Source organism: Diabrotica virgifera, chromosome 9, assembly GCF_917563875.1.
Source record: "Diabrotica virgifera virgifera chromosome 9, PGI_DIABVI_V3a".
NCBI classification, from domain to species: Eukaryota; Metazoa; Arthropoda; class Insecta; order Coleoptera; family Chrysomelidae; genus Diabrotica; species Diabrotica virgifera.
Genome location: NC_065451.1, coordinates 10,952,909 through 11,529,624, shown reverse-complemented (window position 1 = coordinate 11,529,624; position 576,716 = coordinate 10,952,909). Strand labels below are relative to the sequence as shown.

The window sequence follows — 576,716 nt, the reverse complement described above, 5'->3', positions numbered from 1 at the left end:
AAAATAGCAATAAATACAAAATAAGGGGGCAAAATAAGCCTGTTTTTATTCAATGTTTTTCAACCACTTTGGTTGCACTTAGAACTTTCGTAATTCGCTTAGAAAATTCTTACAATATACTTAAATCGTTCACCAAATTTAATTAAAATCGACCTAATAGATTTTGCAGAATAATTTTGCAATCTAAATTTTTTTTAAAAAGTTCAAATTTTTTAAAAACTTTCTGAAGAAAAAGTAGCTAATTTAGAAGTTTGCTAATTTTTTTACATATAAAGAGGTTCTCTATCTATCTAATAAACTTTACAGAATTAAAATCGGATTATTTAAGCGGCCTCAGCGCTGTTTTAAAATTATAAACAATTTTTGGCTTATAAACAAATACAGTGAGGACGTTTGAGTTCGCATAAATTCATTTTCTCAAGAATAGGCGTCTCTGTAGATAAATCCCGAAACAGGTCGATTTTTATTTTTAAATTCTAATTTTTTTATATATATATCACACTAGTGACGTCATCCATCTGAGCATGATGACGTAACGGATGATTTTTTTAAATGAGAATAGGTGCGGTGTGATAGCTCAATCGAAGGGCTATTCAATTTTGTATTCATTAATATAAACCTTAACATAATTATTTATGCAGGGTTTCAATTAAAAAAAAAATTTGAATTAAATTAATTCCAATATTTAGATTACGTCATCACACCCAGATGGATGACGTCACTGGTATGGTATTTATGCCAAAAAATCATAATTTAAAAATAAAAATCGATCTGTTTCGGGATTTATCTCCAGAATTGCCCATTCGCAAGAAAATGAATTTATTCCAACTCAAATGTCCTCACTGTATTTGTTTATAAGCCAAAACATGGTTTATAACTTTAAAACAGTGCTGAGGCCGCTTAAATACTCCGATGTTAATTCTGTAAAGTGTATTAGATAGGTAAAGAACCTATTTATATGTTAAAAAATGAGCAAACTTCTAAATGTCTACTTTTTGTTCAGAAAGTTTTTAAAAAATTTGAACATTTTTAAAAAAATTAGATTGAAAAATTATTATGCAAAATCTATTAAGTCGATTTTAATGAAATTTGGTGGACGGTTTAAGTATATTGTAAGAATTTTCTAAGCGAATTATGAAGGTTCTAAGTGCAACCAAAGTTGTTGAAAAAAATTGAATAAAAACAGTCTTTTTTGCCCCCTTATTTTCTATTTATTGCTATTTTGCAGAAAGGTTAATAATTTATGACATTTTGAACCAGTCGTATATTATACAGAATTCAATTATCTTTATTTTCTTTCCTTACGACTTTGTTCTAAAATGAATCGTTTAAAAGTTATAGCCAATGAAATTAGAAAAAAATCGATATTTTTCGAAAATTTTAAATATTTCAATTTTTTTATTATAGGTCTGGATCCCGCGTATGAAAAAAAAGTTGATTAATAGCAAGCTGGAAATTTGTTAATAGCTTAAGGGTGTCTCGTCGGACAAACTTTGATATATGGGAACACTGGAACAGGGGCAGTTTTAATTGTGGAACAGGTTAAAAATTTGGAACGGTCACACCACGAAAACGGCACATTTATTTTGTCCGACAGAACAGACTTAAACTCTCCGAATAGAGATTTAACTCTCATGCAAAAATCAGACTGCTATTTATCACCTGTCATAATTCTTGTCATTTGACATATTCTACATGTTCCACTCATTAAAACGCCCATTTGGTGATAAATAGCAGTCTGATTTTTGCATGAGAGTTTAACCTCTGTTCGAAGAGTTTAAGTCTGTTCTGTCGGACAAAATAAATGTGCCGTTTTCGTGGTGTGACCGTTCCAAATTTTTAACCTGTTCCACAATTAAAACTGCCCCTGTTCCAGTGTTCCCATATATCAAAGTTTATCCGACTAGACACCCTTAAGCTATTAACAAATTTTCAGCTTGCTATTAATCAACTTTTTTTCATACGCGGGATCCAGACCTATTAATGTTCCGGGCATATTTGAGAAGGAGCCTAAGTCAATTATAATTACTGAAGTTGTCACCTAACTTTATCTGCAAAAATCCGAATGCCACCTCTCACGTCCACCTCAAAACAGATCCGCCCTGGTCTATTTACTTTTTGTACAATTAAGTCATCTACATGTAGGAAATTATTAATATAATTTCAGAGTTGTGTGAATTGTATGTTTTAGGTTGCTGGTTTAAGTAGATTAAACAGGGATTATGATATACAGACAATATTATAAGCTTATAGAAAATCTTACCCAAGTCACTGTTTGTTCACTGTTTACTCGCGTCCCGATCACACACATAATAAACCTATGTATCAATCTTATCATACTATATTGATATGATAAGATTGATACAAAAGATAGCATAACCCAGACATCCAAAGTGAAAGTTCTCCAACACCAAATTGTTCTATATGGTCCACATAATGTTCAGAAAAAAGTCACACCATTTTGAACATCGGGGTTTGGGGGGGGGGAGAGGGGGGAGAAATCGGTAAATTCATAGTTTTTTGCGTTTTTCGTCAATATTTTTAAAACTATGCGGTTTAGCATGAACAACCTTCTATACAAAAATATTCTACATTAAATTTGAAATAAAAAAGGTCCAATGCATAATCCTTCTAAAATGAACGGTTCCAAAAATTACAGAGGTAGTATAGTATAATTGGTCCAAAAAAAGGCCTAACCCAGACATCAACAATAAAAGTTTTCCTTCAACACCAAATTGTTCTATATGGTCCACATATGGCTCAGTAAAAAGTTACACCATTTTGAGCGTCCGATTTGGGGGGGAGATGGGGGAGAAGTCGGTAAATTAGTAGTTTTTTTACGTTTTTCGTCAATATTTCTAAAACTATGCTTTAGCCTAAACAATATTCTATACAAAAATGTTCTACATAAAATTTAAAACAAAATAGGTAATATACATAATTGTTATAAAATCAACGGTACCAGAGTTACGGAGGGTGAAAACTGGAGGTTTTCGATACTTTTTATATTTTTTGGGAAATTGATGATGATTTTGGGTGGTGATTGACGTTTCTTCGAGGGCTTATCACTAACATACCATCGGCCACTGAAATAATAAATTTGATTTATAAAACTCAATCCTGTTAAATAAAATCAGTAGGAAATTGCCCAAAAAATATAAAAAGTATCGAAAACCTCCAATTTTCACCCTCCGTAACTCTGGAACCGTTGATTTTATAACAAATATGCATAAGACCTTTTTTATTTTAAATTTTATGTAGAACATTTTTGTATAGAAAATTGTTTACGCTAAAGCATAGTTTTAGAAATATTGACGAAAAACTTAAAAGAATTACTAATTTACCGACTTCTCCCCATCTCCCCCCAAACCAGACGCTCAAAATGGTGTAACTTTTTACTGAACAATATTTGGACCATATAGAACAATTTGGTGTTGGAGGAAAACTTTTACTTTGGATGTTTAGGTTAGGCCTTTTTTTGGACCAATTATATTATACTACCTCCGTAACTTTGAAACCGTTTATTTTAGAAGGATTATGCATAGGGCCTTTTTTATTTCAAATTTAATGTAGAACATTTTTGCATAGAATGTTGTTTATGTTAAATCGTATAGTTTTAGAAATATTTACGAAAACGTAAAAAACTACGAATTTACCGATTTCTCCCCTCTATCGCCCCTCCCCCCCAAACCCAACGCTAAAAATGGTGTGACTTGTTTCTGAACATTATGTGGACCATACATATAGAACAATTTGGTGTTGGAGGATAACTTTCACTTTGGATGTCTGGGTTTGGGTCTAGTTATACCATACTAATACGGCAGTTTCACACTCGGTTGCTGCTCGTACGAGCTTTAATTGTTTTGAGCGGATTAACGGTTTATCTATATCGGATTAGCGTCTTATACTATTGCACAGAGAGAAAAGCATTTGTTCAGCGACAATTGAACACAGAAAAAGGTTGGTGACAATAGTTGAACCCAGCGAAACTCTAATGGATACGGAGAGACAAGAATGATACGAGACATTCTGATTGTGCCCTCCATTAAATAAAATGAATCTTAAAATTAACTCCCGGAAACTGCTTTTGAATTTGTATTTTCTCTGTGTTTCCTAGACTATAACTGCTCCAAATTTTACGAGTATTTTACGATATCTATACACATTATTTGTGTATTAAAGATCGATATAAAAAACAAAGGAATACTGCGTTCAGATTACTTTCATTCTTGGGTAATATTTACCGCTCAATTGCTTTAATGAATTTTCTGACTTTGGTCCATATAACGCACAATAAAACTCAATCTAAAAATATCGTTTTTTTACATTACTTTGTTAAGGTTATAATTTTTTTCATTGCTGTATTGCTTTCTAGATAAAAGCTTTGGCAAAGCAATAAAAACGTCATAAAAAGTAATAAGCTTTTTATGTTGCAAAATAAAGACAAACTTATGCAGAAGTCTCTACGGTTATATGTGACTTTTATGTGGCACTTATATACCAACTTTCGGATATAGTAAATTGCTGTGCCAGATAAATCCTCAGTTTTTTAAGACTAATAAATTACTCTAGTTTATTTTATTTTCTGCTCTTTATTTTTTACCGTAAATTTTTTTCATTTTATTTCGGACAGTTTCTGTAGCTACTCTAAAAAGACAATGTTAAAAATTTGGTGGTGAGTCACTTGTCACATAGTAGAAGTGAATGAATTGAAAAGAACAATACTAAAACGATTTTAAATAAAACTGCCGGTTCAAATTTATAGCACCGGTTAATCGTACTATCTGAAATTTCCCGTCTCCATTATGAACGTCCTTTTCCTGCAGCATGGCCTATATCCTTTTTGTCGTTACACTGATCCCCTGTTATATCTAATCTTATACCTAAACGTCCCGATCAGCAACTCTTTATAAAGACCTAAGGTAGCGGTATCTAGGGGACTCTCCAGCTCTGCATAAACCCCTTAAGAAAAAATAATATACTGTTTGTAATGAATACCTACTTCCAACACCACCCACGAAGACTCTACACTTGGAAATCCCCGGGCAACAGAACAAGAAGTCAGATAGATTTCATAATGATCAATTCAAGGTGGAAGTCCTCAGTTACTAACGCAAAAACTTATCCAGGTGCAGATTGTGGAAGCGACCACCAACTCCTTGTAGCTGTATTCCGAATACGTTTTAGAAACAAACACAAGCCCACTCCTAGAACTCCCAGGTTTACAGAGACTGAACTTTTAACTTTCAAAGAAAGATAAAACACAGTGTTAACTGAGACAAGTACTACTCCCATAGATGATATCGAGACTTTCTGGGGAGGTTTTAAAAGAGATATATTAGATGCAGCTAAGCAAAGTCGCCAACCCATAAAAAACAACAGTGGTAAACCATGGATCAGTGACCAAACATGGAAAATTATAGAACAAAGAAGGCAACTTAAAGTTGGCAGATTTGATTTAAACGACTATCGAAGCTTATCAAGAGAAATCCAAAGAAATTGCCGGAAAGATAAAGACAAATATGTGTCTAACATTTGCCAGGAAGTAGAAATCCACTTACATCGAAATGAAACAAGAGATCTCTTTCAGAAAGTAAAGTTACTGGCTCGGGAATTCAAACCCAGAAATTACGCTATAGAGGATGAGACAGGTAATATGGTAAGCGATAGGGATGCGGTTCTGGAGACATTAATCATAAAACAGCACTGAAAGTCTCAACAACAACCCTAGAACCAGATATTCTAAGGTCTGAAGTCGATGAAGCCATAAAACACCTTAAAAGAAATAAATCACCTGGTTGCGATGACATCACGGCAGAACTTTTACAGAACATAGGTGAACATGGTCTCCAATTAATGTCGGGACTGTGCAATCATGTATGTAGAATCGGCAAATGGTCCAGTGATTGGTGTACCGCACTATTTACTCACATTCATGAGAAAGGCGTAACCACAAAATGTAGTAACTACCGAACCATTTCACTAACTTCACACCCAAGTAAATTTCTGTTGAGAATCATCAAGTGTCGCATGCAGACATACCTGGATAGACAAATACCACAAGAACAGGCAGGCTTCGTGAGGGTTAATAATATGCGACAACTCATTGAGAAAGCACGAGAATTCAAAATTCCGATGATCATCTGCTTTCTGGATTATTAGAAGGCATTTGACTGTGTAGACTGGACAGTTTTGTAGAAAGTTTTACATGAGATGGGGGTTCTTGATCATATGTCAGCTCTGGTGAAAAGTCTATATGAGAACAGTTAAACCAGAATAAGAATTGAAAACCATAAGTCCGATCCTTTTAAAATAGGTCGAGTAGTCCGACAAGGATGTATTCTATCTCCAAGTCTCTTTAATTTCTATGGGGAATTTATTTCTATCACAGGAAAGAAGATCTCAAATCTCAGATATGCAGATGATACAACATTAATAACTGCATACGAAGAAGAAATGTCCAGCCTGCTGCAGCTAGTGGAAGCCGAAAGCAATAGATGTAGTCTCAAGATCAATAAACAAAAAACAAAAATTGTGATAGTAGATTATTCAAATTCACTTCAGATAGCAGGAGCCTTAGACCAGTTTAAAGTGGTTAACGAGTTCAATTATCTAGGATCCTACATCAGTAATACAGGATCTTGTGAAACAGAAATACGTAGGAGAATAGGCTTGTCCAAAAACGCTATGAGTCGATTATCGAAATTCTGGAAAGATCGCTCCTTGTCGAAGAACACCAAAATAAGATTAGTACGTGCCTTAATTTTTCCCATATTTAATTACAGATCCGAAACATAGACAATGAAATCGGACGACAGAAAAAGGATTGACGCCTTTGAAATGTGGTGCTGGAGAAGAATGCTTCGGATCTCATGGAGGGAACACAGAACAAATCACTCAATCCTCCAAGAGCTTAATATTCAGACTCCACTTTCCTCTATTTGCCTCTCCACCGTCTTAAAATTTTTCGGCCATATTGCAAGAAGAAGTGATGATAATCTTGAGAGACTTATAATTTCGGGAAACGTTGAAGGGCGCAAAAGTAGAGGTAGCTCACCTACTCGATGGACGGATCAAGTACAGAAAGCCAGTGGAAAAACATTCTCTGAATCCATGAGGGAAGCTCAGGACAGAAGCCGATGGAAAGAGATAGTTGCTCGTACTATAGGGAATCACGACACACAGCAATGAGGAAACGACTGAGGAGGAAGAGGTCTTTGAAGGGCACGATCTCTTCGGGTTAATTCAACGCACCATAATTCGTACGCCAGATTCTCGGAATCGGTTCAAGCATGCTTCTCAAAATATTCCAATCAAGATTTCCTAGTGCATGGTCTATCTTTGTCCAAATTAGTTATAGCGTGCAATATATTCTCGTAGCTTGCCTTGTCTGTATGAGACTTGATGATCACCATATACAGCAAAGATCGAGGATCATCTTCTAATCTCAGTACTCTTCCAACTTTACGTTGCTGGTTTCTTATCTCGTCCAAATGACGAAACATCCTATTGAATAAATACGTGATTCCTTTAGTCATCTCGAGATTAAAACAGTGGGCTAGAGAGATGTTTTCTAGAACATCAAATAGATACTGCTGAACTTCTGTGGTCACGTTAAATCTAGCACTCTTTCTTTCTGTGTAACTTGATATAAACTAATTAAAATTTTTCCCACGGTCATCTTTGATCTCATGTTGGTGTATTGGTGCTTGCTTCATTTCAGTTGAGCCAGCATACGGCGTAAGATGATTTTCTATGAACAACTTTTGGTTTACCATTTGGCAACTTCTCAATTCGCAGTCTTTGTAGTTTAGGAGATATATCTCGACGATGGATTATAAATTCAGACAAGATCACGTACTTCAAAGCTTTCGATCTTGTATCAAGATTGATATTGATCTTTTACTCTCTTAAGTACTGACTGGTTAAGTGTTGTCTGGTAAGTTCATGAATGTTGTTCATTCTTAACTTCAGGCGGTTGACATATTATTCGCTTGCTACATGTTCTACGGAAGATATGCAGCCAAACTCTAGGTCGCAGGGCAAACGAACTTCTCAAACCAACATCAGGCAGATTGGAGTATGGCCTGTGTTTTCATTCATGACTGGTCAGAAAGCCATTAGAAATAAATGAATGTGCTGGTCCTAATCTTTGTATTTGTATAAGCCATAGCAATTTATGAAGCATTAAAATATTTTAAGATTTCCAATGAGAGCTCCGCAACAATTGCATCTGATTCTTTGTCGGTTCTTTTAGCCATTGAGACTATGTTTTTACCCAGTAAAAACACAAATATTTACATTCTTCTAATTAAAAAAATTATTTTTGAATTACACCATGAGCAAAGAACAGTTAGATTTTTGTGGATTAACGCTCACAGAGGGCTCTAGTATAATGAGCATGTAGGTATATTAGCTAAGAAAGCCATTGCTTCTGGTGTGAAAACAGATTATAAGCTCTGCGTTCCAGATGTATTTATAAAAATCAAGAATGATCTAAACAAACAGTGAAAACAAGAATATTATGAATATAGTCAACACTCCAAGTCACAATATGCACTGATACAGCCCACAATCCCGAGTGAAGTTTAGTTTAAAAATTACTCTGTCCCACTTAGATACATTACATCTATTATCAGAATGAGATCTGCACACGCGTGTTATCCAGCCCATCTAGCAAAACTTAGAATTTTAAGTTCCAATTTATGTGAAGATTGTCAAAAAGAAGCAGATTTAAACCATATTTTCTTTGAATGTACAAAATATATACAAAAAATTGACCACTTAATAAAAAATTTAATCAATTATAAAATCCTTCCTCCCTGTAACATTTGCTACCTTTTGTCATTAAATAATAAAACCGTATATGACCATTTAACAGAATTTATTTCAAAAAGTAGCTTTAACTTGTGAGCACAGTTAAACTAGTAACCTTTGTTTTACCCCATTTGTTTAAAACCTTGTTTCCGTGACCCAGTCTAGTTTGTGTATTAATATAATGTCTTGATGGGTCCCTAGACGAGAAGCGAGTAAGCATGTTATTCCTTACTGATAATCAAATAGGTATTGTGATAATTACTTTCTTTTCTTTGCTTTAGGAAGAACTTAAAAAAGTTGTGACTGGCTGAATGGCAAAAGCCTGTGCCAAAAAAAAAATCTTTGTATTTTTTGGATACACATTCGGATAGACGTTTACACATCGTTCGGTTCATCCTCTCGACCATTCCATCTGATTGAGGATCAAGGAGTGTTATTCTGGTCTTACGCCTTTTTTTTGACTTTCCCTTATATTCCAGTTGAAAAATTGGACCCAGAGCTAGCAACGTAGGAAAAACAAATATTTTAAGATAACTGGTTCTTTAATATATTATTCCCTATGCTTCCTCGAACACCGTACCGGCCATCTGCTACTTACTGATACAGTTTGCGTTCATTACTGCGCAGCACACTTGTACAGGTAAATAAACTTACGTGCATAGAAATCGACCCACTTAAAAATTTTGTCATTTTTGATGTCTCATATTTCCTAAACCTGTTGGCCGATTTAAGTGATTTTTTAAACATTTCAAAGCCTGATTCTTTATCAATGACACTGTAATAATATTGTTGCTAAACAGGTAAAGTTTCACTGTATACCGGGTGTACCAATCAAGCTGTGTTTTTTCTTTAAGTTCGCATCACCCTGTGGAATATTCTAGCATTAATATAATACTTAAATTAAACCTGATTATAGCCTCAAGTTTTCCTAACATTCTTTTTTTGATTTATTTGCTTATATTGGATTATAAAAAAGTTAGGTACTTTAACAACTAGACATGTTCTTCCTCAATACACGGTGTTTCTAAATAAGTGCGAGAAACTGTAAGGGGTATTTCTGCATGAAAAAGTAATGACAGTTGGCTTTATAAACGTATGTCCGCAAATGTTTCGTTTCCGAGATACGGGATGTTGAATTTTTTCTTTAAAACTGACGATTTATTTTATTGCTTTAAAACCAGTGGAGTTACGCCAATGAAATTTGATGGTGTTTAAAACGTAGATATTGCACATGTTTTGACATACAATTAAGAATTTAATATTCACCATTAGCGCGCATACGTGTAATATGACCAATCATATTACCCGTATGCACGCTAATGGTGAATATAAAATTCTTTATTTTATGTCAAAAAATCCGCAATAACTATCTCTTAAAACCTACCAAATTTCATTTGAATATCTCAACTGGTTTTAAAGTAATAAATAAATCGTCAGTTTGTAAGAAAAAAATCAACATCCCGTATCTCGGCAACGAAACATTTGCGGACATACTTTTATAAAGCTCCTTAAAATTTGTCGCACTTATTTAGAAACACTGTGTATTGAGGAAGAACATGTCTAGTTGTTAAAGTACCTAACTTTTTTATTATCCAACATAAACGAATGAATCAAAAAACAGAATGCTAAGAAAACCTGAGGCTATAGTTGGGTTTTAATTTCAGTATTATATAAATGCTAGAATATTCCACAGGGTGATGCAAACTTTGAGAAAAAAACACAGTTTGATTGGTACACCCGGTATACGATGAAAATTTACCTGTTTAGCAAAGTGTTATCACAGTGGTATTACTAAAGAATCAGGCTATAACATGCTCGAAAAGTTACTTAAATCGGTCAACAGGTTTAGGAAATATAAGACATAAAAAATGACGACTTTTTTAAGTGGGTGGATTTCTATGCACGTAAGTTTATATCTAATTTAAAATTATTTTAAGACGAAACATTTTTTGTCATTACTTTTTAAACATTATTATAAATATGAATTATAATTGCCAGACATTTCTGTGGTTTAAAAAGTATTGACAATAGTTATTTTTCTACAACCACTATTCAAAGTGCACTTTTCTGCACGGTTTTATGTTAGCAAACTTGATATTTTCTCACAGTATAAGATATTTGATATTAGTGTGCAGAAAAGTGACGTTTCTGTGCCGCAAAGTGACGTTTCTGTACCGCAAAGTTCTTTTCTGCACAGTTGACTACCTCATTCTGAGTAACGTTATGTTTACATCCGTGGACTACCGCATTCTGAGTAACGTTATATTCTGTTTACATCCGTGGTTAAACTTTAGACAAATATATAACCTATAAGACAATTATTATATTTAACTATAGCATAGAAACTAAATTATGGATGTTACAACTGTTTTATTTTACAATTTTATTCTTATTAAACATTTTATAATTATCAAATAACCAATAAGGATTTAGCAACCTGTGCAAGAGACGTCGAATGAAGTAGGTTTTGTGTAAATCCGTGACTGCATAAATATAATGTCAATAATGTGTAATAATTGTTTAAATTTAAACAAATTAAGGCAGTGCATTAATTTTTTAACTGATTTCTGTGCAATTTATTTAGGTATAAGGAATTTAAATTGATTAGTAGGTATTAATTAAATACAGTTTAAAATTTATCACATAGGTACCTATTATAATTAATCGTCGTTTGGAAATTGTGATTTTTATTTTTAGGAAAAACTGTGCTTGTAGAAAAAGTATAGTGTGAAACACGTGCAGAAGGGTAATTTCTCACTCGTTTGAATTGCGGCACTCGCTTGCGCTCGTACCGCAACTTTTCAAACTCGTGAGAAATTAGTACCTTTCTGCACTTGTTGCACAATATACTATTTCCTAACAAGTGCACAAAGTCATTCTTTTCCGCACGCGACTGCAGTTTGCCGAACGACGCGAAGCGGGAGTTCGGCAAGCAGTCGAGTGCGGAAAAGAGACTTTCTGCAAGAGTTAGGAACAATATTTTTTCTAAGAGTCTTTAAAAAATCTTAATCAATTAATTTAATTAATATGAAAATACATACACAAATTAATTATTTGACAAGGTTGTCAAAACCAAACTTTCAATATCATTAGTTTAGTCCAGGGCGCATCTGTTTTGAGATGGACGTTGAGAGGTGACTCAAATTTTTTTGCAGAAATTGCTTGAAAATAAATCAAATAATAATATTTGAGTTATCCTCCCTCTCAAAAAGGTCCGGAACATTGTTTAAATAATCAAAATGTCAAAAATTTAAGGAAAAATTCGATTTTTTTCTTCGTTTTTTGATTATAACTTTAAAAGTATTCATTTCCGAGAAAAGTTGTACTGACATAAAAGTTGCGTAATTAAATTTCCTACAATATAGAGTTAGTTAAAAATTTAAAAAATAGTCACCCTAGTTGCAAAATAGCAATAACTGCGATAAAACCATACAAAAACAAGTATTCGCATTTTACGTTTTTCAACCACTTATGCTACACTTAGGACCTTCATATTTCACTTAGAAAAACTTTATGATACAGTAAAACAATACTATAAATTTGATTAAGATCGGTTCAATAGATTTTGCAAAATAAATTTTGCAATCCAGCTTTCGCAAAAAAAATTCATTTTTTCAAAATGTTACAGGACTGAAAATAAAGCAGATAGCAAGTTGAAATTTTTCTTGCTTATAGAAGTGTACTGTACCTTTCATTTGCAATTTTCAAAATTAAAATCGATTAATTACCACGGCGTCAGAAAATTTTTTAAGTAAACAATAATTTTTGGTGCTACGCGCAGGACAGCGGTGTTCGATTCACACAAGTTGATTTCCTAGAAAAATTTCTTCCAATCTTTACCTAATATATTATTTTCTTACTCTATATTTTGTTGTATTTTAATATTTTAATTCCACAAAAATCAAACTAATTTTATTATTGCTTGTGAAATATTGTTTAAACAATTGCATATGTTTAAAAATAATAAACTTTTATTATTTAAGTTAAAATTTATGAACAAACAAAGTTTTTGCTAATAAGAGTGTTATTTCAAAGGATAGAGTATGTGTTTTTATTTTGCAATAAACAAATTTATTTATTTATATCGAAATGTAATAAAAATTAAAATGTATCAATCATTACCAAAGATCATTGGAATGCCCAATCAGAGCAAACTATCCGCTGTCCTGCGCGTAGCACCAATAATTAATGTTTATTTAAAAAAATTCCTGACGCCGTGATGTTAATCGATTTTAATTTTGTAAAATTGCAAATGAGAGGTACAGTACACTTCTATATGCAAAAAAATTTTCAACTTGCTATCTCCTTTATTTTCGGTCCTGTAACATTTAAAAAAAAATGAATTTTTTTTACGAAAGCTGGATTGCAAACTTTATTTTGCAAAATCTATTGAATCGATCTTAATGAAATTTACAGCATTGTTTTACTGTATCATAAAGTTTTTCAGGGTGAAATATGAAGGTCCTAAGTGTAGCATAAATGGTTGAAAAACGTAAAATGCGAATACTTGTTTTTGTATGTTTTTTTTCACAATTATTGCTATTTTGCAACAAGGGTGACAATTTTTTAAATTTATAACCAATTCTATATTGTAGGAAATTTAATTACCCAACTTTTATGTTAGTACAACTTTTCTCGGAAATGAATACTTTTAAAGTTATAATCAAAAAACCAAGAAAAAAATCGAATTTTTCCTTAATTTTTTGACATTTTGATTATTTAAACAATGTTCCGGACCTTTTTGAGAGGGAGGATAACTCAAATATTATTATCTGATTTATTTTCAAGCAATTTCTGCAAAAAAATATGAGTCACCTCTCAACGTCCAAATGTACTAATATTTTTACAGATGCGCCCTGGTCTAGTTAGCATGACGACGATCTTGGTTTCCATGACGATGATTCAAAACGACTGTTATTGTCTACCGATTTGACTAATTCGAATATTATGTCAAAATAATTTTATTTCATCGAATCGTCGCGTTAATTTCATTAAAACAGGAACACAATAAGATATATTTGAAATAAATTAGTAAATAATATCTAAATATTAGTTTATTGCATGTATTATAATTACTTTAAGGCCATATTAACATATCTAAATTAACACGCGTGCGGAAAAGTAAAAACCGCGTGCAAAAAAGTAACACGCGTGCGAAAAAGTAACACGCGTGCGGAAAAGTGAAACTTTCTAAACTAAAATGCGTGCGCAAAAGTAGACATTTATGCTGCACGCTCGTAGAAAAAAAAATTTCGTCTTAAAATAATTTTAAATTCAATATACACGGTGATTTATTAGTGTGATTAAGCTCAGTAGATCCGCTATAGTATGTAATAGATAGCAATAAAAGTTAATAACAAAAATTGTAGCCAACTTTAAGCTTCATATTGCAAAATTAGTTAGAATATTACAGGGTGTTCGATAACAAAGTGGCAGACCAAACTGTTTTTTATATTTACAAAATGTGATAATCTCGTTTTAAATGGAACGCCCTATATTTTATTTTATATTTAAATCGTAACAAGTTCAGCTCCCTGTATAAATAAAAATAAGCACAAGAGCAGTGGTTTATTGGTGCCATATTTTTTGTTGATTGTGAAGTTTTTTAAGAATTGTTGGTATTGCTAATTTTCTTCATATCGAATACAGGGTGAATCAAAATGCAAGTACATTCTTTTCTCAGAAATTTTAAATGCCCTGTATTTTATATCACTATCGAAAAGTACCATTACCGGACTTTAATTTTTGTATAATATTCCTTATATCTAAATTTGTTAGTATTCGAGATATTTTCATTTTTCAGAGCAAGTTATTAATTAGGGTGTTCTATTTAAAATTACTGAGAAAATAATGTACCTGCGTTTTGATTCACCCTGTATTCGATGTAAATAAGATTAGCAATCAACCATTTTCATAAATTTTAACAATCAACAAAAAAATATGGCACCAATAAACCATTGCTGTTGTGCTTATTCTTATTTATACAGGGAGCTGAACTTATTACGATTTCCATAGAACATTGGTTATAACTTTGTATATACCCTGTATAACATAACAAACCTTTATATTTTTGTGATTAGGAAGTTACGAAGATTTCGAAGATAAAATAAAATATAGGGTCTTCCATTTAAAAAAAAAACAAATTTTGGTCTGCCACTATGTTATCGAACACCCTGTAACATTCTAACTAATTTTGTAGTGTGAAGCTCAAAGTTGGCTACAATTTTTGTTATTAATTTTTATTGCTATGTATTACTATAACGGATCTACTAAGCTTTATCACACTAATCAATCACCCTGATTTTGTATTTACTTGTACAGGTGTGCTGCGTAGTAATGAACACAACCGGTATCAGCAGCCAGATGGCCGGTACGGTGTTCGAGGAAGCATAGGGAACAATATATGAAAGAATCAGCTGTCTTAAAATAGTTTCTCGAAAACGTTGCTAGCTCTTAAACTAAATAGAATACAGTAATTTTTTGATTTTTAAATGCTTCGTCTCCTTGGGGTAAATAAATACAAAGTAATGTAAATTTGCTGTTTAAATTATAAAATATGTAAGTTGCTGTTATGGTTGAAATATTTTACAAAATGTGATAATCTCGTTCATTACTAAATCTACAACCCTTTTAATTATTTACTGCTTAGTAACCTTCGACAAAAATCAGCCGAGTGCAAATTAATTTAAGGCCATAATGGACTGCAACTGGCAAAAAGGATAAAAGAGAAGAGGCTTTGTTTTCCACTGCCGATGCCGACCAACTCTAAAGCTTTGATGCCAAAGCTTTTACTTCGGAAGGTTTTACTTTATTTGCCTAAATTACAGCGTAAGTACTTTTGTTTGTTGGCGCATTGGTTGGCTATTTATCTCTGTACTGTTTAAAGTTGCATATTTATTTGAAATTGAGGGTTTAGACAAAGAATGCTTAATTTTGCAGCAAGATTCTAAAGCTAGCAAGAAAATACCGGCTTGTTTATCTCGTATTAAAAGTAACACCGGCGAATTGAGGAATTCTCCTTAGAGAAGTATATTTTTTGTGCAAAATTTATAAATATCCTAGTAGTCCAAGAGCTGGAAGCAGATTTTGCTCGTGATAATTAATATGGACAAACTATACGGGGATATATTGAATTAGTCGTATACATCACTTTCCCATACGGACAGAAAGGAGAGCGGGGGACGAGGGTAGTTATAAGGGGTAGTATTATTTTGATCACAAACGTCATAAAAAACCCCTTATAATTTTTATATTCAACCTTGACCGCCACCCCTTTGTCCCCCACGCAGCGTTATGCCCTGGAGATTTTACTTAGTTACGTCATGACCTACTGATTCCCAAATTTTGGTGAACTATCTCGATTATGAGCGTCACCAAAAAAATAAGGCCACTTTGGCCCCTTATAACTACCCTCGTCCCCCGCTCAGCGGTTCGTCCGTGTGGAAAGTCATGTACACGACTAGTTCAGCATATCCCCGTATAGTTTGTCCACATTACTTATCACGAGCAAAATCCGCTTCTATCTCTCTGACTATAGCTAAACCAGCTACAATTTGTTATGGCTTAGTATTTTAACAAAACGCTCTTTTCATCTGACAAGCATCTCGTTCGCATCAGAAATCAGATTCCCTTTTTATTTATTTGTCAAAAAATGTTTTGTTCTGTAGCTTCTTGTGAATTAATAATTTTCTGTGCTGTTTAAAGTTGCGTATTTGAAATTGAGGTTTTAGACAAAGAATGGTTAATTTTGCAGCAAGATTGAAAAGGTAGCTAGGAAATAAGAAAACAAAATCAATTTTCATTTCATATTCAACACTGGTAATTACAGGCTTATTTATTTCATATTAAAATTAACACGGACGATCCTTGGCCAAGCAGATTTTCCTTGCAAAATTTATAAATATGTTGCTCTGCTAGGCATTATTATAGCTTTAATAGTATCTTCTTAAAATGCCCTTTTCATTTGACGAGCACCTCAGCTACATCTGAAATAAAAGTTTTTTTTGTTAAGGAGCGGTTTACTGTGTTTTCTTGATGTTCTTTTCTCTAAAGCTAGTTTTTTTCAATATTTTTTCCACAAACTTACGCTTTTGGCTCAGTATATTAGTTTAATTTCCGTTTTTCTATTTCATTTTTTATTTTTCTTCTTCTTTTTTTTGTTTATAGCATGTTATGTTTGGATCTTTTTTAGATAAAAAATTTTAATAAACATATTTCTCAGTCTTTCTAGTTCCATCTCTCCTTGCGGAGTATTAGGCTCTTATGGGTTTCCTTGCTAAAAGTGTAAGATTTCTTTTTGTAAGTGTTTATTCTCTGGATAAACTGTGTACTAGTTCCTTTCATTCTCTTCTATTTCTTGCTCTGTTTTTGACTCCGTTCCTTAATGACTTGACTTGAATTATAATTTTTCATGGGCTCTCGTTGTAGTTCTTTTCCATCTGTTGCCTTTTCTAGCTCTCTTTCTTTTCTCCTGGGGTTTGTATTAAATACAGTTAAATTTTAACTGCTTATCTTGCTTTGCTGCTTTGACCTTTCTCTTAGAATGGCTTATATATTTACATTTTTTTCTTGACTAGTAGATATATTAGTTTACTTTTTCTTTCCTTTACCTTCTTAAGGTGCCACGTATTTCTACGTAGATGTCCACCGTACATTCTCTTGTCAGGTGAGATGTTAGGTAATCGGGATTAAATTATTCTTTTTTTAGCAGCGTTGCGAAACATTTCATATCTACGGATTCCTGTCCATAAAAATTCCTGTGATAGCAACAGACAACTTATAGACAAGTATATGCAGAAGTGCAAACTGCCATGTTTCATATTTTATTATGTCCAGAGAAAAGTGGAATACGCTGTCTAAATGATACATCCTGTAAGCATGAAAGAGACTCATACAAACAACATGGCGGCATCACGGCTATACAAGTACAAACTAAGTTACCAAGCCAGAGAGAGAATCTATTAAAGAAACTTTGGCAAGAAAGCATCCCGCAAAAGCTCCTGCCTAAATATTTATAAAGGAAAACACAGAACCTTTCAGTTCTTACGTACATTAAAAATTAAATTCAAATTTGGAAAGTTCGTTAAGACTGCCAAAGGCGGGATCATCGTATTAAAACTCGTTTAAAAGGATTTTAGCAAATTACTTTCCTAAAGCTAATTACATATGTTTAACATAATGAACAGCATGAAGTTTGCCGAAGGAGGAAGTGGGAGCAAACTTTGTAATAATTTGGGTTAAATAAATACCCTCAATTTCATGCCGAGGTTTGTCTTGTCTTGTCTTTGAATTATTATTGACGTAACATATAAGTATGTTTGAAAGTCAATTTAGCCAGATTCATTTTAAATTTCGATATCTTCACTCTTGAGAACTTCTGTAACTGAAAGGGAATCATTTATGTCGACTTCCAATAGACATTTTAGAATATTGCATACAGGAAATTATTGGAGGCTATTAATAGAAGCAAATTTATTAGAGTTTAGAGTGAGTTGTCGTAATTTATAAACTACAAAAAAAAATCAAATAAAAAATGATACGTGAGGGAATACCGACAGAAATAGTTACTTCATATGTAATACTTGGTATTTTAGCTAAATACGATTTATCTATTTAACCTTATACGTAGGCCTTCAATTACCTAGATTAGATAATAAATTGTACTGAGATGATTTGAGCCTCTGAAGGGTTGATCTGGACGGCGCACATTGGTGAATTTCGCCGAAAACCTGGCCAAAATGTAAAAATCTAAGTTTATAGGTATACCCTGAGAAATTTTATATGAACCTTGCTCTGTAGGTTTTTGAGAATCATAAATGGCCGTTAAGGGTAGAACAATACCAGCAGATCATGCATGGGCGTCCATCTAAAAATTTTTTAGAGGAGGGGCCAGACGTGAAGATGTCGCACATTACATTTTGTATACTTTGGATGACAATATATTACAGTTTAAAGCAACAGAAAGGCTAGGGGGGCCGTGGCCGTGGGCATGGGCACCTATGAGATCATATATTTATATTAGTGTTAAGTTTTAATTGAACGACAGCGGACCAAATAAAAATTAAGTGTTATACAATAATATTGGGCCATTGTTTGGTTTTCATTTAGAATTATAGACGTGTATTATTTTGTTAGTTTATAGTGGATGCTATGTCTGGAGGTAAGTGGAGCATTTTAATAAACTTTTTAGTCGTTATTTTTTTCGTAAAATAGACTTTATTTATAACATGATTGCAAATTGGCACGAATTTTCAATCGTTTTAAGTTTTCCAAGTTTTAAAAAGGGAAAAGTAAAAAAGTCTACTTTGCTTAGCAAATATATTTTGCTTAATTAATAGTTCAAAATGTATATAAATATTCCTCAAAAATCATCTGCAGCCAAATGCATCCTTAGCGGAATTTTTCATTTTAAATAATATAACATGCTGGAGAATTTGTACATGAAAAGACTTATTATGTTATATGGCCAGAACAAAATATGAAGCATATGATCCAGTAAATTTACAGTTTTTTTTTAACACAAGAGCCGCCGTTTTTTGTTATTTTTTTGCTTTCTTCTTCTTTTTGTTAATCTCCAAGTCCTTTTACTCTTATGTACCGGGTGTCCCAATAAGAATGGCTCTCGGCCATATCTCAGGAACCGTTTATAGTAGAGCTTTGAAATAAAAAATTTTATAACAAAAGTTGCCTCAGGAAAAGCCTGGAAATTATTTTCATAATTGTGGGTCCACCGCTAGAGGGCGTAATTGAATATCAAAAATAAAAAAATCTAAATTTTACAAAATTTTCCTAATGAAGGGGCACTCAAAATCCGATTATTGTATTCTTTATCAAATTCTGCGCATATTTGATTTAACAAGTTTAACTCTACCTTTGCAAATAAGAGGTGGGGGTGAGTGGGAACCTTGTTATGAAAAAATGGCTGTAAGTCCGGTTCTGCTAAATCAAATTTTGAAAACTGGGTCTTCTTGAAGACAGATCTTTTTCTTCAATGTTAGCGTGATAATTTTGAACCATCTTAATAAGTAATAAGCCAGCTGGGAGGCGTTATTTAATTTTTTTCAGAAATCTAGTTTTCTTTGGAAAATATTAAATACAAGTATGCATTTTTAATCATACTTTATAACATTAGATTAAATTAGCAATAGAATAGCGAAAACCGCATGTCGATACCTTTTTTCTATCTCAAGATATCTCGAGAAACGTGTAAATTTTATACATAACTGTTACTATCACCGGTAAACTAAGTTAATGAAAAGTAGTGTGCTGTGGAAAAAAACAAAATAACATTTTCCAGATGTCAACGTATAAAAATATAATTAATTAAAACAACAATATAAAGAGAAACAATACTATTTAAATTAAATATAACACAGAACAAAAAGAACTACTTAGTGACGACCTAAATATTCAAATTGTTGCCCATCATACACTACTCTAGAATACATTATCCAGAGAATACTAAACGCCATTCAAAGCATATCGAGAGCAGAAATTGAGACTGCTGTTCAATCTACTCTTGAAAGAGTAAATATTTGCAACGAAAATGATGGGCAAAAATTTGAACGTTTATGTCATCACTAAATAGTTGTTTTTATTTCTTTGTAATAGGGCTTTTCAACGCTTCTCATTTGTTTCTAGCCTCTGTCATATGCCGTATAATCCGTGTATAATATTAATATACGAGATACGAACGAGGCTCGAAACAAATGAGAAGCGTTGAAAAGACCTAATATACGTTGACAGCTGGAAAATGTTTCTTTGTTGTTTCCATAGCACACTACTTTTAATGAATTTCGTTTACCGGTGACAGTAACAGTTGTTTTTAAATTTACACGTTTTGTAAGATATCTCGAGATAGAAAAAAGGTATTAACATGCGGTTTTCGCTATTCTGTTGCTAATTTTATCTAATTTTGTAATATGGTATTAAAAATGCATGTTTGTATTTAATATTTTCCAAGGAACACTAGATTTCTGAAAAAAATTAAATAACGCCTTCTAGCTGGCATATTACTCAGTAAGTTGGTTCGAAATCATAACTTTTACATTGACGAAAAAGCTCTGACTTCAACAAGACCAAGTTTGCAAAATTTGATTAAGCAGAACCGGACTCACAGCCAGTTTTTCATAACAAGGTTCCCACTCACCTCCACCTCTTATTTCCAAAGGTAGACCTAAACTTGTCAAATCAAATATGCGTAGAATTTTATGAAGAATACGACGATCGGATTTTCAGTGCCCCTTCATTTGGAAAATTTTGTAAAATTTAGATTTTTTAATTTTTGATATTCAATTACGCCCTCTAGCGGTGGTCCCACAATTATGAAAATAATTTCCAGGCTTTTCCTGAGGCAACTTTTGTTATAAATTTTTTTATTTCAAAGCTCTACTATAAACGGTTCCTGAGATATGGCCGAGAGCCATTCTTATTGGGACACCCGGTACAATCCTATGTTTTTGCTTCCTTACTTTTAAATTTTTTAATAATTGAATCGTTTATTTCAGAAAGGGGTCAAGTGACAAATCTTGACAGAATGTGTGCAAAAAATTAATTTTTTTTTCTTAAACAAATTAACAAGATACACTTTTAAAAAATACAACACGTTTTGACAAATACTCTAGGTTGATAGGTAGAATTTTTATTAAGTGATTGTTTGTTAAATGTAAACAATGTGTAAACTTGATTTTCTCAAAAATAAATACTTGTCACTTGACCCCTTTCTGAAATAAACGATTCAATTTTGGTCGTGTGAGCCAAAAATTTTAATTTTTAAAAAATGAAATGCATAAACGAAACTTTGTGTTAAGAAGCCACACATTGGTAGGTATTAATTATAATTAATCGGATCCATTAAGAGTTGACCTACCTATTTTTGGCTTCTTAATATAAAGTATCGTTTATGCATTTTATTTAAAAAAAAAGGCAACATTTTTGGACTCACACGACCAAAATTATTAAAAAATATAAAAATAAGAAAGCAAAAAGATAGACCTATTATACATAAAGGTAAAATGACTTAAAGATTAACAAAAAGAAGAAGAAAGCAAAACAAATAACAAAAAACTGCGGTTTTTGTGTAAAAAAAACTGTAAATTTACTGGATCAGCTGCTTCATATTTTGTTCTTACTTTATTAACTGACCATAACATTAAAGTCTCTTAATGTAGAAATTCTCCAGCATGTTACAGTTTTTTAAAATGAAGAATTCCGCTAAGTTTGCAACTTGTTGCAGATGATTTCTTGAGGAATATTTATATACATATTGAATTATTTATTAAGCAAAAAACCTTTGCTGACCAAAGCTGACATTTTTACTTTTCCCATTTTAAAACTTGGTAAACAGAAAACGATTGAAGATTCTTGACATCATTTTGTAAATATGTTGTAAATAAAGTTTATGTTAGGAAAAAGAATCTAAAAAGTATATTGAAATACTCCACTTACCTCAAGAAATAGCATCCACTATAAAATAACAAAATAATGCACGTCTATAGTTTTAAACGAAAACCTAACAATGCATCACATTGTATAACACACTTTAATATTATTTGGTCCGCTTTCGTTCAATTCCAACTTTACACTAATATAAATATGTGATATGCTTGTATTATTCTACCCTCAACGACCGTTTATGATCCTCCTAAATCTACAGAGCAAGATTCATATAAAATTTCTCGGAATATAATAACTTAAATTTTTGCATTTTGGCCAGGTTTTCGGCAAAATTCACCACTGTGCGGCGGTTCTTATCGCGGTACAAGACAATGGATTCGGATGATTTCATGACAGATGAAGGTAAGAGGAAAGCTACTATGATAGATGAGTCAGAAGATAATATATTTAAAATAACAAAAAATACATCAAGAACATCCAAAAAAGAAGAACAAAATGAAAACTTACTAGAAGCAATGATGAAAATAATATAACAACTAACAATGACATGAAGAAAATACAGGAAGAACTACATGAACAGAGAGAAGATATGAAAAATATGGGTCATGAAATCAAGGAGATTAAAGAAGAACAAAAAGAATACAAAAGAGAAATACAAGATCTGAAGAAAGTCAATGAACAAGCTCTGACAGAAGAGCAACTAAAAAAAAAGAATGTGTGTGTACTTTGTACGCACGTAAGAAGTTATACTTCTATTATATGATTTCTTAAAAATAAATATACTTTAAACAGTTTATTTTAATTTTTTTAAACCCACCAAACTAATTTTGTGCTTACCGCTTTCAAAAAAATAAAAAAAGTATAGGATTGCTCCGGATTCGAACTCAAGACCTCTCGATCTCTAGCCGAATGCTATACCAAATACGCTACTAGGACTGTGTCTGTATCGGTTCGGACGTACCTAATGACAATTTACGGTAACAAACAGACAAGGTGAAGTATAATAAATATACAATAAAATGTTTTAATAATACTCATCTTACTCCTGAGAAAGACAAATCTAAAGACACAAAAATTATAATGAATATATTTACTAAAAACACTAATTAGTCGAGGCATTGTAGCACAAAAGAGGCCTTACTGTCGATTTTTGGCGCAGTAAGACGGATTTTAATGCAGTTTGGTGCGTTGGATTCGTGAGAATGTCAGGAAATTTTGTGAACTAATGTAATGAATAAGAAATCTGAAATTACATTTGTGAAGAAGAAAAATGCATTTCAAAAGTGCATTTTGAAATAGGCAATTATTATAAATTTGCAACTCGGTAAATAGTTGGGCAACATCCCGATTAATTATTTTAATTATTTTTAATAATTTTTTAAGTCCATATAATAGTCTAAGATGTCAATAACCATTGATAATAAACAAAAAATTTTTCCTTATGGTCAATCGAATCAAGTACTAACACGTGCTAGACACGGGCGATATTAGGTATAAAAAAACAAATAGGTAAGTAAAAATTGTAAAGAAAATTACTACATACTTCAAATGTATTATAAAATTAATATATTCCTAAATTTTATAAGAAACATTCATAAATAGGTACATTTATACAAAACATTCGTAAACACAAAAGCATGTAGGTACCTGTACATAATAATTGCCTATTTCAAAATGCACTTTTGAAATGCATTTTTCTTATGCACAAATGCAATTTGAGATTTCTTATTCATTACATTAGTTCACAAAATTTCCTGACATTCTCACGAATCCAACGCACCAATCCGCATTAAAATCCGTCTTACTGCAAAAAAATCGACACTTTAATCCTTCAATGCCTCGACTAAATATATTCTTTTCACCCTTTTCTTGCACTGATATATTTATACATAACTTGAAAGATTTAGCAACTAAACGCCATACTGTCTGTGTGCGCATGCGCGCAGTATTATCAAATTTTTCTCTCAATCGCGCCTAAAGAAGTATAACTTCAAAAAGCTCGCTTTCATGAAAGAAAGAATGGAAAAAATAGAAAGTGAATAAGGAGTAAAAATTATAGTAGTGCAAGGCCTTACAAGAAACTGAAATGGTGGGGACACATGACCAGAATGAACGAAACTAGACAGGTGAAGAAGATATGGGTAGCGAGAACGATAGGAACCATAGAGGACAACCAAGAAAAACATGGAACAATAGTATAAGCGGTATTCTCGAGGAAAGAGGGAAGAAATGGAGTGATGCGAAGGAACTAGCTAGAGACATAAAAGGGTGTTGTAAATTTGTAGAAAAAATTTAAGAGAGCTTGTACACCTTGACACCTACGGGTATAAGAGGTGTTCGAATATGTATATATGTATGTATGGTCCTTTTCACAGGCATTTTTCAGTGCGTCACAAGTGAGAGAAAAAAGGTAAGTCCGTGATAATGCACATTTATAACATGAGATTTTAGTTAAATCTGACAGTGATAGTTATCAGAATCGTAATCAGCTAAATATTAAAAGGGTATTGCAGTATAACCTTTTTATATAAAACAAATATATACCTTATAAAAACAAATGAATTGTGTTTATTGCATTTATAAAATGGTATTTTCTTTTATTTGTATAGTCTTGTAAATTGTACAGATTATATTCGTATACGTATATAATTCGTAAATCATTTTTTGTTCGATTATAGCGCCATCTTTCAACAGCTAGAATAAATGTTAAAAATGACTGTAATCACAGAAGTACGTTTTTTTTTTCTGTCACTTCCAACTTAATGCGTTAGAAAGAAATCGGAAAACTGTGATGCACTAAAAAGTGCCTATGAGAAAGAGATTATGTATGTATATGTAACTAAAGCTGACAGTCCTTTTATGTGTTTTTAAAAGCTCTACAATAAAGTTAAGTTTTAAGGGCGTCAGCAAATTATTATTATATTAATGAGGGGCTACTGCGATAAAAATAGATCGTATCATGAACTAGCCAAAACTGGTTCAACGATACTTTCCGTTTAAAAGAATTTTATCAAATTACTTTCCTAAAGCTAATTAAAGGAAGGAGCAAACTTTGTAATAATTTGGGTTAAATAAATACCCTCCATTTAATGCGGACGTTTTCGTCTTGTCTTGTCTTTGAGTTATTGACGTAGCGTGTGTGTTTAAAAGTAAATTAGAGAGATTCATCTCAAATCTTCGATATCTTCACCCTTCAGGACTTCTGTGTATGAAACCAAATACTATTTGTCGACTTACCAAAGATATTTGAGAATATTATACACGGGAAATTATTGGAGGCTCTTAATATAAGCAGCAAAGTTTTGGGTGTGTTTTTGAAATAAGGCTTATTTCTTACTCTGGGGATAATAACTTTGGGGCGAAAGGGGTATGTGGAAATTAACAAGACGTGGGGGCCAGTTGAAGCAATAAGAATTGATTAGTCTACTTTTAGATAAGGGGGTCGGTATGGGAATTGAAATGAAATAGTCAACGAAGCAACTAAATGTTGACCGGAAATGAGGGGATTAATGTGAATTTTAGGAGAAATAAGTAGTAAATTGTTCTTTTGCGAACGGCTACTCTTATTTTGGTGGAAGAGCAAGGTCGTGGAGTCAGATTGATTTTAGGGAAATAAGGAGACTAGCTGTTACAATCAAAGAATAGAATAGAATAGAATAGAATAGAATAGAATAGAATAGAATAGAATTTATTTCATCAAATATACAAAATTTCTTTTATTTTTGACAAGTCAAAAGAGTACGTACCTACATTATAAAATTTTGACAAAATTTAAAAGATAAATATTATAAATTATAATGAACAGATATACAAACAGGTACTAACAAATTTAAACAATTTAACACACTATGTAAAAACGTAAAGACATGAAATAAACTTAAAAACATGAAATATCGTCATAATCGGCAAAAAAACCCTGACCAAACTAGTGTACTTATTATAATGTATTATAAGCGGTACCTAAGTACTCTGTCTTTGTGTAAAAACAATGTTTTAAAAAGTGTGATTTTATTTTATTTTTAAACGACTGTAAATGAAGATTTTTTACTTCATCTGGCAAAAAATTGTACAAACTAACATCAGTTGAGTTTTTTATACTTTTCGTCAACCTAAAACGTTGTGCTCTAATAGCATCGCTCGATCTTGTATGGTGATCACTAGAGACTGGAAAATATGCACTAAAAAATGTCTAAAATATGCATGCAATATGCATTTTAAAACAAGCTGAATATGCACAATTAACATGCAAATATGCATTTATATATGCACTTATTTTTATATGAATAATTTTATGGTTTACGTTAAATACATAAATAAATAAAAAATAATAAAAATAAATAAATAGGTTTGAATTTAAACCAAATTGTATTATTATTTCTTAATATATTTTTTTAACTTCAGGTTTTGTGACAAATAAAACGGCAAAATATTTTATTTTGACCACAAGATAAATAAGAGTACAATAAAATAAATGTACATATTTTTATTGTTACAATATTGATTCATATTTTCTAAACTAATATTATAAAAAGAGTACAATAAAACAAATTTACATATTTTTATTGTTACAATAAATAATCATATATTGATTCATATTTTCTAAACTAATATTATGTCTTCTATCTGTTAATATTTGTTTATAGGCAGAAAAAGATCTCTCAACGTCACAAGATGTAATTGGGGCATATTTAAACTTTGCTATTAGAGACGGATCCATATTAATATTTTCATCGAAGTTTCCAAAATTGATTATATTATTTATTGAACGCAATAAAGTGAAACCCTCATTTTTGTTTAAAACGTCATCAAGTTTATCTTTAATTTTTACTCCAATTTCCCCATTCAGATTTGTTATTTTCTGTTTAACCGAATCAACAATAGACATACTATTGTGAAGACATAAATTTTGAGCCTCTAATTTTGTAATTGAACTTTCAATGATATCGAAATTCGATTTTATATACAACAATTGATTTTTAATAGACTTTTCTTTAAAAATATTTTGACAGTTATCAATAGCGGTACAAGTCGGATCAAAACTTGAAATAACGCTTTTGATGTCGTCGTAGTGTTCAGATAAAAATATAGCACTTTTAAGCCAAGTTCCCCATCTGGTTAATACTGGTTCTGGTGGTAAAGGAATATCGGGAAGCATCTCCCTATATACCTGTACACGTAGTGGTGCTTTCAGAAATACTTTTTTTACATTATTTATTAAGGTGTTTACATTGGGAAATTCAATTCTAACTTTCTCTGCAACTCTGTTTAGGCCGTGCGCCAAACATGTACAGTGAATTAAATTAGGGAAAAAGATTTTAAGATTGGATGCAGCTTTCATCATATATGAGGCGGCATCACTAAGCATTAATAATATTTTTTCAAATGGTACTTGATCAGGTAAAAAAAAATTTGTTAGGGATTCGTTAACAAATCTAGCTATTGTAGCATAGTTTGTTTTTTCCAAACATTTTACACTAATTAAGTATGAGTTTTTAAAATCGCCAGAGTCGTTAAGAACTCCAACAATTAGATTCGCAATTTGTCGACCCTTTGTATCCGTTGTTTCGTCGACGGAAATCCAAAGATATTCGGCTTTTAACTGATTTTTAATACTCGTCATCACATCTTTGTAACATGCACTGACATATTTTTTCCGAAGAGTTGAAGAACTTGGTATTTGAGCTGGTTTATCTTTAATCTTGCAATAAGTTTTTAAAAAGTTTTGACACGATTTATGTTCTAACTTGTGCAGAGGGATATTGCAGTTCAAAAAAAATGGCATAAATCCTTTGCAAAGGTTTCTTGCCCAACTGACGTATTCTGAATCTGCAAACTGTTCTGTAGAATCTGCTGGCGAGGTTTATTATCATTTTTTGATAGCTTAGTTTGGTGAAGTGAAGTTTTTATGTGTTGAACTACTTGGAATTTCTTTTGACATGGAATCTGGAATATAATGATAATGATGTTTTAGATGTTTTCGTAAATAGATACCTACATTAAAATGATCAAACTTTTTAAACCTCCCCCAATTTTTTTTTATTTCTCAAAGTGAAATTGAAATCGTCAAACAATAAAGTACAGTCAGTGTACCGTAGTATACAGGGTGGGCCACTCTCAACACCTCGCTCTGTATAAGCCAAACCGTTGCGAACTTTAAAAAACAGTTTTTGAAGAAATGGGACGGTTTGTCATTTTAGAATAGACAGACACATAGATGTGCAAAGAAGTTTGATAAGTTTAAAAATCTATTGAAGTGGAGAACTTACCTTTTTATCACAAATGGTGCAAAACATACTTTCACTGTCGATAACTTTTAGATGATTGTTACTTCCAATCCAACTTCTGAGAAGACTTGATTTTTCCCTTGCTACTTTAGGCATTTTCACAATAATAATAAAATGATTTTTTTACACAGTATAGTCAATAACTTGCAATCACAAAAGTTGAATAATCGGCGATTGATTTAAGACTAACCATTCATAAAATAAAATAATCTATCCTACCCTTAAAATGCTTAAAATTTCGTTTTGGTTGGTTTTCCCAGAATAATTCATAGTTGGCCGACACCAGCAGAAAGTACAGGTAATATTTGTAATGTTATTCAAAATATAATCGGCATTTACTTAGGTAATTTGTAAATTCTGAGAAGTCTATAAATCTTAAATATCCGGATAATGATACCTGCAGCTATAAATAACGCCCATTATGTTTATGGGTACAACAACAAAGGAGCTTAACAGCAAAATATTTACTTTCACATTTTATTTTAATGGATGTTGATGTTACTAATATATACTTTATTTTTAAATGGGGTAGAGTAAATTCCCATCAAAATATGCATTTATATGCTCTTAAATCTCCAAATATGCAAGGCATATGCATTTATGAAAAACATGAGAAATATGCAGCATATATATGCATATGCATTTTGCATATAATCCAGTCTTTAGTGATCACTTACAGAGATATCCTTAAAAGTGAATACAGAAAGATTTCTAATCTATTTGATATTGGACGCCGATTAAAAATTTCCCGCTTCTTGTATTCACTCAACCAGTATTGAATCAAAAAAGACTAGTATTTAAAAAGATCTTTGCTTATACAAAATATTATTGGTCACACCTCAAAAAACAAACAACGGCACCCTTGAATGAGACTATAATATAGCTGCCGGCTGAGCTTGAACAAAACGGGAAGAAAATGGTCTGTGTGCAGGACCTTAAATCCCGCACACAAAAGGGGCTAATATACTGTTATGCTCTACCTTTTCTGTTTATTTAGATTAATTAGCGAATTATTAATTTGATTGATTATCCAATTATTTTATTTATTGCCTATGTAAAGACATAACTAAATTCCAATTAAATTTTCCAATCAATTTTATTATCAGGGCTAATTTTGTATTTGATCCAATACCAGTAAGCTGTGGATTCTAGTATTTGTGGTTGCTTACTTCTTCCAGGGTAGAAACAGGGAAATTGACAACACTCAAATTCATATAAATGTAATCTGCTGTTTTTATTAAATGCCGTGTACATATGATTCAAAATTATTAAAATTTAACTTTGTTGCAACAATCTCTAACTTAATAAATTAAAACTCTAACTCTGATATCTCCTTGTTTTGACAAAATTATTTATTTAATTAATTTCTTATTTACTCATACTGAATTGAATGAATTTTGCTTTTCTTCTTTTGAATTGATTTCTCAAATTTGAAATGACTAACTGTGTTACAAAAATATTGTTCAATAAACAAGTGAACAAATATGGTCTTGATATAAATAACATTTCTCCATTCAGACAAATGATTTGACTAACCTTTTATTCTTCACTCCCTCGTTTTCTGGATTGCGCTGCCCTTGATTCTCTCAACACGCACTCTTTGGTTGTTGCGAAAAAATCCCCCTCGTCAAAACTGCTTCCAAGAAAAACACACAGGACTTGCTCGAATATCTAGTGCACAAACGGATAATAATCAGCTACTCGTTCTAGACTAAACAAAGGAATCTCCCTCGGACCAGGAAAATTAACTCTTCAACCGGTCGACGATTTGGTTTCAACTTGACTCTGCTCGCAAAGGCTGATCACACCACTCTACACTGATTATACACTTTTAAAACTCGACTGCCTTCTTCTGATGTCAATTACAAAATGACTGTTTTTTACTCTCAAATCCATACTCTCACATCCATTATCCCTTCTCCCGATATTTTTCGTCCACTAAACAACAACGTCTCTCAAACCATTTATTTCTTAAGAAACCCAATATTTTTCAAAATAACTTTTTCCAATTTATCAAATTTCAAGGAAAATCATAATTAGTTATTTTCTACTCTCTACTTTTACAGCTGAAATAATACAGTTTGTATACCACATTAAAATACCTTCTTGGAAGGATCTGAAAAACGTTATCGTCCCGTCAACGCTCTCTCCACTTTCTAATCACCGAAATGTTTTGTTAATGTCCCGTCCATTTCGTCGAATAATTATCACTAATCGTTTCACTAATTTTTCCGAAGCACTTGTTTACTAGTAAAATTAAATTCTAAACAAATTTGGCCAGATACAGGGTGATGAAAAACTATCATTTCATGGTCGTTGATATAAATTTAATTTTTCTGAATTAAAAAAAAACAATTCCACAACAATACATACTATCGGCTACCATTCAAACATCTTGAATTATGAACCATTTACTGGAAAACCACTTAAATCTTAGCTGCGTAGACAAGACGCCAGTTTTTTACAGAACCTTTCACCTGAGAAAATGAACTATTTCATGCTACACAGCGTACGAACGGAAGAATACATCACACCACACAAACTGCCACGGTTAACTGGCCATTATTTTCTTCAATTACACATTGAAGATGACCTTTTTTTTGCCGGTAATTACGTAAATACCCTAACGCATCTTTTGCGTCCATACTGGTCTGTAGTTGTTAGTAGACTCACGGACCACGGACTCACGGTTCACCGTGTTTCTCCTTCGAACCTTCGGTATCGGAAAGCGTCTCAAAGAGACGTCGTGTTCTATCGTAGCCAATGAGATCCTTTCGTTTTAGGGCTCTTCTCAAACTTATCCCTAGACTTCATGCCGATAAAGCTTGGCGGAAGGCTCATTCTATTTTTAAATAAGAGGTTTCCACATGAGTGGAAAATTCTGAAAGTTAAGGCGTAGTAGTCTTAAGGCTGGACCACCTGTTCGCTGGGATATTGCACTTACCAAAATAACGGAATTTTACGCCACAAAGTTGTACTTATGAATTTTTGGAATAATTAATATTCTTAATAAAAATATCAATGCTACACTATAGTACTAAGCGTCGCAATTCTATTAACAAACAGTTAATAAGTCTGTAAATAAAAAGAAAGACCGTTTAAAGCCTGTTCCTTTCTATAACTCTAGCAAATAAGCAAACTAAGTGTGGTACTTGAAACTTTCTATTTCAAATTTATATTCTTCATTGTTGAGATCATCAGTTAAATCAGCACATATAAACGAATGAAACTAATGATGCCGAATGGATGATGATTTCTGACCATACGACATCAAGATACAAGCCTGAAGTACCTTTTCAAGTGGATATTTGCCCACGAGACGAATGGGACAGAGGAAACTCTCTATCCAGACTGCAGGGTTACACCTCGTATACGGACGGGTCTAAAACTGCAGACGGTTCGGGCGCGGGAATATTCTGTAGTGCTGGAAATTTCAACATTTCTATTCCACTGGGAGAATATACCTCCATATTTCAGGCAAAGATTTTTGCAGTCTTGCAATTTGCAAGAGAAAACAACCTGATGGCATTCAAACTGCAGCGGGTTAACATATACACAGATAGCCAAGCAGCCATTGGGGCTCTTATAAACCCTAAGGTGAACTCTAGGCTGGTGTGGGAATGTCGACAAGAACTTGATAGACTGGCACAACATAACAGTGTTATACTGGTATGGGTTCCAGGTTATCGGGGCATATACAGCAATGAAAGAGCTGATGCACTTGCCAAGAGAGCATCAGCTACAAAATACCTGGGTCCAGAGCCGGCCGTGGGAGTGCCAAAAAGCACCGTCCTCGAACGAAAAAAAGCCTGGATCCGAAGCCAACACAACTCACACTGGGAGAGTGTACCCGGTCAAACACATGGCAAGATGTATATCGGACGGACATGTGCTAGTAGGGATGAGTTACTGCTGAAAACAAGCAGGAACTAGCTCAGAGTCATAAAAGGTTTCCTCACTGGACATGCTCCAGTTAAGGGTCACCTGCATACAATGGGGTTGTTTCATGGAGACTTGAGCTGCAGACTCTGTAACAGAGAATCTGAAACAGTCAACCATATTTTGCATAACTGTGAGACATTGGATCGGAGGCGGCAAACACTTTTCGGAGACATCGAAGTGACTCCAAATACATATGGCACCCACCCACTAGACCTGTACAAGCTGGTACAGGGTTTAAGAATTCTGGAATAGGTTTCATAAACGAATGGAAGGTGTACAATAAGCCAAGGGGCTGCAGTACAACCGGTTCACAACAGACGGCTTCCAGGGAAAAAAAGCAGTATAGATACTTGTCAATGCTTCTGTTTTCACTTTTAGATACTTTATTTGCATTTCTTTAGTTCGAATTTTATTCAAAACACACTGTAACACCACATCTCGAATCCCTCGTACCTAAAAGAGCATCAGAAAATGTCCATACCTCTTCGTCATGTAATAACATAATTGTTTTATTTCAGTAGAGTAGTACCATTGACATTTTATGTTGGTGCCAAGATAATGTGTAGCTGTTTATTCCCTTAATTGGTTAATGGTTGATCAAAAGCCGTGTATTTAATATTTTGCGCTCACTGATTACCATGTACTTTATTATTTATGTGTCACTTCGTTGACTAATACGCCTTCAGTAATTATTCCAGTGTTTGCTGAAACATATGTTCAAACTACGTGTTCTCAATAACTCAGGGGACATAATGGATCCTTGTCTTACTCCTCTATCTACGGAAATTGTCTTTGATAACTACTGGTAATTCGCTTTAAGTTTTGCAGTTTGATTGTAATATACAGGGTGTCAAGAAATGATTGGTCATAAATTATACCGCACATTCTGGGGTCAGAAATAGTTCGATTGAACCTAACTTACCTTAGTGTGTCTTTTTTGAATGCCCGATTAATGTGATTCCTAATTTTGATATATACACAAAATTTATTTCCATGAACCTCAAAACACCGCTCTCTATATACAATATTCTAAGTTCTTTAACGGAAGAATCAGTCAATGTAATTATGCGTTTTCTTGCAATTAACCAAATAAGCTTATAAACTGCAATGCGTTTTCTAGCAATTAACAAAATAAGCTTACAAATTGCAAGGCTCAACTGTTTATATGTATCCGTGTTATATTATGTTGCTATTTGTCATTTAATTTATGTTTTAATTTTTAATCATACTGAACCTGACCCAATTAATCTCATTTAATTATAATCATCACACCTCATCAAAAGCTTCCTTACAAGAACATAGTCAGCGATTTTGGTATGGCTTAGAGCCAGACTACGTCAAGATCGCTTATAAATCGTGCTGGTAATCGCCTTGCAGCGAAACCAAAAACAAAAAAGAAGAAGAAGAAGAAGAACTTACCTTAGTACAAATTTCACTTAAGGCTATGGGTACATAATTCGCAAATATTTTACGTGTATCCCTACTTTTTCTGTCTTTACACGGCAAATTACGTGTAGTAAAATTCACACTGGTATGGATATGTAAACATTACTAGAATGTCATTCTACTTGAAAATGTCATCATTAATTTAAAGAGATGGGTTTTGAATGTTCTTGGATAACTGTTATTTTTATAATTGGAAAAATATTAATTCAGTTAATAAATGTGATAATTTTTTCACTAACTATGTATTCAGTGATTGTAATAATTTATTTGTACAACAAAGACTAATACTCAATCGAGAAAAGAGGAAAAGTGTTAAAGTGATTTTTTAATAATATATTGTTATGGAACGCTTACAATTTTGAACATCTTTAACAACAAAATACTTGGATCACAGAATATATTATCCTGATGTATTCTCTGCTTGGATCTTCCACAAATAATACACAATAAATAACTTTTTATTAAGTTCACGTCTTAAATAAATTATTTATCAAATACACTATATATCAATAATATTTAATCAATAACTTAACATATTCCCGATGCAATGTCAAATATTTAAAATTGTCACTGATTGTCAGTGTCTGACTGACAATATATGCTGACAATATTATATTCGGCTGAGTGCGTTGTAAGACAAAGATAGATTTGGAAAATATTACCACGGCATTGTGTTCATTTTTTTCGAATCCTGAAAAAACCAATAAATATTTTTGAAAAATTTAAACACAGAATGAAAGACTAAATTATTACCGAGGGCCGAAAGTCCCTTAGAATAAATAAAAAGTTTATTTTGAATGATATATTTGAAATTAAAAATCACACTAAATTTTCTCTTAGTTTTTCACCCCTGTAACTTATTAAAATAAACATTATAGAAGTTCTCAGGGACTTTCGGCCCTCGCTAATAACGTTATCTTTCATTCTGCGTTTAAATTTTTCAAAAATACTTATTAGTTTTCTCAGGATTCGAAAAAAATGAATCCCCATTTGAATAACATTGCACCCGAAAATACGTACCGATCCTTTTAAATTTTTTTGAAGATTTTGCTGCCATAAGAATTCCACATTTCCATTTTCAATAAAAAATCATTAAGAATTTTCGATATATGAAAAAAATCGATTTTCATTTTATAACATCAAAGGGCTGTAACTTTTGTTGTGTGCACTATTGTATATAGGTATGTGAGGTTCAATCAACCTATTTTTGACCCCAGAATCTGTGGTATAATTTATGACCAATCTTTTCGGGACACCCTGTATACTGTATGACTTAAATTCCTCTCATGTAATAGATATACTATTTTATTATCATTATCTCGGTTTTTTATAGCGTTCGCCGTCTTCCGGTTTCCAGCTTCGTCAGTCGTTCCACTCGCCAGGGTGAAGGTTCCTTTCCGACATTGCCTTCTGAATGCAGTCTAGCCAGGAGATTGTTTCGGCCTTCCGCTCTTCCTTCTTTCTCTTGGCGTTCATTTTAAAATTTGTTTTGGCAACTTGTCGTCTATTCTTTCTACATGACCATACCAGGTCAGTTGTCTCCTTTGGATTTCGTCGATGATGGTTGACTTGTCTCCCATTATATTTCTGATTTGGTCATTTTGTATTCTTTTAAGCCTTGATTTTCTAGCTGAGCTTCTTCAGAAGTCTATTTCCAGTGCAAGTAGGCGTCGTTTCAAGGATTTAGTAAGTTGTTGTGTTTCGCCTCCTTAGAGCAGTATACTTTTAAAGATGGAGTTGAAGATAAAATGTCTTCTTTGGTTTGACAGTTCTTTTGAAAATAGCATCGAGTTTAAGCATGTAATCACCCTTTTTCCTTTCATCCTTTGCTTTATCTCTTTTTCGATGCGTCCACTCTTGTTGATTGTTATTCCCAAATATTCCTTAATATATATTATTTACAGTTCTTGATTGCTTCATGTTCGTTGACCATTAGATAATCTACTTCAGTCCCGATGCATGAGTATTGCGTTTGGTTTCTATTTATAGAAAGGCCTAACTCTTCATACGTTTGAAATAACCGTCTCGTCATGAATTCTAAATCTTCCTTGTCTGCTGCCACTACGACTTGGTCTTCCGCAAAATGTAAAGAATACAATGTTGTATCGTCCTCAAGTTGGATCCCCATCCCTGAACAAGGTCGTCTTCAGTGTTTTAGTGCTTTATTTAAATAGATCTTGAATAGTATTGGAGAGAGTCAGCATCCTTGTCGTAATCCTTTTGTTGATGAAAATTCTTCCGATAAGGTGTTGTTTAGTTTGATTTTTGATGTTGCTTTATTGTATATTTGTTTGATTGCGTAAAAAACATAAAGTAGACAGGAAAATGAATATAATACAGTATAAACATAATTGAACAAAAAAGAAGAAAGAAAATTGAAGAAATACGATCAATGAGTATTAAAAACTGGATCAACATGAACTTACAGCACACAATAACATAAACACTTCGATATAAGAGTCCTCTCAAATCAATTATTTCGTAGTCTAGACATGAATTTAACTTTTAAGGACTACAAAATTACTAAGCGTTTAGGAGAACTCAGAAAATACCCTTATAATAGCCAAATTAAAAATCACTCTTTTGTTCACTTCTCGATTTAACTAAAAACTTTTATAACTTGGTGAAAAGTTGCTCTATGAATAAAACGTGGCTTTTTGTTTTATTCTTTTGAAAGTTCTGAAAACAACAGTTAGATAGTTAACCGAAAAATGCTCGAGCTTTTAGCGAGGAAAGCTTAATTTGTATTCAAAAGCTTGGTAGCCTAAATACTAGCTAACAGAAATATCGTTATATTTATTTCATTAGTATTCCTAAGTGCTTCTGTTTTTAATTTTCTGTCAAAGTTACGAAATTAACAGATTATGTTGTTTTTTATTCAAAGAAAATTCTTATTAATTTTTATGGTAATTTCAAGGTAGCTTTATAGAAGCATGAAGTGGACAACTGTTGATGTTTTAATGAGAAAAATGAAACATTTCAAAGAACATTATGAGATTATGTAGCTTTTACGTATGTTACAAATTATTTTTGTAAAATATTTAATTTAAAAATGAACCTTTCAAGCGTCGTATTTTTTGGATCGTTATTATCATAACTTCAATAAAGACAGAGAAAAACGAGAATTTCAAAACATCAAATGACCAACAAAGTATCTAAGTCAGACACGAAGAAATAAAAACTGGCTGTTTTCTGAAAAGTAAAAGCCACGCTATCACGAGAGCCCTGTGAAGTTGGCACCTCTAAATACGATTTTTTCAAAAAATTTTCTTTTTTTTAATTGTCCATCAAATGTCCACCCTTGTCCAGCAAAAATTTTTTTTTGTCCACCTTTTGTTTACGTGATACTAAAAAAACGTGAAATAAGGCCCAACACCCCGAAGTCAAAAAAAACGTCGTAAAAACTGATACGTTTGATTGTCCAACTATTGTCCATACTTGTCCAGGCATTTTTTTAATTGTCCACCTTTTATTTATTTAAATTAGCAATAATCATCGTTTGTTAAGTAGTAAAAATGCCAAAAAATGAGAATTTTTGGAAATTTTTTTTCACGTTTGATTGTCCATCGAATGTCCACCATTGTCCAGCAAAAATTTTCTTTTGTCCACCTTTTGTTTACGTGATACTAAAAAAACGTGAAATAAGGCCCAACACCCCGAAGTCAAAAAAACGTCGTAAAAACTGATACGTTTGATTGTCCAACTATTGTCCACACTTGTCCAGGCATTTTTTAATTGTCCACCTTTTATTTATTTAAATTAGCAATAATCATCGTTTGTTAAGTAGTAAAAATGCCAAAAAATGAGAATTTTTGGAAATTTTTTTTCACGTTTGATTGTCCATCGAATGTCCACCCTTGTCCAGAAAAATTTTTTTTTTGTCCACCTTTTGTTTACGAGATATTAAAAAAACGTGAAATAAGGCCCAACACCCCGAAGTCAAAAAAACGCCGTAAAAACTGATACGTTTGATTGTCCAACTGTTGTCCACACTTGTCCAGGCATTTTTTTAATTGTCCACCTTTTGTTTATTTAAATTAGCAATAATTATTGTTTGTTAGTAAAAATGCCAAAAAATGAGAATTTCTCATTTCGTCTTCTGTGATTGGTAGATGCCGCGTCAAAGAATATCGATCGGGAAAAAATTATTTCGTCATTAGTTAAAGCGGGACAGAGGCCGTTTTCTCCGTTTCCTCCTTCCACTCATTCGCTTTCTGTTCTATGCGTCTCACTCGCACTGCAGCAGCCTCTCTGTCGGTGTCCCCTTAAGATGGGAAATAATTGCTTGCACCAGGAATTTGATTAAAACTTGCAGTTTACATTTTTCGTTTATTAAAACATTTATCACCGACACTTTTACTATTTTCTATAAACATATAGAAAAATGAAATGTTGAATGTTTACAAAAATCCTACAGAAGTATATCAATAAACTCACATATTAATTGTTAGTCGTCTAATTGTCTATTTCTCCGTGATTCTCAAACCTATCATGCATTTTTTTTTTTCAAAAATATAAACATATATTATTTTTGGGTTATCCAATCAACATAACTTGAGCATAGTTTCTTCGAATTTTACAATTTAACTTGTGCCTTACTTTTCATTCACAATCAACTATTAAAATATATGACAAGTACTGCATATTAAAATGAGTTATCTTTTTAAATAGTAAGTAACCCATGTGAAAAGTTACAGATGACATACCTACTATTCTCAAAAATGTTGATCATCAAGAAATTTTTCATCCTCGCCTTCAAATTTACAGAAAATTGTCAGCATTTAACGCATCAAATGAATCATACTTCCGAGGAATTGTCTAATATGTTATTACCAAATTATAAATAATTGCGATCAACAAAGAAAAAAGAAAAATAGAAAGTGTACAAATAAAAAAAATGCCAAAATATGTCTAAACATCAGTCGGACAGTAATATCTATTAGTTTTTATGACCTTTTTTCAAAGTCCAGGTGCTTGGCCTTATTATGGGTAAAATGTATTATATATCATTTTCTAATTATCTCTTAGGCTAAAAATGGACAACGAAAATTTTCTTGCTAAGCAATAGTAAAAGTTAAAAACATCAAACAAACAATAATATATTCCTTCACTAGTGTGGAAAAGTTTTTTTAAACGAATCTGAGGGTTGCAATGCGAGCCGAAGGCGAGCATTGTAATCAAATGAGTTAAAAAAACTGTTCCATACTAGTTAAAAACGATATTTTATTCAACAATGTGTGAAAATGCGAATATTGCATCGCTCGAGCGTGTGGAAAAGTAACCTTTCCTACACGGCGTTGAATAAAAATATCATTTTTTGGAATTCGCATTCATGATCCATTGTTGCTACCAAACTAAAAAATATTGCTGAGAAAAAACCAATGTTTCACAAGTAATGAAAATGTCTGAACACGAATGGACAACTTTTGGACAATCCAAAGCTGTTAGTCCTGACAACTTTTTCTCGAATTCGGAAACTTGTACTCCTTCCCTGTCCAAAAAATTTTTTTCACATATTTTTTTCAAAAAAGGTGGACAAAAAAAACTTTTTGTTGGACAAGGGTGGACATTCGACGAACAATCAAACGTGAAAAAAAATTTCCAAAAATTCCCATTTTTTGTCAGTTTTACTAACAAACAATAATTATTGCTAATTTAAATAAACAAAAGGTGGACAATTAAAAAAAAATGCCTGGACAAGTGTGGACAACAGTTGGACAATCAAACGTATCAGTTTTTACGACGTTTTTTTGACTTCGGGGTGTTGGGCCTTATTTCACGTTTTTTTACTATCTCGTAAACAAAAGGTGGACAAAAAAAATTTTTGCTGGACAAGGGTGGACATTCGATGGACAATCAAACGTGAAAAAAATTTCCAAAAATTCTGATTTTTTGGCATTTTTACTACTTAACAAACGATAATTATTGCTAATTTAAATAAATAAAAGGTGGACAATTAAAACAAATGCCTGGACAAGTGTGGACAACAGTTGGACAATCAAACGTATCAGTTTTTACGACGTTTTTTTGACTTCGGGGTGTTGGGCCTTATTTCACGTTTTTTTACTATCTCGTAGACAAAAGGTGGACAAAAAAAATTTTTGCTGGACAAGGGTGGACATTCGATGGACAATCAAACGTGAAAAAAAAATTTCCAAAAATTCTCATTTTTTGGCATTTTTACTGACAAACGATAATTATTGCTAATTTAAATAAATAAAAGGTGGACAATTAAAAAAAATGCCTGGACAAATGTGGACAACAGTTGGACAATCAAACGTATTAGTTTTTACGACGTTTTTTTGACTTCGGGGTGTTGGGCCTTATTTCACGTTTTTTTAGTATCTCGTAAACAAAAGGTGGACAAAAAAAAAATTTTACTGGACAAGAGTGGACATTTGATGGACAATTAAAAAAAACAAAAATTTTTGAAAAAATCCTATTTGGAGGTGCCAACTTCACAGGGCTTATCACGAGAGGCAATTCTCGTAAAGTTTGGATAACTTTAAGTGAAGATGCTTTAAAGTTTATATAAACGACCGTGGAAACATTTATACAGTGTGTCCAGAAACTCTCTCGACAAACGAAGACCAGAAATTCTGCAGATAATTTTAAGATAATTAATTTATCACAATTTACCTAGTCCGAAAATGATAAGGGAGCTAAGAGCCCCTTGAAGATAGCTTCTTGTAATTATTTTATTTTTGGATAACTCCAGAACGCTTCTGTTTAGAAAAACTAAAACCGGTACGCTTATTTATCTTACGATAAATCGATTTCATCAACTGTGAATTTCTAGTACCAGTCATAGGCGTCCGTTTTTGGTAGGGCAACGGCAATTTTATCGCATAACGTTTTTGTCTTTAAATTTTAACCATTTTTGACATTGGAATATTAAATTGTGGGGCATTCTAGTAATTTAATTTTATATATTAATTTCCTAGTTATTTACAGATCAGTAATAATATTTTTTGAGAGTACCGAAAAAGTTAATGAGCTGTAAACACGTAGTGTCTCGGCGCTTGATATTTTGTCTATTACCAGTGAAACTACCAGTTTTTAATTATAGTTAAAGTGATCAAACTAACTTTAAACTGTAAGTTTTATACTACATACATTATTTAATCGTATATTTGCGTATTTAAACCAGTTTTGTTAGTTTATATTCCTGTATACTACACCAGTTATTGTGAACAGACACAGGTTTATGGATTATAAACAATTTACCAGTTTTGTTTTTTGCGGGAAACGAAAGTAATTAGTTTCGGTAGTACCGTAAATAAATTATCAATATGTCATCAGATGTTACTATACAGGATGTCCCAGCGAATAAATCTTATTCTACCGCAGCTTCACAGCAAAATTTCTTCCCAGGAAAAGAAAACGCAATACTTTTTAGCGCTATTAATAATACACCACTGCAAGATTATCTTATTTCTTTAGGTAATTTAATAAATCCCAAAAATATCTTATTCTCGTCTCGCCTATCTAATAATCGAATATGCATGTATTTAAGTAGCAAGCAAGCTGTTGAGGATTTTATGACAAACTATGGTTCTATACAGGTAAATGGAGAAACAGTCAGGGCCAGAAGGCTCATAACGCCTGCAGAAAGAATAGTGCTATCAAATGTTTGTCCAAGTATCCCACACGAAGTAATCATCCAAGAATTAAAACATCTCGGCCTAAACTTAGTTTCTCCAATCACTTTCCTAAAGATCAATGCCTCTCTTCCAGAATATAGCCATATAAAAAGTTTTAGAAGGCAAGTGTTTATTAGTCCGCATAACACGACGATCCCAGATTCAATTCTTCTGAATTACGATAATACTAATTATAGAATATTCATTTCGCAGGATAGTATGACATGCTATATATGTAAACAAATAAATCACATTGCTAGTAACTGTCCAAGCAATAAAAATTCTTCGGCTCAGCCTTCAGGACCCTTAACTCCCCCTACTGTTCAATCTTCTGACTCTCCTACCAATGCTGGTAATCAAGTAGAGCAAACTTCTAATAATGATCAAAATAAAAATACCGAAATATTTCCACAAGTATCCATACCAAACACCTCTAACTCTACATCAGTGGAAATTATACAGCCCGTTTCTGAAGCAACCCAAGATTTAAAAACTAACGAAAATACTCCTCTGGAATCTTCTGCTACAGCCGAAAATATAGAGATAATTTCACAGACTTCACTAGCGATCACGAAAGAATCACCCTGTCCCTCCACCAAACGAACCATAGAGGAAACATTATCTCCACCTGTTGAAAATGTCGTTGATAATCAAACATTTCTTCTTCCTGCTCAGCCTCATAAAACAAAAACTCAAAAGAATAAAAAACCTAAACGCTCATTACCTATCCCCGAATCACTTGAATCATATCCAAGTAAACAATCAACACCGTCCATTTTAAGCTATGACCAATTAATGATGCTTATTGAAAATATTCAAGGCAGCCAATCTCCTATTGAAATTGTTAAAGAATTCACATCTGATTTCCTTGGTCTCGTAAATTTGCTCACCGTCTCTTATCAATATATTCCAGACAGAGCCACAAAATATCGTTTTACAAGGCTAAAAACCCTACTGCTACGTTTTCTCGGTGAAGAAGCTACTACTGAGAGTGAACTCTCTTCAACTGAAACAAAACATTCAATTCAATTTTACAGTGGAATGTTGATGGGCTTTTCCATCGCTTACCAATGCTCAATATCATTCAATCAGAACACTGTCCCGAAATTATATGTCTACATGCTTTCGTAAAGACCGAACTAACACAGCTCGCGCAAGTGAGGGAGTTGCAATTTTAGTACCACTTATTTCGACTTTCCCGCAGTCGTTGGAGTTTCACTTATCTCAACAAAATGGTAGAATAGTCAACTTCATTTGGACTCCTTGGAAATGAAGATGTAGACTCAAGTACGCGTAGTGCAGTGACTGGTGCGGATTCAGAAACGGTATTACAATATGCCCCTAAAGACTTGAAAGTGTTGTTAAAACAATATGTGTTAAATGACTGGCTCGATGAATGGCAAAACTCAAATTTAAAACTTAGACCAATTAAAGACACAGTAAAAAGAGTCAAAACAGTTTATAAAAGTTGTTATGAGCAAGCAGTTTTCAACCGCCTACGACTAAGCCATACCAGGCTTACTTACTCATATTTGTTCTCAAGATCTGAACCACCTATTTGTGAATCGTGTAACACACAAGTAACTGTCAAACATTGAATGCCAAAAATATACACAAGAACGTATTGATTTTAATATCGTATCAAATATGTCTGTTCTGGGTGCCAATAATAAAGAACCAAAAATTAATTGACTTTTTAAAAACAGTTGGTGTATTCAATAAAATATAACAAGTTTTTGTAGATAATGCATGTAACCTTACCATTGTACTATACTTATATTGTACCACATTTTTGTTTAACCTATGTATTGTTCCGTCGCTAATAACCATTAGGTGGATGCGACTTTTTCTTAATTTTTTTTTTTTTTATTTTTTTTATGTAATTATGTTTATTTACAATCTACATCATTAAAAGATTATTAAGTAAATTTTTTCTATGTTTTTGGTCATGAAGAAGAGACTTCCAATGATGTCTCATCTTATTCTATTTATGTTTAAAGTTTTAAAATAGGTCCTGAGGCCAGGTTCTATCTAGTCTCCTTGTGACAGGGCCATTATGAAATAATTCCCTTACTAATTCGTTGTCATGGTGAATGGTACGCTCGTTTTGTGATTCCGAGGCTCGATGGATTTCTTCTCTAATGAAAGGTATATTTAAGTCTTCGTGAAGTGTTTGATTAGTTACATACCAGGGTGCATCCACTATTGATCTTAGAACTTTCGACTGAAATCTTTGAATAATATTCAGTGATGTTGACTTTGCACAGCCCCAGAGGTGTAGTCCGTAGTACCAAATAGGTTTGATTATTGCTTTATACAGAAGAATTTTGTTTTGGATGTTGAGTTTTGATCTGCGTCCAAGGAGCCAATACATTTGCCGAAATTTCAAGTCTAGTTGTCTTCTTTTAGTCTGTATATGTTTTTTCCAAGTAAGACGTTGGTCAAGATAAAGGCCAAGGTATTTAGCTTCTGTTACTGTTGGTATTCGTACATTTTCCATTCTTACAGGTGGGCATGTGTTGTGGCGGTTTGTAAACGTTATTTGAGATGATTTTGTTTTATTTACTTTAGTTCGCCATTTTGTGTACCATTCACTGAGTATGTCCAGATGGTGTTGCAGGTCTTGTTAGGCTTGTATGTGATCTTCATTTACTGCTAGTATTGCTACGTCATCAGCAAAGGAAGCAATCGTAGTATTAGGAGACTCTGGAATATCGGCTGTGTAGAGTGAGAAAAGCAGAGGTCCGAGGACACTACCTTGCGGAACTCCAGAGTTAATAGGACAGAGGCTGGATTGTTGGTCTTTGAATTTTACTGAGAAATATCTATTTGATAAGTAGGATTTGATTAGGAGGAAATGGTTACTAGATAGTGCTAATTTTACTTTGTAAAGCAGTCCTCTGTGCCAAACTTTGTCAAACGCTTGTGAGATATCTAGGAATACAGCGTTGCAGTATTTCTTTTCTTCGAGAGTTTTTGATATTTCATTTACTATTCGATGGACTTGTTGTGTAGTAGAGTGATTTTCCCGAAAACCAAACTGATGTTCTGGTAGTAATGTTAGGAATTCATGATCTGCGTATATTCTTTGTAGCAGCAATCTTTCAAAAACTTTGCTAACGATTGGGAGTAGGCTGATAGGTCGATAAGATGTTACTTCATTGGGAGCTTTGCCTGGCTTAAGGATCATTATATTTTCTGCAAATTTCCATATTTTTGGAAAGTATGATAAACTTAGCATGCGATTAAATATTACTGTTAACATAATAATGGCCTTACGAGGAAGTTGTTTTAGTACTTGTGCCGAGATTAAGTCATAACCTGGAGCTTTTCGTGAGTTGAGTTTGATTATTTCTTTCTTGACTTCTATAGGAGTAAAACTTTTGATTGGAAGGGACATTTGACATGCTGCGCTAATTAGTTCTTCCACTTCTTCATCAAGGTCTGGTGGCTCGGTTTGAAATACACTCGTAAGATGTTCAGCAAAGACGTCCGCTTTTTCTTTGTTGGAACGAGCTCATTCGCCATTTGGTTTATGGAGGGGAGGAATAGTTGTGTATGGTTTTTTGAGTTTCTTAGCCGCCTTCCATAGCGTCTGATCATTTGCTGTAAGGTTTGTAATGTAATGTTCGAAGGTTTCGTTGTTTGCAGCTTTGATGGCTACTCCAAGTTGTCTACGTAGTCTATTGTATATATGTTGATCTATGTTGTTTCTAGATCTTTGCCAGTTTCTTCTCGCACGACGTTTTTCAGCAATGAGTTGCCGAATGTGTAGGGGAACATTTGTTGTATGTGTCGGTCTGCGTTCAGTTCGTGGTGTAGATTGCCATGCCGCTTCTTGCACAAGGGTGGTGAAATATTGAGCTGCTGTATCTATCTCGTGTGGAGATTTGATTCGCAAATTAAGATTAATGTTATCTTCTAGGTAGTATTGAAAATCTGCCCAGTTGGTGTTTTTTGACGCTAGTCGAGGAGGGGGTGTGTTGGTTATAACTGTGGTACTCTTGTTCATAATAACTGGTGTATGATCAGATGAGAGGTCATAGCTGGATTCTATTAGACAGTTGTTTCTGGATTCTCCTTTGCTTATGTAAAAGTCTAGTACATCTGGAAGTTTTCTGGGGTCACTTGGCCAGTAAGTAGGGATTCCGTTGGTGTGGCAATCGTAGTTGTTGTCGGTCATTGCTTTTAAAAGGTTACGACCTTTTGTTGTTATGAACTTTTTCTTAATAAAAAAAAAATAATATTTTTTTTTGACATCCATTTTATTACAATCTATTTTATAAAAAAAAATAATAAATAATAGATATAAGTTTTAAGAATGTGACACAGTCAGTATTCACCCAGTGGTGAATACCTAAAAGAGTACAATAATGATTGAATTAGTACAGTTATTAATAAATTAATTGAATTAATTTGAATAGTAATACAATAGTAATTAATAAGTGGGAATGATTAGTTAGTGTTGAGGTCAAGAGTGTCTGTTCTTTTTAGTCTTCTGTTCTGTAGGAGTGTCAGGAGATTGGTGACCAATATGTTTGGGTGAACCTGTAGTCTATTGTGGTACTTGGAGCACAGAGAAACAATTTCTTCTTTGACGGTTTGAACTTGGAGGTCCCTATGTATATTATCGTTGGAAATGTACCAAGGAGCTTGGCACAGTTGCCTTAGAACTTTTGATTGAAAGCGCTGATTCTTGAGTAAATTTGTTTCACTGGCAGTTCCCCAGATTTGAATGCCATAGGTCCAGATGGGTTTCAGTACACTTTTATAGATCAGAAGTTTATTGTCTAGACTTAGGCGTGATTTTTGATTCATGAACCAGTGCATATTTCTATAAACGTCCCAGTCGTTTGTTCCAAATATGCTTTTGCCATGTTAGGCGGCTGTCTAGGTAAATCCCCAAGTATTTGACGTCACTTGTTATTGGTAGTGGTGTGTTGTTAAAGGTTACAGCTGGATTGATCTCCTTCCTTAGTGTAAACGTAATGTGTGTTGACTTGGAGCTATTAACTTGGACTCTCCACAGTTTAAACCATATATCAAGTCTATTTAAGTGATTTTGTAGTATCTGTGAAGCTAGGGTCGGATTTTCGTGGCAAGCCGTTAGGACAGTATCATCAGCATATGTTGCAATTGTTGTACGATCTGAAGTTGGCATATCTGCTGTGAACAGAAGGTACAGTGTGGGTCCAAGGACACTTCCTTGGGGTACGCCAGAGTGGATGGGATGTAGAGTAGTGAGGGCCTCCCCTAGTTTTATCTGATACGATCTGCTGGTGAGGTATGATTGTAGGAGCATGCAGATTGGATGAGGCAATTGTCTTTTAAGTTTTGATATTAGACCTTTATGTTATACCTTGTCGAAGGCTTGGGAGACATGCAGGAAGGCTGCTGTACAATATTTCTTGTTCTCGAGTGCATCTCTTGCGGTTCTGACTACCCTACGGACCTGTTCGATTGTGCCATGTTGTTGTCGAAATCCGAATTGGTAATGAGGTATTAGGTTTTTTCTGTAATGACAGTGTCTATTTTTTTCAGGAGAAGCCTCTCAAACATTTTGGAGGGTAAAGGTAGAAGGCTAATAGGACGATAGGATGAAGGTAGGGTTGTGTCTTTGTTGGGTTTATGAATTAGAATGATTTGTGCTACCTTCCATTGGGAGGGGAAGTAGCACAATCTTAGGACAGCATTGTATATGTACATTAGTAGCTTTATTGCTTCTTCAGGTAGTTCTTTGAGAATTAGTCCTGTTATCAGGTCATATCCAGGTGCTTTTTTTGTATTTAGGTTTTTGATTACTTCTTAATTTCGGTAATTTTAACTTTTCTGGTAGGAAGACACATTTGGTAGGGTTCATCTGCTATATCTGTAATAAATTTCTCTTCGTTCTCTGGAACCTCTCTCTGGTGCGATTGCAAAACTGACTGAAGATGTTCAGCGAAGGTGTTAGCCCTCACTTCGTCACTTCGAGACCAGGTGCCATCATTTTTTCTTATCGGTGCTTTAGTTTGTGATTGTGTTTTGAGTTTTTTAGACAATTTCCATAACGAGTAGTTCTTTTCTTCAGAGCTAGACATATTCTCTAGAAAATATTTTATTTCTTGTTCTTTGTGTTCCTGTAGGACCTTTTTTTAATTGACGGGTTGCTCTGTTGTATTTGGTTTTATCATCTGGAGCACGGGTGGTCTGCCATCTTTTTCTTAATTGTCTTTTCTCGTATATCATGGTTTTTATACAGAGAGAGTCTGTAAAGTGGAATAAATTCAATATCTCAAATACTAATTGTTTTTTTGGAAAATGCTCAGACCCGTCGATTAGTATTTCAAATTGTCCTTTTTGACATTCAATAAAAATGTATACAGGGTGTCCCAATTTAGAGATATGACGTCATCGTCGATTTTCTTAAATGGCAACACTGTCATTTTGATAGCTAATTTGATAGGGTTTGTAAAGTTATACATAACTGCAAAATATCAAATTTTTATTCTCTACCATTTACAAGATAATAGAAAATAACAAAGTTATATCTGTAATTTGGAATATATTCAATAATTAAAATACTAACTGTTTTTTTGAAAAATGCTCAGACCCGTCGATTAGTATATCAAATTGTCATTTTTGACATATAATAATAATGTATACAGGGTGTCCCAATTTAGAGATATGACGTCATCGTTGATTTTCTTAAATGGCAACACTATCATTTTGATAGCTATTTTGATAGCGTGTGTAAAGTTATATACATCTGAAAAATTTCAAAATTTTATTCCTACCATTTACAAGATAATAAAAAATAACAAAGTTATGAAGAACAAGAAGTAATCAAATAATAATTGAATTTATTTATTTCAATTAAGCAAATGCTCATAACGTTGCCCATTGACAATTTGACAATAATTGAGGGCAACATTATGAGTTTTTGCTTAATTTATTGAAATAATTAAATTCAATTATTAGTTGATTACTTCTTTTTCATAACTTTGTTATTTTTTATTATCATCTAAATGGTAGAGAATACAAATTTGAAATTTTGCAGTTGTGTATAACTTTACACACCCTATCAAAATAGCTATCAAAATGACAGTGTTGCCATTTAAGAAAATCAACGATGACGTCATATCTAAATTGGGACACCCTGTATACATTATTATTATATGTCAAAAAGGACAATTTGATATACTAATCGACGGGTCTGAGCATTTTTCAAAAAAAGAGTTAGTATTTTAATTTTGAATATATTCCAAATTACAGATATAACTTTGTTATTTTCTATTATCTTGTAAATGGTAGAGAATAAAAATTTGATATTTTGCAGTTATGTATAACTTTACAAACCCTATCAAATTAGCTATCAAAATGACAGTGTTGCCATTTAAGAAAATCGACGATGACGTCATATCTCTAAATTGGGACACCCTGTATACATTATTATTGAATGTCAAAAAGGACAATTTGAAATACTAATCGACGGGTCTGAGCATTTTCCAAAAAAACAATTAGTATTTGAGATATTGAATTTATTCCACTTTACAGACTCTCTCTGTATAGAGCGGGTATGAGCCCGGTCTCTTAGCATATTTATGATATATCAGGTGAAGCTTCCCATGCGCCTTGTTGAATTTTTACAGTTAGATGTTTGACTGCTTCTTCTATATCTTGCTCAGATTTTAGTGGTAGGTTTAAATTTAATTTTATATATTAATTTCCTAGTTATTTACAGATCAGTAATAATATGAACTTTTAATATTTTACCCAGACTATAAACCTGACCAACAAACTATTGGTGAGGTGACATAAATAAAGACTATTATCATTAAAAACTAAGTTTTCAACCTAATAGCACATAAAATATCATCAAAAGATGTTTGTCTACATCCTACCAGACTGAAAACAATGGGAACCTTCTCTGGTAACACCTCCGAGACTTCTACAATTTGCAAGCCATAACGGATGCTGAGACTAAGGAAGATGAGGGAATTTTACAATTTATAATTCACGTCCCATCTGCTCGGCGCGGTAAAGTTCCAACGAGAATGGTTCCCTTCGTACTACAATCAGAGTAAACATGTAAATTAAAAATGAGTATCCATTTTCAATTTTGTTGCAACACGAAACCACAGTTGCATCATTATTCTAGTCCAATCAGAGAGTGCAGCAAGCACCCCTACCTCTGCTCTCTCAGACCCAACTAGGACAAACCCCGGCGTGCAGTCACGGATTGAAACGAAAGAAATAGCAGGGATGCCCTAGCGGCAACTGCTAGCAAAAACTAAGTTTTCAATCTAATAGCACATAAAATAACATCAAAAGATGTTACTCTACATCTTACCAGATTGAAAACAATGGAAACCTTCTCTGGTAACACCTCCGAGGTTTCTACAATTTGCAAGCCATAACGGATGCTGAGACTAAGGAAGATGAGGTAATTTTACAATGTATAATTATTCACGTCCCACGAAGGGAACGTGCCGTACCATTCTCGTTGGAATTTTACCGCGCCGAGCAGATGGGACGTGAATTGGATGTAGATATAGAACAGGGAACCAAGCATCATCAAGTAACAACTGAGAAAATCAACAAAATCGATTGTCGTTAGTTAGAATCGATTATTTTGAACAACGGTTATTTTAAGATATTTTAGGTTACGCCCCATGTTAGTATAGGTAATTTATACTTTGGTTGTCTGAAAGTAGTTTAAAAAATATCATTCATAAAATAAATATGCTACTTGGTTCCTTTAAAAAAAATTAAATTTCAATATTTTTTATACAATTTTAAAAAGAACCAGTCACTTGGTTCCATGTATAAATAGGAATATTTTTTTATAAAGAAACATAAAATATTTCTATTTATAAAGCAGCAACGAGTGGGTTTCAATGAACACAAGAAAATATCAAGTCACCAAATAAAACAGATTTGTTTTCAGTAGTAATAACCCAAGGACATTGATAATTGTTGCTTGGAAACAGACCGACGCCGTAGGCGGAGGTCTGTTGCCTGTAAGCAACAAGCTTGAGAAAGTTGTTAAAAAATTTTTGAGCATTTATCAATGTTCGAGGGTTATTCGGATAGAAAATTTTTTGCTGGTTATGAAAAAAAAATACAGAGCAGAAACAATTTATTTAAATGTGAAATTAACAAAGGAACAATTAGAAAAATTTAATGAAGATCCAGACATGTTAGTTTCTATAACTGATGAAGATGTATTTCCACTACGCATGCTGTTAATAATTTTATTATGTTTTATTATAAATAATTTTTATGTATTACAACCAAATCGTGACATTTTGAAATATTGAATATTTGAAATGTCAAAATCGAAATGAAACGAAATGTAGGTATCCATAGCTACATGATTGAGTGAAAACAGCCCATGGGATCTGTTTTCAGTATAATGTTGGTTTTATTGGTTGTATTCAATCAGATGACCACAAATTAATTGATTTCATTGGATTTCTAATTGAGCAAAAAATTTTCCAAAAAAGTAATGTGGTTCCTTGTACAAAAACGTAAAAACAATATTTAATGCTACAAACAGATATCAATATAGGCAAAAGAAGATAAAAAAAAGGGTAATTATTATTTTTGATAGAACTTTAACAAAATCTGCCTCATTATTCAGTTTCAGTTTCAAGCTCAAAAACAACGTCACCATCATAACCATCTACATCATCTAAAATAGCGTCATTAGCAAGCAATGATGTAAAAAAGTTTTGCTCGTTATACGGTATAAAGTATTTTTTTCAAACTGACTATAAAAAAACGGTATCTAAATATATTTTAATTTATATTACAAAACACCAAATAATTATGTCTGACTACCGAATTTGTGTTCATAAAATAAGATGATTAGAAATATTATCGTGCAAATCGTACTTCAAAAAACATATTAGAAAATACGAAAACATCTAGGTACAACACTTCGGATTCCATAAATATCATAGTTCTGAACAAAGAACCAATAAGAGGAGAATCCATATTATTTCTACTAGACATTTTAGAACATGGAACCAAACAACAATAAAAAGTACCAAACCCCCACATTTCACTTAACTTCATTATTGAAAAAGGAACCAGGTAACATATTCGAGATTATAAAATCCATATAAAAATGTAATAATTTGTAAACTTACCTGCTGTTTATTATGTGCATTGGCTTTTAAAAGATTTACATATTTGTTTCCACGCGACATTCTTATAAACTTTCAGATTATTTCGAAATCACTAAATCGTAGTCTAAAAACTGTGGATCTTTGTTCTAAAATTACTATTTCGCGAAACTGTACAAGAACATAGATCTTTCGTCAATAGATGGCGCTAGGGGTATTATTTAAGATTTATATTCTGGAGCTGGGTGCAGGGGTATTATGTAAATCTATTTAACGACAGAAACCAATATTTCAAAATTTGGCGGTTGGTTCCCTGTTCTATATCTACATCCAATTATAAATGGTAAAATTCCCTCATGTTCTTCTTCCTTCATCCCAGTGTTTATTTTAATAAGCTACAGGGGTGAAAATAAAGGAGAAAATTTAGTGTGATTTTTAATTGCAAATATTTCATTCAAAAGAAACTTTTTATTTATTTTAAGGGACTCTCGGCCCTCGGTAATAAAGTAGTCTTTCACTTTGAGTTTAAATTTTTCAAAAACACTTATTAGTTTTCTCAGGATTCGAAAAAAAATGGAACACATTGAAAATTTTGACATGCGTCAAAATTTTGCATTTTCTTCCGATCCCCTTAAGCTTTCGGAGAAAACAATATTGATTTATGATTTAATTTAATCCTGCCGGCAATCGACTTAGCGCATTACGGTCGATTAGGGCCCATTGTCATTATTATGCTAATACCAACTTAGTTCAGTTTTATAGAAGAATTACTGTATACAAAGCATCTAAACACTATCTATTGTTTCAGGTTGCATAGTGTTCGGATCAGACCAGGAGGTCGCCGAATTAATGAAAGCCGTCCGTCGGTGTAACGCTACGGGATACTTTTCTTGGATCGGCAGCGACGGTTGGAGTGCCAGATCCCTGGTGTCGGAAGGAAATGAAGCGGAAGTCGAAGGAACGTTGTCGGTGCAACCGCAAGCTAGAGAAGTTCACGGCTTTCACGAGTATTTTCTTAATTTGCATGTCGAGAACAACACTCGCAATCCGTGGTTTGTGGGTAAGCTATTTTTAATTATTTAGTACAGTTCGGTTAACGATTGTGGATGGGATAATACCGATAATGTACCATACTTTTACTAATTAAGACATGTACATAGGCATATTATTAAAAAATGTCAGAGTTGTGTGGACTGTATTATACGCGTGGTTAAAAGAATTGAGTGACGTAATTAGGTTATACAAACAATATCTATTTGCAAGTTATATTATGTCAAATTAAAAGTCCTCGTTATTACCTCTAGAAAACTCACTTAAACATTTATTTAAAAATCGCCTTGTCGTCAAATTTTAGAAAACTAACTAAAGCTACTGGAAAAACAGACTTCTGTAACTTTCGTCAAGGTAAAGGGACACATTGGTATTTTCGGTAACATGAAAGCAGATTTTTGCTAAAGAGGCAATCTTAAAAGGATCGGAAATAACTTGGCTAGATAAAAGCGATCTAACAGCTACTCGCAGGAAAAGTCTGAAAGAAAATTGGGATATTGAGTGGTACGCTTTCTGCAATCGAAGCAACAATCTCTACACCAAAATTCATCCTATTTTACCTACTGAGCCTTTTGCGCTCAGAAGTTATCCCAAGAGAAATATATATTCCATGTTTATTAGATGCCTCTTTAATCATGCCACTGTCAAGACATACCTCTATCGATTTAACCTATCCGAATTGGATCTTTGCGATTGCAATGGATATGTGGATGATATTAATCATTGGTTGTTAGAATGCAAATATAATGATGATACAGTTAAGTATTTGATGCACAATCTTATTCAAGAACAAATACCTTTCCCACAAAAAATGCTTCTCTTTTATATTTGTCTCGTCGAAATTCTAAGATTAAACAAATCATCTTTTATCAGTTTTTAAAAAAGACTAAGAGGAAAATTTGACTTGCACTGAACGAGTCCAATTGAATGTGTTTAGCAATAATTATATTGTTTGTTTTATGTTTATACTTTTGTAATATTGTCTCCTTGTGAAATTTTATTAAGTTAATTTTACAGGGAGGTGATAAGAATAAAATTGTATAAAAATTTATATTAAAAATTTAAAAAAGAAATATTAAAAAAAATAATATGTATACAAAATATTCAAAAAAAAAATAAAAAAAAAACAAAAAACTAACAAAAAATATTAATAAACAAAAAAAAAACAAAAAAAAAAGACAAACAAAGAACAAAAAAAAATAAATAAAAAAGTATAATAAATTGTAAAATAAAAAAGAGAAAGAGATTAAAAACACAAAGAAGTTCTAAACCTCCGCGGTGTCGAACCGGGTTGAAGCCTTAGCATTTGTGTTAAAAACAAACTTTTATATTTATTAAGTATTTGCATTTAGTTTTTTTGTCAATTTCATTATTTGTAAAATAATTTAAGTTGGTTAGGGCCATGAATGAAGGTTATACCTGCCGGTCAATTTAATGTTTCCACCCCCCTTTTTGGTTTCTTTTGCTTTTAATTGATTTCAGTATCTACCTATGTATGTATGCATGTCTTACCCACAAATCGTGATATAACGACCACCACCTTTGCAGATGATACTGCAATCCTAGCAGTAGACAATAATCTCGTCGAAACTGCTGCAAAACTCCACAGAGTATTAAATCAAATAAATACATGGGCACAAAATTGGAGAATTAAATTGAATGAACAAAAATCAAACCATATTTTTTTACAAAATGTCACGGTGAATCACCTACAGTAACAATAAATAATAAGGTAATTCCCTCAGTTACCTCTGTAAAATATCTGGGCATGCACTTGGACAGGGAATTAACCTGAAGAACCCATATATGGAACAAACGGAAACAACTGGCCATAAAATTTAGTAAGCATTATTGGCTTCTAGGGCGTAAGTCTAAGCTCACGATAAGAAATAAACTGCTAATCTACAACACAATATTCAAATCAGTCTGGGCATATGGTCTGCAGCTCTGGGGAACAGCATCCAAGTCGAATGTATCCATAATTGAGAGATTCCAGTCCAAGGTGTTACGTTCAATAATCGATGCTCCGTGGTTTGTTACTAACTGGGATATTTACAATGATCTGGAAACCAAAACCGTCAGTGAAGTGATAGTGGAGTTAAGTGCAAAATACATCGTACGTCTTGAAAGCCACGCGAATGTGCTTGCAATTAATTTGTTAGACAACAGTCAGGAAACAAAACGGTTAAAGAGATAGACACCATTAGATTTACCGCACAGACATTAATATTGTTACAGTAGCTAAGTTAATATGTGTAATACAGTAATTTAATATTATCTCTGTAGAGATTTGTGGCGTTGGTCACAATCTCTTCATGTCATTATTTCACAGATAAAATGTGCCTATTGTTATATGTTATAACAGATTGCCTAATAAACATTAAAAAAATGTATGTATGTGCGCGCATAAGTATTATATATGCGCATATGTACGTAATCTTATTATATTTGGAATATTGTAGCAAACAGTAATTTAGTATCTATCGTGGCTGAATGGATCAAGTAATCCAAAGTCAATAAGGAAGGAAAAAAAAAACAATATCTAAAGTTTATAACAAATATTTTATTTTGTGCACATACAGAGGGCAATTTGAAAATTTCCAATGTTAATATTATTTACTGTTGTAAATAATTTCAGCCAGATCGATTTTTTTAAAAAGGGGGAAACATTTAGTAGATATTTTGAGCACTTAATGTACAATATTCTAACAAAATAAATGGTATCCCTAAAATTTTAAATCGCGTTCAATATTTACAGGAGTAATCATTAGAAATTACTCGCTCGGTGATCAATTCGACCCATGCAACGAAGACTATAGTAACTCAAAAAATGTTGCATTTGACTTACTATTATTGTATTATTCTTCTTATTAAGCTTTATTTGGTAGAAAAGTATGGTAAATCAGGTATGAATTTTAAGGCAACCAGTAAAGCATTTGCATGTATATAGTAAGTTTACTGACCCACACTCCTGCAGACGAAAACCATAGTAAGTTGAGTTACTGTAGTCTTCGTTGCAAGAAACAGTGGAAGGTATCGCCCGTTTTAGTCAAACTGTTTGACTTTCTGTAGTTTTCTCTAGTAATACTCATAAGTTTAGTTATTCAGATTAACTATAGAAATGTGTTTTATTATAATTTTTTAAATAGTCCTGGTTTGGTTCAGTAAATCTGTTAGTAGTAAGTCTAGTCTAGAATAAGTATTTTTTCGTTAACTGTTTCGAAGAAAACTATAGTAAGTCTACAGAATTTCGCAAAAAACCTATTTTGTGTTGTTTGATCTGTGAAATCCCTTAAAACCCTTTATATATATAATATAACAGAAATTTAAATTTGTAAGACGTATTTCTTCCAAAGATAACGTCATTTACTGTTACTAAGTGTAGAGTAAGTATGTTTTTTTCCTTAATTGCTTCGACGAAAACTATAGTAATTCTACAAAATTTAGCAAAAATAATGTGTTTTTTGTTATTTCTGAACTGTGAAATCCTTTAAAACCTTTTACCTATAATATACCAGAAATTTCAGGTTGTAAGTCGTATTTCTTCCAAAGATAATCGTCATTTCTTAGAGAGATCTCTTTGCGAAAAATTTTTAAACGCGATTATCTCAGTTCAACCAAAATTGAGTTACAATAGTCTTCGTTGCATGGGTCGAATTGTAAAGATATCGGTATGTGAAGTTCTGCTACAAGTATACTCGCGTAGAACACAAACGTATTAAGTGGAAATTTGTATCTTTTGATTATCTTATTTTGATCATTTTTGCCTTTATCATCTCCGCGACAGAGGTTGTCAACCATCATTGCTATCCTGATCTTGGATAAGGCTGCTCTAAATATTTACATTGATGTGCATCCGTACCATTACCACATGAGATTCTACTCCTTCTTATACTTCTCTCTGGATCTTCCCTTGCATGATCTTTTACCATGCATGACGTACCCCAAGTATTGCAGCTTTCGTGTTTTGATTGTTTATATTATTTCTATTCTTTTATTAACACTTCTCATGGCTTTGTTGTTTGTTGCGGGCTTGGTTCATGATAACGACTCTCTGGATTTTTACATATATTTATTGTTTGAATGCTTATAGCCTGATAGCTTCTTAGTAGAGGCGGCTTAAGAATTCACTTCGTAGAGCGTAGTCTACAGCTCTTGTTGGGCTATAGATCAATCAAGTTAGTAAAAAATAAGCCGTTTTTCGACATAATTGAAAAGACGAGGTTTGACAGTTGAAATGTGTAGTATGAGATATTACAAAAAGACTACCATCTTTTGATTCATCAATTTTTTAGTGGAACAATTTTTAAATAAACAATCAAAACGTCAAACTTAGTTTTGTGCTCATAACTTAAAAACTTGTTTATTTAGAGGTTTGACGTCCACAGGTAACTTTTTTAGAACAAAAAGATACATCGAATGAGATACGCTAAATGAAAATCGGTTAATAAACAAAAAAGTTATTGCAAAACGGACGAGAAAATCACTGTTTTTGAATATTGTTAATAATAATTTTACTGTTTATTAAAATATGTTTAAATACACCTAAACTTGAGGGTATTATGGTGTTTCAATGGTGTGAAAAAAATGATCCATATCTGTTAAAGAGTTTTCGGAAAATTGAATCTGTTTATAAAATTTTTTGAAAAACGAGCTAATTTCTGAGGCTGGTCCAGTTAATATGGTTGAATGTATCTCAATAATCCGGAGCTCAATCCCTTCGTTAAGATGTATACTAATAGCCTATCAAAAAAAAAGTAAAAAAAAATTACATGTACGTACACAAAATTATTTGTTAATAAATAGCAGTTTTGAAGCTTATAAACAATTACAATAATATCGTAGAAATTAAATCAAATTAAATGTCAATAAAAAATACGGAAAGCTGGTTAAAATACACAACTTCTAAAAAAAAATTTTAGGTCCTACGACCCTTGGGGTCTGAGATAGCCCTTTTTTTAAAAAAATCTCTGTTACGTTAATTAACAACACTAATATCTGAAATTAACCCATCTTTTATAAGAAAAGTCAAAGTTTTTATCAAAGTTTTTGGCAAGAAAAAATGTTAAAAATTGTTTAAACAGTAGTGTTATAGACAAAAGAGTATTTTGCGTTGCAACTAAAGTAAAAAAAATAATGGGCGTAGCCGAATGAGAATAAATTCGCGGACTACCATTCGCTAGCGCTAGACCGTTGCAGCCCATTTTTAACATTGACAGTATACCGGATTTGAAGCTTAATATTATATTTGTATATTTTGGTAGAAACTTGAATTTTATGAATATTATTATGTTATTCATTTATTTAGTAAAATTATATTTTAAATAAATAAATTGAAAATTAACAATAAAAAGGCCACTTCAAAAAAGGTTTATACATCCCATTAGCTGCTTTGTTTTGGATAATTTTGCAATGAAAATAAGATAAATGTTATTATTTTAATGTGGTACCATAGATAAAAAAAATAGTAAACTTGGTACAGTAGAACCCGATTGGTAGGTATAGGCCATTTTTCTTCTCTATTTTGAATCCGTGTGTAGTTCAGGCTGTATGGTCGACCCCGTTAGGTAAATTATTCCGATTCGTATTTTTTGCACAAACTTACTCAAAAAAAAACTTCCTTATAACCAATCCAGAGGATACCAAAAGCTACCGCGGCCGGAAAATTGTTTAAACTATTTTTTCATTAGTTTTATGTTTACTTATAAAAGTTAGGTGACACACTGTTTAGTTTATAATTTTAGTCAATGCAGCATTAAAACATAGGTCCTGAAGAAGTTTTCTGGAAAATTTCAAGTCAAAATATGCAACAGAAAAAAAGTTGCGCGATAAAATGAGTTAAAATGAGTTTTATTTTGAATTTTAGATGGGGAAACATTGTCAAAATCGCAATTTTACCCTAAAAATAAAAAAAATGAAATCCACGTTTTTCTTAAGATTAAAACTTACACCACTTTTTTTCTATAAAACATTTTCTCTGTACTCTATATTTTAACATAAAATTAATTAAACAGCTAAATTTCAAATTTTGTCACTCAACTTTTGCGATTAAACTTTGAAATTCAAGAATCTGCACCTTTTACTTCAAACAGTTTATAACTTTCTTTATAGCAAGACAGAAATATTGAAGCAGGTCACATTGTCTTCAGAAAGGTGAGAAATATATACTATAAAAATTTCAGAAAAAAATAATTACAATGGAACAGAGTTGTAGCACTTTAAACGCAAAAAAACGTGATTTTTTATCTTTAGGGTAAAGTTGCGATTTTGATAATGTTCCTCCACGTAAAATTCAAAACAATTCTTATTTTCGTTTTCAGCACCATCAAAAATATAAAGTATGACCAAAATTAGTATCAGTATCTCGAGAAATAAGCTTTTTTGGGATGTGCCGCTCGTCTATAAAGTCACATAACATTTTTCCTATTGCATATTTTAAATTAAATTTTTTTGGAAAACTTCTTCATGAATTATATTTTATTTCTGTGTTAGTTAAAATTATAAACTAAAAAGTTTGTCACTCAACTTTTTTAAGTAAACATGAAACTAACGAAATCTGACGACAAAATTTTTAAAAATTAACAACTTCTCTTTTAATGTGTTTAATCATTTTGGACAAATCTCATTGTTATCTAAATGCTTCAAGGATAACACAGTAAAATTTTCAAAAGGAAATATTTACAGCGACAAAAAATACAGCGAATTAAAATTAAAAAAATCATCAAAATTGATTTTTCGCATTTTTGCATAAAATTTGATTTTTGAACATGTTCCACTAATTCTAGAAAAAAATAAACTCCATATACGGATTCAGAGACCACGAAAACATAAGGAACGACGAAAATTTGTCATTCACCTTAAAGTTGATTTTTGTGGTCGGTATAACGTAATTTTAGTGGTTCCTGCCGGTCGCCAACCGCGCCCACTATTCAGTCAGTCGACTACGCCCGCTATTTTTTACTTTAGTCGGAACGCAAAATACTCTTTGTTTATAACACTAGTGTTTAAACAATTTTTAACATTTTTTCTTGCTAAAAACTTTGTTAAAAACTTTGACTTTTCTTATAGAAGATTGGTTAATTTCTGCTCTTAGTGTTGTTAATTAACTTAACAGTGATTTTTTCAAAAAAGGGGCCATCTCAGACCCTAAGGGTCGTAGGACCTAAAAATTTTTTTTAAAAGTTGTGTATTTTAACCAGCTTTCCGTATTTTTATTGTTATTTAATTTGATGTAATTTCTACGAAATTATTGTAATTGTTTATGAGCTTAAAAACTGCTATTTATTAACAAATAATTTTGTGTACGTATATGTAATTTCTTTTTTACTTTTTTTAATAGGCTGTTAGTATACATCTTAGCGAAGGAAATGAGCCCCGGATTATTGAGATACATTCAACCATATTAACTGGACCAGCCTCAGAAATTAGCTCGTTTTTCAAAAAATTTTAAAAACAAATTCAATTTTGCGAAAACTACTTAACAGATATGAACCATTTTTTGCACACCATAATGCCCTCAATTTTAGGTATATTAGAACATATTTCAATAAATAATAAAATTGTTATTAACAATATTCAAAAACAGTGATTTTGTCATCCGTTTTGGAATAACTTTTTTGTTTGTTAACCGATTTTCATTTAGCGTATCTCATTCGATGTATCTTATTTTTCTGAAAAGTCACCTGTGGACGTCAAATTTCTAAATAAACAAGTTTTTAAGTTATGAGCAAAAAACTAAGTTTGACGTTTTGATGGTTTATTTAAAACATGTTCCACTAAAAAATTGTAGAATACCAAGATGGTAGTCTTTTTGTAATATGTCATACTACACATTTCAACTGTCAAACCTCGTCTTTTCCGTTATGTCTAGTAAAAACCTAACTTGATTGGCCTACTAGCTCTCAAATTTAATTTAAGTTCTATTTTACAAAGTAACCTTTCTCATTTTTTTGAAGTTTTTTTTTCTATTCGAACTTTCATTTCGTTGGTGTAATCATTTGTGTAATTACTTATTGTGTGCGTTAAACAGTAGTGGCTAAAATACACATCCCTCTCATACCACTCTTTTAATTTCAAACTCTTCTGAAGTGTGTTCATTAATACCTATATATGCCCGCTACTTATGATATAGCTTTGTTGTAATTCGAAGTTCATTATAGTTTATTTGTTTTGTAGTGAGAACATCCATTAGCTGTTCATGACGGACTTTATCGAAAGCCTTGTTGTAATCAATGACACAGACGTAGATCCAAGCATCTCTCGATCAGTATATTGAATGCAAGGAAATCTCGGATACCCACTCCTCTAAGTTATTAAAATGGGGTTTCTTTACTTTCCCATATCAAGTTTTTGGTAAATTCGTCTGTGAATAATATTTAAAAACATTTTAAGTGTATGACATTAGACTTAAGGTGCGGAACTTTTTGAAAGACAAATGACTGTTGAGGTCCCAGTCATTCGTTGGATATGTCACTCGATTGACATTAACTCCATTATCTTAACGATCTTAACGATTTCTCCTTCTTGTATTTTTTATTGCACATTATTCTTTTCTTTGTAATTTTTTTACTTGATTCTTATTTTTCTGACGAAATCTTGTAGGTTTCCTTTTAATCGTTGAACAGCTCCTCAATATATTATGTCATTATCATGATGTTTCCGTTTTATCTAAAATAGTTGTGTTGTGGTTTCTTTCTTTAATCCTACCATTTCTTTAATCTTTATATGCAGGTTGAATAGATCATGTTTATTCTGAAGATCTTTTACATCTTTACACTTTTGCTCCAAGTAGTTTGTTTTGTCTTGAATGGTTTGGGATGGGAAACGAAAGATGGCAAAATAGAATATTTAAAACTAAAGCAGTAAAAAGAAGAGAGGATGGCCAAGAAAAAGTTGAATAATGACGTTATAAAAGTTGTTAAAGCCAGATGGATAAACTAAACAGAAATGAAAATGATGTCGAAAAATATCCAACCCAGAGATATCAACGCAAATACATCAATAATTCCGACACCCTGTTAGAGATACAAGAAATTAAGAGAATAAGAAGAGGAGATTTGTGGTGTACTGAATTTATTGTAGAGTTAACCCAGTGGTACCCCTTTATGGGGCTTGTTTACCCAGTTAATTATATAGCAGAAGTAAATGTAATACAGGTTATGTACCAACTGCTGACAAGGAGTACGAAGATAGAGAAACCTTTTATAAAGTACTAAAATTGAAAAACATGACACCTCACAAAAGCTAGACCCAAATCAAAAATTATATTATCGGATATTTTAATGAAGAAATCGGCAAATATCTTTTGTAAATATTCTAACCGACACCTATATAAAACGAACTAGTGGGTGGGAAAGAATAGCAATATTTTTAGAAATGAGGTTCGTTAACTTTTAATAAACGAACCGACATAAATACTGACAAACAATACAATCAATAAAAGTATACCCACGTGCTGACGTATTTTATATACCTACACATACACAACCCCCGTATAAATATAATTATTTTCGCGACAATTTTTGTGTTAGAAACAAATGTTCTTAGTTTGTAATTAAAATTTGAAAAATATGACGATGTTAAATAAAAAATAAACACCCCAAACATTGTAAAAACGAAGTTGGACAAAACACAGAATTTGGAAATAAACGAATATTCCGACAGTGGCAAAAAATTGGAAGCGAATAATTCATACCGAATATTCAAAACCGCTACATTTAGAAAATGCGATTAACTCTAGTTGGCAACAGATTTAGCCATGAGTGACAGCCCACGGTAGACGGCAAGAGATAATAAAAATGTTTTAAACTTTTTGTAAAGCTGTTGGAGTTATATTGACCCGGTACGTAGGTATTCACTCACTGACACAATTAACCGCCCATGTTATACGAGTATTTTTCTTTCAAGTTGCAGAAATTGTCAATCTTGGACCACATTTTATGAGAACTATCATTGAGAAAAGACAAACAACAAAATTATTGAACGAAAAAGTTGTTTGTCAAGGGATGCTCAGCAAAAATCCTTCTCTTCTTCTTCTTCTTATACTTGTTGTAGATCTGTCGATCTGTTAATTCCGACGTTGAAGTATTTCTTGAGAGATAGACTGCCGGTTATCTCTCCATTTTTTTGGTGGTCTCCCCGGTGGACTTTTGCCAGCTGGTTTTCCTTCTAGCGCAATTCTTGGTAGTCTGTGCTTTTCCCATCTTTTACATGACTCAACCATTCTCATCGTCTTTGCCTACCCCACCTTACTACATCTTGCACGCCACATTGTTCCCTGATGATGCTGTTTCGTACTCTATCCCTTTTTCTCTCCCTGCTATTGCTCTTAGTGTCTTCATTTCGGCTGTTCGCAGCATGCTTTTGGTTTTATTGATGTCTTCTCTTGATTCAATGCCGTAGGTCATAACAGGTCTGAAGCAAGTTTTATAAATTCTAACTTAGCTGTCCATTCTCATATATGGGTTATTCCAGACCATATCTCTCAAATTTCCGGACATGACTGATGCCTTGTTTATTTGTCCTCTTAGGTCTCTGGCTAGGTCATGATAACTTGATAACTCTACACCTAGATATTTCAACTGGGTTAGCAGTTTATCACAAATCCAATGTTTAAAAATCTTCCAAGGAAAGTTAAACAAACAATTTTGAAAACCATGTTTTGCCGCCTCTGGCCCTTAGGACCTATTGGAGCCGGTTATGTAATCCATTTATGATATCCTGGATATCCGATTAGCGGATATTGTGCCACTTGTCAACCGTAGCCGTCTTGAGCTCTCTGAAGGCTATAGGGGATGGTACTTTTGCTCTTACCCGTCTTTTCAGGTTATCACAAATGTGTTCAGTTGGGTTAAGATTGTGACTGCGATCAGGACATGGTAAAACTTGAATCCCGACCTCATTAAAGTACTCACAGGTGGATCTTCCCGCATGAAACCTGTATTACGCTAAAGTCTTTACCAATGACCGGTGAGAAAAGCATGACATAGTCTTAGCGAACTTCTTCCACGTATCTTTGAGCATTCACAATGCCTCTATCGAACATAACAAAATCAGTATGAGTTTCGTAAGAGATACCTCCGCAGATATGTTTCAGTTATAGTACATGGAACAAACTTTTTATTTTGACGCCTGTATACTAAATAAACCAATAATCCAGCAGGGAAAAAACATTGAAAGCGAATAATTCATACTGATTATTCAAAACTGCTACATTTAGAAAAATGCGATTGACTCTGTACTACAATCACAATAAAGATGCTTTAGAACTAAGCAAACCAAGATATGTTGAATGTAGGGGAGCAAAGTATGCTAAATTTGCAGTCACTCAAGCGTTATGAGGACCTACTGGATTGTGAAGAGTAGGTCCTAAAACCAAAAAAAGTTAAGTTAAGCTTTCCATTTTAGAGGGGCCTTTCCATTTTTTAAATTAATTTTCCATTTTCAACAATCGTTTTTTCTGATTATAGCGCCATCTATCCATAATTCGAAAAAATGTCTCGAATAAGAGTTGCTTATTTTTACGTAAAGAATCCAAATCTGTAATAAAAATTTGGTTGTCACATTTAAGATTTTAAAGTCACCCCCCACCCCACCTCCATGGGGGTCGTGTTTGGTACTATTAGATAGATTGTTTAAAAACATTTTGAAAGTGTATTTTGCAGTTTCTCGATCTGATGTTCATTTTGCGAAATATCGCGGGGTTTGTATTTAAAATTTTAAATTTACCCCCACCCCTCTCCGTGGGGGTCATGTTTAGTACCATTCGATAGATTTTTGAAAAATATTGACGACGTATTTTTAAGTTTTTCGATCTGACGTTCATTTCGCGAAATGATCGCTTTTTTTGTGAAATTTTTGACTTATCCATTTCCATTTGCTCAAATCGTCAGATTTTTGAAATATACACTACTTTGCATGTACTTAACTTACCTTATATTAATCTGACAATTTCGAGTATTTTTAAGGATAGATTTTTTTTCGGGCACCCCTTAACGAACTTCCCTGTGTTAAGAACCAATATAATATGGTAGAGGTACATCTGCAGGGTACTAGGTATTTAAAAACCCTTTTATTTGTCGGTATTTTCATTTTTTTCCTCTTTTATTAATATTGACAGTTGAGTAACATACAATTTTTGTAAGTTTTCTTTCCGTTCTTCCTTAACCTATAAATTACAATATATTTTACGGATTTGCAAATTATTTCATTAAAAAGTTGAAATTATAATAAGAAATATATGAGATCGTGTGTGATAAAATGGGTTCACTGGGCTCAGAGGTATAACTTGTATGTTCAAATATATCGAAAAAATGACAATTCTTTACCTTTCGATGGGCATATCTCAAGACCAAGGTTAGCTATCGGGCTAAAAAAATAGCTATCGACTACTTTGTTAAGGTACAATAATATTTATATGTCATGTCCGTTAATATAATGTAGTTGACACATAACTTGTGTGTGTGTTTTTTAAGGGGCTATCGTAGTGTAAAAGTACGAAATTCATATACTTTTTTTGGGAATGTCTAAAATAAAAAGCAATGCGCTAATTATCTTGAAAATTTTCACGAGCATTTATTATAAAAAGAAGTATAAGCAAAACGATTTATTGCTTACTCTGTGGCGTTACAACCCTTCGTGGGTTTTAGCCGACTAGAAAACATGCCTCCACTGTTTTCTGTCTTGAGCAACCTCCATTCAATTCTCCACGCCCATCGCGCTTAGGTCTTCTGCTATATTATCTCGCCACCGGAGTCGAGGGCGTCCGCGTGGTCTCCTTCCAGTTGGGACTTCCTCCCACACCAGTATTACTGTTCTTTGGCCAGAATGTCTTCTGAGGTGTCCCGCCCATTGGAGTCTTCTGGACTTTATTTCTTTTATGAGGTTGGCGTCTCTGTAACGTTCTTCGAGCTCTTTGTTAGTTCTTATCCTTTATTGTCCTGATGCTTCATCCAGCACAGGACCAAAGATCTTATTTAGGATTCTTCTTTCCCAAACAAGTAGTTTCTCTTCGTTTGCCTTTGTTATCGTCCACGTTTCGCTTCCATACATCACAACGGGTCGTATGATTGTTTTATAGACTTGTATCTTCGTACGTCTTGTTAATTGTTTTGATTTTATAAGGTTTTGGAGGGCAAAACGACATCTGTTGCCGGCCTGAATCCTGTTGTTTATTTCTTGTGATCCGTTATTGTCTTCAGTTATTGTTGTTCCAAGATACTTGAATTCTCTAACGCGCTCAAAGTTAAAGTCATCGACGGTGATGTTCTGATCAATTATGTCTCTACTTTGGTTATTGCAGCTCGTATACATATATTTCGTCTTGTTTTCGTTGATTTGGAGCCCCATCTTCTCTGCTTCCTTCTCGAACCTCACGAAAGTCTCCTTCATCCTTAATCGTGTGTTACCTATTAGATCGATATCGTGTGCAAATGCCAGTAGTAAGTTTGGTCCTTCTCGATGAAATACTGTATTGGGTTTTTCTATTCTTGCACTTCTGATTATGTGCTCTAGAGCTAAATTAAAGAGTTGTGGTGAAAGTGCATCTCCCTGTTTTAGTCCATTGTTTATTTCATCTTTTGGCACCGTGAAAATAAAAACATAGGTCCACTGCTGCAGTGATTGGGACTAATAGAGATATACTGAAACATAAAATTTCAAAGTGATTACTGAAATATTAAGTTATTTCCAATATCATCAACTAGGATTTTTGAAAAATATTAGAATTTGGAAAAATGAAGTGTTGAAAAAAATTTTTAAATTAGTTTTTTAAAATTTTTAATTTAAAATTTTTAGTTTCAAAACCACCAAATTGACATTTTTTATCCGATCAAAGAATCCCTAGTTGATGGTATAGAAAATAACTTATATTTCAATAATAACTTTGAAATTTTACATTTCAGGATCTCTATTAGTCCCAATCACTGCAGCAGTGGACCTATGTTTTTATTTTCACGGTGCCAGCAGATGACGTATAAATCCTTTAACTTTTAATATTTTTCTATAAAAATTGTTTTACGTGTACTTTTTTTTATATTAAATACTCATGTAAATTTTGAAAACAATTCGTATAGCACTTTTTATTTTAAAAATTCCCAAAAAAGTATATGAACTTCGTACTTTTACACTAGGATAGCCCCTTAAGACTTTTTAAGGCTTTTAAGGGTGTTTTTAAGACTGTTGTGAGTTTATTAGATTTTAACATTGTCTCTCTTGTTACAGAATTTTGGGAACACCACTTCAACTGTCGATACGCGAACAGTTCCAAAACTCCTTACAACATGAAAATCCTAAACATGTGCAACGGCACCGAAAAGCTCACGGCGAATAACACAGTATTCGAAGACCAGCTTCAGTTCGTGTCGGATGCTGTACTGGCTTTTGCATATGCAATAAGGTACGTACAAATTACAAGGTTGAGATAAGTTCCCTTGGGTAATTAAGAAACTATTTTCATGGTGTATAGATATAATAGATTACACGAGGTTAAACTTGTTATTTTGTTGCAAAATCTTTGTGCTAAACTAATACCGGAGATTAGAAGTAACAAAGTTGTGGTATTATGTCAAATTAGATTAATTATTTATTAATTCAATGTTTTAAAACGTCTTATAGAGGGTGTCCAGAAACTCTACCGACAAACGAAAACAGGAGATTCTTCAGATAATTTGCGGACCTAGTCCGAAAATACTTCCTAAAGGAGCTAGAGCTCTTTGAAAATGGCGTCTTGTAATTAGTTTGAAATACCTCCAGAACGCTTTTATTTAGAAAAACGAATATCGGTGCGTATATTTATCTTCCAGAAATAAATCGATTCCATCCATTGCAAATTTCTGGTATCGAACATAGGCGTCCGTTTTGGGTAGGGCAACGGTTATTTTATCACATTACTTTTTTGTCTTTAATTTTTAAGCATTTTTGACACTGGATTATTAAATTGTGAGGTATTCTAGTAATAAATCTTGCTTTAAGTCGGTAGGACACACGATTTTCTAGAAAAATCGATTTGAAAATTTTTCGTTTTTTGAATTTGAAAAAAAAAATTGAAAAAAATTAAAAATTGCAAATCGATAAGTCCCCGATTCAAACCCGGGTGTTCCCTATTTTTTTTTTATTTTTCAGTGGTGGCATAAAAATGCGCATGCTTATATATTACATATTTATTATCCTTCTATACAGTACAGAGGCAGTCACTCTAACTTGATAATGAGAAAAGTAGAAACTTTGATGATGTTGCTTTATCACGCATGAAAAAGTCTTGCGAAGACTTTCAAAAGAAAAGTAACTGAGTAATGGAATAAAGCTACGAATACAATACTTTCACGGGATTACTGGATCTTTTAGACCGGGAGATATGTTTAGGATTTCATTAGTGTCCAATCCCGTTCATCAACGTGTGGATTCATTTAGAATGTGAAGTGGTGATTACAGCCGACGATAAATGGATCTATCGGGTTGCAAGCAAGCAAGCATAGTGATTTAACCCAGCCTGAGAGACTTGCTCACCCCTAAAGAATGACATTCGGGTGATACAATTCATTGGGGCGAGGAGGATTAACTCCCGTAAGCAGGAATCACTCCACCCCGCTTCAATGCTCCAGACCATCCACTTACCCCCCGATAGCACTCTGATGCGCTATAGGGGCTCTCAATCAGCAAAGTGCTTATCATATGGGAGTCTTGGGTACACGGACTCCCATATGAAATCCTACCCCGATCAATGCAGGCCAGCGTGAGGCGCTCTATTCCCGCTATCTCTAGTGACTTATCTTCGATCTGTTTTGCTTGCTCGGGCGCCGAGTCCCCGCTCTGGGCTATGTCCAGTTCGGCGACTCGGCGCTCGAGGATGTGGGCCCCTCATGCCCTTTTTTGGGTTTTGTTACTAATATTTTTTTTGTGGCTTTCGCCTATTGTTAATATTTTATTGATTTGTTTAGTGGCTGAAGCCGTTTTGAAGTTTTTTGTATATTTTTTTTTGAGGGATGTCTGAAAATTATAAAAATCAACATTAATAAATATAATGAGATGCCAAAGGTGAGCAGGTTGTCTTCTTTTGATAGAGCTACGATTATCTAGCCTTTATTATATATTTACTAATATTTGTTGTTTGGGTCTCCTATGTTTCCATCTATGGTACACATCATACCTTAATATCTCTTGCAATATCCGGTTTGGGTGGTCTTCTAGCTCAGCAAATTTTGTTCTGGCTTTTTCCTCCATAATATCCAGTACTCTTATTTGTTTTAGGTCTCTAAATAAGAACCGTTCGGCGACGTATCTGGGCACGTTTGCAGCTTCTCTGAGGCAGTTGTTGTGTGCCGCTTGTATCTTCTTTTTGTTACTTTGACTTATGTGACCCCATGCAAGAGATGCGTATGTAATTATTGGCAGTATAATGCTATTTATCAGTCTTAATTTTGTTTTCATAGCTAATTTGCTTCTTCTTCCTGTGAGTCCTCTTATTGCCGATCTGGCCGCTGCTGTTTTCTGGACTGTTGCGTTGACATGTGATGTGAATGTAAGACCTTGGTCCATTGTGACTCCTAAATATTTAACTTCGTTTTGCCATTCGATGGGTCTGTCTTGCAATGTTAGCTGTTCTTCTGGGTTATCTCTTCTCTTTTTGAAGATAACCGCTTGGGTCTTATCTGGATTTATTGCTATTTTCCATTGGATACTCCATTCTTCTATTGTATCCAATGCCGTCTGTAGATTTCTTACAGCTATATCTAGGTTCATGTGTTTTGCAGCAATTGCAGTGTCGTCTGCATAAAGGCTGATCAATGTTCCGGGTGTTCTTGGAACATCTGCTGTATATATGGTATACAGAAGGGGTGATAAAACTGCCCCCTGTGGTACTCCAGCTTCCGGCATTCCGTGTTCTGATAGAACTGGTCCTATCCGGACCCTGAACTTCCGGTCGCTTAGGTACGAGGAGATGAGTTTCGTCATGGCCCCGATGTATCCATAATCTCTCATTTTGTATGTCAATCCTTCATGCCACACTCTATCAAAGGCTTTGCTTACATCCAGAAAGGCTGCTCCCGTATATTGTTGGTCATTGAATCCAGCTATCGGGTTGCTATAATATCCGAAACAATATTAATTAATTAATGACAGAGACATTTTTTTGGATTATCTATTTTGTCTAATTTTTACTTATAGCGTAATTAAAGAATGAAACATTCGACCTATGTTAAAATAAATATCTTCTACAGTCCACAACTCGTTTCCTGCACATAAAATCTGGCCATTCGCAGCGGATTCAAGATTCAATAAATAATTACGCGACGTTCCACATCTATTGCAGATTACATGGAATACAAGTAAACAAGCAGAACATTTTGATCTAAAGTGAGTCAGTTCCAACGTGAAAATACTCAGAACGCAGTTTTCAATCACTACCGTAAACATTATAAGTAGTGAGTTATTTGATACTAACAAACTTTCCCGAAATTTTCCAATACCAGGAGGATCGAGAATAACTGGACATTTATTGGTAAATATAGGGTGTGATCTTTCCTTTTTACCCAATATTATATTGGAAAGCTTTATATTTGTTAATTATAGTATATTATTCTTCATTTGATAGGCATTCTGACATACAAATACGTCACTTAGATAATCAAAATGTCAAACTTAAAAAATTATACAGAAGTTCAGCCACGATTTTCTCAGTCCTGCCTTTTGCAATGCTGGAAGGGTAGAGAAAGGACTTACAATCTGTGGAAACATTCACAAATTTCCTGTGAAATTTTTCTGTAAAACTAGATTTTCCCAAAAAATAAAAATAGGGTTTTGCGATGAATTTCTAACTCCTGCCATATCCGTAGAATGACAGGATACTGTCGATTTTATGAAGAAAATTTTTTGGGCAGGAAGAAAACGGGCAAAAGGAGTATAAATGTATACAAACATGTAATAATGAAATAATGAAATTTTCATGATATTTTGGGTCCTGCCAACTAAATAAATTAAACATATTTATTTCACAATGATCAAAAAAAATATTGGCATGACGTCTCCTAATGTTTAAATATACTTGTAGCTTGGAAAATTCTGCGGAAAATTTTCACCCTGATTCCGTGATGTTCTGAGTCATGCCTTTAAAAAGTTTTAATACTCAAATGCAATCAATACTTTTTCGGTACTCGGCAGGAAGGTTAAACGGTTCTAGTAAGACGGCAGGAGTCCTAGATTTGTAAGAAAATTCGTGAAAAATTCCACGATGTTCTGAGTCATGCCATTTTGCATATGTTTCAAGAATCTTAATATAAGTCTATTTACAAAGAGGCAGGAAAAAAATTCAATTTTAAAACTTTTCGTATTTTGAATTTAAGAGAAATTTGAATAAACAAATAAATAAAAACGGTATATTTATCGACTTAAAGCAAGAGTAACTTTTAGTACTAGAATACCTCATAATTCAATACTCTACTGTCAAAAATGCTTAAAAATTAAAGCAAGTTATGAGATTTCGTTGATCTACCCAAGACGAACGCCTATGACTGATACTAGAAATTCACAATTGATAAAATCAATTCATCTCTGGAAGAGAAATAAACGTACCAGTTTTCGTTTTTCTAAATAGTTTTTTTATTTTTTTTTTTTCAAATTCAAAAACCGCAAAATTTTTCAAATCGATTTTTCTAGAACCTGGCGTATCCTCCGACTTAAAGCAAGAGTACCTTTTAGTACAAGAATATCCTATAGTTTAATAATCCAGTGTCAAAAATGCTTAAAAGTTAAACACAGAAAAGTTATGCGATAAAATATCCGTTTCCCTACCCTAAACGGACGCCTATGACCGGTACTAAAAATTGACAATTGATGGAATCGATTTATGTCTGAAAGATAAATAGGTGTACCAATTTTCGTTTTTCTAAATAGAAGTGTTCTGGAGCTATTTAAAAAAAAACTAATTACAATAGCCATCTTTAAAGAGCTTTAGCTTCCTTAGCCCGACCGCACATCAAAGAAACATAAACGTAAATTACGTTTCATGGAAATAAACCACTGCTAAACAAATATACGTCCGGCCATTTATGAAACTCTCCCATGAGCATGAATCACACTCGTTTCATTGGTAGGCGGACTTTGAGATTTGTTTAGCAGTGTTTTAGTTTCATAAAACACGTTTTTCGTTTCATGTTTCATGTTTTTCGTTTCATGATTCTTTGGTGTGCGGCTTGGCTAAGGCACATCAAAGAAACATAAAACGTGAAACATGAAACAAATAAATTGTGAAGAACGAAACCGTTTCATGTTATATTATATTGAAGGAAACAGAGGTTGAACTTCGCAAACTCGACACAAGTCTGGTTTTATATTTTTTTTTGTATATCAATGGGTGCTTTTAATGAGACTAACTTTGTTTTAAAAGATTTCGCCCCGAAACGCCCATTATCATCCCTTTAAAGGGGGTAGTTTATGTTTCTTGCGAAACCTAGCCCTTCCTGTAAATAATTCCTTAATAGAAATATGAAGAGGACTATATTTCTTACAATTTATTCCGCGACAGCATATATCTATCACACAACGTTGAGCGGAGATGGCGCGGCGCCCCAAAGTTGACAAGTTTTTAAAAAATATGTTTTCAAAAAAAATATTTTTCCTAACCGTAATGGGAATCAAGAAGCAACCCAGCGGCAATTAATCACAAATAAATGTCTGATTTTTTAATATAGGTTTCATTTAAGGGCAATTTTTTAATTATAGGATGTTAAATTTTAAAAAGCCCCTTTTTATACCATCTGAACCGCTTATGCTAGCGTAAAAAATCTTTCAGAAATTACCCATGTACAAGTGTTATTTACAAATTCGTATAATTCACCCCCATATTTTCCCCGAAACCACCCAAAAAAAAGGAAAATGAATAAAGAAAATATGCAAAAATTGATTCTGAGCCACCACTGTGGTTTTAGGGTGCAAAGAAAGTAAAATATGTATAGGTCATAATATGTAGCAGAGAGTATGTTCTTTTATTTGTCATAAGCATGTTATTAACAAAATGAATAGGTGACGAAAAAAAAACTGGAACCCACCAAAGCATTTCTGAGGTTTGCGACGCCACTGTGCCGTAACGGTTGCTTATACGAAAAAAATGCGTAGGACCGAATTTGTAGAGCAAATAGTGGTCTTCAATTCTGTATAAGTAAGCGTTGTTTAAAAAAATTATATAGGTGATGAGAAAATCGTAAAGACATGCTCGTCAAACTTATTTTCAGGGATAGTGATAGTTTCCGCAGGGATGTTGCAATAACGATAATATATATTTATAAAAAACCCTACTGATGAAGTAGGATTTTCCCTACCCCCTTTAAAGGAATGAAAATGGGTGTTCCGAGGCAAATCTTTTAAGAAAAAGTTAGTCTCATAATAGGCACCCCTTGATATACCAGAAAAAAAAAATAAAACCGGACTTGTGTCGAGTTTGCGAAGTTTAACTTATGTTTCCTACAATAATATACTAATCAAAGAAACATAAATAAAATTAGTATAGTAAATAATGAAACGTGATGATGACGAGGCCGTTGCTGTTGTGGCAACTCTTTTATTATTGTCCAAAAATCATAACCATAGCACATAATATTTGGTTGCAAACGAATTAAATAATCATCTTGCTAAATTTTAATCATTTTATAGAATGAGTATTCAAACATTTACATTGTTTTATTGTGGGTCCTGGTTTAAAAAAAACGATATTTTCTTGTTATTGTCTATTCGAGTACCACTCCAGGTTATAATTGTACAACTCTTCGTTCTGCTCCACCTCAGAAACCAATACAATATTAAATTTTTCGTCGGCATTCATCTTACGCACGTAATTAATTATTTAAAACAATGAAACTGATATCGAAAAATAAAACACGTCCTATTTCATGAAACACGTTTTAAGAAGATAAAAATGTTTCATGAGCATGAATCACGCTCGTTTCATTTGTAGGCGGACTTTGAGATTTGTTTAGCAGTGTCTTATTTTTATAAAACATTTTTCACGTTTCATGTTTCATGTTTTTCGCTTTATGTTTCTTTGGTGTGCGGCTTGCCTTATATTTCCATGAAACTTGTTTCACGTTTCATGTTTCTTTGGTGTGCGCCTTCCGAAGATAAAAATGTTTCACACGCATGAATCACACTCTTTTCATTGGTTTGCGAACTTCTATTTTTTATTTTCATGAAACGTGTTTCACGTCTTATGTTTCATGTTTTGCGTTTCATGTTTCTTTGATGTGCCTTAGCCAAGCCGCACACCAAAGAAACATGAAACGAAAAACATGAAACATGAAACGAAAAACATGTTTCATGAAACTAAAACACTGCTAAACAAATCTCAAAGTCCGCCTAACAATGAAACGAGTGTGATTCATGCTCATGACACATTTTTATTTTCGGAGAGTTTCATAAATGGCCGGACGTATATTTGTTTAGCAGTGGTTTATTTCCATGAAACGTAATTTACGTTTCATGTTTCTTTGATGTGCGGTGGGGCTTAGGAAGCATTTTCGGACTAGGTAAATTGAGTTAAATTTTCTTAAAATTATCTGAGGAATCTCCGGGCTTTGTTTGTTATAAGGGTTTTTGGACACCTGTATAATAGGTACAATCCCTACTATAACCAATTAATTGTAAAATTATTGATTTTCTTCCTATTACTTTTATTACGTTTACTTAGATACAAATATAATCTAATCGCATAATAAAGATCTTACAGTTTGGTATTAGATTTGAAAGGTGTGTAAAAATCCGATACATTAATCAGGAAAATAATATTTAATACTGTACGATTATCTTAACGATATAAAAATTAATTTTTATGTATTAAATATATTTGCTATTCTCCGGCCACGTTGTAAACGGTTTTAGATTAGTGTTTTTTAAGCATACTTGACATGCCATGACTCAGAAAATTGTGGTGATATGAATATGTTTGTATAACAACCAGCAGTAATTTTACAGACATAAAACTTTATTTTCATATACGAAATAACTACACAACCATCCTGCCTCTTTGTAAAGAGCTTTAAATTAACATTCTTGAGCTATGTGCAAAATGGCTATAGGAAAAAAGGTGTAACTAAACACCCTGCCATTTTAAATAATGTCTACTTAAATTATTTATTTTATAATAAAATTTATTTTATGACTTAGAAAATCACGGAACCAGGGTGAAAATTTTCCACAAAATTTTAAAAGGGAGTTAAACATTAGGAGACGTCATGCCAACATTTTTTTCGATAATTTTCAAATAATTATGTTTAATCGATTAAGTTGGCAGGACTCAGAAAATTATAAAAATTTCATTATTTTCATTACATGTTTGTATATCTATATACTCCCTTAGTCCTTCTGCAATCCTCCTGCCCAAAAAATTTTCTTCATAAAATTGATAGTATCCTGTCATTCTATGGATATGACAGGACTCAGAAATTCATCGCAACTCCCCATTTTTTCCTCATGAAAAATCTAATTTTCACAGGAACCCCGTGGATTTTTCCATAAATTGTAAGTATTTTTTCTAACCTTCCAGTATTGCAAAGGGCAGGACTTAGAAAATCGTGGTTGAAGTTCTGTTAATATCTCCCGGTTTATTTCCAGAATTGCCAGTTTTATGTGAATTCCACTAAATAATTTTATGTAGTTACAATAATTTAATTCCATATTTTGTAACTTTAATAATAAATGATACTAAAAAGTTTTCAATTTTTTCTTATACTCTTATGTAACTAAGATAACTAAGCAAAAAAATACAATAATGAACTAGTATGACAGAAATTTAATCATCGTACATATTTTGACTGCATAGTTCCCAAAACATATAACTGAAAATCGGACTTCCGAGATTTTCCCTCCAATTTATCTCCAATATTTTTAGAGCCGTCGGAAACGCGGTAAAACAAGATTAAAAAAGAGCTCGAGGCGTTATACACGCCGATGGATGGCGAGATACATATATTACGGATCCTTTTCTGTATGCATTAAAAATCCAAATCCCCGCTCTCTCACTCTATGTCTTTTTTAAAGCCTTTTTTATCAATACAATATCAAACGTCGACAGGACGGGCTCTAGGCACTTGCTGCAAATTTAGTTGAATAATGGGGTATATATATATTCGTATGAACTTTACACATTGCTAAAACATACAATAGATTGTAAGAATATAAATGAAAATGAAAACATTAAAGGCGGATATTGCTACTGTGGAGCCACTCCATTGCCTCAGGAGTTAGTTCGTGGATTTCGATTAAGTTTCCTTCGAATCGTGTGGCTGGACATTCTTGTGTAATCTGGTGGACTGTTTGTTCAGCAGCATTGCATTTGTCACATAGCGGGCTGTCTGCGATGCCCCATTGGTTAAGTGATTTATTGCACACTCCATGACCTGCCCTGATTCGGTTCAGATTACACCATTCTCGGCGCGGAAGAGAGAAACCGTTGAGTTTGACTGTGGGATTTCCTATTAGGTGTGCATTGTTCACTTCTTCGTTCCATTCGCTTATCCAATGCTCATCGATTGTGAAATTGTTTGGAAGATTTTTTGCTGTTCTTGTTGGCGGGTTTCGAGATCTCAGCCGCAAATGGCCCTGGTTTAACTGATCTATGTCGGTATTTATTGGCAATGAGGGATTCTTTTGACATTTTTGGTATTGTGATTTAAGGGCAGCTAACCGTCGTGTTTTGGTTGGTGCAATGTTGCTCAGAACTGGAAGCCACTGAGTTGGTGTGCTTTTTATGGTCCCCGTAATATACCTCATTGTCTGATTTAGTTGTGTGTCTAGGACGTTAGTATGGTGACTGTTTAGCCAGACTGGAGCACAATATTCGGCTGTTGAATAGACTAATGCAAGAGCGCTTGTCCTGATTGTGTCTGCATTGGCTCCCCAAGAGGTGTTTGCAAGCTTGTGAATGATATTATTGCGAGTTTTTACTTTAGCTGCAGTTTTATGTAAGTGTTCCTTGAAAGTTAGAATACGATCCAGTGTTACACCGAGATATTTTGGATTTGGGCTATGTTTTAGGGTAACCCCTTCGCTTTCTATGTTTAGTCTGTAGTTCACTTCCCGGTTATTTAGATGGAAGGCAGTAACTTCTGTTTTTGTGGGATTTGGCTGAAGGCCCCATTTTTTAAAATATGTGTTAGTAGTATGTAAGTCGCTTTCTAGGATAGCTTGGGCGTTCTCGATGTTTCTTTCTTGTATGCCTAAAGCCATGTCATCTGCATAAATAAACTTGCGTGAGATTGTAGTGGGAGCGTCTGAGGTGTAAATGTTAAACAGGAGCGGCAATAGAACCGATCCTTGGGGTAACCCATTCTGTAAACTTCTGTATTTACTAGTTTTCCCATTAACGCTAACTTGGAATAATCTGTCACACTGCATTTGATTTATTAGCTTATTAAATGATTGGCATGGTACCATTTGGTACAATTTTAGTAGTAGTCCTTCTTTCCATACCGTGTCGTAAGCACAAGTCAGATCAATGAATGCTACTGCCGTTTTGATTTTCTTTTGGAAGCCATTATCAATAAATGTGGTTAGAGAAAGAACTTGATCACTGCAGTTCCTTCCTGGCATAAATCCAGCTTGTTCAACGGGAATATTTTCGCTTACAGAGTGTAAAAGTCTCGCGTAGATTATCCTCTCAAAGATCTTATAGCAGACACTTAAAAGGACGATTGGTCTGTAACTCTCGGGCAATGAAGCATCTTTGCCTGGTTTACAGATTGCGATGACTTTGCTTTGCTTGAATAGTTTGGGGAGCTTTTGCGTCGTCATTATCTGGTTGAAGAAGTCGAGTAGCCACTTTCGAGTTTTTGGACCAATGTGTTTTATGAACTCAGGATATATTTTGTCAACTCCAGCAGCTTTGCGGCACTTAATTAAGTCTAGAGCGTTGAAAAGTTCCTCGGTCTCTATTTGCCTCATAATGGGTAGGCTTTGTTGAGATGCAGTTTTGATTTTTTTGAGCTGATATCGTACTTCTCTTTTATGAGCCTTTTCTATGACTGGTTTGGAGATTTGCGCAATGCGTTTCGCTATATCTTCTGGATTTGGTAATGAAGAGTTAGTTGCTGGGATACTAGCGCCTGTGTCCAGTTTTCTGAGCAGATTCCAGGCAGTGCGACTGCTATGCGTGAAGTTAAGGTTTTCGAGAGTTTCCCTCCACCTGGTAGTTCTTGCAGAATTTAGAGACTCTAGAAGTTGTTCCCCTAGATATGGGTCTCTGGTTTGCTCATATTGATCATACAGGTCTTTGCATTCTTCGGTCCAGCATGGGATGTAGGATTTGGTTAGGCCACGTGGAACATGTTTTTTAGCACAGCTAATTATAAGTTTGGCGAATCTTCCGTAGTTTTCTACCTTAGGCTCAATATATCTGATATCTTTCTCCAATTGTGCTTGGTACTTATCCCAGTTTGCCTTACGAAAGTTCATCTAGGCAGAGGAATTGAGTTTATAATGGGAATAGTGATGCCCATTGTTGTTATCACCGGCCTATGCTGCGATTTTGGGAAATTATCAAGAACTTCTCTAGTTGCATGATTATGGCAGTCATCTTTGGTGGATATAAATGTAAGATCTGGGTTGTAGCCTTTCTGCCATCTAGCGGAAAAAAAGGTAGGCTTCTGTTTTGCATCGTGCAGAAGTCTAAGATGCTTGAGCTCCGCCCATTTAATCACTTGTTCGCCTTGGATATTACACTGGTTATAGCCTCATGTAGTGTGATGACTATTGAAGTCTCCCGTATATATTGATGGATGCGGGAATGAGGGAAGCACTTCTGGTGGCCATATTGCGTTTGATGGATTATATATATTAACTATTGTGATCTTGTCTATTACGGTTGCCAGTATGAAGAGTTCTTGGGATGAGTAAGAATGTACGGTGCTAACATTTTTTATATCTGTTCTACAATAGGTAGCAATTCCATATTGTGGGTGATTAAGTGAGGCTACCAATCTATATCCTGGAATTTGACCTCGGTTGTTCAGTTGTAAGTCATCAGCAGTGTGTGTTTCCTGAACTGTGGCTATGTCAATGCTATGTTTTGCAAGGAGCTTGCTGATGTATAATAATGGGGTTAAGAAATCAGATAGACTTCATAACAATTAACAAACGATTCCGTAACGCAATAATATCAGCCAAAACATATCCTGGAGCTGATATAAACTCTGATCATAATCCTCTTGTAGCCCAATTACGAGTCAGACTAAAAACCTTAATCCAGAAACAGAATAACACAAGATTAGTTATGGATCAACTTAGAAATCCCGAGATAAAAGTTATTCTTACAAATAGCATTAATAGTAATGTTGCTTTAACAACCAATACTGATGACATTGAAAGAGGCTGGATCAACTTAAGGGACGCTATATGCAACGGTGCGAAAGAAGTAATTGGTGACTACGAACGGAAGAAGAAGAACTCATGGACAGAAGGAGAGAAAATAAGAATAATCCCGAACAATATAAAGAACTGTATAGAACTGTAATCAGAAAGATAAAAGAATCAAAAGGTAAATGGTTACAAGGAAAATGTCAAGAGATAGAAGAGCTAGAACGAAGACACGATAGTTTTAACATGCATAAAAAATCAAAGAGTTTACTTATACTTACAAGAAAAAACAGTTTGGTAAGTTAATAGATGAGAACAACAAACTTATTGTAGATAAAGAAGAACAGTTACAGACTTGGGCAATTTACATAAAAGATTTGTTTACGGATTATCGTCATATTTCTACGAACACTCTTGATCTGAATGGACCAAAAATATTGAAAAGTGAGGTGATAAAAGCTATAGATCAAACGAAAGATGGGAAAGCAACAGGATGCGATGAAATACCAGTCGAATTTTTAAAAGTGTTTAACGAGAACAACATGAATGTAGTATTGGAACTGTTTAATAAGATATACGATACTGGTCAAATTCCATCGGACTAGTTGAAATCTACATGTGCCCCTTCCCAAGAAATCCAATTCTAAGACGTGTAGCGAATATCGCCTTATAAGTTTAATGAGTCACACCCTTAAAGTATTCTTGCGTATTATCCATTCCAGAATACGAGCAAAATTAGAACACAGCATAAGTAAAACACAGTTCGGTTTTAGATGCGGTTTTGGAACTCGAGAGCCCCTATTTGCAATACAAGTCTTGATTTAAAAATGCCTGGATCAACAGAAAGATGTTTACGCCTGTTTTATCGACTATGAGAAAGCATTCGATACTATCAAACATGACAAACTCATAGAACTACTACATCTTTCAGGACTTGACATTAAGGACATCCAGATTATAAAAAATCTATATTGGAATCAAACAGCTCATATAAAGAATGGACATATGGTGAGTGAAAACATAACCATTTCTAGAGGGGTTAGACAGGGCTGTATTCTTTCGCCACTGCTTTTCAACCTGTACACGGAACAAATATTTCTAGAGTCACTGGAAGAGTACAATGAGGGCATCAAGATTAATGGCGTACCAATAAGTAATTTTCGATATGCAGATGATACTGTTATACTGGCCGATAACATTCAAGATTTACAGATGATGCTAAATAGAGTAAATACAACTGGCAACCAATTTGGACTGAAGATCAATAGAAAGAAAACTAAATTTATGGTGATCAGTAAAAAGAACATTCAATATATCGACCTGAATATTGAAGCCGAACGTATTGAAAGAGTACACCGATTTAAATATCTGGGATATACAGTAAATGATAAGTGGGACCCAGACGTAGAGATTAGGATCCGAATTGAAATAGCAAGATCCAAATTCATAAAAATGAGAAATCTCTTAAGCAACCGCAACCTAAGCGTTAACCTCCGATGGCGCGCCACGAAATGCTACGTACTCTCTACGCTACTTTACGGAGTAGAAGGGTGGACGTTAACAGCAGCAACTATAAAGAAGTTAGCGGCTGTAGAAATGTGGCTGTATCGACGCATACTGAGAATACCTTGGACAGACAGAGTGACCAACACAGAAGTATTGAGACGAATGGGTAAAGAGGTGGAATTGTTAACAACTGTTAAAAGGAGGAAAGCGTCATACCTGGGCCATGTGTTCCGTAATGATAAGTACAGTCTGCTACAGCTTATCGTGGAAGGCAAGATTGAAGGTACAAGAGGTTTGGGCAGAAAGAAGAAATCCTGGCTGAGAAACTTGAGAGAATGGTTTCAAATACCGGAAGCTGCGAACATAATACATGCGGCACAAAACAGAGAAACCTATCGTTTGATGGTCGTCAACCTTCGGTAGAAGACGGCACATAAATAAGAAGAATGGGGTTGCATTTTTCCTTCTACTTCTTCTTCTTCATGTACCATGTCCTTTCAGAACGTTGGTTACCATCATAGCTATCTTAATTTTATTCACTGCCACCCTAAATAGCATGCTTATGTCAACACCATACCAATCTTCGGTAGAAGACGGCACATAAAGAAGAAGAATGGGGTTGCATTCTTTTCCTTCTACTTCTTCTTCTTCATGTACCATGTCCTTTCAGAACGTTGGTTACCATCATAGCTATCCTAATTGTATTCACTGCCACCCTAAATAGCATGCTTGTGTCAACACCATAGCAATCTCGCAAGTTCTTCAACCATGAGGTTCTTCTTCGTCCTGGACTGCGTTTGCCTGCTATTTTTCCTTGTAAAATATTTTGCAGCAACCTATATTTGGGACCTCTCATTACATGTCCGAAATACTCCAGCTTTCTCTGCTTGATGCTTTTTATTATTTCAGTAGTCTTGCTGAGACGTTCTAGTATGGTGGAGTTTTGAATCTTCCCCACCCAGGAAACTTTTAAAATTCTTCTATAGCACCACATTTCGAAAGCCTCAAAGCGATTTAGGTCGATTTTATTCACAGTCCAGGACTAGACACCGTAAATTAAGACCGAGAACACATAGCAGCGAAGTAGGCGGATTCTCAAGGCCAATTTTAGGTCTCTGTTACATAACACCTTGGACTTCCTTCTAAAAGTGGCTCTGGCCTGCTCTATCTTAGATCTAATTTCGCCGTGACTTTCTGCGTTACAATTTAATTGCTGTCCAAGGTAAACGATTTTATCAACTTGCTCAAGTTTGGTATTATTTACATATATAGACAGATTTATATGCTATTGTTTAGTAATTACGAGTATTTTGGTTTTGCGTATGTTCAGGTCCAGACCTGCCTCCCTACAGCTCTCAACGACACTATCAAGTAGTGTTTGCAGAGCTTCTTGACTAGAAGCTAGGAGTACTGTATCGTCCGCATATCACAAATTATTGATGACTTCACCGTTCACACTCCTTCCTTCTTCTTTTCAGAAAGTGCATTTCTGAAAATTCTTTCGGAGTAAACGTTGAAATCAGAGGTGACAAGAGGCATCCCTGCCGTACCCCTCTTTTAATATTAAGAGCCTGTGATTTCACACCATCTACTAAAACTGATGTTGTTTGATTCCAATATAAATTTGCAATTATGCGAACATCTCTGCCATCCTAGCCAATGTCTTTTAGAGCTTCGATCAATATAGAGTGCTTAGCACGATCAAATGCCTTTTGGAAATCAATAAAACAACAGTATATATTTACAGATATATCTCGACATCTTTGAGCAAGTGCGTTTATCCCAAATAATGCCTCTATCGTTCCAAACCCGTTACGGAAAACTTCTTCTACTGTATCAAAATTAGTTACTGTCTGTGTTGCGATTTTTTAAGATTTTTTACATCCAGTTCGTTCTTAAAATACAAATTATAGACCAGGTGGTATCTGTTTCTTCTTTTTCTTCTTCTTCGGATTTTCCCATTAGAAGTCGCTCTTCAGAGAAGTCTATGCTCTTAGTCACATCCTTTAAGGTCTTTATCTATCATAGCATTTACGTTTTCCATCTAATATCAGGTCTTCCTCTCCATCTTCTTTCCAGAGAGTGTCAGCCCAATATTTTTTTTGGCCACCTGTGCTCTGTTATTATTTTTGCGTGCCGCACTGTAGGGCTCTGTTTTCCATATTTCTTGTAGTTAAGCATTCGACTGTCATTCTGTTCCATATTTCTGTTCAGGGCTGCTTTATCCATTAGGCAATATAGGCAGTTGCCTAGGGCGGCAAATTGTGAGAGGGCGGCAAAAATACTGTGCCAAAAAATATTTGTATATATGAAAATTAAAATCGAATAACAAGTATGTAGGTTCATCCATCAATGAAATAGAAGTGGGCATTCATTTCTAAATAGAATCAAACAAATTGCATTCATAACAAAAATAAAACAAACATAGCATTCTGTTATCTTAACACTATTCATTCAAAAAGGACGGAAGTCATAAATTTAGTGATTATTAGGCGGCCGGCAGCTGGGTAAACCTGAGATCTGCACATAAAAAGACTTAATTATAGCAAATGACAGGGTCATCTATGTGGCCAACCATTGGAAATACAGAATTTAAAGTTATTGGTGTTCCGGACAAGGAAAGTAAGTAAGTAAGCTGGGTAAAGGCGGTGGGCCATTGAACACTTCAATATTACACATTTTGCAGAAACTAAAAATTTGACTTGTCTACAGTAGGACATCGAGTTAGAGTTGGGATTTTCAAACTGTATTATTACAAGTAGATAAGGTTCGTGTCGTAGCACAGATATACTCCAGGAAAATAAGCAAGAAATAGACCATGTTCGAGACACTGAAATATCGGGGTAGCTGACTACTTTTTTAGTTATTGTTGACTGTTGACATATATGATGAAACCTACACGTGTCCTGCCTAGAGTGCGCGTCCGTTTTTTAATTATTAACAATTTAGTGCACTCAACGCGATTTTTCCATTTTTTGCACTCAATTAAAAAGCTAAATAGTTGACATAAAATTATAAAATTTATTTTTTAGGACATTGAAAAACCTTCAAAATTACGATTTTTTAAAATCAAAAAGTTAATTTGTTGCTTCGCAAACTGGAAAATAACAACTGAAAATCGTTATTTATTAATAACTTTTAGGTACTAAAACTAACTTAGAACTGTAGTGTTTCACTCAAAGTTGAGCATTAGGGTACATAACAAGACCGCAAAATTTGAGACCGATCCATTAATTAGTTTAAAAGTTATTCTATTTGTTTATCCCAGAGACCTTTGTTTACAACGGCCTTCTTTATTCAGATGGACCTACCCAAGTTTTTTTTATGTATTTTTCCCGTAGGACACGAATTTTTTGGTTAACAGTTGATCCGGATGTCGATAAGACGATAAGATTGTTATAAACAAAGAACTTGAGGAATTACATAACAGCGACTCTTACCAAAACAAACCTTTTTTGCTATTTTTATATGTCATTCTAAGCAAAAAATGTTGTTATATACAAGTTTTTTCGTAGGATTCATATTTTTCGAGATAAACGCGGTTGAACTTAAATATCGAAAAATGGCAATTTTTGAACCCGAGTAACTTTTGATTAAAATATAAAATACCAGTTCTGCTTACTGCATTTGAAAGTTATAATAGTAAGAATATTTTTAACACATTTCCAAACATTATTTTTTGAAGAACCTAACATTCTAATTTAAATAAAAATTCTGCTTGCATTTTTTTTTTTTTCGCAAAAATGGTACCTACATGTTTGAAGGGCGGCTACTAGAGAATTGCCTAGGGCGTCATTTGACCTAAACGCGGCCCTGTTTCTGTTCTATACTGTTCTCATTCTATCCTCTCCCTTGATTTGTAGATACAGTCGAACCCGCTTATTGGAATACCCTTTGTTCCATGCAAAAGTATTCCTATAACCCGGATATTCTAATAACCGATCATTAGTAGCTAGTATAAACGTTTTGAAATCTAGAATTTATATTCCTTAAAGCGGGATATTTCTATAAGCGGTATTGTAATAAACGGTATTCTAATAAGCGGGTTCGACTCTATCTTTCATAAATCCTTATTAAACTGTTCCTACTTAATTTCGTATTGTTGTTGTCATTGGACATACTTCCGCTCCATATAGTGGTAGGGGAGCCCAAGCGGGGATTTTTGCAGTTACTCGAGCGCGTCAGATTATTACATGGGGAGAAACCTTGTACCCTGAAAATGTACCTCTACCATATATTGACTCTTAATGCAGGGGAGTTTGTTAAGGGGGGGCCGAAAAAAATATATCCTTAGAAAAACTCGAAATCGTCAGAATAAGATAAGCTAAGTTAAGTACAAGCAAAACAGTGTATTAGTCCAGGAACTGAAGCTTTTCACCTCGCAATTTTTACAGAATTGATCGATTTGTTTGAAAATTTGAGAATAAGTAGTGGACAGTCCAAGTATCAAAATCTATATGATGCCGAAAGGCGTTTTTACCATGGCGGTGGTTGACACCCCATCTAGGGGGTGAAAATTTTTTATTATATTTTGACCGCAAAAGTTGATAAAAATATTCATTGTAAGCAAAAAACGCCCCATACATTTTTTTTGATAAAATTAATAGTTTTCGATTTATTCGCTATCGATAGTGTTAGTTTCATATCTAAGAAATCAATGTTTTTCGATGGTATACTTATTTACGATTCACTCAATTTTTGCCGTAGAAAATGTTTTTTTAACCAAGTTCTTGGGAATTAAATAACCTACAATTTCATCTTTAAACTTTTTTTCATATCTCTAAAGGTAATCTTTCTCTTCTGACGAAAATGGCATTTTTACCAAAATACAAAAACTCGTTATTCGCTTTAAACTACAGTTTGTTTTAAACTAATTATTATAATCCAGTCAAACTTCTAGAATCTATTAACAATACATAAGTAAAAAAGAATGAATAAGGCCAATGACTAAAAACACCGCTAACTTACATTATTATGCTTCCAATTGGATTTCCCCCTTTTTTTTAAAACATATTGATTTTTTAACCGTAACTTTTTTATTTTTTGTCATAGAAAGTTTGTAATTAAGAATTTTGTAGATTTTTACAAGATCTACAAGGCTATTAATATTAAATTCTTTTAGAATCCTCAGTCACAAAAAGAGATGCCATTGAAAGGCTTGGTAAAGGTGGTTTTTGCATATTATTATAAGTTTTAATTGTCAATAGCTCACTTAATTTTTGCCGTAAAAAAAATGTTTGCGAACTAGGTTCTTGGGAATTAAATAAGCTACAATTTCATATTTTAATATTTTTTCGTATCTCTCATGCAATTCTTTCTATTCTGAAGAAAACGGCATCTTTTACCACACTACAAGGTCCCCACAACGCTCGAGTGACTGCACAGTTAGCATACTTTGCTCCCCTACCATAGATAATATTAAGCACTATGCTCTGAAAGATCCTTTTTTTGTTTTCTTTAGTTAGAGTGTTCTTCCATATCACTCCATGGAGTGCTTTCGTGACTTGCTTCTCCCGTATTATTTTCATTTCTATATCTTTTTGGAAGTGGAAGTGGAAGGAAAAAGAGGACCGAGAGACGACGCACATCCTGGTTGAAAGATTTAAAGCAGTGGAATGAGAAACAACAATAGAACTTTTCAGAACAGCTACAGACTGAGTAAAATGAGCCATGATGATCGCCAATGTCCTTAAAATTTTAAGGATGAGAAGATTAAGAAGAAGATAAAAGATAAAACATTGTTACCATAGCATGCTTTAAATATAGTCATTATGTTTAAAAAATTATCATCATCATTCTCTTTGCCGTATCCCTATGCGGGGTCGGCTTCCCTAATTGCATTTCTCCACACAATTCTATCTTGGGCCATATAAATTTTAATCCCCTTTACCAACATGTCCTGCCTTATCGTCTCCCCCCAGGTCTTCTTTGGTCTTCCTCTCCTACTCCTTCCAGGAATCTGCACTTCAGCTATTCTTCGTATTGGGTGGTTAACGTCTCGACGTTGAACATGACCAAACCATCTTAACCTATGCTCTCTCATTTTGGCATCAATTGGTGCCACACCTAGACTTCCCCTAATATACTCATTTCTAATTTTATCCTTCTTTGTCACTCCACTCATCCATCTAAGCATTCTCATTTCCGCCACATGCATTCGCTGTTCCTCTTTCTTTTTCACTACCCAACATTCAGTTCCGTACATCATAGCTGGTCTTATGGCTGTTTTATAGAATTTTCCCTTCAGCTTCATTGGAATTTTTCTGTCACACAACACACCACTCGCTTCTTTCCACTTCATCCATCCAGCCCTAATTCTACTGCATGCATCTCCATCTATTTCTCCATTACTCTGTAATACCGATCCTAGGTACTTAAAATTATTGCTTTTTAAAATCATTTCACCATCCAAAGATACCATTTTATTTGTAGTAGCTCCATCTTTAAATGAACATTCCAAATACTCTGTTTTGGTCCTACTAAGTTTTAAACCTTTTTCCTCCAGAGCTTGTCTCCACTGTTCCAGTTTTTGTTCTAAGTCTCTTTCACTATTTCCTACTAACACGACATCATCAGCATACATTAAGCACCATGGAATGTTACCCTGTATTTTCGCTGTTATCTGGTCCAAAACTAATGAGAATAAATACGGACTAAGCACAGAACCTTGATGCAATCCTACTTTCACATGAAATTTATCAGTCTCTCCCACACCTGTCCTAACACTAGTCGTTACTCCCTCATACATATCCCTCACAATCTTTACATATTCACCAGGGACTCCTTTCTTATTGAGTGCCCACCACAGAATCTCTCGAGGAACTCTATCATATGCTTTCTCAAGATCAATGAATACCATATGAGCGTTTGTTTCTTTACTCCTGTATTTTTCGATCAAATGCCTTATAATGAAAATTGCATCTGTTGTTGATCTACCCTGCATAAAGCCAAATTGATTCTCGGATATTTCGGTCTCTTCACGTATCCGTCTATCAATTACTCTTTCCCATATTTTCATGGTGTGGCTAAGCAGTTTTATAGCCCTGTAGTTTGTACATTGTTGTATATCTCCCTTGTTTTTGTAAACAGGTACCAGTATACTGCTTCTCCATTCGTCTGGCATTTGTCCAACTTCCATAATTCTATTAAAGAGACCTGCTAGCCACCTTGTTTCTGTCTCTCCCAATGCTCTCCATACTTCCCCAGGAATATCATCTGGTCCTACCGCTTTTCCTTTCTTTATTTTTTGAAGCGCTTGAGCCACTTGCTCGTTGGTTATTTTGGTGACCATTGCTGCTACTGTCTCCGTTGACTCTACAGGCTGTCTGTCAAATTTTTCATTTAATAAGCTGTCAAAGTATTTTCTCCATCTCTTTTTGACATCCCTTTCGTGAACTAGTATTTTATTATTTTCATCTCGGATACATCTAATCTGATTAAAATCTTTTGCTTTCTTTGCTCTCTGTTTGGCTATTTTATATATCTTCGTTTCGCCTTCCCTGGTATCAAGTTGATCGTATAGGTTTGAATACGCTTCTGCTTTAGCTTTTGCTACTGCTACTTTCGCTTCCTTTTTGGCGACCATATAGTTTTGAAGATCTATGTCCGATCTGGTTTCTTGCCACTTTTTATATAATTTTCTCTTCTCTTTTATTTTTCCTTGTACTTAATTTGACCACCACCAAGTCTCTTTATCCTCAAACTTCTTTCCTGACGTTTTCCCAAGTATTTCAATAGCCGTCTCTCTAATAATATTGGCCATTCTTCCCCAAATTGTATTAGGGCTTCCTTTCATGTTCCAACATATTTTTCCTACTATTCTTTCCCTGAATAGACCTTCCTTCTCATCTTTTTTTAGCATCCACCACTTGATTTTTTGTGGTCCTCTCCGATATTTTTGTTTAATTTCGCTTTTTACTTCGATGTCCAGAACAAGCAGCTTATGTTGTTGGCTTACGGTCTCACTAACTATTACCTAGCAGTCCTTGCATTCACGTATGTCTTCTTTCCTTATCATGAAGTAGTCTATTTGGGATTGATATTGTCCACTTTTGTAGGTAATAAGTTGAGTTTCTCTCTTTTTAAAGAATGTGTTAACAATCGCCATATCCAATGCTGTTGCTAATTCTAGCATGTCATCTCCAGCTTCATTTCTAGTTCCAAAACCTAATCCCCCATGTATTGTTTCATATCCTGTCTTGGCTTGGCCCACATGTGCATTGAAATCACCTCCTATTATAACTTTCTCCTCCGCTGGAATATCACTCAGTACGTCTCCTAATTGATCATAGAAAGCTCTTCTTTCATTCTCACCCAGACCTGTTTGAGGAGCATACACACACACAACATTCAATACCTCTTTATCAATTACAAATTTCACTGACATCATTCTATCACTCGTTCTTACAACTTCTACTACGTTATCTTTTATTTCACTATCAGCAATTATACCAACTCCATTTCTAGTGTTACTACTCCCTACATACCACAATTTATATCCATCACCTAGTTCTTTCGCCCTTTGTCCTTTCCACCTAGTTTCTTGAATACAAGCAATTTAAACTCTTCTTCGTTTGAGCTCATCCACTAACTCCAGACTCTTACCTGTAAGACTACCAAGATTCCAAGACCAAGTTTAAAAAATTATGTAAGTTCAAAAAATTATTATTTCTGGGTATAACACTTCTAATGTCACTGAGAATATTTTATTTGACTTCTAAGTGTTACCTGCCTATTTTATGTACCTATGTATCTCTGATGAATTACTTGGTTCATGGTGCAGTGCCTGCCGATGGTGCTTTGCTAATGTTTATACAATATCTCCGAAAAATACACAACTTTGATAAAAATAATAAGTTTCTACGTTTTCCATGTAATCATATAAAACATTCTCGTGTTTTCCATGTACCTCAAAAATGAACAACGTCTGGTTTCTCCTGGCTATATGAGTTTTTCCAATATTTTTCTAACAGTCACAAGAGATGTCGGTGAAATAATGGCTAAAGAAATTTCATAAAATTCACCTCGGGCTTCAAGCAGGGGCGTATTTTTTTGCGTGACGTTGAAAATTCAATATACGTTAAAGATTAAAGAAATATTTTCATATATTTTAAATACATGAAAGGCTTATTTACGTATCTCATTTGACAGGTGTTTGCTTTTAAAGAAAAAAATTCAATCTTGGACTACAAGAATATATTATAAGGTATATGTCTCTCTCGGATTCTTTTTTTTACTTTATCGTACTATATACGTAGTTATAGTATAATAGATAAAGTTATAGGATCGTGCAAAAAAAATTTTTTCAGATTTCACTTTTTTTCGACGTTTTGAGTCCCCCTGAGTGTAAAAAGCAAATAAAAAAAACATGTCGGAAGTATGTACGTACGTACATACGTACGTACGTACGTACGTACGTACGTATGTCGCCACCGCCCAGCAAAAACTACTGGACCGATTTTGATGAAATGCGGTATGAGTAAGTTTAAGAGAATTTTGTCGAGAAACTAAGCTTTAAAAAAAAACCTCTCAAAGGGGGGCCGAAATAGGGGGGTTATTTAGGGCCCATTTTTGCAAATTTTGACCGAAATGAATGAAATTCAACTTAAAGTAAGCTCATCGATAGGTAAATAAAAATACGGAATTTGACATTTCCAAATTTAAAATGGCGGCCAACATGGCCGACCGCCCACCCGACACATTTCCCTATCTATCTAAAAACTTGTTGAAGATAAGTTTAATTTGAAAAAGTCGTTATATAGCCTAAAGATGGGGCTATAAGAAAGATGTTATCGTTTTTCAGAAAAAGTTACGGGTTGCCTATATTTAAGGGGTCAAATTTTGACATAAATTTGAACTAGATTTTCTCAAAAATGGCTGCAAGGAATTCTTTTATTTTTTGATATATTTTTGATATCATATCAGTAAATTGAATGACATTAGCCACATATCTTTACTCCCCATAGGAGGGGAGTTATGAATTTTTTATAAAAAAATATTCGACTGCCCGTAACTTCCTTCTTAATAGAAACTGAAATTTGAAATTTTGCAGACATATATGGTATCGTATTATCTATTATCACAATAAATTTTACCAAAAACATGGCTTCCGGTTGAACCGGAAATGAATAAAAAATCTTAATTTTTTTAAAAATGCCCTATATATTTTAACACGTTTTAAAAGAATGCAAAATTACCTTTCCAATGACATAAAATTTATTGCTGTAGCTCAAAAACTCGAAAAGATACGGTAAATAGAAATTTTGCTATAATCTTATGTGTGTCCTCTCTCACGCGTTCATAGCAGAGCATTATTGTAGGGCAGTCAATGAGGGTATTTGTCTCCGAATTCCATCCTACTACATTGATGTACTTGATATTTTCACAGTAAGTAGGGAATAGCTCAAGAAACAAAATCTACCCTATATACTATGGCGCTTTTATCTTGGGGCGGTTCCCACTTCTTCAAGGGGGTGGAAAATTTGTTGGTCAAAATAGGCACGAAAGAGGCTAAAAAACCTATTTCTAAGTAAAAACTGGTCTATATTTTTTTTGAGAACTCAATACTTTTTGAGTTATGCGTAGTTGAAAATTGGCCATTTTCATAGAAAAATGACACCTTTTCGGACGGATTTTTTGTGAATACCTTAAAAACTATACATCGAACTAAAAACTCTATATAAAACATTTTTTAGATTATAAATAATAAAGAGATTGGTTCCTTCGTAAATGTTCTATTTATAATACAAAAAGAGATATGGTAGGTGAAAATAGTTTGTTTTTTGGTGCATGCTCAAATTGGCGTATTCAACTTGAAATAACAGAGGAACGGTAGGTTTTAGGTGTATAATGCTACCAACACCTTTTGTAGTGTTTGAAAAGGCCTTTAAAACGAGCACCGTTAAATGTCGGTTACTTACAAACTAAGCGAGATATGATGCAAAAAATATATGACTAATGTACTTTAAGGAAAAATGAAAAGTATATACATTTAACTCCCCATCCACCATAATTTAAATGCATTGTTTTTCTTCTACAATACCTTTTAATATAGTGTTATTTCTACTTTCACAAAGTTGAACGGGTTTAAAATGAATGTTTTTTGTAAAAAATGTGATCAAATTATAGAATGAATTTTTAAATTTTCTTAAAAATCTTCCTTTTTCTCCATGTAATTCGAAAATAAAAATATTTTACCCCTGAGAAGTGGTGGGAACTTCCCCCATGATAAAAGCGCCATAGTATATAGGATAGACTTTGAATTAGGAGATTGGACTACTCCCAAAATTTCATTAAAATCCATGCAGTAGGATAGAATTTGGAGATAATATCTTGTTCTTAATCTCGCGCATTGATTGGCGTAATCGAAATAGAATGAAATGCAAATATTGTAAATTATTAATTTCTCAGAAAAATGAACTAATTTGAAATGAAAGTATGACTATAATATTCTATTGATTTATGCAATAATCTACACATCTATAGTGTGTCACCGAAATATGGCATCGAACATTTTCTCAAATGCAGGAATTAATGATGCGTAGAACCATAAAATACTTTTAAGTACAGTAGGTGTTTCTAAAATATCAAAATAACGAGTAACTTTGTTATTTTTATAGAATGCCAGTATCTAGTACCATAACGATAATAGATCGGTACGATAAAGTTCTCGGGCGGCCCTTCCGTCCAGCGTTTTTCTGATTATGTTAGACTTTTAACCTGTTCTTATCTAATCTTAAGGTTGTGGTCGCATTGATTGCCAATAAGTATCTTAATAGTTATTTATAATATAAGTGTTAAAATTACAATTTTAAGACACGCATGTGAAGGTTTGCAGAATGAGCGAAGCGAATTCTGCAATTCACATGAGTGCCTTAAAAATATAATTTTAACACATATATCATACAATATTTTTTCTACAAACGTCTTATATATCAACAATTATAATTTATTCATTCTCAATTACAGGACAATACCTACAAAGACTTTTACTTGAACTTGACTGACATTCCATTTTTATATTTTTCTTCACATTACATCAAAACTGTCTATACTGTCAATGCGTAAATCATAACAACTATAGAATAACATCTACTTTTATTGTTGTATATTCTAACAAATTTTAATAGTTTTTTTCTACAAACGTGTTAAGAATGCATTAATACAGTTTAAATTAAATTTTAAAAAACCTTTTTCAAATTTCGCAAGTTGTACTGTTAATATTACTGTTAATAAATGAAATATAAAAAATACTTTGACGTTTGTTTTCAAAATTAGACATTTCAAGTTTAACTTCAGTGCCTTAAACATTTTAAAGCACTAGTGTTTTAAAGTAACATTTTTAACGCTCATATGGATTGCTATTATATTATACAATGGAAAAATGAAAATAATATGACAATGTCCACAGAAAAATCCAATATTATGTTTTTCACCAGGCATAGGTTGCGCGCACCGGGAAACGTAACCTCGAGTGGGCGTACTATACCAGTGGTGAATCAGTATAAGTATCTAGGGATAATACTAGATAATAAACTTCTGTGTACTAAACATATTCAATACATAAAAGGTAAGTGTGAAAAAAAAATATACTAAGGTGTATTACCAACAGAAAATGGGGTGCAGATCCCAAAACAGCTTTATTGTTCTACAATGCTTGTATTCGGTCAGTCGTGGACTATGGGTGTTGGATATATGGATCAGCAAGCAATACGAACTTAAAAATTTTAGATCGGATACAATACAGATGCTTGAGAATATGTTTAAGTGCAATGGTATCCACTCCAATAAACGTTATGCTAGCAGAGTGTAATGAAATCCCATTAAATTTACGTAGACAATTTTTTGCTCAAAAATACTGCATAAAGCTAAGAAACACTGAGTCAGACCTTTTAACAAATCTGGCTTTATTAAACATGGAAAACTTAACTAGTAAATATTGGAGAATAAAAAATTCACCACCACTAACAGATGCATTCATTGAAACCAGGAATTATACAGATTTACACAACAGTAAATTATTACCAATTTATAAATTTCCGTATAAAACTTTCACAAAAAAACCCAGAATCATAATTCCTAAATATACAGAATCAAATCATTTAAATAATATTTTAGTAAAATCTATACTGAGCGACTGTGGATTACACAGTAATTTATACAGACTGTTCTAAAAATCAAACAGGAATAGGATGTGCTGTGTATGTGCAAAATACCCATCAACATAATAATTACAAATTATCTAGTATTAGTAGTATTTTAACAGCTGAGATTATAGCCATCGAAAAAGCTCTAGAATGGATCAAAGAAAATAATATTGAAAAAGCTGTGATAATAACAGACTCCAGATCTGCAATATATGCAATTAAAAATACTGATTTTAGGTCATACAAATCAAAAATTTTATGTAATATAAAAAATAATTGGTCTAAAGTGGAAGTAGTATTTATATGGGCAAAAGGGCATGCTGGTATACTGGGTAATGAGAAAGTGGATGAGTTGGCCAAAGATGCAATAAAAAAAGGTGAGATACTAACTCACATCTTATCGAGAGATGCAATAAATGACATCATAGTTAGAATAAATAAAATATGGAAAAAAGAATGGAAAAATATTACAAGCATGTCAAAAAATTTATATTTTTCTTTACATCAAGAACTTCCTCCGCCACCTGAATACATATCTAAATATAACCTGCCAAAGCAAGATATTTCTACTATCGTCAGATTAAAAACTCACGGGAAATATGAGGCACATCTGCACAAATTAGGAATAATTAATTCATCAGTCTGTTTTTGTGATAATGTTTCGGTTAGAGATTTAAACCATATTTTCTTGGAATGCAAAATTAACGAGAGATATATAAATCAATTATATCTGTACCATCTGTGAATAAGTCGATAAATCAAAAATACAAACTTTTCAGTCTGGCCATTTTAAACATTTTATTAGTTTTGAAGAATACAAAATTTAAGTTCAGTTTCGTTTTCGTAGAGATTGGTGGGTAATCATGCAACGAATGACGTACATAATTATGAGCTTTGAGCATGTCACTTACTTTAAAAAAAATCTAACTTACCCACTTATTCACGCCAAATTTCTGTGGTCTTATTGAGTTACCGACTTATTGTACTTCAAATGTAAATTTCCAGGACAAAAAATTCAACATTTTTTTATATTTTATTTCTTTATAAAAAGTAACATCAACGTTAATTGGAAAAGGAAACTAAAAAACTACTGATTATCTGCATCAAACTCTTCCAAATCAGGGTCCAATTCTTGCATATCTGTAGTGGGTAAATTTCGGTAAAAGTTATGAAAAACTTCATCGATGACCGGCAAAAGATCAAGTAGGTCTTTCTTTTTCTCCTTACTAATTGGCACAAGCTTATCTATGATTTGAGGCAATGTGCTTGGTACAAACTGTAGAAGCAGTTCTTGTACAACGTTAATGAAACGGGTTTATCTACTGTTTTTTTGTACACGTCATACATTTTAGCAATAGATAAGTCACTAGACAAGTACTTTTTAGATGTCCTATTTCTGCAATAGTGGCTCTCGTATTTAGGAAATGACAAAATGTGATATTTGGTATTTTGAATTTCTTCTGCAGAGCGTTTATTACCTGATGGCGCAATTCCACGTCTATTAGGAGAAATAATTCCAGAAAATGCATTTTTTTCTTTTCACCCACTATCTTAATAAATCCTTCAGTTTTGACAAGGGTTGAAATGGGGCAAGTTTTACAAATTGGCTTTTGTATGCCAACAATAATGACGCTATATTTATATGAACATTCTCTATATTTTTTTCTTGGTCCTAGCTTTTCTGTTTTCTTTGGATTAATGTTAATTAGAGAAGCAATATAGGTAACCCTTCTATCGCGACTTGCCAAGTTCCAATAATTTTGAAAACATTTACCCCGGTCTTCATCTGAAAACCTTTCATTACATTTCATACGACATGCTTCTAATGGCCTCATATTTCTAGGTTTTACGACCTTTCCTTTTTCAGTAGTGTAACTTTTACCAGTATTTCTGAGTTCTTTACTTTCTTGTCTCTGCTTTCGTGTCCTTCCCTGTTTCTTCTTTTTTTCTGTACTATTTGGCTCGGTTTCCACTGAAACATGGTCTTGATCTTTTTCCTTTGTCTTGTAGGAATCTTTTCCTGTCCTGACGGACTAGTCTTGACTTGAATATCTAGTTACTCCCAATTCAAATGTAAAACCCTCCTACTATTTTGTTATGTTGATAAACAGGTAATTGAATATACCGAGAAAAATAAAGCAAAATGCAACGTGCCCAAGTGGGTATTTCTACATACCTAGTTATTCACGGACTGAATATTATGTACCCGGATGGTCAAGTTAAGATAGATTATTTCAAATAAATATTTAAAATTTCAATATTAGATAAGTCGATATACCGGTTCTGATACCTAATAAATCGTCAAATCCAAATAGTCACGGGCTTCTACCAAGTAAGCTATTGCATATTTGAATTACTCATTTATTCACCTGGCGGAATTGAAAGAGAACTATTTCAATATTGAGATATCTTGTTTTTACGAAAATTTTACTTATCCACTTATTCACGGATAGTACAGATATTACAATTTACGACAAACACAAGTTCATTTTCCAATTAGTATAGAATATCTACTAAGTTGTTATAAAATGGAAATATTTAAATTACTCATAAACTACTTGAAATAAACAAATATAATCATTTAAGTGAAATACGTATAAATATAACAAAACTAATAAATTGAGGTGAAAATAAAATAAAAATCTGTGGCTAACGGACTCGCATCCAAGCCATTTTTTCACACACACACACACACACATATGGAGTGTTAAAAGTTGCATTTTTTACACGTTTGTAGAAAAAATATTTTAAAGGGTTTTTTATAGTTTTTATACTTATTTTTCTTAAATCTGTTGCTAATAGCCTAGTCTGTCTCTGCCCATTTGTGTAATATGCTGGTTAACAGTATTTGTCGTTGACGGTAAAGTCTGGTCAGCGTCTTCTCAATGAACGATAAACGGATGGCGCTGCTAGCCCAAGAACAACACCTGACAGTGACTGTTTCGGGATGCATAGGACACCATTGGATCTCTATAGATTTGTTTCGTCCCAAATTAAACAATTTGGGACAATTAAACGTTTTGAATGACTTGAAATCGAATGCCATGGATTCTCCTGCAAACTGTCACGGAGAGCGACAATGATTTTGCTTGATCTGGTTTTCGTCAAGTCATATTGGTTCATGGTTTATTGAACCAATGGACTTAAATTTTGTCATAGGGCCTTTTGGAATTGCTGACCGTTGCTTTATTTCTTCAGTACAAACCCTTTGTTAGTTACTACGGAGCCCAGATGCACAGTATTATCTACAACAGCTTATCTAACAGTTTATCATCGTTAAATGATCTTGATTTTTGTTATCTCTGTCATCGTGATTCTCGTTTTGTCTCTGTTTATTTTAATACCTATCGTTATGCTAACTTCACCAATCTGTTGTAGCTGATGAATTAGTTTAACGTCTGAACTAAAGAGGATGGTTGTATCATCTGCATTTCTCAAGTTGCAAATCTTCTTCCCGCCGATAGGACGATCTGCTCCAGTTTTCAGTAGGTTCAGTAGCAGAATTAGGTTTTATTTTGCAGCCTTTCTTCGCGCCCTTAGTGACCCTAAAACTTTAAGCTAGTTCCCCATTTACTTTAACTCTAGCTTAAAGCTTAAATTAACTTTTAATTTTAATCTAGCATGATTGTTATTGTTATTTTATAGGCTTTTAGTTAGCGGTATCACAGGATTGATTAATTCGAAGGCTTCATTCACTATAATCTGTTAGCACAGATATGTTGCAAAGTTGAATTCTCTAGATTTTTTACTAATCTGTCGTAAGATCCTAAGTAAAGTACTCCGCACAAACCTTATGGAAATTAGGTCCCAGTGGATTTACTTCATACTTTGGGAAAATACTCTTTAAAACATTCTGATTAAAAGTTCTTACGGGCACTACTCGATCGTATGGATGATTTTCAAGATATAGAGGCACAAACTCGGAAAATTATAAGATTTACTGGGTATTCCAATTCCCTGAGTTACTGGTTATCTGGCAGTATGTAGAATTTTGGATCAAAGAAAAGTACTAGTAGTCTAGGATTTTTTCGTAGCTATCTAATGGCGACTTTTACTTTGACCTTGACCTTCAACGGAGGTAATCTTCTAGAGTTTCGAGGGTTTTCGGCATTAAATTGATGTAAACAGATTTCTCATGGGTTTTTGGGACCGCTATAAAAGAATACGTTGTCGTAATGGGGTAGTTACTCTGAGAAGAGGGTTGGTTGTTAGGAATACACTATTTGTCCATACTTTATTTATTGAACACTACTAATTATTATAAGTAACAAGTTGGTGTGCTTAAAGTAGAACCGTCTATGAGTGCATCTGGATTAAGAATGATATTTAATTAACGAATCAATTAGAATGAATCACGGTGCCTTCATGTATAAGTATATAAACAAACTTGTAACATGTAGTTTGTTTAAATTGCCGATTCAGCTTGACCATGGCATACGAAAATATGGATTAGTTGACTATGCATTATTGTCGACTGGTGCTTCTAACAAATTTAGGTCACCTACTAAAATGTAAACAAATGTGTATGTTTTGGTTTTGTTTCTAGTAAATTTAAGAATTAAATGAATATGTCTTGATCTCAATTTTGGATGTTGATAAAACTTTACATTCATCCCCTTCGGGAAATTTTCTGACTACATGCAAGGAAGAAAATTATTGTGCTCCACCAACTGATTACTTTAAAAGATTTATACAAATATATACAAATACAAAATACAAATATAATATATACAAATATACAGCTTATTACCCTATAAAAAAATTGCCATCAAACATCGTCTATTCTTACTTATTACTTCCTTATATCTCGCGAAATTCTGCACTCAGAGATTGTAATGTATATTTTATCTTTTCCCGATTTAAAATAAAATTATAACTTTAACTCCTACATTTGAACTTACTTTTTAATTATACTTCTTTCACTTTTAAAATAATTATTTGATTTTCTGACCTTTTACATATTCTTTAATTAAAAAAATGTTTCCTTTTTCTTCCTCTTCTTCTTGTCTGGTACTTTACAATACATATTTTCATGTTCTTTATACTTAGTACTTTCTTTATAGTGTACTATTAAACATATTTCTTCTTCTTCATATTTCTTCATTAAACTTGTATTTACTTCACATATTCTTCCTTTTCTAACCCTTACCTACTCGGCGGGATTTTCGCAGCTTTAAATCCTTGTATTTACTTCCGGTCCTTTCACCGCGTCCTTAGTCGTGGGAAAGTTTGTTCCAAAAACACAAAATGGATAGTTGTGCGCTTAAAAAAAATCTTCTACATTTTGCATCCCTAAATTCCTGTCTGATCCGAACTGCTCAGTATTGATGAGAGTAGGTTAGCTTCAAAACATGAAATGGGCATGCTAAAATCTTCTGATGTTCATTTTGTACCTTTTTCCTTAACAAGAGTGTGTTTTTTCTGAATTGTCTTTAATTAATTATGCTTCTAATAAATTAAAAAAAAATCAATTGTCTACTTAATTCATCATAAAACATTAAAAAATCATATTTATACTAAAATTCAACCGATACTAAAAACTTAAAATCAAAAATCTTATAGTCGGTATCAAAAATTTAACATTCAATAAAAATTCGAAAGAAAGTGGTAATAAAAATAGACTATATTTTATTTAAAAAAATCACGAAAAATCTATTTACCTATCATTATTCTATCTAGCTAGGACTATTCTTTTTCAATCCTATCTATCTATCTAACATCTAACACCTATCTATCTAGCATCTATCTATCTAGGGTTAGTTTTCTTAGCTAGGGCCCTATACTACGTGCACGTACTACCTATAAAATTTACCTAAAAATTACGAACAAGAAAAGCTCAATAAATAATGTGAGTTTTTGCTATTTACTAAATAATAGTTTTTTCTCACTTAGTTCGCGCAATTAGTCACTTTATATACCGTCACAACGAAAAAGTCTCTATTTCTCTGATTTACATGACCTCATTTGACTTAAATAAGTATATTGGCATTATAGAAATTTAAAGTTAGTTTACATAATAAAAATTTAAAGTAACTTTATATTATATTAATTGCCTCTATGTTACCTGAAGCAATACAAAGTATTCTTCTTAAATAGTACTTTTTACTGTACAAAAGTCTCTTCAATTATTCGGTTTTCCATATCTTTGTCATTAAATCTTCTTTACATTAATCTTAATAACATGTCTATCATTAAGCTATTATGATAAGTCTTATTTGTCAATCTTCTTTTGTCCTTTTCCCTCCAATGGGATTTTCTCTTTAATATATAAACTTCCTTAGGTCATTATAACTTATATATCTTTATTTTTCTTCTTACATCATTACTTTTACATCATTCTCTTACATCATTTCTTCATAAATTCATTGTATAAAAATTCTTGTATATCCTTGTATATAAATAATTCAATATCTTTTCCGTAGTCATATTTTTAATTCTCGTCTTCAATGTTTCTTTGTCTTGTCATTGATAAAAAAATTCTCTAAATCTTGATTCATCGGTCCCATATATCGGAACTCATATTTTCCGTGAAACTTATTCTCGTTCATTATGTTTGCATTTCCTTTTTCTTCTTTAAACCGTTTATTTATTTGTCGTTTCTTATATTCTCGATAATATTATTTCAATATATTCTCAAAATTCTTCATTATCGTAATTCCATTAAAAATATTTCTAATTCACCTTTCCTAGTGTATAATTTCAGTAATTTAGTATGTCTTATGTAATGCGTAAAACTCTATTCAGCAAATTCCTGATGTATCTATTTCTGACTCGTTCAGGATCAGGTATGTAACAACAATATAATATACTTTACTCAAAATAAAAGCCTGATATAGCGTTTCCTTAAATTAAAAATATTATGTAATTTTAGACTGCAAATAATGCTTTGATATTCTCTCTATTAGAATTATAAATAAAATGCATTTGTTTTCATTAAAAAATAAACTTAGTATCAATAATGATCTGTATGTACAATAAAAAATATATACTAGATTATTGAATATACCTCTAAAACTTAAAAAAAATGAAAACTTGTCCTAATTTATCAATATTCAATAAAAATTAATTCTAATAATTTCCAAAATATTTTTTATATTTTATGCATTTAAGTTATATTAATAAAAAATTTTCGTGTGTGTGAGACCGTATGCAATGAAAAAAATAGCTCAAAAATTACTCACGCGTACACTATTGTCATTGTCCACGATTGTCCATGAAGTCTGGTCCTCTTGACGTTGGGCGTGGCGCCCATGTCTCCAAACCTCGTTCCTTACGTCATCTACCCTGCGGCTACGTCTCTCCGAAACCATCTCATACTCCATCTACCCATTTTTTTTTCTCCTCTTCCAATTTTTTGTTTCCATCTTTCTGGTTTCTCCCTACCTCAGAAGTACAGTTCGTCACTCAGGTCGCCATATAAAAGAATACGTTGTCGTAATGGGGTAGTTACTCTGAGAAGAGGGTTGGTTGTTAGGAATACACTATTTGTCCATACTTTATTTCTTGAACACTACTAATTATTATCAGTAACAAGTTGGTGTGCTTAAAGTAGAACCATCTATGAGTGCATCTGGATTAAGAATGATATTTAATTAACGAATCAATTAGAATGAATCACGGTGCCTTCATGTATAAGTATATAAACAAACTTATAACATGTAGTTTGTTTATATTGCCGATTCAGCTTGACCATGACATACGAAAATATGAATTAGTTGACTATGCATTATTGTCGACTGGTACTTCTAACAAATCTAGGGCACCTACTAAAATGTAAACAAATGTGTATGTTTTGGTTTTGTTTCTAGTACATTTAAGAATTAAATGAATATATCTTGATCTCAATTTTGGATATTGATAAACCTTTACACCGCTAAACACGAATATGCCATCAGAATTGACCTCCGGAGCACGTGATGGCCGGAGTCACTGCAAGGGTCGTCATCTTCTAGAGTTTCTACGGTTTTCGGCATTTGATTGATGCAGATGAATTACTGGAGGGTTTTTTGATGTCGCTAAACACGAACATGCCACCAGAACCGACTCCCGGAGCACCTAGTTTTCAAGGTCAATGAAAGGGGCTCCTGGAGATTCGAGGGTCTTCGGTACTACATTAATGCAAACGGACTAGTTATAGGTTTTTGGGGTTGCTGAACACGAATACGTGATCAGCACAGACACATGAGCACTGGTGCCTAAGACAGGTTATCTTCTAGAGTTTTGGAGGAATCAAATGGATTACTCTTAGGTTTTTAGGGTTGCTGAACCTGCATATAATATCAAATTCGACACACGAATCACTTGGCACGTCATCTTCTAGAGTTTCTGGGGTTTTCGGTACTAAGTTATTGCAAACGGATTGGTACACAACGAGTACTCGGAGGTTTTCTGAGTTGCTCAGAAAGAAAGCGTTCACATTGGTGAAAAGTTTTTTTTGCTATTTGTAGATTTTTATGAAAATAACTATGTTGTGCTATTTAATTGTTTTAATTATTTATAAATATATGTAAACTCCATTCATATCTGACAATGTTTTGCCTTCATTTATTTTAAGATCGATTTACTATATTCAATTTTGATAGTTTTATTCATCCTGGTCATAGATATTCCAGACTCTTTTATCTAAGTCATATTCGTATTTAGCCACCCCAAAAACACAAGAGTAATCTGCTTGCATCAATTTTGTACCGAAAACTCTCGAAATCCCAGAAGATGACGTGCCTTAGGCACCAGGTACCCCGGTGTCTGTTCTGATGGCGTATTTGTGTTCAGGAGCCACAAAAACCCATGAGTAATGGGTAAAAAAAACCTGTCAAAACTCCAGAAAAAGACCTGCCTTAGGCACCGTGGGTCGGATCTGATGGCGTATTCACATTCAGAAAGTCCAAAAACGTGTGAGTAATCAGTTTATATCTAACTTTATATTTAACTTCAGGAATTTACGGTTAACCTATAGCCCATTCTTTACCAAACACCCCGTATAACAGCATAATATATATCTACCCCTAATATTCCCAAATGAAAATAGTGTTATCTCTTTCGATCTTTCATTAACAATCCCTCGTATCACATAATAATTATCTCACTGACGTGCATAATAGCAGCATTTATCCAAATACCTTATTAGTCCTGGATCCCGCGTTCTAAATAAAAGTTTAATAGTAGCAAGCTGAAAATTTGTCCATAGCTTAAGGGTGTCGAATCGGACAAATTTTGATATATGGGAACATTGGAACAGGGGTATCTTCGATTATTGTGGAACCTGATAAAAGTTTCATTCTGATACGTTTATACTTGTGAAAAATAGTAGGCTGCTTCTAAGTTTATTTAATAGCCAACATTATATAAATACGAAAAAATGTTTGTCCGACACAAATGTGGGCATTTTAAACAGTCCGACACGTAGAACATGTCTAATGACAGGAATTATGTTTAGTAATCAAGAGCAGTCTGATTTTTTATGAAAGTTTAATGAAAGGGTAAGAAATCAATTGAAAGTTCTGTCCGATAAAATTCATGAGAAGTTTTCGTAGTCCGACATTCGAAACTGTCTATATCTTTCAGGTTTCGAACGTCGGACTACGAAAACTTCCCATGAGTTTTGTCGGACAGAACTTCCAATTCATTTTTTATCCTTTAATTAAACTCTCACAAAAAAATCAGACTGCCATTTGTCACCAACATAATTCCTGCATTTGACATGTTCTACATGTCGGACTGGTTAAAATATCCCAAATTTTTGTCTGACAAATATTTTTTGGTATATTATATAACGTTGACAATTGAATAAACTTAAAAACAACCTGCTAGTTTTCACAATCATAAACTTGTCGGGATGACAAGTTCCACAATTAAAATCACGTTCCACAATTAAAACTTCCCCTGTTCCAGTGTTCCCATACATTAAAGTTTGTCCGAATCGTTAAGCTATTATAGTCGGTTCGCTATAGACACAACTGGCTAGTGATTTTAGTTGGTAATTTTTTATATTTTTTGCCAATTGCAAAGTTGGCAAAATACTAACTATTTAGTAATTATTAACTGCTATTTTTAGTAATTATTTTTTTGCTACTTTTGCTAAATTGGCAAAATTACGTACTAAAATCACTAGCCAGTTGTGTCTGAGTTTAGCGAACCGACTATAACAAATTTTCGTCTTGCTTTTAACCCGGCAGTGGTCGCTATATGATATTTTCTCTCACAGTTTCAGAAAATTGTGCACAACTTTTTTTCTGAGAAATTATACGCGCTGTGGTCCCTTCTAGTCTCCTAACTATTCTCCGTCGACAATCTAATAGACTCGTCCGCTCAGATAGTGACTGAGTTGACTTAGTATCACCAGATTAGTCCAAAGAAATAAGGTTTTTGTCGGGACACTTAAGCAGCCAGGTTGCAAATGGATTTTTTGGGTACTATATACCTAATACATTATAAATACAAAAATGCCCGTCAGAGTTCGGACGATAAACTTAGTTATTAACAAATAAGGGTCAAAAATGGCAGTTTTTCGTTTAAATCGCTATAGGTTAAAATATGGTAATGAAATATCTTATTTATAATATTCTTCTTTTTGTAGATGAGCCAAGGTTTAAAATGGCACTTATTTAATTTTGGTCCGATCCTGTTTTTTCGAAAAGTGCAAAATAAGAATAAAATTTCAAAAATAAAAAATATGCTATAACTTTTGCGAAAATGGCCTTAAGAATTCCATATTGCACGAAAAGTTGAGTCAAATATTCCATATAACGCACAAAGAATTTTAAGACGATTCGTCAATTAGTTTAAATTTTATTCAATTTGTTTATCACAAAGAGCTTTTTTTCGCAATGTTATTGTTCAGAAAATAATAATGAGATAGCAATTCTGTGGAAACCATATGCAAGAATAATAGTTATGTTTTTAAAGTATTTAAAAAAATCATTAAAAAGTCGTTTTTATCACTCCGAAAAAAGTTTAGTAAAATAGAGTCATTTTTGGCTTCTAAACAATTTGAATAACTTTGTTATTATTCACTATAGAGTAAATCTACTTTAGGATTTCAAAAGCTGGTATTTTTATACGAACTTTCAGAAAAAAAACTTTTTGCCTAGGTTAATAATTAGGTTCAAAGTTAGCCACTTTTATTATTTAATTCGCAGTTACTTCTATATACATCAAATTCTCCTGTAACAGTGTTAGTTACCATACTACTCCGAAAGGGCTTGGCCGATTTTTATAAAATTTTACACGTTTATCCTGTAGGGCGTCGAAGAGGTTTTAATCTATTTTTATACCCATAAGTTATAAGGGGGATTGCTCCCCTAACATTTATTTTATTTTTTTGGACAAAATTATCTACTTTAATTTTATTAAAATTAAAAAATACATACAACCATTCATTTTCACTCTTCTACCACCAACCCCTATTTGTTAATAGCCATCTATATATTTACATCTATAAAATTCTCCTGTCACAGTGTTAGTTTCTATACTCCTCCGAGATCTCTTGACCGATTTTTATGAAATTATATATGTATATTCGGTAGGTCTTATCGGTCGTAATCTATTTTTCATATCCCGGAGTGATAAGAGGAGTTCCCCCTAACATTTTGTAATGTTAGGTGGGGTTGTGTGTACATAACGTACTCTATAAGACTACGAGTACATACAAATTAAAAAAATTATTATCAAAATCCATCAACAAGTTCCAGCGATATTAATCGCAGCATATATTTGCAGAATCAGTTTCATTTTTTGAGTGAACGTATTTAAGTAATTCCCCTCCACCGACCACAAATTAATTCCGTTCGGAAGCCATTTTTAAAGCTTTATTAGTTTACTCAAACTTTTACACATAACCTATATATCTTAAACTTCAAAATGGCTCTAGTTAGGTCGCTTAATTGTTATAAATAAAGTAGCCGTCAATTAAATAAAAAATGTGGCTAACTTTGACCGTAATTAACCTAGGCGAAAAGTTTTTTTAAAAAATTCGTATAAAAATACCAGTTTTTAAAATTCCATTGTAGTTTTAGCCTACAGTCAATATTAACAAAAATATTGAAATTGTTTATAAGTCAAAAATAAATTTATTTTAGTAAAATGTTTCCTGAGTGATAAAAATAACTTTTTAATGATTTTTTAAATGCGTTGAAAATATGACTATTCTTCTTTCATGTTGTTTTCACAGAATTGCTGTACCATGATTATTTTCTGAACAATAACATTGCGAAAAAAAAAGAATGTGTGTGTACTTTGTACGCACGTAAGAAGATATTCTTCTATTATATATAATAGGTAATTTAAACGAAGTAAATATACTTAAAAGGTTATTTGTATTTTATTTAAAAATCAAACTAACTTTCTTATCTACCACTTTCAAAAATTTTTTATTAAAACAACCAAAAAAAAAAAATATGAATCGCCCAAGAATTGAACCCGCAACCTTCCAATCTCAGTGCTAACGCATTTCCCACTACTCCAGCGAGGCCCTAGAAATTGACATGTAAGTTTCGGAAACACAAATCCAAAAACACAAGAATTATAATAAATAATACATTTCCTAAAAACACTAATATATTTTTAATGACTTATTTGCACGGTTACAGATAGATACATACCTATCTTGAAAGATTAGCAATGAACTACATACTGTCAGAACTACATACTGTCTGCTGTGTGCGCAGGCGCGCGGATCTATCTACAATTTTACCCTCAATCGATTCGCCGCTAAAGCAGAATATCTTCAAAAAGCTCTTTGGGATAAACAAAATAAATAAAATTTAAACTGATTGACGCATCGTCTTAAAATTTTTTGTGCATTGTATGGACTGTTTGACTCAACTTTTCATGCAATATGAAAGTCCTAAATTAATTTTCGCAAAAGTTATAGCAAATTTTTTATTTTCGAAATTTTAGTTATATTTTGCAATGTTCGAAGTAACAAATATTCGGACCAAAATTCAAAAAACGCTATTTTAAACCTTGGCTCATCTACTAAAAGAAAAATATTATAAATAAGACATTTAATTACCCTATTTTTACCTGTAGCGATTTAAATGAAAAACTCTTTTTTTGACCCTTATTTGTTAATAACTAAATTTCTCGTCCAAACTGTGACGGGCATTTTTGTATTTATAATGTATTAGGTATATAGTACCCAAAAAACCCATTTTCAACCTGGCTGTTCAAGTGTCCCGAACATGGTACATTTTTGGCTTATTTCCCTGGTTAGTCCAGGGCGCATCTGTTTTGAGATGGAAATAAATACAAACATACAAATAAATACAACATTGAAATAAATCAAATAATAATATTTGAGTTATCCTCCCTCTCAAAAAGGTCCGGAACATTGTTTAAATAATCAAAATGTAAAAAAATTAAGGAAAAATTCGATGTTTTTCTTCGTTTTTTGATTATAACTTTAAAAGTGTTCATTTTCGAGAAAAGTTGTACTAACATAAAAGTTGCGTAATTAAATTTCCTACCATATAGAACTGGTTAAGAATTTAAAAAATAGTCATCCTAGTTGCAAAATAGCAATACTTGCGAAAAAACCATAAAAAAAACAAGTATTCGCATTTTACGTTTTTCAACCATTTATGCTACATTTAGGACCTTCATATTTCATCCAAAAAAACTTTATGATACAGTAAAATAATACTGTAAATTTCATTAAGATCGGTTCAATAGATTTTGCAAAATAAATTTTCCAATCCAGCTTTCGCAAAAAAAATTCATTTTTTCAAAATGTTACAGGACTGAAAATAAGGCAGATAGCAAGTTGAATTTTTTTTTGCTTATAGAAGTGTACCGTATCTTTCATTTGAAATTTGCAAAATTAAAATCGATTAATTAACACGGCGTCAGAAAATTTTTTAAATAAACATTCATTTTTGGTGCTACGCGCAGGACAGCGGTGTTCGATTCACACAAGTTGATTTCCACCAAAATTTCTTCCAATCTTTATCTAATATATTATTTTCTTACTCTATATTTTGTTGTATTTTAATATTTTAATTCCACAAAAATCAAACTAATTTTATTATTGTTTTTGAAATATTGTTTAAACAATTGCATATGTTTCAAAATAATAAACTTTTATTCTCTAAGTTAAAATATATGAACAAAGAAAGTTTTTGCTAATAAAAGTGTTATTTCAAATGACAAAGTATGTGTTTTTATTTTGCAATAAACAAATTTATTTATTTATATCGAAATGTAATAAAAATTAAAATGTATTAATCATTATCAAAGGTCATTGGAACGCCCAATCAGAGCAAACTATCCGCTGTCCTGCGCGTAGTACCAATAATTAATGTTTATTTAAAAAAAATCCTGACGCCGTGGTGTTAATTGATTTTAATTTTGCAAAATTGCAAATGAAAGGTACAGTACACTTCTATAAGCAAAAAACTTTCAACTTGATATCTGCTTTATTTTCAGTCCTGTAACATTTTGAAAAAATGAATTTTCTTTGCGAAAGCTAGATTTCAAAATTTATTTTGCAAAATCTATTGAACCGATCTTAATGAAATTTACGGTATTGTTTTACTGTATCATATAGTTTTTCTGGGTGAAATATGAAGGTCCTAAATGTAGCATAAATGGTTGAAAAACGTAAAATGCGAATACTTGTTTTTGTATGGTTTTTTCGCAATTATTACTATTTTGCAACAAGGGTGACTATTTTTTAAATTTTTAACCAATTCGATATTGTAGGAAATTTAATTACGCAACTTTTATGTCAGTACAACTTTTCTCGAAAATGAATATTTTTAAAGTTATAATCAAAAACGAAGAAAAAAATCGAATTTTTCCTTAATTTTTTGACATTTTGATTATTTAAACAATGTTCCGGACCTTTTTGAGAGGGAGGATAACTCAAATATTATTATTTGATTTATTTCCAAGCAATTTCTGCAAAAAAATTTGAGTCACCTCTCAACGTCCAAATGTACTAATATTTTTACAGATGCGCCCTGGTCTAGGTGTAGATTTCTGAGTCAGTGCGCTTCATGTGAGACATTATCTCATCGCGCGACCACCAGCGCCACCAACTGTATAATAATTAATTTTATTTTGTCATTTCAAATTTGAAATAATATTATTTTAAAATGTAACAAAAGGCGCCGTGGATGTGGTCGATGAAATGGAAAACCTATATCAATTTCACGGGTTAGTTGTAGATAGCCACTTACCATATATATTTTTCAGTGTTAGGTAAATATTGTATACATATAAAGATAATAATAAATAACAGAAGAACGTCGTGTCTTTTTAAAGGAATTGGCTCTATCGTTGATGGAACGATCTTATCTGGCCACATCTTATAAATCGTTCGACAATTCCAAACTTAACTTTAAGCCTTCAGAATTCTATTGCAAGAATTGCCAAAATAACATTAACAAACTCATCACAACCTCAACCATCGGATATTCAGTTTTGTTCATTTTGCCCTAGCCACAAAAGTGGAAAAGTAGAAAAAATATAATTCTAGTCATCAACCAAGGTGTCCAGAGCATTATTGTTATACTTGTATAAAGTGCGGTGCCGGAAAATATGAAGATACGGAGATTGGTTAATATTGGTTTAATTCCGATCATTTTTTTGTATACTATCATATTATTATCTATTTTAACTATTTATAATGGGAAATAAGCCATAATATTATTAAAAAATGATTTTTATTTTTATTTATATTTTATTTTTTATTAAAGTAATATTTTGTATTTTGACAACGGCACCCGATTTGGGCGTCGAAACGTTAATAAAAATCATTTTTTAATAATATTATGGCTTATTTCCCATTATAAATAGTTAAAATTTTAAAAATGCCACAAGAATATAGCTTCAGAACAAAATTATTATCTACAGCGTGTCTACTTAAGTTGGAAACATATGGGAAGCTTTTTTGTTATTCGTTTTACGAAAAAAAGTTATTCTTTACAAAAAGTTCTACATGCTCTAAAACCTAAGATTCAATCATCAGATATCAAATTTTGTCAATATTATACGAGGTAGGTAAAAAAATATGAACTTCGTTCAAGAGTAAAGTACCTTTATTTCCCTCAATATCGAAAATTCTTATGATGAAAAGTTGTTTGGAAATAAAAACTAAAATCAAATATGCAATTACATGCTTCTAATTGGAAAAAAAAATTTCCAAATTTTTCTCAAATTTATTGATACTAACTTCGTTTTTATTTATTACACATACGATAACTCTTTTATTATTACTTTTACGAAAAAAAGGTATTTTTTATAAAAAGCTCTGTATGTCCTAAGACCGAAGATGCAAGCATCAGATATCACATTTTATTAATTTTATACGAGGTATGTCAAAAAATATGAATTTCGCTCAGAGGAAAGTACCTTTATTTTTCACAATATTGAAAACGATTATTAAAAAAGTTGTTTAGAATTAAAAACTATGTTTCAATATGCAATTACAGCCTTCTAATTGAAATATTGTGAAATATAAAGGTACTATAATCTTGAGCGAATACCATATTTTTTGACATACCTCGTATAAAATTAATAAAAAGTTGATATATCATGGTTGTGTCTTAGATTTTAGACCATGCAAAGCTTTTTAGGAAGAATAACTTTTTTTCGTAAAATGAATAATAAACGAGTTATCATATTTGTATTAATTAAGAACAATGTTGAGTATCCATAAATTTGAGAAAAAAATTTTTTTTCAATTAGACGCATGTAATTGCATATTTTATCTTAGTTTTTAATTACAAACAACTTTTTATCATAAGAATTTTCGATATTGAGAGAAATAAAGGTACTTTACCCTTGACCGAAATTCATATTTTTTGACATACCGCGTATAATATTGAGAAAATTTGATATCTGATGATTGAATCTTAGATTTTGGGGCATGCAGAACTTTTTATAAAAAAATAACTTTGTTTCATAAAATTAATAATAAAAAAGTTTCCCATATGTTTCCAACTTAAGTAGACACGCTGTATATTAAGTTATAATATTATGTATATTATTATTTAATAAAAAAAAGTTTAAAATCTGTTTTAAAAATTTTATTTTGTAAAAAAAAGGCAAGAGTTGGAGATGTGAGAGAAAATCTCAAGCACGAACTACCTAGAGTGCCTAGCGACCAATGCTGAGTTAATAATATTTTATTTGGTACGCGGGATCCAGGGCTATATCGTTATTTTCGGCCCCATTGAATCCATATCCAGGCCGTTTACGAACTAGAATTTAGAGGAAGCTTATAATTACTTTCAATAATTAACGATAACTCTAAATAATTAATTATTTGTAAGAGCACGGAGCCGGGTTATTAAGCAATACCAATAGAGTCTGTTGCGTACATATCTAATTCGTGTTTAATGGAGGCAAGTAAATGCTAAGTACGTGCTGAAGATTAAACTGTATGCTAAATTACCCATTAGTTGGTGTTCAGCTAAATAAATATTCCGTTATATTATACTAATAGTATAATAATAATAATAATAATGTATAGAGCCATCCAAATAAAAAAATGTCACTGATATAATATATAGATATTATGTAAATAATAATAATAAGATAAGATAACAAGATAATGTATAGAGCCATCCAAATAAAAAAATGTCACTGATATAATATATATATATATATATATATATATATATATATATATATATATATATATATATATATATATATATATATATATATATATTATGTAAAGGCCATAAAATCACATAAATCTACAGCTCGGTAGTCGGCAAATCACCGTGTTAAATAAATATTATGGTTTTACTTTTTCAAATAGTCCAGAAAGCCACTGCGCATCCGCTAGGAAAAATATTCTAATTCGAATTTTTTGCACAATCTTACTCAAGAAGGGCCCCTTTTAACAAATTTGCATGTTGCCAGCTCCAAAAATGGGTAAAAAATTTTTTAAACGTTTTTTTTTCCTAAAATTTTAGTTTAGAGTTTTTTGTAATATAATATCGAAAACCCGTTTGTTTTTTAATTGATAATCAAGCGGACGCAACACTTTTTTTAACCGTTGGATGTATATTATGTAATAAATGGAAATATGCGTAAATGTATGTGCTGAAAAATATTCTGATTCAATTTTTTTTCACCATCTTGCTTGAAAAGGTTCCCTATTAACAAATTTGCATCTTGCCAGAGTCAAAAATGGGTCAAAAAATTTTTTAAACAATGTTTTTTAAAACTTCAAATATTTTCCGATAATGTACATCTACATGCAACAGACCAGCGGCAGAATTCTTAAAGAACGGTATTTGGTGCTCCGAGATATTTACCCAGAATATACGGGCTATTTGGAGTATTTAATACGGGAACTTTTTACCGAAGGGCGGAATAGTTGGCGTAAAGTGATTACGTAATTGTGGCAATCGCCTAATTGTTTTAGAACAAAAAGAAATTGCGAAGTTCACATTGTTTAGTTTTAGTGTTTACAATCATTAATAATATTCGAAAACCCATTAAAAGGTGATAAGAACGTGCAAAAATTGATACGGTAAGAACTGCTTTTAATACGGTGGATAGGAGAACGAGTTCCGCGTGAATTAAGCGACGAGCTCTTTTTACGATATCGTGTTAAAAGTTTTGTGTACCGGGGGCGTGTGAAAAGTTACTGAAATGTCGGATAAACTAATGGATGAAGGCAAAAGAAGGAGAGAGGAAGGAGAGGACGAAGAAAGTGACCCATTTAAAAGAAGCCGCAGAGTAGAGCTGTCACCAGAAAGACGGTAGTTGACAGAAAAATAGACAGGGTAATGAAATTGTTGGAAGATTTAGCATCCGGTGTGAAGGATATTAAAAGGGAACAAGGGATTTATTCAGAAGAAAGTAGAGTATTGAGGGAAGAAAATAAAAAAATATGAAAGAAAACGAAGAAATTAAAAAAGAGAATGAGCAAGCAAAAAGAGATGTAAAAAATTTAACCAGTAGAGTTGAACAACCTACAGTACTGTATAGTAGTGAACTTTGGGTTCTGAATAAGAGAGAAGAAAATGCATTGGAAACATGGGAACGGAGTGTGCTGAGAAAGATTTTCGGTGGTGTGAAAGTGGGAGAGAACGAATGGAGAAGACGGACGAACGCGGAAGTTCAAGAACTGTTTGGTAAGCCAGTAATCAGCCATATGGTAAAAACTAAAAGACTTCGCTGGCTGGGACATGTGGAAAGGATGTCAGGGGACCGATGGGCGAAGAGTATATTGTTAAGAGGTGAGGGAAGAAGAAGGAGTGGTCGACCGCGGAAAAAGTGGCTGGAAGCAGCCAAAGAGGATCTACAAATAGCAGACGTTGTAAACTGGAAGGCAGCTCCCCTGGACAGAGTAAAGTGGAGAAAGACAGTTGAAAAATTTCAAGCCATGGGCCCCTGAGGCCTGCAGTGCTATTATATAATATATACTTGCAACGGTTGAAAATAGTGTCGCGTCCGCTTGATTAGCAATTAAAAAACAAAGGGGTTTTGGATATTGTATTGAAAAAAGCTCTTCGGGATTTTATTAATCGATGCTCATAGAATATCTACGTACCTTGGTTTTCACATAGTTTATGTCTCGAAAACTATCACATTTAGAGAAAAGTCACTTGATACCTTTTCTTTTTGGAATGATCCAAAAACCTAAAAAAAATTTCCGATGCAAAAAAAAATTAGTTTTAGGAAACAACAAAAAAATCACGTTTAAAAATTATTTGACTGCCTTTTGATCCTGACAATATAAAAATTTGATAAAAGGAGACCTTTTTAAGCAAGATGGTGAAAAAAATTGAATCATAATATTTTTCCGCGCATATATTTACGCATATCACATACATGCAACGGTTGAAAAAAGTGTCGCGCCCGATTGATTAGTAATTAAAAAACAAAGGGGTTTTCGATATTGTATTGAAAAAATCTCTACGGGATTTTATCAATCGATGTTTGAAAAATATCTACCTACTTTGACAACATTGAAATTTTCAGTTTTTATATAGTTTTTGGAGGTTAAAAGTAGCCGAGTTCGCAATTTTTAAATTTTTAATCGCTTATAATATGTCAAAAACTGTCAAATTTAGAGAAAAGTCACCAGATACCTTTTCTGTTTGTAATGATCCAAAAAAACCTAAAAAAACTTTGTTCGATGAAAAGAAGTAATTTTAGGAAAAAAAACAGAAAATAAAGTTTAAACAATTTTTGACTCACTTTTGTACCTGACAACATGCAAATTTATTAAAAAGGGTCCTTTTTGAGTAATATTGTGCAAAAAATCCGAATCAGAATATTTTTCCTATTTCCTTTTTTATTATTAATTAGATTTTTCATTGATCAATAAAATTGCTCAAATACTTTCATTTTTTTGTCGAAAACAATTTCGTATAATAAAAGTATATTTCTCATTGCCTTTGTTCGTTAAAACAAAAGTCAGCAAATTTTATTTTTGTTCGGACAATTGATTCTTCGTATTTTTCACAGAGACATGCATCAAGACCATTGCCACGGTTTCTCGGGCTTATGCGACGCTATGAAACCGACAAATGGGACCGAACTGCTGAAATATCTCCGAAAAGTGGATTTCAGAGGTGAGTTTTTCAATTGTTTGATTTAACATAGTTTTACAATTGCCTAGACTGAAAATGAAAAATGTTATTGACAATTTACTCTTTGAACTATGTAATTTTGATTCAATTAAAAAGTTATATTGATTTATTTTTATTAGTGCAACAAGCAGGGATAATATGTGACATATTCGGTAAAAATTTAGAAATATTAATAGTTTCGAAAGAAGTGTTCGAAGCGTTTATTTAATTTAGAACAGCAAATCAGATAGCAAGCCATCTCCGAGAAAAACGGCCTAGTCAAAAGGCTAAGACTAAGATGTAGAGTAATATGTTTAGTATTATTTTATGTGCTATTAGATTGAAAGCTTAGTCTTTTGCTAGCAGCTGCCGCTAGGGCATCCCTGCCATTTCGTTAGTTGCAACTCGTAACTGCACGCCGGGGTTTGTCCTGGTTGGGTCAGAGAGAGAGCAGCATATGTGCCTCCTGATGAGAGACTAATAAGTTTCGAAACCGGTAGAGGTGCTTGCTACACTCTCTGCATGATTGAACTAGAATATGATGCGGCTGTAGTTTCGTGTTGCAACAGAATTTGAAAATGGTTATTCATTTTTATTATAACATAATAATTATTTTAAAATATTCTGAATAAGATTCTTAAACATCTCGACAGCCTCATATAAGGCATTAACTACTTCATTGGAAAAAGGTTTGTTTCAACTCTGTCCCCTAAATCAAGCTCTCTTAAAAATTTCACAAGATAAAATATTCAAAATAAAAATTTATAGGCTCCGCGAGCCAATATTCGCAGAAAAAGCTGATTTTAAAGGTAAACTTTTTCCATCTCCGCCCGAACGCGGACATCTAATCAAAAATATCAGTATCTAGGCCAGTAAATGGCCGTTTTGGAGTGTAATTTTTTTTCGTCACGACGTATTTGCTTGAAAATTTGGATTTAAGAATTTTTACCCTCTATTGGACTCTTGTACTTGAGCTGAGGGTTGCTTTTACTTGGTGGGTGAAAGCTATCTGTTCTCGAGGATGAAGAAACATACATTCAAAATAAGTCCGGAAATGGATAAAATAAATAAATTTCGAATTATGTTTGAGTGAAAATGTTCATTTTCAATAAAAAACCACGTTTTTAGACGGTTTTGCGCAAATAATCCAAAAAGTAAGTATTTTATGGAAAAAAAATTCTTAGCAAAATATAGCTTATAGAAAAACGAAAAAGGCAGTGACACATGAAGTTTATAGACCCAGTAGAAGCAGAGTTTTAGTTCATGAAAAGCAGCGTGGAGGCAGCAACACTTTTCGAGGAAAACTTAACAAAACTTTTTTAAAGTGTTTAGAATAGCTATATTTTTTATAAGAGTTAATAGAATGAAAACTAAGCTAGTTAAGCTCAAAATAAAGTTGGTATCGTTTTTTTTTTTGGTAAAGAAATCGAGAAAATCAACCTCTAATCAGCATTCCAAATGAAATTAATCGTTACCGCTTTACAATTTACTTTACTTATGTATTTTTTATAATATGATCTGTAGGTTTCACTGATTCAGAGTGCTTATTATTAAAAGGGTTATAGTTGCAAGGGTTGTAGTATCAAGTTACTAATCACGAGTATAGAAAACTTTGAGCAATCTATTAACCAGTTTTTGTTTTATAGAATAACAAAAAAATCCAATATATTCAGAAAAGCAAAAGCTTGGGTTCCTAGATTTTTTCCTATCACTAATACTTTTTAACTTATTTTGAATACAGCGTTTTTTTTAATTTCAATTTTTTTTTTAATTTAAAATTCAAATTTTTCAAAAACAAACACTTTGAACAGATGAAATTTACAAATCATATAAACAATACATTAAAGCAAATTGTAGAGCAGTGACGGTTAATTTCATTTGGGATACTAGTTAGAGGGCGATTTTCACAAAGCGATTCACCTTGTAAAAAAAAACAAAAATAAAGCTTTCTTAAGCACTTTCAAAAGTGGTGATGGCTTTTGACTACTGTTCAAAATTAAACCACGCCCCTTTTCGGATGTTTCTTAACCACGATAGATTTTTCCTCCCTAGTCCTCTCTTTTTCTTGACCTTTCCTTTCATTATTAGTTGAGCATATTGGTACTTTCACTGTTTTGAAAGGTTCTTGTTTCTTGCCTATTCTATGCAGCCCTTCTTCGTTTTAGGTATGCGATGTGTATGAAATTTTGAGAATATTCTGGAAGATTGTGGCAATGAAAAGGAAAGAAGAAGAAGTTGTCAACACATATGGGATTAACGAAGGCTTCGTTGCTCAGAATCGGTTAGAGATGTGGGTGTGGTTCTTTACATTTTCTTATTAGCTGAGAAATAGATGATAAATAATACAGGGTGATTGATTAGTAGGGTAAAACTCAATAGCTCCGCTATAGTAATAGACAGCAATAAAAGTTAATAACAAAAATTTTAGCCACTTTTGGGCTTCACATTACAAAATTAGTAAGAATATTACAGGGTGTTCGATAACACAGTGGCAGACCAAACTTTTGTTTTTTTAAATGGAACACCCTATATTTTATTTTAAATTCGAAATCCTGTTAACTTCTCGATCACAAAAATATAAAGGTTTGTTATATTATACAGGGTACTTACAAAGTTATAACCAATTTTATATGAAAATCGTAACAAGTTCAACTCCATGTATAAATAAAAATCAGCAAAACAACAGTAGTTTATTAACGCCATATTTTTTAGCGCATTGTCGAAATTTTTAAGAATGGTCGATATTGCTAATTTTCTTTATATCAAATACAGGGTGAGTCAAAACGCAAGTACATTATTTTCTCAGTCATTTTAAATAGAACACCCTGTACTTTTTATCACTATTGAAATGTACCATTAGCGTACTTTAATTTTTACATAACATTCCCTATGTCTAAATTTATTAGTTTTCGAGATATTTTCATTTTTCAATGGACCAGTAGCGTGGCCACCCAAATCACCAAAATTTAATTAACTGGACTGATTTTTTTGGGATTACGTTAATAATGAAGTTTATAAAATACCTTAAACAACAAGGGATGAGATGAAAAATAGAATACAAAGTGTATTTCGATGTGTTAATTTACAAATGCTCCGTAGAGTAAGTAGCTCGTTCAATGATCGTTTTTAGGCGTACATAAATGTGTTAGGAGATAATTTTGAACACCTTATGTAATTAAATATTAAAAATATTTTATTAAAAGTAGCTTCTAATTTTTTCAAACATGTTTTTTTGCAAAATGTATTACTGATAAATTATGTTTCGTTCTTTATTTGTTACATTGTTACATTTACATACAAAGTAGTGTTTAATTGTCTTCACCAAATATTTTATTTTGTGTTTGTGTGTTTGTTTGTAAAATTTCTTGCTAATTTTCTTTGTTTATTTGTTGCATTTACATAAAAAGATAGTTTTTAATTGTTTCAAAAATGTTGCATGTAGTGGTTGTGTTTTTGTTTGTAAAATGTATTACGAATAAATTATTTTTATTTCTTTATTTGCTACAGTGTAACACTGATTACCGGATTGATAATCGGTAATCTCCAATTGTTGGCTTACTTAAAATTACTCCAATGGCTTACTTAAAATTTAGATAAATATAAACACCTAAAATAATTTGCTCTGAGAAATGAAAATATCTCGAAAACTAATAAATTTGTGCATATAGAATGTTATATAAAAATTAAAGTACGTTAATGTTACTTTTCCATAATGATATAAAATACAGGGTGTTCTATTTAACATTACTGAGAAAATAATGTACTTGCGTTTTGACTCACCCTGCATTTGATATAGAGAAAATTAGCAATATCAATAATTCTTAAAAATTTTGACAATAAATAAAAAATATGGCATTAATAAACCATTGCTGTTGTGCTTATTTTTATTTATACAGGCAGTTGAACTTGTTACGATTTTCATACAAAATTGGTTATAACTTTGTAAATACCCTGTATAACATTACAAACCTTTATATTTTTGTGATGGAGAAGTTAACAGGATTTCGAATATAAAATAAAAAATATAGGATGTTCCATTTAAAAAAACATAAGTTTGGTCTGCTACTGTGTTATCGAACACCCTGTAATATTCTAACTAATTTTGTAATGAGAAGCTCAAAGGTGGCTAAAATTTTTGTTATTAACTTTTATTGCTATCAGTTACTATAGCGGAGCTATTGAGCTTTACCCTACTAATCAATCACCCTGTAGACAAAAATAAAAAAGGGAAAATAGCTACTATAGCTAAACTAGGACATAAAGGACAAAAGAAAATAAATACATAATGATTCAATATAAAGCCCGAAGGGCGCCACTATGTTTTTTAGATTTGAAAGGGAACACAAAGGAAAACCCTTTAGACAAACAAATCAAATAAAAATTAATTAAATAAAAATAATTATCTCAAAAAAATATAAATTCATATATTAATATAAAGATATAATATAATAAAGATAATAAAGATAAATAAAACCTACCTTATTATTTCTTACTTAGTTGACCAGAGAGAAGGGAGATGGATAATTAATAACAAGCAAACGTTATTACAAATGAATACTATTTATTAAACAAAAAAAAATATTGAAAAAAGAAATTAATGTGGACCTCTTTCTGGTTTTACATTTTTTGTAAGTGGTATTATCCACAAATACAAATAAATACAATATTAAGTTGGTACCTTTGTGTCCCTGCAAAAATGTCCTGCAGCTTCCAACGCTAAGTCCAGATATTACGGTCGTAGCACTTTTCACTTCACTGGTACCACAAAAATACAATATTGATGGTACAATTTTTGAATATACAGTAGTACATGTAGTTTGAAAACTCTCCTTTAACGTGGATAAAACGGTAGCATTATCATATAAAGGTGCTCTTCTACCCCTGCTTGTGAATAGCAGCCAGATCTCTACCGTTGATTCTGTAAAATTTCTTGGTATTCTTTTAGACAGCAGCCTCAAATGGTCCCTTCATATCGATTTGTTAAGTAAGAAACTCGCCTCGGCCTGCTATGCCATAATATACTTGATTATAAAAATGCCACAAGAAAATAGCTTCAGAACAGCCGTAAGATCTGTTTCGAAGGAACTCAATTTAGCATCTTCTAAAATAACATATTTTTCTTTATTCGAGTCTCATCTTCGATATGGACTTCCTTTTTGGGGGTCTAGTACAGCTGCCCAATTTTATGTTATTTTCAAATTACAAAAAAGAGCAATAAGATATCTGTTTGGCCTCACAAGAACAACCCATTGCAGAAGTTACTTTAAAGATCACGAAATTTTAACTCTTCCATCTTTGTATATTTTAGAAACTGTTTGCTTAATTCGTAAACACATGCATGTCTTTCCAGCAAGGCCTCATCATGACTACTCCACCAGAAATTCAACTTTTGATGTCTATTTACCGATCCCGTCTTCTGAGTTAGTAAAGAAATCTATACTATATTCCGCAAAAAAACTATACAACCATCTCCCTTTACAACTCAAATCTGCAATATCCTTTCTCAAGTTCCGTAAAATGACAAAAGCTCATTTATCTAAAAGACCATATTATTCAGTAGAAGAGTTTCTTAATGACTAACTAAGAAATCACAGTAATCTACAAGTAACTAAAGTGTATTTATATATATTTTCGTACTTCCGGGCCTAAAGTGACAACTTCACTCCCTTGTGACAGGTACTAAAGTGTCACATTTAATCCCTCCGGGATTAAATATTGACGAAACTCCCGGAACGATTAAATCACAAACAAACGAATTTAAGGGATATTTTATTGAAAAATATATATCTTCTCTAATGTTAATAACCGATTTCAGCATTGAGTAATGTGCCCAGAGAGTTGAGGCACAAACCGCTTTTGATTTATCATCGAAGTAGACTAACAGCGCATTTTCAGTAGGTTGTCTCACATTTTTTAAGCGGCACCACTTTTTAAAAGCATCGTACTGCTGCTCGTATAGTTTTCTAGATTTCGGTGGTAACAATTCTTCACCTACTTCGGCTGCTCTTTTATCAATATCAGATACACCTTCTTCACTCATGATACCAATAATTATCAATAACAATGTTTCTTTACAATGACACTAGTAATGACAATGTTTCTAAATTATAACTGTCACAACGCAATGTTACTATGGTAACTTATTTTAAAGACAGTTTATTAAATGAGTTGAAGAGAGAAAAAACTGATTGAAATTATTGAAATAATTAATAAAATCATACCGGAAGTACGAAAAGTATCGTATATACCTTGCGACTGAAGTACATTTAATCCTTCAGGTAAATTATGGCCCTCCCTGCGGTCGGGCCATAAACTTTACCTTCAGGATTAAATGTACTACTTCAGTCCCGCGGTATATAATGTACTATTGGGTGTCACATACAGCAGCTTAAACTTATTAGTTCCTTTGTTTGTGTTTTATTATATTATGTTGTATGTTCAATTTTGCAATTTGTAGTAATTTTGCAATATATTGGTTTTTGTTTTTTTACTTCACTTTTTTAACTTGTTTATATTTTTTTATTGACGATTTATCTAATTTTATAAAATTGTATTTGTTATTGTTATGTACCTATATCTTTTTCGTGAATCTATGTTAAGCTTTGTCCATAAAATTGTATAATTTTCAGTAACAATAAAGCATATTTCTATTCTATTCTATAAAAGTTCAGAAATGTTGTAGTAACTTAACATTTAACAAAAAAACGACTTCATGTCACTACGGTTATTAATAAGAACTGCTTGAGATGAAATTAACCATGAACTGCGTTCCAAAAGAACAGGAGGTGTTTTCTACACCAAAATAAAAAAGAAAAATAAATCAGTTTTATAGTGTCTACATTTCCAACTTCGCACTAAGATATCTCCATTGCGGCTTAATTGAAGATAATTGTTTCTCTTAACGGAAACCATTAACAATTCTTAATATTTCAATCGAGAAATAAAAACAAGCTTGAACCAAATGCTCTTCAGGATAAAATAAAACGGATGAAATGTTTTTCATCGGAGACTTCTAAATGCGTAGAAAATATTCTCAAGTGCGTATTTGTTTAACGAATATTAAATAAGCCTTTTATTATATACAGGGTAAAATGAAAGATAATGTTTTCTGCAAAAGCTGAAAACTAAAAAAAATTAAAGTGTTATCGTATGGTTACAAGATCCACATTTCAAAAGCCTTCAATGTATTTACCGTTGATGTTTTAAGGGTTCACGTCTTAAGTGCATAGAGAAGAGTTTACCAGATGTAGCATTTTGACAAACGTTGTCGAATTTAGAGTTTTATTCGAGAATCACATAGCAGTCTTTTGATTCTTTCGAAAGATTTTCTGACCTGTTCTATTCTCGATCTTATTACTAGATCAGGATTTAGGCTGCTATCCATCCAACATCCCAGGTACTTAAACTTATTGACCTGTTATAAAATGTGAGCGCTAATTGTGAAAGATTAAGGTCTTCTTTGAATGGCGCTACAACTCTTTGAGTCTTGCTTGCTTAACAATGTTCTTCCATTCTGCCCTGCCGGATACTATCCTTCGCCACTGCCTGATGTTCATGGTTTTAAGATCATCCTCTACGTCCTCTATCCATCCTTCATGGGGACTTTTTCTTGTTCTATTTCCTTGGGGCTTCCATCTCTGGATTACTTTTACACCTCGATTTTCTGGCGTTCTTTCTAAGTGACCAAGCCAGTTTACTCTTAGTGACTTTACAAATGACAGATAATCAGGGAAACATATTATTGGAAATAGAGCAAAAAAGGGATATTTGGATTAAATACGTGGAAAAAACTTTTCAAAATATACGAAGTAACACTGGCATCATTTTACAAACACCAATTGCGAATTTGGGCCTCCACTTACAGTCGAAGAAGTAAAGTATGCCATCAAAAGTACCAAAAATGGTAAAGCAGTAGGCCCTGATAATTTTCATTCCGAATTCTTAAAACTTATGGACTACGACGGCATAAACTGGTTGACAAATATATTTAACAATATATATGACACAGGCATAATTCCTCAAAAATAGCTAGAATCAACTTTTATAAATCTTCCAAAAAACCCAATGCAAGAAAGTGCGAAGACTATATAATTATAAGCCTTATGAGCCTTATTTTAAGCTTTACTTAAAATATTTCTAAAGGTCATTCACAAAAGAATATATACAAAGTGGGAGGAACAACTAACACGAACACAATTCGTATTTCGTGATGCTCTGGGAACACGGGAAGCCTTTTTTGCTGTACAAGAGCTATTTCAGAGATGCAGGGATGTAAATTGTGATATATACGTATGGTTTATAGATTAATAACTCATTAAAACATGACAAATTAATAACTCTAATTCAAGAAATTGGAATTGACAACAAAGATCTGAGAATTATCAGAAACACTTATTACAATCAAACGGCCAAAATCAAAATAGAAAACCAGTTGACTGATAAAATTGCAATAGAACGAGGAGTACGAGAGGGCTGTATTTTAGCTCCACTACTATTCAATATTTAGTCTGAATGGGTATTTAAAAAAGCTTTAGACGGTTGTGCGAAGGCAGTATCAATAAATGGTGAATGGTTGAATAACATTAGATATGCAGATGACACCATAGTTTTTGCCGATAATCTGAATGATTTACAGATATTAACAAATCGTATTGAAACAGTCTCAAATTTACTGTATAAATATAACTAAGTACGCCCCTAGTATTATTTTTTTGCTCCATCCTGAATACCAAAGTTATTCGAGTTTTCGATCTAGTTTACATTTGTAATACTTTCGCTACGCCCGGTATATTGAATAGTTGTTTACCATACTGAGAAAAACGGTACTGTCTTTGTGCAGAGTATGGCGTTATTCACTTCTCACGGGCTTGGATATTTGTTTCGTTGTTCGTCCAATTCTCTGAAATTTGGTGTACGAAAGTACCCTAAATTGTTTATATCCTACAAAATTGTAAACGGAATATTTTTCAATAAACACCAGCGTTGATGAAGCTTGCAAGATAAAAGGTTTTTATGACATTTACAGTCTTGAGTTATTTTCGTCGGTATATCCAAATAGCTAGAGGAAGAACCCCTGCAGAGTTGCAGACTAGAGTATAAAGGTTTATGATATTTATAGACAAGAAACCTATTGTATGTGTATTGGAACAAGAAGATTCAAGCTAGATAAGCCGATGTTTTTAGTAGAACCATTAAATATTGATTTCGCAAAAACTAACTGTAATAGTGTGAGTCATCGCATTTCGTGAAAACTTAGGGATCTTGTTATTGAGAAGATAACGAGTCCGTATTGGTAGAAAGCAAAAAATCATGACATTTATGGGATGCCCTGAATAAGTTTTCTTGCCACCTGATTGGTAGAGAAATGTTTGGTATGGTCACTATTGGTCAAAGTAGGAGGTAACTTTTTTTTTTTTTTTGGGAGAAGGAACCCAAGTTTAGAAGGATCGAGTTAGCGGTCCCAAGAGTCAGTTCCACCAGGGCCATCATCAAGTTAAGTTGTGTTGAATCCGTCAACAAGTAGAGTTCCATGAGGGCCATCATCATGTGCAGTTGAGTTCCATTGAGTGTTTCGGAATGTAGTTTTCCAGTTTCCCAGCCGGCTAGGTTGATTCCAGCCCGGCGAATATGATGGTGTATCGTGAACTCCGGCGATTTTCCCGCTGTTTCTAAGCGAATCGTCGTTATAATTTCATACCATTTTTGGTATCAACTAATTTCTTTTAAGCAGTCAGAACCAGAAGTAGGAGAGAGAGTTTCAATTTTCGCATTACTATGTTTAACAGTGCAGTTAAAACATGGAATATGCTCACATACTTTATTTTGGTCAAAGTTAATGAACTTTTGATAATCTTGTTCGAGTAAAAGTAAATTTTTGTTCCAGTTATTGAACTTTAAATCATTTTGTTCGAGTTTAACTAAATAATTTTGTTCGAGTTGAATGCTGAATTTTTCTATAATTTTTTTATAAACAATGGATAACCTTATGTACTGTTTGCTGTAGCTATTAACAGTGAAGTGTTTTCTCGCGTAGTGAAATAGCGTTTTGGACTTACCAACCAACCAACAGAAGAAAACAGGACATTCATTGTAAAGGTATAATTTTTATGCTTGTAAAACTTTTTCGTTTCATCTTTGTTTATTTGATAATCTAGATCTCTAATTGTAACACAGAGAGATCAGAGATTCATTGTTTTGTTTTTTAATAAATAATGTTTAATTTTCAATATATAAATTTATTTTTTTTTCCTTCTCTCTTGAATCGTAAGAACAATAAAAAATTGACTGAGAATATAATTTTGAGTATAAAGTAAAGGAGGTAAGTTACCTTATAATATTTCGTATATTATGTATATCATTTTATTTGACTATGTTTCTTTGTTTTATTTTGATTTATCTTTCTTTGTTTTATTTCTAATTTTTTTGTATAAAGTTTGGTTTCCCTTAGGTAACCAATGGCGCCCAAAATTTTATTTTTGTATTTTTTTATCTTTTTATTTCACATCCTTGTTTCGATTTTTCTATCTTTTTAATTTTTCTAAGCTAATAAGGGTATATATCATAACATCTATTAAAGAATCCACTCCCTAAAATCTCTGAGACAGTAGCAGCCGAGGTACTAAAAAATTATGTAGCACGAATTTTGTCAAATTTAAGTATATCTTTATGTTCATAAAATTAGTCGCGCTACAGTATAACAGAAGTCAGCAACAGATACGGACTAGCTCTAAACATAAAGAAGACCAAATTTATGACAATTAGTAAAAAACCAATAGGAAAGGCTCAAGTTACAATCAACCAACAGAATATCGAAAGAATTGAGCAATATACATATCTAGGCACGAATTTAAATAGCCAATGGGACCATTCGACAGAAATTATACAGCGAATAATAAAAGCGAAAGCAGCATACGTTAGAATGCGACCCATTTTCACAGTTCTGCTCTACGGAATGGAAGCGTGGACACTAACTGTTGCATCTATGAATCGGCTCGAAGCTTTCGAAATGTGGTGTTACAGGCGCATCTTACGTATATCCTGGGTTGACCGAATTACTAATGTGGAAGTCCTGCGTAGAATGACGAAAGAGTGTGAAATTCTCATAACCATCAAAACAAAAAAATTAGAACATCTAGGACATGTAATGAGAAATCAAGAACGTTACGGCCTTCTCCAACTGATTCTCCAAGGGAAGGTAAATGGTAAAAGAGAACCAGGAAGAAGACGCATTTCCTGGCTTCAAAATTTACGAAAGCGCTATAACACGACTACCACTGAACTGTTCAGTAAACAAAGTCAAGATAGCCATGATGATCGCCAACATCCGGAACGGATAGGCACTTTAAGAAGAAGAAGACTTTACAAATCTAACAATATCTGCGCTCTGCACTAGGTCATCTAGCTCGCAGTCCATTTTAATTCTCCACGAGCCATCGCTGCAATGGGTTGATCCAAATTTGTTTTTCAGTATTTTGCTCTCAAATATTCTGAGGTGCCAAGGTTGAGGTACATTTTGGTTTTTTTAGATTGACATCGCTTTGAAAACTTTCATTTTACTGGCCTATAATCAAAAATATCAGAGTCTGCCGTTAAATATTATCGGAACAGTTAAGAAGGCGATTCCTTTTGGGACATATTTTAATCATTGGAGGTATCCGACAAAGAAAAATTTAACTTTTAAAGTAGAAAGTTGTTTCGGCGAAATTCAGTAGGATTTTAAATTAAGCTCAGCTTCGAAAGAAACTGCAAGAAACGAATCGAAGCTACGTGATTTTCTAATAAGAGTCTAATTGAAATATTTTGCAAAAAAGAAACGGTAAATTTTATCTCGTGTTTAGTGTGCAGTCACTCAAGCATTTCGCTGGAATGGATTGGCGTGAAATTTGAACTGGGGCTAAGGTATAGCTCAAGAAATAAATGTTATATAGTGCCGATGTGTGCTTTTATCCTGGAGGTAGATGATTTTTTTATAACAAAATAACCTCACCGTTGGGCACGTTGTAGTCTAAGAGCTAGTGAACCCTCCGACTAACGGTCGTCCTGTAAGGCTAGAAATTTTTCTAGTGATAAAATTCATAGCACACCAAGGCTAAAAACCATGACCTGGCAGGCCTCAGCAGTACACGTGTATCTACCAGGTGAATCGAAAAGTGCAAATTTAGAGGGTAAAATAAACTTCCTCCTGTAAGGTTTAAATTTAAGTATGTGTTTGAGTAAGTCATTTAGAAGAAATGTGTACAATGACAGGCGATTCTGAAGAGCATAAGACCTTGCCAGGCGAGGGGAAAGATTAGGGGTTTTTCCTAATATTATTCTTTTTGCATCGAACAATTTTTTTTGGGTTTTTTGAATCATTTCTAACAGAAAACGTCTTTAGTAATTTTTCTCTTAAGTTAATAGTTTTTGTTATATGTATAAGCAATTGAAAATTTTGAAAATTGCGAAATCGGCCATTTTTAACCCTAAATCGGACATTTATCTAAAAATTTCAATGTTCCCATGGTACGAAGATATTCTTTAAACATTGATTGATGAAATTCCGAAGAGTTTTTTGCAATAAAATATCGAAAACCCCTTTGTTTTTTTAATTGCTTATCAAGCGGGTGCGACACTGTAGTGTAAGTGAGGACGTTTGAGTTTGCATAAATTCATTATCTCGAGAATGGACAAATTTCAAGAGAAATCCTCAGACAGGTCGATTTTTATTTTTGAATTAGGACTTTTTGGCATATATATAATACTAATGACGTCATCCATCTGGGCGTGATGACGTAATCGATGATTTTTTTAAATAAGAGTAGGTGTTGTGTGATAGCTCATTTGAAAGGTTATTTAATTCTCTATTCAGTAATATAAATATTAACATAATTATTTATACAGGGTGTACATAAAAAAATTTTCTTCTATTTGTCAAATTTAATCAAACTTAATTTCATAAAATTTTTTTTTGTACGCCCTGTATAAATAATTATGTTAATATTTATATTAGTGAATAGAAAATTTCATAACCTTTCAAATGAGCTGTCACACAACCCCTACTCTCATTTAAAAAAATCATCGATTAAGTAATCACGCTCAAATGGATGACGTCATTAGTATCATATATATGCCAAAAAGTCCTAATTTAAAAATAAAAATCGACCTGTCTGAGGATTTCTCTTAAAACTTGCCCATTCTTGAGATAATGAATTTATGCAAACTCAAACGTCCTCACTTATACTACAGTTAATTCCTCGTTAATTCAGATGGACTTACTCAAGTTTTTTTTATGTATTTTGACCCGAAGAACACGAATTTTTTGGGTAACAGTTGATCCGGATGTCGATAAGATTGTTATAGACCAAGAACTTGAGGAATCAAATAACAGCGATTTTTGGCAAAACAAAACAATATTTTGTATTTTTTGGGCCATTTTAAGTAAAAAATATTTCTACAAGTTTTTTCGTAGGATGCACAGTTTTCGAGATAAACGCGGTTGAACTTTAAAAAAATCGAAAAATTGCAATTTTTGAACCCGAATAACTTTTGATTAAAAAATAAAATAGCAAGTCTGCTTACCGCATTTGAAAGTTTAAGTCAAATTATATCGGTTTTGATTATTTGCATTGGTAAAAATTTATTTTTTTATTGTTTAACAAAGCTATAAACACGTAGGGTTTCCCGTGCTTTTACATGCGTTTTAACGCATGTAACATAGAAATAGTCTTGATTGCACTAGTACCTATTCTACCTACTCGTTCGATTTTAAATGAGAAATCATAGAAACATCACTCACGCACTAGTTGTTTGTAGCTTTGTTTAACAATAACACAATAAATTTTTAGCAATGCAAATAATCAAAACCGACATAATTTGACTTGAACTTTCAAAGGCGCTAAGCAGAATTGCTATTTTATTTTTTAATCAAAAGTTATTCGGGTTTAAAAATTGCAGTTTTTCGATTTTTTGAAAGTTCAACCGCGTTTATCTCGAAAACTGTGCATCCTACTAAAAAACTTGTAGAAATATTTTTTGCTTAAAATGACCCAAAAAATACAAAATATTGTTTTGTTTTGCCAAAAATCGCTGTTATTTGATTCCTCAAGTTCTTGGTCTATAACAATCTTATCGACATCCGGATCAACTGTTACCCAAAAAATTCGTGTTCTACGGGTCAAAATACATAAAAAAAACTTGGGTAAGTCCATCTGAATTAACGAGGCCGTTGTACCCCCCCTGGCGACAGGACTAAGTGTCGCACCCGCTTGAATAGCAATTAAAAAAACAAAGGGGTTTTCGATATTTTATTGCAAAAACTCTTAGGGATTTCATCAATCAATGTTTAAATAATATCTACGTATCTTGGCAACATTGAAATTTTTAGATAAATGTCCGATTTAAGGTTAAAAATGGCCGATTTCGCAATTTTCAAAATTTTCAATCGCTTATAGAACAAAAATTATTAACTTAAGAGAAAAATCACTAAAGACGTTTTCTGTTTGGAATGATTGAAAAAACCTAAAAAAAAATTGTTCGATGCAAAAAGAATAATTTTAGGAAAAACCCCTAATCTTTCCCCTCGCCTGGCAAGGTCTTATGCTCTTCAGAATCGCCTGTCATTGTACACATTTCTTCTAAATGACTTACTCAAATACATACTTAAATTTAAACCTTACAGAAGAAAGTTTATTTTACCCCCTAAATTTGCACTTTTCGATTCACCTGGTAGATACACGTGCACCACTGAGGCCTGCCAGGTCATGGTTTTTAGCCTTGGCGTGCTATCAATTATCACTAAAAAAATTTCTAGCCTTACAGGACGACCGTTAGTCGTAGGGTTCACTAGCTCTTAGACTATTGTGGCTTTGGTCTGTCCTTTCGGTATGTGGTCTTATTCCCATATTCCTTTCAGCAACTTTTCCAAATGGATAATTTAGTCCAGAGAAATCAGATTTTTGTCGTGACACATCCCCCTCCAGGCCGAAACCAAATTTTTTGAGTAGTATGGACATATATGTTAATAATCTATATGTTTCCTGAAGCCGATTTTGATGATATACATAGTTATAAACAAATAAAGATCAAAAAACGGTAAATTTTCGCTTTTTTCATCTATTATTAAAAAGTGAAGCATTCTAAACAAATTTAAAGATAGTAAGAAACTCATAAATCATATAAAAAGCTTCAATATGGCGTTCGCTGAATATGTCTATCCTTATTTGTTGCTTAGACAATTGCAGAATAAGTCATAAATTTTGAGATTTTATAAATGTTCATAACTTATGTTAAAATTAAGTTAGAATCTTCTTATTACACGAAATGCTGAGACTTCTTGTGCTTAAATAAAATTTTACATTTCAAAGCAATTGGTCAAATAGTTTAAAAGTTATTTAATTTGTTTTTCCCAAATTCATTTGTTTTGCAACATTATGAGTCAGAAAATTATGAGGTTATACGGTTACAGTAATACTTCGGACAGTTTATGGAAGAAGAACATTTATACTATTAACTTCACTAAAACAAATGACAAACAGTAATTTTAAACAATGTAAAATTATTTTGCAAAAAAAAACATGTCGATTTTTTGCTTACTTATAAACAATTAGTATAACTTTTTAACCGTTACCCGTAGAAAAATAATTTTTTCATATTTTGAAATACTGAATTTTTATACACATTTAGAAAGAAAAACAGTTGTCCTAGGACAATTAGGTACGAAGTTAGCCCCCCCCCCTTTTTAATTCACATGTTCTTGCAAAATAATTTTGCAAGATTTATAATTATTTTTTTGTCATTTTTTTTAATTAATAGTTTAAATCTTCATCTTTCATAAACTATCCAAAGTATTAGAGTAACTTCGTCATTTTCTGACTTATAGTGTTGCAAAAAAATTTATTTTGGGATAAACAAATTAAATAACTTTTAAACTATTTGACCAATTATTGCTTTGAAATTTATAGCATGATTTAAGCACCAGAAGTCTCAGCATTCCGTGTAATAATAAGAAAGTTAATGTTTGCATATGTAAGTTATGAATATTTATAAAAACTCAAAATTTATTATTTATTTTGCAATTTTCTAAGTAACCAATAAAGATAGACATATTCAGCTGACGCCATATTGAAGTTTTGTATATATTTTATGAGCTTCTTACTCTCAAATTTGTTCAAAATGGGTAAGTTTTTGGTAATAAACGAAAAAAGCGAAAATTTACCGTTTTTTTATTTTCATTTGTTTATAACTATGTATATCATTAAAATCGGCTGCAGGAAACATATAGGTTATTATTATAGATGTCCGTACTACTCAAAAAAATTGGTTTCGGCCTGGAGGGGGCTGTGTCACCAACAGGATATTTTTTCCTTATTTTTTTGAACTAATTAGTATTGGTCCTCCATATTTGAAAGTTTCAGCTACTATTTCATCCTTTCTTGAGTTTTTTTATAACTAAGTTTCTCTATTATTTCTTTTTTATTAGGCTGTCTTTCCCCTGTTCGTTCTTGATCGGTATTTCCTTCAGTCCTCTTCGTCTTTAGATGATTCTGTTGTAGGAATTTCATTTAACAGCTCTTCGAAATATTCTTTCCATCTGTTCAGTATTTAGTCGTCACTTTCCTTTTTTATAGGTTTTCCTTGGTAACTCTTCCTCGTTTTTCACCTCTTGACATTTAAAAAATTAAACGAAAATCTGTCTCCGAAAAAAATACATCAACAAATAATTTTGTTTTAGTCACCGTATAACCATAACAAGAATAAAAAACCGCTAAACGCCGTAAAAGTGGGTGGCGCATACAATATTTCAGCTACAAAAGATCTGATATGAATATTACGTGGCGCGAAAATGTATTTTCATTTTAAGGAAAAACAAAATTTTAGTTTTATTTTAAAAGATTTTTGAAGTTATACTTCTTTAGGCGCGATTAAGAGTAAAAATTTTTCATAAATCTGCGCGCATGTGCACACAGACAGTATGACGTTTAGTTGCTAATCTTTCAAATTATGCATCAGCCCAAATAAACCATTAAAATAATATATTAGTGTTTTTTAGTAAATGTAATATTTCTTATAATTTTGTGTCTTTGGATTTCTCTACCTTTGGCGTAAAATAATAAAACATCTATTTTTATATCTCATTTGTCACCGTGATGTGTAATTATGTATATCTGAAATGTCAGTAACATGCGCCTTGATGGCCTGGTTGGTAGAGCATTGGACCAGAGATCGAGAAATCGCGAGATTGTGGGTTCAAATCCCGGACAATTCATACCTTTTTCTTTTTTTTTATATTTGGCATTGTTAAGTTTTGGTTAATTTTTGGCAATTATTGTTAATTTTTTGTATTGTAACTGTTAAGTATATTTATTTCGTTGAAATTATATAATAGAAGTATAACTTGTTACGTGCGTACAAAGTACACACACACATTCTTTTTTTCATAATATTTGCTCTATTTGAAGTAAAACGGGCCACAAAATAGTAACTTTGATACAGTTTGAATTTTGAAATTCTTTTGTGGCGCATTTACTTCAAATTTAGCAAATATAATGGAAACATTTTTTAAAATAAAACTAGAATTTTGTTTTGCATCAAAATGAAAATACATTTTCGCGCCACGTAATATTCATATCAGATCTTTTGGAGCTAGAATATTGTATGCGCCACCCATTTTTACGGCGTTTAGCGGTTTTTTATTCTTGTATCAGGAGTTTTTACAGTTATTTATAAATTAAATGTATGAAATTGAATGCAATGTTTCTCGATTACACGTTAAGCTTTATAAATGGTCGTCTTTGTCACATTATCTCCCAAATGACGTGTGTCCGTCGAATGTACATTAGATTTTTTTCTATTTGAAATAGATTGAAAAAAATATTGGAATGGTGGGTAAATATACTCGGATTGCCCGTTGCCAGATCGAATTTAGCGTCGTAACCACTACAACTACATAAACCATTTCGGGAATAATCGTTAATTGGATGATACTTTTGTAGCTTAATAACTTCTAAACGGCTTAACCGATTTTGATCACTAAACATGAGTTGGAAACGCATTGACAAGTAACAGCTGACGTATCTAAGGTCAAGTATGATAACTAAAGCTATTACAGGAATTATTGAGCTTGAAAAACATTTTTTTTTTCATAGGAAATAGATTTGATCATACTTATGAAGCCTATAACTTATTCGAATTTTCCGGATATGAGATATACACCGTTAGATTCGTCTAGAGTCCTTTTACAAACGCTTAGTTACTGGCGCAATTCGTAGGTTGAAATTTTGAGTAATTATCGAAAAACCAAAATTTTCAAAGTTTGTTTTTCAGTTTTTCGACTATACTGAGAGCCGTGTGTATGTCTGATCCTGACGGCTTAAACACCATTTGAAATCATATCTCAACACTATTGATTTGGAGTATTTGCGGTTCTCTTGTCTCTTCTTGATCCGAAGATATATACCCCCAAAAAATATGCTGTTTTGTATATACCAAGTCCTATAGCTGGCTTATGGTTGGTCAAAATTTAAAAACTACACCGGTTCTGAATCGACCGTGACCCCCTCTTCAATCACAGAAAAAAAATTCAGATCAGTTTAACTTTTCCACATACATACTGTCATAGATAAAGAAAAGCAGAGAGGAAAAAGAAGAAAATCTAATTATCTAATTGTATGATAATTTGTAGTACGTTAAAATAATTTTTTTAATATTTAAATTTTTCATTCTCTCTGTAAATTAGATAACGATTTCAATTACCCAGTATTGTATTGTAAGGTATAAGTTTTTCTTTTTCATAATGTTAAAATATTCTATGAATTTTGGACAAATGCGTTTATCATGTTAACAGTGCGGTTACATTCAATAGACAGTGTTTCTACGAACAATTAGCGGCAAAAGCGTTTGGAGGCTTTGATATATGACGTAGTAAGGATATTTGTTTGGACCAATGGAACGGAAGGGAGGATATAGTTTGAAAGATGTCAGAAATTTCAATTTGGATAAGAAGAAAAGAACGAGAGTCAGGGTGTGTTTTAGAGAGAGCTGAGATAGAAGGTATTGTTAAAGAATAAGTAACAGTAGTGTCGGGCTTCGTTAATAAAAAAGCCTTATAGGCACCCGTACATAAAAAGTACAAAGTAAAATGTTATTTTAAAAGTCAAAGGAAGATTCAATGTCAAGTGAACACAGCTGTACCGAGGTATCCAAACATATACATTATACTCTCCGTAAATATAGGCTTACCATACGTCCCGGTTTGACCGGGACGGTCCCGGTTTGAGATCCCTGTCCCGGCGTCCCGGCCGGTTTGCATTAGTGTCCCGGTCAAACTTGAACAACACCGACACCCAAGCCATTGATCAAGGATCGTCCAAAGTGCTCAAAACACAAGTCCAGCGCAAGTACCATTGCAAGCTCATCTACCATAACATCGTTTTTCAAAAATGCTGAACCCGTAGAAAATGAACTTTCCATTGCTGCTAAAGAAGCTACTTTTGCATTCCATATAGCAATCCACAATAATACATAAATTTAAGACATCTGATTGCTCCTCAAAATAAATATCGAAGCTGTTTGAGCCCAAATTGGGGTCTACACGCACCAAGTGCTAAGCGATCATCATGGGAGTGATTGCACCTCGCACCGATGGCAAGAGATGAACTACACAACGAGCTAAAAGAATGCAAATTTTCGGGCATTTCAACAGATACATCAAACATACATGATGTTCAATTTACAGGCACCAAAAGTTGTTAGGTACTTGGTACCTGAGACAGAATATCTGTCTGTCAAGTTACTCGATTTTTAATTTGTCGCCGGAGAAACGTCTGAAATCTTGGCAAATCACATAATGTCGATAATAAAAAAACACTAAATAGAAAACAAGATGGCAGCTTTCTGTGGTGATAACTGTAATACGAATTTCGGAGGGAAAACTGGCGAGACACCAACAACGTCTATTCCAGGTTCAAGGAAGTTATCGGCGTTACCATAAAAGGCATTTGTTCCAGCGCACACATCGTTCACAAAATAATTCAACATGCAGTTAATGGTCTTCCTGTCGAAATACAAGCAATCATTGTAAAAATATACAAATATTTTTGTATATATACCGTATAGTACGCGTTACAAACTTAAAAGAGTTTTGTGAGACAGCTGTCATCGAGTTCAAAAAATTAGTGAAACATGGAAATACAAGATTGCTGTCTTTATTACCAGCTGTGGAAAGGATATTGCCGCTACACTAATGCTTGAAATCTTATTTTCTTGCTCAAGTAAACTACCCTCTCGCATTGCTAAATTTCTTCACAACAGAACTGGGAGCACTTTACTTTTGGTTTGTGCTCGGACAGTTAAATGTATTCAACAAAAACGTTTAGTCTATGGAAAAGACTAACTCAACTGTGACAGATGTAGGTATGGAGTTCACAAAAGTTAAAAAACAATCTTCAAAACAGGATGAAAAACAAATTTTTTTAAAACTCTTAAATAAATTGAATGATAATGTTGAAATGTCGATAAATGTTGATAAATGTCGAAAACTTCATTAGTGACGTTCACGCTTTCTATGAGCACTGCATTTCTTATTTAGAATTGTGGGAAAAGATCTTCGGCGGAGCCGAAGATTTTGAGTAGTTCTGCTTGAAAAATGAGCTTAACTGGAGTGACATCGAAAAAGCAGCAAAAAATATAAATAAAATGCAAAAACCTCAATCGAAAACCCAAATAAAGATTGATGAGTTATTTGATGAGGTGTTAATGGTAAAAGGAACAGTATAAAAAGGGACAGTAAAACCACTTCTCTGTCGGCACTTTGATCTCAAGAAGTAATACCGGCAGTACGCACTTGATAATTCACCAGTGGTGGATGCGGGTTTTCCCTGTTAAAACCCGTACGTTTCTATGCGACTAGCAATGCGAGAGTGGGCAAAAGCGACTAAGAACATTGCGCGGTCGCCATGCGCGACTACAGATTTTACTTCCAATTTTTCGGAGAGTGGTTCTACTGCCCCTCTTTATACTGTGGTAAAAGGCTTCTTCCAAAATTCTAATGAAACTAGTTATTCCGAGAAATGGGTCCAGCTATTCACCCATTTTCACAAGTAGCGTATTGAGGTGCTGAATTAAAAAAATTATGGAGTTTGCTATGTATCTACCCGGTACTTCAGCGCCACTGGAGAGAATTTTTTCACGGATGAAAAAAATGTGGTCTGACGATCGGGAGGAAGAATATGCCTTGTTTACGTGCAAACTCAACTTGAACATATGTACTGAATTTTATGGCAAATATAATTTTATAAAAATAAATAAATAATATAACTGGTCAAATTTTTAGTGTTGTTTGTATTGTACTTTATCTCTTTTTCTCATAAAAAATATATTCACATTTTTTACACAAACTAAACGAAAAGCAAAACGAAAATGAGCCTCTTCATCTTCTGCGTCCCGGTTTGGCTCTTCGTAATTATGGTAAGCCTACGTAAATAGTCTCTGTTTGCCACGCTTTTGGTTTCATTTGGTTGCATCGACCTATACGTAAAGGATCCAGTGAAATAGGACGTAAACTTTCACATAAACTTTTTCGTGATTTTCAAATTGACTTTTGTTTTACTAAGTAGTTATAATTCATTTTGTATTCATACTGGGTAATTTCAATTTCAAAATAATTTGCGTTATTTTTCAGATTTATTTTCAGTATTTTGCACAAGCATTTCATAGATTGTCTGTTTTTTTTTACAGTTTATTCTATTATTAAAAATTTGTGTTTTAAGTCTTTGGCATAATTGATTTTTCTTTAATATACGGTTATATTTTATTTTTTTGATTTTTATTTTTCCATGAGATTTTTTTTGAGTATTGGTTTTGCATTTCTGCGATTGGATGATGTAAAACCCTGAGAAAAATTTATTAATTTGAGCTAGCCCAATCAAAGTAGATATCAATAAGTAGAATCAAAACAATACATATCTACAAAAAATTTAACTTTTTTAAATAGAAATTGAGTCATATTTCTGAGCTCGGTAACTTTTTAATGGTATAACCGATTTTCAAAATTAGCCATGCGTTGGAAAGATAATAATCAGTACTATTAGAAGCCGCAAAGAAAAGGGTTTTGAGAACGAGAACAAAAAACAGACTCTAAATAGGAAGGGCCGTAAAATTCACACCCTTAGACAAAAATGGATGGTTGGCATATCAATGAGTGAGTCTTTTCCTGAAGTTTAAGATAGGAGTTGGCCCAATTTTCAATTCAGTCAGATTTAGAAAATCGAAAATTTCGTGTATATATAGTGTCGTGTGTGTGCGCCACTGACGAGAACTGCCGTTCTCTGATAATATCGAAATAATATCTGCACTTTTACAGAAATTAAAAAGAAATCCCTAAAGCTTAAAATTACATTACACTCTCTCGTCTACTCAGTGCTCTAAAAGTAACAGCTCAAATGGCCAGCTTGGGCAATCAAACAAGGAAATAATGGATACGGTGAAAAGTGTTGGGAGAAGCAGGAAAGGGAATTTAATAGTTGCGTGGCACTGCCAACAAAAGATAAAACGCTGATGAAAAATGTGCCAGCATTGGTGCATGAGATGGGGTGGAGAAAATATCCACGCTGCTGTAAATCTGAACCTGAAGTGTGAAATGCGTTGTCGAGCTAGATGGATGGCTTTGTAAGATGTTAACAATTATATATACTCGATTTGAAGATGCATGACCGTACATTTTTTATAACACAAAAAAATAGAATCGTCTTTACACTTTTCAAAGCAAATAATATTATTAATATCGGTACCTTTTCGATGATACATTAATGATAAAAATACCAGAAGTATCAGTGGAAAATTAATTTACTGTAACCACTTTGACGTGATGTCATGCTGTATAATGCAGTAATATTATTGCGTAGCAAGGGAATGTTCTTCTTCTTCAGGTGCCATCTCCGCTACGAAGGTTGCCCATCATCATAGCTATTTTAATTTTTGAGGCAGTAGCTCTAAATAGTTGTTTTGAGCTGCATCCAAGCCATTCCCTCAGGTTCTTCAGCCATGAAATTCGTTTTCATTCGTTGCTTCTTTTGCCATCTATCTTTCCTTGCTTGATGAGTCTCAAGATGCCATACTTCTCGCCCCGCCATCAGATGTACGAGATACAGTAGCTTTCTTTTTTTAATTGTAAGTTCAACTTTCTTCTTTTTACCTATTCTTCTCAGCACTTCATTGTTTGTAATTCCATCTACCCAGGAAACCCTCATAATTCTTCTGTAGGTCCACATTTCAAAGGCGTTATGTCGTCTCATTGTCTGTATATTTAACGTCCATGATTCCACCCCATAGTATAGTACACTGTATACAGTATACAGTGTATACGTAACTTTTTGTTAGGCGTACTTTAAAAGCTAATGTTAAATCTTTGCTACATAGGACCTTTCTCATTTTCATAAAATTAGAACGTGCTTTTTCGAGTCTGACTTTGATTTCTGCAGTGTAGTCATTATTTTGTGTTATAGTGTTCCTAGGTAAGTGTACTTTTTTACTATTTCGATCTGCTGGTCCTCTACTATCAAGATTTCGTTAGTATTATGGTTATTAAAGAAGTGTTACGGCTTTCTTAAACTTTTTCGGACCCGTCTGATCGAAAAGATCTCCGCTATCACTGAAGCTCAAGGTTATCGTGTTTGCTACCGATTGTCTTTTCTGAAATCCAGTCTAAAATTTTTGCGTCCTTTAGAACCAGATCCCTGCAATCGCATAATACATGTTTTTCTGTTTCAGTTTCCTTATCGCAACGTTTGCAGGTAAGGTCTTCATTGTAAATTCCTATTTTATTCAGGAATTCTTTTACTGGCAGATGGTTGGTCAAAATTCCTGTTACTGTTCTCAGTTTGCTCCTGCCGATACCGAGTAAATTCCTCGGTTCTTTTTGTAAATGGTCCACCCATGAAGACTTTCCCCTATGTTTGTTCTGGTATTACTATTATCTCCTTATATCACTTAGTTGGTCTGCTTTTGTATTGCCTTCAATGTCCTCATATTCTGATTCTCTGTCAAATTCAAACTTGTTCCAGCTTTTCAGTTTAATCAGTTCTCTGATGCACTCCCATACCATCCTGGACGTCACTTCCTGACACGCCAATGACTTCACCGACGCTTGACTCTCTCATCTCTGGATAGATGATCTACTATTTTTCAAGAGTTTTCTCAATATGTATCTTTGTACATCACAATATCGCATACGTCTCTGCTTGAACACCGTGCAGTTCCTCCCTCAGGCAAAGCTTTTGCTAATTCTTGGATTTTTGGAGTAGGTATATACCTGCTCCCACACCCTCTCTACTCTTGAATCCATCTGTATACCTGGAGGAGACCCTCTGTGTGAATTCCTAAAATTGTATCTTTTTGCGTGGTTTCGCATTAAATATGTAATTCATCACAGTCCATCTGTCCTTTCAATGTGAAGTTGCAGTAAATTTTGTATTCTGTAGACTCTAAATTACCGGTTCCAGGTAAGTTTCGAGTCTAGTTTAACTCCAAGATACTGCTGCTCTGCCTTTAGCTAAATTTTTTCGTGTTCCTGCAGCACCTGGAGGACCTAATTCCTCTAATTTCCATCTGCGTGTGAAAATGACTACGGTGGATTTGTGGGGAATGAAATTTATCCCCTCTAAAGCCCGCCAGAAGTCCTATCGTTGACCTGCGCATACGAGCTCACCAAGAGCTAGCTTAGGGAATGCAAATTGAATGACCTTCCGGTGAGAACCAGGGCCCTGGTCTTTATCTTTGAGACAAAATCCATAGATGTACAGGTGATTATAAAGCACCTTCGGCATATTAATCCGATGCTGAGGTCTCAAAATTCATCCATGTTAAGCAGGAAGAAAGGGAAGGGAGGCCAACTCGTGGACCTTTTCAAAAATGAAGTAGTAAAATAGTTTTCCACAGTTCTCCAACTAAAATAACGACAAAGACTAATACAGACTTATTAGAGTAACCTAAAACTTTTGTAGAGATCTACAAGAGTCAAGACATATGGTTCTAAGGGTAGCTTAGATTTACCTCCAACACTGGAAGGCAGACTCGGCAATCCTTATAGAACATGGAAAGACGTTTCGTATTGCCCTTTTACACAAGAGAATTGTGTAATCCAAAGGGATGTCAAAGCTTATAGGTCTGGATCCCGCGTATGAAAAAAAAAGTTGATTAATAGCAAGCTGAAAATTTGTTAATAGCTTAAGGGTGTCTAGTCGGATAAAATTTGATATATGGGAACACTGGAACAGGAACAGTTTTAATTGTAGAACAGGTTAAAAATTTGGAACGGTCAGACCACGAAAACGGTACATTTATTTTGTCCGACAGGCTGCTATTTATCACTTGTCATAATTCCTGTCATTTGACATATTCTACATGTTCCACTCATTAAAACGCTCATTTGGTGATAAATAGCAGTCTGATTTTTGCATAAGGGTTCAATCTCTGTTCGGAGAGTTTAAGTCTGTTCTGTCGGACAAAATACATGTGCCGTTTTCGTGGTCTGACAGTTCCAAATTTTTAACCTGTTCCACAGTTAAAACTTCCCCTGTTCCAGTGTTCCCATATATCAAAGTTTTTCCGACTAGACACCCTTAAGCTATTAACAAATTTTCAGCTTGCTATTAATCAACTTTTTTTTCATACGCAGGATCCAGACCTATTATGGGTTAAATGGAGAACTGATCTACAATAGATCAGTTGGACAACTAACATTCAATTATTGTCTTGTCACATCCACTTTCCTTTGGCTTACTCCCTTTTCCAGAAGTGTAACAATCTGAACAGACTTTTTCATCGTTATTAAGAAATACACTTCAGTCTAAGGAGGCCAGTGTAACACAAATATATCTCAGAAACTCTTTAGAACATTAAAATTTTTGACACAGTTTTCAGAACAACCAATTCTTCGAAGATTCATTGATTCGTAAATAATGGGGTCTGAGAATTTTATAGTTTAGTAGGTTTTGTTAACTTGTTCATTAACAGGCTTGGCTGGCCTAAATTCTCAGTACTCGTGATAATCGATTTAATTTAATTAACACAAAATAAATTAACAGAAATTAGAGAAATATAACATAAAAAAATATTAAATTATTCTAAATTTCTTAATTATTAATCTTTTTGAAGACGATGAACGAAATGTTATAAAAAATACATATTTCAGCCCTAAGTTTATTTCCGATCTGATAACCCGCCCCTGTACTCCAGAGGAATTAAGGTCTAACCATTTCGGACAGTTATTGGGCATTTAATAGATCCCACTTTTGGCGCTGGCGTTTTTGTCTACCGTTACAAATAACCCAACTCTAATTCGTTTCGGAGATAACTTTCGCGGCGGTTAAGAATGATTGAAATATATCCTTCGGGCAAAGTCTCAAGTGGCGAAGTTTAAAGTTGAAAGCAGAGAGGAAAAGTTCAATATTAGTTGTAAAGAGAAACAACGGTTAATCACTTATGTCAACCAATTTCCAGAGAAGTGCTTTAGAACTTACAGCACAATAATCTTATTGTTTAGTTTACTTTTTTGTTCCACAATTCTCGATCATTGACTTTTTAAGAAATTGTTCTCTGGTTCCATCGTTATAGACGTCACATTTTTACTAATTTATATTTAAATAATTATTTTATTCCAATTTCTATTGAATTTATTAATTTTTTAATTTTCTGTTTTGTTCTTTTCTTCCGTTTTCTTCTATCGGTTTCTTCAAAAAATAGTTGACTTTTATAGTTAGTTGGAGTATTACTGTTTTCTAACTCCCCAACTGTCTGTGGTAGTTGTAACGTTACACATCGGCGCCCAAGGTGGGCCCCAAGTTAATGAATTTTACAGGGATCATGAACTTAAATAGAATTAAGATATTATAAAAATATGCTGCCACTTCCATAGAGGTTTACAGAACAGAATCAAGGGGAGGGAAATTGTCAACCGAGAAATGAAATGTAGCACAGAAGTGTAGAAAATTAATATGTGTCTAGAAAATTAACATGGGATTAAATTGGCCATCTTCGAATACGACCAAGATAAAGATAGAATACTTAAATAAAAAAGATAGAGTCTAGGTAGAAAGAAAAGTAAGGTATACTTTTTACATTACAAAACAAAACAAACACAACAGGCATACAACCCCTATAAACTAATCAGAAATTACGCAATTACTTTACTTAGAAAAATAAAAACCGAACACTGGGATTAGTACATTCTTTCACGGTTTTTGCTGTAAATGTTAAAGAACCGCTTGGATTGACATGAAATTTGGTTTACGCATAGCTAACATGTCAAAGAAAAAAAGTGATATGGTGCCGATGTGTGTTTTGCCTTGGGGTTGAGTTTCACCCCATCTCGGGGGTGAAAAAATATATATCTAAGATAAGTCCCGAAATGGATAAACTGACTAATTTTAAGCAACTTTTGTTCTATAGATATTCTATAGATATATTGTTCTATTTTTCACCAAATCAATACATTTCGAGTTATTTGCCAGTGAATATGTTCATTTTTGAACAAAATAACCACGTTTTTAGACAATTTTTCGAAAATAACTCAAAACGTAAGCAATTTGTCGAAAAAAATTATTCTTAGCAAAACTATAGCCTATAAACAGTGAAAAACACGGTGTATATATTAGGTCTCTATACCTAGCAAAAGCAGAGTTAGAGCTAATGAAATATTGGTTCATATTCGAAAAATTCCAAATAGAATAATTCAATGTGAAAAATCCAAATAATGAAGCATTCTTGGGGAAAAAACATTTCAACTTTTTTAAAATGTTTAAACAAGCTCTATTTCTGTTTTTATAAAAAAAATTTCAAGCATCAAATGTAAGCAAGTTACGCTCAAAATAAAGTTGGTCCCTTTTGTTTTGGTAAAAAAAAATCAGAAAGATCACCCCCCAATTAGCAACTTAAATGATATTAATCGTTACCGCTTCACAAGTTACTTTACTTATGTTGTGTTTTTATGATCTATAAGTTTCATCAATTTAAAGTGCTTATTTTTGAAAAAAATTGGTTTTAAAATAAAAATTTTTAAAATTTTAATTTTGAAAAAAATGCTTTTTTCAAAATAACTTAAAGATTGTTAGAGATACCAAAAATCTTAAACAATAAAAAAAGTCGGCTTTACTTTTCTGAATATTTGGTATTCTTTTGTTTTTCTGTAAGACAAAAATTGGTTGATATTCGGGGTTTTTCTAAATTTGCACATACTCGTGATAAGTGAGTCGTTTAAGCTATTTTAACTACAGCTCTTTCAAAAATAAACACTTTGAACCGATGAAACTTACAGATCGTATGATCAATACATACGCGAGTACAAAACTTGTGAAGTGGTAACAATTAAGTTCATTTGAAATGCTAATTAGGGGGTGATTTTCCAGGTTTTTTGCTAAAAAAGGTACCAACTTTATTTTGAGCATAACTTGTTTACTTTTGATGCTAAAAATTTTTTTTTAAACACAAAAATAAGAATTTTTGTAAATACTTTAAAAAGTTATATTGAGTTTTCCCCAAATAATTGCTTCGTTTTTTGGTCATGGCACGTTAAAATATTCGATTTGGAATTTGACGAATATGAACCTATTTTTCATTAGCTATAACTCTGCTTCTACTAGGTATAGTGACCTAATATGTACACCATGCTTTTACTTTTTTACGTGCTATATTTTTGATAAGAATTTTTTTCGATGAAATACTTACTTTTTGAGTTTTTTTGTGAAAACCCGTCTGAAAACGTGGTTATTTTGTAGAAAAATTAACATATTCACTGGCAAATAACTCGAAAAATATTAACTTGGTGAAAAAACTTTATAGAACAAAAATCTTCAGGGATATCACCAGTCGAATAAACATCAAGAAAAGACCTATGCATGAGTTAAAAGAAATGACCAGAGACAGAGATCTTTGGAGACGGACAATACACGACATCACGTCGACCACTACACTCCCTCCGGGAGGTCAGAATTGAAGAGAGAGAGAATCAGCTGCATGAACTCGAACTTATCATTTTTAGGTATTCAAAGCCACAGCTCAATAGCATACAGCTTTCTCATGAAATCCACATTAACAGACCAATTTGTCGACACCATAAAGAAGAATAGAGTGGATAATGTAACATTTTACCATCCGATATCGGATTTGCAGATTGAGTCTTTGGTTACCCCAAAAACTAGCTCATCTTCAAAAAGGCTGCTAGTGATTGCTCTATTTTTGATCGAATTCCTGATTTCGGATTTAGAACTTCAGTAAGCTAAATTCGTAAGTATTCTATTTGGTCCACTGGTTGAATATCTTCCTTTTTTATCTGGATACTTGGTATAACTTTACCCCTCTTACTGATAAACATCTTTTTTGTTTTTTTTTTATGTTTATTGTTAAACCATACTGTTCCCCTGTTGTACTACAAATATACTAATTTGTTTAAAAATTTAAAGCAAACAACCTCAGGATAAATAATTTGAACTACAAATTTTATAAACTGATATGGAAAAAAATCTTCAACTAAAATTCTATTTTCCTATAATTTATTTAAACCCGATACATATTTTACAATATTTTTAGAAGAACGATTTTTCAAAACAAATTCTGAAAATTCTATTTAGCTTTTCTCGGATATTGTGTATCAAAAATTTCCGATCGGACGGAAAACTGCGAAAATAAAGATGATGGAAAATGTTATTTTCACGGTGAAAACACTGAGAATAAATCACAAAGGCAATCACCTCACTTGACTTAACAATTTGCCTATAGATAAATAGTCAATATTTTTCATTCAGGATCACCTAGATGAGCTTGAGGGCTTTAGAAAATTAATTAAAGTTTTGACGAGGGCAGTTTTTAATTAAAAAAATTTGGATATTCATTTAACTAGCTGAATTTACACTAGAGAAAAATGCGAATATATTAACTTGTTTCCAGCAATTTAATATATCTATTAAGATGTTTCCTACGCTAATGCCCGTCGTTTATCAACGGATGATTAGTAAAAATTCATTGTTTAAAAATCTTCGAAGAAAATTCAAACAAATATAATTTTGAAAATCATAGTCCAATTTAAAAAATTATTATCCCTCTTGGAGTCAGTTCACCAATCCATCATCATCATCATCATCATTCTCTTTGCCTTATCCCTATGCGGGGTCGGCTTCCCTAATTGCATTTCTCCACACAATTCTATCTTGGGTCATACCAATGTTAATCCCCTTTACTAACATGTCCTGCCTTATCGTCTCCCCCCAGGTCTTCTTTGGTCTTCCTCTCCTACTCCTTCCAGGAATCTACACTTCAGCTATTCTTCGTATTGGGTGATTAACGTCTCGACGTTGAACATGACCAAACCATCTTAACCTATGCTCTCTCATTTTGGCATCACTTGGTGCCACACCGAAACTTCCCCTAATATACTCATTTCTAATTTTATCCTTCTTTGTCACTCCACTCATCCATCTAAGCATTCTCATTTCCGCCACATGCATTCGTTGTTCCTCTTTCTTTTTCACTGCCCAACATTCAGTTTCATGCATCATAGCTGGTCTTATGGCTGTTTTATAGAATTTTCCCTTCATCTTCATTGGATTTTTCTGTCACACAACACACCACTCGCTTCTTTCCACTTCATCCATCCAGCCCTAATTCTACTGCATGTATCTCCATCTATTTCTCCATTACTCTGTAATATCGATCCTAGGTATTTAAAACTATTGCTTTCCACAATCATTTCACCATCCAAAGATACCATTTTATTTGTAGTAACTCCATCTTTAAATGAACATTCCAAATACTCTGTTTTTATCCTACTAAGTTTTAAACATTTTTCCTCCAGAGCTTGTCTCCACTATTCCAGTTTTTGTTCTAAGTCTCTTTCACTATTTCCTATTAACACTACATCATCAGCGTACATTAGCCACCATAGAATACTACCCTGTAGTTTCGCGCTGTTATCTGGTCCAAAACTAATGAAAATAAATAAGGACTAAGCACTGAGCCTTGGTGCAATCCTACTTTCACCTGAAATTTATCAGTCTCTCCCACACCTGTTCTAACACTAGTCGTTACTCCCTCATACATATCTCTCACAATCTTTACATATTCGCCAGGTACTCCTTTCTTATTGAGTGCCCACCACAGAGTCTCTCGAGGAATTCTATCATATTCTTTCTCAAGATCAATGAATACCGTATGAGTGGTCTCTTTCACCATCTTTCGGTTCATCAATCCATCTTTCGCTTAAAAGGTATCTTTTACGAAGCTCGTGTTACCTTGCTGTGTTCGATATAAACAGTGTGAATGGTTAAAGATACGGTGGAAGAAGTTCCTCAAGACCACGTCATGCCTTTCGCACCGTTCATTGGTAAAAACTTTGAATTAATGCAGGACAATGCACGTTGCCATACCGTGAGTACCTTAATGAGGTCGGGATTCAAGTTTATAGTCGGATATAGAGGATATCATAAATGAATTGAAGAACCGGCTCCAAGAAGTCCTAAGGGCAAGAGACGGCAACACCCATAATTAATACTCATGTTTTTTTATTAGACTGTGATCTTCAAAATTATGTTTATTCGAATTTTCTTCAAAGATTTTTAAACATTAGATTTTTACTATGCATTCCTTCATAAACAAATTTTTATTCAATAATTTTATTGCGTTCTCTTATTCAAAGGCAGTTTTCACCGTTTCAACCGTTTCACCGAAAGAGAAAGCAACTACAGAGTGGTGTGTACAGACTAACTTGTGGTGACTGTCCGAAAACGTACATCGGTCAAACTGGCAGAACTTTTGACAAACGGATAACAGAACACAAAAGGGCATTCAACAATAGAAAAACAGACACTTCTACATACGCACTTCACCTTCTAGATCAGTCATTCTTTCAATGAAGAGTTTCAAATTCTGCATATTCAAAATAAAGGCCTTAAGCTATCTTTTTTAGAATCTATGGAAATTAATAAACAAAAATACAGATATAATTCTGAATGACCAACTCGAGACAAACAGCTCCCCACTCCTCAACCTCTTCAGTTGAAGACTTAAAAAGGCAAACACATTGTAAACTATATCACTTGAGAAAGGCACTCTGTCGAAACAGCTGTAGTCACTTAGTTATAATCAATTTTGTGGAAGTATAGAAAACAAACGTTTTCAGTGTTTTATTGTTAGATTTCACCGTTTCGTTCATAAAATGTGGTAAAATTGACAGTTTCTGCAAATTTAAAGAAATCGGTTAATTAGTCGTAATATCACCACTGCTTTCTAACATATACCCTGAGGAAATCTTTCAAGAAGCAATGGATGATGTTGAAGCCGGAATTCGAATTAACGAAGAATGTTTCAATAACATAAGATACTCAGACGACACGGTGGTATTCGCTAATAGTTCTGTAGTCCTCCAGAAATTAATGATTAGAATTACAGAAGTAAGTCAGAGATATGAACTTTCACTAAACATTAAGAAAACAAAATATATGATGATCTCTATGAAGGAACAGCAAATTGAACGAATCGGTGTGAATGGTCAACAAATTAATCCAGGAATCGAAGCTTTTCACCTCGCAATTTTTACAGAATGAATCGATTTGCTTGAAAATTTGAGAATAAGTAGTGGATAGTCCAAGGATCAAAATCTATATGATGCCGAAAGGTGCTTTTATCATGGGGGTGGTTGATAAACTTGATAAAAACGTGGATTCTAAGCAAAAAATGTTCTATACATTTATTAGATAAAATTAATAGTTTTGGATTTATTCGCTATCAAAAGTGTTAGTTTTATATCGAAAAAATCAATGTTTTACCAATTGTACTCATTTACGATTCACTCAATTTCTGCCGTAGAAAAATTTTTTTCAACTTAAGTTCTTGGGAATTAAATAACCTACAATTTTATATTAAAACATTTTTTCGTATCTCTGATACTAATTTTTATATTCTGAAGAAGATGGCATTTTTTAACAAATTACAAAAATTGGTTATTCGCTTTTAACTCCAGTTTTTTAAAAACTAATCATTCTAAGCCAGTCAAACTTCTATAATCTATTAATAATACATAAATAAATAAGAATGAATAAGGCCAATGACTAAAAACACCGCCAACTTACATTATTATGCTTCCAATTTGATTTCTCGTTTTTTGTTTCAAAAAAATATATTGATTTTTTAACCGTAACTTTTTAATTTTTTATTTTAGAAAGTTTGGTAAAAAATAATTTGGTAGGTTTTTACAATATATATAATACTATTAATATTAAATCTTTTTAAAATCCTCAGTCGCAAAAAGAGGTGACTTTGAAAGGGTTAGTACAGGTGGTTTTTGCATGTTATTACAGGTTTTAATTATTGTCAACAGCTCACTCAATTTTTGCAGCAAAAAAATTTTTTTCAAATGAGATTCTTGGGAATTAAATAAGATACAATTTCATATTTAAATATTTTTTCATATCACTGATGCTAATTTTGCTGTTCTGAAGAGAAGGTCATTTTTTCCAAACTACAAAAATTCGTTATTCGCTTTTAACACCAGTTTTTTAAACTAATCATTCTAAGCCGGTCAAACTTCTAGAACCGATTAGAGTTGCACAAGTTTGACTTGAATGTTTGAACTTGACTTGAGTTTGACTTAATTTCAAGTCAAACTCAAGTCAATCCTTCTGACAAATATTTCAAGTCAAGTCAAACTGGTCAATCGTACAGGTTTGAAAATTCAAACTGTTTGTCAAACCAGTTTGAAAGAGTTTGAAAACTAATTGATTTAGTAGATATACTTTTTTGTCGAGATACACATGTTAGTTGCCAATTAAGGTAAGAAAATTAATAATACAATGAGTGCCACATAAAAGTCAAAATTTTCAATGTGTTTTAATTTAAAACTTTTAAATTTAGATATTTATTTTTTTCGAATCCTGAGAAAACTAATAAGTATTTTTGACAAATTTAAACGTAGAATGAAAGATTGCGTTATTACCGAGGGCCGAAAGTCTCTTAGAATAAATAAAAAGTTTCTTTTGAATGAAATATTTGCAATTAATAATAACACTAAATTTTCCTTTTAATGTTCACCCCCGTAACTTATTAAAATTAACATTATAGAAGTTTTCAGGGATGTTCGTCCCTCAAAAATAATGTAATCTTTCAAGCTGCGTTTAATTTTTTTTTAAATTCTTATTAGTTTTCTCAGGATTTGAAAAAAAATTAATACATTTAAAACACATTAAACATTTTGATAAGCGACATGTGTTACGCCTATGCCCTTAAGGGTTACAATAAAATAAGACTACTTAATTTTTCAATGGACAGCTCAAAATAAAATGATTTGGACTTTTTATGACTTTCTTTTATTATAAAAGGCATTTATTTATCGTAGGGCCAGTTCGAAAAAACATGTGGTACCAAGCTGCTAGTTCACTCGAAGATATGTACCACAATACAAAAGTTAGTATTGCTGTATAATATTCGTTGGTATTTCTTTAATATTCAAAACTAACCATAGGGTTATTGGACCTGGATCCCGCGTACCAAAAAAATTTGATTGATAGCAAGCTGAAAATTTGTTAATAGCTTAACGGTGTCTAGTCAGACAAACTTTGATGTACGGGAACACTGGAACAGGGGAAGTTTTAATTGTGGAACAGTTTTAAAATTTGGAACGTCAGATTACGAAAACGTCCCATGTATTTTGTCGGTCAGAACATCCAATTGATTTGTTACCCTTTCATTAAACTCTCATGCAAAAATCAGACTGCTATTTACTAACCAACATGATTCCTGTCATTTGACATGTTCTTCGTGTTCCACTCATTAAAATGCCCAGTTGGTGATAAACACCAGTCTGATTTTTGCATGAGAGTTTAATGAAATGGTAACAAATTAATTGGAAGTTCTGTCCGACAAAATATATGGAACGTTTACGTAGTCTGACGTTCCAAATTTTTAAACTTTTCCACAATTAAAACTTCTTCTATTCCAGTGTTCCCATACATCAAAGTTTGTCTGACTAGACACCGTTAAGCTATTAACAAATTTTCAGCTTGCTATTAATCAACTTTTTTTGGTACGCGGATCCAGGTCTATATGGTTTTATATCTACAATTTAAATTTTTTTCGGATACTGGCTACAAATGTTGGGTTTAAATAAAAAAAATTAATGTATAAATAAATATGCATTAACACTAGCAAGTCTGGATTAGCATACCTACCTAGAAAATCAGAGGGGATCATTTTGGCCCTAAATTCTTAGATTAATAAAAACTCAGTTTAAAGAAATTATATTAATTCTAGACGATATAATCTGATTTTATTTTTAGTTTTATTGTTTAACACATTCGCTGCCTATCAAAAACTTTTGGAGCACCATACAGTTTGCAGATTTTGACATTTGCCACGCATTGCCTTGCGCATAGCCCTGGCACTGATTGGAAGTATGATTTCCTTTATAAAATATTTTGAACTGACTTTTTTTTTCGTTTTTGGATAGTAACAGTAGGTACTGGTTGTCGGTAGAATCGGTGTTGCTGGGTATAGTACCAGATTTCGGGAGGCAAGGTATTGAGCCCAGAATTCTTCACACAGCCGACAAATAAACTTTCGACGAAGACTGAGTCATGCCATTTATTGCTCCTAAGTCAAGTCAAGAGTATTATAAAACACGTGAAAAACCCATTAGCCCATCGTCTTGAAGCAGCTTTTGTAGTAAAAAGACGCGCCATTTGGTTGTCTCTACCAACCCCATATTTGGTTTGTTTATAAAAATTCACTTTTTCAGGAAGTTTTTTCCATAGACAGCAACATTCACTGATTGGTGTAACGAACTCAACAAAATCACATTTTTGTCACTCTTTCCTTGGTATTCAGTAAGTGTTATTTTTCGTCGCTCTGAAATATAAGGGTAACATAGGTAAAATTCTCTATTTTCACATTTTACGCTTAGAAAGTCTTGCTTTCTGTTGCGATTCAAAGTACCCACAAGACTTTTTGATTTCTGTTGCAATGCCTTGGTCAATTTCAGCGAAGTGAAGTAGTTATCTGTCGTAACATTTTTGCATTTTCCCAGTTGATATTCCGTTATCCGCAAAACAACGTATTCACCAACAATTGTATGTTTATTGCGTAGATTTACCATTTAAAATAAACAAACAACAAACATTACATAAATATAATAATTTTACCCATCCGACAGGAATTTTAAAGACAGGCTCGTCGAATTTCCTAGAAAACGATAATAACTTACACAGGGCCAATTTGGCCCCTTCAGATTTCTATGGTAGATTTTTTGGAAAAACCATTTAATAAATTTAGAAACAATATTTTTTTTTGTGTTAAATAAGGCTTTGTAGCAAAGTATTAAAAGTCATAAAATATGAAATTATTATTGCCTCAAATAAAAAACTACAATAACTTCAATTCGCAACAGCGACTCTCTATAAGCCTCCAACATTCTATTAGTGTTAAGCTTTCTTAATAATTATCCTAACTGGCGCGTTTATTGGGGTTAATTTTTGTCTGTCTGCGGTTTAAAAATCGTATCAGCCAATACATTTGTATGTGTATTGAAATTTGTCAAAAAAAATTATTTTTACCTTGTTGGGAGAGGGGGGAATTTCCCCTACCCCTCCCCCCTCCCTCGTTGATCCACCACTGAACAAATAAAGGCGTAGGCGGTCTCATTTAAAATTGAAAATAAACACTTTGCGTAATATTCAAACTTTTCAAACTGTTTGAAGATGTTTGAATTCAAGTCAAACCTAAAGATATCGAAATCAAGTCAAGTGAAACTTTTTTATACAAAAAGTTTGATTTTCAAGTCAAGTCAAGTTTGTTGAGTAAAATCAAACTAGTTTGACTTGATGCATCTCTAGAACCGATTAATAATACCTAAATAAAAAAGATCAAATATGGTTAATGACTAATTTTAATTAGGGTGGTGATTAGGCGGTTGCTTACGATCACTTTTTCGCTGAAAAAAATGGGGACTGACATTGCTTTCGTTATAAGTCATTTAATTTTTGAGCTAGAAACATTTTTATTTCAGGCGATAGATATTTCTAAGTACTTTAAATTAGTTTGAACAAGCTGTCTTCGAAAAATGCACAGTTTTCCCGTCTTTTGGCTTTAAAACTACAATATTTAGCATTTGACGAAGAGGATCCAACATATAATAAAATATAGCTCGATTACTGTTGGTTTTAAAGAAAATTAAAAAAAAAACCATTTTGTTTATTTTTTTAAAAGGTACATTTTTGTTAAGTAAAGTTGTTTTGATAAAACGAAACCTTTTGGAGTTATTAGCAGAAAACTTATTAAAAACATTGATTTTTTCGATATGAAACTAACACTTTCAATAGCGAATAAATCGAAAACTATCAATTTTATCAAAAAAATGTATAGAACCTTTTTTGCTTAGAATGAACGTTTTTACCAACTTGCGATTAAAATATAATAAAAAAATTTCACCCCTTAGATGGGGTGGCAACCATACCCATGACAAAAGCGCCTTTCAGCATGATATAGATTTTGATCCTTGGACTATCCACTACTTATTCTTAAATTTTTAAGCTAATCGATCCATTCTGTAAAAATTGCGAGGTTTTGTCCTATTTTAAGCTTCATTACTTGGACTAACTATGATCTTCAAAATTATGGTTAGTTGAATTTTCTTCAAAGATTTTTAAGCATTAAATTTTTGCTCAGCATTCCTTGATAAACGAAGTTTTATTCAATAATTTTATTGTGTTCTCTTATTCAAAGGCAGTTCGTTCATAAAATCTGGTCTAAAATTGACAATTTCTGCAAATTGAAAGAAATCGGGTAATTAATCGTAATATCACTACTGCTTTCCAACATATAACTTGAGGAAATCTTTCAAGAAGCAATAGAGGCTGTTGAAGCCGGAATTCGAATTATCGAAGAATGTTTCAATAACATAAGATACTCAGACGACACGGTGGTATTCGCTAATAGTTCTGAAGTCCTCCAGGAATTAATGATTAGAATTACAGAAGTATGTCAGAGATATGAACTTTCACTAAACATTAAGAAAACAAAATATATGATGATCTCTATTAAGAAACAGCAAATTGGATGAATAGGTGTGAATTGTAAACAAATAGAAAGAGTAAAAGCATACACCTCTCTTGGTACGAACGTCAATGAAAATTGGGACCATTCCCTAGAAAGCAAATATAGAATAGAGAAAGCAAAATCTGCATTTCAAAAATTGGTAATCTATTCAAATGTCATGATTTATCAATACCCATAAAAATCAGGTCACTACGATGTTATATCTTTCCTATGCTGTTTCCTATGTACACATCAGCTGCAAGGAAATTGAGGGTTTCGAAATGTGGCTTTTTCGTCGAATCCTGAAGATATCTTATACCTACCACGTTACTAATCAGAGTGTTTTGTTAAGAATATAAAAAGGAAAAGAGCTGTTAACTACAATAAAAACAGCCAAAATAGAATACATCGGTGACATCAAGAGGAAGAGCGAGATATAGGGACTGCTGCAGAATATACGTACGTGATTCAACACAACAACCACAAATATTTTCAGAGCATCAGTGTGCAAAGTGCAGTTTCCATCATGGTCGCCAACATCCGAAAAGGGTAGGCACTACAAGAAGAAGTCGTAATGTGTGCACTTGTCAATACGAGAACAATTTATTAGGTTTTTACCCTGTATCTATAAATAAAGCACTTTATAATGTATAGCACTGTAGGAGTAGATAAGTATGAAGAATATTGTATTTTCGACACTGCAGTAAAACACACCGAAACCAAGTTTGCCGTTATCAGTCGCATGTTAAAATTGTCATACGTATATTTCGGTGCATATAGAATAATATGTATGCGATTCACGAACAAAGAATTCTAGCGAATATATGACACGTAGTTTCTCGTGCATATAAATTGCGAGAAAGGTTTTTGTATGACACACCACCCTTATTTAATTTATTTTTAGTACAGGTATATTCTTCAGTTTTTCGATTTTATAGTACATTAATGTAGAATTGTAAATATTTTATCTTAATTTTTAAGACTCCTCTATATAATTTTTCTTAATTATTATTATTACGAAAACGAAATAAGAGTCTCACGCATACGAACACATGTGCAAATCGGCTTGGGGATTTAAAATCGGACTTATCAAAGACGCAAGATAAACAAGTAGCCGCCTTGACTAATTTTAATAGTTTTCGTTTATTGGAATAGGTCGGTACATACCTTGAACCAATTTTAATAGGTTGGCTCTCAGGGGAAAACGAAAAAGGAAGATTAGATGTTAGAGATTTTTATTTGGCCTAGGGGTGCGAGGGTCAGTCGATTATAACATCAGGACCTAGACGGAGGTGTTATTTGGGATAATCGGAAAATACGCAACTTAGACGCTTTAAGACGGGTATTATGACAAGCCGTTTATAATATTGATTAGACGCAATTATTTCCAAATATATCTATTTTTGTAAGAATAAGAACACGTAAATTTTGGTCGTAATTACACAAACACTTTTACATTTCGTCAATTTAATAGTATCTATAATTTTAGTTGTCTATTTTATTAATTAAAACTGTTAACAATCACACGAACTTTTATTACGATTGTCTTTAACAAATCCTACATTAATATTATTTTTATATTTCTTGATCCCTTTATACAGTTGAGTCCGCGAGTCTTTACCCGTGCGTCATCACTTAAAGCATACGAAATAAGTCGGAAATCTATTTCACGCAACAACAACTGACAGAAAGTGGCTACTGTTCCGATTACGGGTTTTATTATAAAATTTGACGTTATCAAATATATAGAATGTCAAATGTAAGTTTTGCTTCAAAATTTTTGCGCAGAATTACAGCTACATTTGAAGTAGCTTAATAAATTATTTTATTATTATTGATTAATAAATAAATAAACAATTTATAAAAAAATCCAATAACATATTTTATTTTTGTTATTTTATTCACTTTGACGGAAATCTAAACACAGTCATTTCTTTACTGTGTGAATGACGTTAGCTTTGTATGTTTTAAATATTAATTGCCTAAATATAATTATTTACCTTAAAATTTCAAAGCCCAATATAAAATTAGTTGTGAAAACAACTGTTTGTATAATATAAAGAAACTTCAAAACGCAAAAATTCGACAAAACCCGCAAAAAGTTTAACTGACTGACAGCCACAAAATTAAACAAATCAGAAACGTCAAACAAATTGTGCTTAAAATATGAAAACGTACCGAACCGTCTTTTTTTGTACCTATCTCTTTTCAATGCACTGAGTCTAGATGGTTCATAAGAATAACATGTGTTGTTACTTAATAACAAACGGCAGCTGGTTTGTCATGAGTTTCATGCATGGAAGAGAATGATGCTAGATAAAAAGTATGTGTTTTATCTCGCCAGGTATTAATGACGCACGGGTAAAGACTCGCGGACTCAACTGTAGAAAGCAACAAGTATAAGTTACTTGTAAATGCTTCAAACTAAATTAAATAAATTTGAAATCACTTTGAGTTTGGTCAACTGTAACATAAAAGCTTCGCAACAGTCCTTCGCTGAGTTCTACGTTCTCACTGAAACCAAAAGTACAAAAATCTACAGGAAACTGGAATCGATCAGTAGCATCCAACCGAAGTAAATAAACCACAACAACTTTGGAATTTCATTTAAATTCATGAAATGTAAATAGGGAAGACGAGAAGAGAATTGTCAATTAAATTGGTAAATTGGGTATGGCATGAGAACGGGTAATGGACGTTTTTATGTTTTATTTTATGGAGACTTAAATGCGAAAAAGAAGTCGTTTATGGATTGAAAGAAACGTGTTGATGGATTTTTTCTTGGAGAAAGCAATTTGAATAAGGCTTAAAGGTGTTTGCCCGGAATGTTGCCGCTTTTAATATATGGTGTTGGGGTTAAGTATTAAAAATATCAAAATAATAATATTCAAAGGGTTTTTTTTATAAATGTTAGGATACCAAGAGTCTAATGCTCATAATCTTATTGAAGGTTTTATTTACTACAGTTTGTGGGCGACCGGTTTCGGCGTTTACAATTTATACGCCATCATCATCAGGCCCTTCAGAAACTGAACAAAGCTAAACAATTAATGAAGCTGTGTTCAAATACAGTTGCCCTAGGTTAAGTTTTAGATTTTTTTTTATATTTTACGTGACGTATATCAAACACGGTTTTCTCCTAATTCGAAAAAGATAATTATAATTCAGATTCAACTCCGCTTTAATAAGAGGAGAGTTCTTCTATCAAATAAAATTGTGAAAAACCCGTAATATTAAATTTGAACAAAGTCATTAAATATTTTTTAGTACAATTTCAGTCCTTATCCTCTTCCTTTTCTCCGTCATAAGGATGTAGTGGCGTCATGAAATTTGTTTGACTATTTCTGTCCATTTATCTCTCACCTTTGCATGTTGTTGGTCTTCGTAGAATAAGCAACCAGTCATGTCCTTCTTTTGGTCCGACCATAGTGCTGGAAATCTTCATCTGGATCTTTTGCCCACTACGTTGTCTTCAACTACTATTCGTTCCATGCCTTCCCTTCTTCTAGTTCTTCTTCTTTTTGTATAGACATGACTCTGTCTGTTTTTCCCATGTGCCTCTAGTAAGTTGTCGTTCCATCGTTTTCGTGGTTTTCCCTCTGATCATCTTCCTATTGGGGAACCGTCTCTCGCTGTCCTGACTACCCTATTAGTTGTCATTCGGCTTATGTGGTCATTCCATTCTATTCTTCTGTTTCTTACCCTGTTATTAATATTATCCACCTTGTATCTCCGTCGTATATCTATACTTCTGGCTCTGTCCCATAGAATCTTACCATCGATTTTTCGAAGGGTTTTCATCTCCGCTGTTTCGAGCAATATTTTTGTCCTCTCTGAATCGGGTCGTGTTTCTGCCGCGTATGTCATTATTGGTCTGATGACTGTTTTGTAAATTCTGCCTTTCATTTCTTTTCCGATATTTTTATTTCTCCATATTGTGTCATTCAGGCAACCTGCGACTCTGTTTGCTCTATTCACTTGATCTTTCACTTCTGTTTCGAGCCTTTCGTAGCTAGATAGTGTGATGCCTAGGCATTTAAACTCCATCACTTGTTCTATTATCTGACCTTCCAGCTCCAATTTACATCTTATTGGATCTGCTGTTATAACCATGCATTTTGTCTTTTTGAGAAAATTAAAATGTTAAATTTTCTGGCGACTATGTTCAATTGGTGCAGCATACGTTGTAAATCATCTTCACTTTGAGAGATTAGTATTGCATCGTCCGCATAGCAGATTATTTTAAGTTGTTTTCTCCAATTTGGTATCCTTTTTTAGTTCTTTTTTTTTTATTATTTCGTCCATGATCAAGTTGAACAATAAAGGACTCAAGGAATCCCCCTATCTTATCCCATTGCCGACTTCAATTGGGTCAGTTAGTTCATCTTCCACTTTTACTTTTATTTTGTTGTTCTGGTAGATGTTTTCTATCGTTTTAATTATCCTAGAGGTACCTCTCTCTCGAGTATAACAAGTGGATAACGTACTTTAATGTGACCCTGTCAAATACTTTCTTTAGGTCCACTAAACATAAATATGCCAGTTTTTTGTATTCCAACGATTTCTCTTGAACTTGCCCCATTATAAATATATCGTCAGTGCATGACCTTCCCGACCTAAAACCTTGTTGTTTTTCTGCTAATGTTATAAATTCATTCAATTTCTTTATTATCCAATATAATAAGTTAATCCTTCTGTAATTCTCCGGGTTGGATTTATCTCTTTTTTTGAAGAGAGGTTAAGTATTTTCTATGGGAAATAAGCCACAATTTTACTAAAAAATTAATTTATTAACGTTTCGTATTAGGATGCTTGATCTCAGTTCTTGTGGTATTCTGTTTTGTTCTATTATTTTTTGTATTAGTTTTAATAGTTGTTTAGTTAGATCTTGTCCTCCGTACTTTAGGAGTTCGTTCGATATTCTGTCCTCTCCTGGAGATTCTCTATTTTTGAATTTTCTTAATGCTTCCTTTACCTCTCCCTCCTCGATGTTTATTTCTTCGTTTGTCGTAACTTCAGGTGTTGGTGGTTGATTATCGTCGCCTTTAGCAAATAGAGATCGGAAGTAGTCTGCACATGTTTTGTTCTGAATGTGTTTCGCTTTTACTAATTCGTTCATCTTCTTTCTTTGCCCTCTGATCATTCTCCATACTTCTTTTTATGTTCCGTAGAAGTCGTGTTCCATCTGTTTTGAGAAACTCTGCCAGTGCTTCCTTTTTATTTGCCCTTTTTATTTGTGTTCGTGCTGCCCTCTTAGGTGTGAAATGTTTCATAATGATTCCTATTTTACATAATACTAGACTATGGGCGCTACGTACATCTGCTGAGTTGAGGCACTCTGTTGGTTACAACATAATCTAGCATAGATCTTTGTCCACGGGTGTTACTGAATATATATTTGTGTTGGTCTTTGTGGTCAAAAAATGTGTTATCTATTCTAGTTTCGTTATTTGTGCAAAAGTTTATCATCAGTTCTCTCTCGAAAAAAATATACATTCAATTACCCATAACTCACTTTAAAATAACATTAGTTTAGTTCTTTAATTGGGGAGTGTATTAAATTTTTCATGACCTTTAATTTTGGTAATAATAGATTTTTTACAAAAGGTTATAGTTTTTGAGTAATACGTGAAAAACAGCTTTAAAACATGCATTTTTTTAAAGAAAAAATAAAAATGTTGATATTAAATAACTCAAAAAGTATTGATTTATGTTAATAACTTTATATAACAAATTTTGCTTAGAAGTTGCCCCTCTATCGATTTCTGGTATTATTTTTAATAAAAAAAATTTCACCCACGAGAAGGGGTGGCATCCACCCCCAGGGTAAAACCGCAAGTTGGCATCATGTCACCTTTGTTCCTTGAAGTATCTTTTAACTACTCACCAACTTTAATGAACATTGATGAAGGTTCAACGAAATCGGAGGTGAAAACCTTCAGTGACTCCACTATTTCATTTTTTTTTTGTATTCACTTGTGTGAGTATAAAAGGAACTAGTTCGCTAAAGATTGTTATCACGGTGAACGACAGGTCGTAGATACAATCATAGATTCCCTTGTCGACTAATTCATCACTCTGTATTACTTCATACATCTTAAAAGTCATCAGAGGATAACAACTCGAATTTTAGTTCCCGAATCATTTGACATACGATTCATATGTGGTGCTAGTAATATTTTTGGTAATTATTTTAACAATTACACCGAAGAGATGAAGAGATTTGCTTCCAGTTCACTGCCTATACCCAGGTGCTCCGAAGAAAACTACGGTAAAACCGAAATAATTATAAGCACATAATGTTATTTTCACACTATATTTTTGTATACCAGCCAGCATGAAGACTTCTTCTCTCAAGAAAATGAAAAATCTTAAAATGTCTTCCTGTAACCTGATTTTGTATATCCTTAAAGAAAACTGTTAAAAGAGTTCTTGCCAAAGGACTCTAGACAACCTCATCACGTAATGGAAACCACCAGATAACAATAATAATTGATTATGCTTCGGGTTAAAAAATTAGTATTCCGATTGCTATTAAATTCCGCTCGGAATTTTCATAAATTTCAAAATTTATGCTTAACTTTTGAGTGGCATTTTCTTCTGCGGACGTGGACTATAGTTTCAACGATTTTTTAGAAAAGCTTGTCTGTATCTTCAATAAGGCATTTCCTTTAATTTTAATTAAGCCAAAATATCACAAACCCTGGGCTAGCAAAGGTATACGCATATCAGCCAAGAATATGCGCTCAATATTGTATATCAAGAAATTTACTACCAACGTCTTTGTCACTCAATATATCACCAAGTACAGGGTTACCTATCTAAAACTCATCAAATCAGCTAAAAAGCTTACTATCAAAATCGTCTAGGAAGCTCTAAAAGTGTAAAAGTGTTGCAAAAGAAACTTGGTCCATAATAAATGATCTTCAAAATAGAACTCACGCAGCTCTAACATTTGCCCTTCCAAACCCTGAAAATCTAAACGAATACCTCGTTATTGTGAGTAAAAATATAACTTCTACTATTTTTCCGCAAAAAGATCCCATTGCCTATCTCCCTAATTCAGGAGTGTTCTCGAATTCATTCTTTATAAGACCAATCGATAAATCTGAACTGATCCAAACGATAATTAGTATCAAAAGCAAATCATCATATAGTACTGATGGACTATCTATAAAAATCTTCTCAAATCTCACAAAAAATGTGTTGGAACTCCTCGTCCCACTAATTAATGATTCCTTTGAAAGAGATAAATTCCCAGAGTGCCTTAAGATAGCCATTATTATGCCTCTTCATAAGGGTGGTGAAAAATCTAATTCTTGCAACTATAGACCTATTGCCTTACTACCGGTACTCTCCAAAATTATTGAGAGATTCATAAAAACCCGACTTATGTCCTTTCTCATTGATAACAACATCTTATCCCAAAATCAGTTCGGCTTTTTAACTAATAAATGTACCAATGATGCCATGTTGTTTGTGCTTCATGAGGTTTACCAGGCACTAAACAATAATCTTTATACTGCCACTGTTTTCTGTGACTATGCCAAAGCTTTTGATTGTGTAAATCACGACATTTTGATAAAAAAAACTAAATTTCTATGGAATTCGAGGTATTTCTTTGAATTGGTTCCAATCTTACTTGAATAATAGGAAACAACTAGTTGGAGCAAATGATACTGACTCTAGTCTCAGAAACATTGTATGTGGAGTACCACAAGGTTCAGTATTGGGTCCCCTACTGTTCCTAATCTTTATAAATGACATCACTAATCTAAAAATAGATTGGAAAATTTTTCTTTTTGCTGATGATACCAGTATCACTTGGAGCAACTCAACTATTGCATCTCTTCATGCAACTATAACTTCTGATTTGCTTACGATAAAAACCTGGTCTGACTCTAATTTACTCTCTTTTAACGTGTATAAGATAGTACTATCCTATAAAAAGTGCTCTTCAACCCCTGCTTGTTCATAACAGCCAGATCTCTACCGTTAATTGTTTAAAATTTCTTTGTATTTTTTTAGAGAGGAACCTCAAATGGTCCCTTCATATCGATCTGTTAAGTAAGAAATTCGCCTCAGCCTGCTATGCTATAAGATCTGTTTCGAAAGATCTCAATTTAGCATCTTCTAAACTAACATATTTTACTTTGTTCGTGTCTCATCTTCGATATGGTCTTTCTTTTTGGGGTTCTAGTACAGCTGCCCAATTAGATGTTATTTTTAAGTTACAAAAAAGAGCAATAAGGTATCTGTTTGGCCTCAGAAGAACAACACATTGCAGAAGTTACTTCAAAGATCACGGAATTTTAACCCTACCATCTTTATATATTTTAGAAACTGTTTGCTTAATTCGTAAACACATGCATGTATTTCCAGTAATGCCTCATCATGACTACTTCACCAGAAATTCAACTTTTCATGTCTATTCACCGATCCCGTCCTCTGAGTTACTAGAGAAATATATATTATATTCCGCAAAAAAACTATACAACCATCTCCCTTTACAACTCAAATCTCCAACATCTTTCCACAAGTTCCGTAAAATGACAAAAGCTCATCTATCTAAAAACCATAGTATTCAGTAGAAGAGTTTCTTAATGACTTACTAAGAAATTACAGAAATGTACAAGTAACCAAACTTATCTATATATTTGGTGTCACATGCAGCAGCTTAAACTTATTAGTTCCTATGTCTGTATTTTACTTTGTTGTATCGCTGGTACCTATAATTAATGTGATTCCTAATACATTTCCAGTAAAAATAATTACTCTTTGATAATTGTTGGCGATACAAGATTATAACTCCCAAAATATTTATAACGAAATGATTTAGTTCATAATAGATGTCGACGAAAACAATTATTTCTGAGAACTTTTTAGTAATTATAATTTTCGTGGACCCACAAACAGAAATGATGTTTTTCACCAACCTCTACCGAAAGTATACTTTTCTGGACTTGATTGTAGGGAGCAAAGTTGTACTTTTCCTCCCTAGGGAGGAAAAGTAAAAGTGACGTCATGGTATTTCATTCATGAAATATAACTTACTGACGCCCTGTACAATATCTATTTTCTATTACGTAAGTATCTATACATTTTAACGTTTATTTAAAAACACTCTGTATTTTGCAGAATGGTAAAAAACAGTAAATTGTTATTCTGATTTAACAATGTTTACATTAATAATTTGACTTATATTTGATAGTTGACAGTTATATTGTACCTACTTGTTAGTTTTAGTTCTAATAAATTTTGTTGGTTAGTTACATAAATAAATTAAGTAAAGATGAAAAAATGACTTGTTCTTTGAGGAAGGTGGAAAAACCGTATGTATAACATGGGAGTAAAGTGCCTTTTCCTCCCTTGAATGATTACTGCCCTCCGCTACGCGTCGGGCAGTAAACTTCATTCTCCGGAGGAAAACTAGCACTTTCCTCCCTTGTTATACAAATAGCTATTTTTGCTGATACTCTTCAAAAAATAAAATTTTTCGCTACCACTTTATTAGGGATTATAATTTTCACAATCATATTTATAATCAAAAATAATATTTTTCGCGGCGTTCATTGAAAGTTCTACTCTTAACGGCATTTTTCGGTGTTATACTTTTCGTAGGCGGCGGCGGTATGTTCACTTTGCAATTTCTATTAATTTTTGCAATATATCGGTTTTGTTTTATTTTCTTTACTTTATTAACTTGTATTTTTTTATATTGACGATTTATCAAATTTCATAAAATTGTAATAATTTGTTATTGTTATTGTTATTACTTATTTTTTTTCTGACTTTATGTTAAGCTTTGTCCATAAAATTTGTATAATTTTCAGTGACAATAAAGCATATTTCTATTCTATTCTAAATAAGAAACAAACGGATTAAATATTACAAAACTAATATAACACTTCTGTCAGTAAGGAAGATTTACGTTTTTCATTAAAATGTGCACTCCTTCATCAACTTTTTTAAAATACGAAATAAATTCCTTAGAATGTTGCTGTTAAGTGCTTCACTTACGAAAAGCTGGTCTTTATAATGGCGTCGTAAACTATACAGGCAAGGAGTGTAAACGACTATGGTTCTGTTGGAGAATAATCTTACAGATAGAGATGGGCGATACAAATTTTCCAGATCAAATTTCTAGCTTTTGGCAACACCCTGAGGAATAAGAGTAAAAGAAAATAGATAATTCTTTTGTGGTGCGAATACTTTTACCAGATAGAAATTTTAATCCAGTGGATACATCTTCAGTACAGGGGCGGCCCGTCGGGGTAGGCAAGGTAGGCGCCACCTACCCTCTTCAAATGTAGTACAATAATATAAATTATTAATATAAATTACTTATTTCAAAATTGTAATTTATAAATTTTGACACAATATCTACAATAAAATAGCAAACATTATCCAAATTATTTTTAAAAATATCCAAAAAATTTTCTCCGTAGTTATAATTATTGTACGCTCCTTGTAGTATCAGTAGTACTGTATAGATTCTATTCTCCTTGGTCAGGCACTCGGGAACGTAGCCTGAAATAGAACGACGCTAACACCGAATTGACGTGCGATCTCTCTCTGTTTACGCGAGCAGGCCTGCTGCAGGTCTGCTCGTAGCGACCGTATTCTACGATTTTTAAATAGCGGATAGGCACAGAGTCTTATAGCCGGACCTACAAAATTTTATCAGTTGATTCTCTTGTGTCTTGTGAAACTGTTTTAAAATAATTGTTTTTTGATTTTGGCTGTTATTAGTAGGTTAAGTATTGAATAAAACTAGGTAGGACAATTTAAATTTGTTTATGAAAACTGAATAATGTGTTTTAGATTATATAGATAATTAAAAATTTAAAGCGAGGTTAGTTGTTAACTTATCAATTTATTCGAATAGTAAATTATTATTTGATACAGAAATAAAATAAGTAATATTTGACGTTGTTGAAACGTAGGTGTGTTAGTTTTATTGGTGGAAAAATTAAACGAAGTAATATGCAGTTTGATCGAGACGCCTTTTTCAAGGCGCCAAAATCAAGAAAGATTAGTAATTATTTCAATGGGCCGGCCTTTACAAAATTTAACAATTTTATCCACAGATAAGACAAAAGACAATCAACCATTTTCGAGATCGTTTAAAACAATATGGTATGAAAATCATAAATGGCTAAGCGGAAGTTATTTTAAAAATTCACTTTTCTGTTGGCCTTGTCTGTTGCTCTCAAATTTGAAGCAAAATGTTTGGGTGAGTCAGGGATATTCAGATTTGAAAAATTTATCAGCTAGTGTAAAAAAACATGAATCTTCGAAAGAACATTTAAACAATTGCTTAGATTTAAAACGGTTAGAAAAAAATAAACAAACTACTGACAGTGCTTTCTCTGGACATATTTCTCTATCTAATAAGATATATAATGAAGAAGTTAGATTGAAGAAGTTGAAGAAATTGATGTTACAATTCTTTTAGCAAAACAAGAACTTACATTTCGCGGTCGTGATGAGAGCCATAATTCTTCAAACATGGGTAATTTTAAAGAAATTTTTAATTTAGTAGTTAAACGCGATCAGGAAATCCAGGATCATGTTAAAAAATAGAAGGGGTGTTCACGGGTTTGTCAAAAACAATACAAAATGATTTAATAGATTGTCTTGCCGATTACTTAAAAAATAAAATTTCAACAGAAATTAATGAAAGTCAATTTTTTTCTATACTAGCTGAAGATACTACTGATATAACCGAAAAATCACAGTGTACTTTAACAATCCGTTTTGTTAACAAAGTTGGTCATGTAACAGAAAGATTTTTAGGGTTTTTTGATGTTAGCGATAATAGATCCGCAGACGCTCTATATAATTTAATTTCAAACGTGCTTGAGCCATATGATTACAAAAATAAATTAATTGCTCAATTTTACGATGGTGCAAGTGTAATGGCTGGCTCTTTAAACGGATTAAAATCAAAAATTAAAGTAGATGATCCAAAATCAATTTTTACACATTGTGGCGCTCATAGATTACATTTAGTATTGCAAGACGGCTCAAAATGTATTACAAACTGTAGGATATTTTTTGTCGCCTACCCGAAGTTTATGTGTAGCCTACCCGCATACTGAGGTCACGAGCCGCCACTGCTTCAGTAAAAGCCTGATAAGATAAGCATTTCTAACCTGTTTATTAGAGCATTAAATCTGTTATTCAGAGAAAAACACAACCCGTGTATAACACAAATTTTATTTCTTATTTTCTTGGTTAAAGTTAAAGTTTCTGAACGATATGTAAGTACTGGCAACAAGCACTGATTACAGACTTTTCTTTTGAGACACATAGACAGTTCTGACTTAAGGACATTGCTCAGCTTGCCGAATACCACCCAAGTGAGTCCTATGCGGCGCGCGGCTTAGTTCGCACGTTTGATTATCTCTTCCTATGCGTGTCTCATGCCCCAAGTACTTATAAGAGGTGTTTTCTTCGATATTATGCATGCATGTATTAATTTATCACAGCGACACAAAAAGAATGGTTAATATGTAATCCTGTGTCCTGAGTAAATCTAGTACCTGCAGCATTTCTCCTGGTATTGTGTCAACAATTCCTGGGAATTTATTTCTCTTTGTAGATTACTTTTGACTATGGTCTGTTTTTTAACCAAGAGGAGTAATTCAAAGGAAATGCCGCAGAAACCTTATGGGAAATGGCTCTCTGTCAAATGCTCTGAAACTTTGGGTTCTGGTAGTTCTTGATGTGTAGAACAAAAGGCTTAGTGAGCGCGTAGCTCCAAAAAATCATGATTTTAAGATATAAGCCTCTGAAGTTATAAGTACAGTGAGGACGTTTGAGTTGGAATAAATTCATTTCCTCGAGAATGGGCGACTCTGGAGATAAGCTACAAATCAGGTCGATTTTTATTTTTAAATTATAATTCTTTGGCATATCATATATATCATACTAGTGACGTCATCCATCTGGACGTGTTGACGCAATCGATGATTTTTTTAAATAATAAGAATATGGGTCGTGTAATAGCTCGATCGAAAGGTTATTAAACTCTCCATTCAATAATATAAACATTAAGAATATTATTTATACAGGGTGCCTAAAACATTTTTTTAATTAAATTAATTAAGACAAAAAGAGGAATGTACATAATTTATTTAATTCAAAATACATTTTACTGTTGTCCGAAACCAGGAAAAAATGTTTATTTGATAAATAAATATTGTTTTTCGCTTAAATTCAATATTAAAGCTGAAACCCACCTGCCTCTTAGCAGTTTGAACATTTAATTTAAGCGAAAGGGGTCGTGTGATAGCTTATTTGAAAGGTTATTTAATTCTCTATTCACTAATATAAACATTAATATAATTATTTATACAGGGTGCCCAAATTTTTTTTTAAATAAATTAATTGAGACAAAAAGAGGAATGTATATAATTTATTTAATTCGAAATAAATTTTACTGCTGTCAGAAAACGGAAAAAATGTTAATTTAAAAAATAAACATTGCTTTTCGCTTAAATTAAATGTTCAAACTGATAAGAGGCAGGTTGGTGGCAGCTTTAATATTGAATTTAAGCGAAAAACAATATTTTTTTATCAAATAAACACTTTTCCAGTAAAATGTATTTCGAATTAAATAAATTATATACATTCTTCTTTTTGTCTCAATTAATTTAATTAAAAAAAAATTTTGGGCACCCTGTATAAATAATTATGTTAATGTTATATTATTGAATATAGAATTGAATAACCTTTTAAATGAGCTATCACGCGACCCCTATTCATATTTAAAAAAATCATCGATTGCGCCATCACGCCCAGATGGATGACGTCACTAGTATGATATATATTCCAAAAAATTATAATTTAAAAATGAAAATCGACCTGATTTTTAATTTATTTCCAGAGTCGCCCATTCTCGAGAAAATGAATTTATTCCAACTCAAACGTCCTCACTCTACCTATAACTTTAGAGGCTTATATCTTAAAACCATAAATTTTTGCAGCTACGCGCCCATTGAGTCTTTTGTTCTACACATCAAGGTCTACCAAAACCCAAAGTTTCAGAGCATTTGACAGAGAGCCATTTCCCATAAGGTTTCTGCGGGGTCCTTTACCTCGCCGTAATACTTTTTTTTGATTGGTAGGGGAGTGCATTTAGATTTTCACTTCGGAAAAAATCAAACAAGATAAGATTTTTTGTAATTTCATTAAGAAATGTTTAATAAACAACATATCAAAAAGTTCTACTCGAGAAGCGGGTGCTTCATTTTTTATTAAACAAATGAACAGCGAAGTTAGATGTTTTTTTAAATAACTCCGAAAATATAATTTTTAGAAAAAAACTGACTTGTCGATTGAAAAACTCAAAAAATTTTACAAAAAAAAAAACCTTATATAAAGATTTTTCTAAAACTAAATCTCTAGCATCTGTAATTTTTTATTTATAACGCTAAAGTCACCCTTCCCACACACATGGGCGCACTGTAAACTAGCGTTGCAAAAGGTGCACGATTGAGTTTTTTTAATGTAATTCTTTAACTAATGGATCAAAAGAAGTTTTAAAAATTGGACATGAAAGAAGATGAAATAAGCTATCTTATGGTTGTAATAAAAAGAAATAAGATGAAATAAAATGAGCCTTACATGAATTTTGTTTAAAAATGATTTAAAAATATGTAACTAATACAATTTTACTTATAAAACTCTAAAATTTGCACAACTTACCTCTCAATAATCTTACTAAACGATATCATATTCAAAAAAATCTCAAAAATTTAATTCAAATAATACGATGTCTCAAACAATGTAATTTTTGAAAACTTCGTAGTTTTACAGAATTCCCACCACTTTAAGACGGTATTACTCAAGTTTGAATAAATCTAATACAATTTTTTTGCTATTTTTTTAACGCTTGGGATGTAATCTTTAAAAAACACTGAATTATTTTAGTTTAAAAATGAAATAAACAATTTCTTTTTGAGAAAACTAAGAAAGATAACAAAAATGTAATACAAAAACCGAAAATTACCAGCTGAAAAAATGTATATAAAGAGTGATCAAAACTTTTTTCTGTAAAACTTACCTAGCATACATTTAATAATAAGCTTCTACAATAATAAATGTTCAACAAAAAAAATTTTTTTTAGCTCTTATACAGTATGTGTGCGTAACTTGGAACCTATTGATAACTTTTTTAATATCAGTTTTACGAAAAAAAGTTATTATTTATAAAATACTCTGCATCGTATATAACATAAGATACAACCATCAAATATCAAATTTGGTTAGTTTTGTACGAGGTATGTAAAAAATATGAATTTCGCTCAAGAGTAAAGTAACTTTATATTTCACAATATCGAAAATTTTTATAAAGAAAAGTTGTTTGGAATTAAAAACAACGTTTCAACATGTAATTATTTCCTTCTAATCGAAAATTTGTTTTTTTTTTAATATTCTTTCTAATACATTTTAATTTTTAATATTATTGTGAAAATTATTTGTTTTCTTTATTTTAAGAATGAAATTCCATATTTGTTTGATTGGATTCTACTTGTTTTTCATTTAAATATCCGCCATTTTGGATCCGCTATTTTGAAATTTAAATTTTTAATCTTTAACTCAGATTCAACAACCTGTTAAAAATAAATGTTTTAGAAAAATGTTCTTTTTTATGTTCTTTTTAGAAAATCCGCATTTTGGATCCGACATTTTATAGTTTATAATGTTAACATTTAAGTTAGGTTTATAAAAGCTCTCAAAAATAAATATATGTAGAAATAAATACATTTTGTAAAGAAATTATGATTTTACAACTATTTTTTAAGTTATCCGCCATTTTGGATCTGCCATTTTATAATTTAAATTATCAAAATTTGATTCAGGTTCAGCAGCCTCTCAAAAATATCCACATATATGTAAATAAACACGTTTTATAAAAAAAATCGGATTTTACAACTACTTTTTAAGGATTTTTAGGAAAAAATCCGCCATTTTGAATTTGCAAATTGAAATGTCAGATTCGGGTTCAGCATAGGCAAAACTTAAATAAAAACATTTCTTATCAAAATAAAATGTTGAATTCACCCATATTCTTAACATTATTTATACAAAATAATTGTTATTGTTTAAACAATTAATAAACAATTAGCGGCGAAATTTGTGAATAGAATTTTTTACTTTAACATATTTATAAACTAACAAAAAAAGTTTTAGAAAAATATAACCTTGTTTGATTTTTTCGCAAACATTGAATCTTTTCGTTCTAATTGCACTCCCCTATGGTCCAACCTCAGGCAGATTTACTCCAGTGTTACGAAATTTTGACACTAATGACATTTATAAAATTTTGAAACTTCTGTCATTTTTTAGGTTAATTAAGTTTTATCGTCGATTTTTTGTGCTTTTTGCATTATTCCTTTAATTTTTAGATTTCTAGTATACTTTTATATCAAAAACAGTTGTTTGTAGAACTCTTTAGTGACATATTTTAGTATAATATAATATTTATGAATTACCGTCGAAGGCCGATATGATCAACCAAAAAAGAAGATGTATTTGGTGATATTTCTAGTGACTTTCTTGGGTGTGAGTCTGTCTTTTTAGTTTACTCTTTTTGATTTAAAAATAAACTATAATAACTTAGAGCGATAACGGCATACTAAAAAATATATCCATCTCTATTTACAGATGCCTTAAAGTAACATAGCGAATCTTTTAAATGACTGCAAGGCTCACATAAATATTTCACATTTCGCGTCTCTTTATTTGAATTCTGTAGATTCTAAAGAGGAACGAAATGGCTTCATCGCCGGGATTAAACAAATATTGCGAATTTATATATTTGCTCTTCAGAGGTTACTAACTCTAACGATATATTTAATTTTGAAATGGATGTTTAAATAGGCACATTCGAGATAATGTACTAACGATGTTTACATAGCAATCACGTAATAGGTTATCTTGTATACTAAGCATAAGTTTGTCTTGTAGAATATCCACCATACTTATAATAAATATACCGGTTGAAAGTTAAGTTTCAATTAAAATCAAATAAATCGGGAGTTTGTGGCATCGACTTTTTATTTGGAAGTTGTGCTAAGATTGCTAAAGGGGAAAAATCAGCCCAACAAGATGATAAGGATAATTAAAGACATTAATACGAAGAACGAAACCAGAATAAAAGTCGAGACTGAACTAACATCGGAAGTAGAAATCAACTCATTAATCAGACAAGGGGATAGCTTGAGCCTATTGCTTTTCAATTTAGTAATGGACAAAATCATAGAAAACATTAAAGGTACTGAAAAAGGATATAAGATTGCGGAAAAACAAATAAAAATCCTGTTATATTGAGGAAGCAATCTTAATCTCCAATAACGGGGATAACCTACAGCGAGTGGCACAAACTTTCAATACAGTGGCGAAGAACTACAACATGAAAATATCAACAGCCAAGACAAAATCCCTGGTAGTGTCAAGGGAACCTATAAGATGCAAATTAGTCATTAACAACGAAATAATTGAACAAGTCTCAAAATTCCAATATCTGGGGGGTCGAAATATGTAGTTATGGAGATGTTAAAGAGAGCGTCCGAAAGCAAGCAAATAAAGCCAATTACGTGTCAGGATGTCTGAGGGATGTCATCTGGAGAAACAAAGATATGAGGCTGGAAGGGAAAGTACGCATATACAAATCATGTGTAAGACCGATCATGGCGTACGCGATATAAACAAGATGTGACAGCAGAAACCAAGAGGATACTGAGAACATCAGAAATGAGAACGTTGAAGTCAATAACTGGGAAAACACTGAGAGACAGAATACCGAACGACAGAATAAGAGGTCTCTGTAACATACAAGATATAGTACGGTGGGGAAGACAGAGACGACGAGAGTGGAATCAGCATGTGACGAGAATGGACAGCGAGAGAATAGCCCATATAGCCAGGGATTCGAAGTCAACAGGCAAGAGACCAATAGGAAGGCCTTTTAAAAGGTGGCGAGATAGCTGGCAGTCAACATCACAGCTACGAATACAAGCTCAAAATCGGTAAGGAACAGGCCAAGAAGCCTATTATAAGAAGAAGAAGATTTTTTATCCAAAACCGTTAAACAAAATCTTACAAAGAGTAACGATGTAGACTGGAACACACGTATTTTTCGAACTAGCTCGTAGCTTGATGCACTACATATTTTCATAGCACAATAATAATAATATATAAGCACTACAAGCCAAGTAAGCCCATGGCTCCTTGCACTGTTCTTTTCCACTCCCTTTTGTCAGTCGTTTTTCTTTCTCAGTTCCTTACGTTAAGTCTTCTCATATCTTCTTTAATTCCCTTACTCTATCGTGACCTCGGTTTTCCTCTTCGCCTTTTTCCTGAAATTGCACTAGATAGTACCATTTTGGGAATTCTAGATAGAATCATTCTCCGCACATGGCCCAACTATTTAAGTCTTGGCACCTTAATTACTGCTAATATATTAGGATCTTGATAAAGCTCAGTTAGTTAGTTATTGTTTCTTCTTATTCATTGTCCATTTAAGTTTTACCCACCGAAGGTTTTGCGCAGTATTTTCCTCTCCCAAACTAATAACAACTCTTGGTGTTTTTTTTTGTTGTGACCCATGTTTCAGAAGCATATGTCACTACCATCGGCCTTATTACGGTCTTTTAGGTTCTTAGTTTTGCTCTTCCGGATATATTTTTGTTTTTGTAGATTTTTAGGGGCCTCCGACGCCCCTAAGAAGCATAAGGAGTTTCGAGAAAGAAGAAGAAGAAAAAGTAGATTTAAATGTTAGACATTTTCAGATATTAAAATCTTTATCATATTATCTTTGTTTTGGATCATGACCTTTTGTTAAAACCTTTGAAAATCAACTACCTTCTTCTACTGTCAATGTCATTCCAAACAGTTCCTTACAAACTTTTTGACGCCTGGTAGTCAACGTTGGCCTAAGATGGTTGATTAAGTTTCTTGGTAGAGTTTCACCATGTTTCCGGAGGTTATATCTTTTAACATCGGCGTTTAGCCTGTTCAATATTACTACATCATAATGTAGATTGAATTATAATTTCAACCATTGTTTGGTTCTAGGGCTAATTAGCAAGTAATTGAGTAAGTAATCATAACGCCATTTTTTTAACTTTCAAAATTTCAACCATCTTTCAATTTTAATAGTAGGATAACTTATTCTATTTTAGATTCACTGATGAAGGACTGATAGGTCCGGAAACGTTCGGAATTGGACACATTTTATTCAATCAATTGGGATTTTTAAAATTTTTAATAAATATAGTAATTACATAGAAGTAATTTTTACTTCATGTTAGAGTTTTTTATATTTTTGTTTCTTAACGGCCCATTGAGAGCATAATATATAGCGGGGTTGCCCGACATAATCCTTTTTTGTATTTATTTTTCACAGTTAGGATCTCTTGTGAAGACAGTTCCTAAGTACTCAAATCTTTCAACCTCTTCAAATTTATATTGTGTTCCCTTCGCTGTTATCATTGTTATGTATTGCCTCCGAACGAATTGCTTATTTGTTCATTCCATATATTTAGTTTTTCCTTCATTTATATACAATCTTTTGGTTGCTGCCCTCTCTTCGAGTTTCATGACTGTTTCCATCGGTTATATTTTGCTCCTAGCCAAGATTACCAAATCCTCCGCAAATGCAAGGCACTGATGTTTTTTGTAGATAAGACCTGTTCTATTAATGTTTGCTTCCTGGATAACCTTTTCTAGTATTATGCCAAACATTATAGATGATAGTGGATCACCCTGCCGCACGTCTTGTTTGACCTCAAAAGCTTTCTGTCATACTATTGGTATACTGGTATAGCACAATAAGGACATAATTATAAAATCTTGAAAAACCATTACTACGTATATAAATTTTATTTTCCCAAATCACCTGGGTAAACTGCACTAACTAATTTCGAAAATGCTCACAAATCGTTTAAAAATTTTGTAGGAAATTCGAATATTTTACAGAACCATCCATAATTTACTATAAATTACTACCTTAGCCCTTTTATTTTCTAGTCAGGATTTAAACAATCAACCTCTATATCAAATAATAATAGTGGGGAAGATTTTTGTTGAGTCTATGCTGAAGGTTGGTGTACCGCACCTTGTCAAAATCTTGAATGATACCTAAAAAGGCTGCAATACAATACCAGGTACCTCTTGTCCTTCTGTCCATTGTATATCTGTTTAATCAAGCCATGAACTTGTTTCATAATGTTGTGAGATTAAGTTTCGCTCTAACATGATCGACTACAACCGTTTCATGTATTTTAAAGAAAATTTTGATAATTGTTTCAAGAAATAGTAGAACAAAACTGATTTTTGAATATTATAGAACAATAAAAATTACTAATAACTATAATAAATGACTAATACATCAATGCAAATTATTGTCGTTAGCTTGAATTTCAATATATGTATATTTTACATATATTTAAAAAAATATCAAGAGATATGTATATTTGGAACAATGTACTATACAAATATTTGGTAGTAGGTTTACATATTTTAATCAAATTTAGGTGAAAATGATTAAAATTATTTGTGTTGGTAACACCGGGATTACTAATTTCCGAATGGAAAACATTTTCTGCTTAATTAGATATAATTAGATGTTGAATTAAATTTTCAATGTAATTAATTTGCAACACTGATACACAAACTTATCAAAACCTGTATACAGTGATGAGCGAGCTAATAACCTGCAAAATAGCGCAAAAGATGGAAAATATAATACTGGGGAATAATTTGAAACTCAATTTCTGTTGAGTTAGATTTTTTAGCTGTTTTCTATAGAATTAGGTATGCTGGTTTCAAAACTGTTTCTATTTTTCTTCTGTCACGTCACGTTCGTTTTCTATGTGGGTGGGGGGAATGACGCTCCGATAACTGCAACTGGTCTAGACTTGCCTGTTCCTGTTCAGTTACGTCTGCTATACACAGTTAAACTGTGGTAAAACGTTGTGTGTCGGTTAGCAGTACTTAGTATTTCTTTACTAGAGTGTACAGAACTACTTGGTATGTTTGAACTGAAACGTTTTCTTATGGCTACCTCTGCTCGTACACGTCGTAAGTGCGAAAACAGCCCCCATTCGTTTTGTTATATATGTGGCAGTTCTACCATTCCCAGTGAAACAACAAACATCATTTGTCAGACAAGCATATTTTGCCTATTTTAAAGTGAAATTTGGTGATCAAGATAAAGCATGAGCACTGCATAAAGTGAGACATGGCCACTCAATGGGTACCTCAGTTTAAAAAGTTGACGTGATTACGTGATAGACAAAATCTGAGGATATTCTCAGATTCAGACGCCAAAAATTAGTGAAAATCAAGTGTCAGATCTAACTCAACAAAAAATTTGTTCCCCAGTGAATATATTGCGAAACAAAAAGAGATGAAACTAGTGGAGAAATAATCGTTATAAACGTATAAATTAACATTACATTACATAGTTTCTCACCTTTAGACGTATCAGAGGAGTATGACAACTGTCACTGTGACAGTAGAATTTTATAAAATACTCCTGTCACAGACGTTTAAAGGTTGGAAACTATGTAATGTAATAATTTAAACCCACGTTCATAACGATCTTTTCCACCTTCACTAGTTTCATCTATTTTTGTTTCGCAATATAATAGGTTTTCCATCTTTTGCGATATTTTGCCGGTTATTAGCGCGCTCATCACTGTATAGTATACAGTACTATAAAAGCTCCCAAAATACCTTTCAGATAAAGATTTCATTTCAAAAAATCCAGCCGGAAAAAATTTACTGACGAATTGGAAGCGCAAGGGAAGATTATAGCTCTGACTCCCGAACATTAAAATTCGTTCATCGAGTTCCTAAAACAAACTCCCTGTAAACCCATACCCATGTGAGTGATTGCAGCAGATACTGAGTGCCTCAAGACAAAAACGATGTAAAATGGATAAAGGCACCGCAGTAAGGTAGCTTGGAATATGATCAAAACACTGAACGGTGATCCTACAGGCCAAAGAGTTAAAACAGTGTGACTGGTTAAGCAAAATACCGATGTTAAGCATAGAACATTTTCATTACAATTATTAATAGTAGCTTAATCCCATATAGACCTAATATTTATCTTATTTGCATAGTTCCGCTAGAAGATAATTTATTCTGGATATTTCTGGCTAGTTTTTTAACTTCGCTTTTAACTCCAAGGAATCATTGGTGGTTTCTCTTCCTTCTCGTCTGTTTCGCTTATCTCATATACAGGGTGTCCAGAAACTCTACCGACAAACGAAGACAGGACAGATATCCACAGGGAAGAACTTCCTGTAGTTGGCTGTATACCATTAATTACAAGTGAAATTTAATAAAAAATTTTTCTCTTGGTAAAAGGTATATTAGTTTAAAAAGCCCTAAAGGGCTACAAGCATATAAACAAAACGTTTTCGCTCTGTAACAAGAGTATCATCAGTGTTAAGAGAACATGGTGAGCCAACCAAAAAATACAAAGGTCAAAGCCTTTCAAAAAACAGACAAAAGTCTTATATAAATGAAAACATCTAAAAATACAAAGGATGGATAAAATTCCTAAGGATACAGCCTTAGGGCAACATATGACTCCCACACGTGGTAAGTGGGTCAAAAGGTAACTAGCTCATTATGTTATAAGGGGTGGCAGGCAACCTTAGTTGCCTGCCACCTCTTATAACATAATGACCTAGTTACCTGACAACTAAGGTTGCCTGCCACCTCTTATAACATAATGACCTACTTACCTTTTGACCCACTTACCACGTGTGGGAGTCATATGTTGCCCTAAGGCCGTATCCTTAGGAATTTTATCCATGCTTTGGATTATTCGATGTTTTCATTTATATAAAACTTTTGTCTGTTTTTTGAAAGGCTCTGACCTTTGTATTTTTTGGTTGGCTCACCATGTTCTTGTAACACTGATGATGGTCTTGTTATAGAGCGAAAACCTTTTTTTATATGTTTGTAGCCCTTTAGGGCTTTTTAAACTAATATACCTCTTACCAAGAGGAAAATTTTTTATTAAATTTCACATTCCTCAGATAATTTTAAGACAATTTAACCAAATTCGCCTAGTCCGAAAATGCTTCCTAAGGGAGCTAGAGCTGTATGAAGATGGCGTCTTGTAATTAGTTTTTCTTAAATACCTCTAGAACGCTTCTAGTTAGAAAAACGAAAATTGGTACACATATTTATCTTCCAGAGATAAATCGATTCCATCTATTGTGAATTTCTAGTACCAGTCATAGGCGTCCGCTTTGGGTGGGGCAACGGTTATTTTATCGCATAACATTATTGTTTTTAATTTTTAAGCGTGTTTGACTATGCAATATTAAATTAGGAGGCATTCTAGTACTAAAAGTTACTCTTGCTTTAAGTCGGTAGGACACACCGTTTTCTAGAAAAATCGCTTTGAAAATTATTCGTTTCCTGAATTTGAAACAAATAATTGAAAAAATATTCAAAAAAAAACGGTGTACTTTACGAACTTAAAGCAAGAGCAACTTTTAGTACTAGAATAACCCAAAATGTATTAATCTAGTGTCAAAAATTCTTAAAAATTAAAGACAAAAAGTTATGGGATAAAATAACCGTTGACCTACCCAAAACGGACGCATATGACCTGTATTAGAAATTCACAGTTAGTGAAATCGATTCATCTCTGAAATATAAATAAACATACTAGTTTTCGTTTTTCTAAATAGTTTTTTTTTATCGTTTTTGATATTCCAAATACGAAAAATTTTCTAATCGATTTTTCTAGAAAACGGCTTAAAGTAAGAGTACCTTTTAGTACTATAATATCTTACATTTTAATAATCCTCAAAAATGCTTAAAAGTTAAAAACGAAAAAGTTATGCGGTAATATGATTGTTGCCCTACCCAAAACGGACGCCTATGACGGGTCCTAGAAATTTGCAATAGATGGAGTCGATTTATCTCTATAAGATAAATATGTGGACCAATTCTTGTTTTTCCAAATAGAAGCGTTATGGAGATATTTAAGAACTAATTACCAGAAGCCATCTTCAAAGAGCTCTAGTTCCTTTAAGAAGCATTTTCGGACTAGATGAATTGGGTTAATTTGTCTTAAAATTGTCTGAGGAATTTCCTGTCTTCGTTTGTCGGTTGTCAGTTTCTGAACGCCCTGTATTTTGGGTTTTCTTATTTTCCTCTAGCTAGATTATTTACCCAGATAAAATATTCCGCTCATCTACTTCTACTTAATACATCTTTTCCTTCTTTCCTGTTGTTAATAGGTTAGTATTCAAACTTTTCCTTTGGTTTGTAGTTGTGTCGAATTCTTTTCTGTTAACGTTAACTTTCTTTTAAAATGTTTTAACTCTTTCTTTCTGTTAAGGTTTTCTGTATATTTAAGTTCCTTATTTAAGTGGTTTCGTTTGTTTCTTGTGTATGTCCTTTTTTCTTCTCCTCTTTTCTTTTCTACCTAATTATACCCAGTTGTATATTAGATTCAAAGTTTTGTTACGCATGAGCAAAAAAAAAGAATTACTAAGAATAATCAAAGAAACAAAAATACAGTACTTGGCTCATGTGTTGAGAGATCAAAGATATGAATTACTTCAAGTGATATTGGAAGGTGAAGTACAGGGCGCAACAGATCAGTAAAAAGACGTCAGAACTTATTGCTGAAAAACCTAAAGAGATGGTTTCACCGCTCATCGGTGAAATCTTTTGCGTAGCAGTCTTTTCAAAGCTACAATCGCCAATTGGATCACGAACCTTCGAAAAGAGAAAGAGCAATAGGAAGAAGAATTAGTTACCAGCTTCAACTCAACTATGTGCTCTTTAACAATAAAAAATAATCAATGATGATTTCTGTTTCGTTAAAGTCTCGAAGTAGGTAAACTATACTGAATACATTTTAAGCTCGAAATAGATACCAAACAACATAATAGCTCAAATTCGCATTAGCCTGAATTTATTGTACGAATTAAAACATAACCATGCATTAAATGTCTCATTTGCATTTAGTATTTAGCCTTAACAGCATTCGGGAAGATAAGAATGGAATATAAAATACTTAATTTTCAAACAAATGGAATGAGCACTTTGTTCGGTTTTTATTTTTATGAAACGTTTTATCGCTAAACAATGAGAAATAGCTGGTTTGTGCCGAAGTCTTTTTATTTCTGAGTTGCATGTCACAAGACATTAAATGCAGCTGTTAATTTTTATGCGCAAGTTTAATCTAAAATGGATGTATCTCGATCTAGTAAACGTCATTAATACGAATGTATATTATACATATATTTGAGAATTGGAGAAAAAATTCGATCTGTGCAAGTGGTTAATAGGATATCGTCACTCAAAGACTGATTTTATATAATATTCTGCGAAACATTCATTTTTTTTTAATCCTTGTAATCTCCGACATGAACCCAGGCAACCAAATAACGTTTACAAAACGTTGAAAAGACGTCATAATTATCACGAAACCACGTCAGTTTATCACGTTTTTTCGACGTAGAAAGTCACGTGAATATGTCCCACCATAATTGACGTTATTTTTATCACGTTTTAGATGCGTGATATCAAAAACGTAGTTTTTATGTCGTTTTTTTAGATTATTTTTCATTTTATGGTTTTAAAAATACACAATAATAATTCGTATTGGCATTGTTGGTATTGCAATTTTTCATTTTAACTGTTTTAAATTTAGCTTGTATAGGTTAAAAGTAAAACCAAATGGAAGACTTTATGAAAAATAGAATAAAATTACAATCAAATTGCAATGCCCTTAATGCAACATTATAGAATTTTCACTTTTTACTGGGTCAAAACTGAAAAAACATATAAACTAATAAATAATTTATTAACAAATTATCCAGCATAATATCTTAATTTAACGTAACGCTGTCCATTAAATAAAAAAAAATCGTGAACAACACATAATAATTTAGTTCATTAACAGAAAATAAACACCAAAACACCAATTATTTCACCACACAAAGCACGTAAACAATAAATGAAGATTGGAGTCAATGTCATGTCAATATACATTATCGGGGTGTCCAGGTCAGTTTTTACTTTTTTAGTAGTTTTGCTTACAAAAATCAGTAGAAATCAGTATTCCTTTTAGGCCATGTAAGTACAGTAAAATCTATGTTATCCGTCACCTGTCAAAATCGGCCACCTGTACTAACGGCCAGTTTAAAAAATGTTCATATTATGAAGATTCCCTTATTTAAATAATCCAATAACAGGTCATAATTATTATGACCTGGTATTAACGGCCATCTCTATAATACGGACGCGGCCAAATAATCTCGTATTTTTAAAGCCCATTTCATAGAAATTTACCTGCTAATAACGGTCAATATATGTTGATAGATTTCAGTAGGTCAGTAGTTGGAGTCAAAATCAGTATATCTACTGAAAAATCAGTAGATCTGGTAACCCTGAACATTATAAGCATTAACTCTTTAAGCTCCTCCCATTTTTGTGACGTCAGACTTGGGCTGTCTGAAATGAAAACGTGTTTTTAAACGTATTTTAACGTCATTAATCTTACGTATTTAAAATAACCTACAAAAGACGATTAAACGACATAATGTTCAAACACGTGTATATATTCAACCAAAAACTGACGTTTCCTCGACGTTATTGACGTCACTTGGTTGCCTGGGTACTTCCTTTTCTGTCATGTAGGCGCATCCCGTTTCTTAGCTATCCTTGGCTAATATGAATCTAAAAGTTAACATGAATAGTAGTCTAAACAGGCTTCTTCATCATCATCATTGGCTCCATAATCCATAGTCGGTCTTGGCCTATTCTAGGTTGAGCTTCCATAACTTCCTATACTTCGTCTAGGTTTTCCAATTTCGTACTCGTAACACTCGCAAGTCGTTTTCCACCTAGTTCTTAAATCGTGCCGTGCGCCTGCCTCTTCTTCTGACTCCATCCGGATTTTGATTATAAATATTTTTCGACAGCTCCATCTCGTTCGTTCATTCTCTCTACGTGGCCTAGCCTCCGTAACCTGTGTATTTTCGTAACCTGTTTAAATCGTAATTAGTAATATTGTTGTTGATGGAATCGATATTGAACACACAGCATCTTATAAGTTCTTGGGACATGAAATTCGGTTGGGAAGAGATAACCAGACGTGCGAACTCCCACGTCGCATAAGATTAGCTTGAGCAGCGGTTGGTAAACCGAACTATGTATTCAAATCGGACTTACCCATATGTCTCAGAAGGAAAATTTTTGACCAGCGTGTGTTACCTGTACCACAGATTAACCCAACACAGATGCGAAACCCTGGCGATAACTCTGGTACCGAGTTTTGGTAAACTCCTCCTACTTTGAGTTACCAAAAGGGTAGTCGCTTAGTATCTCGCTTAGTATGTAGGCTTAAGCTTATTGTCAGTTCCTGAATAACCTCGACAGTGCATGCGCTTATTGTAGTGTTAAATTGACGGGCTGATTATTGGGAATTTTTTCTATTTATCAATTGTGTTTAAATAGTTTTGTTATATTTTTAAAAATGGTTGGATATACGTGTATTTGTGAAGGGTGTTCATCCAAGACGGGTCAAGGAATATCATTTTTTAGATTGCCAAAGGATAAAATAAGGTATGTAGCGTCATTAATAAATTGATTTACTTTCTAAATACTGATTAAGCGGCATATTACTTATATCATATTAATTATATTAATCTCGAAACACACATAAAATGGTTACTCAAGCTATGTGTGTTAGAAATAGTTCCAATAGTATTTTTTCAAGAAATATTTTGATAAGTCTGAAAAAAATCCTGTCTTGAAAACAGTAAATTTTAGTTACTAGTAAGAATGAATAACGCTCTGTTATTGAAAATAGTCAAAATAATCTTAAAAAATAAAAGAGATATTAACAAGACATTAAATTTTTATTAAAAAACATCTTATGTTATAGGAGTGAGCTATGGTTAAAAGCTACTAAAAGACAAGATTTGTTAGAGGAGGATTTAACTAGATACAGAATTTAAAATAAAAGATAAAATATTAGGTAAATATCAATAATTTCAATAATAAAAGGATATGATTTTTCAGATAATAGAATATCGCCTGCGGCGGAAAATTTACAGTTCATATCCTCTAAACAAGTTTCTACCAGCCCCAATAAAAAAAAGATGGACACATTACTACAAGAATTACAAAAGATGTTTCCCAGTTATCACCTTCAGTATTATTAAAAACACTAGCATCTTTTATGTATAACTTGCCACGTGAATCTAAACTGAAATATAAAATCAGGTTTTTAAAAAGAAAACTTTTGAATAGAAAAATATGTAAAAAACAAAACGGTACAAAACAAGAGAGAGCAGTTTAAAAAATTATGTGACAAATTTCTTAATAAATCATTGGCCGAAATTGTAAAAACTCAGGCACTGTTGCAGAAAAAAGTCCCAAAGGCCAGAAGATATTCTTAGGAATACAAACAATTCGCTCATTATACTTTTTTGGACCCAAAACTTATCACGTTTAAAAAAAAATCTTTATTTACCAACTAAACGTTGTTTATATAAGTAAAGGACATCGCGCACATCTTATGGAAAATATAATGTCACTCAAATTCAAGAAAATTTATACGAATAGATTCGTTTTAAATTAACGGTCAAATCTTATCATTGCGCTAACTCTATATTTTCAATAATAAGAGCAGAAATTGATATAAATAAATCTGAAATCAAATGGATACGTACATAAGTTAGAGAGAGAAAAAATATTTTAAAACACCCAAATTGTCGGTACTCCATAAATCAGAGGATTAGTTTCACTAATTCGCTTAGGCCCAGCGGGGGGTTTAAGCTCCTTTGAATAGCACCCAGAGCAATAGTGATGGTAACTGACACTTTTACTGACTCAAAAAATGTGATTTCGATAAACTTTAATTGCAATTTGCGCCGTAATTAATCATAATTAAGAGTTGGCGCAATGATAAGATTTGACCGTTAATTTAAAACGAATCTGTTCGTATAAATTTTCTTGAATTTGAGTGACATTATATTTTCCATAAGATGTGTGCGATGTCCTTTGATTATATAATTAAATAACCTGGAACTTGAAAATTATTATATTAACAACACTTTATCTGGTTTTTTCCTGGAAGGTCATACCTGGAATTCACAAATTACTGTCACTAAACGACTGTCACTTTTCTAATACCTAGTTTACTTTCTCTTGTTTTATTAAGGACAAACTTTGTTTTGTTTTGTTTTGTAGCTAGTTTACTTTCTCTTGTTTTGTACCTGCCTAGATACCCAAATTACCCTATTTTTATATCGTGTTCACTTCCAAGCAACTTTTTATTATTTTTCAATATACACAGAAATTTAATAAATGACCATTTATATATAAATCTTTAACGATTGTCATTTTTCTAACAATTAGTTAACTTTCTCTTGTTTTGTTAAGGACATATGTACCTAGAATTCCCAAATTACCTATTGTATTTTTATTTCCTTTTTCGTTTAACACATAAATTTATTAAATGACCAATGTTTTGTTAAGTTTTGTTTGTCTTAATTTTTAGTGTAAATATAGTAAACATCAAATCAGGTGTAAAAGTAAGTATTATAGACCAAATGAACTATTTTGTAAGTTATCAATTGTATTGGTGCAAACACCGGCACAATAACTGCGCTCCTTAGTTTCAAGGTTACCAATTTTTGTACCAGCATCATAGCATAGCTTTCGCATCTGCGTTGGGTTAATCTGTGCCTGTACTCACTTATGGAGCCGAAACATTAACACACAAAAAAGATAGTGAACAAGATTCGTGTAACTCAAAGGGCTATTTCACGCCAGATGTTGGGTGTCTCCCTGAAAGACCGAATACCAAACGAAGAAATACGTCGTAGAACAAAAACAACAAACGCTGTCGAGCACTACGGAGCAGAGGACGGCCACCAACCAGATGGGCGGACGATCTGACGAATGTTATCGGTAACTGGATGCAAGCTGCACAAAACAGAGACAGATGAAAAGAGCTGAGGGAGACATATGTTCAGCAGTGGACGCGTACGGGTTGATGATGATGATGATTAAGCGCCTACGCCATAATCCGTTTTCCTGGGCGCCTTTATAAATGCACTGCGGTGCAAAAAATCGATCCACTAAAAATTTGGTCATTTTTGATGTTTCGAATTTCCTAATGTTGTTCTGAAGCTATTTCCTTGTGGCATTTTTATGATTAATTATTTATATGGGAAATAAGCCACAATTAAAATGAAAAAAATAATTTTATTAACGTTTCGACGTCCAAATCGGGTGCCGTTGTCAAAATACAAAATATTACTAAATAAACAAAAATGTTGTTGCTAAGCAAAAAAATTCTTCTAATAATTTATTTAATCTGACTCATTTATATTGCCAATTTAGACATATATTATACATTTTAAAGTAGAAGACTTTAAAATGATATTGCCAATATTTATGAGTTGCGTTCCTGGGACGACTTACTGAAAGATAGTTCATTCGATTACATGAAATCAACCCCAACTCAAGAATATCCGTCACAAAAAAATTATAGCATGTGATCTGTCTTTAAAAAGACAACCAAATGCAACGACAGTAAAATTCTCGCGTTAGAGACTTCATAGTAAATCACAAGGGAAAACCAGGAAATAACATCGAGCTGGTACATATTTTATATTTTAGTATTACTTATATATCTAGTATTATTAATATTATTTATAATTTAAACATGTTACAAGTCAGAATTTGGTATTATTTTTTGAGAGTAAATTAAATGTAAGACCAAATACTTATGATGTCGGGATAGTATCACAAGGTTTTTTTTCCTGGTTTTCCCTTGTGATTTACTATGAAGTCTCTAACGCGAGAATTTTACTGTCGTTGCATTTGGTTGTCTTTTTAAAGACAGATCACATGCTATAATTTTTTTGTGACGGATATTCTTGAGTTGGGGTTGATTTCATGTAATCGAATGAACTATCTTTCAGTAAGTCGTCCCAGGAACGCAACTCATAAATATTGGCAATATCATTTTAAAGTCTTCTACTTTAAAATGTATAATATATGTCCAAATTGCCAATATAAATGAGTCAGATTAAATAAATTATTAGAAGAATTTTTTTGCTTAGCAACAACATTTTTGTTTATTTAGTAATATTTTGTATTTTGACAACGCCACCCGATTTGGGCGTTGAAACGTTAATAAAATTATTTTTTTCATTTTAATTGTGGCTTATTTTCCATATAAATAATTAATCGAATTTCCTAAACCTGTGGTCCGATTGAAGTGATTTTTTACCACGTTATAGCCTTATTTATTGACAATATCTTTGTAATAATATTGTTGCTAGACAGTCAAACTCTCATTGTATACCGGGTGTACGAATCAAACTGTGTTTTTTTCTCAAAGTTTGCATCATCCTGTGGATTATTCTAGCATTTATAAAATACTGAAATTAAAACCCAACTATAGCCTCAGGTTTTCTTAACATTTTGTCTTTCGATTCATTCGCTTATATTGGATAATAAAAAAGTTAGGTACTTTAACAACTGACCATGTTCGTCATCAGTACAGGCTGTTTCTACATAAGTACAACAAACTTTAAGGGGTAATTTTACATGAGAAAATAATGACTATGACAATTTCGACAATAGTTACAACGCTTCGTTTCTGAGATACGGGATGTTCCATTTTTTTTTACAAATTGACGATTTATTGATTGCTTTAAAACGTAGTTATTGCACATTTTTTGACATACAATTAAGAATTTAATATTCACCATTGGCGCGCAAACGGGTATTATGACCGATAATGTTACCGATAATAATAATATACCGATTATATTACGCACGCCAATGGTGAATATACAATTTTTATTTGTATGTTAAAAAATGTGCAATAACTACGTCTTAAAACCCACCAAATTTCATTTGCATAGCTTAACTGGTTTTAAGGCAATAAATAAATCGTCAGTTTGTAAAAAAATTGAACATCCCGTATCTCGAAACGAAGCGTTTACGGACATATGATTATAAAGCAAATTGTCATTATTTTCTCATGTAAAATTACCCCTTAAAGTTTGTCGCACTTATTTAGACAACACCCTGTACTGATGACGAACATGGCCAGTTGTTAAAGGACCTAACTTTTTTATTATCCAACATAAGCGAATGAATCGAAAGACAAAATGTTAAGAAAATCTGAGGCTATATTTAGAACAGAATAGAATAGAATAGAAATATGCTTTATTGTCACTGAAAATACAAATTTTATGGACAAAGCTTTAAAGTCAGAAAAATAAATAAATAATATCTAACAATAACAATAACAAATACAATTTTCTGAAATTTGATAAATCGTCAATATGAAAAAAATATACATAAATACAAATACAAAATATAAGTTAATAAAATAAAGAAAAAAAAACAAAATCGATATACCTATTGCAACAATTTATAGAAATTGCAAAGTGAATATACAACAAAGTAAACTATTTATATATTTGGGTTTTAATTTAGTCCAGTCGGGTTAGACGAATAACAGGCCTAACCTTGCATTAGGAGCTGCCCCAAATTTTATTTTTCTAATCTTTAGGGAGGGTCAATTTTAGTACAAATTTAAAATCTCGACTGAATTCCACCGTTGCGTTAGCCACCATCTTGATTTTAAACGAGAACGGTTTTTGCTCAATATTTCCGCCATTTTCGATTTTTTGACAAAAAGTGTAGAAACTGAAATTGTTGAAACTACGATTTTCTATAATTTCATTAATTATAATTTTTTTCGTGCTGTCGATATTTTCCGAGTTATGAGGGGAAAATAGTGAGAGTTGCAGCATCATTATTGCATTATTGAATTATCTCGTTTATTATTAGTTTTACAACAAATATGTACCTATACAAAAATGAAGAGAATTAAATTCTACACAATTTTGATCTCTTTCATTTTTTTGCTAAAATTAATATTTAAGGTAGTACGTATGCGGTAATAACGCGAGCGTAAGACCGGATTGATTTTATAGCAATTGTTTTTGTTCAATATCTACGCCATTTTCAACTAAAATTGTTCAAAATCAAATTTCCTACAATTTCTTTTTAACAATTTTTTTCATGCGGTTGGTATTTTCCGAGTTACATGCGAAAATAGTAAAAAGTGGTGGGGGAAACATAATTATTGAATTGAATTTTGTTTCCGAGCTGCCCCAAATTTTATAATTCTATCCTTTAGCAGAGATCAATAGTAGTGTAAATTTAAAATCTCGACTGAATTCCGCGGTTGCATTAGCCGCCATATTGATTTAAAATGAGAACTGTTGTTGCTTAATATCTCCGCTATTTTCAACTTTTCAACCTAAATGGTAGGAAAGAAAATTGTTGGAAATGCAATTTCCTACAATTTCTTTAATACCATTTTTTTATACGATCAATATTTTCCGAGTTAAGGGGGAAAATAGTGGAAGCGGAGGGGAAGCATAATTATTGAATTGTCTCATTTATTATTAACTTTACGACATAATTGTACATAAACAAAAATAAAGAGAATTATATTTTATACAACTTTTGAAACTTCCAATGAAACATCAACCAAACTAAGTATATAAAAGACATAAAAAGACATTATATGCATTAAGTTCACTTAATTTTATTAACTAGCGGGTTTGATTGGTTGAATTTGTCTGTCGATATTTTAAATTTTATGTCAGCTAATATATCGTGATGTTTCAACAATTTTTTTAAATTTTGGACCATGTTGGGGGAAAATTTTCCCATCCCCCCCCCTTGTAGACCCGCCACTGGTTCTCTCGAAAAATTGTAGTAAATCGTAATTGCAAAAATTTCAGTTCTTACACTTTTTGTCGAAAAGTTGAAAATGGCGGAGATATTGAACAAAAACAATTGCTACAAAATCAATCAGGTCTTACGCTCGCACCTTTACCACATACGTACTACCTTAAATATTGATTTTATCAAAAAAAAATGTACGGCATCAAAATTGTACAAAATTTAATTCTCTTCCTTTTTGTATGGATATATATTTGTTGTAAAACTAATAATAAACGAGATAATTCAATAATTCAATAATTATGCTACAACTGTCACTATTTTCCCCTCATAACTCGGAAAATATCGACCGAACGAAAAAAACTATATAATAAATGAAACTATAGAAAATCGCATTTTAAACAATTTTAGTTTCTACACTTTTTGTCAAAAAAATGAAAATGGCGGAGATATTGAGCAAAAACCGTTCTCGTTTAAAATCAAGATGGAGGCTAACGCAACGGCGGAATTCAGTCGAGATTTTAAATTTATACTAATATTGACCCTTACTAAAGATTAGAAAAATAAAATTTGGGGCAGCTCCTAACGCAAGGTCAAATACTATCCCGACTTGGCTAATTTCAGTATTTTGTAGATGATAGAATAATCCACAGGGTGATGCGAACTTTGAGAGAAAAAGCACAGTTTGATTTGTACACCCGGTACACAATGACAGTTTGACTGTCTGGCAACAATATTATTACAGTGATATTGTCAATGAATAAGGCTATTCCGTGGTAAAAAATCGCTTAAATCGGACAACAGGTTTAGGAAATTCGAAAAATCAAAAATGACCAAATTTTTAGTGGATCGATTTTTTTGCACCGCAGGGTATGTCTGAGTAAGAGTAAGAGCAACTTTGAAACCATTATTGATATTGTAACAAAAATAATGAAGCGTAAGTCCCTAATGGAAAGGTTGGAGCAAAATGGCTGAGGTGGGTCACTCCAGGCCATTACAAAACGTAAAAAAATGCAAAAAAAATAAAAAAATATATGTATATGTGTACGTATGTGTGTATGTGTATGTATATATGCGTGTATGAAATATATGTATATAAAAAATATATATATGTATATATTTAAAAAAATTATTATGGTGGCCCAATACAAATTTTCAACACCTTAATTCTCTTTACTAAAGACAATTTTCTCTTCCTCTTGAGAGGAATCCTTGATCCAGGACCATAGATACGATAATGCCTCTAGCTAAGTTTCTCCGCTGCTCTGGTGAAACTTTTTGAGCCAGGACCTAGTCCACAAGCGTTTGCCGCTTTTAGGCAGGTGCTTTGGGTCCAGTTATTCAAACTTAAGATACAGACTTCCTGCTATGTGCCTGCCGCTTCTAGGCAAGCATAATAGGATTTCTTAACACGTAAGATATCTCCAGACATCCTTTTTAGACTGCGCGGAATATCCCCATGTTTCGTTCATCCACTGAACACGTTCAGGGATATTCCGGGTCGGAAGAGGGGGTGGTTTTAGTTGGTAGGCGGCTGGTTATGGGGGGCACGCGGGACACATGGGTCATACTCTGGTCTCTGTGCCTTGGCGTGTTCTCCTCTCCTGTCCGAGTCCAACAGTACTAGGGACATCTTCCCTAGTCAGCTAAGAGCGTTCCACCTCAGTCCAAAAAAAAAAAAAAAAAGGGTATGTCTGAGTATAATATCAGGTACGTTTAACAGCTTATACTTTCTTCATCGCTGTAGAAAAAAAAACAGAGTCTTTGGAATATTTATTTAAAGACGCAGTTAATACAAATATAAACGAAAACTTTTGGAAAATAAAATTGTTATGGAAAGTAACAGATTTAAATACATAATCGTTAGTACAGAGTATAGTCCAAGTAATGAAGCTTAAAATAGGACAAAACCTCGCAATTTTTACAGAATGGATCGATTTGCTTGAAAATTTAAGAATAAGTAGTGGATGGTCCAAGGATCAAAATCTATATAATGCTGAAAGGCGCTTTTACCATGGAGGTGATTGTCACCCCATCTCGGGGGTGGAATTTTTTATTATATTTTGACCGCAAAAGTTAGTAAAAACATTCATTCTAAGCAAAAAACGTTCTATACATTTTTTTGATAAAATTAATAGTTTTCGATTTATTCGCTATCGAAAGTGTTAGTTTTATATCAAAAAAATGAATGTTGTTAGTAAGTTTTCGGCTAATAACTCCAAAAGTTTTTGTTTTATCAAAACAACTTTACTTAACAAAATATACCTTTTGAAATAATAAACAAAACCGTTTCTTTTAGTTTTTGTTAAGACCAATAGTAATCGAGCTATACAATATTAAATGTTAGCTCTCCTTCGTCAAATGCTAAATACTGTAGTTTCAAAGTCAAAAGACCAGAAAACTATGGTTTTTTCGAGGATAACATGTTTAAACTAATTTAAAGCATTTTAAAATATCTATCTCCAGAAATAAAAACAAAGCCGGCAGCTCAAAAATTAAGTGACGTATATTGAAAGGAATGTTAGTCCCTACTTTTTTCAGCGAAAAAGTGATCTGAAGCAACCTCCTAATCACCACTCTAAAATTAAAATTAGTCATTAGCCTTATTTGGTCTTTTTTAATTTTATATTATTAATAGGTTCTAGAAGCTTAACCAGCTTAGAATGATTAGTTTTTAAAATAATGGGGTTAGAAGCGAATAACGAATTTTTGTAGTTTGCTAAAAATGTCGATTTCTTCAGAATAGAAAGATTAGCATCAGAGATACGAGAAAATGTTTAAATATGAAATTGTAGGTTATTTAATTCCCAAGAAATTGTTTTGAGAAAATTTTTTCTGCGGCAAAAATTAAGTGAATCGTAAATTAGTATATTATTGAAAAACACTTATTTTTTCGATATAAAACTAACACTTTCGGTAGCGAATAAATCGAAAACTATTCATTTTATCAAAAAAATGTAAAGAACATTTTTTGCTTAGAATGAATAAATTATCAAGTTTTGCGGTCCAAATATAATAAAAAATTTCCACTCCCGGGATGGGGTGGCAACCACCCCCATGGTAAAAGCGCCTTTCCGCATCATATAGATTTTAATTCTTGGACTATACATCCACTACTTGTTCCCAAATTTTCAAGCAAATGGATCCATTCTGTAAAAATTGCGAGGTGAAAAGCTTCAGTTCCTGGACTATGGAGATCCATGCAGTAGAGTGAATATAGACTTCCACTTTATCTCACCCTTTATGGGTGAGATAAAGTGGAAGGAAGCGAGTCGGTGTTGTGTGTCAGAAAGGTTCCAATGAAGCTGAAGGTAAAATTTTGCAGAAACTGAAGGAACGAGAGGCAGAAGAAACCCGAGGATAAAATGGAAGGATTGTGTGGTAGAGGACTTTAGAGAGAAAGGTTTAAGTGAAGAAGACGCAACCGACATGAATTACTGGTGAAGAAGAGTAAGGACAGCGACTCCTGAAAAGGGATAAGCTAGAAAGAAAAAGAAGAAGAGGAGGATGTTGGGATAAATCGCTTGATTCATTTCATACACTTGAAATTCATTAACTTACAAAAAACTTAAAACAATTGTCTACAACATCTACATTTTTTACATTATACATTGTAAGTCTCTCGCCATCTTGTATTCTTTCTTGCGCATGTCACGCGCCGTCGCGAGTCCGCTGTCACTTTTCACTTCACAAGTCCGAATAGGAGTGGACGACTGCACCTATTCCAAGTGCCGTGCCAACTGCACTCATGTTTAATTCTCCGCAACAGAGGATAATATCGAAGAAATAACAGGCCTTAGCAGCACTGGCGAAGCGTCCATGTAACCACTGTTAAAAACAGTTAAAAATCTTGCAAATAAATATTTTATGATGATGAATAATAGGGTGCATCGAAAAAGGTGAAAAAAAAATTTTTTTTTGCGGTGGAAAAGTAATACCTCACAAAAGTTGCCCAATCAATTGTTAAAATTTTTTTCGAAATTGGAAAATATCTTCTGCCCCCCCCCCCCCCAAGACAATTAAAAAATTTGAAAAAATGTTAACAGACGAAAAAAATTTTTATTTCGAAACGAAAATGTAATAGCTCACAAAAGTTGCTTAACACACTATTTAGTGTTTCAGTAAAATTGCGTTGAAATAAAAAAATATTTTCTGCCCTCCACGGCAACTAAAAATTAGAAAAAATACATTAATATGCGAATTTCTTTTGTAAGGGAAATGTAATACCTTATATAACTTAAATAAATAAATTCGGTTTAAATTGGAAAATATTTTCTGGTTTCACAAGGCAATTAAAAATTTTACTTAAGAAAAGTATACTATAACATTCTTTTTATAACAAAATAGCCTAACTTATCAGTCTCCCTAACGTCATCCAAGTTTTTTAATACTAAAATAAATATAAAGCAAAGTACAAAATTAGGTCTACTTAAGTTGGAAACATATGGGAAATTTTGTTGTTATTCATTTTACGAAAAAAAGTTATTCTTTATAAAAAGTTCTGCATGCTCTAAAACCTAAGACTCAATCATCAAATACCAAATTTTGTCAATATTATACGAGGTATGTCAAAAAATATTAACTTCGTTCAAGAGTAAAGTACCTTTATTTCTCTCAATATCGAAAATTCTTATTATGAAAAGTTGTTTGGAAATAAAAACTAAGATCAAATATGCAATAACATGCTTCTAATTGGAAAAATATTTTCCAAATTTTTCTCAAATTTATTGATACTAACTTCGTTTTTATTAATTACACATACGATAACTCTTTTATTATTACTTTTACGAAAAAAAGGTATTTTTTATAAAAAGCTCTGTATGTCCTAAGACCGAAGATGCAACCATCAGATATCACATTTTATTAATTTTATACGAGGTATGTCAAAAAATATGAATTTCACTCAAGAGTAAAGTATCGTTATTTTTCACAATATTGAAAACGGTTATTAAAAAAGCTGTTTAGAATTAAAAACTATGTTTCAATATGCAATTACATCCTTTTAATTGAAATATTGTGAAATATAAAAGCACTATAATCTTGAGCGAATTTAATATTTTTGACACACCTCGTATAAAATTAATAAAAATTTATATATCATGGTTGTGTCTTAGATTTTAGACCATGCAAAGCTTTTTATGAAGAATAACTTTGAAGAATATCATATTTGTAATAATTAAAAACGATGTTGGGTATCCATAAATTTGAGAATTTTTTTCAATTAGAAGCATGTAATTGAATATTTGATCTTAGTTTTTAATTCCAAACAACTTTTTATCATAAGAATTTTCGATATTGAGAGAAATAAAAGTACTTTACCCTTGACCGAAATTCATATTTTTTGACATACCTCGTATAATATTGAGAAAATTTGATATCTGATGATTGAATCTTAGGTTTTGGGGCATGCAGAACTTTTTATAAAGAATTACTTTTTTTCTTAAAATTAATAATAAAAAAGTTTCCCATATGTTTCCAACTTAAGTAGACACGCTGTATAAATATTACAAAAAAATATGGTAAAAGCATTCTATTCGAAGATGTCTTTCGATTTAGCGTTAAAGTGAGGCATAGTTTTTCTGGAATCAATTCAAGTTTTTATAAATCCATCCCTCGAATACGCTCCACAAACTGCTAGCGAAGCTTGTGCCACAACCTTGACTCTCAGTCTCAATGTTAAAAGAGTCTAAGTTAGGATTCTTAATAAATTCTTAATATAGGTGGTTCTGTAATGTGATATTCTTGTTAGTTAATTAACTCAAAGTAGTCGATTGAATCAAAATATTTATAGGAGAAAGTTTGAAGACCCTCACTTTTTTGATTTTGTCACTGGCAAACTTCTTTTGATGTCCAAGGGGTAGATCATGTGAATATCACAGACATACAAACCATTGAAGCGGTTTTTTTGAGATGTTCTTCTATCAGCCGTATTACATCACACTTAACGCCAGTATTTAGGACTGTTTCGTCACATGCAATAGCTGGATTTGATACTTTCTGATATACCAGACAGCGGATACCCATATCCGAAATATTAGCACCCTGGCTTGTGCACAAGTGTTATGTGTTCTTCCACGATCGATTGACCATAAATTTTAATCTGTTTTTTACTTGAGCTAGTTTTGTCTTTGTGTCGTTAACTTTCTTTTTACCGTTATTCTCTCTGATTATATTTGTTTTTGTTTTTCCTATCAATCGAGCTTATCACCATTTTTCTGGGACCTCTTTGATTTAATAGAAATTCGCTCTCATCCAGAGGCACTTTTTGAGATTTGCTACAAAGACAATTAATCAGAGTGTCACATTTGCATGCTGCAAGATGGAAACGTGTAGTTTTACTTTTGTTCTTAAAGTATTGAATTTTATTTTTGTAAAATTCACTGTTTTGCCTGTTCTCAAATGGTTTCATAAGTTTCATATATTTGTCATGATAGGCTTTTAAAAGCTGAATAATCCTTTATCGAATTTTTTATCCTCTTGCAACCACAAAACTTCATCGTTTGTTTGTATTTGGGTAAAACATTTTCAGGTATATTTGGTGGTTCCCCAAAAATGGGGCGGTCCACAGCACACCTTGATTTTATTCTCCATGGTCCTGGTTTATCTATTTTAAAAATCTTTAATTTACAAACAACCATAATAACAAAGTAAGGCATCGCACTAAACATAAGTGAAAATTACACGCACGGACTCACGAAGCGGGACATTTCAAAGAAATTGGGGAGACTGAAAAAACAAAATAAAACTTTAAATATCGTTTAAATGTGTAATTTTTTTAAAGTTTTTTTAATTGATCTTAGATCGAGTTAGCACTTATTTTATTCCAAATAATATAAATTGAAATTTCCATAAAAATCAGATATCTAATAAAATTCAAGGTCGTTGGGGGGGGGGGCAGAAAATTCGCTTAGAAAAAAAATTAAAAATACTAATATGCTGAAAAATAACACTAGCAAGTTTTTCACGCTATTAGATATAACATTTCCAACTTTTATTTTTTCGATGCACCCTAAGGCAAGCCGCACACCAAAGAAACATGAAACGAAAAACATGAAACGAAAAACATGTTTCATGAAAAGAAAACACTGCTAAACAAATCTCAAAGTCCGCCTACCAATGAAACGAGTTTGATTCATGCTCATGACACATTTTTATTTTCGGAGAGTTTCATAAATGGCCGGACATATATTTGTTTAGCAGTGGTTTATTTCCATGAAACGTAATTTACGTTTCATGTTTCTTTGATGTGCGGCCTGGCCTGCCTTATGAATAATCCCACTAACCTATATTTTTACCAATAGAAACATATTATTATATGTGTTAATAGTACCTAATGCAGTAAATAGTCAACTACTCGTAGACACACGAAGATATTGGCGAGTTTATGTGACTCAGTTGCACTTAATTATACTCTGTTACCATTCCCATTTGTGGTTACAATGGTTATCTCGTTGTCCCTCGCGACCGGCTAGTGTCTGAAAATTTTGAAGGAGCGACGGGTGTAAGCGCGCTGCGTATATCAATAACCCTGTTACCAGATTTAAATTTGGTTACAGTACCTATAAAAAGTGTGCGTGCAGTGAACCATGGATGAATGTCGTTGCGTAATCGATCAACTATGTACTTGAAAAGTATTTCTCCTTGTATAATTTTAAAGAAAAAAACGAGATTATTGAAAATGAAAGACCTATTTTAAACAATTTAAAATTGAAATCAAAAAAAGTACTTCGATATTTTAAATTTAGTTGGTACAGTGAAAATCCTTGGTTATGTGGTTGCAAGAAAAATAGACTGTATTGTTGGTCATGTTTTCTGGTTTCTACAGAAAAATGGGTGGACCAGGTTCACGATTTAAATAGTTTTAGAGTTTTAGAATAGGTCTGGATCCCGCGTATGAAAAAAAGTTGATTAATAGCAAGCTGAAAATTTGTTAATAGCTTAATGGTGTCTAGTCGGATAAACTTTGATATATGGGAACACGAACACTGGAACAGGGGCAGTTTTAATTGTGGAACAGGTAAAAATTTGGAACGGTCAGACCACGAAAACGGCACATTTATTTTGTTCGACAGAATAGACTTAAACTCTCCGAACAGAGATTAAACTCTCATGCAAAAATCATACTGCTATTTATCACCTGTCATAATTCCTGTCATTTGACATATTCTACATGTTCCACTCATTAAAACGCCAATTTGGTGATAAATACCAGTCTGATTTTTGCATGAGAGTCTGTTCGGAGAGTTTAAGTCTGTTCTGTCTGACAAAATAAATGTGCCGTTTTCGTGGTCTGACCGTTCCAAATTTTTAACCTGTTCCACAATTAAAACTGTCCCTGTTCCAGTGTTCCCATATATCAAAGTTTATCCGACTAGACACCCTTAAACTATTAACAAATTTTCAGCTTGCTATTAATCAACGTTTTTTTTTATACGCGGGATCCAGACCTAAAAAGGAGACATGAAATTTTTCCGTTACATACATGTAAGATGTATACCCAATTTGATTCAGTTTGACAAAGCAAGAATCGAAAGTTTTATTAATCAAGCTTTTAAAGCAAATGTTGCTAAACATAATGAGTTTGTTAAAAAAATAGATAGGTATATCCTTAGCACACTTATAATAGACACCATATGTTTTTGGCCAAACAAGAATCAGCGTTTCATGGTCATTTTGAGAGCGACGGCTCTGACAATCCAGGCAATTACAGGGAATTGTTAACAATAATTGCCAAAAAAGTTCAAAAATTTTGTCAACATCTAGAAACATCAACTGTTTTTTCGAGAGTTTCAAGTAATATACAAAATGATATTATTGAAGCTATATACAGTGCTAGTCAAAAGTCCGTACCCCCCCTCGTATCTTTTGAACGGTTATACCTATAATAGTGAAATTTGGAGTGAGGAAATAAACGGACGTAAGCTTCTTAACTAGTTATGACAGGTGACGTAATAGTGACAGATGACGTTACAGAGCCACTGTGACCGATAATTTTAAATGGGACCTTATAGCAAGTGATACCTCATTTGAAAGGTATTTAAAATACCTATTCAGTCATACTAATTTTTTTGGGTTTAAGTTGATTTTGATTTTGGTGAATAAATTAAATAAATATAATATTGTAGTTTCGAATTTAATTAATAAAAATTCAAATGTCCGCCTATGGATTTTTTGTCAAAAAAATTGACGTTTTTTAATTCTCTAGTAGTTTTTACGTCAACGTCAACCTGTTTGACAAGTAATCATAGGCGGAATTTTGAATTTTTATTAATTAAATGCGGAACTACAATTTTATATTTATTTCATTTATTCATCAAAATTTGCTTAAACTCAAACAAAATTAGTATGACTGAATAGGTATTTTAAATACCTTTCATACGAGGTATCACTTGCCATAAGGTCCCATTTAAAATTATCGGTCACAGTGGCTCTGTAACGTCATCTGTCACTATGACGTCACCTGTCATAACTAGTTAAGAAGCTTACGTCCGTTAATTTTCTCCCTCCAAATTTCACTATTATAGGTATAACCGTTCAAAAGATACGAGGGGGGTACGGACTTTTGACTAGCACTGTATACATTTAGCCATATCTTCATTTTTTTTAAATAAGATTTTTTGCATCTGGTTTTGGTAACACCTTAAAAAAAGTCACGCGTCGCCACTGCTTAGCAGCCTCTAAATAAGAAAAGAAAGAAGTCTTTGTTACTTTTTATTTAATTACAATGTCATTCAATGTAGGTACAATGGGTGAGTGGTCTAGTTTATATCCAATTCACCATTAGTAGCTAAAAATTGGCTGATATATTATTGATAATGAAGTTATCATTTAAGTGTATTATATTCTTATCTGCTAGTCAGTAAGTCGATTTTACCGGTTGATATTGTTTGATATGTTTGTTCTTTCATGTATCTCGACAACTATACAGTAAAATAAAAAATATTGTTCCTATTGCGTCATTTTGACTGAATGTATTCAATTCGATTTATTCTATTTGTTCCAGGCCTGTTCTAGAATATTGTAGAGCAAAGTCGGGGAGTACTGAATTAAAAGATCGAATTGTAAACATTATTTTGTTATGAAGTACGCGTGTTATAGTATCGAAAATAAATTGTACATATAAATTATATATTTCACCATAAATAAGTGAATGTAATAAACTAAAATAAAGACTAATAAATTAAGTACTTAAATTAAAATTAATGTTAACAATAAATAAAGTAAAAACTTTTAAATACTCTGAAATAAGAACATTATAAAAATTTGAGCTTATTATAAATTAAAGTAATATTCATTATTTTATAAAATGCTATTTAAACGAAAAATTGCCAGCCAGCTTCGCATTTATTAGCTTTAATGTAAATATTTCGATTATTTGAGACGATGCGATGCTATTATATTAACGGAAAGTAATTAAAATTCAACCGAAATTTTAATTAACCTGTATCTTTTACTGAAAATCGCAATCGCTAGAGGAATGAAAATTTAGAAGATATTTCAGCAAGAAATTGCTTAATTCGCATTTTATATTTTTATAGACTTTATGAAATTAAAATACAGGCCAAGAACAAAGATATTGAGAACAAAAATGGCTATAAAAGACAACAAAAAAATACAATTAGATAAAATGGAAACAAAAAATTACTAGAAATTAACAATATTGTTATGTTCTATTTCATTTAATTTATTGGTGTTTATTTTAATAAACGCTTAATTAATTAGTCTTTATTAGATTCACGTTTCATACTAAAACATATTAGTAAAGGCTTCGATATAGGGTCGATCTGCATCGATCTGTTTAATGGATAAAAATTATTGGATAGGCACGTAATTTAGTATCATAACAATTATAAAAACAAGGGGTGACCGATCTATATTTGTTCTGACTATAATTAATTAATAATTAAAAAAAGGTTCTTTTATAAATAAAAAAATTTGAACGCGGGGAAGATAGTATTTTATTATAGTTTTTGCATCATTATAAACAAAAAAGATATTTTGAAGTTTTTCTGTTAAATTTATCGTTTTCGAGTTATAATCAATTTAAAAAACGAAAGATGACGATATTTAAGGGTCAAAAATACAGATAAAAAAAATTATTTTTGTAATCATCAAGTACCTAAATTCAACATCAAACCTTTTTCTAACAGGTCTCTAGAACAGTGGTTTTCAATGTTTTTGAGCCATGTACCACCAAAATTCTTATAATTATTTTTGGTACTACCTAACTGAAGTATCTATGGAGGTAGATAATCTAATTAACTACAAATATGCTGAATTTTGGCTGTGGTTTTGCGTTTTGTGTACCACCGCACCTAATGAAATATACCACCAGTGGTACATGTTCCACAGATTGAGAACCCCTGCTCTAGAAGAATTTTGGCCTTTTTTTATTCTAAAATATATTTTTTAATGCTAAAGTTTTAATGTAATGAATAAGATTCCATGTGGGAAGACGGGTTATCGGGCTGTATTAACAACTAGAAACAATGTTTAAAAATGAAATAAGTCCAAAATACTTCTAAAGAACTGATATAATAAGGTTTGAACTTGAATTTAGTGCTTCGTAATTTTAAAAATAATGTTTTAAGTTTGTATTTGTCATAAATTTGATCCTTGTCATCATTATCTTTGTATTCGTTCAGAGTCTGTACATTTACAAGGGCAAAATTAAAAAAAAAACGTGCCTTTTTTTTAAACAGTATTATAAAGTAAGTAATAAGATGTTTTACTTTTTTTCTCAACATACTGTTGCATGTAACTACCTAAAGTAAAAATATATACTTAAATATTGACTTCAGGTTAAATGCATCTTGGATAAAGTTTTCCTAAATTAAAAGAAACTTGAGTAAATACATCCAAAGGCAAAATTAATCAAAATGCTTGGCTTTTGTTCATTTTCTCTTATCTCTTCCTACGAAAATACCTGTGCTATTATTAAACTTTCGAGACCAAGATAAGAAAACCGACCGCAGTTTTTTTTTGTCGTTTAATCAAAATTGTTTTAAGCATTCCCGGCAAAGTTTGCAGGAACTCTGTAAAGTACACTTACTGGTTTATACTTATCAATACTTTATGGGTTAGTTAGTTTTAAAAGTTAGTTTTAAACAATTTCAAAATTAGTTCTTTTTTAAATTGTATTTTTATTAGGCATAATGTAAAATATAATGTAACTAAAATTAAAAAATCATCATCATCGAGGCTTTCCATTCATGGATGTTTGGATGGAATGCTTGCTTGTTTTATAATTTGAGGTAGATTATCTTGAAGACGGTTAGAGATATCGAAATTCCGTTTGCAGCTTTGCTAATTTATAAATTTTGCGAATTTATAAATGAAAATTTTCGTTGAAAACTAAAACAAAACTACTGTACTAAAGACTAAATGACCCTAATGTAATTAATATATTTTCCCTATTAGCCCAATAAATAACCGTTTTGGAGTGTAAATTCCAGGGGCAACTCCGAATTGCATGAAAATTTGGATTTAGGTTCTACTTACCCTCCACTTCAAAGTTGAATTTGTGCCGTTGGTTGCTTTTACTTGGGGGGTGACATTTACCCCTTCTCGGGGGGTGAAAAACGCGTGTTTAAAGTAAGGCCGGGAATGGATAAATTTACTTATTTTAAGCACCTTTTGTTCTATAAAGTTTTTTACGTAAGTCAATACTTTTCGAATTATTCGCGATTTAAAATGTTGATTTTTCGACAAAAAAACTACGTTTTCAGACCGTTTTTCCCAAATAACTCAAAAAGTAAATATTTTATCGAAAAAAATATTTTTAGTAACAGTGTAGCTTATAAAAAAACGAAAAAAATGGTGTACCAGTGAAGTCTATAAATTGAGTAGAAGCAAAGTTGTAGCTCATGAAAATTACGTTCTTATTCGTCTAATTCCAAATCGAATAATTCAACGCGAAATCACCGAAGAAAGAAGCGTTTTTCGGGAAAACGTTATTAACATTTTTAAAGTATCGAAAAAAAGCTTATTAATTGTTTTTTACAAAAGTTTACAGCATCAAAAATAAACGAGTTACACTGAAAAACAGGTAGGCCCCTTTTTTTGGTAAGAAAAATTCGTGGAAACCTCCCTCTATTTAGCACCCTAAATGAAATTAATCGTTTGGCTTTACCATCTATTTTAACATTTGTGCTTATTTTTGAAAACATTTGGTTTTATAATAAAAAAAAATTTCTACAAATTTTTGAAAAATTTCATTATTTCAAAATAACTTAAAAAGTATTAGTAATAAGAAAAATCGTAAAGAGTAAAAAAATGTAGGTTTTGCTATTATAAATATGCTAGTTTCATTTTGTTTCTCCGTAAGACAAAAATTGGTTAAGATATGGCTGTTCAAAATTTGCATACACTAGTGATTAGTGACCCATTCAAGCTTTGTCAATTATAACCCTTTCAAAAATAAACACTTTGAACCCATGAGACTGACAGATCATATAAAAAATATGTAGGTAAGTAAATTGTTTGTAAAGCGGTAGAGATTAATTTCATTTGGGGAGCTAAACACGGCGAGATTTTCATGATTTTTTACAAAAAAAAAGAGGGCCAACTTTATTTTAAGCGTAACTCGCTTATTTTTAATGCTAAAACTTTTGTTAACCATTAAAACAAAGCTTTTTATAAACACTTTAAAAAAGTTTAAATGGATTTTTCCTGCAAAGTGTTTAATTTTCCGGTGATTTCACCTTGAAATATTCGATTTGGAATTAGACGAATAAGAACTTATTTTTCATGAGCTACAACTTTGTTTTTGTTTAATTAATAGACTTTACTGATAAACTATTTTTTGGGGGTTTTTATAAGCTACACTTTTGCTAAGGATATTTTTTTCGATAAAATATTTACTTCTTGAGTTATTTGCGAAAACCGTCTGAAAACGTAGTTTTTTTGTCGAAAAATCAATATTTTCAATGGCAAATAACTCGAAAAGTATTCACTTACGTAAAAACTTTATAGAACAAAAGTTGCTTAAAATCAGTCAATTTATTCATTTCCGTTCTTATCTTGAACGTATGTTTTTTCACCCCTGAGAAGAGGTGACTGTCACCCCCCAAGTAAAAGCAACCAACGGCACAAATTCAACTTTGAAGTGGAGGGTAAGTAGAACCTAAATCCAAATTTTCATGCCGTTCGGAGTTGCCCCTGAAAATTACACGGTATCGCCGAAATTCCCGTTCATTTACTGGGCTAATAATTACTCTAATAATATCTACATGGCAACCTATCTATATATCACAATCAATCACAACCAGATATAACAGTACATAACTCATCGACACATTCATTATACGGTAAATGAATATTATTATAATAATATTATGGTATATACTAACAAACAACTCTATTTTGACAGGTTAATATGGATTTATTCACAGATATACTGAATATTCCAAAATAAGCATTATAACGAAATGAAGCGGGAATTAGAGTCTGAATAATAAGATGAAAGACTCCATACCATTCTAAGTATCGCAAGACGTGAGCAAAATACTTCATTGGGTTGTTTTTGGGAATCAAAAGTACATTGGGTTGTTTTTTTTTAAACGTTATAGTATGGTTCAAGTGGAAATCGGTGAAACTGTGCATTTTGATCAATGAAATTAGATATGTCTCAGACACTCCAGAAGCCGCTAACGATAAAATGTTTTAACATCGAATTAATCATTGTAAATTAGTCGACGGATATTAGTACAGTGAAAATAGTAAAACGAGAACTGGACGATAATGATTATAAAGAATAAAGTTTTTTCTACTTTAATGACAAAAAATCAAGCTCATTAGCAGAAACCAATTCAAAATTATTTTGCACATCATATTTGAAACAATTTTTGGTTGAAATATCTCATTTTTGTTGGCACAAAAATATATTAATTTGTCTGGACTAAATTACAGTTCTGTTTATCTAAAAGAGATATGTTACTATTAACATTCACACAGTGTTTCCAAACTGAATTTTGTTATTTTGGGTGTAAATTTTTTTCCACCGATCTCCTAGGGTACAATATCCTTTCATTTTTCACTGTGTTAACCCAGCTTATGCATAGCAGCCTTCGATACAACCGCATTTCGAAAGCTTTATCATCATTATCACCAATCAGCCCTAATTTGTCCACTGTTGAACATAGGCCTTCTTCAGATATTGCCACCTTCTTCTGTTCTGCGCCTATGTTATCCAATTGGTCACAATTCTTTTGAGTCACGATTCTTTTGAGGTCGTCGGTCCATTGCGTTAAGGGCCTTCCTTCCTCTTTCAAAACCTTACGAATTTCATCCTTGTGGAATCCTCAGAGCGAACTTGTGGCAAGCTCTCTGTTTAAAACAAAATCTTTCTGCCATGCTACTGCAGGACCGTCCCCGCCCCCTTTGTCAGAAGATTATAATATAGGTTATAATTACGCAAAAATTAAAAATAATTATGTTTGCTTTCTTTATTTATATTTTAAAAAAAGCATGGTTTGAGTTTTCAGAAAAGATTAATATTATAACACTATATTATATCATAGTCAACTTTTCTAGCTTTAAAATTGGCAAAAGTTTTTATTACTTCGGTGATACTTTTTACTTAGTTTTCTATACTTATTAAAGCCAGGTTTGTTAATTTTCTGTTTGTCTTGTTGAGCGCAGATAATTTTTGATTAATTTAAGTTTATAAAAAGACCTTTCTCCTTCAGCTACTGTTACTGGAAGTGTTAAATATATCCTTCGAAATATTTGGGAAAACGGAGAGTAAATTATTAGTATATACAGTCGGAAAAATGAAAGAATACCCATGAACGAACATATAAAACACGCTGTATTTTCCTGTCACCGTGTGACAAAGAAAATTATCCAGTGCAAGTACATGTAACAATAATTATTACATGTACTTGCGCTGGCCAATTTTTTGTGTGACACGGTGACAGGAAAATACAGCGTGTTTGATATGTTAGTTCATGGGTATTCTTTCATTTTTCCGACTGTATAGCTTAAAATATCGAGTGGAGTTGTGTCTTTATTTATAAAAAATATTGATAACAATTCTAACTCATGGAATATAGACAAGGCGAAAACGGCAGGTTCGTTGAGAAAAATATTCCCATGATATTTTTTTTGCATAATTACGTTCGTGAGACATCCCAGAATAAGGTTCAAGAAGTCGCTCACGTGAAAAGTGGGCCAAATTTTTTTAACAATTTTTTTAATCAAATTGCAAAAATCAATATTTTTGGCCCGGAAAATTTTTTTGTAGATTTTTTGGACGATTCTGGATAAAAAAGGTTTCCTATAATTTTTCTCTAAAGTTGATCGTTTTCGAGTTATAAGCAATTTAAAATTGAAAATAACGAAAAATGGCGATTTTCAAGGCTTAATAACTCGTTAAAAGTTATTATTATGAAAGTGACTAAATCAAAGTATAATGCCCCCCTACAAGATCCCGAAGAAATTTTTGTCATTAATATATTACTAAGCTGTTATTTTTAAGTAATAATATTGAGCGCCATGCACGTGGTAGGCAGCCGTAAATGTGAGTGCAAGTAAGATGCACAATTGGACTGACGGAGTGGCATCTCTCTCGCACTCGGCTACCACGTGCATGGCGCTCAATATTATTATTTCAAAATAACAGCTTAGTAATAAAATAATGACAAAAATTTCTCTGGAATCTTGTAGGGGGGGCATTAAACTTTGATTTAGTCACTTTCTGACTTTCGCCATTTTTCGTTTTTTTCAATTTTAAATTGCTTATAACTCGAAAACCATCAACTTTAGAGAAAATTATACAAGTTCTTTTTTATCCATAATGGCCCAAAAAACCTACAAAAAAAATTTCCGGGCCAAAAATATTGATTTTGCAATCTGATTAAAAAAATTGTTAAAAAATTTGGCCCACTTTTCACGTGGGCGACTTCTTGAATCTTATTCTGGGATGTCTCACGAATGTAATTATGCAAAAAAAGTCTCATGGGAATATATTCCCAACGAACCCGCCGTTTTCGCCTTTTCTAATAGATCTTCATCATCTACCTATGTCAGATCTACATATTTCCGTGGGCTAGTTTTTTTTTGTAAATTAAACATTGTGTCTTTTTTAAGTTTTCTTCGGAGTTTCTCCAACTCAATATATTTTCCAAGAACGATATTTATGATTACGTTCCCTCAACATTTCAAATCTTTCACTTAATTTTGCATTGGCAATGTCCAATAAATAATAATAGAAGTTAATTTGGATCTAACAGAGTCTTATCTGCAGCCTCGTAATTGAATTGTCTTTTTCGGGGACGAGACGTGGACGAACAGTTTCTGAGTCAATTCATATCTGCTCAAAAGCAGTTTCGGTGTGGTTGTTGGCTAAATATTTACTAAATTGATCAAGCATCTTAACAGCTGCCAAAATAATAATACCCCGCGTTTGCAAAGTTTTACTGGCAATATTGACCTTTGCTAAAATATTTTACCAGTCACGACAGAGCGGGTAAACTTAGTTCTTTAATTTTGTCATCAATGAGCTTGCAATGTTTCTTGTGTCATTGTCGTACTTGTCAAAAATTCGGTATAATGAATCGTAAACTTTCCCCATATTAAAACCAATTATATTTTTAATGAGTCAATTCTACTCTCCCATCGCGTATTTGAAAGCGGTTTTAATGTAAAGGTGGGTATCTCATTCATTATGACATTCCACCGTAATGTTGATGTGAAAAAAAAACATAAATTTCTTAAACAATTGAAAAAATTTGTTATTTCCACGGAGTATTTAGCAGCATCATTTAGCACTAAATTAAGGCTGTGAACCGCACAAGGAACATAAAACGCACGAGGATTCATGTCTAAAAATTCTTTTGAAGGCCAATATTTTTGCCTCTCATATTTGCCCCATTATCATACCCTTGGCCCCGTAAATCATCAAAATCAGTATTCATTAATTTCAGAAATTCTAATAAATAATTAGATAATCCTTGTCCGGTAGTATCAGTAAGCTGTAAAAAACCTAGAAAATTCTCTCTAAAGCGCTGGTTTCCTCGAAAGCGGCACCGACAAAGTGCGACCGTAGCACTGCGATGAATTACGTCAGATTACGGTGAAAAATTCAAGGTTCCTCACTGCGGCAATGGAATGTGCAAACTCAGCAAGGGGTGGCTTCCAACGCATCCTTGGAAACCACCGCTATTATTTTGCATGGTACAGTTTTTTATGACGTCATTCATCGCATTGTTACGGTCGCAATTTGTCGGCACCGCTTTCGAGGAAACCAGTGGTTAACTTCGGCAAGCTTTGTTGACGAATTGAGATAAACGAACCTAACAACAATAGTAAGTTGTTCCTTGTGTGAAATTCGACATTCAATATTGGTCAAAATTATGAGTCACCTTTTTGAAATTATTTTTGGAATAATCTAAATGGGTTTCATATTTCATTTGCATATCGTAGGTGTAGTAAGCATTAATAACCTTTGTAAAAAATACCGAAAGCGCACTTGTACATTTTTGGTATTTGTAGTTTTTTTTAAAGAATTTTGAAAATTTTTAAAGGACAAAAAGCGTAAGTTTGAGCCTAGCAAATGTTCGGCTTGCGCCCCTTGGACTTGTAAGTAAGTAAAGTATGCTTTATTGTCAAAAAATTTTACCAATTTGTGGACAAAGCTTATACAAAATAGAAAAATACAATAAAAAACAAAAAATAATAAAAAACTACAAACAAAACAAAAACAGAAACAGACACCAAGTAAATGGCGTGAGTTATACTACTTAATATAATTTTATAGTTATTAAGTAGACATTAAAAAATTAAAAATTTTGCAAACAATATGTATACAACGTCAGAACAAAAAGAAGGCGAACGAGGAAAAGGGAAAGGGAAAGTAATAATCCTGCAAGTCAATTTGCTGAATTCAAATCGTTTATAAAAAAGTCATTCACTGTATAAAAAGCTCTCTCCAGCAAATAAGCTTTCAAGGCCTTGCGAAAAGCGGGAAATGCTGCAATAGATTTGATGTTAGATGGCAGGTGATTGTACATTTTTCTCGAATTGTATAGTATAGATAGAGCACTTAACCAGCTCAGACCGTGGGGTTGGCAAATAAAGATTATGCTCTACGTTTCTAAGGGGATAGTTGTGAGCGGGTCTCTCTGGACCTTCTGATGCATGTTTGCGGATTAAACAAACGGATTCAAAAACAAACAAAGAAGGAAGAGTTAATATTTTAAATTTTTTAAAGAATTCTTGGCAATGAACTCTGCTATTGAGTCTCAGGGAGTAACGAAGAGCTCTCTTTTGTAGTTTAAAAATACGCTCGAATTGAGTCGCACAACACGTACCCCAGAATGGAAGGGCGTACCGAAGATGAGACTCAAAAAGGGCATAATAAGCGGTCCTAGATGTTGACAAATTCATTTCCGTAGCAACTGATCTTAGCGCAAAACAAGCAGAACTTAATTTTTTGTGTAAGGCATCAATTTGCAAGTTCCATTTTAGAGACTTATCCACAATAAGCCCTAAGAACTTCACCGATTCAACCACCTCTAGACTGTTGTTATTAAGTACTAAAGGTTGCATCATACTTTTGTAAGGTAGGACTTTGGTTAAGAAACGTTAAATAACAGGAGATTCGAATCGCACCACGATTTAATGGTGACTAGGTCTGTAGCTATGGTATTGCGAAGATTCATAATATCCGTGTTACTCCAAGTAATACTAGTATCATCTGCAAATAGACATATTTTACCTTTAATGTTCAGACTAGAGATGTCATTTATGTATATCAGAAACAATATAGGGCCTAGAACTGAACCCTGAAGTACCCCACATTCTAATGGCATGCAAGAAGGCGTCTTCGTGTCAACCTTTTCAAACTGACTTCTTTTATTAAGATATGATTTAAGCCATTTAAGAGCCTTTCCCCTAAATCCATAGTGCTGTAATTTGTCAGTCAAGATGTTATGGTTTACACAACCGAATGCTTTAGATAAATCACAGAAAATTGTTGCTGTAGAGTGATGGTTGTTTAGACTGGAGTAAACATGATCGAAAAGGAAGAACATAGCATCATTCGTGCATTTGTCACTCAGGAATCCAAATTGATGTGGAGTAAGCAATTTGTATTTCAACAGAAAAGATAAGATTCTTTTTTTACCAGACTTTCAATTATCTTCGACAACGTGGGCAGGAGTGCAATAGGGCGATAATTCGAAGCAAGATCTTTATCGCCTCCTTTGTGCATAGGAATAATTATCGCTGTCTTAAGGCAGCTTGGAAAAACCCCAGTTTCGAACACCTTGGCGCCCGGGTGCCTCGCACCCCTTGCACCCCCGGGTTGAGACGGCGCTGCATGCTAGCATTTATTGTGCAAAGTGCAAAAGACGCTACAGCGACATATACTTTTGGAAAATTGGAGATTAGGAGTCTACGAAAACCAAAAGAATCGGTAAGTTGTATACGGAGTAGAGAGGTTTGGGAAACACTGCTTTACGTACATATTTGATATTAAAATAGCAAAGACGAACTTAGCTATAGGTATAGCTGGTAGCCCTTAAATATTAGTTCATGAATAGGAGTTTCAAGGTTGGTTATAATTGCTTATATTACATTAACATTCATAAATTGAAGGCAAATATTTAATATCATAACAGGCTTGTTTTCTTATCTACATCAAAGATATCTTCGACGTAGCGTTGTGGCGTATATATCAAATTTAATTTTGAGGATGAAACGTTCAATCTTGGATTAGTATCGCGAGCGAATATGGAAATGAAAAGCAAATTAAACTACGCGAAAATAAAATGTTAGCGGAGCGTACTGCATACTAAACAAAGTATAAGTGGCATGGCAAAGGGAACATAATATTATATTACTGAAAATACAGAGATAAAGAAATATGCGTTTTTTTATCTAACAGTAAGCCACGTAGGTATAAAGAAAAAACTTTTTTCACCTACCTCTACCTAAAGTATACTTTTCCGGACCTAATTGTAGAGAGCAAAGTTGTACTTTTCCTCCCTAGGGAGGAAAAGTTAAAGTGACGTCATGATATTTCATTCATGAAACATAACTTATTGACGCCCTGTACAATTTATTGTTATATTCCTATTTGACATAAGAAATAAAAGTCTGTAGTTATATTTAAAATTCGAATAAAAATAAAGGTTTTCGTTTTTCTCGACCGCGGGCATGTAAATTTGGAACACCCTGTATAAAACAAATTATGTATAGGTAGTTTTTAAGAAAGTGTTTCGGAGAAGTGTTTACGAACCCCAGGAACAACACGACTCAAGTAAACAATTAGAGTGATGTTTAAAAAGAAAGTGTTCGTGGAAAGGTTGTCAATAACCACCGATAACTCATATTCTAGTAAATAAGATAATAGGTTATTAAATTTGTAAAGAGGATTAATGTGGAAAGTAAAATTGAAATGGGGAATATTATTTTTTCTTGAAATCCATTAAGATATATAGAAAAAGGAAAGTTTGTGTTGGTAAATACGGATAATTGAAAGTTGCTTTGGATTGGTTGATTTTTGAATGCTGGAAGGGGTATTTGGAAGGAGGAGAATGAATGAGCAATGAGAGTCAGTGTGTTTTGAGCGAGGAGAGGCGAAGTCCAGTTTTCGAGAAGAGTGTACAAAAAAGTGAAACGCCGGGTTGGTTAGTTTTGTTTTGAAAAATAAAAAGTAAGATATCGTGGAACGAGTGATAGGCTGAGTCGAGATAGTATATAACTCCTTGAGTCTAGAGTATCCCGGTTTTGTTGAAGTGTTAAAAAAAGGTGGAACACGGCATCAGGAGAAGGCAGGAACGAGTGCTGTACGAGGCGTAGTTTTCAAAGGAGCAGAGGCATTACTGGAATACTTGGACGAGTCGTTGGATCGCAACCCAAGCCAATAGGAAACGTGTTTTGTGTGAAGGCATTGTCAAATCATCAGTAAAGGTCAGTCTATTTTGTTATGACATGAATGTATGGTTTGTGTATTAAATACCACATTGAAAATTGAGCCACACAATCACTATTAAAAAAATTTCATCAAACCTAAATCAATTTGTTACTGATAAATCATAATAGTTCATTATAAATAAAATAAATTTGGAGACAAAAAGAAATAAGATTCCCATTTTTGTAACTGTTGTATTAAATAAAGATAGAAAGATAAGATATAAGAAATATAAAGCAGTTATTGCCATTTAGATAAAATAAACGATTTTTATAATTTCTAATTGAAATCCGTATGTGTGTATTATTTTACTTTTTTATATCTATCCCGATTAGGAATCCACTGAGAAATACTTTGAAGCCACGAAAGTAAGTAATTGATATTATAATTTAGCCCTGAGACGGACACTATATTGGTATTTGATCTGTTTGATTAATGAGATAATTATTGATTAATTAATTAAGATAAATTACATCTGAGAACATCATTAGATTTCAAAAGTAAGATCACAACAATATATTTTCTATTACGTAAGTATCTATACATTTTAACGTTTATTTTTAAACACCCTGTATTTTGCAGAATGGTAAAAACAGTAAATTGTTTGATTTAACACTTTTTACATTAATAATTTGACTTATATTTGACAGTTGACAGTTATATTGTACCTACTTGTTAATTTTAGTTCTAATAAATTTTGTTGGTTAGTTACATATAAATTAAGTAAAAATTAAAAAATGACTTATTTGAGGAAGGTGGAAAAACCATATGTATAACATCGGTATAAAGTGCCTCTTCCTCCCTTGAATGATTACTGCCCTCCGCTATGCGTCGGGCAGTAAACTTCATTCTAGGGAGGAAAAGTAGCACTTTCCTCCCTTGTTATACAAATAGCTATTTCATTGTAGAAAAGTATATATTTCCATTACTTTTTTATTTCTAGCTACTTTCCTGCACAATGAGAGTTATCCGAAATCATTACTATTCCAAAACCATAGTCTATCCTCAACATAGGGGGTCCCGTGGGCACTTTTAGATCGCCGCGATTTGATGGTGGTATTATAGGTTTTTTGGGTCGCTGAATCCAATGGAAGTGGTCTGGAAGCCCACATGTGGTGCGTTTAATTGTTATTAACAAATTATGGTAAAATTAGGTGTTTTTCAGGAATTATTAGAAGCTCTATAAATAAATTGACAGTTTTAAGGTCTTCTCTGGTGTATTTTTGATCGCTGAATCGAATGCGACTAATCGCGATTACTCAAAATGTAATACGTTCTTATTTTGTTTTTTTTTTGTTATTAACAGAATAATTGTTTATTTGCCGAAAAGCTCGAAATGCGCCATCTACAACAAGTTTGTAGTATTTTTCATAGTATTTTTATACGCTAAATCGATTGCGACTAGTCGTGATAGCTTAAACCACGTTCCGACTTTGTTAGTACTAAATTATTGCAAAAATAACGGTTTATAGTACGTTCACTCACGGTTTTTGCTCTAAATTTAAAAAAAAACTACTTGGATTGATATGAAAATTGGCATACACGTAGCTAACATGTCAAACAAAACAAGTGATATTGTGCCGATGTCTGCTTTTACCTTGGGGGTGAGTTTCACCCCTTTTCGGACATGAAAAAAGAAACCTTTAAAACAAGTCAGGAAGTGGATAAACTGATTAATTCTAAGCAACATTTGTTCTATACAGTTTTTTCACTAAGTCAATACCTTTCGAGTTATTTGTTTTTTTTTTGAAAAACGAACATATTCACTCGCAAATAACTCGAAAAGTATTGACTTAGTCAAAAATCTGTATAGAACAATAGTTGCTTAGAATTAATCAGTTTATCTAATTCCGGACTTATTTTAAAGGTTTCTTTTTTACCCCCGAAACGGGGTGAAAGTCACCCCCAGGGTAAAAGCAAACATCGGTACAACATCACTTGTTTTGTTTTACATATTAGCTACGTGTATGTTAAATTTCATGTCATTCCAAGTGGTTTTTTAAAATTTAGAACAAAAACCGTGAGTAAACGTACTATACACCGTTATTTTTGCAATAATTTATTAATAACAAAGTCGGAACGTGGTTTAAGCTATCACGACTAGTGGAAATTGATTTAGCGTATAAAAATACTATGAAAAAGACTACAAACTTGCTGTAGATAGCGCATTTCGAGCTTTTCGGCGAATAAACAATTATTTTGCTATTAACAAAATAAGAACACATTTTGAGTAATCGTGACTAGTCGTATTCGATTCAGCGACCAAAAATACACCAGAGAAGACCTTAATACTATCAATTTATTTACAGGGCTTCTAATAATTCCTGAAAAATACCTAATTTTACCATAATTTGTTAATAACAATTAAACGCACCACATTTGGGCTTCCAGACCACTTCCATTGGATTAAGCGACCCAAAAACCTATAATACCTTTATAGTCTGGGCTGATTATCGGAGAATAGGCCATTTTTGGGAAAAGTTATTTACCAGCAATTTTATTGCTGGAATCGAATCTTATGATTGTATATATTAATAATATAGATATGCAAAGTCCGCAGATAGTGTGCTACTTTTTTTATAAACAAAATGGCGCCCGAAAATCGTGTTTTTTTCAATTTTTGCTCTATGACTCCAAAGATTTTAACTTTACACCAAAAACACCCAAATAAAAATTCACCGCAATTAAATTCTGCATAGAGACGTGTTTTTTCCGATTTACTTCGACGAAAACTTTCCCCGGAAAAAGCGGGTTTTTCCAACAAAATCTTTAATTTTCAACTAAACTTTTAGATAAGTAGTTGTTAATCAATAATTAAATAACTTGGTAACGTAAAAGCCCTTTCCGTATATATTATAATTCCAGAAGCCGATGGAAATTGAATGAACAATTTAGCAACAATTGAAATGTTAATTAAAAATTTACGGTCGCTATAATAACGACAATAATTATGATGCATAAGAATAACTATGATTTTTTCATAAAAAGATACTATATCTATCTAATGTAATTTACAGAATTAAAAATGGACTATTTAAGCGGCCTCACGAATATTTTAAAATTATAAACAATTTTTTGGCTTATAAATAAATAGAATATCTCGGGAAATATTAAACTAAATTAAATTGGGAAAACGGTAGTCGAAAGACAGCGGCAGGACGCTTCTTTTAAAAGAAAAACCGTTTAATTATCACGAGTGGTTCCTGAGATACAACCGGTCAAAGTTGACCGAAATTTACGGCAAAGATATAAACAATAGGATCATAATTTTCAAACTGTCACCTTTTTATTTTTGTTCTCTCTCTTCACACCAATTTTCATATCTTTAAAATTCTCATAACATATATTATTATAATAAAAACTATCGATAATACGTGTGAAAATTGCCAAAAATAGCAAAATTCCAATCAAAAATTAGGTTAAAAAAATGCATTTTCTCGGCTTCCCATGGAGCAATTTCCTTCATTCTTTTTTTGTTCCCAAGTAACTCGAGTAGAGCCATCGAACTAATGCATTATTAAATGTCAAACTTGCTTTTGTTTTGTTATAATATTTTTTTTATTTTGTTACAATATTTTAATTTGTTTAAATAAAAATTGTTTAAATAACTATACAGCTTTCAAATGAAAATATTTATGTTTTTAACTTTAAAAGGTACACTTGTAGTAAGTTTATCTAAAAAAAAGCCTACAACTGGAAAAAAATATGTAATTTTCTGTTCTTATAAATAAATTAATCTATTATAACAAAACAAAAGCAAGTTTGACATTTAATAATGCGTTAGTTCGACCGCTTTACTCGAATTATTAGGGAACAAAAAAAGAATGAAGGAAATTGCCCCATGGGAAGCCGAGAAAATGCATTTTGTTAACGTATACCGATTTTGAACTTTGAGGGTTACATTTTCTCCAACCTAATTTTTGATGGGAATTTTGCTATTTTTGGCAATTTTCACACGTATTATCGATAGTTTTTATTATAATAATATATGTTATGAGGATTTTAAAGATATGAAAATTGGTGTGGAGAAAGAGGACAAAAATAAAAAGGTGATGGTTTGAAAATTATGATCCTATTGTTTATATCTTTGCCGTAAATTCCGGTCAGCTTTGACCGGTTGTATCTCAGGAACCACTCATCATAATTAAACGTTTTTTCTTTTAGAAGAAGCGCCCTGCCACTGTCTTTCGAATATCGTTTTCATAATTTAATTTAGTTTAATATTTCCCGAGATATTCTATTTGCTTATAAACCAAAAAATTGTTTATAATTTTAAAATATTCCTGAGGCCGCTTAAATAGTCCAATTTCAATTCTGTAAAGTACATTAGACAGGTATAGTGTCTTTGTATGAAAAAATCATAGTTATTCTTATGCATCATAATTATTGTCGTCATTATAGCGACCGTAAATTTTTAATTAACATTTCAATTGTTGTTAAACTGTTCATTCGATTTCCATCAGCTTCTGGAATTATAATACATACGAAAGGGGCTTTTATGTTACTAAGTTATTTAATTATTGATTAACAACTACTTATCTAAAAGTTTAGTTGAAAATTAAAGATTTTGTTGGAAAAACCAGCTTTTTTCGGGGAAAGTTTCCGTCGAAGTAAATCGGAAAAAACATGTCTCTATGCAGAATTTAATTGCGGTGAATTTTTATTTGGGTGTTTTTGGTCTAAAGTAAAAATCTTTGGCGTTATAGAGCAAAAATTGAAAAAATCACGATTTTCGGGCGCCATTTTGTTTATAAAAAAAGTAGCACACTATCTGCGGACTTTGCATATCTATATTATTAATACATACAATAATAAGATTCGATTCCAGCAATAAAATTGGTGGTAAATAACTTTTCCTTGTATTTTGCTAATTAGCCCAGAGTATTAATCAAATTGCGGCGAGCTAAAAGTGCCTACGGGACCCACTATGTTGCGTCTAGACTACCAGGAAAACCTCCACATGAGAATACATTTTACCGATCCATCAATCTATTACCAGTTACGTCCAAAGTCACAAAGATAGTCATTGCAAGTAGAATGATTATTTATATACATCATCATCATCATCATCATCATCATCATCATCACCATTATCATCATCATAGGTCTAACATAATACTCTTATCGTTCGGTAAGGACACACCGTTTTCTTGAAAAATTAATTTGAAAGTTTTTAGTTTTGGGAATTTGGAAAAAAAATTGAAAAATAAATTAAAAAAAAGATATATTTTACCAACTTAAAGCAAGAGTAACTTTTAGTACTCGAATATCTCCTAATTATCTATAATCTGAATAATCTAGTGTCAAAAATACTTAAAAATTAAAGACAATAAAGTTATATTATAAAATAACTGTTGACCTACCCAAAACGGACGCCTATGACCGGTACTAGAGATTCGCCATTAATGAAATGGATTAGTCTCTGGAATATAAATAAATGTACCAGTTTTCTTCTTTCTAAATAGTTTTTTTTATATTTTTTTTTAAATTCAAAGAACGAAAAATGTTTAAATCGATTTTTCTAGAAAACGGTGTATTCTATCGACTTAAAGTAAGAGTACCTTTTAGTACTAGAATACCTCACAATTTAATAATTCTGAGTCAAAAATGCTTAAAAATTAACGACCAAAAAGTTAGGCGATAAAATAGCCGTTGCCCTACCCAAAACTGACGCCTATGACCGGTACTAGAAATTCGCAATGGATGTAATTGATTAATTTCTGGAAAGTAAATACGCATACCAATTTTAGTTTTTCTAAATAGAAGCGTTCTGGAAGAATTTAAGAAAAACTAATTACATGACGCCATCTTCAAAGAGCTCTAGCTCCCTTAGGAAGCATTTTCGGACTAGGTAAAGTGGATTAAATTGTCATAAAATTATCTGTGGAATCTCCTGTCTTCGTTTGTCGGTAGAGTTTCTGGACATCCTGTATAGTAGGTATTCAAAAGAGGTACACAATTTTGTTATATCAATTGGCTTTCAAAGGACCCTTCTCAAATTCAGAAGGACCACTCTGATCTGACTATTTTAAAAACGAGTAACATTTATAAAGAGCATCATATTAAAACGCAAAACAAACTGTGATTGGGCTCTCGTAAGAGATCAAGGACCATTTGGACGTGAGCTCCACGACGCGCCTAGAAATTGGAATGAAATTGGAATATCGAAAAGCTATCAGTCTCTATGACTACGACGGTTATAAAGTGAGCGAAAAAACGGACCTTTATTTAAATTTAAGTGTATCAGGTTCATCTTCACGCAACCGTAAAAATAAGAACTTGGTCAGCAGGAAATATTTTCTTTTAGTGTGTTTAGGAAGGTCTTTTAGAAGTGGGGAGTTTGGAGAAATTCGGAAAATAAGAGAGCGTATAACTCTTGAGTTATTTAAGCGTATTTTTCAGTTTTTGTCACCTAATAGGCGAATAACTTGTTATTGGCAATATTTTTTTGTTCTTTTTTTTCTTTATAAAATTTAAATGTACGAAATTTGGACAGCTAAACTATTTAGGGACGGGTCGCATGAATCCCTATTAATTTTAATCATACCTTATTATAATAATCCAGGGCGCATCTGTTTTGAGATGAACGTTGAGAGGTGACTCATATTTTTTGCAGAAATTGTTTGGAATTAACTCATATAATAATAATTGAGTTATCCTCCTACTCAAAAAGGTCCGGAACATTGTTTAAATAATCAAAATGTCAAAAAATGAAGGAAAAATTAAATTTTTTCTTCGTTTTTTGATTAAAATTTTAAATGTATTCACTTCAGAGAAAAGTTGCACTAACATAAACGTTGCATAATTTAATTTCCTAGAATATAGGAGTGGCTAAAAATTTTAAAAATTGTCACTCTTGTGGTAAAATTGCAATAATTGCGAAAAACCCATGAAAAAACAATTATTCGCATTTTACGTTTTTCAACCATTTATGCTATACTTAGGACCTTCATATTTTACCCAGAAAAACTCTATGATATAGCTAAACAATACAGCAAATTTCATTAAGGTCGGTTTAACAGATTTTGCAAAATAAATTTTGTAATCCAGCTTTCGCAAAAAAATTCATTTTTCCAAAATGTTGCAGGACTGAAAATTAAGCATATAGCAAGTTAACAAAATTTTACGTATAGAAGAATACTGCACATTTCATTTTCAGTTTGCAGAATTAAAATCGGTTAACTACCACGGCGTCGGGAACTTTTTTAAATAAACATTAATTTTTGGTGCTGCGCGCAGAACAGCGGTGTTCGATTCACACAAGTTGATTTCCATCAAAATTTCTTCCAATCTTTATCTAATATATTATTTTCTTACTCTACATTTTGTTGTATTGTAATATTTTAATTCCAGAAAAATCAAACTAATTTGATTATTGTTTGTGAAATATTGTTTAAACAATTGCATATGTTTAAAAATAATAAACTTTTATTCTCTAAGTGAAAATATACGAACAAAGAAAGTTTTTGCTAAAAGAAGTGTTATTTCAAAGGATAGAATATGTGTTTTTATTTTGCAATAAATAAATTTATTTATTTATTTATATCGAAATGTATTAAAATTAAAATTTATCAATCATTATCAAAGGTCATTGGAATGCCCAATCAGAGTATCCGCTGGCTGTCCTGCGCGTAGCACCAAAAATTAATGTTTATTTAAAAAATTCCTGACGCCGTGGTAGTTAACCCATTTTAAATTTGCAAATTGCAAATGAAAGGAACAGTATTCTTCTATATGTAAAAAAAATTCAACTTGCTATCTGCTTTATTTTCAGTCCTGCAATATTTTGAAAAAATGATTTTATTTGCAAAAGCTGGATTGCAAAATTTATTTTGCAAAATCTATTAATCCGATCTTAATTAAATGTATAGTATTGTTTTACTATATCATAAAGTTTTTCTGGGTGAAAAATTAACGTCCTAAGTTTAGCATGAATGGTTTAAAAACGTGAAATGCGAATACTTGTTTTTATGTTTTTTTTTTTTAGCAATTATTGCTATTTTGCAACAAAAGTGACAATTTTTTAAATTTTTAACTAATTCTATATTGTAGAGAATTTAATTACGCAACTTTTATGTTAGTGCAACTTTTCTCGGAAATGAATACTTTTAAATTTACAATCAAAAAACGAAGAAAAATATCGAATATTTCCTTCTGGGAGGATACCGTAAAATGGGGTGACTTTGACCGATTTTGTATTTTAATCCTATAAAAACCATATTTTAAATTTTGCTACATTTTTCTATATGCAAATATGTTATGGGTTTAGGCGTCTACTTTCAGTAAGATTAAAATTACAAGAAAATAATCATGACTTAGAAAAAAAAAATAAAAAATGCCTTTGGCATTCCCATCAAGTTCATCCCATCTGGGGGGAAGTTGACCGTATATGCACTTTGCCTGTAAAATTATTTTTCTTGTAATTGGGGTTAATTTGACCGTTTTTTAAACCATTTTTTCTTAATTCGTTATATCGGTGGATTTAACAACCCTTGGAATATTAATTCTTTTTTTTTTAATTAAAAATGAATTCTTAGATATTTATAAATTTTAATCGTTAAAAATAATTTTAAAAATTATACAGGGTGGCTGAAGTATATCACAATAGATATTTTTCTATGTTTTCGGTCAAATTCACCCCAGCGGTCAAAGTAACCCAATTTTACGGTAACGCAAATATTATTATATGAGTTATTTTCAAGTAATTTCTTCAAAAAATATGAGTCACCTCTCAATATCTAAATGTACTAACATTTTTACAGATGCGCCCTTGTCTATAAATGTATTTGTGTAAAATCGATAAAACATTTCTGCAAATTGCTCCTGTAACTTACCTAAGAAGGAATATTTAATTAGCAGCTAATTTTTTTTGCAAAATCCTTCTTAATATGTCCTATCAAATCCCTTTGACGTTGCCAATTAACACGTCAAAGCCCTCTCTGTCTTGAGTTATTCTAAACAGCTGTTTGACTCTCTGTATCCCTGGTCTAGTCCATTCTCTCACATTATTTAACCAAGAAAGCTTGTTTTCTACGCTTCTTAGATTCCACATTAGATTTTACCCATCATAATTAGTCGAAGTAATGTTTCCCCTCACTATACAGGGTGATTGATTAGTAGGATAAAGCTCAATAGCTCCGCTATAGTAATAGATAGAAATAAAAGTTAATAACAAAAATTTTAGCCACCTTTGAGCTTCACATTACAAAATTAGTTAGAATGTTACAGGGTGTTCGATAACACAGTGGCAGACCAAACTCGTTTTTTTAAATGGAATACCCTATATTTTATTTTAAATTCGAAATCCTGTTAACTTCTCCATCACAAAAATACGAGGGTTTGTTATGTTATACAGGGTATTTACAAAGTTATAACCAATTTTATATGAAAATCGTAACAAGTTCAACTCCCTGTATAAATAGAAATAAGCAAAAAACAATGGCTTATTAATGCCATATTTTTTAACGTCTTGTCAAAATTTTCAAGAATGTTCGATATTGCTAATTTTCTTTATATCAAATACAGGGTGAGTCAAAACGCAAGTACATTATTTTCTCAGTAATTTTAAATGGAACACCCTGTATTTTATATCACTATTGAAAAGTACCATTAACGTACTTTAATTTTTAGAACATTCCCTATGTCTAAATTTATTAGTTTTCGAGATATTTTCATTTTTCAATGGACCAGTAGCGTGGCCACCCAAATCACCAGATTTTAATAAACTGGACTGATTTTTTTGGGGTTACGTTATTAATGAAGTTTATAAAATACCTCCAATAACAAGGGATAAGATAAAAAATAGAATACAAAGTGTATTTCGATGTGTTAATTTACAAATGCTCCGTAGAGTAAGTAGCTCATTCAATGATCGTTTTTAGGCGTACATAAATGTGTTAGGAGATAATTTTGAACACCTTATATAATTAAATATTAAAAATATTTTATTAAAAGTAGCTTCTAATTTTTGCAAACAGGTTTTTTGCAGAATGTATTACTGTATAGACCAGGGCGGATTTGTTTTGAGGTGAATGTGAGTGGTGGCATTCGGATGTTTGCAGATAAACTTCAATAATTATAATTGACTTATGCTCCTTCTCAAATATGCCCGGAACATTAATAGAGAAATTTAAATATTTAAAAATTTCGAAAAATATCGATTTTTTTCTAATTTCATTGCTTATAACTTTAAAACGATTCATTTTGGAACAAAGTCGCAGGGAAAGAAAATAAAGATAATTAAATTTTGTATAATATACCACTTGTCTAAAATGTCTCAAATTATTACACTTTCTGCAAAATAGCAATAAATACAAAATAAGGGGGCAAAAAAGACTTTATTATTCAATGTTCTTCAACCACTTTGGTTGCACTTAGAGCCTTCATAATTCGCTTAGAAAATTCTTACAAAATACTTAAACCGTCCACCAAATTTCATTAAAATCGACATAATAGATATTGCATAATAATTTTGCAATCTAAATTTTTTTTAAAAAGTTCAAATTTTTTAAAAAGTGTCTGAACAAAAAGAAGACTGCCTACAAGTTTGCTATTGCTTTTACATATAAAGAGGTTCTCTACCTATCTAATACACTTTACAGGATAAAAATCGGATTATTTAAGCGGCCTCAGCACTGTTTTAAAATTATAAACAATTTTTTGGATTATAAACAAATACAGTGAGGACGTTTGAGTTGGAATAAATTCATTTTCTCGAGAATGGGCGACTCTGGAGATAAATCCTGAAACAGGTCGATTTTTATTTTTAAATTATAATTTTTTGGCATATATATCATGCTAGTGACGTCATCGATCTGGGTGTGATGACGTAATCTAAATATTGGAATTTATTTTATTTAAAAAAAAAATTCGGGCACCCTGTATAAATAATTATGTTAATCTTTATATTAGTGAATACAAAATTAAAAAGCCTTTAGATTGAGCTAACACACGGCTCCTATTCTCATTTAAAAAAATCATCGATTACGTCATTACGCCCAGATATATAACGTCACTAGTATGATATATTAAATACCAAAAACTTCGAATTTAAAAATAAAAATTAACCTGTCTCTCACTCAAACTCAAACTTCCTCACTCCCCACTGTATTTGTTTATAAGCCAAAAAATTGTTTATAATGTTAAAACAGTGCTAAGGCCGCTTAAATAATCCGATTTTATCTCTGTAAAGCGTATTGGATAGGTAGAGAACTTCTTTATATGTAAAAAAAAGAATGTGTGTGTACTTTGTACGCACGTAAGAAGTTATACTTCTATTATATGATTTCAATGAAATAAATATACTTTCAACAGGTTATTTGTATTTAAAGATTAAACTAATTTTTACTTACTACTTTCAAAAAATTTTTACTAAAGCAATACTAAAAATAAAATAAAAAGTTAGATAACACACGGAATTGAACCAGGGACCTCTCGAGCTCCGGTCGAACGCGCTACCACCGAGCCAAACTCCTTTTGCTTTGACAGCTTACAAGATTTCTCATACATACTGACAAATTCAATAAGACAAAGTGAGGTATAAAAATACTTTAAAATTTAAAGTAAATATACTCACTATTATTATAAAATATTTTATTCCCGAGGAAGACAAATCCAGACACAAAAATTATAATAAATAATACATTTACTAAAAACACTAATATATTCTGTTAATGACTTATTTGCGCTGACACATACATAATTTGAAAGATTAGCAACGAACTACATACTGTCTGTCTGCGCATGCGCCAGGTAACTATAAAATTTCACCCTCGATCGTAAAGAAGTATAACTTCAAAAATTAGCAAACTTCTAAATGTTCTACTTTTTCTTCAGAAAAGTTTGTTTAAATTTGAACTTTTTTAAAAAATTTATATTGCAAAATTTTTATGCAAAATCTATTAAGTCGATTTTAATGAAGTTTGGTGGACGATTTAAGTATGTTGTAAGAATTTTCTCAGCGAATTAAGAAAGTTCTAAGTTCAACCAAAGTGGTTGAAAAACATTGAACAAAACAGGCTTATTTTGCCCCCATATTTTGTATTTATTACTATTTTGCTGAAATGGTAATAATTTAAGACATTTTTAACCAGTTGTTTATCATACAAAGTTCAATTATCTTTATTTTATTTTCCTCCGACTTTGTTACAAAATGAATCATTTTAAAGTTATAAGCAAAGAAAACAGAAAAAAAATCGATGTTTTTCAGAATTTTCCAGGCGTATTTGAGAAGGAGCATAAGTCAATTATTATTGTTGAAGTTGTTACCTAACTTTATCTGCAAAAATCCGAATGCCATCTCGCACATCCAAAAATAGACGTTTTTCACAAAATATTAGTGTTACCCTTAGTGGTATCCCTAATCTGTTAAATTTATGAACATGTTAATAAAGTTTTTGGCAGAAATTATCTTATACAATTTATTACCCAATTTATAAAATTGTCTGCTTTTGCACAATTTGTATAAATACTGCACACTAGGGTGGGTCGGTTCTCTAGTTTTTTTATGCCTGTAGTGAAGAAAGTTGCCAAATGGTCTAGAATGAATAGTGAAATTTTTATTTTTTTCTATTTTAATATTTAGCCCCCGCCCGACCCCTAAAAAAATTAAAAATTAAATTCTTACATCAATGAAACCTGATGCTTCAAACGACTAAAAATAGCTTCAAATGCACTTAAAAAAATACTTGATTAATTTTAACAACCTTAAACCTCACCGCCAGGTAAATTTGTCCAAGTCCAGAAAGATCCATAATACCCCTAAGCAGTCTACGCCTACAGCGTCTACCTTTGACTGTAATAGACCGAACTGGATTATCGAGTAGAAAAGGAGCAATGATCGCTAGTGCAGATCTTGAAGATATTGGGTTGATATCCAAAAATGACAAGTCTATGTAATATACAAGTCTAAATTAGATGGACAAAGAAAAAATTCAACGACTTGATTTACAAAAAAAAAACATAAAGGATGATGCTGGTCTGAAAACTCTCTATTTTGATGGTCGCAAAAATCAAACCCTTCACATTCAAGATCAGGGAGAATCGTCATCTAGAAAAACCACTGTCGAATAACATAAAGTGTTATTGAAGGAACCTGGTAGCGACTATATAGGGCACGTAACACCTCAAAATGGTACCGCAAAGACCATAGCATCAACAATTTTTAACTATTTAACAGAAAATCAGGTGTCAATTAGCGAGTTGACTGCTGTTGGCTGCGGTGATACTGTCGTTAACACTGGGCCCCACGGTGGTGTAATACATTTTTTGGAATTGCGAGTACGTCATAAACGACCCTTGCAATGGAAAATATGTCAACTACATACAAACGAATTGCCACTTCGACATTTGGTTAGATAGCTGGACGGAAATACCACAGGACCTCTATCATTCTCGTGTTCTATCGGCAAACTTATTGAAACTTATGAGCGATTACCTGATGTGTGCTACGAAAAATTCAAAGTTGAGTTGCCTGAGGTAAATTTAAAAGAACTAAGCAGCAATCAAAAATACTTATACCAGATGTGCACTGCCATATCTTCCGAAAACTGTCAAAATAATTTAGCGAATAACCCTCCTGGCAAATTATCTCATGGAAGATAGCTAACTACGGCGAATCTTATCTTAGGGCTTACATTGCAGTAAAGAATCCGCCGCCTAGTTTAAAAATTGTAACAGAGTATATTCTGCGAGTATATGCAAAGGTTTGGTTTTTAATAAAAACTGTACCAGTGAGTACATTTGGAACTCTTCACCTTTGGAAACTAATTGAATATTTCAGATATTTAAGTGACGAACTAAAAGCTGTAGTTGACACTGTGATCCAACGAAATGGCTTTTATGGCCATCCTGAAAATATTTTACTAACGATGATCTTTGACTCACGTAGTCATATAAGAAAATTAGGATACAAGTTCAAGGATACAAATTCCCAAGTTCAATAATTTTGAAGCCGAATCTCAGATTGATTAAATAAATTGGCAAGAGTGCAGATAATCGGAGCCGCTAATGACGAAAAATCTGGCTGATGAAGACATTCAAGAATTTATTAAAGCTGGTAGCTATCCAGAAGGAGATTTATGGAAGTTATCCTGCCATACACAGGCTGGTCAAAAAGTGTCAAATTAGTGACGGAGGCATTTTTGGCCGTATGTGGGTTTACTAATAGGGATGGTTGGATACGTACAACTATAGCATCTAGAAGCAACATGCCAAAGTTTAATAACAAATCAGACTATGAAGTAGGAAATTAAAAATTGCTCATATGGTTGTCTGGATGGGTGGGCAGGGATGGAACTCGATGGCAGCTACCTCCCCGCGGTGGGTTCTAGGTTATTTTGTATATTTTAAACCACAAAATAAGCGAAGAGCTGCTCCAAAGTGGAAAAGTACTTGATTGTTTTTAGCCAAAGCTTGTCACGTACGGGGAGCTATAGTATAATGTACATTTATATTATACATAGTATATTATATCGCTGACTATAGTAATGAGTGAGCCTGCACACAGGGAAGCATTTGTTCCATATATGCAGCCTCACTCATTACTATGAGAGCGATATGATATAATATACTATTATATTATAGTATAGCTCCCCGTGCGAAACAAGCTTTAAGGGCTGGCGGGGGGCCTAAATATATCTAAAAATTAAAAATATTTTTTTTAGGTAATAAGAGAACCATATTGCATCATTTCAAAATACAGGGAAATTAATTTGTTGATTTAATTTTTTTGTTTTTTGAGGGGGCTGGCGGGGGGATCAAATAGTGACGAAAAAAATTTAAAAAAATTTGTACAAGATAATTTTACCAATAGCAACTTTTTCAACTACAGGCGTCTTGAAATTAAAAAAAAAAAGTATAAAAACGACCCACCCTACTGCACACGTTGTTTTTTCTTCCCGTGTCAATAACTTTGTAGATCATTGTATTAAGTTATGTCTGCATATCATATCTCAATGTTCTGAAACATGTGCATTCAAGTCATGTATAATTCCACCATAAAACTAAACAATCCTTTGTATACTGCGTACTCCTTTAAACATCACGTAAAATCCCCTTTCCAACATAACAACCTTTCCTATCCCGGTCATCGGTCAGCAGGAAATAAAGTAGTTTATTTTTTTGCAGGTTTAAGCGGAGATCGCTTCCACTTCGACGAGAACGGTGATGCTCCTGCAAGATATAACATCAAACATTTCAAACAAGTTTCGGAGGGGAAATACGCATGGATAACCGTTGGCCAGTATCTCGAAGGAGAACTTCAGCTCAATATGTCAGGTAAGAAGACATAATATCTTTCTGTTACACTTGGTTAAGGTTCAATTAAAAACTGCGGATGTTTTAAGAAATTACGTTTTTTTTTTATTTTGAATAAGTTTGTGAATGTATGAATATAAACGTAAAAGAGCAAAAATTATTTCAAATAACTGTCAACTTTGTGACATAGTCCATTGAAATGTTACATTTAGTGTGCATTTCTTAGAGGAGTCAATTTTATTTTTTTAATATGTAGGGGGGTTCACTAGAAGCTTAAGTTCAACTTTTTGGGGTTGAGGCCCTTGTCCCCCAGCCGCCATCTTGGAAAAAGAGGTGCAAAGGGCTTTCGCGCTGTATCTCGTAAACTAGCTACTCTACATAAAATTTAATTTCACATAAAATGAATCAAATTAAATTTTCTACAATTTTATATCTATTACTTTTTATCGTAAAGTGACCAACAAAAAAGTTATAAACAAAAATAAGAGAAAATTTTCTAAGAAATTTCTTTTTGGAGGTTATAACTTTTTTTACGTTCATTTCACAATAAAATAACATCATAGCGATTTTGTAGAGGATTTTTCAATAAACAATTTTCACTATAAAGTTGTTTAATTCTATTTATTATCTAGGTTTAACAGCGCTCCAAACTTGACCAGATTCTCGAATTCTCATAAAAAAATAATGTTTTTCTATTTATAATATTAGACGAGCGGCATTAACCGTTATGCCAATCACGAAAATCAAATTTAAGGTGAATGATCAATTTTGGTCTATTTTTATGTTTTCGAGGTCGCTGAATCCGAATATGAAGTTTATTTTTATCTAGAGTTGGTGGAACATGTTAAAAAATAAATTTTATACAAAAATGCCAAAAATCAATTTTGATGATTTTTCAAATTTACCTCGCTGTATCTTTGGTCGCTGTAAATATTTCCTTTTAAAAATTTTACTGTCTCATCTTTGAAGTATGTAGATAACAATGAAATTTGTCCAAAATGTTTAAACACATTAAAAAAGGAGTTGTTAATTTATTAACATTTTGTCATCATATTTCGATAGTTTCATGTTTACTTAAAAAAGTTGAGTGACAAACTTTTTAGTTTATAATTTTAACCAACACAACAATAAAATATAGTTCATGAGGAAGTTTTTTGAAAAATTTTAAGTCAAAATATATAATAGGAAAAAGTTATGTTACTTCATATACAAGCGGCACACCCCAAAAACGCTTATATCTCGAGATCTTGACCACGTTGTGGTGAATAGCTAATTTTTATCATACTTTATGATTTTGATATCAAAACTCGTTTTTTTGCTCTGCTTAAGAATTTTGCATTTCGCGGTTGCTTCATTCTTCTTCTGAAGCGGCGAATTTGTCCTCAAACAACTTCTTGGGCCGTTTCTATATATGCTTAGAGTTATAAGTTTTATAGTGGGAAGAAAGGTCAAAAACAGATTAATAATAGCATAGGAATGTTAAAATCATAATAAATTGTATGAATAAAAAATATATTTAGATAGCAAAGTAAGCCTAACTTTTGTTTTTATTGTATCCCTATGAGCATTCGAGAATCTGGTCGAGTTTGGAGCGCTATAAAACCTATATAAATAAATAGAATTAAACAACTTTATAGTGGAAATTGTTCGCTGAAAAACACTACAAAATTGCTTTTATTCCAAAATGAACTGAAAAAAAGTTATAACATCCAAAAGGAAACTTGTTAAAAAAAATTTACATATTTTTGGTTATATCTTTTTTGCTGGTCACTTGACGATAAAAAGTAATAGAAACAAAATTATGTAAAATTTAATTTGCTACATTTTATGTTTAATTAGATTTTCCGTAGGGTTGGTAGTTTACGAGATATAGCGCGAAACCCCTTTGCACCCCATTTCCAAGATGGCGACCGGGGGACAAGGATGGCGACCCCAAAAACTTGAACTTAAGCTTCTACTGATCCCCCCTACACATTAAAGAAATAAAATTGACTCCTCTAAGAAATGCAAGGTACGGCCTAAAAAATGTAACATTTTAATGGACTAACAATTTATTGAAATATTGACTGACTGATATTGGGGGAATAATATAAAACATAATTTTATTTACTGAGTAGTGTAATCTCAGGGTTTTGTATTAACCATCTATAGACGAAAGGATTTTAGGGGTCGTATAAAATTAAAGGGCAGGCGATACTCTTAAGCTGCAGTGAAAGCAAACCGTCTAGGAGAAGTAACGCTCCAAAATCAAACCCTGGCCCTCCAAGGCAGCGGTCTAACCCCTCGGTACTCGTCAAAAATCTTAAAGGTTAAAAAATCCAAAATCCGGCCTCGGAACAGGACTGATATACGACGACGAAAAATGCTACGGAAAAGGAAAATGATTTTTGCGACATGGAACGTCCAAGGAATCTCAAAGAAAACTCAAGAAGTCTTAGAAGAACTGAACAATATGAAGATAGACATAGCTTTTATTACAGAAACCAAACGGAAAAGTCAAGGATCGGAAAATCTAGGTAAATACGACCATTTCTCTATCGGAGTAACAAAAGAACGTAGAGCTCAACAAGGAGTCTCAATTATGGTACACCGTCGCTTGAGAAAATACATAGCATCATGGGAACTCATCAATGAAAGAATGATAAAAATGAAAATGTGTATAAAAGGATACAGAATGACGATTCTGGGCGTAAATGCAATCAACGACGATGCTATTTTAAATGTGAAAGATAACTTTTTCGAACACCTGAGTGAAGAAATCACAAAGGTGGGAAACACGAGAGAAATAATATTCCTAGGAGACCTCATCAGCAGATTCGGGAAAAAGAACAACGGCAAAGTAGTTGGCAGATATGGAGAAGATAACGCAAACAATAACGGAGAAAGGTTAATAGATATCTGCGACCAGAATGGACTTAAAAAAATGAATGGATATTTCCAGCATAGAAATATTCATAAATCTACGTGGACTCAGGAAAAACTCAACTTAACATCAGTTGTAGACTATGTCATTCTGAAACAAAAAAGTCGACTGAAAACAACAAATGTGAGAGCATGTAGAGGACCAATTTGCGCAGTGACCACTCTCTCCTACGTTCAGATATTTCATTTCCACCGAAAATAGAAAAAGAAACGCCGCAAGGTAATCATTCAAATGAACAGCTCCAAGAAGTACGATACAGTTTGAATAGTTTACAACAAGAAAGTGTTAAAAACCCATATAAACGTAGACTGGAAGAAAAACTAATTGAAACGGAAGATAATACCAGAAATGTGAATCAGTCATACGAAAACATCAAAGAATGTATACACGCCGCTGCCTTAGAAGCACTAGGGCGATATGAAAAAACCGTACATCAAAAACGTATTGGTGGGATCAAGATATTTCGCAGGAAATGACAAAGAAAAAAGAATTGTATCAAAAATATCTGAACACGAAAACGTGGAAGGGAGAATACAGACATTATAAAAGAATGCAAGCGAGGATCAGAAGAAAAATATGTCAAAAGAAAAACGCATCCTGGACACAAAAGTGTACCATGCTAAATACATACATAGGTGGAAGCCAAAGTTCAGAAAGTTGGAAATTATTAACAAAATTTAAGAAACGACAAAGAAAGACATTATTCATTCCATATCACCACAAACTTGGGAAGGACACTTTGAAGCTTTACTAACAGAGACAAGAGAGCCCTTTAAACGGATACAATCCAACGGTATACAAGGCGTCAGGTTGATAGGATCACCAATCAGAGTAAATGAGAGAGAAGTCTAAACCATATGCAAACAGTTGAAGAATGTCAAATTACCGGTCCCAGGAAATATAGCTCCGGAACTCATCAAATATGGACATAAAGTTCTAATTAAGCGGCTAAGACAACTTTTCCAGCAATGCTTAAATAACCATGAACTACCTGAAGAATGGAAATAGTCACATCTGAACACTATCCACAAAAAGGGAGATAAATCAAAACCTGAAAACTATAGAGGAATTGCAGTCACTAGTAGTATCAGCAGAATATATGGAAAACTTATTAAAAATCGAATAGAAGAAGAATACCAAAATATGGAAGCCGAAGAACAGGCTGGTTTTCGCGCAGGTCGATCTACAATAGATCATGTTTTCTCCATCATTCAGATAATTGATAATAAAAGAAAGTTGCTCGTGGGCAAGAAGTCCATCTGATGTTTGTAGACCTTAGAAAAGCATATGATAGTGTCCCGCTTGTTAAATTATGGGAGGCACTGGAGAAAACAAATGTAAATATACAATTGGTTTAAGCCATAAAAACGTTGTACTACCAACAAACAACAATAATTAAAACGGGAAGTCTCATAACACCTGGATTCACAGTAAATAAAGGACTAAGGCAAGGATGCTGTATCTCACCAACACTATTCAAAATATACCTCGAAGCAGCACTTAACAAATGGAAGAAAAACATGTACGAATATGGGCATACCAGGTGATCATCGCACAGGATTCTGAAAATCTTAGTTACGTGGTGCGAAAACTATTAGAAGAGTTTACAGAGTGGGGCTTAGAAGTGAATATAGAAAAAGCTGAATACATGAGTATCGGAGGAGACCAGCACAGCCTCCGAGTAGAGGAAAATCAAGAAATAAAATTATGTGAAGACTACAAATACCTGGGAGTAAAGATCACTCAAGACAGAAAATTAGATGCGGCTATTAAGGAACGAAATATACAGGGAAGGAAAGGCATATCCTTACTGAACAGCGTACTGTGGGATAAAAATATTTCTAAGGAAAATAAAAAAGAAGATAAAACACTATAATAAAAAGCATTACAACTTATGTATGCGAAGTTTGGCCCCTAAAAGACAAAACAGAGAAAATGCTTAGAGCAACAGAAATGGACTTCTGGCGCCGTGCGGCGAGAATATCTAGACGCGACAAAATAACAAACGACAGAGTCCGAGAAATCATGGGGATTACACATACTATTGTTGACGACATCAGGACGAAACAACTCAGCTGGTACGGACACGTAAGGAGAATGCCGGAGAATAGAATACCAAGACATATCCTCGAATGGCAACCAAGAGGAAGAAGAAAGGCCACAATTTTACTAAACAAATTATTTTATTAACGTTTCGACGCCCAAATCGGGTGTCGTTTTCAAAATACAAAAAATATTTTTTGTATTTTGACAACGACACCCGATTTGGGCGTCGAAACGTTAATAAAATCAATTTTTTAGTAAAATTGTGGATTATTTCCCATCAAAACTAGTTAATTGCAAAACTGCCACAAGAAAATAGCTTCAGAACAATTAAGGAAATAATGGAACTCTACAATGAACCAAGCATAATACAAAAATTAAAATCCCTTTGAGCACGTTAGATGGGACATGTTTATAGGAACCCCACAAACAAATACGCAAAAAAGTACAGTGGAACCCCGATAAGTCGGCCCCCGATAACCCGGAAGTCCGGCTAACCCGGACCGATTTTTATCAGACAAACATTACAACAATAAAAATGTATGTCCTTTATGCTGGATTTTCCAATTTCTTTTCAACATCTTAAAATATTTTCTTTTATCTTTCCTTATAAACATATTGTTCCAATACTATAATATCTTATATTTTTCAGGCTAATTTTATTTATCATAATAAACTTTCTTCGTAAAAATTTGTCGCTTTAGCGAATTCCTATGTAGTTCATTCGTTTCAATTTTCAATGTCAAACACATTATACAATGAGAGATAATGCGTATTTGTGTAATTTAATACATAATAAACCTTAGTAAAAATGTGTTATCGAAACCAACAGGCATCTGTAGTAACCTTTATTACTTGAAACTGTCTTAGCATTGTTTAGAAAAAACTATTAAAAAATTATTTTTCAAACAATGGTCTTAGTCTTCACTCTTATTAAATAACATAAGTTCGTTCTCGTTGCGAGACGGTATTGTGTGTAGTAAAGTCGCATTGTTCGTTCCGTTCTGTAATCGTTCGTAAATATATTCAGATTTTGTGTTTCCGTGATTTTTTGTCTACGTAATGGCAATAAAACTTAAAATGTTGTTTTTGTTTCAAAATGATAACAAAAGACAGTTTGGACTATCGGTGCAAAGATAAGAAAGCTAAAAATGAGACTCTCGACGACGCTTTGTATGTGTGGAACGCGAACGTGGTTTACAAGTGTCTGTGTGCCAATTATAACGGAGTTTATCTGTAAGCATACCATATTTTAATAATTTTTACCATTTTCTCCGGCTAACCCGAATTTTTGATAACCCGGATCGGCCGCGGTCCCGATTAATCCGAGTTAACGGGGTTCCACTGTATTAGCAGCGCCGAAGAGGAAGGTTAGAACAGGTAATTTCTACTGTAACATCATAAAAAATTCGAAAATAAAAAACATACATTTTACGTTCTGATGGAAAACCTTGACCAAAAAGAGGGTTAAATAATATAAGTACCAATATCCTGGAATGGTTAAGGATTGAGTACATACATCAATAAAGATTAAAATCGAATGAATACAATGAATGAATACGATTCGTTAATCCAATTAGTCTCTATTTTTTTATTCAAATCTCTGACATATTGATACTGATCTTCTTTTACTGCAACCATTGAAAATGAGTTACTGAAAAGTTGGAGGCAAACACAGAGACATTTTCGGTTTTTAAAATTAATCCCTAAGCTACACATGAAAATCGGCAATGTTAATCAAACAAAAAAATGTTCTAGATTTAAGCTTGAGCTTGACACATTCCAATTTGTTGCCCTTTTGCCGTGCTATTTCCATTACTTTTTAAAATGAATACGAATTGGATTGGTAATTAAGTTAACTTTTTATTTGTCGGATAAAAATTTGAAAAAGGCAATACAATAAAATATATTTGTTGACGAGGATTCTGGATTACGAAAAAGCTAATTAGATCTTTCTAATCAGTGAATAAACGTTGATTTTTATAGAGTAGTAGTTAAAAAATTTCAGATTAAAGCTTTATGCAGTGACAGTAATTAGTATTATTAAATATATAAAGGAATAAAATATAGAAAGGATAGCTTGTATCACTGGACGAATTGCATCAAACTATTTAATGATGGAACAGAAAAACTGTCATTAGAAACCACAAAGGATATCGTACCTCTAATATCATAAGAAAAGTTGTCTATGCCATCAAAAACACAAAAAAAAAGGGAAAAACTTGGGTACTTAGGGCCTGTGATGACAGAGAAAAATAGTTATTATTACAACTTACTATGCAAGGCAAAATTCAAGGAAAAGTGAAATGTGAGAGGACGAAAAATATTCTGGTTTGATTTCAGGAGCGCAGAACTATTACAACAGGATCCGCATACCCATGATAATTTCCAACCTTCGACAGAAGATGGCACTTGAAGAAGAAAGGGATAAAAAATGGTAAATTTTGAAAACTAGAATGATTTGAACTTTGAAAAATAGAAATTGTGAGAGTTTCAGAACATTACCATAGAACGGCAGTTCTCGCCAGTGGCGCACACACACACCCCCTACACGCGACACTGTATATACACGAAATTGTAGATTTTATAAATCTAACTGAATCGAAAATTGGGCCAACTCCCATCTTAAAGATCAGGGAAAGACTCACCCATTCATATATCAACCATCCAGTTTAATCCAAGGGTGTGGAATTTACGGCCCTTCCTATTTAGGGTCTGTTTTTCTTTCTCGTCTCCAAAACTCCCAAAAACTTCAAAAATTCAAGTCCGACCTTTACGGCTTCTAATAGTACTGATCATTATATTTCCAACGCATGTCTATTTTTGAAAATTGGTTATACCATTCAAAAGTTACCGAACTCAGAATTATGACTCAATTTCTAATTAAAAAAGGGAAAATGTTTGTGGATATGTATGTATGTATGTGTCTGGAAAAGTTCCAAAAACCGATCTGAATTTTTTTTCTGTGTTTGAAGAGGGGTCAGGGCCGATTCAGAACCGGTGTAGTTTGTTACTTTTGATTACCCATAAGCCAGCTGTAGGACTTGATAGGTACAAAACGGCATAATTTTGGGGTATATATCTTCGGTTCAAGAAGAGACAGGAGAACCGGAAATACACCAAATCAATAGTGTTGAGTTAAGCTTTCAAACTGTGTATAAGCTGTCATGATCAGACATACACACGGCTCAGTATAGCCAAAAAACTGAAAAACTAAAGACGAAGTAGTTTTCAATCCTAATAGTAAATTATTAATATTGAAAATATTAAAAATATTACTAAAAGATTTTTAAATTGAAAACTTATTGGTACAGTTTCCTGGTGACACCGCCAAGACTTCTACAATTTGCAAGTCAAATGGATGCTGCAGTGAAGACGAGAGGGAAGGAATTCTACACTATGCAATTCACATCCCCCGTCTGCAGCTGGTAAAGTTCCAACGGAAAAATGCACCTAGTTACTCTACGGAGTAATACGACTCTAAAATAAAAATGTATACCATTTTTATTCAGTTACAATGCGAAGGCAAAACAATCTTACTTTTCAATTAGAATACGGAGTGCAGTGCAGTCCCTTGAACCGCGATTTTCGGCTCTTATTGGAGCCTTCATCGGAAGGAACGTAGGCACTGTTCTCCATATTTTAACTGATTTGTATGGAGAGGTTTTCCCACCCATTGCAACTGAAGTGATGATAGTAGGTGGCTAGCGCCATCTGGCATTGAAAGACGAAGTAGTTTTCAATCCTAATAGTAAATTATTAATATTGAAAATATCAAAAATATTACTAAAAGATTTTTAAATTGAAAACTTATTGGTACACTTTCCTGGTGACACCGCCAAGACTTCTACAATTTGCAAGTCAAATGGATGCTTCCGATGAAGGCTCCAATAAGAGCCGAAAATCGCGGTTCAAGGGACTGGACTGCACTCCGTATTCTAATTGAAAAGTAAGATTGTTTTGCCTTCGCATTGCAACTGAATAAAAATGGTATACATTTTTATTTTTTTGAAAAACTAAACTTTAAAAATTTTGGTTTTTCGACAATTACTCAAAATTTCAACCTACGAATTGCGCCAATAACTGAGCGTATGTAGAAGGACTCTAGACAAATCTAACGGTGTGTACCTCATATCGGGGAAATTCAAATTTTTAAGTTATAGGCTTCATAAGTATGATCAAATCTATTATCTATGGGAAAAACGGTTTTCAAGCTGAATAATTCCTGTAATAGCTTCAGTTATCATACTTGACCTTAGATGCATCAGATACTACTTGTCAATACGTTTCAAACTCAAGTTTAGTGATCAAAATCGGTAAAGCCGTTTAGAAGTTATTAAGCTTCAAAAGTATAATCCAATTAACGATTATTCCCGAAATTTTGTTTATGTAGTTGTAGTGGTTACGACGCTAAATTTGATCTGAGAACGGGCAATCCGAGTTTATTTACCGGCCATCCCAATATTTTTTTTTCAATCTATTTCGAATAGAAAAAAAAATTAGTGTACATTCGATGGACACTAGATCATTTGGGAGGTAATGCGACAAAGGCGACCATTTATAAAGCTTAACGTGTAATCGAGAAACATTGCATTCAACTTCATATATTTAGTTTATAAATAACTTTGAAAAACTCCTGATACAAGAATAAAAAACCGCTAAACCCCTAAAAATGAGTGGCGCATACAATATTCCAGCTACAAAAGATCTGATATGAATATTACGTGGCGCGAAAATGTATTCTCATTTTGATGCAAAAACAAAATTCTAGTTTTATTTTAAAAGATGTTTCCATAATATTTTCTAAATTTGAAGTAAACGCTCCACAAAAGAGTTTCAATTCAAACTGTATCAAAGTTACTCTTTTGTGGCGCGGTTTACTTAAAATTTATAGCAAATATTATGGAAAAATCTTTTAAAATTAAACTAGAATTTTGTTTTGCATTAAAATGAAAATACATTTTCCCGCCACGTAATATTCATGTCAGATATTTTGTAGCTGGAATATTGTATGCGCCACTCATTTTTAAAACGTTTAGCGGTTTTTTATTCTTGTATGTAGAAGAATTTATTCTTGTAAGATAAAAATGAAAGTATTGGAAAATAATATAGAGAAAAAAACAAATAAATATATATGGAAGCTTGGAACAACAGCTGATCAAGACTTATCAAGCTTATCAAGGAGCAGAGACTTTCTCGCCTCATCAGAACATGTTATTACGTTTGTTCTAGCAAACAGTCAAACTAGTCAGAAACCGTCAGCAAACAGTTTTGGTCAGTAAGAGAACATAATACATAATACAGTCACCAGTGATATCCCCTCTACTCGCGCTGATCGACTATTCGCTGATGGCTTCAAACCGTTTGAAACTGATGCTAGAACAAACCTATTGTTTTTGGGTGACGGTACCTAAAATGGTCTACTAGTATTGTCGTTGGTCACTGGTGGTATTCATTTGTGGTTGTTAGTGTCCTGCGAACGACGTCGTCTTCAGAGGGTGGTTAGGTAAGAAAGGGCTGGGGTGCTAAAGCGGTTCTTTTCTGGATCATTATCTAGGTGTAGGGTAAAGAAGAGGTGTTGCCTCCAGGATTGTCGATGTATTCATCAGGAAGTGCATTGATGACTTGAGGTCAGCAGTTTTATGGATAAGAATGAGGGTTTTCTTTTAGGATGTCTGACGAAGACATTACCGAAATATAAGAGCACGCAGTTTTAAGTATGTTTTCGGCTCTGAATTTTTGGCCCCTGATAATTTGTAGTGTATAACTCCTGCACGAAGTATGGTTGGGATGTTTGATAGTTGATGTATTAAAACATAGGGATAGTCAAATCGTTTATAGTTTACTTTACACAGATTATTTTTGTAGTTTTGGTAAACACCAACCCTAGATACCCGATCTGATCATTGAGTTCGAGTCCATCTCGCAATCGCCTTAGGTTAATTATTTCTTCAATATTTTATGTAAAGTACATATACTCGTATTTAGAGCTATTGTTAAATGCTGTATTCCATCTAAACCTGCCCTGTGAGGGGCTAGGGCTGCTGTCCGGCTGCTTTTTCTTCAGACGTTGGATTAAGTATTGCCCAATCCTTTCTTGCTGATCGTCTGATTTATTAAGTATTTTTGATAACTGCCTCGTGAGTAATTTTGTGAAGAGGTTCAAAATGGTGCTTAATTGACATTTTCCTACATAATTGCTGGTTCGCTTATTTCTTGAAGGAGAAAAGTTAGTTTGCTATTTTATGAAATTCTAAATTCTAAAACCTAATATTCTTTACAATAAGATAATCTTATAATCGTTATAATAAAATCTAATAGTACGCCTTTTTATTTTGTTGTGTACTAATGAATGTTCTTATCACTCGTAGTGCGCAATTGCCACATTAGGCACATAAATAATAATGAGAGCTAAACCCAAGCTACACCAAGCTTCTCTGTCTAGGGTAGCAGCACCATTTTTGGCCACTTCACCGTTAGTGGCCACCTAAACCAATAATCTAATATAATAAGGTCCGAGTTTACCGCCTTTACGGAAATCGGAAGAATTTCGACTATATTCGTTCTAACACGATGGCTCTACAATTTGCGACTTATTCTGATTTACAGGTTAGTTTCTACTTATTCTTGAAGTAGGTGACACTGTGTATTAGACCTTCTGTTAACGATATACGTAAGAAAACAGGTAAGTTTATTTAAGCTGTATTTAAGCCAAATATTAAAATTTTGTGATCAACGTATGATTTTAAGTGTTGGGTATGATTTCTTTACGATTTCATCTGTTTTTAAACTCCTTATTTTATCTCGATACATTATTAAATTGGGTGGCCACAAATGGAACACTTATTTTTGTATTCACACCATTAATGGCCATTTGCTGGCTACTATTAGAACACTTCTGACCTATTTGTGGCCACAGCAACTGTTTAATAGTGGCTACTAATGGAACAGTTAAATCCAATTTTGGTCATATGACATAATTTACTGACTACTTTAAAAACACGCGTGTTCCCATAGTAGCCAGTTATACTCTACAGGGTGTTTTACTCGCAACGGACCGTTCGTTAACAAAATTATTTAAAAATATTTTGTAATAATCAAGGTATCCCAAAATGGGGTTGTAAAACAAAAATATAATTTTTTTATGGAGAACCCTGGAGTATGCATTTACCATACATTGACATTTATTTAAAACAAATAAGAAACCATACCGTTACCGGTAAAACATCATGTACATAAAAATATAACTAATAATTTATTTATAAATGTTTGTTATTATTACAGATAATGGCACGGAGTAAAAAGAAAATTGAAATCAAGAAAAAAAATAATAATGTACGACAACGACCAAAACGAACATTTTTTCAATACGAACCTCAGCAAGTAAAGAATGCATTGGAAGCTATTCGAGGTGGAATGAAAGTAAGTACAGCATGTAATTTGTATGAAGTACCCCGTTCCACAATACGCAATAAGTTAAGTGGAAGAGCTCCAGAAACATCAGGCAAAGTCGGAAGAAGTCCAGTTTTAGGGAAGATCATAGAAGATCGGCTGGTACACTGGATCAAAACTACAGCTAAAATGGGTTTTCCTATTTGTCGAGAAGGCCTTTATTTTTCAATAAAAAAATTGGTAGAAGACAGTCAACTCAAAACCCCTTTTAAAGCAAATACTCCTGGGAGGAAGTGGTTTCATCTATTTATGCGTAGATTTCCAGAACTCTCATTAAAGCAGTCTGAATACATAAATAGAGCCAGATCATTAATTACTGAAGAAAAAATCCGAAACTGGTTCAAAGAAACTTTGGATTTACTTGGAGATGATAAGCATGTTTTGGATGATCCGGCAAGAATCTGGAATATGGATGAGACGTCTTTCTATTTATGTCCAAAAGGCGGTTTAATTTTAGCGGAGAAAGGTCTTCCAGTTTACAATACTTCATCCTCCTCGGACAAAGAAAATATAACCACTTTAATAACAGCAAATGCTTTAGGGAAAATGGCACCACCCCTTACACTTTTTAAATATGATCGGCTTCTTGAGAAGATCTGCAAAAATATTCCAAGAGACTGGGGAGTTGGAAAATCACCCAAAGGATGGATGACATCAAAGTGTTTTTACGAATACTTTTCAAATGTGTTTATTCCTTTTATTCACGAAAGTAATATTGCGTTGCCGATTATAGTTTTTTTGGACGGACATTTCTCGCATTTAAGTTTGCCTTTAAGTCGATTGTGCATTGAGAATAAAATTATAGTTGTGTGTTTACATCCAAATACGACACACATCCTTCAGCCGTTGGATGTCAGTTTCTTTTTTCCGTTAAAAAGTAAATGGAAAACTGAAGTAAAAATGTACAGATTTCACAACGGCAGAGATGTCAAAAAACATGACATTCCACAACTCCTTCAAAAAATTATGGATGAAACTGATTTTACTAAATCTCTACAAAAGGGTTTAAAACATGTGGACTTTTTCCGTTTTCTGCTAATAAGGTAGATTATTCTAAAATCACATTAAAGAAAGAACCCATAGTAGTCTCTAGCAAAACGAAAACTTGTCTGACACATTTAAAATATTTGGAGTCTAAAATTCATCCCGACGTTTTAAAACAATTCAAACAGTCCAAATACGATGCTTCTGATGAATCATTGTACAATATATGGGTACAGTTTAAAAACGAAGAAGATTTATTACATGACCCTATTGAGAGTGTCAGCAAATTGTCGGCTGAGGAAATTCCTAACCATTATATGGTAGACAATTCCATTGTAATTGAAGTGGAAGATAATAATATACTAACATCAACTCCAACAGTCTCTAATATTGTAGAATTTGACTTTCGAGAGTATAATAATCCTTCCTTTAAAGAAAGCAGTTTCATAGACAATGCTACAGAAATGTTAATAGATAAAAAGTTAGCAAAAAATTCTGATGTGGTTATGGACAAAGAATCGATGGATCTATTGGAAAATAGCAGTGTTATTAATAAATTGGCGGACTCGCCTATATCTTCAAATGTTGACTTAATGACTTCATCTGTTGGTACTACCATTGTCTATACTCCGAAAAGAAGGCCTGTAGACCTATTAAGTAACATTCTAATTTATCCCAGTGACGAAAACATTTCCAAGAAAACCAGAAAGCGTGAAATCTTACCTTCTGTGCTAACATGTAATACATGGTTGGAGCTTGCGGTGGCTAAAGAAAAAGAAAAAGAACTTGAAATGGAAAAAAAAAGAAAAAAAGAAGCAAGACAAAGAGGCGACAAGAGCCTGTAAAGAAGAGAATCTAAAAAAAACTTCTAGGAAAAATGGAATTAAGATAAAATCTAAAGAGACTAAAAAAAAACCGAACTAATAAACAAAACAGTTTCCGTGAGTAATGTAAAGGCCCCTGAAGATGTAAAACAAGTAATTGGAAACGGGTTAGAAAAGACCAATCTCACACAAGAATCAGGGGAGGAACCTGTCTGTGAGGAGGCCAAAAATATACAGAATGTAGTTGAAGAGAACCCCCTTGACATATGTACTGCGGACAAAGTATCTACATACGTAATTGTACAGTACGAAAGTAAGTTTTTCCCAGGAATAATTACTGACGAAAAAAATGGCAAGGTTTTAATCAGCACAATGGAAAACTATGGGAATGATTGGAAGTGGCCACAAAAAAAGGATGAAATTTGGTATGAAAAGGATGAGGTAATGGAAGAAATTCAACCATCTTTAAAAAAATCAAGGGGTTACTTTTTTGTTGAAGAGATCAATAAATATTATAAATTTTAGTAATTCGTGTTGATTAAAACTGTTGTAATAACAATTTTTTTTATTAAAACTACTATCCTTTTCATGTAATTTTATTAACATTTCTAGTAATTAAATATAATTTTTCTACCTTTAGTAAAAAAATGTGTTAGGTAACTAAAAATACTAGAAACTATCATCCTTATCTATGTAGAATTAAACAAATGGCCACAAATGGTTTCTGAATAAACCACATTAGGAACAAAGTGGTCACAAATGGTACAAAGTTAGTTTTTATATGCTTTCTGAATTAAAAATACCTAACAAAATGTCGTTATAATTTAACTTCAAACGTAAGTGGCTATTAAATCAAACAAAGTTAACGTCATACGTTTGCTCAATTACAAGTCCGCAGCTCTAATTTTTTATTTTTAATGATTTATTAAGGCCAAGAAATTCCTTAAGATGGCCAAAAATGGTGCTGCTACCCTATGTCTTTTATTTCTGTCTTATCTGCAAAGTACTTCTACTGTCTACATACAACTGGCAACATGCCAATTTTTTTAAAACACTAGTTTTCATATTTTTTTTATTTTACAGTCATAACCTTTTTCTGCTTACCATTATCCTAATATTTCCATTTATACAAAATGAAACAAACTGAAAAGTCTCAGATGTAGAATTCACCATTATAATAAAAATTAAAATGTGCACGCTAGTGCTGTTGAGGAAGCCTGCAATGGCAGAAACAGCTGTCGAGCGATTGTTCATCCCTCTGAATCGAAAGCAAGCAAAACCATCTTTTACATTTTCATTTATGTTTAATCTACTTACTTGAATTATATTTAAAAATATATTACCATCATTTGCTCTTATTTCACAAAACTACCCTTGGAATTGTAGTGCATCTGGGGCGTTTAGAGGCCAAATATATTTCTTCGTGTATGTAGTACATTTTACAAAGCGTTCACCAAACATCTTGCGAAGTTGGTAGGTTGAAGTAAGTTCCAGTGCAGCAATATTGAAATTCCGTTGCCGAAAAAGCTTTGGGATGTTTTGCATAAATGGCAAGTTCGCTTTGAATGCCCCTAAGTTTAGATGATTAATTACAAATTTCTGTTTGACGGGATCAATTCGATGTTTTTAATATAAATTAGCGTAATTAAAATATATCTAAATGTGTAGCTTGTATAATAATTGTTTGTTTCACGATTAGTTTACCGTGAATATATGTTGCTATAATATATTACTTTAGCAAATTAAAATAATATCCGACGACAGTCTTCGATAGAACTCTTTATTGATTGCTACAGGTCTTTACAGATCAAAGTTTTGTTCGCTACTACTTACTAAAATTACAAAAAGCTCTCGACCAGATATCCCGTGTGGTGGGGAAAGCACAAATGTCTTTGTCTCTTGTACAAAATTTCACTTTGGAAAAAACTTAATTAACAAATCGTCATCACTGTCCTTCTAAGAAGCAGCAACATAGCTTGCCTTGAACAAACTTTCCAAATATCTAACTTTATAAAGAGGATTATGAATACAATTGACAAATATTACACAGAACTATGGGTAAGAATGAATGTATTTTAATCTATTAAGAGATTTCTGGAAAATAATTTACCCAAGCTTTAGAAATGTTCTGATATGCATCTACAATCTACATGTAAAAGAAAATCGAAACAAAAATTAACTAAACCATAAGGAGACGGAACAATAATAATAGCACAAACCTTATTTACTAAATTAAAAGAACATACGCTTAAACATCGTGATTTCTTCGTTTTGATCAATAACTCTGTTCCAGTAAATTAACGCATAACTTTAAAAAATACCATATAACATGAAGATATGTACTGAAATGAGACGCATTTTATTTCGTAGTACTTTACTTTGTAAATCAGAACATTTGTAGATGTTGACGCTAACCATCTTCAATATTCATAAACTTAGATCTTTAACCTTTGTCGAGCAGCATAATTTTACACCGGTAACAGACGGCATAGGTACAGTAATTGTTAGTTTTAAGATAATATTATTTATTGCTAGAATAACTGGTAAAAAATTGTTTAATATTGCCAGAAATAAATAGTCATATTCGGTAATTTGTTCTTGTATGGATTTACAAACAAAGATTGAAAGCCGCTTTTTTAGATCCCTGTTATCTATCGTAAATTATTTAAATTACTGCAACAATAAACTTTTGGAAATAGTGGTCGTAAACAAATTCTAGGAAGAGTAGCATTGTATTATATTTCAACTGGAAACATAGATTTCATCTACATTTAATTGTTTGGTGTTTGCTAATATATGTATACCTGAAAATTATCATTAGTATTAAAGATTCTACATCTAGTTTTCCAAAATGGAGACAAAAGAGGTATAAATAGAATCGACGAAGGAAACTTGTGTGAGATGGGGAATATGGAGCCTCTACCACTCATACGTGCAGCTATGTCTCGTTATCATCTCAAGACTATGCTAATATTTATAAGATTTCACAACGAAAATACCCGTAAATAACGCGCAAAAAAGCTGATAAGGCTGCACTCATACGAGATATCTGGACAATGCTGAATAAAAATATGCAACAAGACTACAAACCATCCCAATGCATAACCATAGATGAACAATTGTTTCCGTTTAGAGGCCATACCTACAAAATGTACACAATATATATCTTACAAACACACTAAACATGGTATTTTGGGTTTGTAATGCATCAAACACCTTATCCCATACAAATCCATCTTTGTATTTGAAAAACAGAATATGGATCCCGACAAGTTAACGTTGGCAAACGAACAGTTTTGGATCTGGTCACGTCTTATAAAGGTTCTGGGCGAAAGGTTACGACAGATATCTTTTTACCGATTTTGAACTCGCTAAAGTCTAGAATTCGTGTCACATGACGTTCGTGGGCTCATTTAGAAAAAAAAAATAAGAGATTTTTGCTCACCAATATGAAAGCAAGCAAGGAAAGAGCTGTTTTCCACAAATCTGGCATACAATTATGATGCTACCGTAGGTTCTTATTTGCTAAAGAAAAACAAAGCAGTAGTGTTACTCTCGTCTATGCATATGACAGGACAAGTAACCTGAAATGATTAAGAATTTGAGTAAAACTAAAGGGAGGTTAATACGATGTATAACATGATTGGTGAATTTACGCTCAAGCGTCGAACATTGAGTTGGTACGTGACTTTCTTTTGTAATATGATTGACGTCACTGGCTTAGCATGCTACATTATATCGAGACCACAATCCATTACAAAAAAGGACAAACGCAAGAAGTTTTTGAAGGATCTTTCTAAAGATCTTTTTCTTGCTGTAGATACTCCTCCTCAAGCATCTCACAGCATTCATGAATCTACTTCAGTAACCGGAAGTTACCATATTTGTGGAAACGAATGGAAAAATAGCCTAAAACGAGAAAAAGTTGTGTAGCATGCTTTCTACCTGTGTGTGACGAACATTCTTTGTCTAAAACGACATGTATGTTGCGAAAATCCACACTAACATTCATTTTTGATTTTTGTTTCAGATAAACTATCATTTAAATACAAAATATATTGATTTTTTGTAACATTTATTAAAGAAATACAAGGTACAAATGTACCTATGGCGTCGTTTATGGGGGTAGGAAAAATTTAAGCCCCCTGCTCAGAACTGAATGAAGATTTCTTTGTTATATTTGGCTCTTATAATTAAAGCTCGGATTTATAGGCAACAAAAATTGAGGAAAAAGGCGCCTATATAGGCAAAGATTTTTATTAAAAAAGGCAGGAATATTAACATTTAGGCAAAATATAGGCAATAAAGGAATATAACTTATTATTTATTGTACAAAGTGAATTTACGTAATATTAACTTAAGGCAGGTATATTTACACATTAGTATAAATAAACTAGTAACTAAATAACTGTTAATTAATAATTAAACATTGTAACCACTGAAAATTTTATCGTTAATAGAAACAACTAAATGTTTTTCAATATTTTCGGTCTTAAAAATATGTCTTCGATCACTTAAAATTAATTTGTACATTGAAAACGAACGTTCGACATCGACAGATGTAATTGGAGCATATTTCTGAGCGGATAATAAATCTGGCATAATTTGTAATTTCTCGGAAAATGTCCCATTCAAAACTTTAGCAACATTAGATAAAAACGAAAAGCCTTCATTCTTATCGAAAATATATTTCATTTTTTTTTAAATTAATTGACCGTTACTTCCAGGTGCCGATTTGCTATATACCTGCCGCACACATCTGTCGTTTGATCCACGATAATATACAAAAAATTGCCCTCTAACTCCCGCTTAATTTTTGAAATACATTCCACATAACATTTTTCCACAGTATGTTTTCTCAATGTACTCTCGTCCGGTAAGGATTTATTAAGATATTTTTCGAAAAAGCATTTAAAACTAGGATTATTAACTTTATATAGAGGAATGTTGGATGCAATCATCATCTGGCATAAATCAAATTTAAATGCGTCTTCCTTTTTTTTTGAACTGCTTAAACTCTCCCGCAGGGATATTTGGGCTAATTTAGTGGAATTTAATTTTTCCAAATTACGTTTATGAAGTGGGGTTCCACAATGCTGGTCAATAAAGTACTTTTTTCTACTTGAAATCTGAGAATTTAAAAAAAATAATTAGAATTCTAAAACCGCTTTAGAATTTAGTTATGTTGTGGGACGAGAAAAAAAGAGAAAAAATAAAACTTACCGATTTGCCGCATGGTTTACAAAATGCTCCATCTCCTTCTAGAGAAAGTTCCGAATAAGGTGCGATCCATAGCCTTAATTTAGATAACATCTTTTCACACAAATGTCTAAAACGTTTTAAAACGTGTTATTTGTTTTAAAACGTTTTAAAACTAGGATATAGCAATTTGTGACTAAACTCTGATACAGTAACCGACTGTACAACTGACAATAAACTAATAAAGCTTAGGGATTTCCAAATAGTTAACCCTCAAGTCTCGAACAGGTACATTTTCCTAGAAATCTGTTATATAAACAAACCATTGATATTTTATTATTGACCCAAAATTTTATTATAGAATAGTTTAGTAATAGAATAATATCATGGCTAGTACCATGAAATTTTAAAAAAGGCACAAATAGGCGGAATTTACGAAAAAAGGCAAAAAGTGCAAAAAACAATTATAATAGGCAAAATAGGCAAAAAAGGCATTTTGCCTATAATCCGAGCTTTACTCATAATCTACTGGATAAATGTAGAGATGTCACGAAAGTTCAGGTCTCTATCTCTTTAACAAAAAAAGTTAGCACAATTTAAAAACTCAAAAGTTACAATTGTATCTATGTCGTCCGACGAATGTTAAGCAAAAGCTAAAAAAAAATGAACAACAAAATCGCTAATTCTAAAAACTGAAATTGTTTAAATTTTTTTTGCTTAATAAGATGTATGTATTTCCACCCCAGCTATGAATGACAGCTTCGCATCAACGATTCATACTCGAAATAAACGGTTTTTTTATCCATTTCATTGCAAATTTGGACAAGACGTTATTCCACCTGCTGCAGAGTGTTGGTTGACTAGGAGAATTCCGCAGCCGTCTACCAAGCAAGTCCCAAATATTCTCTCTAGGATTGAGATCAACATTATTCGCTGGCCATCCTATAACATCGACTCCAACTTCCTCTAGATAATTTTGCACCATACAGGGTGTTTGGTAAAGAGTGGGCCATAGCTTAACTCTAGATTCCTGAGGTTAAAATATGTCGATTTAAGCTAACTTACCTTAGTACGAAAGTTGATAATAACCAAACTACAAGGTGTCAAAGTTAAACTTTTATTTTATTTATTCTTGAAAATTTCCTGACAGGCATGGGACAACAACACGAAATTTGGTTAGTGGGGGTTTTTTGGGATGAGAAATCTAAATTCATCACCAAAAATGATGTATTGCCCAGAGGGCGGCACATACGTCTTTCAGTGTCCATTTAATACGTTAAATTTTTTTTATTCCCCACTGTTGGATATTGTAAATATAGTTTTAGTAGACCACTCTGTAAAACCTAACAACTGTTATCAGAGTAACACATTTCTTATTATTGTAAAAAGTACATTCGCCAAATGAGTATTAAATGAGCCTTCTTTGTAGAAAGATGTGTTTTATTTTAGTAATTTATAGTTTGTAATATTCAGCCTCAAATTAGGGCTAAAATATATTACACCCACCTTACCGGGTACCGTTATTTTATTTCACACCCCCAAGTCGTCCCTCACATTTTGCACTGTGCATACCGTTGTGTCATCTGTAACCAGCGCTCTATTCCAATCAGCCTCTAAAGGCTGTATGACACTATGCATTTTCTTGTATCATTTCTAATATCGTTTCTGATATCGTTTCTTGTATACATTTTCTTGTATCATTTCTTATACGTACATTTGTGCCCTGTATGACACTATGCAAGTTCTTGTATCGAAAATTGTATGAAATTCGGCACGTGATTGGTCGATATTTTGTTTGTCACCCCGTGTCACGTTATGGTAGTACTGCATTTACATCTACAGCTGATTTTAAGGATTTTATAAAATTTATAAACTTTTAATTAACATTTTAATGTTAACCAGAATTTTATGTTGACTGTTTGAGGTTGATTATTTGTGTTTTTATTTTGTTTTGATATTTGTGCTAAAATATTTGCATTAGAATTATCTTCAATTTGATCCAAATTAGGAGCTATTGTATTTTGTAAAAAATTATGCACCATGAAACCTACATTTATAGTTTGAACTTTACTAGGAGCTAAATATATGGTTATATATTTAGTAGAACATAGTAGTCCATACCAAACGGTATATTAAGGATCAGTATAAGATTTATAAATAATACCTACAAAAACACAAATAAATTCATCAATACATGATCCCATTTTCATTTCAGCCGCCATTATGAGTAAAGAGTAAGTATTATGACATTTTAGATGTTTTACCAGCAAATTTTACGTTTTTGCTCTTTGCGCAGAAATTGGCGCAGTTCTTGTACAAGAATCTGCGTCTGACTCAAATTCTTGAATCGTTTCTGATATCGTTTCTTGTATCTGTGTATGACACTATGCATTTTTTTGACATATCAGAAACGATATTAGAAATGATACAAGAAAATATATAGTGTCATACAGCCTTAACCAATGGACATGATTTTGTGCAAATTCTAAACGCACTTTCCGATGAGCTACGGTCAAAGTTGGCCCTCTGGCAGATGTATGACTTACTAAATTACCTTCCTTCAGGCAGGCGTTGGCGAACAATTTCACAGCTGATTCGAACATTATGAACATCTTCAAGTTGGAATAATTGAACGCTCCTGGACCCCGATTTTTGACCCTTCGCTTCGTCATCGAACGTATTCGCTTCGTATACTAAACAGGTATGAAGCGAATACGTTCGATAACGAAGCGAAGGGTCAAAAATCGAGGTCCTGGTAGTTACAAATCGTTGTTTTAAGGCGCGAATTCATAAAAAACAGGCGTTGTTACACAATGTCAACCTTGTCGTGGACGCCTAGACTGACTACCGGTCTCTCTGTACTGTTCCATCATTAATGAGACCGATGTATGATGTTTGCTGAACCGTTCTCCTAAACGTCTGTAACTCCAGCCTTCTTCGTGCAAAAAACCATTATTTGAGGAAACTCTTTATTAGTCAAATTTCTCGATTCGCATTGCATTTTGATTAAAACAATAGCAAAAGGTTAGCAACAAACAGCAATACTTCACACAATGACTTAAAGATGACTTAAAATACAAACTTAACCAGGCAACCATGTACATTGGAGACCATCGCTGACATGAAATTCATCGCTGACAAAACCCCCAAGTAATGGTTATTGACTGATTTTGAATAACTATAACATAAAACTCCAAGCGACGAATTCCACCCTGGGCACCAGGTACCTGGTGCCCCGGTTAGAGATCATCTCTGATATGAAATTCGTGCTCAGTGACCCCCAAAATCACCGAGTATAAAAATTGAACTCATTTTCGCCAATATTTCCTGAGTTTTTAACTGTTTATTTTCCATCTCTTCGAGATGGACATTGAAAATAAATTTTTCTTATGCCCAAAATGCAATTTTCATCTCCTGGAGATCAATTTAGTTCACAAAATTTCCTGATACTCTCCCGAATCGAATGCAAAAAGTTGCATGACGATTCATCTTACTGCACAAAATTTCTAAGTTTAATGCTTCGTTGCCTTCCCTTTATTGTTAAATGCTGCTCTAGCTCGTTCTCTTCTCTCCTTAATTTCTGTATTACATGAAATTACTAAGCGTAAACTACAATTCATCGAGTGAGTCGATTTTTTTGCCTATGTAGTTTCGTTCCAGCAGTAATAAGGACCAAATAAGCTTAGTCGTCAACCCTTAAAATCCCCTACGTACATCACTGTACTGGCCCAAAGTCCACTGCATTGGCCCATTATCTGATTAGGGTCTCGATTGTGTCTTTGTTTTCCGAATTCGCTCTAAGTCTACTAATTTAATTCCTAATTCTATCGAATTTGCAAATCATGTTATCCTTGAGCAGTTCCAAACCCTTGGTGGTTTGAAAGATCGAGTACAATAAAGAGGAGGAGATTACTAATTTGTTTCCACGCCTCTGGATTGTCAGTTTTTCCCTAGTTTTCGGGTATTGAATGGTGGGATATTTTTATTACTGTCCTACGTAGACAATTTTGATAAAAATCTTTGGATTTAAGAAGGGATATTCAAAGTATACTTAAACAACAGACCAGTGTGCTATATATTTTTTCTACGAGCGTGCAAAAATGTCTACTTTCGCGCACGCATTTTAGTTTAGTAAGTTTCACTTGTCCGCACGCGTGTTACTTTTCCGCACGCGGTTTTTACTTTTCCGCACGCGTGTTAATTTAGATATGTTAATATGGCCTTAAAGAAATTATAATACATGCAATAAACTAATATTTAGATATTATTTACTAATTTATTTCAAACATATCTTACTGTGTTCCTGTTTTAATGAAAATAACGCGACAATTCGATGAAATAAAATTATTTTGACATTATATTCGAAAGTCAAATCGGTAGACAACAGTCGTTTTGAATCATCGTCATGGAAACCAAGATCGTCGTCATGCTAACTAATTATATTGAAAGTTTGGTTTGGACAACCTTGTCAAAGAATTAACTTGTGTATGTATTTTCATATTAATTAAATTAATTGATTAAGATTTGGTAATTTTTTAAAGACTCTTAGAAAAAATATTTTTCCTAACTCTTGCAGAAAGTCTCTTTTCCGCACTCGACTGCTTGCCGAACTCCCGCTTCGCGTCGTTCGGCAAACTGCAGTCGCGTGCGGAAAAGAATGACTTTCTGCACTTGTTAGGAAAAGAACTATTTTAATATTACAATAAATTAAAGAATAAAATTTTTGATTGAATTATTGCTACCTAACAACATCTTGTTATTAAATTGAAATTTTATAAACACTATGTTACTAATAAAACACTCGTATTCTAAGGTTATTCCGTATTTATATCTAGAATAGTTATTCTAAGTATAAGGTAGATATAGAACGAAAATAATTTGTTACTAATAAACTCGGTATAAGTTAGATATAAGTATTCCCACTTTATTCCGAAATAATAATTTGGCAACGTCGCAATCTTCTGCACAAATACATACAACAACGATATATTGTGTCAAATATGTCAATTTTGATTTTTCTCTGTAACTGACAAACTAAATTAACCTAGGCGAAAAGTTTTTTTTAAAATTTGTTTATATAAAAATACCAGCTTTTCAAATCCCAAAGTAGATTTAAGTCTACAGTCAATATTAACAGATTTATTCAAATTGTTTATAAGCCAAAATTGACTCTACTTTTGTAAAATGTTATCGGAATGATAAAACTGAGTTTTTATTGCAGTATTATTTTTTCATATGGTTTCCATAGAATTGCTGTATCATTATTATTTTCTGAACTCTTGGGATAAACAAATTGAATAAAGTTTAACCTAATTGACGAATCATCTTGAAATTTTCTGGGCATTTGACTTATTTCATGCAATATCAAAGTCTTAACTTCATTTTTGCAAAAGTTATAGTGAATTTTTAATTTTTGAAATGTTAGTCTTACTTTGCAATTTTCGAAGCAACAAATAATCGGACCAAAAGTAAAAACTGCCATTTTAAACCTTTGCTCATCTGCTAAAATGTGAATACCCCAAATAAAATATTTAATTGCCCCATTTTTGCCTGTAGCAATTTAAACGAAAAAACTGCCATTTTTGACCCTTATTTGTTAATAACAAAAATTCTCGTCCCAATTGTGACTGGCATTTTTGTATTTATATTGTATTAGGTAGATAGTACCTAAAAAACCCATTTTCAACCTGGCTGCTCAAGTTTCCCGACAAAAACCTTATTTCTCTGGACTTGAAAACCTTACACCCTCTTTAGAAAAACGATTTTTAATTCTGAATTCCTTATCGGTGTATTGTGAAAAGGGATTTATTCTCTCTTTAAAAATTTTCCTTTTTCGTGTATTTTCTATCATATTAATTAAATTATCAACTTCTTCGACAGTTGCAATACCTTTTAACACATTTTTTTATTGTATAATTACTCACAAAACCAATCAAAAGATAATATATTTTTGCCTTTGATGATATTGACAGTCATACAATAGGTTATACCAGACTTAAACAAGGGTGTGGGTCGGTATAAATTTGGACTAAATTCTTATACCAAGCATAACCTATATCTAAGTTATTCCATGTTTATTGGTAGTGATTTTGCCTATACCTGATTTATTCTCAGTATAACTTTTATGCTTGGTTTATTAGTTACAGTGAAAGTGTATAAATGAAGTGTATAAATAAAGAAATAAAGTGTAATCTTATTATTTTGAAAGTTAAAGAACTCACAGGTGGACTAAGACGGAGACAAGAGGAAATCTAACTGATTCTGACGGAAACATCATCTTTGACAAACAGAGTAAAATTAGAACGTGGAAAGAATATCCAGAAAAACTATTTGAAGACCAAAGAGGTAACACCTTTGGTCTTCAAGAGGTAACACAACTAAAGGATGGCAAAGCAGCCTGTCCCGATATTATACAAGCAGAACTACTTAAACTGATTTACAACGAATCAATAGAAATAATCAAAAAGGTATTCAACAACATATACAACTTTGGAGAAATACCAGCAGAATGGCTGAAGTCTGAGTTTGTTGTACTTTCAAAAAAACCGGGAGTCAAAAAATGCGAAGAATACCGTACAAGAAGCCTGATGAGTCATCTCCTAAAATTGTTCCTAAATGTAATCCATACGAGATTTACAAGCTATGTGAAAGTCAAATTTCGCCCAACCAGTTCTGGTTCATAAATGCTGTTGGTTCGAGAGAGGCTTTGTTTTCAATAAAAGTCTTATACCAGATATGCAGAGACGTCAATTGCGATATATACGCATGTCTGGTTGATTACGAGAAGGCGTTTGATCGAGTGCAACACGCCAAGATGATGCAATTACTAAGAGAAGCAGGAATTAACAAACAAGATCTGAAAATAATTAGAAACCTTTACTGGAATCAGACTGCAAACCTCAGAGTTGACGGTGAACACACCGAACATGTGAAAATCATGCGTGGAGTGAGGCAGGGCTGCATTTTGTCCCCCCTAATTTTTAATCTTTACTCTGAAAGAATATTTATCGAAGCTTTCCACGAAACTGAAATAGGTATTTTACTAAACGGGTACCGGCTAAATAACATTAGGTATGCAGATGACACCATAGTATTTGCGGACAACCTAGAAGACCTACAAGTCCTCATGAACAAAATCACGTATTATAGTGAACAATGTGGACTCAATATAAACGTAAAGAAAACAAAGCTTATGATCGTCAGCAAGAAACAGATAACAAAAGGTCAACTCTATATCAACCATACCTCTGTAGAAAGAGTGAGGCACTACAACTACCTCGCCACCACAATAAATGAAAAATGGACCAACAACCAAGAAATAAGAGCGCGCATCGGAAAAGCTAGATCAATCTTCAACCGTATGGGGGCGTTTTTCAAGAGCCACAACCTTTCTCTTGGTATAAAAGTAAGAATGCTGAGATGTTACGTCTTCTTTGTCCTTTTTTATGGTGTTGAATCATGGACCTTGAACGAGGATATGTGCCGAAAGTTGGAAGCATTTGAGATGTGGCTATATCGGAGAATTCTTAAAATCCCATGGACTGATCGGGTCACAAATGAGGAGGTCCTTAGAAGAATGGGGAAAAACCGAGAGGTAATGACCACCATCAAATCTCGAACATTATGCGAAATGAATCCAGATATGCCCTCCTACAAGCCATCCTGCAAGGAAAAATATTTGGAAAGCGAGGTTCAGGAAGAAGAAGAACATCCTGGTTAAAGAACCTCAGAACCTGGTTCAACACAACATCTGAGCAGCTTTTCCGCGTTTCTGCAGATAACATGAAGATTGCCATGATGATCGCCAACATTCGTCACGGATAGGCACATCAAGAAAAAGAACAACATCTTCTCTAGGTGCCGTCTCTGCTTCGAAGGTTGGCAATCATCACAGCTATTTTTACCTTTGAGACCGTGGATCTAAGTATTTCGTTTTTACTACGTCCAAACCATTCCCTATGGTTCTTCATCCATGAGTTACGTCTCCTTGTCATGGATCTTTTTTTCTCAATTTTTCCTTCCGTAATGACCTGGAGTATTAGATATTTATCTCCTCTCACCAAATGTCCTAGTTTTCTTCTCTTAATTTTTAGAAATACTTCTCTTTCTTTATGCATACATCTCACTACCTCCAGGTTGGTTATTCTATCTACCCATAAGATCTTCAGTATTCCTCGTTACATTCACATTTCGAATGCCTCCAGTCACCCCACGTCAATTTTATTTAGTCCATCCCGTAGGATAATACGGATAGCACATAGCACCTCAACTACCACACTCAATAGTAGTATTCGCGCTGTATAACCCGAACGTATTCAGAGCAAGTCCGAGATTAGTTTCCAAGGCGCAGGCGTCAACGTAAACTTATCCTGGACATGTTCAAGATTTTTCGCTCCACAAACAATTTTCGGATTCGTAATTTAATGACGGGTTGCATACAATAAGGTTATAGAAGGAAGCCTCTTCTTGTCCCTTTCTTATTTCGAAATCAATGTCAACAAAAAATGCAAATTCAACAAATTTGTATTTCAAAAAAGAGAAAGACAATAACAGCAACAGGCAAAGGATTAACTTTCTATTCAATTCAATGCCTTTCTTAGAAGTTAGAGATTTGATTAGCGTCTTTATTATTTCGAAAATATAATTTGGTATTTCCACGCCGAAATCCGGCTTAAGTTTTTGTAGAGAGTAAAAGATTGTTGAGTTACTTGGAAATTGCAGCTTGTTATTTAGATATAAAAATTACCATTAACTTCCTGGGGGTTGAACATTATCTGAAGGAAGGAATAATTTAGTAAAGCAATCATTTTTAATTTTGATATAATATGTATTGATTTGAACTAAAGATTTATTACAACTTAAACAGTGGAAACATAACTGACAGTCTTAAAACATTAAAAACCTAAACATGTACGCAATGCAAAACACGCAAAAAAACATAACATAATAAAGCACAAAAGTCTTATTTTTTATTTTGCCATAGATAGGTTACATTGTAACATTTTTTAAGGTGTACATTTTACACAGCCAGTATTACCGACACCATCTTTTGTCGCCAATAACGCCATAATTGTTGATGTGTTTAACCTTTAACTACCCGCGCATCAAGTTATAACATAACTACACGCGTGGCGTACTTTGTACGCCACAAGAAAATACACTTAAAAACAGGGGATTTGTTGAATTTTTTTTTGAAAAAATACACTTAGTTGTTTGTTATAAACCTTATTCGGCATCAGTGAATACTTGGAGTTCCTTTTCAGTAAGCCAATTGGGATTTATAACTGGAATCATGGAATAACTGGATTCCATGATAAATAAAATTACCAATAAAATTTTTTTTAAATGTGATCTTTTACAGGAGAAAAAGTATTGTTTACAAAGAAAAATATATTTTTTGCCATAATGACTAAAAAACAATTAAAATATGTACTTATATTACGACTGATAGTAATATAATCCTGGGGTATATTGTCCACCACCGGAAACAACAAATAATAAAATGTAAATTACGATCTTTCCAGAACGCCGATTATAACGAAACTAAAACCAAATTGTAAAGCACATTCCAGTGATAGGTTAGAAAAATAAGCAAGGTCAAAAATTAAATTTTTAAATATATTTCCAGTAGAATTCTTATATCTGGCGTACAAAGTACGCCAGCGCGTGTAGTTAAAGGTTACGAGGTTTCTTTTATCTGTTTTTATATTGAATACATTATTGAAAACCTTTTCTACACTAGCCAGTGGCGTAACCAGGGGGATTTTGGGGGTTGTATCCCCTAATGGGATGTACTTTGAGCTCTAGGTATACGCTTAACACCAATACTGTTCCGTATCCTCTAGAGACCCTCCAGTATGTAGTTGTATACCCCCTTAGGATCTTCCTGGTTACACCGTTGACATTAGCGTTTGAAAATGGTAGAAGTAATAGCAATGAAAATACTGTTTTTTAATTAGGAAACAAATATGTATTAGCTATAAATAAATATAAAACTAAATCGTGCAGTAGCTATCATAAGTTTAAAGACTAAAAAAACCCATAAATAAAATCGGACGGCGGAATCCCTGTTTTTGAAATTTGAATTGGATCAGTATGCCGTAAGTGGAAACATTGTGCATTCAAATTTTAAACAAGAAAACTCGCACAGGTCCCTTTTGTCCCTTCTTATCTATCCCTACTTAGACAATTACCATGAAAAGTATCGGATATCGCTAACATGCATCCAATATATATAGGCTATTTATATAAATTTGGGTGGAACCAAAGAAAATTAATGTGTTGTTGGGAATATATAAATGACAAGCGGATTTTTTTAAGTTTATTTTTGTTATTAGTCTGTTGTAGTAGATTGGTAGATATACTGAAAAATATACACAAATATCCGATTTATTTAAGGATACGAAGAAGATACGACAACTCTCAAAATGATACGCAAATCGGATAATTATCCACCGATTGGGAACACTGGCATCATAGTGGCTAATTTTAGTTTATTGGTAGCAGTCCTCAGGGTCTTTAATTTTGAGCTTCATAGAGTGTATACGTTAATATTTTAATGTGTTTTAAATTTAAATTTGTATCTAATCTCTAATTTAACTTATAATGATCTAGGTATAACAAGGATGAGCTTATCGGTCTTTGGTACCGAATGTATGGGATATATTTCCACTACAAAATAAATAAATCGTAAACTACAAAGTCATAATCCTGCTCTAAACTTAAACGTTCAGAGCCACGTTAAACTGTTCGTCCTATATATCTGTGTTGTATGTGCACTTAACGATAGATAACACAGATATACAGCTACACTCAAAATTGGGTATGGCACATTACCAAGGAAATATCTAACTCATACGTTGTTGAGTTATATCGTCGACAATTCAGTCAGGAGTAAGATACGTGAGGAAAATAGGTAACGCTAAAGATAACAAAATGGGAATTATCTGGTGAACGATATTATTTTATTTAAAATATAAAGGAAAAGTTCCTCTCATTGGCTGTATACCATAATAAAAAACTTACTAAGGGAGTAAAAAAGGAATAACACTTGTAGGTAGATGGTATATAAATTTATTAATTGTTTTTTCTAAAAAGATCCAAGTTGGATTAAAGTGGGTACATCACTAGTACAAAAAACACAAACGTTTCCGGACTAATCAGTCCATCATCAAGTTGAAACCTAAAATAAGCAAACCACTGTATAAAAAGGCAAAGTTAAAATTTTGACTGTTAGAAAGTAAGGAAATTATTTTATTTGTAACAAATTCTTCTCTTAAGGCGCGTCCTCACTGGTAAATTTTTACGTGCGCATGGAACTTATGGTTCGTCGTAAGAATATGCGTCGCAGATTTAACTGCTCGACCAGCGAAAATTTGTTTAATGTTCGTTGTGTGCGTCTGCTCAGGTTGTGTGGAGACGTATGCGACAGAAATTCTTTGATCTTCGCTCAAAAACCGACAACCGATGGAGCATGTGCGTTATGTTCGTCGAAAATTCTTGCGTCCGATTTGTGCGACGAACGCGTCCACATTGGCATAGTAATTTACCTCAAGCACGCAAATATTTGCGGCTGTACATATAAAATAAACAAGTCCTCCTTATTAGTTCAGAGAATTAAGATTTTTCTCGTGACACTGCCCGGCCAGGCAATCGGCAGTTGTTTCGAGTAGTTTGTTACTTCTAAAACAAGAACCAACATACCTTAAAGCAATTTAATAACAAATACATAACAATTAAATAAAACAATAAAGTATCTAACAAACAAATTGAAAGTAGTTGTTTTAAAGTAAATAGTATACAAAGTTTCAATGTAAAACGAATAATATTTAAATTGTTTTTATTTATTTTTCTTTTTCATTTTGTGGTAGTCAGTGTTATCACCTCTAGTCCTTATGCCAGCTTTAGTTTGCGTAAGCACGCTCCTAATCAAATTATCAACATTTTGTTGTGGTAGGTTGCTCCATCCTTTAAGAGCAGCTTGTACTAGCCGTGCGGTGTTTTGTGGATTATCCCGGCAAGCTTTAATTTTTCTTTTAAGCATATCCCACAAATACTCTATAGGATTAAGCTCGGGTGAGCAAGCAGGCCACTCCAAAGAAGGGTTGCTTTCTGCTTCAATGATGGCTGTAGTCACTCTAATGGTCTGTAGAGGTCCATTATCATGCAATAAAATTAAATTTTCTCCTGTTGCACCTCTTTAGAGCCTGACTACAGGTTATCATATGAACAGTTAAAGTTGATTGGATGAAAATTAAAAAAGCTTTTTTACGAAACACAATTCCTCTCCAAAACATTGCACTTTCCCTTGTATATTTGTGAAGAGATCTGACAGTTTTCGTTCTTGCTTGTCTTCCTCGACCTCTAAGTACACGACATCGTGGGTCATCTGATTTTACACAAATCCCGACTTTTTTTTTTTTGAAAACAGCATATTGTGTCAGTTCTCAATGTTCCAGTTTTGGAGGTGAAGACACCCATTTAGGCGATCAATCTTGTGCTGCCTTGTAAACTCATAACTGTCTTCTGCTGTATACTTCTTGGTACGAACTCTTCTTCTTATCGTTTCAACTGAAACAGTTACACCTGTAGCTTTCAAAAGCTTCCTTTGGAGTTGTAGTTGAGAAATGGTTGGATGTCTTCCAGCTGACTGGACAATTGAACGATCGTGGAGAGCCGTTATTACTTTTGGCGACTTTCCCTTGCTTTATTTTTGAGCTTTCCTAGTTCCTGTTACCTAGAATAGGTTTTGGACAGAACGCCCTGTATTACGCCTAGCTCTACAGCTATGTCCCTCTGAGAACATTACTTTCTCCACAAGACCAATAATATTTCCTCGTTGTAAGTTCGATAACCCCACATGAGGCATATTTTCGTTTTTACACGCAAAAGTTAGTTTATTTATTTCCGTTCAATTTGCAACTCAAGCAAATAACCTATACCGTACCGAGCTGTACTATTTGATTTTCTTATTTGTTAATTTTCAATAAAAACCTTTATTCTTCGCAACAATAACAATGTCTTTCAAAGGAAATAAATATTACTTTGAAATACATGGTGATTCCATATAATTTTGGGTGTGTGAATATGTTTCCTGACTCTGTAATCGATTTTTTTCACTAACAAATAAGATCAATAAACGACTACTTTTCGCTTTCTTCGTCGATCGGCAAAAAGCAAAGCATGTGAAAAAAACTTGAGAGTAAGAAACTTATAAGTCATATAAAAACCTTCAAAATTATGTTTTTTAAAGGTTTCTATCCATATTATGTGTTGCTAAAAAAATTATAGAAATGTCGGTGTTTACAAATGTTAATATTTTTTTAAAAATGAGCTTAGAACCTTCACATTACATAAAATGTTAGGTCTTGTGTTGTTTAAAATATACTCAAAATTTCAAACGATATATTGAAAAATAGTTATTTTATTTATTCATTCCAAATTATACTTATTTGCAACAATATAAGTCAGAAAATATTGAAAATACAATAATTCTGCCGATAGCATATAAAAGAAAAAGGTTAATTTTATCAATATTTAATCAACATTCAACGTCAACGTCAACATTTTATCGATAATATCAAAGTACCTACCTATTATTAAAAACATTAAAAAAAGTAGTTTTAAATATTGCAATAACGTGTTGATGTTTTGCTTATAAACATTTAAAATAACTTCTTAACCATTGCCTGAAAAATTGTAAATTGCACAACAAGAAGTGAGAAAAAATATATATTTCTCATGAACGCAGAAGTTTGTTTGCACGAGCCTAGGTACTATTCCCAAATTTTGTTACACTATCTCGATAACGAACTTCACAAAAAGCCCCTTATATTTTATATATTCACCCCTGCCCCCCCCCTTTGTTCTCCACGTAGCTTTCCACCCATGGAGGTTTTGCTTGGCTACATCATGACTTACTTATTCCCAAATTTTGGTACACTCTCTCAATCATGGGCGTCACAAAAAAAAATAAAAACCGCGACTTTGACCCGTTATAACTACCCTCTTCCGCCGCTCTGGTTTCCGCCTCTGAATATTTTACTTAGTTATGTCATGGTCTACTTATTCCCAAATTTTAGTGCACTATCTCGATCCCGGACGTCACAGAAAACCCCTTAAAATTTTTATATTCAGCCCTGCCCCCATCCCTTTGTCAGCCACGCAACGTTCCACCACTGGAGATTTTATTTTGTTACGTCATGACCTACCTATTCCCAAATTTTGGTGCATCATGAGCGTCACAAAAAAAAATAATAAAAACCGCGACTTTGACCCTTTATAACTACCCTCGTCCCCACTCTGGTTTCCGCCCGTTGGGTAAAGTCATGTACAGAACTAGTTCAACATATAATAATATACGTTTATTCAAATCACAGTTATTACAATAATTTACAATTTTAGTTTACTTACACTAAAATAAACGTAAAGAAAAGTCTTAAAGCATTAATATGCTTGTTGACTTATTCTATCTAATATTGACAGGTTTATGTTTATTGTTTTTTTTACAAATTATTATTTTATTTTTACAGTTTCTAATCTAATTTCTATGTTTTTTTTTAATCTAGTATAATTTAAATTTATTAAATTTTTACACAACTCCCTTTTTTCTTTTACCCAAGCAGTAACTAATTTTTTATACAAATAAAAATGTTTGACACTTTTAAAATTTATGGGCAATTGGTTGTATATTCTTGGAGCAAAATATTTAATTGACCGTTGCGTGATTGTTTTTAAAGTGTGAAGACATTCGACATTCAATTTTCTTCTTGTTTCATAATTTGACACTTTTATTTTAAGAGGAATTTTTTCTTTGTGAATATTTTTAAGTAGCTCTAAGCAGTACAATTGCCGAACATCAAGAACCTGAGTTTCATGAAAAAGTTGGTATAAGGGATATGTTTTTAGTTTTCCATATATTAGTTTAAGAAACCATTTCTGAGTATTTTCAAGGGTCACCAGATGGCAATCAGCTACTCCACCCCATCCTAAAATCCCATATACAAGATGAGATTGTACTAGAGACAGGTAAAGCATTTTAAGCTGTTCAACATCCAAAAACTCTTTTAAATAGCGGAATTTTGGTAGCAGTCCTCGTATTTTTCTTATAATATTTTTTATTTGTAAGTGCCATTTAAGGTTCCTGTCAATTATGACTCCTAAATATTTTATGTACTCTCTTTAATATTTGTTGTTTTTTATTTATTTTTAATGAATTAAAAGTTGGCAGAGAATTTTTATATATTGCAAAAGGAATATATTTAATTTTTTCATAATTTAATGTGAGTTTGTTTTTTTGCAACCATGTTTTTATAATTTTGAAGTTTTGTTCTGCTATCATTTTAAGATCTTCCCAGTTATCGGCCTTATAAAAAATTGCAGTGTCATCAGAAAAACTAATTATGTTTCCAACAGTTTCTAGTTTGAGCATGTCATTAACATAGAGTGTAAAAAGTAGAGGGCCTAATACGGTCCCTTGCGGTACGCCATAATTAATTACTTCAGGATCACTTTTGACACCATGAATTTCTACAAATTATTTTTTGTCAGTTAAGTAACTTTTTAGTACTTGTCAAAACCCGTCCTCTCAGAGACCATACTTCTCAAGTTTTTTCAACAAGATCTCGTGAGATATCGTGTCAAACGCCTTAGAGAGATCGACGAATATGCATAAACTACTTTTATTAGACTCAAAAGCTTCTGATATTTGTGATGTTAGTTTACAAATAGCATTTTGTGTCGATTTTCTTTCTCTAAAACCGTATTGGCAATCCAATACTATACTAAAATTGTCCAAAAAACTTACTTATCTATTTTTTTATATGTTTTCAAATATTTTGGAAGAAACATATAACAAAGAGACTGGTCTGTAATTAATCACATCTTCTTTATTTCCTGTTTTAAACAGAGGTTTGATGTTGCCTATTTTCAGACATTTTGGAAAGCAACCATCCTGAAACATGCATCAATGAGAAAAGTCAAAGTAGTAATAATTTCTTCCTTAATTTGTTTGATGGTTTCTGTCTTGGGATATTCCCGTATAGTTTGTCCGTATTAGTTATCACGAGCAAAATTCGCTTCTCTCCCTCCGACTATTAGTATAAATAGCAATATAAAATAATTCAAATGCTCCACCACACATTACGCTACATTAAAGCATGTATTACCCTTCCCGGATATACTTCGCTAACACCCTTTTAAAAACCAACGTATCCATCTAACAAATAGACTCGTTTCGTCCATATCAAAGCAAAAATCTGACAGCCCACCTCACGCAACCACCTTTTGTCACTGGCTCTCCTTAAATAACTCTAACCCGTTAATTTATCTTGCTCAAAACCGACTTCCGGAGCTACTAACTTTTGCCTTTCGGCGATAATATGTGGCGCCAGCGCGTGTGAAAGCCGCGAACAAAAGATGTGAATAAAACGAATGGGGAAATTAAATATAATGGTTTATCTCGTGGGTTAAATACAATTAAGTCCTTAACGAAATAATTTGTAGGACTAAATAGATTTGCATTTTAGTCCAAGCTGTGGGTGAAAAATAGGTCGATTTCAGGATATAATTCAGGAATTTTTGAAACCTATCAGGTGTTGTAAAGGACGATGCCAGGAATAACTTATACTAAAATGTAACCAAAAATGTTGTGCGGTTTTTTATTTATGACGATTTTCGTTTGTTAAATTTGCAATTTTTAAAGATTTTTAATTTTGCAGCTTAGGATATTCACTTTAGAGAAAAACTTTTAAATAGAAAATTGTAGTAAATTAAAAAACCTACAATTCGAGCTATGGCGTGTTTAATTTCGTTAATACGTTATTGAAAAACAGCCTAAGAAAGGTCCAAAATGGCCGTTTTTTGCGATTGCCTTATTTATTGTAAAAATAACTTTTATGTATTTTTTAAGGCTTTAAAATGAAGATCTTTCAATACTAAACGTAAAAAAAATTTGCAGTGCTTGATTCGTGAACTTGTTGCTTAGATATTATAATTTGTTTATCCCAAGAGGTCAAATGTCCAAGGCTATAACTTTTTGAAAAAAAAAATCGTATCTAATTAATCCAAGATCTACTCTCCTTCTAAAGACTTATATTTTCATATTCTGACGTAAATAAATGCTTATAACATTTTTCAACCTCTTATTTCGGGTTTGAAAGTAAGGGGGCAAATTTCGTTATAAACGATTAGAACTGAAGCCGCCCCTGTACATCCTCTAAGTTTCTAACTTGCAGGTTATTATTGCTGAAGACAAAATAAAGATTAAAAACGGAATAAATATTTTCTACGACTAACTGAAGCCGAGATAATTGTTTTTGTTTTCTTAAATCGTAGTGACTATATTTATAACAATTAAGAAATTATTTCAGTCATTGACTAAAGAAAGACTTATATTATTTTAAAATAAAAATTATTTCAACCGAAAATTATATTTAATCATTAAAAATGATTTTTAAAGTGTAGTGGAGATTTATTTTTCGTTACGAATGTGGTTGATTGTGTCGGTTGCCCTAAGCAACGGCTAGCAACTTATAATACATTTCATCACGGTTTTTCCTTTAAATTTTAAAGCACCGCTGGGATTGACATAAAATTTGGCAAACACATAGATAACATGTTAAAGAATAAAAATGATATTGGGCCTCTGTGTGCTTTTGTCCTGGGGGTAAGTTTCACCCCTTATAAGTGGTGAAAAATATATATGTTTAAAATAAGTTCGGAAATGGATAAAACGTCTAATTCTAAGCACTTTTTGTCCTATAGCATTTTTTCACCAAGTTAATACCTTTCGAGTTATTTTCGAATAAATACCTTCATTTTTCAACAAAAAAAAAACACGTTTTTCGGCGGTTTTTGACAAATAAGTCAAAAAGTAAGTATTTTATTGAAAAAAAGAATTTTAACAAAAATATGGCAAATTAATGATTGAAAAAAATGATGTATGCATGAAATCTCTAGACCCAGCAGAAACAAAGTTCTAGCTAATGAAAAATAGGTTCATATCCGTCAAATTTCAAAGTGAATTATTTCAACGTGAAATAACCAAAAAATCGTGCTTTTTTTAGAGAAAAATCATTACAACTTTTTTAAAGTATAAAAAAGTAAAGTAAAAAATACTTATATCTATTCTTAAACAAAGTTTATAGCATCAAAATTAAGCAAGTTAGGCTGAAAATAAAGTTGATCTCTTTTTTTTTTGTCAAAAAACTCGGGTAAGTCAGCCCCTAATAACCATCTTAAATCAAATTAATCATTACCGCTTCACAAGTTACTTTGCTCATGTATTGTTTATATAATCTGTAATTATCATCGGTTTAAAGGGCTTATTTAAAAAAATGGTTTTAAAATAAACTAAAGTATAGTAAACTAAACCTGTTTAATTTTTAATTTTGAAAAAAATGTTTTTTTAAAATAACTTAAAATTTATTAGTGTGACCAAAAATCACAAGAAGTAAAAAAATGTCGTATTTGCAGTTATGAATATTTTGGATTTTTTGCTTTTTTTGGAAAGCAAAAATTTGTTAAGATATGGCTGTTCTAAATTTGCATACACTAGTGATTATTGACTAGTTCAAGTCCTTTTAACTACAGCCCCTTCAAAAATAAGCACTTTGAACCGATGAAACTTACAGACATAAACGACATATACACGAGTAAAACAACAGTGAAGTAAAATGGATTAATTTCATTTTTGATGCTGATTAGGGGGACTTTAAAAAGAGATCAACTTTATTTTCAGCGTAACTTGCTTACTTTTGATGATATAAACTTTTTTAAAAAACAGATATACATATTTTTTTTAACACTTTAAAAAAGTTGTAATGATTTTTCTCCAAAAAGTGCATGATTTTTTGGTTATTTCACGTTGAAATAATTCACTTTGAAATTTGACGGATATGAACCTATTTTTCATTAGCTAGAACTTTGTTTCTAGTGGGTCTAGAGATTTCATGCATACATCATTTTTTCAATTATTAATTTGCTATATTTTTGTTAAAACTTTTTTTTTAATAAAGTACTTACTTTTTGAGTTATTTGTAAAAAACCGCCTAAAAACGTGTTTCTTTTGTTGTTGAAAAATTAAGGTATTTACTCGAAAATAACTCGAAAGGTATTAACTTGGTGAAAAAATGCTATAGAACAAAACGTACTTAGAATAAGACGTTTTATCCATTTCCTAACATACATATATTTTTTCACCCCTTATAAGGGGCGAAACTCACCCCCAGGACAAAAGCACACAGAGGCCCAATATCATTTTTATTCTTTAACATGTTATCTATGTGTTTGCCAAATTTCATGTCAATTCAAGCGGTGCTTTAAAATTTAAAGCAAAAACCGTGATTCAATGTATTATAAATTGCTAGCCGTTGCTAAGGGCAACCGACACAATAAATCACATTCGTAACGAAAAATAAATCTCCACTACGTTTTAAAAATTATTTTTAATGATTAAATGTAATTTTCTGTTAAAATAATTTTTATTTTAAGATAATATAAGTCTTTCTTTAGTCAATGACTGTAAAATAATTTCTTAATTGTTATAAATAAAATCACTACGATTTAAGAAAACAAAAACAATTATCTCGGTTTCAGTTAGTGGTAGAAAATTTTTATTTCGTTTTGGATCTTTATTTTGCCTTTGCAACAATAACCTGCAAGTTAGAAACTCATAGGATGTACAGGGGATGTACAGTTCTAATTGTTTATAACGAAATTTGCCCCCTTATTTCAAACCCGAAATAAGAGGTTGAAAAATGTTATACGCATTTATTTACATCAGAATATGAAAATATAAGTCTTTGGAAGGAGAGTAGATCTTGGATTAACTATGTACGATTTTTTTTCAAAAAGTTATAGCCTTGGACATTTGACCTCTTGGGATAAACAAATTATAATATCTAAGTAACAAGTTCATGAATCGGGCACTACAATTTTTTTTTATGTTTAGTATTGAAATATCTTCATTTTAAAGCCTTATAAAATCCACAGAAGTTATTTTTACGATAAATAAGGCAATTGCAAAAAACGGCCATTTTGGACTTTCTCAGGCTGTTTTTCAATAACTTATTAACGAAATTAAACATGCCATAACTCAAATTGTAGGTTTTTTAATTTACTACAATTTTCTTTTTAAGAGTTTTTCTCTGAAATGAATATCCTAAGCTGCAAAATTAAAAATCTTTAAAAATTGCAAATTTAACAAATGAAAATCGTCATAAATAAAAAACCGCATAACATTTTTGGTTACATTTTAGTATACGTTATTCCTGGCATCGTACTTTACAACACCTGATAGGTTTCAAAAATTCCTGAATTATATCACATTTTTTCACCCACAGCCTGGGGTATTTATTTTTTACTGAAATTGCGAGAAAAAAGTTTAAACTAGGTATTTTTCGTACTTCCGGGCCTAAAGTGACAACTTCACTCCCTTGTGACAGGTACTAAAGTGTCACATTTAATCCCTCCGGGATTAAATATTGACGAAACTCCCGGAACGATTAAATCACAAACAAACGAATTTAAGGGATATTTTATTGAAAAATATAATTAATTAGAATGGTAATTAACGTTAATATTCAAATTAATATTGTGACAGTTCGTCATATTGACCAGTCTTTCCTGGGTTAATGCAGCAGGTAACTGACGAGTAACAGATAGGTCCTTTTCATATTGAACTGGTGTTTGTTTCGAAGATCCTGCGGAAACAGGAAGCGAGAATGAGGACTGTGGCATAACTATAGTGGACGAATCGGCGACTTGACCAAATATTTTATCTGAAATTTTTTGTTTATTTTTAATAGACGATTCAATATATCCCTCGGCCACGTTGGAGGATTTCCATCCTCCATGTCTCTTCAGCACGTCTATTGTTGCTCCCGAATCAGCTAACAAAGACGCAGATGTGCGTCTAAAACAATGTCCCGTATAAGACGTCGCATTTTCTAATTTCAAGAAAGCTGCTATTGGCCGTGGAATTGTACCAAACATGTTTTTTCCTACTACTCGCGTAGTACATTCTTTGTTGATGTATTGAACAAAAAATTTTGAATGAGTTGTCCCTGTCTTTCGCAATGCCACATATTTCCGAAATATCGTCACAAAACTGATGGCACTGTTTTCTGAATTTTTGATCACAAAATTTCGGTCAATTTTATTTTTGGTGTTTCTAATCGCAATTAGGAAGGAATCGCCCAAATCTCTCACATCGTCGATTTCTAAATCAACCAACTCTTTTCCACGACAAGCTCCCGCAATGCCCAAAATAAGTGCAACCTACAAAAAAATTGATTTCTTAAAATTTCTGAATATAAACAAATTTCCAAATTTACCTTAAGCATTAAATATTTATCATCCGGAGCCTCCCGTAAGAACTGATCTACCTGCTCAGACGTGAGAATTCTTGACTTCTTTGGCTTAAATCCCTCATTTCTTCTCTTCAAAAAAGCTAATAATTTTGGAAATTTACTTATATCAATATCTTCTCTAATGTTAATAACCGATTTCAGCATTGAGTAATGTGCCCAGAGAGTTGAGGCACAAACCGCTTTTGATTTATCATCGAAGTAGACTAACAGCGCATTTTCAGTAGGTTGTCTCACATTTTTTAAGCGGCACCACTTTTTAAAAGCATCGTACTGCTGCTCGTATAGTTTTCTAGATTTCGGTGGTAACAATTCTTCACCTACTTCGGCTGCTCTTTTATCAATATCAGATACACCTTCTTCACTCATGATACCAATAATTATCAATAACAATGTTTCTTTACAATGACACTAGTAATGACAATGTTTCTAAATTATAACTGTCACAACGCAATGTTACTATGGTAACTTATTTTAAAGACAGTTTATTAAATGAGTTGAAGAGAGAAAAAACTGATTGAAATTATTGAAATAATTAATAAAATCATACCGGAAGTACGAAAAGTATCGTATATACCTTGCGACTGAAGTACATTTAATCCTTCAGGTAAATTATGGCCCTCCCTGCGGTCGGGCCATAAACTTTACCTTCAGGATTAAATGTACTACTTCAGTCCCGCGGTATATAATGTACTATTTCTTCCTTTTTTATTTTTACTTTTGAAAATAATAATTGAACATTGAGTGTGGACAATTACATATACACATGCGAAATTATTAAAATAATTTCAGAATTTTTGGATTGTATTTTAGGGTGTGGTTCAAAGGTTCAAAATAATTGGAGGAGGTAATTAAATGTGATACAGGCAATATGAAGTTCATAAAAAGGGCTTTCGCGGTATTGCGAATCGCAGTATTTTAGCAAGCTTTTAGCAAACAGTAAGAGAGAGAGAGAGAGAGAGAAAACTGCGTATTCTCTTCCAGAGTAAAAACAAGAGAAACCTATTCGCACTTACGTTGCCCTCAAGAGGAGAAAGTATAGATAATTATCGTTTGCAGTGTCTAATAAAATGTATGTATTTTTACAAGAATAAAATACAAACATTTTAATGGTTGAGAATTTAGGATTTCAAACATTGAAAAGTATACTATTAATTATTATGAAATAGAATAGAGTAAATAAAATCGTGATCTTAAAATGTTAGTATGTGACTAAGGCAAATATGGAAAAGTTACTGTACAAATGTTATAACCGAGCGATAATAGATAAGAAAAAACAAGTGAAACAAGAATTACTTACTCAGGTGATAGGGGTGGGCGTCACTGTAACAATACGAACTCCACACGTTTGAAGACACTTGTAATTTTATTTCTTTCTCTAGAGACAATGACTTTGTGGTAAAAGAGGATTATGTGAAAATTAACAAAACTTGGGACCAGTTAAAACAATAAGAATTGATTGGACAAATAATCATTGGGCTTCAGAAGAAATAGTCAACAAAGCAACTAAATTTTGATCATAAAGATTAATGGATCATGGGTATTTATAATAGTCCAGGGCGCATCTGTTTTGAGATGGACTTTGAGAGGTGACTCAAATTTTTTTGCAGAAATTGCTTGAAAATAACTCAAATAATAATATTTGAGTTATAACAAATATTCGCATTTTACGTTTTTCAACCATTTATGCTACACTTAGAACCTTCATATTTTACCCAGAAAAACTTTATGATATACTAAAACAACACTGTAAATTTCATTAGGATCGCCTTAATAAATTTTGCAAAATAATTTTTGCAATCCAGCTTTCGCAAAAAAAATTTTAATGTTGCATGACTGAAAATAAAGCAGAGGGCAAGTCTAATTTTTTTTGCTTATAGAAGTGTACTGTACCTTTCATTTTCAATTTGCAAAATTAAAATCGATTAATTACCACGGCGTCAGGAAATTTTTTAAATAAACATTAATTTTTGGTGCTACGCGCAGGACAGCGATGTTCGATTCACACAAGTGATTTCCACCAAAATTTCTTCCAATCTTTATCTAATATATTATTTTCTTACTCTATATTTTGTTGTATTTTAATATTTTAATTCCACAAAAATCAAATTAATTTTATTATTGTTTATGAAATATTGTTTAAACAATTGAATATGTGTAAACATAATAAACTTTTATTCTCTAAGTTAAAATATATGAACAAAGAAAGTTTTTGCTAAAAAAAGTGCTATTTCAAAGGATAGAGTATGTGTTTTTATTTTACAAGAAACAAATTTATTTATTTATATCGAAATGTAATAAAAATTAAAATGTATTAATACTTATCAAAGGTCATTGGAATGCCCAATCAGAGCAAACTATCCGCTGTCCTGCGCGTAGCACCAATAATTAATTTATTATTGTGAATTTTATTTAAAAAAATTCCTGACGCCGTGGTAGTTAAGCAATTTTAGTTTTGAAAATTGTAAATGAAAGATATAGGTCTGGATCCCGCGTTTGAAAATAAAATTGATTAATAGCAGGCTGAAAATTTGTTAATAGCTTAAAAGTGTCTAGTCGGAAATACTTTGATATATGGGAACACTGGAAAAGGGGCAGTTTTAATTGTGGAACAGGTTAAAAATTTGGAACGGTCACACCACGAAAACGGCACATTTATTTTGTCCGACAGAACAGACTTAAACTCTCCGAACAGAGATTAAACTCTCATGCAAAAATCAGACTGCTATTTATCACCTGTCATAATTCCTGTCATTTGACATATTGTACAAGTTCCACTCATTAAAACGCCCATTTGGTGATAAATAGCAGTCTGATTTTTGCATGAGAGTTTAATCTCTGTTCGGAGAGTTTGTCTGTTCTGTCGGACAAAATACATGTGCCGTTTTCGTGGTCTGATTGTTTCAAATTTTTAAGCTGTTCCGCAATTAAAACTTCCCCTGTTCCAGTGTTCTCATATATCAAAGTTTGTCCGACTAGACACCCTTAAGCTATTAACAAATTTTCAGCTTGCTATTAATCAACTTTTTTTTCATACTCGGGATCCAGACCTAATACAGTACACTTCTACAGCGTGTCTACTTAAGTTGGAAACATATGGGAGACTTTTTTGTTATTCATTTTAAGAAAAAAAGTTATTCTTTATAAAAAGTTCTGCATGCTCTAAAACCTAAGATTCAATCATCAGATATCAAATTTTGTCAATTATATACGAGGTATGTCAAAAAATATGAACTTCGTTCAAGAGTAAAGTACCTTTATTTCTCTCAATATCGAAAATTCTTATTATGAAAAGTTGTTTTGAAATAAAAACTAAGATAAAATATGCAATTAAATGCTTCTAATTGGAAAAAAATATTTTCCAAATTTTTCTCAAATTTATTGATACAACTTCGTTTTTATTTTTTACACATACGATAACTCTTTTATTATTACTTTTACGAAAGAAAGCTATTCTTTATAAAAAGCTCTGTATGTCCTAAGACTGAAGATGCAACCATTAAATATCACATTTTATTAATTTTATACGAGTTATGTCAAAAAATATGAATTTCACTCGAGAGTAAAGTACCTTTATTTTTCACAATATTGAAAACGGTTATTAAAAAAGTTGTTTAGAATTAAAAACTATGTTTCAATATGCAATTACATCCTCCTAATTGAAATATTGTGAAATATAAAGGTACTATAATCTTGAGCTAATTTCATATTTCTTGACACACCTCGTATAAAATTAATAAAAGTTGAGATATCATAGTTGTGTCTCAGATTTTAGACCATGCAAAGCTTTTTATGAAGAATAACTTTTTTTCGTAAAATGAATAATAAACGAGTTATCAGATTTGTAATAACTAAAAACGATGTTGGGTAGGTATCCATAAATTTGAGAAAAAATTTTTATTTTTTTTTTTTAATTAGAAGCATGTAATTGCATATTTGATCTTAGTTTTCAATTCTAAACAACTTTTTATCATAAGAATTTTCGATATTGAGAGAAATAAAGGTACTTTACCCTTGACCGAAATTCATATTTTTTGACATACCTCGTATAATATTGAGAAAATTTAATATCTGATGATTGAATCTTAGGTTTTGTAGTATGCAGAACTTTTTATAAAGAATAACTTTTTTTCGTAAAATTAATAATAAAAAAGTTTCCCATATGTCTCCAACTTAAGTAGACACGCTGTATAAGCAAATAATTTCAACTTGCTAACTGCTTTATTTTCAATCCTGTAACATTTTGAGAAAACGAATTTTTTTGCGCAACCTGGATTGCAAAATTTATTTTGCAAAGTCTATTGAACCGATCTTAATGAAATTTGCAGTATTGTTTTACTGTATCATAAAGTTTTTCTTGTAGGTCTGGATCCCGCGTATGAAAGAAAAGTTGATTAATAGCAAGCTGAAAATTTGTTAATAGCTTAAGGGCGTCTAGTCGGAGAAACTTTGATATATGGGAACACTGGAACAGGGGAAGTTTTAATTGTGGAACAGGTTAAAAATTTGGAACGGTCAGACCACGAAAACGGCACATGTATTTTGTCCGACAGAACAGACTTAAACTCTCCGAACAGAGATTAGACTCTCATGCAAAAATCAGACTGTTATTTATCACCAAATGGGCGTTTTAATGAGTGGAACATGTAGAATATGTTAAATGACAGGAATTATGAGAGCTGATAAATAGCAGTCTGATTTTTGCATGAGAGTTTAATCTCTGTTCGGAGAGTTTAAGTCTAACATGTCGGACAAAATAAATGTGCCGTTTTCGCGGTCTAACCGTTCCAAATTTTTAACCTGTTCCACAATTAAAACTGCCCCTGTTCCAGTATTCCCGTATATCAAAGTTTATCTGACTAGACACCCTTAAGCTATTAACACATTTTCAGCTTGCTATTAATCAACTTTTTTTTCATACGCGGGATCCAGACCTATTGGTGAAATATGAAGGTCCTAAGTGTAGCATAAATGGTTGAAAAACGTAAAATGCAAATATGTACTTGTTTTTGTGCGGTTTTTCGCAAATATTGCTATTTTTCAACAAGGCTGACTATTGTTTAAATTTTTATCCAATTCTAAATTGTAGTAAGTTTAATTACGCAACTTTTATGTCAGTACAACTTTTTTCGGAAATGAATACTTTTAAAGTTATAATCAAAAAACGAAGAAAAAAATCGAATTTTTCCTTCTATTTTTTGACATTTTAATTATTTAAACAATGTTCCGGTTTTTGAGAGGGAGAATAGCTCAAATATTATTATTTAAGTTATTTTCAAGCAATTTCTGCAAAAAAATATGAGTCACCTCTCAACATCTAAATGTACTAATATTTTTACAGATGTTCCCTGGTCTATAAGGAGTAAGTAACTTGTTCGTTTCGAACGGCTACTTTTGTTGTGGTTGGAGAGCAAGGTCGTGGAAACGGATTCTTTTAGGGCGATAGATAACTAGCTACTAGAATCAAAGAAATACTTACAGAGATGGCCTTAATAAATGGAAAACAGAAAGATCCTAATCTGTTATTTAAGATGGGACGCCGATTATAAAATCTTGTGCTTGATCGGTAATGCAGTATCCCAGATATTTAAAGTGAGTATCTTTCTCAATTTTTTGTTGGTCAATTTAAAAGGAAGCATTTTTTGAGGCTGGTTACTATATCATAAATTTTGTCTTAGAAGCATTCATTTTTATACCTATTGGCTCTTATAGACCAAGAGGCAGCGCTGAAAAATATCTGAATTAACTAAAGCTGGATTTTTCACAGTTGATTACTGTGAGTGTGTAGAGAAACATACTGTGGTCGGTCAAACGAAACCTAGAACAGGGGTTACTGAGAGGGTATCAAAGTTTCTTTCCAACGAAGGTAATTATTTTCATTTACTAAGGCAGAAAATAAGTACACACATTCTAAATTAAATATAAATAAAAGTTATTATAGTCGGTCAGCTGTATGACGGGACAGAGCCGGTCGGTCGGCCCCAATAGTCCATTGAGGAAATGAAGCATTTTGGATCGCAATTTTTTCGTCCAGCATTGATTTACTTGAAATTTTCACAGAAGGTAGGGAATAGTCCAAGGATCATTTTCTATATCATGCCGCTATCATACGCTAAAACCTTGGGGTGGTTGCCGCCCCATCTCGGGGGTTGGAATTTTTTTTACATTTTAACCATCTAATTCGATGGAAAAAGTGATTCTAAGAAAAAAATGTTTTTTACATTTTCTTTGTAAAACTAATATTTTTCGAGTTATTCGCGCTTGAAAATAACAGTTTTTCGACGAAAAAATCGACTTTTTTAGAGGGTTTTTTGAGAATACCTCGAATAATATGCATTTAGTCAAAAAATCTGTAGATATCAAAATTGTATCTTTTAGTAACACAAACCAAATTCTTTTCCAATAATATTTTTAAGACAAATACAAACCGAGATACGCCATGTTAAAGGTTAGCTTTTTTGTCAAATGCATAATTTGAAATATTCAAAGCCAAATAATGGGAAAAATTTGCATTTTTCGAGGAAAACCTAAATAATCTTTTTTCAAGTATATAATTAGGCCTTTCAAAAAAAATAATAAAAAGTGTCTAGCATGATAATTAAGCGACTTATAATCAAAAAAAATGTCGGTACCTGCTTTTCTCTACGAAAAAATCAGTGAAAACAACCCCCTAACTACCTTCCTAATTCAAAATTGGTTTTGACCTTTCTGTAGTTCTTTTTATATTTATATTATCAATACACTCAAGGAGTTTAACTTATTTAAAATGCCCAATTTTGGAAAAATTGGAGTTTAGAGAAAATTTGATTTTATGCAATTTGGTATTTTTCACCTTTTACTTCAAAATATCTCCGAAAATACTGAAGATAAGAAAAAATTACAAACTAATAAATTGTAGCTCTATTAATGACTAATGTTTCCTTGTGCATAGATTTTCATTGCAGTGAACAGTTAGCCAGATATAGCTGTTTAAAACCTCTATTTACCAGCAAACACCCCCTTATTCGAGCTCTTTAAACCCGCCCCAATTAAAAACTAAATTACAAAGTCTTATAGCTCTTTAAAAATCCTACAAAATCATTTTTGAAGAAACTTTTTATCGCCAAAAATGTACAGAATATTTTTCGAGGTATTCTCAAAAAACCCTCTAAAAAAGTCGATTTTTTCGTCGAAAAACTGTTATTTTCAAGCGCGAATAACTCTAAAAATGTTAGTTTTACGAAGAAAATGTAAATAACATTTTTGTAAAATGTAAATAAAAGTGATTCTTAGAATCACTTTTTCCATCGAATTACATGGTTAAAATGTAACAAGAAATTCCCACCCCTGAGATGGGGTGGCAACCACCCCCAAAGTTTTAGCGTATGATAGCGGCATGATATAGAAAATGATCCTTGGACTATTCCCTACCTTCTGTAAAAATTTCAAGTAAATCTATGCTGGACGAAAAAATTGCGATCCAAAATGCTTCATTTCCTCAATCGAATATTGGGGCCGACCGACCGGCTCTGTCCCGTCATACAGCTGACCGACTATAATAACTTTTATTTATATTTAATTTAGAATGTGTGTACTGATTGTCAGCCTTAGTAAATGGAAATAATTACCTTCGTAGGAATGCGACTTTGATACCCTCTCAGTAACCCCTGTTCTACGTTTCGCTTGACCGACCGCAGTATGTTTCCCTACACACTCACAGTAATTAACTGTGAAAAATCTAGCTTAAGTAAATTCAAAGAGATTTTTCAGCGCTGCGTCTCCGTCTATTACATAGCATTTTTTATTCTCTGGGTCATTTGTCGAGATCAATGAAAAAACGTTTCCCCGTATAATGTCATTTTTTTCTATTTCCATTTTATAAATTCAAGTCAAGCTATTTTATATACATAAACAGTAAAAACATTACTTTCTGTTTGTTCTTTGTTTAGAATACAATCTGATATTATTCAGTATTTTGTCAGTGTATATTTTTATTCTGGTTTTTAGCTACACACACATTTGTATTTAAAATGTTGTTGTAAAATCTCATCCTAACTGAACGTAGTTCAATATTGTTTATTGAAACTGTAGAAACTTTTTTTTATAAAAGTTCAGACAAAACTGAACAATTTATAGTCCAGGGCACATCTGTTTTGAGATGGACGTTGAGAGGTGACTCAAATTTTTTTGCAGAAGTTGCTTGAAAATAACTCAAATAATAATATTTGAGTTATCCTCCCACTCAAATTGGTCCGGAACATTGTTTAAATAATCAAAATGTCAAAATATGAAGGAAAAATTCGATTTTTTTATTGGTTTTTTGATTATAACTTTAAAACTGTTCAGTTTTGAGAAAAGTTTTACTGGCATAAAAGTTGCGTAATTAAATTTTCTACAATATAGAATTAGTTAAAAATTTATAAAATATTATCCTTGTTGCAAAATAGCAATAATTGCAAAAAAAACATACAAAAACAAGTATTTGCATGTTACGTTCTTCAACCATATATGCTACATTTAGGACCTTCATATTTTACCCAGAAAAACTTTATGATATAGTCAAACAACACTGTGAATTTCAGTTTAATAGAGCAGTTTAATAGATTTTGCAAAATAAATTTTGCAATCCAGCTTTTACAAAAATTTCATATTTTTACAAAGTTGCATAACTGAAAATAAAGTAGATAGCAAGTTAAATTCTTTTTGCTTATAGAAGTGTACTGTACATTTTATCTGCAATTTGCAAAATTAAAATCTATTAATTACCACGGCGTCAGGAAATTTTTAAAATAAACACTAATTTTTGGTGCTACGCGCAGGACAGCGGTGTTCGATTCACTCAAGTTGATTTCCACCAAAATTTCTTTCGATCTTTGTCTAGTATATTATTTTCTTACTCTATATTTTGTTGTCTTTTAATATTGTAATTCCACAAAAACCAAACTAATTTTATTACTGTTTGTGAAATATAGTTTAAATAATTGCATAAGTTTAAAAATAATAAACTTTTATTCTCTAAGTTAAAATATATGAACAAAGAAAGTTTTTGCTAAAAAAAGTGTTATTTGAAAGGATAGCGTATGTGCTTTTATTTTGCAATAAACAAATTTATTTATTTATATCGAAATGTAATAAAAATTAAAATGTATCAATTATTATCAAAGGTCATTTCAATGCCCAATCAGAGCAAACTATCCGCTGTCCTACGCGTAGCACCAATAATTAATGTTTATTTAACAAAATTCCTGAGGCCGTGGTAGTTAATCGATTTTTGTTTTGCCAATTGCAAATGAAAGATACAGTAGACTTCTATAAGCAAAAAAAATTTCAACTTGCTTTCAATGTGCTTTATTTTCAGTCCTGTAACATTTTGAAAAAATGAATTTTTGGATTGCAAAATTTATTTTGCAAAAGCTATTGAACCGATCTTAATGAAATTTACAGTATTGACATTTTTTGACATTTTGATTACTACAACAATGTTCCTGACCTTTTTGAGAGGAAGGATAACTTAAATATTATTATTTGAGTTATTTTCAAGCAATTTCTACAAAAAAATTTGAGTCACCTCTCAACGTCCAAATGTACTAATATTTTTACCGATGCGCCCAGGTCTATTATACCAATTTCAATTTATTCCATTTTACAACAACAGGTTTTTATACCAGTTGGTAATTATTTAAAGATCTTTAATCTAAATCTATTTAGGTTCGCTGGTCTTTGATAATAATTAACAAAGGAATCCAGGAAATTATACGAGCGTAAAGTTGATTAATTGGAACAGACTCGCAATTTTCATGAAAAACTATCACGTCTAGATCGAAAAACTGATCGTAGAAGTTCACAAAATTAAAAAACTTCATTTCCGGAGAAAATATCTGCTGAGAAAATATAAAATTTATAGAATTTAATATTAATAAATACCCAATTACATATAGTCTGCGCTGATTAATTTTCGGAGAATAGGCCATTTTTGGGAAAAGTTATTTACCAGCAATTTTATTGCTGAAATCGAAGCTTATGATTATATATATATATTGATAATATAGGTATGCAAAGTCCGCAGATAGTGTACTACTTTTTTTATTAACAAAATGGCGCCTCCAAATCATGTTTTTTTCAATTTTGCTCCATAACTCCGAACATTTTAACTTTATACCAAAAACACTCTAATAAAAATCCACTGAAATTCAATTCTGTATAAAGACATGTTTTTCCCGATCTGTTCCGACAAAATTTTTCTCGGAAAATACGGGTTTTCCCAAAAAAATCTTTAAATTTCAAATAAAGTTTTAGATAAGTAATTATCTACCAATAATTAAATTACTCGGTGACATAAAAGCTTTCTTGGTTTAGATTATAGTTCCAGAAGTCGGTGAAAATTAAACGAATATTTTAGCAACAATTCAATTGTTAATTAATAATTTACGGTCGCAATAATAACCAAAATAATTATGATACACTGCTCAAACTTTGAAATCCTATACAGATGAGATGCCTATTTAATATTTTGTCGACAAAACATAAATTTTTAATTTTTTTTTTAATAATCTTTAAATGTTTCTCAGAAAGTTTTTATTTTATTCCAATTTTAAAAAATAGGTAAAATGCGTATTTCAAAGATCTTGAAAATTAATGCTTTAAAACTTTTTGCAGCCATTTTCAAAAAAGTTATGAAACAGCAAAGTAAACATACGATTCTACGTTGTTTATAATTTTTTTAATTCTTTTTTAAGCGTAAAAGTGAGTTTAAAGTACAAGCTAATTACTTACAAAAAATTTCGATTAATAGTTTAATGTTTATAGTTTAATTGGAGATTACAAATATTTTTTTTGTAATTTACACGCGTGAAAGTAGACTAATACAGTTTCGTAGCTAAAATTTTTACTCGAAGCGACGACTCTGTATCAAGCCTACTTTCGCGCTAAAAATTACAAAAAATAAAATTTTTAATCTTTGATTAAAATATAACCATTGAACTAATGTTTGATATTTTTTAAGAGTAATTAGTTTGTACCATAAACTCACTTTTAAGCTTTGAAACAATTAAAACAAATTATAAACAACGGAGTAATCGTATGTTTATTTTGCTGTTTCATAACTTTTTTGCAAATGGTTGGAAAAATTTTTTAAAGCATTAATTTTCAAAACCTTTGAAATACACATTTTAAGTATTTTTTAAAATTATAATATAATAAACAATTTCTGAGAAATGTTAATTTGTTTATAACTATTTTTTTAAACATTTAAAGATTATGCAAAGAAATGAAAAATTTATATTTTGTCCACAAAATAATAAATAGGCATCACATCTTTATAATCTTAAGTTTGATCAATGTCTCATGATTATTTTGGTTGTTATTGCGACTGTAAATTGTTAATTAACAATTGAATTGTTGCCAAAATATTAGTTTTAATTTTCACTGACTTCTGCAGTTATAATCTACACCAACAAAGCTTTTATTTTACCAAGTTATTTAATTATTGATTATCATTATATGCATTATCATTATATAAAAACATGTCTTCAGGAAGCAGCAACAGAGGCCCTCGGACTCCAAATAAAAAACCACAGAAAAACTCCGTATTGGTGGGACGAAGAAATAGAACAAGAGATTAAATATAAAAGAGAGAAGTATAAAAAATTTCTGAACACAAGGACCGACGCCGATAAGGTAGAATATAAGAGGGTCCAAGCTAAAGTGCGAAAAATGATATGCCAAAAGAAGAATGAGGCTTGGGAGCAAAAGTGTAACATGATTAACACACATTTAGGAGGACGGAGAAGTACAGAAAGTTGGAAAGTATTAAAATCGCTACGACAGGAAAAGAAAAGAGATATAATATCAGCAATCACACCGGATCAATGGGACGAATATTTTGAAAAACTCCTAAATGAGGACAGAGCGGAATTTTTAAATAACAGTGATACCAGCAATGTAAATATCTTAGCCTCACCATTACGGGTAACAACAAAAGAAGTAGAAGAAGTATGTAAGTTTTTAAAAAATAACAAAGCACCAGGACCAGGGAACATACCAGCTGAACTAATAAAATATGGCACAACAAAATTATATGAAAACCTGGCTAAACTCTTTCAAAGATGCATCAACGGAGCGGAAATCCCAGAAGAATGGAAGACATCATGGATATCCACCATACATAAAAAAGGCAGACGGGATCAATGTGACAACTACAGAGGCATCGCTGTAACGACCTCGATAAGCCGAATATACGGAAAACTGATTAAAAATAAAATCGAAAACGAATATAAAGATATAGAATCTGAAGAACAGGCAGGATTCAGGGCAGGGAGATCAACGGTTGACCATCTGTTTTGTATTACACAGATTATTGAGAAGAAACTGGCCGTCAACCAGGAGGTGCATCTGTTATATGTGGACTTAAGAAAAGCGTATGATAGCATCCCACAAAACAAACTATGGGAAGAATTAGAGAAAACCAATATAAGCGCAAATTTAATAACAGCGACGAAACAATTGTATACCAAAACTGCATCAAGGGTGAAAGTTGGAAGCAGGCTATCGAGCGGATTCCAAATTAGCAAAGGCCTAAAACAAGGGTGCTGCCTTTCACCGACATTATTTAAGATCTACCTCGAACAAACTCTAAAACTTTGGAAACGCAAATGCAAAAACATGGGATTACCGATCAGCAACAATACAATATACACTTTGTCATTTGCAGACGACCAACTTGTACTAGCGCAAGACTACGATGATATAGAATATATGACAAGGAAATTAATAGAGGAGTACAAAAAAGGTGGTTTGGAAATAAACATAAAGAAGACCGAATATATGTGTATCGGTGGGACACAGCAGGACCTTACACTGGGGAATGGCGAAATTATTAAACATTGCGACGCATATAAATACCTTGGTATGACCATCACACAAGAAGGAAGCGTAGACCGGACGATAGAAGAAAGAAACAACCAGGGAAGAAAAGCAATTACCCTTCTCAATAGCATCCTCTGGGACCAGTCAATATCAAACAACAACAAACATAGAATATACAATACAATTGTTAAGAGTATAATCACTTACAGCAGTGAAGTATGGCAAATAAAAGAAAGATACAAGAGAAAACTTGAAGCAACAGAAATGGATTTCTGGAGGCGCTCAGCAGGAAAATCAAGATTAGAAAGGGTAACCAACAACAGAATTAGGGAAATAATGAATGTGAAACACACAATAGTAGATGACATTAGTACCAAACAGCTTAGATGGTATGGACACGTACAAAGAATGTCCGAAGAACGACTCCCGAAACAAATTCTAACGTGGACCCCTCATGGTAGACGAAAAAGAGGAAGACCCCGCCTGAGTTGGAGAGAAGGCATAAATCGAGAAATGAGAGAAAGAGAATTGGATGAAGACCTTTGGATGGACCGAAGTGAATGGCGACTAGGCATCGGAAGACGTAGGAGAACGTTTTAAAACCGATATATATATATATTTAATTATTGATTAATAATTACTTGCCCAAAAAATTTATTTGAAAATTCGAGGTTTTGTTGGGAAAACCCACATTTTCCGAGGAAAATTTTCGTCGGAGTAAATCGGGAAAAACATGTCTCTATGTAGAATTAAATTGGGGTGAATTATTATTGGAGTACTTTTGGTGTAAAGTTAAAATCTTCGGAGTTAAAGACCAATAATTGAAAAAAACATGATTTGGGGGCGCCATTTTGTTAATAAAAAAAATAGCACACTATCTGCGGACTTCGCATACCTATATTATTAATATATAGGATTATAATATTCGATTCTAGTAATAAAATTGCTGGTAGATAACCTTTCTTTGTACTATACTAATTAGACCAGCGTATTATAACTATTTTTTTTTTCAAAATTTAATGATTATGCAAAAAATCGAAAAATTTATATTTTGTCGATAAAATATTAAATAAGCATCTCATGTTTATATCTATGTTTCACTATAATCTTTATAAGTTTGATCAATGTATCATGATTATTTTGGTTATTATTGCGATCGTAAATCGTTAATTAACAATTGAATTGTTGCTAAAATATTCGTTTAATTTTCACCGGCTTCTGGAATTACAATCTATACCAAGAAAGCTTTGATGTCACTAAGTTATTTAATTATTGATTAATAATTACTTACCTAAAATTTTATTTGAAAATTAGAGATTTTGTTGGGAAAACCCTAAATTTCCGAGGAAAATTTTCGTCGGAGCAAATCGGAAAAAGCCTATCTCTATGCAGAATTTAATTGCGGTAAATTTTTATTTGAGTGTTTTTGTTGTAAAGTTAAAATCTTCTGACTTATAGACCAATAATTGAAAAAAATACGATTTGTCGGCGCCATTTTGTTTATAAAAAAAGTAGCACACTATCTGCGGACTTTGCATATCTATATTATTAATATATATAATCATAATCTTTGATTCTAGCAATAAATTTGCTGGTAAATAATTTTTCCATGAATTTTGCTAATTACCCCAGAGTAATATCTGTTCATCTGACATGTAATCGTCAGTATCGAACATTTTATGTTCTGTATTTTTTATTGACGTTATTTTATTTCGTGATTTGGATTAAGCCTTTCAGTTGGACTTTGTTTATCAAGCTTGGTCTTAAATCCCTGTTTTTCTTCTAATATGCCTACGGTGTTAATTAACTTCTGTGATACATTTTTTGTTAACAATTTTGATGTAGCCTGGATCAGCATTGATTATCCTCTGTACTTTTTTTTTGTAAATTGGTATTGTTATAGCAATCAGTGATCGACAAAGTCGACCATTAATTTTTGGCCTCTGGTGTTGTTTAATGTTTATTTTACTTCTTAATTTGTACTTATTTTAGATATTTTTGGATTTAGTCCTGTCGCCAGGGGGGGTACAACGGCCTCCTTATTTCAGATGGACTTACTTAAGTTTTTTTTATATATTTTGACCCGTAGAATACGAATTTTTTGGGTAACAGTTGATCCGGATGTCGATAAGATTGTTATAGACAAAGAACTTGAGGAATTACATAACAGTGATTTCTCGCAAAACAAAACATCTTTTTGTATTTTTTGGGCCATTCTAGTCAAAAAATGTTCTGACAAGTTTTTTCGTAGGATGCATAGTTTTCGAGATAACCACGGTTGAACTTTCAAAAAATCGAAAAATTGCAATTTTTGAACCCGAATAACTTTTGATTAAAAAATAAAGTAGCAATTCTGCTTACCGCATTTGAAAGATTAAGTCAAATTATATCGGTTTCGATTATTTGCATTGGTAAAAATTTGTTATTTTATTGTTAAACAAAGCTATAAGCACCTAGTGCGTGAGTGATGTTTTCAATGATTTCTCATTTAAAATTGAACGAGTAGATAGAGTAGCTACAAGTGCAAGGGAGGCAATCTCTACGTAGCATGCATTAAAACGCATGTATTAGGCACCGGAAACACTATGTGTTTATAGCTTTGTTTAACAATAAAAAAATTAATTGTTAGCAATGCAAATAATCAAAACCGATAGAATTTGATTTAAACTTTCAAATGCGGTAAGCAGAATTGCTACTTTATTTTTTAATCAAATGTTATTGGGGTTCAAAAATTGCAATTTTTCGATTTTTTGAAAGTTCAACCGCGGTTATCTCGAAAACTATGCATTCTACGAAAAAACTTGTAGGAATATTTTTTGCTTAAAATGACCCAAAAAATACAAAAAGATGTTTTGTTTTGCGAGAAATCGCTGTTATGTAATTCCTCAAGTTCTTTGTCTATAACAATCTTATCGACATCCGGATCAAGTGTTACCCAAAAAATTCGTATTCTACGGGTCAAAATATATAAAAAAAAACTTGGGTAAGTCCATCTGAATTAAGCAGGCCGTTGTACCCCCCCTGGCGACAGGACTAATTTGATCTAATTTTTCCTCCATCACTTTTTGTGATATACATAACTGTTCCTGTTCTTTTCTGTTGTCCTTTTTTGGAATATAACCTGTTTCATCCTGTAGGCTTTAGACTTTTATTTTTGTGGTGAATTCGGTTTTTTATTTCTATCGTATATACCGATATATCAGATTATTTAAATTTTGGGGTTAAAAGGTATAATTTAATTAAAAAGCATTTAAAACAAAAAATAATTTCAAAACCACTTTAACCCCATACGATAATCTTTTTTCATATATACAGTGGAACCCCGATAAGTCAGCCCCCGATAACATGAAAGTCCGGCTAACCCGGACCGATTTTCATCAGACAAACAGTTTACCAATAAAAATGTATGTATTATAATTTTTGAGAGATAATGTGTATTTGTGTAATTTGAACCATACGGTAGTAAAAATGACTCATGGCACACGGCGGCCTGGCGCGTTCATTGTTCCGGATTATCAGAAACAACAGGCACCTGTATTCCTTTATTTATTTCAAACTGTTTTAGCATTGTTCAAAAAAGACTAAAAGACTATTTAAAAAAAATTTTAAACAATGGTTTTAGTCTCCATTGTTCTTAAATAACATAACATGTTCCGATTGTGACCGTATTGTGTGTAGTACATTCGTATTTTTCGCTTCCGTTCTGTAATTGTGCTTCAGATAGGTTTGTGTTTCCGTGTTTTTTTGTATACGCATGAGTTTTTTACCAAGAATTGAACAATACTCTATACTCTATATCAACGTTTCCCAAACTTATTTTTCCGTGGCCCGGTCATTTTTGTGTTTATCCTTCGTGACCCACTAATTTTTTTTGCATACCCTGGTGTGTGTGTACAAGAAAACATATTTAAATATTTATTACAGTTATATTGTAATAAAGAATCATTAGCTCAAACAATGTGTGTTTTGTATTTTATTGGCACTGGTTTTTCACAACCAACTGGCCAGTTTAGCTCAAGCAAAAATATAATAAAAAAAAATTAAAAATCAAATATTTTATTAATGAGAAAAATCGTTTTTGGTTAAAAACTTCATTTTTGGAGGAAAAAATGATAATTTTATTCTCAGCTCTGCTCCGGTTCGACTTCCCAACTATTCCTATACTTATTTTTGAGGAAAGCCAGTGTTCAAAACGCTTCTTCTTCTTCTACAGCACTACAGCCCAAATTGAGCCTTAGCCTGCTCTTCTCCACACACGGACTCCTAAACGGGATTGTCCGTCGCTGTTTACTGTGTCTTCCCAGCGCCTCCTTGGCTTTCCAACCGGTCTCTTTCCCTGCATTCTAGAATTTAGTGCTCTTTTTGGTAGCCTATCCTCTCCCATTCTTATCACATGTCCGGCCCATTGCAATATTTGCATTCTAATGAAGTCTGACAGGGGTGCTTCCTTATAAAGATGAAAAAGTTCGTTGTTGTATCGACTTTTGAAGATTCCGTTTTCCCTCACAGGTCCTAGTATTCTCCTCAGTACTTTCCCTTTCGAATGTGTTGAGTTTGTTTTTGGATGTTTCTTTCAGGACCCAGGCTTCCCTGCCATAGCATGTTATTGGTCGAATTATAGTTTTATAGATTCTCATCTTTGTATTTCGGTGAACACTTTTAGACCGTAAGATATGGGAGAGGGCAAAATAAGCTCTGTGTGCCAGCGTTATCCTCTTCCGTATTTCTCCATCTTCTGATCCGTCTGCATATATTTCTACTCCCAGGTATGTAAACTTTCCAACCGTTTCAATGTCATCTTCGTTGAAAACCCTGCCTAACACTTATAGGTCGTAACAAAAGAAATTAGAAACTATCACTTTTTCTGCTAAGACTTGGTACTCCTGGTGGCAAGACAGCCAAAAATCTGTCAGTGGTATTTTGTCAAGTATGTCTTTGAGTGCCCTTTCACACGATAGTTCAGTTATACTGACTCAATATCTATATCCGGAAGTCTTGTCTCGGATTCTACGTCCATTGTAAATGAATTCCCTATCCATGCATTTTTGCTGTGGATGGGGGGAAAATATTCCTTCAGATTTGCCCCAGTCCTAGCAGGTGTTCCTTGAAATCTCATCCCGTAATGATTCACATTATACTCTTTTTGTAGTTGTTTTAGCTTTGTAATTTCCTGCTTCCGCGCGACGTGTCCACAAATTAAGTTTTTGTTGCAGCTTCTACCTTCTCTGGTACTACATTGCTACCTTGTAATGGCATATTTAAATTGTTCAAGAAGTCAAAAATATACCAAACAGAGGCTACCTTGATTAACCAATTGACATCATGAAAACTGTCTTTAAATTTAAATATTGCATCCCTAGCCGTTGGTGGATGTTGTTGTAAGAATATTGAAATTTCTTCCTTCGATTCAATTAAAGTTTTTTTAAAGCATTCCATTTGGATAGCCAACGCACTTCGCAGTGTAAAAGAAGATGTTCATGTGAAACGGCGAGGCGAGGCGACCCGGCGTTTTGCTTTCATGGCCCGGTACCGGGTCACGACCCACCATTTGGGAAACGCTGCTCTATACAACTATACGTAATTTAGATGGGTAGTGTTCATATATATTTGATGTTGTTTCAATTATAATGGAGTTTATCTGTAAGTATACCGTATTTTATTAATTTTGACCATATTCTCCGGCTAACCCGAATTTTCGATAACCCGGATCGGCCGCGGTCCCGATTAATCCGAGTTATCGAGGTTCCAATGTAATAAAAGTTTAAAATCTTTTTAAAAGAAATCTTTTAAATTTAAATTTGTTTTCTGATTTTTTATTTCACCTTTCTGTAGGAGATTTAATATTTGTTACAAATTTCATTTACAAATACGTCTGAATCTGATGGAACTCCGACAATAAAAAAACAAAGTAATTCTGTGTAGTGGCACTCCAGACATGCTGTGAATATGAAAAACAAATATAAATATACATCTCAGAGCCGAACTGCCTTTTTTTAAACGTAGCACGTTTTTTGTAAAGCGATTTGCGATATTCTAATAACTAAGAACCTTTTTGCAAGTAATTGAAAGAATTTAGGTAAATCATAATTTCGCCTTATAGTACATTCTTTCACGGTTTTTGCTGTAAATGTTAAAGAACCGCTTGCATTGACATGAAGTTTGGCATACGCATAGCTTACATGTCAAAGACTAAAAGTGATATGGTGCCGATGAGTGCTTTTGCTTTGGGGGTGACTTTCGCCCCATCTCGGGGGGTGAAAAAATATATGTCCAAGATAAGTCCCGAAATGGATAAACTGACTAATTTTAAGTAACTTTTGTTCTATAGAGTTTTTTAACTATTCGAGTTATTTGCAAGTGAATATGTTCATTTTTCAACAAAATAGCTCTTTTAGACGGTTTCTCGCAAATACCTCAAAACGTAAGCATTTTGTCGAAAAAAATATTCTTAGAAAACCTATAGCCTATAAAAAGGTGAAAAAAACGGTGTATATATTAGGTATCTATACCTAGCAAAAGCAGAGTTATAGCTAATGAAAAATAGGTTTATATTCGAAAAATTCCAAAAAGAATAATTCAATGTGAAATATCCAAATAATGAAGCATTCTAGGGGAAAACACATTAAAACTTTTTTAAAGTGTTTAACAAAAGATTTATTTCTGTTTTTATAAAAAAAAATTCTAGCATCAAACGTAAGCAAGTAACGCTCAAAATAAAGTTGATCCCTTTTGTTTTGGCAAAAAAAAATCAGGAAGATCGCCCCCAATTAGCAACTTAAATGAAATTAATCGTTACCGCTTCACAAGTTACTTCACTTATATTGTGTTTATATGATCTGTAAGTTTCATCGCTTCAAAGTGCTTATTTTTGAAAAAATTTGGTTTCAAGGTAAAATTTTTAAAAATTTTTATTTTGAAAAAATGTTGTTTTTCAAAATATCTTAAAAATTGTTAGAGATACCAAAAATCTTAAACAATAAAAGGTCGGCTTTACTTTTCTGAATATTTTGGGTTTTGTTGTTTTTCTATAAGACAAAAATTAGTTAAGATTCGGTGTTTCTAAATTTTTATACACTCTTGATAAATGACTCGTTCAAGCTCTTTTAACTACAGCTTTTTCAAAAATAAAGACTTTGAACCGATGAAACTTACAGATCATATGACCAATACATACGCGAGTAAAAAACTTGTGAAGTGGTAACAATTAAGTTCGTATGAAATGCTAATTAGGGGGTGAATTTCCCGATTTCTTACCAAAAAAAAAGGGGCCAACTTTATTTTGAGCGTAACTTGATTACTTTTGATGCTAATTTGTATTTTAAAACAAAAATAAGCATTTTTTAAACACTTTAAAAAAAGTTAAAATGAGTTTTCCCCAAGAAAGTGCTTCGTTTTTTGGTTATGGTACGTTAAAATATTCGATTTGGAACTTGACGAATATGAACCTATATTTGATTAGCTATAACTCTGCTTCTGCTAGGTATAGTGACCTAGTATATACACCATATTTTTTACTTTTTTACGTGCTATATTTTTGATACAAATTTTTTTTCGACCAAATACTTACTTTTTGAGTTATTTGCGAAAAACCCTCTGAAAACGTGGATATTTTCTGGAAAAATTAACATTATTCACTGACAAATAACTCGAAAAGTATCAACTTGTTGAAAAAATTTTATAGAACAAGAGTTGCTTAGCATTAGTCATTTTATCCATTTCCTTATTTCGAACATATATTTTTCACCCCCAAAAGGGGGCGAAACTCACCCCTAGGACACAAGCACACATCGGCACAATATCACTTTTTTTTTCTTTGACTTGTTAGCTATATGTATGCCAAATTTCATGTCAATCCAAGCGGTTCTTTAAAATTTAAAGGTTTTGCAATATTTTACCTTTAAAGAATGTACCATTATTACAACACAATTTATTCTTTATTCATCCAAATAATCTCCTTTAGCGGTGATACAATCATTCCAACGCTTTTCTTATTTTTTTATCCCGTCGTTATGAAGCATGGAGTATTACTATTATTTTATAACCATGAAGCATTATTTTAAATCTGAAAAAAGGTGGTAATGACTGGGGACCAGATTTGGACCATACGGTGGGTGCGGAAGCAATTCACAGTACAATTCGTGCATTTTTGCCATCGTTTTCATTGACTTGTGACACGCTGTATTGTATTGGTGAAACAACTTTTTTCTTCATCAAATGAAGCCTTTTCCTTGTGATCTCGCTCTTCAAACGCTGCAATAAACCAATGTAGTAGTCTCTATAAATTGTTTCCCCATGTTTCAAATAGTCAGTGACAATAATTATTTCTTGACGGTCCCAAAATATAGATCATAAGGCCATAGACCATAACCTTTGGCGATTTTTTGTGTCCTTAGGCACTTCGGGCGGTTTCTCCGAGTTCTGTCCACTAAGATGAGTGCCGGTTTTATTCCGGAGCAAAGTGATGGATCCATGTTTAATCTGTTGTTGCATACCGATACAAAAGCTCCTAATTGTTCCGATAAAACATCGCTGAGATTCATCAATTAATTGTTCTCTGTTGTAAAAAAAGGAATGTGTGTGTACTTTGTACGCACGTAAGAAGTTATACTTCTATTATATGAGTTCAACAAAATTAATATATTTTTAACAGTTTATTTATACTTTATTTAAATATTAAACTAATTTTAATACTTACTACATCTTAAAAATTGTTATTAAAACAGTGCCAACAATTAAAATAATAAAATAATAAAACACACACAAACAAACACATTGAAAAATGCCACAAATGATTTCTGAACAATGTAGGAAAAAATTTAACTAAATACGTATTTTCTGAAATACGTAAAAATTCAAAATAACCGCCGAAAAGTATAACCTGACACTATCCAAAGAGAAAACCCAATCGATGGTAATATCCAGGAACCCAATTAGATGTAAATTAGTAGTGGACGACCATATAATCGAACAGGTAATGGATTGCAGATACTTAGGTGTGGAAATATCTAGCGACAGGCATCTGTGGCAAGAATCAAAACAGCAGGCAACGAAAGCAGCGAGAATATCTGGTTTCCTGAGGGATATAATCTGGCGGAATAAATATATGAGCACCGAAAGCAAAGTCCGCATTTATAAGACATGTGTTAGACCCGTATTGACATACGCAGCTGAGACAAGGGCCGAGACAACAAAGACCAAACAAATAATGAGAACAACAGAGATGAAAACCCTAAGATCCATAAGAGGTATCACACTCAGAGATAGAATACGAAACGAAGACACATTGAGAGAGCTAGGCGTTCAAGACGTAGTGAGATGGACAAGAGCGCGACGACGCATGTGGAGAGACCACGTAGATCGGATGGACCCTGAAAGTATGGCGCATTGGGCGAAAACACAGAAGCCCAACACCAAGCGACCCATAGGAAAACCCAAAAAACGATGGTACGAGAGTTGGAGCTCTGGATCGCAGCAAAGACTGTAACAGAAGAAACAGGACATAGTCCTATTACAAGAAGAAGAAGAAGACGTATTTTCTGAAAAAAAATTATATAATAAATAAACATACAATTATAAAATGTATAAAAAAATAAAAATAAAAGTTTCCATTGGGGTTCGAACCCGCTTATCGGCGCAGTTAGTATTGAAATTCATTCACCTTAAACTTTTACCCACGGAGACCTTGTGTCATCACGTGCAAAGATCAACTAACTAAACAGACTAAACTTTTGACGGTTCTGAATTTAACCAAATTATTTTGATTTTGAATTGAAATTATTTAGAATTGAATAAAATTGAAAGAAAATACAACAAAACATGAGTAAGAAAACAATATATTAGGTGAATATTGATAGATATTTTGATGGTAATCAAATTATGTAAATCAAAACATTACATACTATTTTGGTAGGTTCTTTTTAAATTTTCCCAATAGGTAGCTACCTATGAAATTTTTTATTAGGATACTGAAACATTTACAATTATTACGTACCTGTCGCTTTTAAAAACTATTTAAAAAGTTACTACAATATTACTCGACTCTCTGTTTCTTTAGTTTTGTATGAGATCGTCCCACTTGATTGATGTTATCCACAGATCTCTACGCCTTAAAGATAATCGGTTTTTATCAGTAATTTTGTGATTGAAAACCGCAGTCACAAAATAAAACTCCACTTCTCTGTTTGATGGGCTTCCACACCTGGCATCTTTTCTATGTTAATAAGTGAACAACGTTGTATTTTTGGGTATCACTTTTTTTCATAGAAATATTTTAATTTATCCTGAAGAAAATTGCTATCAAATTTCTTAGTCCCGTTCTGTACAAAAATATATTTTAGTCGAAAGAAGTGACGGAATTTACATTTTATCCAGTGACAGACATTTCAAAATTGTGAAACGTTCCAATCTAAATTTTTTCGTACGTCAAGGAAATAACAGGAAATCAAGATATATGCAGTATGGCGTCGTTCGAAAATTTTTCAATAATATTCATAGTATTTTTAATATCAGGTCTAACATTTTATGTAATAGGGGAGTGCATATAGATTTTCACTTCGGAAAAATCAAACAAGATAGAACTTTTTGTAATTTCATTAAGAATGTTTAACAAACAAATGAAAAAGTTCTACTCGAGAAGTGAGTGCTTCATTTTTTATTAATCAAATGAACTACGAAATTAGATGTTTTTTTAAATAACTCCGAAAATATAAATTTTAGAAAAAAACTGACTGACCATTGAAAAATTCAGAAAATTTTACAAAAAAAAACCTTATATAAAGAATTTTCTAAAATTAAATCTGTATCTTCTATAATTTTTTATTTATAACGCTAAAGTCACCCTTCTCACAAACATTGGGGCACTGTAAACTAACGTACGACGAAGTTCACGTTTGAGTTATTTTAATGTAATTCTTTAACTAATGGATCAAATGAAGTTTTACAAATTGAACACCAAAGAAGAATAATAAAGCTATCTTATGGTTATAATATAAAGAAATAAAATGTATGGGCATAAGTACGGTGTGGACGGAAATTGAGCCTTACATGGAATTTGTTTAAAAATGATTAAAAATGTGTAACTAATACAATTTTTCTTATAAAACTCCCAATTTCGCATAACTTACCTGTCAAGCCTCTTACTAAATGACGTTTTATTCAAAAAAAATATCAAAAATTTAATTAAAATGATATTTATGAAGTTTAAAAAAATGTAATTTTTGAAATCTTCGTAGTTTTATAGAATTACCATCGTTTTAAGACGGTATTACTTAAGTTTGAACAGATCTATTACAGTTTTATAAGTTCTTTTTCAAAGCTTAGGATGTAATCTTTAAAATGCACTGAATTATTTTACTTTAGAGATGAAATAAACTATTTATTTTTAAGAAACTTAATTTTAAGAAAGATAACAAAAATATAATACAAAAACCGAAAATTACCAGCTAAAAAAATGTTTATACAAAGTGATCAAAACTTTTTTCTGTAAAACTTACCTAAAATACATTTAATAATAAGCTTCAACAATAATAAATTATCAGCAAAAAATTTTTTTTTATCTCTTATACAGTATGTCGGCGTAACTTGGAACCTATTGATAACTTTTTATTATCAGTTTTACAAAAAAGTTATTCCTTATAAAATACTCTGCATCGTATGTAATCTAAGAATCATCAAATATCAATTTTAATTATTTTTATACGAGGTATGTCAAAAAGTATTAATTTCACTCAAGAGTAAAGTACCTTTACATTTCACAATATCGAAAATTGTTATTAGGAAAAGTTGTTTGGAATTAAAAAATTTGATATAGTGTTAAATTACATCCTTCTAATTAAAATATTGTGATTAATAAAGGCACTTAACTCTCAAGAAAAATTCATATTTTTTACATACCTCGTATAAAATTAAAAAAGTTTGATATCTGATGGTTGTATCTTAGATTTTAGACCAGGAAGAGCATTTTATGAAGAATGACTTTTTCTCGTAAAAGTGATAATACAATAGTTATCATAATTGAAATAAAATGATGATGAGTATCCGTATTATGAGAAAAAATTTAAAAAAAAATTTCGATTAGAATGATGTAGTTGTATATTTAGACATAGTTTTAATTTCAAACAACTTTTCATAATAGCATTTTTTGATATTCTGGAATATAAAGGTACTTTACCATTCAACGAAATTCATATTTTTGACATAACTCGTATAAAATTGATAAAATTTGGTATCTGATGGTTGGTTTTTAGATTTTTGTCTATCCAGAACACTTTATTAGGAATGACTTTTTTTCTTAAAATTGATAATAAAAATGTTTTCCATGTGGTTCCTAGCTATGCAGACAGAGTGTATAAGAGCTTCTGTATTAGAATTTTTAAATTGCAATGCCATATTCGGATTCAGCATAATCAAAAACAAAATAGAAACATATTTGATCAAAGTAAAATGATGAATTTAACGATATTTTTAAAATTATTTATACAAAAAAATTGTTATTGTTTAAACAATTAATAAACAATTAGCGGCCAAATCTGCGAGTAGAACTTTTTACTTTAACGTGTATATAAACTAACAAAAAAAGTTTTAGAAAAATATAAGCTTGTTTGAATTTTTCCGAAACAATGCATGTTTTCGTTCTGATTGCACTCCCCTATATGATGGATATTTTAATCAAATTGATATTGCACTGAAGGTGTGAATGAAGTGTAATTGGAGTTTTTAGTGTTTCATATACTTCTTTTATATCTATCAAAATCAAAAAATGTCTAACCAAACAAGAAAGTATTCCAAAATATTGGAGTTTGGTATGTAGATGCTCTATCTACAAAAAAGGAGACAAAAAGATGTGTAATAATTACAGAGATATAAACGTTACTAATAGCCGGGGAGGTAGTGTCAAATTTGACCGGAGCATTTCAGCATGGATGCTTTTTATATAGTCAGTTATTCCAAAGCTTATTAACAAATGATGTGTCAGCTGGCCCAAAACCGGAGCGTTTAGACAAGAAACGATAAAATATGAAAGTAGATGGAAACATCCTACAACTTATATGTAAAATATTTATTTTTCTGCCTTACATCCATAATGGCCTAGTGGTTAGAATACGTGGCTCCCGGCTTTCACCCTGACGATTCGGGTTCGATTCCCGGCGTTGGAAATCCTTTTTGTTTTTAAAATTGACATTTTGATTTGAAAAATATTTATCGGATCAAACTGAAGCGTTTTACATGTCTGCTCTTATGGGGACAGGGATAGACTATCTACTAAGATACTGGGGGGGTCGAAATGGGGCTAGTAGAAGGAACAGACACGCAAACCTTCATGCGAACGACAGCTCATTTGTTGTGCGGTAGCTGGGTCGTAGATTCGTTAAGGGGGGTAGGATGGTGTTAAGAAGACTAAACTACCATAATCAATACAAAAGGGTACTTACTCAGACTAGAGGATCTCTTACTATTTAAAAAACAGGACGCCGTTCGAAACAAATCCTCTGGTTCATATACGAGTATTTACTGGACATATTCCTTACTTATAGGTACCAAATGGGGGACAATCATCATCGATTCCTCTTTGGGGTTAAACTGGGCAACATCTTTTCTCAATACTGGCTTCTATGCCATTTTCTTTCTTCTATACTAAAACTTATTTCATTTGCAATAGAACTTAGTTAATATTTTTCCAAGAAAGGTTACAGAAATAATATGGTAGATACACTTACAAAAACGTTTATTTAAAACTTCAAACTCTTACTATATTTATTCAAAACTTCTGACTGGTTTTAAACATTTCAAACAAAACAATTACAAATAAACTTGTTGGGCAGTATATATGTCAAATAAAATTTTACCCACTTATTTCAACACAAAAGTTTGACTTTGACAGATGTCATAACTCACTGCCATTTTGTTTTACTTACAAACAATTTTCATCATGAAAGCACTATAAAAAAATCTAATTATTTACCAGCAAACCTTAGTATATTTCCACTTGGAATTTAGCAAAATTTAAAAAACGTCTCATACCTCTTTATTTCAACAAAATCCATCGTCACAGGTCACAAACTACACGGGAAAAGGGTTTCATAATTTCGACACAAAGGCTTCATCTTCAATAGAACGGGAAACAAGACATCGGTGTCTTTTTGACACGAGGAGTGGCAGGGCATTAAAAACGGGACAGGAAAGACATTTCTTCTGTGAAATCAGGGCTTGAACATCACAAATAAGACAGGAAACAAAGGACAATGCCGGCTTCTAGAACTGCGTCATTAAGTCGTAGGAGTACTGATTTTCACCATACAAATCCATTATCATGGTTAAAAAAATCTTCCTAGGGCACTCACTACAGATTTAGATCTTCATATCTTCACAAAACGACAATTCTACACATTACCAGCGAGACACAATGGGCAACGCCCTATTCAAGCGAGTACCAGCGAGCGGAGCAGATGTTACTCCCTCAGATCTTAAAACTGGACTAATCTTCTGACCTTCGTCACCTCTCTTGCTCGTCAAGCCGAAGCATTTCTCCTCGGCCTTCCGACCAGAGATGCGACCAATCATCTGAGACCACTCCAGATCTTTTAAAATTCAGGCCAATAGTCTGCCGTGCTTAGCCAAAACGCCGTATCTGCAGAGACATCACATTCGAGTAAAATCGAGTTTAGTTTAAGAATTCGTATACATTTACACAGGATACGGCATAAGACGCGGTGTGTTTAATGTGTTTTGGCTTAACTTACGTCATTTTTAGTAAGCAAATAAGATAGATATGCACCTTTGGGTTAGAAAGAATTAAAAATTTCATTTTTTCAGATTTTTGCAGATACGGCGTTTTTGCTAAGCACGGCAGTAGTATAATGAGTTCTTCGCGCTCAAAAGAAAATACGCAGTACTTTTAACAAATTTTGTAACTGCGTACCAAATAAATAGGAATTTTCCTAACATAGTGCAATGTTGTGCAATAGTTTGTAATACTCTAAACAGGGACGGCTTTAAAATATTTTGGGTAAATTACTTCATGAAACAAATTAGAAAAATAGGTATTTTTTGGGGATTAGGATATTAAATTAATGAATAATATTAATAAAACATTATAGCGGGAAATCCAACTGCTATAAAACAAATAACCAACTGGACTATTACTGTTCATAGAAATACCAACAAATCTTGCCATGAATTTGGTATTAAAACTTTGATTTCCGAAAAGAACAAACACAAAAGAGATTCAGAAATCTGTTCCTTTAATAATGATTCACTAAGATTCACTCAGAATGGCTTTTAATTGAAAACTTTAAGATTAAACATTAAACAAACCAGCATCAGTTTATGTAAGTACGCAAAAAGTAACTTGGTCTAAAGTAATACATTTTCCAATACTTTGTTTACAAGCGAGACTAATAATTATACAAACAGACAGCTTAAACTAACTCCGTGACTAAGAATTAGTTGGCGTTTTACTTTTGTTTCCAATATTGTTTGAAAGCCCATTTCTGCATTTCAGTTTCTAAATAATGAATTTTGGCTTTATTGCTGGAAGTTATCTGCAAGGCGCAGGCCTTTGACTGTCTAAACGGAGCAAATGAACCAAAGTGGCAGGAGAAAGGTCTAAACAAAGATGATTTATTTCGTACTACCTATCCTTAATTAAATTTAATGGTGGTTTAGTAAACAGGGTGTTAGTTTGTAGGCATGAGGCAAAATAGATGCAAATAGTGAGTTGAGTTTAAATTAATATTGGAAATTAAATCACCGTGTATAGTGCAGGTGAATTTATGTTATTAACAGATAGAATATACGAATATATTAATATATTATAGTCCAAGTAATGAAGCTTAAAATAGGACAAAGCCTCGCATTTTTTACAGAATAGATCGATTTGCTTGAAAATTTGAGAATTTTGAATTTGAGAATAGCTTTGGATAGTCCAAGCATCAAAATCTATATCATGCCAAAAGACGCTTTTACCATGGGGGTGGTTGCCACTTCATCTAGGGGGTGGAAATGTTTATTACATTTTGACGGCAAGAGTTGGTATAGTTGAGACCCTGAATCTTTACCCGTGCGTCATCATTTAAAGCATACGAAATAAGTCGATGATAAGTCGGAAATTGAAATTTACTAAACGCAACAGCAAGTCACTTACTGTCACTGGCTGTTGCGTTTAGTAAATTTCAATTTTCGACTTATCATAGACTTATTTCGTATACTTTAAATGAGGACGCATGGGTAAAGATTCAGGGACTCAACTTTAAAAGCATTCATTATAAGCCGAAACGTTCTATTCATTTTTTGATAAAGTTAATAAATTTCGATTTATTCATTATCGAAAGTGTTAGTTTTATATAAAAAAAATCAATGTTTTAATCAGTTTTCTGCTAATAACTCAAAAAGTTTTCGTTTTATCAAAACTTAACAAAAATATAGCTTTTTAAAAAATAAACAAAACGTTTTTTTTTTGTTTTCTTTAAGACCAATAGTAATCCAGCTATACTTTATCATATGTAGGCTCTTCTTTGTCAAATGCTAAATATTGTAGTTTGAAAGTCAAAGGACGGGAAGACTATGCATTTTTCGAGGACAACTTCTTGAAACTAATTTAAAGTATTTAAAAATATGTATCTCCAGAAATAAAAAAAATCTCTGGCTAAAAAAATTAAGTGACTTATAATGAAAAGAATGTCAGTCCCTATTTTTTTCTTCAGCAAAAAAGGGATCGTAAACAACCCCCTAATCACCACCCTAATTAAAATTTGTCATTGACCTGATTTGGTTTTCTTGATTTATGTATTGTTAATAGGTTCTAGAAGTTTGATCGGCTTAGAATGATTAGTTTTGAAAAAATTAGAAAAAATGGAGTTAAAAGCGAATAACGAGTTTTTGTAGTTTGGTAAGTAAAAATTCCTTTTTCTTCAGAATAGAAACATTAGCATCAGAGATACGAAAAAATATTTAAATATGAAGTTCTAGCTTATTTAATTACCAAGAACTTGGTTTGAAAAAAAAAATTTTACGGCAAAAATTGAGTGAACTATTGACAATTAAAACTTGTAATATCATGCAAAAACCACCTTTACCAACCCTTTCAATGCCACCTCTTTTTGTGACTGAGAATTTTAAAAGGATTTAATACTAACAGCCTTATTCCTGTAAAAACATAGAAAACCCTTTTTTAACGAAATTTCTCAGATAAAAAATAAAAAACTTACGGTTAAAAAATCAGTATATTTTTATGAAAAAAAAAAAGGACAAATCCAATTGGATGCATAATAATGTAAGTAAGCGGTGTTTTTAGTCATTGACATTATTTATTCTTCTTTCTTTATGTATTATTAATAGATTGTAGAAATTTGACTGGCTTAGAATGATTAGTTTTTAAAAAACTGAAGTTTAAGCGAATAACGAATGTTTGCAATTTGTTAAAAAATGCCATTTTCTTCAGAATAGAAAGCTGAGCATTAGAGATACGAAGAAATGTTTAATTATGAAATTGTAGGTAATTTAATTCTCAAGAACTTGGTGTGATAAAATTTGTTCTACGGCAAAAATTGAGTGAATCGTAAATGAGTATACCATCAAAAACATTGATTTTTTAGATATAAAACTAACACTTTCGATAGGGAATAAATCAAAAACTATTAATTTTATCAAAAAAATGTATAGAACATTTTTTGCTTAGAATGAATGTTTTTATTAACTTTTGCGGTCAAAATATAATAAAAAATTTCGACCCCCGAGATGGGGTGGCAACCACCCCCATGGTAAACGCGCCTGTCGGCATCATATAGATTTTGATCCATGGACTATCCACTACTTATTTTCAAATTTTCAAGCAAATTGATCCATTCTGTAAAAATTGCGAGGTGAAAAGCTTTGGTTCCTGGACTATTACTTGTGAGTAGGAGAAGTATATAAAAAAAGAATGTGTGTGTACTTTGTACGCACGTAAGAAGTCATACTTCTATTATATGATTTCTTAAAAATAAATATACTTTAAACAGTTTCTTTTAATTTTTTTAAACAACAAACTAATGTTGTGCTTACCGCTTTCAAAAAAATAAAAAAAAGTATAGGATTGCTCCGGACTCGAACTCAAGACCTCTCGATCTCTGACCGAATGCTGTACCAAATACGCTAAAAGAACTGTGTCTGTATCGGTTCGGACGTACCTAATGACAATTCACGGTAACAAACAGACAAGGTGAAATATAATAAATATACAATAAAATGTTTTAATAATACTCATCTTACTCCTGAGAAAGACAAATCCAAAAACACAAAAATTAAAATGAATATATTTACTAAAAACACTAATATATTCTTTTCACACCTTTTCTTGCACTGATATATTTATACATAACTTGAAAGATTTAGCAACTAAACGCCATACTGTCTGTGTGCGCATGTGCGCAGTATTATGAAATTTTACTCTTAATCGCGCCTAAAGAATTATAACTTCAAAAATAAGTATAATGCACAAACATGTCATTGTATAATGTAACCTACACTCAATAACCACAAGAGAACAAGAAACAACCAAAAACTTAAATAGGAGAATATTGATATCTGTTTACTTCAAGAGACGAATAAAAAGGAAATAAAACAAAGTGTGTTAGATAACTACTAAATGTTTTACAGTGTTGAGAAAGAAACCAGCGCCAAAAAAGGACTTGCTCTATTAACAGACCAGAAACTTTCAAACCAAGTAGGAGAGTGTAGATAAGTTTTCTCCCGTATTCCTGTTTTCTGCTACCAAGGCTAGACCTTTTTTCTGAAGTGCTTGTCTCCACTGTTCCAGTCTCCACTGTTGTCAGTCTTTCACACCTGCCTTAACTCTAGTTGTTACTCCGTCATAACTGTATCTCACAGTAACTCGTTTATTATTGAGGACCTACCACAGTATATCTCGGGGATCTTTATCTGGCTTATCAATATTATTGAATACCATAAAGGATTTCTTTCTTTATTCCCACATTTTTCCATCAGCTGCATCATAATTAAAATTGCATCTGTTGTTGATCTGCCCTGCATATCTAAATTGCAAACATAATAATAATTATAATTAGAGTCTTGTTACAAAACTGACTCTACTTTTCTATGGTCTTTTAGGCACTAATGTTTAATTTTAGTTGACTTTATTTATTTTTAATAACTTACAACTAAACAAATGAAAAACACTGAATTTATATCTTTTATTTTAAAAGCTACGATATCTAATTTATTTATTACACCAAATCTGATAATTTATATACATAATTACAAATTCAAAAAAAATACCGCGCTCGATACATATTAAAGTACCCCGACGTATTAAAATTCACAACTGACTCTAATTTCAAAAATGTCTATTTATATAGTTGTAATACAACTAGTAGTAGTACTAATTGTATGTACAATTAGTCTACTGATTTCCAGAAAAATCTAAAGTTAAATACAATAATAAAAAAAGGTTCATCGATGGCCTTCTAGATACGCTGATTGTAAACAAGAATCTCGCCCACGAAACGGGTCTCATACAGTTCATCGCCAGAAGCTTCTGGTGTTGACAGGGCCGGCCTGGGATCGTGACAGTATAGAGCCTAGTAATTCCATGGCTCGATTGATCATTCTGCTGTATCCCATCTTATCCATTGTTTTCATCCTATAGTTTGTGACGTTGAGTATTTTTTAGATCATTTTGTACATCGATTTTTCACCTTATTTGCCTACCATTTTCGGTAGTCTACCCTCTTGCATCCTCTGTATGTGCTAGCCATCTTAGACGTTGAGTTCTTATTACTTCTAGTATGCCGTGCTCCCCATAGAACTCTTTCAGATATTTATTCGTCTGTCTGATCTTAACTCTGTTCTTCATTTTTTCTCCAAGTATTTTTCTTGGTAATTTTTGTTCCCATATGCACCATTCCTTGTTGTTTAATAATTGGTCGGGATTTCATATTATTTCCTTGATCATTCTTATTTTATAGGCTCTCTCTGATATTTTTAAATTTTTCCATAGTGGGCGACATCTCGTCGTTATTGTTTGGATTTGATGGTGTACTTGGAGATCCTTCTACGTGATCTAAATAAACTGTTCTCGTTCATTCGCACCGTTGAAGTTGTTTTCTTTCGATGTCTGTAATGATTGTGTACTGGAATTACATTTTTTTTCTAATATTTTCATATTTTACTCTTTCTGTTTCTTATATTCTAAGCGATCTACATTTCGTGCCGTGTAAAGAACAGAAAATCATACTAATACATTGTTTTTCGTTATGGCCGTTAAAGTATATGGCACCTTTGTAAGCTTACCACTTGTAACGTTGTCGTTGCATTTGATGCTCCAGGTAACAAAATTCAGCCGAAGACAAAAGTTTCGCTTTTTAAGGCATTTATTTAGAATCAGAACATACAAATGATAAGATAATTAGCCTTAATTACTACTCGTTAATTTCGTTAATAAAATATATTTATAACCTACGTATCGAACATTAGGTTCGGGTCGATGTGACGATATCTGGTACATGAATGAATACTACCGACGATCGCGTGGATTAGGAATTACTAATATGAAACGGACGTATAAGGATAGGATATCTCGCTCAGCTCGCCAGAGAAAAAGACATGTAGGGAAATACGATCACCGCTCGTATAAGGATAGGTAAAAGGAAAAACCGTCGGATTCGTTCAGTGCACCAAAACGATGGCGGAAAGTGGTCGGGATAACTCACCTCTTATACCTCGTTGTTGTTTATTATTCTTCGATCAACGCTCCAAGAATAACAATCAACTAGGCTTTTCGTTCCGATTTTTATATCGTCTGAGACGGTACAAAAACACGTTTTACTTGATTCATTGGCGTACTCTAGACGATAAAATTATATTATCGTCACACACTTAGTGAGAAACAGTTAGGAAAGGTTTGTGGGTTTTGTTTGATTTTGTTTGATTTTGTTTTGAGCCCCCGCATCTGATGAAGCCATAGAAGAGCAAAATACGATGAATACCAATTCAAGCACATACTGACAAACATACTCCTACGACATATACTGTCTTAAATATATCGATATATGGATAAAGATAGCTCTGCTGAATGATATGATTTAAGACTTGCCAATGCCAAACTTTAGGCGCCAGAGAAACCAGGCCATCGTTATAAAAAACAATAAAGTTCGTATCAATTATATTATAAGATTTCTTCAGACGCCGCTTCGTCAATAAAAGACAAAAAATTTCATTTTACACATGCATATTCTATTCTCACTAAAAACTTTTAATTTCTGGCCCTAAATTATTTTATTACTTTTGCATATACGAACCGTAAGACATAAATCACTAACCTGTATTTTTTGTCATTCTATTTTTACTGAAAAGTTTCTTAATAGTCGATTAAATAAACGTTTTATTGCTGTTAATTTACAAACTAGAAAAACATTATATAACTAAAAAATAGTCTTAGAACTTTAAATCTATTGGCTTAATAGCTAATATCTATGAAAAAACGTTTGGAAATATTTGAGAAACAACTGTATCTCTAGATATGTTTTTTACTATACGTTTACTTTATCTATTAGGTACCACAGATTTTTACACACCACACTTTACACTGTTTTTTACGATTACATTTCCGTATCTGTGTGTCCTTTTAGCGTCTGTTCCGGACATCTTATCTAAAACCTATTTTTATGCGACTGCCCGAGATCCCTAATGGCCTCTAAAACAAGTAACCGTTTATTCAAAAAGCCTTTCGTTGGAGGAAATCGATTGAAATTTGTCTGGGAAATTTTATTCGGTTTCGCTTCAACGGTTTTTTGCCCGGAAAAGTGGCCTGTAGTTGACAAGTGAATTCTGATAAATAATTACCCCTTCGCTAGAGTGGATTGGAGATGATAAAAAGGAAATATAATAACGAGAGATCCCAAAAAATTGACTTTCTGCATCGTATATTTTGTAAAATTAATAGGTAAATTTTGATTGGCTGTAGAATGACTTGTATGTAGATACGGGTTAGTTGGTACCTATACAGTGTCTTTTAGTGTGAAAGACAAAAATCTAAAGAAAGTCAACATGGATGCAATTTGACGTTTTTGATGTTTCTATAACATTTCCTAGCTTTAACTGTTTTAAAAACCTATAAGTGGTTGCTGCTCCAAATTCGCTCATATTTCAACATTTCAGAACTATGTTTTACACTGTTTGATGAAAGTTTAATAGCGTATAGAATAGGAGTAAAATTAGATGTCCCATAAAACAATAATCAGGCCCGCTGTCAAAAGGTATCTTTAGTAATTTAAGTATCTTCTACTGAGAATCCAAATTTATTTCATTAGAAACACAAGTGTTATGCACAATTGGGAGGCCAAATTGTCCCAGTTTATCTTGATTGAGAATCCATGTTTCTTCTCATTTAGAGACGAACTTTATCCTAATATGAGAATTACTCGCGTCATCGTATGGAGCTCCCTGTTATCCGAGATTCGACTGGTATCGAGGTCTACTATCCAGTTAATCTAATTATTTACAGATTATTTAAATTATTGTGAGTAATAAAGTCTTATATTCGAAGCTAAATCAAGTGGTGCATTGCTTGGACGCTAGGAAAGCTATTTAATAATGCAAGAGACTGAATTGAGTTATGAGTTACAGTTTCATATTTTAAATATTTTTGTTGTATATTAATACAGTGCCTATTTTAATATTCATTATACAATATTTAATAGGTAATCGTACTAGCTTCTCTAGGTAATTTATCTGGACCAGCAGATTTATTGGTTTTCATAGAGTCTATTGCCTGACTAACCTCTGATTTGGTTATCTCTGGGACCACAGCCAAACCGGAGATGTGGGCCCAGAGATAACCAAATCAGAGGTTAGTCAGGCAATAGACCCTATGAAAACCAATAAATCTGTTGGTTCAGATGAATTTACCTGGCAGTCTAATAAAGTTGGTCAACGAGATAAACCTGGATATAATAGTAGAACTGTTCAACGCTACCTATAGTACGGGAATCATCCCTAGAGAAATATTGACATCAGCATTTGTGTGTTTGCCAAAAAAAGTGAATGCCAAAGAATGCAGTGACTACCTAACCATAAGCTTAATGTCACACACCTTGAAAATTCTGCTGAAAATTATCCACGCCAGAATACATTCTAAATTGGAGCTGGATATCACTGATATTAGTGACACTCAATGTGGGTTCCGCAATGGTATGGGTACCAGAGAGACATTATTCTCCTTCGACGTGCTGACACAGAGATGTTTGGATGTTAACCGTCCTCTTTACGTCTGTTTTATAGACTACAATAAAGAGTTTGATAAAGTAAAACATGATCGACTCATGGAAATTCTGAAAACTAAAAACCTAGATGAAAAAGATTTAAGACTAATAACACACCTCTATTACAATCAGCGAGCAGTAGTAAGAATTGAAAAAGAAACATCTGAAGAAATGGAAATAAAGACAGGAGTCCGGCAAGGCTGCATACTATCACCTCTATTATTTAACGCTTATTTTGAAGAGGTAATGCGAGAAACTCTGGAAGATGAAACAGTCGGCATAAGAGTAAATGGAGTCTTAGTTAACAACATCAGATATGCAGATGATACAGTAATAATAGCCGTTAGTGTACAAGACCTGCAAAGACTCATGAGTAAAATAGTAAGTTGTAGTAGGGAGTGCGGACTCTCTCTCTCTCGATATCAAAAAGACGAAGTCTATGAACATTAGTAAAAACAACCATAATACTAACGAAATCTTGATAGTAGAGGGCCAGCAGATCGAAAGAGTAAAAAAGTACACTTACCTAGGAACACATAACAGAAAATAATGACTACACTGCAGAAATCAAAGTCAGAATCGAAAAAGCACGTTCTAATTTTATGAAAATGAAAAAGGTCCTATGTAGCAAAAATTTAACATTAGCTCTTAAAGTACGCCTAACAAAATGTTACGTATACAGTGTACTATACTATGGAGTGGAATCAAGGACGTTAAATGTAGAGACAATTAGACGACTTAACGCCTTTGAAATGTGGACCAATAGAAAAATTATGAGGGTCTTCTGGGTAGATACAGTTACGAGCAACGAAGTACTAAGAAGAATAGGTAAAGAGAAGGAAGTTGAACTTACAATTAAAGAAAGAAAACTACAGTATCTCGGACATGTGATACGGGGCGAGAAGTATGGCATCCTGCCACTCATAATGCAAGGAAAGATAGATGGCAGAAGAAGCATCGGAAGAAGACGAATTTCATGGCTAAAAAACCTGCGAAATGGTTTGGATGCAGCTCAAAACAATTATTTAGAGCTACTGCCTCAAAAATTAAAATAGCTATGATGATTGCCAACCTCCGTAGCGAAGATGGCACCTGAAGAAGAAGAATATTTAATGTTAATGTTTTATAAAGTCTCTATTTTAAACATGTTTAAATCAAAATGGATTTCACATAACTTCAAATTTTTTGTTCTTTTTGCATACCTATCTAAATTTTCTCATATAATTACATGTTTTTTTAAACTCTTGTCATGATGTAAGGTTTTTTCGAGACTTCTAAAAAATCATTGACAGATCATATTACGAACGTAATAGTGTTGCATGGGAATAATGGGAAGATACACAGAACTTGTAATCACCATTAAAAGAATAAATACGACATAATTAAAACGTAAAATCGAAGAAAAATGATGTCTTGGTAGACGAAAAATGGCATGGCTGAAAACATTCAGAACTAGATTTGGTTAAACAGATGAGTTTTTAAGAAAAGCAGAAGATAAAGATGAATTTGCAATGGGTATAGCCAACCTTCATTAGTAAACTCGACCATAGAATAAGAATTGTGGTATTATCAAGATAAAGAATGTGTGTGTACTTTGTACGCACGTAAGAAGGTATACTTATATGACTTCAACGGAGGTATTATATGATTTCAACGAAATCAATGTACCTACTTTAAACAGTTTATGTATATTTTATTTAAATATTAAACTAATTTTAATACTTACTACTTTCCAAAAATTTTTATTAAAACTATACCAAAAATTAAAATAATAAAAGAATAAAACACACGCAAACGCATTGAAAAATGAAACAAAGAAATGATTTCTGAACAATAATTGTTGATAAAAATTTTAAATAAATACGTATTTTCTGAAAAAAAAATATAATAAATATACCTACAATCATAAAATGTATAAAAAAATTTAAAAAAATAAAAATTTGCATTGGGAATTGAACCTGCGTCTAACAGGTTGTTAGATTATTTTGAACTAACCCCACCCAGAATTTAACTACCGAGACATGTGAATGAACAGGGAAGATATAGAATTAAACGTTTTAAAAATTTTTTTGACAGTTGCTTATTCTCTTAGTTTAATCAAATAAGTTTGATTCTTGTGGAATTAAAATACGACAAAATATTAAATTATGTAAATCAAAGCATTAATACCTACTAGCTTGGTAGGTTCATTTTCCAAATAGTAATTTGTAATTTTTTATTACAATACTGAAACATTTACAATAAGGTACGTACTTGCTGCTTTTAAAAACTATTTAAAAAGTCACTACAATTATTATAAGCTTTTTGTCTCTGCCCTCACAACAATAAAAACTAATATACACAACATTTGTTTATCCATAATCTCCATATTATTAAACAATTTTGATAGATGATTTTAACACCCAATCAGATCCCGTATAACGTTTGAGCGACTAATACCATACGTGACCATACTGTGGGTGTGCGCATGCGCCCGGAAAAATAAAAATCACCCTCGTGCCTAAAGAAGTATAACTTCAAAAAGAAGAATTTTTTTTTATTACTATAATTATGCATACAGAGAGAGTCTGTAATTTGGAATAAATTCAATATCTCAAATACTAAATGTTTTTTTGAAAAATGCTCAGACCCGTCGATTAGTACTTCAAATTGTCCTTTTTGGCATACAATAATAATATATACAGGGTGTCCCAATTTAGAGATATTACGTCATCGTTGATTTTCTTAAATGGCAACACTGTCATTTTGATAGCTATTTTGATAGGGTGTGTAAAGTTATACACAACTGCAAAATATCAAATTTTATTCTCTACCATTTACAAGATGATAGAAAATAACAAAGTTATGTCTGTAATTTGGAATAAATTCCATAATTAAAATACTAATTGTTTTTTTTTGAAAAATGCTCAGATCCGTCGATTATTATTTTAAATTGTGATTTTTGACATACAATAATAATGTATACAGGGTATCCTAATTTAGAGATATGACGTCATCGTTGATTTTCTTAAATGGCAACACTGTCATTTTGATAGCTATTTTGATAGGGTGTGTAAAGTTAAACACAACTTCAAAATTTCAAATTTTTATTCCTTACCATTTACATGATAATAAAAAATAACGAAGTTATGAAAAACAAGTAATCAAATAATAATTGAATTTAATTATTTCAATTAAGCAAATACTCATAATGTTGCGCTCAATTATTGTCAAATTGTCAATGGGTAATGTTATGAGCATTTGCTTATTTAAAATAATTAAATTCAATTATTATTTGATCACTTGTTTTTCATAACTTTGTTATTTTTTATTATCTTGTAAATGGTATGGAATAAAAATTTGAAATTTTGCAGTTGTGTATAACTGTACACACCATATCAAAATAGCTATCAAAATGACAGTGTTGTCATTTAAGAAAATTAACGATGACATCATATCTCTAAATTGGGACATCCTGTATACCTACATTATTATTGTATGTCAAAAATGACAATTTGAAATACTAATCGACGGGTCTGAGCATTTTTCAAAAAAACAATTAGTATTTTAATTATTGAATTTATTCCAAATTACAGACATATCTTTGTTATTTTCTATTATCTTGTAAATGGTAGAGAATAAAAATTTGATATTTTGCAGTTGTGTATAGCTTTACACACCCTATCAAAATAGCTATCAAAATGACAGTGTTGCCATTTAAGAAAATCAACGATGACGTCATATCTCTAAATTGGGACACCCTGTATACATTATTGTTGTATGTCAAAAAGGACAATTTGAAATACTAATCGACGGGTCTAAGCATTTTTCAAAAAAACAATTAGTATTTGAGATATTGAATTTATTCCAAATTACAGACTCTCTCTGTATATATTTTCTCTTTTCCTATTTACATTTACTTACTTTAAAACTTTGTTACAGCGATCCAGTTTAAAGTTGGTCAACCGACACCTCCTGAATCAGTTTGTAGTCTTCCATGTCTACGAGGACAAGCAAAGAAATACGTAGAAGGGGAGAGTTGCTGTTGGCATTGCTTCAATTGTACTCAGTATCAGGTAAATATATTTTTTTACTTTCACAAACCACATCAACCCTGAGAAGGTACAAAAATATTTGAACATTTTCAATACAATTTAAGTACGTGTAAAGATAAAATTATACAAATTTATAGACTAACAAATTATTACATATGTGTTATGAAATTAAGCTGTCTGATTGTATATTACTTTCGTGTGAGACGTTATTTCTATGTAGGAGCAGCTAGTTAGGATTGCTGATGTTGCCATAAGTTTAGCAGCGTATTTAAAATAAATATGGAAGACCTGGAACATCTGGTAAATTATAAAGAAAAAATCAAGAGCTTTGGTGAAAAACCTCCAAAGCTGGGAGAATTGAAAAATGGTTAAATACATAAGGATTCAGAAGACAACAGCAAACCACGGCATAAAAAACTCCGAAAGTACCTGTCGTTATAACATCATATCATGAATAAACTTAATTCTAGTGATCTTAGGAATCGGCCAAATTGCCTTTGTTCTCAAAATACAAAACAATAATTTTTTAAAAATAAAATATAAATTCCATTTTTATTCTTTTGCAATGCGAAGGCAAAACCGTCTTATTTTTCACTTAGAACAGACAGCGCAAGCCAGCACTCTAAATCGACGATTTTCGACTCTAGTTGGAGTCATCACCAGAGAGGCGTAGGTAGGCCTGCTGCTCTCTGCCCCAAGTGACGAAACTCGCGAGAGCTTATCCCCGCATTGCAACTGACGTTTATGAAGTAGGTGACTAGCGTCATCTGGCAACTGAAAGGTAAAGTTTTCAACCTAATAGATATATTAATAATATTGAAAATTATTAAAAAAATTACTAAAAGATTTTTAATTGAAAATTTATTGGTTCATTTCCCTGGTAACACATCCATGGCTTCTAAAAATTGCAAGCCAGATGGATGCTGGACGGAGTCGGAATTTGTAAGTTTTTAAATTCCCTCTTGTCTTCTTCCCTTCAGCATCCATCTCGCTTGCAATTTTTAGAAGCCATGGAGGTGTTACCAGGGAAATGGATCAATAAGTTTTCAATTAAAAATCTTTTAGTAATATTTTTAATATTTTCAATATTATTAATGTTTCTATTAGGTTGAAAACTTTGCCTTTCCCTAATAATTTTTTATTTTAAACGTCAAAATGAACCTATTTCAAAGTCAAATTGTTGCTGATTCCTAATAAAAAATAGTAAACCGTAACAACAGTCCCAATGGCTGCCATAATAAACTTCCAAAGCAACCTAAAAACTGGTTTAAAATGCTAATTGAATCTACCTTCTAATACTGTCATGTCACAAAGAACAAAGACAAATTTTATGTTAACGATGGCGCGTGGTAATGTTGTTAAGAGGGATTTCAAAAATTGAAGAGAGCCTGCAAAAAGAGGGACGTCAAATTTATTACCCAAAGACTTCTTTACGATAAATGGCTTGTCATCGGATGTGTCCATAAATAAGAGAAGACGGAGGCTGGAAAGTGGAAATATACAACGAGGTAATTTATACGAATTTTATACTCCCATATTTTTAACAAAAAATTTCTCTTAGGGGAAAAAATAAGTAGATAAACTGTAAAATTGGATCTATGTATTAGGATTTAATATCACCACAAAAACTGACCAAAAATCGTCTCCATTACTATAAAGAATTCAACTGTTTTTTTAATTCAAGAAAAACTGTATAATGAAAACTAAATTGAGCCGATCAGAATCAAAACCTGCTAAATCCTAAATTTTTCGTTCTGCTAAATCCAAATTAAAGTACAAATTTCTGAAGATGTAAGGGGCATACAGAAGAATTACAAAGTAGTGTGGAATTTTATGGCATATGTTGATGACCCTTTGATTGAGAAATGCACATACTTTTTGAAAAATAGATTTTTTTAATGTTTTTTAGCCTCCTGACAAAATTTTTTTAAAACATTGATCTAGCAGGATTTGATTCTATAGGCCTCAATTGAGCAATATTATGAGCAAGCAGACAATTGGGAATAAAAAATTTAATTTTGTAAAATTGTTCTAGTGATTTGACACCTTATAGGCCTATCAGCCTTCTGTCAATGATCTGTCAAGTATTTAAGAAACTTATAATTTAATGGTTAGAGCTAATCCTTTATTTTGTCCAGTGGCACGTCTTTGGTTGCACAAAAGTTACATAAAAGTTGCACAAAATAAACCACCTTCAATTATAAGAAGCTATAAGAAATGTTTTTAATAGTTGTAGCTAGAAAATTATCGTCAGACTACTTGACGATTAGGAACTACTTCATAGATAGATGCGACAATATTCTGAGGGAGTGAGGCAGGGCACAGTCTTGGAGTCACCTCTTTGGATTGCTCTATAAAACGAGATTTTGGAGGCTGTCTTGTGCATTGGTGTACATGCAATAGGATATTCGACTGATCTGGTGGAGCACAACGAAAACTAGTCAATGATGCAGAAAAGGAACCGAGCGCTCAACAAAGTGAAGACGTGGATAGGAAGCAGAGACCTCAGGCTGTGGCCCAATAAAACTGAAGCTATGATCCTCAAGGATCTGAAGGCCAGAGATCATATAGTTTTATTCCTGGAGGGAGAAAGGATTTTACATGCCAAAAGAGTGAAGTAATAGTAGTCCTAAATACGAGGCATAACTTTGGTGGAACAAGGATTATACCAAGCGTGGGAGGACCAGTGATTGCCAACCAAGACTTGGTGTTTCAATCAGGCCTGGGTGTTAGACCCGATCAAATGCCTTCTGGAGATCTATATTATACTAGGACTCTGCCGATTACGTGGCTACAGTGTTCACTGACGTGGCGTTTGGATGGAAGTAGGTACGCAGATTCTTGATCTCGGGAGCTGGATTGGTGGATGAAAGGGAACATGTTTTATTATTACTGGAGAGATCTTCTTGGTAAAGGTAATCGTGTGCGTCATCTCTTAATTGAGATAAATGGTGCATTTTTCGATTTCAGATTAATTGAATAATAAATTATTCTGTCTTAAGCACCATCCACAATGCAACCGATCGTTTGTACTGTACCGGTACCGTTGATTTGTTGGATTGTTCCTTTAATATGTCTCCAGTATGTCACTTGTTATAGCATGAAACACGACGCAAAAAAAATAAAATCTAAATATTTTACTTTTTGTTCGGTTATTATAAAATGACTGGTTTAATATACCAGGGAAATAAGGCAAAAATATACCATGTTTGGGACACTTGAGCAGCCAGGTTGCAAATGGGTTTTTTTGGATACTATATACCTAATACATTATAAATACAAAAATGCCCGTCACAGTTTGGACGAGAAATTTAGTTATTAACAAATAAGTGTCAGGTCGGGAGTTCGAATCCTACCAGGGGCAGAAATTTTTCATTTATTATAAACTAATAAATGAAAAATAGTTTCTGTCCTTGTGGGATCGGTACTCACCGGAGGGACCGCAGACGTTCGGAAACAATTAGCGTCTCTTTGCAAAGACAATGACGTCGACTTTGCAAAGTAACAAGACACTTACTCAACACACCCACTACACATTACTCCCCTGACTTAGTGATAAGTTATACAATTACGTGGCTAAAGTTTCTAGTTCTAAACCAAAGCCAGAAAAAAAATAAGTGTCAAAAATGAGAGTTGTTTCGTTTAAATCGCTACAGGTAAAAATAGGGTAATTTATAATATTTTTCTTTTCGTAGATGAGCCAAGGTTTAAAATAGCGTTTTTTGAATTTTGGTCCGATTATTTGTTGCTTCGGATATTGCAAAATAAAACTAAAATTTCGAAAATAAAAAATTTGCTATAACTTTTGCAAAAATGAATATAGGACTTTCATATTGCATAAAAAAATAAGTCAAATATTTCTTACAATTCACAAAAAATTTTAAGACGATGTGTCAATTAGTTTAAGTTTTATTCAATTTGTTTATCCCAAAGAGCTTATTTTTCGCAATGTTATTGTTTAGAAAATAATAATGATACAGTAATTCTGTAAAAACAACATGAAAGAAGAATAGTCATATTTTCAAAGCGTTTAAAAAATCATTAGAAAGTCATTTTTATCACTTATTTATTTTATTTATCGTATGGCATAGATACAACAAGAACAAATAATTTAAAAAAAGTATATATACTGTATCACTTAGAAAACATTTTACTAAAATATAGTCATTTTTGGCTTATAAGCAATTTGAATAACTTGGTTAATATTCACTGTAGGCTAAAACTACAATGGGAATTTGAAAAACTGGTATTTTTATACGAATTTTCAAACAAAAACTTTTCGTCTAGGTTAATTACAATCAAAGTTAGCCACTTTTTTTATTTAATTGACGGCTACTTTGTTTATAACAGTTAAGCAACCTAACTAGAGCCATTTTGAAGTTGAAGATATATATATAGGTTATGTGTAAAATTTAAGTAAACTTTGAACCTAAACAGAGTGGTTAATAAAGCTTTAAAAATGGCGTCCGAACGGAATTAATTCGTGGTCGGTGTAGGTGAATTACTAAAATACGTGCACTCAAAAAATGAAACTGATTCTGCAAACATATGCTGCGATTAAGATCGCTGGAACTTGTTGATGGATTTTGATCATAATTTTTTTAATTTGTATGTACTTGTAGTCTTATAGAGTACGTTATCTACACACAACCCCACCTAACATTACAAAATTTAAGGGGGACTCCCCTTATCACTCAGGGATATGAAAAATAGATTACGACCGATTCTAAGATCTACCGAATATACATATATAATTTCATAAAAATCGGTCAAGTGGTCTCGGAGGAGTATGGAAACTAACAGTGTGACAGGAGAATTTTAGAGATGTAAATATATAGATGGCTATTAACAAATAGGGGTTGGTGATAGAAGAGTGAAAATTAAGGGTTCTATGTCTTTTTTATTTCTACATCATATAAAATTTTGGTAGATAATTTTATCTAAAAAAATTTAAAAAAATGTCAGAGGGCAACCTCTCTTATAAATTATGGGTATAAAAAATAGATCAAAACCTCTTTAACGTCCTACAGGGTAAACGTGTAAAATTTTATAAAAATCGGCCAAGCCGTTTCGGAGTAGTATGGTAACTAACACTGTTACAGGGGGATTTGATGTATATAGAAGTAGCTGCGCATTAAATAATAAAAGTTGCTAACTTTGAACCTAATTAACCTAGGCAAAAAGTTTATTTTTCTGAAAATTCGTATAAAAATACCAGCTTTTGAAATCCTAAATTAGATTTACTTTGTAGTCAATATTAACAAAGTTATTCAAATTTTTTAGAAGCCAAAAATGGCTCTATTTTACTAAACTTTTCTCGGAGTGATAAAAACGACTTTTTAATGATTTTTTTCAATACTTTAAAAATATAACTATTATTCTTGCATGTGGTTTTCACAGAATTGCTATGTCATTATTATTTTCTGAACAATAACATTGCGAAAAAAAAAGCTCTTTGCGATAAACAAATTGAATAAAATTTAAACTAATTGACCAATCGTCTTAAAATTTTTTGTACATTATACGGAATGTTTTACTCAACTTTTCGTGCAACATGAAAGTCTTAAGGCCATTTTCGCAAAAGTTATAGCACATTTTTTATTTTTGAAATTTTAGTCTTATTTTGCACTTTCCGAAACAAAAAAGGATCGGATGAAAATTAAAAAGTGCCATTTTAAACCTTGGCTCATCTACAAAAAGAAGAATATTATAAGTAAGATATTTAATTACCCTATTTTTACCTGTAACGATTTAAACGAAAAAAACTGCCATTTTTGACCCTTATTTGTTAATACCTAAAATTCTCGTCCGAACTGTGACGGGCATTTTTGTATTTATAATATATTAGGTACCTATATAGTACCTGGCTGCTCAAGTGTCCCGACAAAAACCTTATTTCTTTTTACTATAAGTACAGAAAATGGTATCGTTAAATAAAATCCATCATTTTTAAATAATTAAGTATAAACAAGTATATAAAAAGTATTGTATAATACTTTTTCTCCAACATTTTAATGTTTGATTCGTTATTAAAAGTTGCGCCTGCGAATGTAACAGGCAGCAAAATGTAGATTGTATAAATTTCTTTAATCTTGAATGAAAATAGAGACAAAAGTTAAATATTGGAACGTTAAAGTCGAATGGTAAATTATACGGATCTCATTTTCCACTTTACTACGCTTACAATGTCTCGGTGAGCCATTTTCTCAAAACATTTACTGTTTTATTGCTGCGTCTGGTCTCCAAATGTGATTTTAACATTGAATTAAGCTGATAAAAAATCTCTTAATATCTTTGCTTCTCTTCATTAGTGCCGTGTTTTATTAAAACACGTATACTGTCACAATGTTACAGACCACGGAATAGTTTGTTGCCATTTTTAAAATCACTATGGAAAAGTGTGATTCTCTAGCATATATATTTGTTTTTATAATACCTAATGGATTCTGTAATTTGCCATCTGAGTATCCCTCCAAGAGAAGAGTAAGATTGGCCTATGAATAAGAATGGGTATCATTCATAAAACTGTCTTATATTCTAAAAACAGAAAATACCCGCAATACCTAAAACCAAGAGTCTTCAATCAATGTATACTCCCTGTCCTCATATATGGCTCTCAGGCATGGCCGTTTACAAAGTAAGATATGGAAAAAATAGCAAAGACAGAAAGATCCATGGAAAGACAAATGCTGAACATTAAACTATCAGACAGGAAAAGAAACGAATGAATCCGTAACAAAACAAAAGTGAAAGACGTCTCAACCCAAGTAGCAAAGCTTAAATGGAAGGTCGTCTGACACACCATACGGCAGAAGGATGAAATATGGACTAAGGGGATTGTACAATGGAGACCGTCGAACCACAAACAAAAAAGGGGAAGGCCACAGATGCGATAGTCAGATGGCCTGAAGAAACACACGGTCGAAATGGATGCAAATTGCCCAAGATAGAGAGGCATGGAAGAAGGAAGATATCCAAGGATGGATGTTTAGGGCTGATCGGATTGATAGATAAATGCTTCTTCCAAGTCAGCTGTCGGCGTCAGTTCAAATATTTAGCATCATCAGCTTGTGGGAGTGTACAGTTGGTTATATTTGCTGGTAGACATGTTTCATTGCGTAAAGTGTATGTCACTTGTGTAGATTTCGTTTTATTCACTCTAATAAACCATGTGTTTAGCCACTTTTTAATTTTGTTAAGGTTTGTCTGAAGTTTCTGCGATCTGGATTGGTACGATATGCCAAGACCGGCGTTTCATCAGCGAATGTTGCTGCAGTGATGTGTTCTGTTTTTCGCCGATCAACAGATTACTGTTTTATTGCTGCGTCTGGTCTCCAACATAACATAACATAACATAATCTATGATCCTCTTATACCGTAAGGTTTCGAGGTGTCTTCTTTACTCGTTATTTTCTGCTAACTTACGCCACTTTTTTGGCACCTAGCTAATTATTTGGCTTCCTGCCACGATTTTCCTCTATTCTGCAATATGTCTATCACATTGGTATTTTACGTTTTTCTTGGTCGGCCTTTCCTGTTTTTCCCTATCGGCCTCGCTTCCCATGTCATTTTAACCTTTCTGCCGTCGTTGATTCTAAATAAGTGCCCAGTCCATTTTAATTTCTTTTCATCAATTTTTTCCTTTAATGATTTTACTTTTAATTCTCTTCTTATATCTATGAAACGTGCTTTATCGGTTCTCCTAGCTCCCACGACTTTACTTAAATACCTCATTTCCGCGGCTTGCAATCTCTTTTCTTGTTTGTCGTTCAATACCCAATTCTCTGCTCCATATGTAGTGATAGGTACGTAAATTGTTTTAAATATTTTCATTTGAGTTTTCCTTGTTATTTCTTTTTTATTCAAGAAGTTTTTATACAGCGAATGATGTGTTCTTCTGGCTGCTTTTATCCTATTTCCAATTTCGTCTTCTTGTGTCCCCTTCTTATTTAAAATTATTCTAAGGTATTTAAATGTATCTACCTGTTTTTGCCTTTGATTTCAATATTTAGGTTAACATCTTTCTTGGAATTTCTTGCCATTACTTTTGTTTTTTCCATATTAATTATTAGATTCTAATTTTTTGATTCTGCCTCCCAGATTTTTATGTTCTTCTCCAGAGCTCTTTCAGTTCTTGCCACAATAACAATATCATCTGCAAATACTCAATCTTCGATTTTTATTTGTTGTAGGTTTCTTTACACTATGGTATATTTTTTTGTTTTTGGCCAGCACTTTTTAATTACTGCGTCTATTACACAGATAAACAGTAGGGGGCTCAATACCCCTCCTTGTCTGACTCCGTCGTTATTCGTAAATTTGCTGGAAATAAGATTGCATGTTCTTACCTGATTTATGGTATTGCAATACAAACTCTAGGTTGTGGTTATCAATTCCATATCCACTTCCTTATTTGTCAAGCTTTGCCATATTCCCTCTCTGAACACCATGTCAAAAGCTTTTTTCATATCTAGGAATCCCAAATATACCGTTTCATCTTTTCGTATGGCTTTTTCAATGATCTGCTGTAGAGTGAAGATATGGTCCTGGACGCTATGTGCTGGCCTAAATCCACTTTGAATATCTGCTAATCTAGGCTCGACTAAATTCCTCAGCTTCCGTTCTAGGATAATTTCGTAGACTTTTAACGTTGAACAGAGCAACGATATGCCTCTGTAATTTCCACATTCTCTCGAATCTTATTTTTTGTGTATAGCCGTCTTCACTCGGTATTTTTTTAGTTTTCCATGTTAGGTTTAACAGTTCATAAAGTTCCTTTTTGCCCAATTCTCCCAGATATTTCAACAACTCGACATCTAATCCATATATACCTGCAGTTTTGCCTATTTTTAGTTGGGTTAAGGCATCTTCCTTTTCATTCATTTGTATTTTATTGTCCCCAATTACATCTTGTTCTTCTGTAGTTGTATTGTTTAACTTTGTTCTTATGCTGTCTGCTGTTGTCTTGTCTTTGCTTGAAAGTTCCTTAAAATATTCTTTCCATCTTTCTATAATGTGGTCTTCTTCAGTTATTATATTCTAATTCCGATCTTTAACCTACTGCAACTTCATTTGTGGTTCCTTTCTCAAATTTTTTAGAACTCGGTAAAATAATTTATTATTATGGGTTCTATTTTCTTTCATACTTTTCCCAAAATTTTCCATGCATTTTGTTTTTCTTGTTTAACCATTGTTTCAACTTTGTTTCTTTGGTCTTTATATTTATCGTAGACCAACTGATTTCTGTTTTTATATACATTTTCCATAAACGTTTCTTCTCTCTCATTTCTTTTTTAATATCTGCATTCCATCAGCTTGTTTGTTTTTCCTTGTTGTTTCTTCTTGTAAATCCACAAACGTTTTCTGCCGTTGTTAAAAGTATTTCTTTAAATCTAGTTCATTTAACTTCCACATTGTTTATATGTTCACTTTTATAAATCTTTTTTTTTTTTTTTTTTTTTTTCTCTGATTCTGGCTTTGGTTTAGAACTAGAACCTTTAGCCACGTAATTGTATAACTTATCACTAAGTCAGGGGAGTAATGTGTAGTGTGTGTGTGTGTTGAGTAAGTGTCTTGTTACTTTGCAAAGTCGACGTCATTGTCTTTGCAAAGAGACGCTAATTGTTTCCGAACGTCTGCGGTCCCTCCGGTGAGTACCGATCCCATTTTATAAATCTGTTTAAATTCTTTTTCTGTTTCTTTTACATACTTATTCCTGGTTTCAATATTTCTTAGTTTGTATGTCTAATTCTTACGCTGTAGTTTCTTGTAGGTTCCTGAGTCTTATCAACTTCCTTTCTGCTTATTTTAATTTTTCCTTCTGATCTCCAAATGTGACTTAAACATTGAACTAAGCTGACAAAAAATCTCCCAATATCTTTGCTTGTCTTCATTAGTGCCGTGTTTTATTAAAACACCAATACTGTCACACTGTCACACTGTCGAGGAATAGTTTGTTGCCATTTTTCAAATCGCTATTGACAACTGCAATTTTTTACCATATAATTGTACTATTTCACCAATTGGTATGCATAAAATGACTGTCTATAATTTTTTGGCTCTATTTTATGTACGTATTTGATTTGTTTCTCTATAAATGCTTATGTACGTATAGTGAGAAAATTATTTGCTGTTTTTATTCGTCACTTATCTTCCACATAATATTGAAAGTAAAAAATGAAATAACCAATTTCCTTTAAAACCATAAAGGTCTGAAAATTTAAGAGTTATTTCTAGATTGGCTGTTTTATAGACCATTTCAGTTTTATGAAGGTGCTGGAAAATCCATTATTCAGGAAACAGTTTACGATCAATATCATCCATTTCAGTTAAGGGTTTATCTTGTTTTTAATCCATTTTAGAAAATAATTATATAATAAAGATTCTTCAAGAATGGAAAAAGTTTACTGGTCAATTGAAAATTATTTACATAGAAGACAAAAACTTTTTCTGCTTTGAGTATTTTGCTCAAATTTAGACGTTGATGCTTTCATGACAATTTGCACATAATATTTTTCTCTGTTTTTCCTGGCATTTAGCAATTAATCTGCCAATCTGCTCAAATTTTTTGAGTAGTATGGACATCTATAATAATAACATATATGTTTCCTGCAGCCGATTTTGATGATATATATAGTTATAAACACATGAAAATCAGAAAACGGTAAATTTTCGCTTTTTCCGTCTATTACTAAAAAGTGAAGCATTCTAAACAAATTTTAGAATAAGAAACTCAAAAATCATATAAGAAACTTCAATATAGCGTTCGCTGAATATGTCTATACCTACTTATTTGTTGCTTAGAAAATTGCAAAATAAGTCATAAATTTTGAGATTTTATAAATGTTCATAAGTTATGTAAAAATTAAGTTAGAACCTTCTTATTACACGGAATGCGGAGACTTCTTTTGCTTAAATTATTATTTAAATTTCAAAGCAATTGGTCAAATAGTTTAAAAGTTATTTAATTTATTTATCCCAAATTCATTTTTTTGCAACACTATAAGTCAGAAAATTATGAGGGTATAATAATACTTCGGACAGTTTACTAAAGAAGAAAATTTATACTATTAACCTAATTAAAAAAAATTAAAAAAGTCATTTTAAACAGTGTAAAATTATTTTGCAAAAACATATCGATTTTTTGCTTACTTAAAACAATTTGAATAACTTTTTAACCGGTACCCGTAGAAAAACTGTTTTTTCATATTTAGAAAGAGTGAATTTTTATACACATTTAGAAAGAAAAACAATTGCCCCAAGACAGGGGTCGGCAACCTGCGGCTCTTTGGATGTGAAGCTGCGGCTCTTTAGTTCCACACGCAAATATTCTTTATTTTACCAAAATAAATAAATACCAAAATATCGCGATAAAACCAGTGCAACTGTTGACACGAATTACTTCAGCACAGTTCAAAAAAAAAATAAAGATGAATTTTCTGGCAGATTTGAACAATTCAAAACCAACAAAACCACTCTAGCATTCATAGTAAATCCTCTCAACACAAGTAGTAACGAAATCCACGTTGAGCCATTTGGAATAATTGATACTGGATCTTTAGAAATGCAATTGATCGATTAAAAAAGTAAAGCTTTGTGGAGTGGAAAATTTACAGAATTGAAAAGCAAGTTGGAAGAGTTGGAGGTCCAGAAATGTATGTACGTAACGCAACAAAAGTGGACAGCTTTGAAAGAAATGCCGCGAATTGAGGGACTTATATTTGACGCATGGAATAGTCTTCCAGATTGCTAGTGCTACAGTGAGGTAAAGAAGTTGACATTAGGAGTGCTAACTATCTTTGGATCGACATATTCTTGCGAGAAAGCGTTCTCTTGCATGAATATAATTAAAAGTAAACTAAAAAGCCAACTAACAAATGAAGATTTATCCAGGTCTTCCATGAGGAAGACATGGACTACATGTTTAGAAAACTAAAGAAAGAAAAAAAACTATCTTTTAGTAAAGTCGTCCCAGGAACGCAACTCATAAATATTGGCGATATCATTTTAAAGTCTTCTACTTTAAAATGTATAATATACGTCTGAATTGCCAATATAAATGAGTCAGATTAAATAAAGAAAGAATATGAAAAATGGGGCCTCAATATGAATATGTCAAAAACAGAGTATCTTAAAATAGGGGATGATGAAGAAGATCCAGAGTTAGAAATCACAACCACAAAAAAATGTAATGAATATAAATATCTCGGATCTATAATATCTAAAGAAGGCACTACCAAAAAAGACATCGAAAAGAGAACGCAGCAGGGCAAAAAAGCGGTAAACATTCTAAGCTCTCTACTGTGGTCTAAAGATATAAGACAAAAAACGAAATTGACAATCTATCGTACCTTGGTAGAGCCTATTATGACTTATGGGGCAGAAGTTTGGCAGATGACAAAAAAAGATAGAAAAAGAATAGAAGTAGTAGAAATGGATTATCTAAGGAGAGCGTGTGGTATATCTAAAAAAGATCACACCAGGAATGAAGATATTAGAGGAGGACACATACTGTATATTCCAGTGTAGATAGAATTGAAACTAGACAACTAGTGTGGTATGGTCACGCGAAACGAATGAATGAAGATAGATGGCCAAAGAAAGCTTTGAATTACATACCACACCAAAGAAGAAGGGGAAGACCTGCAGTTGCCTGAGAAGAAAATGTACGGCACATCATGAAAGATAGAACCATAAAAGAAGACGAATAGATGGACAGAAAACGATGGCGGTCGAAATGCGAGAAGCGGCAGAGGCTGTAGGAACCTCGCTTATAGATAGATAGATTTATCCAACCTTTATAAAACCATGCAAAGCCAACACTTCCATTGAGATTATTTGCTCAATTGTTTGTCATTGAAGTAAAAGTTAGGGTTGTAAGTGAATATTTGTTTTAATTTTTTACTTGAATAAATGAACTTTAGGAAAATATATACATATGTGAAAAACACTATATACATATTATGAATAAAGAGATTAATTTTTTGTATCAAAGAACTTTATTTATGCGAGTACTATTTATTGTTGACAAAAAAAATTGTGGCTCTTTAAATATTTTGAAATTTTGTAAATTGTAATTTTTGGCTCTTCCCACTCAAAAGGTTGCCGACCCCTGCCCTAGGACAATTAGGGATGAAGTTAGCTCTCTTTTTTTAATTCACATGTTCTTGCAAAATAATTTTACAATATTTAGAATTATTTTTTGTCATTTTTTTAATTAAATTAATAGTGTAAATCTTCTTCTTTCATAAACTCTCCAAAGTATTACGGTAACTTTATCATTTTCTGACTTATAGTGTTGCAAAAAAATTAATTTGGGATAATCAAATTAAATAACTTTTAAACTATTTGGCCAATTGCTTTGAAATTTGGTGTATGATTTAAGCACCAGAAGTCTCAGCATTCCGTGTAATAAGCAGGTTCTAGGTTAATTTTTACATAAGTTATGAATAGTTATAAAAACTCAAAATTTATGATTTATTTTGCAATTTTCTAAGCAACCAATAAGGATAGACATATTCAGCGAACGCCAAATTGAAGTTTTTTATACGGTTTATGAGTTTCTTACTCTCAAAGTTTAAAACGCTTAAATTTTTGGTAGTAGACGAAAAAAGCGAAAATTTGCCGTTTTTTTATCTTTGTTTGTTTATAACTATGTATATCATCAAAATCGGCTGCAGAAAACATATAGGTTATTATGTAGATGTCCATACTACTCAAAAATTTGGTTTCGGCCTGGAGGGGGTTGTGTCACCAACAGGATATTTTTTCCTTATTTCTCTGAACTAGTATATTTCTTGCTGACAATTTCTCTCTTTCCCCGTTTTTTCCTCTGATCGTAGCCTTTTTTCTATTATTATGTCTTGTTGCTTATTATTAGGGAGCGGATTTTATGCTAAATGCATATTGCATGCATATTTCGCATATTTAAGAACTTTACTAAATTTTGCATATTTTTAAAGAAACATGCATATTTTGTGCTTATTTAAAAACATTTAAGTCCAAAAAAATTTTTAAATTTTTTAATTCTACAAAAAATATTTCCCCGCACAGGCTGTTGTATGTATATACGAAGGGCTTAATGTGAAACAATGACAAGCGACACATGATTTCAAAACAAGTTAGTACTGTTATTCTTGGTTAGTAATAGTATAACAACCCACTTACAAATTATCTCAGCCCTTCGTTAATAGATGGCCCGATAAATCTATGGTCACACTATTGTATAGGTCTAGTTTGTCTCTAGTATCTACTCGACATAATGACAAGCCACATCAAAATGGCGAACATGGGCGGAAGCAATTCCGATAATTATTGAGTTCTGATGATTCTAGCAAGAAAAATAGTAAAGTTGACTTGATTGACATTCGATGACAGTGACCGTAACCCTGACTATGTACAATCTAGAAGTGACTCAAGTAATGAAAATACAGCGATATGTAATTTTTTCCTAAATGTGGCTTGTCACATTATTACCATTCAATATTAATGTAGTGGCTTATAACGTGGCTTGTATATTATATTATTGCATTTGGTTGTAGGATAATGAACAAGGTCCGTCAATAAAAAGGACAAAACCAAACACACGCGTCAAAAATTCCAACAAGTTGATGGAGACAGAAATAAACACTGTTTAACACGTATAGGGTTGAAACCACCACGAACTCAGTCAATATTAGAAAATTCTGAATCTACTTATATCTAAAATTTGGGTATTTATTATTAATGGAATAATGTAACATGCCACATTTTTTTTAAATAAATGCTGTTTTTTCTCGAGTTTCAAGTAATTTTATTAATATTGTTGTCAACTATGATCTCATAGGGCATGATGCATCGAAATAACTAAACTAAAACAATAAAAGTTGTGGATTTTTCAATATTATTTTTAACATTCAAAGTCAAATATCTCACTTTTACCTTTTTGAGGCTTGTCATTGTTTCACATTAAGCCCTTCATATATGTATATTAATTCGAGAACTACCTGAAGAGAGACGGCTCATTCACTACCTTTCATTATTTCTTAGAAAATACCCGATCTTTACACAAAGTACTTACTAGTGCTTATAGTACGCCGTTATAAAATGATTGTAAGTTGTAGTGATGAAGGATGGTTTACCCGGAAATCCGAATTTTATTTACTTTTATTATATTTAGGAGGTACCTATAATTCTGATGTAATTCTTTTAAATCCTCTATTGTTAAGAGAATTTACACCTTTAACCATAGTTTTACGATTTTCTAACGGAAATTAACAAGTTATTTTAAATACGCCCCAATTACTTCTATTGATGTTGAAAGGAGTTTTTCAAGTTATAAAAATATTTTATCTAAACAAAGAATATGTTTCCTCGTAAAGAATTTGGAAAAACACATTGTAGTGAATTATAATCGAAGATAATTTATAGTGATATTGTTGTTTTATTTTAAATAGGTAACTATTGGTAGCAGTTTTTGTAAAAACTGTGAATAAATTGCATATATCAAAAAATGATTTTATTTGAAAGATAATAAATAAGATTGCCACCCCCCTCCTATAAAAGAACCCCCTAGAATAGATAGAGCAGAAAATTTGTGGTTTCTCAAAATGCGCATTTTTTGAATTTTTGTGCATATCTTGCGCATATTTCGTAATTTTTTACCGCATATACAGTATGTCCCTGTAAGTTGTATCCATATGGAAAACTTTTTTATTATTAATTTTACGAAAAAAAGTTATTCTTTATAAAAAGCTCTGCATGGTCCAAAACCTAAGATTTAACCATCAAATATGAATTTTTTGGAATATTATACGAGGTATGTCAAAAAGTTTGAATTTCACTCAAGAGTAAAGTATCTTTATTTTTCGTAATATTGGAAATTGCTATTATGAAAAGTTGTTTGGAATTAAAAACTATATTCTAATATGCAATTATATTCTTCTAATTGAAAAAAAATTTTTTGAGAAATTATGGATAAGTATCATTATTTTTTCAGTTATTTTAATTCTGATAACTCTTTTATTATTAATTTTACGAAAAAAAGTGATTCTTAATAAAAAGTTATGGATGGTCTAAAATTTAAAATACAACCATCTTATATCAAATTTTATCAATTTTATACGAGGTATGTCAAAAAAGATAAATTTAGATCAAAAGTAAAGTACCTTTATAGTTCAGAATATTTCAATTAGAAGGATGTAATTACATAATAATGAAACATAGTTTTTAATTCTAAATAACTTTTCATAATAACAATTTTCGATATTGTGAAAAATAAACGTGTTTTACTCTTGAGCGAAATTCATATTTTTTGACATACCTCGTATAAAATTGATAAAATTTGCCAAAAGATGGTTGTATTTCAGATTTTAGACCATGCAGAACTTTTTATTCAGAATCACTTTTTTTCTTAAAATTAATAATAAAAGAGTTATCTAAATTAAAATAACTGAAAATAATGTTAGTTATCCATAATTTTTCAAAAAAAAAAATTTTCAATTAGAAGGATGTAATTGCATACTGGAATATAGTTTTTAATTCCAAACAACTTTTCCTAATACCAATTTTCAATATTGTGAAAAATAAAGCTACTTTACTCTTGAGTGAAATTCAAACTTTTTGACATACCTCGTATAATATTCAAAAAATTTGATATTTGATGGTTAAATCTTAGGTTTTGGACCATGCAGAGCTTTTTATAAAGAATAACTTTTTTCGTAAAGTTAATAATAAAAAAGTTTTCCATATGGATACAACTTACAGGGACATACTGTATATGCGCATATTTCATCAAAATTGATCGCATATAAATCCGCTCCCTACTTATTATAGTCATATGTCTGTATAGTTTCCGCATATAGCCCCTCTTTTTTCTTATGTATTAGGATCGATAAGTTTTCGTTCCATTATCTCCCAATTTTATTTGTTCTTTTTTTTTCATTAATTCCAACAACCATTTCTTTTCTTCTTTCTCTATTTATTTTACCATCTCACGATCAATGTTATGTGTTTAATGGGCTTTTTTTATTTTTTGTACTTATTGGCTCTTATAATTTTTTAATTATTATTTCCCCTATTGGATTTTCGTTGGTTTCTATCTGTGTTATGATTTCCTCCGTCTCTGTTTCTATAGTTTCCTCTTCGCTCTTATATTTCTGTTTATAATGCTATCTCCCGGTTTTTAGTATTTCTCGTATAAGTAACTGTCTTTATTTGATTATGTTTATCTCTTATCCTTAAATCCTTTTTCTTTTTTTTTTTTTTTTCTTTCTTTAACTTGCTATTGTCTATAATTTTGATTTAACGATTCACTGTCTTATTCAGTAATAAAAAACCTTACTTTTTTCCTTTTCTCACTAGTAGGTACTTTTAATATACTTTTCTGTTTTTGGTAATCTCTTTATCATTTTCATCTCTTGTCCTATTTTATTTTTTCCGTGTATTTTTCTTTTTTTTTCACTTCCTCTTGATGTCGATAATTTACCTTTTCGTCTTTTTGCTTAGTTTTATTATATGTTGATAAATTGCCGCATATTTCTTTCGCATTGTTCGTTATTATTAAGCTAAATTCTTTTCATTTTTCTTCCATCTTCATTCCCATAATATTTTTTATAATAATATTTCTGGGAATATCCTTTTTTTGTTTTTCTTTTAGTTTTTTACTGTTATTTTGCTGTATTCTGTCTGTTCTCATCTTGCGGGTTTTTACAATATCATCTCTTCCAGTACCAATTTTAGTTTCGTTACGATTTCCATTCTATTTTTAATCTAAACTTCTTTTTATATTTTGTTTTTCAAAATTTTGTGTTCGTTTTTCTCAATTTGTAAATTTTGTACAAACTTTATTACGTTTTGGCTCTTCTTCTTCTTCTTCTTTAGTTTATTGGCCTCCACCTACTTGGGTATTTGGCCAGCTCATCTTCGCGGAGTAAGGGAAAAATTCCTTATTCACTTACAATTTGGAGTTAGTACATTGTACAATTTGATTCTTCTTCTTCTTCTTCTTCTTTGGTTAACTGGCAATTTTGGTTGGTGTGGGAAAAACATGACAAGATAAAAAAAATTCACGCTAGGGTAACTGTCTATCAATAAACAATCTTCTTTTTCTTCTTTGATTTAGTAGAATTTTTGAGTTGGCATAGGACAAATACAACAACTAAACTTTTTTTCAACGACATTAAACTTTTTTCTCTCAGGGGCAACTGCCGACTACTACACTTTTGGCTCTAAATGAAACGTGTGTCCATTATTATACAATGACAATCCGTGTGACAAATACAGGGTGTAACAAAAATACAGGTCATAAATTAAATCACATATTCTGGGACCAAAAATAGTTCGAATGAACCTAACTTACCTTAGTACAAATATGCACATAAAAAAAGTTATAGCCCTTTGAAGTTACAAAATGAAAATCGATTTTTTCGAATATATCGAAAACTATTAGAGATTTTTTATTTAAAATAGATATGTGGCATTCTTACGGAAGGAGCATCTTAAAGAAAAATTATAGTGAAATTTGTGCTCCCCATAAAAATTTTATGGGGGTTTTGTTCCCTTAAACGCCCCCAAACTTTTCTTTACGTTCAAATTAAATTATTATTGTGGTACCATTAGTTAAATTCAATATTTTTAAAACTTTTTTGGCTCTTAGTATTTTTTCGATAAGGCAGTTTTTATCGAGTTGCGGCTTCTTTTTTAATATGTTTACATAAAAATTTTATATGGGTTTTGTTCCTTTAAACCCCCCAAATTTTTGTGTACGCTCCAATTAGACTATTACTGCGATACCATTAGTTAAACAAAATGTTTTTAAAACTTTTTTGCCTCTTTGTATTTTTTCAAAAAGGCAACTTTTATCGAGATATGGCTTCTTTTTTAATACGGTTCAAAATATACCTAAAAATGTAAATCGTACATAAATTTTCATATTTTTTACCAAGTCTCCATAATCGTACTTAACCATATACAAATATGTGGTGGATTTGACAAACATTTAAAATATCTCGATAAAAACTGAATTTTCGAAAAAGTACTAAGAGCCAAAAAAGTTTTAAAAATATTGTGTTTAAGTAATGGTACTACAATAACAATTTATTTGGAACGTACACAAAAGTTTGGGGGGGTTTAAAAGAACTAAACCCCCATAAAATTTTTATAGGGTGTCCAAATTCCACTATAATTTTTTCTTAAGATGCTACTGTCATAAAAATGCCATATGTCCATTTTCAATAAAAAATCTTTAATCATCATCATCATTCTCTTTGCCTTATCCCTATGCGAGGTCGGCTTCCCTAATTGCATTTCTCCACACAATTCTGTCTTGGGTCATATCAATGTTAATCCCCTTTACCAACATGTCCTGCCTTATCGCCTCCCCCCAGGTCTTCTTTGGTCTTCCTCTCCTACTCCTTCCAGGAATCTGCACTTCAGCTATTCTTCGTATTGGGTGATTAACGTCTCGACGTTGAACATGACCGAACCATCTTAACCTATGCTCTCTCATTTTGGCATCAATTGGTGCCACACCTAGACTTCCCCTAATATACTCATTTCTAATTTTATCCTTCTTTGTCACTCCACTCATCCATCTAAGCATTCTCATTTCCGCCACATGCATTCGTTGTTCCTCTTTCTTTTTCACTGCCCAACATTCAGTTCCGTACATCATAGCCGGTCTTATGGCTGTTTTATAGAATTTTCCCTTCAGCTTCATTGGAATTTTTCTGTCACACAACACACCACTTGCTTCTTTCCACTTCATCCATCCAGCCCTAATTCTACTGCATGCATCTCCATCTATTTCTCCATTACTCTGTAATACCGATCCTAGGTACTTAAAACTATTGCTTTTCACAATCATTTCACCATCCAAAGATACCATTTTATTTGTAGTAGCTCCATCTTTAAATGAACATTCCAAATACTCTGTTTTTGTCCTACTAAGTTTTAAACCTTTTTCCTCCAGAGCTTGTCTCCACTGTTCCAGTTTTTGTTCTAAGTCTCTTTCACTATTTCCTACTAACACGACATCATCAGCATACATTAAGCACCATGGAATGTTACCCTGTAGTTTCGCTGTTATCTGGTCCAAAACTAATGAGAATAAATACGGACTAAGCACAGAACCTTGGTGCAATCCTACTTTTACATGAAATTTATCAGTCTCTCCCACACCTGTCCTAACACTAGTCGTTACTCCCTCATACATATCCCTCACAATCTTTACATATTCACCAGGGACTCCTTTCTTATTGAGTGCCCACCACAGAATCTCTCGAGGAACTCTATCATATGCTTTCTCAAGATCAATGAATACCATATGAGCGTTTGTTTCTTTACTCCTGTATTTTTCCATCAACTGCCTTATAATGAAAATTGCATCTGTTGTTGATCTACCCTGCATAAAGCCAAATTGATTCTCGGATATTTCGGTCTCTTCACGTATCCGTCTGTCAATTACTCTTTCCCATATTTTCATGGTGTGGCTAAGCAGTTTTATAGCCCTGTAGTTTGTACATTGTTGTATATCTCCCTTGTTTTTGTAAACAGGTACCAGTATACTGCTTCTCCATTTGTCTGGCATTTGTCCGACTTCCATAATTCTATTAAATAGACCTGCTAGCCACCTTGTTCCTGTCTCTCCCAATGCTCTCCATACTTCCCCAGGAATATCATCTGGTCCTACCGCTTTTCCTTTCTTTATTTTTTGAAGCGCTTGAGCCACTTCCTCGTTGGTTATTTTGGTGACCATTGCTGCTACTGTCTCCGTTGACTCTACAGGCTGTCTGTCAAATTCTTCATTTAATAAGCTGTCAAAGTACTTTCTCCATCTCTTTTTGACTTCCCTTTCGTGAACTAGTATTTTATTATTTTCATCTCGGATACATCTAATCTGATTAAAATCTTTTGCTTTCCTTGCTCTCTGTTTGGCTATTTTATATATCTTCGTTTCGCCTTCCCTGGTATCAAGTTGATCATATAGGTTTGAATACGCTTCTGCTTTGGCTTTTGCTACTGCTACTTTCGCTTCCTTTTTCGCCACCATATAGTTCTGAAGATCTGTGTCGGATCTGGTTTCTTGCCACTTTTTATATAATTTTCTCTTCTCTTTTATTTTTCCTTGTACTTCGTTTGACCACCACCAAGTCTCTTTATCCTCAAACTTTTTTCCTGACGTTTTCCCAAGTATTTCAATAGCAGTCTCTCTAATACTACTGGCCATTTTTCTCCAAATTGTATTAGGGCTTCCTTTCATGTTCCAACATATTTCTTCTACTATTCTTCTCCTGAATAGATCTTCTTTCTCATCTTTCAGCAGCCACCATTTGATTTTTTGTGGTCCTCTCCGATATTTTTGTTTAGTTTCGCTTTTTACTTCGATGTCCAGAACAAGCAGCTTATGTTGTTGGCTTACTGTCTCACTCACTATTACCTTGCAGTCCTTGCATTCACGTATGTCTTCTTTCCTTATCATGAAGTAGTCTATTTGGGATTGATGTTGTCCACTTTTGTAGGTAATAAGTTGAGTTTCTCTCTTTTTAAAGAATGTGTTAACAATCGCCATATCCAATGCAGTTGCTAATTCAAGCATGTCATCTCCAGCTTCATTTCTAGTTCCAAAGCCTAATCCCCCATGTATTGTTTCATATCCTGTCTTGGTTTGGCCCACATGTGCATTGAAATCACCTCCTATTATAACTTTCTCCTCTGCTGGAATATCACTCAGTACGTCTCCTAATTGATCATAGAAAGCTCTTCTTTCATTCTCACCCAGACCTGTTTGGGGAGCATACACACAAACAACATTCAATACCTCTTTATCAATTACGAATTTCACTGACATCATTCTATCACTCGTTCTTACAACTTCTACTACGTTACCTTTCATTTCACTATCAGCAATTATACCAACTCCATTTCTAGTGTTACTACTCCCTACATACCACAATTTGTATCCTTCACCTAGTTCTTTCGCCCTTTGTCCTTTCCACCTAGTTTCTTGAATACAAGCAATTTGAACTCTTCTTCGTTTGAGCGCATCCACTAACTCCAGACTCTTACCTGTAAGACTACCAAGATTCCAAGACCCTATCCTGATTTTTCTAACCTGCAATGGTGTTCCCCCTGAGATAGTCCTCACCCGGAGATCCGAACGGAGGCTCATTTTACTTCCGGAACATTTTACCTCAGGAGATGCCATCATTTCAGTATAAGTTTTTACTGCGTTTGGAGAAGGTCTTTTCATTATTATGGCCTGAAAAGATTTTTGGATATTTGATGCCTGAATGCCTTTTCTATCAGCACCATACCCTGCCCTGCACGTTTAGCCAATACACCACCAATGCAACCAAAGTGCAGTATTACCCCACACCCGCCTGCATTTTTCTGTATAGGCCAGGATCCCTACTGTAAGGACTGCCCTATAAGCCAATGTATTGTTGCCCGTATCCCGCCGCTAGGAGGCACGTACTTTGGTTATTTCGGGATACAATAAAAAAAAAAAAAAAAAAAAAAAAAAAAAAAAAAAAAAAAAAAAATCTTTAATAGTTTTCGATATATTGGGAAAAATCGATTTTCATTTTGTAACTTCAAAGGGTTGTAACTTTTTTTATATTCACATTTGTACTAAGGTAAGTTAGGTTCAATCAAACTATTTTTGGTCCCAGAATATGTGATTAAATTTATGACCTGTATTTTCGTTACACCCTGTATATTACAGCCAAACAATAATTAAATTTATCAAATGTTTTTTGTCAACAAAAAAATTTAACTGACAGCGGAAAATTACAGGGCTTTATTTTACCCTTCTCTATTATTTTATAGTAATTCTAAAATTACGACAGTATGTTTTATTTTTTACAAAATTGACAATTTATGCTGAAACAATAAAACTCTTTTGAACGGTTTCTGCCTCCTGAATATTCGCGCTAGAGTGCCCTTATTGGCATGCATGTTAAAAAAGATTAAATTTAATAGAAGATCGTTAGTGTGTACCCGAATTTGACACCGTAAATGATTTGCAATGGCGAATATTTAATTTATATAAATCGCTGTTTTTCAATTTTCGTTATCTTCTAATAATTTAAAATAATTGAAGGTACTTATAATTCCTCAACAGAAAATTAGAGATGAACTTCTTTAACACAATAGTCGGTTTTAAACCTTATTTTTAACCCGCGAGCAGTCGCACTCACTTATGTCACGTAAACAGTCGCGCGTAGAGAAGAAAATCTCACAATTCGAATTTAAATACGAATTTAAAACAAATGTCTATTTTATAATATTATTATTTACTTGGTATTTTAAAAATATCTATTTCTAACAATTTTAACCTAATTGGTTCTCACCAAAGCGATAAATTCCACAAAAAAAAATAAAAAAATAAAAAAAAATTTAATTACCACGCATTACTACAATCTTCCTCGATGCACTTACGAGTGGAAAGTTGCAAAATTTTCCATCAAGTTATCACGGAAAAGGATAAAATGTTAGATTTTTTAACGGCGCGACTGCTCTTGGGTTAAGGTGCCTTTTTCGTAACAATTTTCGATATTGTGAAAAATAAACTCTTGAGCGAAATTCGTATTTTTTGACATACCTCGTATAAAATTGATAAAATTTGACATAAGATGGTTGTATTTTAGGTTTTAGACCATGCAAAACTTTTTATAAAGAATCACTTTTTTTCGTAAAATTAATAATAAAAGAGTTATCTGAATTGAAATAACTGAAAATAATGTTAGTTATCCATAGTTTTTCAAAAAAATATTTTTTCAAAAAAATAATTGTATACTAGAAAATAGTTTTTAATTTCAAACAACTTTTCATTATAGCAATTTTCAATATTGTGAAAAATAAAGCTACTTTACTCTTGAGTGAAATTCAAACTTTTTGACATACCTCGTATAATATTCAAAAAATGTGATATTTGATGGTTATATCTTAGGTTTTGGACCATGCAGAGCTTTTTATGAAGAATAACTTTTTTTCTTAAAATTAATCATAAAAAAGTTTTCCATATGGATACAACTTACAGCGACATACTGTATTATTTCCTTCAGTCGGTACCTCCTGATCGCTTACAGGATTGATTTTTTTTCGTTATTTTTGTAATTTTAATTGTCTTTCTTGTTTAATTTAAATTTCTATGTTTTTATTTGACTTTAATCTGTTGTTCTTTGATTTTAAATTCTTTTGGTTCACTTTCGCGCTTCCTCCATATTTTCATCCTATAGCATATATATTATTTTTGTACCTAGTTTATCTATGCAAATTGCAAACAATTAATTGTGGCTACACAATTTGTCCGTATACGGTTCTCATCCAATCCATTGTTTATGCGAGCTTAGTTAAACTACGTGTGATAATCAACTCTCCTACATTTACACGATACAAACACTAAATTAACATTCTAGCATAAGGGTACATGTCGAATTTAACTAGCACTTCACCAGTGCAAATGATTGGTCAGAGGAAATTAAATGGAAGGACACCGCACACATCTTATAGAAAATATAATTAAATAGATTAAAATTACATGAATGGATTCGTCTCAAAATTATAATAATTTCATATCATTGCGCAAAATCTCAATTTTGAATCCTAACGGCGTAAGTTGTAATTAAAGTTTATAGAAATCATATTTATGAAGTCAATAAAACTGCCATTCATAAATACTATTAGTCTGGTGGCTATTGACAACAGCTTAACCCAGCGTGAGCTAAGCCGATAAAAGGAACTATATTATACTTTGGTATTACTATAACTATATTATATTACACTGACCAAGTTAACCTACTTCATTATCTATAAGATAAGAATAGGCCTCTGCGTTAATACCTGCAGAATGGTTTATGAACTAAATTAGATTTACTAAGGAAGTAAAACTTCACTTGTAGGTAGATGGTATATAAATTTATTAAAATTTTTATCTAAAAAGATCCAAATTGGATTGAAGTGGGTACATCTATAGTGCAAAAAACAAACGTTTTCGGACCAATCAGTCAATCATCAGGTTGAAACCTAAAATAAGCAAACCACTGTATAAAAAGGACAAGTTGAAATTTTGACTGTCAGAAAGTTAGGAAAAGTTAAAACATGTGGCTACTTATTTTAGATCCAAAGTAGTTGGAACTAGCTATATAGATGGGTCAAAAGACCTTAGTGTTACAATAATTAGGCCATTTCGGCTACAACAATGTGCACAATAAGTCGATGTTAAAAGAATATATAAATGTAGTGAGACTATAGTGTAGTCTTCATCTTGGCTTCAAACTCAAAGACATGACATTGAACGAATATTGACAAGACCTTCTAGGTAGGGAATTTTATGTGTATGCAGTTATTTTATATTTTGAGAATGCAAAAAATATTTTTAATTTAAATAAATGAATTTAATTAGCTATAAAATAAATGAGTGAAAATAAAACAATTTGAATTAGTAATAACATAAAATTATTTATGATAATTTTATGACGGTTGAAAGCGAAAATTTTGCCAACAAGGTAATGACGTCACTTGTTCGAAAAGAAGAACAGAATGAAAAAAAATTAAAGAAAAATAAAAGGAAATTTATTAAATGAAAAATATGAGGTAAAAGAATTAGTGATTAAATCTGGAGATTGACTGTTATGAATGCAATTTAGGTTAATAAAATCAAAATGTAGAGTTAAGAGTATAACTGGTTGCCTGAATTCAAGTAAATAAGACAGGGTGAAGAAAACAAAATTAAGAGTAAATTATTATGGTTTAAGGTAAATAAGATTAGAGTACTAAATGGTTGTATTTTCTATATGAAAGTAAAATTAAAAAATTAAAAAGACAATGATATGGAATGAAACGAAGTTGAATATCGGTTAGTTTAAAAAATTTTAAAAAAATAATTAGAATAATGATGTATAACTGGTTGACTAAATTTATGTAAATTGTAGTGGAAATAAAGCAACAATAAGACTAAGTTGATATGGTGTGAAGTAAATAAGAATAAGGTACCAAATGGTTGTATGATTTTGCGTGAAAATAAAAATTAAGAATAAAAATATAGAGGAAATAAAATGAGGGTGAAAAGAATGGTAGAAATGTTGCATAATAAAATAAAACAAAATATGTAAGCCTTGAATTATTGGTTGTCTAAATAGAAGAAAAATTGAAAATAATAATCAGGAAAAGGGAATAAAGTAAAGTTAAAAAGAGAATGAATATTTTATGTGGTCTATAGACTAACCGAGACATGCAAACCTAAGCTTCCTCCACAAAGGATAGGAGGCACGCAAAGGCACACACATATCTGCCAGCCCAATGATCATATAATTATTATGACGAATTGGCAAAATTGATCTCAGAATTACATTATAGGTGATGGTGTGATAAATATATAATAAGAAGTAAAGGAAGGTCTTGCAAGATTCAGAAATTAAATTGATAGAACAGGTTGAGTTGCTATGTATAACAAAGTTAATAAACAGCAGAATGAATATGTTTGTGGTCAATAGACTAACCGGGACAAATATGCCCTAACCTACCTCCACAAAAGATAGGAGGCATATAGAGGCACACACATATGTGCCAGTCCAATTTTTCCTTTATATTTTTTTAAATTAGATTTAGCAAATCACGCAATCTCTTGTTCTCTTTTTGATTTTAGATTTATTTGGCGCAGAAATGATTGTAATTCCGAGACGAATCTATGCATCTTAATTTTATTTTATTTAAGTTACATTATATTTCCCATAAGATGTAAGCGGTATCCTTTGTTAGTACATAGCTGATTTAACCCCATTCTTCTATCCCTTATTTTTTTTCTTATTGTTTCTGTATTTTGGCATTTAAATTAACTAGACACTGGCTGCTTTTCAAAAATATTATAACAGATATTATTTCATTCATTCCATATTGGTGTACAACAAAGATAGAAAATCAAATGAAAGAATACAGGAAAGCTTTCCACAAATTGGTTGACGACAGGAAACCAAGATATCAGAAGAGAATACATAAGGCAAACTGATGAAAAAAAAAGAATAAATAAAAAGCAGAAAAAAAATTTTGGTAAAAGATTGTAAATGTATAGATAGCTTAATATAATGTTTAAAAGCAAGGGAGATTTTGAGGAATTTTGAGGTCCTTATAAAGGCATATGATAGTGTTCCAGAGTAAGCTGTGGAAACTAATGGAAAATCACAGAGAAAATAACACTTATATCCATTAGAAGTCTAGAAAGGACTTCGACAAGGATGCTGTCGATCACCAACCTTACTTAAACTTTTTTTTACCTTAAATGTTTTAATACAAGGATATAGAGTCAAAAAATGGAGATGTATATGCATGTTTTATTGATTATCGAAAACATTTAACTGTGTTAATAATTAAAAAACGATCAAAATTCTGAGAACAAATGGAATTGACTAACAAGATTTGCGAATTATCTCAGAACTATATTAACACCATACGGCAAGAATTGAAATAGAGCACATAACATCCGCAGATATACGAATACAACGAGGAGTGCGACAAAGTTGCGTCTTATCACCGCTATTATTTAATCTGTTATCTTCTAATAATCTAATATCTTCTAATAATAATAATTAGCAACAACATTTTTGTTTATTTTGATAGTATTTTGTATTTTGACAACTAAACCAGATTTGGGCTTGGAAACGTTAATAAATTCATTTTTTAGTAATAAATTATTAGAAAAAATTTTTTACTTAGCAACATTTTTGTTTATTTTAATAGTATTTTGCATTTTGACAACGAAACCCGATTTGGGCTTCGAAACGTTAATAAATTCATTGTTTAGTAAAATTGTGGCTTATTTCCCATAGAAAATACTTAATTATAAAAATGCCACAAGGAAATAGCTTCAGAACAACATAAAGCTATGCAAATTCTATACCATAAACACCCCATTGAGAAAAGAACCAAGGCCGAACTAATGGAAGCTCAAGAAAGTTTCAGAAGGATGCACGTCCTGTGGATACCATCCCACATAGGCATAGAAGGAAATATGAACAAGCAGATTATACTAATGCACGTAACGCCATCACTAATGATGTATCAGAAAGAGAGTGTCAGAATATCGCTAGCGATCTAAAAGTTAATTTCAAAAATAAAGTGTTAGTGCGTGGAATTTAATTATTGCTCCAAAGGTATAATTGTCTACAAATTGTAATTAATTTTTACCAATTTTTGATTTAATATTGTTACAAATGTTACAGAAATGCCGCTAATAACCTTAGGGTGGACGCGACTTTGTCTTTTTTAAATAAAAAAAAATTACCTAATAATTTACTGACTATATATTATATTGTTCTATTGTTTATTTTTTCCAATAAAAATGTCGCTGGTAATATATAAATTTACCTCTAGACTTTCTATCGGTATTCCCAAGTTAGTCTCGGCCGTTTCTATTATCGTTATTTCCGTTTCTAATGCGGACAACTTTCCCGAAACTTAAAATTATTTCCTTTGTTCAATAGATATTGGAGTTCTGTTAACTCGCTGTATCCCCAGGACGTTGGGGCTTCGAAATGTTTCCCGAGGGGCACTTAATGCATTGTTAGCTTTTTATCTTTGTGAGAAATCTGTAAAAGGAGGGTTACATCCTTCGGACTGTAGTTTATGGTTTTATAATAATGAGGTGGAGTAAATAAATTAAGAAAATTTAGAGCGGTTTATTAAGAAATTTGAAATAAAGAGAAGAATTAATCAATATGATTTCTCGTTATGGGAATACTAAATAAATAAATGTAAAAAAAAATTTAAGAAACGCTTTTCTTTAGTTACGAGTGACTAAAATTAAACATATTATAAAAAAATCAACTAAAAAGCAAAAAATAAAAAACGTGGCGCGGCTTCATCGAATAAACGGTTTTCGCACCACACTTTTCTTTAACGAATGTGTTAGATTTTTTCCATTGTTTTTTATTTTTTGCTTTGTAGTTGACTTTTTTTTATATTATGTTTAATTTTAGTCACTCGTAACTAAAAAAAAGCGTTTCTTAAAAATATTTTTTTTTATATTTCTTTATTTTTTACTTTTTAATCTTACACTTTTCAAACATTAAAATATATCGTCATGTTTATTAAAATAGGTATAAAACATATGATGAACAAACATGAAAAGTAGTCGGAATCGGCAAAAAACTTGAAACTTTATTGGTTATTTTTTGAAGCATAACGTAAACAATTAACGCTAAAAGTGAAATTATGTTTAGTTCATATAATTAGCTACAATCTGTAAAAGTTTCAAGTTTCTTCATTGTAAGAAACAAGAGAATTTAAGCATTTTCCGTTAAAATCGTTTTTTTATTTAAACAATTAATAAACAAAAAAAAAATTTATTGACTATTCGTGTATTGTTCCCGCGAATGCATATGTCTGCAAATTTTTGGTCATTTGCATTGAAGAAAAGGCAGTCAAATTAACGTCCAAAGATTTGACCCAAACGATTGAACTAAAGAAAAGCGTTTAATTAATTAATAGGACAAAACGATTTCTAATGTTAATTGTAGCACAAAACGTCTCTACCGGTGGTTTTTCTAAGACTACGATAAAAACACAAATTTTTTAAATTCGAGTTTTGGTTGAAGTTTTGTTTCGTGACACGAAATTTGACACGAATAAGCGCCGATCTTTATATAAACGAATATATGAGCGTTCAAAATTTTAAACTTTATTGTTTATTTATGAAGCATAACGTAAACAATTAACGTAAAAAGTGAAATTATGTATAGTTCATATCATTAGCTACAACACGTAAAAGTTTCAAGTTTCTAAATTGTAAAAAACAAAAGAATTTAAGCATTTTCCATTAAAATCTTTTTTTTTTATTTAAACAATTAATAAACATAAAAAGAATTTATTGACTATTCGTGTATTGTTGACGCTAACGCATATGTCTGCAAATTTTCATTCATTTTCATTGAAGAAAATTCAGTCAAATTAACGTCTAAAGATTTGATGCAAACTATTGACGTAAGCAAAAGCGTTTAAAAAAGCGTGGGCAGTTTTATAAGAAGTCTTATTACCCCAGTAAATGAATCATCTAAAATCAATGTCAATAGAAAAGATGTAGCACCTCGTGGGTATCGAAATTTTTACTGTGTCATGATTTTTTATTAACATTTAAAAAAAAACAACTTTTTCATTATTTCAACATTCTCAAAAAACTGCGCATTGTAGATGAAATTGTTCAACAGACGACTTCCTTAAAAATACTTACCCTTTAAAATGAGACTTTCTAAATTAAAAAAATTTTATTACCAAAAAATTTATTACAAAGTAAACTCGAAATTAAGCAATTTTTCAATTGTTTTATTAAAATAAGCATTAATAATATCTTTCTACAACCGTGTTTAAAATGCAATTTTTAGCACTTCAAAGGAGCGTTAAAAATGCTACTTTAAGGCACTAGTGCTTTAAAAATTTTAAGGCATTACAGTTAAAAGTGAATTGTCAAATTGTGAAACGTCAAAATATTTATATTTCACTTATTAACATTATTATTATTTAACAATAAAATATTGGTCTAAAAAAACCTCTCCCTCCTTATGTTCAGCATTTCGTAATACTTGCAATATGAGCAATATTATTAAAAAGCCACCTCAATCGGATTTCTTTCAGACTTTAGAAACATTAGTAATTCTAATTCCCTCATATTCTGAACTTCACACACTTAGCAAAACTACCCTTAATGATTATACTGCAAAATACCCTAATCACCTACAAATATAATACCGATGCTTCAAAACAAAGTGATGGTGTGGGCTGTGCTTTTTATATACCATCACTAGATGTCAAAGAAAAATTTAAACTGAATTCCAATACACCAATATTTTCAGCAGAAACCATAGCTATCATTAAATCATGCCAATACGCCGAAAATAAAAATCTAAAACAAATAAACATATTATCCGACTCATTATGAGTTTTAAAAAGTTTCTCTAGTCAACTAGAGGAAAATTCTGTTAACGTAAATCCCTACATCAAAGAATTAAAGATACTATTATATAATCTAACCACTATGCAGTGTAATATATTATTCACGTGGATTAAAGCTCACTCGAAATAATGAAATAGTAGATCAGTTGGCAAATGACAGCATTTTCAGTAGCGAGGAAACATTGAATGATATTGGACTTCAAGAATGTATAAACCATAAGTAAAACCAGGTTACATGATAACTAGAAACTTCAATGGAATTAATACTGTGTAAATTGTCCGACAAGGTATACTCTTTTACATCCGAAAATCCCGACAGATTTTTGGCATAAACATTTAGATTTTTCAAGACACGATATTGTTACTATCTCTCGACTAAAATTTGGCCATGCCTGTTATGCCGCACATCTATATAAAATCAATATAATACAGTCGGATTTGTGCGAAAATTGCAATTCAATAAGTGACTTGGATCATATATTTTTTTGCATGTGACAAATGTGTGACAAAAAGAAAGGGTACCCCCCGTTAAGATAGGCAAAATGCCCTCACTCTCAGAATTCAATTTTTTTAATTTTTTTACGTTCTGTGCAATTAAAAAATGAGATAACAAGGATTTTTAGCTCGCCACCCCCCTTACCCCTCCCCCCACAGCCAAAAACGTAGATTTTTAGATTTAATTTTTTTTAGTTGGGTGGCAATTGATTTGAAAACTTCAAAAATTCACACGTGTAGCTGAGGCTTTTACAAAACATGTCCATTTTTTATGGACCCTTAGGTCGAGTGTACATAACCTCAAAATTTGTTTTAACTTTCTTAAAACCTATAACTTTTTTTTGGAGGGGGCTGCAGGGCCAATTTTTTTTGCATTTCGTGTATTTTATCAAAAGCTATCTCTATGATTTTTTTCAGATTTTTCCGTCAGGTGCGCCATCTTGAAAAATCCCGAAAACTGTTTTTTTAGGGGGTTTTTAGGGATTTTCTCCATTTTATAGACTGCAACATAGATCAATTCAAGGTTTTGTTAATAGATTATGTATAATTTGAAATAAATGAGTATTTAAGGATTATCAAAAATTGGGCATAACACCTTTAAACCCCCCAAAAACCATGTTTTTTTAAGTTATGTAAGGGTTTTTGCGGGCTTAATGATCTTTTTTGAGATCGATACAGCCTGAATATTTTTTTTCATTTTTTTACGTTATATGGGAATAAAAAATAAGACTAATCGCATTTTTAGCCCACCACCCCCTCCCCCTGACCCCACAAAAAACGTCAATTTTTCTATTTTTTTTTTTTTTTTGTTTAAAGTTGCAATTAATTTAAAAATTTTATGAGGCTTCTACAAAACATATCTATTTTTTATAGACCCGTGTAGGTCGAGTGTACAATACATAAAACCTCAAAATTCCTTTTTTATTTTTTTAAAACGTATTTTTGACTTCCAATCGATATTTTTTTAAAACGTCCAATGAATATTGTACATCTCTCTCTCCCAGACGGCCGCTTCAATACATGCTTAGCGCTCATTTTTAATTATTAAAAATAATAGTTAGTAATAAAATAATGACAAAAATTTCTTTAGGCTATTGCAGGGGGGGGGGGCTTTAAACTGTGAGTTGGTCACTTTATGACTTTCATAATAATAATTTTTAATCGAGTTATTAAGCCTTGAAAATAGCCATTTTCGCGTTTTTCAAATTTAAGATTGCATGTAACTCGACAACAGTCAATTTTATAGAAAAATCACAAGATACCTTTTTTGCTCAGCTTGATCCAGAGAATCTAAAACAAATTTGTCCGAAGTGAAAAAATTGATTTTTTGAATTCGTTTAAAAAAATGTTTAAAAAATTTTCCTACCGCGGTACTGCCTGGCACCTTGTGGATTTGTTATAAGGACCTGTTTTTGAGTAAGTTTGCGCAAAAAAATTAATCGGAATAATTTACCTAACGGGACAAGCATACAGCGGGGACTACTTGCATTATGAGCCAAACGTAGATAGTTTGTAAAATACACAAAACACAAAAAAAATTAGCAGCCATCGCCAAAAAAAGTTATACGTACCTATTAAAAAACAAAACAATGAGGTTATAATATGTACACTCGACCTTCGGGTCCATAAAAATAGATGTTCTCTAAAAGCCTCAGCTGTGCGTGTGAATTTTTTATAATTTATAATTTAATAATTACTAACTATTCTAAATGCGAAATAAGCCACAATTTAACTAAAAAATCATCGTTGTCAAAATACAAAATATTAATAAATTAAACAAAAATGTTGCTTGGAAAAAAAATTTTCTAATAATTTAATTTAATCTGACTTATTTATATAGATCGTCCCGAACCATTTTTTCAGTGCGTCACAGGTTATCGAATTCTCTCTATCGCATTACAGATGGAAAATAAAATCATTTTTTAGTTAAATTGTGGCTTATTTCCCATTTAGAATAGTTAATTATAAAAATGCCACAAAGAAATAGCTTCAGAACAACATTTATAATTTAATTGCAAACCAACTTAAAAAAAAAATAAAATCGAAAAATTGACATTTTTGGCTGTGGGGGAGGGGGAGGGGGAATAGGGGAAGTGGGCTAAAATTGCGTTGAGTCCTAATTTTTTAAAATCATATAGAACTTAAAAAATAAAAAAAAAATATTCAGGCTGTATCGACCTCAAAAAAAAAATAATTAGACCCTCAAAAATCCTTACAAAACTTTAAACAAACATGGTTTTTGGGGGGTTTAAAAGTGTTTCGCCCAATTTTTGAATATCCTAATATACTCAGTTATTTCAAATTATACATAATCTATTAAAAAAACCTTGAGTTGATCTATGTTGCAGTCTATAAAATGGAGAAAATCCCAAAAAACCCCCTAAAAAACAGTTTTCCGGATTTTTCAAGATGGCGCACCTGACGGAAAAATCTGAAAAAAATCAGAGAGATAGCTTTTGATAAAATACACAAAATTCAAAAAAAATTGGACCTGCAGCCCCCTTCAGAAAAAAGTTATAGGTTTTAAAAAAGTTAAAAAAAAATTTGAGGTTATGTACACTCGACCTAAGGGTCCATAAAAAAATGGACATGTTTTGTAACAGCCTCAGCTACACGTGTGAATTTTTTGAAATTTTTAAATCAATTGCAACTCAACTAAAAAAAATTAAATCTAAAAATCTACGTTTTTCGCTCTGGGGGGAGGGGTAAGGGAGGTGGCGAGCTAAAAATCCTTGTTATCTCATTTTTTAATTGCACAGAACGTAAAAAAATTAAAAAAATTGAATTCTGAGAGTGAGGGCATTTTGCCTATCTTAACGGGGGTACCCTTTGTTGAATATGCAGCTATTGCAAGAAAACGTTTATCCCCCATATAATCTGATGAACTTACTAGCTTTGAACAAACCGTCAATCTTTAGGATTCTGCTAAATTATGTTAAGTCGTGTAAATTGAAACTAGATTATAAAATTAGTCGTGTAAATTAATAATACCCCGTATCCCTAATTAATATGTGGTTAGTCACCCTGAACGATCTGGGTGCGAAAAGTTTTTTTCCCTTACCTACCCTGGATTGTTTTTGTAATGGATTCGGAGATGGATTCGTAATGGTCTTGGTGTATGGTGAGGCGTCGATTTCAAGAAGTGTTGCTGGCTAAATGGGCGTAGTTCCCAAAGGCCATAAAAGAAAAAAAAAACATTAATATTAATAGTACAAGTTAAAAGTGTTTTAAAATTTAATTTAAACTGTATTATTGCATTTTTAGCACGTTTGTAGAAAAAACAAATTTATTTAATGGTTTAATATTTTCGCTAAGAATTTTTAGACATTCCCCTTGAGTTTAGACAACCAGTTCTACCTTTTACGGTTCATAGGTTTTATGGTTTCAGCAATTAACAAAAATATTGTATTTTATAAATTTATAACGTTTGTAGAAAAAATGTTGTATGATATACGTGTTAGAAAGTACATTTTTAAGGCACTCATGTGAATTGCAGAATTCGCTTCGCTCATTCTGCAAACTTTCACATGCGTGCCTTAGAATTGTACTTTTAACACATATCATAAATAACTATTAAAACACATTTCACAATATGTAATATCTTTACTATATACGCAAAAGATGGGTAGGGATCTGTCTAACTCTATCATCTATCATATGCTTTCTCAGATCAATGAATAGCATATGTAGTTCTTTATACAGTGTATCTTTATCGTGTATCTGTTCCTTGTCTTTTTATACTGCTTTATCTAGAACTACTGAGAAGAATAGTGGGCTCAGCAAGTATCTCTTGACAACTTGTGTGTTGTGAATTCCTTGGATTTATTGTTGTTCGTTATTACCATGTTTCTGATATTCTGTACATCTCTGTAATAATATCTTTTATGTTACCATTCATTCCTCTTCCTGGTAATGTTCTTCTCTCGATCTGTGTAGCACATATGCATCTCTTTGTACTTATTTAATATCTTATCACTCATTTGTCCTCTTGTGAATATAAGATCTTACGTGCTTCTGTTCTTTCTAAATCCACATTGCGTGTCTTCCGATGTTGGGTCTATTTTCGGCCTTATTGTGTTCTCTACTATTCTTGCAAATACTTCTCCTGGTATATTTAATATATTTATGCTTTGATAGTGGGTACATTCTCCCTTCTTCATTAATTCTCCCTTCTTCATTAATTTATTATCATTTCTAGGGTCATGTTATCCTTCCCCACTACTTCACCTAGTTTAACCATATCTAGTTCGCTCTCTAATTCTTCTGCTTTTATGGATTCCATCTTTTGCTCTTCGTTTATGTCTATTTCTTCATCGAGTTGTTCCGTGTCCCTGGATTTTAACTCTTTAAAACCTTTTGCTAACTCCATTATTTGTTTACCTTCCGTTATTATATTTCGGTCTTTATCTGTTATATTCATCTTTATGTGTACATTGAAGAAAGGTATAGAAAGCTTGAAGGACCATGAATAGTATGTGCTTGCTGGAGCGTATAAAGTTCTCGTTTTACAGGAGGGAGATGAAATTCTGGATGTAAGTAAAACCACCAATCCCAAAATACACATCCCTTTAACCGACACAACCCGGTTTAGTGCAGTCACTGAAGGTGAATATGAGCTATTACCTCCGATTTCGTTGAACTTCCATCAATTTTTATAAAAATTGGTGAGTGGTTAGAGGATATCTCAAGGAACAAAGGTGACATGGTGCTAACTTGCGCTTTTATCCTGGGGGTGGGTGCCACCCCTTCTCGAGGGTGAAAATTATTTTATTAAAAATAATCCCATAATTCGATAGAGGGATAAATTCTAAACAAAATTTGTTATATAAAGTTATTAAAATAAATCAAAACTTTTTGAGTTATTAAAGATCAAAAATTTTAATTTTTCGTGAGAAAAATGCACGTTTTTAGCCTATTTTTCATAAACAACTAAAAAACTATAAGTTTTTGCAAAAAAGTTTCTACGTTTCTATCTCGGTTATTTTTTACCCTACAGAAATAGTAAAAAAGTTAAAATATTTGATACAGAAAAAACTAAAATTTGGTTATTGACCATTTTTTACGTATATTAAGTATTTTTGGAGTTATTATAAAAAAAAATGAAAATTACGATAATTTTAAAAAGTCTGATTTTTTTAAATAATTTTTTTTCAAAAATGTTCATTCTAAACCAGTCAACATTGTTGAAATCATTACTTATGCTAATATAAAGAAATTATTGTAAGGATTACTATAAATTTTAATTTTTGTGGATATGATGTATGTTTTATTTTTCATTATTTCCTAAAAAATTCGAAAGGGTTCTCTTATTTTCATCATAGATTGCTTAATGTTAATGCTATTAACTTCTTCTGAAGCTCAATTGATAGGTAATCCGAAGTGCTTTGACAAGTGCTTAACAGGTATACCTATTTTATAAAATGCATCGTCTTCCCGTTATTCAAGCTTGAATAATTAGATTTGAGTACTCGTCGAAAAAATTTACATTCAATTACCCATAACTAACTTTGACTTAACATTAGTGTAGTAGTTCTTTAAGTGAGGATTGTATTAAATTTTTTATTGCCTTCAATTTTGGTAATAATAACTTTTTTGTAAGAGCTTATAATTTTTGAGTTATAATAGCTTTAAAGCATGCATTTTTTACGAAAAAATAAAATCTTTGATCCTCAATAACTCAAAAAGCGTTAATTTATATTAACTTCATATAACAAATTTTGCTTTAGAATTTGTCCTTATATCGATTTATGGTATTATTTTTGATGAAATAATTTTCACCCGAGAGAAGGGGTGGCTTCCACCAACAAGATAAAAGCGCTAGTTTGAATTATGTCACCTTTGTTGCTTGAGGTATCTTCTATCTACTCACCAATTTTCATGAAAATCGATGAAGGTTCAACGAAATCGGAGGTGAAAATCTTCAGTGACTCCACTAGTTTTCTAGTGGCGTAAAACGCGTGGCACTTATACTCGTATAATTATAATTGATTGACTACTTCAAAGTTATTTCTACATAATGGCTGCTCTCTGTATTATGTGTTACATGTTTTTATATGAGTTTCAATGAGCTCAAAACTTCAATCTTCAGGCCTAGTTGCAATTTTTATAAAACCAAGGATTGTTATTTTAGGCAGCAAAAAAATGAAGTCGGTTAATAAATCGTTGGGTGCACACTTTGTATAATAAATAAAATTAATAATCGACTGGTACATTATTTGACAAATAATGACATTATTTCGAAGTCTGTTAAGTACGATATAACGCCCTATAGGCTATTGATTATGTATTTTAAAAAGGAACTACAACGTTAACGGGGTTTTATTGTTTCATATAGTAAATGGACCTCTAAATATGAAAAAACCGCTGAGTGCTACTATTAAAGGGGTGCGTTTTTGAAAAAGGGGTGAATTAGTCCCTAGGCACAGGGCGAATTAAGGTGAGTTCTATGCACTTTTGGTGCAAACACGTCTACAAGGAAATCGTTCCAGGTTAAATTTACTATCGAAATATCACATTTCAAAGTCAAAAATATTTTTTTTACAAATATATATTCAAAAGAAAAGCAAGAAAAAAACACGAAAGATAGCAATTTTGTTTTTTGCCTCATAACTTTTTTCCACGGGGATATAGCTATAGGCATTGCTTTACAGAAAAAAAAGTTCCATCCTTCATATTTAAAATGGCGTTTCGTAGAAGTACCTATGATTTAGAGTTTCCAAAATATGATTTTTCAAAGTTAGCCACTCACAGCGATTTTGGGACATTTTCCTTGTTACTTCGCAAAAATTGTTCTGTAACTTTTTTGTACGTAGCTTTAGGTATATGCAATGTTACATTTAATAGGAATAAAAGTCAATTACCCTTAAAATGGTTTATTGTAGAAGTCGGTGTGGCTATTTTTAAGCAAGATATTCTTTTTCAAAGTTTTATACTTTTAATGATTTTCGATATATTTTACGATTATTGTTAAATTTCTCATTATAACATTTTTTATTTTATAAGTATTTAGATATATACATTGCTAAATACAAAAGAAAGCTTATTTTATTTATTTTAAAATGGTGTATCTTAAAAAATTCTATGACTATTTTTAAACGAGATATGCTTTTTCAAAATGTGACATATACACATGCAATAGGTCCCACTAAGTTGGAACCATAATATGGAAAACTTTTTTATTATCAACTTTGAGAAAAAATGTTATTCTTTATAAAATCCTCTGCATAGTCTAATACCTAAGATTCAATCATCAGGTATAAAATTTTATCAATAGTGTACGAGGTATGTTAAAAATATGAATTTCGCTCAAGAGTAAAGTACCTTTATATTTCACAATATCGAAAAGTGTTATTAAGACAAGTTATTTGGAATTAAAAATTATGTTACAATATGCAATCATACCTTTCTAATTGAAAAAATTTAATATTTTTAAATTTTTCTCAAATTACGGATACTCTTGGATATTCTATTGATATATTGTCTCAAAATATTCCTTAAATTTTTTTGCAATACATCATGTTAAAGTAAAGAAAATAAGCTTTTTTATTACACAATGTATATACCTAAATGTACAAGAAAAAAAGTCAGAATGAAAAATTTTAAAAATAATCATAAACAATATCAAAAATCATTAAAATTATAAAACCTTGAAAAACCATAACTTGCTTAAAAATAGTCGTACAACCTTATACAATAGACTATTTTAAAGGTAATTGACTTTCTCTTTCTACTAAATGTACCATTATAAAATACCTAGAAATGCGTAGAAAAAGTTACCGAACAATGTTTGCGAAATAATGGGGAAAATGGCCCAAAAATATTGTGAGCGGCGAACTTTGAAAAAACATATTTCAGAAACGGCAAGTTCTAGAGGCTTTTACTAAAAGTCATTTCAAAAAGGAAGAATTAATGTTATTTTTCGCTAAAGCAATGCCTATACCTATATCCCTGTGCAAAAAAGTTATGGGGCAAAAAACAAAATTGCTTTCTTTCGTGCTTTTTTCTTGCTTTTCTTTTGAGTATATTTTTGTAAAAAAAATATTTTTGACTTTAAAATGAGATATTTTGATAGTAAATATAACCTGAAACTATTTTCCTGTAGACTTGTTTATACCAAAAGTGCATAGAACTTACCCTAATTCACCCTGTGCCTAGGGACTAATGCACCCCTTTCTCAAAAACGCACCCATCTAAATAGTAGCACTCCACGGTTCTTTTAAATTTAGGGGTCCATTGACCATATGAGATAATAAAATCCCGTTAAGGTTGTAGTTCCCTTTAGTTCTCTTATTTTGAACATAATCAATAGCCTACTAGGTCGTTATTTTGAAAAATAAAATTTTGAAAAATAACGCCCTTGGGCATTAAATTTAAATAACGACTTAGATATTGCCAAGTTGACAAATATCAACCTAAGTATAACTATGGTTACCACAATTAAGTTACTACTGTTACTGGTAAATGTACTTATTTGAAAACTAATTCATTCAAATTTTTCGCATATAAAGAATAATTTAGTCGGACAATAAACGTTGAAGGCACCACGGGTAATATAATAATAACGCTTTCGGTCAACGTATATCCCTCGGGCTGAAGGTCCTCGGTAAATACACCATTGACCTCAAGCGTTATTATCCTTATCCCTTGGTACCTTAATAACTATAATTTTTTATTTATTTTTAATAACATTTTTTAATAAATTATGCTCTAACATACACGAGGCAACAAATCAATTGTTAAATGAATGAGATAAACAAAGTAAAATGGTTTTTGCTTATACAGCAAAAGTTCTAAAAATCAGAGCGATTTTTCAGTTAATTTGTTAGATTCAGAAAACATTCTACGAAGAAAATTTGAATGAATTTGCATAACTTTTGTTACTGTACCTACAGTGAACTTAAACCGAACAAATTGTTAAAATAGTAGTTACATGCTATCACAAGAAAACAACATCGTTTTCTTTTTCTCATTTTTCTGGGCTCAATACCATGAAATAATTCTTCTGTTTTCTGTTTTTATTTTTAAAACTATAATTTATAAATATACACCTTGCATTGTTAGAAAAGAAAACCGGCGAATACCTCTCTAAATTACTCGCTTTTCAATGAAACACGCCCGCGAAATAGAAAAAGAATTTTTAAAAAGGTTTCTTTGCTTTTGCGCTTTTGTCCGCTTATTTCTACTTTGTGAGTGATGTGAAATGCGACTTCACCAAAATTGGTAAAGTTCTACGTTACAAAGAATGTTTTTCTCTGGGGAAATGCTTTCCTAGGGTTTATATAAAAATCTTATTTTAAATTTTTTTCTTATGGAAAACATGTTATCTTTAAAAATAAAGAGGAATTCAAATCTCTAAGATTAGTTTTTTTTATTCTATTTTAGTAGATTATATTTTTAACCGTCCATTCACAAGCTTTTATGTTGAAAATCCAATTTTATCGAGGATTCTTCGTAAAATTCATTGAAATTTAGTTATAATTTTCATAAATTTATGACATTTGTCTCATTTTAATTTTAATCATATTATATTGTATTTTTTAGTTATTGCATGCTTACAAGGCATATAAAAATAGTCTAGAAAGCCACTGCGCATCCGCTAGGAAAAATATTCTGATTCGGATTTTTTGCACAATCTTACTCAAAAAGGGCCCATTTTAACCAATTTGTTGCCAGGACCAAAAGGTGGTCAAAAATTTTTTAAACGTTTTTTTTTTGTTTTTTTCTTAAAATTATTTTTTTTGCATGGAAAAAAGTTTTTTTTTTAGGTTTTTTGGATCATTTCAAACAGAAAAGACTTTAGTGACTTTCTTCTAAAAATGATAGTTTTTGACATAAGCGATTAAAAATTGAAAAATTGCGAAATCGTCCATTTTTAACCCTCAAAAACTATGTGAAAAACTGAAAATTTGAATATTGCCAAGGTAGGTAGATATTCGTTAAACATCGATTGATGAAATCCCGAAGAGTTTTTTGCAATACAATATTCAAAACTCATTTGTTTTTTAATTGCTAATCAAGCGTGCACGACACTATTTTCCACCGACAGTATGGTGCAAATGAAAGGAATAAATTCGTTATTTTGTAAACCGGCGACTTTAAGGAAAAATCCCGAAACAGGTCGATTTTTATTTTTAAGTTATGATATTGTGGCATATATGGTATACTAGTGACGTCATCCGTCCGGGCGTGATGACGTAATCGATGATTTTTTTAAATGAGAATAGGGGTCGTGTGGTAGCTCATTTGAAAGATTATTTAATTATCTATTCAGTAGTGTAAACATTTACCAAATTATTTATACAGGGTGTCCTTCTACTTCTTTTTTGTCAAATAATTTAATTTAATAAAAAATTTTTGGAGACCCTGTATAAATAATTATGTAAATATTTATATTACTGAATGGAGAATTGAAGAACCTTTCAAATGAGCTAGCACACGACCCCTATTCTCATTTAAAAAAATCATCGATTACTTCATCACCTCCAGATGGATGACGTCACAAGTATACCATATATGCCACAATATCATAACTTAAAAATTAAAATCGACCTGTATCGGGATTTTTCCTTAAAGTCGCCGCGCCGGTTTACGAAATAACGAATTTATTCCTTTCATTTGCACCATACTGTCGGTGGAAAATAATGTCGCGCACGCTTGATTATCAATTAAAAAACAAAGGAGTTTTAAATATTGTATTGCAAAAATCTCTTCGGGATTTCATCAATCGATGTTTAAAGAATATCCACCTACCATGGCAACTTTCAAATTTTCAATTTTCACATAGTTTTTGAGGGTTAAAAATGGCCGATTTCGCAATTTTTCAATTTTTAATCGCTTATATGTCAAAAACTATCATATCTTAATTTTAGTAAAAAAACAAAAAAAAAAACGTTTTTTTTTACCACCTTTTGGTCCTGGCAACATGCAAATTTGTTAAAAGCAGTCCTTTTTGAGTAAGATTGTGCAAAAACTCCGAATCAGAATATTTTTCCTAGCGTATGCGCAGTGGCTTTCTGGACTAAAAACATTTCTTCAAGAGCTAGAATTAGATATTGATAATGTGATCATCAATAAAGTTAAAAGTTAAAACAAATGAATGAGATACAAACGACATCAAATAGAACTTGAGGTAAGACAAAGAGACAATCTGTGAACGACACTATTCTCAATATCGCTCTAGAAGGAGTAATTAGGGACACAGGGCTGAAAAAGACAATTATTCAAAGCTCAACACAGATCATAGGTTATGCGGATGATCTGGAACTGGTAGCATGAGATAAAAAAATACTAGAAGAGACACTTTTAACCCTGGTAAGAGAAGCAAAGACGAGAGGATTAATAGTCAATCAGAATAAAACAAAATACCTTATAAGCACAAGAGGCAATGTAAACAGATTAACAGAAATAAAGATAGATGAAAATACATTCCAGAGAGTAGATTGCTTCAAATACCTGGGGGTGATGGTCGACGGCAAAAACGGAAGGAGTATAGAGATAAACGAAAGAATTAAAGCAGGTAATAGAGTATATTGGAAATATCACCGACTACTCAAGGACAAAAACCTGAGCAAAAAAGAATGTGTGTGTACTTTGTACGCACGTAAGAAGTTATACTTCTTTTATATGATTTCAACGAAATAAATATACTTTCAACAGATTATTTATATTTTATTTAAAATTTAAACTAATTTTTACTTACTAATCTCCAAAATTTTTTATTAAAATCATACCAAGAATAAAAAAATAGAAAACAAAAGGATTCGAAACGTTTACAAGATTTCTCATACATACTGACAAATTTAATAGACCAAGTGAAGTATACCAAAATACTTTAAATATACTTACTATTATTATAAAATATCTTATTCCCGAGGAAGACAAATCCAAAGACACAAAAATTATAATAAATATATTTACTAAAAACACTAATAATATATTCTTTTCACGCACATCTTATTAGCGCTACATAAAGATGTAGCGACTAATACCATACTGTCGGTGTGCGCATGCGCCAGGGAATGTAAAAAATTCACTCTCGTGCCAAAGAAGTATAACTTCAAAAAAGAAAATCAAAAATATATACAGCAGCAATTAGACCAGTGATAGCCTATGGAGCAGAAGTAATGTGCCTTACGAAAAAAGACGAAGAAAAGTTAAGAATAATTGAGAGAAAAATTATAAGAAGAATACATGGCCCAGTAAAGACAGAAACATGGGAATATAGAAAGCTGATGAACCATGAAATAATAAAAATAACTGAAAGAGAAGATATAGTGAAATTCATTAAAGCACAAAGGCTCAGGTGGTTTGGGCACATACAAAGAAGAGGGGTAGAAGAACTAATCAGGAAGATAATGAACTGGAAACCAGTAAAAAATACACAAAGAAGAAGACCAAAAATAAGATGGGAAGATCAACTGCTAGACGATATATCAAAGATGGAAATTGCAAACTGGAGAGAAAAGATTCAGAACCGAAGAGAGTGGAAGAAGATAGTAGAGAAGGCAAAAAAACATCACAACCTATGAACGACGGACTAAAGAAAACTGCGAACTAATCCACCGCGTGAAATGGATTAAAAGAGCTCATAGTATTTGAGCGACCTATACTCTAACAAGAGTGTATGGTCCATGTGTAATGCAATCATCATTATCATCATCATCATTCAGCCTTAAAAGTCCACTGCTGGACATAGGCCTTCTCCCCTTGTTTCCAACCCTGTCTATCCTGCGCAGCTTTCATCCAGTTTTATTTATCCTTCTTAAATCGTCGATTCATCTTGTAGGCGGTCGACCGACGTTTCTCTTGTCTTTTCTTGGTCTCTATTCCAATAACCTCTTTGTCCATCGCTCATCTTTTATTCTGGCTATGTGTCCTTCCATCTCCATTTTAGTCTGACAATCCCTTCAATGACGTTAGTTACCTTTGTTCTTCTCCTGATCTCTTCAATTTTGATTTTGTCTCGGAGAGTTAACATGGCCCGCTCCACGTTGGGAATAATTCTAATAATGCGAAAGAGATTATAGTTCTAAGGATAAAGAGAGAGAGAGAGAGTGAGGGAGAGAGAAAGGTAGCAGAAGAACAACAAGATTTTAGATCGGGAAGATCAAGCATTGACGCTCTATTTGATTTTTCTATCTAATTAGCCTTCTTCGGTCCATCTTTGGACATAGGCCTTCTCAATCCTTTTCCATTCTTATCTGTCTGTCGCTACAGTTATCCAAGTAGAGCCCACGTGCTTCTTGTCATCATCTGCCCGTCTCATTTGTGGCCTTCCTCTGCTTCGTTTATATTCCCACGATCTTCAATTTATGAGAATTTTGTTCCATCGGTCTTCTTTTTGTCTTATAGTGTGTCCGGTGAATCTCCATTTCAAATTTGCAACTTCTTGTCTAACATCCCTAACTTTGGTTTTCTCTCTTATCCACTCGTTTCTCTTTTTATCCATTAGTCTTATGTGCAACATTTGCCTTTCCATTTCTCTTTGCGTTTTTATGATCTTGTCCATGTTTGCTTTTGTAAACATCCACGTTTGGGAACCGTAAGTGAGAACAGGGAGTACGCATTGATTGTATATCTTGGTCTTAAGATGTTGTGGATATATTTTGTTTTTAACGATGTAGCTTAGTTTTCCAAATGCCGCCCATGCCAGTCTAACTCGTCTTTTGATCTCTGCTGTTTGGCTTTCCTTGTTAAGATTTATAATTTGACCCAGATATATATAATCGTGAACTTGTTCTATTTCATCTTGTCCGATCCTCATTGTGATGTCCTCATCTATATTTGTTATGATTGTTGCTATTGTTGCTATATTTGATATAGTGTAGAATAATAATGAAATTGATCGAAAATGTCGACCAGCACAATACAATAAAGTAAAAGTAGATGAAGAACTAATTGACCCAACTGAAGCTGGCAATGAGATAAAACAGGGCGATTGTTTGTCGAGTAGTTCGGTCATTGTGCTGAGAATTTCATCTAGTCTGGTTGCTCCCCTATTATTTGCAAGTTTTATAGCTCTTTCTACTTCATCACAGATTATGTTTGGCCTAGTCGATATATTATTCATTTGAATTTACGTTCTTTTATCATCAAAGCGTTTCTCAATCTCCTGCAAGATTTATTCTCCTGGAAGATGGTAATTAATTACATGCACCTAAATAAAATCTTAGTTATAAAGCTTTCAAACTATTTGAAACTTTACGTTATCTTTTGTATTCTAACTAAACTTTTATTGTATAAAATCCAGCTTAATCAAGCTAAAATTAATTAAGAATTACTTTATTTTATCGAAAATTCACCTGTGTTTATTATCGATCAGCATTGTTTGTCTTTTCAAAATATCCAACAGTCTCTTCCTATTTCCATTGAAGACAAAAGTAGTTTTCTTATTATTCTGTTTTATTATTTATTAAAGTAGTTAATGAACACTTTTTAAAATTTATAAAAGAGAGTTTTTAATACTAATTTTGTATAAAATAAAACTGTTAAGCTTCTAATAAAATCAAAACTATGTTGAAGTATAGCACAAACAATATAAATTCACAACATATATTATAATGTATATAAGAATGTTATACATGTCAACGTACTTGAATATAATAGTAACAAATATAAGACATTTCTTGGCAACAAATAATGTGGTTAATCGAAGGCTGAATCTCCACATGTAATGATGAAAATGGTAGCAGGTGTTACCCCGTAGCGATGCCACGACGGTCTTATTCGGCACACCAGTAACAAAGGTGATATTTTCTAAAGTTTTAAAGCCTTTTTCTCTCTGGTCCTCTCTTTCCAAATACCTTTCCCTGAAAAACGAGTTGCAAAAAGCCATTTGATTCCTCATAACATGGCTAAGATATTTTAATTTGCGCTCTTTGATTGTGTTAGTAATCCTTCCTTCCTCCCTGTTAGTAATTCCTTGCGAAAAGAGCAAGGAATCTTCCTTAAGAAAATCTTCCCATTCTACGTAAGACCTCAACATTAGTCACACGACACATCCATGAAATTCTGAAAATGCATCTGTAACACATTTCGAAGGCCTCGAGTTTCCCTAAAGTAGCTTCAGACAGTGTTAAGAGCTCTAATTCGTTTAATAACGTAGAAAATACATAGCATCCAAAGATAGACATTTTGATACCAATTGGTAAATCGTGGCTTCTGAAAAGAGACTTCATTATTACGAATGCTGATCTTGCTTTTCCTAGCCGTTGTTGCTTTATATCAGTAGAGGGCTTTGAAAGACGTGAAAAATCTGCCATAATATTTATAGACCTTACGGCTGCCTATGAAACTGTGTGGAGAGAGTGTGTATTTATAGGTTGATGAAAATCATACCCTGTCTCAAATCTTGTCAGCTAATAAACAATCTACTAACTAGCAGACTGTTGCAGGTATATGTATATAAATAATGCACGGAATAACGTTATAAAACTTAACAACGGCTTACCTCAAGGCTCAGTGTTAGCTCCTTTATTATTTAACCTTTATACGGCAGATATACCTGAAACAAAATCGAGAAAATTCGCTTATGTAGACGACCTGGCCATTGACTTCCAAGATAATTGTAAGGAAGCTGGAGAAGGAGCTCTAAACGAGGACCTAACTATACTAAGTAACTACTTTAAGAACTGGCTCTTACGTCCTAACACAAGCAAAACTGAAAACTGTCTCTTTCACCTGTCGAATCAACTTGCGGGCGATACTCTCAATATAACTATAAATTATGCAGCTATCAAACATAACAACAACCCCAAATATCTAGGCGTCATACTTGATAGAACACTCACCTTCCAAAGCCATCTTACAAACGCAGCCGGTAAACTGCGAACAAAAAACAATATAATAACAAAACTTGCTGGAACAACTTGGGGTGCTTCTGCAGATACTCTTCGGACCTCTGCTCTAGATTGTTTTTTTCAGTGGCAGAATATTGTGCACCAGTATGGCTAAATAGTGCACATACAAACAAAATCGATGTGCAACTTAATCAAACCATGAGAATAATCACTGGAAAAATAAAATCAGTCCCAGTGAGATGCCTGCCTACTTTAAGCAATAGTGCTCCACCAGATCTACCCCGTATAGCAGCATTAGTGAGAGAGTACCAGAAAACTGTAGCCATCATACAATTACCAATCCATCAAGACATACCAGACATCTCAAAAGAGCACCAGCGACTGAGGTCTAGAAATCCTCCAATCAGATCTGCCCGAACAATTGGTGATTCCTATGATATACAAAGGCAATGGTCCACAAGATGGATGCCAACAATAGCAGCAGATTATATTCAGATATCCACCCCAACCCAGGGTTTCATCGGATCGGGTCTGCCCCGGTCCACCTGGGCGAGGCTAAATCGCATACGTATCGGACATGGTAAATGTGCTGATTCTCTGTTCAAATGGGGTCGTGCGGAAAGTCCACAGTGCAATTGCGGATCACCTAGACAGACCATAAGTCATTGTGTTTCAGATTGCCTAAATCGTGCCTACCGTGGAAACCTCCAGAACTTTGTGGAATACTCCCCAGAAGCAATTGATTGGCTATGTAAATTAGATATTAATATTTAGGTTCATTCATTATATTTTAGTGTTTGAATAATACACTGTGTCCGTAAAGTATGGAACAAATTATTTTTAAGCTAAACACAGCATTTTAAGAAATAATCCTGAAACACCTCGATTTTTGATTTTAATTTACCGTATTTTAAAATAATATTCTAATATACAGGGTGAATTACTTTCGAGTAATGACGTTACCGTCATTTTTTTTTTAATGGAACACCCCATTTTGTCTCAATTTTCGGATTACTCTAGCTGAGCTGATTCCAAAAATGTATCACATGTTGATTCAAATTAGTACAGGGTGGACAAAAATACAATAGTTTTGTGTGTACTCATAATATTAAATTTTAATTAATTTTTGATATTAAATTAAAATATTAAATTAAACAATATCAAAAATTAATTAAAATCAAAAATTAATTAAAATATCAAAAATAAATAAGTATTTTCGATAATATTGTTAATTTAACTAACGCGTTACTTTATGACCACACACTATTGTATTTTTGTCCACCCTGTACCAATTTGAATCAACATGTGATACATTTTTGGAATCAGCTCAGCTAGAGTAATCCGAAAATTGAAACAAAATGGGGGTGTTCCTTTAAAAAAAATGACGGTGACGTCATTACTCGAAAGTAATTCACCCTGTATATTAGAATATTATTTTAAAATACGGTAAATTAAAATCAAAAATCGACGTGTTTCAGGATTATTTCTTAAAATGCTCTGTTTAGCTAAAAAAGAATTTGTTCCATACTTTACGGACACAGTGTATAATTATGTTTGTGTATTTATCGTACTGTGAAAGTCCATACGCTAAATAATAAAATCAGTAGAGGGGTACGATTGACTATTTGTGTTGGTATTAAGATATATGTAGCTGTCCATCTTGTCAATTGGTTGACGGATAACCAATATCTGCATATTTAATATTTCGTGCTTACTGTCTACCATGTACTTTGTCTTTTTCGTATTGAAATCAAGTTCATGTTCTTTACTTATATCTGATATGCGCGCTATTATTTTTTGCAGATCATCTCTGCTATTTACAATAACTACTGCGTCGTTAGTATATCTAGTGTTGTTTAGAGGCACCCCGTTGACCCATACACCTTTCTGTAGTTCTCCTAGTGCTTGCTTGAAGATATGTTCAGAGTACATGGTAAATAACACCGAGGACAGAATGCATCCTTGTCTCACTCCTCTATTTATAAAGACTGCTTCTGTCAACTGGTTGTCCATTTTAATGTTGGCAATATTTATATAAGTTGTGAAACTGCAAAACCCACTGTAGGAAACATAGATGCTTGGGTCATCGAAGTTCATAAAACTCAAAAAAATTGTCCAGACACCTGGTCAAGACAAAGTTACGGGAATACATACCTTATTTCTCTGGACTATAAAGAATCTACTTGTATTTGAACCACTGTATTAGAAAATACAATCGAACTGACAGCCAATTCCAAATAGATACCAAACAACGTTTCATCCAGGTTTAATTAAAGTTTTTATTCCCTTAATAAAGCCTTAGTATGTAGGTCACACAACTGGATAATAATCCGTTTCAAGCAGATATATACTTCTTAAAGTTTAGTAAAAGGGAACTAACTGAGTTCTCTCTTGACAATTTTCTAAAAGCTGTTTCTAAATAATAGCTTCCATCGATTTTTATTTCATCACACAGAGAGTGTACTACATTTTACCAGTAACATGAGATTATTTTAAGAATATTGAGTTAACTGTTTTATGACTGTCTATGTGCCCAAATTAATTTACCTATGTTGTTCTGAAGCTATTTCCTTGTGGCATTTTTATGATTAATTATTTATATGGGAAATAAGCCACAATTAAAATGAAAAAAATAATTTTATTAACGTTTCGACGCCCAAATCGGGTGCCGTTGTCAAAATACAAAATATTACTAAAATAAACTAAAGTGTTGTTGCTAAGCAAAAAAAATTCTTCTAATAATTTATTTAATCTCACTCATTTATATTGGCAATTCAGACATATATTATACATTTTAAAGTAGAAGACTTTAAAATGATATTGCCAATATTTATGAGTTGCGTTCCTGGGACGACTTACTGAAAGATAGTTCATTCGATTACATGAAATTAACCCCAACTCAAGAATATCCGTCATAAAAAATTATAGCATGTGATATGTCTTTAAAAAGACAACCAAATGCAACGACAGTAAAATTCTCAATTACAAGTCAAATCACAACATCAACGTTAAAAATGGAATCATTAAATCCTTATATGATAGAGCCAAAATTACTTGTTCTAACGAAAATTCCTTTTTAGCAGAAAAACAATTGTTAACATCTGTTTTATTAAAAAATGATTATCCTTTATCGTTTATAAATAAGGAATTGTCAAGATTGGATCGAATGGAACAGAACAACTTAGAACGGCATCCTACAACATTCACCAGAAATAATACGAGGAAAATATCAATACCATATATAAAAGGACTATCCGAGAAACTTAAAACAATAGGAAATAAATTCAACATTTCAACAACATTCAAAACAACAAACACATTGAGATCTATTCTATCTAAAACTAAACCTAACAATGATCAAGAAAGAACAAAGAATTGCATTTATAAAATACCTTGTGAATGCGAACAATTTTATTTAGGTGAGACATCAAGACCATTAGACGTTAGAATAAGTGAACATCAATCTTATATTAAAAATAGAGAATTTGAGAGATCTCAAATATGTCAACACGCATGGGATAATGAACATAGAGTTCAGTGGAGAGATTCAAGTATAGTCCTGAAAGAATCAGATAGTAAAAAGAGAAAAATCAAAGAAGCGGCTCTAATTATGCTAAATGAAACCAATTGTGTCGCAAATTCCTCGGTAGAATGCAGTAGGATGTGGTTACCCATACTGAAAGAGGAAGTCAATAGAAAGAAAATACCAATATTAGTAAGTCAATAATATCGAGCTAGTACATATTTTATATTTTAGTATTACTTATATATCTAGTATTATTAATATTATTTATAATTTAAACATGTTACAAGTCAGAATTTGGTATTATTTTTTGAGAGTAAATTAATGTAAGACCAAATACTTACGATGTCGGGATAGTATCACAGGGTTTTTCCTGGTTTTCCCTTGTGATTTACTATGAAGTCTCTAACGCGAGAATTTTACTGTCGTTGCATTTGGTTGTCTTTTTAAAGACATATCACATGCTATAATTTTTTATGACGGATATTCTTGAGTTGGGGTTAATTTCATGTAATCGAATGAACTATCTTTCAGTAAGTCGTCCCAGGAACGCAACTCATAAATATTGGCAATATCATTTTAAAGTCTTCTACTTTAAAATGTATAATATATGTCTGAATTGCCAATATAAATGAGTGAGATTAAATAAATTATTAGAAGAATTTTTTTTTGCTTAGCAACAACACTTTAGTTTATTTTAGTAATATTTTTTATTTTGACAACGGCACCCGATTTGGGCGTCGAAACGTTAATAAAATTATTTTTTTCATTTTAATTGTGGCTTATTTCCCATATAAATAATTAATTTACCTATGCTTGGTTTACTTTTTTTAATTACCTGTCTTTTATAGGAAGCCGATCCAGAATTGATAGTTTGGTTCTGTGTTATATCCAGAATACAATCTTAATTCTATCGATTTTTCTTTACGATTGATAGTGAAATTTTATAATTCTGGGCGCATGCGCACACAGACAGTATGTAGTTCGTTGCTAATCTTTCAAGTTATGTATGTATCAGTGCAAATCACAGGCGTAACCAGCTAAGGGTTTGAGGGTTGTAACCTCCCACCCCCATTTGGTTGTACTTTGAGCTCTATTACGCTTCACACCATTAATATTACATACCCCCCCCCAGAGACCATCTAGTAGTTATAACGCCCTCCTTTTAAGATCTTCCTGGTTACACCTCTGGCGCAAATATGTCATTAAAAGAATATATTAGTGTTTTTAGTAAATGTATTATTTATTATTTAAGAATAAGATTTTAAGTATCTGCGAGCGATCATAACATCTGAAAGTAAATATGAAAAGGACGTGGTAGCCAGGATCATTGCAGAAAACAGGTCATATTACTCATTAAGGACCCTACTTAAATCAAAAATTCGTCCCACAATAACGTATGGAAGCGAAACATGGACTCTGAACCAGCGGGAAACGACAAAATTACTGGTACTTGAAAAAAAAGATACTGCGGACTATCTATGGACCTTGCAGAGAAGAGACAACAGGAGAATGGAGAAGAAGACACAACGATGAACTCCAGACAGTATATGGAGATAAAAACATAGTACGCTGCATTAAAGCAAACAGAATACGATGGGCGGGTCACGTGCTAAGATCAAGTGACGAAAGACTTCTGAACGCCACAATCTGGGAAAGGCCCGATGTAAAAAGGTCAGCTGGTCGCCCAAGAATGAGATAGAAGGACGCAGTAGCTAGTGATCTAAGCAAAATGGGAGTTCAGCAATGGGAAATAGCTGCTCAGGACCGACAACAATGGAGGGAAATAGTAACAAGACTCACATAGAGTTGTAGAGCCAAATGATGATGATGATTATTCATTATAATTTTTGTGTCTTTGGATTTGTCTTCCTCGGGAGTAAGATAATAAAATATCCACGAGGAAAAAATTTCCTGTAGTTGGCTGTATACCATTTATTACAAAAAAAAACATGAAATCCTTTATAAAAGGTATATTTGTTAAAATCCCTATACAGGGCTACATCATAAAACAAACAGAACTAGTTTTTAATCGGTTGACCGATCATCATCAATTTTTCCTAAAAAGTGTTTCCTTTTAAATGGTTTTTACCCTAATATTTTTACTTTGGTGGTTAGCATGTATGATTCAAGTGAGTATACCCTATAACTTTTTAAAATCATAGTCAAAATTTTAAATACGTTGCATCATTTTATCAGGTTATACACTTTTTACACAAATAAATGACATATTTGTGAACTGTGATAACGAACCAACTAGATCCAGACATAGAAATAAAACGTAGAATAGCAATGACTAAAACTACTTTTATGAAAATGAAGTCATTTCTTTGCAATAATCATCTCAGTTTAGAACTAAGACAAAGAATGGTCAAGTGCAGTGTTTGGTCCCTACTTTTGTATAGTGCAGAAGTGTGGACGCTAAAAGTGTCAATCATGAACAGAATTGAAGCATTGGAAATGTGGATTCATAGACGGATGCTGAAGATACCCTGGACAGCAACAAAAACTAATGAAGAAGTACTAAGGAAGGTCAATAAAGATAGAGAACTTCTAAAGACTGTTAAACATCGAAAAATGTCTTATCTGGAACATATAGTGAGGGGAAGTCGATATAAAATATTACAACTGATCCTTAAAGGCAAAATAGAGGGTCGTAGAGGTGTAGGAAGAAAACAGGTTTCTTGGTTAAAAAAAAAGAGTGTGTGTACTTGTGTACGCACGTAAGAAGTTATACTTCTTTGTCGTCATAAAAAACAGTTTTTTTATATACCTCATACAAAATCGATAATATTTGATATAAGATGGTTATATTTTAGGTTTTAGATCATGCAGAACATTCTATAACTTTTCTTTCGTAAAATTAATAACAAAAGTTATCATAATTGAAATAACAGAAAATAATGTTGATGATATATGCGGAGAAAAATTTTTAATTTCTTTTTCAATTAGAAGGATGTAATTGCATATTAGAATATAGTTCTAATTCCAATTAACTGTTCATAATAACAATGTTCAATATTGTAAAAATAAAGCTACTTTTCTCTTGAGTGAAATTCATATTTTTTGACATACCCTGTGCAATACCCATAAAAATTTACTATCTGATGGTTGAATCAGAGATTCTAGATATTGCAGAACCTTTTATGTAGAACAACTATTTTTCGTAAAATGAATAATAAAAAAGTTTTCCATATTATGGTTCCAACTTACAGGGACATACTGTATATTATGACAAAAATATTTTTAAATCTGTAGGCAAGTCAAAAGTGTAAACTCAAACTTAATTTAACAAGAGTTATAGTCGGTTCGCTAAACTCAGACACAACTGGCTAGTGTTTTTAGTAGATATTTTTTTTTGTTTTTGGCCAATTTTGCGAAAATTAGCAAAATTACCAACTATTTAGTAATCATTTTCTTGCCAACTTTACAAAATTGGTAAAATTACTTACTAAACTCAATAGCCATTTGTAGTAACACTGGTGGTACTCATTATTTTCTTTTAAAATATCATACAATATATTATTTACAAAAGTATATACAAATCCCGTATAATATCCCTACTTTATAGCATTTTCAATATCTTCCATAAGTCCAAACGGTGAGTTTAAATTTTTTTTTCAAGGCGTCCAACTTTCTTTGAAGGGAAGCTGAATTGTTCAAATATAAAAAAAACTCTCCTGCGGTGTTGTCCGTATGAGATGATATGCCAGTCTCTAATGCATCATTGTCCTCTATGTTTACTTTTTGATTTATCTGTATAGCCTACAAAAAAAATTAATCCAATTTAAATTTTAGATCACAACTACACCTGATATGAATAACATTGTAACTCCACTTATAATGTTTTTCAACTATTGCTTAAATGATTTCTATAAAGGACAACTTTCATTTTGATCTAAAAACTTTTATCCTATCATGTACCGAAATATAAAGTTTTTTAATAAAATAACCTCATTGTAAGTGCAAATTTTGAATCACTCGGTGGAAAAAACTGTGTAACCAATGTTACAATACTATAAATTTCTATTATTGATGAATATTTTTATAAACACATTGTAACATCTATATAATTTACGAGTGAACTAACTTCCACTGTTATATCTGATGTTCACAGTGGATTACATGTTCAATTACAACAGCGGAAACCCCTTCCTGCATCAAAGGCATTAGTTTTATTATTAGATACGTCTGCTAAGGAAAAATTTCCAAAGAAGAAAAATCTTGGAAAGGAGAGAAAAAGAGGTGTTTCCAAAATTAATATTTTGAAGAAACTGAGGAACTCTGTCCAAGAATACACCAGAAAAACTGTAAAATTAACGTAAATGAGAGAATTGGGACCTCGATGTAACGATAAATGTAACATTAAATGTAAATCGAAATTATATAAAAAAAAGAATGACTCAATTCATTTAATAATTTTTGGGCAATAGCTGATCATTATAAACAGAGTGATTTATGTAGAGTTTGTAGAGCATACTTATGCAGATATAGTCCGTCCGCTATAACTTTTCCCATACGGTATGAATCATTTTCAATCAAACTAAATCAAAACATAAATTGAAACGAACATCGATGTGTATATACATTTTGTATACTGTATACTATATACTACACACATCGGGATACGTTCCACTTCCTGTTTTGACTTAATTTGATTGAAAATGAATCGTACCGCATGGGAAAAGTTGTAGCGGACGGACTATTCTCAAACAATAGAGAAAAGTTAAATGAGTCCACGTAAAACTGGTAAATATGAATATACTTTGCAGTTAGCAGAACACTGACACCAAGTTCGTAAGAAACATTTTTGGATACTTTACCAGATAATATATGGTTAACTACGCTATTCAAAAAAAGTGGCATTGCAGCTCGACTTAAATCAGAACCATTAATGCTAACAACAATGTGATACATGAAAGCGAAAAGCTGAGGAAAAGTTATAAAATATGGATTAAGCAAATTGTAGCTGGAGCATCACATGAGCTAATGGTTTATTGCATATAAGGAGACAGTCTGCAGTTCTGCTGCAAGAAGTTGCAGCTAAATAGAACATGTACATGCAATTTTTTCTGCAATTGTTATATATAACACATATTATGATTTTCTCAATAATCTAACCTTTTTAATCTAATATCTGATAACTCTACTTAAAAAATCACATTTAATTTATAAAAACAACATAACCTAAAATTTATGGTTAGGTCAAAGTTTCTGTCTATTTCATGTCAGCTTATGCAATTACTTGTACCCTGTAATCATTTTATTGCAGAAATCTAGTTGCAAGTTGCAACTGATTGCAGAAGTTCTTAACACACTTAAAACACTTACCAGTAATCATTGACAGTAATAACTGGATTCTCCGATTCTTTAGTTTTGAATAAGTGAGATCGTAAATCGTTCCGGGTTGATTGATGTTATCCACAACAGTTCTCCACACTCTACCTCTTCGAGCGAATAGGTTTTTATCAGTAATTTTGCGATTGAGAATCGCACTCACACAGTTTGGGCTTCCACAATGACATGCAACATGCATGTTACTAAGTCCAAAAATATAATATGAAAACTATTTAAAAAGGCAGTATAACAACCACTCTATATTATTTATCAATCAACAACATAACCAAAAACCGTCCAAACCACAGCTATGCTACAGCTGTCATATTGGATAATTTTTACATGTCATTTGAACATCCAACCAATCAGAACAAAGGTATAATGCGCACGCGCCCGGTCTCTAGGTTTTACCATATAAAAATTCAGCCTCTATCGCCGGTAAAGAAGTATAACTTCAAAAACATTCGTGAATGGACTCAGATATCAAATGCAGGACAATTATTCCATATTGCAGAAGATCGAGAAGCCTTCGCAATGGTGATCGCCAACGTCGGATAATTCTGATATGGCACGTGAAGAAGAAGATACACTTTTTAGGAAACACTGATGATGATCGGTCAACCGATTGAAAACTAGTTCTGTTTGTTTTATGATGTAGCCCTGTATAGGGATTTTAAAAAATATACCTTTTATAAAGGATTTCATGGTTTTTTATAATAAAATATCTATTATAATATTTTCATACTTCACTTGATCTATTTGTCACCGTGATGTGTAATTATATCCGAGACGTCACGTAGATGGGGCTTGATAGCTCGAGAGGTCCCGGGTTCAAATCCCGGACAATTCGTATTTTTTTTATTTTTGGAATTGCTTTAATATTATTTAAATTTTTGAAAGTGATAGGTAAGAAAGTTAGTTTAATATTTAAATAAAATGCAATAAACTGTTAAGTATATTTATTTCGTTGAAATTATATAATAGAAGTATAACTTCTTACTTGCGTACAAAGTACACACACATTCTTTTTTTTAGAGTCCATTTTTTAGTTGGGTTTATAACAATCCCTTTGATGTCCTTTTATATGGTGATAAATCGTAGACCTTGAACGAATACGTGTGCAGAAACTTGGAAACATTTGACATGTGGCTATATCATAGAATACTTAAAATCACGTGGACTAACCCAGTCTCAAATGTGGAGATTCTCAGAAAAATCAAGAAGAACCAAGAGTTAGTAACCACCATGAAATCTCGAAAGTTACAATACTTTTGACACATTATGCGAAATCAAGCTAGATATACCCACCTACAAGCCATACGGCAAGGAAAAGTATATGGAAAGCGAGGTCCAGGAAGAATTTGAACATTTTGGATAAAAACCCACAGAACTTGGTTCAACACAACATATTGCAGCTTTTCCAGGTTGCTGAAGATAAGATACATATATCTTCTAAGGCGTTCCATTTCTTGATACTAATCCGTATTGATATTCGGCTATCTCATTTATTGATTCATATAACCGTTCATTGATTACATGTAGGAAGATTTTGCTTGCACCTTCATAAAGGGCAATGGCTCTGTAATAGGGGTTTTCATCGATTGTCATTTGTTTCGAGCTTCTGTCATGTGCCACATAATATTAATATACATATCTACGTCATAAGTCTTTGGTTTGTATTATTGTATATACCAATAACGTATGTCGTAGATATATTAATATTATGTGACACGTGACAGAAGCTCGAAACAAATGACTGTGAATGAAAAGCCCTATTGCTGCATGCGAGTAGTGATCTTTTTTATCAATAAGCATAAAGGTTGATTCCCACCATTTATCAGGCCATTCACCTGTGATCCATATCCGTTTATAATAGGGCTTTTCATCGATTGTCATTTGTTTCGAGCTTCTGTCATGTGTCACATAATATTAATATATCTACGTCATACGTCTTTGGTTTGTATCATTGGTTATATCAATAACGTATAACGTAGATATATTAACATTGTGTGACACATGACAGAAGCTCGAAACAAATGACTGTGAATGAAAAGCCCTATTCTGAGTAGTGATTTTCCAGGTTTCTACAATGCTCTCTATATCTGGTTTTTATTTTCTATTATGGCCTTAATGGCTTGAAGCTGTGGTTTGAACTCTGGGGCCAAATATTTAATAGTGTGTTGCAGCATAACTCATCTTTTAACCACTAATTTGAAAGTTTTTTCTGACATCCAATGTTTTTTGGATTTTACGTGGTGTGGACTCTTTTTCTACTAATTGTATACAGGATTATATTCCATTTCATTGTTTATTTGTGTCTTCAAATAATATTTGTGCTTTTTCCTTATTGATTAGTTTCATCTGGACTTCTTCCGAATTATTTACCTTTAGCTGCTTTGTCTGATCTATTTTCTATTATACATATATTATGTTGAAAATTTAGTTCACAAGGTTACTTATCCCTCCGTTACTCGCACACGGTGTATGAGACCGGCCCTCTATATAACTTCCTATAACTCTGATTGTAGTGGATATTTTGAATTGCTGCTGCATATACCTCTTCAGTCATCAGTCAACTGTGTGTGAAGTCCATGTGCAGTGTAAAAAAGAGTATTGTACTTTTATTATTAGGCAACACGGTGCGGTACACCGCGTGTGAGTATTTGTGCACAATTTTTTTGTTTAGATCAGACGTCGATAGTTTTAATTAGTAAGGTAATCTACGATCTTTTTCTTATTTTCAATGTTTATAATATATTTGTTTATTTATATTTAGATATGAATTAAGAGAAGGAGAAGCAAAGATTATGAAAATTATTTGAGGAAGTATCGATTGACGAGGAAACGTATGAAGATGATGATGGATAAAGTTACTTTTTATTAAAGTAATATAATGTTGACACAAACGCATATATAAAAAATTATATGATCATATATATCCATTAATATAATTGTATACAATTTTGCAAAAAAAAAAATTTTAAATATTGCTGACCCATATTTTTGGACCTGGTCTTCTGCACCGTGCGCGAGTATTCGATCACAAAAAATTGGCGCGAGTAACAAAAAATTGGTTATGGGAGTGCTATCGGTCACAAAAGTGATGAAGAAGAAATTCTTGGTGGATGCGAACATAAGAATTAAGACGCGTCCACCAAAATCTAAGGTTGCTACTACTCATTTTTGGCGTTTTCAAGGTCACACCTTGGCAGCTTCAGAACAGCAGATCGTAGCGTGTCTACACATGAAAGAGGGAGCTCAAGAGGTAAATAATGAAATGTTTGAAGTTAGAAGATGGATTACCAAAGAGTCCTTCTGGATGTGGCGACCAAAAGACTACGTGAGTGTGCGACACCTTGCTGAAAAGAAGAGGAGGATAGAGGCAGAATGACACAGAAAAATCGAAAATGGGAGCTTTAATAAAAGGACGGTAGAGCGGTAATATCCAAACGGCTTAAGGTATATGAGTGCACGATAGGTCCTTAAGTATGGAAGAGAGCGAGCATGAATAGATAATAAAAGAAAGAATTAAACATGGTGATACGTCATAAACCCACTAGGATTCTAGTAGACAAATAGCTTGACCTCCAGTAACGTGCAACGTGTCACGTGATAGGTTTTGCATTTGTTAATTCCTTGTCGTTTTCTTCTTCTCCTTACCTATCATCTGACATTTCTTACACGTTCTGGTAGGGGTCTGTCAATTCCTTTTTCTTGTTTACTGCTGTTTATTGTCTGTCGTCTGTCACTAACTGGTCCTTGTTTCGTCGATTTAGATTATGAAACCATACACATCATCAGTTAAATCTAAATGTAAATCAATATATCATCCCACCCAACCCATCTAAAGCCAGAAATTATTTTTTAAAAATTAATTACGTCCCCTAAAATTAAAATCTTTGGTAAAAATTACCGTATAAATATCTTTGTATCACAACAAATCGAAACTCAGAAATTCAAAACAGCTCCAGGACATAATAAGATACTTTTAACGGAAGACCCCACGTTAAAAAACACAAAAAGAGAAATTCTTTGGGCCACAAAAGACTGTTTGCGAAAGAAGGAGAGAATAAGATTGTATTATAACGGGGTTGGAACCTATTAAGAAAATTGCATGATTTTGACAGGAACGAATATAAATAGACCTTGACATAAATCAATAAAGCTTTAAAATCAGGGTTCATTATTTTCTTTGACGTTTTTAGAATAAACATAAAATATATTATAATCTCCTTGTTAAGGGATTGAGAAAATTATAGGACTTCCGGTTTCCATTAAGAGAAATGGAGATATTTGGTTTGGCTTGTTTCAGTAAATTTTCTTTTTAGGTTCTCTGCAAATGTTCTTTCACTTGATTGTTATAAAATTTTGTAAGTTTGAGTATACAGCATTAAGAAAAAGAGGACGCAATACAAATGAAAATTTAAAAGAAAAGAAAAACAAAGGACAGCATAGTTGTTATTATTTTTAACCACTACCCTACGATCTAGGTTAAGAATTGTCTTAAAACAACTCTTTTTATTCGTGAAAAGTTACAAGCATAACTAATTTCAACACAGATTTATCATCATCATCATGGCATCTACACTCCTAATGGAGTAATTGCGGCCTTCTTTGGGCTCTTCCAATTCATTTGTCGCAGAGAATCAGTCCGCTGATATTTTGGTTTCACAATTTGTTGTGTAACTTGGCATTTTCAACAATATTTCCCTCCATTCGTTTCTGTTTTTGCGTATTATAACGATCGGATGAACAAGAGGTCATTGAAGCTAAACCAGAAGGGTTAAGACGATATTATCCTTAGATAGAATAAGGAATAACTGAAGATGGAAAGGTCCAATCGCCTACATTGACGAAACAAAGGCCACGTTACTCAGTCGGAAGAGATGTGGGCGTGGCTCTTTGGATTGGGCTTCTGTTGCAATGAAAGATGTTAAATAAATTAATAACGATATGTGAATAGAACTAATGAAACGACGATAGACAAAAGACAAATAGATAACATTAACAACTGATGGTTTGACTCATGGACTCTAAGAAAACGGAAATACTGAATACACAAAAGAAATTGGGCGCCTGGGATTTTACCTCTAAATCCTCAAATGAATAATTAACGAAACATAACACAACAGAAAAATTAGCAACACTGCTAAGACAAAACAATAACGTTCTAGTCTTGAGCTGTAAATAATAATTAAATAAAATGCGACACCATACGTTTCAATGTAACATTTATTAAAATACTCAATAAGGTATTCTCAATAAGGTAATACTCAATATTTACATAATATACACAGAAATAAATAACTACAAAATTGTTGAACAAAAAAAGAAAACTTCAAATACATTGACTTAATATTATTTGGTCAATACAACACAGACCGATAATAAACAACGTAGAATAGATGACTAAAATTTCTAATGACTCTACTTACTATACTGAAAAATTGAATAATTACTAAAAAAAATTAAAAATAGATAATTGACGCTCATATTTCGTCATCTATTCGACAATAAAAAAAAGCTTTTTTTCTATAATACTAAATATTATAGTAATTGCACAAAAAAATTACGTAATTAAAATGTCTATAGTTTAAATGATCACCAATTTTAAAATAAAAATTACCCAATAATGACATCAAATTAACTATATTAAAAGGATGACCTTTTTAGGGTGTCAATGCACTTTTTCAGTAAAATAAACACAAAACAGGTTTCTTATCTAGACCGCACGAGACAAAAATGGCATATTGCTTCTTCACAGTAAGCAGATAATAATTAGTAACTTACTAGGCAAAGTGAGACATCCGGCAAGCTCCATCTGGCCTGCGAAAAGGGAAGAACACGGTGGGTACATAGCGGACTAGCCCCTCAAATATGTGCAGTACTGTTGAATTGGCCCCAAAGGATAAGGCTGTGCGGTAGAAATGGCTCTCAAAGAAGACTAGGTGGTACGGTAGAATTGACCGAACTCTTGAATAGAAATAAAAAAGTATGTCTTTAATAACGTCGGAAGAATGGAATGAAAGGTTATTTCGACTTACCATAATTTACTTATGAGTTCTCTAAATACTTATCACAATAAATCAACGTCAGAATGCATCTTGCACAGCTAACAAACTAAAACAGGGCTTGTTTGAGACGTGTGCCCCAATGTATACACGTTGTGTGGGAAAGACGCTTAGTAATTAAAATCTGTGGGAAAATAAAGATATATTCCCACTAAATTCTTGACACTTTAAACTTCTCAGCGATAAGGTTTAAAAAACACAGTCTCTTCAAGTGCTTTATCGGCGCGAAGAAAGTTTATCAGTGTTTTGGGAACCCAATTTGATGTGAATTCACATCATTTCCAACTCGCATTTTATTCTACATGCAGAAAAATGTAAACGTTACAGTATGGCTACTCATTCTTTAACTCCTATCTTCTTAAAGTCAGCAACTATCTGCTTTTCCCATCTGGTTTTGGGTCTTGGTCGTGGTTTGCCTGATACTGGTCTCTGTTAGGTGATTTTCTTGACAACTACTTTTGAATTTCTTCTTTCTGTATGTTCCATTCATCTGAGTCGCTGTGCCTTGATAAACCAAACGATGTCTTCTCCTTTCAAAAGTTCTCTTTGTTCGTAGTTCATTAGTTTTATATAAAAAAAGTGGGGTTCGTAGGGTCTCCTCCGCATCCCACATTTCGCTCACCATCGTTTTCTATCCACCCATTCGTTTTCTTTAATAGCCCTAGCTGCCATAGACTGTTCTATGCCTTTCTTCCAAGTTTCTGTAGGCCTTCCTTTTTTTCTTCTATTTATGGGTGTGTAATTTAATGGTCATTTTGGCCATCTTTCCTCTGATATTCTCATAACATGACCATACCATAGAAATTTCTTTATTTCTATATGGTCCACCGTGGAATATACACTCTTTGCCGTCGTCTTATTTCCTCATTTGGTACGTGTTGTAATCTAGATACCCTGCATACTCTACGTAAGTAATCCATCTCCGCTACTTCTATATTTTTTCTTTCGTTTCCTGTGAGTTGCCAACACTCTACTCCATAAGATATAATAGGTTCCATATTTGTTCTGTAGATTGTTAATTTTGTGTCCAGATTCACCTTGTTAGACCATAGTAGACCATTTAAAGTACAAGTTGCTTTCCTTCCTTGCTGTATCCTATGCTCTATGTGTCTTTTTGTAGTTCCTTCTTCTGATATTATGCTTCCTAAATATCTATATTCCTTACATTTCTTATACTTCTTAACACTACTGCTGGATCTTCAGTTTCCTCTCCTATTCTCAAATATTCCGTTTTCTCCATGGTCATACATAGTCCCCATTTTTCATATTCGATCTGCAACTTTCTTAGCATATAGGTAATCCATATCATGTTCATCGTTGGCCAGAATTACTAGGTCATCAGCAAAAAACAAAGTTGTTAAGCAGTTTTCTTCAATCATTATTCCCATCCCAGCAACTGTTTCCTTTCATTGCTCCAGAGCTTTCTGGATGTATATTTTAAATAGTGTTGGCGCTACGCAGCACCGCTGCCTTAACCCTTTTGTAACAGGGAATCGTTTCGACATAGATTTTCCCTGTCTAATACAGCTTTTTGGGTTTTGATACATATTTTGAATTGCTCGCACATATGCTTCACTTATGCCTATCGTCGTCAAAATTTCAAAGAGTTTCTTTAAAGTTCCATGTCGTAGGCTTTTTCCAGATCAATAAATGTTAGGTGAGTAGATCATTAGTTTTATAAATTCATTATGTCCTAAGTTTAGTGAGCCCGAATTCTCCGAATTATTTTGCTCTTAATCTTTCTTCATCTTTTTGTGTCAGACATATTACTTCAGCACTATATGTGATTACTGGATTAATTAATTGCTGCTCTCTAAGGAATATAGCCATTAAACTATTCACTGACATATATCTACTATACATAAAAAACATCCTATTTTGGAATAAAAGTCACAAAATTAAATATTCATGACTTTCTTCTTTGTCATATTCATTAGTTATACAGGTTTTCATACTATTGTTCTATTCAACGACGTTTTCTCCAAAGTTGTCTTATATCGTCTCGACAAATGCATGTCAACTACTTCTGTACATCATTATTTTTAATTTTACAATTTATAATTAGATACACAAGCTATTTATAAGAACGCTTATATTCGTTTTAAGATACGTACCAAATACAACACACAATTAAGACTTGTACCAAATACAAAACACTCCATATTCCGTTTGTCTACAAGTTAACTCAAAGCTAGTATACACTTGCTCTCTTTCTTAGCCCATAAATTAGCGTGTTTCCATCAATTCTACTTTGTTTTAAAAGCTCAGCTGTTAAAGTACACTCAAACAACAAATTTGTTTTCTCTTCTCGTCGAAGTATCAAGTTGTTCTAGTGGAAGTGCTTGTGCTTGAATATCCCTGTTTCGTTGCTACGCAAACAATTTATTAGAATTTTTCTCAGCTGTCAGAGATCTCTACATTGAGTACTTATGTAGTAGGGCATCTGTGTTAGTTTTTATAGAATTATTAATGGGAACAAATTATTTATTGTAGCCTAGGATGTTTTAAATAATTACGAAGTTTTTATGAATATTTAGAAGTAAAAATATAAATGGGATATAAACGTTTCAATAGACGAGTTGGGATAAAAATAAAGGAGGCAAAAACAATTGCTAAAAAATTAATACGAGGACATACAAGATCGATAAAAAAACATGTCACCACTTTAATATTAGTCCATTGAACTGTTATATATTTTAGGCCTTTGCGTATATTTTTAAGACTACTAAATTTTAAAAAATCAATGGGAGAATCCCAATAGTTGGCTGTATACCATAGTTTAAAAAACCAATACAGAAGTAAAAACTTCGAGATGTATTCTGGTATAAAATCGTTTATTTAAAACTATAAAATGTCATCGATTACAGAACGTTTTCGTTCTAAACAGAACATCTTCAGTGCATCCTGCCGAGTATTTTGAAACTAGCACACTGTAAATAGTGTTAACATCATCATATATGGTTTACATAATGTAATATGTTAAAATGTTATGACTACAAGTCGATGTTAATGGATATAGTGGAACACATGCTAAAAGGGTGCCATGGTTCCCTGCTCGAAGATACTAGGTACTTGCCAATTCAATGGGCACAGACCAACCCATTGAATTGGCAAAAGGTACTTTTACTTTAAGTCGATAGGATACACCGTTTTCTAAAAAAATCGATTCGAAAATTTTTCGTTCTTTGAATTAAAAAAAAAGATTAAAAAAAACTATTTAGAAAGATGAAAACTGGTACATTTATTTATATTCCAGAGATTAATCGATTTCATTAATGGTGAATTTCTAGTACCGGTCATAGGCGTCCGTTTTGGGTAGGTCAACAGTTATTTTATAGCATAACTTTATTGTCTTTAATTTTTAAGTATTTTTAACACAATATTACTCAATTATGAGATATTCGAGTACTAAAAGTTACTCTTGCTTTTTTTTTAATTTTTTTCATTTTTTTTTTTTTTCAAATTCCCAAAACTAAAAACTTTTAAATCGATTTTTCTAGTAAACGGTGTGTCCTACCGAATTAAAGTAAGAGTATCTTTTGGTACTAGAATACCTCACAATTTAATAATCCAGTATCAAAAATGCTTAAAAGTTGAAGACAAAAAAGTTATGCGATAAAATAACCGTTGCCCTACCCAAAACGGACGCCTATGACCGGTACTAGAAATTCGCAATGGGTGGAGTCGATTCATTTCTGGAAAGTAAATAAGTATACCAATTTTCGTTTTTCTAAATAGAAGAGTTCTGGAGATATTTAAGAAAAACTAATTACATGGCGCCTTCTTCAAAGAGCTCTAGCTCCCTTAGGAAGCATTTTCGGACTAGGTGAATTGGGTTAAATTGTCCTAAAATTACCTGAGGAATCTCCTGTCTTCGTTTGTCGGTAGAGTTTCTGGACACCTTGTATAATGTCAGACTAATAAAATGCACTGCTCAAAATGATCAAATCTTACTAAGATTCGTACATCAGATTTTTTAGGAACCAACTGTACTTCTTACCAAATTTCTGCAAAAGTTTAACGTAAAATTTTTCTATCTAATGAACTGGCCTAAAAATTAAATTACTGACAGTGTCCATACAAATAATATTAAAACATAGGGCCGACAAAAACCAACTAGATTCAGCTAATGGTAATGGCCTGTGATTAGTCATAACAAGACGAGTAAACACGCATTTTTACGACTGTGTAGTATTTTATGATTCATAGTAGTTTTTGTTTAGGTAGTACACTATTTAGGCCAGTATTTGTTTCCAGTTTTAAACAATATGATTTAGAATACTAAAATATTAGAATAAAAATAAGTAATCTTTACATTTTCGTGTTATTTTGGCATTTAAATGCGCCAAATCTTTATATTATAGTATGGTATAGTTAGACCCAAACCCAGACATCCAAAATGAAAGTTATCCTCCAACACCAAATTGTTCTATATGGTCCATATAATGTTAAAAAAAAAGTCACACCATTTTGAGCGTCGGGTTTGGAGGGGAGAGGGGGGAGAAATCTGTAAATTCGTAGTTTTTTACGTTTTTCGTCAATATTTCTAAAACTATGGGGTTTGAACAACCCTGTATACAAAATTGTTCCACATTAAATTTGAAATAAAAAAAGGCTTTATGCATAATGTTTTTAAAATGCATGGTTCCAAAGTTACGGAGGTAGTATAGTATAATTGGTCCAAAAAAAGGGCTAACCCAGACATCCAAAGTAAAAGGTTTCCTTCAACACCAAATTGTTCTATATGGTCCACATATTGTTTAGTAAAAAGTTACACCATTTTGAGCGTCCGGTTTGGGGGGTAATGGGTTAGAATTCGGTAAATTAGTAGTTTCTTTAAGTTTTTCGTCAATATTTCTAAAACTATGCTATAGCGTAAAGAATGTTCTATAGAAAAATGTTCTACATAAAATTTTAAACAAAAAAGGTTCTATAGATAATTGTTATAAAATCAACGGTTCCAGAGTTACGGAGGGTGAAAAGTGGAGGTTTTCGATACTTTTTATATTCACCGATTTCTCCCCCCTCTCCCCCACCCCCAAACCCGACGCTCAAAATGGTGTGACTTTTTTCTGAACATTATGTGGACCATATAGAACAATTTGGTGGTGGAGGATAACTTTCAGTTTGGATGTCTGGGTTTTTGGTATAGTTATACCGTTGACTGATAAATATACTCCGTATTTATCAATCAACGGTTATACCATACATTGCCCAAAAAATATAAAAAGTATCGAAAACCTCGACTTTTCACCCTCCGTAACTCTGGAACAGTTGATGTTATAACAATTATGTATACAAGATTTTTTCTTTTAAATTTCATGTAGAACATTTTTGTATATAACATTATTTACGCTAAAGCATAGTTTTAGGAATATTGACGAAAAGCGTAAAAAAAACTACTAATTTACCGACTTCTCCCCCATCTGCCCCCCAAATCGGACGCTCAAAATGGTGTAACTTTTTACTGAACAATATGTGGACCATACAGAACAATTTGGTGTTGAAGAAAAAGTTTTACTTTTGATGTTTGGGTTAGGTCTTTTTTGGACCAGTTATACTATACTACCTCCGTAACTTTGGAACCATGCATTTTAAAAAGATTATGCATAGGGCCTTTTTTATTTCGAATTTATTGTAGAACAATTTTGTATAGACGGTTGTATCGACGACGGTTTTTTTCTGGACATTGTGTGGACCATATAGAACCATTTGGTGTTGAAGTATAACTTTCACTTTGGATATCTGGGTTATGTCATCTTTTGGATCAACTATACTATACTATTAGATAAATTAATATAAAATGTATTACACATAAAATTAAAAAAATCTGTATAACATTTTCAGATTATATTATGAAAAAAAAAAGAAAGTACACGTGAACTTAAGGATCTATTCTCTATTAGCGTTTCGTAATGTTTTTTAGTCCGTCAGGGTTGCGTGCTGTCTCCACTACTTTTCAATGTCTACAGTGAAGCGGTATTTCAAGAAGCGCTCTCAAATTCAATAGAAGGTATATCTATCAATGGAGAAGTTTTGAACAACTTACGTTTTGCAGATGATACAGTAATAATAACAGATAACAACAATGATTTACAGAACGTAATGCAACGCCTTAATGAACGTTGTCATGAGTACGGACTGAAGATGAATTTAAAGAAACCTAAATGCATGATCATAACTAAATCGGCACACGTAAACATCCAATTAACTATTGAAGATAGTGTGATTGAGAGTGTGGATAACTACAAATACTTAGGAACATGGATAACATCAAATGTAGACCAAACCAAAGAAATTAAGACACGTATTGAAATAGCACGTCCATCATTCATTAAACTTAAAAAGTTTCTTTGTTGTCGGGATATAAGGTTAGAACTACGCCTAAGGATGCTTCGATGTTACGTGTTCTCTACTCTTCTTTATGGCTTGGAAGCGTGGACGTTGAAACAAGTCCATTTGAATAAGTTGGCCGCCTTTGAATTTTGGTGTTACAGAAGAATCCTACGAATATCATGGATTCAAAGAATGTCGAACGTGGAAGTAACTAGAAGGATAGGAAATCAACCGGAAATAATACTAACTATCAAAAGACGAAAATTGAGTACTTGGGACATGTGATGAGAGGGCAAAAATACTCATTATTACAACTTTTTATGCAAGGCAAAATCCGAGGAAAGCGAAATGTGGGAAGACGAAGAACATCCTGGCTTAAGAACTTACGGGAATGGTTCGAATGTAGTAGTGCAGAGATATTTAGAGCGGCAGTCAACAGGGTCCGCATTGCCATGATGATTTCCAGCCTTCGATAGAAGATGGAACTTAAAGAAGAAGAAGAATGTTTTTTAAACTTTTTGTTCATAATTTTGGAGTATATTTTAGAAATTGCCTTCAAGAGAGTAATACCTCTATTTTATTTTAATTATAAGCTATATATTTATTTCAAAGGTAAATATACCTCAAAAATGAATAACCATTTTCAATTTCGTTGAAACACGAAACTACAGCCGCATCATTATTCCATTTCAATCAGAGAGTGCAGCAAGCACCTCTACCGGTTTCGAAACTTATTAGTCTCTCATGAGGAGGCACATATGCTGCTCTCTCTGACCCAACTAGGACAAACCCCTGCGTGCAGCCACGGATTGCAACGAACGAAATGGCAGGGATGCCCTAGCGGCAACTGTAAGCAAAAAACTAAGTTTTCAATCTAATAGCACATAACACAATATCCAAAAATGTTACTCTACATCCTACCAGATTGAAAACAATGGGAACCTTCTCTGGTTACACCTCCGAGGCTTCTACAATTTGCAAGCCATAACGGATGCTAAGACTAAGGAAGATGAGGGAATTTTAAAATTTATAATTCAAGTCCCATCTGCTCAGCGCGGTAAAGTTCCAACGAGAATGTTTCCCTGGAGATATATCTGTTCTGATGAAATTTTTAGATCCGTTTGCCATAATGCATCAGTCCACTGGCTTTTCCATTTCGTACATTTGCCTACAGGTCCTGACAATTTCTGACCTTGTTAACCACTTGTCTCCAACCTGATCTACTGGTAGTGTCTGTGTACAGTTCTTTATTTCCATTGTTCTTAAATCTCTTTCAACTGGGTCTTGCCGTCGTAACTTGGATCACCCTTTTGGTCTTTCTCTTTCTGGGATCCACTCCGATAATCTTTTTTGAGCTGCGTTTTTACTTTCCTGAATACTTGTATGTCCTTAAAATCCAATCTTCTGCATTTATTATTCTTATGTTTTCTTTCTTTAGTATATTTTATATTATCTATAGTATATCTTAGTATATTATCTAGTTCAAAATTCATTCATAATACATATTATTTTGTTTTGGATAATTATTTTGGTTACAATAATCCTTCTAATAATTGTTTTTTCAAGATCTCTAACATTTCTTCTTCTTTAAAAATTAGGCTTGTAGATTTGCTGTTTATGTCAATGTTAGTCTATAGTAATAATATTTTAAAAATCTTAAGAAACCAAATAGATTACTTGATTATTAACATTAGATACAAAAACAACATAAAATCAATAAAAGCATACTCAAAAGTAGATGCAGCATAAAATCACAACCACGTTCGTAATTAGCAATCTTTACTATAACCAAAGAGCTATTGTAAAAATTAAAGAAAGAACAGAAGTAAACATAGAACATTGAGTCAGGTAGAGTTGTAGTCTATCAGAAACTCTATTTAATCTATATTTTACACACATGACTAAGAAGGCATCAACAGTTGTTAACAAAAATAGCATACATAAGAAACTAGTATGGCCTAAGATCATTCGTAAAATAATCGGAATCTTATTTTACGAATATCCCTCGTATAATGTCAAAAGCAACAGCAAAATAATAGAAATAACTAATATAAAACTACTGTTCTGTATACATAAATAAAACATATTCTAATGAATGTGCCAGACCCCGTTTTCTCTCTCATAAAATCCAGAAGTCGAACTTCCCTTTAGTACCCCGATTTAAATTTTAAAAGCTTTCACTTAGATTTTGTATACTTTGTTCCAGATTCGGCACAAAGACGACCCGACCCAGTGCACGAAGTGTCCTCTGGGAACGATCCCGGATCTCCACCACGAATACTGCCAGGAAATTCCAGAAGAATACTTGCAGCCAGACAGCGGATGGGCGATAGGCGCAATGGCTTTTTCTTCCACGGGAATTTTTATTACGATCTTTATTTTCGGCGTTTTTATGAAACACAATGAGACGCCGATTGTTAGAGCTTCTGGCAGGGAATTGAGTTATGTGCTTTTAAGTGGGATTTTAATGTGCTATAGTGTCACGTATGCGCTCATTCTTAAGCCGACGGATATTGTCTGTGCCATTCAAAGGTAAGGATGCAAACTTTAAACAGTTCTATTTAAAACTTTAAAAAGGGGGTAAACCCTATAGTTGGCTGTATACCTTCAATATAACAACGTGGAATGAAGTAAACACTTCTGTTGTATGTAGGCATATGAATTTATTAAAAAATCCTTAAAATTTATCCACGAAAGAATGGAAGTACAAAACGTTTTGGGTCAGACTAACCATCATTAGTGTAAACGTCCAGTGTACAAGTAATTGTAACTAGGCACTTCAATAGGTATAAAAACCTCTAAAATACATTATAGGCCAGGGTAATAAGACAAAAATATATAGTCGGTTCACTAAAGTCAGACACAACTGGCTAGTGATTTTAGTAAGTAATTTTGCCAATTTGTTAAAATTTGCCAAAAAATAATTATTAAATAGTTAATAATTACTAAATATTTAGTAATTTTGCCAATTTTGGTAAAATTGGCCAAAAACAAAAAAATTACCGACTAAAATCACTAGCCAGTTGTGTCTGAGTTTAGCGAACCGACTATACCCTGTTCGTGACACTTCAGCAGCCAAGGTACTGAAGCGATTTTTCGACAGGTAATACCTATAGGAACAAATTATAACTATTTCCTGCGTAGGATATGGCGGCCATTTTGATTTATACACAATTAACTGTCAAAAAATGGCTTTTTTCAAATCAAAGGAAAACAGTGAAACTTATGATTTTTTTAGTACAAATATCTTCGAGATTATGGAAAAAGCTTTAAAATTACGTATTACAAAGTTTGATATACTCATTTATTGTTAATATAATTGCGAAAAAAGGTCGGAATTACAAAAAAAATATTTTCTCAATAACTGATGTAAAAATTAGTGTACAGCTTTGAAATTTTTGTCAAATGAGGGTTCTTTGGTGCTTAAAATGTGATAAAAATTTCAAAGCGGTTCATTCAATTGTTTAAATTTTATTCAAATTGTATATCCCAGAGAGCATTTTTTTGCAATAACATACGTCAGAACATTTTCAACATGGTTTAAAAAAGTGAATAAAAAATGCATTTATTAGTAATAAATAATTATGCAAGAGTATCGTCAATTTTTCTTTATAAACTTTTTGAATAATTTTTTCCAAAAAAATTAACTTTTTTACCCTGTTTTAAGTGCACAACTACCAAGTAATTTTATCTATATCATAATTGATAAAAATTGTAATAAATATGTATAATTTCTTATACATAACAACATAAAAAGTTTATAAGGAAAGATTTACGATACTTTTGCATAATTATTTATTGCTAATAAATGCATTTTTCATTCACTTTTTTTAAACCAAGTTGAAAATATAGCTCATGCTGTTTCATTTGACACCTGTGAAATGGTTCTAACGTCATTTTCTTCTGACTTATGTTATTTCAAAAAAATGCTCTCTGGGATAAACAATTTGAACAAAATTGAAACAATTGAATGAATGGCTTTAAAATTTTTATCACATATTAAGCACCAAAGAACCCTTATTTGACAAAAATTTCAAAGCTGTACACTAATTTTTATAACAGTCATTGGGAAAATAATTTTTTTTGCAATTCCGACCTTTTTTCGCAATTATATTAACAACAAATGAGTATATCAAACTTTGTAATACGTCATTTTAAAGCTTTTTCCATAATCTCGAAGATACTTGTACTAGAAAAACCATAAGTTTCCCTGTTTTCCATTGATTTGAAAAAAAAGTGAAAAATGCCATTTTTTGACACTTAGTTGTTTATAAATAAAATTGGCCACCAGATCCTACGCAGGAAATAGTTACAATTTGTTCTTATAGGTATTACCTGTCAAAAAAACGCTTCAGTACCCTGGCTGTTCAAGTGTTATGGAAAAACCTTATTTCCCTGGACTATTATTGTTACATTCTATATTAAAAAGTGATCGACATTAAGTCGATGTCTTAAGATTTAAAGATCACATGTGAATGTATTTCATCCTTGCTCGAAAATTGCACAAGGTATGTACTTGTGTTCAGGTGAGAGGTTAAGAACCAACCTCTCACCTGAACACAAGTACATACCTTGTGCAATTTTCGAGCAAGGATGAAATACATTTACATGTGATCTTTAAATCTTAAGACATCGACTTAATGTCGACCACTTTTTAATATAGAATGTAACAATAATGTATTTTAGAGGTTTTTATACCTATTGAAGTGGCTAGTTACAATTACTTGTACACTGGACGTTTACACTGATGATGGTCAGTCTGACCGAAAACGTTTTGTACTTCCACTCCTTCGTGGATAAATTTTAAGGATTTTTTAATAAATTCATATACCTACATACAACAGAAATGTTTACTTCATTCCACGTAGTCCTATTTAAATTTCAATATTTTGTTCCTTTATTTATGCAGCATGTTAAGTTTTAAGTTAGATGTACGGCCTATAAATGGCAACAATGCGCACCTTCTAGCCCCCACTTTCCGCACTAATGCACATGTTTCTCGCCGATTCTAACTCCGGCGCTCTGTCTTCCGCCGTCATTCGGAGATTAAACAACGATAGTGGACTAAGCAGTGTTGCCGATTTTAAAGCTTTCTTCAGTCGCCTATTTCTAATCAAAAATTAAACGTATTGTATACAGTCATGGAAATATTTTTTCGGAACATAGGAACTTTTAGTACAATAAGTTAGATTGTTGATTTGCTATTAACCACTGTAAATTTCGAAACACCGTCTCAATGTTTCATATTTAATCCATTTGTTCGACTGCACCGAACTGAGATCTCTGATTTGAAATTAACCAGTGTAAATTTTAATATAACGTCGCGGTGTTTTAAAATGAATATATTTGTTCGACTGTAATCCCTTTACCGCTGGCTATCGTATGGTAGGGGAGCCCAAGCGGGGATTTTTGCAGTTACTCGAGCGCGTCAGATTATCATATGGGGAGAAACCTGGTACCCTGCAGATGTACCTCTACCATATATTGGCTCTTAACACAGGGGAGTTCGTTAAGGGGGGCCCGAAAAATAAAATCAATCCTTAAAAAAACTCGAAATTATCAGATTAAGATAAGGTAAGTTAAGTACATGGAAAAGAGTGTATATTCCAAAAATCTGACGATTTGAGCCGGGCGTAAGGAAATGGGCGAGTCCAAAAATTTCACAAGGAAAAAGCGAATATTTCGCGAAATGAATGACAGATCGAATAACTAAAAAATATGTGCTCAATATTTTTTAAAAATCTATCGAATGATACCAAACACGACTTCCCAGGGAGAGGGGTGGGGGGTAAATTCAATATTTTAAATACGAATCCCGCGATATTTCGCGAAATGAACATCAGATCGAAAAACTGTAAAATACAGTTATTTAATATTTTTAAAAAATCTATCGAATGGCACCAAACACGACCCCCCATGAATGTGGGGTGGGGGGTTACATTAAAATCTTAAATAAGAGCCCCCATTTTTGATTGCCGATTTGGATTCCTTACGAAAAAATAAGTAACTTTTATTCGAAACATTTTTTCGAATTATGCATAGATGGCGTTATAATCGGAAAAAACGATTGTTGGAAATGGAAAATTAAATTAAAAAATGGCAAGCGCCCACTAAAGTGGAAAATGTTACTTAACTTTTTTTGGTTTTAGGACCTACTCTTCACAACCCAATAGGTCTCCAAAGCGCTCGAGTGACTGCACATTTAGCATACTTTGCTCCCCTACCAGTACAAACGATGCAATTCGATGGGACACCTCAGTTCAGTACAGTCGAACAAATGAGTTAAATATGAAACATCGCGACATTTTCTTGAAATTTACATTGGTTGCAAATCAAGAATCTAACTTATTACATTGAAAGTTCCTATGTTCCGAAAAAAGATTTCCAATAATGTATAGATGCTATTGACTAAGTACGCCACGCTGAATAGCATTAGAAATCTGTATACACACAAACACACACAAAATTGTTATCCCAAACTGAATGAATCATGCATACCCGTGGGAACATTTGGGCATACAATTCATTGGGATGACACGGATTGGTTCAGGTTGATCAAGGACGAATCATCCGAGCCCTAGTGCTCTCCAGCAACTCCTCCTTAACCACTCTCATAGCATGTTGATGCTCTAGGAGATGCTACTATCATAATAATGCTTGTCACGTGAGAATCTTGGAAAACGAGACTCTCACTTTGAAACGGTTCAATAGAACTTAAATTTTTTGCCTCATCCAGAAACCAAAAATCGTAAAAAATCTTGTGATAACCAGCAAATTCGTGTGTGACTAGTTTTGCAGCTCTTGTTGACTCTCGCCACACACGAATTCGCCGGTTATCATAATTTAACCAGATTCTGGTCTCGTCTGAAAAAAGCACAAAATTCCAAAACTGTTGAGGGAGCTGTATGTGTTCTTAAGCCCAATGGAGGCAGTCAAAAACATGTCTAGGTTGTAGCTGAGGAACTCTTATTGGTCGACGACTCCTCAAACCTGAGCCTAAAATTCTTCTTCTTATTGTAGCCAACGATACTCCGACTCCTGTAGCATGTCTGAACTTTCTTTGGAGGGCTGGTACAGACATGAACAATTTCTACGGATGGAAATTCTGATATATCCATTCTGTCGATCATTGGTAACTCGGGGTCTACCAGACCGAGCTCTATTCCGTATCGAGTTTGTCTCCAGGACCCTATTTCATATCCGTGAGACACCACTCTGACAAACACCCACTCTTTCCACGAACCGCTGCGAAGGGCCTTCTTCAACTAAATGGATAATTCTTATACGGACCAACACGTTTTCAAAAATTTCACCCGAATAAATGTTTCAAATGTTTACACCTTGGCAAAACTAGGTCAATTAAATGGGTATTCAAATAAAATAAAAAACCAAAAAGGTATATTTTTTATAAAAAAGGCCCATTAAAATTTAATGGGCTTTTATTTAATATTTAATATTTAATATTTAATATTTATTATTTAATATTTACTATTTAATATTTAATATTTAATATTTAATATTTAATATTTAATATTTAATATTTAATATTTAATATTTAATATTTAATATTTAATATTTAATATTTAATATTTAATATTTAATATTTAATATTTAATATTTAATATTTAATATTTAATATTTAATATTTAATATTTAATATTTAATATTTAATATTTAATATTTAATATTTAATATTTAATATTTAATATTTAATATTTAATATTTAATATTTAATATTTAATATTTAATATTTAATATTTAATATTTAATATTTAATATTTAATATTTAATATTTATTTAATATTTAGTATTCAATATTTAATATTTAATATTTAATATTTAATATTTAATATGTGATAAAGATACGGATTTATAAAAGCGTAAATATCGTGAATTCGAGGGGTGATGCATAACTTTTGAAACTATGTGTAATATACAGATAAAGAAGAACGAATAGGGTCAATGACTAAAAACACCGCCAACTTACATTATTATGCTTCCAATTGGATTTCTTCTTTTTTTAATATATTGATTTTTTAACCGTAACTTTTTTATTTTTTATCTTAGAAAGTTTATTAAAATATAATTTTGTAGGTTTTTACAAGATCTATAAGGCTGTTGAAACTAAATCTTTTTAAAATCCTCAGTCACAAAAAGAGGTGACTTTGAATGGGTTGGTAAAGGTGGTTTGTGTATGTTATTACAAGTTTTATTTGTCAATAGCTCACTAAATTTTTGCCGCAGAAAAAAATTTTGTAAAGCGAGTTCTTGGGAATTAAATAAGCATCAATTTCATATTTAAACATTTTTTCGTATCCCTGACGCTAATCTTTCTATTCTGAAGAAAATGGATTTTCTACCAAACTACAAAAATTCGTTATTCGCTTTTAACTCCATTTTTTTAAACTAATTATTCTAGGCCGTCCAAACTTCTAGAACCTATTAATAATACATAAATAAAGAAGACCAAATAAGGCCAATGACTATTTTTAATTAGGGTGGTGATTAAGTGGTTTTTTCTGACCACTTTTTCGCTGAAAAAATAGAAACTGACATTTTTTTCATCAGCTAGAGACTTAAGTCAGACAAGTCACTTAATTTTTCAGCTAGAGACTTCTTTTATTTCTGGATATAGATATTTTTAAATACTTTAAATTAGTTTGAACAAGATATCCTCGAAAAATGCATGGTTTCTAAGTCTTTTGACTTTGAAACTACAATATTTAGCATTTGACGAAGAAGAGGTAACATATAATAAAGTATAGCTTGATTACTGTTGGTCTTGAAGAATATTTAAAAAAAGGGTTTTGTTTATTTTTTCAAAAGGTACATTTTTGGTAAGTAAAATTGCTTTGATAAAACGAAAACTTTTTGAGTTATTAGCAGAAAACTGATTAAAAACATTGATTTTTTTGATATAAAACTAACATATTTGATAACGAATAATTCGAAAACTATTAATATCAAAAAAAGAATGTGTGTGTACTTTGTACGCACGTAAGAAGTTATACTTCGATTATATGATTTAAACGAAATTAATATACTTTTTATTTATATTTTGTTTAAATATTAAACTAATTTATACTTACTACTTCTCAAACATTTTTATTAGAACAGTGCCAAAAATTAAAATAATAAAAGAATAAAACACACACAAACACATTAAACAAGCCACAAATGATGTCTGAACATTAATTGTCGAAAATTTTTTTAACTAAATACGTATTTTCTGAAAATACAATTATATAATAAATGTTGTTCTGAAGCTATTTCCTTGTGGCATTTTTATGATTAATTATTTATATGGGAAATAAGCCACAATTAAAATGAAAAAAATAATTTTATTAACGTTTCGACGCCCAAATCGGGTGCCGTTGTCAAAATACAAAATATTTGCTTAGCAACAACATTATTGTTTATTTAGTAATATTTTGTATTTTGACAACGGCACCCGATTTGGGCGTCGAAACGTTAATAAAATTATTTTTTTCATTTTAATTGTGGCTTATTTCCCATATAAATAATTAATTATATAATAAATATACTTACAATCATAAAATGTATTAAAAAAAAACAAAAAAGAAAGTTTCTATTGGGACTCGAACCAGCGCTGATAAGAGCGGTTGGTACTGGAATTCATTTGCCTTCTCCGCTTAGCCACGGACACTATGTGTCATTATTTACGAAGATCGACTAACTAAACGGATTAAACTTGTGATATTTTGATATTTTGAAAATTGATCAAATTATTTTAATTTTGAATTGAAATGATTTAGAATTGAAAAAATACAACAAAACATAGAGTAAAAAAAACAATATATTAGGTGAATATTGATAGAAATTTTGATGGTAATCAAATTATATAAATAAAAGTATTACATACTATGTATTTTGGCAGATCAAATAGGTAGGTTTATACCCATGATACATTAACAATTATTACGTACCTGTTGCTTTTAAAAACTATTTAAAAGTCACTACAATATTATAAACTTTTTTGTTTCTGTCCTCACAACAATAAAACTAATATATTATACATTTGTTTACCTTTACCTTTACCTCCAAACCACAGCTGCCATATCGGATAATTTTTGACATGTCATTTGAACATCCAATCAGAACAAAGTTATAATGCGCATGCGCCGGTCTGATAGGTTTTAACATATAAAAAAATCACCCTCTATCGCCGGTAAAGAAGTATAACTTCAAAAATGTATAGAAAGTTTTTTGCTTAGAATGAATGGTTTTAACAACTTTTGCGGTCAAAATATATTAAAAAATTTCCACCTCCGAGATGGGATGGCAACCACCCCCATGGTAAAAGCGCCTTTCGGCCTCATATAGATTTTGATCATTGGACTATCCACTACTTATTCTTAAATTTTCAAGCAAATCGATTCATTCTGTAAAAATTGCGAGGTTTTGTCCTATTTTAAGCTTCATTACTTGGACTCTTAACCAATATGTATAGAACAAGAAACAGTAACAACAACTAGGAACTTTTCTAGGTGTTCTTCTTCGGTAGCTAACGTCTCTAATATTTATCGCGTTTTATAGTAACCACGAACTTGGTTTTCTTCACGTACTTCATACTACATTCATTTGCTCTTTACTAAGTATTGTTGTGTATCTAGACTGTTTATATTCCTATGTGTCTAAAATAACGGTGTGTTCTGAAAATCTTCCATTGTATCAGATTTTTCCGTTTAATTTATATAATGCCCTCTTCCCTCTTAGCAAAACTAAGCAAAAAAATAAAATAATTTGCATTAGAGATAAAGACAGCCATATAAATAACGTGTGTTAAGAACTGTAGCAACATGTAAACCGCTATTATAGTAATGAACTATTTAAAAAATCCAAACATTTGGTCCCATAACTCAAGCCACATCTTCAAGCCATTCAAGACCATAATGGATAGGTAAAAAACTGACATAAAGATCTTTGGAAAGACCTGAAAAAATTACTGCTCAGGATTATACAAAGACACTTCAAAAGATCAATCAGTCTCAAAACACAAGAAACATGCAATCAGAGAGGCAGACCTAATCATTTTACGAGCAGAAGTAGAGATTGCTTTCAATCAACTAAGAAACAAAAAACCCCAGGGATCAATGGCGTACCAGCGGAGACTATAGTAATTGCAATTTTTAGCGATAATAAATTTTCTACACGACCAGTTTGTTTGAATGATATATCATGTGAATATGAGGGTGAATTTTGTTAATTAGAAATTACAGATATTAAAACTATTCTAGTAACAGTGTATAGAACCGGAAATGGGAATTTTAAAATATTTCTAGACATTTTTGAAAAGTTATTAGTGTTTTGCTCTGCTCATTTTTTAGAAATAATAATAATTGGGGATTTCAACATTGATTTTAAAAAATCTTCTAATGGACTCAGCAATTTCCGTGATTTAATTTCAATTTTTGGGTTAACAATAAATATTAATGGATATACTAGAATAACAACTAGATCAGCAACTTGTTTAGATAACATCTTAACAAACATAGACAGTGGGATAGTTGGTTGTGGAATTGTGGACCCATGTATCTCTGATCATCTTGCTCAATTTATTAACTTAAAAATAAAATCTGAAAAATATCATACTGCAAAAACATACACAAGACATAACGAGTAATGGCATACTAAAGTTAAAACATTCGTTAAATAACGTTGACTGGTCTTTAGCTATTTCTCTGAGAACAGCAACAGAATTAGCTAAATTAATTACTGAAATGTATCAAAAGTTAACTGAAATCAATTTTCCATTAAAAAAATTGCGAACTGCTAATAAAGCTCCAATTTCTTGGTTTGATGATGAATTAAAACTTATGCGAGAAAATCTTTCCACGGTCAAGGTAATTGCTGACGTTACGAAAGATTATAGTGAATATAAAAAGTTTAAGAAGCATTATAGATCAACAATATCATTAAAGAAAAAACTAGCTTATGGGTATTTCTTTTCAAATTCTGAAAATATATCTCGTGACAGTTGGAAAGTTATAAACTACCACAGAAATAAAGTTCAAAATAAAAAAGTCGGTCCTAATACAATCTCATCAAACGATTTCAATAATTACTTTACTTCAGTAGCTAAAAATATTAGAGGTTTTTTAGTTCTACAAATGAAAATATAGCTATAGATATTTTGAAAGATGTACACTCTTCTTGCCACTTTTTATTTTTACTACCTGTTACTGATATTGAAATTAGAAATGTTTTGCGTGGCTTGAAAAATTCACATTGTACAGATTTTTATTTCTTAAAGAAAAAAATAATTAAAAATGAATAACCATTTTCAATTTCGTTATTCATTTTTGATTTACATTTACTCTGTGTGGAGTATGAAGGGAACCAGTCTCGTTGGAACTTTACCGCGCTGAGCAGATGTGACGTGAATTGTAAATTGTAGAATTCCCTCATCTTCCTTAGTCTCAGCATCCGTATGGCTTGCAAATTGTAGAAGCCTCGGAGGTGTAACCAGAGAAGGTTCCCATTGTTTTCATTCTGGTGGGATATGTTATATGCCATTAGAGTGAAAACTTAGTCTTTTTTTTTTAATAATTGTTGAAACTATTGATATTGTTATTGACAAATTAGTTTTACTTTATAATAATTGCCTTACTGAGGGGATTCTCCCAGATGTATTCAAAAAGGGGTCTTTAGATGAAATTGGAAATTATCGTCCCATCTCTATCATTCCCATTTCCGGTAAAATTTTTGAAAGCATTCTTAATACTCGTTTGATAGAATATCTAGATAAACAAAAAATACTTCACTGTAATCAATATGGCTTTAGAAAAAAGTGCAGCACTACACAAGCTATACAGAAAATTGTGAGAGATATAGTCGACGGCTTGGAGGAAGGTCATTTCGTGTCTTTGACATTGTGTGATCTATCCAAAGCTTTTGACTGTGCTTCGCATAAATTACTGTCGGAAAAAATGCATAAATATAGTATAAGGGGAACTACTCTCGATCTATTTAGATCTTATTTAACAAATAGAAAACAGAAAGTTTTTCTTAATAATAGCTATTCTGATTTGAACACGGTCGAATACGGGGTTCCTCAAGGTTCAATACTAGGACCCATTTTGTTTCTTATTTATCTGAACGATATATTTCACTACACTTTTCCCATAAAATATGTGTGCTTTGCAGATGATGCCACTCTCATAAATACTGACATTAATCAACATAATTTAAAAATTAAAATAGTGATACTCAGAAAGCAAAAAACTGGTTTTTGCATACTGGTCTGAAACTAAATGAAGACACAAATCAGAATTTGATGTTTAGTTCTGATCGGAAGTATGTCTTAGGAAATAGTGTTAAACTCTTAGGAATTTTCCTAGATGATAATTTGGACTGGAGTGCTCATACAGACTACTTAAGTTCTAAACTTGCTACAACTATGCTCCATAAAAGTACCCTTAAAATGATCTACTTTGCACTGTTCCATAGCCATTTAAAGTACGGAATAACTGTTTGGGGTGGCTCTTGTCACGCAGACAGAATTTTTATATTACAAAAGAAAGTAGTGAGGAAACTTGCAGGAGCAGAGTATAGGGAACACTGTAAACCTTTATTTCAGAAGTTAGGTATTATGTCATTACCTTCACTCTATATATATGAGACGCTGATTGAAATTCATTCCAACAAAAATAAGTAGTTTAACATAAACTCCAACTTCCATGATCACCATACAAGATCGAGAGATGCTATAGAGCACAACGTTTTAGGTTGACAAAAGGTATAAAAAAACTGGACTGATGTTAGTTTGTACAATTTTTTGCCAGATGAAGTAAAAAGTCTTCATTTACAACCGTTTAAAAATAAAATAAAATAAAATAAAATACACTTTTTAAAACATTGTTTTTACACAAAGACATAGTACTTAGGTACCGCTTTTATATAATATTACTAGTTTGGTCAGGGTTTTTTTTGCCGATTATGACGATATTTTATGTTTTTATGTTTATTTCATGTCTTTGTGTTTTTACACAGTGTGTTTAATTGTTTAAATTTGTTAGTACCTGTTTCTATATCTCTTCATTATAATTTATAATATTTAACTTTTAAATTTTGTCAAAATTTTGTAATGAACGTATTCTTTTGACTTATCAAAAACAAAATAAATTTTGTATGTTTGATTAAATAAATTCTATAAACTCTAAAAGCAATACTGCATATTATGGTTTGTCTTAGTCAAACACCCTAAAGAGTGGTGATGTATTTACTTTTCCAACTCTCCGCTCTAACAAAGATATTTTCTATTCATCCCCTATTTTTTGTCAGCCACTTTCTGCCAGACTATTAGCACTTTCTCGCTGTGTTCTATCGAAACTCCAGTTCTTGTTTCTACCGAAACTTCGGTTGTTATTAATGTTGCTGTGAAATTATCGGTTTGGTTATATCACCGCAATCTGTAAAGATGACAGTAGCGAAATTAAATGGATCAATCTAATCCGGTGGATCTCAAATACCCCATATTTACCATCTTTACCTGATCTATTTGTTCGGTGTACAGTTGAATATATATCACGCGAAAGCCTTGCCTAAGCAAATATGGTTAATGTTGTTAGTTTGGTCTCAAGGGCACAACATTGAAATAGTCGCAATAAATGTCCCATATTCCGAGGGATGCACAATTAGGCTAGTGTATTGTTGAGCGATATTCTAATTATGAAAACAAAATCTGCTGTAATTAATAATATAGGAAAATATTTACTAGTTAATTTATCATTCCAACTAAACAACTATGTAAACTAATAAAAAAAATAATGGAACAAAACAGAATACCACAAGAATGGAGATCAAGCATCCTAATACCTTTCTTCAAAAAAGGAGAAAAATCGGACCCGGAAAATTACAGAGGAATTAACTTATTAAACACAACATTAAAATTAGCAACCAAAGTGATAACAAACAAATTGAATGAAAATAATCCGCCAGAAAAATTAACAAGTTAATTTCCTCAAAAAATACAAAATGCATGGTTATAACAGCAGATCTAATAAGATGTAAATTGGAGCTGGAAGGTCAGATAATAGAACAAGTGATGGAGGTTTAAATACCTAGGCATCACACTATCTAGCTACGGGAGGCTCGAAACAGAAGTGAATAGAGCAAACAGAGCCGCAGGTTGCTTCAATAACACAATATGGAGAAATAAAAATATCGGAAAAGAAATGAAAGGCAGAATTTACAAAACAGTCATCAGATCAATAATGACATACGCGGCGAAAACACGACCCGACACAGAGAGGACAAGAAAATTGCTCGAAACAGCGGAGATGAAAACCATTCGAAAAATCGATGGTAATACCATGTAATACTCTGTGGGACACAGCTAGAAGTGCAGATATACGACGGAGGTGCAAGTTGGATAACATTAATAACTGGGTAAAAAAGAGAAGAATATAATGAAATGACCACATAAGCAGAATGCCAACAAATAGGGTAGTCAGGACAGGGAGAGATAGTTCCCCAATAGGAAGACGATCAGTGGGAAGACCACGAAAACGATGGAACGACAACTTACTAGAGGCACATTGAAAAAACAGACAGAGTCGTCTATACAAAAATAAGAAGAACTTAAAATTTTAACCCCCCCCCCCCCCCCCACACACACACACACACAATCTCAGAAACTACGAGTTTCTTTACAATTAAAAAAACACGTTAACTTATATTGAGAGGGGAATGAATTTTCATGCCCCCAAATGTAACCCCCTACTGCCCCGTATCAACCCCCAGTTTTTTTAGTATCAAGTGTAGTCGAGTGGCACATCATTTAAAAGGTATTTTTTTTCACTTGACCCCCTATATTCTTTAATTTGCGGAATAACTCTTAAAGATAACTTTGGATTTAACTAATTTATAATAAATCTGTTCCAAGTCCAAAATTACTTTCAAACTTATTCATCATCATCATCATCATCATCAGGGCTTTTCATTCCGGGTGGAATGTTTGCCGCTCTTACTTAGAGCTCTCAGATTCGCTTATTGCGGTGAATCACTCCGAATTCCACTTGTATGTTGTCAAATTTTGTTGTATGACTTGGCTTTGGTTACAATTTTCTTCCGGTCATTTCGATGTGTGCATAGTTCCCTCCAGTTTCTCACTTCCAGAATTTTGATATCTCTCATGACCTGGTCCTCCCATCTCTCTCTGGGTCTTCCCCTTGGTCTTTCAGTTGCTGGTTTCCATCTGGTGATCTTCTTAATCAGTAGTTCGTTTTTCCTTCTCTCTATGTGTCCCAGCCATCTCAGCCTCTGTGCTTTAATAAATCTAACTATATCTTCTCATTTCATTATGTCTCTTAGTTCATGGTTCATTCTTCTTCTCATTTCTCCGTTGTCCATTCTTATCGGACCCATAATGCGTCTGAGGATTTTCCTTTCGAATATTCTCAATTTTTATTCATCTTTTTCCGTGAGGCACATTGTCTCAGCTGCGTACGTAACTACTGGTCTGATTGCAACTCTGTATATTTTTAGTTTTGTATTTCTAGATAAGTTCTTGTCCTTCATAAGCCATATCTCCAGGATGTTCTGTTGCCTGCTAGTATTCGTTCCGTTACTTCTTCACTTCTCTTGTTTTGGCCATTCACTATTACTCCCAAATATTTAAATTGTTGGACTCTTTCAAAAGTGTAGTTTTCTATTTTGATTTCTCTCATCCTGTTATCTTCTCTTCTAGAGCAGAGTAGATATTTTGTTTTTCCTTCGTTAATTTCTAGACCTCTTTTCCGTGCTTCTTTTGCCAGGACTGTTACTGCTTCTTTTAATCTTTCCTTGTCTCTTCCCATAAGGACTAAATCATCTGCATATGCAACTATTTGTGTTGAGGAGTGTGCTATATTTCCTTTAATTTTGCTGGCCTTGACTGTTCCTTCTAGTGCTGTGTTGAATAATGTGGTTGACAGCGAATCGCCTTGTTGCACTCCTGTTTCTATTGCAATTGATTTTGTGCTACCTTCTTCTGTTGTTACTTTATCTCGAGCTCTATCCATGGTCATTTTGTTAATCTGATTAATTTTGCTGGTATATCTTGATTTTTCATTTCAATAAATAATTTATTTCTTCCAATACAGTCAAAGGCTTGTCTGGAAGAGGATGTGGAGTTCTATGTTGTGTTCGTGGCATTTTTCGATTGTTTGTATAACTATGTGGATCGCATCTGTAGTGGATCTGCCTTCTCTGAATCCTTGCTGGTAGTCCCCAATTTTTTTCTCTGTGAATTGATTGATGAGGGCTGTCAGAATTTTATATGTTTTACTCAGTAGAGATATTGCTGTATAATTGTTACAGTTTGTTATTTCTCCTTTTTTAAATATTGGTATAATTCTGCCTTCTTTCCAATCCTCGGGCATTTCTTCTGCTTCCCATATTCTAAATATTAGGTTATAGATGCTTGTTAATAACTTTTCCCCTCCGTTTTTAATTACCTCATTGGAAATTTCATCTGTGCCTGGTGTTCTTTTCTGTTTCATTTTTTGAATGATGGCTAAATATTCATCATATGTTGGAATCCCTATTTCATTATCTCTAATGTCTTCCATTGCGCCTACCTCCTCTTCCGGGATTTCTTTGCATCTATATAGTTCTGTGAAGTGTGTTTCCCATGATCTATTGTCAATTTTAACTACTGTTCTGCCTTTTCTTTGTTGAGCTTTTAGGTATCCAAATAGTTTGGCGCTGTCTTTACTATTCTTTTCTAGTTCCTTTAACAGCTCTTCGATCCACAGGTTTTTTTTGTTCTTGCAACAATTATCGACTGCTTTATTTTTTCTTTATGTTCGTTTCGATGATGCACTTCTTTAGTTGATATCCATGTATCTCTTGCTTGGTTTTTCTGTTTCATTTTATTTTCGCATTCTGCATCAAACCACTCTTTCTTTCTTTTTATTTACCTCTGTCCTAGCACCTCCTCAGCTGAATTCAAAATGGATTCTTTTATATTTTTCCATATGTCCTCTGTGTTATTTGCTTGTGTTATATTTTCCTTTAGGATTGTCTCATATTGTTCTCTTAGTTCCTGTACTTTTAACTTCTCCAGATTCCATCTTCTTTTGTTTTTTCTTGTTCTCTCTGCTTTAGTTATCTTCATTTTGATTTCTCCTATTACTAGAAAATGGTCTGTGTCCGCGTTTGCTCCTCTATATGATCTGACATCGTGCATTATTGCTTTCCATTTTTTGGATATTAGTATGTGATCTATCTGATTGCCATCTGTTGTGTCAGGTATCAACCATGTTACTTTATGCTCTCTTCTGTGCATGAAGTTTGTACTTATAATGTAACTGTTTGTTATTGCTGCTAGTTAGCATAATTTTCTTCCGTTATCGTTTGTCTCGTCATGAATAGTTTCTTTCCCTGCTACTTCCTTATATTGGTTTTCTTTGCCTACTTTTGCACAATCTTTCATATAATTCTTCCAGTTGTTCATACAGTTCAATTTTGTCATTTTTTGGTGCATTTTCTGTGGGTGCATATATGTTTATGATTGTCATATTGGCTTGTTTGTTTTCTATTTTTATATACTACATTCGTCCATTTATCGCTTTAAATTCTATAACTTTGTCCCTAATCTTATTGTTAACCATGAATGCTGTACCGTTTTTTCCTTGCTTGTTTTCTCCCGAGTAGTATATTGTGTAGTTTTCCTTTTTGATATTTCCTTCTCCTTTCCATCTTACTTCTTGTAGTGCTAGTATGTCTATTCTGTATCTTTGCATTTCTCTTGCTACCTCTTCCATTTTTCCTGGTCTCAATAATGTTTGAACATTCCAGATTCCTACTTTTACTCTACTTTTCTTCTTGTTTTTTCTTTTTATATCTCTTTTTCTTATGTTTGATTCGTTGTTCTTTTTCCGTGCTAGTTTCGTCTTCAGGTTTTCATCCGTTTTCTTTACAGTCTCTTTACATTCCATAAACGTGTTTGCAAACTTATTACGTAAATTAAAAAAAAGTGTCGTATAGTGAAAAAAATACCTTTCAAATGATGTGCCACTCGCAACACGACCCTACGACAGTTTCAGTAATAACTATAATGCCACAAAAAACGAACAGACATTTCATTAAGCAGACTTTGAATTCGAATTAAAAATAATGCTGGTAATTTCACGATAAATCTATCCTCTAATAAACAGAAAGAATAATATCTTTCAGTTTTTAAAAATTGCAGAAAAATAACAAATTCTCATAAACTTTAACTAAAGAAAAATATTTGAACTTTTATCATCGTTATTTTAAATTATCTTCTTGCTTTCAGAAGTAACTCTACTCACACAAAGAGCAATTTGGGTTCATAAAGCAGATCTTAAAATTAATAACCTAAATAAAGCTATACAATAACTTTAAAACTCTTGCCAGAGACTGTAAATTGCTCAGAGTTTTATTAAAACGTAAAGATCGTCCTAGACTAGACACTTAGATAAATGGGCTATTAGCGACTACTTATTCCTTTGGATTTCTATTCCTAATATCAAAAAATGTTTTAATAGCATGGTAAAATTGTCAAACTACACATTACAAATGGTTTAGATGAATACGCTAGCTAATCTGTTTAAATATTAACATACTGTTTTACTATTTCTGTTTTCCCGCGTATACCTCAATTATACAAAAGTATATAAAAGTACCCCGCACAAACCTTGTGGAAATTAGGTCCCAGTGGATTTCGTTCATACTTTGGGAAAATACTCTTTGAAGCATCCTGATAAGAAATTCTCATGGGCACAACTCAATCGTATGAAGGATTTTCAAGATATAGAGGCACAAACTCGGAAAATTATAAGATTTACTGGGTATTCCAATTCCCTGAGTCACAGAATAAATAACCGCACAAAAGTGAATCTGACTGTCGTTTCCATTGATTTTGTTGGGACCGAAATATTTGACCTTGTTCACCAGTTACAGAATACCATTCCAAGTTACAGAAGACCATTCCAAGTTAGGTAATATTTTTGACAAGTAGTTATTAATTAAATATGAAATATAAAATTTAACTATAAAATATAAAATAAAACATATATAAATATAAAATTTAACTATAAACAACTGTCACGTCAGTCGCAAAAGTGAGGTTGCACCAGTTACGTTGACACATGAGCATGAAAATTATGTTACCGTTTTCGGCAGGAGTTTCGCTTCTGTGTGGGTATTTATTCTGTGCCTGAGTTACTGGTTATCTGGCAACATGTAGAAGTTTGGATCAAGGAAAAGTACTGGTAGTCTAGGATTTTTTCCAGACTATCCAATGGCGACCTTTACTTTGACCTTGACCTTTAACGGACGTCATCTTCTAGAGTTTCGAGGATTTTTTTCGGCATTAAATTGATATAAACAGATTACTCATGGGTTTTTGCCATCAGAATTGACCTCTGGGGGACGTGGTGGCAAGGGCCACTGCAAGGGACGTCATCTTCTAGAGTTTCCACGGTTTTCGGCATTTAATTGATGTAAATGAATTACTAGAGGGTTTTTTGAGGTCGCTAAACACGAATATGCCACCAGAATCGACTCCCGGAGCACCTGGTTTCCAAGCTCAGTGAAAGGTGCTTCTGGAGTTTCGAGGGTCTTTGGTATTACATTAATGCAAACGGATTAGTTATAGGTTTTTGGGATTGCTGAACACGAATACGTGATCGGCACAGACACAGGAGCAGCTGGTGCCCAAGACAGGTTATCTTCTGCAGTTAAAAACCTAAGAGTAATCCATTTGATTCCTCTGAAATTCTAGAAGATAACTTGTCTTAGGCACCAGGTGCTCATATGTCGGTACTGATGACGTATTCGTGTTCAGCAACCCCAAAAACCTATAACTAATCCGTTTGCATTAATGTATTACCGAAGACCGTCGAAACTCCAAGAGCCCCTTTCATTTACCTTGGAAACCAGGTGCTCCGGGAGTCGGTTCTGGTGGCATGTTCGTGTTTAGCGACCGCAAAAAACCCTTCATTAATTCATTTGCATCAATTAAATGCCGAAAACCATCTAAACTCTAGAAGATGACGTCCCTTGCAGTGGCCCTGGTCACCACTTCCTCCGGAGGTCTATTCTGATGGCATATTCGTGTTTAGCAATCCCAAAAACCCATGAGTAATCTGTTTATATCAATTTAATGCCGAAAACCCTCGAAACTCTAGAAGATAACGTCCGTTGAAGGTCAAAGTCAAAGTAAATGTCGCCATTGGATAGCCAGGAAAAAATCCTAGACTACTAGTACTTTTCCTTGGTCCAAACTTCTACATGTTGCCAGATAACCAGTAACACAGGGAATTGGAATACCCAGTAAATCTTACAATTTTCCGAGTTTGTGCCTCTATATCTTGAAAATCCTTCATACGATTGAGTTGTGCCCATGAGAACTATTTATCAGGATGCTTCAAAGAGTATTTTCTTAAAGTATGATCGAAATTCACTGGGACCTAATTTCCATAAGGTTTGTGCGGGGTACTTTCGCTGACATAAAACTAACTATCAAAGAATGGAATCTTGTTTAATACAATGAACAATAAGTGTCGTTGTTTGAAAATGATATTTTATCGGCATTTATGACACCCACACGTTACACCATTATCACAGAACATTTATTGTTTTAGCATTTTTGTAAAGCTACGTGACATAAAGAAGTATAAAATCATTTCTTTAATCAACCGCCGATCAGGCAATACAAAAATTAACATTTCAAATAATACATTTTCTCATTTTAGGTACACTTAAAAATATTGTCTCTATTTTTGTGCTTTTTTAAATTTACGTTAATTGTAATATTGTGTGTGTGTGTGTGTGTGTGTGTGTGTTTTATTAGCACCAACTGGAAAGAATTGTAATACAGTAAAACCTCGATATAACGAACCTCTATATAACGGAGCAAAAATCCGGTCAAATGTAAAAAAAATTAGAAACGTTCTGTTAATATTATACATAATTAACCCTGCCCATACTAAGATACATTGCATAACAACGGGGTCCCGGTGGATCCCAAACGCTGTATTTTACAAAGACTCTCAATAAACTTTTTATTATAGCATAATGAGGACACATTTAATCTGATTTATTTTTAACCTATTTTTATATAACGGACTTTCGGCTTTAACGGACACCCCGTCCCCCCAATTAGTCCTTTGTATCGAGGTTTTACTGTATTAGTGTAACAGTATATCTCCCGCCTGTTAATTATTAGATACAATAAAGATTTTTTCGATTATTATTTTGCATCTGGTGCTTTAATCCAAGCAGTTTTCCAATCGAAGAGAATACTTCAACTCATGTGATAGATTAAACCAACATCCTCACAAGGTCTCTTCAATAATGGGAAATCGGTACATAATAGACCAGGGCGCATCTGTAAAAATATTAGTACATTTGGATGTTGAGAGGTGACTCATATTTTTTGCGGAAATTGCTTGAAATAACTCATATATTAATAATTTGAGTTATCCTCCCACTCAAAAAGTCCCGAACATTGTTTAAATAATCAAAATGTCAAAAAATAAAGGAAAAATTAGATTTTTTTCTTGGTTTTTGATTATAACTTTGTAGTTTTTGATTAACTACAATATAGGATTAACTGAAAATTTTAAAAATGTTCACTCTTTTTGCAAAATAGCAATAATTTCGAAAAAACCATAAACAATAAGTATTCGCACTATACGTTTTTCAACCATTTATGCTACACTACACATAGGACCTTCATATTTCACCCAGAGAAATTTCATGATATGATAAAACAATACTGTAAATTTCATTAAGATCGGTTTAATAAATTTTGCTAAATAAAATTTGCAATCCAGCTTTCGCAAAAAAATGCATTTCTTCAAAATGTTGCAGCACTGAAAATAAAGCAGACAGTAAGTTAAATTTTTCTACATATAAAAAAATACTGTGCCTTTCATTTGCAATTTGTAAAATTAAAATCGGTTAACTACCACGGCGTCAGGATTTTTTTTAAATAAACATTAATTTTTGGTGCTACGCGCAGGACAACGGATACGTTCGCTCTGATTGGGCATTTCAATGACCTTTGATAGTGATTGATAAATTTTAATTTTTAGTACATTTCGAAATAAATAAATAAATTTGTTTATCGCAAAATAAAACACATACGCTGTAGTTTGAAATAACACTTTTTTTAGCAAAAACTTTCTTTGTTCATATATTTTAACTTATCTTGCCTCGGTAAAAGCCTGGAAATTATTTCCATAATTGTAGGTCCACCGCTAGAGGGCGTAATTGAATATCAAAAATTAAAAAATTTAAATTTTACAAAATTTACCTAATGAAAGGGCACTGGAAATGCAATTATCGTATTCTTCATAAAATTCTGTGCATATTTTATCTCACAAGTTAAGTCTACCTTTGCAAATAAGAGGTAGGGGTGAGTGGGAACCTTCTTATGAAAAAATGGCTGTACGTCCGGTTCTGGAATTTTGCATACTTGGTCCTGCTGGAAACAGCTCTTTTTCGTCAATGTAAGAATCTTACTTTAGAAATAGCCTAATAAGTAATATGCAAGCTAGGAGGCGTTATTTAATTATTTTTAGATATCTAGTTTTCTTTGGAAAATACTAAATACAAGTATTTATGCATTTTTAATCTTGTATTACAAAATTAGACCAAATTATTAACGTAATACCGAAAACCGCATGTCGATACCTTGTTTCTATTTCGAGATATCTTAATAAATGTGTAAATTTTAAACATAACTGTTACTGCCACCGGTAAACGAAGTTAAGGAAAAGTAGTGTGTTATGGAAAAAACAAATAAACATTTTCCAGATGTATAATCCAGTATATAAACAACACTATAAAATGTAACAAAGAAATAAAAGCAACTACTTACTTAGTCTTAGTGACTGCCTAAATGTTCAAATTGTTGCCCATCATTTTCGATGCAAGCATTTACTCTTTCAAGAGTATATTGAATAGCAACAGATTTAACTGTTTTAGACTTTTATTTATGGGGACGGATTAAAAACCTTGTTTTTGCCGCTAGGCCAACTACGCGAGAAAATATGAGCTAGAATCTAGAGAATACGAAACGACATTCCAAGCATTGCGAAAGCAGGAATTGAGACTGCTGTTCAATCTACTAATGAAAGAGTAAATGCTTGCATCGCAAATGATGGGCAACAATTTGAATGAATGACAGCAGTCTCAATGTATGCTTTCACAATACTTGGAATGGCGTTTCGTATTCTCTAGATTCTAGATCATATTTTCTCGCGTAGTTGGCTAGCGGCAAAAACAAGGTTTTTAATCCGTCCCCATAAATAAAAGTCTAAAACAGTTAAATATGTTGCTATTCAATATACTCTTGAAAGAGTAAATGCTTGCATCGAAAATGATAGGCAATAATTTGAACATTTAGGTCGTCACTAAGTAAGTAAATAGTTGCTTTTATTTCTTTGTTATATTTTATAGTGTTGTTTGTCTTATTGTTGTTTTAATTAATTATATACGTTTAAATCTGGAAAATGATTCTTTGTTTTTTCCATAGCAGACTATTTTTCCTTAACTTCGTTTACCGGTGACATTCAGTTGTTTAAAATTTAAACGTTTCTTAAGCTATCTCGAGATAGAAAAAAGGTATCGACATGCGGTTTCGGTATTACGTTGCTAATTTGGTCTAATTTTGTAATACAGGATTAAAAATGTATATTTGTATTTAATTTTCTCCAAAGAAAACTAGATTTCCGAAAATAATTAAATATCGCCTACTAGCTGCCATATTACTTATTAGGCTATTTCGAAAATATGACTCTTACATTGATGAAAAAGAGCTGTTTTCAACAAACTTCGATTTAGCAGAACCGGACTTACAGCCATTTTTTCATAAGAAGTCTCCCACTCACCCCTACCTCTTATTTGCAAGAAAGAAATAAACTTGTGAAATCAAATATTCGCAGAATTTTATGAAGAATACGATGATAATTAGATTTCCAGTCCCCTTTCATTAGGTAAATTTTGTAAATTTTTAATTTTTTAATTTTTGATATTCAATTATTCGATTATTTCTTTTAATGTTTTCACTACTCTTTCGATAGTTAAGCGGATTTCTTGTAATTCTTCTCAATACTCTCATTTCTGACGTTCTTGCCATATCGGGTCTTTTTTCTGATGCATATGTCATTATTGGTCTTACACTGACTTTATAAATTCTTGATTTATCGAAAAACATCTGTTACAAAACTTGTGTTATTAAGGGAATTTTTTATTAGTAAGGTTTTTTAATTTTAAAATTGACCTCCCTATTTATTGAATCAGGTACCGACACTGGCAGGGAAACTTCATGTCAAGCTTGTTATAAATGAACAGCTGAAGCTTACAGTAAATATTATCGTAAATTTATTAGTGCAAATATAATTGCGCCATGTTCTCTTCCACAAGGTTTATTTGTTATCATATGTTATTATGTAGTCGAAATCTGTAATCTATTTGAATGTTGTGTATCGGTACGATTTTCCCATATTACTACTAAATAGTGCATTGTTTATTAGTATGTAGATTTCAATTATGATCTACAATAATTCTGATTCACAGTTTGCTACTCTCGTCTATTAAATTCCAGGTGTTTGTACATAGTCGATGTTGTGACACCGCTCCCGTATGAAAAAATTTCTGATTCGGTTTTTTTTTGCTTATTCCTGTTCAATAATGTCCCCTTTAAACAAATCAGAAGGGTGCCGGGCGAATTTTTGGGCAGAAATTGTTTAAACAATTTTTTTAACAAATTCAAAATATCACCTTTTTTGCTCCAGAAAATATTTTTTTAGATTTTTTGGGTTATTTTAGACAAAAAATGGCTCTTCTCATTTTTCTCAAAAGATGATAATTTTTGAATTATAAGCGATTTAAAATCTGAAAAATGCAAAAATACGAATATGCCAAGCTTGAAAACTCTGCAACTCTAAAATCTCAAAAATGCAAAAATACGAATATTCCAAACTTGAAAACTCATACGTTTATCATTTATGAGAATGCCAAATGCCAAATTCTGATTGCCAAGTTTCTCTACCTATCTAATACACTTTACAGAATTAAAATCAGATGATTTAAGCGGCCTCAGCACTGTTTTAAAGTTATAAACAATTTTTTGGCTTATAAACAAATACAATGAGGACGTTTGAGTTGGCATAAATTCATTTTCTCGAGAATAGGCGTCTCCGGAGATAAATCACGAAACAGGTCGATTTTTATTTTTAAATTCTAATTTTTTGTTATATATGTCATACTAGTGACGTCATCCATATGGGCGTGATGACGTAATCGATGATTTTTTTAAATGAGAATAGGTGCCGTGTGATAGCTCAATCGAAAGGATATTCAATTTTGGATTCACTAATTAATACACATTAACATAATTATTTATACAGGGTTTGAATTAAATAAAAATGAATTAAATTAATTCCAATATTTAGATTAAGTCGTCACACCCAGATAGGTGACGTCACTAGTATGATATTTATGCCAAAAAATCATAATTGAGAAATAACAATCGATCTGTTTCGGGATTTATCTCCAGAGTCGACCATTCTCAAGAAATTTAATTTATTTCAATTCAAACGTCCACGCTGTATTTGTTTATAAGCCAAAACATTGTTCAAATGTATCTATCACGTCGACTTTAATGAAATTTGGTAAACGATTTAAGTACATATTTAAGAATTTTCTAAGCGAATTACGAAAGTTCTAAGTGCAACCAAAGTGGTTGAAAAACATTGATTAAAAACAGTCTTTTTTGCCCCCTTATTTTCTATTTATTGCTGTTTTGCAGAAACGGTAATTTAAGACATTGTTAACCATTTTATCATACCAAATTCAATTATCTTTATTTTCTTTCCCTACGACTTTGTTCCAAAATGAATCGTTTTAAAGTTATAATTATAAGCAATGAAAGTAGAAAAAAATCGATATTTTTCGAAATTTTTAAATATTTAAATATTTTATTAATATTCCGGGCATATTTAAGAAGGAGCATAAGTCAATTATAATTACTGAAGTTGTCACTAAATTTTATCTGCAAAAATCCAAATGCCACCTCTCACATCCACCTCAAAACAGATCAGTCCTGGTCTATTATTAACATTTATTAAAATTTTGTAATTTACTATTGACATAGGTTTTATTTTCATAATTTAACTATTTATTCAATTATTTGTTGCCAATGTGCTAACTAAATACACCAATTATAGAGACAGAGACGCACCATAATATACAGGGTGAGCCACGCTCAACGGGACGGAGCCTACTGAAGAAACGGCTAAAGATATAAAAAATTCCTTCCGTGGGAATACGTAGGTCAGTACCGCCTACAACCTAAAATTTGTGAAATATATACAGGGTGTCCTAATTTGGCGTAATGATATAAAGTTATATATTTTTAAATAGAACAACCTATATTTCACTTTAATTTTGAATTCTACTGAACAAAATAATGTTACTTTATTCAACATTCCCTATACCTATTTTTGACAGGTTTCGATTTATTTGGGTTTTTCTGAAAATGTACTATTCGCGAAATTAATTAATTACACATTATCGCATGAATTTTAATTAAAACTTTTTTGTCAGTTAATTGTCAACTGTCCATAGTTTACATCAGAATAATTACCATTTGAAACTAATCTACAGAGTGTTCGCAATCTGAAGTGTCAATGCTGTACAATATTTTGCATAATGACTTTCTTAACTTAAATGGGACACCCTGTATTTTACTTTAATTTTGAATTCTAATCAAAAAAATAATATTACTTTAATAAACAAGCCCTATACCTAGCTTTGATAATTTTCGATTTATTTGAGTTTTTTTGAAATGCACTATTGTTGAAATTAATTAATTACACTTTATTACATAAAGTTAAACAAAACACACTGGAAAAAATTAACTTACATTAAATGTTCAAAATGGTGTCCTTTTTTCCTCAATACATAACCTCACTCTGTGTTCAAAATTTTGTTTTACTTTTCTTAACATTTATGGAGTAACTGTTGCAAACGCATTACGAATACGCGTTTTCATGTCTTCAGCGGTTGTAGGTGGAGTTTGATAAACCAAACTTTTAATATATCCCCAAAAAATAGTCCATTGATGTTAACCCAGGTGATCTAGGGGGCCAATTGACAGCACCACCCCTGCCTATCCACTTTCCGGGAAATTTTCTGTCTAAATATTATCTAGCATTACGCGTGTAATGTGCTGAAGCGTCGTCTAGCTGTTGTTCTAATATTTAAAGGGATATTTTGAAAAAGTATCCAAAAGTCTCTTCGTAGAAATCTTAAAAACTTTTGTCCATTTAAATGGCCATTAAAAAAATACGGTCCTATCACATGTTCTCCTATTATTCCACCATATACATTAAGGGACCATCGGTTTTGTCGATCAATACATCGATATTCATGTTGATTTTCCGTATTATAATAGTGAAAGTTATGTCTATTCACGAGTCCATTATTATGGAAAGTAGACTCATCAGTGAACAAAATTTTATCAAAAAAATATTGATCTGCTCCCGTTGTGTCTAGAAACCATAAACAAAACTAACCTACGTTCAAAATCAGTTCCATACAAATGCTGATGCATTTGAATATGGTATGGGTGATATTTATATTTTTTAAGAATTTTGCGTATACTAGTTTGGCTTACTTCAATCTCCCTGGCCATCATCCTTGAACTTGTATTTGGATTTTCAATAACTGATTGAATAACTTCTAATTCGGTATTTTCATCTTCAGTTATGGGATTTATCAATTTTCGTTTAGTATAAACAACACTGCCAGTTTTACGAAACCTTGTTAAAACTCTTTCAAAAACTTCTTTACCAGGATGACGTTTTAAGGGAAATCTCTCAGCATAGACTCTTGATGCTAACAAACTGTTTTGATCACATTCACCCAGTATTAAAATCATATTTACTCGGTCTTCAATTGAATAATCTGCCATTTCTCTTAATTGAAAGCAATACAGTTAATAGTTTGACTATTAGTTTGAAAGATAGGTACCTTTTGTTTTTTCATGGCATTCTTTATAATGCATAATAAGCTATGTAATTAACGACATAGCTTATTCCAGTAACATAATGCAAATAGATCTGAAGATACTAGATATTATGTAATATAAAATTCTATAATAGTTTGATTATAATAATTGTTACAGCATTCAAATACAGGGTGTTTTGTTTAAGTAATAAAGTGTAAAATAAAGTGTAATTAATTAATTTCAAGGATAGTGCATTTTCAAAAAAACGCAAATAAATCGAAAATTATCAAAGACAGGTATAGGGATTGTTTAATAAAGTAATATTATTTTTTTGATTAGAATTGAAAATTGAAGTAAAATACAGGGTGTCCCATTTAAGTTAAGAAAGTAATTATACAAAGTATTGTACAGCATTGACACTTCAGATTGCGAACACTCTGTAGATTAGTTTCAAATGGTAATTATTCTGGTGTAAAGCATGGACAGTTGACAATTAACTGACAAAAAGACGTTAATTAAAATTCATGCGATAATGTGTAATTAATTAATTTCGCGAATAGTACATTTTCAGAAAAACCCAAATAAATCAAAACCTGTCAATAATAGGTATAGGGAATGTTGAATAAAATAACATTATTTTGTTTAGTAGAATTCAAAATTAAAGTGAAATATAGGTTGTTCTATTTAAAAATATATAACTTTATATCATTACGCTAAATTGGGACACCCTGTATATATTTCACAAATTTTAATTTGTAGCCGGTACTGACCTACGTATTTCTACGAAAAGAATTTTTATTATCTTTAGCCGTTTACCCGGTAGGCTCCGTCCCGTTGAGCGTGGCTCACCCTGTATAGGGCATCGCGCGGCGGCGCGGCAACAATAAAAAACATAATCTTGAAATTGAACGTTTAAATTTAGGCACTTGGCAACTTAACCTTATTTAACATTACCTAATCCCAAAAATTATAATTTTCATATTATGAGTTTTCAAGTCCGAAAAATGTTTATTTGCTCATTTTTCCGATAATAAATCGCTTATAACTCGAAAACTATCCGCTTTTGATAAAAATGACAGCAGACCTTTTTGTTTAGAATGGACCAAAAACCCTAAAAAATATGTATCGGAGCAAAAAAGATGATTGTTGGAATGTGTTTAAAAAAAATAGTTTAAAACAATTTGTGCCCAAAACTTGCGCCGGGCACTCTTCAGATCAGTTTAAATAATTCAGTCAATTTGTACTCTACAAGCCCTCTAGTGGGAAAGTTTTGGGATAGTTCTGATTTCTTTCATTATATATGTATTTTGGGCTGCTGAATCCGAATATGAGATTTGCGGACAAAATTTTGTGACGGAACATTTAGTAAATCGCGAAAAAAGCGAAAAATTTCTGCTTTTTCCCGCTTTTTTGCTCAAATCTCGAAAACGATTAACTTTTAGTAAATGTAAATATCACTATTTACTTTTTTTTCAGACGAACCGTTCGGTCTAAAGTGCAAGTTGAAAATTGCCAATTTTTAGTGGTCTCTGCAAAACTTATTTTTACATTTCAAAACTTTACTTTTTATTAGAATTCTGTAATTTTTTTAATTTCTCCTAGTTTTCTGCACAAATAATTAAAAAGAAAAAAAGAAGGTCGAAATTGTACAAATTCTGTATCACAAAAGATAGGACTCTAACAAAATAAAACTAAAAATATCGTGATTATTAACCCGGCATCCGACAGGTGAATATTTTTGCCTCTAACAGACAGGTGGGGTGTGACAAACCCCAGCAGCTGAAAGTTAAACAATCTCAAAAAATATCTTTGCGTTTAGTTGTCTGTGATATCTGGAACGTCAACATCTTGAAGCTGGTCAGGATAGTCACTATTTACAATAAAATTTTCTATTTCTTCACTTACTTCCGAATCACTCTTGTCAATACATTCGTCACTGTCTGTTTCATCCCATAAGGCCTGAAGGTGTGCTTGTTCTCGTTCGTAATTCATTTTAGCTTAAAGTCATAAAAAATATGTTAAAATGTATAATAACTATTATTTCTTACTTATTTATAGGAGTAAAACAAATTAAAAACAATTCTGCAGAAGGTACAAAATCCGACACGTGGGATGTGACCACTTTTAATCCAAATGTACTTGCTGAAACTAAACAGACAACTAAAAACTATGATTTCTATTGATTTTAAAGCTATGATAGATTTCTATAAAATAGAAATCTATCTAGCCGCTAGAGCCACTACATGCAAAATTTCCTTATGTTTTAGGCGCTTCAGTATTGTTGGGGTGTAACACACCCCACCTGTCGGATGCCGGGTTAATATTACAAATTAAAATACAAAACAAATTAAAATACAAAATGTTGTATAATATAAAATTATATGAGCCGTTGTCTTTTAGAAGGTCCTGGTTGTGGTTCTCTGGTGCCGATTGGTCCCGATATATATTCTGCTTGTTCTGGAAAATAAGAGAGATGGTGACAGTTCTAAAGGAGAGATGATCATTGCAAAATAGATTGTGAGATTAAACAGACCTTCCGCATTGTGCTGAGGTTCTTCGATGGCATCATGTCCTGGCTCAGGGTCTGATTGCTCCACCGTCAGTGTCAGGGGTGGTTCTCCTAGAAAATAAAAGAGGTAGTGAGATACTGATTTGTGATCATATATCAAGGAAAGATGAATGATTACGAACTTGTGAGATTCTACATACTTCTGTCTATTTCTACAGTCTCTTCTACGTCTATATCAGAGCTATTTTCCGGGGGCTAAACGTTGCCACGCAGTCCTTTGTATGATGTGCAAATTGGGGAATAATGGAGGCCCGCCTTCGTGCATCCATAATTGCGTTGGCCGCCCTTTTTACATTTACAAGAAATATACCGTAGTAGTGAGTTTGGTGCAGGGTTAAAAGTGGTTGGCACTGGCACGAGACCAGTAGTAGTTTTTTTTTCAACCCCAATCACTTGGATCTTTTTGTTGCTCGTCAGGTGTGGCTTGATATAAAGATAACCATTGCTGCACCTGATAATAAACTCTAAGTGAATGTTCTCGTGCAGCAGATTCGATAGGGGGTAATGAGGAAATGTTGGTCTTATTTTTGAATGATGAAGATACGTATAGTCTGTATGTCAAATTGTTTAGACTGGTCTCTTTTTTCTTCGACATAGAGCCATGAGAAACATGTTTCCTGCTGTGGCAACCTCATCCTGATATGCAATAGGGTCTTTAAAAGACTCAATGGTTGGTTGCAAGTCTATGTTCTTCTGCAGGACTTTAAGGAATTTCAGTTTTCTCTGATTAAACAATGCAGAAGTAGTATCACAACTACTCATCATATGTAAAAATAAGATATGGTCCATTAGGATTTTTTCAGCAGCCAGATGAGGATTGTAGAAACTTTGCTAAACATTTTCTTTCCTTGTTTAAAAAAAATATATTTTTTGTGTTAGGACTACACAGGCCAATCAAAATGACCCGAAGGTCGATATCTTTCCCCACCACTGTCACATGTTCATTTCACTGTGCCATCTCAAGAGCTGCTGTGATAATTAGAATATCAGCATCCTCCACAAGATGGAGGATGTAAATTTATCAAATCACGGCATTCTAATAAAAAATAAAGTTTTGGAATGTAAAAAGTGGGTTTTGCAGAGATCGTTAAAAATTGGTAATTTTCAACTTGCAATTTAGACCGAACGGTTCGTCCGAAGAAAAGTAAATAGTGATATTTGTAAAGAATTTTAAGTAAATTAATTTCTGTTAACCTACCATTTACTAAAAGTTAATAGATTTCAAAATTTAAGTAAAAAAGTGGAAAAAAGCAGAAATTTTTCGCATTTTTCGCGATTTACTCAATGTTTCGTCAGGAAATTTTGTCCGCAAACTTCATATTCGGATTTAACAGCCCTAAATTCATACATAATGAAAAAAATCAAAACTACTCTAAAACTTTCCTAGGCAAAACACAATTTTATTGAATTAAAAGGGGACATTTTTGAACAGGAATCCGCAAAGAAACCGAATCGGAAATTTTTCATACCGGAGCGATCTCACAACATGAACTAATATTTCTACTAAAGACTATATTGTTTATTAGCGTGTAGATTTCAATTATGATCCAAAATTCTGATTCACAGTTTACTAGTCTCGTCTATTTCATTCCAGGTGTTTGTACAGTCGCCGTTAAATTACAGAAATGTCAAGCCGCACTGGGTTTGTCTTTGTTTACTGGAACATATTATTTCCCTCCAGCTCCTAAAACCAGGTTATCCAAAGAGACTGCTGACCTTAATGTGGTTAAGGTGGAACATGTCTTGAATTTATTTTCGACGTAATTCGAAGTACAGGGTGTTTCTTGATATGACGAAAAGAAGGTGCCAGTTTTACACTAATTTCAGCACAGTTGAAATGCATACCAAATAATACGATACCTCTCCGAATGCTGTGGAAACAAATCTGGTTTTTAAATTATTGTAGCATTTCGCAACTTATACTACGTCAGCTTGTTGTATTTATTCTTCTTCGTTTTAGGAGGCATCAATCTTGTCATGAATCATGAATCTTGTCATCTAAATGCAAAGGTAGGCACAGAAGATTACGTAATACCGTTGGCAGGAAGATATAGTCTACATGAAATTACAAACGATAACGGATCACGCTTGGTCGATTTGTCGAAGGCTGCAACTTAGCCATCAAAAGCACCCAGTTCGCTAGGAAAAAGATCCACAAGGCAACATAGAGATCAAACGATGGAAGAACAAATAATCAAATAGATCACGTATTGATTGATGGGAGACATTCTAGCAGCATAATAAGCGTAAGAACTATGAGAGGGCCAGATAGCGACACAGACCATTTTTTCGTAAAGGCCAAGCTCAGAACAAAAATTTCAACACAAACAATGGACAAACACACAAAGATCGAAAGATGGAATGTAGCGAAGTTGAAAAAAGAAAATAACCAAAGACAGTACCAAGTAGAATTAAGAAATAGGTTTCAGGTTTTGGAAATTAGTGAAAATGAAACTGAAGATGTAGATCAGCGATGGAACTCCATAAAAACGACTATTACAGAAACAGCAGAGAAATCTATCGGAAGAACGAAAAAAACAAAAAAGAAAAAATGGTTCGACGAGGAATGTGAAAGAACACTAAAAGAAACAAACAAAAGAAGAATTGATTATCTGTCGAACCCATCAGAAGAAAAACGTACACGATTCCACAGAGAGAGAGAGAGAGAGAGAGATAGAGTCGCAGCTAGAAGAACACTTAGGCAAAAAAAGAGACAATATCTAAAAAAAATTGAAAAAGTAGAAGGAGAACACAAACGCAATCAAAGTAAAAATTTCTACAGAGAGGTAAGACAACATAAGAGAGGCTCGTATATAAGGACAACCAACTTCGTGAGAGATTAAAATGGAGAAATGCTGGCTGACGAAACAAAATAATAGAAAGATGGGCTGAATATTTTGAAGAGCTCCTGAATATCCAAAATTTCACTGATGAAAACAATGAAAATGGTGGAAACAATTGAAAACATGAGTGTCAAACGGCCGAATTAGAAATACCCCCACCAAGCATGGAATAAATTACGCATGCCATAAAAACGCTTAAAAACGGTAAATCCCCTGGTCTGGACAATATTGATGCCGAGCTAATTAAAACAGGCGGTCATGTACTAGAATCCATCAATTAATAGAAAAGGCCTGGCAACAAGGAATAATGCCGAAAAATGGTGTGGTAGTATTATTGTACCAATACACAAGAAAGGAAGAAAGGAATCATGCATGAATTACAGAGGAATCTCACTAATCAACACTACGTATAAAATATTGGCTTCGATATTATTAAAAAGATTAGTACCATACGCCGAAGAAATAATTGGTGACTACCAGTGTGGTTTCAGGCCTGGCAGATCGACTATTGATCAAATATTTACCATAAGACAAATGCTTGAAAAGTATTGGGAATATCATCAGGACGTTCATCAGATCATTATAGACTTCAAACAGTCTTATGATTCAATTAATCGTGCAACATTATGGAAGGCCATGATCGAGCTCGGCGTACCCAAGAAACTAGCTGCGGTAACACAAATGTTTGTAACTCCTTTGCAAAAGTTAGAATAGGGGAAAAATATCAAATGCTTTCTGCGTAAATATTGGACTGAGACAGGGAGATCCGTTGTCCCCATTGTTGTTTAACCTGGCCTTAGAATATGTCATGCGAAAAATTTATCCAAAAATCAAACCAGATATAACTACTCGGGGAGCAAAAATCATACTCGCCTTTGACGATGATGTAGACGCAGTAGCACAATCAACATTAGAAATTAAGGATATTTTCTCGAGCTTTGAAGAAGCTGCATTAAACATCGGTCTAAAAATAAATGAAGACAAAACAATGAAACATCTAATGAAGTCAAACTTGAAAACAATAGATGATACAATAATGAAAAACAAAAACAAAATTTTTATCTAACAAAACCCTACATTTTTTGTATATATTTTTTTCGTATCTCTTATCATTTTTGAGTTACATGGAGAAAAAAAAGATTCTTAAGAAAATTTAAAAATGCGCTCTATAATTTGATCTTATGTTTTTCAAAAACCATTCATTTTAACCCCGTCCAACTCTTTGAACATATAAATAACATTATTAAATAAAGGTATTATAGAAGGAAAACGATGCATTTAAATTCTGATGGATAAGGGGTTAAATATACTTCTTATTTTTTATTAAAATACATTAGTCATCATTATATTTTGCAGTATATCTCGCTTCTGCAAAAAAGCACTGCAAAAGGTATTGGTAGCATTATACACCTAAAATCGACCGTTTCTCTTTTATTTCACGTTCAATACAGCAATTTGAGCATGCACCAAAAAAACAAACTTCTCTCTCCTACTGTCTAATATCAAACATTCAGTATTCATATCCGATATTGAACAGTATATTTTTATCACCCCGTACATGACACGAACCAATTTGTTTTCATATTTAAACATGAGCGGAATATTTCATTTGTTTAATTGTTGCAATTTATAAACAATATTTTGGCAATGGACATAATTTAGCTGACTAATTAAACTTGTTGTCGTGTGGGCCATGACCCAATTCATGTTGCCAACAAGAAATAACACATTTTAGAATCATTCTCAAGAATCACTTCAACCAGGCCATAGGTGCCTTTAACTTCACTCACTAGAATCAATATGTAGTATCAAATAGAGTCTTCAACTAAATCTCGTACAAGTCACAATCAGTGCCCAACGTTCTCCCGGGGTAACTACCCCAGTGTCGGTGTTCTAAATAAATTATATAATTGCTATTGGTGTCTCCATAATCTGAAGAGCCTACTCCACTGAGCCACGAGTATTTGACATGGTCAAGATTTATGAAGTATAACTACAAGATTTATGAAGGAAAAGATCTCTTTATTTTTTTATAAGCTACAAAAATATTTTATATATTTTTTTCGTTAGATGCATAGTTTTTAAGGTATTCGCAAAAAACCGTTCGAAAGGTGTCATTTTTCAATGAAAACGGCCAATTTTCAACCACGAATAACTCAAAAAGTATTGAATTTTCAAAAAAATATATAGAACAGTTTTTGCTTAGAACTGGGTTCTCTAGCCACTTCCTCAGTTATTTTAACCAAAAAATTTTCCACCCAGAGGAGGGGTGGGAACCACCCCCAAGATAAAAGCACACATCGGCATAGGGTAGACTTTTTTCTTGAGCTATTCTCTACTTACTGTGAAAATATCAAGTAAATCGATGTAGTAGGATGGAATTCGGAGCCAAATAACCTCATTGACTGCCCTAAATAACTTCATACCATTTTGTTAGAATATATTGTTCCGTCTTATTGCAAACCTGGAAGGTATTTTCCGTCTTCACGTTTAACCGAAATCACCTCCCCTCACAAAAGACTGAATTTTTCATTAAATTATAAAAGCCTCGTCCGAAAGCTTCATTTTATAAATAACGCAATGCGACTGAATTATTGAGTTCCGATCACGAACGCCATTAATATTGCAAAAAATTTCGAAGAAAAAGGAAATGTTGTAAATCCCATTTAGATATATAATTAAAGTCGTGACCGGTTGATCAATGTTTTTAATTAAATATAGCAGATATTTTTTTAGAATTTTTAATCTTAATTATTTTTGAATAAAATTTTTTTGCTGGAGGTTTGTGCCAATATTTTGTAAAGGCATGCAAAAGAACTGGGTGTAGTACAAGTATTTTAAAATAAGTTCATTCATCCATTAAGCGTTAGAATCTCCAGAAATTGTAGCTAAAGCCATGGCGTTCAAAATCCTATTCTTGGATAAAGTGGATATTATTGCTTTGTGTCGTTAGCTAGCTGTGTGTCTTTGCTGTTGTGGTGATCCTTTTCCATTTCTCTCTGTCTTTGCACTGAGCTTTCCACTCTTTAACATGCATTGTTCTTCTTCTACATCATCTAACCATGTTCTTGTATGCCTTCCTCTACACCTGGCCATAGTGGTGTCTACTTAGTTATCCTTCTCAGGATATCTGAGTGTGGGCGTCTCTGTATAATGTCCTATCCATTCTAAGAGAAGATATTTTATGAATTTGACTATATTGTCCCCCTTTAATTCTTCTTCAATTTCAGCAACAGATAATAATAGAAATAGGTAAACATAGCAAACTGTATATCTTCTTCTTCTTCTTCTTGTTTCTTAGTCCTGTCCATTGTTTGACATTACGGAGCCATGACATTTTCTTCCTGCTCACTCCCCTTCTTCCTTCGATCTTTCCTTCAATTATGATTTGCAGAAACTGGTATCTTTCGTTTCTAATTAGGTGCCCCAAGTATGCCGTTTTTCTCTGTGTAATTTTGTATAGCAGTTGTCGTTCTGTACCAATTCTTCTCAGGATTTCTTCATTTGTTATTCGTGCGGTCCAGGTAACTTTAGGGATTCGTCGATAAATCCACATCTCAAATGCCTCTAGCTTATTCATTGTGTTTATTTTTAAAGTCCATCCATCCATGCCATATAGGGGCACCAACTATTCTAGCTTTTCTTGAATCTTAGTCTTAGGTTCAGGTCAAAGTCAGAGTTCGTAAAGACGTTTCTGAATTTCATGAATTAGGGGAGTGCAATAAGAACGAAAACATGCATTGTTTCGGAAAAATTCAAACAAGCTTATATTTTTCTAAAACTTTTTTTGTTAGTTTATATACATGTTAAAGTTAAAAGTTCTACTCGCAGATTTAGCCGCTAATTGTTCATTAATTATTTAAACAATAACAATTGTTTTGTGTAAAATAATTTTAAAAATATTATTGAATTCATCATTTTACTTTGATCAAATATGTTTCTATTTTGGTTTTGATTATGCTGAATCCGAATATGGCATTGCAATTTGAAAATGCTTATACAGAACCTCTTATACAGTATGTCTGCGTAGCTAGGAACCACATGGAAAACTTTTTTATTATCAATTTTACAAAAAAAAGTTATTCTTCATAAAATGCTCTGGATAGTCAGAAATATAAAACTCAACCATCAGATCGCAAATTTTATCAATTTTATACGAGTTATGTCAAAAATATGAATTTCGTTAAAGAGTAAAGTACCTTTATATTCCAGAATATCAAAAAATGCTATTATGAAAAGTTGTTGGAAATTAAAAACCATGTTTTAATATACAATTACATCATTCTAGTCGAAAAAAAAAATTCAATTTTTTCTAAAGTTACGGATACCATCATCATTTTTTACAATTATGATAACTATCTTATTATCAATTTTACGAAAAAAAGTTATTCTTCATAAAATGCTCTATCTGGTCTAAAATCTAAGATAAAATCATCAGCTATTAAATTTTTTCAATTTTATACGAGGTATGTAAAAAATATGAATTTTTCTTAAGAGTTAAGTGCCTTTATTATTCACAATATTTTAATTAGGAGGGTATAATTGAACACTGAAACATATTTTTTAATTCCAAACAACTTTTCTTAATTAATAACAATTTTAGATATTGTGAAATATAAAGGTACTTTACTCTTGAGTGAAATTCATATTTTTTGACATACCTCGTATAAAATTAATAAAATTTGATATTTGATGGTTGCATCTTAGATTATATACGATGCAAAGTATTTTATAACGAATAACTTTTTTTCGTAAAACTGATAATAAAAAGTTATCAATAGGTTCCAAGGTACGCAGACATACTGTATAAGAGCTAAAAAAAATTTTTTTTCTTGAACATTTATTATTGTTGAAGCATATTATTAAATGTATTTTAGGTAAGTTTTACAGAAAAAAGTATTGATCACTTTGTATAAACATTTTTTTAGCTGGTAATTTTCGGTTTTTGTATTACATTTTTGTTATCTTTCCTAATTTTCTCAAAAAGAAATAGTCCAGAAAGCCACTGCGCATCCGCTAGGAAAAATATTCTAATTCGGATTTTTTGCACAATCTTACTCAAAAAGGACTCCTTTTAACAAATTTGCATGTTGCCAGGACCAAAAGGTGGTCAAAAATTTGTTAAACGTTTTTTTTTTGTTTTTTTCCTAAAATTATTTTTTTTGCATGAAAAAAAGTTTTCTTAAGTTTTTTGGATCATTACAAACAGAAAAGGTCTTTAGTGACTTTTTTCTAAAATTGATAGTTTTTGACATATAAGCGATTAAAAATTGAAAAATTGCGAAATCGGCCATTTTTAACCCTCAAAAACTATGTGAAAAACTAAAAATTTGAATGTTACCAAGGTGGGTAGATATTCTTTAAACATCTATTGATGAAATCCCGAAGAGTTTTTTGCAATACAATATTCAAAACTCCTTTGTTTTTTAATTGCTAATCAAGCGTGCGCGACACTATTTTCCACCGACAGTATGGTGCAAATGAAAGGAATAAATTCGTTATTTCGTAAACCGGCGACTTTAAGGAAAAATCCCGAAACAGGTCGATTTTTATTTTTAAGTTATGATATTGTGGCATATATGGTACACTAGTGACGTCATCCGTCTGGGCGTGATGACGTAATCGATGATTTTTTTAAATGAGAATAGGGGTCGTGTGGTAGCTCATTTGAAAGGTTCTTCAATTCTCTATTCAGTAATGTAAACATTTATATAATTATTTATACAGGGTGTCCTTTTACTTCTTTTTTTGTCAAATAATTTAATTTAATAAAAATCTTTTGGATACCCTGTATAAATAATTATGTAAATGTTTGTATTACTGAATAGAGAATTGAAGAACCTTTCAAATGAGCTAGCACACGACCCCTATTCTCATTTAAAAAAATCATCCATTACGCCATCACTTCCAGATGGATGACGTCACTAGTATGCCATATATGCCACAATATCATAACTTAAAAATAGAAATCGACCTGTTTCGGAATTTTTCCTTAAAGTCGCCGGTTTACGAAATAACGAATTTATTCCTTTCATTTGCACCATACTGTCGGTGGAAAATAGTGTCGCGCACGCTTGATTAGCAATTAAAAACAAAGGAGTTTTGAATATTGTATTGCAAAAAACTCTTCGGGATTTCATCAATCGATGTTTAAGGAATATGTACCTACCTTGGCAACATTCAAATTTTCAGTTTTTCACATAGTTTTTAAGGGTTAAAAATGGCCGATTTCGCAACTTTTCAATTTTTAATCGCTTATATGTCAAAAACTATCAATTTTAGAGAAAAGTCACTAAAGACCTTTTCTGTTTGGAATGATCCAAAAAATCTAAAATACCTTTTTTCCATGCAAAGAAAAATCATTTTAGGAAAAAACAAAAAAAAACGTTTAAAAAATTTTTGACCATCTTTTGGTCCTGGCAACATGCAAATTTGTTAAAAGGAGTCCTTGTTAAGTAAGATTGTGCAAGAAATCCGAATTAGAATATTTTCCCTAGCGGATGCGCAGTGGCTTTCTGGACTAAAATAGTTTATTTAATTTCTAAAGTAAAATAATTCAGTGCATTTTAAAGACTGCATCCGCACTTATGAAACTGTAATAAATCTGTTCAAACTTGAGTAATACCGTTTTAAAGTGGTGGTAATTCTGTAAAACTACGAAATTTTCAAAAATTACATTTTTTGAGACTTCGCATTATTTGAATTAAATTTTTGAGATTTTTTTTTTATTAACTAAGATGTTTGAAAGGTAAGTTGTGCAAAATTGAGAGTTTTATAAGAAAAATTGTATTAGTTACACATTTTAATATCATTTTTAAACAACATTCATGTAAGTCTCACTTTCCGCCCACACTGTACTTATCCCCATTTTATTTCTTTTTATTATAACCATAAGATAACTTAATTGCTCTTCTTTTATGTCCAATTTGTAAAATTTCAGTTGATCCTTTAGTTAAAGAATTACATTAAAATAACTCAACCGGCGTACGCTAGTTTACAGTGCGCCAATTTTTGTGAGAAGGGTGACTTTAGCGTTATAAATAAAAAATTATAGAAGCTACAGATTTCATTTTAGAAAAATCTTCTCGAGTAGAACTTTTTGATATGTTGTTTAATAAACATTTTTTAATGAAATTACAGAAATTTCTATCTTGTTTGATTTTTTCCGAAGTGAAAATCTATATGCACTCCCCTAAATGCACTTCTGGCTCTTTCTATCCGACATTTAATTTCCATATCCGACATCCAGTCCTCACATAGTCAGGTTCCCAGGTACTTAAATTTTCTTACGCGCTCTACATCTTGGTTGTTATATGCTAGTCTTGCATTTTGATGTTGACATAATTGACAGCTGATTATAAAGAACTTCGTCTGTTTTATGTTGATGCTAAGTCCCATGTTCTCGCTATGTTCTCCAATTTTATTAAGAAGGTTTTGGAGGTTTTCTATATTGTCTGCTATTAAGACCGAATCATCCGCATATCGTATATTATTGACCCAGGTACCATTTACTTTGATGCCGCTTTCGAATTCCTCAAGAGCTTCCTTACTGGAAGATACTTTCTGAATATAGATTGAACAGTAGTGGGGAAAGAATGCATCCCTGTCTTACACCTCTGAGAATTTTTTGAGCTTGCGTTGTTTCATTATCCACCTTGACGACAGCTGTTTGATTCCAGTAAAGAGCTTATATGCAGCGAATGTCTTTTTGACCTATGTCGAGTTGTTTTAGTATATGTACGAGTTTATGATGTTTAACTCGATCGAAGGCTTTTTCATAATCTATAAAGCATATCATTATATCTTTCCTTTGATCGTAGCAGTTCTGAGCTAGTACTTGGGTTGCAACTAGTGCTTCCCTGGTACCCAGGCCTTTTCGAAATCCAAATTGTGAGCAACCAATAACCTTATCGCATTTTTTGGAGATTCTGTAGTGAAGAACTTTGAGGAATATTTTTAAAGAATGACTCATCAGACTTGTGAGTCGGTGGTCTTGACACTTTGTTGCGTTGTTCTTTTTTGGCAAAGGGATAAAGGTAGATACAAGCCATTGGACAGGGAATTTTCCTTTTTTATAGATTTGGTTGAAAAATTTTTGAAGTATCGTTTATCTGTACATCAAACTGTACATCAATCGACAAGAAATAAGATAGGTTAACGAATTCTGCTGCCTAGGCAGGATCTTCTTCTTCAAGTGCCGTATCCGCGACGGAGATAGGAAATCATCATAGCTATTCGGACTTTAGAGACGGCTGCTCTGAAAGCTCATTTGGTGTACAGTTACGGTCATTGAATAGTTTACAGGCTTACGTATCCAGCAGCCGATTTTTTAAATTTTTACCTCGTTTAAACGAACCTTTTACGTCAAAGTGACGTTGCCAGTGGTGTACCTAGCTAGAATAGGTTGATTAAAATTAAAAAATCTGAATATTTTACAAAATTTAACACAATGGAAAGTATAGAAAGACGTTTTTTGAATAAAATGGATTATGGTCTTAATAACGAAAATAAAGAAGTCTGGTTTTAAAAATATGCATTTTATTTTAAATCTATTGTATATTAAATAATGATAAACAATGATAAATAATAAAAAAAAGAATGTGTGTGTACTTTGTACGCACGTAAGAAGTTATACTTCTATTATATGAATTTTTAAAAATAAATATACTTTAAAGAGTTTGTTTTAATTTTTTTAAACACGGAACTAATTTTGTGCTTACCGCTTTCAAAAAAAATTTAAAAAAAGTATAAGATTGTTCCGGACTCGAACTCAAGACCTCTTGATCTCTGGCCGAATGCTATACCAAATACGCTACGAGGACTGTGTCTGTATCGATTCGGACGTATCTAATGACAATTCACGGTATCAAACAGACTGAAAGGTGAAGTATAATAAATCTAAAATAAAATTTTTAATAATACTCATCTTGCTCCTGAGGAAGACAAATCCAAAGACACAAAAATTATAATAAATATATTTACTAAAAACACGAAAATATTTTTTTCACACCTTTTCTTGCACTGGTATATTTATACATAACTTGAAAGATTCAGCAACTAAACACCATACTCTCTGTGTGCGCATGCGCGCAGTATTATGAAATTTTACTCTCAATCGCGTCTAAAGAAGTATAACTTCAAAAATAATTAATATTTGGTGGAAGCCCCATTCTTGTCAATACAATTTTGCAGTCTTCTGTTCATAGATAGCACCAATCCCCTCATGTTATAGTTAACAAGCTCTTCCCATGCCTGCCAAATTGCTTCCCATAATTCAATTCTATTCCGTTGTCTAAGGTTTGTTTCATTTAGTTTATTTGTTAACTCTGCCCAAACATTTTCGACGGGGTTAAAGTCTGCACTACGGGAAGGCCACGGAAGAACATTAGCATTAGTTTCTTCTAGCCATTCTCGAACAATTCTACTCGTATGCACCGGGCAATTGTCATGTTGGAAGATGAAGTCGTTGTTGGGGAATCTCTGGATCGCCGATGGCAACATTGTGTGCTCAAGAATATGTTTGTAATGTAATCCTGTTAACTTCTCTTCTACATGATAACAAACGCCCGGACCTTCAGCACTTATCCATCCCCATATGCTGACCGAAAATCCTCCACTATTTCTTAAATGAGTATATTGTTTTACTTAGCGTGTGTACCTATTTTCGGCTAAATGGATTCAAAAATAACCGAGAAAAACTGTTTTAAAATTTTTTTTTGATAATACCTCCTCGTCGATAGCCTAAAAGAATTAAGTTTTCTGTTCGTTTTCCCCAACATTTTTGTGGGACAATTACATTCTTTGTTTAAAAATATAATTATTTGTAACTTACTACTTTTGTCGGAAAATGGTTGTAAAAATAAGGGATGCACGAACCCAGCATAGTGTCAAAGTATAGTTTATTAATAAAAATTAAATTTTTTGTCCGACTTTGGATTTGCCCCAATATTTTTGTCGGACACTTAGATTTTTTTATTTAGAATATAACTACTTATAACCTGACACTTTTGTCGGAAATGTTTTTTTTTAATTCGAGAAAAAACTATAGAACGACGTTTATCGTTGTTCAAGGAGTATGTACACAAATTATCAGATCACAATTTTTCTAAAATTTTCCCCAAGGTCGGAAAATTTTTTAAGAAAATTTTGGTACAGCTCTTCGTCATACCTTTTTAAATGTTTTACTTAGCGTGTTTACCTATTTTCAGCTAAATGGATTCAAAAATAACCGAGAAAAACTGTTTTAAATTTTTTTTTTGATAATACCTCCTCGTCGATAGATTAAAAGAATTAAGTTTTCTGTTCGTTTGCCCCAATATTTTTGTCAGACATTTACATTTTTTGTTTAAGAATATAATTACTTGTAACTTACTACTTTTGTCGGAAAAATGGTTGTAAAGATAAGGGATGCACAAACCCAGCATAGTTTAAAAGTATAGTTTACCAATAAAAATTAAATTTTTTGTCCGACTATCGATTTGCCCCAATATTTTTGTCCGACACTTTGACTTTTTGATTAAGAATATAATTACTTTTAACCTACTAATTGTGTCGGAAAAATGGTAATAAATAAAAAAATTTCAGGAAATTGACATCTTCGGCGCGTCCGACTGCGCATATGCCACGTGAAAATTGTCCGAAAAGGTTACCACATTATTGTAAAAAGGTTTTATGGTAGATTCAGTTAAAATTATCCATGTGGTAATAAATTTATTTTTTTCATAAATTTCACATATTTAGCGTGTCCGACGCGTCATATCCCCCAATATTTTTGTCCGACAAAATTGTTCTCGCTGTTTATATAATAAAAACCATTGATTAAAATAACATGACCAATGTGGTTATAAATTTTTTTCTTGCATAAAATTGACAACTTCGTCACCGCTTGACAGACAAACGCCACACTACCATAGTGTGCCAAGCTCCAAATTTGTCCGACTCCACCCAAATAACAAGTACAAAAAGTTTCAACGGTGTGGTCATAAATAATAATTTTATATCTTTCGTAACTGTACATCCGTACTATTCGCTCAGGTTACGCAACCACGATATTCTGCGTCTCCCTATGCCTCTTTTTTCTTGAATCTTTCTCTCTCTACGTGTAATATGTCCGAAATATTCTAATTTTCTTATTTTTATGGTATTTAAGGTTTCCCTTTCTTTATTCATCTTTCTCAGAATCTCTTTGTTTATAACGTGTACTGTCCACGATATTTTCAGAATTCTTCTGTACACCCACACCCCGAATGATTCTAGTTTTTTTATTGATGAGGAATTCATGACCCAAGCTCCCATTAAATAAAACAGAGTCAAGAAAACGTAGCACCTAGCCAACCTAACTCTTAGCTCCAACTTTAAATCTCTTATGTAGAGCACTTATCTCATTTAGTTAAAATTTGCTCTAGCCGTTTTTATTCTGATTTTGATTTCCTGTAATATAAGTAATCACCTGTGGACTTTATCATTGTTCCAAGATATGCATATTCGTCAACTCTTTTGATATTAGTTCCGTTTATAAAATGATTCTCGTTATTTCTTTGAGTTTTCGATATCCTCCAGGTCCAGGCAGACATTAGACACATAATAAGAAAAGCATAACAGGCCTCTGGAATCCTGTCAAACATGGATATCAACGCAGATTAGTCAAAACACTAAAATAAGAATATTTTTTTGAATATTTTATATAAGGATATACAAGTTTGTGTAAACAGATGTATATTAATTCTGGAGATATATTGGCCCAACACCAAAACAAATGAAGAACTATGGAGAAAAACTAAACAAGAACGAAACAATCAGAAGATGGAACTCGTTGGATCACACATTGATGAAAGAAAATACAAACATAACAAAATGTTCTCTCTCGACCGATTATTTTTTATTCTCATCTTAATTGCTAAATTATAAAACCAGACCAATACTACTGAACCATCCTTTATAAAGTCCACTATTAATATCGAATGAAAATCTTCGTTGTTCACAATACCATGGTCCTTAAGGCCATCGGTACATAATTGGCAAATATATTACGGGTATCCCTACTTTTTCTGTCCTTACACGGCAAATTACGTGTAGTAAAATTCACACTGGTATGAATATGTGAGCATTACTAGAATATCATTCTACTTGAAAATGGCATCATTAATTTAAAGAGATAGCTTTTGAATGTTCTTGGATAACTGTTATTTTTATAATTGCAAATTATTAATTAAATTAATAAATGTGATAATTTTTTCACTAACTATGTATTCAGTGATTGTAATAGTTTATATGTACAACAAAAACTAATACTCAATCGAGAAAAAGGAAGAGTTTTAAAGTGATTTTTTAATAATATATTGTTACTATGGAACGCTTACAAATTTGAACATCTTTAACAACAAAATACTTGGATCACAGAATATATCCTGATGTATTCTCTGCTTGGATGTTCCACAAATAATACACAATAAATTACTTTTTATTAAGTTCACGTCTTAAATCAATTATTTATCAAATACACTATATATCAATATTATTTAATCAACAACTCAAAATATTCCTGATGCCATGTCAAATATTTAAAATTGTCACTGATTGTCACTGTCTGACTGACAGTTTGCTGACAATATTATTCTATTCGACTGAGTGCGTTGTATGACAAAGATAGATTTGGAAATATTACCACGGATATTGTGTTCATTTTTTTCGAATCATGAAAAAACCAATAAATATTTTTGAAAAATTTAAACGTAAAATGAAAGACTATATTATTACCGAGATCTTTTAAATCTCTTTTATTTTGAATGAGATCTTTTAAATTAAATATCACACTAAATTTTCTCTTAGTTTTTCACCCCTGTAACTTATTAAAATAAACATTATAGAAGTTCTCAGGGACTTTCGGCCCTCGCCAATAACGTAATCTTTCATTCTCCGTTTAAATTTTTCAGAAATACTTATTAGTTTTCACAGGATTCCAAAAAAATGAATCCCCATTTGAATAGCATTGCAGCCGAAAATACGTACCCATCCTCTTAAATATTTGGTATTGTACCCTTAGAGGAAAACACTTAAATACCCTTTTTCTCAACAATTAGTGTAGATTGAAGTAAAATTTCCACCACGTGGTATCTTATTCTTCTTCTTCTTCTTCATATTTATAAGCAATTCTCCTTGTTCATACTTTTTTACGGATTGGTGATTTATCTATTTTTGGTGATTTATCTATTTTGACCACACATGTGTCCCTCGTTCTGCTGATGTGGTTATTTCATTCTTCTTTTCTATTTCGTGTCCATTCGTTTATATACTTTGCATTACATTATGTTCCAATGTATTCAATGTATCACTCCTCTTTCGATTTCTCAGGGTATTTCCTGTAATTCTTCTCAGTACTATCATCTGTGTCGTTTCCAGTAGTCTTTGTGTTGTGGCTGTATCGGGTCTTGTTTCTGATGCATATGTCATTATTGCTCCTTAACGGCCTACATTTTTGTTGGGTGGATCGAGTAGCCGGATAAAGGAGGAGGGATCTACATCCAGGTTAGCACCCTACTGATAGACTTGAAACCCATACAGCTCATTGAAACAGGATTATGCCTCTGAACACCACATGGTATGTTTGACCAGTAAATATTTTCTTGAATAAGTCATATTTCACTTTCCACTTGATTGTTAGTGTTTGCCTTAAACATAATTTCTGTTTTATAGTCAAACCATCTATTTTACTATTACGCTAATAATAATAGCTCTAACTAATAGTTAAAACTTTAAAACTTTCTGGCTCTACCTGCAATCCAAACGTTTTATCATCGCTGAGAGATACTGAGAGATGCTGGTCCATTAAGTACACTATAAAGAGTCCTATAAATTTAATACTAACATGTTTTCTATTACGTGCTTTCGTTGCTGTTGGAGTTTTAAAATTCCCATCCGTTTCTGAAATTAAACGGCCTTTCACTGCCGAAGCAATAAATTTCTTATTACTCTCCTGTGGTCGGTGCACCTCATTCAGTTCAAATAATGCTTATATATTATTTCTCGGACACGGACGATAGATTTTAGCGAGTGATATGGGGAAAATAAAAATTGCTGGTAGAAAAAGACACTAAATGAAAATTTTAATTGTGAATTTTCAGCATTCCATTTTTCCGTTACATTTCCAAGAATTTTCCATTTTCTATTCCTTTTAAATTTACGTATGCTCTTCTATTTTCATTCTAGATGGAGAGGTAGCTCTGAAAAATCTCTTTGAATTTACTAAAGCTAAATTTTTCACAGGTGATTACTGTGATTGTGTAGATAAACATACTGCGGTCGGTCAATCGAAACGTAGAATAGGGGTTACTGAGAGAGTATCAAAGTTGCTTTCCTACGAAGGTAATTAAATCCATTTACTAAGGCTGAAAATTAGTACACACGTTCTAAATTGAATATAAATAAAAGTTATTATAGTCGGTTAGCTGTATGACGGGACAGAGGCGATCGGACGGCCCCAATGAATGTACAGGATTATTCACTATATTTTGACCCCCTTGTAAACTGCTTTATTTACAGAATTTGCTAAATACTGTGAAGGAAAGCTAGTGCATCCTAATGCGTTTGCTCGACAACTAAATGTGCGGGACGTTTTTGAAGTGCGTAGACTAAAAAGGCAATTGTCGTCCGACTTGTCCAACTGAACATAATAAGTGTACTCAAACTAATAAAATTTTAATTTTAGAATTTTAAAGAGGTTACTCACTGGAGTAACTCTCTACATGTCTGTATTTTTTACCATAACAAATGCTTAATGCCCAATGGGCAGATTGTTGTATTCAATGGAGTTAATAAAAAAAAATTTACAGAATTAGAAAAAAACGTAAAATACAAAAATTATTCAATTTTTTAATTATGATTTTTTGACATATATATCGTAATAGTGACGTCATCCATTTGGGCGTGATGACGAAATCGACTATTTTTTAAATGGGAATAGGGGTCGAGTGCTAGCTCATTTGAAAGGTTAGTCAATTCCCTATTCAGTAATACAAACATTAACATGATTAATTATACAGGGTGTCTAAACATATTTTTTGAATTATTAATTAAACACTTAATTTAATTAAAAAATAATTTTTGAACACCCTGTATAATTAATCATATTACTGTTAATATTACTAAATAGGGAATTAAATAACCTTTCAAATGAGTCAGCACTCGACCCCTATTCCCATTTAAAAAAATAGTCGATTACGTCATCACGCCCAAATGGATGACGTCACTAGTAAGATATATATGTCAAAAAAGCATAACTTAAAAATAGAATAACTTTCTGTAATTCTGTAAATAGAGCAGTTTACAAGGGGGTCAAAATATAGTGAATAACCCTGTAAATTCACTGGGGCCGACCGACCGACTATAATATCTTTTATTTATAAGATGAAGTTTTCGATCCTAATAGCATTATTAATAATATTTAGAAAATATTAAAATATTACTAAAAGATTTTTAAATTGAAAACTTATTGGTCCATTTCCTTGGTAACACCTCCAAGGCTTCTAAAATTTGCAAGCCAAATGGATGTTGAAGCGAAGAAGACAAGAGGGAATTCAAAAAACTTACAATTCACGACCCCGTCTGTTCAGCTGGTAAATTCCAACAGAAAATGGACCTAGTTACTCGATGGAGTAAAGACCAATATAAAAATAAAATAAAAATTTTATTTCTAATTCAGTTGCAATGCCAAGGCAAAACAATCTTACTTTTCAATTAGAATACGGAGCGCAGTCCAGTCCCTTGAATCGCGATTTTCGGCTCTTATTGGAGCCTCATCGGAAAGAACGTAGGCTTGTTCTCCATATCCCAATTGATCCGTACTGAGAGGTTTTCCTACCCATTGCAACTGAAGTGAAAATATTAGGTGACTAGCGTCATCTGGCAATTAAAAGATGAAGTTTTCGATCCTAATAGCATTATTCATAATATTTAGAAAATATTAAAACATTACTAAAAGATTTTTAAATCGAAAACTTATTGGTCCATTTCCTTGGTAATACCTCCTTCGAGTAACTAGGTCCATTTTCTGTTGGAATTTACCAGCTGAACAGACGGGGTCGTGAATGGTAAGTTTTTTGAATTCCCTCTTGTCTTCTTCGCTTCAGCATCCATTTGGCTTGCAAATTTTAGAAGCCTTGGAGGTGTTACCAAGGAAATGGACCAATAAGTTTTCGATTTAAAAATCTTTTAGTAATGTTTTAATATTTTCTAAATATTATTAATAATGCTATTAGGATCGAAAACTTCATCTTTTAATTGCCAGATGACGCTAGTCACCTAATATTTTCACTTCAGTTGCAATGGGTGGGAAAACCTCTCAGTACGGATCAATTGGGATATGGAGAACAAGCCTACGTTCTTTCCGATGAGGCTCCAATAAGAGCCGAAAATCGTGATTCAAGGGACTGGACTGCGCTCCGGATTCTAATTGAAAAGTAAGATTGTTTTGCCTTCGCATTGCAACTGAATTAAAAATAAAAAAAAAATTTATTTTATCTTTTATTTATATTTAATTTAGAATGTGTGTACTGATTTTCAGCCGTAGTAAATGGATTTAATTACCTTCGTAGGAAAGCAACTTTGATACCCTCTCAGTAACCCCTCTTCTACGTTTCGCTTGACCGACCGCAGTATGTTTCCCTACACAATCACAGTAATCAACTGTGAAAAATCTAGCTTTAGTAAATTCAAAGAGATTTTTCAGCGCTGCCTCTTGGACTATTCCTTTATATGATGTTCAACGTATCTTTATGTACTTTTTTTAGTCAGAATCTTCTACGATGACCGGCGTTCCTACAGGCTCCGGCTTCATTCCAGGAATTAAGCCTTGAATTCCATTATTTTTATCAACCTGCTTTCACTGGATCTTGTACACCTCAATTTTGTAATTTATACTTTCTTTAACATCCATTGTTTTGTTTTGTTATTTACTATTTCTCCTCTTTCCTCTAGAAATTGTATTATGATCTTAATATATTATAGTATGAATATTATAATATCAATACTTACGTATAATCAAAATCTAACCCTCACGCACAAGTTGTAGTCAATGTGACAAACAACTTCCTTCCAACTTCCAAATAACACCCCGCTCAGCTGAATATTAATGACTCTCTTAGATAGGTTGTCAGACTACCAAAAAATTCCCAGACAGATAAAAAGAAATGTTAAAAAGACTAATGAAGTATATTTAACCGAGAAGTGTAACTACATCGTAAGATTAAAGAATTTACGTTTAAGAAACGACATATTATACAACCCATTGTAAACTCAGAGGGTAGATTTATTAGTAGTTAATATAGTTCTGTATCCCGCGTACCAAAAAAAATTGATTAATAGCAAGCTGAAAATCTGTTAATAGCTTAACGATGTCTAGTCGGGCAAACTTTGATGTACGGGAACAGGGGAACTTTTATTTAACTCTCATGCAAAAATCAGACTGCTATTACTAACCAACATGATTCCTGTCATTTGATATGTTCGTCGTGTGCCACTCATTAAAATGCCCAGTTGGTGATAAACACCAGTCTTATTTTTGCATGAGAGTTTAAATTAAATTTAAAACAAATCAATTGGAAGTTCTGTCCTACAAAATACATGGAACGTTTTCATAGGCTGACGTTCCAAATTTTTAACCTGTTCCACAATTAAAACTTCCCCTGTTCCAGTGTTCCCATTCATCAAAGTTTTGCCGACTAGACACCGTTAAGCTATTAAAAAATTTTCAGCTTACTATTAATCAACTTTTTTTTGGTACGCGGGATCCAGGTCTATTAGTAGAGGGTAGTTAATTAACTTTGCTGCTAGAAAATGGATGTTTATGTATTATTAGTGATTTTGCCGTAGTTATGCTACGAGGGATCTAATCAGTTGCTATCTACAGTCTTCTTCTTCTTTTTCTACGGCACTACAGTCCAAATTGAGCCTTGACCTCGTTCATTTTTTCCTCCACCCTTGCTGCTCTTCTCCATACACCGACTCCTAAAAGGGCTTGTGCGTCGCTGTTTACTGTGTCTTCCCAGCGCTTTTTGGGCTTTCCAACCGGTCTCATTCCCTGCATTCTAGCATTCTGCATTCTAGCATTCAGTGCTCTTTTTGGTAGCCTATCCTCTCCCATTCTTATCACATGTCCTGCCCATTGCAATCTTTGTATTCTAATGAAGTCTGACAGAGGTGTTTCTTTACAAAATTGATAAATCTCGTTGTTGCCATTGCCATTTACAGTCACACAACTCAAATTTTTTCTGAGTTCTTTCCATTTAATCGTTATTTTTTTTGACTCCATCCCATCTTTTTCTGACTCTCTACAATTTGTTTTGCACCCCTCCAATTTTTCAGACACACTCCATTTTTTCTGATTCACTTTTTTTCCTTACTCCCTTTAATTTTTTCTGGTTGCCTCTAATGTTTTGTGACTTCCTCTAATTTTTCCATAATTAAATTTTCCCACTAATTTTTCCTGACCCCCTTTAGTAATTCCTGACTCCCTTTAATTTTTCTGACTTTCCGAATCCCTTCTATGGTGTCGTGTCTCCCAAGTAATTGGCCTATTTTTCGATAAAAAAGATTGAAGATTCTAACCTCTGATGTTCTTTTATATCCAGTTTGTTGTAAAAATAGATGTAATATTGAGTAAATAGTTTGTGATAACGCATCAGATAACCGAAAATTTTAGTGCAAAACGGACCAATTAGATACTTCAATTATTGTATATTCACTAAATTCATCTTATATTCACACCTTTTTTCCCATAGTTATCAATATTGAAGTTATAGTCCAAGTAATGAAGCTTAAAATAGGACAAAACCTCGCAATTTTTACAGAATGGATCGATTTGCTTAAAAATTTGAGAATAAGTAGTGGATAGTCCACGGATCAAAATCTATATCATGCCAAAAGACTTTTTTATCATGGCAGTGTTTGCCACACCATCTCGGGGGTGAAAATTTTCATTATATTTTGACCACAAGAGTTGGTAAAAACATTCATTATAAGCAAAAAACGTTCTATACATTTTTTTGATAAAATTAATAGTTTTCGATTTATTCGCTATCAAAAGTGTTAGTTTTATATCGAAAAAATCAGTTTTTAATCAGTTTTCTGCTAATAACTCAAAAAGTTTTCGTTTTATCCAAGCAACTTTACTTAACAAAAATGTACCTTTTGAAAAAATAAACACAAAACCGTTTGTTTTTTTAATTTTCTTGAAGACGAATAGTAATCGAGCTATACTTTATTATATGTTGGCTCTTCTTAGTCAAATGCTAAATATTGTAGTTTCAAAGTCAAAATACGGGAAAACTATGCATTTTTCGAGAACAGCTTGTTCAAACTAATTTAAAGTACTTAAAAAATATCTATTTCCAGAAATAAAAAAAGTCTCTAGCTCAAAACTTAAGAGACTTACAATGAAAATAATGTCAGTCCCTATTTTTTCCAGCGAAAAAGTGATCGCAAGCAACCCCATTCAAGAAGTTTGGCTCCTCTTCGTCAAATGCTAAATATCGTAGTTTCAAAGTCAAAGGACAAAAAAACTATGCATTTTTCGAGGATAACTTAAAGTATTTAAAAATATTATGTATCTCCAGAAATACAAAAAGCTCTAACTAAAAAAATTAAGTGGCTTATAATGAAAATAATGTCAGTCCCTATTTTTTCAGCAAAAAAGTGTCGTAAGCAACCTCCTTATCACCACCCTAAATACAATTTTTCATTTGGATTTGGATTTCTTGATTTATGTATTGTTAATAGGTTCTAGAAGTTTGATCGGCTTAGAATGATTAGTTTAAAAAATGGAGTTAAAATCGAATAACAAGTTTTTGTACTTTGATAAAAAATGCCCTTTTCTTCAGAATAAAAAGATTAGCATCAGAGATACGAAAAAATATTTAAATATGAAATTGTAGCTTAGTTCATTCCCAAAAACTTGGTTTGCAAAAATTTTTTACGGCAAAAATTGAGTAAGCTGTTGATAGTTAAAACTTGTTATATCATGCAAAAACCACCTTACCTTGAATAAATCAAAAATTATTAATTTAAAAAAAAAATGTATAAGTATAACATTGTTTGCTTAGAATGAATGTTTTTATTAACTGTTGCGGTCAAAATGTAATAAAAAATGTCCACCCCCGAGATGGGGTGGCAACCACCCCTATGGTAAAAGCGTCTGTCAGCATCACATAGATTTTGAGCCATGGACTCTCCACTACTTATTCTCAAATTTTCAGGCAAATTCATCCATTCTGTAAAAATTACGATGTGAAAAGCTTTGGTTCCTGGACTATTAGTCTATTATGTACTTATTTATAACATGATTTATAACGTGCTTTTATACTTTGATACAAAAGGATATTTTACAGGAAATCCCATCAGGTCTACAAACTAACATAAACCCTTTTATCTGAAAAACTATAATGCAACTCCTGTGTATTTTGTTACAGGTTTAGTGCAGGATTTTGCTTCACGGTGGTCTATGCAGCGTTACTCACGAAAACCAATCGAATTTCCAGGATTTTCAACGCTGGCAAACACTCCGCAAAACGACCGAATTTCATATCACCCCGATCCCAGCTCGTCATATGCTTCGGATTAGTCGGAGTGCAGGTAAATATTGAAATCATTTTATTTCTTCTAATTTATAATAGATTTTAGTCACGGAACGTTTTCGATTTTTTACAAAATCATCATCAGTGTTAAGAACAGGTTAAACTCAAGCTGAGACACCAAAGAAATACCCAGATGAGAACCCATTAAATGGTATATATTGTTATGCTCTACCTTTGCTATTTATTTAGATTAATTAGCAAATTCTTAATTTGATTGATTATCCAATTATTTTATTTATTGCCTATGTAAAGACATAACTAAATTCCAATTAAATTTTTCAATCAATTTTATTATCATGGCTAATTTTGTATTTGATCCAATACCTGTAATCTGTGGATTCTAGTATTTCTAGTTGCTTACTTCTTCCAGGGTAGAAACAGGGAAATTGAAAACACTCAAATTCATATAAATGTAATCTATTGTTTTTATCAAATGCCGTGTGCATATGATTCAAAAATAGTAAAATTTAACTTTGTTGCAACAATTCCTAACTTAATAAATTAAAACTCTAACTCTGATATCTCCTTGTTTTGACAAAATTATTTATTTAATTAATATCTTATTTACTCATATTAAATTGAATAAATTTTACTTTTCTTCTTTTGAATTGATTTCTCAAATTTGAAATGACTAACTGTTAAGAACAGGTTAAACTCAAACTGAGACACCAAAGAAATACCCAGATGAGAACCCATTAAATGGTATATATTGTTATGCTCTACCTTTGCTATTTATTTAGATTAATTAGCAAATTCTTAATTTGATTGATTATCCAATTATTTTATTTATTGCCTATGTAAAGACATAACTAAATTCCAATTAAATTTTCCAATCAATTTTATTATCAGGGCTAATTTTGTATTTGATCCAATACCTGTAATCTGTGGATTCTAGTATTTCTAGTTGCTTACTTCTTCCAGTGTAGAAACAGGGAAATTGAAAACACTCAAATTCATATAAATGTAATCTATTGTTTTTATCAAATGCCGTATGCATATGATTCAAAAATAGTTAAATTTAACTTTGTTGCAACAATTCCTAACTTAATAAATTAAAACTCTAACTCTGATATCTCCTTGTTTTGACAAAATTATTTATTTAATTAATATCTTATTTACTCATACTAAATTGAATGAATTTTACTTTTCTTCTTTTGAATTGATTTCTCAAATTTGAAATGACTAACTGTTAAGAACAGGTTAAACTCAAGCTGAGACACCAAAGAAATACCCAGATGAGAACCCATTAAATGGTATATATTGTTATGCTCTACCTTTGCTATTTATTTAGATTAATTAGCAAATTCTTAATTTGATTGATTATCCAATTATTTTATTTATTGCCTATGTAAAGACATAACTAAATTCCAATTAAATTTTCCAATCAATTTTATTATCAGGTCTAATTTTGTATTTGATCCAATACCTGTAATCTGTGGATTCTAGTATTTCTAGTTGCTTACTTCTTCCAGGGTAGAAACAGGAAAATTGAAAACACTCAAATTCATATAAATGTAATCTATTGTTTTTATCAAATGCCGTGTGCATTTGATTCAAAAATAGTAAAATTTAACTTTGTTGCAACAATTCCTAACTTAATAAATTAAAACTCTAACTCTGATGTCTCCTTGTTTTGACAAAATTATTTATTTAATTAATATCTTATTTACTCATACTAAATTGAATGAATTTTACTTTTCTTCTTTTGAATTGATTTCTCAAATTTGAAATGACTAACTGTTAAGAACAGGTTAAACTCAAGCTGAGACACCAAAGAAATACCCAGATGAGAACCCATTCATCATCATCCAGCCTCAAAAGTCCACTGCTGAAAATAGGCCTCCTCCCCTCGTTTCCAACCCCATCTATCCTGCGCCGCCCTCATCCAGTTTTTATTTACCTTTCTTAAGTCGTCAGTCCATCTTGTAGGCGGTCGACCGACGCTTCTCTTGTCTTCTCTTGGCCTCCATTCCAATAACCTCTTCGTCCATCGCCCATCTGTCATTCTGGCTACGTGTCCTGCCCATCTCCACTTCAACCTGGCTATCCTCTCGATGACGTCAGTCACCTTTGTTCTTCTCCTGATTTCTTCGTTTCTGATTTTGTCTCGCAGAGTTATTCCTAACATTGACCGCTCCATTCTTCTCTGCGTGACTCTTAGTTTGGTAGCCGAGGCTTTAGTTAAGGTAAGTGTTTCTGATCCGTACGTCAAGACTGGGAGGACGCACTGATCGAATACCTTTCTCTTTAGACATGTGGGTAACTCACTTTTAAAAGTTTCTCTCAGTTTTCCAAATGCTGCCCACCCAAGACCGATTCTTCTCTTCAGCTCATGAGTCTGGTTATCCCTGCCAATCGTAATTTCATGTCCCAGGTATTTATATCTCTCTACGAGTTCTATTTCCTTCCCACCAATACTGATGTTCTGGTTGGGTACCAAATTTGTCATTATTTTTGTTTTCGAGATGTTTATATTTAAACCTACATTTTCTGTAGCTACAACGAGTTCTTGTACCATCTCTCTTGCCATGCCTAGATCCTCAGCTACTATGACTATATCATCGGCGAAACGTAAGTTGTTTAGGTATTCTCCATCTATTTTTATTCCCTTTGTCATCCAATCCAAACTCTTGAAAGCATGTTCTAAGACCGTATTAAAAAGTTTAGGTGACATTGGGTCTCCTTGTCTAACCCCCCGTTCTATTTTTATGCGATTACTGTTAGTATGTAATTTGACAGTGGTTGTTGCCTGTAAGTATATTTTGTGTAATAATTTTGTATACCTATAATCTAGCCTGCATTCTTTAAGCGCCTGTAATATTTTGCTAAGTTCAACTGTGTCAACGGCTTTATGAAAATCGATAAAAAGTAGAACTAGGGGTTTATTGTATTCCACTACTTTCTCTATCAGGGTTTTTATACTTTGTAGATGGTCATTTGTTCCGTAATTTTTTCGGAATCCTGCCTGTTCTCTTGGTTGATAAGTCTCTAACTTTCTATCCATTCTCTTAACTATTATTCGCGTAAATAACTTATATAAATGGCTGAGGAGGCTAATCGGTCTGTAATTCTCTAAATTGGCTTTGTCTCCTGCTTTGTGTAATAGAATCATAGTAGCGTTGTTCCAGTCTGTTGGAATATTGGCGTTGTGAAGGCAGATATTGAAAAGTTGTTTAATTTTTTCAAGTAGTATATTTCCTCCAATTTTTAGTGCTTCTGATACTATTCCATCTTCACCTGGGGTTCGATTATTTTTCATTTTCTTCAGAGCCTCTTTGATTTCTGATTTTGTTATATCGGGCATTAAATCCGATCCTTGATTTAATACCCCAGTTTTTACTGTAATTGGAGGTTGCGCATTGTTATCTTTTTTTCTTGATTTGTATAACTCTGTGTAGAACTCTTCGACTATTGTTAATATTTCATCTCTGTTTGTAGTTTCTTTTCCAGTTCTGTTTCTTAGTTTGTTGATTTCTATTTTTCCTTTTTGTACGCTTACGTTCTTCAAAACTTTCATGTTCTTATTTTGCTCTATTGCTTGTTTTGTTTTTTCTACATTGTAGTTTCTTATGTCTTTTCTTATTGACTTTGTGATAGTCTTATTTATTTGATTTAGCGCTTCTTTGCTGGAACTTGTATCTCCTTTCATCTGTCGTCTTAGTTCTATAAGGGTTTTAGTAGGTTGACTTAGTTTTTCATCTTTTTGGTTTGTTGGACAGTATTTAGTTTGAGCCTGTTGTATTGTGGTGATTATTTGCTTGTTCAGTATATTAATGTCTGTTGTTGTTGTATCTTTCAATGTATCATTAATATATTTTTCGAACTCCTGAATATTAGTTGGTTTTACCCATTTCTTTGTGTGTTTCTTATTTATCATTTTGAGTCTTTCCTTTTCGATCGATATCGTTATTTTAGCTCTTTCTAACCTGTGATCACTGCTTGTGCTGCTTGTGAGAACCCATTAAATGGTATATATTGTTATGCTCTACCTTTGCTATTTATTTAGATTAATTAGCAAATTCTTAATTTGATTGATTATCCAATTATTTCATTTATTGCCTATGTAAAGACATAACTAAATTCCAATTAAATTTTCCAATCAATTTTATTATCAGGGCTAATTTTGTATTTGATCCAATACCTGTAATCTGTGGATTCTAGTATTTCTAGTTGCTTACTTCTTCCAGAAGAAGAAATTGAAAACACCCTAGAAACAGGGAAATTGAAAACACTCAAATTCATATAAATGTAATCTATTGTTTTTATCAAATGCCGTGTGCATATGATTCAAAAATAGTAAAATTTAATAAATTAAAACTCTAACTCTGATATCTCCTTGTTTTGACAAAATTATTTATTTAATTAATATCTTATTTACTCATATTAAATTGAATGAATTTTACTTTTCTTCTTTTGAATTGATTTCTCAAATTTGAAATGACTAATGTGTTAAAAAAATATTGTTTAATAAACAAGTAAACAAATATGGTCTTATATAAATAACTTTTCTCCATTCAGACAAATGATTTGACTAACCTTTTATTCTTCACTTCCTCGTTTTCTGGATTGCGCTGTCCTTGATTCTCTCAACACGTACTCTTTGGTTGTTGCAAAAAAATCCCCCTCGTCAAAACTGCTTCCAAGAAAAACACACAGGACTTGCTCGAATATCTAGTACACAAACGGATAATAATCAGCTACTCGTTCTAGACAAAACAAAGAAATCTCCCTCGGACCAGGAAAATTAACTCCTCAACCGGTCGACGATTTGGTTTCAACTTGACTCTGCTCACAAAGGCTGATCACACCACTCTTACTGATTATCCATTTTTAAAACTCGACTGCCTTGTTCAGATGTCAATTACACAGTGCCTTTCTTTTTCTCTCAAATCCATACTCTCACATCCATTATCCCTTCTCTCGATATTTTTCGTCCAATAAACAACAACCTTTCTCAAACCATTTATTTCTTAAGAAACCCAATATTCTTCCATGTAACTTTTTCCAATTTGTCAAATTTCAAGGAAAATCATAATTAGCTATTTTCTACTCTCTACTTTTACAACTAAAAATAATACAGTTTTTATACCACATTAAAATACCTTCCCGGAAGGATCTGAAAAACGTTATTGTCCCGTCAACGCTCTCTCCACTTTCTAATCACCGAAATGCTTTGTTAATGCCCCGTCCATTTAGTCGAATAATTATCACTAATCGTTTTAATTTTTCCGAAACATTTGTTTACCAGTAAAATTAAGTTCTAAACAAATTTGGCCATATACACGGTGATGAAAAAACTATCATTTCATGGTCGTTGATATAAATTTAATTTTTTTGAATTTCCTTAAAAAACCATTCCACAACAATATGTAATTATATTATAACCTCGTATTTGCTTAAAGTTACATAGGATGCATAGTATTTGTAAAGAATTATGCCATTCGGCAAAGTATGAGTTTCTCCATCAAGTGGGTTGCAAAGCGAGTTAATGTGTCTCTACATGACGACAGTTAGGTGACAACTTTTAGACTAAGGCGGATCTGTGAAAAACGTCTATTTTTGGATATGCGAGGTGGCATTCGGATTTTTGCAGATAAAGTTATGTGACAACTTCAACAATAATAATTGACTTAGGCTCCTTCTCAAATATGCCTGGAACATTAATAAAAAATTTAAATATTTAAAAATTTCGAAAAATATCGATTTTTTTCTATTTTCTTTGCTTATAACTTTAAAACGATTCACTTTGGAACAAAGTTGTAGCGAAATAAAATAAATATAATTGAATTTTGTATGACAAACGACTGGTTAAAAATGTCTTAAATTATTACCCTTTCTGCAAAATAGCAATAAATACAAAATAAGGGGGAAAATAAGCCTGTTTTTATTCAATGATTTCCAACCACTTTGGTTGCACTTAGAACTTTCGTGATTCGCTTAGAAAATTCTTACAATATACTTAATTCGTTCACCAAATTGTATTAAAATCGACCAGATAGATTTTGCAGAATAATTTTGCAATCTAAATTTTTTTTAAAAAGTTCACATTTTTTAAAAACTTTCTGAAGGAAAAGTAGACCATTTAGAAGTTTGCTCAATTTTCAATGAAAACTTTTCGTTTATAAATTCGCAAAATCTTTGTGTTATTGCGTTGCTGCTCCTGCAATACTTAGAGCAGATTTATCGATGGATTCTTATGTAGTTTTTTCTTCTGAATCCAAATCTGAAAACGGCATTTCGATATATCTAACCGTCTTCGAGATAATCCACCTCAAAGTCTAAAATGTAACGTCACAATCCTTTTATTTTCTGCCGACACACAAAACGTCAACAATTTGAGTATATTTTAAAGGCAATAATTTATTAACAGCTTTAAAAAGGTTTATACGAGTATACGGCCTCCCCTTTAATGGGATTATCTAATGATAAATGGACTGTTCCATTTGTTATGAAATGAAAATTGTTATTATAGTCGGTGCGCTAAAAAAATTATACACAAGTGGCTAGTGATTTTCGTAGGTAATTTTTTTGTTTTTTGCGAGTTTTGACAAAATTGGCAAAATTGCTAATTATTTAGTAATTATTAACTATTTAGTAATTTTTTTGGCAAATTGGCAAAATTATTTACAAAAATCACTAGACAGTTGTGTCTGAGATTAGCGAACCGACTATATGAAATAATATTGTTTGGAATAAAAAATTATGGTCCGATATGTGCAATTACATCCTTCTAATGGAAAAAAAAATTTGAAGATTTTTCTCAAATTATGGATACCAACAACATTTTCATTTATAACTCTTTTATTTTTAAAGTGACGAAGAAAAGTTATTCTTGATAAAAAGCTCTTCATGGTCTAAGATTTATGATGCAACCATCACATTATATCAAATTTGATTAATTTTATACGAGGTTTATAAAAAATATTAATTTCGATAAAGAGTAAAGTACCTTTATAGTTCATAACATTTAAATTAGAATGATATAATTGCACATTAAAACATAATTTTTAATTCTAAACAACTTTTCATAATAGCAATTTTCCATAATATTATAAATTAAAATACGTAAATAAACAAAGTTTTCGTTATGATAATGCTCACATTTTCAGCTTGTTTACATATAAAGAGATTCTCTACCTATCTAATACATTTTAGAATTAAAATCCGATTATTTAAGCGGCCTCAGCACTGTTTCAAAGTTATGAACAATTTTATGGCTTATAAACAAATACAGTGAGGAAGTTTTGGTTGGCATAAATTCATTTTCTCGAGAATAGGCGTCTCTGGTAATAAATCCCGAAACAGGTCGATTTTTATTTTTAAATTCTAATTTTTTGGTATATATATATCATACTAGTGACGTCATTCATCTGGGCGTGATGACGTAATCGATGATTTTTTGAAATGAGAATAGGTGCCGTGTGATAGCTCAATCGAAAGGCTATTCAATTTTGTATTCACTAATATAAACATTAGCATAATTATTTATACAGGGTTTGAATTAAAAAAAAAAATTAATTAAATTAATTCCAATATTTAGATTACGTCATCATACCCAGATGGATGACGTCACTCGTATGATATTTTTGCCAAAAAATTATAATTTAAAAATAAAAATCGATCTGTTTCGGGATTTATCTCCAGAGTCGCCCATTCTCAAGAAAATGAATTTATTCCAACTCAAACGTTCTCACTGTATTTGTTTAAAAGCCAAAACTTTGTTTATAACTTTAGAAAAGCGCTGAGGCCGCCTAAATAATCGGATTTTAATTATGTAAAGTGTATTAGATTGGTAGAGAACATTTTTATATGTAAAAAAATTAGCAAACTTCTAAATGGTCTACTTTTTGTTCAGAAAGGTTTTAAAAAATTTGAACTTTTTTAAAAAAATATATATATCGCAAAATTATTATGCAAAATCTATTAAGTCGATTTTAATGAAATTTGGTGGACGGTTTAAGTATGTTGTAAGAATTTTCTAAGCGAATTATGAAGGTTCTAAGTACAACCAAAGTAGTTGAAAAACATTGAATAAAAACAGTATTTTTGCCCCCTTATTTTCTATTTATTGCTATTTTGCAGAAAGGGTAATAATTAAAGACATTTTAAACCCATCATATATTATACAAAATTCAATTATCTTTATTTTCTTTTGCTACGACTTTGTTCCAAAGTGAATCGTTTTAAAGTTAAAAGCCATGAAAGTAGAAAAAAATTGATATTTTTCGAAATTCTTAAATATTTATATTTTTTATTAATGTTTCAGGCAATTATAATTATTGAAGTTGTCACCTAACTTTATCTCCAAAAATCCGAATGCCACCTCTCACATCCACCTCAAAACAGATTTGCCCTGGTCTATTTTGTTTGAGAGTGATGGCAACTTTAGAATTTTAATCACTTAATTTATGTAGTTTTTATTTGTGTAGGTTATTTACTATTTATATTAAAATATATAATTCAGATCTCCAATTATTATTTACAATTTATTTTCGACATTATAAAACGCGCACTTTACATCAAAATAATATCTCGCGTTAAATCTAAATTTAAGCCAGCCTCGGATCAAAACCGGTTCCCGCAGTTGCTTCGGTACGGTCTTCTAGAAAGGTCTAGAGAATCAGGGCCGGTATTCAGATAAGTATTTAGATAGATCAGTAGATTTTTGAAAAATATTGAACACGTATTTTTCAATTTTTCGATCAGATGTTCGTTTCGCGAAATATTCGACCGTCCCGCTACACATTTATAAATTGATACTTTCTTGAAAATATCAAGTTTTTACTTAACTTTGATATAAAATTTGTTCGAACATATACGGAATTATGTATATCTTAATTTTTGTTTATTTGATCAGGCTATTCTGTGGGTCATAAACAGTTTAGTGAGGAGTAGTTCCCTGAAGTTTTTGTTGAGTGAACGACGCAAAATAGATATTAATGAAGGTTACTTTATATCACCTTAGTCGGGTTTTAGATTGAGTTTATGTTCAAACCCCCGAAGTGTTTGGGTTGTGTTTTATGTTAGTTTGACCATGTAGTTTAATATTCGAAATAATGGAGGATGTTTTAATATTAACCATAGTAAATGCTTTGTTGGCAAATTTGGAGAGACTGTAAAATGGATTTATACAGTTTTAATAGTCGCCAAAATGTGTAATACGTTGGGGTTCAGGTTTAACGATTCTTGTAGTAGTCATTGTAAAAATAATAATTGTAAATTTCTTGTAAATTTTGTTTGCTGATGTTGGTTCAGTTTACAATTTTATAGTCTCTGTGACAACTTTAAGAAACACATAAAATATACTAAAATATGGAGCAGACGTTCATAGTGATCACAATACAGTTGTAATGGATTTTACATTAAAAAGGAAAAGTTAAAAGAGGGAAGGTGACAAGAAAATAGACGACAATGAGGTATTTCGACGAATGAGTATACACAATTAAATGGTTAAACACGATCAAAGAGAGGAAGATACTATAATTGGCTCATGTTTTGAGAGGAATAGATCTGTAATATTATAAATTATAATATAAGAAGGTAAAGCGCAAACAGATCAGTAGGAAGACTCCATATCTCGTAGATAAAAGATCCTAAGAGATGGTTTGACCGCTAATCCACAGAAATGTTTCGTGCAGCAGTTTTGAAACCTACAATCACCATTTGGCACGGGTCAAGAAGAATGAGAAACATTTAGATATTATGCTATGATAAATACAGCAACAGTAGCAGGTATACAGGACCACAAGAAATAATACAAGATAATTTAGTGAAACGGTACGATTTGACAACGCTGCTGACGATCAAATAGAGGAGCTGCGGGCTTGCGACGTAAACGTTGTAAATCTAGAGAGTGGGAAATTAAGTTATCATGGAGGCGTGGTTTTGTGAACAACGCGCATTTGCTGCGAAAGCTTATTACAAAAATGGTGAAATTTTTGTGCATGCACAACGAGCATTTCGTTTACACTACCATTTGCCGCCCAGCGGCAAACTCAGTTCCGACAGTTTGCACAGTTCAGACATTGCAGTTCCGTCTAACATGGCTATTAAGACATAGTTTAGTAACTTTGAAAGTAGTGGTTCAATATCACAGAAAACAGTGGCAGTGTCATAACTGCCCGCACAGGCCGCACACCAAAGAATATTGAAGCGGTGCCAAATTCATTGTATGTGTGTGTTATATGGACACCGCTTCAATATTCTGTGGTGTACGAGCATTTCTGACACTGTCAGCTCGTTTTTGTGATGTTTAACCACTGGTTCCAAATTTCCTAACCCAAGTCTTTTAACTTGGTCTTGTGAAAGAGGCAGCAAATGGTAGTGTAAACGAAATGCTCGTTGTACACGCGCAAAACTTTCACCATTTTTGTAATAAGCTTTCACAGCAAATGCGCGTTGTTTACAAGACCACGTCTCCATCATAACTAAACTTCCCACTCTCTAGATTCACAACGTTTACGTCGTAAACACGCGGCACCTCTATTTTATCATCAGCAGCGTTGTCAAATCGTACCGTTTCACTGAATCACCCTTTCTAAAAGAGAAACAGACACATCGCAAACATGATAATATAACCATATATATGACATCTACATACCTATTCTAGATTTGAGCGTCCTACTTTTCCATGGCTGAAAAAACCAATCCATGTTTTGAACCTGCTAACCAGGTGGTAAAATGTGATCAAAGACATGGTAAACACATAGCTGGTTGTAGGTTGTACAAAGGGGATATTGCTCTCCTCTCTCCAACGGTACTACAGATCAGCTCAAGCCTTAGCAGCGTCCACACTTTGTCTCAAGCCTTGCCGGCCCCATGCCAATTATCCTCAGGTTTTCAGATCTAGCAAATTTTGTACGTCCGCTGACACTTTGTTCTTCCACCTCTTCCGTGACTTTCTTTTGGTCTTGCGCCCTGCATTTTACTATTTGGGGCTCTTTTTAGCAATCTTTTCATCTCCATTCACACTACATAATCAGCTTATCAGCTCTCTCTTTGAACAGTTGGCATAGTTCATGGTCATGATCTCCATATTCCGTTTTAGTTAGTAAATCCAAATTTCTTTCGAGGGCAGAAAGGACGTTGTCTCAAAGGACATTTATCGATTTGCTTGAAAATTTAAGAATAAGTAGTGAATAGTCCAAGGATCAAAATCTATATGATGCCAAAAGGCGCTTTTACCATGGGGGTGTATATTTTGACCGCAAAACTTGATAAAGACATTCATTCTAAGCGAGAAATGTTCTATATATTTTTTTTATAAAATTAATAGTTTTAGATTTATTCGCTACCGAAAGTCTTAGTTTTATATCTAAGAAATCAATGTTTTTGGTATAGGTACTCTTTTACAATTCACTCAATTTGTGCCGCAGAAATTTTTTTTAAACCAAGTTCTTGGAAATTAAATTATATACAATTTAATATTGAATAATTTTTTCGTATCTCTGATGCTAATCTTTCTATTCTGAAGAAAATGGCATTTTTTACCAAAATACAAAGATTCGTTATTCGCTTTTAACTCCAGTTTTTTAAAAACTAATCATTATAAGCCAGTCAAACGTCTAGAATCTAATAATAATACATAAATAGAGAAGAATGAATAAGGCCAATGACTAAAAACACCGCTAACTTACATTATTATGCTTCCAATTGGATTTCTCTTTTTTTTTTTCAAAAAAATAATTAATTTTTTAACCGTAATCCTTTAGTTTTTATCTTCGAAAGTTTGGTGATAAAGAATTTTATAGGTTTTTATGAGATCTATAATGTTATTAATATTAAATCTTTTTAAAATCCTCAGTCTCAAAAAGAGGTGACTTTTAAAGGGTTGGTAAAGGTGATATTTGCATGTTATTACAAGTTTTAATTGTCAATACCTCACTCAATTTTTGCCGTAGGAAAAACTTTTGCAAACTGTGTTCTTGGGAATTAAATAGAATACAATTTCATATTGAAACATTTTTTCGTATTTCTGATGCTAATCTTTCTATTCCCAAGAAAAGGGCATTTTTTTACCAAACTACAAAAATTAATTATTCGCTTTTAACTCCATTTTATTAAAAACTAATGATTTTAAGCCGGTCAAACTTCTAGAACCTATTAATAACACATAAATAAAGAAAGCCAAATAGGGCCAGTGACTAATGTTAATTAGGCTGGTGATCAAGGGGTTGTTTCTCATAAATTTCTGCCGAAAAAAATAGGGACTGACATTATTTTCATTATAAGTTAATTTTTGAGCTAGAGACTTTTTTTTATTTCTAGAGATAGATATTTTTAAATACATTAAATTAGTTTCAACGAGTTATCCTCGAAAAATGCATAGTTTTCCCGTCGTTTTACTTTGAATCTACAATATTTAGCATTTGACGAAGAAGAGCTAACATATAAAAAAGGATAGCTTGATTACTATTGGTTTGAAAAAAATTAAAAAACCAGATTTGTTTACTTTTTCAAAAGGTACATTTTTATTAAGCAAAGTTGTTTTGATGAAACGAAAACTTTTTGAGTTATTAGCAGAAAACTGATTAAAAACATTGATTTTTTCGATATAAAACTAACACTTTCGATAGCGAATAAATGGAAAAGTATTGATTTTATCAAAAAATGTATAGAACGTTTTTTGCTTAGAATAAATGTTTTTAGCAACTTATGCGGTCTAAATATAATAAAAAGTTTCTACCCCCGAGATGGGGTGGTAACCACCCCCAAGGTAAAAGCGCCTTTCGACATCATATAGATTTTGATCCTTGGACTATCCACTACTTATTCTCAAATTTTCAAGCAAATCAATCCATTCTGTAAAAATTGCGAGGTTTTGTTCTATTCTAAGCTTCATTACTTGGACTACATTCAATTTGTAGACTGATGCCCAACTGGTTTCAAAGTAGATATAACATATCAACTACCAACCACTAACTATTGTACCAGGCACCAGGAAGTTATTTTTTGTAAAGTGCAACGTGATGGATGCATGTTGTCCAGCACTACAGCTATTGCTAAAGCATGGGCAAGATTGAACCACAAATTCGATCTTATATATAGGTACCAAGAGAGCATTCGTTTACTGGTATATAGGAGGTGGTATGGATACAAAAAAAGATATAAAACATATACAAGATAAACATGGAAGAAAGTAGTAAAGAAAAAGTAAAACTGTTTTGTAGAACATTTAAAACTCGATAAAGCTGCAAAAAAATAAAGCGATAACAAAGAATGACCAAAAATTGAACAGTATTAGTAGTGAGGCCGATATGTGAAACAATTGCACATTTAATGATACAAGCATATAATTTGGACCACATATACAACACATATAAAGGTTCAAATTTAGATATGAGGCCATCTCAGATTTTGCCTTTTACAAAAATGGCGGGCATTCAAAGTGGCGGCTATATATGTGTGTTTAATAGTACCATAACTTTCGAACGAAACCTCCGATTTAAACCAAATTTGATATATAGGTTCTATTGTTGATTTACAAGATGGATGTGTTGAACCAGAAGAATCGGTTTACCAGAAGTTGTGTTTTTACTGGTTGTTTATGTAAAAATATGTTTTTTTTTCAATTTTTTCCCTCTGTATATATTAATTTTTCAAAAAGGTAATACCGCAATTGAAAAGAGCGTAAAAATATATTGTAGAAAATATTTTGAACATTTTAGTTATGTTAATTACCATTTAATAAATGCATAACCTATCTTCACATGTACCTATGTGTGGCAGATTGGTGCAAATATTATAAGAATTATTGTGAATTTAATCGTAGAAGCATATAATTTGGACCACTTATACTACACACATCAAGGTTCAAATTTAGATATAAGGCCATCTTAGATTTTACCTTTTACAAAAATGGCGGCCATGCAAAATGGCGACTATACATATGTGACTAATAGCATAACTTTTGAACGAAAACTCCGATTTCAGCCAAATTTGGTATATAGGTTCTTCTTTTGATGTGTCAGACCAAAGTTTTGAACCGGAAGAATCGATTTACCAGAAGTTGTGTTTTTCCTGATTTTTATGTAAAAACATGTTGTTTTTAACCAATTCTTTCACCCTGTATATATTAATTTTTCAAAAAGTTAATACCGGCGTTGAAAAGAGCGTAAAAATATTTTTTAGGAAATATTTTGAACTCTTTAGTTATGTTAATTACCAATTAATAAATACATAACGTATCTTCACATGTACCTAGGAACCTATGTGCGGCAGATTCTTGCAAATAATGTAAGAATTATTGTGATTTTGATGGTAAAAGCACATAATTTGGACCACACACACTACACATACAAAGATTCAAATTTAGATATGAGGCCATCTCAGATTTTGTCTTTTACAAAAATGGCGGGCATTCAAAATGAATCTGACGCACACAGGCACATGTGAAGATACGTTATGCATTTATTAAATGGTAATTAACATAACTAAAAAGTTCAAAATCTTTCCTAAAAGATATTTTTACACTCTTTTCAATGGCGGTATTATTTTTTTGAAAAATTAATATATACGCGGTGAAAGAATTGAAAAAAACAACAGATTTTTACATAAAAAAACAGTAAAAACACAATGTCTGGTCAACCGATTCTTCCGGTTTAAGACCTGGATCTTATTCATCAAAAAAAGAACCTTGATGCCAAATTTGGCTGAAATCCGACTTTTTGTTCAAAAGCTATCGTGCTATTACTCACATATGTATAGCCGCCATTTTGAATGCTCGCCATTTTTGTAAAAAGCAAAATCTGAGATGGCCTCGTATCTAAATTTGAACTTTTGTATGTATAGTAGATGTGATCCAAATTATATGCTTCTACCATTAAATGCACAATAATTCTTATAATATTTGCACGAATCTGCCACACATAGGTACATGTGAAGATACGTTATGCATTTATTAAATGGTAATTAACATAACTAAAAAGTTCAAAATATTTTCTAAAACACGTTCTTACGCTCTTTTCAATGGTGGTATTACCATTTTGAAAAATGAATATATACAGGGTGAAAAAATTGAAAATAAATTATTTACATAATATAAAATAGTTTTACATAAAAAACCAGGAAAAACACAACCTCTGGTAAACCGATTCTTCCAGTTCACGACATAGATCTTGTAAATCACAAAAAGAACCTATGTACCAAAGGTTCAAATCGGACTTTTCATTCAAAAGATATCGTGCTATTAGTCACATATGTATAGTCGCCCATTTTGAATGACAGCCATTTTTGCAAAAGGCAAAATCTGAGATGGCCTCATATCTAAATTTGAACCTTTATATGTGCAGTATATGTGGACCAATTTATATATTTGTATCATTAAACGTGCAATTCTTATAATATTTGCACGAATCTGCCGCACTATAGCCGACGACTAGGATATAATGAAAAGATGGTGGAAACATTTGGAGCAACTGTTGAACGGAGAGCAAGGAAAAGCAAATGGAAACAACGTAATGGACCGATCAGAGAAAAAACTTTGGAAACAGGAGTTATACAGGAAGAACTACAAATGTCTAAATATACAGGGTGTCCCGAAAAGATTGGTCATAAATTATACCACACATTCTGGGGTCAAAAATAGTTCGACTGAACCTAACTTACCTTAGTATAAATGTGCTCATAAAAAAAGTTACAGCCCTTTATATCGAAAACTATTAGAGATTTTTTATTGAAAATGGACATGTATCATTCTTATGACAGGAACATCTTAAAACAAAATTATAGTGAAATTTGTCCACCCCATAAAAATTGTATGGGGGTTTTGTTCCTTTAAACCCCCCCAAACATTTTTGTACGTTCCAATTAATTCATTATTGTGGTTCCATTAGTTAAACACAACATTTTTAAAACTTTTTTGCCTCTTAGTATTTTTTCGATAAGCCAGTTTTTAACGAGATGCGGCTTCGTTTTTAATATATTTACATAAAAATTGTATGGGGGTTTTGTTCCTTTAAACCCCCCAAATCTTTGTGTACGTTACAATTAAACTATTATTGTGGTACCATTAGTTAAACACAGTGTTTTTAAAACTTTTTGCCCCTTAGTCTTTTTTTGATAAGTCCCCTTTTATCGATATTTGGCTTCTTTTTCAAAATATACCTAAAAATGTAAATTATAAATAAATTTTCAGATTATTAACAGATTTCTATAATCGTACTTAACCGTATACAAATATGTGGTGGATACGACAAATATTCAAAATATCTCGATAAACACTGGCTTATCGAAAAAGTACTAAGAGGTAAGAAAGTTTTAAAAACATTGTGTTTAACTAACGATGCCACAATAATAATTTAGTTGGAACGTACACAAAAGTTTGGTGGGGTTTAATGGAACAAAACCCCCATAAAATTTTGATGGGGTGCACAAATTGCACTTTAATTTTTTTTTTAAATGTTGCTGCCATAAGAATGCCACATGTCCATTTTTAATAAAAAATCTTTAAAAGTTTTCGATATATGAAAAAAAATCGATTTTCATTTTGTAACTTCAAAGGGCTGTAACTTTTTTTGTGTGCAGTATTGTATATAGGTAAGTGAGATTCAATCAACCTATTTGTGACCCCAGAATCTGTGGTATAATTTATGACCAATCTTTTCGGGACACCCTGTATAGTAAAGAAATCAAGCAAAAGATTAGCAAGCAAGCAAGCAACGTTATTAATCTAATATGGAAGAAAAAGATATTAAGGGAAATACAAGAGACTCTAAGAAAAAGACATATCCCTATCCTGTATAGCAAGCAGAAATATACAAAATAAAATAGAAACAAAATCAGAATATAAATATAACATAAACTAGAGGACGTACAAGGTGGATTCAGAAATCTCCCCTTCCCCTTCCTGTCACACAAAACATGAGATTTTTCAGATTTTTTCCACCGTTGCTAATTTGCCTGGTTTTTATCAGTAACGCGTTTGCTAGAATCTTATAAGTAAATGTTTAACTTTGTTATAATAAATACTCTATGGACGTTCGTGGAATTAATATTTTCTTAAGCGTTCCTAAATTAAAACTGCAAACTGGTCCCAAATCGTTGTTTCCCTTTATTTCCCCAAATGCATTTCAGCATATTAAAATACAAACGAAGCAAAAACTTTCTGTTGGTATAAACTTAATTAAAAGAAGTTTGCAGCTGGGCACCACCACCACATCCACAGTTGAATTCAACAAACGAGATTCGTACACAGCCAACCGAGATCAGGAAGTCAGTATTTACTTTTCTTGAAAAACTAGTTGTATATTTATGAACTCTGTACTTGTAGTTGCTGAATGTAAATAAAAGTTTTTGTGTTTTTGTAATTTGAGTTTTGCGGTTTTATTGGGTTTATTAAATGCAGCTTTAGATAAGCACCTGGAGTTAGTTTAGTTTTTATAATAACAATATACTTGTTAATTATTTTATTGTAAACAGACCGTATGAATACCCTGGACAGCGACGCAGACCAAGGAAACTGTGTTAAATAGAAGTCTTGTCGCCAGGGGGGGTTCAACGGCCTCCTTTATTCAGACGGACTTACCCAAGTTTTTTATGTATTTTGACACGTAGAACACGAATTTTTTCTTCTTCTTTAAGTTCCATCTGCTATCGAAGGTTGGAAATCATCATGGCAATGCGGACCCTGTTGACTGCCTCTCTAAATAGCTCTACACTACTGCATTCGAACCATTCCCGTAAGTTCTTAAGCCAGGATGTTCTTCGTCTTCCCACATTTAGCTTTCCTCGGATTTTGCCTTGCATAAATAATAAGTTGTAATAATGAGTATTTTTGCCCTCTCATCACATGTCCCAAGTACTCAAGTTTTCGTCTTTTGATAGTGAGTATTATTTCCGGTTGATTTCCTATCCTTCTAGTTACTTCCACGTTCGACATTTTTTGAATCCATGATATTCGTAGGATTCTTCTGTAACACCAAAATTCAATTTTTTGGGTAACAGTTTATCAGGAGGTCGATAAGATTGTTATGAACAAAGAACTTGAGGAATTATATAACAGCGATTTTTGGCGAAACAAAACATTTTTTGTATTTTTTGGGTCATTCAAAGCAAAAAATTTTCTTAGAAGTTTTTTCATAGGATGCATTGTTTTCGGGATAAACGCGGTTGAACTTTAACAAAATCGAAAAATTGCAATTTTTGAACCCGAATAACTTTTGATTAAAAAATAAAATATTAATTCTGCTTACCGCATTTGAAAGTTCAGGTTATCTAATCTAACGTTAGGGAGACTTAATATGGCACCAAAAGAAGAAGAAAAAGACACTGCTACAAACTCTTTCTGCATTGGTTGTTCAATAAATTAAATAGCTCTACATTGAATGCAACCGGTTTCAATTCCGGATAAAAGAGGAGGGATAGAGGAGTACCCATATGTACATAATCTTTCCCCTTCTAATGTTGGGTGCTGAGAGAAGTGCATCTAATTGTTGATGACTTTTCTCCATTCCTTTCTGTTTTGTAGGTACCATTTCTTTTGCATCTCTCCAGGATTTACCCTTAGTTTAGAGTATCGCTGTAATTTCGTTACGCCACTCTTTTATTGGTCGGCTTCTTCTGTTTCTTCTTATTGTGAGTTTTCCACGCTATTTTCACTTGCCTATTACTACCCACCCATGTTATACGACCGAACCACGCTATTTTTTTCTTTTTTATTATGTCAAGCAACGGTTTACGTAGTTTTAAGTATTTCCCCTATAGTCCAGAGAAATAAGATTTTTCTCGTGACACATCCCCCTCCAGGCCGAAATCAAATTTTTTTTAAGTAGTATGGACATCTATATTAATAGCTTATATGTATGTTTCCTGCAGCCGATTTTGATGATATACATAGTTATAAACAAATGAAGATCAAAAAACAGTAGATTTTCGCTTTTTTCGTCTATAACCAAAAAGTTAAGCATTTAAACAAATTTGAGAGTAAGAAACTCATAAATCATATAAAAAACTTCAATATGGCGTTCGCTGAGTACGTCTGTCCTTATATGTTGCTTAGAAAATGGCAAAATAAGTCATAAATTTTGAGTTTTTATAAATTTTCATAACTTATGTAAAGATTAAGTTAGAACTTTCTTATTACACGGAATGCTGAGACTTCTTGTGCTTAAATTATATTTTAAATTTCAAAGCAATTGCTCAAATAGTTTAAAAGTTATTGAATTTGTTTATCCCAAATTCATTTTTTTGCAACACTGTAAGTCAGAAAATTATGAGGTTACAGACACAGTTATACTTCGGACAGTTTATGAAAGAAAAACATTTATACTATTAACCTAATTTTAAAAAATAACAAAAAATAATTATAAACAGTGTAAAATTATTTTGCAAGAACATGTCGATTTTTTGCTTGCTGATAAACAATTAGAATAACTTTTTAACCGTTACCCGTAAAAAAATTATTTTTTCATATTTAGAAAGACTGAATTTTTATACCTATTTACGAGTAGAAAGAAAAGCTATTGTCCTAGGACAATTAGGGACGAAGTTAGCCCCCCTTTTTTTAATTCACATGTTCTTGCAAAATAATTTTGCAATATTTAGAATTATTTTTTGTCATTTTTTTTAATTAAATTAATAGTGTAAATCTTTTTCTTTGATAAACTATCCAAGGTATTACTGTATCTTCATCATTTTCTGACTTATAGTGTTGCAAAAAAAATAATTTGGGATAAACAAATTAAATAACTTTTAAACTATTTGACCAATTGCTTTGAAATTCACGGTATGATTTAAGCACCAGAAGTCTCAGCATTCCATAAAATTAAAAGATTCTAAGTTAATTTTTACATAAGTTATGAATATTTAAAAAAACTCAAAATTTATTATTTATTTTGCAATTTTCTAAGCAACCAATAATGATCGACATATTCAGCGAACGCCATATTGAAGTTTTTTATATGATTTATAAGTTTCTTATTCTCAAAGTTGTTTAAAATGCTTAACTTTTTGGTAATAGACGAAAAAAGCGAAAATTTACCGTTTTTTTATCTTCATTTGTTTATAACTATGTATATCATCAAAATCGGCTACAAGAAACATATAGGTTATTATTATAGATGTCCATACTACTCAAAAAATTTGGTTTCGGCCTGGACGGGGTTGTGTCACCAACAGGATATTTTTTTTCCTTATTTCTCTGAACTACTATTCCTTCGTTTTTGAGCCTGTCTGTCCTTGCCCCTATCGTTTTTCTTTTGAGATAATTTATTTCTGTCGCTTTTATCTTACTCTGGTGTCTTTCGCGTGAAAGGTAAAAGTCGAACCCGCTTATTGGAATAGCTGTCGTGCCAAGAAAAAGTATTCCTATAACAGGGATATTCTAATAACCGATCATATAAGCCTAGTAAAAACGTTTTTAGACCTTAAATTTCTATTCCTTAAACCGGGATATTCCTTTAACCGGTATTCTAATAAGCGGGTTCGACTGTATACGTGAATATAGCCACGTTTTTAATGGCGCAAATCCAGAGGAGTATATATATTTATAACTGTTTGTATGTGAAAACAAAATTGTTGATTTTATTATTGTTCTTAAAATTTTATTGCATTTCTCACCTTTTAATCCTTGTATTGACTTTTACACATATTTCAAAATCAAAATTAGCCAAATCGATCCAGTCGTTCTCGAGTTGTTATAAAAAAAACTTATGAACAAATAAAATGACGTCTGTTAAATAGGATTTTATTTTTATATGTATGTTACTGTATACCGTTCTTCTTCTTCTTCAAGTGCCGTCTCCTAATCGGAGGTTGTATATCATCATCACTATCTTTACTCTATCCACCGCTGCTCTAAAGGGTTCTATAGAACTGCATCTAAACCAGTCCCTTAAATTCTTTAACCATGACACTCTCCTTCTTCGTATACTCCTTCCGCCTCTTATCTTTCCCTGTATTATCAGACTTAGCATTTCATATCGCGGTCCCCTCATTACGTGTCCCAGATATTGTAACTTTTTTATTTTTATTGTGTTTATTACTTCGCATTCTTTACCCATTTCTCGCAGTACTTCCGTGTTCGTTTTCCTCTGTGTCCATGCTATTCTAAGCACTCAGCATTCTTCTGTAACACCACATTTCAAATGACTGTAGCTTATTTATGTGTTCTTGCTTTAGTGTCCAGCTTGCAAGTCCATATTTTAGTATCGAGAACACGTAGCATCTCAAAGCTCTTACTCTCAGTTCTAAGCTAAGGTCTTTGTTGCAGAGAACTGTTTTCATTTTTACAAACGCACTTCTTGCTATTTCTATCCTGGTCCTTATTTCTGTTGTTTGATCATTTTTATCTGAAATCCAGGTTCCTAGGTATTTGTATTTATCAACCCTTTCTATCGTTACATTTCCCAAATGTATGCTTGTTTGTATGTTTGTTTTTTTAGTTATTATCACTGTATACCGTAAGTTTACTATAAGCGTCTCGATATTTCGCGTCACCTAAATATGATTTCGGGACCGTGCAAAGAAGTATTCCTTTCAATAAAATAACATTAACACATTAACATTAATAAATAAATAAACGTATTAAAGTAAAATTAGTGTTCCCTCCTTTGATAAAACTCCCAAAGTTAGTTTTTTCAGATTACTCGTTATCTACGTGTCCTCGTTGTATATTTGACCTTAGGTGCATCAGATACTACTTGTCAATACTTTCAAACGCGTGTGTAGTGATCAAAATAACCGTGTATCGGTTATAAGTTATCGAGCTCCAAAATTATAATCTACTTAACCAGTATCGCCGAAATAGTCTAGTGATTACGACGTTAAACTTGTGGTCGGGCAATCCGAGCTCATTTACCAGCTATCCCAATATATTTTTGTCAATCTACTCCGAATAAAAAAAAATCTGGTGTCCATTCGATGGACTCAAAAAAATATTGATAAAAAAATGTTAGTTTTACTTTAAGTTTAGCAAATATTATGAAAAAATTTTTCAAGATAAAACTTCTAATTTTATTTTCCATCAAAATGAAAATAAAAATACATTTTTGGGCCACGTAATATTCATATCGGCCCTTTTGTAGCTGGAATATTGTATGCGCCACTCATTTTTAGTCTTGTATTACTGTACAAGAATAAAAAACCGCTAGACGCCGTAAAATTGAGTGGCGCATACAAAATATTCCAGCTACAAAAGATCTGATATGAATATTGCGTGAGGCGAAAATGTACTTTCATCTTGATGCAAAACAAAATTCTAGTTTTATTTTAAAATATTTTTCCATAATATTTACTCAATTTGAAGTAAAACGCACCACTTTGATACAGTTTGAATTTGAAACTCTTTTGTGGCGCGCTAACTTCAAATTTAGAAAATATTATGGAAAAATATTTTAAAATAAAACTAGAATATTGTTTAGCATCAAAATGAAAGTAAATTTTCGCGCCACGTAACATTCATATCAGATCTTTAGTAGCTAGAATATTGTATGCGCCACTCATTTTTACGGCGCGGCGTTTAGCGGTTTTTTATTCTTGTATCAGGACTTTTTCAAAGTTATTTATAAATTAAATGTATGAAGTTGAATGCAATGTTTCTCGATTACACGTTAAGCTTTATAAATGGTCGCCTTTGTCGCATAATCTCCCAAATGATCTAGTGTCCGTCGAATGTACACTAGATTTTTTTTCTGTTCGAAATAGATTGAAAAAAAATATTGGGTTGGCCGGTTAATGAACTCTGATTGCCCGTTGCCAGATCAAATTTAGCGTCGTAACCACTACAACTACATAAACCATTTCGGGAATAAGCGTTAATTATTGGATTATACTTATGTAGCTTAATAACTTCTAAACGGCTTAACCGAATTTGATCACTAAACATTAGTTTGAAACGTATTGACAAGTAGTATCTGTGTATATATAGTGTCGCGTGTGGTGTGGTTGTGTGCCACTGGCGAGAACTGCCGTTCTCTGGTAATTCCAGATATTATATATCAATATTATTATATTAAAATAAAATTAGTACTCCCTCCTGTGACAAAACTCCCAAAATTAGTTTTTTCAGATTACTCGTTATCCATGTGTCCTTGTGTTATCGATTTGTTTTTTCTCTAGTCATTATAAGTGTTTTTTCTGAAAAAAAAGGGGGATTTAAATTTACCAGACTGATCGTTACAGCAGCCTAAAAAATATTGTGATATAAAAAGTCCTAAATGAAGTATTGATTGGATGGAGCAACTGTTAAGGAGCTTAGATGGTAGTAGGCGTTGTATATACGGTTTGAAGATGTTTTTTCTTCGTAGACGATTATTTTTTTAATATTTTCAATAACTTATTAATGATTGAGAAAGACTTTCATAAAAATTAAAAAATACAATACAACTGATTTGGCGCGATGGCAGGGCCGTAACTACCATTGGGGCAAGCGGGGCAGTGCCCCGGGGCCCCAGACCAAGGCGGGCCCCCTTTGGTTGGCCAACGAAATATTTTCAAATGACACAGTTTTAAAAAGATCTTTTAAAAAGACCGCAACATAGTTTTAATTTTTCACTGGGGAAACCCACCTTTACCAACCTCACTGGGAAGACCTTTACATAAAAATTTAAATTATTACTTAGGAATTAGTTATTTCGGCGTAATAAAACCTAGAATGCCATTGGAAGAGGGGGCCCGGGCTAAGCTGGGGTCCCCAAGACCTTTCGTAAACATATTAATTGTGACTGAGGAAATTAGTTATTTTCCCGAAATAGAAACTAAAATGTAGCCGGAATAGGGGCCTCAGGTCCCAGCTACTTTGTCCTAACCCATCTAACCAATTTACCCCAGACCACATCTTGGTACGTGAAAGGAACCACATATTGAAAAGAAAGGTATAGATAAGATAGAATGATCACATTATAGTCCAGAAAGCCACTGCGCATCCGCTAGGAAAAATATTCCAATTCGGATTTTTTGCACAATCTTACTCAAAAAGGACCCCTTTTAACAAATTTGCATGTTGCCAGGACCAAAAGTTGGTCAAAAATTTTTTAAACGTTTTTTTTTGTTTTTTTCCTAAAATTATTTTTTTTGCATGGAACAAAATATTTTTAGGTTTTTGGATCATTAAAAACAGAAAAGCTCTTTAGTGACATTTCTCTAAAGTTGATAGTTTTTGACATATAAGCGATTAAAAATTAAAAAATTGCGAAATCGGCCATTTTTAATCCTCAAAAACTATGTGAAAAACTGAAAATTTGAATGTTATCAAGGTAGATAGGTATTCTTTAAACATCGATTGATGAAATCCCGAAGAGCTTTTTGCAATACAGTATTCAAAACTCCTTTGTTTTTTAATTGCTACTCAAGCGTGCGCGACACTATTTTCCACCGTTGCATGTGTATATAGTATGGTGCAAATGAAATGAATAAATTCGTTATTTCGTAAACCTGTGACTTTAAGGAAAAAACCCGAAACAGGTCGATTTTTATTTTTAAGTTATGATATTGTGACATATATCGTATACTAGTGACGTCATCCATCTGGGCGTGATGACGTAATCGATGATTTTTTTAAATGAGAATAGGGGTCGTGTGCTAACTCATTTGAAAGGTCTTCAATTTTCTATTCAGTAATATAAACATTTACATAATTATTTATACAGGGTGTCCAATAATTTAATTTTTTTGTCAATTTGCCAAATGATTTAATTTAATAAAAATTTTTTGGACACCCTGTATAAATAATCATGTACATGTTTATATTATTGAATAGAGAATTGAAGAACCTTTCAAATCAGCCAGCACACGACTCGTATTCTCATTTTAAAAAATCATCGATTAGGTCATCACCCCCAGATGGATGACGTCACTAGTATACTATATATGACACAATATCATAACTTAACAATAAAAACCGACCTGTTTTGGGATTTTTCATTAAAGTCACCGGTTTATGAAATAACGAATTTATTCCTTTCATTTGCACCATACTGTATACACATGCAACGGTGGAAAATAGTATCGCGCAAGCTTGATTGGCAATTGAAAAACAAAGTGGTTTTTGATATTGTATTGCAAAAAACTCTTCGGGATTTCATCAATCGATGCTTAAAGAATATCTGCCTACCTTGGCAACATTTAAATTTTCAGTTTTTCACATAGTTTTTCAGGGTTAAAAATGGCCGATTTCGCAATTTTTCAATTTTTAATCGCTTATATGTCAAAAACTATCAACTTTAAAGAAAAGTCACTAAGACCTTTTCTGTTTGGAATGATCCAAAAAACCTAAAAAAAATTGTTCCATGCAAAAAAAAATAATTTTAGGAAAAAACAAAAGAAAAATGTTTAAAAAATTTTTGACCAACTTTTGGTCCTGGCAACATGCAAATTTGTTAAAAGGGGTCCATTTTGAGTAAGATTGTGCAAAAAATCCGAATTAGAATATTTTTCCTAGCGGATGCGCAGTGGCTTTCTGGACTATTTGGATCAGTCCCACCAGTACACTGACCAGCTTCACTGAGTGTGTTTGGCTCACACTGCAGTAGCTTAAGGCACCTTAAGGTGCATTTAAATCAAAGCGAACACGAACGAAGGTACGAATTCGTAGGTGTTCGCTTGGTTATTCGTTCGGTACAAAGTAAGACCATTTACATTGTAGGGAACGAACACATTCGTTGATAATCCATCCGCAATGTCAGATACAGATAAAGATGTAATCATTAGCGCTGCTAATTTTATAGTTATTGCAGGACATGCTGAAAAAAAGAAAGAAGAGAGTGTGGGGTTCACACAGGAGGGAAAATGCGCTTTCAAAGGGTTAAATATAAAACATTTTTCCGGACCCCCCTTGTGCTGGGGATAAATTCCCCAGACCTCTCGGTAGGGTCCCACGACCCTGCGCGGTGGTCAACAAGGTCTGTATAGCCATGATGGTTTCCAACCTTCCATAGAAGATGGAACTTGAATAAGAAGACACTTCAGTTATATTTGGGAACAATTTTACGAGTTTCTGTGGACAAAAAAGTTTTATTTAAATCTGTACAATATTGAAACTGATTATATAATACAGTAAACTATTAAGAAACGAAATGTAAGACTGTTATCCTTCTATGTGTATCGTTTACAAAATAAGTAAGCAAACTAATAATATCACCGCTTAAGCTGATGGAAGCAATAATAAGGAGGACAAACTTCGCAAAAAAAAAGATTATTACAGATCAACTTTCTTCTTCTACGGAACTATAGCCCAAATTGAGCCTTGGCCTCCTTTACTTTTGCCTCCACCCTTGCCTGTCTATGGCTGCTCGTCTCCATACACGGACTCCTAAAAGTGCTTGTGCATCGCTGTTTATTGTGTCTTCCCAGCGCTTTCTTGGCTTTCCAATCGGTCTCTTTCCCTGCATTCTAGAATTCAGTGCTCTTTTTGGTAGTTTATCCTCTCCCATTCTTATCACATGTCCAGCCCATTGCAATCATTGTATTTTAATGAAGTCTGACAGGGGTGCTTCCTTATAAACTTGATAAAGTTCGTTGTTGTATCGACTTCTGAAGATTCCGTTTTCCCTCACAGGTCCTAGTATTCTCACAGATCAACTTTAAGTAATAGCAAATTCACATGATCTAGTCGTCATAAGGAAGACGGTGATGGCACTTAAAAAAATAAAAATAAAGAGATAAATCAGCACAATGCAAAATATATAACGATAGGGAAGGACTTCGAAACTGCATCTATCTTTAGCTACTTGGGAGTAACAGTAGGGAAAATCGGAATAGAGAGAACAGCGAAAATAATTCTGAAAGGGAAAAACATAGAATGAATAGAAATCTGCTGAGAATCAAGACTCTAAGAGAACAAAGATGATCCTATAATATAAGACCTTAATAAGACCTGTTGTTACATATAGGACGGAAACAACGACGACTAACAAGAAAGAATAAGATAGCCTTCTGAAATTTGAAATTTGAAAGAAAAATAATGAGAAGGATACTGGGCCACAATGTAAACAGATACCGAAATTGAAGAAGAATAATTAAGGACATCGGTACATAATTCGCAAATATTTTACGGGTATCCCTACTTTTTCTGTCTTTACACGGCAAATTACGTGTAGTAAAATTCACACTGGTATAGATATGTAAACATTACTAGAATGTCATTCTATTTGACAATGTCATCATTAACTTTAAAGAGATGGCTTTTGAATGTTCTTGGATAACTGTTATTTGTATAATTCCAAATTATTAATTCAGTTAATAAATGTGATTATTTCATTCATAGGAGATTCTGACCAATAGAAAGCTACGGAAATCTAAATTAAACTGATAATTTTTGATAATTTCCCGTCGTCAAGTATATTACGTCAGATGCCCTTCGTTGCTACGAAAAAATACATTCAGTGGCATTAATTACAATTAATGTTTTAAAAATTATAAAAGTGATGACTTTGAACCGTCAAATATTTATAAAAACTGTGTGTTTATTTGTACTAATTTGTACTTACACAAATAAATTACAATAAAATTTGGGTTTTGAACAGTTTTATTCATGAAATAATCGCAACGAATTGCACTCGATCTCTAAAATTAATATAGAATTTTAGAGCTCTTGTGCAATTACTACTGATAATTTTTTCACTAACTATGTATTCAGTGATTGTAATAATTTATATGTACAACAAAAACTAATACTCAATCGAGAAAAGATCAAAAGTGCTAAAGTAATTTTTTAATAATATATTGTTACTATGGAACGCTTACAATTTTGAACATTTTTACCAAAAAAATTCATGGATCACAGAATATATCCTGATGTATTCTCTGCTTGGATCTTCCATAAATAATGAACATTAAAGAACTTTTTATTAAGTTCACGTCTTAAATCAATTATTTATCTAATACACTATCAATATTATTTAATCAACAACTCAAAATATTGCCGATGCCATGTCAAATATTTAAAACTGTCACTGTCTTGTCATCATATTCTATTTGACTCATTGCGTTGTATGACAAAGATAGCGAATGTTCGATTTGGAAAATATCACCACAGACATGGTGTCCATTTTTATCGAATCCTGAAAAAACTAATAACTATTTTTAAAAAATTTAAACGCAGAATGAAAGACTAAATTATTATCGAGGGCAGAAAGTCCCTTAGAATAAATAAAAAGATTTTTTTTAAATGAGATATTTGAAATTAAAAATCACACTACATTTTCTCTTAGTTTTTCACCTCTGTAATTTATTAAAATAAACATTATAGAAGTTTTTGGGGACTTTCGGCCCTCGGTAAGAACGTAATCTTTATTCTGCGTTTAAATTTTTCAAAAATACTTATTAGTTTTCTCAGGATTAAAAAAAATGAATCCCCATTTGAATAGCATTGCAGCCGAAAATACGTACCCATCCCTATAAGGAGAGAAAATATAGTCATGTACATAAAATCTCTTCGCTTGAAATGGATAGCATATACCTATACAGAGACCCCCCCACTCTGTGGGGATATGGAGATATGTTGAGAAGAATAACTAAAGGGACACCATTATGGCCCAGGTGTAGAGAAAGGCTAGAAGAAGATGGCTGGATGGTATAGAAGATATAAGAACAATGAATGTTAAAGACTGGAAAGTTCAGTGCAAGGACAGGAAGAAATGGAAAAGTGCAGGGACAGGAAATAATAGGATTTAGAATGATATAACGTTAGCTACAATCCCTATTGTAATGCTGAATGAGTGACTGAATGAATGAAATAGTATCAAATATCAATTTTATTATAAACTTAATAATTGCAATCGTCAACTGCCACTAATATGAGCATGGGTTCCAGTGAATGGCAATACTGGTGAATTTTCATATTTTACCTTATGTAAGAGAAAATTTAAGGTTATTTGTATCACTAACGAATATTTATGGTTTATAAAACGAAGCTTAGCTTCTGTAATCCCTTTAAAGGCGCCCTAATGAACTGCAGCCACATTAATAAGCCCGGCGAATATTCCATTATCCTAATTTACAGAATTTAGTGGAACTTCGTTTGCTCGATAAATGAATTATTGATCTCCGGCAAGAAGGCATTAAGAAATTATTTTTGTGTCACATGATAAAATCAGCCGACTGTAAAGGCTATAGCATGATAAGATGATCAAAATTGTACCCCATCAGCCACGTGATTTCTTCTTTCGATAAAGCATTTCAAATCGTGCCCTCATGCAAATTTTTAGCTTCCCAGAAGTCATAGAACCTTTGGAATCAAGAAAAAACGCTTTTTTCGACTTATTTTGTTTTCTGAGCACCATTTTACTTAAAAAATCTGAAAAAATTCAAAGAGATGTATCTTTTGAATACAAAACAGCCTGTTTTTTAATTTGTTGTATTGGAAATTGGGTCTAGGAGAAATCATTGAAATTTTCATAAATTTTTTCGTCCTCCTCCTCCTAAGTGCCTTCTCTATTGAGGATGACGATCAATACGGCAAATTTCTCTCTGTTCCGGGCTTGGTGCACTAAATCATTCCTGTTATCTGGGTCCAATCTCTTATGTTTCGTAGCCAAGAGTTTTTCTTTCTTTCTATACCCCTTTTACCTTCGACCTTGCCTTCTAATATTACCTGGAGCTGCTCAATTTCCCTATGGTGCATTAAATGTCATAGATATGACGTCTTTCTAATTTTGATAGTATTGGTCAGATGAGGACGTGTGTTTATTCTTTGCAGTACTTCTTCATTCGTAGTTTGCCGGTCCGGTTTGTTCTTAACATTCAGCGGTACATCCACATTTTGAATGAATTCAATTTGTTGACGTCATACTGTTTTAACGTCCAGGTCTCAAATCCATATAGTAATAGAGACCACATATAACACTAGTATTCTCAATCTTATTGTGACTGCTACCTTGGGGTTACAGAGCATTTTACGTATATTCATGAAACCAGACCTTGCTATTTAAATGCGTCTTCTAATTTCTTTTGAGTGATCTAGTTGACTATTTAGCTCTTTGCCTAGGTATATGAAGCTTTGGGAACTGTAAAGGGCCATTTATTTGTATATTAGGTGTAATTTGTTTATGAGGGTTTTTGTGGAATGGAATACCATAATTTTGGCTTTGGAAAAGTTAATGTTCAAGCCCAGCCTGTGAGTGTCTTCTGATAATATATTATGTTTATGAATATTTTTAGTTGGCTTTCTGCCTTTGCTAATACTACGGTGTCATAGACATCTCTTACATTGTCCATGATGATTCCATTGACTCTGGCACCTTAAGGACGATCATCAAATAATTTTTTTAGGTTATGATTTTATGATAATATGTTTTGGCCAAAGTTTAAACAGTAATGTTTTTTTTACTATTATTACTTTAACTACTTACTTATTTATTTACTATTATGTAATAAATTGAATAGCGCAATAAAAAAATTGCGGAAATACCCTCATCTAGTAGGGAAAGTAGTAGTAGTACCCTCATCACAAAAAAGTGGGAAAATATTAAAAATAAACGATTTTTTCACATTTTGATAATTTTTAGATTGAAAATCATTATTTTGGCAATGAAGATTCATAGCCTGTCAGAGAATAGATGGAAAACCATTTATCTAACTATCTAATTTTAAGATAGGGTACAAAAAAAGGGCGAGAAGGATACAAAAACGTGGTTTTTTTCAAATAACGGCCCCGTAATGAACTGCAACCACATTAATAAGCTGAGCGAAGATTCAATTATCCTAATTTACAGAATTTAGTGAAACTTCGTTTGCTCGATAAATGAATTATTGATCTACGGCAAAAAGGCATTAAGAAATTATTTTTTGTGTCACATGATAAAATCAGCCGGCCGTAAATTTGATGGGAAAGTGGCAGGTGTCGTTAGAGCGTCGCTGTCGGTGCCTTAAGGCATTTGGTGTATTTGCGAAAGGTTTAGACGGTTTGTTGAACTGATGAATTTTACATCAGCTACGAAGTTGTCAACATTGTTCAAGAGATAACAGGGAAGCCACGATTTATCGATTTAGAGTATTATTCAGTGGCAATTCTTAAAGAGATGGTATCATCAATAAGTAAAACTTATCTTTTACTATTAAGGTAAGTGTGCCAATTATCGGCACAATAGTGACCACACCGAGCAGTAAATTTTTACTATTGTATAGTCCGTTCTTTAACGGTAAAATATTGCAAAACCTCTAAATTTTAAAGAACCGCTTGGATTGACATGAAATTTGGCATACACGTAGCTAACAAGTCAAAGAAAAAAAGTGATATTGTGCCGATATGTGCTTTTGCCCTGGGGGTGGTTTTCACCCTCTCTTGGGGGTGAAAAAATATTCGTCCAAAGAAAGTCAAGAAGTGGATAAACTGGCTAATTTTAAGTAACTTTTGTTCTATAGAGTTTTTTCACTAAGTCAATACTTTCCGAGTTATTTGGCAGTGAATATGTTCATTTTTTCAACAAAATAACCACGCTTTTTGACGGTTTTTCGCAAATAACTCAAATAGGTATTTTGTCGAAAAAACGTTCTTACCAAAAATATAGCCTGCAAAAAATTTTAAAAAATGGTGTATACATCACGTCCCTGCACATAGTAGAAGCAGAGATATAGCTAATGAAAAATAGGTCCATATTCGTCAAATTTCAAATGGAATAATTTAACGTGAAATAACCAAAAATGAAGCACATTTCGGGAAAACTCATTACAACTTATTTAAAGTGTTTAAAAAAAGCTTCATTTTTGTTTTATAAAAAAAATTTTTAGCATTAAAATTAAACAAGTTACGCTCAAAATAAAGTTAGTCCCTTTTGGTTTTGGTAAAAAAATCGAGAAAATCACCCCCTAATTAGTATCTTAAATGAACTTAATCGTTACGACTTCACAAGTTTCTTGACTCGTGTATATATTGTTTATATGATCTGTAAGTTTAATCGGTTCAAAGTCCTTATTATTGAAAGGGCTGTAGTTAAAAGGGGTTGAACGAGTCACTGATCACGAATGTATGCAAATTTAGAAACACCAAATCTTAATCAATTTTTGTCTAACAGAAAAACAAAAAAATACATGATATTCAGAAAAGCAAATCTGACTTTTTTGATTTTCGAGATTTTTGGTATCTCTAACAATTTTTAAGTTATTTTGAAAAAAAAGCATATTTTTCAAAATTTAAATTTTTAAAAATTTTATTTTGAAACCAAATTTTTTCAAAAATAAGCACTTTGAATCGATGAAACTTACAGATCATATAAACACAACATAAGTAAAATCATTTTTGGAGCGGTAACGATTAATTTCGTTTAAGTTGCTAATTAGGGGTTGGTCTTCCCGATTTTTTTTGCAAAAACAAAAGGGACCAACTTTATTTTGAGCATAACTTGCTTAAATTTAATGCTAGAAACTTTTCGTAAAAACAGAAATAAATCTGTTTTTAAACACTTTAAAAAAGTTATAATGAGTTTTCCCCAAAAAGTGCTTAATTTTTTGGATATTTCACGTCGAAATATTCTTTTTGAAATTTGGTGAATATTAATCTATTTTTCATTGGCTATAACTCTGGTTCTACGAGATCCAGAGACCTAACGCGGACACCATTTTTTTACTTTTTTATAAGCTATATTTTTCCTAAGAACGCTTTTTTCGACAAAATTCTTAATTTTTGAGTTAGTTGCTAAAAATCATCTAAAAATGTGGTTATTTTGTTGAAAAATGAACATATTCACTCGCAAATAACTCGAAAAGTGTTGAATTGGCAAAAAAGCTCTATAGAACAGAAGTTACTTAAAATTAGTCAGTTTACCCATTTCCTGACTTATTTTGGACATATATTTTTTCACCCTCAAGAGGGGGTGAAAGTCACCCCCAGGGCAAAAGCACACATCGTCACAATATCACTTACTTTTTTTCTTTGACATGTAAGCTCTACGCATGCCAAATTTCATGTCAATTCAAGCGGTTCTTTAAAATTTAGAGCAAAAACCGTGAAAGAATGGACTAGTAATACAGTTATGCTTTTGAAAATACATTAAACGTTTAAAATTGGTGAAAGGTGAAAATGGTTATTCATTTTTGGTTTAAAATTTTGTTTAACCTTCTATCTTTAATTTAGTGGTGATAAAATCCAAGTTTCTGAATCTATTATTTATTAAAATAAATTAAAATTGCCACATGTCAATTATACCCCATGAAGGAAAACGTTTAAACATCGGAAAATTACTGGCCACTTTTTTAGCCAATGAAGCAAATATTTTCTTTCATTTCAATATTGTGAAAAAACTACGCATCGTAGATGAAATATTACAGAGACGACTTTCTTGAAAATACTTGCTCTTTAAAATGACATTTTCTAAATTAAAAAATGTTTATAAATAAAAAAAGTTATTGCAAATTAAACCCGAAAATAAACAATAAAAATATTTAAAACACATTTTACAATGTGAGTTTTTATGTAGCAGGTACTATAAATGTATATGTCACAGTTCAAGTTGATTCTCAGTTATAGTTGACTATTCGTAGTTTGAATCAACTCCAACTAAAACGAGCAGTAAAGACTTATTTACACGGGTAGAGTAATGATGCAAGTACTTGATAGAGTAGAGTAACTCTACCCGTAAAAACGCTCAGCACAGTAGAGCAGTGGTGGTAAAGTAGAGTGACTAGCAACATGTGGCAAAGTAACTCTACTCTACTACCACCACCACCACCACCAAAATGTCCACTCGCCTGCGCAGTCTACCCATGGAACGAGCTCAATTCTGGTAGAAGTGGTAGAGTAGAGTAGGTAGGAGAGTACATAGGGACGCTGTCATTCCGGCTGGAATTGTGTTTTGTGTAAATAGTGAAAATGAAGTTCACCGACGATGAAACTTTAAAACTTGTAGATCTGTATGGCGAATACCAGTGTTTATGGAATTTAGGTAGTGTACACTACAGAAATAAAAGTATAAGGCAAGCTGCGGAGGATGAAATCGTCGAAAGAATGGCAAAGGGGGGCTTTGGAGTAAACGCGTTCAAGCAAAAAATTAAGAATTTAAGGTGCACTTATAATCAAGAGTGTTTAAAAATACAACAATAAAAAAAATGGGGTTCACTATACTAGCATCAGTACTATACTTGTACTCTCCTCGTGTGAACGGTATCAAGCCATTTTTGGTAGAGTAGCGAGTAGAGTCTACTCTCCTCGCTACTCTACTCTCCTCAAAACTCTACCCGTAAAAACAAGTCTTAAAATTGATTTGAAAAATTTAATTCAACTTTTACTAGTTGAAGTAGACTCTTCCTAACCCTTGTTAGTGAAAGTAGATAGCGGGAAAAATAAAATCAACTCGTACTAGTTTGAGTTGACTATTCCTGGATCGATTCAGTAAATGTAGATTATACAACAAGTATAATCTCACGTGCTTTTTTGATGATTGTGTGTCTCTTTGTTTTGACCGTTTCAACTACTTGAACGATTTGAACGATCACGATTTGAACATATCCAGTAACATTTAATTTCTAGAATCGGTTGTTTGTGTGAATCAACTCTTACTAGGTGGCATTGGGAAGAGTATACTTTTCCTAGTTGGAGTTTACTTTTACTAGTAAATGTTGAATAAAAATCTTCATTTTATATTTGTAATCAACTTTTACTAAAACCAGCCGTTTGGGTTGACTTTAACTAGGAATGGTCAACTCCAACTGGATAATCAACTTGAACTGTAACATATACCACGGTGTTCAAGAGAAAATCTAAGGAAAAATTGATCGAACCCCCTATTTTTTTGCTTTTATGCTTGCATTATCCCTTGTAGATAAAAAATACGTCAAAATTAAAATTGGCTACGGGCACTTTTTTGCGCATGCGTAAAAGAATATTTTTGCTATTTATTTTTCTGTTTTTTTGAAGTTATACTTCTTTACCGGCGATAGAGGGTGAATTTTTATATGTTAAAACCTATCAGCCCGGCGCATGCGCATTATAACTTTGTTCTGATTGGATGTTCAAATGACATGTCAAAAATTATCCGATATGGCAGCTGTAGGACAGCTGTGGTTTGGAGGTAAAGGTAAACAAATGTATAATATATTAGTTTTATTGTTGTGAGGACAGAAACAAAAAAGTTTATAATATTGTAGTGACTTTTAAATAGTTTTTAAAAGCAACAGGTACGTAATAATTATTGTTAATGTATCATGAGTATAAACCTACCTATTTGATCTGCCAAAATACATAGTATGTAATACTTTTATTTATATAATTTGATTACCATCAAAATTTCTATCAATATTCACCTAATATATTGTTTTCTTACTCTATGTTTTGTTGTATTTTTTCAATTCTAAATCATTTCAATTCAAAATTAAAATAATTTGATCAATTTTCAAAATATCAAAATATCACAAGTTTAATCCGTTTAGTTAGTCGATCTTCGTAAATAATGACACATAGTGTCCGTGGCTAAGCGTTGAAGGCGAATGAATTCCAATACCAACCGCGCTTATCAGCGCTGGTTCTAGTCCCAATAGAAACTTTCTTTTTTGTTTTTTTTTTAATACATTTTATGATTGTAAGTATATTTATTATATAATTGTATTTTCAGAAAATACGTATTTAGTTTTCGACAATTAATGATCAGACATCATTTGTGGCTTATTTAATGTGTTTGTGTGTGTTTTATTCTTTTATTATTTTAATTTTTGGCACTGTTCTAATAAAAATGTTTGAGAAGTAGTAAGTATAAATTAGTTTAATATTTAAACAAAATATAAATAAAAAGTATATTAATTTCGTTTAAATCATATAATAGAAGTATAACTTCTTACGTGCGTACAAAGTACACACACATTCTTTTTATTTTTCTTTATCTGTATAATCGGATTTTCATATATTTTAATATGTGTGAGTATGTATACGACATGTATACATACTCACACATATACACACAGGCATACACATACACACACAAATATACCAGGTGTTGAATAGTCAAACGGGCCATAGGAACCAATGGGGAATTCTAAACTGTCGAATTCCTGCTTTCCTAATTCTTTTAAATCGAAAGTCATGAGAAACTATTTGTAAAGGACTGAAATCTGTATTCAAAACATATTTTAATATTGTTCTACGAATTAAACACCTTCCAAAATTTTGCAAAAATGTAAAACAATTGCCAGAGTATTATTAGTCCAATCGACTTCTAAAAGTCAGATTTGACCTCTTAAAATCATATGAACAAGCTGACTTCATTTGCTACAAAATGCCAAAATTAGACACCAAAGCTGAACATATTTTATCTTTAAAATGCATTTAGATTTTTGTCAAAAGGACGCTCTGATCAAAAGATATTGAATTTTGACCATCGAGTTGATAAAAATTTTATTTAAAAAATTGAATTCGCGAGCGTAACTGACATTTAAAATCGCCGGTCGCTTCAAGCGTTGTTTCTGAAAGAACGGTTCATTCTGCACAAAAAATTCTAACGAATATTTTTGTTCAATATCTGAGCTACATTTTGTTTAAATCATTTTTTTATACGGCGTAAAGCCGTTTAAATCATTTTTATAAGCCCGGGGGTAGGACTGGCAATCTTTTGTGTATCTTTTTTGGGGTACCAAAGTTGACATTTTTAGCAACATTCAGCTAGTTCGTATGGTTTTTATAGGTCAAATCTGACTTCTAGAGGTCGATTGGACTAATAATTCTCTGGAAATTGCTTTATATTTTTGCAAAATTTTGAAATGTGTTTAATTCGTATAACAATTTTAACATTTGTTTTTAATACATTCAAGTCCTCTACAAATAGTTTCTCATGACATTTGATTTAAAATAATTAGGGAAGCAGAAATTCAACAGTTTAGAATTCCCCATTGTTTCCTATGGCCGTTTGACTATTCAACACCCGGTATATTTGTGTGTGTGTATGTGTATGACTGTGTGTATATGTATGGGTGTGGATACTTATCATATACATACTTACACATATTAAAATATGTGTATGAAAATTCGATTATACAGACAAAAAAAATAAAAAAACAGGAAAATAAATAGAAAAAATCTTCTTTTAGGCATGCACAAAAAAGTGCCCTGTAGCCGATTTTAATTTTGACGTGGCCTAAGTGATAATGCAAGCATAAAAGCAAAAAAATAGGGGGCTCGATCAACTTTTATTTAGATTTTCTCTTGAACACCGTGATATACAAGATGGGCCCGATCTGTCGAGTAATTTTTAAACAATTAAGTGCTTTAAGGCATTTAGTGTATTTGCGAAAGGTTTAGACGGTTTGTTGAACTGATGAATTTTACATCAGCTACGAAGTTGTCAACATTCTTCGAGAGAATCGATTTAGAGCAGTGGTTCCCAACCTTTTAGGTCTGGCGACCCACCTGCTGATGTTTTTTCATATTCGCGACCCATCCCTCACCCATGATTATATAATATATGTACGTTATTCAGCTACTGTAAGAGCCACGTCGCGACCCACCTGAAATCCGACCGCGACTCACTAGTGGGTCGCGACCCACTGGTTGGGAAACGCTGATTTAGAGTATTATTCAGTAGCAATTCTGAACTATAAAGAAAAGAAATCATCAATTATAAAAGTTATCTTTTACTGATATTAGTTAACTATTATATATACAGTATAATTAATTTTTATTGTCTGTAATTCTTAATGTCAATGAAATTTGTATATAAAATAATTTAACTATTACTAAACGGTTCTGTTCAGACAGTCTAGGTCTAGAAGCGTTGCAACGATTAGTAAATAGATTACATTAAGTCAGTATAAAATATGGACTACAAATAAACGTTAATAGCCTAAGAGCTAGTGAACCCTCCGACTAACGGTCTTCCTGTAAGGCTAGAAATTTGTATAGTGATCATTCATAGCACACCAAGGCTAAAAACCATGACCTGGCAGGTGTCAGCCCTGCACGAGTATCTACCAGGTGAATCTAAAGGTGCATAGCTTAGGGGAAAAATAAACTTTCTCCTGTAAAGTTTAAATTTAAGTATGTGTTTGAGTAAGTCATTTAAAAGAAATGTGTACAATGACAGGCGATTCTGAAGAGCATAAGATCTTGCCAGGCGAGAGGAAAGATTAGAGGTTTTTCTGAAAATTATTTTTTTTTTGCATCGAAAAACATTTTTTTAGGTTTTTTGAATCATTCCAAAGAGAAAAGGTTTTTAGTGATTTTTCTGTTAAGTTAATAGTTTTTGTGATATAAGCGATTAAAAATTTTGAAAATTGCGAAATCGGCCATTTTTAACCCTAAATCGGACATTTATCTAAAAATTTCAATATTTCCAAGGTACGTAGATATTCTTTAAACATTGATTGATGAAATCCCGAAGAGTTTTTGCAATAAAGTATCGAAAACCCCTTTGTTTTTGAAGATATTCTTCTTTAGCGGCGAATCGATTGAGGGTAAAATTTGATTGATCTGCGCGCATGCGCACACCGACAGTATGGTATTAGTTGTTATACGGGCTCTGATTGGGTGTTGAAATTTTAAAATGATCTGTCAATAATTGTTCAATATGGAGGTTATCGGTAAACAAAAATATTGTATAATACATATTAGTTTTTATTGATGTGTGGACAAAAATAAAATCAAATTTTTAATTATAGTGACTTTTTAAATAGTTTTGAAAAGCCGCAGGTACGTAATTCTAAATGTTTCAGTTGGAAATACCTAATAGTTTCAATACCTATCTATTTGGAAAATGTAAACAAAATAATGTAGTTACCTATTAGTAGACAATGTTTTAATTTACATAATCTGATTACGAACAAACTTTCTACAAATCTTCATCTCATATATCGTTTTCTTACTCTATATTTTGTTGTATTTTATTTCGACAAAAATCAGACTAATAATTTTATTAAATTCATATAAATTTATGGTGTAAACGATTAGTTTGTGTATATTCCCACATGACGTATACGAGAGTTTGGTGCAGTTTGAAATGGCGTCAACTTTCGTACGGCGCGGTAGACGTGAAGTGGGTTCAAGCCCCAAGCAAGTTATTATTTTTTTGTTTTTTTTTATAGATTTTATGATTGTAAGTATATTATTATATAATTTTTTAAGATATTCTTCTTTTTTGAAAGTGGTAGATAAGAAAGTTAGTTTGATTTTTAAATAAAATAAGAACAAATAACCTTTTAAGTATATTTACTTCGTTTAAATTACCTATTATATAATAGAAGAATATCTTCTTACGTGCGTACAAAGTACACACACATTCTTTTTTTAATTGCTTATCAAGCGGGCGCAACACTGTAGTATAAGTGAGGACGTTTGTAAATAAATGTCATATTTGAGTTTGGCATCCTAAAAAACATAAGAAGGTGTTTTAAGTAAAAAATTTTTTTCATCGTTGGCCTAGTAGGCTATTGATTATGTTCAAAATAAGAGAGCTAAAAGGAACTACAACGTTAACGGGATTTTATTGTCTCATATGGTCAATGGACCTCTAAATTTGAAATAACCATGGAGTGCTACCATTTAAATGGGTGAAAAAGAGGTGAATTAGTCCCTAGGCACAGGGTGAATTAGGGTGAGTTCTATGCACTTTTGGTACAAACACGTCTACAGGAAAATTATTCCTGGTTAAATTTTCTATCGGAATATCACATTTTAAAGTCAAATTTACTTAACTTTAGATAACTTTTTTTCACAGGGATTTAAGTCTAGACATTGCTTTAGCAAAAAGTAACTTCCATCCTTCCTCTTTAAAATAAAGGTTGGTAAAAGTCTCTATGATTTATAGTTTCCGAAATGGGAGTTTTCAAAGTTCGCCGCTCGCAGCATTTTTGGGCCATTTTCCCCATTATTTCGCATACATTGTTCTGTAATTTTTTTCTACTCATTTCTAGGTATATTCAATGGTACATTTATTAGAAAGAGAAGTCAATTACCTTTAAAAGGGTCTACTGTGTAAGGTTATACGGTTATAAGGTTATAAGGTTATACAATGGATCCCTAGTCATGTCGGTGTTGAAGGGAATGAAGCGGCGGATGAACTTGCAAAAGAAGGCACTACTCTTCCACAGCCCCCTAGCTTCCAATCGTACACATCAGCAAAATCCACCATTAAAAGAGGAATCAAAGCGAAGATAAAAGACCACAAATACAAGCCGGTGCTGGAAAATCTTGGGCCCACTTAATAGAGTCACCAATCCCTCACAACTTGCCGAGACCCATCAGTGTAGCCGCGTTCAGAACAACTACGGGGCATGACTACCTGGCCTCCCATCTACATCGCATCGGCGTCCGTGAAAATGACAACTGTCCACTATGTAATCAGCCCCAGATGGATGCTGCTCACCTCCCAGAGTGCCCAGCCCTGATAACAGACCCACCCGAGGAGGATGAAGATCGCCTACGAGAAACGGCTCGTCTATACTGGTCAGCGCGCCGCCAAATGGCTAACATGCCAAGGGCGGGCGTTGGCTAGTAAGTAAGTAAGTAAGTGTAAGGTTATACGGTTTTTTTAAGCAAGTTAGGCTTTTTCACGATTTTATACTTTTAATAATTTTTGATATTTTTAATGATTATTTTTTAAATTTCTCATTATGACTTTTATTCTTGACATTTAAGTATATACATTGTGGAATAAAAAAAGGCTTATTTTCTTTTAATCCATAGAATATCTTTAAGATATCCATAGAATATCCAAGGGTATCCGTAATTTGAGAAAAATTTTTAATTTTTTTTATTTTTTTTTTAATTAGAAGAATATAATTGCATATTGTAACGTAATTTTTAATTCTAAATAACTTTTCTTAATAGCACTTTTCAATATTGTGAAATATAAAGGTACTTTACTCTTGGGCGAAATTCATGTTTTTAACATACCTCGTACACTATTGATAAAATTTTATATCTGATGATTGCATCTTAGGTTTTAGACAATGCAGAGCATTTTATGAAGAATAATTTTTTTCATAAAGTTAAAAATAAAAAAGTTTTCCATATATGGTTCCAACTTAGTGGGGCCTATTGCATGTGCATACGTCACATTTTGAAACAGAATGTCTTGTTCAAAAATAGTCTTAGAATTTTTTACAATACATCATTCTAAAGTAAAGAAAATAAGCTTTAGCTTTATTGTATAATGTATACACTTAATTATACAATAAAAAAAGTTAGAATGAGGAATTTAAAAATAATCGTAAAATATATAAAAAAAATCATTAAAATTATAAAACTTTGAACAACCATAATATATTGCTTAAAATTAGTCATAAAGCTTTCTACATAAGACCATTTTTAAGGCAATTGACGTTTCTTCCTATTAAATGTAACATTGTTTATACCTAAAGCGACGTCCAAAAAGTTACAGAACAATGTTTGAGAAGTATCAAGGAAAATGGGCCAAAATCGCTGTAAGTGGCGAACTTTGAAAAATCATATTTTGAAAACTATAAATCATAGATAGTTCTATCAAACGTCATTTTAAAAAGACAGGATAAAAGTTTTTTTCTATGAAGCAATGCCTATACCTATATCACTGTAGAAAAAAGTTATGGGGCAAGAAACAAAATTGCTATCTTTCGTGTTTTTTTCTTGCTTTTCTTTTGAATATATTTTTGTAAAAAAATATTTTTAACTTTAATATGTGATGTTTCGATAGTAAATTTAATCTGGAACAATTTTCCTGTAGACGTATTTGTATCAAAAGTGCATAGAACTCACTCTAAGTCGCCCTGGGCCTAGGGACTAATTCACCCGTTTCTCAAAAACGCACCCCTTTAAATGGTAGCACTCCGCGGGTTTTTCATATTTAGAGGTCCATTGACCCAATGAAACAATAAAGCCCCTTTAACGTGGTAGTTCCTTTCTAAAATACATAATCAATAGCCTATAATATTATCTCTATACTCTTTTACAGCTCCTCTATTAGCTCGTTATCGAAGATTTATATGTTTTTTTAACCATTGTCGAATAATAATAGGAGTGACCACGGCTTTCTTTTCCATTTTCTTATATAATAAGCAATCTCTTATGATTGATCCTATATAGAACTGAAAAGATAATATTTCTCTTTTTTGCAGGTGCTGATAAATGGTATATGGATGTTAATATCCCCGCCGAGAGCGATTCATCATTACCCTACCAGAGAGGACAATTTATTGGTTTGTTCTTCCTATATAGACGCGTCGTATATGATAGCGTTCACCTATCCCATTTTTCTGATCGTCGTCTGCACGGTGTATGCGGTTTTGACGAGGAAAATCCCTGAAGCGTTCAACGAATCCAAGCATATAGGTGAGAACATATCCATCCATCTATCTTTTCATATCTATCATTATTTCATAATCGAGGATCTTTTGTGAGACAGTTTAAATTGAACTAATAGTCCAGGAAAATGATAATTTAACAAGACAGTCGCTGTACAGATAAGGCGAAAACGGCGGGTTCGTTGGAAGAAATATTCCCATGAGATTTTTTTGCATAATCACATTCGTGAGACACCCCTGAATAAGGTTCAAGAAATCGCCCACGCGAAAAGTGGTCCAATTTTTTTTAACAATTTTTTTTAATCAAATTGCAAAAATCAATATTTTTGGCCAACAATTTTTTTTAGATTTTTCGGACTATTCTGGACAGAAATAGTATATTAAGTAAGGAGAACGGTAAGGGTTTTATACCGATCGAAGACAATTGTTTGGAGGAGGAGCCGAGCGACGACTCCAATTATTGTCTGAGATCGGTTACCCTTAACGTTCGACATGCTTATAAGGTTTTTTGCACGATTGATACCATTATAAATTATAAAATTAAACATTTTCGTCATATTGACTAGTTTCATTCATTTTATCAAGATAGATACTTTGGTTGTTAGGTAGTAACTAGGGTGCATAACAACAATGGAGAATTGAGTTTTTATTTAGTTGTCAATAATTTTAAGTACAATTTTGATTATTATATATTAAAATATGAGCGAAAGTGAATTTGAAGAAATTGAACGGGCTTGGGAAAAAGGGTGTTTTGCAATTATTCCCGAAAAATCCAAAATCCGTTATCAAAATACCTACCAAAGTTTTAAAAAATGGTGCGAAGGCAAGAATTTAAGAATCGAAGAAAAGACTCTATTGGCATATTTCGTTCAAAGACATATGCAGTTGAAAGCTCCTGGAAGCCTCTGGGCAGAATATTCAATGATTAAATCCACCGTTTTTCTTTATGATGGCATTGATATTTCCAAGTTTTCAACTTTGATCGCGTATTTGAAAAGAAAAAATGTTGACTATAGGCCTAAGAAAGCGAGCATTTTTACACGGGAGCAATTTGAAAAATTTCTGATGGAAGCACCGGATGAAGAATTTCTAGTTCACAAGCTAATATAAGAAGAGAAGAATTATATAATATTACTATGAATGACATCCAACAAACCGATGGTTTAATGATTGTAAAAGTACCCAATACAAAAACGAACATCCAGCGTACTTTTACAGTCTTTAATAAACCAGACGATAAAATTCCATATTTAGAAATTCTGCAAAAGTATATAAAACTTCGTCCATTACAAGTAAAATCAAATCATTTGTTCTTAAGATACGCCAAAGGAAAATGTTGTGCTCAAGTAATAGGGAAAGGGACAATCGGGGGCTGGCCTTCTCAAATTGCCAAATTCTTAAATTTGCCTAATCCCGAGAACTATACTGGCCATTCGTTCAGGAGGACATCAGCAACGCTTTTGGCTAATAAAGGTGTTGATGTCCTCGTATTTAAGCGTCATGGAGGTTGGCGTTCATCAACAGTGGCAGAAGGCTATGTAGAAGATTCTCTTCAAAATAAAATAGATTTTGCCGAAAAAATATTGTGCAATACTAGTAATACCTACTACTAATGTATGCGATTCTGCAGGAGTTTCTGTTAGAAGTGAAACCACAGCCCAAACAAGTGGGATTTCATTAAATAATTTAACAAATTGTACCATAAGTTTCAATATTAATAAATAATTCGTTAGTTTTCTTTATTCTTTCAAAAAATAAATTAAAATTAAGAGATTTTTTAACTCGACGGTAAGTGAATTACTTACCGTCGAGTTGGAGTACTTACCGTCGAGTTGGATTACTTACCGTCGAGTTGCTAGTAAATGTCACCTACTGACGTAAAATCTGTCACGGTAAACAGTCAAAAATGATCAATCGTGCAAAAAGGTTTGTTGTAATTTTTCTCTAAAGTTGATCGTGTTCGAGTTATAAGCAATTTAAAATTTGAAAAACACGAAAATGGCTATTTTTAAGACTTAATAACTCGGTTAAAGATTATTATTATGAAATTCAGAAAGTTACTAAATCAAATTTAAAGCCCCCCCCCCCCTTCATGATCCTGAAGAAATATGTGGCATTAATTTATTACTAAGCTGTTATTTTTTTTATTAATAATGAGCGGTAAAATCGTATTGACGCGGCTGTAAATGTGAGTGCGAGTGAGATGCGCCATTGAACTGCCTGAATGGCATCTCTTTCGCACTCATCATGGACGGCCGCCTAATACGTGCATAGCGCTCATTATTTCTACTTAAAAATAACAGCTTAGTAATCAAATAATGACAAACATTTCTTCAGGATCTTGTAGGGGGGGTTTAAACTTTGATTTAGTCACTCTTTGACTTTCATATTAATAACTTTTAATCGAGTTATTAAGCCTTGAAAATCGCCATTTTTCGTTTTTTTCAATTTTAAAATGCTTTTACCTCGAAAACTATCAACTTTAGAGAAAAATTATAAGAGACCTTTTTTATCCAGAATAGTCCAAAAAATCTAAAAAAATTATCCGGGCCAAAAATATTGATTTTTTGCAATTTATTTAAAAAAAATTTAAAAAAAATTTGGACCACTTTTCGCGTGGGCCACTTCTTGAATCTTATTCTGGAATGTCTCACGAATGTGAATATGCAAAAAAATCTCATGGGAGTATTTTCTCCAAAGAACCCGCCGTTTTTGCCTTGTCTAGTACAATTACGTGTACTAATTCGAGATTATTAAAATAGTTTCAAAGTTTTAGGACTTTATCAATAATTTGTTGTAACACATTGGCGCTCAACCTCAAATATTACAGCAATCGGATGATTTTTAACCAATCGAATAAGGACACAAAAAAACGTTTAGTCCCTCAAACAATCGAATTGAGCCAATCACAAAATAACTACATCAACTCTTAATGTTGATCGTTTTATCGGCAATTTTCAGAAGCAGTACCAAACAAGTGGTATAAAAATATGCACAAGGCAATTCAGTGAAAAAAACATTAAACGTGTTTTCTATTTTTTCACGGTTCGTAATAATGACAAATGATTCATTCCTATTAAGAGCTAATAAACAGAAGATTGGTTATTGCTTATATTAAAAAAAGTCTTAATTCTTCTTTACTATAAATTGGCTGTGACCATAGTTTTAAACGAACAAAAAAATTGAGTGTTTCGGGTTTCTGAATAAGACGGAGTTAAAACAAAATTGAAAAGTTTTTTGAATCGTTACATCACATAATATCTGTCCTCGTCTATAACCATTTTCTGAAATGTTTTAAACGAAAACAGCTTTAAAATTACATCCAAGTTCATCACATTTATAGTTTGGTAATGCATCTCTCTAGTTAGCGATTTGATGCAGAAATAATAACACAACATATTGTGCAAATAGAAACTTATCCAGTAAAGAAACTTTTACCAACTTTGATTATACAATATCGTTATGTGCATCATGTCTTAGAGCAATAAACTTTTTGCTTATATGTATTTGAAGTAGTAACAAGAACTAACTTTGCACTAGTTGGAAGTTTCGATGTTTGCATTTCTTATTAAACTTTACTGTTTAATTGATTACTTCTACTGATAGCTTAAGTTGAAGATTATTTCCTAACAATTTCCTTTAAATATTATCGTTATATTACCTTTAAAATATCCATTGGCGGCAAAAGAATTAAGAACTTAAGATACGCAAATGATACAGCGCATTTTCTTGGAACAATTGGCGGAGCCGTTTGAACGAATAGAACGAATGAGTTTGGAAGCAGAACTGTTCATAAGTAGATAAAAAACAAAGATTATTTTCATATATAGAAGAAATAATAACCAGTCAGTCATTATCAGAATCAATGACATCGAGCTAGTAAATCAATTTGTGTATCTGGACACCCTCATAACAATTTCCGAATAATGCACAAAAAAAATCGAGAAAAGGTCAGCCATGGCCAAGATAGCAATGACAAAGCTCACGCACAGTATGGAGAAGCGACAACATCACCATGGATACAAAAATAGGCTTTTAAAAACATTGGTGTTCTCAATTTTTCTTAATGGTGGTTTTTTCCTTAAGAAAACATTGGTGTTTTTAAAGGAAGTTGATAAATACAATATAGACGCGTTTGAAATGTTTTCTGGCGAAGAATGTTGAAAATGCCCTGGACTGTAAGAAGAACCAACGAGTATATTCTTAGATAGCTGCACGTTACAAGAAGACGAAAGGACAAAAGTAACAGCGACAATGAATATATTGGAAATTTTGGACTGGGAAGTAGTAATATTATTAACAACAACCTTGCAGAAGTGCAGTACAGGTCGACGTTTGACCAAGTCTTTTAGATTACTTTTCACCTTAAACAGATTACTTTTCGTTCGACGTTTGACTGAATAGTTAGAATCTTCTAGGTTCGATAAAATACACTTCACTCAAAGGCCGAAAATAGAATTTATTTCGGGGTTTGCTCAAAGGCTTTGCTCAAATCTACTACAAACACTGGCGTACTGAGCATGGTTTCGCGGATTCCGCGGAACCAGGGCCCGGGCCCCGCAGGGACCCGCTCTATCCCGATTGATCCTGTTTTTTTTTTCAATTTGATAGGGACATTTTAGACTACACAAGTACATACTAGAAAAGGTAACTGCTTAATAAATTTTTATTTTTGTGTAGGTACAATACTTATAAATAAAAACGAAGAATCAGGGCCTATTTTACCACTAGGCCCTTGAGGCCCCTTCCTCAAGCCCTCATTTTAATGAGGCCCGAAAAGATCATCAAAAGAAAATTTTTATTGCAAAAACAAAATAAATTTTTAAAATTATTTCATTTTACGAACAGGAAATAATATACACGAAATGAACAATAAGAGTTATATTCATGAACCATAAAACATTCTTATCATAAAACTGCAATAAGGGTAGGTAGATTCTTTTGTCGGCAATGTCGGCATCAATGTCAATAAGCAATAGACACCACTCCGAAGGATTAACAAGAGGTAAGATTAATAATAGGTATTGTCACGTTTTGTCATAATATTGATTCAAAACGGACTTTAAAATTTAATAGTTACATAGATTTTGATGCTGTTTTCTGCAAAGATAAAGAAGTATTGCCTGCGCGTGTTATTTTTCAGTCCTGTGATTTTTAAGTTAGTTCAATTAATCTATATATCCATTAATCATTTAGTCGTTTTATTAAATTTCTTAAGAAACTTATTTTTACTTACTAAGTAATCGTTTCGTTATTATCATGAGTTACAAACATTTAAGTGGCAGTGAAAAACGAAAAAAGCAAAAATTAAGAGAACAAGAACGGCATGCACAAAAAGATTCAATATTATCATATTTTACATCCCACAACAGTGCGCAAAAAGGAAGTTCGTCCTCCCATCCTCTTGCTGATCAATTTAGTGTGACTAGTGAAAGTGATAGTGAAATTAAATTATGTGATGAAGGGCGAGTTGCAATCAAAGAAAATGATGATTCCACTGTTGATTTTCAAGCGACTTCACCTGGTACAAGTATATCTCCGTCATTTGCTATAAAACAACAATGCAAGTAACTCTTTTCCTAGCAATATAGGGGATTGGCCAAAACATTTGAATCTTGAATTTCAACAATGTTTTATAAATAATCAACCGAATCAAAATATTGATAAAATTGGTGAGTGTGTTACACAGTTAGATATCTAATAATAAAACCAGATATTTGCAAAGTGTGATTTTTTATAAAACGAAAGCTAATGGGGAAAAATTCTTCGCGGGTGCTTAGTGTCCAGTCCTAAATGTAGCCGTGTTTATTGTTACGTTTGTAAACTGTTTTAAACGAAAATTGTTCTTCAAACTTCCGGTGATAATGACTGGAAAAATATCAATAGGACAGTTATTTAACATGAGCGATCTGCTGAGCATATCTGCTCAGTTGCTGCGTTAGTTCAGAGAAGTAGTACAGCAGGACAAATTGTAACATTAATGGAAAAAAATATTTAGAAGTAAAGGAACATTGGAGAAATGTTCTTGTGCGTCCCTTTGACGCACAAATGTAAACCTGTGTGTTCCTTTTTTTTTTCGAAATCCCGAAAAAACTAGTTAATATTTTTAAAAAATTTTAACGTAGAATGAACGACTACATTATTACCGAGGGCTGAAAGTCCCTTGGAATAAATAAAAAAATTTCTTTTGAATAAGACATTTGAAATTAAAAATCACACTAAAATTTCTCCTTTTTTATCCTTGTAACTGATTAAATACACATTAAAGAAATTTTCAAGGACTTTCAGCCCTCGGCAATAACCTAATCTTTCATTCTGCGTTTAAATCTTAAAAATCTAAATCTAAAAAATCTTAAAATACTTATTAGTTTTCTCAGGATTCAAAAAAATTAATGCTTTTAAAATGCATTGGAGCCGAAATTTGCGCCTATTCCCTTAAATGTTGGCGAAAATTGCTGTATTAATTTCTTTTTAAGAAAATCTCGTCGTTTGATTAAATATATCAAGCCCACCGTAATCCAATTTTTTATTTTTGCTATTTTTTTAAGCTTTTTATCTTCCTAGTGGTTTGTATGTAATTATTAGAGACTGGAAAATATGCACTAAAAAATGTCTAAAATATGCATGCAATATGCATTTTAAAACAAGCTGAATATGCACAATTAACATGCAAATATGCATTTATATATGCACTTATTTTTATATGAATAATTTTATGGTTTACGTTAAATACATAAATAAATAAAAAATAATAAAAATAAATAAATAGGTTTGAATTTAAACCAAATTGTATTATTATTTCTTAATATATTTTTTTAACTTCAGGTTTTGTGACAAATAAAACGGCAAAATATTTTATTTTGACCACAAGATAAATAAGAGTACAATAAAATAAATGTACATATTTTTATTGTTACAATATTGATTCATATTTTCTAAACTAATATTATAAAAAGAGTACAATAAAACAAATTTACATATTTTTATTGTTACAATAAATAATCATATATTGATTCATATTTTCTAAACTAATATTATGTCTTCTATCTGTTAATATTTGTTTATAGGCAGAAAAAGATCTCTCAACGTCACAAGATGTAATTGGGGCATATTTAAACTTTGCTATTAGAGACGGATCCATATTAATATTTTCATCGAAGTTTCCAAAATTGATTATATTATTTATTGAACGCAATAAAGTGAAACCCTCATTTTTGTTTAAAACGTCATCAAGTTTATCTTTAATTTTTACTCCAATTTCCCCATTCAGATTTGTTATTTTCTGTTTAACCGAATCAACAATAGACATACTATTGTGAAGACATAAATTTTGAGCCTCTAATTTTGTAATTGAACTTTCAATGATATCGAAATTCGATTTTATATACAACAATTGATTTTTAATAGACTTTTCTTTAAAAATATTTTGACAGTTATCAATAGCGGTACAAGTCGGATCAAAACTTGAAATAACGCTTTTGATGTCGTCGTAGTGTTCAGATAAAAATATAGCACTTTTAAGCCAAGTTCCCCATCTGGTTAATACTGGTTCTGGTGGTAAAGGAATATCGGGAAGCATCTCCCTATATACCTGTACACGTAGTGGTGCTTTCAGAAATACTTTTTTTACATTATTTATTAAGGTGTTTACATTGGGAAATTCAATTCTAACTTTCTCTGCAACTCTGTTTAGGCCGTGCGCCAAACATGTACAGTGAATTAAATTAGGGAAAAAGATTTTAAGATTGGATGCAGCTTTCATCATATATGAGGCGGCATCACTAAGCATTAATAATATTTTTTCAAATGGTACTTGATCAGGTAAAAAAAAATTTGTTAGGGATTCGTTAACAAATCTAGCTATTGTAGCATAGTTTGTTTTTTCCAAACATTTTACACTAATTAAGTATGAGTTTTTAAAATCGCCAGAGTCGTTAAGAACTCCAACAATTAGATTCGCAATTTGTCGACCCTTTGTATCCGTTGTTTCGTCGACGGAAATCCAAAGATATTCGGCTTTTAACTGATTTTTAATACTCGTCATCACATCTTTGTAACATGCACTGACATATTTTTTCCGAAGAGTTGAAGAACTTGGTATTTGAGCTGGTTTATCTTTAATCTTGCAATAAGTTTTTAAAAAGTTTTGACACGATTTATGTTCTAACTTGTGCAGAGGGATATTGCAGTTCAAAAAAAAATGGCATAAATCCTTTGCAAAGGTTTCTTGCCCAACTGACGTATTCTGAATCTGCAAACTGTTCTGTAGAATCTGCTGGCGAGGTTTATTATCATTTTTTGATAGCTTAGTTTGGTGAAGTGAAGTTTTTATGTGTTGAACTACTTGGAATTTCTTTTGACATGGAATCTGGAATATAATGATAATGATGTTTTAGATGTTTTCGTAAATAGATACCTACATTAAAATGATCAAACTTTTTAAACCTCCCCCAATTTTTTTTTATTTCTCAAAGTGAAATTGAAATCGTCAAACAATAAAGTACAGTCAGTGTACCGTAGTATACAGGGTGGGCCACTCTCAACACCTCGCTCTGTATAAGCCAAACCGTTGCGAACTTTAAAAAACAGTTTTTGAAGAAATGGGACGGTTTGTCATTTTAGAATAGACAGACACATAGATGTGCAAAGAAGTTTGATAAGTTTAAAAATCTATTGAAGTGGAGAACTTACCTTTTTATCACAAATGGTGCAAAACATACTTTCACTGTCGATAACTTTTAGATGATTGTTACTTCCAATCCAACTTCTGAGAAGACTTGATTTTTCCCTTGCTACTTTAGGCATTTTCACAATAATAATAAAATGATTTTTTTACACAGTATAGTCAATAACTTGCAATCACAAAAGTTGAATAATCGGCGATTGATTTAAGACTAACCATTCATAAAATAAAATAATCTATCCTACCCTTAAAATGCTTAAAATTTCGTTTTGGTTGGTTTTCCCAGAATAATTCATAGTTGGCCGACACCAGCAGAAAGTACAGGTAATATTTGTAATGTTATTCAAAATATAATCGGTATTTACTTAGGTAATTTGTAAATTCTGAGAAGTCTATAAATCTTAAATATCCGGATAATGATACCTGCAGCTATAAATAACGCCCATTATGTTTATGGGTACAACAACAAAGGAGCTTAACAGCAAAATATTTACTTTCACATTTTATTTTAATGGATGTTGATGTTACTAATATATACCTTATTTTTAAATGGGGTAGAGTAAATTCCCATCAAAATATGCATTTATATGCTCTTAAATCTCCAAATATGCAAGGCATATGCATTTATGAAAAACATGAGAAATATGCAGCATATATATGCATATGCATTTTGCATATAATCCAGTCTTTAGTAATTATCTAATTTATGTATAAATGTATCATACATAAATAATAATACATGCAATTTGAGAATCTATTTTGTTTATTTCCTAAAAGCTGTTTTAGTTTTACAATATTAAGGTTTTTAATTATGACTGGAGATTTAGATGTAGAAAATTTTTGAGTTTCATTATTTATGAAAACAGCTGGAGTAAAGTGATCAGTCATGTCAGTATGAAAAACGATAGGATTAATATTAATTTACTATTTTAAATTAGTTTGAGTTTTTATAAATATATGATGATTTATATTTATTAAAAACTTTTAATATACAATGTGTGTTTCTATTTGGCGGGGGCCCGCGTCCCAACTGGAACCAGGGCCCGCGGATCTATCAGTACGCTACTCCGCTACTGACTACAAACTAGTCATACCGGGAAGGGACAGCATATTATCGACCTTTGACTCTAACATATACATTAACATTATTATTTTTAGGTTTCACAATGTATACTACATGTGTTATTTGGTTGGCGTTTGTCCCACTTTACTTCGGAACAGCCAATCATGTAGCCTTAAGGATCACAAGCATGGCAGTCACTATCAGTCTCTCCGCTAGCGTTACTGTCGCTTGTCTTTTCTCTCCCAAGGTAAATAGATGTTTATGTATTATTTTTAGTACATTCCACTTTTTTCTACCTTACACTTTTAATAGTTATTATTAGTTATTATTATTGAAAACTAACTCAGAATTAAAGTTAAATATTAGTGGGGACAGAATTAGGCCCTGCTTAACTTCCTTCGTATTTGAAGCTATTCGGAATTGTCCCGACCAATCCTGATATGTGCACGTTGATTTCAGTAAAGATTTTTAATAATGCGTAGGTCTTTATCTGGCTGAAGATTAATGAAGAGAAGACGAAATATATGTGTATGAATAGAACGACACGAAGAGACAGGATAGGGCAAAATGTGACGGTCAACACCTTGACCAATTTCGAAAGAGTACAACGTTTTAAGTATCTGGGGCCTGTAATCACAGCTGACAACGATGTTACTGAAGAAATAAAAGACAGAAACCAATCAGCAAATCGCTGTCTATTTGCGCTGGATAAGCTTATAAAGTCAAAAAATCTTACAAGAAGTTCCAAGATCAAAATCTATAAATCCATTGTCAGACCTGTACTAACATGTGAATGCAAAACGTGGACCATGACCAAAGCAAACGAAGAAAAGCTCGGACGTTTTGAATGAAAAATACTTAGAAAAATTTTTGGACCTCATCATGACAATAACACAAACCAGTATAGGATTAGAACCAATATCGAATTAAAAGCACTTTACGATGACACTGATGTTGTCCAAGAAATTAAATCACAGCGACTAAGATGGGCAGGCTACATGCACAGACTTTATAACGAGGGACTTTTAAAACTGGTGTGGGAGGAGATTCCTACGGCCGCCCCAGAATGCGATGGAGAGATAACATCCAAGCAGACCTCCGGAAAATGAACACTCCATTTTACCCTAGATTGATGGAAGACCGAACAAATTGGAAGAAAGTTATACAGTCAACCAGGACCCAGCAAGGGTTGCTTGTAGCACTACGGTATGATGATGATGTAAGTGTTTATCATCAAAAACCACCTGCTGAAGAATAGCAATAATTTCAATAATTTCAAAACTCTGTCATCAAAATCAATAAAACACATATAAACTGGATGTCCGACATGTATGCATCCGACATATCTCGTATTTTTCACGTAACTGTTTTCCTGACATAAACTTTTCCTGTTTTTCAGTTGTATATAATCCTGATCCGACCAGAACGAAATATTAGACAGAGCATGATGCCGATGAGATACAGCGCTATAAATAAGAGCTCAACCAACACAGGATCGGGAAGTATGATGGCGGCGGTGATGGTAACGGCAGCAACTTGCGATCAGAAACAGAACGTGCAGAAACACGTTTCGCCGATTGAACCTGTAGTTGATGGTAAGTGTTTTTTATTTAATTAGTTTTAAACCAATTGAATCGATATAAATACTCCTTTTATAGGGTGGTCCAATTAAAATAAACAACCAAAAAAGAGATCTTCCATGAAAGAGAAAAATTCCAGTTCAGACATACAACTTTTCTGGATTTTTTCAATACTATTCTCTTAAAATTGCAAGTTTTAAACCACTCTAGTAGCTTTAATTATACGGGGTGGGCCAAAGAAAAGAGTCCACCTCGATGTTTGGCAGTATTTATTAGATTTTAAGGAAATGACAAAACAGGTAGGTCGATTTTTTATCTAGAGGGGACACATTTTTATGATACATAGTGGGGTTCCTACGGTCTCCTCCGCATCCCACATTTTGCTCGCCATCGTTTTCTATCCACCCATTCGTTTTCGTCAATAGCTCTATCTGCTATAGACTATTCTATGCCTTTCTTCCATGTTTCTGTAGGCCTTTCTCTTCTTCTTCTATTTATGGGTGTGTAATTTAATGCTCTTTTTGGCCTTCTTTCCTCTGACATCCTCATAACATGACCATGCCATAGCAATTTCTTTGTTTCTATATGGTCAACCGTGGAATATAAACTCTTTGTCCGTCGTCTTATTTCCTTATTTGGTACGTGCTCTAATCTAGATACTCTACATGCTCTACATAAGTAATGATACTTCTATATTTCCGCTACTTCTATATTTTTTCTTTCCTTTTCTGTGAGTTGCCAACACTCTGCTCCATAAGTTACAATAGGTTTCACAATTGTTCTGTAGATTGTTAACTTTGTGTTCAGCTTCACCTTGTTAGACCATAGTAGACCATTTAAAATACGAGTTCCTTTCCTTCCTTGCTGTTTGAATGCTGTATGTTTTTTTTTTGTAGTTGATATTATGCTTTCTAAATATCTATATTCCTTACATTTCCTTATATTTCTTAACTTTAATTCCGGATCTTCGGTTTCCCTCTCCTATTCTCAAATATTCCGTTTTCTCCATGTTCATACATAGGCCCCATTTTTCATATTCGATCTGTAACTTTCTTAGCATATAATCCATATCATGTTCATCGTTGGCAAAAATTACTTGGTCATCAGCAAAAAACAAAGTTGTTAAGCAGTTTTCTTCAATCATTATTCCCATCCCAGCAACTGTTTTCCTCCATTGCTCCAGAGCTTTCTGTATGTATATTTTGAATAGTGTTGGCGATAAGCAGCACCCTTGCCTTAAACCTTTTGTAACAGGGAATAGTTTCGACATAGATTTTGCCTGTTTAATACAACTTTTCGGATTTTGATACATATTTTGAATTGCTCGCACATATGCTTCGCTTATCCTATCGTGGTCAAAATTTCAAAGAGTTTCTTTAAAGGTACCGTGTCGTAGGCTTTTTCCAGATCAATAAATGTTAGGTGAGTAGACAGATTCCTTGCTCTTCTTTTCTCTATTATTTGTTGCATCACGAATATGTTATCTGCGCACGATCTACCTGCGCGAAAACCACTTTGTTCTTCCATGTCCTGAATTTCTAATTCCACCCTTTTCTTTAATACTCGGCCATACAACCTCCCCATTGCACTGGTCATACTTATACCTCTGTAGTTTTTGCACAACGTTTTGTCTCCTTTTTTGTAAATCGAGCTAAATGTATGCACAATTCCAGTCTTCTGGTATTTTTTCTCCCTGCAACATGCATTTGTTGAAGAGCTCCGTCATTATTTCGTGCAGTATGTCTGGTCCATATTTTATCAGTTCGATGGGGATATTTCCAGGTCCTGACGCTTTCCCATTTTTTTATTCTAATAAGGCTTCTTTTATTTCTTTTGTAGTTATTCTTCTAACTTGTTCATTTACATTCGTCTGCATGTCCATTTCATTTACCACAAATTCGGGTCTAGTTTCCATCAGTAGTATCTTATAGTAATTTTCCCATTCTTTGGTACTTATTAAATTTAAATTACTCCATGCTTCAGCTACTTTGGATCCGCCTATGTATCTTTCCACCTCTTCGCACTTTCTTTCCCATGTGTCATTTTTACTCCTTATTACTTCTCTTTTCACTTCTCTGTTTAGTTGTGCGTATACTCTTTGATCTTGTAAGTCCTGTGTCTGTAGCCATTTTGGTACGCTGTCTTCTTGTTGTCTACTAAACCTTTTAGTTTCTCTGACCACCATTCTGGATTTTTTTTATCATCTTTTTCCAAATACCCTAACGCTTCCTTCGCTGCTGCGTGTATGCTTTCTTTTATTTGCTGGTACAACTTTTCGGTGTTATCGGTGTTACTTTCTATAAATCTTAATTTTGAGGCCAGTCTCAACTTATACAAAAATTTGATCGATTCGTGTTTTAAACTTTCCAACTTATAACACTTTTCTGAAATATTAGTTTCTTTTTTAGTAGTCTTTTTTAGCCTTTTTGTATTTGTTGACCGGTAAGTTATTCTTATGCTGGCTACCAACAGGTGGTGATCGGATCCACATTCTGGTCCCCGGTATACCCTCACGTCTGTAGTCTTGAGTCTAGAGCTTTCTCTTTGGATTATGTAGTCAATTATTGACCGTAGTTGTTGTGTAGGTTGCGTCCATGTGAATTTGTGGATATTTTTATGTGAGAAGAATGATATATTGAATAGTGAATGATATAGTGAATGATATAGTGAATATTTTTTATGATACATACCTTACCTAATCTAGTCAACCCCCTCCCTTCCACTTCCCCAACCCCTTATTTTTAAATAGACAATAAACTATTTGTGTCACGTCATTAAAAAAGCATTGAGATGGAGTATTCAGATATAACGATCGTTCACGATATTTTTTTCGATATTTGCATTGTCTTTGCAAAAAACTGTAAATTCATTCATTTGCAGTAGGTACAACACCTCTTAAAGATGAAACGTAACGTCTATGGTTTGCTAACATGTAATTTTTCCTGTTTTGATGTGACAGCAAAAATGACATATTAGCAAACCATAGGCGTTACGTTTCATTATTAAGAGGTGTTGTACTGCAAATGAATTAACAGTTTTTTTGCAAAGACGGTACAAATATCGAAAAAAGATTTTGGACGGTCTGAATACTCCATCCAAATGCCTTTCTAATGATGTGCCGCACATATGGTATATTCCCTACTTAAAAATAAGCGGTTGGGGAAGTGGAAGGGAGAGGGTTGACAAATGACAGATGTATGTATCGTAAAAATGTGTCCCCCTTAGAACAAAAATCGACCTGTTTCGTCATTTCCTTAAAATCTAATAAATACTGCCAAATATCGAGGTGGGCTGTTTTCTTTGGCCACCTTGTATATATAACCGTAACTATTATGCTATCTGAATCTTTTGTTATTTATATCTTTGACACAGACTTTCTTTACACAGAACGGGCCTGCAGATATTATATATGTTCCGTCTCCTTGTGAAACTGACTACTACTGTTTTACTGGAATTGGCAGACAGTTTTCGTCTATCGCACTACCTAGTAAACATATTTAATGTTCTTTGGAGTGTGCTGGAACATTACCTTATTTTCCTCATACCATAATTCTACACGTCTGCACTTTTACCACCTTAGCGTGAAGGAGCGAAATTATCCACCAGAAGTGACAGCAGGAGAGAAATCACTCCACCCTGTGGGCACTACTTGGTTATTTTGACAAAAATCTTCACTCCTTGCTGGTCTGTTAGAATCCGTCTATTTTCCAACATTGTTCTGAATTCGAACTGGGTTTCATCTTGCCTCTTCCTCGAGTGTTTTGTACTGTGTATCTAAATTTTATATAGCAATTATCTGTTTAAATTTAAAATTGTGTACTCATATCATGAACAATGTTTCAGACATATTCTACAAGCAAGCCAAAACCAAAGACACAAGCACCCAAACGTCTCCGAACACAGAAAAGCGGTTCGTGCCCCCGCCGGATGCAACCCCTAAAATCAACAACAACTATAACATTGGGAACGGTCCCGCGAACATTTCACAGGAGGCGGCCAAACTAAAGGAACTGACGTCATAGCAATCAGCCGTCACCGGTGTTGCTGCTTCAGACAGTAGACCTTCCAGTTTGAAACGAAAAGCTGTGCAGGTTTAGGTATTTGGTTAGGGGATGGTAGAGGGTTTGGTTTTATCGGAAATTGACAAAATTTAAAACTATTAAAACTGTATAAGCAGAAATACTTTGTTATTTTTGTCTCTGTTGAGTTTGGGTGTTCTATATAAAAACCACCTTCATAATTCTACAAATGAAAAAATAAAATAAATATAAGAGAAATTTTATTGGTAATTGATACATCGGTACATCTTCGCTAAACTACCCACCATACAGGAGAGAATTCATTCTTGCAGCAAAAAAATGTACTACGTACAATATGCAGCTCTAACATCAGAGCTGAAGATATCTTGCCATCATACCACAAAACACTATGCCACTGACTAGATCACAACAACAAAGTTCCCTTACCTCCAGTCACTCTTCTACAATTGGCCAGAAACGAACTTCCTGATAAGTATTGCCCCTAGAACATCCTAGAAAAAATCCCCCTTAGATATCGTAGATAAAATAAGTTGTATCTGTAGCTGTACGTTTCACTTGAAATTGGTTTTATTGCAAAGATACTTTCACCTTACATCCCTCTCTTAGCTTCTAAGCTAAAGTCAACGACCTTCTAAGCCCCTCGCTCAACTGACAGTATTTGCTACTTAAAGTTACAAAGGTGCTCAAAAACAAAGATAAAATGGTTGGTATACATTCGCAGATGATACCGCAATCATGGCTGCCTGCTTGCTGTTCAAAACCTACAAAACCATCTTAATACACTACAGCAAGAGTTCACGGAGAGGAGAATTAAAGTTAATAACACTAAATCATCACAAACTACATGTATCACAAGACATTGCAATGTTCCACAAACTTTCTTCAAGAATAATCCTATAGCAATCAATGTGAATAGTTTGTATTGCTCATAATATGTTCAATATGCGAAAAATAAGACGAATTGACAGACGGAAAAGAAGACTATTTGACAGAAGAAATGATAGACGAAGAAGATAACGGTTTTAAAGTAAAAAGGAAAAAATTGACAGATAGACAAAAGACGAATTTACAGTTGACATGGCAGTTGAAATGACAGTTGACGTAATAATAGGTTCCACAGATGAAAAATAATGACGAATTTACAGACGGAAAAGAATACTATTTGACAGAAGAAATGATAGACGAGGAAAATACATAGATATAATAACAGGTAGATTATGCCAGTTCCGAAAATTAGCGTAACGCGAAGCAGTTCGGATCGGTAGTCTATCTATCTCTCTCTACCGGCGCTTAGCTTTCTCTCTCTAGCATATGATGGCCGCCGACTCTGTGTTTGTGTCGTTCCATTACTCTCACCTCTTGGTAGTTACGCTCACACTCGCACGACAGACAAAGATAGCTAGAACACCGTACTTAATATTATCGTTACACCCCGATGCATTGAGTGGCATATAACTAGTCTGGTCTATTATTAACATGTCTCTGGGAAAATAACGATTTTACAATAAAAAGAAAAATTGACAGATAGACAAAAGACGAATTTACAGTTGACATGACAGTTGAAATGACAGCTGACGTCATAGTGGGAGTGGAGGAGGTTTATCAACTGCTATATATTCTAGCTGACTTTTAGAAACATATTTTTATAGTTTTATATGGTTTACCTAATGTAATTAAAAAAAATGTAAATAGAGGAAGAGGATTGGTTTTAAATCGAACTGTATCAATGGTCCTCAATGATTTTAACGAGTTAAATAACAATACATTTTTTTTCACTTTATAGTCTCACTAACGTAACCGATTCGATTCGTAATGTTGTTGACGAGCTTACAATGATGTTTAATTAATTCAGCACCAAGCATTTCACCATTCAAACAAACAGAAAACACATACCGAGTTTATCAAAGTTTATTGATTAGTCCAAAACAGAAAATCGGAAAATTGTTTGTTGCTAGATACCTATTTGACGAAAATAACAAGGGATATCACATACGTTTTAATACAATCAAAGTGAAACAGACTTTAACTTCTCTATAATGAAATTATGTAATTATAATGGAGTTATGTCATAGGCTTAGCCTACAAGCAACAAACAAAAATTTTGAGAATATGGCGACTTATTTCTCAACATATATGCACTATATAATACACTAACCCCAGTAATACTAACTAACAAGTTCTTCAACCTCTTTGAAAACTACGTTTTCTGGGTGTCTGCACAAGTAGGCCTCCATCGTGACGTTGACCTCTTTCTTTGACTCTAATTTCTGCCAGCGATTAACGTTTTTAAGTTTGGAAGCAAAAAGTCGTCGCACGGGGTCAAATCTGCAGAATACGCTGGACGGGGCAGCAGTTCGTAGCTGTTGGCCATGGCGGTGTGTTAGCATGGTGGAATAGCTCTTTTTTATTTACCAAATGAGATCGTTTTTTCTGCAATTTGGCCTTTTTCCAAATACTTTATGTAGATCACACCTTGTGAATCCAAGGACACGCTGACCATCAGCTTTCCAGCCAATAGGACAGTATTCGCTTTCTTCAAAACAGGTTTGCTCCCGAAGTCCATTATTTTCTCTATGCCTTAGTTTCTGGTGTGTACCACTAGATCCATGTTTTGTCAACGGTTACTCAAGTAGTTTCATCGTTGCGCTTGTTATCCAGAGTAAGCCAACGTCACACACATTGCGCCGACTGCTTTCTCGTGCCCAAAATTCCCTGCAGGATATTGTTTTGAGACACCTACTGCCTCAGGTATCTCAGTATCAGTATTCCGATTTACACCCAAGGATTCTAACACTACGCCTAATCGCAACCGATTTATTATGTAATTGATCTTCTTAAGAAATACTGACAAAGTTAATATTTAACAATAAAACACTGAACACTTTTGCTTTCAATACTTCCACAAAATTTATTATAAAACTATGTGACTACAGAAGAAACGGAAGAAATTCCCACGCAAAAGCATGCGAAGAGATTTATACCTCAAACATGCGCAAAAAGAGCTGAAGAACTGTTCAAAATGAACAGGAATCAGCTCAAAATCACTACAGATTTCCTAACTGGACACTTTCCAGTAAATCTCCGATTTGTCTGAAAATTGGAATATAGCATCTGCGGGATGTAGAAATAAAACTTTTAAGATCGAATTGTCTTCTACTTCTTTTTTTCTCAAAATGTTATTTTAAGCGATTTTACAGTGATTTGATATTTATTTAAACAAATTTGTATTTTCTGTCGTAAAGTATCAATGGCAAAAATAATATTTTAATAGAAAGGACTCAAAAATGTTATTATATGGCGTTATAAATAAGTTGTTTTGATTCAAAACAATTTTTTGATCAAATTTTATAGTGCAGAAAACGTCAAAATACCGTTTTTTACATTTTCATCCATTCTCAAAATACATCATAATCGATTTGGCTAAAAAGTTTCCCACAGATAGCCAAAACATAGGACTTTAAGTGGTTAGAAGGATTTGAATTATATTACAATACCAAAAAAGTTACATGTAATATCATAGTTAAAAATAAAGGCGTCTACTGTAAGTACAATTAACTCGGAAGATATCGACCTCATGGCAAAATGTTAAAAAGAAATTGTAATAAATGTAAATATGATTTATTTTAAACAATTTCAGTTCGTATGATTTTTGTCTAAAAGTTAAAAATGGCGTAGATATTGAGCAAAAACGGTTCTCCTTTAAAATCAAGATGGCGGCTAAAGTAACGGAAGAATTCATTCGCGGTTTTAAATTTAGGCTACTATTGACATCCCTAAAGATTAGAAAAATAAAATTTTGTGCAGCTCGGCATGCAAGGTTAAATACTATCCCGACTGGACTAATATACTTTTGAGTCTGATATTATTGCATATTGCATGTAACTTTTTTGGTAGGGATGGGAAAAACCTACCGGTTTAAACCTAAAACCGGTTTTTTTACTTCGCAATAACCGGTTTTACCGGTTGTTTTTTTCTCCCGGTTATAACCAGTTTTTCTTTTTAAAGTAAAAACCGGTTATTAGGTTTTTACGGTGATTAGGATTAGGTTAGGTATTATTTTAGATCCCAAGCATAATTATTATTCTCAAGTAATTATTCCAAACAAAACCACAATTCAAATTTTATTTTATTTTATAAAATACAGCAGCAAACTGAAAGTGCAATCTCACATCAGCCAGAAACAATTATTAAGTTTTATTATAATATTTCATTGAAAAGGTATTTGTAATCACAATAATTACATAAGAAGTGATCTGGTTAAATCAGACGCAAACATCATCTATTTTTCACACTTAACTCTTGACATTGAAAGTGGGCGAATGACTTTTTCTGATTACCAAAAATAATCCTCTGACTACGAATGAATATCGAATTATTGATTACGAATACGAATCTCCAAGAATTTCGCTACGTTTTCAAAACGATACACTCATACAGGAAGAATTAAATGAGTTAAAATGATTCTACAAATATACAAACGTGTTAAAAGTAATACATGTTCTTTCGACTTTCGATAGTACTAATTTTGATCATATTGATATCGAGTCTAATGGAGTATCGCAAACTAAAGTGTATTGTAAATGTAACTTTGTAACCTATTGGATTAAAAAACCGAAAACCGGTTTTTCCAAAAACCGGTTTTTTGGCTGGTTATAACCGCCAGGTTAAACCGTAAGCAAAAAAACCGGTGTTTTGTCAAAAACTGCCATCCCTATTTTTTGGTATTGTAACATATTTCAAATCCTTCTAACCACTTAAATTCTTGTGTTTTGGCTATCTGTGGGCAAATTTTCAGCCAAATCGATTATGATGTGTTTTGTGAATGGAGAACAATGTAAAACACGGTATTTTAACGTTTTCTACATTATAAAATTTGATTAAAAACTTGTTTTGAATCAAAATAACTTGTTATAATGTCATGTAATAACATTTTTGAGTCCCTTGTATTAAAATATTATTTTTTCCATTGATACTTTACGATAGAAAATGCAAATTTGTTTAAATAAACACCAAATCACTGTAAAAAAATATCATTTTGAGAAAAATAAAAGAAGAAGAAGATTTTTTGAGCTTAAATATCTTATTTTTACGTCCCGCAGAAACTATACACCAAGTTTCAGAAAAATCGGATATCCAAAAGTTTTTGCCTGAGTGATTTGACATGGAATGTACATGCTACCCTTTACTTTTATTTAATATTTGTTCGTTAAGTAGATTTGTCATTTCTTTAAATATTAGCGAAATATTAGCACCATTCGCGCTGGTTAGGTGGTTTGACATTTACCTCCCACTTGCGACACAGTGGGAGGGGAGAGGGAGTTTTTTAAACTACTTAAAAAATGGATTGACTCAGTGTCTCCAAAAGGTAAGAGTATTTTTCTCAAGTAAAAAATCCATACCTTAAGAATTTGTCGTGTAAAAGTGTGTTTTGTATTTTTTCGAATTCCGATAAAGCTGTCAAGTTTAGAGCGATAGAAACTGGCATAGAATATTTTGATACTAATAATGTAAAGATATTATCGATGATATGAAAAGTAGATATAAAGCAAATAAAAGAAGGTTTCCAGATACGTAAAACCTCGTCTAAACCTTCATTAAAAGTTGTTCTTTTGTGAACTTTTACTGTAGTACATAAATAGGGGATAATGATATTGTGAAACTGATCAAATTGTATTATACGAATATGATCAATTGTAATATATAGGTACACTCAATTTTCGAAATTTATACCATCGCCATACATATTCTATCAAAGCTGATACACTCGTCAACAAAAGTGTTTGATTTTGTAATTTAGGCATCAAGTTTGGTTCAGAAATTTGTAGGTACTGTTAGTTTGGATTTAGCAGAACGAAAAATTTAGGATTTAGCAAATCTGATAATTTCAGATAATATTAAGTTATAAAATAAGATGTGGGTTAGGGTGGAACGAAAAAGGTCAAAAAAATAAAAGATAAGAAAAATTCTCGTGGCTATCGTTTAAAAGTTGTGTCAGGTGATGAAAACAATTGGTGCGACAGCATTTTGAAATAAAAACATATCTTGAGGTTCCATATTGGATTTGAAAAATGAAAAAACAAAAAAAACTATTTTTGTCGAAAAAATCAATATGGCTCTGATCAAATTTCAATGATCGTGTTTTACCAACTAAGTGTGACATTCTAAAGTGCTTTATCTTTATTCGTAATGAACTTAAGTTGGCAAATAATAATAAAGATCCATCTATCGCCGACGTCTTGAATGCCGTTGCAACGAAAGTAGAACAAATATGAATAAAAGCTTCTATTCCAACATTATCGCATAAGTGCATTCAAGATATGATTAAAAATATTAATACAGAGTGTCAAAATCTTGAGCGATAGGTACACAAAAACTCAGTAAGAATCTGATTCATAAATAGAAAAGATTTGCCAGTTTCGAAACGAGTGTAAACTGTGTGTGTACTTATGATAAAATCAAGAAAGTACCACAAAATGAGCGAATTTTTCTTTAAGATCAACGATCCTGTTGAAAAGTTACAATTGGACCAGTAGATATTGCAGCATCTGCAGCAATAAGGAAGAAAATGGAAAGAACCATGAAAGCAAAGGCAAGTTCTCAAAAATATAATACTGACGAAATTGTTCTTAAAGCATGTACCGTTGATTCCTCTAATCCTTTCATAAGTAGGAGGTTGTCTGACTCAAATTCTTCTGATGCAGATGATCATGAAGAAGAATTCATTGCTCCTTTGTCAACAGTTACAGTCCAACCATCTACGTCACAAATACTGCGGCACTTCACTTCAATGGCTAGTATGCTTATTTCATTGCAATGAGCTCCCTCTACGTCATTTAATTCAACAGTTACAGTTGAGTCAGGGAATCTTTACCCGTACGTCACCATTTAAAGCATACGAAATAAGTCGATGATAAGTCGGAAATTGAAATTTACTAAACGCAACAGCAAGTGACAGTGGATTTTGTCGCAATAGAAAACAACCTAGCAATATTATTAAAAACAACACACCTTAGTACCGATCAGAAGTTCTTGTACCAAATCAGTCAAGCAGTTGCTGCGGGAAAATGTCCTAATGATTTGAGCCTTAAAAAACCTGGGAAAATATCACACGCAAGGTGGCTGACAGTTGATAATCGGTTGCTTCGATTGTATGTTGGAACTGAATGTCCCATCCCCAATAAATTATGTTAGTAAGTTTAAATTATGCTAGTATCCTAGCTGTTCTGATGGTTCAAAAGATTTATGGCGAATGATCCATTATTCATGATTTCTACCAGTTGACCAAAGAAAAATTGTCTATGCCATTATCCAAAGGAATGCTTATTTTGCCCATCCCGAAAATGTATTACTCGGTATGATGAAAGATGAACGAAAACATATACAGGAGCTAGAACTATGCAGAGTGCCGAAAGCTAGAGAAAGTCAGAAAGAAAAAAAGATCCGGAGATCCAAAATACCAACATTAAATTTTAATGCTGCAGATTATAGTGACTTAATTTCTATTTCTGGATTCAAAGTTACGGCTCCTCCTTTGCTAAAACATATTTCCAATGAAGATGTAAGAGATAATATGATTGATTCTGGGAATTACAACAACATAGAGGTCTTAAACTGCCCTTGTCATACAAAATCCGTGGAAAGAACTGTTAAGTTAGTAACTGAAGCATCAGCTGCTGTTTGTGGACCAGAATCAAGGGATGGCTTTATTCGTTCAAGGTTGCAGTCTACAAATATGCCGTTTTTTAACACAAAATCAGACTACCAATCTTAAAATGTATATTGTATCATAAAACAATTATTTAGATTCAAAGAACTGATAAAAAAATTAATTTTTAAAATTTTACTTTTTTTTTTTTTGTTATTCCCAAAAATTTAAATTTAATATGGAACCTGAAGATAGGGTCCAATACAAAAAATATTTCTTACAGTTTTATTATACATCAAAACACAACTTTTTCGCACTAGCCCCATAAAAAATAATGACTTCGAATTTTTCGTTCCACCCTAATGTGGGTGGACAACTTTAATTAAGATACCTCCGTACCTTATGTGAATAATTATTAACATGAAGACTTGAAAGGTGCTTATCAAGATCTTAAAGAGGAAAATAGTTTTTTTATAGTCCAAGTAGAAAAATCTGACTTAAATAGAATTTTGCATGCGATATTAATTTCTTATGATTCTGACAATTCTACATGCTTTACACTACGTATTTTAAAAATTATATAGGTAAGAACTAATAACAGTTTAAAGGAGAAAAATAGGTATGTTTGAAGATTTTTGTTTCAGTTGATTGCATTTTATTTCGAATACAAATAACATTAGATTTTATATTTTTTTGCAAATGAATCGCTTATTTCAGTCTTTCAGAAACAACCTAAGTCACATTTTGGCGATTTTGAGTTTATTAAACCAACATTATATTTCTGTGGGTTACACACAATATAATGCAGAATACACATAAGTCCCGTAAGCATAGTTGAGTTTATAACGATTTAAAATATTCATATATTTTTCTGAAACCACCTTAGTCCCACAGAAAAATATGTTAGTGTAATAAACTCAAAATCGTTAAATTGTGGCTTGGTTGTTTCTGAAATAAGCGATTCAAATACTATAATAATTTTCGTCTAAAATAGATCAAGTGACATCTGGTGACGAAAAGATGAATTTGGTTAGTGCTGGTGTACAGTGATCTTCTAATGCAGGGATCGTACCCATCTCATCGAAAGCCGACTCATCGAATCTCAAGTCTCATACACCCAAAACGCATACGCACCAAATCGTATACGACCCTATTCATATAGGCACCAACTCACATACATAAAAGGAAAATAAATAATATTTATATTATTTATGTAAGAATAAGAATATATGAAGAGTACGGGGGAAAAACAAGGAATGTCACATTTTGTTCATATTGAATTGAGATAAACACCAATAAAGGTTTAATTCTTATGATATCTAAAAACTACCTAGGAGATTCTTAGCAGAATTCTAGCAATTGTTATTCTATACTCTATAACGTAATGCTTCATATCCTTGCCTACAGGAAAATGTAACTTGTTTTTCACAAACAATACAAAAAACATTCGGTGTCCAAGCCAACCCCTCCCAGAGAAAAATTCTTGGTGCGCTACTGGAACAGATTAGTAAAATGGCAGAGGATAGGATAGTACGGCTAACACGAGATAAGTCACCAAATGTACGAAGAAGTATTGGCAGACCAAGAAAAAGATGGTGCGATAATTTAAACAATTTAGGAGGCTAGTATTGAAGAAGAAACAGGCATTAAAGCAAAGCCTACATGGAAGAAGGAAGAAGAAGTAGAAGAAGAAGACTTAGGATTGTCAATTGAGAAAACTGACAGACAAGAAGTAGGGATGAATAAGATGAGAGATAAAGCGAATAAATTATACCAGGCAATATAGGAAGAACAATCATCAACACAGGACTGGTTCTTTCTTGTCATCAACACAGGAAAAATTTCTTGGGTTTTGAGCTACCCGTGCAAACATAATTTGGCGCCTTTTCACACAAGAATATAAAAACTACAAATTAAAAAAATAATAGCAAAAGGTAAAAAATCAAAATTACACAATAAAGAAAAATCAGTAAAATGTTATTTATTTAAAACGAAATACAATAAGTAGTTATTTACTCATAAATCATGTAACCCTTCCATTATTTCTAATTCAGTGTCTTTAAAAACAATAACATAATTTATTAAAGGGATTTACAAAATTGTCAATTATTACAACAGACTATTTTTGTTGACGAGTGTACATCATATCATTGAATCTATCTTTGTAAATAGTGTACATACAAAACAATTGAAAGGAATTTAATGTAACTACGATCTAGAAAAGTACTTTGATATGACACATGTATTGAGTCATATTTGGTGAAATATTTTAATTCTAAAAGACTGATTTTTTTATGGTTAAGTTAACTTCCTTAGGTACCCCTTTTGTCTATTAAGTTAAGAATGTGTGCGCAAAATTCCTGGCTAAAGATTTTTAAATGCAATCATTTTTTTTTAATCATGAGAAAATTAATAAATATTTTTAAAAAAATTTAAACGCTGAATTTAATATTACATTATTACTGAGGTCCGAAAGTCGCTGAAAACTTTTATAATGTTTATTTTAATAAGTCGCAGGAGTGAAAAAAGAGAAAATTTATTGTGGTTTTTAATTTCAAATATCTCATTAAAAACAAACTTTTGGTTATTTTAAGACATTATCGGCCCTCGGTGATAATGTAATCTTTCATTCTGCGTTTAAAGTTTTCAAAAATACTTATTAGTGTTCTCAGGATTCGAAAAAAATAAATTCATTGAAAACACATTTGAGCGAAATTTTGCGCCTACGCCCTTAAGTTAAGAATGTGTTCGTGCTTCCGTCTCGTTTACATTAAATGTGATCTGTAGCTAGTCATACATAAGCAATCATTTTTGTGCATAGGACACCTCTTTTTCTTTTTTTAATTCCGCCTTATTCGCAGCAATTTTTATTTTTTTTTTTAAAGCAGCTAATAATTGTTTTTATAATAAAGTCATCTTAACATCTAGGATGTCGGTTTTTCCTCTACACATCTTTGCGGTCCTGGTGTTCATTTGTCCTCTCAAAAGCTAAAAAAAATTTCCTCTCAAAAGCTAAGCAGGTTTAAATCTGTCATGGGAGCTTAAAAAAATAAGAAGTTCTTTAAATAGAAAAAAAATTTATTGTGTTTCTTCAGCGCTTTATTGTTTTTATAAAGCTTTTCAGCGCTTTGTTTGGTGCTCTCGAACGCATTTTTGGTGATGTTAATGCTTGTTTTTCATTTTTTGTCCATCGCGTTCTTCTTTATTTTAACTTTTCTGTCTCAATTCCTCTGCCACAATTTCCTCTACCTCTCTTCCCTACAACTTCTAAAAGCTCTATTCTTCGTCCCATATAGTGCTTATTTCTACGTATACAAACTATTGCAGACTTGAGGAAGTTGAACCTATCTCAAAGCAAACAAGGCATTTTATTGTGCGTATCATTACCTTTATCCTTCTATAGTTCTTACAGTCCTGAATATTGCCTTTATCTTCTTAGGCTACCACAATATTGGGCATACTCTCTTTTTCATATACATATACAGGGTGTCCCCGAAAATAGAGCGTTCCTTTAAGGTATGCCAGGTATGGATATAATACACAATGTAGAACAAAAAAGTCCTATAACATTTTTTTCTAAAGTTAACCATTTCCAAAAAAAATACATTCTTCTCCATATAAGCGAACTTTTATTTTCACAAAATTAACTAATCTGACATCACTGTACAAGAACTGTTTGTGACTTAGGTTATTGACACCACAAATGTAGGTCAGACAGGTAGACACCTGCAAAATAAATATTATACCCCCTATGTGTGAAAATCAAACAAACCAAGAAGTTGTTTGTTTGTTGAGGGGGAAGACATGGTTTAATGTAAATACTAAAGGCTCATGGAGCAACTATTTTTGAATTGTGACTGTGTCTATCTTTAGATTTTGTATACATAGTTGTCAGATTTCAATTTGCATACCAAAATGTATTTTCGTTTTTTTTTGGCCAAACGGTTGAGTTTAGAAAAAAATGTTATAAGACTTTTTTCTCTACATGGTGCCTTCTACCTATACCTTTAAGGAACGCACGATTTTCGCGGACACCCTACATATAGACTACTTATGATTTGTCACAGAATACCAACCCTTACTTCTCGTATAGCCTTTAAAACCTACACAGGTATTCCATCAGGTACTACTGCCTTACAATTCTTCAAAATATTTAAAACCCCGACAATCTCATTTCTTGTTATCCCGGTATCACATTCTTATTTTGAGCCCCGCATCATCTGTTTTTCCTTTGGTGTCAGTTGAATTTCACTAACTGTATCCCATTACTCTTTAGACTTTGCCATTATAGTCCATGTGGTGAGACCGCTCCCGTCTGGAAAATTTCTGATTCGGTTTCTTTGTGGATTCATATTCAAAAATGTCCCATTTAAATTTTTGGGCAGAAATTGTTTAAACAATTTTTTTAAACAAATACAATAGATCACGTTTTTTTGCTCCGGAACAGATATTCTTAAGTTTTGTGGGTCATTCTAAACATGAAAGCTATCTTGTAAATTTTCTCAGAAATTTACAGTTTTCGAGTTATAGGCGATTTAAAATCTGAAAAATGCGAAAATACGCATTTTCGAGGCTTAAAAACTCATATTCAAATTAGTATTTTTGAGTTGCCATACTTAAATGAAGACTAAATATTCAGCTTCAAGATTATGAATAGTGATCGCGTCTAACTTTAATTTATACCGTTGTTTTTTAATTGTTAAATATGCGTGTTTATCCTATTTTTTTGCCGGTGCGGAGCGCTCCGTTTCAATAATCTCCTATTTTCCTCCGAAACATATTTTTTCTAGATTCTTTGGAAAATTCTAAATGAAATAAGTTTCTTGACATTTTTCTCAAAAGTTAATAGTTTTTAAGTTATAAGCGATCTAAAATCCCAAAATGCCTTTTTTGTCATTTGTCGGATTTTAAATCGCTTATAACTTAAAAACTATTATTTTTTGAGAAAAATGGCAAGAACCTTATTTTACTTAGAATATTACAAAGAATCTAGAAAAAATATTTTTCGGAGGAAAATAGGAGATTTTTGAAATGGAGCGCGCCGCACCGGCAAAAAATCGGATAAACACGCATATTTAACAATTAAAAAACAACGCTATAAATTAAAGTTAGACGCGATCACTCTCCAGAATCTTAAAGCTGAGTGTTCAGTCTTCAATCAAGGTATCTGGGAACCTCAAAAATACTAATTTAAATATGAGTTTTTAAGCCTCGAAAATGCGTATTTTCGCATTTTTTAGATTTTAAATCACCTATAACTCCAAAACTATCAATTTCTGAGAAAAATTACAATATACCTTTCTTGTTTAGATTGACCCAAAAAATCTAAAAATATATGTTTCAGAACAAAAAACATGATCTTTTGTATTTGTTTAAAAAAATTGTTTAAACAATTTCTGCCCAAAAATTCTGCCCGGCACCCTTCTGATTTGTTTAAAGGGGACATTTTTAAATAGGAATCCACAAAGAAACCGAATCAGAAATTTTTTTTAGACGAGAGCGGTCTCACCACATGGTCTATTAGTCTTTCTCTCGCATTTTTATATCAATACACATATATATATTACACACCTACAATTTTTTCGTCATTTATTCTTTTCATTATGTTCGTTGGCTGCAGACTATTTTGACTTTTTTATGTTTATTTGGTCCTTTAACTGTATACTCTTACCTTTAAGCTATTCAAATTATATGTAATAAAAAGCCTTTTTATTCATTTATTGCAAAATATCGACCCAAGATGGGGTCAAAAATTAATCTTATATAGCGCATTGCTTTTATGTTGTGGTCCAGGTAAAATCAAGCAAGCACTGAATACTGAAATAAAGTATGCCCCGAAAAAAAGTTCATTTGTGCATTATTTTTTTCTTTTGCAAACCAAAATAAAACCTATAGACACTTAAGACAATAATTTGTTTCAATCACAAAAGTTGATTTATGTGATCTTTTATTATATAACACTATTATTTTGAATATTTACAGTGAATAAACGAACTTTTACTGTTTTCTCTTATAGCACTGGCATTTTCAAAAATTAAGCTCCTTCAATTGTGAGAGAATGTTGATGTTAATGTTAAAGACCAATTTTTAAATTATTTCTGAAATTGTTGAAAACAAACCAATATTTTAAAGTTATCAAGGTGTAATTTATTGCTATAAAATATTTATTGAAAATGACTGACCTATTGGTTTTTACACACTTATGAAAAAAATGAATGAATGAATGGGAAGAGAAAAGTATTTTAAAAGTGTGTAAAATATTTAATTACAGTAAAACCTGTGTTAACGGCCACCTGTCAAAACTGACCACCTGAACTAGCCGGCCAGTTTGAAAGTTCCCTAAACCAAAATTTGTGGACTACAAAACCTGGTATTAGCGGCCACCTTTTTATATCGGCCAATAGTTCTGTCATTTTTAGTGACCGTTATTGACAGGTTTTACTGTATAAGACGGGATATTAAAAAAGTGAACTGAGCCTAGCTACTGAAAGTACTTCGATCACGTAGCCAGGAGAACGGTGACTAAGAACTAAGTCTAAGATGAAAAAACTAAAGGAAAATCTCTAACTAGATGGTCAGACCAAATGAAGACTCTGGTGGAAAAATTAATGCAAGAAGCTGTCCATCTGCTACAAGGTCGCAGTTAATGGAGACATCAAGCAATATTTAGAGTATATCCACGCTCTGACAAGGGCGTAAATAATAAGAAGGAGGAGGCCGTAAAAATAAAGGGCCTAGCCGGGTAAGATGATGAAAAATGCCCCCAACTCGATTCGAATTCCGTACAGGTCATCGTTTATCATATATAGAGAAACTCACTTTCTGAAATTTCTAGCCCCCTAGGTGGTCACGTGACCCACCTAGAGCCTAATTGGGCTTTTTAGGTTTTTATTTTTTATCCCAGCCGCATCAAGAGCTAGCGAAAAATTTTAAATAAAAAAGTTGCAAGTTTCAAAAAGTTCTGTCCGAAATTTTTTATTATTTTTGGCGGGAAATTTAAATTTTAGGACGATTTTAAAACTTTAAATGAGTATAAAAAAAATAACTAAGACATTCGTTTTCACGAAAAAAATTTATAACGTGAAAGTTCAGACCATTACCCGTATGCGCGCCAATTATGAATATAAAATTCTTAATTGTAATGTCAAAAAATGCACAATAACTACCTCTTAAATCCTGCCAAATTTTATTACACTGTCGCCAGTAGTTTCGGTAAAATGGTAAAAAATGTGTAAAATTTTGTTTTTTTCATCGCCCTGTATCTTGAAAATGGATGGCATTGCAAAAATTTTTTATTAAGCAAACCCCAATTATTTTTCAATTTTTAATCTATCCTAGTGACGGTGTCACCTTTTTTTAAACACCATATATAAAATTGTATCAAAAAGCGAAAAAAAAACAAGGTTTTGTATTTAAAAGTACGTTTCACCAATTTTAAAAATCTAAAAAAATTCAGGGTGATACATTATGCAAAAATACACGTTGTAAATTTTTTTTTTCGTGAAAACGAATGTTTTAGTTATTTTTTTAAAGTCATTTAAAATTTTAAAATCGTCCTAAAATTAAAATTTTCCGCCAAAAGTTTTTCGCTAGCTCCCGATGCGGCTGAGATAAAAAATAAACACATAAAAAGCCTAATTAGGCTCTAGGTGGGTCACGTGACCACCTAGTGGGCTAAAAATTTCAGACAGTGAGTTTCTCTATATGTGCTAAACGGTGACTTATATAGAATTCGAATCGAGTTGGGAGCATTTTTCATCATCTTACCCGGCTAGGCCCTTTGAAGGGAATGACAATATCATACGTAAATGTATAAAATATTACAAACAAACTATAAGTAATGTTGTCATGCACACATATAGATCATAAAACATGAAGAATAATTATCACTAAACATTTTTTCGCAAAATGTACGGTAATTATTAATCTTCTATAAGAGTGTTCCTTAAACATGTTTACTCAAATAATAACATATTATATATCACAAAGGGAATCGTGCAATCTTGCTATGATAGAGTCCAAAACACCTGTTTCAACGAAAATGTATTTCAGATATAAAAATTTTAACAAAAAATTATTCTCCATTGTCATTTATATTTAATTTATTTCATTAAAAATATATTTAAACAGAAAAAATTAAGAAATCATTTAAAAATTCGGTCTTGGTTGTGTATTCTTGTGAAAATATTAATACAGGGTAAGTTTATGATAAAATGTTGCAAAATGTATCCTTTCCATGTAAAATCCTAATGTACAAAGAATTAACTGTAAATAATTATTAGATTGTTTTTATATGATGACATACCACCTAGTTTAAAATTCGTTGAGTTTCTGAAAGATGGGTGAATAGAGAAAACAATTTTAAGTACATAGTTTTTGTTAATGAAAAAACTTTAAAACAAAAAACTGTCAGTAATTTATGATGAATCTTTTAATGTATAGATTTTAAGTTATTTTTGGATAATTTTCTTATTTTAACTGGTAAATGATGACTGGTATATGCAAGGTAGGAACTGCAAGAAGGAAATATACAAAAAATATAATACAGGGCAGCAGCAACTTCGTTATCTTAAATCCGTAACATGTTTTTAACTAACCTTTAGCCTCTAAATCCATAAATAACCTTAGACTTTGTCTATCACGTCGACTTTTTAAGATACAGGACCAGATACAGAAGTTACATACCCGCTTACACCACCCAGTTCCAGTTTGATACTGTAACAATAAAACAAGCGATTCGTATTTATATACGACCATTAATTTATTTATACAAGTTCTCTTTACAAAGTCTCGCTTAAAAAAACTAACTCTATTTACAAAATTTATCGGTTATATATAGGTACGTTGTACGTTATTCTGGAACAATCCACGCTCATCTCTAGTTATCAGCTCGTCACGCCTACTTGAGGTACGTTCTCGAACACTCTTTACCCCTCCACCGCCACAACGAACATTCCGTAGCGTCATTCTTACACGTTTCGAGTTGTGTACCGTTATACGGGGGTCGTTCAAGGGTTCTATTTCGTTACTATACGAATACGTTGTATGACTAGTTCGCGCTCTTTACCCATTATGTGTTGAACTTCTTCTGTTGCTCTGTTCATAATAATATGTTGATAACTTTAATTATCTAGGAATTCCTCAACGTGCATCTATAGCACCACATTTCAAAGGCTTCGAGTCTCTTCAGTGACTTCACTCCATATAGAAGCACAAAGAATACTAGTCTAGGCGCCAGAGGGGTCACCGTGTCCTTTTCAATTCTGATGGACAAACTCAACGGTTTCTTATGGATTTTTGGCTGCTGGTTACGAATTTCGAGGGTGGATTTCGATCCGAGTGGTCAAAAAATTGTTATAAACAATTTAATTGTTTATAAGGCTCTGGCTAGTAAACTAAAAGAGATAAAAAAAATGTTTCAAATAAAATTTGTTCCTCAATAATAAAGGAAGAAAAAAAGTTTACGAAACTTAAATCCAACAATTAGAACTCAAGTTAGTGTAAAATTAGAGCACAATACAAATTGCAAATTGCAAAATAAGTATTTTTCGAAATTTTATCGATCGTAACTCGGCTTTTACGAATTCAAATGAGCCTTAGAATATCTCTTTTTAAAGCTTGATTAATATACTTCCAAACAAAATTTGTTAAATTACTTTATCTTTATTTGTTTTAAAGTTATACGCGTTTGAATTTATAATTTTTAAAAAAAAAATATACATTAATTTGTTTATAAGGGTTTCAAACAAATTTGAGCTATAAACAATTATACTTTAATTAACAATAATGATAGAAGATCTGAAAAGGAACAATTTGGGCTTATGAAAATGTTCGTAAGTGTATTTTTAGCCAAGATATCGATATCTTAATAGCACGCTATGAGGCGCAAGATCGGCTCACAGTCAAGTAAGTAACGAGATTCGTAGATAAAATATCGATATCTCGGCCCACAATAAACTTACGAACATTTTCTACGCTCAAATTGTTCCCTTTGAGTTCTTCTATCATTATTGTTAATTAAAGTATAAATGTTAAAGCTCAAATTTGCTTGAAACCCTTAAAAACAAATTAATGTATAATTTTTTTAAGAAAATTATAATTTCAAACGGGTATAACTTTAAAACAAATAAAGATAAATTAATTTAACAAACTTTGTTTGGAAACCTATTAATGAAGCTTTTAAATGAGGTCTTCTAAGGCTCATTTCCATTCGTAGAAGCCGAGTTACGATCGATAAAGCTTCGAAAAATACTTATTTTTATTATTTTAATTATTACAATATCTTGAGTTATAATTGTTGGATTTAAGTTTAGTAAAAGCTTTTTTCTTAGTTTTTTATTAAGGAACAAATTTTATTTGAAACATGTTTTTATCTCTTTTAGTTTATGAGCCAGAGCCTTATAAACAAATAAATTGTTTATAACAATTTTTTGACCACTCGGATCGAAATGCACCCTCAAAATTTGTAATCAGCAGCCAAAAATCCATAAGAAACCGTTGAGTGTGTCCATCAGAATTGAAAAGGACACGGTGACCTCTATTTGGCGCCTAGACTATACGTAGCATTTTAATAAACGGACTATTATTTCCAATTTTTTCCACTTCTACGAAAACTGACTTTGTCTTCCACTCTATCCTAGCACTGGCTTTTAAGTTTTATACTGTCATTTTCCTGATTACATACGTTTTTCTGGTATACCAAACTCACGTATTGATTGGTATAGTACTGTTCTCTTGGCACTGTCCTATGCAGCCTTGAAGTAACGAATAGGTTGTACCAACTACCAACCTACCAATTACTGCGTTAATTAAAACTTTTTCACCAATATAAAAATTTCCTGAAACAAACAATACCATTTTTAATCGAGAATTTTGACCTTTTCTTCTTCATTTTCTTTTTGTATTGACATCACTCTGTATGTTTTTTCAATGTGCCTCCAGTAAGTCGTTCCATCGTTTTCGTGGTCTTCCACCTGATTGTCTTCGTATTGGGGAACCGTCTTTCGCCGCCCTTACTACTCTATTTGTTGTAATTCGGCTTATGTGGTCCTACACTTCTACTCTTCTGTTTTTCACCCAGTTATTAATGTTGTCCACCTTGCATCTCCGTCGTGTATGTGTATTTCTAGCTCTGTCCTATAGTGTCTTACCATGGATTTTTCGAAAGGTTTTCATCTTCGCTGTTTCAAGCAATCTTTTTATCCTCTCTGTGTCAGGTCCTTCTTCTTCTTATTCTCTTTTTTGGCTTGCATACTTGTGCATCTGCCAGTACATTTGATTGAATTACAGCTCGCCTTGCTCTAAGCAATGCTGCAACACTAAAAACCTAAAAATGTTGCCTTGATTTACCAAGCAACCAGGGGAATATTGGGGGATGTAAGTGCAGGTCGAAGTATTTTAAATTCATAAGTTCATTTTGTTAATATTTAAATGAATAATCACTACCTGTAGTTGTTCATGAGTAAGATGTTGCAATATATTTTGAACATTGGAATTCTTTGGTACTCCTAATTTTGTAAGTTCAGTTCTCAGATTAAACTGCTTGGATACTCTTATTGTACACTGTAGAAGAATATGATCTAGTTCTAGATCCTTAATTTTTCCGCATTCACAGTGAGGACGTTCTTTTACTTTTATTCTATATAGATGTGAGCTTGTGCAACAATGTCCTGTTCTCGTGTTCTGCCGCTTATATCATTATTGGTCTGATGACAGTTTTGCAAATTCTCCTTTCATTTCTTTTTCGATATTTTTATTTTTCCGTATTGTGTCATTCAGCCAACCTGCGGCTCTGTTTGCTCTATCCACTTGATCTTCCACTTCTGTTTCAAGCTTTCCTTAGCTAGATAGTCTGAAGCCTTGATATTTAAACGCCATCACTTGTTCTATTATCAGACTCTCCACCTCTATTTACATCTTATTGAATTTGCTGTTACAACCATCCATTTTTCTGTTTTGAGGAAATTAACATGTTAAATTTTCTGGCTGTTATATTAAATTGGTGCAGCATACTTTGTAAATCATCTTCACTTTAAAAAATTAGTATTGCATCGTCTGCATTGCATATTATTTTAGGTTGTTTTTCTTGCATTTGGTGTCCTTTTTTTAGTTCTTACTTTTTTATTAGTGCATCCATGATCAGGGTGAACAATAAAGGACTCAGAAAATCCCTCTGTCTTCAGAATGTTAACCGACTCGCTAAATGTGACATAGGTACTTGATAAGAAGCGTCTTGTTGATACAAAATATGCTTATTGTCTTATTTTATTTGAACACATTACTTCAGTACTATGTTAAATCGTACAGGTTTACTTCTTCCGAAACTAAATATTTGGTTATATTAATAATATAAATAAATAAAATTGTTTTTAAAATTTGCCCATCTCTTAGAAATATTATATCGTTTATTCTATGGTTAAATTTTAGTACCCAATCAATGGAGCACTTCTACATACTGAGCCCGATGTAGAATATTCCATTAGAAGCGTTAAAATCAGTATTTTCTTATAGTCCTTGGGCCCACCATTAAAAAAATATTATTTTCCTCATGAGCCTTTGTTATTCAGTTATTCATGTCGAGTCGGACAAATTTTCTATTTAGAAAAATTTTCGGGAGGGGGCTTAAAAATGTATCGGACAATGTTACCAGAAAATTGTAAGCATTTTTGTCAAAAAATCCTGCAAAAAAATTCATCATTTATGGCTCCATAGTACGCCCCCCTCCCCATAGGGGAGCGCACGCATCATAGTCATAAAATTTATCCCTCACAACTGATGTATGTGGAATTGTTTGACAAAAATATTTACAATTAACTAGTAATATTATCAGTAGGAATTACACGAGAGCTCTAAAATTATTGATTTCTATTCCGAGTGTCACTCTGACAGTTTTAATTTCACGACCCGAACGGAAGTGAAATTATGTCAAAGTATCACCAGGGCAAAACAAATCGATAATTAAGAGCTCGAGAGTAATTCGGTAAAATTATTTCGTGAATAAAAATATATTTTTAAAACATTTTAACTAATATGTATGAGATATATTGTTTTAAAACTGTTTCTTGGTCTTCTCTGTGACAAGTTGTAAAACATTACTGCCATTTATGTCACTGAATGTATTTTTTCGTACGGCGGGAAATTATCAAAAATTATCAGTAATCGGCGGGCTGAAAAGTTCATAGGCTGACACATAGATGGCGCTACTGGTATTAAATCCATATGATTTTTAGTCAGCCCTAACCCTTAAAAGATGCGTTTATAAATTTGACAGCTATCGATCTATTAGTTTATGAGATATAGCATTTTGAGTGAAGCAACTTATGTTATTTTAAGAAAATTGATAAAAAGGTATTTCGTACCTTAATAATTGATTGCTTTTTGGACAAAAAGAATACTGCTAAAGCCAAAGTTTGGTTTGATAAACAATATTCGGACTGTGCACCAGGAAAATCAACCGTTGAGAAATGATTTGCGAAGTTTAAACGAGGCGAAGCGAGCACCAAGGGCGATGTATGCAGTGGACGCCCCAAAGAGGCTGTTAGAAAAGGCAGCGCAGTGGACGAAATTTGGTTTAGTCCCCACTTCCATGCGAAACGCACTGTATCTACAATAGAACCTTTCTGTCTTTCCGTGAATTTTGACATTTTGACTCCGCCTTCGCTCAGCTCCATGGTCAGGAGTGTTTGCACTATCTCTACCGATGAAAATATCAAAAAAGTCCACAAAATAATTTTTTGATGACCATAAAGTGAAGTTGTTTGAGAAAGCTGCGACTCTAAAGATATGAGTGGAATGTGTTGGATATATTGTACATGAATATTTGGGTATGCGAAAGCTCTGTGCAAAGTGGGTGCCGCGAGAGCTCACAGTCGATAAAAAACAACAACGAATTGGTGTTTCTGGGAAGTATTTGAAGCTATTCAATCGTAATAAAACCGAATTTTTGTGTCGATATATTACAATGCGTGAAATATGACTACATCATCTCACACCTGAGTCCAATCGACAGTCTGCCGGGTCGTCTGCACGTGATGAACCGACTCCAAAGCGTGGAATAACGCAAGGTTATGCGATATTGGGGCGTTTGAAGGACGAAATCGCGTAAAAATGGCACCATTTGAAGAAAAATAATGTGCTGTTTCATCAAGACAACGCACCCTGTAACAAATTAATGAAAATGATGGCAAAATTTCATGAATTGTGCTTCGAATTGCCTCCGCAGCCACCGTATTCATCAGATATGGCTCCCGGCGACTACTACCTGTTAGCTGACCTCAATATAATGGTCGCTATTCGCTGGAAAGAAATTTAGCACCAATGAAGAGTAACTCGCCGAAACTGAGGCTTATTTTGAGGCTAAAGACAAATTGTATTATAAAAATGGTACTGAAAACTTGTATGACCGCCATAATCGTTGTATCACACTCAAAGATAATTATCTTAAATAATAAAATAAAATTTTATCAAAAAAAAAATTCTTTCTGTTAGCCTACGAACTTTTCAGCCCGCCAGTTAGTAATTACACGAAAGCTCTAAAATTATTTATTTGTATCCCTAGTGACACTTTTGACAGTTATAATTATGTCCAAAGTGTCACGCGGGCAAAACAAATCGGTAATTTTTAAGAGTTCGAGTGTAATTCGATAAGATTATTTCATGAATAAAACTGTTTTTGAAATCATTTTAACTAATATTTTATTGATATCTTCGCCTGAATATTTGCTAAACCTGTTTAAAATTTCTCTACGAATGAAATATTCCGACAAATTTTTAAGGGTAATCCAGTTGTCCGACGCACCAATGTTTAGAAACCTCTATATTTACGAAACCTCCTCTCCCGAAAATTCTCCAAAATAGAAAAGTTGTCCGACTCAACATGAATAACTGAATAAAAAAAAGTCTCATGAGGAAGGTAACATATTTTTTAAAAAGAGCCCAAGACCTATTAACTGATCAGTGATATAATTGTTACGATTTTATTTAGTGTAAAATAGTAAAACAGATTTTTAAGACTATGTAACTTAAGCGTTTAAAAGATTACTAAATACAGTTGTGTAGACATTAAAGTATTAAATTTAAATAATTTAAGAGAATCGTACTGATATTATATTTTAGGGAAATTAATACAGAGTTGTTTTTTGAGAGGTTTAATTATGAAAGATTTTCTTAATTTTTTACTATACAAGAGATTCCTAATAAATATACCAATACAAAACAAACAGTAGTGACACTATCGTCGGCGCCTTTGAAGTTTTTGAAGTTTGGTTTTGTAGAGGCAGCCATCTTGTTATCTGTCATCTGAGGCGAGTAGTGATGTTGAAAAATTAACTATTCATTACAAAGTATTCGTTACTTAAGAAAACCGAAAGTAACGATTACTATACAGAGAGGTAAATCGTTACTTTGATTACTTTGATTACTCTGATTACTTCGTACCAATCGTATCAGAGCGAGTACCTATTTTGATTTTGAATATTGTGTCTACTCGGTTGATATCGGTTGATATCGGAGTCGAACCGGTATTCCACGAGTGTTCGGTATCAGTACAGTTAACTAAAATTTTATCTATGAAGAGTTTTACAGGATTACAGGGCGCTGAGAAGTAGCTGAAACAGAGAGAGGTATACCATTTAACAAAGCATGCACCCAGAAACAGATGTCTATACGATTTGTCGAGGTAGATAATTCACAGAATTTCACAGGTGTTAGTTATTTTGAAAATAAAAATGCAACACATTAGATTTTAATAATAAATACACACTATTCTTATCAGGCCTAGAAAAAAACAGTTTAGATTGACCGGAAAATATGTAGAAATCATAATATTTGTGGAGTATAATTATCAACTTTAATGTTACATGTAGGTATGGGATTGTTTTTATTAGAGCAGGGCTTTTAACACTAAGATCACAGAAATAAATATATTTTTAAATACAGTAGGTACATAGACACTTGCAACTTTTTGCATTGTATTTAGGATTAGGATGACGTCTGGAAAAAAGTCTACAATAAAAAAAATAGGTGGAAATGCATTATTACATTTTAAAATGTATAAAACGCATCGAAAAATGCATAAACATGTTAAAGTCAGTATATTAAGGGCCAGATTTTGTTATTTCGGGGTATTTGGGGTCACTGAACACGAATTTGCAATCAGAACCGACCTCCAAAGTACTTGGGTGCCCAGGGTTACTGCTAAGGTACGTCATCTAGAGTTTCGAGGGTTTGTTTTTGAAACTTAATTGATGCAAACAGATTACTCGAGATTACTGATATTGTGGAGCAGAAATGACAGAACAATTACATATCATTTAATTTCTATCCATTAAATAGATCGGTGAAGGTCGTTATATCGGATCTTATACTTATACGAAATACTGAGAAATGCGATTTTCGATATGATTACCGGTACTCAAATACAAGAGTAATCATAGTAGTCAAAGTATCCTACTAATACTAATACAAAATATGTACAGATAAATGCGATTCTCGATATGATTACCGGTACTCAAATACAAAAGTAACAAAAGTAATCAAAGTAATCAAAGTAATTAAAGTAACGAATACTTTAAATGATTACTTTATACAAAAGTAACGATTTGTAACGAATACTAGAAAGTAACTATAATCAACATCAGTAGAGGCGAGAACTTACGACCGGACTGGCTCAATGAAAAATCTTTCTAGTAATCAGAATTACTAAAATCCCTAATATTATGGGGTTTCGGGCTAGAAATATTAGACAAATTAAATAGGTTAAGTAAATTATCAAATCTTTAAATGATCTCAGTAGTTCCAACCAACAGCTTTAAGAGGCAACATATTAAAACGAATGTACAAGGTTAAACCAGAGGTTAAACCAGCAGGAACTGTGTTCCTACGCACCTGAGTTGCTAGTCAAACCTTTAAGATTAAAAGTATGCAGAAGCGCAGTGAGTTCTGTGACTTTTCGCCGCAATATGTCTGCGCAGAAAAAATACGTGACTTCATCAAGGTCGCAGTGTCATTACTGTTTGTTAATACATAGGTAGTGCATTTTAAGATGCAGTGTATTTATGAAAACCTCTTCAAATCCTCTTCGAAGATTCTTGTCATGTATCTGTCAATGCTACAAACTCTGTAGAAATGAATACATGCCAAGCTCTTTTAAAAAGGCCAGTGAAGATGATTTATAATTAAAATGATTTAAAAGAAATAATGATACTATTGTCTTGAACTGCACTATATATGAAATATATTTTTATATATTCTTTTTTAGGTTTGTGTTTGGCATTATTTTTCCCTGAAAATATTAATGTCATGAGTCTTTTAACGCCTGTTTTTCTTCTTTTTCATCAGAAACTAGCTTTGTTATTTTCGTCAACCTGCCCAAACGACTCAAACTGCAATGTTCTACTGGTAATGGTTGTATCCACTCCTAGATAAAGGTCACCTCATGAGTTTTACACTCTTCTCTGCTTTGTGCTAGTTGATGTGACTTTCTCCCGACTTTTGGTTTGACGTCCTCTTGCCATCGCTTTTGTGGTCTTCCTCTAATTGATTCCAGCAAGTTCTCTCTCTGGTCTTTTAGTGGAGTCACTGAAGGTTTTCACCTCCGATTTCGTTGAACCTTCATCGATTTTCATGAAAATTGGTAAGTAGTTAGAAGATACTTTAAGGAACAAAGGTGACATGATGTTAACTTGCACTTTTAGCCTGGGGGTGGTTGTCACCCCTTCTCGGGGGTGAAATTTTTTTATTAAAAATAATACCAGAAATCGATAGAGGGGCAACTTCTAAGCAAAATTTGTTATATAAAGTTATTAACATAAATCAATACTTTTTGAGTTATTAAATATCAAAGATTTTATTTTTTCTTAAAAAAAGGAATGTTTTAAAGCTGTTTTTCACGTATTACTCAAAAACTATAAGCTTTTGTAATAAAGTTATTATTACCAAAATTAAAGATAATAAAAAATTTAAAACACTCCCTACTTAAAGAACTAAACTAATGTTATTTTAAAGTGAGTTATGGGTAATTGAATGTATATTTTTTTCGACGAGTACTCAAATCTAAGTATTCAAGCTTATATAACGGGAAAACGATGCATTTTATAGAATATACTTGTTAAACACTTGTCAAAGTACTTCGGAGTACCTATCAAATGAGCTCCAGTAGAAGTTAATAGCATCAAAATTAAGCAAGTTATGATGAAAATAAGAGAACCCTTTCGATTTTTTTAGGAAAAAGTTAAAAACTAAACATACGCCATTTCCGCAAAAATTAAAATTTGTAGTAATCCTCACAAGAATTTCTTTATGTTATCATAGTTAATTATTTCAACAAATTTGACCGGTTTAGAATGCATATTTTTGAAAAAAAGGTATAATTTAAAAAAATCAGAATTTTTAGCATTATCGTACTTTTCATTTTCTTTTGATAATAACTCCAAAAATACTCAATATACGTAAAAAATGATAAATAACTAAATTTTAGTTTTTTCTGCAACAAATACTTTACCCATTTTACTATTTTCGCAGAGTAAAAAATAACCGAGATAGAAACGTTTAAAATTTCAATTTTGCTGCGAGAACCATGTAACCGGGGCCATTTAACCATTTTTTTTTAAGTAAGAGGTATAAATGACTATTTTGACGTTTTTTTAATAGCTCTTGGAATAAAATTTTAACCAGTTATTAGATGAACTTGCTACTTTAAAATTTAACGGAGTTATTTACAAAAAAACAATAACATTTTTTAGAAAATTTTTTAAAAGATACACTTTGAAACATTTTTGGTGCATAAACTTTAATGCTATCAACTTGCTCGAGCACTTATTTGATAGATATTTCAATGAGCTTTGACAAATGTTTAATAAGTTTATGTTATAAAATGCATCATTTTCCCGGTATTTAAGCTTGAATACTTAGATTTGGGTACTCGACCAAAGAAATATACATTCAATTACCTATAACTCACTTTCAGTTAACATTGAAAGGTTTTTCTAGTAAGGAATTTATTTGATTTTTTATTAGCCTGAATTTTGACAATAATAACTTTTTTTGTAAAAACTTTAGTTTTTGAGTTATTTATGAAAAATCGGTCAAAAACATGCATTTTTCTCACGAAAAATAAAAATTTTTGATCTTTAATAACTTAAAAAGTTTTGATTTATTTTAATAACTTTATATAACAAATTTTGCTTATAATTTGTCGCTCTATCGAATTGTGGGGTTATTTTTTATAAAATAATTTTCACCCCCGAGGAGGGGTGGCATCCACCCCCAGGGTAAAAGCGCAAGTTTGCACCATGTCACCTTTGTTCCTTGAGATATCCTCTAACCACTCACCAATTTTCGTGCAAATCGATGGAGGTTCAACGAAATCGGAGGTAATAGCTCTTATTCACCTTCAGTGACTGCACTATTTTGTCTCCTATTGGGGACAAGATTCGTCATCATCTTTGTTTTTCCATAGTTTATCTCCACACGGGTATTATGGAGACAGTATACAACCTTGTCTGATACCTTCTTCTGGATGGAATTCGTTTGAGAGTGTGCCAAGCACTTTAACTCTTCCAGTAGTGTTTTCGTATAGTTCAGTTTTAAGCGAAATTAAGTATTGTAGTACGTCTACTTCTTTTACTACCTACCGTAAGTCTTCTCATTTTATCCTGCCAAACGCTTTGCGATAATATGTAAAGCAAATGTCTAGTGGGGTATTGAATTCCCTAGATTCTTCTTTTTAGGATTTATATATAAGCAGTGGGGTCCTACGGTCTCCTCCGCAGCCCACATTTCGCTCGCCATCGTCTTCTTTTCGCCATCGTTTTCTTCTATAGCTCTATCTGCCATAGACTCTTCCATGTCTTTCTTTTCTTCCATGTTTCTGTAGGCCTTCCTCTTCTTCTTCTATTTATGGGTGTGTAATTTAATGCTCTTTGTGACCATCTTTCCTCTGACATCCCCATAACATGACCATACCATAGCAATTTCTTTGTTTCTATATGGTCAAACGTGGAATATACACTCTTTGTCCGTCGTCTTATTTCCTCATTTGGTACGTGTTCTAATCTAGATACCCTGCATGCTCTACGTAAGTAATCCATTTCCGCTACTTCTGTATTTTTCTTTTCTTTCCTGTGAGTTGCCAACACTCTGCTCCATAAGTTATAATAGGTTCCACAATTGCTCTGTAGATTGTTAATGTTGTGTCCAGATTCACCTTGATAGACCATAGTAGACAATTTAAAATACGAGTTGCTTTCCTTCCTTGCTGTATCCTATGCTGTATGTCTCTTTTTGTAGTTTCTTCTTCTGAATTATGCTTCCTAAATATCTATATTCCTTACATTTTCTTATACTTCTTAACTCTAGTTCCGGATCTTCGGTTTCCTCTCCTATTCTCAAATATTCCGTTTTCTCCATGTTCATACATAGACGCCATTTTTCGTATTCGATCTGTAACTTTCTTAGCATATAATCCATATCATGTTCGTCGTTGGCCAGAATTACTTGGTCATCAGCAAAAAACAAAGTTGTTAAGCAGTTTTCTTCAATCATTATTCCCATCCCAGCAACTATTTTCCTCCATTGCTCCAGAGCTTTCTGGATTTATATTTTAAATAGTGTTGGATATTTGATAACAGGGAATGGTTTCGACATAGATTTTCCCTGTTTAATACAGCTTTTCGGGTTTTGATACATATTTTGAATTGCTCGCACATATGCTTCACTTATGCCTATCGTCGTCAAAATTTCAAAGAGTTTATTTAAAGGTACCATGTCGTAGACTTTTTCCAGATCAATAAATGTTAGGTGAGGAGACAGATTCCTTGCTTTCCTTTTCTCTATTACTTGTTGCATCACGAATATGTTATCTGGAGGTATATAAGGTATATGTTATGTTTTTAGGATTTACCTTTGGTAAATCCCGTTGCTCTTGGGCCATTTTTCTTTGTAGGGGCGTTTTCGGTCGCTCTTGATTATGTAAAGCATTATTTGCTGGCATGTGAGATAAGTGATATTGTTCTCTAATTGTCGTATTAATGGAAGTTTTCTTTGTTCGGTATTGTCGTTACTGGAAATTTGGTCCAGCCGTCAGGTCATTAATGCTATATTTTATCCCGTGAACCAATCGAACTCCGGTTTCTTCTGTGGCTTTGAGTATATCGGCTGTTATCATATCTGAACCTGGTGCTTTGTTATATGCATAATCGTTCCGTTAAAACTAGCATCTTATTGTCTTTCATAAAATGCTTGCTAGAAGATTTCTTCAAGGTACAAGTTGAAAAAAGGGGACACCATGCTTGATTTAAATCTCTGCTGAGATGTTTCTATGTTTTGTTACTATTACTTTGCAATTCCTATAAATATTAACTATTGTTTTTATATCTTGCTCTCGATCTTGTTTTCTTCGAATTTCAATAATTTTTTTTTGACAGCTTCGCAATCATTCTGGTATTTCCCATAAAACTAAGTTACTAAAACTAACTACCACTATATTTGTCATTTTTGCTTCTTTGCTATTTTGTAATGTTACAAGGTTAAAATTAATCGATATTTGGGAAGTCCTAGCTATTTCCACTGTCCGAGCTACTCGCTTCCTCTTTTTTCCTTTCTTATGTTTTCTCTCTTTAGAATCTCCTCTCTCATTTTTTATATTTGCGTCATTCTGTCTCTATTTTCCTCCCACTCTTTTTTCTCTTCTCTTTATCTCCTCATCTTCCTTAGTGGTCTATTTGTTCCTTCCTTCTCCCTTTTCCCCCCGTTGGTCTTCTGCGTCCTTTCCGTTGATTTTGCAACGGAGAGGATGGGACTTTTGCTTGTATTTCTTCTAGCTCCGGTTTCTTCCTTGCCTTCCACTTATTTTCTTCTTTTTTCCCCTCGAGTTTTATCCCTTTTTATCTCCCTCTTATAGTTTCCTCTCACTTCCTCTACTTGCTCTTCTTTTTCCTTTTTCCTTCTCATCTTTCTTCCCACGAGTTGGGTCCTATGTTATCCCTGACCCATGCATCTCTTTGGCACGATGGTGTTACACATTGAGGTTGGGGTGGCGGTATATTAAGATGATATGCAGCCACCTTCTTCTTCTTCTTCGTCTAGCCATTCACATCCACATCTGAACATAAGCCTCTTCAAGTCTTTCTTTTCATTGTTTTTTGTTGTACGCTACTTGAAGCCAATTTTTCCCGGCGCGGCAGTTCGTTTCAGATCATCTGTCCATCTCATAAAAGGTTTGCCTCTGGGTCTTTTATGTTGGTATGGTCTCCAGGTTAGAATTGTTCTGTACCATTTGTTTAGATCGCTCCTAGCTACATGTCCAGCGTATTCCCATTTCAATTTTAATGATTTTTGTACCACATCGGTAACTCTGGTTTTCTGTCTTATTCATGTGTTTGTTTTCCTGTCCTTAAGTGATATGCCAAGCATTGCTCTTTCCATCGCATGTTGAGTGACTCTGAGTATGTTCATATTCTTTTTTGTGATTGTCCGTGTTTGTGCCCCATATGTTAATATCGGAATAATGCATGAATCAAAAACTTTATATCTAAGATGAAGTTGAATTTGCTGATTTCTGAGTATATAGTTCAGTTTGCCGAATGCTGCCCATGCTAACTTTCTTCTTCTTTTTATTTCTTCCATTTGAATTCAAACGGAAGAAAAAATGTAGCCGCCTGCCCTATGCATATTAGTAGAATCCAAATTAACCTAACCTAAAATAAGCTGGCATAACTTAGTTCTGTCGTTTATAATGTACCAAACGAAGATGTTAAGAAAGAATATAAAAAATATGTATTGAAAAGGTTTTATGTTGCATTTTATACTATAAAACTCAAATATTCTCGTATTTGTTTGTAGTAAATAAAGAAGAAGAATTAACGAGATATGTGGTTTTTTAATATATGAAGTATGTATCTTTAAGAGAAAACTGAGCTGGACTCTGAAAATCGTTGTGAAAAAATGTTATGCGGAATGTTGATATTTAACATTCTCTCGAAGTGCAGTGGACTCTCTCTATAACGAACACGGATATTACGAGGTTTCGCTTATAACGAGATACACTAGATGTCCTATGAAATTCCTATTGACCTATGACACCTCTATAACGAAGCATATTTGGTTATGTTTGTTTACCTGTTTTTAGAGCAATAATGGCTATAAATAAATATCCCAACTGCCTGTATATAGAAATGCCCTACATCTATGTTGTTATCAAGGCCAGTTCTGTAATAAACTTCACCGCCTGTAATAAACTTCTTTCTGTTAGCTATCGACCGATATTGAATATTGTAGGAAATTTACAATTTTACGATGGTGAAGTCTCATTGTTCAGGTCGACCATCGACACCTAATAAACTACGTAATAGGCATCAATTTTCAACATTAGTGTTGTCCGGTATAACGAGATCCGCTTATAACGAGGTAATTAGTCCTCCATTTCAGTTCCCGTTATAGAGGGAGTCTACTGTAGATATCTTTGTACAGTAGACTCATTCTATAACGAGAACTGAAATGACAGACTAATTACCTCGTTATAAGGGGACCTTGTTATATCAGACAATAATAATATTGTGCATACGAATGAATATATAGTTTTCTAAAATATTAACTTCCTATAGTGAAGCCATTCAGAGCAATATAAGATGCTAAATAGATATTGTTTCCTCGACAATAAGGCTTCGCCATCAAAAATTGTGAATTTTCATACAATATTTATTATCGGTCGATAGATAAACAGAACAGGAAAAAGTTTATTATAGGCGGTGGATTTTATTACAGCACTATCCTCGATAACCGCACAGATGTTGGGGATTTCTGTATACAGGTATTCTTTTTCTCATGATCATCTTTCAGTGCGTCACAATTTTTCGATTTCTTTCTAACGCATTAAACTGTATGTGACAGAAAAAAAGTCACGTCTGAGATTACAGACAGTAAGTTAGTTATTCTAGTTGTCGATAGATGACGCCATAATAAAAAAAATATTTTATTTTTAATTAGATAATAATATTACAAATATAATCTGTATAATTTATAAGACTATACAAATCAAAGAAAATACCATTTTATAAATGCAAGAAACACATTTGATTTGTTTTTATTCCAAATTTAAAATAAAATGTGACAACTGTCAGATTTAACTAAAATGTCATGTTAGAAGAAATGTCATAAATGTGTATTATCACGGACTTACCCTTTTTCCTATCATTTGTTACGCACTGAAAAATGCTCATGAAAAGGACAATAGTTAAGCTATTTATTTATATCCATTACAGCACTACAAACAGATAAAGATACATATTTTACGATTTAATTTTTTCTCGTTGTAACCAAATATGCCTCGTTATAGAGGTTTTACAGTTCAATAGGTATTTCATGGGACACCTAATGTACCTCGTTATAAGCGGAACCTCGTAATATCCGTGTTCGTTATAGAGAGAGTCCACTGTACCTACTTTAACCGTAATTGTACCTGTGTCATTTATTTGTTAATGAACTTCCAAAATAAACGGTAATTCGATTGATGCGTATTAATTAAAATCCCTAATTATAGTTTAAACCAGTGATACTCAACCAGCGGCCCGCGGACCGCATGCGGCCGTCTGGCGTTTTTATGTGGCCCGAAGGCTAACTAAAGAGCCCTGTAAACGATCAAATTATTTTGAACTTGAGTAAGATAGTTGGTGGTGGCTTTTAGCATTTTTTGCGACATAACAGAAAAACTTGGCGAACTTAATCGTCGCCGTTTAAAAATTAAAAGGTAAACATAAAATTATTTCGCAGTTGACAAAGTATTTGCTTTCGAGGACAAGCTAAAGATGTAGGTACATCGAGGAAATTAATATAAAAATCTGCATAACTTTTCGACCAAGGTAAAAGCTCAACAAGATGGAATTGATATATCTCCAGAAAACTATGCTACTATTTCTAATTATACCTAGTTTTCTTAAGGGGATGGGTACGAAATTTCTGCTTCAATGCTATTTAATTGGGATTTTTTTTTTCGAATCCTGAGAAAACCAAAAATATTTTTGAAAAATTTAAACGCAGAATAAAAGATTACGTTATTACCGAGGGCCGAATGTCCCTGAAACCTTCTATAATGTTATGTATAAAGCCCATGAAAAATTTATTGTATAAAAGTTTTTGGTAAAAATATAATACCTGGAAGCCAACAATTCCACAAAAAATGAAGAACTAACACTATTTATCGAGAATTTACCATTTACAAGGGTTTTAAGATTTGAAAAAAATCCATCAGAATATCAAAGGCTATAGCCCATGAAAAATTTATGGTATACAATTTTTTGGTGAAAATCTAGGTCGTTTTATAATTTATACGATTTCTCGGGAGTAAAGTAATCGCTGGAAGGCAAAATTTCCTCAACAGTTGAAGTACTAGCACTATTTATTAAGAATTTACCACTTTCAAGGATTTTAAGATTTGACAAAAATCAATCAGAAAATCAAAGGCCCATGAAAAATTTATGGTATAAAATTTTTTGGTGAAAATCTAGGTTTTTTTATATTTTATACGAATCCTCGAGAGTAAAGTCTAGGTTCGAGAGTTCCTCAAAAAATGAAGTACTAACACTATTTATCATGAATTTACCATTTTCAAGGATTTTAAGATATGCCAAAAATTCATCAGAAAATCAAAGGCTATAGCACATGAAAAATTTATGGTACAAAATTTTTTGGTGAAAATCTAGGTTTTTTTATAATTTATACAATTCCTCAAGAGTAAAGTAATCGCTGGAAGGCAACAATTCCTCAACAATTGAAGTACTAGGACATTTATTAAGAATTTACCATTTCCACGGATTTTAAGATATGCCAAAAATCCATCAGAAATTCAAAGGCTATAGCGCTTGAAAAATGTATGGTATAAAATTTTTTGGTGAAAATCTAGTTTTTTAAAATATATACGATTCCTCGAGAGTAAAGCATTCCCTGGCAGGCAACAATTCCCCAAAAAATGAAGTACTAACACTATTTATCAAGAATTTACAACTTTCACGGATTTTAAGATCTGCCAAAAATCCATCAGCAAATGGAACGCTATATATAGCACATTAAAAATTTATGGTATAAAATTTTTTGGTGAAAATCTAGGTTTTTTATAATTTATACGATTCCTCGAGAGTAAAGTAATCGCTGGAAGGCAACAATTCCTCAAAAAATGAAGTACTAACACTATTTATTAAGAATTTACCATTTTCAATGATTTTAAGATTTGCCAAAAATCCATCAGAAGATCAAAGGATGAAAAACTGAAAAATTTATGGTATAAAATTTTTTGGTGAAAATCTAGGTTTTTTTATATTTTATACGAATCCTCGAGAGTAAAGTCTAGGCTGCAAGGCAACAATTCCTCAAAAAATGAAGTACTAACACTATTTATAAAGAATTTACCATTTTTAAGGATTTTAAGGTCTGCCAAAAATCCAACAGAATGACGGACATGAAAAATTTATTGTATAAAAGTTTTTGGTAAAAATCTAATACCTGGAAGCCAACAATTCCACAAAAAATGAAGAACTAACACTATTTATCGAGAATTTACCATTTACAAGGGTTTTAAGATTTGAAAAAAATCCATCAGAATATCAAAGGCTATAGCCCATGAAAAATTTATGGTATACAATTTTTTGGTGAAAATCTAGGTCGTTTTATAATTTATACGATTTCTCGGGAGTAAAGTAATCGCTGGAAGGCAAAATTTCCTCAACAGTTGAAGTACTAGCACTATTTATTAAGAATTTACCACTTTCAAGGATTTTAAGATTTGACAAAAATCAATCAGAAAATCAAAGGCCCATGAAAAATTTATGGTATAAAATTTTTTGGTGAAAATCTAGGTTTTTTTATATTTTATACGAATCCTCGAGAGTAAAGTCTAGGCTGCAAGGCAACAGTTCCTCAAAAAATGAAGTACTAACACTATTTATCATGAATTTACCATTTTCAAGGATTTTAAGATATGCCAAAAATTCATCAGAAAATCAAAGGCTATAGCACATGAAAAATTTATGGTACAAAATTTTTTGGTGAAAATCTAGGTTTTTTTATAATTTATACGATTCCTCAAGAGTAAAGTAATCGCTGGAAGGCAACAATTCCTCAACAATTGAAGTACTAGCACTATTTATTAAGAATTTACCATTTCCACGGATTTTAAGATATGCCAAAAATCCATCAGAAATTCAAAGGCTATAGCGCTTGAAAAATTTATGGTATAAAATTTTTTGGTGAAAATCTAGTTTTTTAAAATATATACGATTCCTCGAGAGTAAAGCATTCACTGGCAGGCAACAATTCCTCAAAAAATGAAGTACTAACACTATTTATCAAGAATTTACAACTTTCACGGATTTTAAGATCTGCCAAAAATCCATCAGCAAATGGAACGCTATATATAGCACATTAAAAATTTATGGTATAAAATTTTTTGGTGAAAATCTAGGTTTTGTATAATTTATACCATTCCTCGAGAGTAAAGTGACCGCTGGAAGGCAACAAATCCTCAATAATTGAGGTACTAGCACTATTTATTAAGAATTTAGCATTTTCAAGGATTTTAAGATTTGCCAAAAATCCGTCAGAAAATCAAATTGCCCATGAAAAATTTATGGTATAAAATGTTTTGGTTAAAATCTTGGTTTTTTATAATTTATACGATTCCTCGAGAGTAAAGTATTCCCTGACAGACAACAATTCCTCAAAAAATGAAGTACTAACACTATTTATCAAGACTTTACCATTTTCAACGATTTTAAGATTTGACAAAAATCCATCAGAAAATCAAAGTCTATAGCACATGAAAAATTTATGGTATAAAATTTTTTGGTGAAAATCTAGGTTTTTTTATATTTTATACGATTCCACGAGAGTAAAGTAAACCCTGAGAGGCAACAATTCCTCAAAAAATGAAGTGCTAACACTATTTATCAAGAATTTACCATTTTCAAGGATTTTAAGATCTGCCAAAAATCCATCAGAATGATGGACATGAAAAATTTATGGAATAAAATTTTTTGGTGAAAATCTACTGTTTTTTATAATTTATACGGTTTCTCGAGAGTAAAGTAAAGGCTGCAAGGCAACAATTCCTCCAAAAATTAAATACTAACAGTATTTATCAAGAATTTGCCATTTTCAAGGATTTTAAGATTTGACCAAAATCCGTCAGAAAATCAAAGGTTACATGAAAAAATAAAGGAAATAAATCCCATGAAAAATTTATGGTGTAAAATTTTTTGGTGAAAATCTAGTGCTTTTTATAATTTATACGATTTCTCGAGAGTAAAGTAAAGTCTGCGAGGCACCAATTCCTCCAAAAATTAAGTACTAACAGTATTTATCAAAAATTTGTCATTTTCAAGGATTTTAAGATTTGACCAAAATCAATCAGAAAATCAAAGACTACAGTCCATGAAAAATTTATGGCGTAAAATTTTTTGGTGAAAATCTAGGTTTTTTATAATTTATACGATTCCTCGAGAGTAAAGTAATCCCTGGAAGGCAACAATTCCTCAAAAAAAGAAGTACTAACACTGTTTATCAAGAATTTACCATTTTCAAGGATTTTAAGATTTGACAAAAATCCATCAGAAAATCAAAGGCTAAAGCGCATGAAAAATTTATGGTATAAAATTTTTGGGTGAAAATCAATTTTTTTTTTAAATTTATACGATTCCTCGAGAGTAAAGTATACGCTGCAAGGCAACAATTCCTCAAAAAAATGAAGTACCAACACTATTTATCAAAAAAATAATTATTTGTCAAAGATCCTTCAGAAAATCAAACGCTTTAGCCCATGAAAAATATATGGTATAAAATTTTTTGGTGAAACTCTAGTTTTTTTTATAATTTATCTGATTCTTCGAGAGTAAAGTAATCGCTGGAAGGCAACAATTCCTCAAAAAATGAAGTACTAACACTATTTATTAAGAATTTACCATTTTCAATAATTTTAAGATTTGCCAAAAATCCATCAGAAGGTCAAAGGATGAAAAACTGAAAAATTTATGGTATAAAATTTTTTGGTGAAAATCAATTTTTTTTATAATTTATACGATTCCTCGAGTGTAAAGTAATCGCTGGAAGGTAACAATTCCTCAACAATTGAAACAAAAGCACTATTTATTAAGAATTTACCATTTTCAAGGATTTAAAATTTGCCAAAAATCCATCAGAAAATCAAAGGTTATAGCCAATGAAAAATTTATGGTATAAAATTTTTTGGTGAAAATCTAGGTTTTTCATAATTTATACGATTCCTCGAGAGTTAAGATATCGCTGGAAAGCAACAATTCCTCAACAATTGAAGTACTAGCACTATTTATTAGGAATTTACCATTTTCAAGGATTTTAAGATTTGCCAAAGATCCTTCAGAAAATCAAAGGCCCATGAAAAATTTATGGTATAAAATTTTTTGGTGAAAATCTAGGTTTTTTATAATTTATACGATTCCTCGAGAGTAAAGTAATCGCTGGAAGGCAACAATTCCTCAAAAAATGAAGTACTAACACTATTTATTAAGAATTTACCATTTTCAATGATTTTAAGATTTGCCAAAAATCCATCAGAAGATCAAAAGATGAAAAACTGAAAAATTTATGGTATAAAATTTTTTGGTGAAAATCTAGGTTTTTTTATAATTTATACGATTCCTTGAGTGTAAAGTAATCGCTGGAAGGTAACAATTCCTCAACAATTGAAACAAAAGCACTATTTATTAAGAATTTACCATTTTCAAGAATTTAAAATTTGCCAAAAATCCATCAGAAAATCAAAGGCTATAGCCCATGAAAAATTTATGGTATAAAATTTTTTGGTGAAAATCTAGGTTTTTCATAATTTATACGATTCCTCGAGAGTTAAGATATCGCTGGAAGGCAACAATTCCTCAACAATTGAAGTACTAGCACTATTTATTAGGAATTTACCATTTTCAAGGATTTTAAGATTTGCCAAAGATCCTTCAGAAAATCAAAGGCCCATGAAAAATTTATGGTATAAAATTTTTTGGTGAAAATCTAGGTTTTTTATAATTTATACGATTCCTCGAGTGTAAAGTAATCGCTGGAAGGTAACAATTCCTCAACAATTGAAACAAAAGCACTATTTATTAAGAATTTACATTTTCAAGGATTTAAAATTTGCCAAAAATCCATCAGAAAATCAAAGGTTATAGCCAATGAAAAATTTATGGTATAAAATTTTTTGGTGAAAATCTAGGTTTTTCATAATTTATACGATTCCTCGAGAGTTAAGATATCGCTGGAAGGCAAAATTCCTCAACAATTGAAGTACTAGCACTATTTATTAGGAATTTACCATTTTCAAGGATTTTAAGATTTGCCAAAGATCCTTCAGAAAATCAAAGGCCCATGAAAAATTTATGGTATAAAATTTTTTGTTGAAAATCTAGGTTTTTTATAATTTATACGATTCCTCGAGAATAAAGTAATCGCCGGAAGGCAACAAATTCTCAAAAAATAAAGTACTAGCACTATTTATTGAGAATTTGCATTTTCAAGGACTTTAAGATTTGCCAAAAATCCATCAGAAAATCAAAGGCTACAGCCCATGAAAAATTTATGGTATAAAATTTTTTGGTGAAAATTTAGGTTTTTTATAATTTATAATATTTCTCGAGAGTAAAGTAAATGCTGGAAGGCAACAATTCCTCAAAAAATTAAGTACTAACACTATTTACCAAGAATTTTTCATTTTCAATGATTTTACGATTTGCCAATAAAGCCATCAGAAAATCAAAATCCCATGAAAAATTTATGGTATAAAATTTTTTGGTGAAAATTTAGGTTTTTTATAATTTATAATATTTCTCGAGAGTAAAGTAAATGCTGGAAGGCAACAATTCCTCAAAAAATTAAGTACTAACACTATTTACCAAGAATTTTTCATTTTCAATGATTTTACGATTAGCCAATAAAGCCATCAGAAAATCAAAATCCCATGAAAAATTTATGGTATAAAATTTTTTGGTGAAAATCTAGTTTTTTTTATAATATATACAATTCCTCGAGAGTAAAGTAAAGGCTGCACGGCACCAGTTCCTCAAAAAATTAAACACTATTTATCAAGAATTTACCATTTTCAAGGGTTTTAAGATTTGAAAAAAATCCATCAGAAAATCAAAGGTTATCGCCCATGAAAAATTTATGGTATAAAATTTTTTTGTTAAAGTCTAGGTTTTTTTATAATTTATACGATTCCTCGAGAGTAAAGTAATCCCTGAGAGGCAACAATTCCTCAAAAAATGAAGTACTAACACTATTTATAAAGAATTTACCATTTTTAAGGATTTTAAGATCTGCCAAAAATCCAACAGAATGACGGACATGAAAAATTTATGGTATTAAATTTTTTGGAAAAAATCTAGTGTTTTTTATAATTTATACGGTTCCTCGAGAGTAAAGTAAAGGCTGCACTTCACCAATTCCTCAAAAAATTAAGTACTAACACTATGTATCAATAATTTACCATTTTCAAGGGTTTTAAGAATTGAAAAAAATCCATCAGAAAATCAAAGGTTATCGCCCATGAAAAATTTATGGTATAAAATTTTTTGGTGAAAATCTAGGTTTTTTATAATTTATATGGTTCCCCGAGAGTAAAGTAATCGCTGGAAAGCAACAATTTCTCAAAAAATGAAGTACTAACACTATTTATCAAGAATTTACCATTTTCAAGGATTTTAAGATCGGCCAAAAATCCAACAGAATGATGGACATGAAAAATTTATGGTATAAAATTTTTTGGTGAAAATTTAGGTTTTTTATAATTTATACTATTTCTCGAGAGTAAAGTAAAGGCTGGAAGGCAACAATTCCTCAAAAAATTAAGTACTAACACTATTTACCAAGAATTTTTCATTTTCAATGATTTTACGAGTTGCCAATAAAGCCATCAGAAAATCAAAATCCCATGAAAAATTTATGGTATAAAATTTTTTGGTGAAAATCTAGTTTTTTTTATAATATATACGATTCCTCGAGAGTAAAGTAAAGGCTGCACGGCACCAGTTCCTCAAAAAATTAAACACTATTTATCAAGAATTTACCATTTTCAAGGGTTTTAAGATTTGAAAAAAATCCATCAGAAAATCAAAGGTTGCCCATGAAAAATTTATGGTATAAAATTTTTTGGTGAAAGTCTAGGTTTTTTATAATTTATACGATTCCTCGAGAGTAAAGTAATCCCTGAGAGGCAACAATTCCTCAAAAAATGAAGTACTAACACTATTTATAAAGAATTTACCATTTTTAAGGATTTTAAGATCTGCCAAAAATCCAACAGAATGACGGACATGAAAAATTTATGGTATTAAATTTTTTGGAAAAAATCTAGTGTTTTTTAAAATTTATACGATTCCTCGAGAGTAAAGTAAAGGCTGCACTTCACCAATTCCTCAAAAAATTAAGTACTAACACTATGTATCAATAATTTACCATTTTCAAGGGTTTTAAGATTTGAAAAAAATCCATCAGAAAATCAAAGGTTATCGCCCATGAAAAATTTATGGTATAAAATTTTTTGGTGAAAATCTAGGTTTTTTATAATTTATACCGTTCCCCGAGAGTAAAGTAATCGCTGGAAGGCAACAATTCCTCAAAAAATGAAGTACTAATACTATTTATCAAGAATTTACCATTTTCAAGGATTTTAAGATCGGCCGAAAATCCAACAGAATGATGGACATGAAAAATTTATGGTATAAAATTTTTAGGTGAAAATATAGTGTTTTTTATAATTTATACGATTCCTCGAGAGTAAAGTAAAGGCAGTAAGGCAATAATTCCTCCAAAAGTTAAGTACGAACAGTATTTATCAAAAATTTGCCATTTTCAAGGATTTTAAGTTTTGACCAAAATCCATCAGAAAATCAAAGGCTACAGCCCATGAAAAATTTATGGTGTAAAATTTTTTGGTGAAAATCTAGGTTTTTTATAATTGTACGAATTCTCGAGAGTGAAGTAATCGCTGGAAGGCAACAATTCCTCAAAAAATGAAGTACTAACACTATTTATCAAGAATTTAGCATTTTCAAGGATTTTAAGATTTGACAAAAATCCATCAGAAAATCAAAGGCTATAGCCCATGAATAATTTATGGTATAAAATTTTTTGGAGAAAATCTAGTTTTTTTTATAATTTATACGATTCCTCGAGAGTAAAGTAATCGCTGTAAGGCAACAATTCCTCAAAAAATGAAGTACTAACACTATTTAATAAGAATTTACCATATTCAAGGATTTTAAAATTTGCCAAAAATCTATCAGAAAATCAAAGGCTTATAGCCCATGAACAATTTATTGTATAAAATTTTTTGGTGAAAGTCTAGGTTTTTCTATAATTTATACGATTCCTCGAGAGTAAAGTGATCGCTGTAAGGCAACAATTCCTCAAAAAATGAAGTACTAACACTATTTATCAAGAATTTACCATTTTCAAGGATTTTAAGATTTGCCAATAAATCCATTGTAGAAAATCTGTGTTTTCTTGAGTTTACATGATTCCTCAGGAGAAAATGAATTGCGGGGAGAATAGAGATCATTAAAAACTGACGTACTTTTACCCAAATTGGACAAAATATGGATTTTTAAATTTTTACGAAATTTCCAAATTTCTAGGTTTTTTTTCTCACAAACCGTAAGCCGTATGTATAAAAATTCTGAGCATAGAGCAACGAAAGGCCTACAGTTTACCCTTTTTAATGCTTTTAAAATTCGACCAAAATACAGCAGCAGAAAATCGAAGGAATATGCCCATGGAAAAATTATGATATAAAATTTTTTGTAGAAAATCTATGTTTTCTTGAGTTTACATGATTCCTCAGGAGAAGAGAAATGGCGGGAAGAGTACAGTTCATCAAAAACTCACGTACTTTTACCCAAATTGGAGAAAATATGGATTTTTTAATTTTACGAAAATTCCAAATCTCTAGGTATTTTTTTCTCACAAACCGTAAGCCGTAAAAAAATTCTGAGCACAGCAGAAGAACGAGTGGCATATTTCACGAAAAAAAAGGCCTAATGTTTACCCTTTTTAGTGCTTTTAAAATTCGACAAAAATACATCAGCAGAAAATCAAAGGCCCATGAAAATTTTATGATATAAAATTTTTGTGAAATTCTACTTTTTTTATAATTTATGTGATTCCTTGAGAGTAAAGTAATTGCGGGCAGGCAACAGTTCCTAAAAAAATGACGGTTTAACATTATTTAACGAGAATTTACCATTTTTTATGTTTTGAAAATGTATCAAAAATACAGCCGAAAATAAAAATCGATTCTTCCACAAACAACTATTTTTACCTACTCACTACTCACCCTATTTATCAAGAATTTATCATTTTCAATGATTTTGCGATTTGCCAAAAATCCATCAGAATAAACATATGAAAAATTTATGGAATAAAATTTTTTGTTCAAAATCTACGTTTTTTATAATTTATACGATTCCTCGAGAGTAAAGTACCTAATTGCGGGCAGGCAACAGTTCCTCAAAAAATGGCGGATTAACATTATTTAACAAGAATTTACCATTTTTAATGTTTTGAAAATGTATCAAAAATACAGCCGAAAATCAAAATCGATTCTTCCTAATAAGTATATTATATAAAATTAACATCAAGTAAAACTCACGATAGACCAGTATGGATGTGCGAAAGAACGTCTATTTTTGGATGTGAGAGGTGGCATTCGGATTTTTGCAGCTAAAGTTAGGTGACACTTCAGTAATAATAATTGACTTATGCTCCTTCTCAAATATGCCCGGAACATTAATAAAAAAATTAAAATATTTAAAAATTTCGAAAAACATCGATTTTTTTCTGCTTTCTTTGCTTATAACTTTAAAACGATTCGTTTTGGAACAAAGTCGTAGAAAAATAAAATAAAGATAATTGAATTTTATATGACATACGAATGGTAAAAGATGTTTTAAGGTATTACCTTTTCTGCAATATAGCAATAAATACAAAATTAGGGGGCAAAATAAGTCTGTTGTTATTCAATATGTTTTAACCACTTTAGTGGCACTTAGAACCTTATTAATTCACTTAATAAATTATTTGTAACATACTTAAATCGTGTACCAAATTTCATTAAAATCGACCTAATAAATTTTGCATAATAAATTTGCAATCTAAATGTTTTTAAAAAAGTTCAAATTTTTTAAAATCTTTCTGAACAAAAAGTAGACCATTTAGAAATTTGCTAATTTTTTTACATATAAAGAGGTACTCTACCTATCTAATACACTTTACAGAATTAAAATCGGATTAGTTAAGGGGCCCCAGCAATGTTTTAAATTTATAAACAATTTTTTGGCTTATAAACAAATAGCTTTGTTTAATAATAAAAAAATTAATTTTTAGCAATGCAAATAATTAAAACCGGTATAATTTGACTTAAACTTTCAAATGCTGTCAGCAGAATTGTCATTTTATTTTTTAATCAAACGTTATTCGCGTTCAAAAATTGCAATTTCTCGATTTTTTGAAAGTTCCACCGCATTTATCTCGAAAATTATGCATCCTACGAAAAAACTTGTAAGAACATTTTTTGCTTAGAAACACCCACGAAATACAAAAAAAATGTTTTATTTTGCGAAAAATCGATTTTATGTAATTCCTCAAGTTCTTTGTTTATAACATCCGGATCAACTGTTACCCAAAAAATTCGTGTTCTACGGGTCAAAATACATAAAAAACTTGGCTAAGTCCATCTAAATAAAAGAGCCCGTAACACCCCCTCCTGACCACACCACTAATTTGTTTATAAGCCAAAATATTGTTTATAGCTTTAAAACATTGCTGAGGCTGCTTAAATAATCCGATTTTAATTCTGTAAAGTGCATTACATAGGTGGAGTACTTCTTTATATGTAAAAAAATTGACAAATCTTTATATGATCTAGTCTTTGTTGCGCAAGATTTTAAAAAATTTTAATTTTTTAAAAAAAGCTTATATTGCAAAATTATTATGCAAAATCTAGTAAGTCAATTTTAATGAAATTTGGTGTACGGTTTTAGCACATTACACAAATTTTTTAAGTGAATTAGGAAGGTTCCAAGTGTAACCTAAGTGATGGAAAATCATTGAAATAAGGACAGGCTTGTTTTGCCCCCTTATTTTACATTTATTGCTATTTTGAAGCAAGGGTGATAAATTAAGACATTTTTAACCAATCGCATCTGATATAAAATTTAATTATCTTTGTTTTATTCCTATAGGACTTTGTTCTAAAATGAATAGTTTTTAAGTTGTAAGCAAAAAAATTAGAAAAAAAAACGAAATTTTTTGAAATTTTTAAATATTTTATTTTTTTTATTAATGTTCCAGGCATATTTGAGAAGGAGCATAAATCAATTATTATTAACGAAGTTATCACCTAACTTTATCCGCAAAAATCTGAATGCCACCTCTCACATCCACCTAAAAACAGATCCTTATTGGTCTACTAGTGTAGTTGGTATATTTAATAAAAATTCTAAAAATTTTTTTATTAAATATACCAACTACACTAGTGAGTTTTACTTCATGTTAATTTTATTTAACTAGATGGTATACAGCCAACCTTCGGGTATTATCCCGTTTTATTTTTTAAGTATATTATACTCATTGTCCTACTCTGGGCTAATTAGCAAAATTTCATGGAAAAGTTATTTACCAACAATTTTATTGCTGGAATCAATTATAAGATCCTATATATTAATAATATAGGTATGCAAAGTCCGCAAATAGTGTGCTACTTTTTTTATAAACAAAATGGCACCGACAAATCGTATTTTTTTTCAATTATTACTCTGTAACTCCAAAGATTTTAACATTACAACAAAAACACCTAAATAAAAATTTACCGCAATTAAATTCTGCATAGAGATATGTTTTTCCCGATTTGCTCCGACGAAAATTTTCCTCGGAAAATGCGGGTTTTCCCAACAAAAACTCTAATTTTCAAATAAAGTTTTAGGTAAGTAATTATTAATCAATATTTAAATAACTTAGTGACATCAAAGCCTTCTTGGTATAGATTGTAATTCCAGAAGCGGGTGAAAATTAAATGAATATTTTAGCAACAATTCAATTGTTAATTAACAATTTACGATTGCAATAATAACCAAAATAATCATGATACATTGATCAAACTTATAAAGATTATAAAGATGAGATGCTTATTTAATATTTTATCGACAAAATATAAATTTTTTGTTTTTTTTGCATAATTATTAAATTTTGAAAAAAAATAGTTATACTACGCTGGTATAATTAGTAAAGTACAAAGAAAGCTTATTTACCAGCAATTTCATTGCTGGAATCGAATATTATGATCCTATATATTAATAATATAGGTATGCAAAATCCGCAGATTGTGTGCTACTTTTTTTATTAACAAAATGGCGCCCCCAAATCGTGTTTTTTTTTTCAATTATTGTTCTATAGCTCCGAAGATTTTAACTTTACACCAAAAACTCTCAAATAAAAATTCAACCCAATTTAATTCTACATATAGGCATGTTTTTCCCGATTTGCTCCGACAAAAATTTTCCTCGGAAAATGTGGGTTTTCCCAACAAAATCACGAATTTTCAAATAAATTTTTTGGACAAGTAATTATTTATCAATAATTAAATAACTTGGTGAAATAAAAGCTTTATTGGTATAGATCATAACTGCAGAAGCCGGTGAAAATTAAACGAATATTTTAGCAACAATTCAATTGTTAATTAACAATTTACAGTCGCAATAAAAACCAAAATAATCATGAGACATTGATCAAACTTAGAAAGAATATAAAGATGTGATGCCTATTTAATATTTTGTCGACAAAATATAATTTTTTATTTTTTTGCATAATCTTTAAATGTTTAAATAAAATAGTTATAAACAAATTAATATTTCTCAGAAATTATTTATTATATTCCAATTTTAAAAAATACTTAAAATACGTATTTCAAAGGTCTTGAAAATGAATGCTTCAAAAAAATTTTCCAACCATTTGCAAAAAAAGTTATTAAACAGCAAAGTAAATATACGATTACTCCGTTGTTTATAATTTGTTTTAATTGTTTCAAAGCTTAAAAGTGAGTCTGTTGTACAATCTAATTACTCACAAAGAATATCAAATATTAGTTCAATGGTTCTATTTTAATCAAAGATTAAAAATACTTTTTTTTGTAATTTTTAGCGCGAAAGAAGCCTTGATACAGAGCCGGAGATGTTCACTCGAAGCGACTGACACGCTTTAAACTCGCGCGAGTTGTGTATGTGGACGGGTATAAAACATAATACTTACATAGATACGGTACTGTATTAGTCTACTTTTGCGCGTGTAAATTACAAAAAAGAATATTTATAATCTTTAATTAAAATATAACCATTAAACTAATAATCGATTTTTTTTGTAAGTAATTAGCTTGTACTTTAAACTCACTTCTACGCTTTGAAAGAATTAAAAAATTATAAACAACGCAGTAATCGTATGTTTATTTTGCTGTTTCATAACTTTTTTGCAAATGGTTGTAAAAAAGTTTTAAAACATTCATTTTCAAGATATTTGAAATACGCATTTTATCTGTTTTTTTTAATTAGAATATAATAAAAACTTTCTGATAAACGTTAATTTGTTTATAACTATTTTTTTAAACATGTAAAGATTATGCAAAAAAATAAAAAATTTATATTTTGTCGACAAAATGTTAAATAGGCATCTCATCTTTATAAGATTTCAAAGTTTGATCAGTGTATCATAATTATTTTGGTTATTATTGCGACCCTAACTTATTAATTAACAATTGAATTGTTGCTAAAATATTCGTTTAATTTTCACCGGCTTCTGGAAGTATAATCTAAACCAAGAAAGCTTTTATGTCACCGAGTAATTTAATTATTGGTTGATAATTATTTATCTAAAACTTTATTTGAAATTTAAAGATTTTGTTGGGAAAACCCGCATTTTCCGAGAAAAATTTTGTCGGAACAGATCGGGAAAAACATGTCTTTATACAGAATTGAATTTCAGTGAACAATTTTTATTAGAGTGTTTTTGGTATAAAGTTAAAATGTTCGGAGTTATGGAGCAAAAATTGAAAAAAACACGATTTTGGGGCGCCATTTTGTTAATAAAAAAAGTAGCACACTATCTGCGGACTTTGCATACCTATATTATCAATATATATATTCATAAGCTTCGATTCCAGCAATAAAATTGCTGGTAAATAACTTTTCCCAAAAATTACAATCAGCCCAGACTATCCTTAGTATGCCTGTTAGTGTTTATATGAATAGGGTCGTATACGATTTGGTGCGTATGCGGTATTGATGTATAGGAGCCGTGATTCGATGAATTCGCTATTAATCAGTTAGGTACGACGTCTGGTGTTGCCACCTATCCTCAGTTTGTCGAAGTTTTGTTGCAGCTTTTTCGCGATAGGTGTCGCCAAATAGGAAAATCAATTTTTATAACTTTAAATATCTAATTGTTTGGTGATAAGAAATATCTTTTATAAAATAATTTAAACTTGCTTATACATTTTGAAACAAAAGGTATAAAGTGAAATCATAAATTGTTCTTTTTTCAGTAGTAAAATTTCTACTAGTTAGGCCACCCGTTATGCACTGCTTGTTTTAACTGGAAATTTTTTATTTAATTATATATGTTTATAATCTGGTATTGAAATATGGTTGTCATATGTTTATGGAATAAATTGCTCTCTCTAAAATATGGAATCTGTTTCTTCAATGTATTGTGTTTTATCTCCATTAGCTGCAGATTTGTCAGTGTAATGATCATTATCAATTGCTTGTAGATGTTTTAAAAATTCTTAAATAATACAGTTAATAGAGGACAATTTGGTCTAGAATTAGTCCAAGAACGATGTTATTAATATTTTATTCCTACTGTATGGTGATACAGTAGCGATCAACAGGTAGCCAAAACGCGTTCCAAGATTGCGGCTGTAATTTTGAATATTTTTTCGAGATATTTGGCACACGTATTCGTAATATAATAAAGAACAGCGGTACAGAGCCCAATTTGAAAAATATATTAATATCTGGAAATTACTCTGTAATTAAATACAATATTAAAAAACCAGCCTGTACCGCCATTAAGAAGAACAAAAAAATACACTTTCTTCAAATAAACTTTTTTATCCGACGCCTAGATTTTGTGTAATTTTGGAACTAGGTACTAATGAAATAAAAAAATTTAGTAGTTCCAAAATGACACAAAATCTAGGCATCGGATAAAAAAGTTTATTTAAAGAAAGTGTATTTTTTTGTTCTTCTTAATGGCGGTACAGGCTCGTTTTTTTAATATTGTATTTAATTACAGAGTAATTTCCACATATTGATATATTTTTCAAATTGGGCTCTGTACCGCCATTCTTTATTATATTACGAATACGTGTGCCAAATATCTCGAAAAAATATTCAAAATTACAGCCGCAATCTTGGAACGCGTTTTCGTTACCTGTTGATCGCTACTGTATCACCTTTAGCAAAAATAATTTTTTCGGGTTCAAAAATTGCAATTTTTCGATTTTAAGTTCAACCGCGTTTATCTCGAAAACTATGCATCCTACGAAAAAACTTGTCAGAACAGTTTTTGCTTAGAATGACCCAAAAAATACAAAAAAAAATGTTTTGTTTTGCGAGAAATCGCTCTTATGTAATTCCTCAAGTTCTTTGTTTATAACAATTTTATCGACATCCGGATCAACTGTTACCCAACAAATTCGTGTTCTACGGGTCAAGATACATAAAAAATCTTGGGTAAGACCATCTGAATAAAGGAGGCCGTTGTACACCCTTGGCGACAGGACTATGAATATCTACCTAAAAAAAATTGGCATTTGTACTGTAGTCAGGATTTCTGTAACTAAACATAGATTTATTACGAATTTCATTTTCATGGGAAACAACTTTTCACACTTTTTTTATGTATGACAACAGTAGATTACTTCTCATAGGTACTTACATTGTTAAAATTTGTGGTGGCTCCAATTTCGATGTTCTCATAATTTTGGCACGGCTTTTAATGGACTTTTTCTTGGAATCATTCGCTTTATTTGTCGTTTGATTAACTTTTCCCATTTCGTTAAACTATTGATAATATGTTAAAAATAAAATATCCTCCTAAATCTTTATACTCGCATTAGAATTCGAAATGTTTTTACGTAAAATATACTTACCTACCTACATAGAACTGAACTAAAACACAATTAACAACAATCTATTATTTCAAACAGGCAACAACTTATACAACAACAACAAAAATATAATAAATAACTATCAATAAACACTATTTTCCTATGAAACAACTATAACGAATTCTTAAATTAACACACTACTGCACTGGACTGATATCAATAAAGATGACAGAGCAAATTAGAGAAAATCTGACGCAGGTTTGTCAAAATGACACTGATAATTTCTCTATGTTGCCTAATTAGTTATTTAGTTATAATATGTTCGATTTCTTGTTAGAAATAAAAAGTTTTAGTAGTTCCAAGATTACACAAAATCTAGGCATGCGATAAAAAAGTTTATTTGAAGAAAGTTTATTATTTTTTTCTTCTTAATGGCGGTACAGGCTCCTTTTTTCAATATTTTATTTAGTTATAGAGTAATTTCCACGTACTAACATATTTCTAAAATTGGGCTCTGTACCGCCATTCTTTATTATATTACGAATATGTGTGCCAAATATCTCGACAAAATATTCAAAATTAGAGCCGCAATATTGGAACGCGTTTGCTGCTACCTGTTGCTCGCTACTGTAGCCTCTTAATAATTCTGACACGTTTCACTGAAATTTGAAATAATAATAAAATAAACTTTTGGCACACTTTTAGTTGTAGACCATTGATATTAATCACATTTACACGAGGTTTCTTTTGGTGTGTCTTGACATTTGTGTTGTCAGATTTTTTCATGCAACCAGCCAAATGGGCATCTTGAAGTGATTTAGATTGACTATAAAAAGTATCGTAAAGTTGTAACTGACAGTCTGCATCGATATTGCTACAGCAACTGTCCAAGCAACAGCTACTTATAATACAAAACTTCTTTGCTATAACCTCAATCTGAGAACGATTGATGTATGATTCTCCTTTATTTACACTTTCTCTTCTTAGAACACTCACGTTTCACACTTTCATGAGAATAAATTTTACGTTTCTTTTTAATAATACCAACACCTTCCATGACAGAAATGAATACTCTTATTAGTTTACCTAAAGTAAAACGTAATCTTGAACTCAATAATAAAGCAGAGACCGTCAACATGCCGTCAACAGTTTGTTGTCAACAAACACCACATGATATTGCCCAAAACAGGTGTACCAACTTGCATTCAAAAATCTCCCACACATTATAGAACAAAGATACAGGAATGAAACTTTGTAAAGTTACTCTTTGAAACATGGCCGTTCATTTAAAATGATTACCGGAAAAGGGCACATAGGCCTATGTGCCCCTTGTCCGGAAACCTCCTCAATTATTCTTCTTCTTCTTCTTCTTTTGGCATCATAACCCTGGATGGGTCTTTACCTGTCTGGCTATGTCCTTCCATTCAGATCTCTCTTGGGCCCTTCTCCTTCATTGTCTTATATTCATGCAGGGCCCCCGCTACCATATGTGCAAACTGTGCAATGCACACGGGCGCCATCCTTTAGGGGCGCCAAAACCAAGGGTCAAAAATTGCGAAAATATTTACAAAAAAAAGCAAAAATTAATTTTAAAATAAAAGTTGAGACATTAAATACAGTTTACTTTGTTTGGATGACATTATTAGTCTTTCCATAGATATAAAATAAAAAATCCCGCTATAAAAATAACAAACACCCATTCCGTAGACAAAACTGTATATAAAAAATACCTAACTATGCCCTGACTTCGTGGAAAAATTTCAAACATTAGTTGAGCAATAGTGTGTGGGCGGTAATTCTATCTCATCGATAAGCGAACGATTGTGTGGCACTACAATGATAAATCGACAAAATTGGAAAATCGCATATCGATCAAATAACTAATTAGACCGGACTTTATCGTCGCCCCTGTTAGCGCAATTATTCCGATTCGATTTTTTTGCACAAACTTACTCAATAAGAGGTCCTTATAACAAATCCAGATGGTGCCAGGCGGTGTCGTGGTCGAAACATTGTTAAAACAGTGTTTTTTAAAACAAATTCACAAAAATAATTTTTTTATTTCGAACAGTTTTTTTAGATCACTTGGGTCATTCTGAGTAAAAAAGGTCAAGTGTAATTTTTCACTAAACTTGATTTTGTCGAGTTATACGCGATAAGAATTAAAAAATGCGAAAATGCCATTTTCAAGGCTTAATAACTCGATTAAAATTTATTATTACGAAAGTCAAAAAGTGACCATATCAAAGTTTAAAACCCCTCAAGATGCTGAAGAAATTTTTGTCATTATTTTATTATAAAGCTGTTGTTTTTAATTATTAACAATTAGCGCTATAGTCCAGCTGTATCGTTGGCCACGTTAGCGAAATTATTTCGAATAGATTTTTTTGCAAAGACTTACTCAAAAAGATGTCCTTATAACAAATCCACAGGGTTCCAGCTGGTACCTTGGTCGAAAAATGTTTTAAATAATTTGTTTTAAACAAATTCACATTACTTCGAACAATTTTTTTTTAGATAATTTGGGTCATTCTGAACAAAAAAGGTCTCTTGTGATTTTTCTCTAATATTAGTTGTTGTCGAGTTATATGGCCATTTTCGCATTTTTCAAATTTTAAATCGCGTATAACTCGACAACTCGAAATAAAAAAATTTGCGAATTTGTTTAAAAAAATTGTTTAAAACAATCTTTTGACCACGGTACCGCCTGGCGCCTTGTGGATTTGTTATAAGAACCTCTTTTTGAGTAAGTTTTTGCAAAAATCGAATCGGAAGAATTTCGCTAACGGGGGCGACGATACAGCCCGTCTAAACGAACAAAATTTGAAAATCGCGTTACTCTGGGTTGGTCATCCACAAAAAGGTAGGATGTTGTGAGAAAAAATGTTCTCGGGTTAACTTTAAACCCCTAAGTGTGACAAGATGGTCCAGCAGAATTAATTCAATAAACCCCCTTAAACTTTATTCAATTAAGGTTTGTTATAGTGTTGCAATGATGTTATTTGTTCCTATTTTGCTTTATTTCAAGCACCTACCTACCTACGTTCAAAAAATAAATAAAAAACATTATCAAAATGTCTTAAGGAGCGCCAAAATCCTTTTTTGCACACAGGCGCCAGTAATTCTTACGGGGGCCCTGTATTCATGGTTTTCAAGTCGTCTTCCACGTCATCCAACCATCTCGTCCTGGGCCTTCCTTTTTTTTTCGCATTCGTACCGCCTTCCACTGTAATATCTTCTTTGTCGTTTTCGTATCTTCTTGTCGCTGAACATGTCCCAGCCATGACAGTCTTTGACTTTTCACAAATCTTACAATATCATACCCTTCATTCAGTTCATTAACCTCTTCGTTTCTCCTGATTCTTCATGTGCTGTCTTCCTCTTGCACCGGGCCATATACTTTTCTCTCGAATGTCCTGAGTTGGGCTTCATCTATTTTCGTCATTACCCAGGTTTCACAACCATAGGTTACAACGGGTCTAATCAAGGTTCTGTAGATAGTCATTTTGGTTCTTTTATCTAGTAATTTCGATGTCATCAATCTTTTATTAGCATAGTATGTACGATTTCCACTGGAAATACGTGCATTAATTTCGTTAGTTACGGAATTCTTCTGATTGATTTTTGTTAATTGTTAGACGTTGCTTTTTTTGCTTCTTCCGTCCAGTCCTCTGGTTATGTCATAACATTATGTCACTCTTTTCTCTCTTGTACCTCTACGTGAACGTACCCTTTACATTTCAATTAGGCAAAGCTATATTTTTACTTTAAAAAAAAAAATTCGAACACTTGTGCCGTTTAATTCAATGGGACAGGGATAAATATTCCTACAAAATATAATAGAGGGGCCGAAGGAGAATTCCTTGATGAGAAATCTAATGAGTAGTAATCCAAGAGAGTAGTTTGGTTACAACACAAAAAATTCTTTATGGCCAGCCAGGGCCCCCTCTACCATATGTGTAAAGTGTGAGATCTACCGTGATCAAAAAAATTTGGAGAAAAAAACAAAAATTAATTTTAAAATAAAAGTTGAGAAATTAAATAGAATTAGGTATAAATAGGAGAAAAAATAATACTTTGGTAATATAATTAGAGGACCTAAATACCATCTACTTTGCCTTATAATAAAAGGAAAAGTGTGGAACCACATAGTCGAGGAAATGAAGCTGGAAAAATGGCAAAACCTCGCAATTTTTTCGTCCAGCATCGATTTGTACAAAAATTTGGGATTAGGCTCATTTCACCCTCTAGTTCATTTTCTATATTGAGCTGTTTTACGCTTTTGGTTTTTTAAGGGTGAAAACCACCCCTAATTGTAAAAAAATATAAAATAACATTTTAAACTTTAATATTGTCAACATTTGCTTCTTATTAGTTACATAATGATTGTTTCGTGCTTTGAGACAGTGCCGGTTTATGCACTGGGCGCTTGGGGCGGGCGCCCAGGGGCCCGGGCCCCGGAGGGGCCCGTAGAGACCCGTTTCTTTTACTAATAAAAAAGTAAAGTCCGCTAAATAATCTACGTATTTTCCAAAATAGAAAAAAAACGACGAAATACCTGCGATTTCCAAATGGATTTTAAGACTGATGACTTTATAAAAACTGCGAAGTTTTAAACCAAAAAGTGTTTTCTTAGAACGTTATAAAAAATGTTTGAAGATGGAGAAAAAGCTTATTATAGAAGATTAAATAAAAGCAACTTTCATAGATAGAGGAAAACCCAATGGAGGCAAAAAAAGAGAGATTGGCGCAAGTGTTAAAGCTGTTTATTGTTACCCGTGCAAATTATTTTCAATTGAAAAAATAGTTTAACTGAGTTTGAATGGACCACTGGAAACATTTGAATATTTTGCTCAAATCTCACGAAGAAAGTAAATTTCATCTGAACTCTATGATTACATTAATAACAAAATCATCATTGATTGGAGTTATAGACGCTGTCTTGAAAGAGCAAGTAAAATGCGAGGCTAACTATTGGATAAACGTCCTAAGAATAGTTGTTGTCACTACTAAATGACTTGCTTCTCAAGGACTAGCTTTCCGTTGATGCAATGAGGATTTAACGAGTCGCTATAAAGGAAAAATTATTAAATACAGTTGTCTTGTATACTTGGCTAAATTTTACTACTTCTTAGCTGAGCATTTACAACGGAATGCGAATAAATGAAAAGATTCAGTTAGCTATCTGTTTCACCAGATTTGCCATGAATTTTTGGAAGTAATGAAATCAAAGCTTGTAGAAACTTTTGACGCTGTAAATACTTTAGTTAAAAACTAGGGACCCATCAAACCTATTTTTCCAGTTAAGCAATAACAGAGACGAAAAATTAGCAATTAAAATTGAAGGCAAGACACTGCAGAATAAAATCTTTGAGACAGCTCTATTGACACTGATTTGGACAAAAACTTTGGAACGAGTTAATGCAAAAGCAATACGTGAACGTGAAGAAACTGTGGACTTAAACGTGTCAATTGGAGTAGAAATAATGACATCTATTTTGAGATTTGTTGGAGACGTAAGAAATATGTCAAGCGAAATTGAAGTAGAGGCCAAAAATATTTTTTTGCGAAGACCTGGATATATGCTACAAAGATGTTACATCAGCTGTTAGATGATTTTCTACGCTAGATAAATAAGCAGTCACGACCTCAATTAAAACTTTATACTTATGTGAAATAAAAAATATATGTTGACGAAACCAAAGAGAACTTGCATAATGAAATTACCCTTTCTATAACATTATGCCAAAAGTTAAAGAAACATTTATAAAATTTGGTATCATCCAGGATGTAAAGATTGTACCTAAAGGTAACATTTCTCAATATTTTACCTTTACTGCAAGTTTATTTCACGATACCAACTTCTAATGCATTAGGCGAGCGGTCTTTTTCGGCTTTAAAAAGAATAAAAATATATTTAACGCCAAATTTGGGTTAAGAAAATCTAGACGCATATCACTATTGTACTATAGAAAATGAAGACCTCGAGCAACTGAATTGTGATAGTATTATCTGACAGATTGCTAATGCCTAGTCAAGCAAAAAAGTGATCTAATTTTTGTCATATGTATTTTTTAGAATATATTTTTTTGTTTGTCATGTGTTGTTTTGTGTAACTTTCTGTTTTTTTATACGTTTTTAAATGTATTTTTTGGAATATTTTTTACGTTTGCTATTCTTCTTGTTTGCTAAAAATTGTGTATGGATTTACGTTTATAAATACATGAATGTGTTTTCTTGTAAAAAAATATCACGACGAATAGCAATTAAGGGGGCCTCTAAATATTCAGCGCCCAGGGCCCGAAGTTAGGTTAAACCGGCACTGCTTTGAGATATAATATCACAATATTTCAACCCTTAAAACCACCCTTGTTGGAGCTATAAATATATTAAAAGTTTACTTATCCTAAAAAAATAATTTCGGCTTGCATCAATTTACATAAAAATTTGGGGTTAGGTTTATCTTACCCTGTACTTCATATTCTATATCATGCTCAAGGGCATTGATTATTTTTAGGGGTGTAAACTACCCTTATTGTCAAAAATTATATAAAAAACATTGTAAACTTTAATATAGGTAAAATTTGGTTTTGACTGGTTAAATAATGATTGTTTTATGCTTTAGCATATAATATCATAATATTTCAACCCTTAAAAACCACCCTTAATAACATTGCAATTTTTATAAGTAGACAATTTAATAGATCTACACAGAAAATAAGTAGAACTAAAGAATTACAAAAACATTTTTTTACACAAAAATACGAATTTACAAATATATAAAAATACACATACAAATAGTTTTTTCCACCTACCTCTACCGAAAGTATACTTTTTCGGACCTGATTGTAGGGAGCAAATTTGTACTTTTCCTCCCTAGGGAGGGAAATATTTTTCCTCCCTAGGGAGGAAAAGTAAAAGTGACGTCATGGTATTTCATTCATGAAATATAACTTATTGACGCCCTGTATAATATCCATTTTCTATTACAAAGTATCTATACATTTTAACGTTTATTTATAAAACATCCTGTATTTTGCAGAATGGTAAAAAACAGTAAATTGTTATTTTGATTTAACAATGTTTACATTAAAAATTTGACTTATATTTGACAGTTGACAGTTATATTGTACCTACTTGTTGTTTTAGTTCTAATAAATTTTGTTGGTTAGTTACATAAATAAATTAAGTAAAAATGAAAAAATGACTTGTTATTTGAGGAAGGTGGAAAAACCATATGTATAACATGGGAGTAAAGTGCCTTTTCCTCCCTTGAATGATTACTGCCCTCCGCTACGCGTCGGGCAGTAAACTTCATTCTCGGGAGGAAAAGTTACACTTTCCTCCCTTGTTATACAAAGAGCTATTTAGTCATCCAGTATACGAACCGGCTCTGTGGTATTATATAGGTACATTTAAAATGCTATATAAAGGGACTATTCAAATTTTTAGAAAAAAAAATTAGATTTATAAACATAGCTCCTTCATTTTTGGCGACAAAAAGTTTTTTCAATAATAGTTTTGTAGGATTTTTGAAGAGTAATAAGTCTGTGTAAATTAAATTCCATTAAGATCCCTTAATTTTTAATGAAGGTGGGTTTAAAGGGCTCAATTAAGGGGATGTTTGCTCGTAAATAGATGTTTTAAACAGCTATAACTCGCTAACTGTTAACTGTAATGAAAATATATGCATAAAGAAATTTTATCTATTAAAAAAGCTACAATTTAGTAGTGTATCATTTTTTTCGTATCTTCAGTATTTTCGGTGATATTTTGAAGAAAGTGATAAAAAATGCAAAATTGCAAAAAATAAAATTTTCTTTAAACTCCAATTTTTCTAAAATTAGGCCTTTTAAATAGGTCAAAATTTTTTGGGTGTATTGATAATATAAATATAAAAGGAACTACGGATAGGCGAAGACCAATTTTTAGTTACAAGGGTAGTTAGGGGGTTGTTTTCACTGTTTTTTTTTTCGTATAGAAAAATAGGTACCGACTTTTTTTTATCATAAGCTGCTCAATTTTTATGCTAAAACTTTTTATTTTTTTTTTAAGATCTTATTGTATGCTTGAAACAACATCATGTAAGTTTTCCTGGAAAAATGCAAAGTTTTCCCGTTATTTGGCTTTGATTATTTCACATTATGCATTTGACGAAAAGAGCTAACTTTTAACATGCCGTATCTCGGTTTGTATTGGTCGTAAAAATATTATAGAAAAATAGTTTCGTTTATGCTACTAAAAGATATAAGTTTAGTATCTACAGTTTTTTTGATTAAATGTATATTTTTCGAGTTATTCTCAAAAAACCCTCTAAAAAAGTCGATTTTACCGTCAAAAAACTGTTACTTTCAACCACGAATCACTCGAAAAGTATTAGTTTTACGAAGAAAATGTAAAAAACATTTTTTTCTTAATATTACTTTTTAAATCGATTTACATGGTTAAAATGTAATAAAAAATTCCCACCCCCGAGATGGGGTGGCAACTACCCCCAAGGTTTTAGCGTACAGCAGCATGATATAGAAAATGATTCTTGGACTGTTCCCTACCTTCTGTGAAAATTTCAAGTACATCCATGCTGGACGAAAAAATTGCGAGCCAAAATGCTTCATTTCCTCGACTAACAGTAGAAAAATTATTTCGCGCAGCGGCCGATAGAGAAAAGTTTTTAGTCTAGTAAAATAAAATTACACTACATGTAAATCAAAATGTAAATTCGTACAGGTTGAAACAAATTTTATATCAAAGTTTAGGTGGGTAAAAAAGATATTTTCAAAAAAGTATCCAAATCATACAAGGGGATCATTGTTTAAATAATTAAAAAGGGGTCATTTTGGAAAAAAAATTACTTTTTTAACTTCTGAGGTCATTCAATTACTAATCAAGGTATATAGGATTGTTGTCTACAAAGTTGAAGGGTAAATCTTTCACAAAAGACTTACTAAATTAAATTTGGCCCCCTATTTATTTAAATAATTATACATAAAACCTTAAAAACAAATTTGCAAAAAATTATTTTTAGCGTTTTAAATAAGCACTATAAAATATCTTATTTTACAGACTAAATTGCGCTATGTAACCAGTATTAAACAAAAAAAATGGTCCAAAAAATATTTAATATTTTTTGAGATATTGAATTTGTTTATTAAATGTTACTCTATTTTCAATTGCAAAAACGCGGTTGTTACCAAAGAAATATTCACCTGTATTAAATCTTATTATTTTTATTTTTATGTATATTTTCGATAAATTTGTTGATAAATTCAAATTTCGATTAAACTTCCCCCTAAAATTGCATTTGAAAATTATTCAAATTTGTTTATAATTTGTTTTTTTAATAACGTCGCGGGGATTAAATATTTTGAAATGCCGTTTGGATAATTGGGTTCCTGGGAATTTTTCACTAATTAACAAATTTTTTTATTTTTTTTTCTTTTCTTTTTTTTTCTTGGAGTTATATTACTACGGGCCCTTTTAGGGTTAAGTTTTATTAAGAATGTCGAATCTCTAAGTTGTAGATTCTAGACCTAAAAATATTAAGATTGGTCTAAAATTACTTAAATAAAATGTGGCCACTTACTGAGTTACAGGGTGTTTTATTTTAAAATTTAAAATTTATTTTTACCAAATACTTTCAAACTATTTGACATATCCTTATCATACTTTGCAGAAAGTGTGGGTATTATACAGTCTACTAAATTGTGATAAATAAAAGTTTCTAACTACTACCAGAGACGTACGACAGGAGATAGCTAATGGTTGACCCTTCCCAAATTCTGCGCCACTGAGGGAATTACTATTTTAGCGAAATTTTTCGATTCTCCAATACTTTCTATGTAAATAATATACTCTTTACTGGTAACGATTAAGTCATTAGTTTTCGAGATTTTGGACGTTAAAAATGAAACGGCATAGTTATTTTGATTCATTCATTCATTTTAAACTTCCAATATCTCTCAAACTGATGACTTTATCGATACCAATCAAGTTATTTACATGCAAAGTATTGAAGAATCTAAAAATTTCGCTGAAATAATAATTCACTCAGTGGCGTAGAATTTGGGAAAGGTCAATCATTCAGTATTCCCTGTCGCACGCCTCTGGTACTAGCTAGAAACGTTTATTAATCTCAATTTAGTAGGGTGTATAATAGCCACACTTTCTGCCAAGTATGATAAGGATACGTCAAATAGTTTTAAAGTACTTGGTAACAATAATTTTTAAATTTTTAAATAAAACTCAGGATATATAAATAAGGACAATAAATAAAACGTAACTCAGGAAGTAACCACATTTTATTTAAGAGATTTTGGTTAAATCTTAATATTTTTAGGTCTAGAATCTACAACTTAGAGATTCGACATTCTTAATAAAATTTAACCCTAAAAGAGCCAGCAGTAATATAACTCAAAGAAAAAAAAAAGAAGGAAAAACGACAAAAAAATTTTGTTAATTAGTAAAAAATTCCCAGGAATCCAATTATCGAAACGGCATTTCAAAATACTTAATCCCCGCGACGTTATTAAAAAAACAAATTATAAACAAATTTGAATAATTTTCAAATGCCATTTTAGGGGGGAGTTTAATTGAAATTTGAATTTATCAATATATTTATCCAAAATATACATAAAAATAAAAATAATGAGATCTTAAGCAGGTGAATATTTTTTTGACAACAACCGCGGTTTTGCAATTGAAAATATAGTAACATTTAATAAACAAATTCAATATCTCAAAAAATATTAAATATTTTTCGACCAATTTTTTTTCCTTAATACTGGTTGCATAGCGCAACTTAGTCTGTAAAATAAGATATTTTATAGTGCTTATTTAAAACGCTAAAAATTTTTTTGCAAATTTGTTTTTAAAGTTTTATATACAATTATTTAAATAAATAGGGGGTCAAATTTAATTTAGTCAGTCTTATGTGAAAGGTTTACCCTTCAACTTTGCAGAAAATAATTCTATATACCTTGATTAGTAATTGAATGGCCTCAGCAGTTAAAAAAGTATTTTTTTTTTGCAAAAATGACCCCTTTTTAATTATTTAAACAATGATCCCCTTGTATGATTTGGATACTTTCTTGAAAATATCTTTTGTACCCACCTAAACTTTGATATAAAATTTGTTTTAACCTGTACGAACTTACATTTTGACTTTTTTTTTTATTTTATTAGGCTATTTAGGGAAAGTAAACATGATGACGACCAACGTCTGAATACGGACACGACACCTAAAGAAGAAGTTATACATCCACAGGAAATTTTATTACTACATCATCCAGTTACTGCCGATTCCTATGTGCGAGAAAATTTAAGAAGTCATGCATTTTAATTTATTTTATTATGATTTTATTCTGGTAGGGGAGCCCAAGCGGGGATTTTTGCAGTTTCTCGAGCGCGTCAGATTATCATATGGGGAGAAACCTGGTACACTGCAGATGTACCTCTACCATATATTGGCTCTTAACACAGGGGAGTTCGTTAGGACGGGCCCGAAAAGAAAATCTATCCTTAAAAAAACTCGAAATTGTAGTCTAAGAGCTGAAAGCGGATTTTATGCGTGATAAGTAATACGGAAAAACTATACGTGGATATGTTGTGTACATAACTTTCACCATCGGCCGGAAACCAGAGTGGGGGCCGTGGGTAGTTATTAGGGGTCAAAGTCGCGGTTTTTATTATTTTTTTTGTGACGCTCATGATCGAGATAGTGCACCAAAATTTGGGAATAAGTAGGTCATGACTTGTCAAAGTAAAATCTCTAGGGGCGAAACGCTGCGTGGCCAACAAAGGGGTGGGGGTAGGGGTGAATATAAAAAATATAAAGGGTTTTTTGCGACGTTCGTGATTGAGATAGTGCACCAAAATTTGGGAATAAGTAGGCCATAACGTACCTAAGTAAAATCTCTAGGGGCGCAACGATGCGTGGCCGACAAAGGGGTGGGGGTAGGGGTGAATATAAAAAATATAAGGGGCTTTTTGCGACGTTCGTGATTGAGATAGTGCACCAAAATTTGGGTATAAGTAGACCATGACAGAAGTAAGTATAATCCCCAGAGCCGGAAAACAAAGTGGGGGAGGAAGGTAGTTATAAGGGGTCAAAGTCCCGTTTTTTATTATTTTTTTTGTGACGCTCATGATCGAGATAGTGCACCAAAATTTGGGAATAAGTAGGTCATGACGTTACTAAGTAAAATCTCCAGGAGTGGAACAATGCGTGGCCGACAAAGGGGCGGGGCAGTGGTGAATATAAACAAATGTAAGGGGTTTTTTGCTACGTTCGTGATTGAGATAGTGCACCAAAATTTGGGAATAAGTAGACCATGAGATAACTAAGTAATATCCCCAGAGGCGGAAACCAGAGTGGCGGATGAGGGTAGTTATAAGGGGTAAAATTCGAGGTTTTTATTTTTTTTTGTGGCGCTCATGATGGAGATAGTGCACCAAAAATTTGGGAGTAAGTAGGTCATGACGTAACTAAGTAAAATCTCCAGGGGCGGAACGCTGCTTGGGGTACAAAGGGGTGGTAGGAAGGGGTGAGTATAAAAATATATGGGGGTTTTTTTGCCGTTCGTGATCGAGACAAATTTTGTGCCAGGTAACAAAAAAAATAATACACACTGCGACTTTTACCCCTTAAAACTACCCTCATCTCCAACTCTGATTTCCGGCTCTGGGGATTTTACTTAGCTAAGTCATGGTCTACATATTCCCAAATTTTGGTTCACTATCTCAATGTAAAACGTCGCAAAAAACCCCTTATATTTTTTATATTCACACCTACCCCCACCCCTTCATCGGGCAGGCAGCGTTCCATCCCTGAAGATTATACTTAGTTACCTCATGACCTGCTTATTCCCAAATTTTGGTGCACTCGATCATGAGCGTCACAAAAAAAATAATAAAAACAGCGATTTTTACCCCTTATAACTACCCTCGTCCCCTACCTCGGGTTTCCGGCTGTCAGGATTTTACTTAGTTATGTCATGGTCTACTTATTCCCAAATTTTGGTGCACTCTCTCAATCACGAACGTCGCAAAAAACCCCTTATATTTTTTGTATTCACCCCTGCCCCACCCCTTTGTCGTCCACGCAGCATGCCATTCCTGGAGATTTTACTTAGTTACGTCATGACCTACTTATTCCCAAATTTTTGGTGCACTATCTCGATCATGAGCGTCACAAAAAAAATAATAAAAACGGCGAATTTTACCCCTTATAACTACCCTCGTCCCCCGCTCTGGTTTCCGGCTCTGGGGATTTTACTTAGTAATATCATGGTCTACTTATTCCCAAATTTTGGTCCACTATCTCAATCACGAACGTCGCAAAAAGCCCTTTATATTTTTTATATTCACCCCTACCCCCACCCCTTTGTTGGCCACGCAGCGTTCCGCCCCTAGAGATTTTACTTAGTCAAGTCATGACCTACTTATTCCCAAATTTTGGTGCACTATCTCGATCATGAGCGTCACAAAAAAAATAATAAAAACCGCGACTTTGACCCCTAATAACTACCCACGGCCCCCACTCTGGTTTCCGGCCGTTGGTGAAAGTCATGTACACAACTAATTGAACATATCCCCGTATAGTTTTTCCATATTACTTATCACGCACAAAATCCGCTTCTATCTCTCCGACTATAAGGTCAGTTAAGTACATACAAAAGAGTGTATATTTCAAAAATCTGACGATTTGAGCCGGGAAATGGGTGAGCCCCAAAATTTCACAAGAAAAAAGCGAATATTTCGCGAAATTAATGACAGATCGAAAAACTAAAAAATACGTGCTCAATATTTTTTAAAAATCTATCGAATGATACCAAACACGACTTCCCACGGAGAGGGGTGAGGGGTAAATTTAATATGTTAAATACGAATCCCGCGATATTTCGCGAAATGAACATCAAATCGAAAAAATGTAAAATACACTTATTCGATATTTTTGAAAAATCTATCGGATGGCACTAAACACAACCCCCCACGGGTGTGAGGTGGGGGGGTTACTTTAAAATCTTAAATAAAAGCCCCCATTTTTTATTGCAAATTTGGATTTCTTACGTAAAAATAAGTAACTTTAATTCGAAACTTTTTTTTAAATTATGCATAGATGGCGTTATAATCGGAAAAAACGATTGTTGGAAATGAAAAATTAAATTAAAAAATGGCAAGCGCCCATAAAAATGAAAAACTTTTTTTGGTTTTAGGACCTACTCTTCACAACCCAATAGGTCCCCAAAGCGCTCGATTGACTGCACATTTAGCATACTTTACTCCCCTACCATTCTGTTTGTTTCATTTTGATATTTTAGTATACAAAAATAATAGTCCATTTACTCACGGTTTTTGATGTGAATTTTAAAGGACCGCTTGTATTGACATGAAATTTGGCATACACATAGCTAGCACGTCAAAGAAAAAAGTTTATTGTGCCGATGTCTGCTTTTTGCCCTGGGGGTGATTTTCACCCCTTCTCGGGGGTGAGAAAACATACATTCAATATATGCCTGGAATTGGATGAACTGACTTCTTAAGCAACTTTGGTTCTATAGAGTTAGTTCACAGTTTAAAAGTCAACACTTTATTTACGTGTATATTTATAAGAGTTATTTACGAGTGAATATGTTCATTCCTTAACAAGAAACCCCGTTTTAGACAGTTTTTCGCAAATAACTCAAAAAGTAAGTATTTTGTCGAAAAAATTTATTTTAGAAAAAATGTAGCTTACAAAAAAGTAAAAAAAAATGAGCATATTTAAGAAGTCTGTAAACCTAGTAGAAGCAGATTTGTAGCTAATGAAAAGTAGGTCCTTATTTTTTAAGTTTTAACAATATTGTCAACGTACATTCTGATTTAAAGAAAATTTATTTATCATGAATACTACATCAGATGGCCATTATTGATAATTTGATTTAGATAAACATTTTTTTAAATATTTTTATATTATACATTAATAAATACTTCATATTCAGCATTTTTGTATTCCTCTATATCTCCGGCAGATTAACAACAGCCGTAAACTTTATATCCTTTTAAAAGATTTTAAAATTTTTAAAAAACGTTTAAAAACAGTATTTATTTTTTCCGGTAAACCTTAATTAAATAATTAAACGCATATAATATGTTAATTACAGTCGACCTCATTACTCGAGTAGGTACTTTTGATAAGTTATCGTTTTAAACTACATAGTATTTAAAAATGTCCTTTTTCGTAATTTCTCGAGATATTTGAAGGAATTAATCTGTTGGTGTCAAATCAAATTCAAACCATAAACATGTTAACATAACCATGGAATAAAACATACATAAAATACGAGCTATGAGGTTAATAACAAAATCTAGTTGTTATGTTCTTAAATAGTTCGAGAAATAATTGTTACAGAAAAACCCCATTAATTTATTATAATAGCATCAGTTATTAAGGTACCAAGGGTATTATAAGGATAATAAGGCTTGAGTTCAATGGTGTATATAACGAGGGCCTTTGGCCCGAGCGATATACGTTGACCAAAAGCGTTGTTATCTATAATATCCGTGGTGCCTTCAACGTTTAATGTCCGAATAAATTATTCTTTATATGCAAAAAATTTGAATGAATTTTGAATTAATTAGTTTTCAAATATGTACATTTACCAGCAATAGTCGTAACGTAATTGTGGTAACCATAGCTTTACTTAGACTGTTATTTGTCAATTTGACAGTATTTAACTAATTATTTAAATTCAATACCCTAGGGCGTTATTTTTCAAAATAGCGCCCTAGGGCATTATATCATACTTAACTGACTTCGAAATCATGTCATTATTCTGTCAAATAATATACCAGTTGGACATTAATAAACTTATGGTGAATAAAAGTTGGAAAATAAAAATGTGATATAGTATGAATATATTACTACCAATTGACTAACACATGTATGATAGCTTAAAACGATAAAATTTTGCATTTTGAAATAAGATCCATATCACTTGGTCCAGGCCATATACCGAGCGAGGTATCTGTAAGTCAATAATAAAAAATGGCATATTATAATGGATTATTCAATAAAATGGACAGATCACGAATTATCTACCAAGTAATATTAAAATAAAGATTTATATGTATGATAACATACAACATCTAAATACCCACTACGATGTAAAATGGAAATTGATGGGAAAATAATAAAGCAGGAAGCAAGGTTTAGATATCTGGGAATAGATAAATAAGTTACGGAGATGTTGAAGAGGAAGTACGACAACAAAACTTAAAAGCAAGTAAAGCGGCGGGATCTCTTAATGACACAATCTGGAAGAACAAACACCTTATACAAGACACAAAAGCAAGAATCTATAAAGCAGCAATTAGACCTATATTGACATACACTGCGGAGACAAGACCTGACACATCTAAAACGAAACGACTACTAGAAACAACAGAGATGAAAATACTCCGATGAATATCAGAAAAAAGTCTGTTCGATAGGGAGAGAAGCGAAAACATAAGAAGATCATGCAATGTAGAAGACATAAATGGATGGGTGACAAAACGGAAACAGGAGTGGAACGAACACATAGTAGAATTGCAGAGGATAGGATAGTACGAATAGCACGAGACACCAAAGGGGCGAAGAAGTATTGGCAGACCAAGAAAAAGATGCTTATATCCTGCCATTATCCATCTCTATGGTCTCATCTTTCCATGGCCTGGTCCACTTCATCCAGATCTTAGGGGTATGTCTTTTGTCTCTTTCCTATTGGGCTTCAGTCCGAAATTTTGGAATTCACTTTGTTGCTCTTCTCACGTTTGCATACCAAATTACTTACCTGTTTATTGTATTCATGTATACTTTGTTCTTATTTGCAATTTTACGATAATTGTAATTTTTGTATAATATACCAAACCAATATATATATAAACCAAAATATAAGTCACCAAATGGACGAAGAAGTATTGGCAGACCAAGAAAAAGATGGTACGATAACAATATAGGAGGCTAATATTGATGAAGAAACGGGCTTTAAAGCCTAATTACAAGAAGGAGAAAGTAGAAGAAGAAGAAGAAAAAGAAGAAGAAGAAAAAGAAGAAGACGAAGAAGAAGAAGAATAAGAATAAGAATAAGAAGAAGAAGATGATGATGAAGAAGAAGAAGAAGAAGAAGAAGAAAGAGAAGAAGAAGAAGAAGAAGAAGAAGAAGAAGAAGAAGAAAAAGAAGAAGAAGAAGAAGTATAATATACGATAGTTTGAACAATGCAAAATTCGAAACATTAACAGGTGGATAAAAACAAGAAAGAAAACTGGAACGAACATGTAAACCGAATGGAACCAGATAGATTAGCGTAGATAGATCTGTAAAAACAACAAGCCGTACAGCAGAAGGCCCGTTGGAAGGCCGCCAAAAAGGTGGAAAGACAATGTACAGCCAACAAAAACTGAAACAGAATAAGAGGCAGACAAACAGGAGCAATCCTAGTCGCACGAAGAAGGCGAAGAAATTTGTAATTTTACATATTGTATATTTCTTTAATGGTGCATTCTTTTATAATTTTGACAGTCGATTTATTTCGTTTGTAATAAATAAATAAACTTTCAGTTCAGAGAAATAAGGAAAAAAATATCATGTTCGTGACACAACCCCCTCCAGGCTGAAACCAAATTTTTTGAGTAGTATGCACATCTATAATAATAACCTATATGTTTCCTGCAGCCGGTTTTGAGGATATAATATATAGTTATAAACAAATTAAGATCAGAAAACGGTAAATTTTCGCTTTTTTCGTCTATTAAAAAAAAGTTAAGCAATTTAAACAAATTTGAGAGAAACTCATAAATCGTATAAAAAGCTTCAATATGGCGTCCGCTGAATATGTCTATCCTTATTGGTTGCTTAGAAAATTGCAAAATAAATCATTAATTTTGAGTTTTTATTAATATTTATAGCTTATGTAAAAGTATAAAACCTTCTTATTACACGGAATGCTGAGACTTCTGGTGCTTAAATCATACCCTAAATTTCAAAGCAATTGGTCAAATAGTTTAAAAGTTATTTAATTTGTTTATCCCAAATTAATTTTTTTTGCAACACTATAAGTCAGAAAATGATGATAAAGTTACAGCAATACTTTGGATAGTTTATGAAAGAAGATTATTAATTTAATTAAAAAAAATGACAAAAATAATTCTAAATATTGGAAAATTATTTTGCAAGAACATGTGAATTAAAAGAAGGGGGCTAACTTCGTCCCTAATGTTCCTAGGTCAATTGTTTTTCTTTCTAAATGTGTATAAAAATTCAGTCTTTCTAAATATGAAAAAATATTTTTTCTACGGGTAACGGTTAAAAAGTTATTCTAATTGTTTATAAGTAAGCAAAATATCGACATGTTTTTGAAAAACAATTTTACACTGTTTAAAATTACTTTTTGTCATTTTTTTTTTAATTAGGTTAATAGTATAAATGTTCTTCTTTCATAAACTGTCCGAAGTATTACTGTAACCTCATAATTTTCTGATTAATTATTTATATGGGAAATATATTATATAATTTTCAGACTTATAGTGTTGCAAAAAAAATTATATAATTTTCAGACTTATAGTGTTGCAAAAAAAATTAATTTGGGATAAACAAATTAAATAACTTTTAAACTATTTTTTTTTTTTTTTATTTTACAAAATAGTCGCATCAACCTCGGAGGTTATTAGCGACATATACATATACATAAGGTAATTTATTTACAGATGTTAGATTTTGTTAAATACATTGATATCTTTAAGGAATTTTACCAAGTGTTCAATTTTACAATTTTCTCCTAAGATTTCACTTGTTGATCCGATGATGTGGTTGTTCTGTCTCTGCAACTGGTATTTTGGACACTCTGCAAGTACATGCTTAACACTTAGTGGGATATTACAGTTTTCACATAAAGTGGGATTAGTGTGACCAATTATGTGTCCGTGGGTAAGTCGGGTATGTCCTAGACGAAGGCGAGTAACAATGTCATGGTGAGTTCTGTTGGGAATTTGAGATTTCCACGGTTTTACAAACGTTTTCACTTCGCGAAGTTTTGAAGTTGAACTGTCCCACTGGTTTTGCCACAGATTTTTGACTTTCACTTTAATAAATGATTTTAAATCATTAAGAACTACATCTCTCACTTCACTCGCGGTTTCACTGTCCCTGGCTTGTTGGGCTGTCCGATCCGCCGCTTCATTTCCTTGGAGGCCAATGTGTGAAGGAACCCATAGGAATTGTACAATATGGTTGTTGTTTTGAATGGTAGCTAGTTCTTTTTTAATTAGGAAAGCAATTGGATGCTTCGTGTACAGTTGGTTAATGGTATGGATGGAACTGAGGGAATCGGTAATTATAAGAGCATTGGATATATTACTGGAGTTAATATGAACGAGAGATTGATAGATGGCGTATAGCTCGTCAGTATGTATACAGCTTAAGGATGGTAGTTTATACTCAAGTGTACTATTTGGAGTAATGACAGCTGCCCCAACTCCAGTAGATGTTTTAGAAGCGTCTGTATATATATGATAGGATTTAGAAAATTTTGTTAGTTTGTTGAATGTTATAGTTATAATTATTGAATGTTCAGCTCCTGGGATAATTTAGTCGATGTATCCGTGTCAGGTTCTTCATCCTCGTAGTTGTCTTTTGTGAGCTGTCTCGTAATTTTTTTGTTAAGCTTTGTACATTTCAATTTTAATGAGCGTTCGGATGTATATGAATGAATTTTGGTTATGAGTTTTTTAAATCCTATAATGTCTACTGTATATTTATTTACAACGCTGATAACATCTTTTGTTCCATGAGCGTTTTCAAATAAATCAACTGTTTCCTCAAAAGTTAATATTTGCTTTTCGGAATTGAATAATTCTTTAATTGGTTGCATTAGCGTTTCTAATGGTATTGTTGATATTTTTGTTTTTATTCTTTTTTGTTTCTGAGTTGGCTTTGAAAATACATCGTCACTAGCTGATGTCTCAATCGGGGGTGATATTGCTTCAGATACAGTTCGTTTGGAGGATGATTTAAATGTATTTTCTTCGTTGGATACGCTAAATTCTTTTGGTGCTGGATTCTCTTTATTTTAATTAACCGAGCAAGAATTATTGCTTAGACTGGAAGATGAAGGCTGGTTAGTTATGACTATGTGAGGTGAGGGGGCTGATGAGGTGGATATATTTGGTTTAGATATCACTGGCATTGTATTATCTGTAGTTGATGTATCAAGAGGTGTTAGGTTGGTTGTAGATAATATTTTTGTTAGTGGCGTTGAATTATTTGATATGTTTGTAGAAGTGCATGTTGTTGAAGGTGTAATAGCAGTCGTTTCTGTTGAAGTTACTGTACTAGGTTCGTTTCTGTTTGAAAGTGTAGCAGTTGGGACAGCTGTTTCTGAGTGATTTACATTTACTGAGCAACTACTGGAAATATGGCCATGTTGTTTGCAAATGAAACATAAGTTGTCTAATGTCAAAAAAATTCGACTTGTAGTATCTTCATGAGTTATTAAAATGGTATCGGGAATTGGACCTGTGGGTGGAGATACGTAAATATGTCGACGGAAACTGAGTACATGTTTGTATTCAGGATTGTTGGTTCCTATTCGCAAAAATGACATTGATGAAGTTGGTTTTAGCCCTAAGAGCAGTAGTTCGTTTTCTATTACCTTATGCGGGATAGTGGGAGAAACATTGGATATTAGGAGTCTTTCACTTGGAGTAATTAGTCTACGGACTTGAATTTGTGTATTGTTTACAGTGATGAAACCTCTACTGTTTGAAAAAAATTCATCTACGACTTGTTTGGTTGAGAAATAGATACAGATACGATTGTTGGTGATTCTTGATGAAAAAATAATGTGTTTTGGACTAACTAAAGCTCCTACCGCTAACAAGTATTCTTCTAATTTAACATCGTTGAGAGAATTAAAAACTACTGCTTGTAGCTTGGATGGATAGATTGTTTCTTTTTGTCTACTAGCTGCAGCAGAGTAAGATAAAGGTTTTTGTGATGTGGATTGCGATAATGATTCATCGCTATTATTAGTGACGTCGAATTCCATTTCTCAACACCATTTGATTTTCCTAAGTACGGACCTGTTCCGCTTCGGCTTTTGGTAATTGTCTTTAAAGACAAAAAATTGGTGTCGATTAATGACTGGTGTTGTTTATTGACGGTTTTTTAAAATTCTTTGGTTATGAAATACTTATTAATAGAAAAATATGTACTCACAGAAAATGTTTTTCTATACACACTTAACTAACACTATTATACTTGATGTTAACGTAGTGTAAGAATACTATGATTGGTTTTTGTAAGTTAAATTTACTATTTGTCAGGATCGATCAAAAAGCATGTGTGCTTATTCGATATCAGTCTTTTAAACTATTTGACCAATTGCTTTGAAATTTAAAATATAATTGAAGCACTAGAAGTCTCAGCATTCCGTGTAATAAAAAGGTTCTAACTTAATTTTTACATAAGGTATGTATGAACATTTATAAAATCTCAATATTTATGACTTATTTTGCAATTTTCTAAGAAACAAATAACGGTAGACATATTCAATGAACGCCATATTGAAGTTTTTTTATACGATTTATGATTTTGTTATTCTCAAATTTGTTTAAAATGCTTAACTTTTTGGTAATAGACCAAAAAAACGAAAATTTACCGTTTTTTTATCTTCATTTGTTTATAACTATGTATATCATCAAAATCGGCCGCAGGAAACATATAGGTTATTAATATAGATGTCCATACTACTCAAAAAATTTAGTTTTGGCCTGGAGGGGGATGTGTCACAAGAAAAATCTTATTTCTCTGGACTATTTATACCACATAATATTTATTTGCTTTTATGTGGCTTACCATCTTTTGTTATAAGATTATTTATATTTTTGCATATTGCAAATTTTTTTATTGGTTTTAAATCACATAGGCAAACATTCTAAAAAAAAATCGATTGGTAGGACTTATCTCAATCTTTAAATAATATGTCTGAGTTGTATTGCCATTTTATGTATCTTTTTTATTTATAAATTAAGTATTAAACTTTTTTAGGACCATATTGTCTGAACCTTTGTTAAAACTATGTCTGGAAGTTTAAAATTTTTAGAAAAAGTGACGAAAAAATTTAATTTTGGAAAACGTATGACTTTAAGGAGGTATTCCTATCAAATAAAAAGGTAAATAGCTATGCCATGTACAAAAGCTTCATTAAAAACTGTTAAAGTAAACTTTTGTCTTGATCCGAGTCAAATTGTCGATTTTATCTTTATTAATATGTCCCGTCGCAGTTGAGGCTATGGTTTTACCATTTCTTCATTGTTATTAATTATTGTTAATTCAGCTCTTGCATGCTTTTTATATTTTAATACCTTTTCTCTCTCTCTCTCTCTCTCTCTCTCTCTCTCTCTCTTTCTCTCTCTCTCTCTCTCGCTCTCTCTCTCTCTCGCTCTCTCTCTCTCTCTCTCTCTTTCTCTCTCTCTCTCTCTCTCTTTCTTTCTTTCTCTCTCTCTGTCACTCTCTTGTCATTTCTCCATTACTGAGAATCCTGATCTCCTCCACTATTCCTAACAAACCTCCATTGGTCTCTATCTTTGCTGTGCTCTAAGAGTCTCGTAGAATAAATGGCCGTTCTCTTAGTCTACTTACCGAGACGTTTTCAGAAACAAATAATTTCTCTAAATCTGTAGAATTCGTTGCAGACATATGGACAATGGACAGCCTTTTTTTAATGTCAAATTGGTTAAGAATAGAAAAGTTTGTCCGATTAGCTGTCCAAGGTAGGTGCAGCATTCTTCTCCAGCACCACATCTCAAAGACATCACTTGTTGGGTCTTATTATGCGCAAAGAGTCCAAGTTTCTGTACCGGTATCGTATAAGAATTTTGTCATCGATCTGTTCAATATTTAGTTAGGTGACTCATCACATTTTGTAAATATTTTCTGATAACATGTTTGTTTTCTGCACATCAAGTTAAATAAATTTTAGTAGAATAACATTCTTTTATTTTATTTTAAGACACCAATCTAAAACCTCTGATTTACAACCCAACATAACTGATAATGAGTTCGTGTCATCAGCGGTTTATATGTTTCCAATATTCGTCAAAGACCTTACTGACAATATCATTTGCGACAAAGAACCTGAATTCAAAATGAGATATCAAAGAATGATTGAATACCCTTTACTAGTTGGAAACAAAGAAGTACCTTGTATGACAGCCATGTGTTATAAAACTTTAGAAAGACCAGAGAAACTGAATGAAGATAATATGAACCAGGCGTATTTACTTGGATGGTTAGGAGAAATGGTAAGAAGTTTAATTATGTAGAATTGTAAATATTTACCTAATATTTTGAAATTCCCCTGTATATATTTTTTTCTTAATTATTATTACGAGCACGGAATAAGAGTCTCACACATATGGACCTGCGTCGCGTCGGCCCAGATGGGTGGAACGAATTGGGATTACTACGGTAGCCGGTGCGAAATACTTCTTAACTTTGAATCTTTAAGACCTAATTAAGTAAGAATAACATTCGCAACTTTAAACCAATTTTAATAGGCTATAGTCTAAGAGCTGGGAGCGGATTTTGTGCGTGATAAGTAATATGGAAAAACTATACGGGGATATGTTGAATTAGTTGTGTACATGACTTTCACCAACGGCCGGAAACCAGAGTGGGAGCCGTGGGTTATTAGGGGTCAAAGTCGCGGTTTTTATTATTTTTTTTTGTGACGCTCATGATCGACATAGTGCACCAAAATTTGGGAATAAGTAGGTCATGACAAGTAAAATCTCTAGGGGCTCAACGCTGCGTGGCCGACAAAGGGGTGGGGGTAGGGGTGAATATATAAAATATAAGGGGTTTTTTGCGACGTTCGTGATTGAGATAGTGCACCAAAATTTGGGTGTAAGTAGACCATGACATAAATAATTAAAATCCCCAGATCCGGAAACCAGAGTCAGGAAGGAAGGTAGTTATAAGGGGTCAAAGTTCCGCTTTTTATTATTTTTTTTTTGTGACGCTCATGATCGAGATAGCGCGCCAAAATTTGGGAATAAGTAGATCATGACGTAACTAAGTAAAATCTCCAGGAGTGGAACGCTGCGTGGCCGACAAAGGGGTGGGGCAGGGGTGAATATAAAAAAATGTAAGGGTTTTTTGCGACGTTCGTGATTGAGATAGTGCACCAAAATTTGGGAATTAGTAGACCATGACATAACTAAGTAATATCCCCAGAGGTGGAAACCAGAGTGGCGAAAGAGGGTAGTTATAAGGGGTAAAAGTCGCGGTTTTTATTATTTTTTTTTGTGGCGCTCATGATGGAAATAGTGCACCAAAATTTGGGAGTAAGTAGGTTATGACGTAACTAAGTAAAATCTTCAGGGGCGGAAGGCTGCTTGGGGTACAAAGGGGTGGTAGGCAGGGGTGGGTATAAAAATATATGGGGTTTTTTTTGCCGTTCGTGATCGAGATAGTGCACCAAGATTTGGGAATAAGTAGATCATGACATTACTAAGTAAAATCTCCAGGGTCGGAACACTGCGTGAAGGACAAATGTTGTGCCGGGTCACAAAAAAAATAATACACACTGCGACTTTGACCCCTTAAAACTACCCTCATCCCCAACTCTGGTTTCCGGCTCTGGGGCTTTTACTTAGCTAAGTTATGGTCTACTTATTCCCAAATTTTGGTGCACTATCTCAATCTAGCACGTCGCAAAAAACCCCTTATATTTTTTATATTCACACCTACCCCCACCCCTTTATCGGCCACGTAGCGTTCCACCCCTGGAAATTGTACTTAGTTACCTCATGACCTACTTATTCCCAAATTTTGGTGCACTATCTCGATCATGAGCGTCACAAAAAAAAATAATAAGAACGGCGATTTTGACCCCTTATAACTACCCTCATGCCCAACTCTGGTTACTGGCTCCGAGCATTTTACTTAGTTATGTCATGTTCTACTTATTCCCAAATTTTGGTGTACTCCCTCAATCACGAACATCGCAAAAAAACCCCTTATATTTTTTCTATTCACCCCTGCCTCACCCCTTTGTCGGCCACGCAGCGTGCCACCCCTGGAGATTTTACTTAGTTACGTCATGACCTACTTATTCCCAAATTTTGGTGCACTCTCTCGATCATGAGCGTCACAAAAAAAATAATAAAAACAGCGACTTTGACCCCTTATAACTACCCTCATCCCCAACTCTGGTTTCCGGCTCTGGGGATTTTACTTAGTAATGTCATGATCTGCTTATTCCCAAATTTTGGTCCACTACGTCAGTCACGAACGTCGCAAAAAACCCTTTATATTTTTTATATTCACCCCTACCCCCACCCCTTTGTCGGCCATGCAGCGTTCCGCCCCTAGAGGTTTTACTTAGTTACGTCATGACCTACTTATTCCCAAATTTTGGTGCGCTATCTCGATCATGAGCGTCATAAAAAAAATAATAAATTCCGCGACTTTGACCCCTTATAACTACCCTCGGCCCGAACTCTGGTTTCCGGCCGTTGGTGAAAGTCATGTACACAACTAATTCAACATATCCCCGTATAGTTTTTCCATATTACTTATCACGCACAAAATCCGCTTCTATCTCTCCGACTACTAGTTCTCACGAAAGCGAATTAAACCATGAGAAGAGGAGATCAGCAGTAAGAGAATTTTGGTTATTGTGGGAAGAATACGGCAGTCGATTTTGAGATTCTGAGGAAAGACCTTTATTTGACAATAATTGAAAGGACGCGCAGTTTAAGACGTACTTATACAGGGTGTTTGGTAAAGAATGGGCCATAGCTTGTTTTGATTTAAATCTGTCTCCTGCCATCCACCGATAGCTGCTAACAGGTAGACCTAGAAATAGCAGCTACCGGGGATCGCAGGAGATAGATTCAAATCAAAACAAAACCGTCTATTTTCTATTTTTACTAACGCCATACTCTGTCATCATTCTCTTTGTCTTATCCCTATGCGGGGTCGGCTTCCTTATTTGCATTTCTCCACACAATTTTATCTTGGGTCATATCAATGTTAATTCCCTTTACCAACATGTCCTTCCAGGACTCCTTCCAGGAATCTGCACCTCAGCTATTCTTCGTATTGGGTGATTAACGTCTCGACGTTGAACATGACCAAACCATCTTAACCTATGCTCTCTCATTTTGGCATCAATTGGTACCACACCTAGACTTCCCCTAATATACTCATTTCTAATTTTATCCTTCTATGTCACTCCACTCATCCATCTAAGTACTCTCATTTTCGCCACATTCATTCGTTGTTCCTCTTTCTTTTTCACTGCCCAACATTCAGTTCCGTACATCATAGCCGGTCTTATGGCTGTTTTATAGAATTTTTCCTTCAGGTTCATTGGAATTTTTCTGTCACACAACACACCACTCGCTTCTTTCCACTTCATCCATCCAGCCCTAATTCTGCTACATGCATCTCCATCTATTTCTCCACCACTCTGTAATACCGATCCTAGGTACTTAAAACTATTGCTTTTTACAATCATTTCACCATCCAAAGATACCATTTTATTTGTAGTAACGTTCTGAATGTGAATAGTGAACATTCCAAATACTCTGTTTTTGTCCTACTAAGTTTTAAACCTTTTTCCTCCAGAGTTTGTCTTCACTGTTCTAGTTTTTGTTCTAAGTCTCTTTCACTATTTCCTACTAACACTGCATCATCAACATACATTAGGCACCATGGAATGCTACCCTGTAGTTTCGCTGTTATCTGGTCCAAAACTAATGAGAATAACTAAGGACTTAGCACCGAGCCTTGGTGCAGTCCTACTTTCACCTGAAATTTATCAGTCTCTCCCACACCTGTCCTAACACTAGTCGTTACTCACTCATACATATCTCTCACAATCTTTACATATTCTCCAGGGACTACTTTCTTATTGAGTGCCCACCACAGAATCTCTCGAGGAACTCTATCATATGCTTTCTCAAGATCCATACTCTGTATTAGAGTACAAAGACTCGTTCCATAAAGGTTCTGTGAATCGCATGTTGGAATATTTTCCTAGCGGTGCCTTTAGATATTTTCATATCTGGGTTAACAGAGAACTTGAATCGTGTCGACATTAATTTCACTTATTCCCCGTTAGAGGGCGTTCTAACCTTACTACAGTATAAATAGTTTCATTTTGTACCGAGAACTACGGAAGTTTTGATGTAAATTTGTCTTCTTGCATAGCCTCCTTGACAACAGGTAGACCGAGAAATAGCTGCTATCGGGGGATGGCAGGAGACAGATTTAAATCAAAACAAAACCGTGTATTTTCTATTTTTTTTTTTTTTAGTGTTTAGTTTTCTGGTCATAGTAACGTTTTTCTTTTTGAAATTTTCTTTTCGCCTAACATTTTTCTTTATCTCTATGTTTAATACGTTTATATCCTCTTAAATCTTTTGCAGATCCAAATTATAATGTATATGGCTAGTGACAAAATCAATAATGTAGAAATTCGAAACAACGCACAAACATGGCACTCAGTACAAGACGTAGGACTTCTTGTAGCAAACGACACATGTCTTCTACAAAACTCCATATTTGTACTACTCAAAAAGTACTTCAGGAACCATCCAAACTACCCACGATTCATCGAGTTGTTTCATTCTTCTCTTTACACGTCTTTTCAAGGACATAACTTGGAAATAATTAGTAAAGATATTAATAGGTTTGATATGAACGTTATTGAAAGAATAGCCAAGTATAAAATAGCTACTGGATGCTTCAATTGGCCTCTTAAATGCGCCGTATATTTAGCAGACTTGGATCCTACATACTATTTTGAGCAAGGGAGGAATATTGTTGAAGAAATTGCTGTTTACAAAAAAATTAAGGTGAGTAGAACTACAGATTTTTAAACAAATTATTTCATCATTTTCCCTTTTTCTTTCACTAAGAACCTCATGTTTCTGAAAACTTAAATGTATTAAAATGAATCAAGTAATATAATAGTCCTGTCGCCAGGGGGGGTACAACGGCCTCCTTAATTCAGATGGACTTACCCAAGTTTTTTTTATATATTTTGACCCGCAGAATACGAATTTTTTGGGTAACAGTTGATCCGGATGTCGATAAGATTGTTATAGACAAAGAACTTGAGGAATTACATAACAGCGATTTCTCGCAAAACAAAACATCTTTTTGTATTTTTTGGGTCATTTTAAGCAAAAAATATTCCTACAAGTTTTTTCGTAGAATGCATAGTTTTCGAGATAACCGCGGTTGAACTTTCAAAAAATCGAAAAATTGTAAATTTTAAACCCGAATAACTTTTGATTAAAAAATAAAGTAGCAATTCTGCTTACCGCATTTGAAAGTTTAAGTCAAATTATATCGGTTTTGATTATTTGCATTGCTAAAAATTTATTATTTTATTGTTAAACAAAGCTGTAAACTGTAGTAAACACCTAGTATGTGAGTGATGTTTTCTATGATTTCTCATTTAAAATCGAACGAGTAGGTAGAGTAGCTACAAGTGCAAGCGAGGCAATTTATACGTAGCATGCGTTAAAACGCATGTATTAGGCACGGGAAACCTATGTGTTTATAGATTAGTTTAACAATAAAAAAATTAATTTTTAGCAATGCAAATAATCAAAACCGATATAATTTGACTTAAACTTTCAAATGCGGTAAGCAGAATTGCTACTTTATTTTTTAATCAAAAGTTATTCGGGTTCAAAAATTGCAATTTTTCGATTTTTTGAAAGTTCAACCGCGGTTATCTCGAAAACTATGCATTCTACGAAAAAACTTGTAGGAATATTTTTTGCTTAAAATGACCCAAAAAATACAAAAATATGTTTTGTTTTGCGAGAAATCACTGTTATGTAATTCCTCAAGTTCTTTGTGTATACCTAACAATCTTATCGACATCCGGATCAACTGTTACCCAAAAAATTCGTATTCTACGGGTAAAAATATATAAAAAAAACTTGGGTAAGTCCATCTGAATTAAGGAGGCCGTTGTACCCCCCCTGGCGACAGGACTATAATGTGTTTCTTAATGTTTGACTGCACGCTCATGTGATGTCAAACAAAACAGATAGAGAAGAAAGAAAGTCGAAAACTATTCGGGGAGGAATTTAACTCAGATTATAAGGAAAATAACAAAATGTTCTAAAACAGTATCAAACCGTTTACAGTAAAGAAAGCAAAACAAATATGGGTGCTAAAAGATGACCTAATTAATCTTAATAACTAAACGAGGAATATGGTCTTCTTCTTCTTCTTTTTGTATAGACATGACTCTGTTTTCTCAAATCCTCAAAAACTTGTTGGTGCCTCCAATAAGTTGTCATTCCATTGTTTTCGTAGTCTTCCCACTGATCGTCTTCCTATTGGGGAACCGTCTCTCGCTGTCCTGACTACCCTATTTGTTGTCATTCGGCTTATGTGGTCATTCCATTTTATTCTTCTGTTTCTTACCCAGTTATTAATGTTGTCCACCTTGCATCTCCGTCATATATCTGTACTTCTAGCTCTGACCCATAGTGTCTTACTATCAATTTTTCGAAGGGTTTTCATCTCAGCTGTTTCGAGCAATATTTTTGTCTCGGAGTCAGGCCGTGTTTCTGCCGCGTACTTATGTTATTTAGTGTTGCCCAAAATCGGTCTTGGTCTTGCAGTCTTGGTCTTGTTCTTGCGTTTTCGCAAGACCAAGACCAAAACCGCCTAATTTTAGCAAGACCAAGACCAAAAATTACCGTGCAAGACTTGAGCAAGAACAAGACTAAGCCTGCGAGACTCTTGCGTCTTGCAGTTAGAACTGAGGGTCGTATTAGGGAGTACAGTAGAACGTCAATAATCCGGATTAATTGGGACCGGACCCCATCCGGATTATCAAATTATCCGGATTATCGAAATTACCTCAAAACAAGGCCAGTATACACATTAAAGTACAACAAACGTTTTAAAATTTTATGTTTTCTCTTGTATAGTAAAGTGTCAAGAGGTGAAATTAATCAAAACATTTTTTATGTTTAAACACTGTATTGTAATTAATTTATAATAGCAGCATGCGTACAGTAAAAACATCAGACACTATTTGGGGTTTTAAAAAAATGTATAAAATGTTTTTGAACTGCGGTAGAGGTTCGTTTTTCGCAGCTAAGATCTTAATTTATTTTAAAAGAATCAGATATTTTTGTTAGATGCAAATCCGGATTATTGACGGTCCGGATTTTTGACGTCCGGATTATCGACGTTCTACTGTATATTAGTTCGACTATATTCTTAGATACTCTATGAGAAACACAAAACATAAACATACTGTTATATTTCTATTTGATATGAAAATTAAATTTTGATAATTATAAACAGAATTCAATTTAATATAAAATATTTTCAATTTTCTCAACCACGGGCATATAAATTTAAAACAACCTGTATACAACAAATTGTTATATTTAATTTTAAGAAGTGATTAGAATAAGCGTACGAAACTCGGAACAATGTGCTTAGATAAACAAAGTGAATGACGCGTACCATTATCGTTCTTCTCGGAAGGTCGATCATTAGCCTATGCTAAATAAAACTCAGTGAAATAGATGATAGTTCATTATCGTTTTTCGCGGAAGGTTTCGATCATTAGCCTATGCTAAATAAGACTCATTTGAAAGAGAGAATAGGTCATTAAAATTTGTAAATAGTTAGAAAGTATTTTAGAATGGGAATTAAATATTTTCTTTTGAAATCCATTAAGCATATTTAGAAAGATTAAAAATTGGTTTTGAGGAATATTACGAATGAGAGTTGGTGGTGGAAGATTGATTTGTGAATCTGGAAGGGATATTTAGAAAGTAGGGGAATGGATGACAAAGTGAGATCAGAATGTTTTGAGCTGTCGAGAAGTGAAGTCGAGTAGTAGACGGTAGTGTTCGAGGAGTGAGAAAGCCGGTGTAGTTCCGTGAGTGTGGAGTATCTATCGTGGAACGAGAAGTAGGCCAGGTCGAGAGTAAAAGAACCTCCTTGAGCCCAGAGTGTCCCGGTAGCTGATAGCAGTTTCGAAAAAGGTAGAACACAGCATCACGACAAAAGCAGGAACGAGAGCTATTCGAGCTAGTTTTTCAAAGGAGAACATCACTGGAAGCCAGGACGAGGTTTGATCGCAGCCAAGGATAGCAGGAAAGGGTCTTGTGTGAGGACATTTTCAGTTCACCAGGAAAAGGTCAGTCTCATTTGTTTGGACATGAATGTATGGGTTTTTCGTATTAAATTCCACATAAAAAAATTGAATAACATAATCAATAATATCAGAAAAGCTTCATCAAACTTAAATAGAGTTGTTCCTAATAACTCCTAATAGTTAAATGTTAATAAAAACTTTCAATTGAAAACCAAAAGGAAATAAGATTCCCATTTGTAAATGTTATGTTTAAGAATAATAAGAAATAGCAAATATTAAGCATTGATTGCCTTATAAATAAAATAAAAAATATTTTGATTATAATTGTAACCCATATGTGTATTTTTTTTACTCTTTTCTTTTCTATCCCGATTAGGAACCATTAAGAAATATTTAGAAGCCACGGAAGTAAGTAATTAATTTATAATTCGCCCTGAGATTGAAAACATATTGATATGTGATCTGGTTAATTAATTAGATTAGTATTAATACATTGATTAAATTAAGTAACATATAAAAATATTATCTCATATCAATAATCAAGATCACATCAATACATACATAGCGAATCAAAATATCCAATTAAAGAACACTTGACACATTTGACACGTTATCAGAGGTCATTATAACAATCTAAAAATAAAATATTTTGTACATTTCTTCCCAGCAGACGACTTCTCTGAAATTAATTGTCCGGGTTATGAGAATAGTCGCCTTCTAATCATAACATAACATTCTTGCTTTGCGACGCCGATAGTAATATCGAATATCGTATCCAAACTTTTTAAAAACATATCAGCTTAGCTGATAAAAAATATACCTAATAAGTAATTCATTTTTTTTCATTATTAGTTTTCTAGGAATTTAAAGACCACAAATCTTATCGGTATAATATACATAGAATAGTAAGACTGTAAGACTATTATTTATTGTTTTGGCTGAATGTGTTATGAGATCACTCGGTTAAACAAAATTTGCCGAAACAACGCGTATAATATTTAAAAGTATGATACCGAGACAAAAGAACAAATAGTGCCGGATACCCTAACAAAATACCGAAATATTATTTAATAACGATATACACTTCTCCAAAAAATTTACGCACCACCTTATAAACGGGTCATTGTTAGTTTCGAATTTCCTAAACCATCTTGTCCGATTTAAGTGATTTTTTTAATATGTTGTCTTATTTTTATAAATATCGCTGTAATACTATTGTTGCTACCAGACAAATCAATTATTGTCATTTTACATCGGGTGTAGGTACCATTCAAACTGTGTCTTTTCTCAGCACTGTGGAATATTCTAGCATTTATAAAATACTGAAATTAAAACGATAGCCTTATATTTTCTTAACATTATGTTTTTTTATTCATTCGTTTATATTGGATAATAAAATACATAAGTTTCTAATAAACTTAAGTTAGTTAGACCGTAGGCACGGATCACTTAGATCGTGAGTTCAAACCCCACCCGGTGTCAATTGTCTAGCAGTAATTCTCAATATTTTTGAGTCATGTACCACAAAAGCCTTTTTATTCTTTTTGTTACCACCTAACTGAAATAGCTAGGTTCTAATTAACTATAATAATTGTGGTGCTGATTTTGGCTGTTTTTGCGGTTTGTGTACCACCGTAAATAGTGATAATATGTACCACCAGTAGTACATGCACCACAGATTGAGAACCGCTGGTCTAGATATTTATTAATTTGCCTGGTCTTTACTATGGCTATGATATTCCAGCTTAAAATGTACCTCTCTGTTACGTTGTTCAAAGATATGCAATAGGCTAATAGGCAACTGCGAGACTTGCAAGATTCTTGCTTCAAGACTAAGACCAAGACCGGGAGCGCAATACCAAGACCAAGACCAAGACTAGGGTTACTGGCGCAAGACCAAGACTGTTTAAGTCTCGTCTTGGTTTTGCATTTGAGCAACACTAATGTCATTATTGGTCTAATGACCGTTTTGTAAATTCTGCCTTTAATTTCTTTTCCGATATTTTTATTTCTCCATGTTGTGTCTCTCAGACAACCTGCGGCTTTGATTGCTCTATTCTCTTGATCTTCCACTTCTATCTCGAGCTTTCCGTAGCTAGATAGTGTGATGCCTAGATATTTAAACTCAATCACTTGTTCTATTATCTGACCATCCAGCTCCAATTTACATCTTATTGGATTTGCTGTTATAACCATGAATTTTGTCTTTTTTTTTTTTGGGAAATTAACACGTTAAATTTTCTGGCGGTTATATTAAATTGGTAAAGCATACGTTGTAAATCATCTTCACTTTGAGAGATTAGTATTGCATCGTCTGCCTAGCAGATTATTCTAAGTTGTTTTTCTCCCATTTGGTATCCTTTTTTAGTTCTTACTTTTTTTATTATTTCAGAACAATAATGGACTCAAGGAATCCCCTGTCTTATCCCATTGCCAACTTCAATTGGGTCAGTTAGTTCATCTTCTACTTTTACTTTTATTGTGTTTTTCGAGGAATATGGTGGAAATATAAATAGAGAAGAAGTAGATGATGATAAAGAATCTAATGATCGAGGAAGTTTAAAGTTAGTTAAAAGACAGATTAGTTTTTAGAACGAAGCAAGTAGCAGAAAAGAAAATAAAGATAAAGCAAAGAAAACGGAGGCGATAATATTGATCTGAAGACGGCTATTAAATATCTTTAAATGGGCATGGGAAAAAAGAAAATTGCTAAAGAAATGGTAAATAAATGTGTTTCTAATGTTTCATAAGAAAGGGAATACTACCGAAAGTTAAGGGATAGATGAGATTAAAGAATTGGAAAGATCAATAATAAAGATAAAGAAGTTAAAACACGAACCAATAGAAAAAAATGAGAAAGAGAAAAGAAAATTGAACTGTTATGGAGACATAACTACAATGGACGAGAATATATTAGTAAAGATAGTGACAAAACACAAAAGACAGGAAAAAAGAAGAAGTGATATGCGTAGAAAGAAGTGGATGGAGCACATCCAGGATATCAGGATTAAAACACTGAAATATTGCAAGAGATAAAGGAAATTGGGATGAAATCGGAAGGCGTGGAAGAAACGGAAAAAGATGGCTTTGTTGTGCCCGTATAAAGAGAGGAAGAAAAAGAACAAGAAGGTGAAGAAGCAGAAGAAAAAGAATAACAAGAGTATTTACTTAAAATTTACTAAAATTATTAAGAACAATTTATAAGACATCAATTCTTGGAATATAAGGGACAACTGTGTTCTCAGACATTAAAAAATGTTCTATGTATAATATATCCTAATAATTTGTTAATTTTTTAGGCAGACTTTTTGGATTCGTTTGGAAATCATCCTCAGCACCTTAACATCAAACAAGGTTACTGTTCATGGTTGGTTGTAAAATTGTTAGAAACGTGTAGTTCAAATCAACAAAATACTTTTAAGGAAAATTATGGACAGATTGAAGAAAAGTCAATAAACGAAGTCATTTCACTGTATAATGCCGCAAAACTGCCAGTTTTGTTCGAGACGTACAAAGTTAAGAAAAATGCAGATATTAGGAAAAAGATTGGACTGATAGAAGATGAAGACGTTAAGAGGTGTTTGACAAGCTTTTGGAATCAGACATTTTAAATAATTAATATCTAGCTTTTATGCTGTTACTGTGTACTTGCATTTATATTGCTGTCTGTTATTGTTCCATCCAAAATATAACACATTTTCTTTTATACAAATACATTGACTTTTTGTAAATAGTACATGAAAACCGAAAAGAATCAAAAATCAAAACGTCAAAACAAATATAAAGTATAACTAACATTACAGTCAATTGTGATTAATCCCATATAAAATAATATTTAACTTAAACGTGCCACAAGAAAACAATTTCAGGACCTCTTCTTGAAAATCATATTGGGTGGGATGCATAAAACGTCGTACCTGCTAATGCTACAAGTATGGAAGTATGTGCTCCATTTTTGAAGATTTTACTGCACTTAAAAAGCATTAAATGCTTTGTAAGGGTAGTAAAACGCTTACAAAGCATTTGTAAGTGTAATAATGCTTTGTAAGTGAAGTAAAATCTTCAAAAATGTAGTACATACTTGAAGCATTAACAGGTACTACGTTTTATGCATTCCACCCATTTGTCCCACTACCTGAACCCAAGACTAAGATATATGTATCAAATATTGATACAAATTACTTAGGAAAAAGAGTAATGGGAAATACCCAGTATTTTATACCCAGAAATACCCAGGGAAACAATGGGAAAATACCCAGTATTTTCCCATTGATTTTAAAATTTTAAAATTTTGAAATTTTAATTAAAAATTATACTCAGTATAATTTTTAATTAAAATTATATTTTTCAAACTATCATATCAGGCAACCAACTTTTCTTGTTTTCAATCTGCTTTTGCCAATCAGTCTGCTCTCGTTAAATCTTTTTCCACCTACCTCTACCGAAAGTATACTTTTCCGGACCTGATTGTAGGGAGCAAAGTTGTACTTTTCCTCCCTAGGGAGGAAAATATTTTTCCTCCCTAGGGAGGAAAAGTAAAAGTGATGTCATGGTATTTCATTCATGAATTATAACTTATTGACGCCCTGTATAATATCTATTTTCTATTACGAAGTATCTATACATTTTAACGTTTATTTATAAAACATCCTGTATTTTGCAGAATGGTAAAAAACAGTAAATTGTTATTTTGATTTAACAATGTTTACATTAATAATTTGACTTATATTTGACAGTTGACAGTTATATTGTACCTACTCGTTGTTTTAGTTCTAATAAATTTTGTTGGTTAGTTCCATAAAGAAATTAAGTAAAAATGGAAAAATGACTTGTTATTTGAGGAAGGTGGAAAACCCATATGTATAACATGGGAGTAAAGTGCCTTTTCCTCCCTCGAATGATTACTGCCCTCCGCTACGCGTCGGGCAGTAAACTTCATTCTCGGGAGGAAAAGTTACACTTTCCTCCCTTGTTATACAAATAGCTATTACAGTACCTATTATATACACACACCGGCAAAATTAGCCGAACACTTTAAAAATGGGACATGTTTGATGTCTTGAATTTCCTAAACCACTGGTCCGATTTGAGTGATTCTTTTAGTATAGTATAGCCTTATTATTTAAGAATATCGGTGTAGTAATATTGTTGCTGGACAGGTAAATGTCATTTTATACCGGGTGTTACAATCATACTGTGTTTTTTTCTTAAAGTTCGGAACACCCTGTGGAATATTCTAGCATATATAAAATATTAAAATTAAAACTCGATTGTAGACTTAGGCTTTCTTAACATTTTCTTTTTTGATTCATTTGCTTATGTTGTACAATAAAAAAGTTATGTGCTTTAACAACTAGCCATGCTTTTTATCAATAAATCCTCATAGTAGGGAGGAAAGTATGCTAAATTTGCAGTTACTCGAGCGTTATGGGGACCTACTTCATTGTGAAGAGTGGGTGCTAAAACCAAAAAAAGTTAAGTTAAGTTGTCCATAAAGTGTGGGACTCTCCATTTTTTAATTTAATTTTCCATTTCTCCACCAATAGTTTTTTCCAATTATAGGAAATATAGGCTATATCTATCCATAATTGGAAAAAATGTTGCGAATAAAAGGTGGTTATTTTTACGTCCAGGATCCAGATCTGCAATAAAAATTGGGGGCTTCTATTTAAGATTTTAAAGTAACCCCCACCCTACCTCCGTGTGGGGTCGTGTTTGGTGCCATTCGGTGGATTTTAAAAAAATATTGAATAGGTGTATTTTGCAGTTTTACGATGTGATGTTCATTTCGCGAAATATCGCAGGGTTCGTATTTAAAATTTTTAATTTACCCCCCACCCCTCTCCGTGGGGTGTCAGGAGCCCCCACGGGGGTGGGGTGTGGAAGTTAATTTAAAATCTTAAATAGGAGCCCCCAATTTTTATTTCAGATTTGGATTCTTTACGTAAAAATAAGCAACTTTTATTCGACACATTTTTTCGAATTATGGATAGATAGCGCTATAATCGGAGAAAAATGATTGTTTCAAATGGAAAATTAAATTAAACAATGAAAAGTCCCGCACTTTATGGAAAACTTAAGTTAACCTTTTTCTGATTTTAGCACATACTCTTCACAATCCAATAGGTCCCCATAACGCTGGAGTAACTGCAAATTTAGTATACTTTCCTCCCCTACTATGAGGATTTATTGATGAAAAACATGGATAGTTGTTAACGCACATAACTTTTTTATTATCTTAAGTAACTAAATGAATCAAAAAGGAAAATGTTAACAAATCCTAATTCTACAATCGAGTACAATTTTAGTATTTTACATATGCTAGAATATTCCACAGGGTGTTCCAAACTTTAAGAAAAAAACACAGTATGCTTGGTACACCCGGTATAAAATGATATTTACCTGTCTAGCAACAATATTATTACAACGATATTCTTAAATAATAAGGCTATAACACACTGAAATAATCACTCAAATCGGACCAGTGGTTTAGGAAATCCAAGACATCAAACATGTCCCATTTTTAAGATTTTCGGCTAATTTTGCCGGTGTGTGTATTTCATCCATTTCAATCTGTTTACTCCATTACCTTCTATAGATTTCAAATTATCAGTTCAATCATTCAGACAATAAATTAAATTAAAATATTTGTTCAATTTGTTAACAACCTTTAGAACCACAATAATAGGGAACCAACAATACTCTTTCTATTTTTACATCATTACTCTTTTATTTTTACAACATTTATAGGTCTTTAATTTGTTCACATTGAATTAATTTTCTTTCACTTATTTCAAACTAAATTAAACTTCGTCTTCTTTCAAAACTGTCATCAGTGACGTCACTGACTCTACTATGAGTAATATTTTTATCAATTTAACATTAACAACAGTTCTTTCTGTAACAGAGAGTAGCCTTTTCGACTTTTTCATTAAAATCTAATTTATTATATTTTAAATTTCACTTTAATATAGTTATTAATCTAAATTCAGTTTAACTAATAATCTAAATTCTAAACAACACTATTTTAAATGCATAACCAAAAATTGACTATCTGTCTTGTCATGTCGCTTCTGTGTAATAATTGGATTGTCATCTCCTTCACCTTTGTTGGTCTGTGTCAAAGATCTTATACACATAGATTTGGCCAACTCGGAAAAATAGCGTAACGCGGAGCTGTTCGGGTCGGTGGTCTATCTATCTCCCTCTACCGGCGCTTAGCTTTCTCTCTCTAGCATATGATGGCCGCCGCCTGTGTGTCACTGTCGTTCCGTTACTCCCACCTCTTGGTAGATACGCTCACACTCGCACGACAGACAAAGATAGCTAAACCACCGTACTTGATATCGACGTTACACCCCGATGCATTGAGTGGCATATCCCTAGCCAAGTCTATTTTCTTTACATGTCTCTGGTATGTGTCCATTGAACTGGCAAGAAGCACGAGTTTTTATCGAGCAGGGAACCATGTTGCCCTTTGAGCACTCCTAACACATTTAATCTTTTAACATCGACTTGGAGTCGCTATAAATATTATATAGTTATCATGTAAACCATATTTCTCGATGTTACCAATTTCATAAGGTTGCTAGTTCCATGTGCTAAGCAGAACGTAAGTATTACCACATTTTTTCTTCAACTAGTCACAATTTTAACCTTTTGCATTCATTCTAACGTGGAAATACTTCGTTCTAGGCACTGAAGATGATCTGATCTAGATCGAAAACGTTTTGCAAATCCTTTTGGATGACTTTTAATAGTTTTTAATAAACTTTTTTATACCATTGTACAAAGGAAGTTTTTACTTCTGTATGATTTAGTAATGGAAGAATAAATAAGAGATGTATAGATGTGTTGAAATCAATAAATATATTGTTCTGAAGGTATTTTCTTGTGGCATCTCATGCAATTTACTATTATTTTAGTTGTAGTCTAGTAAAATATGATTACACATGTAAATGAAAATGTAAATTCATACAGGTTGGAACAAATTTTATATCAAAGTTTAGGTGAGTACAAGAGATATTTTCAAAATATATCATCCAAATCATCCAAAGTATCCCAGTATCCAAATCATAATATAAGGGGATCATTGTTTAAATAATTAAAAAGGGGTCATTTTTGCACAATATTTACTTTTTTAACTGTTGAGGTGATTTACATTTTAATGAAGGTCTTTCTTTGAGGTCTTTTTTCTACAAAGCTGAAGGACAAAACTTCCACCTAAGACTTACTAGATTAAATTTGATCCCCTATTTATTTAAATAATTATATACAAAATTTAAAAATCAAATTTGCAAAGAAATATTTTTTGCGTTTTAAATAAACACTATAAATTATTTTGTTTAATAGGAGAAGTTGCGCTATATTACCAGTATTAACCAAAAAAAAATTGTTAAAAAATATTTAATAATTTATGAGATATTTAATTTGTTTATCAAATGTTACTATACTTTCAATTGCAAAAACGCGGTTGTTGCCAAAAGAATATAAACTTGCTTAAAATATCATTCATTACTTTTATTTTTATGTATATTTTCGATAAATGTATTGATAAATTCAAATTTCAATTTAACTCCCGTCTAAAATGACATTTGAAAATTGTTCTAATTTATTTATAATTTGTTTTTTTAATAACGTCGCGGGGATTAAACATTTTGAAATGCTATTCCGATAATCAGGTTACTGGAAATTTTTCACTGATTAAAAAATTTTTTGTCATTTTTTCTTCTTCTTTTTTTTTTTCTTATAGTAAAAGATATAGTTTTGCTAGTGGGGGTTTCATTAAGAATGTCCAATCTCTAATTTGTCTATTCTAGACCTCGAAATATTAAGATTATTCCAAAATCACCCTAATAAAATATGGCTCCTTATTGAGTTACAGGGTGTTTTATTTAAAAATTTAAAAATTATGTTTGCTGAGTATTTTAAAACTATTCGACGTATCCTTCTCATACTTGGTAGAAAGTGTAGGTACTATACACCCTATGAAATTATGTTAAATACAGGTTTCCGGCTATTACCAGAGGCCTACGACAGGGGAAAGCAAATGGTTGACCCTTCCCAAATTCTGCATCCCTGGCGAAATTGCTATTTTAGCGCAATTTTTAGATCCAATACTCTCTATGTAAATAACTTACTCTACACTCGTAACGATAAAGTTAATAGTTTTCGGGATATTTGAAGTTAAACATGTAACGGCACAGTTATTTTGATTAATGTTTTGTGCCGCTTAATTTTTAATTTCAAATATCAAGAAAGCTAATGATTTTATCGTTAAGACTGAAGAGTATATTATTCATTCTTAACGATAAAATCATTAGCTTTTTCGAGATATTTGCCGTTGCAAGTTTAACTTCAAATATCTCGAAAACTTTATCGATACTAGTAAAGAGGATATTGCCATAGAGAGTATTGGAGAATCTAAAAATTGTGCTAAAATGGCAATTTCACCAGTGAAGTAGAATTTGGGAAGGGTCAACCATTTACTGTCCCCTGTGGTATGCCTCTGGTAATAGCCGGAAACTTGTATTTAACATAATTTCACAGGGTGTATAGTACTTACACTTTCTACAAGTATGAAAAGGATACTTCAAATAGTTTTAAAACACTAAGCAAAAATTCTTTTTTAAATTTTTAAATAAAACATCGTGTAACTCAATAAGGAGCCATATTTTATTTAAGCGATTTTGGTTAAATCCTAATATTTTGAAGTCTAGAATCTACAACTCAGGGATTGGACATTCTTAATGAAACCCCCTCTATAACCAAACTATATCTTTTAACATAAAAAAAGAAGAGGAAAACACGACAAAAAAAATCTGTTAATTAGTGAAAAATTCCCAGGAACTCGATTATCGGAACAGCATTTCAAAATGTTCAATCCCCGCGACGTTATTGAAAAAACAAATTGAAAAAATTTGAATTTATCAATACATTTATCGAAAACATACATAAAATAAAAGTAATGAGATTTTAAACAGGTTTATATTCTTTTGGTAACAACCGCGTTTTTGCAATTGAAAATATAGTAACATTTGATAAACAAATTAAATATTTCATAAATTATTAAATCTTTTTTAACCAATTTTTTTTTGCTTAATACTGGTAATATAGTGCAACTTCTCCTATTAAATAAAATAATTTATAATGTTTATTTAAAACGCAAATATGTAATATTTTTTTGCAAATTTGATTTTTAAATTTTATATATAATTATTTAAATAAATAGTAACCAAATTTAATTTAGTAAGTCTTATGTTTATCTTACAGCTTTTTAGAAAAAAATCCTAAAGACCATTAAAATGTAAATTACCTCAGCAGTTAAAAAAGTAAATATTGTGCAAAGATGACCCTTTTTTAATTAATTAAACAATGGTCCCCTTATATGATTTGGATACTTTTTTGAAAATATCTTTTGTATTTACCTAAAATTTGATATAAAATTTATTCCAACCTGTACGGAATTACCTTTTGATTTTTTTTTATTTTATTAGGCTATTGGGAATAAGCCACAATTTAAGTTTGAAATTATATTTATTTGACGTTTCGATTTCCACTTCAAAAATCATTAATACAAAACCAATAGGGCTTTTCAATGATTCGCATTTATTTCGAGCCCCTGTCATATGTCGTACATTAATATTATACACAGATTATACAACATATGACAAGCTCGAAACAAATTAGAATCATTGAAAAGCCATATTACAAAACTGTGGATAATGTCAAATGTCATTTTAAAATGACAGCATATTAATTAAAGTGAAGATTCGTTTATGTTGGTAAAGTTTGTTTAGCAGTAAATGGTTGACTTCAATTAGTGCGGTGGTAAATATTATTAAATTTATCTGATTTGGCCCATTGTTAAGACCGGTCCGGAGCGATAAGCAAACGAGGTAGACAGAGTTGTTCTTTTGACAATTAACACTGACTAGACGGTACTCCTATAATAAAGCAAAAGATCCACAAAATTTACAATAATTACGACGACAAAAACAAAAAAACGGATGTAATAGCTATTTGTATAACAAGGGAGGAAAGTGCTACTTTTCCTCCCGAGAATGAAGTTTACTGCCCGACGCGTAGCGGAGGGCAGTAATCATTCAAAGGAGGAAAGGGCACTTTACTCCCATGTTATACATATGGTTTTTCCACCTTCCTCAAATAACAAGTCATTTTTTCATTTTTACTTTATTTATTTATGTAACTAACCAACAAAATTTATTAGAACTAAAACTAACAAGTAGGTACAATATAACTGTCAACTGTCAAATATAAGTCAAATTATTAATGTAAACATTGTTAAATCAAAATAACAATTTACTGTTTTTTACCATTGTGCAAAATACAGGGTGTTTTATAAATAAACGTTAAAATGTATAGATACTTCGTAATAGAAAATAGATATTGTACAGGGCTTCAATACGTTGTATTTCATGAATAAATTACCATGACGTCACTTTTACTTTTCCTCCCTAGGGAGGAAAAGTACAACTTTGCTCCCTACAATCAGGTCCGAAAAAGTATACTTTCGGTAGAGGTAGGTGGAAAAATATATTGTTTTG

At 32.4% G+C, this 576,716-nt stretch overlaps 2 protein-coding genes across 2 annotated transcripts; both read left to right on the top strand.

Moving 5' to 3' along the window:
* Positions 1-222,940: 222,940 nt before the first annotated feature.
* LOC114347092 (metabotropic glutamate receptor 2) lies at positions 222,941-488,278 on the top strand. The gene is made up of 8 exons (XM_028297829.2): positions 222,941-223,250; positions 304,042-304,175; positions 374,841-375,166; positions 427,502-427,664; positions 469,607-469,820; positions 479,634-479,785; positions 480,938-481,133; positions 484,962-488,278. Exons 1-8 carry the CDS (start codon positions 222,941-222,943, stop codon positions 485,138-485,140), a joined length of 1,674 nt encoding a protein of 557 aa, XP_028153630.2. The 3' UTR covers positions 485,141-488,278.
* A 67,057-nt stretch (positions 488,279-555,335) lies between these two features.
* LOC114347074 (uncharacterized) lies at positions 555,336-568,861 on the top strand. Its single transcript, XM_028297810.2, has 5 exons — positions 555,336-555,455; positions 556,035-556,159; positions 556,999-557,290; positions 561,428-561,856; positions 568,449-568,861. The coding sequence occupies exons 2-5, from the start codon at positions 556,065-556,067 to the stop codon at positions 568,758-568,760; spliced, it is 1,128 nt and encodes a 375-aa protein (XP_028153611.2). The 5' UTR covers positions 555,336-555,455; positions 556,035-556,064; the 3' UTR covers positions 568,761-568,861.
* The last annotated feature ends 7,855 nt before the right edge of the window (positions 568,862-576,716 follow it).

Coding starts and splice junctions, on each gene's coding strand:
- LOC114347092 (XM_028297829.2), top strand. CDS start 222,941: ATGTGCATTCAAGTCATGTATAATTCCACCATAAAACTAAACAATCCT. Junction 375,167..427,501: donor ATTGTCTGTGCCATTCAAAG/GTAAGGATGCAA, acceptor ATTTTGTTACAG/GTTTAGTGCAGGATTTTGCT. Junction 427,665..469,606: donor TCGGATTAGTCGGAGTGCAG/GTAAATATTGAA, acceptor TCTTTTTTGCAG/GTGCTGATAAATGGTATATG.
- LOC114347074 (XM_028297810.2), top strand. CDS start 556,065: ATGTCTGGAAGTTTAAAATTTTTAGAAAAAGTGACGAAAAAATTTAAT. Junction 556,160..556,998: donor TATTCCTATCAAATAAAAAG/GTAAATAGCTAT, acceptor TTTTATTTTAAG/ACACCAATCTAAAACCTCTG. Junction 557,291..561,427: donor TTGGATGGTTAGGAGAAATG/GTAAGAAGTTTA, acceptor AATCTTTTGCAG/ATCCAAATTATAATGTATAT.